Source organism: Mustela lutreola, chromosome 7 (genome assembly GCF_030435805.1).
Source record: "Mustela lutreola isolate mMusLut2 chromosome 7, mMusLut2.pri, whole genome shotgun sequence".
NCBI classification, from domain to species: Eukaryota; Metazoa; Chordata; class Mammalia; order Carnivora; family Mustelidae; genus Mustela; species Mustela lutreola.
In genome coordinates, this window is record NC_081296.1 from 23253103 (window position 1) to 23829818 (window position 576716).

At 45.5% G+C, this 576716-nt stretch overlaps 3 protein-coding genes and 2 long non-coding RNA genes across 9 annotated transcripts; 2 read left to right on the forward strand and 3 right to left on the reverse strand.

Annotated features, from left to right (window-relative positions):
- Nucleotides 1-1004: 1004 nt before the first annotated feature.
- LOC131835674 (protein FAM169B-like) lies at nt 1005-88364 on the reverse strand. 5 transcript variants are annotated; one of them, XM_059180116.1, is made up of 10 exons: nt 88289-88364; nt 68827-68957; nt 65009-65108; nt 40654-40739; nt 34401-34578; nt 13591-13773; nt 9735-9866; nt 5161-5249; nt 4396-4490; nt 3731-3871 (listed from the first exon to the last, which is right to left on the reverse strand). In XM_059180116.1, exons 1-9 carry the CDS (start codon nt 88362-88364, stop codon nt 4428-4430), a joined length of 1038 nt encoding a protein of 345 aa, XP_059036099.1. In that variant the 3' UTR covers nt 3731-3871; nt 4396-4427. The 5 variants fall into 5 exon arrangements, with proteins under 5 accessions (XP_059036096.1, XP_059036097.1, XP_059036100.1 ...); XM_059180113.1 differs by lacking the exon at nt 4396-4490 and having other exon boundaries at nt 1005-3871; XM_059180114.1 differs by lacking the exons at nt 4396-4490; nt 88289-88364 and adding an exon at nt 70652-71741 and having other exon boundaries at nt 1005-3871.
- A 10179-nt stretch (nt 88365-98543) lies between these two features.
- On the forward strand, nt 98544-133126 carry PGPEP1L (pyroglutamyl-peptidase I like). The gene is made up of 5 exons (XM_059179582.1): nt 98544-98833; nt 103948-104000; nt 130231-130353; nt 131359-131585; nt 132356-133126. The coding sequence occupies exons 1-5, from the start codon at nt 98800-98802 to the stop codon at nt 132603-132605; spliced, it is 687 nt and encodes a 228-aa protein (XP_059035565.1). The 5' UTR covers nt 98544-98799; the 3' UTR covers nt 132606-133126.
- Nucleotides 133127-136538: 3412 nt separating this feature from the next.
- Nucleotides 136539-435648, reverse strand: IGF1R (insulin like growth factor 1 receptor). Its single transcript, XM_059180118.1, has 21 exons — nt 435509-435648; nt 381974-382519; nt 206132-206444; nt 202202-202350; nt 199509-199653; nt 189654-189868; nt 187289-187415; nt 185546-185784; nt 182742-182909; nt 182300-182504; nt 176761-177044; nt 175330-175466; nt 174672-174831; nt 170816-170918; nt 170192-170262; nt 166132-166361; nt 165762-165872; nt 161661-161820; nt 157592-157721; nt 151890-152024; nt 136539-144335 (listed from the first exon to the last, which is right to left on the reverse strand). The coding sequence occupies exons 1-21, from the start codon at nt 435600-435602 to the stop codon at nt 143954-143956; spliced, it is 4104 nt and encodes a 1367-aa protein (XP_059036101.1). The 5' UTR covers nt 435603-435648; the 3' UTR covers nt 136539-143953.
- On the forward strand, nt 166356-174018 carry LOC131835677 (uncharacterized). The gene is made up of 2 exons (XR_009355323.1): nt 166356-166621; nt 169083-174018. It is a non-coding gene; the product is annotated as an uncharacterized LOC131835677 (long non-coding RNA).
- Nucleotides 435649-566615: 130967 nt separating the features above from the next.
- Nucleotides 566616-568358, reverse strand: LOC131835204 (uncharacterized). Its single transcript, XR_009355106.1, has 3 exons — nt 568069-568358; nt 567682-567898; nt 566616-566895 (listed from the first exon to the last, which is right to left on the reverse strand). It is a non-coding gene; the product is annotated as an uncharacterized LOC131835204 (long non-coding RNA).
- Nucleotides 568359-576716: the final 8358 nt, after the last annotated feature.

Genomic DNA, 576716 nt, shown 5'->3' on the forward strand with positions numbered 1-576716 from the left:
AAGCCCCATGTCAAGCTCCATGCTCAGCAGAGAACTGACCTGTCCCTCTGCTCCTCCCCAACTTTCTACTTCTCATGAATAAAAAATGTGTTTTTTTAAAGATTTTACTTATTTATTTGACATAGAGAGAGCTTACAAGTAGGCAGAGGCAGGCAGAGAGAGGAGGAAGCAGGCTCACCGCTAAGCAGAGAGCCCGATGCGGGGCTCGATCCCAGGACCCTGAGATCATGACCTGAGCTGAAGGCAGAGGAGGCTTAACCCACTGAGCCACCCAGGTGCCCCAATAAAAAATGTTTTTTAAAAGGGGCACCTGGGTGGCTCAGATGGTTAAAGCCTGCCTTTGGCTCAGGTCATGTTATCCAGGTCTTGGGATCAAGCCCCGTGGTTGGCTCCCAGCTCAGCAGAGAGTCTGCTTCTCCCTCTCCTTCTGCCTCTCCTCCTGCTTGTGCTCTATCTCTGTATCTCTCTCTCAAATGAATGAATGAATTAAATAAGTAAATAAATACACACATCCTTAAAAAACATTATGCCAAGTGAAAGAACCCAGATGGAAATGACCACACATAGTATAATTCTACTTGTAGGACATGTCCAGGACAAATCTATACAGGGGGAAAGTAGGTTTGTGGTTGCCTTGGGCTGAGGGTGGGTGTAAAGGGAGAGACTACTGATAGGTACAGGGTTTCTTTTGGGGGTACGAATTGTGGTGTTGATTGTACAACTCTGTTTATATACTAAAAACCATGGAATTGTATACTTCAAATGAAATTAACTTTATGGTTTGTAAATTACTGATTTAACAAAAACAACACAACACACATGCACACACACGCTTTACGGGCATTCCCCACACAAGCACATGGAAAAGAATGCTGCACATGGCCCCAGACCCAACCCAACTGTGTCACTGGCTGGAGAGGGGGTTACTCGGAGCTTCAGTGTTTCCTTCTAACTCTGCAGGGTTTGTCTTTGCATATTTAAATGAACTACACTAACGCCATTAGTTCTTCTCCCTCGGGAGGATGCTTTTATTGAACAGTTGACTTCATCAAACCCCTGAGACATTTTCATCAGTTCATTTCCATATAAACACAAAGCACCAGCCATTCACCCAGAGCAGTGCCAAGTTCACAGAAGACACTGAGTCACACACTGAAGATCGTGTCTGCCGTAGAGCACCCCTTGGGTGCAGAGTCCACTTTTATGGTCTGTGCCTCCTTCACAAGGGGCCCACATGCACTGGGGGACTTCATGAGGTCTACCTATGGAGCTCTAAACTCTGCTTCTTTCCATTGGACTCTTCCCTCTTTCTAACGGGTGAAAGACAGACAACAACTCCAGGAGAACACTCTAGAAGAGAACCTTTCAGAGAGAAGAGTTTGAGTCCAGTAAACACCTTTAACGTATGTATGTAACCCCCGTGCCCAGCACAGAGATCAATCCTGAGCAAGCATGCTGAATATTTATTGAACATCAGGATGGATGGATGGAGAGAGGGATGGAAGAAGAAATAAACGGGCCGATGTGGGCAGATGGATGGACAGACATGTAGGTAGGTGGATGTGATGGATGGACGGACGGACGGATGGACGGACGGACGGACAGATGGATGGATAGATGTCAGGACGGATGGAAAGACAGGTGGGTAGTTGGACAAATGAATGGAAGAATGAACAGATGGTCAGAGGGGTGGACGGACAGATGTGGAGAGACGGACAGTTGAGTCCATCAGATGAATGGATGGGCAGGTGAATGGACAAATGTGGACTGATGGACGGAGAGACAAGCGGGCAGATGATGGAGGGACGGCCTGACAGCTGGGTAGATGGGTGGAAGGACAGAGAGACGGAGGAGTGAGTAAGTAACAGGTCCCATCCAGTGTGCCCTCTGACCACTCAGGGAAACATCAGTACCTTGTCAGCATGGGGTGCTGGTGGCCTCCTCTCCAACCCCAGGCTCCAGGAGGGGCTTTACTATACCCCCAAAGAGCTGAAACTGGTCTCCATCCATCTCCAGGGTCGAACCACAGAGGAACAGAAGGAAGGTGTCACCCCTGACCCCCGGGGTGATCTGTTACCATTCATTCCCCACAGTTACTGAGGACCGGCTCTACACGGGCACTGAGGACACACGGGGCAACGGAGGCGGCCCAGGGATGACCCTGTGGGTGGCTCATGGAAATCAGAGCTGAGTGCCCAGTTCTTTGAGGTCACATGGGAAGGGGAGGAGAAGGTGGTCAGGAACAGACACCTAAGCTGAGACTAGATGTCAGCCTGACTGACGAGCTGCGTGTGTGTGTGTGTGTGTGTGTGTGTGTGTGTGCGCGCGCGTGCGCACAAAGGTGGGGTTGGGGAAGGAGGGAGAGACAGAGGAGGAGGAGGACGAGAAGAAAGACGGGAGGACAGGAGGAGGGACGGAGGGAAAGGCGCACGCCCAGGGCAGAGCAAGTGTGTGAGAGCTGACCCGAAGCAAGAGCACAGGTGCGTCTGAGACAGAAAGCCCAGGCAGCCGGGATACAGAAGGCAAGGCAGGCCGGCCGCGAGATGGGAGCAGTCGGCAGCGCCCCAGGTGCTCCACACAGTGCTCAGCCTCAGAGGGGTGTGCCCAGTGAGGACATCAGACCTCCATTCACCCGCAAGTAGGGGCTGGGACTGGGCTGACCCAGGCTGGTTAGGTTAAGAATCCTACTGAGCATCAGTGAGACTCGGCCAACTGCAGAGAACAGCAACTTCTGGGGAGCAGGCCGCAGGCCCCAGGCCTCAGGAAGCAGCCCACACTGCCCCTGACCCTGTGGAAGGCCTGCCTGGCCTGTCCTCACCAGGGCCTTATGGGCACGGTCCTTGGCTCAGCTTCGAATCCCCGAGTGCAGGGGGTGCAGGCAGCAGAGGCCAATGTCACAGCGGCAGCGGACACTAAGCTGCACAGTCACCTTGACCTCATGGCACCAAACGCTGTCTAAAGGCCAGCAGTACTATATCTGCTCCAGTGGCTTCCCCTATGAATGAGGTGACGGCTAAGATCCTGATGTCCGCCTGGAGGCCACCTTGAGCACCTCCTGTATACTAAGCCAGACGTGGGCAAGGCGCTAAGAAACGGTGTGCACCAGGCAGTCTCCGCCACCATCCTCGGGGAGCTTCCGCTCCAGCTGAAGCTTCCCTGGAAAAAAAACGAGTCTCCCTAGAAACCCGTCTGGTGTCTGTGGTCTCACAGTGACGTCTGGGGTAGAGCAGGTTGTGGGGGAAGGGGTAAACCTGAGACAGATTTCTGCAGCGCAGACCAGGACAGGCGCAGCCCTTCTCGAGCTTCACTGCGCTTAAGAAAGAGGCATATCCGCGTGGTTCTAGCACAGTCTCTACCAATTCACCCCAGGTAACAGAAACTGTATTAGGTTTAACAAACACACTTCTGAGATCTGAGCCCAGGAAAACGGCTGCATGTACCTGCTTATTAGATCTCTGTGCTTGAGGAATAAAACACTTTTACAGGCTTTCTATCACCTGAGCCCACAAAACAAGCCTGAGGTGGGCAGGGTCTGTGCCGTCCCTTTCTCCTCAAAGGACAACGCAGCAAGGGCAGAGGCCAGCTGCTGGGTGTGCGAGCACGGAGTGACGGAGGCAGCGATCACGCCCGTGCCCCCCAGAGCCCAGACGGGCCCCTCGAAGAGGCTCGGGTTTGCCCCCAGGAGTCAGGAGCTGGGCCGCAGGTGCTTCTGCTGGGATTCCCAGGCCAGCCCCGCCTCCACCGCTGTCCTCTTGGCCTCCTTCCCCGCCGGCTGGGCCCCACAGGCTCCTCCAAGCCACCCCGCTGCTGTTTCTTCCACTCCGCAGTCTTGATCGCTCTTTCTCTCTTCCCGTTCTCCAGGGGTCCTCTCCTGAATCAGAAAACAATCAACACAGCTTTCTGATGCTGCCATAAGGGGCCTTCCGGTGTCCTGGCTGGGCCCTCGCACATGCTGTGTGCTCAGATTCAGGCCAGATGAGCCGGGTTCCAGAGCCCCAGCCAGCCCCAGGGACCCCGTATTTTGTTCATCAGATGCTCTGAGGACCTTTTTACTGGTGGGAATATATTTCCTGGCAGGAACTGAAGAGCCCATCCATGGAGATCAGAGAAAGAGCAAAGCAAGGAAGAACTACTTTAAAAGGTAGCACTCTATGCCTGAGTCTGTGGACTTCCCCGGACTCCTGGCCGTGGCCATGACATCACACCGAACACCTCCTGCTTCCTCTAATGGCCTTCCAGGCTTACGAGCGAAGTTGGGGACCAACAAAGAGGCAAAGCACAATACTCTCGCTTCAGTGGCCCGGAAAGGCTGTCAATGAGCCCCTTTCTCCATTGCAAACCAAGGAAAAGGAGAGCCCTCCTCTGCCAGCTTTTCTAAAGCAATCCAGCACTTACTGGGATAGCGTATGCCTCTGATGTTGAGTCTTCTATCCCTGCACCATCTCCTTTCCAAAATAAGCAGCATTGCTCACAAGATGCAACTGGAAGTTCTGGAGTTTAAAATTATTAACAACTTTTTCAGACTTCAAGACAAAGACCCTTCCGTAGCAGAAAATGGATGTTACCAGAATTGCCTTGTATGGGCGAGGGTCTGTCTTGGCTTCAGGAAAACCTTAATGGAATCACAGCACTTCAAAATCTTATAAAACACTGAACAACAGATAATGGGCCACGAACTAATACTGAGTCTCTGTCCTTACTCCCAGTTCTCTTCTCCCACCACTCTGAGTTCTACAACAATCTAATGCCATATTCCATTTTCAAGCATCGGGGCTCGAGGGACAGAGGCAGAAAGAAAGACATTTGTCCACACATTTGCTCTGCTTAAAAGATGCCGGTCCATGGCAGAATGTGAAATTCAGATTTTTCAATATTTCCTTACCACTGCAAGGTTACAGCTGATTCCCCTGTGCTCTGTTCAGTTCTGGCTTCATGAGAGCTTGTCAAGCTTAGAGAAGAGGACTGTGAAAAGTCTAATTACAAAGGCCTCTCCACCTACCGCAGGACAGAGACCTGAGTATGAATCAACGACCCACTGCCATGGAGAAGCCCAAAGCCAAGGTGATTAGGAAGATGTCTTGCAGGTTTAGAGCTCCCCTAAACAAGCACGACATGATTGCTGGGAAAACCGTTCCTAGAATGACACATTCACGACCATACCTTCTTGCCTTCTTCGGAGTGTCCGGGCCCCTCATCTGGAGTAGTCTGCCCTTGACTGCTCATATCGTCCTTGGCATCTCCTGGGTGAGCTGCCCTCCCCAAGCAAGAGAGCAGGATGAGCAAACGGGGGTAGTTCCAAGGGAGTGGACAATCAGAAGATTAATAATACACCAGGGACCCCGCTGAAAGCACTGATTACCATGACCCAATCTCATCCTCTTGACTTACAATATGATACCTGCTACAGTGCCCTCCAGAGGACAGGGAAACCTGCCAGGTTTGGGGAGACGGGAATGGATGGTTCTACTCAATCACTTCCGAGCTGGAATACGATCTTTTCTTCCATTATTCAGACATTAAATGGAGTCCGTCTCCAGTGCTACTCGTGGTCCTTCTCCGTGCTCACTGGAATTTTTACTCACAAGAGAGCCCATAATCACACTTTTTAATTCAGCTCCCCTAACCCTCTTACCAAATCAGTCCCAACTTAGAAAGGGATGACTTTCTTATCCTACTGTGTTCTTTCCTATACCCCATAATCTCTATGTGGAGGTATGTGTGTGTTAAGACGGCATTCAGATCCTTTGGAAAAAGAAAAATAATAGGTTCCCCATTTGAGCTGAAAATGCAAATGAAACACATTTTGCAGGGCACCTGAGGGGATCAGTCAGTTAGGCATCTGACTCTTGATCTCAGTTCAGGACTTGATCTCAGGGTCCTGAGTTCAAGCCTCACACTGGGCTCCATGATGGGCATGGAACTGACTTTAAAAAGAAAAAAAAAAAAAAAAGACGGGGCACCTGGGTGGCTGAGTCATTAAACATCTGCCTTCAGTTCAGGTCATGATCCCAGGGTCCTGGGATCCAGCCCCACATCCTGCTTGGCAGGAAACCTTCTTCTCCCTCTCTCCCTGTCTCTCTCACTCTGTCAATTAAATAAATAAATAAAATCTTTAAATTAAAAAAAAAAAAACACTTTTCAAATAAGAATATATTATTTAGTTGTTACCTATATACATAAATTATAAAATTTATTTACAGACTTTATGAATTAGCCAACTTTGGTTTGGCAAAACTGAGTGAGAAGTACTTAAAAATACCCGCATGCTTTAGTGCTGTCTTGGAGTTTCTATATAATGCAGTAATGGATGCCCACGTACTTCTCTTTGCAAAAATGTAAGCTCCTAAATGAGTTCAGAGACAGCCAGCCTTATTCACCACTGTATCCTTATTACTTCTACCAGAGGCCTGTCATGGATAGATCCTCCATCACAGTAACCCACTGAATGAATGAGAAAATACATGAATGAATGAATGAGGCAATGAAGTAGACAATCCATTATTTTCTACACTTTCTGGTGTGTGAAACTACATTTTTATGTGGTAGGGACTAAAGCATGCTAGAAACTACCAAATGTTAACTTGTATTTTATCCCTAACCAATAAAGGTCCGATAATCTTTAAAAATGAATGCTCCAATTTAGAAGCGTCAGGATGAGAATCTGAGAAGCAACCACACAGGTAGGTCAAGGTAAGGGACCATCCATGAGTGACCATACAGGACGCAATAGATGAAAATGGCCACTAGAGGGAGCCACATGACCTTTCAAAGAGCAGCATTAGGAAAAACCCATCCAGTATGGTGGTTCTGCTCTCAGCACTTCCCACCATAGTTCACCGCCATAAAATTGCACTATATAATGCCCAACTCACCAGAACAAGCTGAGATAAAGTTAGAGTTGCAGTCTGCTAGGATTCAGACTTTCAGAAAAAGACCCCACCTCCCAGCTCAAATACTTCACATCCTTTTGTGTACACTCTAGCATTAAAAATTAAATATAAATAGAGGAAAACTATTTCCCCTGTGGATGACAATTGGATCTATTAAAAAACGCACCTGGAAAGAAGGCAAAACTATAACCTAAAGAATGAAAAAATTTATTTTTAAAGCTGTGTGCAATTACTTCCTGTCTCCAGCCACATTTTTGTAAAGGAACTTTCAACTGCTGGAGCATTCAATTTCATCTCCTCCAGTAAAGAAACTTAAGGCATGTGCAAGCTGAGAAGTCATACCAGATAGAATTATGATCCTATTGGTCAAGTTTCAAAGGCTTCATATGTAACTGAGTGTAGGAAGAAAAACATTTCCCACAAACGCCTTCTCTCAAAAGTTCTGAAAACCCTGTAAATATTTTCGGGGCCATTAAAATCCACAGATGTTATCAACAGGCAAGATCCATGCAAACTTTAAAAGACCTAGTTCATAAAGGTCGTTGCTTCAAAAATATATTTTGAAACATTTGAAAGAAGTACAGGTTAACTTCCCTTTGGAACCATGTAAAATGTCCATGCCTTACTTAGAACGTAAAAAGCAATTGGCTCCACTGGGCTTTTTGCTTACAGTTCTATCTCTACACCACACGAAATTGTAGGAAACCTCCAAAATAACAGCCAGAAATAAAGGAAGATAGAACTTGAAAAACAGGACAATTTAAGAAAGCAACTCTGAGAATCACTGATTAAAAACTAAAATTAAATTAAATGGCTCTGTGAGATTTACAGGGCCAGAGAAGATTCCAGAACCTGCATTGTCTGGTGACCTGTGGGAAAACCTAATGGGCTAACACTCACAGAGTTCCATGAAGGCAGACAGACTAGAAACTGAGAAACTGCAGAGCATCTGGGCTAGTCTGTGATTGCATATGCAGCCCCACTCACCAACCCGGAAAAAAACCCGAAATGTCAGCGCTGACAAAATTGTTACAAGACGAAGCTGGCTGGCTGAAAACCTTCCTGAGTGAATTAAAATCCTGACTGCTGGCCCTGGGGGAGACAGAAGTTGTGGGTGAAACTGGGAACTAGCCATGATTTATACAGCCAATGAAAAGATCGTAATTTTGAATTTTATAAAAATTATAGTTTTAAGTAATCTAATTATATCCTAATTATAATGATGACCCTTCTTCCTTCAAAGGACCCAAAGCATGCTTCTGGAACATTCTCTGTGAAAGTTCCCTCATTTGCTGTTTTAAAGAGAGAGTTGGCAAATCTCACAGTGAGTTAAAGTGACAAGTCTGGCATCTGACTTCCAGCTCAGTTTCCTGTGACCAGACCACACCAACTCTCAGCTCTGGAAATAACCCCCAGAGGAATTCTCTTCGGAGGAAAGCAATCTCCCCAATTATGAGAAAACGTCCTCCCCCTGCCTAGCCCCCTCTGGCCTGTGCAATTTCCACATCATTTCCACATTCTGATATGCAAACTTTTTTTTTCATTCCCAGCCAAGGAACTGCAACGTCTAAGACACAAAGGCCTTGTCCACGTGGGAGCTGCAGGCTCATTTGTGAAGCTCCTCGATAAACCCGCTCAGCTGTTCAGCTTAGTGCATGGGGATCCGGGCCAGCTCCCCCTTCATATCTAGCTGTGGATGCCACAGGGCAAGTCACTTAACCGCCTCATTAGGATCACAGTCACAGTCCTGCCATGGCCTCCTTCCCAGGTGCCTGGTCACCCCATTAATATCTGTAAAGATCCATTAAGCCTTCTAGCTGAAAGGCACCATAAAAGCAAAACCTATCACTGTTATCATCAATAAACTCTAAGGCGCTCTTCCCTGTCACCACCTAGGGTAAATCAGTTACCCACTGCCCCCTAATGAGCTACCTCCAGCCTGGTATATGGCATTTGATGCTGACAAGAGCTTTCTTTCCCAGGAGGGAGGAAAAGCCAGTGCTTTCCCTTTGGCCAGTGAACTTAAACTGTGAGAACCTCCAGCAACTCCCACCCATACATTGTACCTGCAACCTAACGCGCTCTGCGTGGATCCAGGCCTGCCCCCAGGGCCCCTCACCTTGAGCACTGAGCTAAGAACCACCAGCAGTGTGCAATCCATGCTCCACGTGGGAGAGGTGTTAGATGTACTGTTAAAAAGCACCTCGGAGATCCCGACACACCCGTATGTCTGGTCTTCCACCCACTGCCTCCCTTTACCTATTCTCATTGCTCGGAAACACCCTCCATCAAAACCCCGCTGGCAACACACCGTGGAGCTCTAACACACCAAACGGAGGGCAGTGTCTGTCTGTAACGGGGCTGCCCAAATAAACAATATCGCCACCCAGCACCCTACTATGCTGCCAGTAAGAAGGACAGAGAGGACAAGGTACTCCTTTGCAGAATGCTGTCTATGCAACACCACCACTTACACACGCGTGTCATCTCCCACGAGCGGAAAGGGGAGGGGGCGTGGAAGGCTGGCTCGTCACAGCAAACCCTCGTGCGGCTTTCCAGCTGGTTGAACCGGGTGCGCACACTCATCTTCTAGGTTTCTGAGATCCCTTCTAGTTATACACGGGGATCCCCTCCGTCCCAGGGAGCTTCTGATTTAGCTACATTGGGGGAGATCTCGCACAAGGTTTAGGAGCTGTCATTCATTCGGGAAAGGAAGGTGGGCCAAGGGCAAGAAGCCACCACTCTGGTCTCCCTCCCTCCTCTGTTCTTGCAACCTGGACGGGCCTGACTTCATGGGTAGCATTAACCTGTGCTTCCAAGCGCACAGCGCTCACTGCGACTCACAGTCTGGAGGTCGTGACTGCTGCAGGCGAACCTTCAGCCAGATGCTGCCCCGCTGGCCCCAGGCTCCCGGGGGTTCCACCTCCCACAGGCGTCCGCGCTCCTCTGGATGAGCCAACAGGAACTTCCTGCAGACTGAGGATGCGCACGTGTGAGCCAAGAAGGCCCGCCCCCTCTCTGTCCTCAGGGGAAGACACTTCCGGTTCCTGTTGAGGCCCCGCCCACCCTGCCCTGGCTCTGTGCTCTGATCCTGCTCTGCGCAAGCCACCCCTTAACCGTCTCACCTCGTGCTCCCACGTTCACCCCCACCCCATCTGAGCTTGAGGTCGCCATAACAAAGGGTCACACACTGAGTGGGGGGCTTCAACAACAGACTGGCTGTCTCCTAGTCCGGGAGGGAAGTCCCACATCCAGAGGTGGGAAGACGCACCTCTGCAGTGGACCTTCGTGTCTCTATGCCTTCACGAGGTCTTCCCTCTGTACCTGTGGCCCAGGCCCCTCTCATAAATAAGGACCTCTTCCTACCACTCTACTGAATCAGGGCCTCATGCACATGACCTCACTTAATCACCTCTTTAATGGCCCCTCCTCCTAATACAGTCACATGGGGAGCTAAAGCTTCAACATAAGACTTGGGGGTACCCAGTTGAGCCTGTAACATCACCGTGCCACACTGTCCTCTCCTTAGGCACTGTCCTTTCTCAGCCAGAACCTTCCCAGCTCTCCTCTCCCACAGAACCTTCCAGTACATCCTCCACGGATGCCTTGATTCCAGAGTCACCTCAAGGTTTTTATGTCCACGTTTACAGGGTGAGCACTTTCCACGGGGCAATGCCCCAAATCCTGCCAAATGGGAAGCTGCTCCTCGTCCTTCAGGTGCCCATGGGGACACCATTGGACCCTCTCCTAATATTTCCCGGCCCAGGGCAACAGCACAGATGGAAACCTCCAGAACCTGACACTAAGTATTCAGAAAGCGTAAGCCGAGCTAGCAGAGTGCTAGATAGAATGTTCTGCTCTCCTATCTTGACAAATATAACTTCATAACAACAGGGAAAGCCAGTTTCAAATTTAGAATTTCTTGGACTCCTTGGAGTTCTGCACCAGAATGTGGCAACACCAAGAGAGATGGCCCCCAGCAGGCAGCCCACTTGCTTCTCCTCCTACCCCTGCCCCACACACATACACCACAGGGGGCCTGTGCATACAAATGTGGACACCATGCCCACATTCCATCCACATCCCACCAATGGCTGCCCCTGGGATCTAAAGATACGCAAACTGGTGTCATGGTCCACCCTGAGATGCACAGATCCAGGGGTGGAGTCTACTTGGGCCCCGAGCACCACTGGCAGGAATCCTAGGGTCCTAGTACCTTGAGCTGGCTTAGAAGAAGTGATCTGGACCCAGGTAGGAATATTCTCTTGGGCCCACAGATTCCTCACACCATAGAGAGAGACAGAGCTGCCCAGGGGTGCTAAAGCATAGGACTGTGGACAGGAGTCCCTCTTGTCCATTCAAAGGGCAGGACTGTACTCAATAAAGGCCAATCAGAGAAGGATGTGGTCAGTGCACCTGTACCCAGCCTTGAGCATCCAGCAGCTTCTTTCTCCACATTCTACCTGGTTTACCAACATGCCCAGACACAGCCAGGCGTGCTGTAAAAGACTGAGGCCCCAGCATCCTTGGCTAGGCAGCTGAAACTCCTAAGACAAGCAGCATGCTTCAGAATAAGAGCCTTCGTATATTCTTTCTCTGCAAGGCAGAGACAGAGAAGGGAGAACAGAGATCCACAGAACCCTTCAAGGGTCTTAGCAGACTGTCCCTGCGGCAGCCTCCCCCCGGAAGCTGCTATTACCCTGGGAAACCTGGGGTGGCTGCCCTGGGAGGCCAGTGCACTCAAACAAAACTCTCAGAGGCATAGCAAAATTAGGGCTGGGGGAGGGGCCCCTGGGTGGTTCTATCAGTTAAGCAGACACCTTCAGCTCAGGTCATGATCTCGGGGTCCTGAGATCAAGTCCCATGTCTGACTCCCTGCTCAGCAGAGTCCACTTCTCCCTCTCCCTCTGCCTGCCACTCCTCCTACTTGTGCTCTCTCTCTCAAATAAATAAAATCTTAATAAATACATAAATAAGGAGAGGGACAAAAAGGACAGGTATGTGGACAGAGAACCAGTTGCCTAGGTTCTGAAACTTTCCAGCACCTCAAAGTGAGGAACACGGTGCAGAAAGCCTGGAATGCTCTTTGCAGAAATTTAAGGATCTTCAGAGTTTAATTATAGACAAAGACTTTGGAAATACAAAGAAATGACTAAACCTACTTGAAATACGTTTCACCTGCTTTTCTTAGGACTTCAGAGCAACGGAAATGTCCTTATCTTTCCTGCCTTTTCTCTCTTATTTGTTGTCCCTATATGATAGTGGCACTGGAAACTCAATACTGAGGGCTCAAAATCACCTGTGGTTTTGACAATAAGTGAAACAGAACCCAATGTGGGGTGGGTGGGGTGCAAGGGACCCTGGGGAAATACCCATCAGAATCTGCTGCCCTTACTGACTTGGAATGTGATGTGTAGCATCAGAGCTTTTTTCATTTCCTCTGACAAATATATATAAAGCTTTCTCTTCCAGAATGTGGAAAGGAACTGAGACAGTTCATTTTAAGTCTCAACTTGACTGAGCCAAGGGTGCCCAGATATTTAGTCTACATGATTCTGGGTGTGTCTGTGAAGGTGTTTTGGATGAGATCGGCATTGGAATCAGTAGACTGTGTAAAGCAGATTGTTGTCCCTCATGTGGGTGGGCCTCACCCAATCAGTTGAAGGCCTGCGTATGGAACAAAAAGGCTGACATCCCACAAGTAAGAGGGAACTCCTCCTGTCTGTTGAGCTGAGACATCAATTTTTTTAAATGTAGATTTTATTTATTTATTTATTTATTTATTTGAGGAAGAGAGAACATGAGAGGGGAAAAGTTCAGAGGGAGAAGCAGACTCCCTGTGGAGCTGGGAGCCCAATGTGGGACTCGGTCCTGGGACTCTGGGACCATGACCCGAGCCAAAAGCAGTGGCTTAACCAACTGAGCCACCCAGGCACCCCAAGGACATCGATCTTTTATTGCCTTTGGATTTGAACCAAAATATTGTTGTTCACTTTTCTTGGGTCTGGCTCCTGTGGGCATTTGGACCCTTAGGACACCATTGGCTCTCTTGAGTCTCCAGTTTGCTAACAGCCACAGATCTTGGGAGTCTCAGTCTCTACACCATGAGAGTAAATTCCTCATAATAAATCTCTTCTCTCTATATATCTACATCCTACCGGTTCTGTTTCTTTGGAGATCCCTGACCAATAGAGGGACTCAGTAGGTCAGGAATGGAAGAGGGGACTATCTTCTGCAATAGGAGCTACAGAGGCCCTTGGGAGCTCATGCTGTCAGAGCTCGCTTTTTGCACTCCAGCTGCCCTCCCAGCTGAAGCTCCTGGGGATCCTTTGCAGCTTCTAGGGGAAAGGACAAAGTCATGGGCTCTAAGCTTCAAGTGAAGGAGCAAAGGCTCTCTGAGCGCCAGCAGCAGTTAGCAGCACAGGTGAACTTCTCTGAATTCTGCCTCTCTCTGAGGTCATGTAACTTATTTTTTATTATCTCTAAATCCAATTATTTCTCAGGCTGGGAAGGGCTCACCCCCTGTAATGCAGCCTAAAGCCTCATCTGTGCAGAAGCAATGGGAGAGTTCTAAGGAAGAAGAGAAAACCCAGACACCGAGAGTGCCAAGGAACCTCCCTCTCCCACAATCACCTAGAACGCACATGCATTATCCATCACCATTACTTCAGCACTTCCTCCTGATACAAGGTGGGTTTACCTTGGTACATAGCAGGAGAAATCGGCCAACTGACACCCAGGGCTTCATCCTCTCGGAACGTCTCACAGAAGTCCTGCAGCATGGCCATGCCCAGGCCTTGGCGACGGTACATCCTCCTGACAAACACGGTGTCGAAGACAGGCAGCAGGTAGCACGCACCCGTGCCATCACCACACAAGCTGCCTGTAGGGAAAGGAATTGATATGCACTGGCCGCAGACTTGCACCAAGCCACCAGGACCCTAAGGAATGCTTGCACAGCCAGGTCCTTGGTACCACCTGGAAGAAGGGCCCACATCACTAACTAAACAACCTATGACAAAACAGCAGTTCCTCCCAAACCACCAGGGCTCCAGCTGGCCGATCAGCCCACATGTGATTGATCACTGGGAGTACAGCCACCAGACTATTGTACTGAAATGAAAAACAAACCCAGATGAATGCACCATTCATGCGCCCAAGACCCTCAGATGCTGCCCTCTCCGCACGCAGGTCACCGAGACACTCGAAGCCAATGATGAGCATCTGGATGACATCAAAGTTCTCCATGAACCCAGGGAATTGGGGCTGGGAGACCCACCCAACACATCTCTAGGGCATGGACTTGTTTTGGTAACTCTAGCAAGCAGTCTTCGCGTCTTATTAAGGTGAAGTACCTTTACCCTGAATAGACTAAGCTGTATTTCTCCTACAAGATCAATGGCCTTGCTATAGCAAAGCAGGAGAAGCAACAGCTGACACCCTTCCCACTTTTGCACCCTGAACTGAACTTCACTTCACTGCAACCAGCCCCAGTTACCAGCACGGTTGCTGTGTCTGCAGTGGGAACTTAGAGTCACAACCAGTCACCTCTGTCATCACCCTAACCAGAAAATCAGTGCTACATGGAGCCTACTACAGTATCTCTCTCACTTCCAAACTGCACAGGTGCCTGTGCCCTAAACGCACTGGAGTCCAGGAAAAGAAGTATGTAGCATATTCAGTTCCTATCAGAAGAAGAGGCATTCATCCCCGCCAAGATTCAGAAGGTGGGTAATTTCCCAAACAAAAAAATTGATTCCAATTCTAATTGGCCAGACTGTGTTGCAGAGACATATGCTGCTGTAGTTAACTGCCAAAATGGCCACAGTTATCTCCCTTCCTGTATCCACATCCCTTCACATGTGGTTCTGAAGCACGTGCCATCAAGAGATGGGGTCTGGCCTCATAGGGTCCAATGCGTATCTGTTCCCTCTCATATCTCTGCCATTTGCCCCAAGAACAAACCTGGACTAGCCTGTCACCATGAGAGAAACATGACCTGGGCACCCCTGTGGTCTAAGCAGACATCAAGCCACCCCCAAATAGCAGAGCCACCTACTGAATAGGTTAAACCCCCATGGAAACTGTCAATCAAAAGAATGGGGAACTAAATGGTTGGTTTTGTGGAAAAATGAATGAATAAATAAATAATCTGTGGCCAGCAATCAATACCACCTAATTCACGATCAATACCACCTAATTCACTTAAGATGGTAACAACAGAGTATTTGAATTTCACCTTCAGTGTTCTTGAAATGATAGTACAAACCTGGGCTGGAATTCTGTAACTACCAACTTTTACAGATGATGACAACAACATTCCCCAAATGATAAAGTCTTCCAAAGCTAAAAAGGTTTAAAATTAAATAAAATACAATACACACAATACAATACAATACAAATACAATACATATAAATACAATAAATAAATATACAATGTATAAAAATACAATTCCACTCACATGAATTCCATTCATTCTCTTTAAAAAGAGTCAGTACTTAGGAATACAGTTAACAAAAGAAACACAAGCTGTGAATACTGAAAAACTACAAAACAATGTTGAGGGAAATTAAAGAAAATCTAAATAAATGGAGACATTCCATGTTCATGGATTGGATGGCTCAATACTGTTGAGAAGGCAATTCTTCTCAAACTGGTCTGTAATTTCAATGCCAGCCCTACCAAATCCTAGCAGGCATTTTCTTTTTTTAAAAGAGAGTGAGAGAGAGGACAGAATGGGGGCAGGTGGAGGTCAGGGGGAGAGAAACTTAAGCAGGCTCCATGCCTAGCACAGAGCCCAACATGGGGCTTGATCTCAACACCCTGAGATCATGACCTGAGCTGAAATCAAGAGTCAGACACTTAACCAACTGAGCCACCCAGGCACCCCACCAGCAGGCATTTTTGTGGACAATGAGAAGCGGATACTAAAATTGATATGAAATGCAAAGCCTTTATATAATAAGCAACCCAGTTCTGAAAAAGAAGAGTACAACTGGAAGTTTTACACTACCCAGGTTCAAGGTTTCTTATAAAATCAAGGCAGGCAAGTCAGTGGGATACTGGTGCAAGGATAGGCATGCATAGCAGTGAAACGGAAATGAGTCCAGAAATAAACTTGCACTTTGAACTTCAAAACAGTGCCCTTTTCAAATGAGGAAAAGACAGTCTTTTCAAGAAATGGTGGTAGGATGACTAGATATTGAAAATTTTTTTTAAAAAAATTTAAGGGAAGAAGAAGCTGGAACAGAACAGAAAGCCCAGAATTAGACCTGCACCCATAGACTCAAATGATCTTTGACAAAGGAGCAAAGTCAAGTCAGTAGAGAAAGGACCGTCCCCATAAGTAATACTGGACATATCCACATGAAAAATAATAATAATAATCATCTAGACCTTAAACCCTTCAAAAACTTTACCTTAAAATGAGTTGCAGGCATAATGTAAAATGAAAAACTACAAAACTCCTAGAAAATAGCATGAAAGAATATCTAGATGACCTTGGGGTTAGCGATAAATTTTTTACATACAATACCAAAGGCATGACCCATGGAGGGAAAAAAATGACAAGCTGAATTTCATTAACATTAAAATTTGCTGCTCTGTGAAAGACCATGTCAAAAGAATGAAAAGGCAAGGCATGAACTGGGAAAAAAAAAAAAAAACAGTTGAAAAAGACACATTTGTCTGATAAAGGACTGTTATCTGAAATATGCAAAGAACTTTTAAAACTCAATGGTAAGAAAACAAACAACTTGATTAAAAAGTGGACCAAAGGGGGTATCTGGGTGGCTCAGTGGGTTAAGTAAGCCTCTGCCTTCGGCTTGGGTCATGATCCCAGGGCCCTAGAATCGAGCCTTCTTCCCCCTCTCTCTCTGCCTGCTTCTCTGCCTACTTGTGATCTCTCTCCCTCTGTCAAATAAATAAAAATCCTTAAAAAAAAAAAAGTGGACCAACGATTTTAATAGAAACCTCATCCAAGAAGCTATACATACAACAGATGAGCATATCAAAAGATGCTCCACATAATATGTCATCAGGAAAATGCCAATTTAACCAAGAAGATATCACTGCCCACCTAAAACAGTGGCCAAATTCCAGAACACTGTCAACACCAAATGCTGGTGAGGATGTGGAGCAACATTCCTTGTTGGGGGGAAATGCAAAATGGTATAGCAACTCTCATTCCTCTCATTTCTTGTTGGGGGAATGCAAAATGGTACAGCAACTCTAGATGACAGCTTGGTGGTTTTTACAAAAGTAAACATACTCATACCAGATGATTCATCAATTGTGCTCCTTGATAGTTATCAAAAGGAGTTGAGAACTTATGTCCACACAAATGTTCATGGCACCTGTAGTCATAATTGTTACAACCTAGAAGCAACCAAGATACCCTTCCATACCTGAAAGGATGAATAAACTACAGTACACCCAGATAACAGAATATTTAGTTCCAAAAAGAAATAAGCTATCAAGCCACAAAGACATAGAGAAATGTTAAGGCATATTACTTAGTGAAAAAAGTCAATCTGAAAAGTCTACAATTACACCAATGATAGAACATTCTGGAAAAGGCAAAACTAGGAAGGCAGTGAAAAGATCAGTGGTTGTCAAGAGGTCATGGGGAGGGAGGGATGACTGGGTGGGCCCAGGAATTTTTAGGGCAGTGAAGCTATTCCATATGATGCTACAAGGATAGCTACCTGTCATTATACATTTGTTAAAACCCATAGAATATACAACACAAATAATAAACCCTGATGTAAGCTATGGGCTTTAGTTAATAATAATGTATCCTTCTGGAATGAATTGTGTCTCCCCAAAGTCTTACATTGAAACTGCCAGTACCTTAGAATGTGACTATATTTGGAAACAGGCACTTTAAGTGGTGATAGAGTTAAAGAGAAGTCTTTTGAATAAGCTCTCATCCAATCTGATGGGTGTCTTTATGAGAAAAGGAAATTTGGACACACAGAGAGATGTGCACACACAGAAGAAAGACCGTATCAGGACACAGTGAGAAGCGGCCATCTACAAGTTAAGGAGAGAGACCTCGGAAGAAACCAAACCTGGCAACACCTTGATCTTGAACTTCCAGCCTCAGGAACTCTGAGAAAATTACTTTCTGTTGTTTGAGCCACCCAGTCTGTGGTATTTTGTTTTGGCAGTACTGACTGATTAATAGGTGTATCAGTTTTGGTTTACAAATAGTAACAAATGTGTCACACTACTGTAATGCATTAATAATAGAGGAAAGTGTATATGCATGGAGGAGGTGGGGGATATTGGGGAACTCTCTGTACTTTGTCCTCAATTTTTCTATAACCTAAAACTGCTCTAAAAAACAAAGCCTATAATTTTTTAATGTACGAGGTATTTTTAAAAATTAAGTTGAACACTCACCTCACATCATATATAAAAACTTAATTCAAAGATGGATCTAGGCATAAATACAAGCTAAAACTACAGAGCTTTTGGGAGAAAACATAGAGGAAAATCTTCACAACCTTGGGTTAGTCAGAGAGTTCTTAAATTCAATACCAGAAGCATCATCAATTGACAAATCTGACTTCATTAAAGTTAACTTCTGTACTTCGAAGTTAGACTATAAGAAAATGTTTATGAATCACATTTCTGATAAAGGACATATCCAGACTATATGAAGAACTCTTGTAATATAATTAAAAGGAAACAAACAACCAATTAAAAATGGACAGATGATCTAAATAGAAACTTCTTCAAAGAAAACATAAGGGGCGCCTGGATGGCTCAGTGGGTTAAAGCCTCTGCCTTCAGCTTGGGTCATGATCTCAGGGTCCTGGGATTGAGCCCCACATCGGGCTCTCTGCTCAGCGGGGAGCCTGCTTCCTCCTCTCTCTCTGCCTATCTCTCTGCCTACCTGTGATCTCTGTCTGTCAAATAAATAAGTAAAATCTTTAAAAAAAAAAAAAAAAGAAGACATACAAATGGTTAATCAATGAAACGATACTCAACATCATTAGAAAAACGAAAATCAAAACCATATAGTGCAAAGCTATTTTTGACCTACTAAAAGATGGCTATAGTCAAGGCAACCAGCAGTCATAAGTGTTGACAAGATATGGAGAAATTGAAACCGTCACATAGTGCTGATGGGAATTTGTAATGGTAAAGCTACTTTGTCAAATAATTTGACAGTTTCTTAAAGTTAAACACGTGTTTATCCAATGACCCACCAATTCTATTCCTAGGAAGCTAATATTTGCTACAATTTGGATGAACCTCAAAAAACATCAAGAAAAACAATTCAAGCACAAAAGGCCACATATTGTATCATTCCACTTAGATGAGCTGTCCCAGAAAGGCAAATTGATAGGGACAGAGAGCAACAGGGTTGCCTAGAGCTGGGGTGGAAACAGATTGATAGCCAACAGGCAACTTTTTCGGGTGATGGAAATATCCAAAATCTAGGTAATGGTGATGGTTACACAACTCTAAATTTTTCAGAAATCACTTACCCTTGGCAAATTTTATGCAGTGTAAAATTATACCTCAACAAAATCAATTTTTAAAAGATTCAGTGGGGGCACCTGGGTGGCTCAGTGGGTTAAGCCTCTGCCTTCAGCTCTAGTCATGAACTCAGGGTCCTGGGATTGAGCCCCGAATCGGGCTCTCTGCTCAGCAAGGAGCCTGCTTCTCTCTCCTCTCTCTGCCTGACTCTCTGCCTACTTCTGATCTCTGTCTGTTAAATAAATAAATAAATAAAATCTCTAAAAGATTCAATGAATTGTATTAAAATTATTGTATTGGGGTGCCTGGGTGACTCACTGGGTTAGGCATCCAACTTTTGGTTTCAGCTCAGGTCATATGAGATCTTTCAGTCATGAGATTGAGCCCCATGTCCAGCCCCCCACTCATGATCTGCTTCATGTTCTTTCTCCTTCTCTCTCCCTTTTTGCCCCTGTCTATTTACATGTTCTCTCTCTCTCTCTCTCTCTCTCAAATAAATAAATAACATCTTTGAATAAATAATAAAAATAAATTATTTTATTGAAATTATATGAAAAAATACAATCAAGAGTCAAAGAGGGAAAACAGTAACTTTAGGGTGGAGAAACCTGCCAGACACCCCCATGAGTGATCAGGGTGAGCATGGCTAATAGTAATGCTGGGGTCACATACTTTCACGTGTGATGGAAGCATGTGAGGACCAGGACACTTACTTCCCTTTCTCCCAAACCCATATCCCAATCTAATCATAAGAATATATCAGACAGACCTAAATCAAGGGACAGTCCGCAAATCTCCTGACCAGTACTCTTCAAAAGTGTCCAGGTCATGAAAAACAAGGAGAATGAAGAAATGGTCACAGATCAGGCAAGGGAACTAAAAAGATCTGAACTATGTGCAAGGTGGTATCCTGGATCAAACCCTATAAGAGAAAAATGACACTGCTGAAAAATTAACCAATGTTAATTTCTTAGGTTTGATCCTCATACCGTGATCCTGTCCTATGTTACCAGTGGAGGGAGAGAGGTGAAGGGTATAACAGGAACTCTGAACTATTTTGCAGCTGTTCTGTAAATCTAAAATTATTTCAGAATAAAAATCTGAGGAAGGGGAAGAGGCAGAAGAAACAAAAGCACTCTACCAGCCCTTTCTAATGGCTAATCATACCATCAGGTTGGTCAAATAAAATCTGTCCTCTAAAATCAATTCCCAGGGCACTTGGGTGGCTCAATGGATTAAGCATCTGCCTTCCGCTCAGGTCATGATCCCAGGGTCCTGCAACTGATCCACTGATCAATGGGGCATCCATTGATCCCCTGCTCAGCGGGGAGTCTGCTTCTCCCTCTCCCTCTACCCCAACCCCAGCTCCTGCTTCATCTCTCTCTCTCAAAAACAAACAAACAAACACCCTTTAAAATCAATTCCCAAAACCAAAGAATTGCCTTTTTAAGAAGGATACTAATTAACTGTAATAAGAATATTATGTGATTATGAACAGGGGCAGAGATAATGAGCTGGCTGCATGCCAATGGACTCTCCATTCATAATCAGAACCTCAAGTCCAAGGAATTCATATCACATGGCACGGAATGGTTGGGAAGAACCACAGCCATGATCTCAATCATTCTACCCATTATACAGACATGGCAGTTGACAGTGTCAAGAAAGGGTCAAGAACAAACAAAACAAAACACACAGAGAATAAAAGGCTTGGCTCTCTTCTGTCAGCAACATCTGCCCAACTGGGTCTCACCAGCTCACAGAGAGTCTGGTGAACCCAGACCAAACTCAGACCAGCCATGCCACCAAGGTAACTGGGGGCAGAACTAAGCCAAAACCAACACCGCCTGGTGCCCTTTCTTGTTCTTTCTGGCTGCTTCATGTCCAAAATTACCTTCAGTGATTACATAGGTCGTCTTTACCTAACAACACTTAGAAGATTAAAGCATATTCCAGATGGGCACTGTTCAAAATCACAACAAAGATGCTGTCTCTCAGGAAAATTTAAATATCCAGAAAGGTCTTTTACCTGAGGACAATGGATCATGGAAAGAAAGTTCATGGGAACAGATCCATAGAGATCACAATTCATAGTAAATGGTGGGGATAAAACAAACAAAAGTCTGGTAAAGCACAAACCAGTCAGAACTGGCTAAATGAGCAGCAGGATGAGATCATTTTTACCATAAATGCTGGTGGGAAATAAACAAGTAAAACTGAAAATTAACAAACCAAGCATCAGAATTTAAAAGACTGAAAAAGAACAGAAAAGAGACCCAAAGAAAATAAAGGGAAGGAGACAAGGACTATAGAAATTAATAAAATAGGGGCGCCTGGGTGGCTCAGTGGGTTAAAGCCTCTGCCTTGGGCTCAGGTCATGGTCTCAGGGTCCTGGAATCAAGCTCTGCATTGGGCTCTCTGCTTGGCAGGGAGCCTGCTTCCTCCTCTCTCTCTGTCTGCCTCTCTGCCTACTTGTGATCTCTGTCAAATAAATAAATAAAATCTTTTTTTTAAAAAAAGAACTTAATAAAATAGAAAACAAAAATACAACATAAAGGATTTTTTTTTTAATTTCAAGAGTTATTAAAGGAAGATTGAATACACCATACATAAAGCACATTGGGAATTAAAGATATCACTATAGACATGGCAGAAATTTCAAAGGTAAAAGAATATAATAAATATCTCTATACCAATAAACTGGAAAAACAGATAAAAAGGACAAATTCCTAAGACAATACAAACCACCAAAACTGACTTATAAAAAAAGAGTGACCAACCTGTCCTATGAGCATCAAAACATGAACTCAGTAGTTTAAACCTCTCCCACACTGAACACATCAGGTCAGGTGGGTATAAGTTCTACCAACCTTCCAAGTAAAGCCTTCCAGAGAACAGAAAAAGGGAGAATATTCTCCAACTTAGTCTCTGAATCTCACCTTTTAAGGAAAAAGAAAAAGAAATAGCCAAGGAGGGGTGCCTGGGTGGCTCAGTGGGTTAAGGCTTCTGCCTTCAGCTCAGGTCATGATCCCAGGGTCCTGGGATTGAGCCCCGAGTCTGGCTCTCTGCTCAGTGGGGAGCCTGCTTCCCTCTCTCTCTGCCTGCCTCTGCCTACTTGTGATCTGTCTGTCAAATAAATAAAACCTTTAAAAAACAAGAAGAAGAAAAGAAATAGCCAAGGATCAGAAAGATAGGTAAATAACAATAATTCATAAGCATAAAACAAAAAACTTACACCCATATTAACAAACTGCATTCAACAGGGTGTACAAAGTTAACTTCAATCACGGTAAGGGGCTGGTTCTCTGCCCACCACTCTGGCTGTTCTGGGGGAGATGCAGAATCAGTAAGGGGCATGAGCTAAGACTACACATAATGAAGGCTTTGCCTTCAACAGCCTGGGAAGACCTGAAGAAGGAACTTCTGAAAGAAGGAAACAAAACTTACCAAAGAGTAGGCAGACAACATGGTACCAAGAGGCTGTCCATTAAAAATAGGCACCCCAACAAAACACAGAAAAAGACAAGGAGGGTTACTTCACGAAGACATTGAGTGAATTCTTGGAATACCTAAGACAGCATTCACAGATGGTGCACCATGGGGGAAATGATAGCAACAGGCAGCCAGAAAGTAAGGGAAGAAATGGAATCTGCTTCAAAGAGAGAGATTTGCTGGGAGGAAGATAAAACAGGCAGGGGCGAGACGATGGTCACAGTGTGTTCCCCCCACTGGCTGCCTTTGAGAACTAAGACCTGGGCACCAGGGAAGTTTTTGGTGGGAGGCCCCAAGGCACAAAACAGCCAAGCGCCTGGCCAAATGCAGCCCGGCTCTCCGTGCGTTTCCTTTTGCAAAGTAGCATTTGTGTGGGCTGGGAACCCCTGTCCAGGTTTGTCCAGCTGATCCCAAAGACAGTTTGCTGTCCGTGGCTGCTGTAGAAACTTGGCCCTGCGAAGCACTTTAAGCATAACTGCTCTAAAAATCCAAATTCAGGCCACAGTTGCTAGTCCAAGAGATTCAGTTCAGCATGGGATACTCTTAACCCATGGACATAGAAATATCTAAAAGCGTTAACTTTTGCTAGCCATTAGCACTATCCTTTTGTTACAATCATATTAGATGTGGGTGGTGAACCCACTGTACAAGGTCAGAGCCAAACATCCCTCAGAACCGGGGTCAGAGCCAGACTTCCTGGGTACCCACTGCACAAGGTCAGAGCCAGACTGCCTTGGAACCTGGGGCAGTTGAGGATGTACTGATGATTCTACTAATGACCTGAATGTTTCTGAATTCTTCCCACCAAGGAGCGTTGCTAGCACCTATCCGCATAAAATCTTTTTTTTTTTTAAGTATGAGATATTTAAGTTGTATTTGCTGGACTAGGCACTGGCAAACTTTTCCTGTAAAATCCAAACAGAAAATACTTTTAGGCTTTAGGGAAAACCGTTCATCTCTGCAGTTGTGCAAAATCAGCTGTGGACATTATGAACGGGCATGGCTATGTTCCAATCGATTTCTATTTACAAAAAGAGGCGATGAGCGGAACTGGGCCAACAGGCCATAGTAAGAGCAGGCAGTTAATACCTGCTCCAGAAAAAACATCACTTTTACAGGTAGGACTAAGTGTTTATAACACCTATTTGTAATAATCATCTTTTCTCAAGAACAACTGAAAACAATGCATTAATGTCAACCTCTCCTAAACAAGATACATTTATTTTTAATATTTTCCTAAGATTTTATTTATTTATTTGACAGAGAGAGAGACAGTGAGAGCAGGAACACAAGCAGGGGGAGTGGGAGAGGGAGAAGCAGGGTTCCCGACGAACAGGGAGCCCGATGTGGGGCTCGATCCCAGGAGCCCAGGATCACGACCCGAGCTGAAGGCAGACACTTAATAATTGAGCTACCCAGGCGCCCCCAAACAAGATACATTTAGAGATAAGAATTAACTATATCATTTTTTTCTTCTAACATTTCTTTGTATGTATTTTACTATTATAAGAGGAATTTATTTATTTACTAAGATGCCATGAAATTCTCTCTTAAATATTGGGGGAAGAAAGTTTATGTGCTTAAAGAAATAACTTTGGCCAAGTTGGCTTTATCTCGGATTGTTAAATGAAAATCTGTATCAGTAAGTCACCTTCTTTTCAGATTACAAGAGAAAGAACTGTCCCAGTTCAACTCTGTGCTAGAGAACTCTGTGCTAGAGGACCCTGCATGAAATCCAGTCCATGTGGCATAGAACAAAGGAAGATTATAAAAGCCAAAAAAAAAACTACTAGTTCCTCCTTATTTTTTTTTAAGATTTTATTTATTTGTTTGAGAGAGAGAGAGAGAAAACAAGAGCACAGGGAAGGGCAGAGGGAGAATCAGGCTCCTTGCTGAACAGAGAGCCCAGTGCGGGACTCGATCCCAGGACCCTGGGATCATGACTTGAGCAGAAGGCAGACACTTCACAGACTGAGCCAGCAGGGACCCCTAGCAGTTCCTCTTCTAAGTATACAGTCAAGTGGTGTTGCCCAAATGTTTTCTCATTATCACCAACCTAAGGAGCCATTTTTTTCCTAATCTTGCACGCCCGCTGACTAGATACTAAGGAATGAATAAGACTTTGTTGGATAGGGCTGAGGTTTGGAGGCCAGAGACCATTGTTTTATCCATGATTCCTTTGCTCCCCAAAGGTTTGACTGTCAGGGGCAACGCCACCCCACTGAGAATGCATGCCTTGGGTGAGTGGGTCTCCAACTTCAGAGTTCTTGGGAGTCACCTGGAGGGCTTGTTAAGACAGATCACAGGGGCCCAATCCACTGCCAGGGTTTCGGAGGCAGCGGGTCTTGGATGGAGCCTGAGAACTCCTGTAGCCCATAATATGTGAGCAGCACAAACTGCCTGCTGAGCACTCCATCCATTACACACCAGCCACTGTGCAAGCAAGGAAGGGCTGCCTGGTGGTGGTGACCACAAGTATTCCAGGCCAGACTTAGACTACTTTATGAATAGGATTCTTCCGTGGATTATTATGGGCTGTCTATCCAGCCCACAGTCCTTTAAAATTGGCCCTACCACAGCCAAGAACGAAGGCTAGGTGGCCATACCTGGACCACAAAAGCCAGCCCCCGCCAATCCACAGTCAGTGGAGATCAAAGTGAACCCATGATGCACAAGAAAACCAATCCACGAGCCAGCTGGACCAATCTGATTCTTTCAAGAGAATTTAAATGATGTGAAAAAGGGATCACAAATGACCTTGGCTCTTTAAGGCAAGTACAAGGAGAGGCCAGGGGGCATGATGGCAAATGAAAGCCAAGGTTACAAGGAGGCAGGAGATACAAGTGGGTAACGTTAGCAGCTTTGCAAGGCTGAGATCGCAGCAGCTGCTGGTACACATCCCAACAGAAGAAGCCTGGCTGCATCCCGTGCATTTCCCCCTGTACCTTCCAATGCCGTATCTCCACAGGAACCTCCATTCCTCGTCAATAGCAACCCCTTTCTCAACAGACAGCACAGTAGGTACCTGAACCAACACTGCACTCCCCATTCACACCACCTTTGCTACTGATGTTTCTGCTGAAGTCCAGAAGATGGCCTGAGGGGGGCCTTCTTGATGAGACAACTCAGCAGGAGGGACCTGAGGCATTGGACTTCTGGGGGAGGGAGAGCAGAAAACCCTCCCCACCCCCCCACTTCAAAAAGCAGGGCAGCCAAGGCCACTTCAAAACATCACTGCTGTCCCGAAGGTCACGTGCTTGTCTGGATGGCAAGTCACCTAATTTAATACATTTCAGTGCCACTCCTGTTTTTATGATTTGCATTAGTGTTGGAGTTTTCAGCCAGCTGAAACAGAAAGCTGTTCTTTTTAGATTTTTATACAAAAGCAACACACATCTTAGCTCTGCCTCAAATTGGCCAAACTTGCCATTTACCAGTCCAGTATTTTCTTCCCTTGAAAGCTAACAGTCAGTGGACTAGTGCTCTGAGAACAAAAGGTCAAGTAAAACCTCATTAGTTTTGATTATTTAGGGAGAATTTCAACATAAAATAGTGAACTGGCTGAAGTGTCAATATTACTGAGCAGTCAAATGAAGGCAGAAATTCAAACCAGCCCATTAAGAATATGTCCCCAAAGAGAGCGCTTACCTGAAAAGATCTCATTCAGTCCATACAAAAGCACCCACTTGTAAACTGAATGTGCGCGTCAGCAATAAAGAGGCACAAACTACTGATCTACACATTGACTTGGATGAATAAAGGCATTATACTGAGTGAAAAGAGTCAGTCTATTGGGGGCGCCTGGGTGGTTCAGTTGTTTGAGAGGCTGAGTCTCAATTTCAGCGCACGTCATGATCTTGGAGTCCTGGGATCGAGCCCCGAGTCAGGCTCCACACTCAGCCTGGAATCGCTTGAGAGTCTTTCCCTGTCCCTCTGCCCCTACCCTCTGCTCATGCTCTCTCAATATATATAACATAAATATATAAAATCTTAAAAAAAAAAAAAAAAGAAAGAAAGAAAGAAAGAAAAGAGTCCGTCTCAAAGGGTTACAAACTATATGATTCCAACACACGACACTTTAGAAAAGACAAAACGATAGTGATAGAGAACAAATCAGTGGTTTCCAGAGCTTTCAGGTGGCAGTTAGGGGGCAAGGAATGACAAGGGATAAGATGAAGGAGGTTTTGGGGGTGGTGGATTTTATTCCTTATTTTAATTATGGTTGTAGTTACATGATCTATACATAGGGCAAAATCCACAGAACTGTAAAGAAAAAAAAGTCAATTTTACTGTCTAATAAATTTTTAAAATACTTAAAAGTATGTGCCAAGGAAGTGTTTAGAACCAATGTATACTCTTAAATAGGTGACCCCTGACCCCTGTGATCTAATTTATGCAATTAATCTGCACATTTTCTTTTCCTCTCAGAATGAAATTATACACTGCAGCCCAGCTTAAGCTAAATTAAGATATTCTAAATCCAAAGGACCTAATCTCATGAAGAAAAATCGTAATACTGCAAAGTTGAGAAGCATGCCATGTGCTACACCAGTATCCTCAGCATCAACACAAAAACACTACATAATGTCATGACAAACACTGAGGACAGAGCGGAGACTATAGAAACATTAACTGTTCTGAACTTGTGAACTACAAACTCCTCTTGTAGGCCATTAAATTATATGTATCCACCAGTGATTTTTTTTGTAAATTGTGTGTGCAAATAATAAAACATAATAAAATATATTTATCCACTAACTAAATTATGTTTTGTTTACTCTACTTATATGCTGCTCTATCAACCATTTCCTTTTTTTATTTTTAGATTTCATTTATTTATTTGACACAGAGAGAGAGCATAAGCAGGGGAAGCTGCAGGCAGATGGAGAGGGAGAAACAAGCCTCCCACTGAACGGGGAGCCCCATGTGGGACTCAACCCCAAGATCCTGGGATCATGACCCAAGCTGAAGACAGACATCTAACAACTGAGCCACCTATGTGCCCTGCTATATCAACCATTTCCTACTTCATCAAGATAAATATCTTTCTCTGATTATAGAAAAAGATGAGAAGGAAAGGAATAAAATTCTCTGATCCACACTTAACAGGATCCCTATCAGAAAATGGTGGTGGAAGGAAATGTTTGGTTTTGGTTCCTGCTGTTTAAGGGTTCTGTACTTTCATTATGCAAACCATACTGTGCAAACCTCACGTATAATAACTACTTAATAAATGAATAAAGGTGAGAAATCATTTAAAGTTACCACTGGATAGAGGAAAATTTAATTTCAGAAATTTGCAACTGGAAATGGTGCCTCAGTGGCCTCAGTGGTTAAGCATCCAACTCTTGATGTCAGCCCAGGTCTTGATCTCATCATGAGTTGAAGCCTGGCAGTGGTCTCCACACTGGGCATGGAGCCTACAAGGAAGGAGGGGAGGAAGGGAGGGAGGGGGGAAGGGAGGGAGAAAGGAGGAGGAAGGGAGGAAAGAAAGAAAGAGAGAGAGAGAGAAAGAAAATAAAGTTGCAACTGGACTAGGTAAAACCTATGAGTTTGCAGCTTACTGGCTGTAGGTATAATTCAACCCCCAAAGCTACAGAAAACACCTCATGGGAAAAACTGAAACATGACCCATTAAATGTGTCACAGATCAGATTTACAATTAGGAAAGCAGCTGGAAATGTAAAGCAGCATGAGATCTACAGAATGAACCAAACTCAAATTCACAGCAACTGCCACAGCTAGCCAATACATGAGTGAAGGAGACCCCATGGAACCCAACAAGAAAAAAGTCAAAGACCAGAGAGACCGTTTGAAAAATGGCACCACACAGGATCAGATGTGACAGTTTGATGCTTTTCTCAAAAATAGACCTTCCTCAACTGAGACAGTTCAAGTGGCAGAGAGCTGAAGCCAAATGGGCTTAAACAGTGAAAGTACAGAACCCCAAAACAGCAGGAACCAAAACCAAATAACAACAAAACAAAACAAGCCAACAACAACAACAACAAATGAAAAGCAAAACAAAAACACAAAGCCACACACACAAAAAATCCCTCAGGAAAAGTAAATCAAATCCATATGAAAATCTTTGGCCACCAAATCTGCAGGCACACTGAAGACCTCTTCAGGGCCAGGCTAAAGAAACAGCCATGGGAAGTCACACAAACAGATGTCAGCCGCTATAGATCACAAAGGAGACAAAGTCTACCCTTTGAAGCTAGGCAGGTTGAACAGCTACTAGATCAAAAATCTAAAAATCCTCAGAAAACACACAGCAAAAAAAAAAAAAAAATTGAACTGTTACACTACATCTGCAATATCTAATTTTTGATGAAAAATTATTCAAACACACACACACACACAAAGCCAGGAATGTGTGACCCATACTCGGCGGGGGGTGGGGGAAGTTGTCAATATAACTGATTCTAAACAGACCCAGATGTTGGACTTTGCAAAGGCCTCAAAACAACTTTACAAATATATTTGAAATATTAAAATAAAATAATTCAAAAAATTAAAGGGAAATATAAGGAAAATCTCAACAGAGAAATAGCAACTACAAGAAATAATATAAATCCTAGAGCTAAAAAGTACAATAACTAAAAATTTTCAATGAGCTCAACAATAGATTGGAGATGGCAGATGAACTTGAATAGGTGCCAGTAGAAATTACCCAACAAAGAGAGAAAAACGTTTGAAGAAAAATGAATAAAACCTCTGAGACAAAACTTAAAGACATTATGAAGCACCTCAGCACACACACAACTGGAATCCCAGATAAAGAACAATGAAGGCATCATTTTTTTTTTAATATTTTATTTATTTATTTGAGAGAGAGAGAGAGAGAGAGAATATGAGAGGGAAGAAGGTCAGAAGGAAAAGCAGACTCCCCACAGAGCTCGGAACCCAATGCAAGACTCAATCCCAGGACTCCGGGATCACAACCTGAGCCGAAACAGTGGCTTAACCAACTGAGCCACTCAGGTGCCCTGAAAGCAGCATTTTTAAAAAACTGAAGAAATAATGGCCCAAAACTTCCAAAATATGGCAGAAAACATAAAGATTCAAGAAGCTCACCAAAGCCCAAGAAAGATAAACAGAACTAAAATCATTTCTAGACACACTATAGTCAAACACAAAAAAAGTTGAAGTTAAAGGGAAAACTTTGAAAGCAATCAGAGAAACCTATGTGTTATGTATGAGGGAATAACAATAAATAACTGGTTAACTTCTCACCAGAAACTATGAAAGACAGAAGCCTGGAAGAACACATTCAAAGCACTGAAGGGAGTGGGAGAATTATCAGTAACAATCCTATAGCCAGCTAAACTATCCTTCAAATATGACTATAAAATAAAATATATTTCAGTAAATGAAACCTGAGATATTTGTCGCCAGCAGAGCCACACTACAGCAAATTTTAAAGGAAGTATTTTAGCCTAAAGGAAAAATGACACTGGATGGCAAGTGGGACCTATATTAAAATTTTTTTAAAGGTGAGTATGTAGAAAGATTTTAGCTATGCTTATTTTATTTATTTTAAAAGATATGACTACTAAATTAAAAATTATAAATCAATAAAGATAGGTGTATAACAGAACAGATCTAATATATAACAATAGCACTATGTAAATAAGGGATAAACAAAAATACACTATTAAAAGATTTCTATATTTCACCTGAAGTAATTCAATATTAACTGTAAGTAAATCTGGAAAAGTTTAAGATGCATACGTGATCCCCAGAGTAAAAACTAAAAATGCAAAATATAGAACTAGAAAGCCAATAGAGAAATTAAAATGAAATACTAAAAAATATCTGATTAAAATAAAGGAAGTTATAAAGGAGGGACCGAGGAACCAAAGAAAAACAGAAGACACAAACCAAATTGCAAATGAGAAGACCTCAGTGTACTCATATCAATAACTAAATGTAAGTGGACTAACACTCAATTCAAAAGACAGACATTTTTAAGATTAGGTTTAAAATCCAAGACCCAGGGATGCTTGTGTGGTTCAGTCAGTTAAATGTCTGTCTTCTGCTCAGGTCCCAGTTTCCTGGGATTGAGTCCTGCATCGGTCTCCTTGTTCAGTGGGGAGCCTGATTCTATCACTCCCTGCCACTCCCCCTGCTTGTGTGCACACTCTTTCTCTCTCTCTCTCTCTCTGACAAATAAATAAATAAAATCTAAAAGTAAATAAATAAATAGGATCCCATACCAGCTATATGCTGTCAACACAATATATGATTCAAATAATAGACATGAACAGACTAAAAGTAAAAGGCAACAAGCTACAGTACAAAAATATATTCCATACAAATCATAAGCATAAGAAAAATGATGGGTCTATATATATTAATATCAAACAAAACAGACCTCATAATAAGAAATATTACTGAAGACAACTGGGAACTTCATAATGATAAAATGACCAATATATCAGGTAGGTATAACAATCATAAATATAGATGTGACTGATAACAAAGCTTTAAAACACATAAAGTAAAAACTAACAAAACTAAAATTGTTAGAACTAGGCAAAAATAATCAGTAAGAATGTAGAAAATCTAAACAACATTATTAATTACCTTATGCCAAATGATATTTCCAGAACACTAAACCCAATACCTGCAGAATATACACATTCCTTCAAGTCTACAGGGAATGTCTACCAATACAGACCATATAATGGGCCATCAACAATTCTCAATAATTCTTAAAATATAAAAAAAATTCAAAATATTTTTAAATTGTTAAATTTATATTTATATTAATTATATTTATATAAATATAAATTTATATTCTAAATTATAATATCTATTTATATATGAAATAATTTTTATATTATAAATGCATATAAATTAACCTTATATTAATAAAAGTAATGTTTAGAATATTTAAAAATTTAAATATTAATATTTAAAATAGTAAAATAGACTACATTCTTTTACTGCAAAGGAATTAAGTTAGAAATCAAAAATAAGGGGCACCTGGGTGGCTCACTGGGTTGAGCCTCTGCCTTCAGCTCAGGTCATGATTCTGGGGTCCTGGGATCAAGGCCCACATCAGGCTCTCTGCTCAGCAGGGAGCCTGCTTCCCCCTCTCTCTGCCTGCCTCTCTGCCTACTTGTAATCTCTTTCTGTCAAATAAATAAATACAATCTTTAAAAAAAAAAAAAAAGAAATGAAAGGTAAATCAATAAGTAAAACATTTGGAATACCTGGAAATTTAAAACTCACTTTAAAACACTCATAAAAATCATAAAGTAAATTTAGAAAACATTCTGAACAAAATAATAATGAAAATTGGTTAAACTGATCAAATAGATTCCATCAAAATTTCAAACGTTTGCTCTCTGAGAAATACTGTCGTGCCAAAATGAAAATGTTTTCCAAATTTATATCTGATAAAGAACTGACACCTAGGGGCACCTGGGTGGCTCAGTGGGTTAAAGCCACTGCCTTTGGCTCAGGTCATGATCCCAGGGTCTTGGGATGAAGCCCTGCATCGCATAGAGCTCTCTGCTCAGCAGGGAGGCTGCTTTTTCCCCCTCTCTCTGCCTCTGCCTGCCTCTCTGCCTACTTGTGATCTCTGTCAAATAAATAAATAAAATCTTTAAAAAAAAAAAAAAAGAAAGAACTGACACCTATAACAATATGAAGAAACTGCAATAAGCAAAAACCCAATAAAATATGGGTCAAAATATTTAACGGACACTTAAGTATTAACTTAACACTTAAGTGTTAAGAAGATAAGTGACCATCAACAAAACACGTGAAAACATAATCAATATCATTTGCAATTAGGGAAATGCAAATTAAAACCAAAATTAAATCCTACTTCCCCCCTTGTAGAAGAGGTAAAATTAAAAAGACTCACAATATCAAGTACTGGCAAGGATGTAGAGTGGCTACAACTCTCATACTTTCCTGGTAGCAATATGTATGCAATTATTCTAACAGAAATATTTTTATTCTGTCTCTCCAAAAATAAGCTAATCCAGCAAAAGGCAGTAAAAAAAAAAAAAAAATGTTTTCATTGGCAACATATACCTGAAGCATATATTTTCATTAATTTTATACTGGTTTGGTACTTTTTAAATGAAATAAACTGTTGAGTAACTAAAAGTCAATTGCCACTTAAAAACAACAAAAAAAATCAGTTCATGGATGAAATGACGTGACCCAATAAGCAGCTTCAGAGAACTTTCCACCACGTTCGTGGAATTCATCAAAAATGAAGAAGAAACAGAAATCAAGCACCTAGTCTGGTCTACCTTAGCTTGACAATCTTTTAAGGTCTTCCTTCCACTTTGAGTTCTGGGTCAGCCTAGGGAAAAAGGAGGAGGCCACAACCAACCTCTCTACTTGAGTGTCTGGACTGACCTTGACAAGTAGTTAACTAATGGAACTACTTGCATGGGAAACTGGTCATCTCACGCGGCAGGGGCCGGGGGGTTTGACCAGGAGTGGGGAGGGAGAGAAGTGGATTTGTTCCATCCTGGACAGGTGGAACAAACACATAGTATGAACAACGTTCAACAGCACAGTCAGTCTTCTGAGCCCCGAGAAAAACACGTAACCCAGGAGAACAGCATGTCCATGGTGGTTCTCAGGGAGACTATTCTTGCTAAAATTTAGGACTTCGTAAGAACTGAAGGACAGGGCTGGGTCCGCTTGGAGTAGAGATGTTGACAGCCTTTAAAAAATTCAATAAAGTATTAAAGAAAACGACTTTAAAGAAACAGACCAGGGACGCCTGGGTGGCTCAGTTGGTTAAGCACACAGGTCATGAACCCAGCGTCCTGGGATCGAGTCCCACATCGGGCTCCTTGCTCAGCGGGGAGCCTGCTTCTCCCTCTGCCTCTGCCTGCCATTCTGTCTGCCTGTGCTTGCTCTCTCCCACTCTCTCTCTGATAAATAAATAAAATCTTTAAAAAAAAAAATCCTTAAAAAAAATAAAATTAAAAAAAAAAATAAAGAAACAGACCAATCCCCGAGGCAAAATGGTCCTAGGATCACACTCACTTCTCATCAGAGCCCCTAAAAATAAGTCCCAGTGTTTCACCCCGACCTGGTTATCATGGCCAACCTCCCCCTCCTCTGAGGTAATGTCTATAAATCTTGGCATCCCGTGTGCTTTTGCGCCACATGTCAGCTATTAGCAATGGTATTTTTCCTGACAGCTAATGGGTAGCCTTAAAGAAAAGAAATGAAGAGTGTCGTGCTTTGCAGAGTCATTTTACACTATTAGCAGCAATAAGCATTTATGAGGGACATGGCACTGCCTGGGAATCAAAAGGACACGTTTTTCACCCTATTTGCCAGTACAATGAGAAATGAGAAAATGAAATCCATACCTTGGGTTTATTTACAGGACGGCTGAATTAGTGACACTTTCTGAGCCAGAAGACTCTCTCCAAGGAACACATGTGCTGAGGGAGTCCTCCGACGCAGGCAGACATCTAGGGGGCCTCCCCACCCCATCCTCTGCCCCCTCCCCAGGGCCGAGTGTCCCTTACCTTTCCTTTTGGTCGTGTAAAATCCAACAGCGGACCCATCCCGCCACAGAATCTTTGCTTGCTCCTTCACAGAGTGAGGTAAAAAAAACATGTCTCGGTCATCCAAATTTCTCTCCAGTCTTCCAAAAATAACGACATTTAGAATGAAAAGCACAATCCTTTCCCCAAATGACTGAACCTTTGAAGGGGAAAAGAAGAAGAAGAAGAAGAAACAAAGGAAGAACAAGCAAGTGAGAGAGGAAAATCACACACGATAAATTTTGCACTTGGAATCAACCCACACATCGGGGCCAGGTGTGTGCGCCACCATCACATGATTCCCCCCGTGCTCAAGAGCCAAAATGTGACTCACAGTTTCTCACCAAGGTTTTCACAACCCTGACCTTTCACACCCATCAGCCTCCAGGAGTGAGGGGCAGGCCCAGAGGGGCCTCCCTGTTCCCCAAGGCTACCTATGTGTAATGGACATAAGTAGACAAAAAAAAGTCCACTGCAGGTCAACAAAACAGGAAGTAACCTCCAGGGGGGTCAGGCAAGACATTTCAGCAGATCCCTGGATGTGTCTAGAAATAAACCCATCCACCTTTTTTTTTAAGATTTTATTTATTTATTTGAGAGACAGAGATCACAAGTAGGCAGAGAGGCAGGCAGAGAGAAGGGGAAACAGGCTCCCTGCTGACCAGAAACCCCCATGAGGGGCTCCATCCCAGGACCCTGGGATCTTGACCTGAGCCGAAGGCAGAGGCTTAACCCACTGAACCACCCAGGCGCCCCCACCATTTTTAATAACAGCCCCAGAATTCTGGCCTTCAGAAGGTGGGCAAGGAATTGGGGGGAATTAAAAAAAAACAGAAGAAGAAGAACTAAGGGGATCAATGGCTACATCAGAAACGTGATTTTTCGATGGCTTATCACATGTTAGATTTGGAGCACATGCTACAGTCCCAATCCCAGAGAACTACCAAGAATCAAGGCCATCAAATGAAACCACTTCTTGCCCACCACAATGTCATGGCAGATGAAGAAAGTATGTGGTCAAGGCCAGGCCCACAGAGTTTTAGCATTAACAAGTCTAAATGAGGAGCGCCTGGGTGGCTCAGTGGGTTAAAGCTTCTGCCTTTGGCTCCAGTCATGATCCCAGGGTCCTGGGATTGAGCCCCACATTGGGCTCTCTGCTCAGCAGGGAGTCTGCTTCCTCTTCAGTCTCTCTCTGCCTGCCTCTCTGCCTGCTTGTGATCTTTATCTGTCAAATAAATAAATAAATAATCTTAAAAAAAAAAGTCAAAATGACTTCATGGTCCTGTCTGTTAAGATTTTCTGCATTTGGGGGCACCTGGATGGCTCAGTAGGTTAAAGCCTCTGCCTTCAGCTCAGGTCATGGTCCCAGGGTCCTGGGATCAAACCCCTGCATTGGGCTCTCTGCTCAGCAGGGAGCCTGCTTCCCTTCCTCTCTCTCTGCCTGCCTCTCTGCCTACTTGTGATCTCTACTTGTGTTTATGTTGTCAAACAAATAAATAAAATCTTTAAAAAAAATTTTTTTCTGCATTTGGAGAGCACCCGGGTGGCAAATACATAGCAAAAACAGAGATCTCAGCTTCTGCACCCACAGCAGACATAACTAATCAATCCCACTATATGTGGCTCAGCTTGGATAAGGTCACAGAGTCCTACATGCACTCCTCTGGACAACCACAAGCCAGCACTAAATGTGATTCTTGACATGAACCCAATCAGCTATTGATCAAGGGACAGCATCGTTTTATTAGATTTTCCTCTGGCAAGACATGTGTGACCGGACAATATTTTACTCTGACAAGACTATGTGACAGCCTACGTGTGGGGGTATTTGTCCCCCATCCTATGCAGCACCATGGGATCAGCAATGCCATTGAATGGGCCGTGACCCCCACCCAGAAGCTAGCATTCAAGTCTCCCACCCGCTGGGGAGGTCCTGATTTATAGGTAAGGAAACAAAAATCCAAGGAGGGTAAGTGATCACATTTATTGATTTCCCTGTCTCATTCCAAAGAGGACTTAGGACCCCTAGACAAGGGCTCTGTCCGAGGCATCAGGCTCAAAACAACAGACCAGGGCCTTCCAGGTCCCAGGCTGGTCCCAACCCCTGGTTGCCACCAGCATCTTCATCCATTACAACTAAGGCTTTGGAAAAGGGAACATTAATATAAATATCTACACTTTGTTTTATATTGAATACTTATTCCTCACATTTTTATCATTATCATCATCATTTGTGACCATGACTTCTCAGCCTAGCTTTGCTGGGAGATCTTTAGCAATGCCCAACTTTCTGAGCCTCCATTTCTCCCACTGATCAAGGGAAAAGATTGTCTGAGGCATCCTTAAAACACTTGTTTTGGGGAAGGATGGGTTAAAAAAAAAAAAATTTGTTTTCAAATGCTCCAATAACAAAAAATAAGGCAGCTTGCTGTCCCCCCTTACAAATAGCACGAAGGGTTCAATGCCAATAAATCTATTAATTGGTCCAGAATGTAAAATAGTTCACCTTCCTCTGGAGCCAAATCTTAAATGAGGAAAAGCTTTGTGAAAACCACACCAGCTTAGCTCTAAGAAGCTGCCGCAATTTTGTATCTCAGACAAGAGCAGCCAAACCCAGTTCAGACTTTGAAGAATCACTAGCTGGTCACAAAACCTGAGTGGGGTGATGTGTGAGGTTATATTCTTCAACTTATAAAACCAAAAAGTTCAGAGAAAAGCCAGAAGAGAAAAGCAGATTGCATCTGGCAGAAGGGAAATATCCAATCAAAAACTGGCAGGAGAAAAAGGAGAAAAGAAAATGCATTGAATTTATCCAATTTCATTATGGGGGGCGGGGGGAGAAATGTGTGTGAATCTGACTTAGAAACATTTCTGGAAACACAAAGCCGAGATCCAGTTCTAATCCCTCAATTAGGACCACTAATTATGTTAACAGAAAGAACATTAAGCATTTTTTTTTTGTAATTTATGAAGAATAGTTGGCTAAGAAACAAAATATAATTGAAAGGGAAAAAAAAAGTCAAGACCCCAAAATCTTGGGGGATGGTTGGGGTATGTCGATCTTTACAACACGGTTCATTAAGAGCAGGTAACATCCAAGTTTCTTCTGTTCACAACATAGGCCACATTTTTTCAGAAAATGTGGGGTTTCCCTCATCTAAACACAGAGGAATTGAAACATGGAACAAGTGAATACTCTTGTTCTGAAAAAAAATAAAATAAATAAAATAAAATATTAAAGAATTATTTAAAGAGCACGTTAGACTTCTCCTGGCATTCAAAACACCCAACCAATAAATATCTCTGGCAGAAGGGTCCGGAACAGCAAGACAAATAGGCCAGGCCTCCCCACTGGGTACCTCACATTCACTGGCTGAACCTCAAGCCATAGTTAAATCTGCTGGCGTCGGGGTGGGGAGGGGGAAACTTTTCAAAACAGTATCTACCGAGTCAATTAAAACCAGACCTGAAAATATCCTGCTGTTTGCAACAATACGGATGTAACTAGAGGGCATTATACAAAGTGAAGTAAGTCAGACAAAGACAAATCCTGCGTGATCTCACGTGCACATGAAATCTTAACAAAGCCCAACTCATCCCAACAGAGAATAGAATGGTGGTTACCACGGGCTGTGGGTAGGAGAAAAGAGATGTCGGTCAAAAGGTACAAACTTCCAATTATAAGATGAATAAGTTCTGGGAATCTAATATACAGCAGGGTAATTATAGCTAATAATACTGTATTATATTAAAGTTGCTAAGACAGTAGATCTTAAATGTTCTCATCACACACACAAAAAAATGGTAATTATGTAATACAAAGCTGGTATCAGCCAACACCACGGTGTCCATCATTTGGCAATATGTAAGTACACCAGATCAACACCTCCTGTGCCTCAAATTCACACAATGTTTATGTCAGATATATCTCGGTAAAGCTGGGGAGGGGGAACAGGCATGCAAAAGACAACCCACAGACGGGAAAACAATATTTGCCAATCAAAAAAGGCAATGTGTGAAATAAGGACTCGCATCCAGAATATATGAAAAATGTTTGTAACTCAATGGTCAGACGTCAAGTAACCCAATTAAAAAGTGGGCCAAGGATTTCAATAGATATTTTCCCAAAGGGGATGTATGAATGGCCAATAAGTACATGAAAAAATGCGTCACAGCTTTGGCCATCAGAGCAATGTGGCTTAAGACCACAGTGAGATACCACTTCCCACCCAGTCGGATGGAGAGCATACAAAAACAGACAATAAACAAGTGCCAGGATGGACATGGAGAGATGGAAGCCATCAGAGGTTACCAATGGGACTATTCGTGGTACACCTGCTGTGGAAAATAGTTAGTGGCTCCTCAACAAGTTATATAGAGAATTACCACGTGACCAGCAACTCCGCTCCTGGGTATATACCCAAGAGAATTGAAAATACATGTGCTCCCAAAAACTTGTACACAAATGTTCATGGTGCCATTATTCGTAATGGCCAAAAGGTAGAAACAACACGTGTCCATCAACATATATACAGATAAGCACACATGCTCGAGTCATGCAGTGGGAAATGATCCAGCCATAGAAAGGAATGCGGCTCTAACACACACTACAGTGTGGGTGAATGTCGAAGACATTATGATCAGTGAGAGAAGCTAGACACAAAAGGCTACATATTATATGATTCTAGGGCTGGAAATGTCCAGGAAAAACAAATTCACACAGGCAGACTCCTTGCCAGGGGCTGGGCAAAGAGAGAAATGAGGGGTGACTGCTGATGGGTAAGGGGTTTCTTTTGGGGATGATGAAAACATTCTAGAATTCAAGAGTGGTGACTGGGGCACAACTCTGTGCAAATACTGAAAATCACTGAAAGGGTGAAATTTATAGGACATGAATTGTATCTCAATAAAGTTGTTGTTTGAGGGAAAATAAAACTGAATTTGGTTGTTGTTTTTTTTTATTCATTCAAGCGAGGAGGAAAAAACTGTATTATCAAATCCTTCTCTAAACCAGACCCAGAAGAATACTGGTCATTCATTCAGTATTTGTAGGTCCCAATAAGGGAGGTCAAGTGGAATTCCATACCACTACAGACAGATCCACCATTTTAAGACTGCCAAGAAGCACCTATGGAATTAAGATAAATATGTCAATCAAATGAAAATGGGCAGACATGAGGCAAATAGTCTAAATTCTACACTAGCTACTACCTTTATCATCAAATCTGCAGTGGAGCAGACGTCACAGGGACTCTGAGGAGCTGCTGTGGCACCTGCCCTCACCCCTACCATCCTAGGTCTTGGCTTTACAACTGCTCCATAAAGCCACAGCCCATCCAAGACCTTCAGGCCTGACATCACAGAGACTGGAGTTTGTGTCCAACCCAATCACTCACTAGCTGTGTGGTTCAGCCTCAATTTCTTCATCTGCAAAACAGTACCTTGAGGATTCTAAAATTAGATAATCCCTGTAAAGAGTCTGAGGACATAGGCGAGTACCTAACACAATGTCTGACTCAGAGTGAGTACCAAAAAAATAATACTTGGACACAATAAGCAAAAATTTTCCTACACACTAGAGAGATGAAGGGGATTTAGTTTTAAAATGAAGACACAAGAGGCCACTCAGGAAGGTAAGAGAGATCTGCCAATAGCCAGATGTCTGCAGCATACAGCCTTTTATTACTATTTTCCTTACTGGCAGGGCATTCTAGATTGACTTGCATCCCCTGGAAAGATGTTCCAAGACCTAATATCCAGTACTTGGGGATGTGACTTATTTAGAAATAGTCTCTACAGATGATGAAGTGATGATGAGGTCATGGGGGGGTCCTAATCCAAAATGACTGTTTATATAGAAAGGGGGGATCTGGACAGAGGGAGACCCACACTGAGGGAAGATGATGTGAAGACACGGGGAGAAGGCCATCTCCAGGCCAAGGAACTCCTGAGGCCACCAGCAGCCAGGACATAGGCCTGGAACAGAGTCTCCCTCATGGCCCTCAGAAGGAACCCTGATTTCAGGCATAGTCTCAGAGGCTGGGAGACAACACCTTTCTGTTGTTTCAGCGCTGCCCCCCCACACCGCGCCCCACCCCATCTGTGAAACTTTGTTTCTTGCAGCCCTGGAAGATGAGTCCACAGAGGCCAAGTGCTTTCGATCATTAACATGATAATCAACACACTGACTTTAAAACCTGTTTCGCAATATCTGTTCCAGTCTACACCACCTCACCTTCAAGAGACCTTCTCTGGCAGGATCAGAGGTCCGTAGGACGTCTTCGGTGGGCCACCAGGACTCCTTTATGTACACAGCCACCACTAGGGAGAAAACCAAAAGAAAATGAAGAGGAGCGCAGAGCCAGCCAGCCAAGGCCACCGCGGGGCAGGTTCAACGGAGTGCAGCCGCTGTCAAGGTGCAAAGTACGTGTGGGCAAAGAAGGTGATGTTTCTAGAGCTTAGTTCTCTGAGAGCACTGACCAGGACCAAGTGGCCACTCTCACCCAAAGAGGACTTCACTGAGGTCTTCACAGATGGCCTGCTGCCGCCTCCAAAACTAAGTGCATCTCCGGATGAGACTGGGCAAAAAGTGCTACACACCAACACGGAAAAATTCAACGGAAAAGAGGGATGCCTGGGGGGCTCAGTCGTTAAGCGTGAGTCTGTCTTTGGCTTGGGTCATGGTCCCAGGGTCCTGGGATTAAGCCCCCCCATCAGGCTCCTTGCTCAGTGGGAATCTTGCTTCTCCCTCTCCCCCTACCCCCACTTGTGTTCCTGCCCTCGCTTGTCTATCAAATAAACAAAATCTTTTTTAAAAATTGATGGAAAAGAATCACATTTTCTTTTCAAAGTCCAGTTACATGCCACAACTCAGAACTCCCCATGCAGTCAAATCCAACATTATCAAAGGGCATTGAGCACAGAATCTTCTAATTTTTTTTTAAGATTTTATTTATTTGATTGAGAGAAAGCATGAGCAGGGGGAGGGGCAGAGGGAGAGCGAGAAGCAGACTCCCCTGCTGAGCAGGGAGCCTGACACAGGGCTCGATCCCACGACCCTGAAATCATGAGAGGAGCTGAAGGCAGACTCTTAAGCAACTGAGCCACCCAGGTGCCCCATGAGCACAAAATCTTACCGCTCTCTGCACTAGGCCTGGCACTGTCTTCTTTTCCATGATTTTTTTCCCTTTTCACAGTGAAACTGCCGCCTGTGTTTTTCTGAGGAGGACACTGGCACGCTGAGCAGCAAAAGTAGCTTGAAGGCAGCCAGCAAGGGGGGCCTGAGGTGGGTCCACCCCCAAGCCATGGACTGCAAGTGCAGTGCTCTCTCGCAGAGGCCAGAAATGAGTGAGGGGTTAGGAAATGGTGTGAACCATGCAGGGGTTGGGGGTGACTTTGAATAAGGAGGCTCTCCTGCAGAAGGAAGAGAGATACCTTCTCCCCCCACTTCTGCCCCATCCCAGTCTAGACAGCCCCTGAAGCTTCTGGATTCTGCCCATTCCATGTTTGGGCATCAGTCCTGCTATGGTAGAGATGACCTTGGAAAAACCGCAACCACACAAAGCCCCAGGCTCCTCATCAGTGTTGCCCAAACTGATCACCCGAGATGGCTGACAAGTTCCGATGAAGATGGGGTGTGAAACACCCGCCACAGAGCCCGGTGTGCCAAACGCGCTCGGTGACAGCTGATAAATGTCAGCTGTCCCCTCTTTCCCCCAGCCCCACCCACACCGCTGCCACCAAATCAACCAGCTCCACCTGCTGCCTCGCGATGAGCTCTGTCCCCTCCTCCCCAGCCCCAGATGCCAGCAGGGTCCTGTCACCAACCACAGAAGACTGGGATAGTACCTCACCTGGTCCCCTGACTCAGTCTCCCCCTCTGATCCATCCTTGCCGAGTGGCCACTCCAAAGGCAAATCCAGTCATAGCCTCTGCGTCTTGCCTCTCAGCTGGGCAGCCTTCCTGTCCTTGCTTAGGGATTCCATTAATGGAAAAGAATCACATTTTCTTTTCAAAGTCCAGTTACATGCTTTAATAAACAGCAAAGTTACTTTGGTTGTTTTCTTGCATGTTTGTTTTTATTTAATTAAGATCATTTTTTACAGCAGTTTTAGGTTCACTGAAAGGAAGGTACAGAGACTTCCCACATGCCCGTACATATCACGTCCCACAGTGTCAGCATCTGCCCCAGAGTGGGGACATTTGTTAAAAGATGAACCTACACGGACACATCAGAGTCAAAGCCCATAATCTGCATTACAGTCCATTCTTGTTCTACATTCTATGGGTTTGAGCAAATATGCAATGACATGCATCTATCATTATGGAAGATTATCATATGCATAGTAATTTTCACTGCCCTAAAAGTCCTCTGGTCTCCATCTATTAAACCCCTGCTCTCACCGCCCACTCCACCCCTGGGAACCACTGACTTTTTTTTTTTGGTCTCTATACTTTTGCCTTTTCCAAAATGTCATTTAATTGGAATCTTACGGTCTTTTCAGATTGTCTTCTTTCACTTAGTAATATACCGTTAAGTTTCCTCCCTGTCTTTGCCTGGCTAGAGATCTCAAAAATCTTTTTAGCACTGAAAAATATTCCATTGTCTGGATGTACCACAATTTCTCTTCTGGTATCTTTTTTCCACCCGCTCTTATAAAAATTGTCATTTTTACACCAACTTCTCAAGCCACACATCTGAGCCTGAGCCATATGATGAAAAGATGCACCTTCCCAGTCCAATCATTTTAGCTGAAGATGTGTAGGAAAATAACATGGAACAGAAAACAAGAGTTACTTGAATACTTATATAAGGCTCAAGACTTTTCAACTAATTTTGTGGGCCAATGAGGTAAAGTTTGCTACCACTTTCTTCCCTATTTCTGTCTGCTCCTTGAGGAACTTTCGTAGAAAATTCTGTGAAGACCAGGTTACAACGACATCAGTCAGTGATTAAGTGTGAACTCTGCCCAGCCAGCCTCTCTTCCCCAAAGACATGTCAGTTTCATCTCACTGGTAAATTACATCATCAACAATAGTTCCAAAGCTGATTGAGCTGGCTGAGAGAGAAGGGCCAATTAAATGCCTGACACCTGCCTTCATTTATTCAATTAAATTCATGTTCGAAATGGCACCTACTAGAACTTACAGGAGGTTTATAAAGCCATAAGGATTATTTTCCTGCTTAACAAGGTGAATCAATAAAAGATGTTCCATTTACTAATACAGTCTATTACTATAATACAGATGTTCAATTTGCTAAGACAGTTTCAAATAGGACACATGTTACGATTTGGCATTTGTGTGGTGCCTTGCAAGTTTCATGGTGTTCTGCAGAGCATTAATTAGTCACACAAGTTGTCACAAAGTAGATTGAACTGGTTTTTGGTTTTTTTTTGTTTTTGTTTTTGTTTTTGTTTTTTCAAAATGTATCTGAAGCTGGTAAGGATATATAACAGCGAAGGGGAAGTTAAATCAAATTTAACAGGCCTAAAATAAATTGTCCTCCAAAACAAGTCTTAAAAGAAAAAAAAAAAAGAAAGGAAACCAGAATCAGCCTTCTGGAAACCAGCAGCTTTTGATTGGAGAAGCATAATACCCAGTCAAGAGGAAACGGTAGGAGAGAACGGTAGCAGAGTCCTGGGAGAGAGGCTGTATCCAGCTCAGCGAGGACAAAGGACAGATTCTGGGGACTCTGACAAGCACTGTAGGGCCAGCCTCAGGGCACCACAGAGACCCTGAAGCCAACTAGTTCCAAGAGTTAGAAAGTAGAAGCCACGCATCTGTGGTTTTAAAAAAAAAAAAAAATGCTCAGTCTCCTTTAGGCTCTCTCCCATCTAGAGCCAGAGCAGAGACTGGATGCTCACAGAAGGCTGTGACAGTGGTGACAACAGTCAACAGGGCACTAAGAGTTAAAAGCCAGCCTCGCTGCGTGAATTTAATTTCCCTACCCCCTGAGTGACAGGCGATGTGGATGACAGAGAAATGTCAGTGATGGAGTCTCCTCTGTGACACTCCAAAGTTTCCCAAACAAGTTAAGACAGTGAGGTTGCCTAAGGCTAAGTCCCAGTGGTCCGGCTTCTCTGAAGCTCAGCATGATCAACTCTATCCAGCTACCCGTGGCCGAGTCCCTGAACCTGTGAACAGTGCTGTCTATCCCAGGACCCCAGCAGCGGATGAGTCAGTCCCCATCCTTGCCCCTGGGGGGTGGCGAGCTGCAGAGGAAGAGAACAAACAACAATCAAGTTGCTCCAGTACAGGCTGGGGACATGAAAGGTGCTAAACTCGAGATGGGAACCAATGTGTCACCAGGACCCAGAGGACAGGCAATTCTGTGGAAGGGTACTGGAAAAGCATCCCCAGGGATTTCAGACAGCTTGGGTTCTGGATCAATGGGTGAGGTTTCAACAGGCAGAGATGACAGACAAGGGCAATACCAGCAGGGTAACCTGTGAGCAGAGGTACAGAGCCCTACAAGTCCAAGGTCACACTCAGGGCATCACAACAACAGGGATAGCTAGAATGAGGTCTACACAATGGAAAGATGCGGTTGCAAACTTTGATTACAAGGAGGTTTCAGAATACAAAGCTAATATACAAAAGCCAACTGCTTTCCTATATACCAGTCATGAACAAGCAGAATTTGAAATTAAAAAACACAACACTATTCACATTAGCACCCCCAAAAATGAAATACTTTGGTATAAATCTAACAAAATGTGTACAAGATCTACAAGAAAAATCACAAAACACTGAAAAACAAAGTCAAAGAACAAATAAAGAGATAGTCTATGTTCATGGATATGATGACTCAATATTGTCAAGATGTCAGTTCTTTCCAGTTGGTTCTATAGATTCAATGCCATCCCAATCAAAATCCCAACAAGTTATTTTGTGGATATCAACACACTGATCCTAAAGTTTATACAGAGAGGCAAAAGACACAGGATAGCCAACATGAGATTGAAAGAGAACAAATTTGGAGGAATGACACTACCCAACTTCAAGACTTACTATAAAGCTACAATAATCAAGACAGTGTGGTTTGGTGAAAGAAGAGACAAAAAGATCAATGGAACAGAATGAAGAGCCCACAAGAATGAACTATTGGGACTTCATCGAGATCAAAAGCTTTTGCACAGCAGAGGAAACAGTTAATAAAACCGAAAGACAACAGACAGAATGGGAGAAGGTATTTGCAAAGGACATATCAGATAAAGGGCTAGTATCCAAAATCTATAAAGAATTTATCAAACTCATCACCCAAAGAATAAATAATCCAATCAAGAAATGGGCAGAGGACACAAACAGACATTTCTGCAAAGAAGACATCCAGATGACCAACAGACACATGAAAAAGTACTCCACATCACTCGGCATCAGGGAAATACAAATCAAAACCACAATGAGATACCACCTCACACCCAGTCAAGAATGGCTAAAATTAACATGTCAGGGAATGACAGATGCCAGCGAGGATACAGAGAAAGGGGAACCCTCCTACACTGTTGGTAGGAATGCAAGCTGGTGCAACCACTCTGGAAAACAGCATGGAGGTTCCTCAAAAAGTTGAAAATATGACCCAGCAATCACACTACTGAGCATTTACCCTAAAGATGCAAATGTAGTGATCTGAAGGGGCACGTGCACCCAAATGTTTATAGCAGTAATGTTCACAATAGCAAACTATGGAAAGAACCTAGATGTCCATCAACAGATGAATGGATAAAGAAGATGTGGTATATATACAATGGAATACTATGCAGCCATCAAAAGAAATGAATCTTGCCATTTGCAACATTGTGGGTGGAACTAGAGGGTATTATGCTGAGTGAAATAAGTCAATCAGGGAAAGACAATTATCATATGATCTCCCTGATATGAGGAAGTTGAGAGGCAACGTCAAGGGTTTGGGGGGTAGGAAAGGAATAAACAAAACACGATGGGATCAGGAGGGAAACAAACCATAAGAGACTCGTAATCATAAAACAAACTGAGGGTTACCACAGGGAGGTGGGTAGGGAGAGGGTGATTGGGTTATGGACACTAGGGAAGGTATGTGCTATGGTGAGTGCTGTGAAGTATAAACCTGGCAATTCACAGACCTATACTCATGGGGCTAATAATACATTATATATTAATTAAAAAAATAGTAAACTGACTTTTATATAGTCAGTTTTATATAGTAAATATTGTCAACTGACTTTTGACAAAGGAGCAAAGGCAATACAATGGAACAAAGAAAGTCTTTCCAACGTACAGTGCTGGAACAACTGGACACCCACACACATAAAAATGAAGCTAAACACAGACCTCTTACCCTTCACAAACACCACCTCAAAAAATGTAACCATCTAACGGACTTCACTGCCAGCAAATAAGATGACACAAAGCATTTAGATGTGGCCCCATCCGTCTGTGTAGGGAAAAGATTACAGACTTCAGAACCACATTGGGCTCAAATTCCGGCTTCTTCCACTACTGATTATGTGACCTTGACCCCCTCCCCAAGCCTAAATTCCCCTACCTGTCAAGTGGAGACCAGAATATCCTCTCACCTGGTCATTATACAGGTTAGGTGAAAGAGCTCACTTCCTCAAACTGCTTTTCCTAACGTGTCTGAAGCTTGTCAGTGGTTTCCAGAAACTTCCTCCACTTGCTTCAAGTGGTGCACTGGGGTTTGGAAGAAGGATGAAAAGCCCTTTGTTATTTGTTGGCTTTTGTCAGCGAGACAATGGAAACTTGCTTCATAACATTCCCATCTCTTCCTGGGAACTCCCATTCCAAACTTTCTGTTCTGGTTTGCACAAAAATGTCTGTCTTTCTCCCCTCCAACTTGACTACTGCGGTCCTGCCTCCTCCTTCAAGAGGATATAGGTTTCTACCCACCACATCGTCTCATGCCAGCTCCTTTTTCTGTTAAGGAGTCTGAAGCTGACCACAGCATCCTTCTCCTTCCAAGGCATCCTTGGATGGATCCTTTTCTCCATCCTTTTCTCCTTCCATTATGCTTAAGACATACACTTGAACCCACGGGGTACCTCCCAAAACTTTTAAACCTTTCATCTTGCCTACTAAGAATTCTTAAAAGAGCTATCAGAAGAGACCCCGAATTGCTAAGGAAATGTTGGAAAAGAAAAACAAAACGGCCTGATTTCAAGCTTTACTACAAAGCTGTGCTCACCAAGACAGCATGGTACTGGCATGAAAACAGACACATAGAACAGAGTAGAGAACCCAGATATGGATCCTCAACTCTATGGTCAAATAATCTTCAACAAAGCAGGAAAAAATATACAGTGGGAAAAAGACAGTCTCTTCCATAAATGGTGCTGGGAAAATTGGACAGCTATATGTAGAGGAATGAAACTTGACCATTCTCTTACACGATACACAAAGATAAATTCAAAATGGATGAAAGACCTCAACGTGAGACAGGAATCCATCAGAATCCTAGAGAATAGAGGCAGTAATCTCTTCGATATCAGCCACAGCCACTTCTTTCAAGACATGTCTCCAAAGGCAAAGGAAACAAAAGCAAAAATGAACTTTTGGGACTTCATCAAGATTAAAAGCTTCGGGGTGCCTGGGTGGCTCAGTGGTTTAAGCCTCTGCCTTCGGCTCAGGAAATGATCCCAGGGTCCTGGGATCGAGCCCCGCATCAGGCTTTCTGCTCAGCGGGTAGCCTGCTTCCTCCTCTCTCTCTGCCTACTTCTCTGCCTACTTGTGATCTCTGTCTGTCAAATAAATAAATAAAATCTTTAAAAAAAAAAAAAAAGATCAAAAGCTTCTGCACAGCAAAGGAAACAGTCAACAAAACAAAGAGGCAACCCACAGAATGGGTGAAGATATTTGCAAATGACAGTACAGACACAAGGCTAATATCCAGGATCTATGAAGAACTTCTCAAACTCAACACACACAAAACAGATAATCATATCAAAAAATGGGCAGAAGATATGAACAGACACTTCTCCAATGAAGACATACAAATGGTTATCACACACATGAAAAAATGTTCATCATCACCAGCGATCAGGGAGATTCAAATTAAAACCACATTGAGATACCACCTTACACCAGTTAGAATGGCCAAAATTAGTAGGACAGTAAACAACAAGTGTTGGAGGGGGATGTGGAGAAAAGGGAACCCTCTTACACTGTTGGTGGGAATGCAAGTTAGTGCAGTCACTTTGGAGTACAGTGTGGAGATTCCTTAAGAAACTAAAAATAGAGCTTCCCTATGACCCTGCAATTGCACTAGTGGGTATTTACCCCAAAGATACAGATGTAGTGAAAAGAAGGGCCATCTGTACCCCAATGTTCATAGCAGCCATGGCCACAGTTACCAAACTGTGGAAAGAACCAAGACGCCCTTCAGTGGATGAATGGATAAGGAAGATGTGGTCTATATACACTATGGAGTATTATGCCTCCATCAGAAAGGATGAATACCCAGCTTTTGTATCAACATGGACGGGACTGGAGGAGATTATGCTGAGTGAAATAAGTCAAGCAGAGAGAGTCAATTATCATATGGTTTCACTTATTTGTGGAGCATAAGGAATAACATGGAGGACATGGGGAGATGGAGAGGAGAAGGGAGTTGAGGGAAATTGGAAGGGGAGGTGAACCGTGAGATACTATAGACTCTGAAAAACAATCTGAGGGTTTTGAAGGGGTCGGGGGAGGGAGGTTGGGTGAGCCTGGTGGTGGGTATTATGGAGGGCACGCATTGCATGAAGCACTGGGTGTGGTGCATAAACAATGAATTCTGTTACACTGAAAAGAAATTAAATAAATTTAAAAAGAGCCAACTCCTTTTTTTTATCTAAACATGCTCTTCATAATGAATCAATAAACAAAGAAATCATTGCTGGGAGGCTGATATGATGTTTCCATAACATGGGGTAAGGAGAGCTGGTTGTCACCTGTCTCCTCAAAGGATGGGCCATGTCAGAGGGGAGCTTTCCTGAGGAAGATTCTGAGGCCACATTCCAAGTCAGCAAGGAGGAAGGAGCACTGGGACGGATTAGCAATGTCCGGACGGACAACTGAGGCACCCTGTGATTATGGGTGTCATCCCTCCTCATCCGCACCAACACAGGGGACAGCAGTAGGCGGCACCCCCGTTGTACACAGACCCTGCGAAGGTCACAACTCTGAAGCATCTGTTCCCCCACTGAACCCACATGCTGAGTCACTAGGATGTGCAAAGGACATAATAAACCCACTCGAGGAATTAAACTTAGACTCAGGCTTAAGACACTGACAGCTCAGAGGAGGAGGCAGTGCCCAGGACATGAAGCAGAAAGAAACCAAAATCAGCTCAGGACCTGAGAGAGGAAGAAGCAGGCATCCCCACTGAGGGGCCAGGAGTCCTTGGTGGAAGGTGCCTGCAGCAGACCTCAAGAAGGAGGCAGGAAAGGGGACTCCGGCTGGGGTAGGGGAGAGAGCCTCAGACATGTGAGGCACACAACATGCCAGGCAAGGACTGGAAGGCTCAGGGAGCAGGGAGGAAGCCGGTCAGGGAAGAATCCAGGACCCTACTCTGGAGACCACCGCCGCCAGCGGAGGAAATAAAGGGACATGAAGGGACAGCTGCAGGTTTAAAACAGTAATGCTTCCCACAAACACAGGTGCAGGTCCTCACCACATGTCTGGCACGATGCCAAGGGCGGGAATCTCAGCTCCTGCTTGCCACAGCTGATTCTTGTGTTCCAGGTGAGGCTCAGAGGGGCTAGGAAACTGGCTCAAGGTCATGTGCCTACAAACAGCAGCACTAGGACCGGGTGCAAATGGGGTCTGCTGGTTCCAGAGCCCCCGTGCTCCAGGTGAAGGAATCGACAGACAGCCAAGAGGACAGAGCTGGGGACCAGACCCCCATGAAAGCTCACGGAGTCAGAAAGAGAGAAATGAAGGCTGAGGAAGAGACAAGCCAAGACACTGTGACAAGAAAGGAGAGATCAGCACGGAAAGACCTTACCGTGATGGATGCCTGAGCATTTCATTTTGCACTTCAGGAGGGGGCAGGGTCTGCCATTTACTTAGCACTAACAAGTGTCAGGCACTGTACTTGGCACCAGCAGGGGTAAGAAAGGTGACCAGGCCATGACCACACACACACCATGACCTCCGAGACATGAGCGGCAGCCACACCCCCTCCCAAGGGCTGTATGTTCATCCATTTCGGCTGCCACGACAAAATACCATAGACATTTATAGGTTTATCAACAGCAGAAACATAGTTCTCACATTTCTGGAAGTCTGAGATCGGGACGCCAGCATGAGCCGCGTCTGGCTGGAACCCTCCCTCCTCCAGGTTCCAGGCTGCTAACCTCAGGCAGGGTTCTCGCATGGTGGAAGGAGAAGGGGAGGCCTCTGGGGTCTCCTGGGTAAGGACACGATTCCCATTCATGAGGGTGGGGCGCCTCCCCCAAACCCCTCATCCTAACGCCATCACCAGGGTTTGGATTTCAACATATGAATTTATGGGGAGACGCAAACCTTCGGACCACAGCAGTCTTTCTGGAGGGCGGGGGGAGAGAGCCAGTATGGGCCAGAGCCAGAAGGGGCTTGACAGCTGGGGGCTGTGGGGACCAGGCTGCGGGAGGACCTTCACAGGAAGCCTCTGGAAGGGTCTGACCAATGAGAGACATAATCAGAGTGATGTTTTAGAAAAAGAAGACTTGGATTATGACCTGGTCGGAGGAATTAGCCCTTTGGGGTTTTTTTTGGTTTGTTTGTTTGTTTGTTTGTTTTTAAGATTTTATTTATCCATTTGTCAGTGAGAGAAAGACAGAGAGCACAGGCAGGCAGAGGGAGAAGAAGGCTCCCTGCTGAACAATGAGCCCGATGCGGGACTCGATTCTACGACGCTGGGGTCATGACTTGAGCAGAAGACAAACGCTTAATGACTGAGCCACCCAAGCGTCCCAGAAGTAGTTATTTTGAAGTTTAAATAAAAGGCGGGGGGGGGGGGGTGGCGCCTGGGTGGCTCAGTGGGTTAAGGTCTCTGCCAGGATTGCCAGGGAGAGAGTACACATTCCCTGGGAATCGGACTGGTCTAAGGCAGAAAAGAGGAAGGCCGGGGAGTCAGGGGAGGCTGGGGTGGCAGGTGGCTCTGGAGCCTGAGTGAGAGACACAGGTGCCTTGACCAGGCAAAAGGCAAGACAAAAAAGATGGAGACATGAAGGTTTCAGGTTTGAAATGCCTGTTAGAGAGAGGTCAGGGCAGCCAGGAGGCAGCTGGATACACAGCCCGGGGCTGAGCAGGGCCACAGAGAAGGTCCCTGTCCCCGTAGCATCCTGGGAACCAAAGGGTTGACACAAAATATATCTCACCTCCTCACACTAACTTCAAGTTCACGTACTGGTCCCTCATCCATACATGTTCGATCACAACCGAAAGGCCTTTAAGTCCCCTGCTGACCACCCCTCACCCCACCTTGAGGGCTCCCCTGGAGTCTTAACTGCCGTTGATTGCCTCGTTACAAATCGAAGAAATATGTAGTTGGACCAAAAAAAAAAAAAAAAAAAAAGAACACAGTTAAACCAAAGTGACAGGCCATTTTCTCAAAAGCAAAATACACGTAGGGGGGGAAAAAAAAGGCTGAAAAGTTCTGGCAGAGGACAGCACATAAACACATTCCAAGGCATTGCATGACTTTTATGCAACATTGAGTGAGCAGGTCAATAATTTAAGGGGAGGGGAAAAATACGCAAGTTGACATAGCAACTGTCACATCGCATTACTCGGGTGACCGTTTCCATACAGATGTCTTCCTTAAAGGAAAACACTTCCCCAGATGCCCCGTGAACTCGGGCGCCTCTCTGCCATGGAGGAAGAAACATCTGGTTTGCGGTATGTTTGCAACAGGCTTCCCTGTGGTTCTCGGGCCTTTCTTGCCTTAAGCAATTTTTGTTTTCATGAGTCTAGATTTTAACTCAGGGAAGAGGGACAAGAAGGGGTGCCTGGACCCTGAACGTCAGCTGGGCTGCAAGGTGTTGGAGCAGAGAGAAGCCCGCGCCAAAGCTAGCGCATCGAGGAAAGGAATCTTAAAATCACCAAGCTGGACCGAGGCAAGGGAGGCAGAGAGAGAGTGCAGACAGCCCAAAGTGCACTGGTAAAACCGTCAGATGCCTCCCAGACGCACCCCGGCCCCAGACAATGGCTCCATCCCTGGCACTAGAAATATTTTCCTTGGACCTTCCCTGTTTTGCAAATACCATTAGTCCCTTGGTAAGAATGACATGTCTTTGTTTGCGGGATGCTGTTTTCCCCTACGGTGAAATCCAACTCACAGTAAGTGCCATAAATTAACAGGGAATCAAGAAGAAAATCCCAAACAATAGCCAACATGTGTTCCCAAAACACGATGCTGTCACTGCGAATAGTTTTTCAATCTGCATCCGTCGCTGCCCAAGGAAAACAGAACCCTCCGTTTCAGGCGAGGAGCTCCTCTGGCTTAAGTGAACTCAGGTCCTCCCGAACCTGGGGGGTCGCCTTCGCAGCAAGAAAGAGCAGGTTTCTAAACTGAAGCTGCCTCCCTGGCCAGAACTCTTTTCCCCCTAACTGTCAAACCTACTTAAGTGGGTCTCTACCAGAGTGGAAGGGGGGACAAGGGGCCTGTCCTGGGCTGATGTTGATCTTTGCTTTACCCAAAAGGCAGGCACAGACTCCAAACACCCCGATCCTGGATGGCTCAGTTGGTTAAGCCTCTGCCTTTGTTTGGCTCAGGTCATGATCCCAAGGTCCTGGGATGGAGCCCCATGTCGGGTTCCCTGCTCAGAGGGGAGTCTTCTTCTCCCTCTCCCGCTGCTGCTCCCCCTATTTGTACTCTGTGTGTGTGTGTGTGTGTGTGTCAAATAAATAAATAAAACCTTTAGAGAAAAAAAAAAACACCAAGCTCCAATGTCCACACGATCATGGGAAGCTACCCCAGTGGAGTGTCAAATAACCAGATGGTTCCTGGACACTAGGATTCGTGAATGTGTGGGGTCCTCATGCTTCAAAGCAGAAAAAGTGCAATTACTTCTCGTGCTGAAAATCAGATTTCGCCAGGCCTGCAAGCCTTGCCTCCATCCAACCCCCATAGTAGCTTGCTTCTTACCGCACATCCAGAAGCCCCCATTTCATTGGGTCAGATTGACAGGCCCGTCCTGCTAAGCAGAGCTGTGTTTAAGCCCCATCCATGCCCCCTGCCAGGAAGCCAGGCCTCTCACTTTAAGACACACTCAGGACAAGGAGCTGCCCTAGTGGTTCCCCTTCTGGGTGTCAGAAGTTCCAGGAACCCTTCTACCACCACCTTCGGACCTTCCAACCTTGCCCCGCCTCCCAAAGTCTGGATAGCACGCTCAAAAGTGAGGAGCGTCCCCGGCAGGGTTCCCCAATTCTGAAGACCCCTGGGCAGCTCAGGGGGACAACTGCCATCCCCAACCCCTCACCCCCAACCCAGCACCCACCTGACCCGAAGGCAGCCCCAAGTCGGCCTGGACTCGGGCCCAGCGTGTCGCAATCCCACCAGACCTATGACAGCCACCGGGAAGGCAGGCTCCGCACCATTTCCAGTTTCCTTTGAATGTTTGCCTTGGCTCTTGCTGTCACTGAAGGCCTAGCATGGGCATGCTTTTCCAGGAAAAAATCATCATTTTTTGATTCCCTGCTTGTTTTTCTCAGGGTGCACATGACATGCAATCACCAAAAACCGTAAATAAATTAGCAGCAATTTGAAGGATGAGTGTTATGCTTGGTCACAAAACGTCCTGGATCCAAGCAAGCTAGGGGGAGAGATGTTCTAATCAGAGAAGTCAACATGTGGTAAAGACAGCAAACAGTCGCTCCCCCCACCGCCTTCTCCGGAAGGATCCTGCTTTCTGTTTGTCAGCCTCGCCGCCTCCCCGGCTCACGTCTGTCTGCCCTGCACAGGGACCGATGAGAATTTAGCCAACACCCTCTGGGAAGAGCACTCTCTGCTCATAGAACTGACCGTCCACCTAAGAAGATCAGCCACAGGAAATGACCAGAGACATGAACATGACCAGAGACATGACCGAGGACCAACTCAAAAGTGATGGGTCCCCCCCTGACGGTGCACCCAGGACACAGGGCTCCACCCAGAACCCTCCTTCCAATCTGAGGTCCTACAGACCCTTCAGACTGAGCTCAACTTATCCTCACCGCAGATTTTTCCTTCCAAATCACCTAGCACTGTTGACAGCACCACCAAGCCCAGCTGCAATCCAAGCTACTTCCGGCCCTTCGTCTCCGCGCCTGCCATCCACCCCCAATCCTCTGATCCCCACTGTTTCTCCAACCCGGGCCCTGCCCGCCAGGCAAGGCCTCAGCATCCCTCCCCTGGACGCTAAGCACCTCCAGAGGATCTACTGGATTCTCCTCCCATGTGGTCATGCATGGTACATTCTGCTCAGGGCTGAAGATCCAAACAGGACCCATGTCTCAAGCCCCAGAAGCCCCCTGTCCTCCAGAGCATCACCCGGCCTCGCTTTCCCTGCCCTCAGCATGGCCTCCCTGCAGCCAAGGGCTGGGAACGTAAGGAGAAGGTTCTGTGAAAGGAAACTTCAAAATATTCAAAGAAGGAACTGATCTGAGTCATAGCCAGACCCTCCAACATGGAGAGATGCTGGGAGTTGGTTGGGGGAGGCACCTTCCAAGTCCCCTGTGCCTCTGCAGGCACTCCTTCAGGTCCAGAAGCCCCAGCCCTGGCAGAGGAAAAGCCTCTGTGATCATCATGTGACCACCAGTGAGCTCAAATGCCCGGAGAGAGAACCAGAGGTCCCAGGAAATAGATAGTGGACAATTCCTGCCCCCTATTTTGACCAGATCGCCACTTCCCTACCAAGAACTAAGGTTGGCCCCTCCCTACACCCAGCAAGACCCAAATGGCCCTTTATTCTGGAAACTTCTGTAGCACTGTGGCATTAGTTCTCCTTCATTTGGCTTAATTATAAATTATAATTTTTTTAAGACTTTATTTATTTGACAGAGAGAGATCACAAGTAGGCAGAGAGGCAGGCAGAGAGAGAGAGAGGAGGAAGCAGGCTCCCTGCTGAGCAGAGACCCTGATTCAGGACTCGATCCCAGGACCCTGAGATCATGATCTGAGCTGAAGGCAGAGGCTTTAACCCACCGAGCCACCCAGGTGCCCCTAAATTGCCATTTTTCATTAGCCTCTGGACATTCTTCGTCATCCCCTCTGATCATCTGACCACTAGGTTTCATATGAAAAACAAATAAACAAACACACACACACACAAAAAAAAAACGCTGAACAGATACTTGTCAGAAATGTGCTGGGGATAAAAAAATTTGGCAAGTTTCCTAACAAGGAAAACAGGTAGGGATCATCTAGGAAAATGATACATGTGGCCCAGAACCTTGCAGAAAGACCTTCCAACAGAAGGGGTCAGAGGTTAAAAGAGTTAAAGTATAGAAGATGGGCGGCCCCTCATAACCAAGGACAGGTCCCCAGGCCGGGCACAATCCTTTGAGATCACAGGGGAAAGGCTGGAGCACTGAGTAAGTCTAGGCAGGCTGGGAAAATAGAGTGCGCAGCCTGGGGAGGCTGGCTCGAGTCCGAGGCGAGAACGCGGAGGGAGGAATGCACCCTAGCCAGATGCATTAATGATCACAGCTTCACTGGGAAGGTGGAGGGTCTTGAAATGAGGAGCAAGGCTGTTTGGTAACTGGAAATAGTGGAAAGGCAAGAGGGCTGCATTGGCTGCTTTCAGAGAAGCTCAAGTCTCTAGACACAGTGAACTGATGTCCCAGGGGCCAAAAAAATCCTACAAATGTGATCCTAGGGCTGTAACCCTTAATCTCAGGGAGCATGGGAGGCCAGAGAACCCCAGAATGAACTAGTGCTTATCCTAGTGTGTCAGGGGAAGATGTAGATCTTGGAACCAATGCCTGGTTCCCTGATCATCTCCTCCTGAGGACAGTCTAGAGTGAATGATAAAAGATGGTTCGTAATGACCCCAGAAAAAGGAAGACAGGATTTAAAATCAGCAGGAATTCACCAGGACCAAAGAAGACACACTGGCCTCACTCCCTCTTCTGACAAGCATTCCAGGCTAGCGTTAGGAAAATAATTAAACATAAGTAATCTTAATTTCATTGGCCAGATTTCCTGCCATTCTTAATTTCAGACATGCATTTCATAAAAGCTCCTTAAATCTCCTTGTGGATGAATGAGAGATGTATGTTAAATAATGGCTTATGTGTGTAATAACTGCATGAATTTAAAAAAAAAAAAAAAAGCATTTCGGGAGTGCCTGGATGGCTCAGTCGTTAAGCCGCTGACTCTTGATCTCAACTCCTGTCTTGATCTCAAGATTTTGAGTTCAAGCCCTACAAGGGGTTCTACACTGGGTGTGAAGCCTACTTAAAAAAATGAAATAAAATAAAAACCAGCATTTAAAAACAATTTCTTGGATTTAGAAATAAAGAATGCACACCTTCAGGGGCACCTGGCCGGCTCAGGCAGTGGAGCACAAGATTCTTGATCTCAGGATCATGATTTCAAGCCCCATGTGGGGTGCAGAGATTACTCAAAAATAAAATAAATAAATAAACCTAAAATTCCAAAAAAAAGAACGCACACCTTCGGAAGGTTAAATGACATTAACTAAATGGCCAGAAGGAGGAGTTCATCTAACTGGATAGAGGGACTTACTCTTCTAACAAGCAAAGTTTTCTTAGATATAACACCAAAAGTACAAGCCACCAAACACAGATAAACTGAGCTTAATAAAAATTTTAAACTTTTGTGCTTCTAAGGACACTATCAAGAAAGTAAAAAGACAACCCACAGAACAGGAGAAAATTTTTGCAAATCATATATATAGGAAGGATCTTATATCCAGAATACATAAAGAACTCCTACAACCCAAAAACAAGAACACAAATAATCCAAAGTAAAAAGAAGCAAAGAGGGGCCCCTGGGTGTCTCAGGTCATGCTCCCAAGGTCCTGGGATCGAGCCCCGCATCGAGCTCCCTGCTCAGAGGGAAGCCTGCTTCCTCACCCACTCCCCCTGCTTGTGTTCCCTCTCTCACTGTGTCTCTCTCACTGTCAAATAAATAAATAAAATCTTAAAAAAAAAAAAAAAAGCAAAAACAGGCAAGAGTCTGAATAGATAGTTCTCCAGAGAAGATATAAAAATGTTCAGTAAACACTTGAAAAGATGTTCAACATCACTAGTCATCAGGGAAATGCAAATCAAAACCACCGTGACTCTAAAAAATAAAAATAAACATAAAATAAATAAAATTTTTTAAAAACCACAATGACTCCTTGACATTGGTCTTGGCAATGACTTTTTTGGATCTGACACCAAAAGCAAAGGCAACAAAAGCAAAATAAACAAGTGAGACTACATCATACTGAAAAGCCTCTGCACAGCAAAGAAAACCATCAGCAAAATGAAAAGGCAACCCACCAAATAGGAGAAAACATTTGCAAATCATGTAGGTGATCAAGGGTTAGCATTCAAAATATATAAAGAACTCCTACAATTCCACAGCAAAAACAAACAAACAAACAAACAAACAATCTGATTACAAAATGGGCAGAGGATCCATGTGATACCGTAACTTACAATTTATATACATAGTTGATCTTCATCCCCAGTTTCTGGCAGAGCTCCTAAAACTATTGTAATTTCTTAAGGGACAAAAGTGTCTGTTGTTATGTTAACAAGACGACTTTTGAAGCTCCTAAGGATAGAGGCTGGTTGTCAGGAGAACCAAACATGTGATTTGTCCTGGGGACTTTCAGTCCCATCACCTTGACCTCTGAGAAGAGGGGGCTAGAGGTCGAATCAACTGCCAGTGGCCAATGATTTAATCTCTCATATCCACACCATGAAGGAGAGGGTTCAGAGAGCCTCCAGCTGGTGCAAATGAGGAGCCCCTCGCCCTCTCTCCATACGCTGCCCTACACAATTCTTCCATCTGGCTGTTCTGAGTTGTATCCCTTGATAAAAGCCAGTAACGTAGTACGTCAAATGTTTCTCCGAGTTCTGTGAGCTTCCTTAGCAAACAAATCAAACTAAAGAAGTGGGAAACTCTGACTTCTGAAGCACAGCTAACAACCTAGTTGTTCAATTGGGATCTGAAGTTCAAAGAGAAGGTTGTGGGAACCTCGCATTTGTAGCCAGTTGGTCAGAAGTCAAAGGAGCAATCTGGGCTTGCAACTGGTGTCTGAAGGGGGTGGGAAAGTCTTGTAGGACTAAACCCTTACCCCATGGGATCTGATGCAAGGAAGAGTTCATCTAACTGGACAGAAAGACTTACTCTTCCAACAAGCAAAGTTTTCTTAGATAGGACACCAAAAGCATAGGCAACCAAACATAGATGAACTGAGCATAATAAAAATTTTAAACTTTTATGCTTCTAAGGGCACATCTACCTCTACCCTGTCCCATCTACCTGTGGGAAGATAGCATCAGAATTGAATTGAATGGTGTAACCCCATTCACCATTACAACTGAATTACACCATTCAACTCAGTTCTGAATGGGTGGATAGTGTCAGAAGTGAGTTGAATGGTGGAACACCCAGCTGGTATGAGGAGAAGTAGTTGGTGTTTTGTGGGAAAACACCTCCTGCACCCATTGGAAACGGAGTCTCAGAACACACATAACATGAATAGACATTTTTCCAAAGAAGACACACACACACGGCCAACAGGTACATGACAAGTGTTCACCAACCATCAGGGCACTGCAGACCAAAATAATGAGACATCACCTCCTCATCTGTTAGAATGGCTAGTAGCAAAAAGACAAGAAATATCAGCTACTGGTGAGGATGTGGAGAAAAGGAACACTTGCGCCCAACTGGTGGGAACATACATTGGGGCAGCCACTGTGGAAAACAGGTCTGGGGGGGTCCTCACGAAATTTAAAATAAAACTGTCATGTCATCCAGCAGCTGCACTTTCTGAAGGAAATAAAAACACCGACTAGAAAAGAGAGAGGCACATCTACCCACCCAAAACCTTGCACATGAATTTCCACAGTAGTCTCATTCATAAGAGCCAAAAGGCAGAAATGACCCAAAGGCCCATCAACTGATGAATAGAGAGCCAAAGGCAGTATATCTATACAATGGAATAGTTCGGAGCCGTAAAAATAAATCAAGTACTCAAACATCTGTAACAGGAAGACCCTTGAAAACATCATGCTAAGTGAAGGAAATCAGACATAACAAATGCAGGATTCCATTCATACACAATCTCCAGAATAGGCAAATTCACAGAAACAGAATGGATTGCCTGAGGAGGAAGAGAGGTGGGCAGAAGGAAGTGGTACACAGGGGAGGCAGGTGGGTTTCCTTTAGGGGTAGTGAGAAGGACACGTGGTGACAAATGTGCGGTTCTGTGAATATACTAACCACCGTCGAACCGTATGCTTTCAATGGGTAATTGTACAGTATGGGAATTATGTCGTAATAAATCTGTTTATATATATAATGGGAATAAAAGTAGTCTTTACTTAAAGTTTAAAACATCAACTCCACAAATTTGGGAGGATGGGGCCAGGTCTTAATAATGAGTTTGTGTTTAAAAAGCCCAGAAGCTAAATAAAATCTTAAAAAAAAAAAAAAAAAAAAAGGTGGGGTTGGGGTGTTGCCTGGGGGGCTCAGTCACTAAACATCTGCCTTCGGCTCAGGTCGTGATCCCAGGGTCTGGGATCGAGCCCCATATCAGGCTGCCTCCTTCTCCCTCTCCCTGCCCCCAACACCCCACTGCCCCCTTGTGTTCCCTCTCTCGATACGTCTCTCTCTGTCAAATAAATAAATAAAATCTTTTAAAAAAATAAAAAATAGAAAAAATAAAAAGCCCAGAAACCAGACATGCACAGTAATGAGCTAATAGTAAGCTGGACACGAGTCAACCTTGGGTTGATTCTACCGAAATACCAAGGCACACTAAGGCTAAGTTGGCAGAAGAACGTCCGAGGAGAATGGGAAAAGCTCTCCGCCACCATGCGTGTCTTGCTGCTCCTGAGCAAGCATTTCTTAGGTGGTAATAATGTGTACCAGTTACTTGGGGATCTTGTTAAAGTATAGATTCTAACTCAGCAGGTCTGAGTGGGACCCAGACTCTTGCATTTCTTTTTTTTTTTTTTTTTAAGATTTAATTTATTTATTTGACAGACAGATCACAAGTAGGCAGAGAGGCAGGCAGAGAGAGAGGAGGAAGCAGGCTCCCCGCTGAGCAGAGAGCCCGATGCGGGGCTCCATCCCAGGACCCTGGGATCAAGATCTGAGCTGAAGGCAGAGGCTTTAACCCACTGAGCCACCAGGTGCCCCCAGCTCCTGCATTTCTAACAGGCTTCCTGGTGATGCCTTGCTGCTGGGCCAGACCACCGAGTAAAAAGACAGGAAACTGATGCTCAGAGATGCTCAGTAACTGAACCCAGGGCCAACTCTCTCACCAGGCACAGAGGACTTGAAGTCCAGTCTAACTGACTCCAAAAACTCAGGTTCTTTCCACAGCAGCACCCATGATGTGGATCCTGGACGCCATGTTCTGGGAGAAGCCCCGATCTGAGTGAAGGAAGAATCTAGGATTAAATGAGCTCTGGAGCCCACATGATGGGAGGAACAGTGGAAGAATGAGAAATGTGTGACAGCCTCAGCAGTTGGCCCAAGCCTGGGGAGGAGTCATACCTAAAGGCTGGGATAGCCCCAGGGGGGGCATCATGGCAGGGAGGAGACATACGGGCATATCAGTTTAGACTCCTTAAGAATGTTCTACTAGAGCTGTCCTAGAATAAAACAAGCCATCCCAGACTAGAAGCCAGCGGTCCCCAGACAGCACCTTCCTCATTCCGACAGAATCATACACCAACCTAAGCCCTACCACAAAGGAGGCATTATTGGCTATAACAAAAATAAATCTTAGACAACTCTTTCAATTCTACCTATGGGCTCTCAGCTGGGAGACCTATTTTCTTTTTTGCCTTTGTTTTTAAGATGAACAAGGGTTAGAGAAGCATCAAAGGCACGTTCATGGGAAAGGAAAACTTTTTCCTTGATACATTTAGGATTGAACTGAAACTCCAAAGATCACCCATCCTTTTTCTCCTTCTGGAATTCAGTTGCACCACGGAAAATCATCTTGGAAAATACTGAATCTAATGATCGAAACAGCCCTTTGATGGTAAGCCTCCGGAACCCCGCATCCCTCCTCCAAAGCCAAACAGCCCTGGGTTTCGCAAACCTTGTTCAAATGGTCTTCAAGCCCTCTCATCACCCGGGTCTTCTCCACGGAGAAGAGCCAGTTGGCTTCCTGGGGGGCCTGACCGGCACCAAAGAGAACGGAGCTCTAATTGCACTGGGGGTTCATCCTTCCATCAATGCAATCCCAGGTCACGTCTGATTTCCAGCAGCCCCCCTTCTGTGCCGGGGCTCACTGTGCTTTCTGAGGATGAGAACTACCATCAGTGCCTTTCTCTGTGTAGAGACACAGCCTCCTTGATCATTGGTTGTTTGTGGATGGACTGCATGACCTTGCATGCCTCATCCAATGAGGCAGTCTGGGATCAGTAGAAGGAACAACTCTTTTACAGTTAGGGTTGTTCAAAAACAGACTAACCCGGCCTATCGTGGTACTGCCTTCCTATCCATAAGGTATGCAAGCAGAATTCACCAGGGAGGGAATTCAGCGGCCAACGTTTGGCCCGCAGTGGACAAGAAGGCCTCACACACTAAAATCCCAGACTTCTATCACACAACACCGGAAGATGAAGGAAAAGCAAGCAGAGGCACGCCACGATGGAAGAATTCTGCTAGGGTCATGCCTGCTCTCTGCCCGGGGCCATGGCGGGGCGAGGTCCAGATTATCACACAGGACTTCATTCCCCCAAGCACCCTACAAGCAGGATGTCCCATTTTGCAAATGACAAAATTGGCTCGGACCAAATCACACCTCTGAGTCCCCTGTCAGGTGGCAGAGCCAGGACACCAAGTTCGTCGTCTCTGACACCGCCACCCAGGTTCATCCGATTCTATTCTGCAAATTGCAGGAAACGAGAAAGGCAAAAGGCCATCAGCTGATGGGACTCTGGCATGCGAGGGTCAGCAGTTTTGATTTAATGCAGGAAATAGGAAAAAGACCACAGCTTTTTTTGATAAGGAGTCATTTTTTTTCTCTCTGTAAACAGCTGACATCAGTTAATAATTTAAAAATAGGAGGAATAACAAAACAAGGGGAAAGAAATGAAAGAAAAGGCCCTTGAGAGATACAGAGGTAGCTAAACAATGTGGGGGGTCCTCAGCAGCCTTGGTGACAGACCAGCCTCTGACCGAGAAACAGTCCAGACTGAACCCCATGGGGACGAAGGAATGTGCTTCCCAAACCACCTTTCTGGAACATGCCTTCCCAGTTTCTTCAACGGGGGAGCTAGAGACTTATTACTTACATCCTAACAAGAGCGGGTCATGAGTATTAACTGCTTGCCTCCCACCACCCCCCGCCCAGGAATTCAGAACTCCGGGGTGATTTTCCTTTGCTTGTGGGCTTGTCCCAAATGGCTGTGATGGCTTCAACCAACTTCTCCATAGTTAATGCATGCACGGACAGGGCTTATCAAACAGCGTGAGATCCGTCTAACCACACCCACACGCATACATACCCCGGGTCTTCCCAGACATAACCCTTCCAACAGAATTACAAAGGAACCAGGGACCATAGAACCAACGGTCACCATAGAGCCCAGCAGGGAAGTGGCAAACAGGTCACTGGATAGGGTCTAGGGATAGACTGAAAGAGAGTCTAGGGATACCATCAGCTGCTTCGAGTCCGTTTGCTTCAAGCTACGGGAATTGCATTTATGCAGTTGCGTTGGCTTCTCAATACTAGATTGAAGAGCGTGAGGTATGGATTATACCTGTACGGTGTTTGGAACTCGTGCAAAATTTCAGCAAGCGCCATAGAGCCCCAGCCAGTGGGAAGACATTTAAAAACATTGTTTCGAGCACTATGATAGATAAGGAAAGGTCCGAAGTGAGATTGCTCGGACCTTATGAATATTTATTACAATGCATTCTTGAAAACAACCAAAAAATTAAGTACAGTATAAATAGAAAACAGATTTAGGAGTCAGTCATAGGTTTACATTATGCAAATGATCATTAAAGACCTACAACCAGGATGTTGTTAAATGCCAGAAAAAAGGGGGGGGCTGCTGCTGCTATTTGGACATTTTCTTAGAATCGACAAATGATATTTTGAGTTTTTTGACAATCTGTTCGCCGAGGAGTGCCTGTGGGCACATCTTGTCACTTTCACTAACCTGGTGGGGGAGTCCCAAATTCAAAGCAAAGGCGCAGGCCTGGGGTTTTCACAGCCTCCCTTGTTCATGGCAGGCTGGCTTTGGAGGACAGAAAGGGGTCCCAAACCTCAACCCAGAAGCTCTCACACACAGCTCAGCCGACCCTCAGCCTTGGAGCAATGAAGAGGCTTTGCCAACGTTCAAAAACTCCCAGACAGCTAGCTGAGCGCACTTGCGTCTCCAGATTAACAAGAAAAGAAGCATGAACAACAGTCTTTTGTGCTGAATAACGTTATCCCATCGAGGATGTCACCTCGGGCTTTGCGACACCACTCAGGCAGGCCGTCCTCTGAGCACAAAGCCCAGACAGGCACGCAAGGGTTAAAGGCAAAGGTCTGTCTCTTGGGGAGCAGGAAAGCCAGGAGAAGCTCCCTTTGCAAACTCTAGCAAAAGACCTCTAACCCCTCCTCCCCACCTCCGGCTGCCCAACAGCCCACAGCCCCAGCTCCCTGCCTCCCCCAGCTCCCTGCCTCATACCCACTCAGCACTCACTCCAAGGAGCTGAAACCAGTCACCAATGGCCTCTTCATGATGCGGAGGAAGAATAAATGAGTTACAGATTCCATAAACTTCCCCACCAGAAATACAACCTCACCTGACCATCACCTGGCAAAAATTCCCTCCCAGGCCCCGGCTGCGTGGCCCCGGGCAACTCACTAGACCATCAGACGCCTCCCGAGGCCCAGGGCGGTGAGACAGTCGCACAAACGGGCGCCACCCTGTGCATGCACCCCTGCATGTTATTAAGGAGACCAGCAAGGGCTTCCCTCCAAAGCAGCTCGGAATACAGTCATCGTGGCTGAGAGGGAGTCCAGCGTCAATACAAAAATCCACGTGAGCGTCGGTAAACACGAATAACGCGCCAGCTGTCAGCGGTCGAAACGCCGAGAACACAGCCCTCGGGCTTTGATACTCCTCTAGGTCCAGCCTCAGAGTTCAGCCCCCATTTCCGACATAGTTCCTCCCACCAGTTGTAAACGATAAAATCAGAATCCCCGTGTTTGGTTTTGTTTTTGTAAGATTTTATTTATTTATCTGATAGGCAGAGATCACAAGTAGGCAGAGAGGCAGGCGAGAGAGAGGAGGAAGCAGGCTCCCCGCTGAGCAGAGAGCCCGATGCGGGGCTCGATCCCAGGACCCTGAGACCATGATCTGAGCCAAATTTAACCCACTGAGCCCCCCGGGCGCCCCAGAATCCCCGTGTTTTAAATCCATTAGTAACTACCAACCTGTCTTCGTGTCCTGGGGATTAACCAAGACTAATATTTTATGTTGAGGTTCGTCACGGTGCACAGTGCAAAAGCAAACAGACGAGGCTTCAAGTTTAACCTAAAAAAAAAAAATAATAATGAAATCGCCATTTTGTTCTGTCATCAAAGTAAGGGCACGGGAAATTACTTACCAATTAATTAGCACCGTATTCACTGAAAGAACACTGTTGCACAGAGGTTAATTTGACAGGATGGAAGCAAGGTAAAAATGGAAACCTTACCCCACTCTGAGCTAAACACAAGTGGGATGTGACAAAGGCCCTTCCTCCGGCTCCCACCAGCCCGCCCTCCCCGTCCCTCCTGTTCATCCAACCCAGTACTGATTAAACACCCACTCACTGGATACCCTCCCGCCTCTCCCTTCCAAATGCTTCGGGCCCCAATGCCTTCCCCACCCTGGTCCCCTTCAGGCCTCGGCCCACAAAAGCTGGTGACCACACCCCCACCTCAGGCTTCTACCTGCCATGCCAGCCTCAACGTTCCTCCTGGGGCCACTCCACAGAAAAAGCCCGAACAAGCCTGTGTCCACCCCCGCCGCCTCTCAAGCTGCCAGCTGCACAGCCTCGGATCTCGGCAAGGAGTCTCAGCAAACCCTTATCCCTTCTGGGCCCTGCAGGCTCGGCTCTGACTTTGAGGCAGCCCAAGGGCAGAGAACCTCTGCTGTGAGAGACAGAACAGTGCTGGTGCCTGTTTGCTTCTGAACAAGGGCAACACCAAGCAGCGTCTCAGGGCCTCCAACACTGGGACCCTCCCAGGCTACCCAGGGCTGGTAGCCTCTCTGTGGCCATCAGACGTAATGTTCCCGGCTCCAAAGCAAAAGGTCAACACGTTCCATTGCCAAGTCTGTTTGGAAAACGGAGGAGAGCAGAAGAAAATGAAAAGAGCATGTGTCAGCTGAGCTAGGCGGGCAGGTCGCCTATATAAGTTTATAGCAGGCCTCCGTGGTTTGAGAGTAACGTTTCCTAACAAATACTGAGAGCCGCAAACAGCTGGGTGGCTCCCTGTCTTCAAATCCCCTGCCAGGAGCCTCCCCGAGCTGGCTGTCCCACGAGGGGGCTATTAGAGGCCATTAAAAATACGCACAGGAGTGCCTCGCTGGCTCAGCGGTGGGGGCAGCATGGAACACTAAATCTCGGGGTTGTGAGTTCGAGCCCCATGTTGGGTACAGAGATTCCTAAAAAATAAAATCCTTTAAAAAAAAATGTACAAAGCATTATATCGACATGGAATTTATTTCCATTATATCGACATCACATTTATTATACCTGAGAGTGTATTCTGAGAGTGACCTAAATGTTTAAAAAGTATATGCAGAAATAAAAGTCAAATGGAAACATATCAAAATGTTCACAGCATCAATTGTGATGTTTTTTTCATTTTCTCTGTCTCTGAAGATAGTTCCCAAATATTATACAATGAGCATACACCGGCTTATTACCAGAAAAATCAATAAGTATTACTGTATTGTATTTTTTTTATTGTATTTTAAATGTGATAGGGCAGTTTCAAGACTGGAAACAGTTAACTGAGACTTTCCGGAGAACCAGAGCAATGTGGCATGATGTATCCTCAAATCATTTTCTCATCTTTCTCTCCGTTTGGAAAAATTTCTCTGGACTCCAAGAGAAAAACTAAATTTGCTAAAAGCCATGAGGAAGTCTGATACCACCCCAAATGAGACTGTTTCAACTGCTAAGTGATAGGGAATGCCTACCATTTCTTAAGTAACTGTTAAAATGGTAGAAAAACAATTGAAAATCTTCTCATGAAAATTTATTTTTTTCTAAGGGGGGGAGAAGCATTTCTATCACATAAAAACAACTTAATTTTAAAAGCTGTCTTATTTTATTATGTTTTTGCTAATCACACTAAAATTATTCACTCTTTGCACAGACTCAGATAATAGGTTTATGTGATGCAATCTCGTAAGGAAGGGTGAAATGAAAGCTGAGGACTGAAACTGCTTCGTAGAGCCTTCCAGAGCTAGCTTTCAGATTTCAGATTTCACCCGCTTCTCAGGTTGCCCTCCCCACACTCCAGCCCACCCTGCAGCCCACAGCCAGTGTCTCCCCAGAGAATTAGCAATCCTAACCCCAATGGAGAGCTGGCTTCCGTTTTCGGCTTAACTGCCACTAGGGGGCGCTGAAAGCGTGTGCGGGCAGGGACGTCGGTCCGCAGCTCAGCCCTGCAGAATCACCCAGGGGATTCTTGTAGCCCTTGATCTTGAACTAGCATGATCTCCAAGATCTCAAGAAAGCCACAACTGTGTAAGCTGCACAAGCCACTGTTCTAATGAACTCTGGAACAGCTTCAGTACAGTGAACTAAAACTCTGCAGTGCTGGATACACGACAATGGTATCAGTAGGTACGAGCAAAGTCTACGTATAACCAAGAAAATCTTGTCTCTTGGAACAGATCGGACTTAAATCTGAAAGAAGTGTTACAGACTGAGGTACAGCCCAAGATTCATATTTCTTTTCTTTTTTCTTTTTCTTTCTTTTTTCTTTTTTTTTTTTTTTTTTTTTACTTACTGCATGGGAAAAAATGTTCTTCACAGTAACGCAATTTAAAATTTTTACCCACAGTCCCTCCATCCTAACGAACAAAAGGTTTTCATTTCTCTCTGTTCTCTCCCAGCCCTAACCCAAAAGTCTATCTTTTCAGTGCCTAAAATCATATGGATATAACTAAATTTTAAATAGAACTATTTTAAATAGTTTGAAATTTTAATATAACTGAATTTTAAAGCTGAGCCAAACCACAGAGACCAAATAGCAACCAAGCCCCTCATTTGACACATGGGGAAACTGAGGCCCAACCAGGCATTACATAAACAGTGTCTCATTTAGTCCTCCTTAAGGACAATTCAAGGTAAGTTCCAGCAGGGGAAAGGGTTGGTGTTTTTTGTTGTTTTTTTTTGCTTTTGTTTTTGTTTTCCAAATAGGCTCCACGCCCAATGTGGGGCTTGAACACAGGACCCTGAGATCAACAGTCTGATGCTCTACCGAGGAAGCCACCCAGGCACCCCAGTAAGCTCTGTTATTGTCCCAATTTTTTTTTTAAAGATTTTATTTATTTATTTATTTGACAGACAGAGATCACAAGTAGGCAGAGAGGCAGGCAGAGAGAGAGAGAGAGGAGGAAGCAGGCTCCCTGCTGAGCAGAGAGCCTGATGCGGGACTCGATCCCAGAACCCTGAGATCATGACCTGAGCTGAAGGCAGAGGCTTAACCCACTGAGCCACCCAGGCGCCCCCAATTTTTTTTTTTAAGATTTTATTTATTTACTTGACAGAGAGAGACACTGCAAGAGAGGGAACACAAGCAAGGGGAGTGGGAGAGGGAGAAGCCGGCTTCCCGCTGAGCAGGGAGCCTGATGCAGGGCTCGATCCCAGGACCCTGGCATCATGACCTGAGCTGAAGGCAGATGCTTAACTGACTGATCACCCAGGAGCCCCCTTTTCTTTTTAAAGATTTTTATTGTCCTAATTTTAGATATGAGAACATCAAAACCAGAAAAGTTAAGACACTTGCTCAAGCTCACATAGCTAGTAAGCGATAGGTGTGGGATTCACAGCAGGCTATTTTGTTCACTGTCTTGCATAACCGGACTTATCCTCAAGACTCCAGAATCCCATTCTAGAATTCCTCTGCTTCTCAAAGTAGAATTATTCTAGTATTCACTCCAGAAGTTGTTGTTGTTTTTAAATCTGTAATACTCTCTTTAGTACTAACATTCTACTCTCTAGTAAGTTAGATTTTACGATCACACATACCTGCTCCCCCGTGGGAAGAGAGAAAAGCTCTTCTGAGGGCTGCATCCCTTCCCTAAGCGTGGCATAGTAAGCCAGGGCTGCTTCCCGATGCCTTTCAGGGTCATCTTCCAAAATATCCACAGGGTAAATACCTGCCAGGAGAAAAAAGACAGTAAGAAATGACATTAGTTTTATTCTTTTGTTAAAGGGGAGGTCCCTTATTTCTCAAAGATTTTTTTTTTTAAGCACACAAGTAACATTTGCCATAAAAATTATGTTCCCCTATTTTTTTTAATTTTTTTAAAAGATTTTAACTATTTATTTGGGAAAAGAGAGAGAGAGTGAGTGAGAGACGAGCCCGGGGAGGGGGGTAGAGAGAGAGGGAGAAGCAGACTCCCCTGCCGAGAAGGTAGCCCCATGTGGGTCTCCCCAGTTCTCTGGGATCATAACTTGAGCCGAAGGCAGACACTTCACCCATGGAGCTACCCAGCTACCCTGTTTCCTCAATTTTTCTTTTAATGAAAAAATAGTTCCGTATCAGGTGCTAAAAGAAAATAGAAGACATTCCCAATGGCAGGGTTGGCAGGGACACGGGGGAGATAGGAAATTCCACCTGGGGGAGTCTGGGGTGGCTCAGTCCTTAGGCAGCTGCCTTCGGCTCAGGTCATGATCCCAGGGTCCTGGGATCAAGTCCCCCATCAGGCTCCCTGTTTGGTGGGAAGCCTGCTTCTCCCTCTCCCACTCCCCCTGCTTGTGTTCCCTCTCTCGCTGGGTCTCTCTCTGTCAAACAAATAAATAAATCTTTAAAAAAAAAAAAGGAAGCTGCACCTGACCCCCACCTTAGAATGCTACAGAAACTTCGTTGCATACACCCAAACCACCAAATTGTTTCCCAGGGAGGGAAGCCACAGCAGCCACAGGCACAAGCAGGGGCATGGAGAGCCCACACTAACTGGTGAGAACCTTGATAATGGACAAAATTGAGCTCAAGTTACTATTTTGCCGGCCTCTATACTCGCTGTGCAGTTGATGAGATTTGCCAGCCCATCTCCTTGCGCTCGGCCACTGTTACGTAGAGAGTTGAAATGTACAATTTGGTGGGAACTGCAAACGTGTGCATACACAAGGAGACACCTGCACACATTCCTGTGCAAGTTTCCCGCCGGCTGCTCCTCAGCATCTCTTTCTTGTCCTCACACTCGTGAGGAAAGTTATACCCTTGAAGAATCATCCAAATTGATAGCATCCAATTGAGCTCAGAAGCTGTAGTCAGTTTCCCCGGGATGCTGGCCAGCCTCCGCTGGGCATGTCCCCAAGTGGGAGGGGGCTCTGCAGTCCCCTCTCTTCTGTGAATCCTGGACTCGGCTCTGGGCATCCTATGTGGAGGGGAGGATGTCCAGAGCACCTGTGGACCAGACCCCCACCTATGCGTAAGCCCCCCTCCTGCCCCAGGCTTGATATGCTGAACGTGTCCTGGGCACACACAAGTCACTGAGCAAATACGTTCTCCCACTATTCAATTTTTTAAAAAATATTTGAGGAGAACATGGGTCCCAAGAAATTACAATTATAAATGCACGATACAAATGTTTCAAATAAAGACAAAGAATTAACAGTCCTCTTGGCGACAATGAGTAAGTCAGTGAGGAACTCTGGGATCTCACCCTCTCTAAGAAAGGCTGTACCCCCAGCCAACATATTCTGCTGTGAAAGGCACATGCTTGTGGACTCACATATACGTGCAAAAAGCCAAGGAAGCCCAGACTCCCCACCATGAGCCCCAAAGCCCCCGCAACTGCCAAGACAAAGCACCAGAGCTGAACCTGTAGGCGCCCCTACTCCTTACTGGGCCTTCCAAGCCTAGAGCCCAGGAGCCGGATGGATCCAGGCTGAAATCCCGGCTTCACCCGCATTTACAGATGAAGAAACCGAGGCCGAGAGGAAAATGCTTGGCTAGTCAGCAGCAGGTCTGACTGCGCTCAGGATCTGCACAAAACACTCAGATTACATTAGTGACCCAGCCAAGAAGGCCCTTTAGAATTCCACATACACCCCCAAGAGCATCCAACAGGTTCCTAGGCCCCTGTTCCCCACCCCTTCTAACTTGACATCCTTAAGGCCTATCTGAGACACCAGCATGCCCAGAAGCCTTCCTGGAACCCCAAAGAGCAAAAGCCCAGGGGACCCCTGAGTCCTATGTTCCAATCCCAGCTCAGCTTAGGATGGGAGTGAATCCACCTTTGTCGCCTCTCTGGTCCCTCAGGACACCACACACACACACACACACACACACACACAGGAATTCGGTGGGCAAATGAGAGTGGGCAGCCCTGCCCGACTCTCTCCCAACCCAGGAACACAGAGTGTTCCTCGGAGCACCCTGTGTGTGCCCCTCTCCTCTCCTACCCTGCACAGACAGAAGACACCCCCCCACCCCCCAAGGCCTTTCTCACACCGATCATTTGGGAAATTCGTGTAGGCAGTCAGCTGGGCTCTTCCTTCAAACCGCTGGTCATCCTTCTAGAAAATCAGGTGGCTTCCCACAGGTATGAAAAAAGACTGTGCACATTGAAACAAATCAAGAAGATCAAACAGGAGAGAGGGTTGCTTCGACCCTGAAGTAGCCAGCTCAGGCGGCATGTTAGCCCCATGAAAGCAGCTTGAACAACCGCGTTTCCCTAACTGCCCCCAGGAAGGAGTAAAGATCCGCCTCCTTCCACCTCCCTGCTGCCTGGGGCTTCTCGGGAGAGATGCTTGTCAGCCCCCAGGCCTCCAGGGAGGTCTGAGGCTCCCAGGACAGTGGCATCCCCCAGCTGCACTGAGAAGCCCAACTGGGCCCCTTGGGACAGGAGTCAGGGAGGACACTGTGGTCTTCAGGGCTTTGGGAGAGGGGCGCCTCACCATGGCCACAAAGCCCAGAAGCCTGGGTGCTCTAAGGGCCTGGGGAGCCTCACAGGCTGCCAAGGGTTACCTGGCCTCAGTTCTGGTCGCCTGTGGTCAGGAGAAATGCAATGAATGTGTTTTGCTCCTCACACACCATGAAATCACTTCCCCTGCTGGTTCTGCCGACTGACGACTGACGCTGTGAGACCCCCTCAGAGAACTCCTTGGGCAGTAACCCCAGGCCACCCTTGGCTCTCCTTGTTGGGGGGAATGTTGGGGGGGGGGAAGCTCACAAGAAGAATCAGGCCTGCTTCTGGGAAGCGGTGGCCCTGAAAGGCAGAGATTAACCCTCTGGGAAGTGGAAGGCAGCTGCAAACACCTCAACACTCACAGAACACCCGGGCACCCATGCTCTGTTCCCCCCTTTAAATCCTCCAAGCTGGACACAGACCCCAAACTCCTAAGAAGTGTCCTGAGGCAGGCCAACCAGCCTAGGGGAGGGAAGCTCCATTTTCAGCCCTTTGGGTTTTAATTAGTTCTCCTCCGTCTGGGTTTGGGGGGTGGAGATGGGCAGGGAAATCCCCCATTAGAAAAGCTCCAGCAGCTGAGCTCTGACACACAAAATGTTTGGGTTTGTTTTCTGGAAATCTGGGGGGAATGAAAAAAGGAGATGCTTACAGCAGGAGGGGAAGCATTCAGTGCTCAATGGGAAAGGGAACCCCTGCCCTTCTGGAGGAAGAAAGACCCCTCCCCACATCGGTGGGAAGACAGACTCCCTCCTCCCCAGCCCAGGAGGCACAAGCAAGCGCGCGCGCGCGCACACACACACACACACACACACACACACACACACACACGACCCCCAGAGGAAGGAAGCCTCCCACCCACCCAAACCGCAAGGGCACTCTTGGGCCTCCAGGAAGTAAACAAGTCTGGGGTGTTTCACACATGCGCTCTGGAGCCAAGCTGGGCGGCCACACTCCCCTCCCTGGTGATGGAAGGCTGACTCTGGGCAGGGGCTTCCAGATGTGAAATGCTAACAGGCTTTAATGGCTTGAACTGAACAGGAAATATTTTTCCAAAGCCAAAAGAATGTAATCTTTTCAGTACAACGTAAAATGCTTTTATGAAAAAGGCACACAGTTGAAATGATAATTCACTGCAGACCTCAAAGAAAATGAAATCCCCAAACGAGTCCCCAATTTAAGAATTCACTTTAAGCATATGTTTGCTGTAGTCACCAGAACAACAACAAAGTGGAACCTCTTAAAGCATACTTCTGGGGAAAAAGCTTGAATCATTCAGGATTTTTGTCCTAAAGCTCAAGTTCCCAGGGTAGGATGAATGGTATCCCACTGAGCCACTACCTGTCACCCACTGCCCATCAGCCACAGCCACTACTGGGTCAGCACTGCTGCTCAGGCCAGCAAAGCCTAATGCTCTAGGGCATTCCCAGTACTTTTGGGTCCTCCTGATATAAAGAGCATTGCCAATTAATGAAAAACCTGAAAGAGGCCAATGCTCTGCACTTAACCATTTATTCAGTATCACTTGCAGAATATTCTTTCCAAGTACTACCTCACCACGATGATGAGAAAAGTTCTTTCATTTTAGCAAAGTGAGATTTTTCTCATATGGGACTATTATTATGAGAAACATTAACAGATATTTTAAGTTTTACTAGCCCTGCTCTTGAGAATTTTGACCTCAGTGAAAGCCTCTATCCATCCATCATTTAATAAGGCATTATGTCACTGGAAAAGCTGACTGTAAACACTTGATTTTTTTTGTAGTCATGTGGGTTGTCATTCTTGAATTATAGTTAAGAACAACTCTTGCTCATAACATGTGAAAAAAATTTCAGGGACACAAAATTATAAGGTAGTATTCTACTTTATTTTTCAAAAATGGTTTAAGTGTGGATATTCCTAATATGGAATTTTTTTTTTGCCTTTCTTTATTTTTCTCACCAGTGTCCTGCTTTTCCCTCACAAATCAATTTTATTCTGAAAAGAACTTATAAGAAGGAATCTTTATTATAGAAGAAACTGCCACCAGGGATTAAATGACTAATTTGGGACTTAGCAGGAAATATGGAGACTAGTTTGTAACAGAGAGAGGAGGGCACCAGGAGATCCCAAAGCATGTTGCAAGAAGGGACTGTGGAGTTCTGAATGCAGGTGTTCTGCACACCCAAGGCTGTGAGGGCAGCACCGAAAGGGAGAAGGTTCCCCAATGCTACCTCAGGAGCTCAGACTTCAGGACCAGGAATTCATCAGTTTCCCCGATTCCTAGTGAAACATGTGTTATCACACAGCACAATCCCAGAGCTGTGTGTCGAACTGTATGCTTTAAATCTCCATAGTCATGGGGCACCTGGGTGGCTCAGGTGGTTGGACATCTGCCTTCAGCACAGGTCATGATTTCAGGGTCCTGGGATCGAGCCCCGAGTCGGGCTCCCTGCTTGGTGAGGAGTCTGCTTCTCCCTCTCCCTCTGCCCCTCCCACTCCCTTTTGTGTGCCCTCTCCCTCTCTTTCAAATAAATACATAAAATCTTTATTTTTAATGATTTTATGTATTTATTTGATAGAGAAAGAGATCACAATAGGCAGAGAGGCAGGCAGAGAGAGAGGGGGAAGCAGGCTCCCTGCTGAGCAGAGAGCCCCACGTGTGGCTCGATCCCACTGAACCATGAGACCATGACCTGAGCCAAAGGCAGAGGTTTAACACACTGAGCCACCCAGGCGCTCCAATAAATAAAATCTATTTTAAAAATACCATATTCACAAACTTCATCTTGGGTCTCCAAAGCTTTCACCACAGGATGCCTTCAAACTGAGAACTACTTTTAACTTAAACGATGATTACGTTTAAGCAAAAAATTTTTAAAAATAAGGGGGGGTGCTGTTGCATATATACAAGTATCCCGGCTTTCCCAAACTTCACGTGACGCTACTTTGCTTTATGAAAGAGCTCCCTTTTTTCACTAACTGAAGAAATCCAAAGAGGACTTTTGCTTTAATGATCAAAAGTGAAAAGCAAAAATAGTGTTCAGGGGCACCTGGGTGGCTCAGTGGGTTAAGCCGCTGCCTTTGGCTCAGGTCATGATCTCAGGGTCCTGGGATCGAGTCCCGCATCGGGCTCTCTGCTCGGCGGGGAGCCTGCTTCCTCCTCTCTCTCTCTGCCTGCCTCTCTGCCTACTTGTGATCTCTCTCTGTCAAATAAATAAATAAAATCTTAAAAAAAAAAAAAATAGTGTTCAGCCTCCATTCTGCAGTGAGCCCTCACAGACACACCACACAGCTGAGCCGTGACCATGGTCCTGACAAGGTCCTTCCCCAGGAACAACATCACGCATCAAGCTAAGCTCCCAGAACTCTGCACAGGGTCCGTGTGCCTCTGTCCTTTATCTCGATTTATTTTATGTGTCCCTTAGCAAGAGGCATCCTAAGGAATCAGAAGAGTCCCAGGCAGGTCAGTTGTGGGTCTAGGCATGCTCAAAACCTTTCCCATATACGTTAATGGTAACTGACTCTTCTCTTTACCTGGTTCCAGCTTGCAAGAGGTTTCATGGGAACGCTCTACTTCCAAAAGTTGCGGAAACGGGTGCTGGTAAAACCCACAGTTGTGCAAAACGTGGCCTGGCATTTACTTTCTATCAAAGAATCCCAGTCCCTCCAGCCAGCACAATGACTCTCCTCAGGCCATTCCAGCCTTTTCCCAGGCATATCCTGTGGAACACAGGCTCCCCAAGATAGGCTGCAAATGGGGTTCCCACGGCCAGCACATTTCAAAAAGGAGGTCTGCTGTGGCACTTAGGGGCGCCTGGGTGGCAATGTCGGTTAAGCACCCGACTCTCTGATTCTGCCTCAGGTCATGATCTCAGGGTTTTGGGATCGAGCCCCGCATCAGGCTCCGCAGTCAAGCAGCGAGCCTGCTTGAGCCTGTCTCCCTCTCCCTCTGCCCCACCCCGGCCCCGCACGTTCGCATTCTCTCCCTAAAATAAATAAAATCTTAAAAACAAAGGAAAGAGAAAAAAGGAGGTCTGTTGTGGCATTTAGAACTCACTGCTGGGAGTTCTACGGGCCTATCAGCAAATGGAACATTTAGAAATCCTAAAGCAAAAAAAAAAAAAAAAAAGAAGAAGAAGAAGAAAAAGAAAGAAAGTCTGAAGTAGTGTAATTTGCTTAATCCAGCATTTATTTCCCAGACTTATTGAACCAAGGACCTCTTGTCCCAAAACACTAACAGACATGTGACAAGCATACCTTGGAGAAGAGTGTTTTGTTATTGTTTTTGTGATTTTATTTATTCGACAGAGAAAGACACAGCGAGAAAGGGAACACAAGCAAGGGGAGTGGAAGAGGGAGAAGCAGGCTTCCTGCTAAGCAGGGAGCCTGATGCGGGGCTCGATCCCAGGACCCTGGGATCATGACCTGAGCCCAAGGCAGATGCTTAATGACTGAGCCTCCCGGGCACCCAAGAACAGTGCTTCAAAGTACCATCAGGGCAGAAGCAAGCATCACTCTCAGAAGGGTAGCAAAGGTGCAAATGCCTAGGGCCAATGGCCCACCCAGCAGGAGGCCACCCTGTCAGCAGAGCGCCTGTCTACAGAAAGGAGCAGAAAACAGAAGGTGAAACAAACACACACTTGGATATTTTTGTTGGTTTTGAAGAGCATCTGATTGCCAAAATAGTCTTAGCAAAGAATTGAAAAAAAAAAAAAAAAGTTGGAAGACAGAATGTAGAATCTGTTAGAATTTTTTGAGCAGATGAGCAAAATTGTCAGGGAACGGAGGCACGCTGGGGAAAGGTCTGCAGGTGGTGGCGGGAAGGTTTCGTTCCCCAGTAATTGACAGGGTGCCTGTCGCTGTGTTATCACATATTTAGTACTGGCCCACTTGCAGCTTGTCATTGCCTTGGCTGAGAATAAATCACTTGTCCCAAATCTAAGATAGTAAAATATGCAGATGACTTTATGTGCCTCCCACACAAAGGTTTATGTAATCCTAATTGCTTCTAATATGAAGGTCTTGTAATCTGAGCATTGGTGCGTCTTACAGGCAAAGGATACAAAGGATACAAAGATAAAACTATTTTCCCCCCTGCATCATTCAAAAGGATTTGAGGTGGGAATGAAACAACTCTTCCTTTTGCATACAAAGAGGGGGACAAATGTGAAGCCCTGAACAAAACAGCATCTCACATATATGCTTCCTGATGAATGGTAACAAAAGAGGGGCCCTTGCTCCCACAACTGCAGGAAGCTCAGCCTTCCCTCACCCCCGAACCAAGCCGCTCTACGCCATGTGGTCATCAGCACAGTGCCAGATTTGTTTAACCTTTACTGAGAAGGAAGAAGCTTTTTGCACACACCCAGGAAAAACACAGAAAGCCTGACTCTTTGTATCTTGCGTGTAATTGACCAAGAACTTGAAGAAAAGCAAAAAAGGTACCCAGCCCCAGTGTCAATAACACCACCATGAACACATGCTGGCTCTAGAGCTGGTGGGGTAATGATGTAGGGAGCCACCATCCAGCGTGGAACCAGAGCCCTAAACCACACAGCACGCGACGAGAGGAAGAAAAATAACTCTTCGCCAACGTAATGCTTTTACCCATTACTCACAGAATAACATTTCTCAGAACTTACCCCCAAATCGTGGCTATTAATGGATTTCACCAACCTTCATCCAGAAATCAGATCTCTATATGTTCATCTATTACACGGCAAATGATAATACCTCTGGTGGGGGGGGGGGGGGGATCACCTCTATTTGGCATACCCAGCCCCGTGCAAAGAAACACAGGGAGCTGAAAATAGACCAGTGCTTAGTCTCCATAACCCAGTCCTAGAGGAAGTTGTGTACACATAATAGTACTTACAATCATCACCCAGAATACCATGCAAGGAGAATGGATGGAAAAGAATCGGTTTACCTTAAACTCAAAAGTTACGTACTTAGGAAGAAGGCCATTAACTGGAAATGTATTGAGATAGATACTTTTTTATAAGGGCACTGGACTCTTGTGTAAAACTAAAAAGTAGATGAAGAAATACACCCCAAGTAACAATTACTTGCATCAAAGTTAATACCAGCGCAGTTTTAAATGGAAGAAATTTTAAAAAAAAAGAATATTCTGCCTTCTGTGGATAAAGTTTCTAAAGTACTGGCAAAGTGGGGCACCTGGCTGGCTCATTCGCAAGGACATGCAACTCTTGACCTTGGGATCGTGAGATCGAGCCCCACATTGGGCATAGAGATGCTTAAAGGAATAAAAAATAGATTTTTTTTTTAAAGTATTAACAGGGAGAAAAAGTATTAGGATATTGATGATAAGTTCTCACATTAGAATGAACCCTTTTACATCTCATATTGGCAGAGTGTTTTTGCAATTTACAAAGGGATCTTGCAATTTACAAAGGGCTCCCACACAAGTGCTTGCTGGTTTGAAACTTACATCAACCCCTCCAAGTCAACAAAGCGCTCACCCCCATTTTTCAGCTGTGGAGGCAGAAGTTCAAAAACAGAAAATCAGTAGGAGGGCTGGACTCAAACTCAGATCTGAAGATTTCCAGCACAGCCTTTCCCAATGCCCCTGCTTACTAATTTATATCATGTTAAGAGCCACACTTTATCTACCAGCACCAAATGACAGCTAGTCCTCAGCACAACACTGCTTAAAATACCTTTTTAAGGCTGAATAATATTACATTATATAATACGTATATGTGTGTGGGGGTATGCATGTGCGTGTGTGTAAAAATACCATTTTTTTTACCCATTCGCCTGTTGTTGGACACTTGGGCTGTTATCGTCTTTTGGCTATTGCAAAGAGTGCTGCAATGAACATGGATTTAAAATATTTCTTTCAGTCCCGGCTTTCCCGTCTTTTGGGAACTAGAATTGTTGGATCATATGGTAATTCTATGCTTAATTGTTTAAGGAACTACCATACTGTTTTCCACAATAGCTGCACCATTTTACATCCCCACCAAAAATGTGCAAGAGTTCTAATTTCCCCACATTCTCGCCAACACTTGTTATTTTCTGGGTTTTGTGGGGGTTTGGGTTGTTTTTGTTTTGTTTTGTTTTTTCCCTAAAACAGCCATTCTAATGGGTGCAAAGTGGTATTTGTTATGGTTTTAATTTGCATTTCCCTAATGATTAGTGATGTTTAGCATCTTTTTTAAGGGCTTGCTGGCGTCTGTATGTCTTCTTTGGAGAAAGGTCTATTTGAGTCTTTCAAAAATTATGGTCATACTTTCAACATGTGTTTTGAAAACCTTGTGAGAAGTAAAGGGACATGAATTCGCAAGGGGTCAAATGACAAGGCTGATGTGGCCTAAGTGGGCTACCTGCAGAGGATATGTTCACACGACCTGCATCACAGGGCAATGATGCCCACCTCTGCCCCCTGTCCAGCTCAGACACACTCCAAACAAAGATAGCAGTGGGTGAGAGGTGGCTAAAGTCAAGAGTGCACAGACTTAGTGTGCACTGTCATTTGGTAAGCATTTTAAAGCTTGGAAGGGGGAAGCACCTGGGTGGCTCAGTCAGTTAGGCATCTGCCTTTGGTTTGGATCATGATCCCAGAGTCCCAGGATCGAGCCCTGGGACTCCCTACTCAGCAGGGAGTCTGCTTCTCCCTCTCCCACTCTCCCTGCTCATGCTCGCTCACTCTCTCTCTCTCAATAAATGAAATTTAAATTAAAAAAAAAAAAACTTCCACCAGTTTAAATAATAATAATAGTAATATAGTAACGCCGTAAAGCTTCTAGGACACCTGCTCCTAAGGTCCCTACCCAAAGGTGACACCAGGTCTTCCTGATACCCCAGGGTCCTAGGGAGAGTTCTAATCAGACCCTGGAAACATTCAATACTAACCCCATAGCCAAGGTTTGCAAAATTTTCTTCTATAAGGCTATGTTAAAATGTGCAACTTAAAACATCCTGGCCATCATTTAGGGTGAAATGATTACACTGGTGAAAAAAATTACACTGGTGAAAATAAGCAGAAACAGTTTCTACACTTATAGGACTTAGAGGCTGGTCGGGGAGACACAAAAACAGTTGAACACCCCCATGGTATGGCAGGAGAAGGGAAGGGGAGACAGGAGACAGGATGACTAGGGAAGTTCAATGTGGAGGCAACCATTCAGCAGAGGACCGAAGAATAAAATGTCAGCCCTGTGCAGACCAGGGGCAAGGGCCCGCCAGACATACAGGAGGAAGAAAGGAGCGGAGGGATTCCAAGAGATACATGTCAGCCGGTGTGCCTGCAGCATGGCTGGCCAAGGAAAGAAGGGCAGGAATCATGAGAAGCAGGTGGGTAGAAGCCAAAGTTACAAGTGGCTTTGTTCCTGACTTCAGGGTTCAAGGACAATGCAAGAAGAGGTTGTTAAAAGGTCCCCGACAGGGCGTGATAGCTGGAAAGCGTGTTTACTGCTTCTTCCAGAACACAACGCAGCAGGAAACCAAAGAGACGATACAGGTTAAGGCAGCCAACGACAATGTCTTGGATCAGTGATGGCAGTGGAGATGACATGAAAGAGATGGCAGGCATGAGCCAGATGTGCGGTAGACATGGCAGAAGTGACTGCTACTTAGACATGTGGGGTGAGGGGCCGAGGTGACCTTCTACTCTAACCCCTCCCCTCCACATAAGTCAATGAAATTCTACGGGGAGCTTTCAACTTGTGACAGATTTATAAACTAACATTGGAAGCAGTCTCAGTCTGCTAAGATCCTAGTTCTTTCCGAAGGGGAAAATCGATGAACCTGCCAACAGAAAGAATAAGATGTACATTATTCTAAAATATTAAGAATTTTCCTTAAGGTATTATGAAATGATCCCATCTTGAAAGATAGATGAAGCAGCCATAAAAGGGGCTCCTCAGTACTGAGTCACACAGGTCAGAACGTTTGAGCACGAGGACTGGGGTCTTTCAGACCTGATTTCAAAAACCTCTGAACACGGGCAACACTCTCAGATCCCCTCCCTCTTTGGGAGCTTTGTGCTATCACTCAAAAAACTTTATTGTCTCTCAAAAAAAAAAAAAAAAAAATCTCTGAACATATGATGAAATAAACAGCCACAACAAGGGCAGCACAAATCGGACCCACAGAGACTATAGATGTTGAAATTATCCAGTATAGAAGATAAGGAGAGTAAATACGGCTAAAGAAATTTAAATTTAAATTTAGGATATGTAAAGAGCCAAAATTATTGTTTGAGCAGTAAGACTCTAGGGGAAAGAAAGTAGATCTAGGTATGAACGTCTTAAGTAGGTGATGAACTGGAAAATATATCTGGAGAAATTACCCAGAATGCAGCCCAAAAAGATACTGATGTCTGACATGATAGGCAGGTTAAGAAAGAGGGTTAGTAGGATAACCAGGTCTAGTAACAATCTCTTTTCTTTTTTTAAAGATTTTATTTATTTGACAGCTAGAGATCACAAGTAGGCGGAGAGGTGGGAGGGGTGGGGGAGCTGGCTTCCCGCCGAGCCGAAAGCCGAATATGGGGCTCCATCCCAGGACCCTGGGATCATGACCTGAGCCAAAGGCAGAGGCTTTAACCCACTGAGCCACCAGGCGCCTCTGGTCCAGTAACAATCTTAAATGAGGTTCTCGAAAGAGAAAATAGGATGAACAAGAGTCAGGATTTGAAGAACTGATTGAAATTTTCCCATAATTGATGAAAGATACCTATCCTCAGATATTAGAATCCCAACCAATCCCCAAAGCAGGAAAAAGAGATATCCTCACCTAGACACACTGTGGTCAAACTGCAAAACAAAAAACACAAAAATAGGATCATAAAAGCAGCCAAAAGACAAAGACAGAGCCTCCAAGGCCAAGTAGACTGACAGCAGCCTTCTCCACCACAACTATGACAGCCAGAGGATAATAGAAGAACATTTTTAAAGGACTTTCATCCTCTCCCTAGCAAAAGTAATTTCCAAGAACATGGGCTAATAAAGAAATGTTTAGAAAAGCAAACTCTGTGGGAGTTTGCTACCAGAAAATCCTCACTAAACTTATTTCTAAAGGATACACTCAGGAGAAAGGAAAATAACTTCAAGAGAAAGTTAATTAAGAAGGCATGGGAGACGGCCCCTGGCTGGCTCAGTAGGTTGAGCATCTGCTTTCGGCTCAGGTCATGATCTTACTGTTCTGAGATCAAGCCTCTGTGGGGTTCCCTGTTCATCAGGAAGTCTGCTTCTCCCTCTCCCTCTGCCCCCTCCCCCCAACCCCCACCTCATGCTTGCTCTCTTTCTCTCTCTCAAATAAATAAAATCTTAAAGGGGGGGGGGAGGAATGGGAGCAAAGAAAATAATAAGCACATGATAAAACCCAAGCCTGTGCAGACCATACGAAACAAACCATCTAACTGGAGGAAATTAAAAATCATAATAGAACAGGTTGCTATGTAACAACAGCACAAAAACTGGGAAGGGGATCTGTGGAATGAAAGTACTATAAGGCTTTTAGATGACTCCAGAGAAGGTTTAAAATTCATTAATTTCAGAATTAGAATTAACATGCATATTAAAATTTCTAAGTTAGCCCCCCAAAGAATAGAAACATAGGTATCCTATTTCAAAGTAGGAGAGAAAAAAAATAGAATTAAGGCAAGGGTTGGGGTGGGGGATCTCAATATAAAAGACATAAAAACCATATGATTTGTTGATATTCAAATTTTATTGCTATGATCAACAACAGATATTCCTCAACAAGTAACTAGACGATCCTTTAGCAGGAGAACATATTTTATTACCCCAAATATTTCTAAGTATTTTAGTATTTCTATTCAGTGTTCATGTAGTAAGGAAAAACACAAAGCCATACCTTTCTTTCTGGATAGCTTAAAATATTTTTTTTCCCAAGATGTTCTAAGAGCCTAATAGGCAATACACACACCTTACAGAAATCACTTGTTGGGGAAAAAAAAAAAAGGTCAAAATGAACACCAACTATAATTCACTGTTTGGGCATTATACAGCTCTACCTGCTACATACACTGGGTAAAAATAATTCATGAAGTTGGGGTGCCTGGGTGGTTCAGTCGGCTAAGTGTCTGCCTTCGGCTCAGGTCGTGACCCCAGGGTCCTGGCATGGAGCCCCACGTCGGGCTCCCGGTTCAAGAGGGAGTGTTCTCTTCCTCTCCTTCTCTCCAACACCCTCCTGCTTGTGTGACGTCTCTCTCCCTCTCTCTAGTATATAAATAAAATCTTTAAAAATAATAATAATAATAGTCCACAAAGTAGCAGTCTCCGAGAAGAGATCTGGACAGGGCCAGTACCACCGGAAGAAGGTTGTGCAATGGGGAAGTCTCCATAACATCGACTTCTCGAGCTCTTACCACTGAGTGAAATATTCAGGGACTCTGATTAGGGCTTATTTCAGCAAAATGCAACGAAGACATGAACACAGCTTTCTCCCTCTCTTAATGGAATTCAAGAGTAGTGGTTAGAAACTTGGTTTCCAAGAAAAACACATTTATCTTAATTTTTACAAGTCTAGGAAACTGAGCGGTCTAGAAGAGATTGGGGGCCTTGAGAGCCCCCAAAACATGCAGGGATGGGAGCTCCCCCTCGGCCCTCCCTTTGGCTCCCCAGCCCTCACCTCAGCTGGGAACCAGTGGCCCTGTAGCTGCCCTCGTTTGGAGGAGCAAGGAAGCACAGGGAAAGGTTTCTGTGCCTGGACAGACAATAGGTACTGGGTTCAGTAGGGAATGAGGCCACCGCCCGGGCATGGGGAATGCAAAGGGTCTTATGGGAGAGAGCTCCCAGGGGGCCAGAGTCAGGTGGGAACAGCAAGCCTGGATGTCAACAGACATGCCTTTGGGGTCACACACGCTATGTGTCCTACCCTCCGACCCAAGCTTGCTGACTGCAGGCCTTGGGAAAGAAAACCCACAACAGAGGGTGAACTAAAAGGCATGGAATTTCCAAGCCAAAGCTGCTACATCCTAATGAGCCTTAATCAAAGGCCCCAACCCTCCACCACTACTGACAGTCTTAACTGCCACTACCCCCCAACTCCCCCTCACCCCCTGCAACCCAGCAACCCTGACTTTAAAAGTCACAGGACACCGGGGGCATCTGACCAACAAACGTGCCTGAATTTTGTCCTGACTTATCTTTCTGTATCACACGACACAGCAAAAAACATGGTCATTTTCTACAACCCTCTGTTTGGAATTTCCCAATGCTGAGCTACAAATAAGAATGTCATCAGAGAGGCCAGGAGCCAACTGCTGTCAGGAGCCCAGGGAAGGCCAGTCAGCAGGTCAGCAGACTAGGGTTTCAAAGTTCAGAAAGACAACACCTCAATGCCCACTGTCCTCCCACAATCCAGCCTGAGTCTTGGCCCCTCGATCATTCACTCCATGCTGCCAGGACATGGCAGGAGGTCAAGAACACCAGCCATTTCTGGTCTGGCTTCATGCAATGGAGATCACCACTAAACACGGACATAATACAGCCCTTGTTTAGAATTGGAGGCGAGCGAGAACCATCTCTAGCACGGAGAGCATTCTACGGCAGGGAATCACAGCCAAGGGGTGGGGGAGGTAACATGAAATGCCCAAGCCTGTAGGAGGGCCTGCTCAGGACCGGATCTCCCAGGACAAGTAGGACCCTGGAAAGATATTCCAAGGGATTCACAGACCACAGCACTGTTCAGGGGCCCGTCTGCCCCAGGGATTGAGGTCAGCCGGTATATTACCCCATATCCTGATACCCCCAATCTGCAGAAAATTTCCCAGTAATCCTACAACCACACAACCCACAATGGCTTTCACCAGCTCCTAGGGGAAATGATTTCTCCATTCAAAGCCCAGGTAACTCCTGCTATGTGCCAGGTAAGGGCAAGGTACTCAAGAAGAAAGATCACTGGAGGCCCTACCCTCAGTCTGGTTGGGTGGGAAGTAACTGACCAACCTCACAGCCAAAAGGATTTTTAGAGACCATCCCACCCAGCCTTTCCCTTCTTCCCTGATGAAGGGACAGAGACTCACCAAAGGTCATGAATGCTCTGTGACAATGACATGAGTCCCAGTGGCCAGCCCAGCCCACTGCCCTCAATGAGACCCTGCTTCCAGAAACTCACTTGGCCACATGCGTCTATGGGAAGGCTTCTATACCTTGAACTAGAGAAGATCCAAAACACCTAATTGATACTGATTTTTTTTTTTTTTTAAGTTTTATGATCATAAGAGGTCCTCACTCAGGAGGGAGGCCCCTTCGGGACTGGCTCATGGAGTGTTTCCTTCCAGAGCCTACACTCTTTTGGGGTGGGGTGGGGGGCGGTGGTGGTTCTCCCATCAAACGTCACCATAACAACAGGCTCCTTTCTGTGGGGACTCAGACCACTACCACCCCCGCCATGTGACTCCCAACCCTGCCACTTCCTAGCAAGTGACCTTAGGTAAGTTACTTCTCCCTTGGCCTGACCCACTTCCAAGCAGACCCCACTCTGCACCCGCCTCAGCCTCTCTCGGCACCAGGCCCTGCCAGGGGCTTCTTTGCTTCCTGGTCTCTCCTCCTCTGGGTCTAGGTCTCATAATCTCAGAACTCCGCCCTCTCTGAGCCCTCGGGCTGTGCCCTCAGCTCCTCCCCTCCTCCCACATCCCAGGGCACACGTCAGCAGGCCTTCCGGGGTCCCCAACAGGGCTCGCGGCAGGCACTTTCTAGATTCTTCCCACAAACCGGCGTTAGTGTTTCTGACTAACTCTTCCGTTATCTCCCACGAGAGGCATGTTCTGGAACATTCTGAAATCACTGTGTCTAGATGGCTTCATGTTTTCCCCCTCCAAAAGTTGGTTCCTTCCCTGGCATCACCACTCTCCCTGTTCCCCTGACCCAAGCTTCGGAGTCAACCCATCTTTTACAGTCTTCCTTGCTCGCTAGCTTTCCTATAAAGCTCGGCTTGATTACTAGTGTAAACTGTCCAACACCAAACTTTTCTTAACCGGAACACTAAGCTGACTTTCTAAATGGAGATCATCAAACCGGCAAGTCTCACAAATGCTTCAATTTGGGTATAAACAAAAGGGATGAGGGCGAACCAAACGGCCCTCTCAGAAGGGACCCCAAATTTTACACTGGGCCCAGCCCTCTGCTGTGATGAGCACAGGGTCTCAAGGAACCATTCCGAGGTCAATCAAGCCCTTATCTCACCGAGGAGGGAAATTCAAGGTGAAGGATGAGGGGAGTACGGAACTAGAACACGTGTGACTTTCCTTCTCTTCTCCTGGATGCTCTAAGCTAAAATGACAGCAGCAGAAGGGCTGCTGAAACCTAAGAAGGTCTTCAGCATCAGAGAAATAAAAAACACATACAAACTCTTGAGAGAGAGAAAGAGAGAGAGAGAGTGTGTGTGTGTGTGTGTGTCTCTCTCTTTCTCTCTCCCTGTCTTGAATTACTGGGGGTAGCTCCAGAGCCCCACTAGATAGTGCCCAACTGGACACCCCAATATTGAGGAGATTCATCTAGATATAGAACATGACTCCCACAGAAATGTCACCTGCCCTTTCCCTATATGTTAGGGCTAAAGTAGTCACCGAGACACAGCCTTGGCTGAAAGCGTGTCTTAGTTTAATGCTTCTTTGTGAAAGGAAAATGGACTCCAACATAGACACAGTTTGCTCAAGCCCTTTTTGGAAACGGGCTATCAAAGCTCAGGCATTGGTTCGGCTAACATAAAAAGTCCAACCCATTAAGCTCTAACACACATGGAAATTATTAACGTGGAACCACCATGGGTCCTCTGGTCCATCAGCAACCATGAAAGCCAGAGCCAACGCTGAAAGAAATACAAAAAAACCCTTAAGCCAGTTAGGCCAATTACACTTTTCCAGAAGGTGAAGTTACCATGACTTTTCCCATGAAACACAGAAAGACTGGGTAGGATAAGCCAGTTAGGCCAATTACACTTTTCCAGAAGGTGAAGTTACCATGACTTTTCCCATGAAACACAGAAAGACTGGGTAGGATAAGCACAACACCAAGGCCATAGCTGGGAGAACTCTCTGACCCATGGGACCACTCAAAGGAGGAGGTAAGGGAGAAGGTATGGATTGAGCAACTCTGTGCCCACTAAGTGTTGAGGATAAGGGAGATAGCTCTGAACAGTAAGTCCCTAAGTGCCCAAATCCTCTCCGTCTAGCAGAGGTGTTGGAGGAGATCAGAACAGCCTGTCACTTGTGTTTCTTGACTCAGTTCTCCAGCAAACTGGCAGCACCACTCCCACTATGGCGACCAACTTTCCAAAAAGGAGGAGGGAGTTGTGGGGGTGACGGAGGGCAGGGCAGGGAGGGATTTAAAAAACGATACATTATCCTCTCCCTCTCTAAAAACAGAGAGAAACCATGTCTCTATCTCTAGACCAATGAAAATTCCCAAGGAATGGAAAATTCATACAATTGGCTAGTGGCCACTTTCTCTTAACTCACTGGAAATCTGGGGTAAACAACTCAAAGTCACAGCTTTTAAAGGCAGGCCATAAAAACCAGTTATCTGTCGCTGTTGGCTTCCAATAAAAGGCAGAGGAGCTTCCATAAGATTGATTTTTTTTTTTTTTTCCTTACACAAATGTGTGTCGGGAGAAAGCGCCCAGGCTGGGGTTGGAGTGCACTTGCGGGCAGGGCTGGTCAGCCTCTTGGCTGGCCTGACGTGCAGGGGACCAGAGGTCGAGAGGTACTAGCCCCGGGGGGCCCTTCCAGCCGCCTGTCCCCGCAGGAGGAAGAAGAGGCAGGGGCCAAGAAGGCATTTCCTCAGCACTTAGTACCCAGCATCCAGCACCAGGACGCCAGCTCCCCTGCAAACACTCCTTTTGCGGAACTGGCAGCCACCCCGCTAGGGATTTGTTCCACCTGCTTTCAAAGTCAGAAGTGGCACCGTTTTTGTCTGATTCTCCGGAGACAAAACGGGCAGGGCCCCTCCCGGGGCTAGCGAGAGGAGGGGTTTGGAGGAAAGGAAGGGGCGCGCCCTCAAATCCAGAGTCTCCAGCTGGCCTGCTGGGCTAGGGGCCGGGCGCCCTTCGCCCAAGGTGCCTGGGGGCACAACAGGCTGTCCCAGAGGCCGGGAAGGGGGTGGCGTGGGGGCAGAAGTGCCCGCTGTAACCCGAGCTGCTGTACTGATTTCTCTCCCCCACCGAGCGGTCCCCACTTCACAGACAAGGCCACCAAGGCTATGGGAAGGCGGGGAGCTCGCCAAGCCCGGGTCAGCGGTCAGGGCGCCGGGTGTCCCCGGAGACACGCTGGAGAGCCGTGGCCGTGGCCGTGACCCTTCCAGGACTGCCCGTCCTGGGGGTGAGTGCCGCAGCCCCCCGCAGCCGACGTCCGGGGTCTCCGCGTCCTCCTCGTTCCCCGGCGGCGACAGGTGCGCGGCCTGTGGCGCCCTGGCGCCGACTCCGGGGAAAGTTTCCTGGCCGCCGCGCGCTGTTTACGGTCTTGTTTTGCAGCGCTGGGGCCCCGAGCTCTCGGGCCAGCCCAGCCATTGAAACCCGACACGCGGGGAGGGGCCATCGCGGCGGCCAACGGTGGAGGCGAGCGGGCTCGGGGCCCGGCCGGCCGCGGCTACCCTTACCTGCGGCTCTGCGAGCGGCCTCTGCCTCCATGCTCGACTCCGGCGGCGCTGCGCCCCTCCCCAGGGGCTGCCCCATTTCCCCTCTCCGCCTCCGCCCCTCCCCGCTCCAGGGCTGCCCCCCCACGCCTGGGGCTGCCGTGGCTCTTGGCTCTTGGCTCTCTGCTCTTGGCTCTCGGCTCCAGGTTCCCTAACCCGGAGCTGGCCCTGCCCCCGGTGCCCACCCCCTGCCTGGGGCCTTCACAGCCAGCCAGCGAGCTTGACTCCCCAGTTTGCAAAGCCAGTCCTACACCTCCGAGGAGTTTCTTAATTCTTTGGATGAGAAAACTATTAGCACCGCACCCCACAGCCAGTGGCCCTCTTCGGAGCTCCCTCTCAGTTCCTTCTGCTATTTCTGTTTCCAGGGACAAGAATCATTTGCATGATCCCTTTTAGAAAATGTACACAGTTTGAAAATAACAGAAAGACTATGAGTGGCACACTTAGGACAGAAGAGCCAATAACCTGTTCTGCCCCTTTCCAAATTTTTTCTGATGACTGTAATGTGCCTGTTTTTGTTGAAAACTAAGACTTTCATCGATTAAATGTTCAGGCTTGTGAGCAGCTTGAGCTAGCTCATTGGGATTCAATGACAGCCAGCTGTTTCTCCAGTATTTCAAAGTGTTTTTTACAGGAAAGGTGTGGAGCAGGACTGCTTTTGAAAATGCTGATGGCCTTGGAACCCAAGGTCTGTGGTCAGTCAACTAATGCTTGTTCTCCTGTTGGCAGCTCTAAAATTGGCCTTTGTGGACAGCCACCCAAGCTGCATCCTGGGTCCTTATGGACTCAAGGGTCTAGCATTCGTCTGCCTGCCTATCCCTCCACCCCAGCAACCAGCTGCTCAGAGAATCCCCCCAACTGCTCCCACTGTGCACCCCCAACTTCAGACCAATGAACTTGCCATAGCCCAGGGTATCTTCATGCATGGGATGAAAAATGGCCCCAGTTCCGCTTCCACTGCTCGTTGTAGCAGTGTGCAGGTTAATAGAGACCAGAGCTGGGGACCCTCCTTAGATCCAGCCTGAGTCACTTCCTGAAGTCTGAGATTTCAATAAAATGCAGAGCTCCTGGGCAATAGCTTTAACTTCTCCAATCACCTCTTCTCATTAAACACAGGTTTATTAGGCTCCTACTATGTGCTCTATCCTGTTCCAGATTCTAGTGATTCAGCTGTGGACAAAATTAATAAAACCTTGCCTTTGGAGGCTAATTTCTAGTGGGTAAAAGTGAGCAGGAGATAGAACATAATAGTATGGTAAATAGGGCTAGGGGAAAAAATAATATAACAGAGAAAGGGAAGCAAAAACATGAAGGGAGGGAAGTAAGTATGTGGGAAGAGGAAATGGCGAAGGTGGCAACAAGTGCAAAGGCCCTGAGGTTAGGAGAACAAGTCTTTTTGGGAGCCACGCACCTTTGTTGAACCCCTCATATTACTTAATATGTTTACTTAAGCTATTGACACACACAGCTAAAGGCTTATTAATCTCTTCTCTAAAGTATACTTCTTCAAGTCCTTGTTACTTTTTTTTTTTTTTTTAAGTTTTTGCATTGTTTTTTCAATTACTCAGAGTTTCAGGGCTGGAGAGTGAGGTTCTTGTCTCATGGAGTCCAAGAATGAATCTTGAGGACAAAGGAGAGTGAGTAAAGCCACAGAGTTTTATTGAAAAAAGATCCAGGAAAAGCTCTCAAGAGTGAGAGGGCTCCCAATAGGGTGGCCAGTGGGGACCTCCATGGACAGTCTCTTATTTACAAGTAACCAGGGAGCCTGTGGCCTTATCATTCTTGTGATGTCTTGGTTTGAGTAAGGCCTGGTGATAACATCTTTAACGCCTTACTTCTTCTTTGGGGTCTGGTTATTGTTTGTTGGACACCATATGACTGCCATTTAAAAAAAAAAAAAAAAAAAAAAAAACCACCACCACCACCAAAAACAAACCCACCCCCTACCCTCCTACTCCTCCTACCCTCCCATCCCCCACCCCGCTCTGCTCCCCAGGGCAGGGTGGTCTTGTTTGTTCCCTTGTCTCTGATGTCCTTATACCTCAGCATTTCCGGGATTTCCTTGAGTCTGGTCCATAGCCCACTACCTATCCCTGCCTAACTAGGTCGGCCTGTCCCTTACTCAGTTCCCTGAATACATGTTCCTACAGAAAAAAATAAATTTTTTAGATGGAAAAGTTCCCTGTTTCTCATTAAACACCTGGTCCCCGAAGTTGGTATTTAGTCAAATACTCCCTCTTTTCCGTAATAGTTTCCGGGTTTTCTGTTTCACTTGGGTAGACCAAAACTACCCCAGAATTAGAAAACAAATTTTTCTACATTTGCTTCCAATATTTTTATTGTTTTGGTCTTTAGATCTGATCCCCCACCATCAAATGGGCCATTCTTTGCCCCATTACTATAAATTACTTCCTAAATCATATATTAAATTCCTATATACATCATGGCTCTTCTTTTTTTTTTTTTTAAGATTTTATTTATTTATTTGACAGAGATCACAAGTAGGCAGAGAGGCAGGCAGAGAGAGGAGAAAGCAGGCTCCCTGCTGAGCAGAGAACCTGATGTGGGGCTCGATCCCAGGACCCTAAGACCATAACCCAAGCCAAAGGCAGAGGCTTAACCCACTGAGCCACCCAAGCACCCTCATTATGACTCTTTTTTTATTGACCATTTTTCCTATTTCTACTCCAATACCACACCATCTTAATGACCACAGCTTTATCATGTGTTTGGACATCCAGGAGGACAAGCCCTTCTTAAACAAATATTCAAAAAGGTAGTTCAGGATACTGAGAGTTGGCATAAATTACTTCTTACCTTGAATATTAATCTGCATAGCATTCATATCTTTAAAGTTTTGAGTGTTCCAATCAAAGAACAGAAGCACACCCAGGTTTATTTGGGTGTTTTGGGGGGGCAGGGGATGGCTGAAGCGCCTTTCTTACAGACAGACCTCAGACATTTCGTTGTTTTTTTTTTTTTAAGATTTTATTTATTTATGTGACAGAGAGAGAGAGAGAGAGATCACAAGCAGGCAGAGAGGCAGGCAGAGAGAGAGGGGGAAGCAGGCTTCCCGCTGAGTAGAGAGCTCAATCCAGGGACCCTGAGATCATGACGTGAGCTGAAGGCAGAGGCTTAACCCACTGAGCCACCTCAGCGCCCCCGGATCTCAGACATTCCTTATTCTGGGTTTATGCCTATACATTTCTGATACTTGTTGGCCATTATGAATGGGCTTTTTCTTTTTTCCGGTTATACTTGCTAATTGGGTATTGAGGGTACATAAGAAAACTATTGGCTTGAATATATGCCTGTTGTATCCTGCCACTCTTTTGAGGTCTAATAGTTTTTAAAGTCAATTATCATAGATTTTCTAAGTAGCCCCTCAGATTGTCTATAAATTAAGTTGTTGGGTGTCTAAACCTTCCTCAAACCTCAGTGACTCTGCACTCACTACTGACACTAAAATTGCCCTTAATCCTAACCAAGAACAGAGAAAAATATTATTTATATACATACACCAGAAAATAGGGGCCCCATAAAGTCCTAGAGCATGTTCTCAGTATGGATCTCTCTAATATCCAGGAGGATATTAGATATTTTCCACCCTCATTTATCTATGTGGGAATTTCTTCACTGTTAAGAACACAACTATTCTGGGGTGGCTCAGTCAGTTAAGCCTCTGCCTTTGGCTCTGGTCATGATTCCAGGGTCCTGGGATCAAGCCCCCCAGTGGGCTCCCTGCTCAGCAGGGTGTCTGCCTGTCCCTCTTCCTCTGCCTCTTCCCCTTCTCTATCTCTCCAATAAATAAAAATCTTTACATTAAAAAAAAAAAACCCACACACAACTGTTTTAGCCATTCCCAAGGTATTTTGTGAAATTTGAAAGAAAAATCCAGTATTTAAACAAAAGGGCTAGCAAGCTACTAGATTTTATTTAATAAGTAAACAAATTCCTCTTGTAGCTGTTGTTACTTTTTGGTCAGGGAGCCATAGTCCTGAAAAAAAGGAGAACGAAAAAGCCAGATCAAGACTTAGCAAAAATGGGAGGAAAGATATATAAGACAGAAGAAAAATATAGACAAACCTTTCTCCTAGAAAATGCAGGAGAAATAGTACTCTGTGATGTATCAGAGCAAATTGCTAGAAATTTTAAAACACGAATCTTCTATTAATTCACAATTCTTCAGTGACATTATACAGACTAGTATCTTTCTATGCCAGCTTCCCATGGAATATGGAACATAATCCCAACATTGCCGTATGGTTTCTAACATATCAATTCTTTGATTGTTTTAAAACAGTTTCAAATGGTTGTTTCTGAATACTATAAGTCTAAAGCTTTCCTTTTTTAAACACTTTTTAAAAATATTTTATTTATTTATTTACTTAACAGGCAGAGATCCCAAGTAGGCAGAGAGGCAGGCAGAGAGAGAAGGAAGCAGGTTTCCCCCCATAGCAGAGAGTTTGACATGGGGCTCGATCCCAGGACCCTGGGATCATGACCCGAGTCAAAGGCAAAGGCTTTAACCCACTGAGCCACCCAGGCATCCCTAAAGTTTTCCTTTTTTAAGAAAAGATTTTTTTTATTTATTTGAGAGAGAACACAAGCAGGGAGAGTGGCAGAAAGAGGGAGAAACAGACTCTCTGCTGAGCAGGGAGCCCAATGCAGGGCTCCATCCCAGTACCCTGGAATCATGACCTGAACCAAAGGCACTTAAACAACTGAGCCACCCAGGCACCCCTAAAATTTTCTACTTTTAAATCAGTAAATGCCGTGAGCATTTGAAAGCTATTCTTTTTTAAAAAGATTTTATTTATTTACTTGACAAGGAGAGAGAGCACACAAGTAGGCAGAGCAGCAGGCAGAGAGAGGAGGAAGACAGGTTCCCCAGTGAGCAGGGAGCCAGATGCAGGACTCGATCCCAGGACGCTGGGATCATGACCTGAGCCGAAGGCAGTCACTTAACCAACTGAGCCACCCAGGCGCCCTTGAAAGCTCGTCTTTAGTGGGAAATTTAAAAGCATGAACACGTGGTGTCAGAAACCTGCAAAAAGGTGAAGTAAAGCTTTAGGTCCTTCCTCACATGGGTGTTGGAGCCAAATCTCGCCTAGGAAACCAGCAACAGCACGAGGAAAAAATATCTGTTGCTAATTGCTTCAGTGAGCAATTCCACAGTAGTAAAAACCATAAATACTATAATTTTGAACACAAAACTGTTTGCAACATTCATTCAGAATGTTCTTCCAAGTTAACATGGTTAGGAATTAGTTGGACAGTTAGGTAGTGAGGGAGTCAGGACCACGGTCCCCAATAAGAAAATATGGAGCCAGGACAGCTAAGATACAATGGCCCTGCCATCCTATTTTGCAGCTCAGATGGGACTGCACTGACATTCTGCTTTGCAGCCTTTGCAGAAATGACTTCTGCAAAATGTCCCAAACTGACATTCTGCTTTTCAGCCTTTACAGAAATGACTTCTGCAAAATGTCCCAAAATAAAACAATGAACCACAAAGCGTTTGTCAGTATTGGGGGTAAGGGGCAGTGAAGACCTAAGCCTCCAGATGTCAGCCAAAAAAGAAAAAAAGATCATCAGCACATGGACATTAACCTAATAGGTAGACAGATACATGACCAAAGCCCTGATTAGCACACACAACACATCCTGATTGCTTAAGAAAGCTCTGCAAAAGGGCTCATAAAAACCCCCAACTTAGAAAGGGGGGACAACCCATTTGGGTAACCCCTCCCTCTCCAGGAGGGGGTACTCAATAAACTTTGCTCAATAAACTTTGCTTTGCTGTCCACCACTCTTCGTCTGGTCTACCTCTTCTTTCTTCAAAGCAGCGTCACTAAGAACCATGGGTGCTAAGGGAACACCAAATCCGGGAACACCAGCCCAATCTAACACAAAAGGGAAAGCCAAAAAAAAAAAAAAAAAAATAGGCGTGGGCGGGTGTGTGGAATATGGAATATTCTGAATCGCTCATACCTCATTTTTATTTTAACTAAATCTAGTTACTCCTTTAACTACAAATTTGTTTGTGAATCCCATAAGGTCACTTTATCATCAACCGTATCCCCTTCCCTACAGAAGAAACATTGTATTCTAGCGCGCAGGGTCTGGCAAATGACCGTCCACAGCCCCAGCCCAGCCCAGCCCTCCGTCTATTTTTTGTACAGCTTGTAAGCTAAAAGTAGTTTTTACATTTGTAAATAGTTAAAAAAAAAAAAAAATCAAAAGAGGAATAATGGTTTGTGACATGTGGGCATTGTATGTACTCAAAATTCATAGTGGTTGGAACACAGCCACGCCCCCTCATTTGCAAAGTACCTGCACTGCTTCGAAAGCTACAAGGATGGAGTAGAACAGTCGCAACAGAGACCCGGTGACCCAGGGTCTTTACAGAGACTGTGTTTTAGCCCCTTTTGAGCTATTATGCTGGAAAAGCAGAGGAATGGGGTGAGGGAGTCCCAAAGGCTATCTTGGAAGAGTGACATTTTTCAAGATTCAGTCAAGGCTTTGACAAGAGGCAGTTTGGGTGTCAGTCTATATATATATATATATATATATATATATATATATATATATATATATAATTTTTTTTGAGTTTTGTATTTTATTGTAGACATTAGTAGCTGAGCTGGAAGCAGAGATGTGTGAAGTAGGAGAGACCTATTAGTATTATTATTATTGAATTGCAAGTGCATCTTGATGATTGATTTCTTCTCCCCACCTCCCAAGAGGAATTTGACCAGGTTGATTAAATTTCATTTATGTCAAGTGTACAAAATGTGTTGTAAGACTGTTCATGGTCAGAGACAAATAAACCCTTTTAATCCTTTTTCTTGCTTAAGCAGGAAGTCACAACCTGCCAATGAGAAATTTAAAACAAATCCCACAAAATTGTATGTTTGGTTCAAAACTCGAAATATTTAGGTCTTGGGATATCACAGTCTTGGCAACCAGCATCTGTCGTCCCTGGTGAGAACACGTGTGTCCTGTTGCTTGCTTTTCAGTTCACTGGGAGAGGGTCGCACCTTGCCCTCTTAATCCCAGAGTCAAACACAATTACAAATATTTTCCTCTCAGGAAACTAACTCATAAGGAAGATCACTGTGCTTGTTTGTTAAATGAAACATCTCTCTTTAGTTGCATTATTCGTTCTCAGGCTTACTGTGTTTCATGGGCCTAAAGATTGTGTTTGACATCAACAATTGTTAGAGCCCTTTTGTTTTTACAATGGAAAAAGAAATGAAAGTGCAGATGTCAGACTTCAAAATCCATACTTCTCTGAATTGTTTTCATTTTAGAGAATGAGAATGTGTGTGTGTGTGTGTGTGTGTGTGTGTGTGTATTTTTTTTTTTCTGGGGGAGGATGGATGCAATCAGAGACATGTCACTGTTGCTAAGTAAAAATGTTTTACATCTCTCCCTTTCTTTTTTTATTAATTGCAAAGTGAAGGGAAAGTTTAGAACATAAGAAAAAATAAGTGAATTATGGGAACGTGAAAATTCCAGGACACATTCCAGTTTAAGTTAAAATAAGAAAGGTTTACATCAAACCCTGAAAAAAATAAAAATAAATATTGCGATGTCGTTATCAGAAAAGTAGCATCGGTAACAACTGGCAGTCTTAACAACTTGAGTCTGTTTTGAGCTATGATAGGTTAACAACAGTAAACACTATAAGCTAACCCAGATCTCATTAGTGTTAATATCAGAGTTTGACCTTGGCAGCAGCCAACTTTACATTTCCAGTGGCCTAATTTGCCACTGGAAATGGCAAATTACATGACAAATTACATCACATTACATTACATTACATTACATGTGATGGCAAATCACATGACTGTGATGGGCAAGCAAAACCCTCCGGATAGAAGAAGTAGGTAAGTGACAAGAACTTGAACCAGGGGAGCCATTCACCAAGGTAGGGAGTTGACATTACATCCACAATGCCCGAGGGAGTATGAGAAACTGGGTAATTGCTTTCAAACTTGGATTTCTGTATTGCCTACCCTAATCTCAAAAGAAGGGGTAATGCAACGCCTTCTGTGTCCCTGAAAAAACAAGGTGGCCCCAGCTTCCCCGAGCTGGTAGGGGAAGGTCACTGGGGGGAAAATACCACTTCCCACCTGCTCTCTGCTGTAAATAAGCCTGCAGTCCACACCAGGGGCCAATTAAAAGGAATGACCTTTGGTTCAGCATCCCAGGAAGGCATCAGGTGAAATCGAGTCGTTGGCAGTGATCCCAGTTAAAGGGGGTGGTATAGTTTTTTTCTATCAGGGGCCCAATTAAGAAGATGGAACCACATGGTCACACCCTCTAATACAGGGCACTCTGAACTTGGGAAAGCACTGTGACCCTGGAGGAGCTCTGCCTGTCTCCCTGGGACAGAGCTTCACATGGCCATGCCTAGATGGGGAAAGGGAATGTTTTTTTGTTTCTCCTATTAGACAGCTTTCTTTCTTTTATTGTTTTTTAAGATTTTATTTATTTATTTGAGAGAGAGAGCAGCAGGAGATGTAGAGAGGGAAAGAGAGAATCTCAAGCAGACTCCCCACTGAGTGGGGAACCCCACATGGGGGCTCGATTCCAGGACCGTGAGATCATGACCTGAGCCAAAATTAAGAGTCAGATGCTTAGGGATGCCTAGGTGAACTCAGTCTGCCTTCAGCTCAGATCAGGATCCTGGGATCCTGGGATCCTGAGATCGAGCCCCGTACCGTGTTCCCTGCTCAGCAGGCCATCAGCTTCCCCCTCTACCCCTCCCCACTGCTTGTGTGCACTCTCTCCCTCTCTCTCAAATAAATTAATTAATTAAAAAATGAAAAAGGAGTCGAATGCTTAACCAATGGCGCCACCCAGGCTCCCCACCTCCTATTAGACGGCTTTCTAAAAAAAAGTATTTTTAGCTAAAAAACTATATACATATACAAATATATATAAAAAACTTTTATATAGTCCTAGATATATAAAAGTTATAAAAGTTACATAAAATATAGAAGTTTTATATATATAAAAGTTTAAATAAATATAAAAATGACATAAAACTTTATATACAAAACTATATAAACATATATATATAAAACTGTATAGCTATAATATATATAATATATTCTGAAAGGTCAAGATGTTGCATAACATGGCTTCTTCCATAGAAAAACTAGCCCCAAATGTGAGCTTCAGTGACTCTGACACAATTAAGAAGGCAGAGGCACGTGTACAGAGCCAGGTGGAAGGTCACCACGGGGCGGCCGCTGACATTCCGTGGAGTTAGTCCAGCACCGCGTTACGGGCGGGTGGCAGGCAGGATGCGGTGTGGGGAGGGCACAGTCCGAGAAGCCAGCGAAGACGTTGCTGGCGGGGTGAGCCTCTGCCCCTGCCAGGGCTGGGCTTCAGGGACTGAGGACAACGCCCCAGGGGTCCCCCATTTAGGAAGAGAGTGTTGTGATCCTCTCCATTTCCCACAAAGGGGAGACAGGGCACAGAAAGGTGAGCTTGTCTGAGGACCCACAGCTTTATAAGTGACCGGTGCTTTCAACTAATACTTTTTTTTTTTTTGAGATTTTATTTATTTATTTGATAGACAGAGATCAAAAGTAGGCAGAGAAGCAGGCAGAGAGAGGGGGAGGCAGGCCCCGCGCCGAGCAGAGAGCCCAACGATGGAGGGCTCAATCTCAGGACCCTGGGACCACGACCCGAGCCGAACGCAGAGGCTTTAACCCACTGAGCCACCGAGGCGCCCTCAACCAACACTTTTACCATAAGCTTCATCTCTGGGTTTGGTTTTCTTTTTCCTTTTTTTTTTTTTTTTTAAACATATTTTGCATAATCAGTTTCGAGAGCAACCAAATTTCACAAAGCCATCATGGCCAAACACAACTCGGGACTGCAGGGGAGGGAAGGGGGGAACATTACTGAAGAGAGGAAACAAGATCTAAACAAAGATCCACCAACCTGATTTGCCTGAGACTCTACGGGTTACAGCACATTTGAGTACCTCCCCCCCGCCAGCCCCTACCAACCTCCCCAGTCCCAGAAACCCCTCAGTCCCGGGCAAATAGGGACAGTTGGTCACCAAACTCGTGGCTCACCTTTGACTCATACCCAGCAATGAAAGGAAACAAACTGACCCAGACCCCAAGGGTCCAGAAGGTCCCTGACGGTGCTCTGACCCTCTATGTGTCTGTTGTCCAAAGCCTCTGAGCCCCGAACTGGCTGCTTCTGCTTTCAAGGGGTGTCATCTTACCACCCTACCCCCACCCCAGAGTCCTCAGCCTTTCAGGGGGGTGCCTACTGGCCAGACAAGGCTGGGCACACCCCCCCCACCCCCCCGCCAGGAGCCTGAGGCTGCCAGCAGCCCTGGGCGGGAAGGGTGCCTGGTGTTCCGAGTGCCCGGTGCCCTGTGCGGAGCCTTGGCCGCCTGACCCCCAGAGACACAGAGGCACGCTCCCCACTTGGGTTTCATGGATTCCCAGCCCAGCTGCGTGGTGGTGACTGGTAAGACTGTTTTTCTGCTTTCCCATTTGCTGCTGCTTTTAGCCTGATCGTGGAATGTGCACTTGCCTGATCTGCTCATAAACAGCTCCCTCTCGGGGAAAAAAGAGTGGCAACCGGTGGTGCCAATAATTCCAGATGGAAGCTCGCGTCTTGCCATGCCTTAATTGAAAAACAGTCCAGGGGACAGAGTGGCTTTCGGCTCTGGTCCTATCCTTCACTTCAAAGGTGCCTACAGGGGGCTCGGGCTCAGACCTTGTCCATTCACCCACCAGGGAGGAATAGAGGTTGGCACCTGCTGTCCCTGAACCGTATGGCACCCACTGGGGAGTCAGCTCCATAGCAAGGCAGTGGGAGTTGGGGATCCAGAAAGAATGGGGCCTTATAAGGCTGGGACAGCGGTCTTTCTACAAGAACCTCCCCCAAAGGAGCACATAGCCCCCAACACCCAGACTGAAGAGCTTTCAGCCACTCAGAAAACCCTGAGCACCACCTCAGAACCTCCAAGGGGAGACTCTGAACCCCAAAAGATCAACTTGGAGGGAACAGCAGCCACGTACTCCTACCTTCCGCCAGCTCATCCCAAATCCACCCCAGCCGCCCTCAGTCATTGTCAAAACCGGTCCCAGAAGGGCTCGATTTCTTCACAAAGTTCCTTCTTTCCAGTTAGACACTTTGACATATTTAAAGTTTTTCGACTTGGGTGTGATGAAGGAAACAGGACACAAGGATTCCTATGGACATGGAACACCGAAACTTAATTCTCTTAATATTTTCAGACTATAATCAAACTCCTGTTACCCTTCTGAGGAAAAGAAAATTCTTTGGAAAATATTTCATCTCCCCTGTTCTCATTTGTGTTATTTGGGAGTAGAGAGACTGAGTGGTTCAAAATATTCTGGAATCGCTAAAGAAACTGTATCCCTGATAAACGCAATGCTTGTCACAAATGAATTATGAATATTGGAGCCCAGTTGGCATGTCTTTGACTCACACTGACCCCTGCCTCTGGCCTGTCAGCTTGTGGCTTGCTGGCAAACACTAGGTTTTTCGATGAAATACCTGATTATCTGCCACGCTGTGGGAATGCCCACTCACTTCTAAGAGTGTGGCCTGCCTTTATTAAAAGTGCTTTGGGGGCACCTGGGTGGCTCAGTTGGTTAAGCGACTGCCTTCGCCTCCGGTCATGATCCTGGAGTCCCGGGATCGAGTCCCCCATCGGGCTCCCCGCTCACCAGGGAGTCTGCTTCTCCCATTGACCTCTCTCCTCTCATGCTCTCTCTTTCTAAAAAATAAATAAGAAAAAAAATTTTTTTTTTTTTAAAGTGCTTTGGACTGCCAAGGGTAGTCTCTTCTTGTAATTGGATTTGCGTGGAAATCTGGCCAAGACAGTTGGCACAGAGACTGATGCAGGTGGGAGAGGACAGGGCTCTGACAAACGGGCCTCAGGTTCAAGGCCTGGCACCAGGAAGAGCAGTGGGAGGCTGAGAAGACCTGCATCCCTCCCTCCAGAGGGCCTCCCATGATTTCAAGAGAAGATTCCCCAGCCTTATGTAAATTTCACCCCCCCACCCAGAGCCTGCCAAGTTTAAAGTTTACGGTTTGACCCTATAGAACCAGAACTTCAAACCTGTACTTGCTGAGTCGTTTTTCCTAATTAAAAACAGAGAAGAGATGATCTGACCGTGCTGATCTGAATATGATTCTAAAACTGAATGTGATTTTTTTTTTTTTTTTTTTTTGTGGCTCTGCATTTTTATAATGTCTGCAATCATCCCAGGAGGTACCTGGTTTCTCAGTGATTTTTTTCTGAATCTCAATATTTTCTAAAACTTTTGTTTGTTTGTTTGCTTTTCCAGGCTGCCTCCAGTGGCAGCCACAGTCTTATTTACTGTCTAGGAGACAGTCGTGTCTAGAAGATGCACCATGGTCTTCCTGGGGTCAGGACATCCTGTCCAGAATTTCCGCATTGCCTGAGAAAGAGGGATAGATCCCTTGTGAGCCACGCTTGTTAGCGGTTCTAGACTCAGGGGCTCAGGAACTTGAAAGGCACCATCCTCTCTGGGACTGGCTCTTATTCTTATTCTGAAAACCATTGGCCACCCCTGCAGGGGCAGAGGTGGGGGTGACCCAGGAGCTCTGAGCAAGGGCCACTCTGAAGGAGAGAAAATAAGCGGTCTCCTGGGTATAGTCACTCCTGCATCATCCCTGTGATGGTTAATTTTAGGTCTCCACTTGACTTGGCCGCAGGATATCTAGATACTTGGGCTGAAAACAAGCCGCTTCCCCACCTCTAACTCCTTACTGCCATTAAGCTATTCTGCATCTGTACAATTATGTTATTTTACAAATATTGTATAAATGGCATCGTGAAGTATGTATCCTTTTGAGATTGGCTTTTTTTCACTCAGCATATTTCCTTTGAGGTTCATCCAAGCTGTTGTCTGTATCAGTGGTTCCTTTTTTTTTTTTTTTAAATGGCTTTATGGAGATGAAATTCACATGCTATAATTCACTTAAAATGGACAGTTGTCATGTGTGGTTCAGTCAGTGGAGTGTGTGACTCTTGATCTCGGGTTTGTGAGCTTGAGTTGCATGTTGGGTACAGAGATTATTTAAAAATAAAATCTTTAGGGGCGCCTGGGTGGCTCAGTGGGTTAAAGCCTCTGCTTCCGGCTCAGGTCATGATCTCAGGGTCCTGGGATTGAGCCCCACATCAGACTCTCTGCTCAGTGAGGAGCCTGTTTCCTCCTCTCTCTCTCTCTCTCTCTGCCTGCCTCTCTGCCTACTTGTGATCTCTGTCAAATAAATAAATAAAATATTTAAGAAACAATAATAAAAAATATAATAAAAAATAAAATCTTTAAAAAAATAAAAATAAATAAAATGGACAGTTTGATGGTTTTTAGTATATTTGTAGTTATGTATTCATCACACAACCAATTTTAGAACATTTGAATTACCCCGAAGACAAATCCCAAGCCCCTTGGCTATCACTCCCTAATCCACCCTGATGCTGGAAAGATGTTAGTGTTCAGAGCTGAAGGCCAAGAAAGAATTCTTGAGACATCTTTGGTGCAAAAAGGCAGTTGGTTTTGTTAAAGCCTGGGATCTGTGGGCAGGAAGAGCTGGAATGGGGCATGAGGAGTGGCCCATCATATATTTTCAAGTTGAGAGAGGCTTAGGGATAACATAATTCTCTAAGGAATTTTGGTAGCAAGGTTTCCAGGACCTTGAGGGAGCTAGATAGTTGGGAAAAGGTTGTTTTATTACTGTCCAAGAAAATCTTAATCCTGAAACCCTTCCAATGTATATCGGTGGGCCCTATGCTTGGGGGATGACTGCCATCATGTATCTCGGGGAACAGAGATAAATGAAATTTCTAAAGGCATTTTTATACGTTAAAGATTTACAGGTTAAGATTGTCTTTCACCCTTAGAAAAGTGTTCACACTGAGGCAGCTGAGCTCCTAGAGGAATATCACTCTGCCTGTTTTAAGGACTGGTCAGTGGGCTGTAAGTAAGGAGAAATTTTAATTTTTCTTTTGTCTTTTTTTCCCGCACCACCCCCCAGCCCATCCCACACTCCAAATCTACGAACCACTAACCTATTTTCTGTCTCTCTAGATTGTCAAATCTGGATGTATCATATAAATGCGGCCATACGCTGTGTGGTCCTTTGTGGCTGGCTTCTTTACTTGGCATACTATTTTCAAGGCTAAGCCATGCCGTACTAGTACTTCATTTCCTTTTCTATGAATCCCACATTTTGTTTACCCATTTGTCAGTGGATGCACACATTTGTGTGGTTTTGACTTTTTTCTTTTCACAGCTGAGTCATATTCCACGATCCGGAATTCTTGCTTTACTGTTCACCTCTTGAGGGACATTTGAGTAGTTTCCAGCTTTGGGTTATTACAAATAAAGCTGCTGTGAACATGTGTGTACAAGTTTCTGTGTGAAAACAAGTCTTTGCGTCTCTGGGATAAACTTCCGGGAATGCATAAGCTGGCAAGTCCACTTTCAGTTTTTAAAGAATCTGGCAAACTATTTCCCAAAGTGGCAGTACCATGTTGCATTTCCACTAAGCAAGGTGTATGAGCCAGTTTCTCCTCATCTCTGTCAGCTTTTGGTGTTATCAGCATTTCTATTTTAGCCGCTCTTCTAGAAATGTGATAACATCTCATTGTGGTTTTAGTTCGTGTCTCCCTGCTGGCAAGCGCGTCAGACAGTCCCCACTCTGCTTGTTTGCTGTCTGTACATAGATCTTCTTCAGAGAAATATCCCTTTGTGTATTTTGCCAACTTTTTAATTGGGTTGTTTCTTTAGCATTATGTTTTGAGAGTTCTTTATATAGTCTACCTACAAGGCCTTCCTCAGATGTGTGACCTGCAGCTGTTCTTTTCTTTTTTTTTTTTTTAACCTGTCCATGCCTTTCTTTTCATTCTCTCAAAAGGCATTGCATACAGCAGAAGTTTTCATTTGGTTGGGGTTCAATCATTAACGTTTACTTTCATAGATCATGGTGTGCTCTTGGCGTCAAGAATTTGCCTCAGCCTAGGTTTCAAGATACTCTCCCTTTTTCCTCCATAAAACTTTTATAGTTTTCCCTTTTTTGTTGAAGGCCATGATCCACTTTGAGTTAATTTTTGCGCAAGGTGCCAGACTGAGGTTGGGGATTCGTGTTTTTGCCTCCGGGTATCCTGTTGTTCCAGCCCTGTTTGTTGGAAAGGCCATCCTCCCCCGCTTCCCCGAACTGACTCCACACCTCTCCTAGCAAACAACGGGGCATATTCCCACGGGTGTACTTCTAGGCTCTTAACAAAGCATGCATTTTAACTGGACATTTGTGCACTTTCTCAAGCCCTGCTAGCTTGGGAGTGGGTGGGCAGCACATTCCTTTTTGGCTCCCCGACAATGCCTGACACAGAGAACTCTGAAAATGCTCCCAGACTGGCAAGGTAGCAGGCCTCCTGAAGAGGGGGTGGTGTATGGAGTACCCCAGGCCCACCATGGCCCTGGGAGCAGCAGGAAGCTCCCCTGGGAATTTGGGGAGCAGCCCAGGTGTAGAGGCCCAATAGGCCCGACCTGAGCTAACCAGGGTCTCTTTGGCTTCAGGTTTTGGGCCCTTCCGGCAGCACCTGGTGAATTCCAGCTGGGAAGCAGTGAAGGTAAACAAACGCCCACCAGGACCGGACCTCACAGCTCAGGGCCCCACTGATTCCTTTTGTAGCTGAGAAACCCCGGGTACAAGGCCCCTTGGTAGCCAGATCCACATCAGAGGGGAGAAGACAAATCCTCAGGACCCTGACAGAAGGACTAACCTTTGGTCCTTGGATTGAGATTCACCTGCCCCCCTGTCTATGTGGTAAAGAAGAGATGGTGGGGACACTCCTGGGAAGGACAGGGAGTGCCCAAAAGCAGGCTCTGCTGCCCCGAGAGCTAGGTTCTCATGACCACTGCCCCCTTTTGGCCCTGGGGCCGTGGGAAAATCACTTCCCCCAGGCTTAGTTTCCTTATGCATGAAATGAGTGGGTAATATTGCAGATCTTACAGAGGAGGAGGAAAAGGGACAAGCACGTAAAGCAAGTAAGCATGAAAGTCTGTAAAAACAGCTTTTTATAGTGCCTGGCACAAGGTAAGTAAGTGCTTGACAGTTGTCCTTATTATAAAGGACACACATTTTTTTATTATTTAAATTCTATTTAATTAACATATCGTGTATTATTAGCTTCAGAGTTGGAATCCAGTGATTCATCAGTTGCATGTAACATCCAGTGCTCATTCCATCAAGGACCCTCCTTAATGCCCGTCCCCGTTACCCCATCCATCCCCCCGCTCACCTCCCCTTCCTCGAACCCTCCCTTTGTTCCCTAGAGTTAAGAGTCTCTTATGGTTTGTCTCCCTCTCTGTTCTCATCTTATTTTATTTTTCCTTCCCTTCCCCTATGTTCATTTGTTTTGTTTCTTAAAGTCTACACATGAGTAATAAAGGTGTGTCCTAATAGCGTATGATTTCACTCATAGGAGGACACACCTTTATTTTGAAGGAGGTAGCCAACCAGTAGAAAGCACGTCCTAGGACGGGGGATGGGGGGGGTCAGTGTCTCATCACTAGAGGGGACCACCTCTCCTCCTTGAGGCAAATGCCTCCTATCAGTCCCACGTGCTGTCACTTAGCGACTTGGAACACAGCTGGCTGTTGATTCATACTTGACCATTAATTTCATGCCTCTGTTGGATCAAGTCAAAGGTATGGGCTTGAGTCTATTCTCAGGGCTTCCCAGTGGAGCTGAAAATGTCACAAAGCTACTTGCATCACGAGTTTTCAGCCACTATACCATTGCTTTTCTAGACTATCCACACAGATGCAGTCACGGAGCTCTTGAGTGAGAATTTATGTTGTTTTATTGTTGCTGCGTTGTTTGTTGTTGTTGTTGTTTTTCTCAGCCAGAAAAAAAAGCCCAGAGAACCCCAGACCCACTGCCAAACATCACTGCTATTCACATCGTACCAGAAAGGCTAAGTCACGGCTTTCGTGAGCAACGGGGCTGTCTATAGCCTTTTCCTCAAAAAACAGGGCTTTTTCTGCTGAACGCTGGATGGCCCTGAGCCCTGGTATTTCTTTTTGCCATCATGAAAAAAGAAAAGAGCCAGGGTGCCTGCGTTTGCCCCCCAGCTCCAACAACTGCAATCTCTGGGACCCAAAACAAGTTCCCCAGCTTTTCTCTGCTTCAGTTTCCTTATCTGCAAAGTGGGATGGTTGTCATGACTATGGGAGTTAACACATGTAAAACCCTTGGAACAGGGGTAGCTGGGTGACTCAGTCGGTTAAGCATCTGCCTTCATCTCAGGTCCTGATCTCAGGGTCCTGGGGTCGAGCCCCACATCGGGCTCCCCACTCAGTGGGGAGTCTGCTACTCTCTCTTTCTCCCTCTATGCCTCTCCCCCACTCATGCTCTGTTTCTCAAATAAATAAAACTTAAAAAAAAAAAAAACTATACCCAAAACAAAAACCAAACCCTTGGAATGGGGCAGGGAGCATTGCTGGTGTTCACAGATATTATCCTTATTACCAGGAAGCTATTCTGTCGGTCGGTCTTCTCAGCTGCGGGTCAACAGATTCTGAGTTTGGAGAGTCACACAGGAAATGGAAGGATGGAGAGGATTCTTTGAGAGACTCAAGATTGACTGATAAAGCCAGAGAAGCAGGGCAGAAACAGAAGCAGCCTAGGGGTTTCCTGGCAGCGGAATAGAATGGCAAATTAGGTGCTATGAGGGGCCCTTCCACTGTAGATAAACTAGAGAGGACAGAACTTCTGTGTATTGTTGGACATGATGTATGATGCTTTCCAGGAAAGCTTGTGTACATGACATCATGTGCCTATACCCATCACACATAGGAAGGGCTGTCACCTGAAGGAGAGACATAAGAGGCACGTGTGGGCAAACACCATTATCAGTAGTCAGCAGCAAAGTAGCTCGAGATGAAACCAAGACCTGAACTATAAACTAGACCCTTGGAAGGAGGTCCTGTGGTTACTAGGACCCCAGCTCCCAGCAGAAGCCTATGCAAATTCTCTGGAATATTTAAAACCCCAGATTCGCCACAAACCAAGACCAACTAAACAGTAGTTTCCATTCAGGCATCACCAAATACCTAAAGAAACAAACAGCTTTGAGGAAAAATCAGCAGACTTAGAATCTCAAGAATGTGAGATACTTAATCATTCTCCTAGACATCATCATAAAATAGCGTAAGTGTGAAATATTTAGAGAAGTAAAGATGGGATGACAGAAATGAGACTATCAGAGGGGGAAAGGACTATTAAAAGATCAGGTAAGTTGAAAAGGGGAGTAAAAGAACTTACAGAAATTTTAAAAAATTGTTGAGGTGAAGAATTCAACAGATGGCTTATAAGGCAGTTTAAAGTTATGCTAAGTGAAAGATACCAGTCACAAAAGATGACAGGGTAGGATTCCGTTTAGATGAATGTCCAGATGAGGCAAATCTGTTGAGACAAGAAGAGTAGGTTTGCAGTTGCTGAAGGTAGGGGAGGGGAAATTGGAGGAAGTAGGGAATGACTGTTGATGGGTACAGTGTTACTTTAGGGGTGATGAAAATATTCTAAGCTTGATGGTTCCACAACTCTGTGAATATACTAAAAATCACTGAATTATAGACTTCATTTTTTAAAATATAGACCTTAAATGGGTGAACTGTGAAATATACACACAAATTTACATTCATATGGCAGTTTAGAGAGTGATGAAGAGAAAATTAGTGAACTAGAAGATGGATCTGAAGATATTATTAAAAAGGCAGATTAAAAAAAGGTGAACAAAGAAGCGAAAAAAGAAATTAAAAGGTATGGATAATAAAATGAGATATTCTAACATATGACTAATAAGAGTTCCATGAGGAGAGACTAATGAGAATGGAGGAGAAGCAATATTCAAAGACAATGATTGAGATGATTCCAGAAGTGACAAAAGACATGAATTCACAGAGATGAGAGGTAAAAAATGTACCAAGCGAAGACTAACAAAATCCACACTTAGGCACACAATAAAACCACACAAAATCCAAGACAAAGAGATCTAAAAACTTGCGTGAGAGAAAAGATAGCCAGTTGCAGAAATTGGTCATACAGTGAGACCAAGAGTAAATTTCTCTAAAACAATAGTAAAAGCCAGAGAATAGTGGAGTAATATCTTCAAAGGGCGGCAGAATATCAACCTAAAACTGTTTTTCAAGAAAAAGAATGAAATGAAGACATTTTATAAAAATAAGCACCAGGAGGGATACCCAGCATCCTGTAGCATGGAGCCCTACCCAACCTGGCCACCTCATTAGCATAACAAAGACACTCCAGTCCCTCAGGAAATTCCAGGGGTTTTGTGCCTGGAACAAGGGACAAAAACCAGATCCACTCTTTCTTATACCACAGTTCCTTCCATGGGTTTCCGGTTTAGGAAGAGGAGGTGACCTTTAAGTAAAATCACTATAACTCGAAGCAGATTCTGAGAAGCTTGACGCTGTGAGGTACTCTGAAGAGGAAGAGATTCACTTCATTCTGGAGAACATATAGAGGAAAGGAACCTAAAGCAAAATGAGAGGAAACTGCTCCCCATCCCTACTCCAGAGGGCCACTGGGATGGCCATCCTGTGGATGCAGGATGAAGGACAGGCTGATTTCTGCCAAGTGGTAACAAATTCTCAAACTCACTGTGTGCTGGGTACCACACGGGACATTTCAGACAGAAGAGCTTATGGAGTTCTTCCTGCAGTCCAGAGAAATTGATATTTATTCCTATTGTGGAGATGGGGAAATGGATGCACGGGGAGGTTGAGTATCTGGCCCAAGGACATATGCCGTCTAGATTTCAGTCTTAGATGGTCCTGGTGAGCAAAGTCCAGGTTCATCCCACTGCATCTGTCTTCCCTTGTGGGAAAATAACATCAATAATAGCTTATAAACTTCCTAGAACTCAAGAAACATCCAAAACCGCACTACCCAATGACCCTCGGGTGAGCAAAGTGAGGAGACTCACCCAAATGCCTTAGCCCTATGGCCATGTCAACATGACTGACCGTCCGCTGTGATCTGATCTCCGCACCCTTCCCAGCTCTCCCACCAGCATCCGAGACACGGCAAGGCGACAGGCTGCTCAGTCTCCTAGCTCATGAGGAGCATCACCACAGTGGTGATGACCAGAACAGAAGCCACCCTAACAGCCAATGAAGAGGGACCCCGAGTCCCGCCACCCCCCATTTGCCTCCTCTCCACCGGTCCCTGCTCTGGGTCTCTGGTTTCTGCTCTGCTCTTCTTTCTGGCTTTTTTCTCCAGGGTGCAGTCACCTGTGATGAATTTAGAGGCTCTTTTCACTCTGAATCCGCAGGACCGTTCTCACTTCCGGGGCTGCCCTGGGTCATTCTGTGGCCTCCACTAACATGTCTGCAGACTCTACTCAGTGTTAGACCTCCCCCTTCAGGTCCGGGACCATGCTGGTAGCATCCACTGAAAGTTACCAGCAGACTATCAACAGAACATCCTTTGCAAGGCTAATCATCTAAGTAGCCATACTAAGGCAAAGGTCCAAACTAGTTCATGGACATACATTTGACCCATTATGCAGATATGGAGACTCAGATGGGCAAAGTAATGAAAAAAGAACCCCACAGAGGGCCTAGCCTGAAGCATGTGTTCCAATGGCTAAATGCATGAATGAATGCTTTGCTTTGCTTTCTTTTTCTTTCTTTCTTCCTTCCTTCCTTTTCTTTTTTTCCTTTTTCTTTATTCTTTTCTTCCTTCCTTCCTCCCTCTCTCCCTCCCTTCCTTCCTTTCTTTTAAAAAATATTTCATTTATATAGTTGAGAGAGAGTGAGAGAGCATAAGCCAGGGGAAGAGGCAGAGGGAGAAGGAGAAGCAGGCTTCCCACCAAGCAGGGAGTCTGATGCGGGACTTGATCCCAGGACCCTGGGATCATGACCTGAGCCAAAGGCAGACGCTTAACCAACTGAGCCACCCAGACGCCCCAGTGCCATTCTTTTCTATCCCCACGCTCTCTCCTAGCAACGTCAGCCTTGTCAATATCATGGGCAATGTTTAATGAGCACTTACTCCATGGCAGTCCTTGTAAGTGAGCATTATGGAATCAAAAGGAGAAAAAGAGTCATTGCACACTTACAGCATCTCACCTCTAAGAGAGGTGAGCTATTAACAAATAGTAACTTGAATGTGGTTCCGGTGGAGTTGCCTTTAAAAGTTTTTATTCGCGTAATCTCTACACCCCATAGGGCTTGAGCTCATGAGGTCAAGTGTCACACGCTCCTCAGACAGAGCCAGCCAGGCGCTCCTTGTCAGAGCTGTTCTTGAAGGGGAGAAGAGTGTTTTTAAAAAGAAGGAAAATACAGAAGACTAATATAAATGCTAGGAGTCCACAATGAAAAGAGGCATTTGCTACAAGCTCCCAGAAGGGTGATTTAATGCTGTTTACAACTAGCATGTGCCAAAGTATTTAACATCGCGCTGACCCTTGGTGGGCGCCCCTCCCTCCCTGCCCATAAGCTTTATCTAGTGACTTATGAATGCAACGGCTGCATCATTATCTCCTGGGCTTTGGACACTTTAATTTTGGAGCCAGGACCACTTCACATTCTTTCAAAAGGAATGATGTCCTTAGCTCTTCTACAAGTGCCTGAGCCTGGAAAGGCAGCAAATAAAACAAAAGTTTGTAAATCACACCATGGATCAGTTGGGCCAAGACATTATGTAACCGCATAGAAGATAAACCCAGCCTGGGTGGCCAGAGGGTCAAGGCTCTTGCCAGATTTCATAAACTTGATACAGAATAATTTCTCTTTACTCCAAAGATGAAGGGGCATCGTGCCTTTATTACATGTTGCTTTAAAAAATCATCATAATAAAGAGTAAAGGGCAGTGCATCAGAAGATCTCAAAAAGCACCTTGCCTAAGGGCACTTTACAGCGAAGGGTGAGTCTTGGGGACAAGCAGAGCACTGTCCGCCTTTCCGAGTAGAAGTCAATTGCTTCTTTGATTCATCTGTATCTTCTCTTGTAGGAAGACCTCGATTCACTTGTTAGACTGCTGCTTCATAGATTATTATTTTTTTTTAAGATTTTTTTTTTTATTTGAGAGAGAGAGAGAGCAAGTGTGCAAGTGAGGGGGAGGGGCAGAAGGAGAGGGAAAAGCAGGCTCCCCGATGAGCCGGGAGCCTAATGTGGGGCTCCATCACTGGAGCCTGGGATCATGACCTGAGCCAAAGGCAGCTGCTTAACCGACTGAGCCACCCAGGCGTCCCTTTTCTCATGATTTCTTACACCTCCTCTCTCCAGGCTGATGACTAGAGAGTGAGCCCATTTTATTGGTAGGGAGAGAAGTAGCTGTGTTCCTCCACGCGCTGGCCCTGGGACCTCATGGAACAGGTTGTCCCCGCCATCCCATTTTGCAGCGGCACTAGAAGTCACCAGAATAGGGGGCATATGTGAGCACATGGCAAGGAGTCTGGGTCCTGGACAGAAGACTTATGGCAGTGAGAGCCTCCACAGGAAGCTGGGCTTCAGAGAATCGGCTAAATAAAGGCGAGTAGAGAGAACCCCCACCTGTTGGTGGGTTTTCCATGTTCATGAAGAGTGTCCTCTGTGGTTTCACACATACATCCCCCCTCCATAAGCACCAGCTCTTATTAAACATCCAGGAAAATGCATTTAGTCGGCTTACTTGGGGGAGAACTTGCCGTTTGCAGGCAAGCGAGTCAAAGGTTTAGTTCTTGCTAAACCCTAAATCTCTTCCCACGTGGACGGGAAGACAAACCCGAGGAACCAGAGTAAGATCTTTCCAAATCACAGTAGCATTTTCCCAGGGCCCGTCTGAGGGGTGCCCGCCCCCTGCCCTCCAGCCAATGCAGAGTCTTCAACTGTCTCCCAGGACCAAAGCAGGGCAGATTCTCCGACTTCTCACCTGTCTGTTTAAATAAACATTTTACTTAAAAACACATTGAGATGAGGGGTACCCAGGTGGCTCCGTCAGTTAAGCGTCTGTCTTGATCTCAGCTCAAGTCTTAATCTCAGGGTCCTAAATTCAAGCTGTGGGATGAGCTCTATGCTAGGCATGGAGCTGATTTAAAAAAAAAAAAAAAAAAAAAAAGGGCTGCCTAGGTGGCTCAGTAGGTTAAGTGTTATGTGTCTGCCTTCTGATCAGGTCATGATCCCAGGCTCCTGGGATTGAGTGCCCTGTTGGGTTCCCTTCTTAGTGGGGAGCCTGTTTCTTCCTCTCCCTCTGCCTCCTGCTCGTGCTCTCTCTCTTGCTCTCTCTCCCAAATAAATAAAATCTTAAAAAATAAAATAAAAGAGAGGAAAAAAACAGTTTCCATATATTCCACACCTACTTTCCCCTCTTTTTTTTTTTTAAATTTATATATTTTACAGACGGAGATCACAAGTAGGCAGAGAGACAAACAGAGAGAGGGAGAGGAGGAAGCAGGCTCCCCGCTGAGCAGAGAGCCCAACTCGGGGCTGGATCCCAGCACCCTAGGACCATGACCCAAGCCGAAGGCAGAGGCCCTAACCCACTGAGCCACCCAGGCGCCCCCTACTTTCCCGTCTTATTAACGTCTTACATCTATATGGTACTTTTGTCACAAGGAATGAACCAACATTAATAACATACCAAGGGCCCATCAATATGACGGATCACCACTGATGACCGGGCTTGTCAGGTTTCTCACTGTAAAGTTGCTCCCCGCCCCATCACCCCCTTTCTCTATCACGCTCTGCAGAAGGACAGCACTAAGCCCCGCCCACCAGTGGAGCATAGGGAGTGACGCCCCCTTGAGGGCAGAGTATCTGCAGAAATTACTCGGAAGGCACCTGCAAACAAGATTTGGTTCTTCCATTCCCCCCACTTATGTACGTATTTACTTCATCACGTCTTCACATCAGTACGGACTCCTGAATATTTATTTTATACTTTGGATTATGGCCTGTATTCACCTCCCTGACAATCCCTGGTCACAGAGGCCCCTTTCCTCCAAAGGAAACGCATGGCTCCATATTTCGTTTCCCACCATGTGCTTGGCTGTACTGGGTTCCGCTCAGGCGGACGCTTTTGAAATAACTGCGCTCGTTTTCTGTAGAAGTCCGAGCGTGTTCCCCTGTCCCCCTTCACATGCACCCATCATCTTTTATTGATGCAAAAAGCCACTTAAAAAAGAAAAAAAAAAAAAAAAGCACTGGGGCATCCTCACATTAGATGAATCTTCCAGTCATTTGCATCTCACCCTTTGCCATAGTTGAGCAGAACTTTTTGCTTTCCTGGTGGTTCACCCAATAATGCTTGGCATTCCATCTCTGAGGCTGAGATTGGATGAAATGCATCATGTCCTTTCTGGATTACACATTCTGTCGGCATGGAAAACACTCTGGCCTGTTTATCTTGCTTCGTAGAGTCTAGACCAGAACTTTGAGGGGATTAACGCTGTATTTGTGCTGCCCTAGATACGATGAAACTGTATCCTGCTACACACACAGTCCAACACCAGGGGAAAGTGCGCAAACAAGCCTGACCTTGGAATCATGCTACTTACTCAGCTCTCCCCACCCCCTCGCCCCACCCCCGGCCTCGGATTTGAGGCGCCTTTTCATTCCGGCGAGGGACAGAATTTGGGGAAAAACTAACAAAAAGCTCTTGGACCTACTTTTTTTTCTTCTCCATCCTCAAAGCCAGTCACATTAGAAAGCACATTATAATTTTTTTTTTTTTAGATTGTATTTATTTATTTGAGAGAAAAAGAGAGGGCACGAGGGGCATAGGGAGAAACAGCTTCCTCCCTGAGCAGGGAGCCGGATGTGGGGCTCGATCCCGGGACTCTGGGATCTTGACCTGAATCAAAGGCAGAGGCTCAGCATCTGAGTCACCCAGGCGCTCCCGCACACTTCAAATCTTAAAAGTACTGTCGGCATTACCCGGGATTCCAAAACCCATCCAGACTTCGTGGGCTTGCAGGCTGAGAGGCAGTTTGAGACACCCTTAGATCCCAGCTTCCGCACTGACGTCCTAGTCATGGAGGAATATGCCCTTCCCCTTCCAGCCTCAGTAAGGCTCATACCTCTCCAGGGTGCTCCCCACTCTCCCACCCTTGGCAGCAGTGCCCACGTGCACACCGCACCTTCTCTCTGGGCAGGAAGCTGTGCTCAGGCCGTGTTTCTTCTCTTGGAGGCACTTGGCAAACCAGACAGGGACTAATGAATCCCAAAGGCTCTATGGTGGTCAAATTTCAGGCACTGGGTCCCCCAATGGTGGGGAAATGCTTGGGGAGCCAGAAGATGCATTTCGGGTATCGGTCCTCAGGCTGCTGGGATCACGTTCTTTTTGGCCACTTGTAAAATTATTCCTATCCTTTAGCTGTCTCGGAAACTGTGTTCCAAGACGTCAAATTTGGAGTCAGAGAGCCAGGGAGCAATTATGGAAGAAGCAGCCATTTAATGGAGGTCAGGTAATCCAGAAGACATAACAGCCCTAAACATTGATGTCCCTAATGACAGCACTTCCAAAATATATGAAGCAAAAATGAATGAAAGTATAAGGAAAATAGAAAACCCCACAATTTTGTCAGTGCTTTTATTTTTTTTTTATTTTATTTATTTTTTTTTTAGATTTTATTTATTTATTTGACAGAGAGAAATCACAAGTAGATGGAGAGGCAGGCAGAGAGAGAGAGGGAAGCAGGCTCCCTGCTGAGCAGAGAGCCCAACTCGGGACTCGATCCCAGGACCCTGAGATCACGACCTGAGCCGAAGGCAGCGGCTTAACCCACTGAGCCACCCAGGCACCCAATTTTAAAGGTTCTATTTATTTACTTGACAGAGAGAGAGAGCACAAACAGGGGAAACGGCAGGCAGAGGGAGAGGGAGATCCGGACACCTGCCACAGGGCTCGATCCCAGGACCCGGGTCATGACCTGAGCTATAGGCAGACGCTTCACCGACTGAGCCACCCAGGTACTCCTTAGAGATTTTATTACCCCTCTCTCAATAAGTGATAGAACACAGAAAATCATCAAATGTACATAAGACTTGAACAGACCATCAGCCAACTTGACCTAAGTGACATTTATAGAACACTCCACCAGGATCCGCAGAATACACACTCTTTCAAGTGTGTATAGAACATTTTTCATATATTTAAGATCCTGGGCCACAAAACAAGTCTGAACAAATTCAAAAGGATCCAAGTCATGCAAAGTATGTTCCCTGGGCACAGTGGATTTAAATTAGAAATCAACAACAGAGTGATGTCTGGAAAATCCCCAAATATTTAGAAACTAAATGCATATCTAAATAAGCCATGGCCCAAATAAATCAAAAGGGATGTTAGAAAGTCTTTGAAAATGAATGAGAATTAAAAGAGAGCCTATTAAAACGCGTGGTGTGCTGCGAACGCAGAACTCAGGAGGAAATGTGTAGCACTGAGCAATACTAGTAAAGAAGAAAGGTCTCAAATCAGTGACCACAGTTTCTACTGCAAGAAATTAGACGAAGAAGAGCACGTTAAACCCGAACTAAAGAGAAGAAAGGAAATAATAAGATCGGAGCAGAAATCAGTGAAACAGAGAACAGACTCCTAACAATTAAAATCAAAAAAACCAAAAACTGGTTCTTCGAGAAAAATCAATAAAATTGATAAATCTGTAGAGACTGACCATGGAAAAAGAGAGAAAAGAGAGAAGGAGGGAGGAAGAGATAGACAATGATTTCTGTATTAATTTTCAAGTTCATTTACCACTGCTGGGCTTCCTGTCCTTGCTCCACACTCAAACTGCTCCCATCAGTCACCAAGGCCTTTTTTTTTTTTTTTTTCTCTTTTGCCAGTTTGCTTGAGTTCTCTGGGATCCTAATCATCTTTGTGGTGGATACCATATGGCTATTATTCCCATTGTACAGGTCGAAGACTGAGGCCCAGGTTGACCAGGTCCTTTTGTCTCCCTGTCTTGGCTTGAAAGGCAGCTCTGAGCGTTCAACCAAATACAATAATAACCTGTAAAGTCTTAGTTCAGCTCACATACATCAAATAAACACTGAATCATGAGCTTCCCTTAGCAAGACCCTCTTCCAACTGGCTTGCCATCCTCCGACCCCCACCTCCAGATAAACCCAGGAGTCACCCTTGTCCCTGCCTCTTCCCTTGTTCCTGGGGAGACATCCAGATTTTCATGGCCCTAGGTCTGCAATACAGCCTTTATATGGGAATAATTGCCATCCATAATGACTTCTCTTTAGGATCCCTCAAATTCTGAGACACTTTCAGTAAGCGAACAGCTCAGACACTGTTCCCTTTTCAGACTCTCCTGCCCTCATCTGAGAAGATGACTTCTAGATCTTGATGCCATAAAACCCTAGAAGACTTTCAGATATGGAAAAGAGTAGGCTTTGTTAAAATCCCCACACAACAGGGGCACCTGTGTGGCTCAGTTGGCTGAGTGGCTATCTCTTGACTTAGGCTTAGGTCATGATCTTAGGGTCTTGGGATCAAGCCCCATGTTGGGCTCAATGCTCAGCTGGGAGTCTGCTTGAGGATTCTCCCTCTCTCTCTCTCTCCTTCTACCCTCACCTCACTTGCTCACACACTCTCTCTCTCAGATAAATAAATATGTTTTTAAAGCCCCACATAATTGGGCGCCTGGGTGGCTCAGTGGCTTCAGCTCAGGTCATGATCCCAGGGTCCTGGGATCGAGCCCTGCATCGGGCTCTCTGCTCAGCAGGGAGCCTGCTTCCTCCCTTCTCTCTCTCTGCCTTCCTCTCTGCCTACTTGTGATCTGCCAAATAAATAAATAAAATCTTAAAAAAAAAAAAAAAGCCCCACATAACTATTAGCCCTGTCTAAAAGACGGAGGCATCAACCTGAGCCTAGTCACTGGCAGTTCAGTCTTTCTTCAGATCGCACTTCTACCCAGGCTAAACAATGTTGGTGGCCAAGTATGATGGTGAGGTCCATAATTTTTTTTTAAACTATGACAAAATATACATAATAGTAGATTTATCATTTACTCCTTTGAAGTGTACAGGTTGATGGCATTAAATAATTCACATCATTATGCAACCATCTAGATGCAACCATCTAGAACGTTCCATCATCCTAAACAAACTCTGTCACCATTAAACCGTAACTCCCCATCTTCCCCTGGTGACCGTCATTCCATTTCCCTTCTCTATGAATTTGACTATTCTCGTTTACCTCATATAAGTAGAATCATACAGTATATCTTCATTTGTGTCTGGCTTCTTTCTCTATAAATCTTTATTTCTTCTCACATTTGCTACTAAACTTGGCCACTCCCCCCACCCCCATTACACTATTCTCAGTATTTGCCTGTCTTCTCCCTTGTCCTTCCTGGTCTCCAGTTCATCATGAGTACCTAGCACAGGCCTAGAACATAGTAGAAGCAAAATTAATATATTTGGAGGAATATCATTTTTAAAGAAATGCTACTTCCTCAAGGAAGCAAGAAACATACAGTTAACTTTTAACACGTGTTGTTCTTTTTTCCAATTCCAAATGAGTAGTTAGGTAAGACCTTCAAAGACCACAAGGAAGCAGGAAGGTAAACAGATTGTAACACACCAACACCACCTAATCTTTATTGCCATGCTCTATATTGAGTACATATAGCTGGGCTTTGATACCACCCCAGGACTTACTGGTGTCAAACAGCCAGCCCTGTGATCTCTCCCAGCACTGTGGGACCACTAGGCTCAGCTGAGCAGTTCTTCTGCTGATCTTGCTTGAGTCTCTCATTGGTTGTGTTAAGATGGAGCCTAGGGCAGGATCATGGAAGCATGACCGAGGAGCTGGGACAACAAAGCCTTTGTCCTCCCTACATGAGGTCTCTTCAGACTCTGAAGGTGTAGGTCAGGCCCTGACCCAGCTGAATTCTCAGTTAAAATGAGTCACAAGTCAGTTCAGACTCAGCGGTGGGGCAGGGGGTGGGGCACAGAATTACACCAGCGTGTGAGTATTAGAAAATGTGCTTTGTTAGAAACCGTTTTAGTTGGCTCAGGCTACTATGATGAGATACCATGGACTGAGAGCTTAAACAATACACACTTATTCATCATGGTTCTGGAGGCTGGAAGTGTGAGATCAGGGTGCCAACAAGGTTGGGTTTTTGATGGAGCCCTGCTTCCTGGTTATAACCTCACACAGACTTTCTTTCTTGCCCTCAGAGAGTTCTAGTTTCATCCTACCTCTTTAAGGGCCACTAGTCCCATCATGGGGGTCCCACCATCATGACCTTATCTAAACCTAATTGTCCCCCCAAGGCCCCACCTCTAAATATTGTCACATTGGGGATTAGGGTTTCAACATCTGCATTTTGAGGGACACAAACATTCAGTCCATAGTGGGGACCTTCCTAGAGCTACTGTGTCACATGAAACAATATTCCCCCTCAGAAGAGATGTACCAGTTCCGCCTTCCAGCAACAGGGAATGTGACTGTGGTCGTTCCATACACACCCCAACCCAGGGGGCCGGGAGGGGGGAGATTTTTAAACTTTTGCAAGTCTGATTAGTGTCCCATTGTTCATGTAAATCCTGTTAAACCAGCACTCTTAAATGAAGAGTCAAGCATCAAGGTCAATGAAAGAAGTGGAGAGGTGTCATGAACTCAATTCCTGTGAGTTTCTTGACTGGTCAGTTTGCAGACGCTGAAAATAATCCCGATAATAATAGATAGTGTCTGTATGTTTGGAAAATTGTCCCAAGGTTTTTACAGTTGTGGATCTCAAGTGGTATGGCTTGTCGCTCGTCATGACCAGTAGATGGGCACAGGCCAAAATATCTCCCACAGTGGATTTAGGAAAATAAACTGAAAACAAAATTAAATGTAAACACCCTCCTTGCTCATCGAGATGACAGAAACTTCTGGTTCCTTCTTCAGGGTGTGCCCCATAAGGGGCTGGTCATTCAAACCTTCAGATTTCCGTGATTAGAAACACTGTTTGATAAAATTCTGGAAGTGTTAAGTAGGCAGAATTATTATTGTGTTTTTTCAGATTAATCCTAGAATCCCAGTGAAGAACCCCACCATTGGGTATCTGTGGGGAAACCGTTCGGGGACAGGCCAGTCACTCCCTGCTTGATTCCAGGACATGTGGGACACCCCTGCACGCCAGGTGTTTAGAGCCTCAGCCTCCGTCCCTGCGGTGCTGGCTTTCTGCGGCAGGAAACAGACTAGAAAGAACTCAGATCTAAGCAAGACGATGTCAGTGAATGTGAAGGACCCACCAAGCATGAACCCAAGGTGGCCCGGTGGGTGGTGTCCAGTGAGCTCCTCTTGCAGACATGAGCCAGAAGAGCTCTCTGAGTAGGTGACATTTCGTCCAGGTCCTGAGTGATGAGGAGAAGCCACTCAGGGACATGTTCCAGGCAGAGGGGCACCTGCTGGATATCCAGGGGGCATCATCATGGAACCACAGTACCAGAGCCGGGAAAAGAGGCAGAGGGGAAGTCAAGGCAGCCTTCTCTTCATGGACCCAAGTTCCTTTGACTACGAGCTTCCAGCTAAGTAGAAACCAAATGTGCCAGAGGAACATTCTTCTGAGATGAGATTACTTGGGGTTAGTTGTTAAGTGAGGATGCGTTTCCATTCTCTTGCTGAGACCAAGTTCCCATTGAGCAGCCTCAGGGAGTCTGAAAGCCGACTGATACTCAGGGAGCAATTCGTCCTGTAAAATGGCTCTCTTGCCGGGACTATGGGACTGAAGAAGTGCCCCCCTCCCGGCTCTGGCCCCCACGGCGCCCCCGACAGGCATCTAGAGTGGGAATTGCTGCCCTTCCAGCCTGAACAGCTTTCCCAAACACCCTTGACTTTACTGTTATGAGGCATGTTGATGGTCTGGGTAAGACTTGCTTCCTGGTTTCTGAGAACACCTGGAGTCTCCATGTCCCCAGAGGGGGGGTACTCAGAAGCCTCAATCTGCCCAGACTCCAGGATGGGAACTGGGACCTCCCAGGAGTGAGGGGCACGGTTACAGACCAGGAGGGTGTGGCGTTATTCTTGGGACCAAACCACTGGAGATACATTCAGCCAAGTCTAATGGCCGTCTCCACTGACCTTCCCTTCTGGCCGACTCCCCACTGCCATTCTTTGGCTAGACGGAGGGGATGATTGCCTCTTGTCCTTTCTCTTCCCCATTCAGTCCTATCTGGTCATCATGGGCCAAATGTAGCTGAGACACTTGTAAATTAAAATGCAATATCCCTAATATGTAAAGAGTTTCTATGAATAGAAAAAAAAATTGGTGAATAACGCTATAGAAAAATGGGCCAGAGATGTGAAAGGATGCTTTACAGAGAAAGGAATACAAATGCCTCTCCCCGATGTGATATTATGTTCCAACTTATTCATATGAGAAAAGCAAATTAGAACTATACTAAGATCAGATTGGCAAAAATCCAAATGTGTGACAACTTCTCTGCGAGGCTGTGAGGCTGACGGGTATTGCCAAGCCTTGCCAGTGGAAATGCAACATGGTACAATCTCAATGGAAGGGAATTTAGCAATACATGACAAAGGGACATATGCTTATAGCCTAGAATCGAGCAAATTCCTAGGAAGCTCTCCCAAAGATACTCTGGCAAATACAAGAAAAGACATATGCACAATGATGGAGAAATTATATAATAAGAATGGAGGGGTACTGAATAAATGTTCCATATTTGTTTATGATAATAAAAAGACGGAAGGATAAATCATAAAACTGAAAAACGATTTCCTATGGAGGGGAAGGGGAGAGACTAGATTTCTCTGAGTCAAGCTTGTTTTGTGGATTTAGCTTTGGACCCGTGTGGGGTATTTTTGCATACTAATAAAACAAAATTATATATTTTTTAAAAAAAGCAATCCATAGAAATTAAAAGTAAATTGAGTTAATGAGCCTCAAAGTGTATCCAGTTTGTGATGTGATCACACGTGGTTTTGAAACACAGCAGTTTCCTTTAAGGATAGAAACAAAAACAAAACAGGGGCGCCTGGGTGGCTCAGTTGGTTAAGCCGCTGCCTTTGGCTCAGGTCATGATCCCGGGATCTTGGGATCCATTCCCGCATCGGGCTCCTTGCTCAGTGGGAAGCCTGCTTCTCTCCCTGCCTCTGCCTGCCACTCTGCCTGCTTGTGCTTTCTCTCTCTGACAAATAAATAAATAAAATCTTTAAAAAATAAATAAAACAAAATAAAAATATCTTCAACTTTATCAGTAATTATATTGTTGGAAGTGGAGTTAGTATTATTAGTATTATTACTCTGAGATCACTCTAGATAGAGTGTGGGATAAAGTAAAATATGCACTCGGGGATATTCAAGCTGTTGACCTCCTAGACATGGCCAGCCAGTAGGTTTCCCCAAAATACTGAAAGTACCCCACATAGGTCAAATACCCACTCGGGGACAGCATCACTATGAAGAGCCAATGCAAAGACAGAAGTCATGTCTCAGGTTTACAGGTAAGGCCTTGTGAAGCACTAGAGCCCAAGTCATTTGTCCAAGGTCAAGAGCCTGAGCTGGTGCCCTAGGGGGCACATCTGGAATTGAGCCTGACTCCACCGGGCTCCAAGCCACTTCTCTCAAATCCTACAATGTACAATGTCCTCCACTTTGTACCTACCTGGTCTCTCCGGCCCACCCTCTACTTGCTCTGAGGACATTTACCCTCCGTGCGCATTTCCCATTCATGGTAGAAACAGGGCAGCACAATGGTTAGTGGAAGGAAGGGCTCAAAAATACTGAAAAAGTGAATGAATGAATGAATGAATGAATACATAGAAAATTGTCTTCTTTCCTACTTGAACCAAAAGCTAGGAGGAAAAAAGAAAAGAGAAATATTTTTTTTGAGATTTTAAAAAATTTATTTGACAGAGCGAATGAGAGAGCACAAACAGGGGTTGTGGCAGAGGCAGAGGGAGAATCAGGCTCCGCACTGAACACAAAGCCTGATGTGGGGCTCAATCCCCGGACCCCGGGACCATGACCTGAACCGAAAGCAGAGGTCTACTTAACCGATTGAGCCCCCAGATGCCCCAGGAGAAATGATTCTAAAGGAAGAACCAGGACCCAAGAGATGCTGAGAGGCCTGTGTCAGCTGGTCCCAAGACCATCCTCAGGCTCTACAATACACCTGACTCAAGACTCTGAACATTTTCTGAAAGACTAAAATTGACTAAGGGAAAAGGGCATGAGCAAAGACCAGGAGAGACCAGGCACGAGTTTCTGAAGCTTGGGGGGGGGTCCAAGTTACTCTCCAGCAGTGACCTATGACAACAAGTGTGCAGTGGTTTCAATCCAGGAAACATCTGAGTCTTGGTTTTTATTGAGGGTTGGGCATATATGCAGGCAGTGCCTTCCAGGTTGACCTCAGCTATTCAGACTCCAGAGCAGAAACAAATCACCCTGTTAGCAGAAACTAATCAAGTTAATACGATGTGACCCATTGCCTCAAGGATACAAAACCACTCCTACTGGGAGGAACATCCTAAGGGCTCAGAGCTCTTCTCCCAGGAGCTAGCCAAGGACCAATCCTGAGGACAGGTCTTTCTTGGGAATGTGTAGGGTTTGAGCAGTCTGGACCTCCTGAGGCAACCCTTTCCTTTCCGGTCCCTAACCAGAGGTGTGTGGGCCCCCCACCCCTCACCCCAAGGTCTTTCCAATACTTCCTACATCAGCACCAACTCGAGGATCCAAACTCATTTCCATAGTGGGATTCACTGGGCTATAGGATGAAGACGTTAGGCTCTCCATTTCTATGTTTTTTAAAAAAATTGTGATGGAAAACATAAAATGTACCATCTGTACCATTTTTAAGCGTATGGTTCAATAGTTTTAAGTATATTCATATTGTTCTGCAACAGAGCTCAAGTCCTCTTGCAAGAGTGAAACTCAATACCTCGAAAGAGAGAAGGAATACAACTGAAAACAACTGCCCATTGCCCTCTGCCCCCCACCCCAGGGGACCACCATCTTCCTTTCTGTCTCTACCAGTTTGGCTACTTTGGGTCCCATATATAAGTGGAGTCACATGAGATTTGTCCTTTTTTTTTTTTTTTTTAAGAGATTTTTAAAATTTATTTGATGCAGAGAGAGAGATCATAAGCAGGCAGAGCAGTAGGCAGAGAGAGAGAGGGAAGCAGGCTCCCCGATGAGCAGAAAGCCCAATGCGGGGCTCGATCCCAGGACCCTGAGATCATGACTTGAGCCAAAGACAGAGGCCCAACCCACTGAGCCACCCAGGTGCCCCGAGATTTGTCTTTTTGTGACCGGTTTATTTCACGGAGCATCGTGCCTTCAAGCTTCATCTAGGTTTGTGGCACATGTCAGAAGTTTCTTCCTTCTTAAGGCCAATTAATATTCCATTGCTGGTATAAGCCTCACTTCTGTTCATCCGTTCACCCATTGATGGACATCTGAGTTACTTCCACCTCTCAGCCCTGGCGAAAATGCTGCATTGAACCTGGGTGTGCCAATATCTCTTTGAGATCACACTTCCCGTTCTTTTGGATGTATACCCAGAAATAGGATTGCTGGATCATAACACTGACTCTATTTTTCAAACAAGGAGGGACCGCCATACTGTTGTCCACAGCGGCCGCACCATTTTGCATGCCGACCAGCAGTGCAAAGGGTTACAGTTTCTGCACACATTCACCGACACCTGTTTTTTTTCTTCCCTTTCTTCTTTTTCCCCCCACAGTGGCCATCCTAACAGGTGTGAATTTTTATGTTTTTAGTCTATGAAAATAATCAAGAAATTAACCTTGACCGATATCTCATAGTTGGGCTGCCGCTGGCCTTGGTGGTGTGCGCAGGGATGTGAATTGTAACACTGCATGACACTGTGTAAAATGTAGAACAACACATTTTTCAGAGGGACAAAGGAATGTGTCACTCTTGGGGTGAGGGAAGCTTTTGGTGCTGGAGAAGCCCTCCTTCTCTGATTCACTTTAATTTATTACAATTATTTCAGCCAAGTTAATGGGTTTCAGGATGATATTATCCAGTTTTAATTAAACTAATCTTTAAATTATGATCAAAGAACCCTCACAAATATAATCTGCAAAAACCCACAGATAAAAGAGAACATGATTCATGCGAACCCAAGCAAACATGTGAAAGTAACGGGTACTCTTGCTTCTCCAAGGAGCTCTGTACCCCCTTCTCCAAGGAGCTCTGTGCCTGCCAAGGTGTTTACATAAAAACAATGACCAGCTGATAAGAAGTTGCCCCTTCCCTCAAAAGAGGAGGAATTAAGAAAACCATTGAAATTATAGATTTATATCTGCTTAGGAATAATGAAGCCTATTGAAAGGTATATCATCTCTTGAGATATCAAGACATCAACTAATTGGAGAGTGTAGGTGTGTGTGTGTGTGTGTGTGTGCGCGCGCACATCTGTGTACACACTAAAATCTTTTATTAATAGGGGCATATGATCAAAATGTTTGGAAACAACTGCTCCATAGAGAGGTTTGGGAATTACGGGGGTCTCTGTTTTTTATTAGTGGCTTTTTACGCCTTGACCCGCCAGTGTGGAGGAATGATTTGGAGGAGTATGCTAGGACAGTCGTCACATATGGAGAAGGGAATGTGGCATTGTTAAGGAAGAGAGAGTGACCTTTTTTTTTAATTTCTAAAGATTTTTTAAAAATTTATTTGAAAGAGAGAGTGTAGGAGCATGGGGGAGCGGCAGAGGGAGAGGGAAAATCAGGCTCCCTGCTCAGTAGGGAGTGGGACACGGGACTCCAGCCCAGGACCCTGATATCATGACCCGAGCTGAAGACATTTAACTGCTTAAGCACTGAGCCACCCCGGTGCCCAGCGAGTGACCTTTAAACAGAATCCCAAGATTTCTCAAATCACTTATGATTTCCCAAATTATTTAAAGAGTTGACCCCACTGTTGTGCTAACATCACCTTGGTGGCTTCTTCCTGAAATACCTCCCTTCTTGTAATTGGATCCTCTCTGGGCCTCAGTTTCTTCATCTGTAAAATGGGTGCATTGTTAGCATTTTATCAGAAAGGTTCTGAAGAGGTGGGCATAGTATGCTACACAGCAAGCATTCTCCAGGAGCAGCTAGTCTGATTAGTGAGCCATTTTTGTTTTCAAGATTTTAGAACCAGAAAAATAGTATATGCATACCCATTGTAAAAGTCTTAAGCGGACTATGCAAAGAGGTAAGAATTGCCCCTACAGATGTCAATTGTACTACAATAATAATAATAAAAAGAGAATCAGTCTCACTCTCCCCTCAAGGGATACTCATTTCAGTCTGTTTCCATTTCCAAGAATGGCTACAGGAAATAGCCCGAGATCTGGCTTTGTTTTGTTTTTTTGACTTGTTTCTTCTCAGGGGTTTTCAGGTGTCAATAAATTCATTGTAAAGGGAGCGAAAGAGGGAAGAAGAAAGGGAGTGAGAAAGAGAGAGAGAGGGGGGAGTGTCTGCATACGTCTCCAAGCTGCATTCCTGCTTTCCCTAGCAAAATCCTGCTCATCCTCCAAGTCCCGGTGAAAGCCGTCTCCTCCCTGCAGCCCTCTCAGACTGCAACTCTGCGTGTACAGCTTCACCTTTACAGCAACCCATAGGAAGTTGGTCCCGTTTTACTGTGGTTTACAGACGGGGAAACTGAGGCTCAGCAAGTTTCAATGACTTGCCCAAACTCACGCAACTGGTAGTGGGAAAGGCAAGGGGCGGGCTCCTTCTCTCTTACCTCCTCCCATCCCCAGGCTTCTGCAGCTCAGGGAGGGCCCAACCCAGCCATTCCTGCCAGGATCCTGTCATCACCTCCTGTTTCTAGTCTGTGTCTCCTCTAAGAATGTGACCCACCAGGACACACTCAGCCTGGAGCTGAGGACAGCCCTGGAGGCTCCCAGGAGTTTTGCTCAAATGACTGAATGAAGAGACGCATCTTTGCTCGCCGGTCCTAGCCGGGAACTCTCATCTGATAGGGGAAGCAATCACATTTTGGAAAAAAACAGCAACTGTTTTTCCAACACCAGTTGGTGTCCCAGCCTCAATGGATTTGAAAAAATTCCGAGAGCAACTGGTGTCTTTTTCCCTCTCTTCGGCTCCTTTTGTTAAGCTACCATGTGTTCCTGGTGACCAGATTTCAGGCGACGCAGAGACAGGAAGAAGTGGGAGAAGGAGGCAGAAGGCAGGCTCCCTGCTTCCCCAGGACCTCAGCACCTGGTGGGATTTGGGCTTCTTTGAGGGACTATGAGCCGTGCATGGGCACTCAGTGTCCTGCTGGGCCTTGTCATTCCTCTGGCTGGCACAGCCCTCGGGATTCCGCTGTGGTAAGCATGGTTATGCCAGGCTCAATCTCTCTCCCCTCCTTGAGCACAAAGCATTGTGCCAATCTGGGAAGCACAAACCCCTGGCTCCCTCCAGGTCTGCACAGAACCTACATTCTCTTTGCTAAAACAACCAGCCCTGCTCGGCAGAGAGAAGGCCTGCCTTCTGCTTAGGCAGAATGTTCGACTCACTGCTTCTGACAGGCCCCAGGCTCATCAAATTCTACTAAATGTCACTTTCAATAAATCCTTGCATGACTTTCCCAATTATAATGATTAATTATAAGCACTGATCCCTCATATAAATCCCTGTGTGCCAGGCACTGTGCTAGGCACTTTTTTGGGTGAATCCTTTTATTTAATATTTGTGAAAACTCTTCAGACTTTTCATTCTCCCCATTTCACAGATGAGAGAACGGAGTCCCACCCAGGCCTAGTAACGTACCCGAGTTCGCCTGCTGGAAGGTGGCAGAGACAAGTCTCAAACCAGCGTCTTCCTGACCCCAAAGCCCATGCCTTTCGCTGTGGCCCTATAGCTGGGGTCTGGCTCTGTCTGTGTCCCCCTTCCGCCCTGCGCCCTCCTTGTTCTAGACTGAGCTGGTGAGGGGCTCCAGCTTGCCCTCCTTTTTTGTAAAATGCCTTTGTCTGCCATGGGCCCTGGTAGGTGGCCCAGGACACCAAGTGTGTGTGTGTGAGTGGGAGAGAGAGAATGAGAGAATGCCAGAGCAGACTGTCCCCATGAAGTAGTGCCTGGAGATTCTCTTCATAATGTCAAGTTAGAAAAGTTTCCTCAATATCCCGAGTCAGGACTGCAGTCGCAGGCCGCGTGCAAGACGAAGGCCCCAGCAGGTTCCGTTTCTGGTGACAACCCTGTCCCTAGCTGGCAGAGGGCCACCTTCTGGCTGTGTCCTCACGTAGCAAGGAAAGAAAGGCTCTGATTGTCTCCTCCTCTTCTTATCAGACTTTAATCCCGTCCTGGGGCCCCCACCCTCCTGACCTTATCTGTCACCTCCTGAGGGCCTTGTCTGCAAATACCATCACACTGGGAGGGGTAGGGCCTCAGTCTATGAATGTTGGGGGGGACACATTTCAGTTCATAGGACCCTCTCTTATACCTCTACGGTCCCCTACCAGTTCTGGTGACCTTGGGATGGCCGCAGACTTCCCATGGTCGCCCAGGCGGCTTGGCCAGGGCCCAGGCGAGGCCTGCAGCCTGGGAAGGTACGGACACTGTCCCGGCCGTCCTCCCTCCTCTGTCAGCTTGAACTGTCATCCACACCCTCCGCCCCCACCCCCAGGTCAAAAGGCTCCTGGGGACCCAGCTCAGACCCCCGGACTTGCAGCCGTACAGTGTGGGTGGCCGCGGCCACCTCCTCCCTGGGGAGGCTCTGCAGCTTGAGAAGAGTCTGGTGACCGGGCAGACCCGCCAAGCTGCAGGCTCTTCTCTTGTCAGGACAACAGTGGAGAGAGAGAGAAGAGGGTGACGTTCTTGTTAGAAAGAGCATACACCATGAAGACACTGAAGGCAACGCCTGAATAAGTTCACGTCGACACAGGTCCACAAGCCCTTATGTGCAACTCTCATAACCAAGGGTCTCTAGACACAAAGTTTTCTTCATTGACTGGTTGGCCACACATGGCCGAGCTGATGGGACGCAGCGCGTGGCACCCATCCTTATCCGACTCGGAGTCCGTGACCGTGTGCCCCATGCTGCAGTTTCCATGGGGCTGGCCATGGGGCTGGGCCGTGGCCGCGGACTTCCGCTGGAACTCACGGGGAGGGGGGCATGCGAGCACCAGCCTGCGGTCAAGTGCATCTATCTGGGCATCAGGTTGGCCGCTTAAAAGGAAACGCGTGATGAGCAGAAGTGGGATGCTTTAATCTCCTGGGAATTATTTTCCAGATACAGAAAAAAACACAAAGTGGTCAAGTTGGATGTCGAACACCGTCCATCCCACAGCGCTTCTGTGGATTCCCAGGACGGCGACAGTTCAGCGTCCTGGCACTTCCTACTCTGGAGAGGGTGATGCCATCGCCTTCTGGTCTGAGCACGGCCAGACGGTGCCAGGGACTGAGCGTCCTTATAAAACGGGGGCACCTGGACTCGAGGCAGCTGGGCGCAGAGGGAAGACCAGGGGAAGCCCGCAGAGACACCGCGGAGGCCCAGGGTGCCCGGGACTCCCAGAAGCTGGATTGAGCAGGCAGGGTCCCTGTCCTTCAGGTTCACGGCCCTGCCGACACCTAGATTTGGATCTCCTTTCTTACAGGTTTGGGTGATAAAATTTGCGGCTGAGCCACCCACTTTGTCATTACACCATAGGAAACTCATGCAAAGAGCTCCCCAAAGCCAGCTCCCAGAACCCCCTGAGGTAGGGAAAAAAAAAAAAAGAGAGGGGCCCCTTCCGCAGCCTGTTTTGGTCTGGGCTTCTGTGTGCCAACCCAGAACAAGAGCCTCATTCCTCTGCGAAGAGGGGGTGCTGACCAGTCACCACTGGACAGCTGGGTGCTGGGCCTGACTGGGCCTGACCAGGCCTGCCTGGCTCAGGGTAGTTGCCCCCATCCCTGGGGCACCGCGTCTTTATAGGCTTTGTGAGAGTAATTACTTGACATTTCCACTGACGGCTGGGCTACAGCAGCTTCTTGGGGGGTCAGCTCTGAAGGCAGATTCCCTGGTAATTCTCTTTGGTTCTGGGGCTCCCCTGCAGGCTTTGCTCAGAGCCAGACCCCATGAGAATCCCATCGAGTAGAAGAAACTAGTTCTTCGCGGATGACTAGGGTCTGAGAAGCAGCCGGGAGCCAAACCACGGCCTCTTCACCCTCCTCACATCAAAGGCAAAGGCCTGAGCGATGCCTGTCTCCCATGGGAGCTTCTAGAGAGGTCCAGCCTCCCTGTTCCTGTCTCACTCATGCCCCACAGGACGGGTCAAAACAGGGACACAGGAGTTGGACTGTCTGGTCCTTAGAATGCCCATCTGGAAGCTCAGCCTCCAGGCCCCCGTCCCAGGTGACCTGGCCCTCCTTCGTGCCTCACCCCACCGGAGTCAGGCAAATGAAGTCGCCCCTTCAGGCCCCAAATGGGGATGTGATCTTGGCACTTAGTTTTGGAAGAGGATAAAGCTTGAGCCGGGTGGAGGAACTGGGCTTCTGAGTGGGTGTCTGGTGGGCCAAGCTGAGCCCTTCAGGACCGCCGAGCTTGTCGAGGCCAGACCTGAGACATCGAAAGTCAGCCAGAAGTGCTCTCCTTCATGAGAGCAGCAGAGGCCGATCTGCATTGGGGCCCATCATCCCTGCCTGTCTCCTCTGAAGCCCAGGGCAGGGCCCCAGAATGTCCTGTCTGTGACCTTTGGGCAGGCCTGACAAGCCCAACAGCAACCTCTCTCCAAGGAGACATGCTCCTGGATATCCTAAATTGCCAGCGAAGGGAGGCAGGAAAAAAAAGAGGTGCTAATCCGAAACTATCCTGGTGACAAGCCTAGCTCCTGGAGTAGGGAAAGGATACAGCCTGCAGGTTTCTGATTTAACGTTTCCCAACAGTGCATAACACAGTCCTGAGATCTCACTCCCTGGCTTTCTTCCTTCCAAACTCCCTGCCCGTGAAGGACGGTGCTCCCTGATGTTGGGTTATTCTCCACAGGACTTCTTTCCTATCTCTGCACCCCCGCCCACCCCATCCAGATCTCATCTAAACCCATGTCTTTGCAGCCTTGACATGCTACTGTCTTCCCAGAATCCTCTCTGTGAGCTCCAAACGCACAAAGCCAAGAAGCCAGGTCCCTCCCCTTCAAACTCAGCAGGTCCAAAGCCAACCTCATGATCCCCACCCCCACCCCCAGCCCCCTTCCACTGCCATCCTCTTAGGAAGAGGCTCTGACCCATTAGCTCCTTGCACACAATCCTTAGATGGCTCCCTTTTGCTCTAGCTAAAGCCCAAACTCTAGTGAAGTACCCAGTCTGGATTTTATAGACTTTTCTAGCTTCTGTTCCCACCCTTACCCACATGCAGTGCCTCCTGTTACACCATTGATGGTGGTGGCTTACTTGTCAGAATGCCCAGGGATGCCGCAGGCAGTTAATGCTTGGCTCAGAGTCCAGGGGTGCTAAACATCCTGTCCTTGGAGATGCAGGACACCCAGAGGAAGGCTTTCCCTGCCCCAAACCCACTGCCCTGCGCCAAGTCCCACTAGGTTTCCCAGCGGCTCTTCCTCATTCTCCCCCGTGCCTCTGAAGCCCCCTGCCTGGCCTGCTTGTCCCCAGGTTCTTCATCTGGCTCGCCCCCATTTGTTCTCGACATCTACCCTGCATCCCTTTTGAAGACCATTGTCTAACTGGAAGGCTGGGTCAGATATGCTGTGGAGGTACCCCTTTTTGGGGGGCTTTGAGGGGCAGGAACTGTGACTCTCCTGCTGGCCCCTCACCAGCACCTGAGCTCCTTGAGGGCAGGGTCCAGGCCCACAGAAGACCCTGGGAATAGAGTGAGTGACCCAAGAGTTAGCTTTTCAGGGTTGTCCCATTAGGTTGAGTCTACATGCTTCTTCCTGCAGGAGCTGTCCAAGCTGGGCCTGAACAGTGACAAGAACATAGAGCTGCGGATTCTCCAGCTGCCTGTAGATTACAGGGAGGTGAAGCAGAAGGTCACCAGAATCTGGGAAGATCTTAAACCACAAGTAAACGATGGCTGGGGAGGCAGTGAAGCTGGGGGAATGGGGTCGGGGATGATGACGTGTTGGGAGTCCCAGAGCCTGTAAACACCTGGACCCTTGTTCTAGGGTTGTCCCACCAGTAAGGTCCCAGCCAATTTTCTAAGGTTCTGGGTCTGATCATAAAAGTTTAAGCTGAAATAGAGTGGATCTTGGAAGAAGATTCTGGAGACAGGGAAGGAGGAAAAATAAATGGAATCTTTATTCTTGCCGGGACTCAGAGATAGTTTCCACCCAACCAATAAGCCCTTGGGTTAGGTCTCAGCCATGACCATGGAGGGCAGGTTGGCTGTGAGGTGAAGCGAGAGACAAGGACCTTTTGCGCCTAGAAGGGAGGTTGGCAGGTGGCTCATCTGGGGAGGTCCCATCTCCATCACACCCAGCCTTTTTTTATCTGAACAGTCATTATATAAAAACAATTGGTACAAATGTCCAAAAAATAGAAAGTCCTGATGATGAGGTTAACACAACACACACCACCAAACCATTAAGACAACTGCCCCAGGTGTTTTGATAAAACGCAACACGGCTATTTTTCAAAGAGGAAAAATAATCAGCTCAAAAAATCCCAACAATATTTTATTACACTGTTCCTTCCTTTACTAGAGTTTCATAAAAGAGAGGGGAAAGGGGAGTTTCCTGGGAAATGGTAAGCTTCCCCTGTGCTAGTCTTCCCCACCCCAGGGAAAAGAAGGGGAAACACATCACCCGTCAAGAATATTTGCCCCTATAAAAGTAGTTAAATTAAATGTCACATGGGCTTCTATCCGGTTGTTTTGCATTCCCGCACATTCATGGTGGGGGGAGGGGGGGGGAAGAGTCTGCAGGGAAGCCCGGAGGTGTGTGCCAGATCGGGGCTTTGTGATGCTTTGCACCCGGTGCTCTTGCTGGGCTTGGCCCTTCAGCCATAACCGGAGAGCAGAGCAGGCCTCAGTTTCCCTAATCTCTTGGCCGCCGCATGGATGGATGCAGTTCGTTGTGCACATCGGCATGGACACCTCCGCCAAGGCCATCATTCTGGAGCAGTGCGCCAAGAACCGGAGCTACCAGGACGCCGACATCCGGGGCTTCCGGCCGGCTCGCGGCGAGTGCCTTCCGGATGGCCCGGAAGTGATCGCGTCGGAGGTCAGCATGAAGGCAGTGCGCAAGCGCATTGCCGTGGAGGGTGTGGAGGTGATCTTTTCTCGAGATGCCGGCAGGTACCTCCTGTGGGTGTTGGGTCCCTGAAGGGGTAGAGGAGGGGAAACGACCGCAGCGCATCCTCCGACCAGGGTCTCTCCCCGGATGCCCCCCTTCCCCACGGGAAGGCCATCCTGCAGGGTCCAGCTGGGCACTTGCTCACGCGGTGCCACCCCGGGACGGGGGAGTGTGGGGGGGGGGGCTCCTGCAGACCACCGAGTTGTTGTCCCCGCCCCGGGTCTCTGGTCCAAGGCCCCCGACCCCAGCCTTTGGTGCTTGGATAGAGAAGAGATGGGAAGGCATATTTTGAGAGCCACTGACGTTTGTGGATGCTTTGTTTTTCTCTATGGCTGCCCAGGTTGTGAGTTAGCTATTGTCATTTAGCCCCACATAGAGATGAATTTACCTTGGTTCCTCCAAACTCTGACCCGCCGGTAGATAGTTTCTCCACTTCACTCCCCCACCGCTCCCCAAGAATGAATAAACAAGTGACTCAGTAGACATGAATTAAAGGGGTTGGGGTGTAAAAGTGTTTTGAACTAGTTACTTGAAACTCTAGTCCTTCCCAGGCTCTGCTGCTTGCTGATTGTGGGACCGTGAGAACAAGAATCTGTCTCTCCCCCGTTCATTCCCCGCAACTCTTCTTTCTAAGGCAGAAGAACAAAACCTAAATCTCCCTGGGTGGCAGTCTTCGTGCTTTGGGGATGCTGCATTGTCCCTTATGCTCACGCTTCCCTGGGATTAGAGGCTGGCTGAGGGAGTAGTAACACAGCATTTCATGTGGTTGCAGATACGTCTGTGATTACACCTATTACCTGTCTTTGCATCATGGAAATGGGTACGCGGCCCTCATCCACGTGCCTCGGTTATCCCTTTGGTTCCCAGCCAGGCTGCTGGGCAAAGCCTTGCAAGTCATCATCCAGGACATGCTGGAGGAGCTGAGAAAGCCTGAGCTTGAAGCCTCGTTCGCAGAAAACTCAACCGTGGCGATTCCAGCCCAGGGGAACCAATTGGGGGACTGCTCCTTTAGAGAAAATTAAATGTTTCAATCCTGTGTGCAGAGTTCAGCTGTGCTTTGAGAGACTTTTAAAAAATGGCTTGTAAAACAGTTTACACGAGGAAAAAAAAGCTCTGAATTAGCCCAACGAAATCACAAAGGGTTATTTTATTGTCAGAAGAAAGAAGAACACTCTGAAAGGCAGACATTTCACAAGGGATTAACTAGCTTCAGTTATGGTTTTCATGACAATAAAATGAAATCCTAGTAATTTTTTTTTTCTTTTAAAAAGACTGCGCAGGGGCCTGTGGAATCCTGCCCAGATTGCTAAGACCGCAGACCTGCTGGGCAGAGCTGCATGTGGTGGGTTGATCTGTGACCAGCTGGCCAGGGGGAAAAACCGGGGCGGGGAGCAGCCGCTTGGTACCCCCTCCCTGGCTTCTACCCTCATGCATCAAGTGCCGTGTGCTGCTTCTGCTCCTTGAATCTCTACAGTTTGGTTTTTCTTTTTCTACTCTTTTTAGTAGTAAAATTGTATTTAATATACAACATAAAATTTACCCTTTTAACCGTTTTTCAGTGTTTATGGACATTCACTTGCACAGACATCACCACTGTCTATCTCTAGAACTTTCTCAGCATCCCAGACTGAAACTCTGTCTCTATTAAACAACATCCCTCCCACTTCCCGTAGCCATTGGCAACCATTATTCCATCCTCCATCTCTGAATTTGGCTACTCCAAGGAGCTCGTATAAATGAATCATACTCTTTGTCCTTTTGTGACTGGTTTAGTTCACGGAGCACATCTTCGAGGTTCATCCATGTTGTAGCTTGTGTCAGAATTTCCTTTTTTAGACTGAGTAATATTTCATTTTTGTGCAGACCACATTTTGTTTATCCAGTCATCCTTTGGTGGACACTGGGTTGCTTCCACCTTTTGGTTATTATGAGTACTACTGCTGTGTACACTGTGTGCAAAAAAAATATATTAGAGTCCCTAATTTCAGTTGTTTTGTTTATATACCTAAAAGGGGAATTGCTGGATCATAAGGTGTTCCTACGTTTATGGTTTTGAGGGTCCGCCATGTTGCTTTCCATGGTGGCTGCACTATTTTATATTCCTAGCAGTCGTGTTTGGTCTTAAAGCAAAGGATAATAGCCAGGTTTGGCTTCTCTGCCAGGTTGGGTGCTATCCTTACCTTTTAGAACCAGAATCTCCCCTTTCCAGCCACCATGTTGCCTTTGGGCAACGCTTCCCTGGCTCTGAGTGCCAAACTGCTCAAAGCAAGGTTTTGCTTGTATAAAGTTTTCTGGGGGCAAATATCCATTGAGATACATTGGTTTTTGGAGGAAGGGGTTGATGATGAGGTTGATGCCACCCTTTGGAGGAAGATGGCAGTGGCTAAGCTCTGGGAAAAAAAAAAAATTTTTTTAAGATTTTATTTATTCATTTGACAGAGATCACAAGCAGGCAGAGAGGCAGGCAGAGAGAGGAAGGGAAGCAGGCTCCCCGCCAAGCAGAGAGCCCGACGTGGAGCTGGATCCCAGGACTCTGGGATCATGACCTGAGCCGAAGGCAGAGGCTTCAACCCACTGAGCCACCCAGGCGCCCCACCTCTGGGAGATTTCTTACAGTGCTGTGCTCACAGCTATCACTTTCACTTTACGTTTTTTTGTTTGTTTGTTTTGTTTTTAAAGCATTGTTTATTCTGTGTCCAGATTTTTTCACTATAAGGAAAAGCATTTCCCAGTTAACAACAAAGGAACCAGGCAGACTTTGCTTGTTTTATCATTAGCTCTCTAGCATACTTGAGCCTTTGGTACAGACTATACAGGACCCCTTTTGCAAATGAAACTGGCTTAGTTGACATGAAACAGATCAGAGTCCCTTGGAGCAGATCAGAGCCGGCCAAGTGGGCTGGGATGGCCTGGCCAGCACGTGCAAGTCCGGCTGCACAGTTATAAATGCAGAGATCCTTCCGTATTTGGAGGCCAACACCTGCCACCGAGAGCCCTGTCCCCCTCCCCCACTGTAGCTTCCCTTTCAGGCCAGGGGCAAGCAGGGGGCCTCAGGACCCTGCTTCAGAGTTATTTCAGATTGCTTGGCACCAAACCATACACATTTTATAGACTTTTAGATGTCATCTGGTGAGGAAGCCCAGAGCTCCCTCTTGATGCACGTCTCCGTGGTCTCTCCCTGTGTGACCTCCGGTGTTCATGAGGACGATTCCCAGAGGGCCCGGTCCCTCCCAGGCTCAGCAGCCGTCCACTCACCCCTGTGGCTATGTCCTGGGGCCTGTTCACCTGTGGCTGGGATGCGGTGGTTCAGAGTCCCTTTGAAAGCTTACCCAGTGTAAACAGGTTGAACCCTGGGTTGGTCACATACTAGTTGGTGGGTCTTGGGCAGGTCTGTGTGTTTGCTCATCTATTAAAAAAGACAAACAAAAAACCCTTTCTTTGCCAAGTTGTGAGCACCTGCTGAGAGAAGGGATGTGCGAGGCGGCCAGCGGAGAGCGCACGCTCTGCACGCATGCGCCATACCGAGTATGCGCTCCTAGGCGGACCGCCGACGCCAGCTTACGGAAACGGCCCCGCTGGCTCTGGGGTCTCGGAGCGGCGTGCTGGGGGGAGGCTCTGGTGTTTGTAAGGATTCAGCACCTTAAGCCTGGGAAGAAACTGTGCTGCTCCCGGCAGAGCACGGGTGCAGTGTGCACTGCGGCTGGCAGGAAGCACGGCGTGTACCCACACGGGACACTCCTTGTGCCCACCTCCCCAGCAGCCCACACGCCCGTCGGAAAGGAACCTGGAGACTGCCTGGAGCCACCTGTCATCTAGGGCCAGTCGGTTGAGGTCGAGGGCCGACCACTCTGTGACAAGCAGAAACCTCGGGGCCACCCCCGAGAACTTGAGAGAGTCCTTGCTCTTAAAAAGGCCTTTTTTTTTTTTTAAAGATTTTATTTATTTATTTATTTATTTGACAGACAGAGATCACAAGTAGGCAGAGAGGCAGGCAGAGAGGGGAGAGAGGGAGAAGCAGGCTCCCGGCTGAGCAGAGAGCCCGATGTGGGGCTTGATCCCAGGACCCTGGGATCATGACCTGAGCCGAAGGCAGAGGGTTTAACCCACTGAGCCACCCAGGCGCCCCTTAAAAAGGCCTTTTGTTTTTAGGTCCAAATATATGTGAGACTGACCAGATCTGAAATAACCATGGCCTTTGATTTACTTCTACTGCCTACACCTTGCTGTTTAGCCCTTTATACGGTGGACTGACTTTGTTTCTGGAGTAGAGTTTCTGGTGATCCAAGTTCAGTGAAATGGTCAGCTTGCATCCTCCCCCCTTCCCCATGTGTCTGTGTGTCTCTAGTCTGATTCCAGAACACTTCCAGCTTGTTTCCTTTGAACATACATTCATACTTCTTACTGTGGCCATTTCTCCCAGCAGTAAAACAATGCCTGGATTGGAGAGGCCTTGGGACAGGCCAAGATCCTCAGTTAGAAAGGAACGTTCTGAACACCTCCCGCAAGCCATAGCCTGTGCACTCTTGCTTGCTTCTGACCTGCATCCCAAGCAGGTGTGCTGGCTGCAAGGCACCAACACGGACAGGGAAATGGGAAGTGTGAGTCCTTTGTCCCAGAGTCACCTACAGCAAACCTGCCCGGGCCTGACTTCTGTCAGTGGAAGATACAGCAGAAGTCTACAGATCAGTCAAAAATGAAGTACAGATTTCTGTATCTTATGTATTCAAATTTTCTTTGAGCTGATTTAATGGAGTGAGAAAGCGAATAGCTTCCCTGTCTTCACCAGCAATTTGCATGCTGAGAAGGTTCAGCTGTCAGAAAGCAAGCAAAGCCTTTCCGCAGAACACCTCCGAGCGACATGTGTGAACACACGGGCCACACGTGGCTCGGCTTCCCTGCCTCAGAAGCCTCCGATTCTTCCTGAAAGGGAGGGGAACCAAATCAGACACCAAAAATGCATACAGAATTCTTTTATTTAACTTAAACCATGTAGTACTTTAACTACTAGTAAAAAGCAGAGTAAGAGAAACTAAAGTTGCCTTAGCTTCAGCCATTCAAAATAGACAAAGTTTTTTTTTTCATAAAGAATCCAGAGTATATCGCAGTAACAGGAATAAATTCTTACATCAGAATATACAAAAACATTTTGAAATTTTTTTCATCTACTGATTTTTTTTTTTATAAACAGAAGAATTTTTTTTTTTTTTTTTTTTTAGGAATAATTTGTACACAGAAAGTCATTTATGTAACAAATTGGCCATGTTATTACCTTTTTTCTTTTTTTTTTTTTACTTTTTTAAAAAACTTTTTTTTTAAACAAGGAAACTCAGAAAATGCATTATTTGCGATGCATCCATTCCATTGCACCTTCTGGTTTAATTCTCTTTTTTTGTCCCAGAGGTAGACATACTCTGGCAAACCTCTCACCTCAACCTCACTGGCTTAGAAAGCAGACAGGTGTTTTTGCCAAGCATCTGTTCCACCTGTGGCTGTATATATGCAACGCCAAACATCTCAATGAACAGTTGAACAAAAAAACCCCTAATTGTTCCTGGACCTTTCTCCCATGTAGTGCAAAACATCCAGATGTTTCTACTGATGGAGATTTTGTGGAGAAGTGTAGACATGGCCAATAATCCATTGGGGGCTAGAGGAAATGGAGCCCGACTGAAACACATTTGTATGTGTGTGTGTGTGTCGTTTTTACTTAAACAGACTTGGTTTGGACTGGAAAAATGTGTCTTCAGTGTTCTGCCTTAAATAAAATAAATAGGGTTTTTTTTGTTTGTTTGTTTGTTATAACAAAGCACAAATCACTATATGAGGCATGTAAGCAAATGGCCTGTGTGCACCAGAATTATCATCGTTCGCATGATAAGTCTGTATGCTGTGATCACTGTGAAACCATCAGCTGTGCCATCCAGGCTTTCCCTCCCCAGGCATTGCAGGACAATGGTGACAACCAGCCGTACCCGCCAGATATGCACTGGGCCATGGCTGCTGCTGGGCTGCAACACCTCTGCTGTGTCCCTGGCCAATGAGGTTCTTTCAGTCTGTTAAAGTAGCTACACTCCAAAGGGAAATGACCAGTAAAAGATGATCCCCTTCCCAACCAGAGGGTTCTGGAAAACCAAGATACTGAAGATACAGAACTACTTCTTAAATCATCATCTTTCCTTTGTTATAAGCTAGGGCACAAAGCATGGAGGAAAAGAGGGTGAACCATGGCCTGGGTCAGGGAGAATCTTTTTTTTTTTTTTCCTTTTTTTTTTTTTTTTGGCATATTGTAAAGCTAGCTAGGAAACAGGTGTCCTAAAAAAATGATCACAAACACACATTTGCACACACAGAGGAAAAAAGTGTCTTTAAATTATTTTCGGCAATTATAAACTACAAACATTTTATAAAATTATTCTATGTTCTTACAAAAATGCAATGAAACATTTAATTAGTTCTTGTAAACCAGATCTTCGTCAACTGACTACCCGTAATCTACTGGACTTGAGAGCCCTATTGAGAACGCTAATGAGTGACTAATTAGAACAATGTTTACCAGAAAGATGTGGACACACACAAACGTGGACATACAGATGAGTGATCATTATGTTCTTGCATAAACAAAATAAAACAAACCCTAAAGTCATGCCCCAGAACTGACAACTGACGGGTGTGGTGCAGTTCCGTTCTTGACCGATTTCACTGAACTCTGCGACAACAGTGTCCAAAGGAGGATGTTCGGTTTCTTTGCCGAAACCCAATGCCCACGGGTGACTGTTGAGCCTTGATGTGGTCTGATACCTTCAGAAACCATCAGGTTCAAAACATGGCCCATCCTTCTTCCCAGCCCCATACCCTTCTGCTCGCCAGTCTTTGCTTGGCATCACATCACATCCCCATTACAGTGGTTTCTTACTGCCCCATCATCCCACCGTCAAGGATTGTCCAGTCTGCTTTTTCTCTAAGTGATCAACGAGTCATCTAAGCTGGAGGCCCGAGATGAAACCCTCTGGCCTGTCCAAGGTCTGTATCTTCAGCATCTCTGGCAACAGAGGTTCAATCTAGACAACATCCTCTCTTGAAATTCTCATTTGTACCACCGACTAGTCAGAGGGGAGTAAAAAAGGTTGACTTTCATCACAGGTGCTTAGAGGCTGGATCTGGTCCATATCGCCCAATGCTGCTTAGCCCAGGAAATTAAAAAACAAAAAACAAAAACAAAACCAGCTGACAAACACAAAAGTAACAGTAACAAAAGAACAAACCCCAAATCTTAAATGTATTAGTGGGACCTGCGGGGATGGGCCAGGGCATACTGTGGAGCATTACTGCCAACCGGAGGGTGCCTATGTTTTGGAAGGGAGTTGCTTTTGACGCAGGCCGCCCGAGGGGGACCCAGCAGTGACAGCTGCGGGTCTTGGACCAAGCACCCTAGGCTCCTCACCCATCTGAGCTCGTGTGACCTTGCCACGACAGCAGCGTGCATCACGCCCCGCCACCTGCCCGCAGAGGTGAGCTGCTGACAAGAGGCTTTGGTGGAACAAACTGGCCTAGAGTTCGGCTTCAGACTTGGCTCGTGCATATGTTATCCCAATCGGAGCTCATCACCTCCTGCCAAGCATTTTGCTGTCGGGTAGTTCCACAATAAGCACTTTTTAATTAATTAATTAATTAATTTTTCAGATTTTACCAAGCCACGTTTCCTCCCATCGAAATGTTGTCCCAGGTCCTAAGGAACAGGCTGGAAGGAGAGGCCAGCGTTGGCCACGAACACGGTCTTCCGTCTTCCACGGAGGAAGCGCGTTCCAATTGTGTGTCAAACGTCATGACATCCCATAGAGGAGAGCTGGGTGGTCTGGGTCTCACACAGCTGAAGTTCGACAGTGTCTCCAGAATTCACCAGCTCCTGCTGCCTCGGGGAAGGGCCGTGTGTGCTAATGTTTTAATGCTCACATCAATCCAATGATGTGCCTCAGTGGTTCACGTCACTTCAAGCAGTGTGAGCTGCTGTCAGAAGGAGGTTGCATGGAAAAATGCCACAACTCAGCTTGATTAGATTATTTGGAGCATACAAAAGAGAAAAATCAAGAAGAGGTGGGAAAATCAGCATAAAATTAGGCGAGAACTGTGGATAGATGATGCCTTGGGATAGTCAAGGTGGGTGGTTTGGTCCAGTAAAATGACTGCACCATCACACAAGCAAAATTTTCTTTTATTTAAGTGTTTCTGAAGCATTTGTTTTGATGGGCACTACACTATTCGTGTTTTCTTTCTACTTAAAGAAAAACTACCTACGTAAAACAAAAACAAAAGGACACCAACAACTCGGACAGTTGAAACAAAACCCTTATAACCAGCTGAATGATCTGTAGAAATCCAGTTGTGGAAACCGGTAGGTATGTGCAAAAGAGGAGCGGCCACTATTCCAAGGGGTCACCTACAGTGTGGAAGAAGAAAACCCTGATCCAACAGTATTTCTCAGTGACCTCACGATGCCAGGGGCCTTGGGAAAAGAGGGTAGTGTTCTCGCAGGGGAAAGGGCACTCCCGAGCCCAGCCGCAGCGCTAGAACTGAAAGGAACCATCCCTGCTTCGGGAAAACCCCCACCACCTTTCCCAGGTCGAGTGCCTGTGAGAGCAGCTGCTGGAATCGGGACACGCACCCTTCACCCATGTGAGCAGCAGGAGGACGAAGGCACAGCCCTGGCGGGAGGCGTGCCACCCCAGAAGGAGGCTGGGCGCTGACCACTGGCCCTTTCCAGCCCGAAGGTTTGGTCTCTGTTTTCCCCTGGGGGAAGAGGAGATGAGGGCGAAGCTGCGGAACAGTCTGGGGTGGGGCGGGGGGGCTCCCGTCCTCTGTACATCGTGAATGGGACCGGCTGGCAGGTCAGGAACCTCTGCCTTCCCGCACAGGAGGCCCGGCAGACTGAGCTCTCGAAAGGGCTGTTGTGGCTGCACCACTGAACTTGACCCAGCGCCATGAGAGCACGTCCCCACCTCAGGCAGGCCTACCCACAGCGGCCGGAGCAGCGACCCAAATCCAAACATGGCACCTTTCTGGGTGGGACTCTAACCCAGAGACTGCGGGCCTGCCCTCCCCACCACCCCACTCCCCGGGTGCTGCCTGCCCTTCACACCTAGAAGACGAGCGCTCTCCCAGTGACAGAATCTGTCTGTTGTCGGAGCTGTGCGAAGTCCCTTTCAAAGCCTGAGAGCCAGGGGCAGCCAAGCGGCCTCCCCGTGGCTCGGTCTGCTCGCCTCCCAGCAGCGTGCGGGCGCCCTGGGCCGGGAGGAAGGAAACCCTAACACCTCACAACCTCTTAGGAAACCAAGTTGGGAGAAGAAGAACGAAGGCAACACCAAACGAGACATCGCAGGAAAAGGCAAGCGGTCTGACATCTGACACGGGAGGAGAGGCGTGTTAGTGTTGCTTCGACCCCGGGTTACGGCCTGGCCTCCCCCTGCCTCGCCTGGTGCGTGTGGCCTGTGGTGTGGATAGAGGTTACTGGTATCAACGGCATATTGTCAGGTGCTGAGAAATGTGAGATGTATTGTTTTGTATATATACACATAAAAAAATAAGAGTGAGGTAGATAAATGTTTGAAAACCAAAACCAAGGAAAAAAAAAAAAAACCAACAAAAGCAAAAAAAAAAAAAAAAAAAACAAAACAAAAAAAACCAAAGCCCAAAAACTGTCCTGTCTTACACACACACACACACACACACACACACACACAAACCCTTTCCTCAGTATTTAAATTCATAATGGGGCTTCTCTACAGTGATTGAAACTGGTATCACAAAATAAATTAAAAGAAAACTCCTACATATAATACCTTCTTAATTAACTTTCTTTTTTCTCATTTTTTTTTTTTAAGGGAAAAAACTATGGGACAAAGGCTAGAGAAAATTGTAGGACTGAAGCTACTGACAAGCAGGAAAGCACTACACACTTGCTTTCTCGTGTTTAATCTCCAGTCACAACTAGCAATCATCATATTCGAGCTTTGTGTCTACTCATAATTTAAACATTTCCATCCCAGAAGCAACTCGTGTGCTGTCATCACTCTGGTGAGAAGTGCTAAAAACTAAACAAAACAAGACCCCCGGGCCCCGAGGACTTGGATTCCTGGCCAAGGAAAAGCATGCCAGTGCCAGGGCTCCGGTCCCCTGGGAGCGAGCATGGGGCTCCCCAGCCACCACGGCGGTGCTTGCCTCGACTGGGCCCTCCAGCTGCCAGACCTGGAAGAGAGCTCGCCGCCAACCTGAGGAGGCTGCTCCTGTGGCCCCTTCCCCGCTGGTGCCAAGGAGGGGCCTAGGGATTTTCGGGTTCTAGAGACAGGTAGGTCAGTCTGGAGGGTGGCGGCGGGAGCCGCAGAGGGCCCACTGGACCACGCCCGCTGCACCCTGGTACTCAGCAGCTGTTTCTCGTGGGATGGAAGGATTAAATATCCATTAAAAAAAATAGTAACCCAAATGCCTAGTGTCTGCAGTTAAAACTGCTGTTGTACCCAAGAATTAAAAAAATAGATATATGTGTGTCACAACCAAAACAAAGGTGCGGGAAAGAGAAGGGGAGACTTTCCAACAAGGGCGACTAGAAACACTGAACAAGGATGTGTGAAGTATTTAACCTTTTTTTTTTTTTCTGACCTGAGTTTGTATCGTGTCTTGCACTGTAACAGACCCCAGTGCCGTGTGGGAGCAGGCCGAGGAGTGGGGTGCCGCCCGCTGCCCGCCTGCGTCCCTCGCCAGCCTCGTGCCCACAGAGCCTCCGGGTTAGAACATAACTAATGGGTGCGGGGAGCGGGGAGGGGAGGGTGTATTTATAAAAAGGCATCAAACAGTTCATGGCAAATTATGTTATAGAAGTATCAGTTACTGGGAAGAGAGGAAGAAAGTCACGCACGCTAGTACAAAGCATAAGAAGTTTCTTGGAGTGAGCAGAAAGGGAAGAAGGGTAGACCTGAAAGTTTTCATAGATTAAATCCACAAAGATAAAGGACAAAAAAAATAGCAGCTTTTTTTTTTTCTGTACAGACGTATAGATGAATATCTGAACCGTAAAAAAGTTATAAAAGTGACATTAAAGACGATGTGTATGCAAATGTTTCATGGTCTAACATAGAACTGTAAGACCCATGAAGAAGTCCTAGTAACAGAGAAAATATCAACAAAGCTTAGAATGCTTGAATCCATTTACTGCTTTCTTCTTACTGTTGTGGTGGTGTTTGAATTCCTTTCCTTGCAAACCTGCATGAACAGTTGGGCTGAGTCCCTGGAAACCCCTTCCCATCTGTGTCCTGGGGGGCCGGGAACCGGTGGGGTGGGGGGCGGCCGAGGTGGGGGGACAGGAGACTGGCACGTGGACGACCTTTCCTCAAAGCCTGTCTGCCAGGCTCTCGACAGGGCCTATTTTCTCCAGAATTCCTGGGGGCTAGCAGGTGGGGGGAGGGTGGGGAAAAGGGGTTTCAGCCTCTCCCAGTCTCCACTGAGAGAAAAATCCCATTCTGTCCACTTCCCCCAAATAATAACCTAGTCAAAAAGCAACTGGACCTGTGTGAACGCAGGACTGGAAAAGAACACCAGGGGCGATCAGATGGAGTGTGTCCTCAACGTGGCTCCTAAATGGTGTGACTAGCTACCGTGCTCGCCCCATGCCTCTGGAAACAAGGAAACAGGTGCTGGGATCGGGAGGGAGGAAGTCGAGGGTTTTGGCAGAATCTGGCAGCATTAAAATGGTAACAACCTCGAATGCATGATGGCCCTTTGTCAATTTCATATGTCCCTAAAAAGGTGAAAGATACAGTTAAAAAAATTCCGTCTCAACGTGTTTTTTGTTTTTGTTTTTTTTATAAAGACCTACGGTGACAGGCAGGTGTGTACGGGGGGCGGGCAATGTGGGGCCACAGGGAGGGACGGCCAGTTCCCCAATCTGATCGAAAGGGCGTCCCAGCTGGGCTTGCGGCAAAGGTTTTTCCATTATGAAGCAGAGAGAAAGAGAAAGGGGAGAGAGAGAGAGGGAGAGGGAGGGCGGGAGACAGGTCTGAGAGAAGTGAGGAGTGCCAGGGAAAGCGTGAGGAGGCTCGATTCTCGAGTGTTCTGTTGCTATTAAGTGTTGTCGTTAAGGTTCTTAAAGGCCCATGTCAGTTAAGGGTTTGGGTAGGGAAATAAAAAGCTGCTTGCATATTGAAAAAAGGAACATCCCAAACGTGTTTACTGCAGAGAAGCCGTCTCCCGTGGGCAGCACTGGCAGTTCTGAAGATCCACTGAGGTACAAGAGGCTGTGAATAGATTGTTCGAACTCTCTCCCCCCACCCGCCGCCCGGCGTGCGCACACGTTACTGTTTGCACGGGATCCGGGATCCCAGGATCAGCAGGTCGAAGACTGGGGCAGAGGCAAGGCCCTCTCGTTCTTGCGTCCCCCGTTCATGTGCGCGTAAGGCTGTCTCTCGTCGAAGCTGGCTCGGAGCACCAGCACGCCAGGGCCTGGGCCGTTCTCGGCCTTGTGTCCTGAGTGTCTGTCGGGCAGCGGCAGGGAGGACGAGGAGGCGGAGGGGTCCAGGGGGACGCTCTCCATGTTCTCGGGCTCCAGGTCCAGCTCCTCCGGCTCGGGCGGCTTGTTCTCCTCGCTGTAGTAGAAGGACACCTCCCGGAAGCCGGGCTCCATCTCGTCCTTGACGCTGCTGATGATCTCCAGGAAGGAGGGCCTCATCTTGGGGTTGTACTGCCAGCACATGCGCATCAGCTCGAACCTGAGGTGAGGACACACGGCACATGGGCCCCACCGCCAACGGGGGCCCCGGCCCAGCCGCCTCCCTGGGCCACTCGCCGTGGTCCCCCGGCCACACGCAGAGACCCTGGGGGCGCTGCCGCCTCTCTGAGCCTCTCCCTTTCTCTCTCGATGGCCCGAGGAGCCTTCAGCTTCCCCTGTCCCATGTCCTACCATGGCTTTCGCTTCACCCAGGACCCAGGACCCTTCTCTGGGCAAAACCTAAGCGCTCGTTCCCCGAGGAAGACAGATCTAGGTGTTATGGTGACAGTGCTAAGACATAAAAAGAGCAGTGCCTGGGTGGCACAGTGGGTGAAGGGTCTGAGACTCGGTTTCAGCTCAGGTCATGATCTCAGGGCCATGGGCTTGAGCCCCGAGTCGGCCTCTACTGTTCGCAGGGAGTCTGCTTCAGATTCTTTCTCCCTCTGGCCCTCCCTTACTCTCTCTCTCTAAAATAAATAAATATTTAAGAAAGAAATAAAAATTTAAAAACCTATACAGAATTCTGTTTAAAGCATCTCTTATAGCCACGGATGGAACATTATTTCCGGAATCAGGGCGCAGGAAACCTCTGGTGTCTCGGTAACAAGGGTTAGAAGCGATCGCAACTATCCCGACAGTGAGCTCTCTCTTAATCCCACCTCTGCTATTTCTAGGTTTCCTTCGGGGTCTGGGGACAGCCAGCAGGGGGCCTGCAGAACAGGCAGTGGGGCAGTGCGGCGACAAGATGGAAGGAGCTTGTGTTCCAAGTTGCCCTGGGGTCCTGTCCAGCGCCGCCCAGGCTGCCTGGTGCGCACCCCACCACGCAGAGCCTGCCCTCGGATCCAGGCTGCACTGAACTAAGTGACAGTTCCAGCAAAGACCTGCATCCAGAGCCCAACAAGGCAGGAGGTGCCGGTGGAGGAGGCAGCAGACACGGCGTGAAGCCCGTGTGGGGACTCACCAGCCGGACCATGATGGCATTTGGGTTGCAAACCTCTGCAAAACCCTCAGCGCCACGTGACCACTGGGAGTCTTCCTGGCAATGGGACGGGGCCCCCAGAGAGCCATAGCCTGTGCCCGGAAGGAGACAGGAGGAATGGGGTGGTGGAGCCAGCCGACCTAGGGGACGCCTGGGCTTTGACAGTTCAGGATGGCCGGGGGAGGGGGGGATGCTTCTGATTAACCCACAACCCAGACAGACCCAGCTGAGTAGACCTTGGGAGTGGAAAGGAAGGTGACGGAGCAAAGAACCAGGCCGGACCCAGAGATGGAGGAGGCCATGGTTCCGAGAAGGGCTTGGCCTGTGGCCCTTTCTTGCGTGAGCCGGAAGCTAAAGAACCTTCCCTTCCCACTGGTGTTCTTGCCAGAAAAGTTCTCTGTAAAACTTCTAGCTAAAGAGATGCTTTTCAATAAAGATGGCTCCATGGAACTCCCCATATTTGGGAAGCACAGAGCCTCCCAGATTGGCTTCTGGCCTTCCTTCGGGCTGACCATTTGATGGACAGAGCACTTAATTGTGTCTGGCCCCAGGGAAGAAGCCAGGGGAGAAGCCCGTGGGACCCAAAACCCAGTCTGCAAAGAGAACGCTCCTTAGCTGATGGCCCCAGCTACCTTGAAAGAACTGGGGAAAAGGTGTCAAGTCGTTTGGAGGGAAAAGGATGTGACTTTGAGGGAGGGTGGACATAGGAGAGGGGCTTTCCGCCCATGTTGCTACCTGTTTTTGTGAACCGTGTTTTATTGGACCAGCCACACCTATTTGTTTACATGTGTCTGTGGCTGCTTTCAAGGGACAACTTCTAGTTGAGTAGATGGAAGAGAGACTGGCCTAGAAGCCCAAAATATTCACCGTGTGGCCCTATACAGAAAACGTCTGCCACCCGTCCTCCAGCAGAAAAATATCTGGACAAAATGTGAAACCTGACCTGATTGCCCCCTCCCCACACTACCCCTGACCCCTTGGCCACACCACTCACCGCTTGGCAGGACTGACCCCCCCAGTTCACGCGCTCAGTGACACACACGTGGTGGCAGGCAGGGTTGGACACACGTGAGCTGCCTTCCTCCTCCCGAGCCTGGGAAGTAGGCGCCTTAGAATATGTGCCCATTTCATAGCTGAAGAAGTGGAGGCACCAAGAGATTCCATGATCTGTGCGAGCAGTGAGGGTGAACAGGGTGGGGTGCTCCCCTGGAGAGGAGGGCTGGGCTTTGAGCAACACCTACCTCAGGAAAAGGGGCATTTTCTCAGCCTCAACAAAAGCAACCCTGGTCTTCCGAGGAGACCGGGTGCCTTTCCTCTGGTCACAGGTGCTCTGGGGGATTTGCACTGATAAACAGGGAGCTCCTGCCTTGGGTCCCCTGGCAAGCACGCCCACCTTCCCTGACCAGAGGAAAAGGACCCCCCTCCCCTGGCCCCCCCAAATAAGTCAGGCCATAAATACACAGGACCCCTCTCTGTGGCTCGGCTGCAATTTCCTCTCTGGCTGACTGACTTGTCCCTGAATAGAAGCGCGGCGGGCCAGGAACACGTGATGAGCGCTGGCTCAGGGCTGCTGGGGTGGGGGCTGGGGTATGTGAGGAGGTGCCACTGGCAGGGGAGTGATTGGAGTGACATCAGCACAAACAAGCCATGTGATGCCTCTCTTAACCCATCCCGGAGTCACAGCCCTTCCAGGGCTGCCCATAAAAGGAAGTCTTTTTCACTCTGTAGGATCCCAGACCTTGTTTACAGGATCTCCACAAGAAAACTTTCCAGTAGGCTCTAGAAGGATTTATGGGCTGATAAACCTCTTCTTTAAAAAAGCACATGTTTTACAACTAGTTGGCTCTGGTGAGGCCGAGCCTTCCTCTCCCGGACGCCCTCTTCTGGGGGCCGGGGAGGGGTATGTGCGGACCCTTTACCTGGGGCAGGAGGAGATCAAACGGGGCTGCTGGCTGCCCTGCCTGGGGGGAAGGGTGAAGCCGTGTAAGGGAGCCCAGGGTGGCCCCGGGGGGTGGCGTGAGGGAACAGCGACGACTGGCTCGCTCCCTCCCATCTCGCACACTGAGGGCCCTGGGGTCCACCCTACTCTCGGCCCTGCAGTGCACACACGCGGCTTGTGAGCACAAGCCAAGCAGTGGGATGCAGCGCGGCCTCCGTCCACTCGGCCACTGTCGCAACAAAGACCAGATTCCAGAAAGGCCCGGAAGGGCTAGGTGAGCCCCTCCTCCACCTCCTCCTGGCAGCTTGGAACAGCCAGGACCACTGGACCCCCCCACCCCACCCCACTCTGTCTTCGGGCCGAGATCAAATGCAGGGCCCAGGTACCCCGAGACAGCCCATGGTCAGAAGGCTGCGCAGGCGAGGACGACCATTCCTGACTGTCCGGATTCTACTCCGGCGCCCGAGTCCCACCAAACCAGCGTGGATCACCGGCACCAAGGGAGCCTTAACCGGCAGAGCCTACTGAATTGGTTTCAGGTGGGCTCAAAAGTTCAAATTCTGGCCCACGTGCTGTAGACCGCCCCTGACAACTGTCCGGACGTGTGACACTGCGGAAGTGTTACTGAAGACCAAACGGCTTCTTGGCCCAGGGCTTACGACTCCAAGCGTCCCCTCTGCTCGAGCTCTACCCTGCGGCATGAGAACCCGGTCCCGCCGCCCCGCTTCCGAGAGCTAGGACCCAGCCTTGCCACCATCTCTGGGGTGTCAGCAGTCCGCATGTAGCCAGAGGGACGCAAGGACATTCGTGGTGTAAGTACAGAGCCGTGAGATGGGCTGTGTCATTGATTTAAAATGCGAACCACCGGCGAACCACGAACCAAAGCTGGTGCCCTTGGTTAAATTAATTCAAACGGAGTCTCAGCATTAAGACTCCCAAGCCTGGATGGGACTCTATGTGGCTTGGACCACTCCGCCTTTCCTCGAAGCCACGGTGCACCTGGCCACTGGGGGACGGGTGTACCGGCCACTGCAGAGCAGTCCACCTCACCTGCCTGCGCAGACACTGAGCTGAGGGCCCCCGGCAGCCTCTGCTCCTCCCCCCCAACCCCCGTTATCACACTGGGGCCCGTTCAGACCCCTGGAGCCACACCATCAAAGGGTCCCTCTCCCACATGGAGGCCCAGCAGGGCTTTGGGGCAATTCCCAAGAGCTCACCAGACACTCCCTATACAAGCAACTCGCCTCCTTTCATTTTGTTATTTTCTTAGAAGGGAGAACAATCCGTCAAGGGGGGGGCGGTTCTGGATGGCAAAGCTGGAAATGCCTCGTGAATTAAACATCTAATATCCACCGGTAACCTCTCCGTGTGAGTTTCCTGGTCAGTCCGTGCTGGGAACAGGAAGTGCGCTGCCTTTCCCGCGGCAGGTGGGCTGCTTCCCACGCCTATTAAATTAGTATCAAAACTCCGGTCACCGGGAGGTAGCTCAACTCTAGGAGTCCTACAAGTTTCTCGGCTGCCAACATTTATCCCAAAGAGGAAGCTCGAAAACAATACCTCTCCTCCCACCACCCCAAACCGCGTGAACGCAATGCACACGTGCTTTCTTGGACTGTCTCTGAGCTTGCTACCACGCCATGGGCTCCAGCCACCGCCTCTGTCCTGCACCAGACACCTGGATGTGAATTCAGTGCGCATCACTCCTCGTGCTCCATGACTTAGATTTCCGCTCTGAAGGAAGACCTTTCTTATAATGCACTGACAAGAATACGGCAGCCACACCGTTCGGAGAGAACAGCCCCCAGTGACCCCCCCCCCCCCTGCCGAACAGGCCCCCTGTAATCTCCAGCCACATCACGGAGGGCTGCCCCCACAATGTTAGGCGGGAAAGGCGACCATGGTTTCTGCTCTGCTCTGGAATCATTTGCTTTAGGGCAGGGGAGGCAAGCTACAGGTGCTTGTGGCCTACTGGCTGGTTTTGTAAGGCCTAGGAGCTAAGAATGGTTTTTTATACTTTCATGAGGTTTAAAAAAAAATCAAAATAAGAATATTTTGTGACGTGAGGAGTATGGGAAATTCAAACTTCAGTATCTCCAAACCAAACTGTCCGGGAGCACAGCCGTGCCCAGTCGTGTGGCACATGTGACGGCTTTGGCTCTGTGACAGAGGTGAGTGGCTGTCACTGCGACCGTGTGGGCCCCTGGAGCTGGAAAATACTTCCTCTCTATCCTTCCAGAGGAAGCGTTTGCTGAGCCTGCTCAGGGAGAAGTCAGCTGCCTGGCACCTGGCCCCATGGGGTGCCACCTTGCAAGTGGGTCCCAGCCCTGGTCAAGCCCACTGCGGACAGCGGCCTTGGGCGGGAGACTCAGGCTGCAGCTGGCCAGCTTCCGCCTTCAGACACTCTGTGGGATGACAAATGCTAATCATTGTTTTCAACTCTTAAGTTTGGGATAATGTCCTGCAGTGGAAAACTGGTACGGGTACAGGTCGGGAGAGGGAGCGTTTCCACGCTAGGCAAGAAAATGCACTAAGTGACTTTTTTTTTTAAAACTAAGTGACCTTTGAGTCTCTTCTAACTTTGGGTCCTGAAGTCTAAGAGGCTAATTGGGAAGGTTCTTGAGGGACCTGGGAAACCCCGTTGCCTCCCACTCTGTCTCCGCCACCCTTTCCCCACCCCCCACCATTCACACTGCCCACTGAGAAGAGGAGCCTCCCGTCACTGGTGGGCCTCCTCTGCGCCCCAGGTCGAGGACCATGCGAAGTTCCCATGCTGGGCCCAGGCTCGGATGACCAGTGGGTTCCCCTGTCCCACCACACACACACGAGCAATGCAAGGATGCTGCTTTCCCTATGGCAGTGGTAGGTCCTCTCTCATACTTCCATGCAAACTGTCCATGGGCTAGAATGGGCTTCAGCTGAACATTCACAAGCAGCAGCTACAGGGCACAGGGCCCAGCTAATGTGCTCCCCAGCACAGGGATGCCACACTGAGTCACCCCCAGTCCCCAGGCCCTGCAGCTGGGCAGTCAGGGCCATGGGAACAAGGCTTCCCACACCTCCATGGAGCTAAGGAGTCAGTTTTGGTAGCAACCCAGTCCTTCAGAAAAAAACACAAAAGCTTGGTTTGTTGATGGACAATGGTTTCTGCTTCCCAAGCTGTGGCAGCTGGACCCTAAGATGCTCCCCGAGATTCCTGCCCCTGTAACTCCTCACCTGAGTGCGGGTCAGACCGCGGATGACGACGGGATTTCCCTCGGCTATTTTAGTTTTCTCATCAGCTGATGAGTTAACCACAAGGAAGATTATCTGGGGTAGATGTGGCTTAATCAGGTAAAACAAAAGGTAAAAGCAGTGGAGAGAGGGTTTCCTGGGTCTGAAGAAGTAAGCTGCTCAGGTGGGAGAAGACAGTCTCCGGGAGGGTGACAGTCCCGCAGCCACAGGACTGAATCCTGCGGACAACCTGAGGGGCGTGGAGAGGGAGGCCCAGAGCCTGGGACGATGGTGGCCCCAGATTTCAGTCGGCTGAGACTGAGCAGAGGGGCCAACCCACCTGCGTCTGGATTCCTGCCCCAAGGAAACTGCTGAGAGACTCAAATGAGTGAGACTTTCAGGCTGTTGAGGCCAGTTTCCCTGGTTACCTGACAGGTATCTGCCTCATGTTTGCAAACCATCCTGCCGCTCGAAGGCAGCCTGAGACGGTGCTCACGTGAGGCAGATCTAGGGGGTCTTCCACATAGACACAGGCGCAGCCCCGCAGTCCCTCTGGGATCTTTCCTCACATGAAGCCAAACAGGTCCTGAAAAGCACTTCTGGAAAATCCCTGAATTGGTCCCCAGGTCTCCAAGGTACTAGTGGTGGTAGCCTACCTTCCACCCATTGGGATCCAGAAGAATCTCCGGGCCCCACCTTCACGTGCGTGTTAAAACCAAGTGCACCATTCTCTACCTGTCCCTGTCCTGCACCCGACGACCCCGCCCCAGGCCACCTTCACAGCCTCCTCTGACTTGTTCCTCCTCCACCAGACAGTGAGGCCCAGCCGCCTTCCGCAGCCCTGGCCTCCGGCAGCTTCTCCTAAGTGCGGAGCACTGAGGCCCAGGAGGCTCGAGGACGTTCTGCGTTAGGCTCCCCGGGGGTCACTGCCTGAAGCTCCAGGGAGCATGACCCATGGTTTACGACTTCTGTCTACGCTCAGCAGGGAGGACACCTGAGGGCAGCCCCACGGCGGAGGCAAGTGCAGGTGCCAGTTCTTGCAGGCCTGCCCACCGCTGCAGGAGGCTCTGGAACGGGGTCAAGAGCGCTCATGGTCATGCAGGTATCCCCCATGACACCCCCTTTTTAAACTTTGCAGGGAGAAGATGGGTAAGGATTGCTTTGGGCAAATACTCCACAGAGACGCGTGGCCTGAGAGGACCAGTGCTAACTGGTCTATCAGAACCCTAAGGGAGACAGAGGGAAACTGAGGCAGCCCCATGAAGGCACAGGTTCCCACCATCAAGAAGACCCTCTTCGAAACCGCCCCCCGGCCATCAGGGCGTCCCGCCGGCCTGAGAGACTGGCTCCCAGAACTGCACCCCCCACCCCAGGTCACGGGTCAGGGAACATGGAGGGGGTGTGGCGGGGGCCCAGGGAAGACATACAGCATGTCGGGACAGTTGTCCGGCTTGTCCAGAAGGCCGCCCTCCATAACGAAGCGAAGGACCTGCTCGTTGGACAAGCCCTGGTAGGGCTGCTCGGCCAGCGTGGCGATCTCCCAGAGCACGACCCCAAAGGACCTGTGGGAGAGAGGGGACAACATGAGGGCTCAGAAAGGGGACCGCTGACTGCACTGGCCCTGTCCGCCCAGCACCTGCCGGCCCTGGGGGCAGCCACCCGTGCATCCTGCTGTGGGCCCGGCACTGGCGAGCTGTGCACGTCCGTCTCCCTCAGATGCTGCTCAAGGCTCCTGCACAGGAGACACAGCCCCAGGGCACAGTGGAGGAAGAAGCCAAAGCGGAGGGGGTTTGCAGGAGCCCCCAAAGGACTAGGAAGCACCTGAGCACTCCTGTGAAGCCCGGACAACCTGAGGTCAGGGCCCCAGCTGTGCAGTGGGCAGGACAGTCTCCCAAACGCACTGTATCCTGTAATCCAAACAGATCCCCAGGCCCTGCCGGGACCGTGGTGCAGTGGGCTCAAACGCAGCCTAGGATAGCCAAGCCGGTGAACGAGCTGCCCCGATTTGGGAAGCTGTACCCAAGTAGCTCTCAAGCCTGCCTGCAGAGTAGAGTCTCCTGGAGAGTTTTTAAAACACATGGTGCCTCGGGTCCCTGGCCACAGTTCAGATCCCATCAGTCTGGAGTGCTGGAAAACTCACCGGGGATTCCCCAGGGCCAGTGGGGGGCAGTGGGGAGAGAAGCACTGGGGGGCTGTGGGAGCTGCCGGCCTGTGAGGGGCTCAGTCTCATGGCGGGGGTGGGGCCCCCAAGGGAGCGAGGAGGGCGGGACTGGCTGGTTTTGGGGTTCCCGGGCAGCTGGGCGTCCTTAGGCAGAGTTCAGCCAAGTGGCAAAGGGGCCGAGAAGTCAATTCAGCAAGGGGAGCAGTGAGCGACTCTGCCAAGCATGCCGTCTGTCTGTTGGTTTAGAAGATCCAACGACCCGAAAACAAATTAAAATACATATACACGCACAGCGAAAGGTCAGGCGGGTATGTTTAAAGAGGCAATGCTGTAATCTGCAGAGTAAAGGTGCCTTCCCGACACACACGGCCGGCTTGTACAGCTTCTCCTCCGTCTCTTTGCCTTTACATTCGGATCATTTTGGTGGAATAAAGCAGGCTCGCCAGCAGCCCATAGCCCAAGGGGCTTCCAATGGGACTCTGTGAGGCCAGGGGTGCTGGCAGAGCCGCATGGAACATTCTGGGGCCCGGCGCTTCCCGCTCCGGATCCTGAGCCAGGAGGGGCTCAGACTCTACCACAATTGTGAGCGGAAGGCTTCTGGGCAAATTGCTGTTGAGAGTAGACATGGGACATGAAGACAGAATCTTAGCAGAGGACGCACCCACCCAAGGTCCTTTTTAAGTTCCAGTGGCCAAGAAAGAGTCTTTAATGTTGCATAAAGGACCTAGAAAAGCCAGAGACCGCAGAAGCCCCGGTGGGGCGTTCAGAGGCTCAGCTGGGGCGGCCGGCCAGCTTCTCCATCAGCTTCGGCGGTGCGATCTCCTACTGCAGGGCACCTGGTCCCAGCAGCCCATGCCCCGGGGGCCACCACTGCCACGCAAGGCAGCCGGAGAAACGGCCAGCTTGCCGTGTTTGCTGACTGCAGGCCGGGGGCGCATCTGTGAGCGCGGCTCCCTCCCGAGACACCTGTGCTCCGCAGGCCACAGTACTCACTGGCTCACTCACTGCTCCTGCCTGGACCCCTCCAGCCGCTCTGGCTCAAGCTCCCAGGCACGGTCACTTGGCCGTCCGTAAACTTCACATGTCACAACCACAGTCTATCCCACAGCCCTGTTCCTCTGGCCTCACTGGGGCTGTCCACCCTGGGTCCCCTGTCCCTCCACCTCCTTGGAGCCCAGCACCGCGCCCCAGGATCCCTTTGGGGCGCCAGCACCTGACTCCACGCAGCCTCAGGCTTCAGCTGATGGGAACATCTTAAACCACAGTGCCGGGTCCCACTCCTGGGTCCTTCTGCCTTCAGCGGCTCTGCGGGTCTTTGCAGAACCTGAAGGATCAGGCCCAAGCCCCTGACACAGCGCTGGTCTCTCTCTCCCCAAACCCCCTCAGGGGAGTCCCATCGTCCTCCAGAAGCAGCAAGCACGTCCTGCCATCATGGCTTCCCCTGCATTCCCGCTACCAAAAACCCGCACCCTCACAGCTCCAGCTGGGGCAATTCATACTTTATGGTGCCGCACGACCCCATCTCTCCTGGCCAGGCTTCCATGACTCTAGTCCCTCAGGATCACTTCCTCTTCTCCATAAGACTTCGCCCCTCAAGGACAGGAGTCCTCCCCACCACCGAGCCTTTCCTGGGCCTCACCAGGCCCTCATGATCACACCCGTGAAGTAACACAGCAGGTAAGAGGCCTGGCTCTCCCCCAGAGGCCTACCCCGAGTGACTCCTCTCTGATGTCAGTGTCGCTCGTCAGGCAGGGCCACTTAATCCTGGAGTCTGGTCATCCTTCTCGGGATGTGACCAGCTGCAGGGAGTCTATGGATGGAGGCTAAACCGACTCTACCCAACACCGAGACGCCTCCCTGGCATCCCCGGTTGTCACAGGAGCCATTTAAACATCAGTCAAGCTCCTGCGGGCCTCACGGGGCGTGTAGACATTCCCAAACAGACCTCACCCACAGATGGAGCAACCAAAGCCCCATGATGTCCCAAGGGTTGACCAAGGCCACACAGCCAGTCAGGGACGCTGAGAAAGAGGCAAAACCCATGTGTTTCTCGAAGCAGGTACTTAGCAATGTGGCACTTTTTATGTGAACATAAAACCAAGTCACAAATTCCGTGGACACGGCTCTTCCTGAAACATGGAACAAATGCCTTCGTGTGCTATCTTTTTGAATTATGAGCATTGCTTTCCCCAGAGACGGTGCAGCTTGCTGTGAATCTCACAGGTCAGTTTGCTGTGAATCTCACAGGTCAGTGCTGGCGCTGCCTGGGGTCAGCATTCAGGGACTGCGCCTCTGCATACAAGACCGGATTGTGTCACTGTCCCACCTGCCAGCAGCTCAAGACCTACAGAGAGATCCATGTTCCCCTCTCTCATATTTGAGCCACTAGAGAAGCAGATAATTATAAGTGGGTGCAACCAGCCCTGGATATTTGTGGCTGTTTGGAAACCTTAGTGAGTCAAGAAATGAAGACTGTTGGAGACGGTCCGCATACCCAGGAAGGGAACACACTTGTGTCTCCTGACCCGAAGGAAATGCTGGCAGGGACACAGGGCTAGAGAGGAGCCAACACCGGGTCCAAGGGCCTGGGAATAAAATCTCAAAGGGGCACAAAAAAATGTAGAAATGTCCAAACTGCAGAAAAGAGACCCCTTCCTGTGACTCCGAGGCCCGTCTTATCAGAAACACAGCACGGTGTGCAGCTCTGCCTCAGAGAAGGGCCAACAGGTACCACCAAGAGACTGATCTGAGCCTAACATGAGCAAGACTAGCAAAGAGCAGGGACGTCTTAAGAAGTAAGTGGTCTGTTTCCGTCCCTGGAGACATGAGCAGAATCTGCTCAACTACTAGCTGTTGGACACCATGGATGGGACCTGGGGGCTGGATGTGACCACACAGATACCCCCCAGGCCTGGGATTCTGGGGTCTCCTTTATAAAGTCAAATAAAATTCTTTGTCTCTCTTTCTAGATTTTCGACTGTTTAGGAATGACTATGCTATTGACTATATTCTAAAATGACTGGGGCGCGTGGGTGGCTCAGTCAGCTAAGAATCTGCCTCTGGGTCAGGTCACAATCCCAGGGTCCTGAGATCCAGTCCCACGTCGGGCTCCCTGCTCAGCGGGGAGTCTGCTTTTCCCTCTCCTTCTGCTACTCCCCCTGCTTGTGCTCTTTCTCTCTCTGTCAAATAAATAAACAAAAACTTAAAAAAAAAAGAATAGGGGCACCTGGGCAGCTCAGTCGTGAAGCGTCTGCCTTCGGCTCAGGTCATGATCCCAGGGTCCTGAGGTCGAGCCTTGCGTCGGGCTCTCTGCTCGGTGGGAACTGCTTCTCCCTCACCCACTCCCCCTGCTTGTGTTCCCTCTCTCACTGTCTCTCTCTCTGCCAAATAAATAAATAAATAAAATCTTAAAAATAAAATAAAATAAATAAGAATAAAAACCTTAAAAAAAAGATTTCCGTTCCTTTGACAAGCTTTAAATCCTAGGTGCTCTTCACCAACATCTTGGCTGGCTTACCCTACCTACCTGTGTTACCCTTGAAGGCTGTGTTAAAAAAAAAAAAAAAAAAATCTAATGCCTGGACATTGAATGGAACGAATACCAAATACCCACTCTTGTTTATTTAAATACATGATTGGTTCATGATCAATGCCATCAAGTGTGAGAACACGGGCATCAAACGCTATGTGTCCTTCTGTTGCTGTTTGTCCCAGTTGTTGCTAACCTGAGTTTGGGCAAAATTTGCCTGGAGATATTAATAACTCCAGTTTTATTGTCCTATTCTGCCCCTTGTTTTCCCTGGCTCTCACAGTTTTCTCTATTTTATCATACTGTAAGCTGACCTTGGAGCTTTTGGAGGCGTAGGGGCTAGAATAATGAGATGCGTGAACAGACCCGGGCCTGTCCCCGCCCCATCATCTCTACATCTAAAAATGACGGTGAGCACTTTGATTTGACAGCAAAGGGATAACTACCCCGGACAGGCTGATTGCAAAACAGATCTCATATGTGAACTCGAGAAGCAACTGTGCTTTGCCGGGTCATATTCAAATGCTATTTCCAATTTGCACCTGTCTTCAAAGGAAGATCCAAGGCCCTTGAACTGTGAAAGGTACATGAGGTTAAAAAAAAAAAAAAAATGATGTCGGTCACTATTTAAATAGCTCCTGTGTGTGCTCGTCCAGACAAGTGGAGTGAACAACTACCATTTCTATAACACATCAGCATTGGGATGTCCGGAGGGGACAGCCAAGAAACGAGCTGACGTGCTAGAAGGCAGATGTGCCAGGACCTCAGCCTGCCAAGGACCCCAGTTGTATTTTAGAACCTGACCTCCTCTCTACAAGGCTGCTGATGAACCACAATAGTACAACTAAGAGTTCTCTGCACTCCGCAGCTGGTAAGCTTTCTACCCTGAGACACATTGATCTTTAAGGGAGACATTCTGCTTTCCATACCATCCCTGGGTCAACGATGATGGGGCCCACGGAAAAAGGACAGAAGCAGACAGGACCAACAAGAAAACATAGCTGGACTCATACGCTTTTCATCTAAATAAAGAAATGTCTGCAGCCTCAAGTTTGAATCAGGTAAGGCAACCACACACATGCAAAGTATCTGTTGGGAAAGATAAAATGAGAGCAGGCAGGCCGGGGAGAAGGTGAAGTTCTCTGACTGCCGGTATTCTGTCACTAGGGCTCCTGGCCGCTTAGCGAGCAGCTACGGATTGGAAGAAAGGTTGGTCCTATATATTTTTCAGATCCCACAAATGCCCTTAGCGAGGTTGCCCACAACAGGAACCTTAGACAATGCAGGAGTGTGGCCCACATAACACTTTTGGGCTGAAGCTGGAAATGGGGTAAGAGTGAACAGAAAACAGGAGAAAAATAAAGCCCTTGAGACTGAGCCAATGGGATCTGTGGAGGCTGGAGGGTGCTGGGCTTGTGTTATAGAAAAGTCTCTCATACCAGACGTCAGAGTGAGTGGTGAAGACTCCATCCTTGAGAGACTCGGGGGACATCCAGCGCACAGGCAGCAGCCCCTTTCCTCCTTTCCGGTAATAGTCTGTCTCGTAGATGTCTCTCGTCATACCAAAATCTGTAAGGTGGAGAGAAGGGCTGCAGGTGAGGGTCCCATGCCCACATCCAAGGGGGAGTGCACTTTAAGGAGGCTGGACCTCAGTGTTCACAATTGTATAAGGCAGACTCAGCAAGGGATAATTGATTAATCACATGACAAGGAAATACCAAGAAATCTCGGCTTTCAAATAGGTTTCTAATTTGAGTCTCCAAAAAAGTTAATTCCAGAAGTGCTGTGGTGGCTGAGTAGGTTAAGCGACCGACTTTTGATTTCAGCTCAGGTTGTGATCTCAGGGTCATGAGATTGAGCCCCAAATTGGGCTCCACACTCAGCAGGGAGTCTGCTTGAGATTCCCTCTCTCTCTCTCTCTCCTTTTGCCCCTCCCCCTGCTCTCTCTCCTTCTCTCTTTCAAGTAATCATTTTTAAAAAGTTAACTCCAAATAAATAAATAGTTAATTTCTTTATTTACTTAAAAATGAGAAGCATTTACAAATTATCGAGCCATAGAATTTATTAAGAAAATACATACTGTGTAGACCCAAAGGTCACTTTTATGTGGTTTTAAAACCTGGTGAAATAAACAAGGGCGTGTTGACTCTTATTGCCTTGGTAGCACTGCCTACTGCCAGAGGAAATAAGGTAGTTTTGCTGCTTAATATGGGGGAAAATACTGAAATTACAAATCCACGGGGGAAAAAAGTACCCTAAGATGCCGAGGAGAGGTTATTTACTAGGCCCCTGGAGCTATTACTCAATAATGTTTTTCAACATAATACTCCCACTCATTTTTGAAAACTTCTTCCATTTTCCAGTCTCCAGAAGATGTCACGTAATTACGCTTGAAGGCAGGCTTGCTTTATAATCCTAAATTATTGCTTCTTTGTCAGATTTTGATTTTCCACTCAATCATACAACCTTTTCTTACAGGGACTCTTCCGTTCTCCTTCCCAGGAGAAAGGGCTGCTCTCCTTTCTAAAATGTTCATTCATGTCTCTAACTATGCCACAAAGCCGTCAGGCTACAAAGCAAACAACACGGGGAATAAAGTTCCTTGGACGTTAACCAACACAATTTACTTGTACTGAGCTGAGGGCCATCAAACTGCCTCTGGTGAAATTACTTGTCATGTTTGTAATCCAAGAGACACTGGGCATAGGAAAAATAGGGGTTTTGAACCCTAGTGAAGAATAAAAATGAATGCTGAAGTCTTATCTTGGAATTAATCCAGTGACATGCAAATAAGATGACTTGCCTTTATTTGCACAGAAATGGAAAAAAAAAAAAAAAGGAAATCCCAGAAAAAGAACACAAGTTATTTTTTAACACAAAAGAGAAATTTCAAATTTTAGTGAGAAAAACCACAAGTACCAGGAAAATGTCACTATAAATGTGCCACCTCGTTAAACGGCAAATATGGTCCTTGTTGATTTGGACTTCTGAAGGCAAGAGGCACAATACTAGCTCTCCCACCGTGATGTGAAGCCAGGAAGAAAGGAGTGTGAACTGAGCTCCTGCATGTAACAGGAAGAGGGTGGGAAGCACAATGCCAATGGCTGGAGGACATAACATCTACAGAGGCCTAGGCATGTGCTTATAGCCACCTGAACCCACTTCTTCCCACCATCTCATCTGCTGTATCAGCATGCCCATCTCAGAGGGACAGAGACTGAGGCTCATAGAACTTCAGGCACTTGTCTCAAGTCTTATCTGTTATTGGCAGAACCAGGATTTAAGCTCAGGCCTTCTACATTCTCTGGTGCTGGGGAACGGGCGCTGGATGGCATCTCTGTGGGAACAATCTGAGTCCTCATGGAGAAGCAAGGGCAATGCAAAAGCAAGGGCAAGTGAGCAGGAAGCACAAAGAAAGCCCAGACAGCAGCCAGAGAGGCTCTTCCTTGGAAACCCGGGAGCATGACAGCCTCTCAGGCTTCAAGGCGCACCAAATGTGTGGAAGCTTCAAAGGTCCAAATCCAGGGACCAGTGGCTCCTGAATGAGTAATTCTGAGGACCAAGGGATGTTTATTCTATGATACCGTTCCACTCATCACCTCTGTCTCCTACAGATGGAAAATCTCATTTGGTAAGTATTCTAGAGGCGATACTCACTGTTCACAATTGAAGGGCCCAAACAGTTCATTCAGAATCATTGCTAAAGAAAAAAATTATTGCTAAGACTGCATTTCCAGAATAGACAGTTCAAGAGCTAGACAAAGAGGTGAGTTTTATTTCACTTTATTATCTTTTCCATACTTTGAATGCATCATGCCATTCCCTTTGGGCCTGCAAAGTTTCTGCCGAAAAATCAGCTTATAATTTTATGGGGTTTCCCTTGTATATAACTGTTTTCTTTTTTCTTGCTGCTTTTAAAATTCTCTTTATCACTACTTTTAGCCATTTTAATTATTATGTATCTTGGCGTGGACCTCCTTGGGTTGATTTTACCAGGGGCTCTCTCTGCTTCCTGGGTCTTCCTGGGTCCTTCCGCAGATTGGGGACTTTTTCAGCTATTATTTCTTTATTTTATAAATTTTCTTTCTCTTCTCTTTCTGGCACCCTAAAATGTGAATGCTATTATGTTTGATAGTGTCGGTGACTTCCTTTAACCTATCCTCTAACTTCCTTTAACCTATCTTTTGTTCCCGTTCCCTTTGGTTGCTTTTCATGACTCTCCCTTCCAGCTCATGGATCTGTTCTTCTGTCTCCTCTACTACTTATTCCCTCTAGTGTATTTTTAATTTCAGTTACTGAGTTCTTCATCTCTGATTGGTGCTTTGGTATATTTTCTATCGCTTTGTTGAAGGTCTCAAATGAGGTCCTCCATTCTTTTCTCAAGTCCAGTGAGTATCGTTATGACCATTACTTTGCATTCTCTATCAGGCATATTGCTTATCTCTGATTTGTTTAGCTCTGTTGTTGTGATTTTGCCCTGTGCTTTCATCTGAGACATATTCCTCTGTCCCCTCACTCTCTGTGTCTGTCTTTATGTGCTGGGACAGTCAGAAAAATCAAAGAGGTTAATTTTAAATCGATTTTGGATGTAAAGTGTCCCCTGCAGTTTCTCAGGATAAATATTTGATGTTTTTCTGAACCATCATCATCTCATAGTAGGAAGATAAGGGTCCTGCTAAGAGCAGGTATATTCCTGGGCAGTTCTGAGGTTGTATGTGGTTTTTGTTTTGTTTTGTTTTTAGATCAGGATTAAGAGATCAAGGCAAAGCCTACACCTAAAGGTTGAAATAAATTTCTAACTTACACCAGAAATGCAATCCAACCCCCCTCTCCCCCGCTTTTTTTTTTTTTTGGTATTTGAGTGGATGGTGGCAACAAGAGGTCTAACCAGCAGGTTGGTTAACTAAGTATTACAACAGACAGGTCACGAGTTTAGAAGTTGATCAACCTGCACATGAACCCCAATTAGCAGTGATATTCCCTTACCTGAGGGATTGCCACTGCCCTGTCACTGCTCCTATTCTATGTAGGGCCCTCACCATCAGGCGATCTCACCTCTTAGAAAACTCCATGGACTACTGGAAGCCAAAGCTCCTTTCAGGCTTAGAATATTAGGGGAAATACTGATAATTTGGATGGCAACTTTTATTCCCAAGTCAAAAATCACCTGAGGATGTCGCCTCAATTATTTGCGTAACTAATGCTTAGAACTGTTCTGCCAAGAAATGCCTCAAGTGCCAGGAGAGGCTACCGTAGGGACCACGGCCTCAGTCCACCCTTGCCCACTACTTGTTCCACTGTGTCCACATGTGCAGTAGGGATTTGAGCCAACCCGGCCAGATTTTCGATTGACTATCAACTGGAGACAACCACGTTATTCCCAAGAGCAAGACTCTGTACTCATGGGATGCATTGGAAAACCTCTTTGCACATCGGCTAATACCAGCTCAGTTCCTACAACATGAGTGAGTTTAGTTCTTGCTCGGCTCTAGAGAGCTAAGAACACACCTCCGATTTTGACTGTGAAATCTTCGGCCACCATGCAGTTCCGGGCGGCCAGGTCTCTGTGGACAAACTTGTTGGCGTTGAGGTATGCCATGCCGTCTGCAATCTCCCCAGCCATCTGGATCATCTTGCTTAGGCTTGGAGGTGCTAGGACTGGATTATTCTGTTGGAGATTAGGAAAAAAAAAAAAAAATTCACATGAGAATTTAGGCACTCTTCCCACCCTACATTCTTTCAGGGTGCGCAAATCCATCTTGGTTCAACCTGAGCATCACAGGTCATTCTGCTAAGAAACAGGACTTGCTCAGAAGGAACATATTATTATGGAGACCAGAGCATCTGCTTTGTGGTAAAGTCATGTGCTTGCTCACTGACCACATCACACAAAGCTGCAGCGAGAAACACCAATTAGCACAACTTGGGACCAGCATTTTCTATTTTGGGTAGCACAAAAGTTATTTAAAGTGAAACTAACAATTTCTGATATTACGAATTCTTGGTTATTCAATTAAAAAAAATTTTTTTTTTTAAAGATTTTATTTATTTATGTGACAGAGAGAGATACAGCGAGAAAGAGAACACAAGCACGGGGGGAGGGAGAAGGGAGAAGCACGCTTCCCGCTTAGCAGGGAGCCTGATGTGGGGCTCGATCCCAGGACCCTGGGATCTTGACCTGAGCCGAAGGCAGACACTTAACGACTGAGCCACTCAGGCACCCCTCGGTTACTCAATTTTTATCAGTTCCTATGTTCCTTTATTTCTATAATGAAAGTCCAGGTAAAAGGATGGAGAAGATATTACAAAGGCTATGCGGAAATAAGCAGGTATGTTACCCAAATGGACACCATATGCCTTTTTTCCCACATAAGCACTGTTATAAAATTACTTGATCTTTCTCTTTCTCTTCAACTTTCTTCTAAAGTACAAAAATAACAAGATTAATGTTTTCACCTTACAATATGGCATTCCTTGGATCATCGTTTTCCATGGGCACCAAGGCAAACGGGCACTTGCCAATTAATTTAAGTCCAGGTGAAGCTTATTTCAGAGGCGGATGAATACAAAACAGTGACAAGTAAAATGGATAAGAATTTCCTTTTTGCAGAGGAGGGGAATACTGGCTTTAGAATTAAAGAGCAAATAATAATCATAATAAATCCATTTGGAAAAAAGGTTTATATAAGACATGTGGCCAGGGCGCCTGGGTGGCTCAGAGGGTTAAAGCCTCTGCCTTCGGCTCAGGTCATGATCCCAGTGGGATCGAGCCCCACATCAGGCTCTCTGCTCAGCAGGGAGCCTGCTTCCTCCTCTCTCTCTGCCTGCCTCTCTGCCTACTTGTGATCTCTGTCTGTCAAATAAATAAATAAATAAAATCTTAAAAAAAAAAAAAAAAAAAAAAGACATGTGGCCAAATCTCTCCATTCTCAAAAACAAAATACAAAGCCAATCAGCTTGCGGCAGTTTAGATGCTAACCACCTCTTGCTCGTGCTGGTATAGTAGATTTTACCTCGGTTTCCCTGACTACAGAAAATCTGTTACAACACTGCAAAGCCACATTTCTCCGACAGGTCCCACACGCCACCTCCCCTGCTCAAACCCTGTGGAGCGTGGGCACAGCATGCCTGGGTGGGGTCACTGCTGGGAAGACAAGCTGGGACCACGCGTGGAAAGTGCCTGACAGTGCCTGGACCCTGGGCAGTAGTTGGCTTGGCGGCAGTTGGCTTTGTCCAGGGACGTGCTAGTTTCTGTTGAAAGCTGCCTTCTAGAAGCAGGGTAACAACCCTCCAAGTACTTTCCAGTGAGTTCCCTACGCTTGGCGTACCTTTACCTCCTGAAGAGACTATCAACACAGTCTCTGGTGATTTAAAATACTTATCAGTGAGTTTCCCAGGGAAGTGACATGATGTCCCCAAGGGTAACCCCGAGCCACCACTTTCTTTTACACAGGAACCTTGTTTAGACAAGCTGTTTCTCCCCCTGGGCCCACCAGTGCCTTTTTAACCTTTTCAGGCCTCTAGAAATGCACGGTATGCTAGAAAATGTGAAGTTTATGCTCACGATCCTTCAGCTGAGGAGTATTAAGTATGTGTGTTTACTAGACGTGGTCATTCATAATTAATACGAAAAACAGACTCAATGAAAGGAACCTGGTTATAAGTATCAGAAGAGAGAGCTGACACTTTGTCGGCTCACGGTGCCTCAGTGCCGTTCGTTCAGACATTTTAGAGAGCGGAAATCTTTCATTTGCTTAGAGCTACTGAAGACATGTATACACAAACACCCACATTTAGCCAAGTAAATGAGCAAATCTTCACTTGGGGAGAAGATGCCAAGGAGAATATAATGAATCTGCAGGACAAGCAGACGTATTTTTATACTTGACACGAGTTAGGAAGAACAAGTTTAAATCTGACAAATCTTAAAGTGAATTCTAGATCTGAAAAGGACTCGGGTAATCATCTTGTCCAACCCTCTTATTTTACACGTGCGGATGCCGTGGTGCAGGGGCCCGGAGCGGCTGCCTGAGGACGGCAGACAGCTAAGCAGCCGAGCCAGGACTGAGACAACGTGTTCCAAATGTTGATTCTGGGCCTGAAGCTGGGGAGGCAGGGAGTGAGGCTTCTGCACTTTTCAGAGGTGCCTCAAAATGAATCTGGTAAGAACTCTGGTGCCATGCCTCTCTAGCCGCCCGTCCCAGGAAGTGGTTCTCATGCACACTAGCTTGTGAATGAGCAAAGTGAGCCGGGAAAAGGTATTAAGATTCGGAGAGCTGGGGACCCATGCCCGCAGAGCAGGGGAGGATGGGGTGTGCTGTCCATCCCTCAGCCCGCAGGGGCCTGGGCCACACTCGGCCTCATGACTCTCCCAGAACCACAAGCATCATCTGCTGTGGATTAAGGAAGCCACACGTGAACAGGTGTTCAGAGCTCAAATTAAGGAACTACTACGACGTGGGGGATAATGAAGCTGCAGATTAAAAGAAAACAGAAGATTAAACTCAAGCAGAGAAAGGATGTAGGCATTCAAAAGGGGTAGAGAAAGGGAAGGACCCTGGCAGAGGCAAGCAGGTGCAAAGCCTACTCAACGCCAAGCAAAGTCAGGGTAAGGGTTAGGATTTTAAACCCATGGAGGCAGCCCAATGAAAGGCGGATGTTGTCGGTATTATTTGTAAGTGTTTATCTACGGGGTTATTCTCAGAATTCCTCCCTTTACAGGTCATGCTTCCACATGCTAAAAAGATGGCCTGTGGGTTCCTGCCACAGAAGAGGTGACTAATGAGAAATTGCCTAGGATTTCTGCCAGTGTAGACTGTGAAGCTCGTAATGCAAATGGAACTTTTCGCCTAGATGAAGAGACGGTCCCGCTGAGACGATTATCACTCTACCTCAGGATCCGGCCTGACCTGCAGGTACAGTGTGAGAAACAGGGCTTCCTAGCCTGGAAGGCGCAGACTGGGCTGGTGTCGGGGGCGGGGGGGGGGGGGGGCATGTGGGTGGGGAGCGGCTCGTAAATGAGCCAACCGCTTGGGCACGGAGCTGAGTGGGAAACCATCCCGGCAGGAGAATCGCGTCCACCTGACACAGAACTCTGACAAGCGTTGACTTAGACACTGCTTGCCACCACCACTGACCCTGAACCGGGCGTGGCTGGGCCCGGGGTGGACAGCCAACACCAGGGTGGAAAGGAGATCTGCTCAGAGGACCGGTGAGCAGAGAGGTCAGGGGAGGAGATGTTTCCTCCTGGCCAAGGTCGGCAGGGGTGGGGGAGGCAGGAAAGGCTTCAGGGAGGCAGCAGCTCTGACACGGGTCTGCGGGGTGGGAATCAGGGGGCGCCGGCAGTGCAGGGGTAACGAGCGGTGGAGGGAATGCAGCAGCAGATACACAGAGGGGTTAGGTAAGGCGGTATCTGAGGAAGGTCAAGTGCCTCCTGCGAAAGCTCACAGTCTCCCTCTAGTCAGGGAAATCGTTCTCACGAAGGACCAAGCGTGCAGCAAGAAAACATTTGATGCTGACAGTCAGTAGATCTAAAGACGCTATGGCTCCTGGGGGAAGGCATTCGAGAGAGGACGGGTAACGTGGAAGTCGGTTAAAACCAAAACTGACCTCTATTTCTGGCCTCAGAGACCGGAGATAGCTTTTGAGATCGCCCCGAGTCATCAGTTCCATGATGACCAGCGTCGGCTGGCCCTGGGACACCACGCCCAGCAACCGCACCTGGGAGGGAGGACAGAAGGGAAGGGCTCAGAGGGTGAGGGTGGCCCACCACAGTCCCCACCCACGCCGCCGGCACTGCAGAGCCCAGATGGGTAGGCCCCGGGGTCCGCCTCCCATGCACAGATGTCTAAGGGCCACGGGGAGGTGATGGGGGACTCTGGAAGGTGGTCGGGGAGGAGACACCAAACCCCCAGGGGCAGGGGACTCTTGGGGAGGTTTTCCCTGTGTCAGGTTCTGGCTCCTCAGGGCTGTCTCTTACCACGTGGTGGCAGTTGAACTCCTTCATCACTGAAGCCTCATTGAGAAATTCAATCCTTTCGCGCATGCTGGCGGCCTCGTTCACTGTTTTAATGGCCACCCTGGTCTCGGGCTCATCTTTAACCACGCCTTTGGCGACTCCTTCGTACACCATCCCGAAGGAGCCTTGCCCCAACTCGCGGCTCATGGTGATCTTCTCTCGAGCGACCTCCCACTCGTCAGGCACGTACACTAGAGAAGAAGAAACCAGAACCGAGCCAGGTCAGGCGAGGGGCCCCGGAGCAGAAGGTGCTTTTGGGGGAAAACCGAAGAACGCGAGATGCCACTCCCTAAAGCCCACAGAGGACATCAGGGAACCACGACACGGCTCGTCCTGAAATCTCTGTGAAGCAGCTATATGGTCAAATACAGGTATTTCAAGTCTTCAAGGAGTCCAGAAGAACCACAGAGGAGTCCAATTTGAGATGTGCCAACTGCGGGATTCATAACAGGTACAAAGACTTGGGGGTGCCCCGCAGGCTCAGCGGGGGGAGCGTGTGACTCCTGATCTCGGAGTTGTGAATGTGAGCCCCGCGTTGGGTGGAGAGATGACTTAAATAAGTAAAACTTGAAAAAACCAAAAAAGCCCACAAAGACTTAGCACAAAAAATCATGTAAATATTTCAATAGTTTTGGGGCTGATTACATATTAAAATTGATAATACTTTGCATACATTGGGTTAAAGAAAGCCTATTGTTAATACTTATTTCACCTATTTCTTTTATATTTTTTAATTAATTAATTTTTAAAAAAGATTTTATTTATTTGACAGACAGAGATCACAAGTAGGCAGAGAGGCAGGCAGGTGGCGGGGGTGTGGGGAGTGGGCTCCGTGCTGAGCAGAGAACCCCATGCGGGGCTCAATCCCAGGACCCTGAGATCATGACCTGAGCTGAAGGCAGAGGCTTCCTGAGTCACCCAGGTACCTCTACTTTTCTTTTAAATGGCCACTAGAAAAACTTGAGGTTACACCTGGGACTGGCATTATATTTCTACTGGTAGCACTGCTCTTGTCTAGACAAGTATGTCCAGCCTCACCAAAGACCCTGGGGGCTCTGTCTATGGGGGTACAGAAGTGGCTGAGCTCTGGCACCAGGGAGTCGTGAGTGGTGAGTTGAGGGGGCAGTGGTGAGTTGGGGGAGCAGTGGTGAGTTGCGGGGGCAGCTGATGAGCAGTGGGGTCTCACCAGGGCTCTGGCCTGAGCTCCGTGAACTCAGGGACCTCCCATAACCGGAGACAGGTGGTGAGGGGCTGGGAGGTGGGACATGCTAAGACTGAGCCTGACTAGGGCTTCTCCAGCCCAGGTTTTCTGTCAGTCTGGTTTAAGGAATTAAATAAGTAATTCCAGGCAGGCAGGAAGGAACGAGAAAGAAAGAGGAAAAGGGAGAAGGGAGGTAAGACAGAAAAGAAATCAAAACAGAAGCTCCATCCTGCACCTGGAAAGGGCAGGATAAAAACCAAATTAGACACCTCGGAGGAGGGTCCCACTGAGCCTATGTTAATCTAGAATTTTCTCTCATACACACTTTTGGTGAATTTCATACTATATGTGTGTTTTGGAATTTCATAAGTGGAAGTCTACCCTCTGTATGGCTTCGGTGCCACATAGCCCCCAGAAGGGGCTGATGCCTGCTTACGAGAGTAAGTCTGCCAGACGAGCAGGTAGGGAAGACTCGTCACAACATCCTTCCGAAAGTGTAAAGAGACACTTTGTCCTAAGCTCCACCAGCCCCACAGCCCACAGCTGGTTCTGTGCACAATGTTATCAGCACTTCCCTCGAGGGGGATTTTCGGTGTCCTCAGGAGAACGGTGACATGCAGATTAGCTTCTGGAGAAAGGAGTTTTGAAAGCCCTTGCAAAGGGCAATGTCCTTTTGTTGCCCCTTAAGGAAAGGAGCTATGAGGTGCTTGTGAAAAGCCAAAGAAATTAAGTTCAAATGAGGTGACGGTGTTCCTACCTGTTGGCCAGGGCGACAGGGAGTTTGGGTTTTGTTTATTTTTAAAGAAGAATCAAGACCTATTATGAAAGTAGTTGTGGGAAGATACACATTTTGAATTCCAATCACTGGTACTGTCTGGTATTGTTGTATTAATGTTCTTTCCAAACTCCCTGGATGCTTCGTAGTCAAAGCTACAAATGCCAGTCTCCTGAGATTTATTTCAAAGCAGAGCAAAGTCTCTGGAAGAGTCTTAGTTCACCTTTACAGAGAGGGAAAGTGGCTTCCCCCATCAATTCCATTAAGGGTGTGATGACTCCTTATCTTATATATATTTTTATAAAGCTATCATTCACACAAACAATGCATAAAAGTCCTTTGTTTTTTTTTAATGAATAAAAAGATCCTCCCCACAAGTAACTACTATTTTAAGTTTGGTGTGTATCCTTCCAGAATGTTCTCTATGCATTATATACATACACACATTATATACAGGAGTACAGAGGTGTGTGTATGAATATGTACACACAAATATACATATATATATACCTATTAAAAATAAAACTTTGTGAGATCTTTATAGATTCAGGAATTATTCAGCACTTGATTCCTACTCCAGGAGGCTGCTTGCTTTTTGTTTTTCATTTTTTTTTTTTTAAGATTTTATTTATTTATTTATTTGACAGACAGAGATCATAAGTGGGCAGAGAGGCAGGCAGAGAAAGAGATGGAAGCAGTCTCCCTGCTGAGCAGAGAGCCCGATGCAGGACTCAATCCCAGGACCCTGAGATCATGACCTGAGCTGAAGGCAGAGGCTTAGTCCACTGAGCCACCCAGGTGCCCCTGGGGAGGTTGCTTTTGACTGGCTTTACTGTAAGTAGAACTGAATTAGAAGTTATTAAAGAAATCACAGTGAGACTTTATATAGTGCTTTAGAGTGTCTAAGTGTTTTTCTTATGTTTTCCATTTGTTCAGGACAATCAATCAGCATAACCATGAATCTGTGTCCTATCTCCTCCATATCTACATCTGCTTTCACTTCACCTGAAGCCAAGAGGCAAATATTTTTTTGAAATCCATCTACCCGGTTTCACGCACTTACTCACTTGATAAACCCAACCCGGCTTCTCTTGCCGGTCAGCTTCCCCGCCCGCCCCGAGGACCTCACTGTCCTTTTCCACGGTGACTGCATCACACTGTTGACAAGACCCCAGGGGCTGCGTCACCCTGACTTCTCAACTGCCTCGCGATGTGACCTGGGCAAGCCTCTGCCCTGAAACTCCCTGCCTCACCTCCGCACTGGTGGGCCCAAGAACAGCCACCTAACGCAGATGTAGGGACCAAATGGGGCGGCATTCATAAAAGTCCCCGGCAAAGTGCCAGGTCATGGTGCTACTGTCACTGGACTCCTGGACCAATGCCCTCCGCTGACTGACTTTGAAAGGTCTGGGTTCAAGACCCTGAGGGAGAAGAGACAGCAAACAAGGAAGACAAATACCCATGGGGTACAACTCAGCTTCCAAGTCAAACCTTCTCACTCACTGGACTAAATGGCCCTCATGAATTATGACCCGGGGGTCTGTGAAGGGGCCGTGAGGATAGAAATCCTGCGATCCCGGACAGGAAGGGGATGAACACAAAAACTCTGAGACAGAAAAATGTAGGGAGGCTGTGAGTGATCAAAGACAGTCCCAGCAATATGAAACTCAAGCTGAAACCAGTTTAAGAGGACTGTTTGGTCAGCTGCGGCATACCCTCCGACTAGATGTCAACAATTAAAAAACGGCTTTTGTCGTTCTAGCATAAAATTTCAGGCAATTAAGTAAATGGACTACCTCACTGACCAGTCATCTCTGAAGCTTTTTTTTCTTTGGGGCATTCTGCACGGTCCCAGAATTTTGGACACACTCAGTGAACTTGCTAGAAACTTTGATTAAAAAAAAAAAATGGTGTTAACCAAGATGTATTCTGAGGCCGAAGTTACCTCAAAATAATGCGAACCTCTTTGCCCTACGTTAGCCACACTCCCGAAAGCTCCCCGATCTGGGACGTCCCCAGGCAGGGACCCTGGCTTAGCTGCTTACCGTCGGCGGCGCTGAAGTACTCTGGGTTCACAGAAGCATACAGCACTCCATTGCCCAGCCTGCTGTTATTCCTGTCAAAGGGATAAAATTCAGGTTAAAAAACCCCATCTCCGCGCGTGTCATCTTGGCGCTCTCAGTTCTCTCTGTCCTGTTTTGTGAGGGGCATCCAGAGGAAGGGGGTGTGGGTAACTCCTTCCTGCCGCTCTCACCTACGCTCTGTCATCGGGCCCCAAAGCCATCTTGCTAACACGTCCTTGGGCTTCTTCAGGGGCCTCGGGTTAAAGCTTTTAAGGAGACACTGGTTTCTTCACTTCATCAGAAACGGGAAGGCCAACTGGCCAGAAGAGGCTGGACACTGGGTTTGGAAAAATCTCTGCATATGTGAGCAGCGGGATCCGTGAGCAAAGGGGTGGACCATACCGGCCCCAAATACGTTTTCTGTTGTTGCTGAATCCTTACAAAATGTTCTCTTTTTCCTGCAAGGAACCTTTGACGGGAAAATTGGGTCACCCGTTCCGTAAAATATTCCCTCGAGATCCTTAAGACGTTTTCCTTAACCTCGGGGTCCCCTCACCAGACCGCGCAGCCACCTAAGGTGTCCGAGCTTCCCCCGGAGTCACTCACCTTTTCCTGTGGAAGACGTACAGCATTATCACAAGCCCCCCCACTATCAGCAGGACAGCGACGGGCAGAGCGATGATCAGGTGGATGAAGTTTTCGTACGTTACTGCAGAAACAAGGGAAATGACAAAAGTATCACAAGGTGCACAGGCCGGTCGTTTTTTGTTTGCTTTTTGTTTTAGCAGCAAGAATGAGAAAAAAAAATCCCCGAAAATTCCTTTACTGCCCTATCGCAGACTAGGAATTCTGAAGGTAAACAGTATCAGATAGAACAGCAAAACACTCTGAGTTATTCGGGGGGAAAGAAAAAAAAAAAGATAAAATGAGTACACACAGAGGAGCAATGAGAGTAACTCATTTTTAAAGTACAGTGTACCCTGACATAATAGTTCACGTGGTGGGCTCAGGTAAAGTCATCTTTGTGTGTAATTTAATGACTACTAGTGGACACACACACACACACACACACACACACTCATGCACATTTGCAAAAATAAAAGGAATGGATTCTTAACTATTTAGAGCCCAAGTGATACTGACCCTTGTATTTAGATCATAAATGTATTATTTAATCTGTTTGGTATGAAGCTGGTGTCCTAGTAAGCTCTGTTGACCTTTATCTGTCTTAAGAAAGTTCCAGAGATGATTTAAAAACACCTAACCGTATGGCACCCCTGGCCAAAGTTGTTCTGAATTCTCCCCAGACATTCAGGTACAGTTACAAGCCTGACCGCCACACCTGCTCATCCCTGTCATCAGCACTCAGGTGACAGGTGGGCACCTGGGACGCTGCTGCGCAGCCTCGAAGACTCTGCTGGATACGGGAAGTCACTGTGTTCTCAGGGAGCACCGACACCGAAAAGGTAGACTGCCCACATTTTGCAAGGATGCCCATGTTGCCAGGACATCGAAAGCAAGGCAGAGGAGAGAAGGGAGCCAGGGAAGCTTTCCAAGCACAGAGGAATGGTTGGAGATGACACTGGGGAGAAGCAAGGTTGGCTCCCAATGGGCCTGTTCAACCCAAGCAGTTCGAACCTCATTCTGCAGATGAAAGGGAGCCAGTGTGAGCTCTTGGGCCCCACAGTGAACGGAGCACATTTGTGTATGTTGGGACAGCAGTGCTGGAGGACAGTCTGTGCGGGGGCTGGTGGCATGGAGGAGGCACGGCCACATCTCGGAGGGTGCCAGAGGGCAGGAGAGGATCTGGCTAAGTTCTGCATTACCCAGCCCAGACCTCACAAGGAGACCAGTGCTCCGTGGCTACCAAGGAAGAAGACTCACAGAGATGGACGGTCCTCCCCAGGGTCACACAGGCAGCTGGGAAGCCATGGTCCTGGGATCGTTCCTGCCCCCACAGCTCAGACCTGCCCCCCATGGCAAGCACCCTGCAGGCTGTGAAAGGAGGCAGTGGTGGTGGCAAAAGGGGCTGGATTTCAGGGACACGGAAGAGGTAGAATCAATGGGACTGGGGTTTGAATGGCAAATGGGTGGCTGGAGAGAGAGAGAGAGAGAGAGAGAGAGGAGAGAGAGAGAGAGAGAGAAGGATGTAAGGTTCCAGGCTTGCATGGGGCATGGATCATGGCGCCACTGACTGACCTTGGGAACAAAGGACAGAGAGCTACTCGGAGGGCAGCAACCATGACTTGGGTTCTGGTACTCATGGGAGTGGGAGGCACTCATGGGACCACCCAAGTAGAGATGTCTATATGGAAATGATGGAACTCACTGGGGACCCAGGGACACCTAGTAAAAGTCACACATCAGTGATTATTTTGCCACTAAAAATCATCACCATTATGACTCTTTATGGATTATTAATGCTATTTTGATTTTTTAAATCAAGGACATTTTCATCAGATCGTTCTCAACATGGATGGATCTCCTGCACTTTCTAATTCCCGAAAACACTCTCAAATTATCACTGCTGTTGGGAAACCAGCCAAGTTTTAGTTTTTCCTCCCAAGGACAACTTCTTACATTCGTATCACTTAGCCTACTGGTCAGGTTGTACCGTGTTCTGAGTTTCACATTTCAGTGGGGACATGGAGAAACTGGAACACAGCCGGAGAGGAGCACAATGATGAAATGGCTAGAAAATTGGTCTCTGTGACTGGGCAACAAGAAAAGGCCAAGAGACTGGAGATTATTTAGTCTGAAGAAGGAAAGTCTGAAGAGTCATTTAATAGCATTCAAGCACATGAAGGGTTCCTAAAAGGACAGTGGTTGCCAGAAAGCTTGCAAAGCTTCTGTCTCCTCTGAGGATTAAACAAGAGGAAAAGAGACTGTGCGGTAGCAGGAGAGTCTTGTCCGACATAGGGACAAATAGTAAAGCAGGCATGTAGATTTCATTTTCCTGCAGTACGTGCCAACTTCTGCTGGAAGGAGTCCATCAGAGGGGCTCTCTGGGTTCCCAGTGGCATCCCAGCCCTGCCAGGGTTAAAGACGGGGTAGCAATGGCAGAGGGGAATGTGTCCTCTCCGAAGAGAAGCCAAGTCAGCTATTTCAAAGACTGCGGCCTGATGCTACGCCGCTAAGCCTAGGCTCTGTTCCTACGGGATCGATGCAGAGGAGAGAGAAAAGAGGAGAAAAGAAAGCCAGCCACAGCTCTGGAGAGGGTTCTAGGCATCACTGGGAAGGTTCTAGCACTGGACCGGGTGACAGAGGCTTGCTGGGGAGAGCAGGTTAGTGGGCCCCATGGAGAATTCAGACTCTTTGAGCTGATGGAATCATCTGCCGAAGCTGTTTACCCCTAAAACCAGAACTCAGGCACAGTGCCAGGCTCATCAAATGCTACTTCAAGGTCTGCAGTCCTATGCAGGTCGTTCTTCTTTTGATATCTGTACTATTAGGATTTTCAAACACCTGTCTTTGATTCTTAGGTACTAACCAGGTGGATAGCTGGATTGGTTGAATCCTGAATTTTTAAAAACTGAGACGCTAGATCAGGGTAGCCCAAATGTGGACCCCGGGAGGGACCACAGACGTGAGGACCACCCACTGAACCCCAAAGTAGCACCAGTCAGCACGGTGGGCTGCTCTTTCAAGTGGGACAGTGAGGAACAGCGTCTGGCCAAACTGGATCCCATAATCTGAACAGGAAATCATCTGAAAAACTGGGTTCCTAATAAGAAATGGAAACTCAACGTGGAAATAACGAGGAATATTTGTGTCACCAAATAAAATACTGTGTTTTCTTGGCCCAGCAAGCACAAGGCCCGTGGTGTACTGACACATGTTATAAAACTCAGTTTTCAAATCTGAAAGCCTTGCCTAGTACGGTCTTCTAAAAATTCCGTCTTGTCAACAGCTTGAGCATAAAATCACGCTGTGCACTTTCCATGCGTGCAGGTGCTTTAAAAGTACATCTGTATTTTTTCCGATAGGCAGTGAAGGAGATAAGGCCTTAGTCTGAGACGCTGTCACAAAGACTCTTACCCTGGAACAGGCTGGACCCAATGGCCTCCAGGTTTTGGTCACCCCTTGGGATTCTAAGCTCTGAGTCTGAGTCCTAACCAGTAGCCCAAATCAGATAAGAGTTGGACTGGTCAATTCAGGGCTTTGTAAAATGCTTCCCACGTAAAACAAGTTGAGAACAAAGGCCTCCTGTTGAGCCCCTGACCCTCAAAAGGGGCTCAGACCCTCTCCCTACCCATCAAATGAGGTGGGAACTCCAAGCAACAGCTCCCCGTGCTCGAGCTCCCAAAGGAGGAGCTGGCAGAAGTGTGACCCTTCTGAAATCCGGCCAACTCCATTCCAGTGGAAAATCAGAAAGGCAGAGAGCGCCCCGACAGCTCAGGCTTTCCCATTCCCAGCCCAACCCCCTTTCGTGTTTTCTCGTTACTGCTTCTCCAAGCCTTACTTTTGGCTGGGACATAGAAGAACACCGGGTCTGTCCAGGACCCATTCCCGGAGAGAGAGGTGGCCTGGATCCGGGCCGTGTAGTTCCCTGGGTTGAGCCGGTTAAGCTTGGCGCCCCCATACTTCCTGTACTCCTGTCTTGATACGCACTCCCGCTGGTCCTGGGGGAAACAGAACACAAGTGCCAATTCCCCGCAAACCTGTGAGAAATGGGTGCCTCTTGCTGCCCCCCCCCCCACCGCCTCATGCCTGACTCTGATCCCGATTTGCATTAATACAGGGAAGGAAGAGAGTGTTGAATGGCCATCTTCCAGTAACTGTAAATGCACCCAAGTTCTAACCAAACAGATCTCTGTTTTGATAATCAAAAAGAGCCCCACAAAGGTGAAAAGTTCTTAAGGACAATCTAGCTTCTGCAGAAAGATCATTTTCTGTAACAAAGTCGTTTCCTACGGGGAGAACCAGCACCCCTCCTCATCTACTCTGAGTACTTCCTCAGAGACTGTGGGGCTCATGGAAAGACTGAAGCCTTACTGACTCAGCTCCTCATTTTCTGGGGCTAAGTCCTCCACTAACCGGGAGGCGGTCTGTTCTGCCCGGCCAGTGCGTGCCATCGGTTGGAATGGGGACCCCGATGTGGACCACTGAGCCAGTCTTACCTCGACTTGTGATCCGTATTTTATTTCATACATGAGAATCAATCCGTTGGGATTCTCAGGTTCTGGCCACTTGAGAAAGATGGAGTTTTCAGGCCTCGACTCCCAGGTCACGGGCCCAGGAATGTCATCTGCCCCTTCTGCGTGACAATTGAAACAAGCGAGAAAGTCAGACTCGGGTCCTCCCCCGCTGGGGTGGGCTACCCTGAGCACATCCTCCCCAGTCCGTGTGAGCAGGGCTGAGGACGGGGACCGCACAGACCCCCCAACAGCCGGCTGCTCACATGTAGCATGGGGTTTGGAAGCCAAGCAGTCTATTGATGGGTCTCAGGCTTGCTCCCCCTTAGCAACCCAACCTCCCCTGCAAAAAAAGTCTGCTCTGTCAAGTACAGTTGGAAACCCCGGCAGCCTGAGTAACTTATTTCTGGCTTTTGGCTTCTACCCCTCGAGAAGGGAAACTGTGTGATGCCTCAAGCACAAGCAGCATCGAAAAGGCTCCTTGTGAGCGGAGGCGGTGGCCACAAGCCTCCAGGCGGCGACACAGAGCTTTCCAGGTCTGGATCTACATGCATCTACGTGTGGCAAACTCAACCTTGATGTGGGCGTGAAGGACAGCCTGGAGCTGGGCCTCCGTCCACCCTTCCTCCAGCCATGGCTAGCTGAGGCCGGGGGCTCACGCTCTTGCTTTAAGCAGTAAGCCGGGCAGTGACCCGGAGTTTCTGCAAGTTACAGCCAGGGAAGGCTCTTCTGTCCCTCCCAGAAGGTGGGGAAACTGAGGCCAGGGAGTTGGCAGTAGCCCTGAGACATGCCATGTGTCAGCGCCAGAATGGCATCCTGGAGGGCCCTTCTCCTAGACTCCACTTCTGGGCTCCTCTGCTAGCTGCTAACCCCGGGCAGAAAAGAGAATGGGCCGTTCCCCCATCCTTAAACATGGACGGTTGGCAATGTGAACAACAGACAGCTTTTTAACTTCCAAGGGGAAGGTGAAGACCCAAGAGGCAGGACCAATGGCTACTCCAGTAGTTGACCTTGAGGAGCAAAGGTCACCCTGAGTCAAGGCAGCTAACAGATTCCACGGAACCTGATGACTCAGGAGGGACCAGGCAAATTTATGTGTGCACAAACGGGGACTACGGCCATAGGAATGTACAATGTGAACGAAGTGGGAGCAGGGGAGTTGACCCTGAAGGGCAGTGCCTGCTCTTGTAGGACTTTGTGCAAAGACTGAGTTGGAAATGATGTCACTATGAAAGGACTCCATTCCCTGGGCTGCTGGTCTACCACGCTGCCTACAAATAACCACACATTCTCTAATAAGCAAGATGGACACTAAGGGTCATTGCCCTGGATGACAGATTCTGTGTTCATAAAACACAAGCTTCTCCACTGGGCTGTGAGTGAGTCAGGAGAGGGGTTCGCTGGATTACACCCTACCTGCAGGCATGGTTCTTGCAAAAACAAAGTTGGAGGCACTGCAGCCCAGCTTCTCAGCCTCGTGGTTACAGCTGTGGATGTCAATGCGGTACAAAGTGAAAGGCCGCAGGTTGGAGATTACAGTTCTCTCCTTGTTATCCACTCTGCTCTCAAAGAAAGGGTATTCTGTCTCGAGCTCTTCTGGGTCTGTGATATTATAGGTGTCCACCACTGTGGTGTTCCTGCCTCGGCTGGACATGGTGGTGTTGGTGACTTGTGTGACGTCTCTCCGCTTCCTTTCAGGTCTGCAAAGAAGAGAAAAAACTTGGTTTGGAAGTGCCGCTACCTCTTTTGTCCTTTCTATGACTTGGGTGAGAGTAACGGAAGAAAAGAAAAAACCCCAAGTTTGGATGAAAGGAGCTATTCAGCCCTTTTGGATAAGAACCAATAAATAATACGGGGATTTCCTTCTTCGTTATTTTGCTTTCTCTACTCTGCAAGCTTCAGAATCGGCACACAAACTGCCCCCTGGCCCCCAGAGTGGTGATTCGATGGTATCTAAAGGCAAAGAAATGCCTCAGTCACTTCTGGCTCTGCAGCCTCTTGGCCCTTTGGTCAGAATGTCTGTGCTCCCCAGTCCACCAGTCTTATGGTTGAGCATTGAACGTGACCAACCTGCTGGCCACACGAAGATTTATTAGGGGGTGAGGTGAGAGCTGAGCTGTGTGGTACAGGCCCCAGAGGATGGCTTCGCTGACCACCTTTTGTGGAAAGAAAGATACCAAGCAGCAAGCACTTACATGGACCCCCATACCCTTCCCTTTGGGGCTCCCTCTGACCCTGTCTTCCTCTGAGACCCCAGTGTCTGGATTTTTCACACTCCTGGAGGTCTTTCCAGTCTGGCTTGCCTCCCACTCAGCAGCGACCTCCTGTGGCCTCTCCCAGGCCCTGCTGTTGACAGGGGTAGAGCGGCTCAAGGCCTGGACTAAGGCTCAGAACAACAGCTACAAAAGCAATAGGACAGCAAAAGAGAAATCAAAAGAGAATGTTCGCACCCAAAGGGCAGAAGAGGTGATCCGCGCAGCTGGTGAGGGTGACTGCTCCAATGGCTGCTGCTGTGGGATGTGGAAATAAGGGCTTTGGGCTCCCCTCAGAAACCTTAAAAATAAGCCCCTCGCATTTATAGGAAGCAACAGCAACAGAACATGAGAGTAAGTACCCAGACAAGGAACAGTCACCCGCAGGCCAACTTCCAGCAACAGCGGGAAGCAGGCTGCTGTTGGTTCTACACTAGGGCTGTCCATGGGCCTCACTCCTCCCGTGCATAAGCGAAGGGTCCCAGAACAAAGCTCATCTGGGAAAGAAAACCAAGGGCCCAAGGCAAGGAGAAAGATCAGAAAGTGGGAATGCTCCTCAGTTCTCACGCAGGGGAGAGGGAGAAGCCCCATGGGGAATCAGGGGACCTGAGAAGCCACTTGGGGCTCAGCTGACACTCAGCAGGTTTCTGGTGGGTCCTGATCTGCCTTGAAGTGAAAAGCTTGGAAGGGAAAAGCAGGGAGCTTGGGGGAAAGGGCTTCTGGCTCCCTAGTCTGCCTGGCCCATGGATTTCCCTGCAGAAAATGCTATCACCGCTTTTGTGCAGTGACCAGTGGGTCCTAACCTAAAACATCAACCCAAATATGCTCATCCCACCAGATAGAGAACTGCAGGGTCAGGCCGTGCACTGATGGCCTCACTGTATTCGCTTTCACTATACCGGGGAAGGAAAGCTTAGAAGAGGAGGCTGACCATTTCCCATCCTCACACTCTACACACCAACCAATCTTCCCAAAAGGGAAGGACACAAAGAACTACATTTATTGCTGGAGAACCCTTTTCTGACATCTACCAGAGCGATCTTCAAAACCAACACTACCCATAAAACCAACACCACACATCCTCGTGTCTATGAGAGAGAAGTTGGCTTGGGTTTAATCCACTGCAAATTAATACTCTGCCCAAACCCCTCCCATAGCCCATCCCCATTTACCTGGGATTACAGCTGTTACTAGTGACACCAAGTTAGGGGCTGGAGGAGGGAGGCCACACGGGACATTATCAGGAAGACAAGGTATAAGGCAAGCAGAATGGCACACCCATGATTCTTTGTAAACAGCCACATTTCCAAATAGTGTGACCAACAGCAAGGATCACTGTCAGCTTTCTCCACTCCCACTCCATGACCCCACTTACTCTATTGGAAAACCCTGCGGTCTTCAACATCTGTCAACATTTCAGTTACTTAAACTCAACTATGTGATTTAAAAAAAAATAAAGGCCGTGGTCAAAGACATTCACCACCAGATATGGACTCCAGAAAGCAACTTAACAAACTCTAGCTTCCAATCCACTTTAAACCACATGGGACACGCTGGACAACATGTAACATACCCAACCTGACTTGACTAGCTTGTTCTTAGGATCAACGGAAAGAGGGGCACCAGGGTGGCTCAGTCAATTAAGCGTCTGCTTTCGGCTCAGGTCATGATCTCAGGGTCCTGGGACCGAGCCCTGCATCGGGCTCCCTACTTGGTGGGGAGCCTGCTTCTCCCTCTCCCTCTCCTCCCCACTCATGTTCTCTCTCTTGGAATTTCTGACACTATCTTTCTCTCTCTGAGATAAATTAAATTCTTAAAAAAAAAAAAAAAAGAATGAATTGAAAGAAAGAAAAGTCATCTTTGGATAGTTTAGTTGTAAAACAGAAAACCTTCCTTTATGATTCATTCTGCCAACTAGACATTCCTTCTATCAAAATTTTTGCAAATTGTGTGGACATGAGATTTATATCCTCGGTAGGAGGCATTAAAAAAAAAACAATTCAAAGTGTGTATACATCGCGATCTCTCACTGTGGGCAAATATAGTATTTATGGTCATCCCATGAAAAGACAAAATAGCAGGTCAGACTTGTCTTAGGACAGATAGTGTCAGGGCCAAATGGGCGAGGCGAGCATCCATCAGGGGGAGGTTGGCATAGAGGAAACTTATTTTGAATTTGGCAACAGGAACACCGGCATTACTAATACCTGCGTCGACCACAGCTCTGCCTTCGCATTGCCCGATCTTGCGTTCCCCACTGACAGGAAAGAAAGGCACTGCTTTGTGGCTGCAGACTGAAAGCTCGTGGCCCTTTGGCAAAACTTCTCCAAAGCCGGGGCTCAAAACCTGAACCTCTAGCGGGCCGGTGAAATGAGACAGCAACGGGGCCCACGGCTTCTGCTAGGGAATAAACAGACAACTCCTGCCCATCTGCTTTGCGTCCGCAGGAAGTGCCAGTAGCTGCGCTTCTGCCGGCACGGGGGTGGGGGTGGGGGATGGGGGGAGGCAGCCCACATTGAGTAGCCATGCCACCAAAGGGCAAGGGCCCTAATGTGTCAAAATGTAAAGCTAAGGGCCAGATGGATTGTTCAGTAATTAGGCTGCTGAAGAAGTCACTAAGCCTGATTCCTAGTTTGTAAACCTCTTTGAGCTCCTCCAACACTCTTTTTCTTGGAAGTACATATGACCTGCAGACAATTGGGATGGCACCTGAACACAGCCGCGGGGGGAGAGGTCTTGGGCAGAACAGGTCAGGGGGACCCACAAAGGCTCTCCTACCTTCACAGGCCAGGGGTTTCAACTCCTAGAGAGGAGAGGAGGGGCAGAAAGGCATGAAGCAATGAGAAACTTTGTTCTGAAAAGAATGCCCGCCACTCTAAGTCGTCTTTCTTAATGATTTTTCAAAGTCAAATGGGTATCTTGGAATATTACACAAACATCAGGGAAGTCACTCGACGGGGAAAAAAAAAAAATCACTTTAAAAGCCATTTGTAGTTACAATCCAAGTACACCTTTAAGGGCCAGGGCATTAAAGAATAAACTGAATTTACGGGCTTCTGGTGCCTCTCACGGTCGGGGGCACGAGGAACAGTGATCACAGAAGACGCTGGGTGGTGGGCTGGTGGCAGGGGTGCCGTGGGGACCGGGAGCGCGTAGGTGCAAGTGGATCCAGGTCCTCTGCTCACAACTCAGGCAAGGGCCGGTTTGTAAACACTGCACTGTGATCTCTCAGGAGGAAAAGAGAGACAAGGACCACCATTCTGTTTCCATCTCCTTCCCCAGACATGGCAGGTCTACCCTGCTGGACTCCTCTCCATGCTTTTGTTTTGTGTGGGTGTTTGCGTGTGTTTTAAGATTTTATTTATTTATTTGACAGAGAGAGAAAGAGAGATCTCAAGTAGGCAGAGAGGCAGACAGAGGGAGAGGGAGAAGCAGGCTCCCCGCCAAGCAGAGTCCGATGTGGGACTCGATCCCTGGATCCTGAGATCATGACCTGAGGTGAAGGCAGAGACTTAACCCACTGAGCCATCCAGGCATCCCGCATGTTTTTTGTCTTTTAAACCATTTCTTATTGTGGTAAGATAAAATTTTTGAACAAATATTACCCAAATCTTGCCATTTTAGCCATTTTTAAGCATACTGTTCAGACACTGATTGCATTCATGATTATGTACAATCATTATTACCTCTGTTTCCAGAAGTTTCCATCACCTCAAACAGAAGCTCTTAGACCCATTAACGCCCAACTCCCCATCCCCCTCTCCCCCGGAGCCCCCTGGAAACCTGAATGCACTTTCTGTCACCATGAATTTGCCTCTGGTGAGGCTTTGCAGGTAAGGAATTCTACCATATCTGTTCCTTTCACATCTGGCTTCTTTCACTTAGTGTAATGTTTCAAGGTCAATACCAGCGGTGCCCTTCATCAGAATCGCATTCCTTTTTATGGCTGGATAATATGCCATCACGAGCCTAGACTGTATTTTGCTTATCTATTCATCCGCTCCTGGGCACATGGGTTGTTACCAACTTTGGCTGCTGTGACAAGTGCAGCTTTGCACCTCTACCTCCCTCCATTTTTGTCCCCACTTGGCAGACCCAGGGACTGAAGCAGGGCAGCAGAGATTCCTGGGGACAGGGGCTGCATTGCCTTGAAAGGCTGTCCTCTCTGCTGCTTCGCAAACCTGCTTGTCGCAGATGTCTGTGGCATCTGGTTGTGTCTGGGAGTTGGGCCACTTTCAAAACTCACTCTGGTTTTCTCCCTCTTGCTTCGCTTCTCCTCTGCCGGGCTTTGAGAGGCCGCACGGAGAAGTGGGATGTGCCAGAGGGCCCTTGCGGGTCTCCATGGTCTGTTTGCTGGTCTCCATGGGTGGGGGCCTCTCTGAGTTTCACTTCCTGTCCCCGCAGCTGAGAACCCACCTGCCGTCCACGGGATGCCTTGTGGCTGAGGCAGTGGCACTGACGTGCCCGTGGCCCCCAGTGGCACAATCCCCTGGTCTCCCTTTCCTTCAGTGCTTTCTGCCTGCCCCAGGCACCCACTCACCCAAGCTGATGGACTGTTCTTGTTGTTCTATTGTTCCCCCCTCGATGGCTACAGGGTTCTGCCCCGAGGCTGCTGACCTCACAGAACCTCTGCATGGGGAGCGCGCCACAGAGCCTGCCTGAGGAGCGTCAGCCCGCAGACATTTTCAAACGACACCAGGTACCTGGGCACAAAGATGGAGTTGTGCAGGAAGTTCTCAAAGACTTTGCGGTACTCGGCCTCCTCCTTCTCAGCCTGCTTCTCGGCCTCCGTTTTGGGGCAGGCGCAGCAAGGCCCCTTCTCTCCGCCGCACACCTCAGTCTTGGGATTCTCCGTCACCTCCTCGATGTCGATGGTGCCGTCGGCGTACTTCCTGATGGGGATTTTGTCTGCTCGGGAAAGAGAAGCCCGACAAGAGCAGACATGAAGGCTAAGCTGGGTGGGCCAGTGGGCCGGTGGGCAGAAGGGGGCAGCCGTCAGCACGCTTAATGGAGAATGTGGTCGGTTTCCGAGGATGGGCTGGAACTGTCAGGGGCTACGTGGTACGTTGGAGCACGGATACTCCAGACGGCGGGAGTTTGGTTCCAGGTCCACACCCTCCCCGCCACGGGCAACCCCCACCTTACCTTTGGAGCAGTAATTGTGCCGGTAAAGGTAGCTGTCCTGTGGCTGCCGTTGCCACCTCACAATGTAGTAACTGAGGTTGCCGTTGGGCAGGGACGGCGGGTTCCACTTCACGATGAGCTGGGAAGAGGAGTTGGATGCGGAGAGAACATCCAGGGGAATGGAAGGAACTGGAAAGGGGAACACAGGCCATTTCAGAAAATGGAACGCACCCTGAATCCAGGCGGCCACTGGATCACTGAATCACTATAAGCCTACAAGAAGCCACGGATTTGACCCGGACACGGAAACGGTGGTGAATGCAGACACACAAACTATGAAGGGAACCTTTTTTTGAAATCACATTAAGTGCCTGCATTTCTCTTTGTATTAGCTACTTTCAGATCACCTCTGTGGAAACAGGACGGAGAGGCCCGTGGAGAAAGTTACGGGTTACAGGTGGGTGACTTAAAAACTTACAGCTAATTCCAACACCAGTCCAACCACCAGTCTCCAAATTGCTGGACTCCAGCAGTTCTAGCAAGTGGTGGAAAGGACTGATTTGGGTTTCATTTGAGGTTCTGGAGCTCTGATAAAAGTGGCAAGATGCCAAAATGAAAGTGAGAAAGGGGGAGAGTGTGTGTGCACACACGCGTGTGTGCAAGGGGTATGTAAGAGGCATGGAAGACGAGGATCTGCGAGTCTCTCGTTTTTTTTTTTTGTTTGTTTTTTTAATTTATTCATTTGACAGACACAGATCACAAGTAGGCAGAGAGGCAGGCAGAGAGAGAGGAAGGGAAGCAGGCTCCCTGCTGAGCAGAGAGCCCGACTCGGGCCTTGATCCCAGGACCCTAAGCCGAAGGCAGAGGCTTTAACCCACTGAGCCACCCAGGCGCCCCAGAGTCTCTCGGCTCAATAACCTCACTTCCGTAGGATAAATGAGATAGGACAAGGGAAAGCAGTCCAAAACCCAAACACACAGAGAGCCCCGACTGCAGGCAATGGCCTCTGTTACCAGCCAAAGAATATTCATTTACAGGCAAAGCATAATAATCTGGTCAAGCTTTATTTGCTACTGCCTCTCAAACCGAAACCCAGAGCTGCCTTATGTATAAAGGGCAAACACATCCCAGGACCGCTGAAATCTTATTTTCCTTGGGTTCCCAAGAAAACACTGATTTTTGGGGGTTTTCCAAAGTGCAAGAGACCTCTTCATTGTTTATCACTTAAACAAAATGGTCATCCAAGCCACTTTTTGAAATTTCAAAGGGGCGAGGAGCTTAAGGGTACTTTAAGGCCCATAATATCATAGGCAAGGTTCTGAACACCTATACGGAGTGGTGCTTTAGGGAAAAGCTGTGACTAACGCCAGCTTTTTTAGGAAAAACATAACCACTGGATGCTCGACTACTTTCAGGTTTCCAAAGTCAAGTATTTCAAGAATAAACAGCATACCCCAGATGTTTCAACTGTAAGTGTCACAAAAAAAAAAGCAGAGGCAGAGGACCACGTCTTCCTCTGTCTCTACCACTTGTAAGGACAGGGGTCAAGATGTAGGGAACCGGCCCAGTTCCTCTGGTGCTTAGTTTCCCATCTTTGGGGAAAGGAAATCGGGGTTTCTTAAGACTTTGTCATTTAATAAGGGGCGTTATGGGTGGCTTAGTCGGTTGGGTGGCTGACTCTTGATTTCAGCTCGGGTCATGGTCTTGGGGTCCTGGGACTGAACCCCACACTGGGTTCTGTGTTTGGTGGGGTGTCTGCTTGAGGATCTTCTCTCTCTTCTCTCTCTGTCTCTCCCCCTACTCACTCACTCTCTAAAGTAAGTGAATGGATTAAAAAAAAAAAAAAGAGAGAGAACTTGTCATAATAAGAAAAAATGTTGTTTTTCCTGAGCTGGGTACAATAAATTACTTCCAAACCTAGAAGAATAACTTGTTTTGTTGCCTTTGAGCCTCTGTTACAGCATCCCACACCCAGAATCAGAAATCTGTGCCAGATTTATTTCTATAAACACTTCAGGGCCCGTGACATGATTGTGACCACTTATGGGATCCTTCAGATGGGGCAGGGGAGGAGGGAGGGGGAATGAGGCACGTGTGAGCCAAGGGTTGTCCCCATCAACACTTCTTCCTCACCCTCTCTGCTATTTAAATTTATTTCGTGCTACCTTATGGGTGTTTTATAAAACAGCCACCGTCCAAGGATATTTATCATTGCATTTAGAAATGATGTCCATTTTCCTACCTCTAAGCTGGTTTTCATATACTTGGCTAATAGACACAAACGTTTGCTTTCATTAGTTCCAGATTCTGGAGTTGAGAAAAATGAGGTGGTTTAGAAAATGAAGACAGAGACAGAAGGAGGAACATTTTCACCAGCGAATTTCTGGAATGTCCACAGTATACTCTGTCTGACGCTTTCCAAATTCCGTCTACCTCCTTGGAACCCTTGCCTCTACAGAATGTAGATGGAAAACCCACGAGCCGCGTGAGGTAACTGGAACACCAAATCAGCATGTGTTCAGTTCCTGGTGGTTCAACTATGAAAATAAAACAGTGGGTTGAATCCTGGCTGGGTCCTCCAAACAAACCACCCCAGTCCGGTAGGAGGACCTGGGCTCACTGGCACAGAGCAGGCAGATGATGGAACATGGGCCAGAAAGACGTCCCGGAAGAGCTTAGGGTATTGGGACTGGGAAAAAAACAATATGATAGAGCACTAGATATTGATAAGAAACACATACAAGACACAGACTCATCCAGGATTGAGACATCTTGTAGTAAGCACGGTGAGCTCATGAAAAATACGGGATGGGTGCTGTGGCTACCTGAAGCATTGGTGCGAATGTACAAGATTTCACTCTTGGCCCCACGGATGTGGTCATTCTCCACCATGGTGAGGGTCACCGCCTTGACATACACCGCGTACTGTGTCCAGGGCTTTAGTCCTTGCAGTAAAATGCCAGGCTCGACATCCTTGTTGGGAGGGAGGTCCACATCTACCATGTTCCAGCTGTTGGAGCCACAGGCATCCTGCCCGTCATACTCCGTGACGTTTTTAAAAGGTCTAGGAAGACAGTAGATCAAACCAGAGGAAGGTTTAGGTCTCTGACATCAAAGCTCACTGAAATCTTCCCCAGGGGCCTAGCATGTCACACTTTCTATAACAGGAATTCTAAATAAAACAGGAAGTCCATTGGATTTGTTTCGAAGAATAAAATAAAATGGACCCCAGGTTCCACATTTACAAACGCACCATAGAATGGTGTACCCTGCCCCAGGAAGAGTAAATTCTGATTTTACTGGGATGGAAAACACTGCTCCTTAAGCATGCAGGAAAAGGCTCATTTTCTCTCTTCCAATCATGGCATTTTTCACCATTAAGAAAAAACAAGCATAATCATTTCATGCAAATATCAGCTACCAATGAAGAATAAAACTTTGGGGGGAAAAGGACTTTTGCTACAGAAAAAAGAGCTTCTAAAATAGAGATTCCAAAATCTCATTTGCTTACAAACAATTGTGATTGTTTAGTATCTGATAATATTCAAATATTTAGTTTCTGGATTGTCTCGGAAACTAGCACCAGCTCCTTGGTGAGGTACCAACCGACACTGACAGAGCACTGGGGGAACTATCAAAGAGAAGAGAGTACTTTGCACACATGCTTGGGTGGGGAGGGGTTCTCCAGCTATCAGATGAAAGGTCTGGACAGCCCCTGCGCCCTGGCTTCTGAAACAGAGGTTAACCTACCCCTCCCCATCCTCACGACGGAAGACCATGAATGACCCCCATCCATAAACACACTGAATACCTAGTAATCCGGAGACCTGCTTTTTTCACAGCTATGACCCCAGGGGAAAGGGGATCAGATACTGTCTTTGGCGGCTCTGGTTCCAGTGCTGAGGAAGCCAGTCACTGGGGAAGGAGACCTATGGTATCACAGTGAGAGCTGGATAAAGAGGGTGACTAACCTAAGGAGGCTGGTGGTACCACCTGGATAAGGAGGCAAAGGAAGGAAGAGGGAGACCAAAAGAGCTGCCGTCTGGAGGAACAAGTCACAGCTGCCGAGGCAGGTGAATATCACCAGAAGGCATGAAAAAAGCTCCCAGTAGATTTTGGGATAAATCATGAAATGTTCAGAACACAGAGGCCAGTCTCTCTCCATTTTCCTTCCCTAGTTCATGACCTAGAGCAGAGGACCAGGTCTTGGGAAGGGCTCATGGAATAACATGATATATCTGTCTGGGGGGTCCCCTCCAGGGGAGCTGAGCATCCCACGGGGTGCTCCTGGAGTATGGGTCAGTGGACACATCATCTATCCCACTTCATGAACGTTGGGACTTAACCTAATTCTCTAAAACACAAGCTTTTCTCTTTGCAATTCTTTTATTCAAACCCCTCTGAATTACCCACTGAAAAACAGGAGGCCTCAGGCTAACACAGTGATGGTGTGGTCGTCACCATGGTGATGGATATCCTGTGACAGCTGAGAGGGACCCTGAGGATGAAGCTCCGCTTTCCCCGCCCACAGCCACGCCCACAGTTCCCCACGGAGCGCAGAAACTCACGCTTCCTTGTAGTAGACAGTGAAGCTGATGAGGTCCCTGTAGTCAGGGGGCCGGTAACGGTGCCACGTTATGATGATGCGGTTCTTCCACGTGGTCGTAGAGGTGAAGTGCAGGACGTCGCTTTCACCTGGGGAACAAAGGTACATCTGTGAGTGACAGAGATCAACACCCTTTTCCTCCACCAGTGGAACAAGTCACCTGCCCTGCCCTGTCTCCCCCTTCTCCAAAGCTGGCTGTACAGGCCAAGCCCTTTCTTGGACTTCTCGGTGGCTCTCCTTTCTATTGAGAACCCAGACATTTTACCACACGGAGCTGCAACAAAGCTCGCGCCTTTGTTTCAGCACAACTGATCGCATTTGGACATGAATCTGTGATTCCTAACCTGACAAGGAGGAACTGCTTGATTGAGCAAGTCACCTGGTCTTTCAGTGGACCCCTAAGGCCCCTGGCTCCTGCGGGGACCAAGGAAGGTGAGGATAAACCTTGATCTTCTGTGATATGCTGGCACTCATCCAGGGGTTCTGTGATCCTCCTTGTTCTGTGCAACTGGCAAAGTCACACCAATGGTCCAGGTGTGCCATGGTGTGGGGGGGGGGAATTTTCTGTGTCTAAACTTGGCATCGACCTGGAAGGATACGGACACCCTGGAAGGCCTCCGCCTGGGGCTGACACACTGACAGGAACAATGTCATTGGCCAAGCTGCCCGTGCGTCAGGGGAAGTCGCTGGAGAGCTACAGCGAGGATCTTTCCCTGAGCCCCAACTTGTTCTTCCGTCCAGATTCAAATGACCCTCAAGAACCAGGGCAGAGTTGCTGACTGCTTCTCCTCAGGGAGACCAGAAGCTCCCTGACCGACTGTCCTTGTCCGCCTCTATTTGCCTGAATCCCGAAGCGCACTCAGCGGGTGAAGCAGAGGCTAACGGCGGTTAAAAGGAAGAAGTCAGTGGGGCAAAACATGCTGGTCTGAGGTTAGAACTAAGCTGTAGCTCCTGCTCGTGTTATTTAAGGAGAAAACATGATTTTGTTTTCAAAGGAAAGTAACGGCTACTGTATTCACAGGCCTACAGATCAGACTGGCTGACTGGGCCGAGAAAATGCGTGGGAAACGCTCACATTGGCCCTGCCCTGGTCCTACCAGGGGGACCGGTAGGGGCTGCCTCGGGCGGGTGAGGGAGAAGGTGCCAGCTGCCAACACACCAGGCAGCTTCATGGCAGGCCTCTTCCCTCTTCCTCCAGAGCAATCTGGGTGTCTACCAGGTAAATCCAGACACCAGCAAAACGAATCAGTCAAATGCTAATGGTTTCACCACACGTCCCCTTCCGCGTGTGTGTGTGTGTGTGTGTGTGTGTGTGTATGTGAGCAAATTGCCTCTGATCATGTAAATCACTCTTATTTTTTTTCCTAGTGCCCTCCCCTTATTAAAAGCTGATGGCGGAGAGAGACAGTTTACTTTTATAACCCTCTCCAGCCGAACAGAACCACAACACTTTAAAAAGCGGCTTGATAAACAGGGTTAGAGGAGAGACGTGCTGTTAGATCTCAGATACAAGAGCTGAACGTATATATAACCACAGCAAGGTTATAATTATGCGGTTCTCAATTTAAAAAGCAGCATCCATTCAGCGAGGTGGGCTCTCTCTAGCCTCTTTGTGTTGGGGTCGGAGTGGGGAGGAGGCCAAGGGAGAGACAGGGAACCCGTGGCCACCGTGCTGGGCTTGGAGCTCAGTTCCCTCTGCCCTGAGGTTTCCTCTGCACTGGGGAAGACTGAGCCGACTGTGCTCCCCAGCAATGGAGAGGACTAACTCCTCCTTGAAAAATGATCTATGCATTAAAAGACATTTAACCCTACATTCTGTAAGCACTTCTTTTTTTTTTTTTTTTTTAAGATTTTATTTATTTATTTATTTTGTCAGAGAGAGATAGAGAGCATGAGCAGGGAAGGGGCAGAGGCAGAGGGAGAAGCAGGCTCCCCATTGAGCAGGGAGCCCAATTCGGGATTTGATCCCAGGACCCTGGGATCATGACCTGAGCCAGGGGCAGCCGCTAAACCGACGGAGCCACCCAGGGGTCCATGTAAGGCACTTCCATAAAATACTCCCTTTGAGCAGGAGCCCATTTCTAAATGTTCAGCACACTCCTAGAGAAGCTAAGGGACACTGACAAATAAGAATCTATCATGAATCAGCCTCACTACTGGCTCTGAAGATACACATACAGCGGAGCAAAGTGCTGGCTCAGGAGGCCCTGTGTCCTCCCCCCGCCCCCCGCCCCAAGTGAGGCAAGCGGGGAAGCCACCCAGGGAGCCGGCCATCGCTGCAGATCAGCAGAGGGGCTGACTTTATCACCGCTGCTGGGGCCACTCACAAGAGGCTCGTTCTCCGTTGTTCCTGGTGTTTATGTCCCCTTTGCTCTGGCGTCCTTTTGTCCCCGTCACCTCCTCCATGCGGTAAATCTCGGACACGCACAATTTGGGATTGAAAGCAAAGTACATCTTCCCAGCTTTGATGGTCAGGTTGCGATGGTCCCAGTCCCACAGCTGCTGCAAGTTCTGGTTGTCGAGGACATAGAAGGAGTAGTTCCTGGAAGCACAGAAATCCCCGTGAATGTTCTGGCCCTTTCCCAGTGCCCCCTCCTGCCCGCCGGCCACCCCCCGCTGGTCCTCCTCGGCACGGGGCTCCGCAACACGCTGCCTTTGCCAAAAAGAGATTTAGTTATTAATAGTGTGTGAGAGTGGACAGTTACTGTTAACAATAGCAACAGCATGACTCAAGGACAGCATATTGAAATCGATAAGACACTAATTAATTTTAGGACCTCTATTACCAACAAATAATGCCTCTCACACCAGAGGATATTACTGGAATCATTCCGGAGAAATGCCTTTGGGTATTTCTCTCAGAGCAGAGTATGTATAACGAACTTGAAATCAGTCCATGGGAGAACAGATATGCTCAGCTACTCAACCGGAACGGCTTACATATTTGCTGGAGAGTCTGCTGTTATCCTTGGGGGTAAATCCCATCTGTGCCATCCGCGGCCTATGGTGGGCTAGGAGACAGACCGGGGCAGGGATACAGACCCGGTAGTGGACCAGCGCTGGGCCAGCTCCCTCCTCCAGATTCACCCCATCCTAAAAAGCTTCAACCACAGTCCTTAGAAAAGGTGAGGGAAGAGAGCCCCCTTTGGGCAGTGCCTTTGTGCCCCGTCACCTCCCCCAATCCAGGCAGCAGTGACTCAGTGACCAACACTCCCAGGTTAGTGTGCACAAGGCTTGTTTTTGGATGGCTGGGCCCCCTTCCCAGAGTTTCTCATTAGTAGGGCTGGCTGGGCCAGGAATCTGCATTGCCAACCTGCACTCACGTGATGCTAGCACGACTGGTACTGGGATCGCACTTGGAGGGGCACTGGGCTAACAGGTGGTGGGCACCAACAAGGGGCTGTTGGTCAGCAATAAGCTGACCAAGTGAGATACGGTCCTGCCCCTAGGCGGGGAGGACACAGAAGCAGAAGCAGAAGCTCCACCTGTCGACTGAAGGAAAAACAGAAGGATAGCCAGAATCTGCAACAGCGATCTCCGGCTGCCCAGAGAGAAATCCATCCTCCGGGGGGGGGAGCATAGACAGCTACAGCTGCAGGGTCCAGAGAAGGATCCAGGCTGTATACCTCTTTCTCTAGGTAGGCAGGACGATCCTGTCCATCCAAGTCCTCCGTGATAAAAGGTCTACTCCCCACGGACCTTGAATCCTTCCTGTCCCCCTCCTGGTCCCCAGCCTCAGGCTTTCTGGAGCTCACTCAAGCACTTCATGCAGAATGGAGTCTAGGAATGGGTGGAGCACTCTGAGCTACTGTTAACATCCACTGAACGATCCAACACACAAGCTGCAGAGAAGAGAGGATGGCCCGCTTTCCAAAGCCAGGAGAGCTGGGACAGAAGTCCAGAGCACCCTTCTGTCCCAGAGGCTGTGTCCATGGGGGCCTGATGGGTTTCCTTGCACATATCACACCAGCACCTCTACCCGCTCGGTCAACCCCAGCCTGAGTCTCATTAAGAAGAAAGCAGAAGTTATGGTTCTAATAACTTGGTTATTAGAACTTGGTTCTAGCCGACTTGTGACACCTGCCTGGGAACTCCCCAGGGAGTTCAGAGACGAGGGTCCAGGATTGCAAAGGTCATTAATGAGCCACGTAGCCACAGGCTCTTAGTGCTCTCTGTAGCCCTCCAGCTGGTTTCCTTGGAGGGACAGGGGCATGAACACACACTCACAGAACAACAAGGGTTATGAGCACCTGAGCTCCCTGTTTGTCTTACGAGTCTAAAACCCTAATGCCCGAGAGGAGTCACAGAGCTGAGGGGGACGCTGTCCCATCAGCCCGAGCCCAGGCCCTCCAGAGGCACTGGGCCCCGTGCACAGATGTGCAGGGGGTGAGAGTGGGAGCCCTGCCTGCACATGGTTCAGTGGGCAGAGGGAGTCCAAGGGCAGCACCTCTGAAACCACATGAGCCTTCTCACTGACCCACCCTGGCTGGACACATTCAAGGTCACCAAAGCAGGTGGCAAAAACTTGAATTGACAGATACTTTCCTCTCTGGAAGAGCTCACTCCCTGACACATACATCCACTGGAAAAGGAGCCTCAGACACTGTGCACATCCTTGGGATATGCAACACAAGCCCAGGTATGCAGGTGGGAAACGCTGGGACATGGCAAGGTGAGACCTGCTGTCCCTAGGGAACAGTCGCCACCCACATCTCCTTGCTCCCCCGGTGCCAGGCTGTCGCTGATGCTGGGTGACTGGGTCGTCAGACGACCGAAGGTGGGGTTTGCGGGTAGAAACCAGAGGCCTCCTAGGTAGGCCCATTCTTGTCCACGGATACGTCCAGCTCTCAAGGACACTCTGTAGTGCCAGGACCAAGGTCTGGCTGCTCCCAGCATCCTCAGCTGGCTCCCAGGAGACGAAACCTCCTTGTCAGTGCAGAAACCTCTAGGCCGGAAGGAAAGGCATTAACCTGGTCAAACCTCTGTCTCTCAACACAGAACGAGGCTTCTTTTTAGTAGACGGATCTCGCCGGCAGGGAACAGAAACCTCGCTGAAAATACCTCCTGAACAAAACATGCTTCTTCCCATGGGAGGAAGCATGAATTATAAATCAGGAGTTTGACAAATGAATGGCGGGCCCACTGAAATTCTATGTGTGTGATTAATCACTTTGAAAAGGAATATTATCTTTTTACAGTAAATACAAACATTTTTTTTACAACGCGGAGAAGGCCTGGAGCCAGGATACCAGTATCAATAAAACCCAGGCATTATGGAGCCTTTGTGAGCGACAGAAAAACAAAAATAAAACTCTCATCAGAATGATAACCAAGCCATTCATGGGCTGCCTGTCAATGCTGCTCTTGATTTTCCAACCCCAGGTTGGGGCCTAGCTCCTCCCAAATTCCCCTTCCATGATCAGGTGACAATTAAGAGATGGCAAAAGGCAGAAACCTGTCTGAACATTTTACACACACACACACACACACACACACACACACACGCGCGCACACCTTCTCATTGTCTCCTAAAGGAAATGACTATATAAGTCAGTTGCTCAGTAAATGTGATTTCCTAATTGTTCCTAAACTTCCTGCCTTTACATTCAGAAAATATTTTTAAAAAATGAACTTGTTTATTTTTTCTGTAGCTTACACAGATGCCTGGGTTTTACAGATCTTGGTATTCTGACTCGCAGCCTTCTTAGTGCGGCCAAAGATGTTTGTTTCTGTGCTTGGGGTGGGGTGGGGGGGGGCGTCTGATGGGATGTAGACCGACTGAGGTAGGTTGAAAGCGGTCAGTCATTTCCGTGAGGATATCTGTATGTTATCTGTGTCGATCTTCTGGATCGTGTTGTACACTATATGCAGAGGTGTTTTACGGATGGCTCCAGGCTTGGGGTTGTCTTACCTCTGATTTATCAACCACCACCCACCTCCCCATCTGCTCTGATGAAGGGCAGGAAGGATGTGGAAGCAGAGGAAAGCGAAAGTTCTGGACACTGGCACGTTGCACAGAAGATGACCCCGGGGCGGGGGTTTGGAGCATCGTTTTTGCAAATCCAAAGATCAGGGTCCGGGTGACATCTCCACCACTTACTAAAGCAACAACGCTAGACAACATATTTATTTGGCTTCTCCCAGCCCAGGAGCAGTGGTAGTGGAAGGCTAGGAGTCCAGAAGACGGGGTTAGGAAGGGATATCCCAACCCCCTCACCTCACTCCCCTTCAGTCCTTACTGACAAACCGGAAAAAACAACAACAACAAAAAGATCTGCAAATAACACAACTGATGACTTCCTTTCGCTTCTCAGAGGAGAAAGCATGGACTCTTTCCGGCTGTCTCTAGGGGGCATCAGAAGCCAGCACACAGGGCTCTCTCCAGCATCCTAGCAATCTGCAACAGATCCAGGATTTGGCTTTTTCGCAGATGCTCACACCACGTCCAATCTCCTTCAAATCCAATATTTACACCGGCCTTGGGGGTTCGGCGAGGCTGGGGATTTATATTCAAGTGGCACCGGGTACCAAAGAGAAACTCAGAAAATGTTTCCTCTTTGAGGGTTTTCCAAATAGCTTAACCGAAGTATAATTTACCTAGTAAAAATTGTACCCACCCTAAGGATACAGAGCCATGAGCTTTAGTAAATACATCCAGCTGTCCCATCAGCACCACTATGCAGTTTCTGAACATTTCCACGATGTCAAGGTTCCCTCGCTGCTCATGGTGGTCAGGCTCTACTCCTGCCCCCAGCCCTCGCCAATCTGCTTTCTGTCTCCGTAGTCCTGCTTTTGCTAGAAACTAATGGAATCATACTATGTGCAGCCTTTTGCATTGGCTTTTTTCCATTTAGCTTAATGTTTCTGAGGTTCACCTGTGCTGTTACATCATTGTCGCAGTACTATTCCATTGTACCACATTCTGTTGATCCATTCATCTGTTGATGGATATCTGGATTGTTTCCTGTGGGTTTTTTTGGTGGGGGGAGCAGGAGGGGGCTCGGGTGGATAATATTGTTATGAACATTCACATTCAAGTCTTGCGTGGGCATGTTTTCATTTCTCTTGGGAAGATATTGGGTAGAGCCTGGAAATGCTGAGTCACATGGTTGAGTCTTTTTAAAAGTCCCAGGGAAGTATTAACACGCAGCTCTGTTGCAACATAATCTTAGAGTTGCAGGAAGATAGAATGAAACACCAAGTGTTGCAAAGTCAAGGGCTGCGGTCATAAGTGTAGAGATGCCCAAATGTACCCAAGAATTTCAAGTCTTAGAACCCTATTACCTCTATCTGCTTTTAGGCTTTTGGGGCAATGATCCTTGGTGGTACCAAAGAATCCGAAATTTTACCTCTTTCTTTATCTAATGCCCTAAGAAGGGTTCACTTCAAGGTTGTTCACCTCAAGGAACTGTCCAGATAACAGAAATATCCGGTTTTCTATTCGAGGGCTTAAAAATGAGTCATTTTCGGGACGCCTGGGTGGCTCAGTTGGTTAAGCAGCTGCCTTCGGCTCAGGTCATGATCCCAGCGTCCTGGGATCGAGTCCCACATCGGGCTCCTTGCTCAGCGGGGAGCCTGCTTCTCCCTCTGCCTCTGCCTGCCATTCTGTCTGCCTGTGTTCGCTCTCTCCCCCTCTCTCTCTCTGATAAATAAATAAAATCTTTAAAAAAAAAAAAAATGAGTCATTTTCTAGAAATCTTATACATGTGTATTACAAAATCCACTTCCTCCCTAAACAGCAGAAAAACCTGGATTTTCTTAATGTCTAGAAACACATTACATTACACAGAATGAGTGACATCCTCTAGGGAACCCAGATGTCTTAGTTCTTTTTTTTTTTTTTTTAAGATTTTATTTATTTATTTGACAGACAGAGTTCACAAGTAGGCAGAGAGGCAGGCAGAGAGAGAGGAGGAAGCAGGTTCCCTGCTGAGCAGAGAGCCCGATGCAGGGCTCGATCCCAGGACCCTGGGATTGTGACCTGAGCCGAAGGCAGAGGCTTTAACCCACTGAGCCACCCAGGCGCCCTTGGATGTCTTAGTTCTTATGGACAAACTGATGACCGCCTGATGCCGTCTGGGGCCCATTCTCCAGCCACCGGAACGTTGGAACGTGATTCTGCCTACCTCTTTCACCACCCTGGAAATTCGATTACAAAGTCGGCTTGCTCTGGATATAGACTAGAGCTCTACTCTAGCTATAGTGCTTGAATGTCATGCTCTGGACGTGACTCAGGGGTCTGGGCTGCCCAGGGGACTTGGAGGCAGGTCCCAGTTCCCGTTTGAAAAGCCAAGGTGGTCAGATGCCAAGGAACCCAGCACTTTGAATTCCCCATCAAACAAAATGTTCTAAGACTTCCATCCTACTGAACCAAATGGAGACACTTACTTACGTTTTCATTGCCTATAGAAGATAAGAAAGACAGTATTTAAAGGCAATAGTGTGACAATTAAATATCTAGGAAAAAAGGGAAAGAGCTTTGGGGATTCACATACAAGAAGAAGAAATAATGGGACACAGCAGTGGTATTTAATCTTGGCTACACAGTGAAACTACTTTGGATTTTTAAGAAAAATCAGTGATGCCTGGATCCTGCCCCCAGACATTCTGACTGAACTGGGAGTGCATTTTGGGTTATTGGGACTTTTTTTTTTAATTTTTTTTATAACCCGGCCCCACCCAAGATGGTTCTAACTTCAGAGTCTGGGAACCACTGGGATAAAAGTTATCTTGGTTTAAACCAAAGACGCACAGAAATGAAATGTCCAGGTGGCTCTGCTAACACTCCCGCAGCTCAAAGCCTTGACTGCATTCCACTGCTTACCTAAATTATAACCTCCACACCCGGGTGCATAACACCTTACGTAATTCTAATACCACTTACCTCTCCAGCATTATTTGCCAAACAGGTCCCAGGATGCCCCAACTCGCTGCTTTTGCTCTTATTGCCCTATCCTGAACTGCCTTCTTCACCCTACGCTTTCTGAGTGCTTCTGGAAACCCTTCAAGGCCCATCTCAAATGCTATCTCTTCTTGAAAGCCTGTGGGGTTGTTTTTTTGTTTTTTTGTTTTTTTGTTTGTTTGTTTTGTTTTTTTAAGATTTTATTTATTTGACAGAGAGAGAGAGGGAGAAATCACAAGTAGGCAGAGAGGCAGGCAGAGAGAGAGAGAGAGAGAGGAGGAAACAGGCTCCCCACTGAGCAGAGAGCCCGATTCGGGGCTCAATCCCAGGACCCTGAGATCATGACCTGAGCCGAAGGCAGATGCTTAACCCACTGAGCCACCCAGGCGCCCCCTGTAGGATCTTCTTAATCAGATTCTCTGTCTCTCTTCATGCCCATGGCACATTCCTTTTCATTCCTTCGTAGCTCCCTGCAAGTTCTGCTTTGCATTGTTGTTGGCCTGAATCTATCTTATTCCTTTCTTCTCTGCTTCTCTCTGACTTCTCTGCTTCTCTCTCCTCACTCTGACAGGAGTGAGGAGAGCTGGTCAAGGGCTGGGACTTAGTGTCTTTCCTGAGTCTGAGGATGCACAACAAAGAATGGAGTTGTTGCTACTGGTCACCTCCGATCCAAAGAACTGTGGGGGTGTTCGTCACAAGTGAGAATGGCCTTTACCTCTTTTAATCCTGGGTAAGGAAGGGAGGTGAGAGAACCCAACTCCCATCCAGACAAGCAAGATTCTTCAGCACCCCAGCTAAACATAGAGCATGTGGGAGGGATAGGCTGGCAGGACAGTATCCTCAGAGCTGCAGGGCCCTGATCAGCAGCAGGGTATGAAAACCTAAGGCCCATTTGCCCTCCCTAGTCATCTAAAATGTTCATGGCAGGGCAGGGGCCTGGAGTGTACTTGAGCTTGGAGAAGTTCCAAACACCTGAGCAATGGCAAGCATCCTTAAAGTGTTCCCAATTGGGACATCCAGTTTTATTCAAGCTTTAGATGATGAGAAATGTACCTTAAATATCCGTGCAAATAAAAGTCTAGTCTTAGTTCTCAGCTCCATATAAGGGCGTAATACCTTCAGTTAACCCATGGCTAAGAGGTAATCCCATCATGTAATAATTCTTCATAAAAATTAAATTCTTGGGGTGACTGGGTGGCTCAGTCGAAGCATGGGATTCTTGGTTTCAGCTCAGGTCATGATCTCAGGGTTGCGAGATCGAGCCCTGATATGGGCTCTGGGCTCAATGCGGAGTCTGCTGGAGATTCTCTCCCTCCCGCTCTGCTCCTGCCTTCCCCTCTATTTCTCTCAAATAAATAAATAAAATCTTAAAAAATTTTTTAAATTCTCCTTCCAGTTTTCCCCTCTATGTCTATCACTTGTTCAGCCTAGAAAAAGAAAAAGAGTATCGTTAAGTAGCAGGAAAAGTTGCAGATCCTGACCTGCCCCCCTCCAAAGTATTTTCCAACAGGAGGGATTCCAGAAACAAACCTACCTAGAGAGAGGGGAAAAAAACCATGCTAATATCCTCTTTAAAATTTAATACAACAAATGAGAACCAGCATCTCAAAATGCAGAGCCTCAGCATGCCATCCATGTTAAGTGACTTGTGATACTCAGGGACTGGGCATGGTGGCAGCCTCCCCAGATTTGCAAGGAGAAAAAAATTTTCTTCCTAGAGAATCAGTGTTCCCAGTGGGGAGGACAGTGTGCTTTTCAAGGACGGAATGAAGAGCTGCCCTCGCTCTTCAGCTGTATCAGAGGATGAAATTTTAAGGATTTGAGACCGACCAACAAGAGTTAGTCTGAGAAAAGTAGGGAGACTGTAAAGAAACCCTTATGGGGTAACTTTACCCAGTCGGGGAAGATAAATCAGCAAGGACAACCTTTCCCATGACCTTCCCACCTGTTTCTTTCCTAAATTATTTCCCCAAATTCTCTTTGGAAGGAATTCGCTCATTAATGGATGTCTGCTTTTATTTGAAAGCTGAAAGCCAGGCAAGAGCTGTATTTAAAGGGAGCATGAAGAGAAAGGTATATATGCGAGGTACCCAGAGGACAACTGCTGGACAGAAACTACAGCAACAAGCACCAGCTCTTATCTATCCTGTGCTGAAAAGCCTCTGGTTAGTTTAAAACCCCTATCATGAAGTTCATCTCTCCAGAAGGCAATAATTCTACCAGTGTGCAAATCCGACAGGCTCATCAATTAAATAGTTTTCTCCATTAGGATTTCTTTTATAACAAAATGAACTATCCATACTCCTCCAAATCTCTTCCATGCCAATATGCAGTTTACCCCATAACGTGGGAGTTTGGGTGGGGACACTCTGCACAATCGCCAACTGACACAGCATTGTTGACATCCTCCAGACTTAACTACTAAGAGTCCACTGCTGACCATGAGTCTTACGTAACAGCTGACTAACGTGTATTTTGTATGTTATACCGCATTCTTACAATGAAGTCAGCTGGAGAAAATATTATTTAAAAAAAAAATAAGGAAAATACATTTACAGTCCTATACCGTATTTATCCAAACCAAACCAAACCAAACTGTGCCTAAGTAGACCCGCACAATTCAAAACATGTTGTTCAAGGGTCAACTGTATTTTCTTCTCTTTTCTTTCTTTTTAAAAGATTTTATTTATTTACTTATTTGAGAGAGAAGGGGGATGGGGAGGAGCAGAGGGAGAGGGACAAGCAGAACCCGTGTTCAGTGAGGAGCCTGATGTGGGGCTTGATCCTATGACCCTGAGATCACAACCTGAGCTGAAATTAAGAGTCAGATGCTCAACTGACTAAGTCACCCAGGCACTTCTGTATTTTAAAAGATGGAATGATTTTATATAGTATAGCATTCTGGGGATAAGAGCCATATCAATGATGATTTCACAGAGGGCTAAGCATCTGAGACCCATTCCTGTTGTTCTTGACACAGAGGGTCCCCCAAAGCACTCCTTTCTGCTCTTTCCACAGTCACATCAGATACACAGCCCTTGACTGACAGGTCACCATGCCATTTTCCAGAGCAGCAATATCCCAAGGATGGAGAATCTTGGCTGCACGGGACTCTGCCCGACAGGGCGGGCCATCACGCAGGGGCAGCGGCCTTCCCTTGGCTTCCTCCTTTCATGTTTGTAATAAGAAAGAGTCCTCACCTTAGTAACGTGGAGTTTTGAAAGCATGCGACTTAGTTTGTAATAGGAGCACGTCAGCCCATGAAATCTGGCACACTTACCCCTCAAGCTGCTCCTCTCCTAAGATCTGGCGAAGGTTTTTTAGGAAGGACAAGGAGACCAAGGCATGAGAATGGCGGATCTTCACGTAGCCTGTCACCACCTCAATGAGCCCCATGAAGTTCTCCAGTTCTGAGGCAATGTTATCTGTGAGAGGAGGGGGCCGTATTAGTGAGCGTTCACGTCATGTGAGGATGACCCACTTGGTTTCTCGCCAACACATCAGGAGAATGATTCCGTGGCGGGTCTTGGTGCCTCTGAGAGACTCAGGTTGCTGGCACAGGGCCCACCATTCTTGTCAAAAATGTACCTCCCTGGCCTTGACTTTCAACGACCTCTCCTGGTACAGGGCCCCCCCCTCTGAGGCAGGGGAAGGATACTTTCTAGAAGGCCGGGTACTGTAGCTCCCAGGCTGATTAACCGAATGTAAAATCATAAATACCAGACTGCCAATTAGCTAAGGCTGACAAATCTAGGGAACGTCTTTTAATACACTCTGTCAACAGACAGCACTGCCTCCACAGTACAAGGGCATGACTGAATAAACAACATTTTCTCAGTCTCATTAGGAACTGCCTTTGCTGCATTTCCAGTTCCTAAGATACAGGGATCTATATTTAAAGAGTCCGTCTTACTAAGACTAGGAGAAAACACACCAAAATATTAACACACCAGGTTATTTGCTGGTGATTTTTCAAAATTTGTTTCTGGGCTTCTGAGTTTTCTATAATGCACACATCTGATTCTCATAATGAGAGGACAGTTTGAGAAATAGTTGCTACTACTATGTGTGTGAAAACAATGTAATCTATACACACTGTATTTTCCATCATCCTATTTAGCCTGTCTTTTCCTCATAGTTTAAAGAAAAAGGGGGGGCATCAACTTTGGTTCAACTTATGCCAAAATTACAATAGATACTATAATCAGTTGGGTATGGTCCAACTAATGGGATTTTATTGCACATGATTTGTTGATGGCTTAATGAGAGGTTCTACTTTGCTTTGAATTGATAAAAATAAAACAATAACGATCTTGGGGGGTTATTATTATTATAGATCTTGTCTTGGAGGGCTGGGGTCTATGCTTACTATAGAGTTTAATGGTTTTCTAGGAGAAATTCAAATTACAAACACTAGAAGTTGTCTGTGGTGGATATTTCAAGAAAAAGACCCCGAACTTTAAATGCAGGGTAGGATGGATGCCTGTCTTGTGTCGAGGCTGGGGATGCCCTTTCCAGTGAGATGTCTTATTCCTCTGTATCCAGGTGATTTCTTCCATTGGACATACACCGGAAGACACATTGCATCACCATGCATGAATATGTACTTATTCTTTCTTAATTCCACCCCTTCATGGATTTAATTCTTACCTTCAGAATATGAAAATTTAAAAGAAAAAAAAGGTTTAGGTGCTTAAAGGGTATGTTCTAGGAATGAGAGCATCTTTGCAAAAATTAAGAAATCTAGTAAGAACAAAAGGAAGTAAAACCTCATTATTTATTTATTTATTTGGCCCCACAGCCTAACACTAGGCTCAAACTCATGACCTTGAGATCAAGACATGAGCTGAGATCGAGTCGCGATGTTTAACCCACTGAGCCACCCAGGTGCCCCAGGAACAAAACTTTAGAAGCACCATGAGGGTAAGAGAATTCTAGCCACGTGGAAGCAAAGTTATTTCAGGAAAATGAGGAGAACCAAATGATCCAAAAGGACTGAGCGCAAACGGGTTTCTGCCATTTCTAAGCCGTAAGAGCTCAGTTTGCTCACCGAACAAACAGTACTAAGGAGAAGTAAATCCACAGAATAAATCAATCAGCCGTTTCCCACCCCACCCGAATCAACCTGCAAAAATCTATCCACAAAAGGATTTAGGGGGGGAAAAAATCCTTTCAACCTCAAGGTCTTCTTATGATTTTTATTCTAGATTATGAAACTATCATAGATCCCTTGACTGAGTGGTCCCAGTGGTGGAGAATTTAAATCTAGGAAGCCATTGTCAGTTAAAGATCAGAAGTGAAAAGATCACGGAATAAGTCCACGAGTAATGTTTTTGCACACATGCAATCACCAGGAACGCCGTCGACTACAAATGACGGTGATCCTACAGGGGTGAGGATCGAAGCTTTAAATACGGGATGACACACCCTAGTATTTTATTTTTATTTTATTTTATTTTTGCTCTCCAAAGTAAATTTGGAGATTAACCACTCTTTGGACTTAATAAAATTTTAAAGGGGTATCATTAACTTCTTCCCTTTGCACAGTCTCCTCAACACCTCCCAGGTAACCAGACCTCTTTGGGCTTGAAGCCGTGTGGCTCTGGCTCCAGCTGGAGGCTGCTGAATAACACTTTTGATCCCCCAGCCTCTTCTGGGGCTGGTGTGTGCTGGGATGTGCATCTCCTGCATGAGATGGGCCTCATGGAAAGATGAGCCATGATCCTGGGCGTGAATAAATGCCCAGCCAAGAGCTGCAAAATAGACTGCCTTTCAATCTGGTTTTTTCTTTTTTCTTTTTTTAATCCTTGAGGGAAACTCGAAAAAAGACACAGTGAGCACGAGGCTTATGCCCCATGCTGTTTTTTCCAGGCCCAGGTTTCAGGTGTGAGTCACGGAGGGGATGGAACAGCAAGTCAACAAAAGAAAACCAAGCGGTCCGGCCACCTCTTTCGAGGGGAACGGGATACTTACTGCCTCGGCGGATATTAATGAGCAAATTTCCCTTGAAGATGGTGCATCCTTGGAGCATCTGAGCAGAGGTAACCGAATCAATGGTCTTTGTTTTCTTTTCTTCCTCGCAGACCTTGGGGCAAGGACCTTCACAAGGTATGCAGTACATGCTGGTGAAGATAAAAAATCAACCCAAACCACGGAAAACTGAGTCAGGCTTCTTGAGTTAAAGAAAAAAAAAATCACGAAGACACTCTTTTATTCTAAGTTATTTGTGCGGTACACATTACCAAAGACAAATGTTGGGAAGGGTTCAAGTGAGCACACCGTATCTCATCCCAAAGCCACCCAGCCTTCAAACTGCAACCAAAAGAAGAAAGTGCCTACAAAGGAAAAGCGTGCCTCTTGTTTCCAGACAAAATATGTGATGCATCCTTGAGGCATGTGTGTATCAGAGGCTGTCGGCTGGGGAGCCAGCTGGTTCCATGTGGGAGAAACATCCTTGAAGAAAGGACACAGTGGTGGCTCCCAAGGAAAAGCGGGGCCGCTCTCTAATGCCGCCTTGCCCGGCACACCCTGGGGGAGAAGCTGGGAGACTGGACAAGGACCGGGAAAGGGACCGTGATGTCTCTGCGTTTCACTCTTGCAGTCAAGGCATCCCAGCAAAACCTAGCAAGGAATTCCAAAATGCGTGGGGAAGAACACACAGCCCTAATTTTCTTGCTAATGTACAACTGAAGTTATTTCTTGACAGTGTTTTTGCAGAAACTCGTAAATTGATTGGAATGTTGTTTTCGCGGCATGTGCGCTGAAAGCAAGAACTTCCGTTACTCTGTAATAAACTCCCGTTTCCAGTGCGATCCCACACATGCTGCAGGACGGCCAGGAGTCAGGGATCAGGGAGCAAGATCGGCATTCTCCTGCTTATCTACCATTCATTTACGAAATTGTGGACACAACGCTACTCTGGCCGCTGGACTACAGACATAAGATCAAAGCTAGGTTGATTTCCAAACCAAAGGCTACCACCTTATTGGGTGTGTATGTGTGTGTGTGTGCATGTAAAATAAATAGGACGGCGTATTGGAGAGCCAGGTGTATTGCCATTATTGTTCTTAAATGATCTTTTAAACTTTGAGAAGATAAATAAAAAACGTTGAAGGAAACTGTGTTAGCTTACATGAACGCTTTTGTGTTGTTTTGTTTTAATGAAACCTTACTGCCTATCTAAGGCAGAGATGCAGGGATTTGTTTTGTTTATAAACTTACAGGTAAACAAAACTTCCCTGCTCTTTTCCTACTTCGAAGGGGGAGAATGCTAGGCAAGGTTTCCCAAGGAACTGGGCCAAGCACAGAAGGGGAGATTTCTCTTTTCTAGAACATCATACGCAACCTTCTTATTTCCACTATGGGTAACAGCTTCCTGTCTCCACTTTTTTTGTCGTTTTTTTTTTTTTTTTGGTCTTTTATTCTAATTTATCTACACACCATGTAATGCCTCCACCCTCCTTCTTTAAAAAAAACAAAAAAACAAAAAAAACCTTTCTATCCTGAAACACAGACTCACAAAAAGTTACAAAGCATACTTTCCCCCTGCATATCAGATGGCAACATCTTATATTACTATACATGGAAGATCAAAACCAGGAAATGAACACTGGTACAATGAATGCATAATTCCGTGTCACCTTATATCCCTTTTGTGATCTTTACCCCGTCAAGATTCAGAAATACTTCAGGAAGATCTCCCACAGAGCTACCTCCTATCCTCACATCCCAAACTCCGGCCTCCTGACTATTAATCTATCCTTCATCCCAGCAATGTTGTCATTTTGGGCCTGTGATATAAATGGAGTTCTACAGTACAGGACCTTTTGAGATCACCTTCTCCCCCACCCACCCCACACAGCATAATGTCCTTGAGATCTGTCCCCAGTCGTTGTGTATTTCAACAGTTTGCTCTTTATTTCTGGCTGATTAATAGTCCACGGCGTGGATGTACCATAGTCTGTCTAACCATTTCTCTATGGTAGAACACCTGAGTTATCTTTTGTCTTTGGCTATTACGCACAGAGCTGCCGTGAACACTTGTGGACGTGTTGTTACGTGGACATACATTTTCATTTCTCTGGGAGGAGTGTCCACGAGTGTGACTTCTGGGTCGTAATGTCAAGTGTATGTTTAGCTTTCCCCGATGTTTTATTCAAACAGCAATTTCTGAACCAAACACCTTTGCTAAAATGTTTAGGAATCATCTAGCCCTTTAAAAATGTTTTTCTAAGGAAGTGCTCTGATTACGTGTTTATAGAGCAAGCTTCCTTGAATCCATTTGGATACAGGGAGGGTACAAACGGTATTAATAAATATTTTAGGGGCGCCTGGGTGGCTCAGTGGGTTAAAGCCTCTGCCTTCCACTCAGGTCATGATCCCAGGGTCCTGGGATTGAGCCCCGCATCGGGCTCTCTGATGAGCAGGGAGCCTGCTTCCTCCTCTCTCTCTCTGCCCGCTTCTCTGCCTCCTTGTGATCTCTGTCTGTCAAATAAATAAATGAAATCTTTAAAAATAAATAAATAAATATTTTAAACTCAGTGTCAAATAGGTCTTAAAGGTTGAGAGGGGTATTTATTCTTTCTTCAGGGTGTTTTGTTTTAAAACAGAAGAGATAGATCTGTAGCTTTGAACAGACTATAAGAATGGGTAGGGAAAAAAACAGCTTAGGTCTTTGAAAATGCACCGCCATGGGAGAAACACCACTGAAATGCACAGCAGTCCCCTCTTGCTGGCCCCCACTACATCACAGGACAGTGTATCCCCAGGACAAAGACAGTACCAACCCCCATTCATGCACTAGCTGACCCATCTCTGCTCCCACCCCCAGGAGGAGCCGTGGCTGAGCCTCGTCTGGGTTCCAGTCATGGCCCAGGGTACTGGGAAAGCCCTCGTAAGTTCTAAGGCTACCAATAAACTGTGAGTAAAATGCGGCAGACTTATTCTGGGTGGTATTTGCATACTTTACAGTCCTCTGGGAGTCCTTGGACACTTCGCTTTTACAAAGCATTCGGAATAATTTTTACTATTATAACAGTAAAGACAAGACAACAGATGGAAAGTTGCTCTGTGTCTAATGTTAGGAAAGAGTGGAAGTTTCATCTTTGGTTTGAAGATGAAGGAAGCGTTTGGCCCACGACAACTATTCTTTCTTAAAAGTTCTCTGCTCTACCTAGAGGAGGGAAGAACGACCCCAAACCTCTGGTCTTTCGATTCCAGGGCTTTAGCTCCGTATTTTATAACAACGCCACTACTGCCTTCTCCAAAACATAAACCAACAACAAATTTACAGGAGCCCAGCCCACATACACCAGAGGGATGCTTTTTGCTGTAAAGAATGCCTTTGCTTCCCAAGCAAAGTCTCAATGTTCAGGAAAGAAAACGAGAGAGGCAGAGAAAACTGAGAGACGGGCACGGTTGAGGAAAAGAGAGAGAGAGGGGAACAGGTGCTAATGGAAAACAGGTTACTGTAAGCTCCTGGTTACTCTTCACGGTAGCTAGGGCGGGCACAGGATGGAGTTTGTGCTAATAGACCCTCTGGCCTGCCTCAAGGACGCTGTTTGGGGCTGGGCTTGTTTTCTCTCCACCACTCCCCAGGACTTCCCAGAGCTGGTGCTGGGTGGCACCAGGGATAGGACAACCTAAATGTACCGTCCTCTGGGGTCTACCCCACACCTCCTTAGCAGGCAGCCCAGTGAGTGCGGGGAGGGGAGACTGTGACCTCTACGTACCTAGGCCAGCACAGCAAGCCATGTACTTAACTTCAAGTGGCTTGGCAGTACACTTCTAAGACACAATATAAAACAAATGCATTTTATTTTGTGGTTGCAGGGGAAGGGGGGGGGAGTTGTTGGGAGGTGGCTGGGAGTATTGGGGGGTATGGGGGGGGGCTGCATGACTGACCTCTGACTGCCGTTCCGGATGAAGCCAGAGGGGCACTCCTGCATGCATTCGCCGTTGTGGATGACGAACCCCTCCGAGTCGCTGCTCTCGGCATTGGGGATGTTGGCGCAGAAGTCGCGGTCCACGCAGCGCCAGCCCTCGAAGCGGTAGGTGTTGGGCGGGCAGGTGGGCACGCACACGCCAGAGTAGTAGTAATGCTTGCAGGCGACGCAGGCCGTGTCGTTGTCGGGCGCGCTGCAGCTGCCCAAACACTCGGGGTGACAGCACTCGTTGTTCTCGGTGCACGCGCGCTTCCCGCACGCGCTCGGGCACACTGTGGGGGCAGAGGGGACAGCGGGTGAGACTGCGGAGACTGCGAGGTTGGGTTCGGACTGCCTCGTCCAGGCCTGGCCTGCTTTGTCCTGGGTCACCGGCCACCCTGGACCAGATCGCCCCAGGGACAGTCAACCACCCACTCGCCGCCCGCCCACCCACCCACAATATCCCCACACGGAGCTTCCCAGGGCTCTGTAGCCCGCGGCAGACTTGCAATGGCAGTCTTACAGACCCCAGTCACACTTTCATTAAGGCGGGGAGAAAATTCTCTGCGTTTTGAGTTCGGCCTCTCTTATTTACTCTCTGTGTACTCCTGAGGAGTCATTAGCTCCTCTGACCTTGACCCCTCTCTTTTCACATCTATACAATAGGGGTAGTAATATCCATATGCGAGCTTTGCCTGAGGCCAACATGATAATGCAGTAGCCCAATGGGAACAATAAGGCGTATTATTCCTTCTAAAGGCATGATGTATCGTTCCTCTGCATTATGATCATGTTCCATGAAATACCTTGAAAAGCCTTAGTGTGAAGAAATGATTATTTAAAAAATTATTTTATTACATATATTATTACAAGTATTTTTTAAATCATTCAAAAAATCGTTTATTTTAAAAATGATGAAACTGGAATATTAAAGGTGATACTATTTGGGTTTACAAAATGGCTTTAGAAAAAGTTTGTGTCCGTTTCTATGTCAAAGTTCTTGCTCCCCCAAAATGATGGTATTAACTTATTCCCAGAGCCTAACTTATTATAACACCAAGTCCCTGCGTCTGATTGTTATTCTCAAATAATAAAAAAAAAGGGTGGGGGCGGTGGAGAGTGTCTCTGAGCCCAGAAGAGTCACTCATAGCATATTGGAAACCATCTCCTTTGAGCCACTCTGCCAAAACTTTACTGGAAGCAGTGTCTCAAAAGCAGAGATCCACAATTCATGTCCCAAGTAGATGAGCTGGCATTTATTTCCATAACAACAATGTAATGATCACACTCTGTGGGGCTGTTAGCCTCACTAGCAAATAAAGTATAAATCAAATAGGAAATCTGGTTTATATTATATGTTTCCTACTTTTTCTTGAGCTGGGAAACTACACAAAATTATTTAAATATGTATATTATTGAATCTGACATATATTATTTAGTGAAGATTCTATTACTGTTTTCCTTATAAACAAAATATGTGCTAAAAAAAATCAGAGATCACAGATAAATGAAAATATATAGGACATCTAATCCATCTGCCCCAAATACCCCCTTTATCAATACCTTCATGTGGATCACCCCAGGGCCCCTCCCCTTTTTAAAAAGATTTTATTTATTTATTTGACAGACAGAGATCACAAGTGGGTAGAGAGGCAGGCAGAGAGAGAGGAGGAAGCAGGCTTCCCACCAAGCAGAGAGGCTGATGCAGGGCTCGATCCCAGACCCCTGAGATCATGACTTGAGCCCAAGGCAGAGGCTTAACCCACTGAACCGCCCAGGCACCTGGCCCCAGGTCCCTTTCTATGCATGAGCATGTACATATAAATATCTATAAAAAGGAAACAAGCCATCCTGAAACCAATTTTTTTTTTTTTTTTTTTAAATAATATACCGTGAATTCGGGACGGCTGGGTGGCTCAGTTGGTTGGGCAGCTGCCTTCGGCTCAGGTCATGATCCCAGCTCCCAAATCGGGCTCCTTGCTCGGCAGGGAGCCTGCTTCTCCCCCTGCCTCTGCCTGCCATTCTGTCTGCCTGTGCTCGCTCTCTCCCCCTCTCTCTCTCTGATAAATAAATAAAATATTTTAAAAAAAATATACCGTGAATTCCATAATCACTTAACAGCTACATTTCATCTCACAGTATAGTGTAAGTTATAACCTGTCTCCTACTATGAGACATTTCGTTTACTCCTGACATTTTATTATTACAATGAACACTGCGATCTTCATGAGAAATCTTAATTATTTCCTTAGGATCAATTTCCAGAATTGACCTCACCAGGTCAAACTATCTTCTGGAAAGTTTTTACCAATTTACACCCCACTAACTACACCCAAGAGTTCCTATTTTACTGTGGAAAGGTGGATTTAAAAACGAACATCAGAAGTTGGCCATTCAAATGAACACTGTCACCTCTGAAGAAAACAGATATATTCTCATGATACTGTCAAGCTTCTTAAAATAATTTTGCAAGTTTCTCCTTTGAAATTATCCTTTTGCAGAGACCGTAGATTGCTTTCCATTATTTATTCTTTTTATCTACTTTGATAATAGAACCTTGATTTTTAATTGGGCATTTGGCCACCCAGCTAGATATTATATCTCCTAGCCTCTCTCGTAGCTAGAAGTGATGTATGTCCTAGCCAGTGAGATATAAGAAAACTTTTTTGGTTGGTAGTTGCTGGAAGATGCCTTGAAAACAGTGCGTGTGCCCTTCCTCCTTGCCGGCTGGAATGCAGGAGCAATGCATCATGCTTTGGCAGCTATCTTGGTCATGAGGTAGCCCACTAAGAAGATGGAGTAAGATAAATGGATCTTGGTCCGCCAAAAGGCTAACCCTCTGCTTACCTCTACACCTGGCTTTCTCTAAAGAGAGAAATAAATTTTTGTCCTATATATGTACCTGCTTTTCATTACACCCAACTGAGACAGACTTTCAGAGCTACTTACAAGCAAAGAAGAAAACCATTCCTGTTAGTTTGTATCACTTCTGTTTACCAGAATTGCTCAAATACTTCTGGCTATTTCCAGAAACTAAGCTACCCAATAAATAACAAGGAATAAGTATCTCTAAGCACCCCGAAAAAGTAGGTGTTATAGATAGGAGTTGTAAAAATGTGGTGATACATATATTGTCCACTTGGGTGATCATTTTGAGGAGGGTGACACTAATTTGAATTTACAAGTCTAGCATATTTGTAGTAAAGGTACACAAACACAGACACACACAGACACACACACACTCACACACACTCACATGAGCACATTGTCTCCCATCAGATCTCATACCTGAACACATCTAATATTATCAAATAGATTCCGTGACTAATTTCAAATCTATCCCGTATGGAGGTTAACTTCAAGGCTCAAGATCTAAGGAAACAAATACACTGTGTGTTTTTTAGTTCAGGTTTTTAAAGTAGTAATGGGAACAGAAGTCCATTTACCGCCGGCTGTCGATGCATTTAGCAAGTGTTCATTCAGCAACGTCCCGCACCTGCGTGCCAGACCCTGTCCTCGAGGAATGGGCGATATGCCAGGGATGTACAGGGTCGAGTGCAGGTTCATGGCACGCCCTGGGCATCAGGGATGGTTTTGAAGAGATGCTCAGGCTGGAGATGAAAGGTGAAAGACGAGGAGGAGAAGAATAAAGAAGAACACGGAGGAAATCACACGTCAATGTGCGTAAAGGTAATCTAGTCGCTGTGGCAGGAGGACTGGGTGCCCGTGAAGATAGCAGGGGGCCAGTCGCCAACTGGTGGGTGATGGGCGTCACCAGAGATTTTTGGCAGGGGAAGAGCAACAAAGGCAGCTTTTCATATTGGAAAGGTTGTCTGGGAGCTGCACAGAGGGCAACATGACCAGAAGAGGGATCAGGTAAGAGGGAGAGGAGAGACACAGCCTTGTTATGTGGCCCCAACAAGGTTTCTGTAATATTAACAGACCCGTAGATTCGTGTGGTTAACATGAAACTGGCTGAAGAACCCTGTGTTCACAGTCTCAAATGCTGGCACAAGCACCCCCTCACTCAGAGCCATCGGCCACCACCGAGCTTTGTGATTGGAGGAAGGGAAAATTGATGAAAAATCTCAGCGATCATCAACAGAAATTAACAGGGGCCACTATCTGCTCGCCAAGCCCCCTTTCCCTCACTTATAATTTAAATAACATGCTATATAAAATCGTTAAGTGTCAGGCATTAATATTAAAGAGTACTAAAAACTCAAGAGCATTTAAAAGCATAGAAAAAAAAAAATCCCTGCGCTCTTGTTGGGAATCAGCTATGCCCACATGCAAATGTTGGGCATCTCCAGTAGGAGAAAGAAAAAGAAATCCCCCAAACCTGACAAAGTATTTTTCCATTCCGATGGCAACGGCATCTCTGGGCAGTGGTCCCCCCGAGACCCTTTCAAAGGCGTGTGTTACGTGGAAAACACGGTCCGTCAGTTCTTGCCACAAGCAGCACACAGGCTGGGGAATTAGGGTTTTTGTTTCAGCAAGGAGAGCTCCTTCAGAAGGAATTTCAGCAAAGCTTAAATTAGGTGAAATCTTGTTATTTTTAAGCAGAACAATTCCTCTGAAAGGGATCACAAATCAAGGGGTTCCTTTATGGTATGGGATCCAAATGGCATGACACATATCGACGACTGGAGGGGAGTAAGAATGGGGTGTGATGGGGAGGGGAGGAGAAAGGAGAGGTGACTTGTTTGCTGGAGGACAAACTCTGTAAATAAGAGACTGCTCCAGGGACAGAAGACCCCCTGGCCGCAGCAGAACCCGAGGATTCTGGGAGGCGGGAGAACATGCAGGAAATTCAGGGTTAGAGTCCCAGAGTCAGCCCCAGAAGCCTGCTGTAAATTTTGTCTCATCTCAATGTATATAAATATTATTAGTGTTTAGGACTATTAAGGGATTTCTCAAAAAGCCCCGGGCAGTGCATCTCGCCAGCAGATGGATGGCTGTTCCATACAAATGCCAAAACTTAAAATTTAGTACAGTTACCAAATTTCCAATTACGGAGCTATGGGAGAAAGGAAAGGAACCTCTTCCCCGGCTTCCGTGGAGAAGGAACACACCTAATGTGATTAAAGGCATTTGTACTTTTCAAAATAAAGGGAAAATGGAGGCTGCTATGAACTACAAACATAAAGGGAGAAAGCAAATTTACTGTACCCATGAGAGCTTTCTCCTCATTGGAATTCTTAGAACGATGAGCAATAAAAATCAAACCCGATCTAAGCTGTTGGAAAAGCTAACGGCATGTCCCATATCTACCGCTAAAAGGATTGATTTGGGGTCCCCATCACATAAAAATGAAGGTACTGGATGTAAAGGCTCATTCTCTTCATTTTGGGGGATAGGAAATAAGTAGCACATCAGCCTTGAACTCCCTCCCTCCCTGGTGTCCTTATATTCACTAAGTTTTTTCTGGTTTTTTTTACATTTATTTTTGTTCTTCCCAAGGAGTTCCTTAACCATCTTTACTCAAGAGCAACCATTTTTAAAAGCATACAGTTATAAAGTGTTCTCACTGGAAGAGAAGGTAGAGAACTCAACCTCTTCTCAAGAAACAAAAAATGGAAAGGGGCCACTTAAGTCACCGTTGTATCCTGAATAATTTTGAAAGAATGGAAATAAGTTCATGGATGTTCGAATGAGGTCAAGCTTCTGACTCAAACACAGGCTGGTTTAGAGACATCTTAGTTATTTCTGGGCTACCCTAAGTGACACAGCGCTGTTCCATATAAAGAAAGGGACGTCTTTCCTATTTGACACGCATCGTTATGCATGAAGGTGAGTCGCTACTAACTCCAGAAAAGTGTACTTCAGTTCCAAAGTGCATCGGGACATAAAGGGGCAGAGAAATTTTACAGTTTTCTCGTCCTGCCAAGGGAGGAGGTGACTCCATCAGATACCATGGAGAGTAGACCCCAGCTGGGTCAGCTGAACGCCCAGGTCCACTCAAGTCCATAGGCAAGGTCCTGCAGGGAGTACTTAGCCACAGGTGAGGGGATGAGAAAGGCTCCTTTTGACTGTTAAAATATCAGCCTTATAAGCCAGGCCCCCGGCTAGGTCCTATAGACAGGCAAGCATAAGACAGGCAGCACTCCTCCCCGCTGGGGGACTCCCCACCCTGAAAGAAGGCAATGGGAGTACCAAGAGAGGCAAGCAAGGGGCCAGTGAGGAGGGCTTTCCAGGAGAAGGAACAGCCAGGCCCAAGCTTGAAAAGCCAGCAGGAGCTAGCAGGTGCATGGGGTGTTGGCAGGGCTGATGGGGAGCATGGACCAAGCGAACCAGACTCAGGATGAACGGGTGACCGACTGGACTGGAAGAGGTGCGGGACACAGGAAAGATGGTGAGAGCAGAGGCAGAGAGATGTGAGAAGGGCCTTTTAACCCACGAGTGGGAGTTTGGACCACTCTTAAAGAGGAAAGGGATGCTGCTATTGAAGGATTCTAAGCAGGGCGTCCCATGAGCACATATACATTTTAGAAGGATCACTCGGGCTGCTGAGTGGAACACAGAACGGAAGGGTGACCCACGGAGTCACGGCAGCTGTTTCCGTGGGCCACGATGCTGGTCTAGATCAGGGAGAGCTAGAGATCAGAGATGCAGGAGATGAATGATCTATCTGGAGATGGCCCCTGGGAAGAGTGGCCAGCTTTTGTTTTTGGAGGGAGAGAGATTAGTTTAGTTTGAGATGTGCTGCTTGGTGGACAGCGGATGCTCTCACCCTCTAAAATTGTCTTCGGTCTCTCCTCCCTTTTATCCACATTGCCATCCTCCTCCTCATACATCCCCCCCCCACCCCCGAGCAAAGACCTCTATCAATGGGAGAAGAGTGGTGGGGAATATCAAGGTTTCTCCGGCTCAGGGAGAACAGCTATATTTTATCCTAGCGTATTTGTCTGTAGTTCCCTAAACAAGTCAGCTAGCCTGGAAAAGTTGGCTTATGTGAAATAAAACTAAAATGATCCTCGTACAACCACATGTGAGCTACATGCTTACATGTGTGTGTGTGCGCACATGTGTAGTGTATGTATATATAGCAAAGCACAATTTTCTCAAAGGGAGGACGACTGCCTTCCTTTGAGAAGAATCAACTGTCAAGTCTCCTGACATCCTGAGAACCGGCTCATGTGCGCATGAGACAGAGAGAGGCCCGGGGAACAGAACTGGCAGCGAGTGCAGAAAGGCTGGTGGGCAAAAGAGGTGAGCCACAGTTTTTTGAACATAAGGTACCCAAAAGCTCTCATTTTCTCCCAAGCGTGTACAAAGGAGTTCCTCTTTTGCAACATGAAGTGGTTTTCAAGACCCAGTTCCCAGTCTGCTTCTTTCCTAACAGGAAGGCCCCTGGACAAAGCATCCTTGAGTTGATTTGAGTTGACTAACATCTGAACGTTCTGAAACACTGAGGCTTGTAGAAGGGGGACAAGAAGTTACGTCCCTCCGCTCCTCACCACTCCCCCCTCCCACGCCTGCAGCTCCCCAGTCAACTGTCTTCTTTAACCTTCCGCTCTCTCCCAAGTGTGCCAGCAGAAGCTCTGAGGGTCATTAGATCTGTCCTCAGTTTAGAAGCAACAAGCACTTACATAGTCATGTTCATCCCTGTTATTCAAGCACAGGGTCTTAGAGTGGAAAGGTAGTTTCAAGGTCATGCATATCTCATGCCTGTCTCAGATATTTCTCTGCAAAAACCTAGGTGGGCCTTCAAGCAATATCTAGGGGGTTGGTTACCTTAGAGAAAGTGCTACTCCAACTGTCAGGCAGCACCAAGTGTGACCAAGTTGTTCCTTCTACCCAACAAGAATGCATTTTCCTCCCGGACATGCTCCCAGGCCTCATTCAGCTTGTCTGATACTCAGGGGAAGCAGAGGCTTTCTTCTTTATAGGTCAGACTTTCAAACACACAGGCTCAAAATTCTGAGACAGTTATCCTGGCCTCCCTCCGAGGGCCTTACTCAGTCATAGCTCATGTAATACCCATGAATACCATTGCTTCTTAACACCTGCCCCCAAACCTACTCTTAACACAGCAGAAAGTTGGGACAGTGTGGCATACGAGAGGACTAGGAGACCCGTGGTGGCCGTCCATGACCAAGGCAGTATGCTTGGAGTGATCTCTGCATGGTCTTTAAAAGAACTATTATCATCACACCAAGAAGGATCATTCTGAGCTTCTCATTGTCGAAGACTCCTCTCTTCTTTTTCACAATAACGGTTTGAGTCTCTCCTGTCTGGATACAACTCTGATCTGAATACAGGTCTCCCTTGTTAACATAAAGTCAGCGTTCCTGGGGACATTTTCCATGTGCCCGACAGCCTATTCAGTACCTTATATACGTTAATGCAATCTTCCTAACAATCACACGGGGTATCACCATTCTCATTTGTAAGTGACCGAACGGAGACACAGAGATTTAATCACTGACCAGGGCTATTAACAGTCTAGTTTAATCATTGTTAAGCTATAAATGTGGGCTAGATCCAGATGGGGGTGGACAGCCTCTTCACCCACTCTGTCCAGAGGTGGCACGATGTTTCAGCTGGTCTGTGAGGTCTAAAAGGAAAGGGCTAAGGTGTCCTTCGTATGCCCCTTTTCTTTTTAAGCATGCACCCATCAGGAAAAAAAAAAAATCAATCTCAAGTCCTAGTGCCCTTTTCTCCTCCCTGAGGTGTAACAGTCAGAAGGAAGGACAAACTCATGAAACATGACACGGTGGCAAGGAGGCCAGCATCCAGGTGATATTAAGGAGATAATGTGTGCCCACTAAGCCTTCTTTGTTTACTGAGTCATAGCAAGTAGAACCCTCAAGGACATTTCTTCTAGCACAAATTTGTAAGGCTGAGCCCTGTTGGGTTTATCATTAAATGTCACTGCTCAAGTTGCAACACGGAAGCTGCAGCTCCCATTGTGGAAGGCATGGCGTTAGCACACACTCTGGGGGGCCAATGCAATTCCATATACACAACTGTGCTATCGGGAGGCCAGACCAGCAAGACCCAGGGAGACTCCGTGGCTTGCAGAACCTATGTCATCTGAGTAAGTCTTACTCATGAGAGTAGATAATCAGAGTTCATATTCTTCACCAATTCATCTGTCTCAGCAAGACTGAAAATTTGGTGTAGTAATCCAAAGGGGCATGTACACCCGAATGTTTATAGCAGCAATGTCCACAATAGCTAAACTATGGAAAGATCCTAGATGTCCATCAACAGATGAATGGAAAAAGAAGATGTGGGATATTATATATAATGGAATACTATACAGCCATCAAAAGAAATGAAATCTTGACATTTGTGACGATATGACGGTATTATGCTTGTCAAAATAAGTCAATTGGAGAAAGAAAACTATCGTATAGTCTCCCTGATATGAGGAAGTGGAGATGCAATATGGGGGTTTGGGGGTAGGAAAAGAATAAATGAAACAAGATGGGATCAGGAGACATACCATAAGAGACTCTTAATCTCACAAAACAAACTAAGGGTTGCCAGGGGGAGGGGGGTAGGGAGAGGGTGGTGGGGTTATGGACATTGGGGAAGGTATGTGCTATGGTGAGTGCTGGGAAGTGTGTAAACCTGGCGATTCACAGGCCTGTGCCCCTGGGGCTAATAATACATTATATGTTTATAAAAATTTTTAAAAAATTATTTAAAAAAGATTAAAAGAAAAGACCGAAAATTTGGTCAGGGAGGAGGAAAAAAAAAACCAAAACAACCCAGTTCTGTGCCTTTCTCTCAGGCACATAAACACATAAAATCAAGGCTTACAGAAATAAGAAATAGTCGAGCTCTAAGATTAGACCTCACCTGTCTAGTACACAAGGTAAGCCAAGAGGTCTGGGAAAAACACTTCAAACCGGCAACTGAATGCATCTGTGACTATTTCATTAATAAGCAAAAGAAATAATAATCAACAGACAGTTCCCATTGAATCACTGAAGTCTCCAAGATCCAAGAAGTAGTGCTGGGCAGAGCATGGGGATAAATGGGGGGGGGGACCCCAAAAGGAGTAAAGTTACAGACAGCATTATTAAGTAAAAATTTCATGTGCTAAATAGTAAGAGTAAAGAAAGGGCAGCCATCGATTGAAAGATACAATGTGGAATCACAAGGAATAGCAAAGCTAAGTGAGAAGCGGAAGGCAGATCAGAAACCCTCCTCTGGCTGAGCTGGTTTTGGCTACGGTGGGTGGGCTATGTGACTTTTTTCTTCCTTTACGCATTTTTTATAACAGCTTTATTGAGATAGAATTTACACCCAATTCACAAATTCAGGGGTGCCTGGATGGTTCTGTCCACTAAGTGTCTGACGCGTGACTTTGGCTCAGGTCGTGATCTCAGGGTCATGAGGTCGAGGCCCAGCAGCAGGCTCTGTGCTCACTGGGGAATCCGCTGGAGATTCTCTCTGCACCGCCCCCCCCCCCCAAATAAATAAATCTTTAAAAAGATAAACTCCTATTCAAGGCCTACATACAAATTTGGGAGACACAGGTAAGTTCCAATGGGGGACAATTTGAGGAAAAAGGGGATAGACTTCAGGGGGCCAAAAGGTCTGTGGCGAGGGCAGCTGGTACCTGCTTCTTCTCGTGGGAACATCAAGCGTCTGCCTCATGCACAACCCACACCCCCGACCTCCATCTTTTTTTTTTTTTTTTTTTTTTTTTGGAGTCTTTCACTGTCAAATGGGTGATTCCTTGGAGACTCTCCCCAGTGCTGCAACCGCCAGGCGTGAGCCCATAAAGACACCCATCACTTACTACTGCCTGTCACAGATGCTTAAATGGACAGGGTGGAAAAAAATATTCTTTTCACACACTTAAAAATTACTCCAAGTTATTTTAAATTTGGAACTGTTTGTATATTCCTTATAAGTTTATAAAACTCACACTGTCCCTCCATGACTAACTAAAGTGGAATTGAGCGAGTATTCTATATTTATAACTTGTCTTGCTTGCTCGTGCTTACAGCCCTATTTCCACTCCGTGTTACTGTACACAGAGTTATGTGAGGTATTGTGGGCTCCTAAACTTTGCTGATTTCCTAACAAGGCAGGCCTGTGTCCCGTAGGGACAAATTGGGGGCTGTTTTGTCCAAGTGGAGGCCGAGCTCGGAGGGAGAGGCCTCCAGCTCTGTGGTTTTGGCTACGGCTCTTAAAACCGGTGTGAGGGCCCATTTCTAGGCAATGGTGTGCCTCACTTGTGTTGACCAAGTATCAATGCTCCTGATAGACTGTTTGTTGCACAAACCCGTGAGGAGCTCCATGTTAACAGCTATGGCTACAAATACCCCTCCTTCCTACTTATTTTCTTGGACACTGTCGGTCCACAAGGTACACTGCTCCAACCCCCCATGCAAAAGCCCCTTTCCACATACACAACCATTTACATCAACATCATTTAAATGAATTGACTGAGTTCAACCACTTGTAGGGAACAACACTGCAGAGACCAACAGGCCATGTTTTGGGTAAAACTCATCAACAAGTGAACCTTTTAATCAGGACACGGTGATAAACACACCTGTGGAGGTAGATGTCTCCAGTATGTGTGGAACTGACATGTGTGCAATGCACACCTGTGTACACACATACACATGCACATCATGGTGCAGACTCCTCACGGGTGTGGAGCAAATAAATATGAACAGCTCCTCCCAAGCTGCCCCGTTGGGGGGACACGCACCTAGTTGATGACCTCAGAATTTTGCAAAGCCCTCTCAGCATCCTCTTTTGGAAAATGCTTCTAAGAGACCCTAGCACATTCTCTGAGACAGCCTTGAAAGTGCCCCGCTTTGTAAAAGGAAAGAGAGAATGGCTCCTAAACCCATTTTCTTTCTTTCCTCATGTCAGAAGGGGTAATAGGTTTCTTGTCTCAGGTCTGGGGCTGCCAGTGAGGTTGGGGTTTTTTGTTTTTTTTTTTCCTCCCTCCTCTCCCATCCCATTTCATGGTCATTTGCACAACCTCTTAAATTAACTTTCAATGTCTTTGGTCCATTTTCTTGGGAGATTAAGTTTTTACTAATTATTTGAATTTGAGCCCATAAAGATGTATATGCTTCTCATTTTATTTTTATTTATTTATTTATTTTCTTACTTTTTTGAGAGAGTACAGGGGGCAGGGATAGGAGGAAAGGGACAGAGAGAGAGAGAGAGAGAGAGAGAGAATCCCAAGCAGGCCTGATGCCCGGCTGGATCCCACAAGCCTGAGACCATGACCTGAGCTGGAATCAAGAGTTGGATACCTAACCGACTGAGCCACCCAGGCGCCCCAACGATGTATACGCTTTTTATTTATTTATTTATTTTTAAAATTTTATTCATTTATTTGACAGAGAGTGAGAGAGGGAACACAAACAGACGGAGTGGAACAGGGAGAAGCAGGCTTCCCACCAGCAGGAAACCCCACATGGGGCTCGATCCCAGGACTCTGGAATCAAGACCTGAGCAGATGGCAAATGCCTAATGACTGAGCCACCAGAGGCATCCCTGTATATGTTTTTTTAAACACAGTATTGTGTCTTGAAAAACATTTTTAGGGGTGCCTGGGTGGCTCAGTTGGTTAAGTGTCTGCCTTTGGCTTGGGCTGTAACCCCAGGGTCCTGGAATGGAGCCCTGTTTCAGGCTCCCTGCTAGGCAGAGAGCCTGCTTCTCCCTTCCTCTCTGCCTACTGCTCTGCTCTCTATCTCTCTTTCAAATATATAAATAAAATCTTAAAAAAAAATGGGGGTGGCTTGAGAGAAAAACGTTCCCTCCTTCTGGAACCGAATCTACCTGAGGAGCATGGGTAATAACAGTAGGCTTTTAATCATTCTACCTCTCCAGCTTCTCTGCTCCTTTCTCCTTTGATCCTCTTACTTCCTGACGGCACACTTGCGGACTTATAAACATCTCTTTCAGACCATATGTTATGCTACAACCACGTCATCCTTTTCCATTATCTAATCTGATTGCTGGCCCTGCTTCCCAAAGTTAAAGTACTTTTACTACTGTGGAAAAAACACAAAAGATTCACTACACTTCCCAAGTACAGTAAGCTCTGTTATCGGGAAAGAAGGGAACAGGGTGTCCCAGACGAGCATACATTCTGGTTCACAGAATTACCACACAAACCTTCTGAGGACCAGTCCTGGAGAGCTGGCCCACAGAACACCTACATCCACAAAAATCCACCCAACTTTTATTTCATCTAGTCAACGATTCAGAAGTGCCCTGGAAAAACATACAAATGTAGAATGTTGGCATGTCCTTGCAAAGATTATTACACAAGCACAAAATCTAAAAAAAACCAAGAAACAAAAACACACACAAAACAAAAATAAAAACAAAAACACGCAAACCAAAAATACCTGTCATTCCTGCAGAATTCTGTTGGTTTATATTTGATTTTGTTTAGTTTTTAATGGTTGCTGGTGGTGGAGGTGGTGGTGGTTGGCGGAGGCAGCAGTATTGATCAAAATGTTATTGCCCTTCGGCCCCTGGGTGGCTCACTTGGTTAAGTCACTGCCTTCAGCTCAAGTCATGATCCTGAAGTCTCGGGATGGAGTCCCGCATTGGGCTCCCTGCTCAGCGGGGAGTCTGCTTTTCCCTCTGACCCTCCCCATCTCATGCTCTCTCTCTCCCATTCTCTCTCTCAAATAAATAAATAAAATCTTAAAAAACAAAAATGTTATTGGCCTTCCCGGAAAGAGTTAAAGGTGCTACAATCCCATCTTAGCAATACAAATCCAGTCTTTTTGGAAATTATCATTTTGTCAGTTTCCTGTGGGGAAAAATCTTTTTCTTTTCTTTTCCTTTTTTTTTTCAAAGATTTTATTTATTTATTTGACAGTGAGAGAGGGAACACATGCAGGGGGAGTAGGAGAGGGAGAAACAAGCTTCCCGCCCAGCAGGGAGCCTGATACAATGTGGGGCTCGATCCTAGTCATGACCTGAGCCAAAGGCAGATGGTTAACAACCAAGCCACCCAGGTGCCCTTCTTTGAAAGAAAGAAAAAAAAAAAAAGGTTTTATGTATTTATTTGAAAGAGACAGGGAGAGAGAGCAGGAGCAGGGGAGGGGGGTGGACAGAGAGAGAGGGAGAAGCAGATTCCCCACTGATCTCAAAGCCTGAATGTGGGGCTCAATCCCAGGACCCCGAGACCACGACCTGAGCCAAAGGCAGATGCTTAACCCACTGAGCCACCCAGGCCCCCCGAGTGTGCGGGAAAAGAATCTTGACTCTGTACTTTGGGAAGGTTGACTCCAAGCTTAAGATCCCCCTTCCCCCAAAGTTAAAAAAAAAAATTTTTTTTTAAACCCTCATAGTTGAATTTCTTGGTCTATGGTTTTTTAATAAGTGGTCAATAAAATTGGGTTGAACTGAACTGCCCACATAGGCATCTCATGTGTAAAAAGCTAGTTGAAAGAGTGTGTTTCAGTTGTAACTACCCCACAGAGAAGGGCTCCCAGGTACCTTCTGCTTTTTCCAATTAAATAGGAAACCTCAGAGAGCATATTTTTATTTGATCTCTGAACCATTGCATATCTAGTACCATTTCTGATTTTAGATATTCAGCTTTTTCTCAGAGTACTATCCAAATTGTAAAGTGAATTGTAGCACTGCAGGCCTAACATTACTTAGGGTTCTAAGAAAACTGGAATGTGAAGCAAAATATGGCAAAGCCTACGGTTAGCTCTGTAAAGCAGGGAGCAAAGTTCAGGGGCTTTCCCTTTCCGACACTGCCCATCGTGGGCCTTGAAGCACAGGAAATGACCTGTCCACTGTAGGCCAGGCTGAAGGGATGATGGGCGGCAAACCCAGCGAGAGCTGGGGGACAGGTGCGTCTCTCTCCCCTTCCTGTCTGAGCAACCTTCCTCCTACCCCACATCTTTTATCTCTTCACTGCCTCCCAAACACTATATGTTATATACCACACTCGGACTTTTCAGGCTTCCAAGGAATTTTCTTCGAGCGATGGAAGAACTTAACACTTAGGGCTAATATTATATAAAAACGAAACAAAACAACAACAACAAAAAAAAACAAGCAGGGCGGCTCTATCGTGTAAAACAGAAATGAGGCTCCAAACTTGGAAACCACGGCCAAGAATCATTCTTTCTTTCCATCCTTGCCCTTAAGACTGAGGCGATATGCACAAGAAGTTCATAAACATAAAGGGGTCCAATTGCTCCCCAGCCCCGGTGAGGATGACTGTGCCCACGAGGCCACATGTTCGGCATACCCCGAGAGGGTATAGGGTTTACTCGTGAAAATGAAGGGATCCAGAAGATCGGGAAGGATTTAGAACACGTGACTGTGCTGCACAAGTCAACTTTTTAACCCTTTCCCGAAACACTGAAAACCCCAAACTGGCTAAGTTGCTTTAAAAAAAAGAGAGAGAGAAAGAGAGAAAAGAAAAGGAGCTTTCTCAAGCACAAAAATCTATCCCAAGCCCTGGACTTGAACAAACTGAAGACAGGGATCTGAAAATGTTAAAGAGGTCCCAAGTCTTTGTCCTTCGAAGGAATGAGTGCTGCGGCAACTTCCATGAACCTGAGGTTCCAACAACTGCTGTCTACTGAATTCCCCGGGCATCCTTGTCCTGAGCAGACAGCCTGGGAGACCAGGGTGGGGAGGCCCCAGGGCCCTGCCGCTAACTGGATCTGGATCCCTCCTCACGGGATCCCTCAGGACCTGTTTGTGGCTTACTCACAGAGAGAACAAGTACTGGCAAGGGACAAAAAAAAAAAAAAAAAAAATGTTTTGCAAACAATCAGAGTGACCTGAAGCCCAGGGTAAAGACTGAAGTAAGCATTTGTTTGCTGCAGCTCCAGCCAGGCTCTGTGCAATGCTTGCTAAGTGGAGTGCCCTGCAGGAGGAAAAGGCTTCTTGGTTTCCCATTCCCCCCCCCCCCCCCCCCCCCGCAGGACCTCTCACCTAAGGCCACACTCCACCCCCAGGCGGAGCTGCCTGACTTTGTTTTGCTTCATTGCCTGGCTGGGAGCATCTCTAAAGGAAGGTGAATGCCCCAAGGAGAGAGTCCTCCCTGGTCTGGAGCTGAAAGCAAACCACAATGGGGCATCTAGTCCAAAGTCTTGTCTTCACTTGGCCCGGGCAGAAAAGGAAATGCAGAGAGCTGAAGCTCTGTCAGTCACAGGACACAGGACACAGGAGAGCTGGGCCTGGTACCCAGGTCTCCCAAGCCCCTAGCCCAGGGCCCCCACTACACAGTGATGTGCCGTCCCCAGGCCCCCTACTCACCTGCAAAGACAGGCATCTCTCGGACCTCTAAAAACCATATGACCCCTTTCAGGACAATCCACTTACACATCCACTTTGACACAGCTGGCAATTTTTGTTTGTTTGCTTGTTTTAGACTTTTTTATAAAAAAGTCATATCTACACCCAATGTGGGGCTTGAACTCACAACCCCGAGACCAAGAGGCAAACCCTTCACCTACTGAGCCAGCCGGATGCACCACGGTTGAAAATTTGGGGATGGATTATTTTCCCCCATTTTCCAATTCTGAATCTGCCTATTCATAAGGTATTTTCCTTCTAAGTGCACCTGTCCCCCCCTCCACAAACTTACCTCTCCTGGTCTAAGTAAAGCCTATTAAATGCACGTCTGCCTTAGTTGCACCCCTGTGCCCCCCATCTAAAGAAAGGTGCCTACATCTCCCCCGGAGTCTACCCTTTCCTGCCGCAGATGGGCAGACCTGAGCTTCCGAAATTTCCATTCCCAGCCCACCCCAAGCTCCGCAAGCGCACAGCAGAATGTTTGGGACCTGTTGCTTCCCTCCTCCTGCCCTCTCCACAGTGCTTGCCATAATTCCTCCTCCCCAACCCCCATCCTTTGAAATTTCTAAACCCCAGTAGAGGAAGTGCCTCCGGCTCTTAATAAGCTCAGTCATGCTCAAAATATCCGCTTCACCCACGAGGCACTGTAGCCGGCAATTCTGACCAGGGCACACATTTAGGGAAAAGATGATCTTTCTGCAAGACTCAAGATTTAAAATTCCTGAAAAGACCACTCTGACTTCTTTTCACTAGTGTGCCTGCGAGCTTGCAACAGGCCACAGGTTGAACAGGACACCTCCCGCAATACCCACCGTTCACCTACACATCTAACAATAGGGGATTAAGAAATCACCCTTCACGAGGCTGTGACCGCAGAGGGTACATATTGTAACTCTCCTCCCTTGGGACTTGCAAAACTTACAGGAAATCTTCCACCACCTACAGATTTCATCCACTGCCAGCAAAATGAAGTATAAACACTCTATATCAAATTAGCCAGGTGTCTAAGAAAATATAACATTATCCCAACCCAATATTTTCAGATCTTGGCTCGCTTTCAAGTCTCACAGTGCATTCGGGAGCAGAGGTGCAGCAGACACGTGTCTGTGTCCCTTTGTGAGGGGCATGTTTTGCTTTTTTGATTAATCCAAACAATCTGCAATTTGGCATCCATGTTAAACAAGCCAGGGAAAGAAGACAGGGATCCTATTTCCTTTATCTGGGATTGTCCTCCACATCTTTACGCTGGACAATGATGGTCATCATGGATAGGGATCGATTTATCTAGAGATAAGTCTTTAATTGGGTCTTAGGCTTTACTAGAGATCATTTTGAAAGAAGTATCAAGGAGAATGAAGAAACAGAATCAACAGGAAAATGTGGAAAACACTAATGAGTTTTAGTTTCCGGGCGGACACAGGAATACAGGTTTCTGAGATATGCAAAAAATCAACAAGCCCTCCAAGCCTATCATTTACCTCCATCCCTCCCACCGCCTTCTGGGTGTGCGTTCCCTGATGCGGCCCCAGGACACCCCTGGCTTACTGTCAAGGAGGAGGGATTCAATGCATTCCTCCTCACATAAATAGTCTCAAAACTACATTCACAAGCAAACAAAACGACCAGCCTAGAAGTTATGCGGGCAAAATTTAAAGCTACATTTTAGAAATAGCCTATGTCCATTTATGTGCCAACATGGCCACATTTTTAAGGACCCAAGTCATGTCTGCCTGTCTACTTCAAAAAAAAAAAAAAAAAAAAGTGGCTTTAGGGAGAATAAAGTGCTTAAAATCTTGAGATGCTTAAGTTCATCCTTTGTTTTGGGGACATGGCATGTGAGAGCAGGCAGTGTTCACATTAGAGGACACTCCGGGGTGAGACAGAAGTGAGTTGAAGTCCCAGCTCTGCTGTTTATTGACTGCTGTGCAACAAAGAGACTCCATTTCCTCCGTGTACGTGTAAAAAAGATAACACCACCTCCCGCTATCAGCGCAAGATTATATGTGATCAACCATGTAACTATACGGAATATTTTTCCTGGCATGTCACGGACCCTCTGTAAATATTAGCTATTACAGGGGTGCCTGGGTGGCTCAGTGGGTTAAGCCTCTGCCTTAGGCTCAGGTCATGATTTCAGGGTCCTGGGATCGAGCCCCGCATCAGGTTCTCTGCTCAGCGGGGAGCCTGCTTCCCCTTCTCTCCTGCCTGCCTCTCTGCCTACTTGTGATCTCTCTCTCTCTCTGTGTCAAATAAATAAAGTCTTAGAAAAGGTTTCTATTATTATTATTATTTGATCGTTAGACTGGATTTTAAGGTTCTAGGGCTCCAGTCCTGGTTCTGCCAACTGTCTGCCTGCTCAGCAGACATGTGTGTGGGATAAGAGAGATAACTAGTCTCACTCTGTGACCCAGTGGCCTCTATCTAATGCCCCTGGAGGTGCCCTGTGGGCCCTCACATGCTGGGAAAGGCAATGAGGGAGACCAAGAGCCATGTTCCTGATTGGTTTTGCAAATCGGGACACACACAAGACTTCGTTTCAGGGGGGGATTTATGTGGCTAAGAAAGAAAAAGAAAAGAAAAATAACAGGATCCTAAAATATTTCAGATTTCCTTTCTGCCTAAACAAATTAAAGATTATAAATTTCAGATTGGTTTGGCATTTTTTAAAAAAGATTTTATTTATTTGACAGAGAGACAACAAGAGAGGGAACACAAGCCAGGGAAGAGAGAGAGTGGGAGGGAGAAGCAGGTTTCCTCCTGAGCAGGGAGCTGGATGCAGGGCTCCATCTTGGGACCGTGGGATCGTGACCTGAGCTGAAAGCAGACGCTTAACGACTGAGCTACCCAGATGCGCCTTGGCTTGGCATTCTAATTCCACTTTTTTAGTGCTGTTCGTAAATACATTTGCTCCAAAATGATCCTCACTTTGTGCAAGGTGGACAGTAACTTCCCCAAGACATCATCAGCTGAAGATTGGTTGTAGTTTTGGTTACGATGGAAGGACCCTCAAGCTACAGGTCGGGGGCTGGAGAGTTTTGGGGACAGCCAGAGGGAGATTACTTTCTAAAGCCTGCCAAGAAAGGCTTCATGGCATGGAAGTTAAACCTTCAACTTCCATCAGGCAGTAAGCTCTTTCTAGATAAGAAAAAGAATTTTCTAGGTTTCAAAAGACTTCACTTGGCTCTTCAAAAAGACGTAAAAATTCCCAATACGATTTTCTCCTAAATAACTTTATTCACCTTTTACATGGGTGAGATGAAGATCCTCTGCAGCAAAGATAGACACAAGCCTCCTTCCTCGACAGCACTGAAACAACTGCCTGCAAACCGCAGTGAGGTAAAGAAGCACCTACCTTGTTCGTTACTGGGCTAAGGGGTCGGGGAGACAACATGGTGCTGCCAACATTTGGGACAGGTATTACCGGCTGTCATCAATGTTCAGATAAATGGACAGTGCTCCAACAATTCCCAAGGGCTCTGCCACTAGTGTATGCTGTCAAGTCCATAGGCTACTCAAATTTAGGAGTTTACAGGAACCACTCAGAGGCCGGCTTGAGAGCGAAGGAAGACTAATTGCCCTTATGATTTTTCAGGTCGAAGGAAGCTCTTGCAGGATCCACGGGTTAGACCTGTGAGCTGCAACCAAGAACATGCGCAATGCTGCTTGAAAAAGACATTGGCTTTGTGCACAGGCACCCAGGCTGGCTCCTCCGCGTGGAGAGGGGAAGGACAGCCAGCTGGCTAGAGCAGCCGTCAGACTCTCCAGTTCCCACGCCGCCTGCACCTCCCTATCTAGAACCCACTGCTCTTGTTTCACCGAATAATGAGCCCTGGTGCCGGGGCCCCAGGGACAGCCCCTCACCCTGGCCCCACCACTCCAGGCCCCCTGGAATGGGAGGAGGGCTGTGAAGAGGATGCTGACCACCTGGTCCTCTCAGATCTCCCTGCGCTGAGCCTGAATCAAGGAAGATGCGCTTGTTCAGCCAGCCAGGAAGGATTGTTGTGAATTCCTGCTGCAGGCACTGCCCAGAGTTCGGAGAAGCCACTGTGAGTCTGTATGCCAGGTTACTAAAAAGCTTCAGATGGACCGTGTTAGTTTAGGACATGGTGAGGACAATTTTCCTGAATCATCATGAGAATACACAAACATCCATATACACGCTAAACTGAAACTTTTCATCCTCCTGGCCCCTGAGCCAACCACACTGGCTCCTCTTTCTTTCTGGAAGAAGGTGGACCCTGCCGTGACGCTGAGCCATCGCACATGCTGTTCCTTCTGCCTGGCTTATGCTCCTTCCCACTCTCGATCTGTCTCCCTAGCTCCTAGGACTGGGTGATTGTCTTCAACCCCTAAAGACCTCTCCTCACCACTGTCTTTGGGTGGGAGCCCTACCTGCTGTCCCATCATTTTATGTCAGAGCGTCCTCTTCATCTCCCTTAAAGCACTGACCACATTCACAGTCAGACTTTTTTTTTTTTTTTTTTTGGCTGGAGGAAAGGAGGGGCTTAGGGGAGTTACTGTTTCACGGATACAAAGTTTCAGTTGTGCAACATGAAAAGAGTTCGGGAGAGGGATGGTGGTGAGGTTGCAACAATGGGAATGTACATAGTGCCACTGAAACCTATAAAAATGGTTAAGATGTTAACTTTTATGATATATGTATTTTACCACAATTTTAAAAAGTAAGACTTGGGGAGCCCGAGTGGCTCAGTCAGTTAAGTGTCTGACTCTTGATCTCAGCTCAGGTCTTGATCTCAAGATTGTGGGTTCAAGCCCTGCATTGGGCTCCCCCAAAAAAATCGTTTAATGCCTCTTTCTCTTTCGTCCACTGGTGCACAATACACCAAGGCAGGAATCCTCTGTTTTTTCCCTCACTATGTCCCCAGGGCCATGCCCAGAACCTGGTCCATTGTGGTTCCACAACTCATGGTAAACTCTTCAAGGACAGGGGTACCATTCATTATTTTAGTTTGCCTCACAGCTCCTTCCAGAATGTCTTACAAATTCCAGTGGTATCAGATGCTACTTTAACGCTGGACTATTACTTCTGCAAACTTTGCAAAGCAAAGACTTTGTATATCTACATAGGCAGATTTTACTGTCTTTCCTCTTTGCCTTGAGGAAATTCTTGCTGCCAAGAATGCCAGAGGGACCAGATTCCAAGACTAATCATCCTTCTAGCATAGTGTGGTTATCTTGCTGACTTGGCTGTTCAGGTCCCATGTCATCCAGGGTTTTTTTGTTTTGTTTTATTTTGTTCTTTTGTTTTTAATTGGACTCTGCCTCAGATTCTCTTTGGCATTAGACAAAGTATAAATTGAAAGCAAATAAGTGAGTAACAGAAGGGAGTTTCCTGTATGATAAGTACTTTCTATGTTCCGATAGTGAATTGTTATTAGATAAATAACAGTGATGACAAGAGTAATATAAAAAACTACTCTCCTTGCCCCCCCACCCTTAAAAAGGAGGGAAGGAAAAAAAAAGAGAGAGAAAAATCAGAGAAGCTACTTTTGGTGATATGGAATGAAATGAAGCATAGTCCTCTGACTTCATTGCATGGCTGGTTTTCCCCAAGAATACCCAAAGAAATCATCTGACCCTAATGTCAAGCCCCAGCTTTCTTTCAGGTCATACTTGCTTTTGGGGAGACTAAAAAAAACTTTTTTTATGTAACAAGTCTCTCTCTCTCAAGGCTTGGAAAGAAGTAAAAGCTGAAGGTACTAGATGGGAAGAAAAAAAATGAATGTGTGTTATCACTATATTAAGGCATCCACCATATATGGGGCACTCACTGCTACGTGCAGTTGGCATGCACTGATTCAATCTCGACAACTCCAAAGAGGAGAGCCTATTTTCCCATCCTCTAAACCAGAGCCTGAGGCACAGAGAGAAGGGCTTGCCCTGAGTCACAGGCTTGAAGGAGGCAGAGGTAGAAATTCCAACCAAGCAAGAGGACTCCAGGGTACATGTTTCCATCCAGTATTGTACCGTGCCTATGCATCTGCCACAGACTTTTCTACCATAATTCTTGTAACCTACCCTCCTAAGTCAGAGAAAGGAATCAGCCATGGAGGACTAAAGAGGCTGTGACTCACCAAGGAGACAGAGGATAAACAGAAGACAAGTACTGGAGGCCAGTAGCTCGATTTTAAGACCCTGAATGAGGCTCATTTCTGTGCCTTAAAGATTGGTTAGGGTCATTTGGCACCATCCCCAAGGACCATAAAGCAATGAATTTGACTATGTAGAAAAGTGGGAACTTCAGTCCTGTGCTTAACCTAACACTAAAATATTTCTCAATCACTTCTACTTTAAATGGCATAATTCACACAAATTAAGAGAGCACAAAATTCGTTCTGCTCCAAACAGAGTGTTTAATAACAATGGCTTTTTAAAAAACACAAGAGCTCCTCTTTTTTGTAAATTCTTCTGGATTAAATAGTTGTTTATTTAACACCTAGAGGCACCTGTCTGGAAGACACGCCAGGTATTGTACATACAGATAATAATTCAAGGTAAAGATTCATGCCCTAAGAGACACACAACAGGAAGACAAGAATACTGAGTGGACCGCGGAATGGGAGGACGTGTGCAAGGCAGGAGTGCCTGAAAAGGGACTCTTAGAATAGGTAAGGGAGCCCTGGTGTTTCAGGGACTAGGGGGTGAGGGATAGGTTTGCCACATATTTCAACAGAAAACTATAAATTCCCATCTTTTTTAGCACATAACCGAAATTTTTTAAAAAAATGACCTCCGTGCATTTTTGCCTTTAAGGAAGATTTTTAATTACACAAGATAAATTTGTTTAAAACATCACAGGATGAGCTCCAGAAATAGGCTTCTGTTGATGTCAAAAGTTAATGCCTATGGATCATCTATTGCTAAAGTTGCTTAGAATGGGCCAATTATTCTCCCACCCCCGCCTCCCTTCTCTGTCCTGGCACAAGGACATTTTAAGCCATCTACAATCCCTCCATTAAATTTAAAAAATAAACAAACAAACCTCCATTGTGAGAGGCGCCATTGGTGAGTGCCTCCTTGTCTTCCCATCACAAAAGGAGAGGAGTGCTAAAGAACAGACTCACTGGTCAGTTTTTCATGAATTTAAAAAAGTGTAGCAATGCTGCTTGGCCAGACACAGCGAAACACAAAAACCTCAGTCATTTGTTTAAACAAACTCACAAAAACAAAACCACTTCCTCAACATACTCCGTGAATTCTAAAAAGGATCGCAGGTTTAGTATGGTTTTTTAAAATCTTAACTTTCACAAATTAAAAGCAGGATAATAGGATCGAACAAATGGACATCACCCCTCGGTCTTGCTTATCTATTTCTGGCTTCATTCAGCTGCCAAAACCAAACAGCACTTCCTCTCATCCCAACAGGAAAATTTCATGGCTCCTGAAGGTCTGAGTCAGACCAGAAAGCTCATGAATATTCTGATTTTCTGGAGCTGATGCAAGGAAATCACTATAATTGATGACCAGACACAGAGTTACCTACCCAGTGTCTGGTTCCCAAAACTACGCTGAAATAATTTATCGAAAGTTGGATTTCCATTTTCAAAGTTATTATTCATGACGAGGGTCTGTTTCTGAGCTTTAAAATGAAGTTTTATCTTTCCAACCCTCCTCCTTTTCAATAAATTCTCTCCATACCCTGGGATCTCCAGCAATAAACTCCTTTCGCTTTACCACATTTTAATGAAGGTGAACAGAAAGTAAACCGAGGAGAACCTTAACTTCTCCCGCGAAATGGGAAGAAGTGAGAGCGCCGAAGATTTAAATTAGGATCTGCATTTATCGGGTGCCACGAAATTAAGAGGGTGCGTGTGTCTGCGGGGCGGCGGCGGGGGACGGCGGCACCTTCCCGCGGAAGGCGCGAGCATCCCGGGCGGTTTCCCTGTGGTCCGGGATCCGACAGGAGCACGTAATTGGGCGTTAGCTGGGAACAATAAGATCCAAGTTCAATTTGGGAACGCACGCCCTTCTTCCATATTAGTTTTTCTTTCTTGCAAACCGATTTCGATCTTTTCTTTTCCTGTTCCATTACGCACAGCTCCCAAGTGCAGGAGCAAAGAACGGGGAGGGACCCAAACCCAAGCAAGTTGTCTACTCCAGGGGCCTCCCGCTGCGGGAAAGCGGCAACAATGCCGCGGAAGTCGGAGGCCGGAGAACCCTCTTCCTACAACTTTAGGACAGCTGGTTTTCCATCGGAACTGAACGATCGCTAAGAAGAAACGAGGGTTTGGAGCGAAATGATTTAAAACGGTTTCCTTTCCTGCCGTGAAACGGATCATCGACATTCGGGAAAGGCCAGCCATCCGCGTCCCGAGGGAGGCAGCGTGGCTCCGGCACGGTGGGATCGACTCCCCGAGATGGAAACCACGTTCCCGTAAAGAAACTTGAGCCACCAAGGGGGAGTAGACGACAGGATCGGAAATACAGAAGAACTGCTTTTTGCATTTTTTACGTATCGAGATTAAAGAATTAGAAAGGGTTTTTTAAAAAAAAAAAAAAAAACCAAACCAGGAAGCTCATGTCTTCCAAAACCCGAACGCCACACCCGGCCGCTCCCTTTTCCATCCACGCTCGCACATGGTGTCCGGAGACCACGTGAGGCGGCGGCGGGCGTGGCCGGAGCGCGGTCACGTGGCCGGCCAGCCCTCCCCGCGCGCGCGGGCACGCGCCTGCCGAGCCCCGCCTTCCGCCAGGCTGGGCTGGAGCGGGCGCCACGAGGCTCGGCGGCAGCCGCGGCGGCGGCGGCGGCGGCGCCGCTCCGGAATCCGGTCCGCGCGAGCACGTGCTCTAACTTTAACGGATGCGCTGGAACTTTTTCCAGCGCTGGGCTTGGGGGCTAGAAATAACACTCAAAGAAATGTTACCTAGCTCGCTTGGCTCTGCCGCCAGCCTGAAAACGTTCCCCAAGGCACTGCCAACACGAAAGCAGCTCGGTACTCGGAATCCCGAGTTCTGGGCAGCCACCCCGTTTAAAACCCGTTAGTATCGCGCATCCGACCTACTCCAAGAACCACCAGTTCGAGCGCCAGAATTCCTACGTGGTCTGGTAAATGTCCGTGTCCTGGCCACCTCTGATGAGCATCGACGTAGCGTTTGGGGTGTGTGAGGTTCTTTCTCCTTTTCCTAATGGAACAGTTACATTGCAAGCTCCTAAAAGTTGATTCGTGAGGAGTTAGAAGCGGCCATGAGGCAGACAAGAGGGCCACAGGAATTCAGCGTACCGAGTGGAGTGTGATCTTGCTTGAGTGTAAGGATAAAATTACACACTGGGGTGAACTGTAGGGTATTTAAAAACGTAACCAATTCACCGTTCTTTCAAAAAGATGTATGAGCTTTGATGAAATATTATAGCTGAGGAATATAAATAGTTTTTCATCCTTTTAAGGTATAAGGATAAAGGATATATTCTTTTTAAAAAAATCACATTGGTAGGATCACAAAGAATAAAATAGCTCAATTTAAAAGAAAAAAAACGTAGCAGTAAAGCGTAAGTTTAATCTTTTGGTGATAAAGAATTCAAAATAATGATTTCTTCACACAACTCTGATTTTGGGCTGCTGAAATTTAATTAAATGGGGAAATGGGGGGGGGGGTCCTCCAAACTGTTTGCCATATCGGTAACAGTGCATATTCTAAAAGAAGGAAACTATCTTGAGCACTCCTTTCAATTACAGCTTAAAAAGCTCAGAGATAAAATTTCATACTCTTAATTAAAGTTCTTATGGTGGTGTAAGCCTTCTTAGCCTATCCAAAACATTCAGGGCTGTGCTCCCCAGAGTCTTCCAACTGTGTTCTCTCTCTCTCTCTGTCTTCAAAAGCAAGAGACATTTGCAGCCAGGACCAAAACTAATGGGACTTTTTTTTTATGGGAGGGGGGAAGGCAGTTGAGCTTTCCTTCCCTCTACTTCACCTCCTCTGAGGGGAAATATGGCACGACATCTTGAATAACATTCATATTTGAGATTTCTCAGGCTTCTACATATTTTTCTGCTTCGTGTCATTCATAATTGTCCTCCCAGAAAAAGTGGAGCTGCCACTGCTATTTTAAAAAGTTTTATGTCCCTCATTTTAAAAATACACAGAGTCCTCCGAGTAGAATTCCAATTACTAAGCGTAGAAAACAGAAATAGAAAAATCGCCATTTGGCAAACACCACAGTAATGGATGTTAAAATTAGGAGGTGAAAGAATAATGAGGAACAGTATGAACAGTATAATCTCAAGCATCTACCCCTGAAAGATGCTTTCTAATTACCAAGGTTAAGAGCTATAACAACAGAGGCATCTGCAGAGACCACCTTAGCCAAGTGATCAAAATTCAAATCATCAGAGGCGAAACACCTGGGCATCATGTGTCTCCCAACGGGATGCCCTGAGAAGGGTAGGGGGGCACTTCTGTGATAGTCTTGCTAAAACTGTAAGTCCTGCTCTAATTAATCACAAGCAAACACAAAGCGAAGGACCGTTCTACAAAATAATTGCTCCTTGCTCTTCAAAAATGTGAAGGTGGTAAAAGCTACCACGGAAGACTGAAGAAAGCGTCCTAGATTCAAGGGAGTTTGAGGAGATTAGACAACAAATGTGAGATGGGATCCCCTCCTGGACCTAGGACCAGAAAAAGGACATCAGTGGAATCTGCATCCACTCTCGAAATTCATAGTACTGCGTCAGTGTTAACGTGACCGTTTTGATAGATCTATGATGGTTAAACAATCTGTTGACATTTGGGGTGTTCAGAAACCCGTGGTATTTTCTGTAACTTTTTTTTTTTAAGTCTGAAATGATTTCAAGAGGTAAGTTAAAATCTGAAAGTCACTAGAAAGTTCATAAAGGAAAAGAAAGGAATCATAGCATAGCCATCAAGTGAACGGACTCCTAAACTGCCAGGATACATGCCAATCAATCGTTGGTAATTCCCAAATCTCACTCTGAATGAGGGACTTAATTTTGTGTGCTTCCCACTTGAACCAGTTACTATCAACCCTGTCCTCCCGGACTTTGTCCCTGACAGAATTTCATAAATAAGGTAAACCCCTAATTTGGAGGCAAGGCAAGACTCTATTTTTTATAGCTGATTCCCAGAGCAGTGTTTTTGCCAGAGGGTAAATGAGGCTGGTGGAGGACCAGGCGTGCATGCTGAGGGCCCTATCCATTCTGACACACCGCCTAATGTTTCATCTATCTTTGAAATATCCTCCAAACGGGTGGAAGTAGGAAGGAAGATGGTTGAGGAATGCAAAGAGAAACAACAAAATGGACACCAGTATATTACATACGACTCTCCTAGAGCCTTGTAACCACTCTGCCTTGTTGCTTGAAATTGGAGTGAGAAATGTCTTTTTCTGGACTGAACCTATACTCTGTCATCTGCTACAGATAATACGGGTTTCGGCTTTCTTTGTGTTATGCAGAAAAGGGATCAAATTCCTTCAAGAGCAAAAGCTTCACTCCATTGGCCACAACTTCCCACCACTGCAAGGTACAGTTTCCCGAACCGCCACTATGTGGTAGCGAAGGCAATAGAAAGAGTCTTGTCAGGATTGCACTAACATCTCATCGGAAAAGCTTGATCTACTTTTTTTCCTCCCAGATACTGGTCTCAAATGAAATGATCCTCATTGGGGAATAATAGAAAATTGAGGCCAAAAATGAATGTGCGAAAGCCACCATTTTTTGCTCAGGTATTTCCAGGGTGTGTAAGAGAAGATGAGAAATTTGCTGTCAGCCCTTTGTAACGACCTGGGCCACAGAAAAGTAATAATACGGAAAATACTGAAAGGCAGGGAAGAAGCTGTCCTGGAGTTAACACCTCCCCCTACCCCCCCCCTCCCCCGCCCTGGCTTTGCACTGAGAATCGGCAGACAGAATCCATACAAACTCCTTTCCGCAGACACGGCATTTAGACTCCGTGTTGGGTCTGACTCGGCCAAGGTCAGGGGGCCAAGGGAACACTTGGATGCCAGTGGGCTTCATTCCAAGATCCAGGTTCTATTTTATCTCGTGACCTCCCAAATAAAATTAAAGTTGGCTTTAAGTTGCAGAGCCTGTGACAATGGAGAGGTGTCCAGGGGAGTGGACGGTGGAAAGCTGGTATCCCCTAGAAGGAGGGACTGCTGGCAAGGCCCAAGAGAACTCTTAAAGGGACAACAGAGAGGTTCAGAAGCACTGGAAGTAGAAGGTACGGAGGAGTCTTCCTATCAGGGTCAGCATGAGCCAAGGAGAAAGACCACAGTGGGAGCTAACAACAGGGGACAGAAGAGCCGTACCAAGCTGACTGCGAAAGCCTCTTTGAGCGTATTTATCTCAAAACAGGGGACTCTTCTAAAGTTCCATGTCATTACACTTAGGTGCTGACGGCTGGCCTAGGACACGGAAGGGGGGATTGCATGCATTTTGAAAAAAAAAAATTTTTTTTTAATATTTTTTATTTATTTGACAGACAGAGATCACAAGTAGGCAGAGAGGCAGGCAGAGAGGGCTGGGGGAAGCAGGCTCCCCGTGAAGTAGAGAGCCTGATGCAGGGCTCGATCCCAGGACCCTGGGATCATGACCTGAGCCAAAGGCAGAAGTTTTAACCCACTGAGCCACCCAGGTGCCCCTTGAAAATGTTTTTTGACCATGACAAGAAGCTTCCATGTAGATAAATGGCTTCTACTCATTTTAATTCTTCCAGCAACTGTCCTGCTATGAGAGAGAGAAACAGAGACAGAGACATGGATGCAGAGAGAGAGAGAGAGAGGTAAAAGGAAAAAAAAATCACGAGAAGGAGAAAGACTTCTCACAGATGGACACCGCACCCTTCCAGAACTCAACTGTCCAGTGATACGTATTTCTGGGGGTACACAGCTGAGGACCGGCGAGAAGCTAGATCTCACAGCCCATTTACTCTTACATACCATCCCAACAGGCTTGGAAATCCATTTTCAAAGGACCCACAGCAAAGAGGAAGCAGCAAATGACCACCTACAGAAGGGCTGATAGAGCTTTCCTGTCTTACTGCAGTAAGTCTATTAAACAGAAATGGGGACATAAAAATGATAAAACTAAACCATCAGAACACAATAAACACAAGAAATCTTCAGTATAGGGCAAACCGCCTCCCACTACGCCTTGAGGCTGTCACCATATTATGCATAATACAACAATATATGTTCACTGATGTCCCCAAGTTGGCCAGAAATGATTAAATTATCTTCACCAGAGTAAGAAGCCAAGAAGTACATAATTTATGTTGGAAAGATTTCCAGCATGACAGTGTGCATGACTGTGGGAGTCTCAGCCATCCCTATGGCTTTTATGGTACTTCTTGTCTATTCATTCTTTCATTTGACAGATTATTGACTGAGCATGCTGGAGAGAGCGCTGTGAGTGGCAAGGTTCCTACTCTCATGGGGTTCACCATCTAGGTTGTACCTTTCATGCTCACACGCACATTTCTACCAGGAAAGCTTGCACAAGTGTTTGGACTTCTTGTGCTCAGTGCGACATACTGAGTCTCGAAGAAGTTTTCATTTATTTTTGGATTTGAGCGACTGAAATTGGCCAAAGTCTTGGATTAGGCAGCAATCGAACAGCAGTCACTACTTGAAGAAACAAGACCCATGACCAAAGCAGGCAGCTTTGCCTGCACAAAAATCTAACAATACCGAAGGCCAACAGAACTGCAGTCCTGAGTTGGTCAGCTCTTTCTCCTTGTTGAGGCAATTAATCTGGACACACATGCCTCTTATATTTAGGCTGTAATATCTTATACCTGAATCATTCTACAGTTAATGCATTTGAGAATGGGACACGCATATTTTAAGTAGAGATACTTTTTGTTTTTAAAGAAAATTCCTAGATAGCTTGATACTGTTTGAAAAATTTACAGGGTCACAAAAACCGTAACTGAATCGGATAACCTAGATACAATAAAATTACTTTTCATTTTCTTATTGTTTTAGGGACCTGTGAGTTCCTTTCCCCTTTTGAGGGCAAATCTTAAAAACTGGAAAGGCTTTGTTTGTTGTTCTGTTTAAAGATTTTTTTTTTTTTTTATTTGGGAGAGAGAGAGAGAGAGAGTGCCGGGGAGAAGGGCAGAGGGAGAGGAAGAGACAGTCCCAAGCAGATTCTGCGCTCAGTGGGGAAACCAAGAAGGGGCTGGATCTCAGGACCTTGAGATGATGACCCAAGCCAAAACCAGGAGCTGGACACCTAATGGACCAGCCCGGTGCCCTTGGAAATTTTTGTCTTAACAAGCTCTTTCTTGGAGGAAAACACGAGACTGAAAATTTTCTCTAATGTCTGGGTGCAAAGGTCATAGATGCACTAGAGAGTCGGAAAGCACATATTTTAGAATTGCGGGTATCTCGGTTCCCGTCTCTCCTACGTCCCAGGTGTGTGTCAATGCGCAGTTTATTTTCTCCGGGCTTCCACTGGCTCAACAGTAAAACGACACTGGGAGAATCGACCCCACTGGCTATGGCCAAAACGAAATGAAATGCCAGCGTGTAGTAAATTCTTAAGAGGTGAACGTGCTGAATTTTCAAACAGACTCCAATATCCCTGCGCTTTGTAACCAGAATGATCGCACAAGGGAGCTCAAACCGGATGTGTTTCTGTATCAGCCATGGGCTTTCCTTTCTCCTTGGAAGAGAGGTTCACCTTCCCCTGAGGCTGGGCTTCCTAGTCAGTTGAAGTTACTAAGGAACAGCAACAAAATAAAAGGGCAGCGCAAAGGCTGGAGTCTGCTCCGGAGACCAGGGGCCAGCTTGCCATCATTTCCTGAAGAAGGGGGTGAGCCTTCTCTGTGGCGTGTTCAAACACCTTCTGGCATAGCTGGTCCCAGATGTCAGATGGGGTTTGGAAAGAGGAAGTTTCAACATCTATGGCCTTGGCAGACACTCACGAGTTGTTCAAAATAAAGCTCTACGAGGAGGATGGGTTAAGATGGAGTGAGCGATTTCCGAGGGCTTGCTGCACTGGTTGGCCGCGTGGCGGTGTGGGGAAGCCAGGGCCCCTAGAGGGCCTTGCCCGTGTTTCTGAGCATCCTGCAAGGCAGCCTGTGCCTCGGAACCTCACCGTGCGCAGAGTCTTTATATCTCCATTAAATGGCTGTGTACTTGGGTGGATTGATGTTATTTCTAAAGTATGCAGTTCCTTTCAAGAGGGGAGCGGGAGGATTAAGTTGGAAATATTTTTCTATTGAGAAGAAAAATTAAATGTAAGTGGAAATGTTTTCATGAAAATGTTTTTATATTTCAACATTTCCCCGAAGCACTCTGATCTCAGTATAACACAGGACTGTGCTAGACTAGAAGGAATGAAGACAAAATGAATTTAAATAAAATTGAAACTGACCATCAGGTTGTGTTCTCCCAACCTGAGGAAACAATAAGCCTGGGTGGGTAGGGAGGGGGAGGGGAGAGGACCATGGAGGAACCAAAAGAAGAAATAAAAATAAACTCCACTAAAATTTTAAACTCAGAGGAGAGTTTCAGTTTTGTTTCAAAATTTCTAAAATCTAGCTTATTTTTACAAAAGCTTTTTGAATGTCCATGAATCAACAGTCACTTGATAGAATCATAAAGACCTTCTTGATTATTTTCTCTCGACCAAGAAACCCACTGGTATTCAGTCATAGAAGACGACTTGCTTGTTTTATAGTTCCTCGGTTATTGGGAGTAGTCAGTACTGGCCAGTTATCAAGGCTAACGGCTCAGATGATGTGTGTAGTTACATAGCTGGTCTGATTGTGTTGCCTCTTTTCAAATTTGCACGCCCCCTTTATTAGCTGTAAATAGGACAGGGAAAATGAAATGCACAGGTCTTAGTTACCCTTATCAAAATAAACACATCCTTCAGGAGGAAAGAGTTTTGTCGGTTAATCTTCTGTCTAGATCTGTAGTGTCTAGTAACCACAAGCCACAAGTGGCTATTCAAACGTAAACTAATTGAAAATGAAATAAAACCTGAAATTCACCTCCTTGTCCCACTAGCCACATTTCAGGTGCTCCCCTGCCACACATGGCTAAACAACTACTTTCCTGGGCAGGGAAGATACAGAACATTTCCACCATTGCATAAAGTTCTATAGGATAGCTCTGGTTTAGATGAAAGGACAGATCGGTGAGCTTTGGGTATTTACACTGAGTTTTAAAGACGTACACAACATATTTTACCTGAACTTGGAGGTCACTTTGGGACAGCGTCTTTAAAACACTTTTCCAAAGGCACACAACCATTTTCCCTAAACCACCTCAATGCAAACCAGCCAAGGAAAACCCAGTTCATAGTGCCTCTCCTCCATCATCTCCAGCTTGATTTTTCTTTTAAGTAGGCTCCATGCCCAGCGTGGGGCTTGAACTCATGACCCTGAGATCAAGAGTTGGCAAGCTCCACCAACCCTCTCTACCACCCCTCCACCAACTGAGCCAGCCAGGCACCCCCTCCAAGTAATTGAAAGCTTACTTTCGATTGTAAAAAGGCTCTCTTCCCAAATAACAGAAGCTCTCACTCAAAACATGAACAGGATTCCTACTGCCTATAGAGAAAGGAGTTATTTGCAGGCAAAAGGACAAATCATTATTTTTAGATGGAAAGACCTTCCCAAGATACATTTAAATATTAACACACATAGCAGGTGTTAAACATTAAAACACACAGCAGGCTTCCCCCTATATGGCCATCATCACACTTCTATTTATTTAACATCTACATTCCCTGTCCACGTGTCAGCCTGATATGAGCAGAAAGCAAGTGTTCTGTTTGCTGTTGTACACCCATTACAAGCACAGTGCCTGGGACAAAACAGATGCTCAGATTTTTGTGGAATGATTGAATGAAACTTAAGAAGAATGGTATTTTGCTAAAGAACAGCAAACATCCTTTTAGAGCCTGGATCCAATTCTTTTATATTTGGACAGCAATCCACCCTTTATTTTCAGATGCAAACTTAAAATAACTCAGCAGACTGATTCATGCAAGCATGCGAGCTACGGTTCAATATCTTCCATACTCAGCCATGGCTCCTTCTAAAAGGCCCAGCAAAAGGCACAAGCACTGAGCATTTCACATATGCCATCTATCTCATCGGCCCCTCACTCTGGTATCTTCTCTGCTGTGAGGAGGAGGAAATCCAGGCTTAGGGAAATTAAAGTGACCTGTCCAAGGTCACAAGAGCTATAGACATAGAGTTATAGACACAGCTTCCCTGGTAACCATTGTGGATTGCTCCCATTGTCATGCCTGGTTGTACAATCAGCTCCTGCTTGGGTCAGGAGATCTACAAGGGTCCTGGGCACTCTTTCAAAGGAAGGGGGGGGGGGCGGATTCTGTATCTTTGGACCCCCAGAGTTTAGCAGAACATCTGCAACCATGAATACTTGCTGCTAAAGCTCAGTAGTCCTAATGGTTCTGGGGATCCAGTACCAGGGAAGGTGTGTACTAGGGTCAGAGGAGGGGGACAGAAGCTCCGCCCACTCCATCCCTCTCCCAGTGGCGGTGGGGAATCACAGTGACCCTGCCCCCCACACCCCAGTGCCATGCTTTGGCCCCTTCATGCTTGCTTCTGCATGCAAACCAGCTGCATGGCCATGGGAGAAGCTGGCAGCACTTCAAATGTCACCATTTTTCTCGCTACTCAGAACTTCTGCCCCCGAACCCCGTTACTTTAAAAACACACTTGACGAACATTCGGTAAGGATCTGCTGGGCCCCAGGTGTTGGTCCCATAACTCAGGGGCTCAGACTTCCTTGCTTGGCCCCGACTCCCTCAGGTTAGAGGTTCTAGAAGTCTCACCTGCAAACGTTCATTTTCATTAAAACAAAAAAAAAGTCACTATCAATAAAGAGCAGGTTCAGAAATTTACACATAAAAAGAGAAATTTTATTTTTAATATTTACGGAGGGTCTGCTGAATGGGGCCCAAAAGGGCCCAAGTAGAATAAGAGACACCTATCCTTATGGAAGAAAGGTAAATGGATGTTAATGGGATTCCCTACTAAGGGACTGTGCATAATTCTCAGTTATCCTCTCACGGGTCCTGTGAAGTGGGTAAAATGTCAATCTATGGCTGATTAAAAAAAAACAACCGTTATAATAACTCACGCTTACTGAGCGCCTGCTCAGCACAGACTCGGGCGGACTCAGCGCCAAGCACAGTTAAGCCTCCCAGCTCCCCCAAGGGAGAGGTATTATCACCCCCTCCTACCAATGAGGAAAGACGGGCTCCGAGGGTCAGTCATATGTGTTCAAGGTGCCAGTGTGTCTGGCTCTGTCATCCGGGCTGCCATTATACAACACGGCTTCTCCCCGGGACCGGGGCACATGCAGGAAGTAAAGGGTGAGCCTAGGACCACGGAGGACACATCCCAAGAATGCATGTTTCCCACTGGGTCCGGAAGAACAGGGCTCACAAGAAAAGGAGGAGCAGTGCTAGTCGGGGGTGGGCGGGGGCAGCAGGGCGTGGGCTCAGGAGGGCCAGTCTGAAGTTGGTTCTAGAAGATAGGGCCCATCTGGCACTGGGGAGGCCAGGTTAAGTTAAGGCCATGTGAAGACCCCACGGAGTCACAGGAGCACAGAGTAGTCTGGTAGATGGCCGACTCACGGGCACATGCTGGGAGCGGGGTGGGGGTTGGAGGCAAAGGCAGGCGGAAGTCAGATGTCAAGAGCTCAAAGCTCAGTCCTATGGGGCCGAAAGTGGGGAACCCCACGCGAGGGTGGGGGGGATGAGAGCGGTGATTTCAGGAGATTCATCGGGTGATTCAAAAACGTGTCTTGAGGCACCGAGGAGCCGATCAGGCGGGGCTCTTCTGCTCCCCCCACGTAGTTGAACCAGAGAAAGCCACTTGGCTCCCGGACTGGCCTGCCCTGGCATTCTCCAGCAGGGAAACATGCTTTGGTTATTCAGACGTGACTTACTGGCACAGAGAGGCTGTTGGCATGGAAAAATGAGCCGGCTGACCTGGCCAGAAAGGAGCAGGTGACGCAGAAACCCAGCAAAAGATGAGCTCAACATGCTGTGCTGAGAAGGAGGCGGCTTCTGTGAAAGGCCACCGTAGAGCGAGCTGGGAGACAGAGGGCAAGCTGGGGCCGAGCACAGAGGCAGGCACACTTCTTAAGGTTTTCTCCTTGAGTCCTTACAATATCACATAGACACCACTGTTTCTATCTTGTGCGGGGGGCACTGAGGCTCACGGAGGTGAAACCCCCACCCCTACCCCTCCCTAACTGGGGGGTTGGGTGCAGGAGCCAGAGCAGAGGTCAGTCTAGCACACTTCCTTGTAGTGTGGTTCTGCCTGCAATCAAGTGCTTAGCTGATAACTTCACAAGCTGTTATGATGATACTGCAGGGAACCTGATGGCCCTGGGGCCCTCTCCCTCACCTGCTGTCACCTCTTTACTCAGAAGGGCCATTTCTCTAGACTCAAGAAGCGACAGTGGAACCCATTCAAATAACACCATGATTTACATTGATCTGATCATCTTGGGAAAAAATATTCCTAGCCAGGGAGGGAATATAAATGGACAACTGGAGGAGGAAAAGGAGAGATGGAAAGGGAGAGAGAAAGAGAAAGATGAAGAGACAGGGAGAGAGAAACCCAAATCACATGTGGTAGCTAACTTGAAATAGGACATGTTTCCTGGGGCTTAAGTAGGTCTAGAAGCTGCTCTTGCAAATCCTGGCCACCACGTGCCATTCCTTACATTTATGCTTGCAATGGATCTTTTCCCCCTTTTCATTCTCCAGAAGCATCTCCAAAGCCCCAGGGCTGAAAAAGTACACAGGCTGCAGGGCTGAGATGGGCCGAAACTCCCTCTCCTCCCCATAGCTGCAGCTCCCAGGAATATTCCTGCATTTCCTATAAATCAAGAAATGGTTCTCTCTCTCTCTCGCTCGCTCTCGCTCTGACTGTGATGCAGAACACGAAGGAGGTCTAACCTCCGCTCAGCAAACCCAAACCTCAAAATCATCATTTTTTGGTTGACAAGGCTTCTCACAAAATACCCCAAACAAGCCACCTTCACAGCTAACTTTTCCCTTCTTTTAAAGAGAAAAGCTAAAGAAGACTGGATGTCACATGCACTAGCAGCTCCTAGAAAAGGGCATTTTCGAACTGAATGCCACATGCCGTATTTTGCCATTTTGCCTGCGCTTCCTGCTTGGAGCCTATGCAACATAACAGAAGAGCCTCAGACACTGGAGCTGCTCCAGGCCACGCAAACTCCGCTCCGCATCTTCCAGGCAGCCCTGTCGCGAATAATTCATGTCCACTACGCCCCTATCACACTGAATACAACCACATTGTGCAGCTGGAAATGGGAAACCTGATTCAGATCACAGAAGAAGGTACAAAAACATTTAGTCCAACACAATGCTGCCTTTTTTTTTTTTAATGTGTGTGTGTGTGTGTGTGTGTGTACACATATCTCAAATCTACCAGTAGGTAAAGGATTCAAGACCCATCTTGGAAGAAAACACAGAATTAAAATAGCATATCATGTGTCCAAAAACAGCAACAACAACAAAAAACCACCCAGTGCTTCCCAAGCTGCGCCTGTTTCGGCTGCAGCGTTCCTAACCATAATCAATGGAGCCCATGCACGCAATTTAAAAAGGCACCACGATCTCCGCAGAAAATGGTGCATGTTGACAAAGCATGACTTGTCCCACATGGACGAGAATAAAAGGAAAACAAGTCTGACCACAGCCCAGCCTCCTTTACTCTGCGGACCAGAGGGTGGAAAAGAAAAAGGCCAGAATAAGGGCAGGGAGGCGCAGGCAATGGAGGACGGGTCCAGGAAGATGCTTCTGCCCTACGGGATTTTGGTAAACAGCAGCCTGTAATGGCCACTGTTAGAGAGAAGGGAAAACAGACATGGAGGGAAACGTGTTTACAACTGCAGCGGCGGCAGGAGAGAGGCGGAGGGAGGGAGGGATTCCCCGACTCCGCGCTCAGCCCGCTCCGCTCCAGTGGGGCCCCAGGGCTGGGTAGTGCTTCGAAGCCCCCCCCCCCCTCCGCCCCGCTTTATTGGGGGGGGGGGGCACCGCTTGTTTATGGGGAAGGTTACTCCTCCTCCGCTCTGGTGATCGCGTCCCTAATACTCCTGCTGCATCCTTGCGGGATGCCCGCTTGACTGACAGCTGCCCCAGCCAGTCGCCGCCCAGGCCCCGCAGAAAGGTGGACTTTCCCAACGAGCCGATTGGGCGGCGAGGAGGGCGGGCCCTCGTGATTGGCGTGCTACTCGGAGTAGAAAGTAGTAAACAACCTTGGTCCACCGCGGCGGGGAGGGCGCGGGATGCCAGCTCCCTCGCCCTCAGCCCGAACTGCGGGCAGCACCCGAGACAAAAGGAACCCGCCGTGGGGAGGCAGACGACGAGGGGCCGCCCAGAAAAGCAAACGCGAGTGGGCGTCCTTTAGAGCCCCTGGGCGAGAACTGCTGACTTGCAGCTTCGCATCATTTTTGTTCTGTGCAAAACCGTTAAGGGTCTGTTGCCGCGATTCTTATTCTCCTCCTTCTTTGGGTTGAAAACTCTCATCGGAAGAGAGCAGAGCGAGAGCCAATTTAGTTGACCCTCCTTCCTGCCAGTCTCCTCCACCCCCCTCCCCCGACATTAGATTTTTAGTTCTGGCTCTTTAGAAGTTGATCTAAATACCTGCACTAAAAATTGTTTCCTCAAGCAATACAACGCGGTTAATGGCACAGAGGTCAATCAGATGCCCTGTTAGACTGAGTCATCGCAAGTTTCTGGAGCTGGCTCACCGGAAGGTGCCTGTGTTCTGCGGCATGTATAAAAAGAAACTTGAGAGGACGGCATTAAGCTCACTTGACAAGAAATAAGCGGTTAACTTGCATTTTCCATGGAGGGTGTAGTTCACCCAGGATACTGCAATCGAAGGTAATTCCCCATCTGGTCTGACTTGAATCACAATCCACTCCTCATTCCGGCCTCCCTCCCCATCCTCGGGACCATAGCGTGAAAATCTGCGGCACCCAGCATGGAGGCACTGCTCTCAAGTGTGGCAGCTCCTGGGGCTGCCTCCAGGAGGTGCCTCGTGGCCTCTGAGGTCCACACAAACAGCCTCCCCCATAGATTCTAGAGAGGCCCCTCCCTGTGCCGATGGAGGACCGGGAGGCCAGAGAAGGGCACTGGACCAGGAGGGATCTCCAGGACTCTTCACTGATAAGCCATGCAGTCATTGCTGGCCAGATACCAGATGAGCCAAGTTTAAAACATTAAAGAAAGGTTCAAAAGAATCCTTGTAGGATGGAGCTTAGGGCAAACTGGTGGGGTGGGGGGGGGGGGGGTGGGGGTGGATCCTTTTCTTCACATCAAAACCCACCCTCTTGTCCAGGCTATGGTGTCTGTGTGCTCCAATCATGCCTCACCCCAAACAGTCCCCAGGGAAACCTCTCAGCCCTTCAAGTCACCACTCCTGTAAAAAGCCTACAGAATGGAGTTAGTCCCTTTGGATCTTCCAGCCTGGCCCCCAACCCCATGCGTGCAGCCTCCTTCCTTCCAAGCACCCCTCCTTCCAGCCAATCTGTTCCTGTCCCAGGTCCCTGCACCAGCCACACACACACACCCTTCACTCTGACTGTTCCCTCTGCTTTCTAGGCCTTACCCCTGCCTGCCCGGGAGAGGCCACTGTTCTCCATTGCTTCCCCTGTCCCTGCAGAGCTCCTCTGAACTCTGTAGCACGCCTGTCAACACCACTGAGCTTCCAGCACTCTGTTCGGACTCCGCTTGTGGCCCTGTCCACGTCAGTAGACCCTGAACTTCCTGAGGTCAAGGGCTGTCTGTGTCGTATTTTGACTCGAGTCTCTATTGGAGATACAGGCCCACCATCAACATACCCCAGACATGCCAAACATTTGCATGTGGTCTCCACCCTCTCCCTGTCTCGCCCCTCCCTCCAGCCCCCGCCCCTGGCCAGTTCCTCACACTCTCCCACTGGCTCCTTGCTAACATGCTCCCCCAAATCCCCGGATCAGACCCTGGCTCTGCCCCTGCCCACCCCTCAGAGGCTCTTTCTGCAGACACAGCTGCTCTTAGCTCAGGCTGCTTGCCTTGCCAGTTAGATCCTTTCCTGCCTTTTCTGCTCAGCAAATTCCTCGTCTGCCTAAAAATCACATCCTACCTTGGGCAGACCTTCCACAAGCTCCACCCTACTCCCTCTTCCCCCAGAGCATTTTGCAGGGTGAGGCCTCTGGGCATTCTCTCCTCCCTAACTAGGGGACTACAACTGGAAAGATCCAGGAGCAGAAAAGCAGATTCACAAATTGGTCCCCCCAGGCAGCTGCAGAGCCAGTGAAGTGCGCTCTGGTCTCCAGACAGGACACATGCCTTGTTTCAGGCTTGTCTCCGGCACAGGGCCCCTCCCTGCTCTTTCTTCCTGAAGGTTCCTCTGTGTCCGAGAGTGGCTGGCTGCTTCTCAACCTTCAGGTCTCTGCTCAGATGTCGCCCCACCGTGCCCACCTGCTGACCACTATCACACAGATCTGTTTAATTTCTTCATGAGATTTAACTATCATCCTTCTTATGTGATTATCCACTTGTTGGCTTTGTAGTCGGTCTTCTCCCGTCCCCGGCGTACAAGCTCCGGTTAGGACAGGACAGATGTGGTATGCTGTGCTCACCACATCTTTAGTACCCATACGGAAATGCCTCACCCCTACCAGAAGTTCCAGATTAACTTTCAGCACAATAAAGGTCAACTGAGAACAAATCACTCAGCACTGTAACCAGATAAAGGGAAGACAAACTTTTGGGGAAGTCTTGCTTTAGTAAATATCCTAAGGCTGACAGTCTGTAAACAGACAAGAGAAAGACAGGATGAAGCTCTGTGGCCTCACTTGACCCAAGGAGTTCCAGGTGCTCTGAGCACCCCAGGGTTCCCCACCTGGCACTCCAGGACCCTGTCTGTGCCCAGTGTAACATGTTATGTGCACCATCCCTTATATACTCCCAAATGGATGCAGATTAATGGTGGGAAAGGGTACATTGGTACTGACAAACTTAGTACTTTCAATAATAAGAATTAGCCCTGCACTAAGCCTCTTACCATCAATTAAAACTTTTTGGTATAAGTAATAGCTACATGGCTCAGAAATGAAAAAAGAAGTGTAGATACAAGACAGAGCACAGGCTCGTCCTTCTTGGGATTCTTTGCTTTCAGTATTTGCCAAATACAAGTATTTTTATTTCTCTATTTTACACAAATAATAACCTTTTGTACACACTGTTCTGCTTGCTATTTTGTTTACTTGCTATACCATGGAGATCTGTTTTAACGGCTAAATAATATTCCACCCCAATTTAGTGGTTCCCAAACTTGTCTGTATGTTGGCATCACTTGGGGAACCTAAAAAAAGAAGAAAGAAGAGGAGGAGGAGGAGGAGGAGAAGAAATCTGTGTTCCACCTTCCAATGACTGATTTAATTGGTCTGCGGTGTGACCTGAACTTTGAAATTAAAGAAAAAAAAAACAAAAACACTCGGATGATTATAGTGAGCACCCGAGCTTGGGAGCCCCTGTCCTCAGCGATCTGTTTCCTTAATGATGGAAATTTGGGTTATTTCCCATCTTTTGCCATATCAAACAGTGCTATAATGAATTATTTCATACAATTGCCATTTTGTATGTGTGCAAGGGTATGTGTTAGGTAAATGCTTTCCCTGAAGTTGCTGAGTCTGAGGATGGGTGTGTGTGTGTGTGCGCGCGTGTGCGCACACGCGTGTATCTTGAGAGATACTGTCAAATTCCCTCCAGGATGTGCTACCATTTTGTAGCCCTTTCTGCAACATGGGGTTGTTTTCCCAGGGGTCTGTTATCCGAATGTGTTATCAAACATTTCCTTGCCTGCCCCCCGCCCCGCAATATGAGAGGTAAAAAAACGTATCTCAGTGTAGTTTTAATTTCCATTTCTTTTACAAGTGAGACTAAACATTTTTCCACATGTTTAATATATATGTGTATTTCCTTCTCTGTGAATTATCTATTCAATGCTTCACCCCCAAATCTGTTGGGACTTGTGAGTCCTTTCCTTATCAATTTCTAGGAGCTATAGTGTGTGTGTGTGTGTGTGTGTGTGTGTGTGTGTGTGTTTAAAGTAGGAAGACTTGCTCTTTGTCAGTTACAGAAGTTACATATATGTTCCCAGTTTGGCATTTATCTTTGTTTATGATTTTTGGCTATGCAGGAATTTTTTGTTTTTTAAATAATGTATTCAATTCTTATGAATATTCTCTTTTCTGGTTTCTGGATTATATGCTGCAACCAAAAAGGCCTTCCTCATCCCAGGGTTATAAAGGAATTCCCTCATATGTTCTTTTAGGATTTTAATGGTTTTGTTGTTTACATTTTTACCTTGGATCCATTTGGAGTTTAACCCGGTATATGGTATGATGGATGGACCTACCTTGCTTTCTTTTCCAAATGATTACCCATGCCCCAATGCCAGTAAATGAAGCATTCCTCTTTATCCCACTGCCTTCAGAGGTTACCTTTATCAAATACTAAATTTCCAAACATACTTGTCACTGTATTTGGACTTTGTGCTCTGTTCCATTGGCCTGTCTCTTCATGTACCTACCTCACTATTTTAATTAAGACTCTATGGACTAGTTTAATATCTGATAAGGCTAGGGCTCCCCATTGTTCTTTACAGTTTTCTTGCCTACCTTGTTTTTTACATAATAACTTCAGAATTGGTCTAATTGGAAAAAAAGAAAATCCTGATGGCATTTGGATCACATTAAATTTATAAATTAACTTATGAAGAACCAACATCTTAATAATGTTGACTATTTCTGTCTAAAAATATGGTATCTCTTTCCATTTATTCAAGTCATCCTTTGTATTTTTTAATAGAAGTACGTGTTCTTATTAATTCTTAGATACCTTCTCTTTTTGTTTTCAATGGAAATAAAGTCTTTTCTTCGATAATATCTTCTAACAAGTCACTTGCATACTGTAGGACTGTATTGCGCCCAACGATTTGTTTCTAGCAGAGGACATTCTATTCTGTGCCTTTAGAAAAATACAATGGGATGGGAAACAAAAATCAAAGGTTGAATATTCTTAACAATAAACAGAGGATAAATTCTTAATCAACCATCAAAGTAGCCCATTTTGAGTTGGCATTGATGACAATGAGCAAGTCAACTGGTGTGGGGCATACTATTGGAATGGTCAATGCACTGGCAAGGAGAAGATGGTATTCCTTAGCTGTGGACCCTGCAGATTCAGAGGGGTTAGAGGAAATCCAGAAAAAAAAAAACAAATTAAGGGCTGACCTCACAATCACAAATAGCTGATTCCATGCCTTCCTGAAGGCGTGATGACACCTTGGCTAGACTGTCATATAGTAGCAGTGTGTATATTGAAACTAAAAGCCAAGAAGATTGGCACTTGGGTGGGAGCAGGAAAATTGTGGGTAAGGGGCTCTACCTCCCATAAGGTGATTGCCGCAAGGCTGTTGGTATTTTCCAAATCAAGAAATAGTTCCCTATCCCATAGCTAGATGTTTTAAAGAGATGTCCCTTTCAAAAATAACCAGAACATCTACTTTTCAAATCTAGGAGTCCCAACTGGAAACGTCGGGGCTGTGTGAGCACGGAGGTGCACGGCTTGGCTCCCTTTCAGACACGATCCACTGTCCAGCTGTGCTGGGGCCCTAGCTGACAGCCTCCAGCTGTTGACTCTTCCAGGGTCCACTTCAGCTTTTGGCCAGGGTCACACTCTTTTCAGGGCAGCCCCCGGCCAGTCACTGAGCATGACGATGGTCCTAGGGCCCAGTTATATCCATCCAACAGTGGTCTCCTCAATGGGTGTTCTTTGTTCTGAGCTCCTTGAGGGCTGGCAAAACTGTCGGATCAGAATCCTGGACAGATGCCCCCTTACCTCCGGTGCACACCCACCACGTCCTCCTCCTGTCTTCTTTCTGCAAGTGTTGCTCTTTAGTAAATCCTTTGGATTCCTAACGTCACCTCCAAGTCTGCAGGAAAATCCAATCTGCAATGGCAGTGCTTAGACTGTCGGGGCCAGGGAGGGGGAGGAGGGAATAAAAATCCCCACATGATGTAGAACCAGATAATTCTAGGCCCAGAAATAGTAAGGCCTCCAAACCCATGTCTCAAATAAATGCACCTCCAAGGTTAGTGTCATCAAATTTTAGAAACCCTCCAACCTTCTATGGCTATAGTCAGCATTTACTGCCTGCTGGGCAGTGACCGAGTTTGTCTGGCTTAATTCATCCTCGCATCCATCTAGGGCAGCAGGTACGATCACTTCCACTTTACAGACAAAGAGCACCTGATGCAAATAATTGGTAGAACTCGGGTTCAAGTGCAGACTGTTTGGTTCTAATGCTTCTCTCTTCCTGATGGTGATCTGTTGTCCAACAGTCATGGAGCTGATGAAGTCTGGGGCTAGCATGGCACCTCTGGGTGCTTCTGTGCCTTTTCTCAGATACTCCCTGCACACAAGAGGCTGTTGCATCCTTGTTTTATGGGCAGATATAATATCAGGTAGTCTAGGGGCATACTCCTGGGTCAAGGCTGCCCTGCGTTTCTGCCAAGCCAAAGCCAGAGCATTCACACATTTAGTTAAACATCTCCTGAGAACGTGTTGGTATCATTTCCTTGGATTGTACTAATGGGTTAAACTGTTAAAATTAAGCTTGGATGGGGGGAGCCAAGGTGGTTCTCCAGTGGCTTTCAGACCTCGTTTTCAGGCAGCAGGAGAGGAGCAGAGCAGTGCTGCTCTTGCTGGACTGGGTCTCTGAGTCCAGCAGTCAAGACCAGCCTCTTCTCTACACAAGGACTTCTAAAAACCCTGGCTGTGTGACCCAGAGACTAGACAGCACCTCTGGTGTTCCCCCGTGGTAGCGCTGAAGAAACCAACCAGCAGGCCAGCCCAAAGTCAGCCAACTTGTTAGAGGCGCTACTGGGAACAGATCCTAATTTTCGTGTCCTGGAGTTCCTCCTACTGCGGTTTGTTATAAGCACAAAGGTAAAGATTATGCTTAACTACATTACCCTTCAATTCTCTCCAACTTCATTTATTACTTAGCCAAGCGGCACGGTTGTGCCTCCACACTGGCCACTGCCCAGGGAAGCATGAATGCATCAGTGATGCCTTGACAACTTTATCAGCTCGCAGAACCAAGGAATCAGTGGAGGACGTTAAAGATGCTGAACAACACAAATTACAAACGGGTCGTCAGCACGTGGGCTCATGCTGCTTTGTACGCATGGCTTAGGGGACTGGTGTAATATTAAATTTTTATAAGCCACTGGAAAGAGCACACTTTGATATTAATGGCAATGAGATGGTGGTGGGGGTGGGGATATACATCACCAAAGGAAGTTTCTTTGGTTGATATCAGAGAAGCTACAGAAAAATTAGCAACACATCTTTTAGAAAAAAACAAGATTAAAAGGAAACAGCCACTGATGATAGTCCCTTGACAACAGAAGGAAAATACAGGAAGAAAGAAGGAAGGAAGTGGGGGACGGGGGAAGAAAGGGAAGGAGAGAGGAAGGAAGGAAAGAAGGAAGGAAGGAAGGAAAAAAGAGAAACAGGAAAGGCAACCCAATGACGTTGTGCAATTGTGAGCCTTAATCTAGCTCCTACCTCTAAACTTTTGTTTTGTAAAGCTGCCAACTCAATTTTATAGTACAGAAATTTCATCGGTTAGGGGACATTTAATATTCACTGTATCTAGTAGGAGAGAAAAAAAATCTTAGGAGAGCTTTTAAAAATACTACTTTGGAACACTTATGGGCAAACAAGAGTTAGAGCATTAATCACTGTAATTTCCCCACCAAGATCACTAGGTGAGGTGTTCAAAAACTGATGGAGGTAAGTGATGATTCAGCTGCAGCAGAAGCACAGTGAGCTGCCAATCAATTGCAAATAGAGTGCTTCACAGGCTTATCTCAACTGGCAGGAAAGGCTGCACATCAGAAGGATGCAGAAAGGAAAGTAGGGAGGAGAATATATAGGGATGGGGAGGTGGACCGACAGACTGACTCAATTTCCATGTTGCACAAACACACAAAGGTCCTTAAAGCTTATCATGCCAGCCCTGATTCTGAATTTGGGTGAATGAAAAGTCACATCTGAGGCACAGTTCACAGGGAAAGTCAGAATGGGCACTCTGTTCATAACACACATTGACAAAGCATTAGAAGGGCTTATATGATGCCTCTTCCTACTCTCAGAGCCCCTTCCATACGGAAGATACCAGGAGCATTTGCAAAGTGTTGGGCACAGCTCAGATATTTCCCAGGTGAACTAGGCAAAAATATTCACGGTGACTTCATCTTCCATGAGGTGATGGATATGTTAATGAGCTTGGTTGTGGATCCTTCCCCAATGTATACGCACATCCAAACATCAACTTGTACCCCTTGGGAAGGTGGTCAATTATTTTCATTTGTCAATTATACCTCAATAAAGTTGGGGGGGGAACCCCAGCCCTCCCATGAAATCCATTGATTAACGAGTGTGTGGTGTGCGGAGCGGCTGATGCCCTCAAGTTTCTCTGCTTATTTCAAAGGGCTGGCTGTAGAATTACTAATATTTTAAACAATGCAAATGTAATTATAGCTGGAGTACATTCTCTACAGAAGGAAGAAAAGATTGACATTTAGAAGCTTCATTAAACTTTTGGCCTTTTCAAGGCTAAATGAATCTTAGGGAAGAAATAAAAAGTTCCCATTGATTGATTTAAAAGAAGATTTCTTGCAATTAACAGATCTAAATCTATGAAGAGGGGAGCATTTAATAGTAATTTCAATAATCTCTCGCTTTCTCTAGATACTTGAAAAAGAGTGCATACCTCTTTCTTTGTAGAATGTGTGTGTGTGTGTGTGTGTATACATATATATACATATTGCTCAGCAAAACTTAATTTTTTATTTTCTAATATCAAGGAAACATTAGTTACATGTGTGCAGGTGTGACTAGATGAAGGCAACATATTTACAGAGTGGCATGCCTGCAGGAGGATTTGGTTTAAAAAAAAAAAAAAAAAATGTGTTCGTCTATAATGCCTTGCCTTCCCACCGCAATTACTCTTTTGGTCAGCAGAAGAGTTGTAAGAGTACCTTTGGAGAACATCAAAATGTTCAGCACTTAGAATATCCCTTTTCTTCTGCCCCTTATCCCAACACACAAATTGGGATGATTTGTTAAAAAGATGTAACTAAATTATCATATTCTCTTCATCTTCCAAATTTATTTAGACTGGCTATCCTGCTCTATCTCTGGAATTTCCTTTGCTTTTTCTTTTGTCAGTAAACTAAATTACTTCTCCTCCCACATGCATAAAAGCATTAATTTATAAAACACATAGCCATATGTCATATCTCATGTAATTCTATTCTACATTTCACCGCCACCCAGACTTATCTAACATGAACAAATAGATATTATTTACTGTAGTCAGTTTGAGAATTATCTAATGCTACTTACATAGCCATAAATTGATTTTTGATTAATGTTTAAGCAAAAAGCAAACAAGCCCATCTGCTCTGAAAACAAACAAACAAAAGGAAGCAGCCGAGAACACAGTTCACAGGAATTTCTTCGATATTAGTATGTTTCAGCTGCTGGTGAGAATATTTTTTTCCTCCCCCATTGCTATTATGAAAATGTACTGCTGACAAGAATATAATTCTATATCTAGATGTAGTTTCTCCTCTAGCAACTGTTCATTTAATAGACTATTACTTATGGTAAAATAAAAACCAATCCCACTCTGCAGAAAAGCCCAGAAGACCTGTAACCAGCAGTGAATATCTTCTGGACCACTCAGTGGGAGCAAAGGAAATCTCACACAAATACATTTCTATTCTGTAGGGGCTGCTCTCCATGGTCAAGTTGAGAATGAAGACCGGCAAGGTATCCTGTCTACACAGGGAAAGCAAGGGCCGGAGGAGGAAGACTTAAAAATATTTTAAACTGTCGACTGGGTATATGAAATTTCCCTTTCAATGCAACCCAGAATTGGCAAGCCTCTAAAACCGAGAAATAAAGAAAAACAAGAAAAAAAAAGCCTCCATCCTCTTTATTTCTGGAATCTCCGGGGCACGCTGGCACACAGCACAGCATACCAAAGAATGGGCTGATGGGCAGCTCTACTCCACTTGGAATTTACCCTACTTCCTGCCACACTGGGTGGGAGTTCCGCAAATACCGATGAAATTCCAATATTCAGACTTTGGGGGGAGGGGGAAGATGTGCAAAAAAGACTAAAAAGACTCTAGTTGTTAAATTTTGAACTCAAATGAAGAGCAGGTATGTGTCTGGAAATGTGGCTCAGCCAGTTAAAGGATGAAGGGTTGGCTAGGAGCTTTTTCAGCAACCAAAATGACACAAGAACACATAAATGTGGGGAGCGCCCTGGAAGATACACCTTCTGCAAGAAGGACAAATCCAACTCGTAACTTTCCCAACTGAATCCTAAATCTGGCAATGAGAAGAAAACTTTAAATCCTATTTGCCACGCAACATATACAACACACTGCTCTTTGTCGGTAGGACATCGACAAAAGAGCACAACCGAGTGTCTGTAGGTTTTCTACAAATGTTTACTCCCAGATGAAGAGAGATACCAGTAAGGCAAACAAATCATTTTAGGACTGTATTTCAGCTTTGGAAATCTTGGGCTCCCACTTGAATGCTTGCACAAATCCTATCACACCTCCATAAAAATGACTCTGTTACAGGGTTTTATTGTAAGAGTTCATTTCAAAATTGTTCTTTAAAGCATTACACACACACACACACACACACACAGGCCTACGGAACAAGGTTCTTTGTCTTTCTTTGCCAAAAGATAGTGTTTCTTGAGGCCTGTTTTTGCCTTCGATGGACAGTTCTGATTTTGGCTTCAGAGAAGTAAGTACAGTACTGCCCTGAACTGGAGAGAGAAAAACCTCAAACAAACAATGTTAACATACCAATTACATCAACCTTTTTAAATTACAACTCTGAGTTTCATTATTCTCCAGGCAAAACGAGTACCTTAAGTTTAGAGCGCCAGGTAAACAAAACCTTTCACTGTCCCTGCTTCCAAAGTTTGTTTTTATAAACATTCCCCCTGTCCCCCAAACCAAACTACAGCAGCACAATGGTCCCATTGTTGAGTACGGCCTTGACCTCTACAGGACAATAGATTGTTTTTTGTCTTAGCCCACTCAGAGAGAAATTAGTTTTAAGAAGGAAGCCTCTTCCTTATTGAAGTATGCAAAACAATAAAAACAAAATTTAAAAAATGAACATACATAATAGCATAGATTTCTAAGCTTAGATTGTTCAAAAGTGGTGGGTATTCGGGTTGCCAGGAAAGCATGTCACCTGTTTCTGCTTCTCTCTAGGGATAGAGATTAAGGGTCTGTTCTGGAATTTTCCAAGGAGGCCATTTTGGGTATCATAACAAGGAACTTTCTCGTCAGGGGAAAAACAAAACAAAACAAAACAAAAAAACAATAAAAGCAAAACCAAACACACAGAAAATTCTTTCTAAAGGAGTCACAGGAAGGAGTTTATCTAGAAAAAAGGTGCCCAGAGTCACCCCTTTTTAGGAAGACAGAAAGGACAAAAGTTCTTCTCAGAAAGCCAACAGTAGTATAGAAGCTAATAAGCTAGGAAGTCAGTGGAGAAGCCCCTTTAACAGAACCCTGGGAGGAGTGGGTGAACTTTTTTTTTTTTTTTTTTTTAAGATTTTATTTATTTATTTGACAGACAGAGATCACAAGTAGACAGAGAGGTGGGGTTGGGGGCGGGGGGAGTAGGCTCCCTGCTGAGCAGAGAGCATGATGAGGGGCTCAATCCCAGGACCCTGAGATTGGGACCTAAGCTGAAGGCAGGTGCTTAACCCACTGAGCCACCCAGGCACCCATGAACTTCTTTTTAAATGTACAAGCCCAGCAGAGGAGTGGTCCCATGTGTTGAGGAAAAGAAGCACCCAGCACCCCAGCCCTGCAGCAGGTGACCAGAACGAACCAGGAAGCCTGTTTCCCAAATGTACCTCTCAAAGGCTTCCACAGGTTTGTCTTTGTCTCTATTTCAAAGACTCTCGACCTGCAGAGGATTGGCTAACACAGACCATGCAACCAGTCATGACCTACCAACTCGAACACCCCCTGGATGGTGACATGGGTAAACGCCAAGACTAGAGAAATGGCTTTCTTGGTGGCCTGCAGGAATGCACGTGGTAACTTATTGTGATGGTAAGACTGATTTTACACACACACACAAAGGCACAAACTCTCTCTTAAAAAAAAAAAACAAAAACAAAACCCTACTGGTAAAGCCAGGCCCCTTCAGTATGTCTTCTCCTTCTACCTTCTTCTTCTTTTTTTTTTTTTTCTAAAGGTTATGAGTTACTCACTTTTTTCACTGGTTTAGATAATACCAGAAAAAATAGGACACTATAAAAAGCTTATTTTGCTGCCACAGAAAGCAACATTTTAAGACATTTGGGCCTCCTAACAGCACACACTGTGTCCTTCATCAACAGTGGCTCTCACAGTGTACTTTGGGCTCACTGGACACTCCCTTCTGGAACGCCCCGGCTCAGGGGGCTGCAGGGGATTCCCAGCAGCCTGTCTGCCCCAACCGCACTAGCGAAAATGTCCAGGAAGGACAGAAAAGGAGGCAACATGCAATTAAAACTCCAAGGGGAGCGATTTACACAGGGAGAGTTACTGACAAGGGCCATGTCGAAGCGGGGCGGAAAAACTGCGATTACAGGAGGGACCTGAAAAACAGACTTACCTGCAAGACAAATAATATGGTAAAAAGTCTGGGTTATGTCTTTTAAAAAATAATACAGATAAAACAACAAAAGGCCAATGATTTTCTGTCCAAAATGAAATGACCCGGGGACCCTTTGAGCCAAGACATCCACTCACTTGAGGATGTGACGAACATGGTGAGAGAGAGAGCAGCACCACCCCGCAGGGTGGAGAATGGCTCTACAGAAGTGGGATTTGTGGAGATACTTGTCTGAATTCTTCTCCTGGTTACCCAGCAGCACCACGGAGCTGGTCGAGAGATAGCTATTTATTTAGAGAATGGAGGAAGCTGGGGGTCCTCCCACCTGTCACTGATGAGGGCAAAGGAGACTCAGGGGCTGTTGCAGTCCACCTGCCCCCCCCCCCCATCCCCATCCAGGGTAGAGCTGTCAATCTAGAAAGGGGGGGGGACACAGTCTCACAACCAAAAAGGGCTGCTTGTGTCGCCGAACATTTCTCCTCCTTCCTCTACATAAAGCTAGTAGGTTATCTGAAGTCTGAGTAGCGTCTGACCCTCACATTTTCCTGTCTGAGGCATCTCAGAGCTGTGAAACCACTTCCAGCCATCTGAGCCATCTGGGGGTGGAGAACTTCTAATAAGAGGCAGTAGAGAACAGGATCTAACAGTGTAGACTCTGGAGCCAGACTGCTTGGGTTCAAATCCCCGGTCGGCTACTTAGGGGCTGTGCTTCCTTGCTCAAGTTCCTTACCTTCTCTGTGCCTCTGTTTTCTCACCTCTAAAGTGGGGAGAAATAAGTGTAGCTATGTGAAGACAGAGTGGGCATGTGTAAAGTGCTTAGAATAGTACCAGGCACACAGGGCATGCTGTGTAAGTGTGAGCTATTGTTGCCATTGAAGTGTAAGCTTGCCAGCAGCAGGGATGAGAATCTGGGAAGGCTAGCCAGCTACAGCTTGGCTGGCAGTGCTATCTGTGAAGCCCACTGGCCTTTTCACCCCTGAATCGTCCTCTAGTCCTCCTGCCCTTGGGGGCCTTGGCAGGAGTTTGAGGTTGGGTGGAGATGGAGACACCTGAAACTCGCCCAGCAAAAGCAGGAGCCCCATCTCTCCAAAAGACGCTACGGACCAGATTCTTGTATTTTTCCAAGATCAGCTGAGTGGTCAGGAGGAAAGTGGAGGGGCAGGAGAACAGAGCCTCGGGAGGAGGACAAGGGAGACTGAGCTTCTCCCCCAGGAATGCAGCCAGCCAGAGGCTTATTCAAGTTGTCCTAAGTCCCATTTTAAAGGGATACTCTGGGCACTGAGACCTACAGATGAAAAGAGCTGAGTGAGGCAAGGGTAACACCATGTTCAGATCAGCATGGTCCACTGCCCTTTGGCCTCAGAGTGCTGGAAAGGTCTTGATGGGCAAGCGCAGAAGAAGACCACAAAAGCACAGGCTTCAAACAGCCAGTCAGAAGCCCTGCCCAGCTGCACACAGGCTGCTATCTACCTTCTAAATAGCAAGTTTGGAATTCAAGAAAGCAAACTTAGACATCCTTACCATTCCCATCCCCTAAATATGCATATTCCAATAAGTCTTAGAATAGATTTAGTTCTTAACACTCCATTTTCAACTGCAAAACCCGAAGTGAGAGGCAGAGAATTTTCAGGGTCATGTATGAGTTTGCATTGCTTTACAGGCAAGATGCATGGGGCATTTTAACGTCCATCCCTATTGAGGACTCTATTTTGATCCCACGATTTTAGTAGCTGTGCATCAATAATACATAATATCATCACTTGGTAGAACTGAAGCCAACCTATCTCTCTGATCTCCTTGCAGGATATCCTGCTTTTGATAATCTGCGGTAAGCATGGCCAAACAGCATGGTTAATTGAAATCTACAGATAATCTTGGAAATTCCTTTTAGCCAATAATGTCAATTTCTTCTCTTCTTCTAGTCTTTGCCGTAGACTTCTGATACAACTCCAGAGGTATATTTCATTCCATTCACTGATCTTAAAACCTTTGGTGAAGACGCTGACATGAACAGAGATGGTCAAATGTGGACAGATGGGAAAGAAAGAGGTCTGGATGATAGCCCAAGGTGGTAGCAATAGAAAGTGAAAAGGCTGAAATCAGAAAATCTAAATTCTTGGGATGTCTGGGTGGCGCAGTCGGTTAAGTGTCTCACTCTTGGTTTCGGCTCAGATTGTGATCTCAAGTTAATGAGCTTGAGCTCCACACTGAGCCCCACGTTCAGCCCAGAGTCTGCTGGGGAGTCTCTTTCCCTCTGCCTCTCCACCCCTCTCTTTCTTTCTCTCTCTCAAATAAATAAATCTTTTTAAAAAAAAATCTAAACTCTAATGAAGGTAGACCCAAAACATGTTCTATAATATCCTATGAAATAAAGCCTGTTTGTAAAGAAATAGTTTTTAAAAATCAGTATCAGAAAGACTCTCAAGCTCGGAGAACTATTTTGTAAATGGTCTAATAGGTTGGACAATCCAGTGGATCTAAATCAGAACTGTGGTCAAGGCAGTTTGTAGAGTCTCAGTGTCAGGTGAAAAAAGTACTCTTGGCACCCATTTCATTGGTAGCTTTTCAACATTTAAAAGATAGCACCATCCATTCTTTGTAAATCACCTTCAGCCACCCAGAAAGTTATCAAGAGGAAAACTATGGTTAAAGAGTCTATTCATGGGAGAAGGGCAACTCTTTCTTATAGAAAAATTCCAATGAACAAATAGAAGGAAATAGAAAATTGCCATGAGAATATCATAGCAATAAGTATCCCAAGTAAGCAACACTAATGGATGCCAAAATTAGTGAGTGATGAGAAACAGGACATTTGCATAGTCTCCAAGTATCACCCCCCTACCCGAGGTTTTAGTTACAGAGGGGAAAGTAGCGACTACAGTGGACAAACTTGTTAAGGCAGACACCACCTTAACCAAGTGATCAAGGTTACCATCACTAGTAGGAAACACATTAACATCACCCTGATACGAAGCACTGAGGAGGACATAACATCACTCCTGTGGTATCCTTCCCCCAAACACAGACATTGAATCTAATTAGAAGAAAACATCAGAGAAGCTCAAGTTGAAGAGCATTCTATAAAATAACTGATCAAAAATCTTCAAAAGTGTCAAGGACATGAAAAACAAGGAAAGGTAGAGAAACTGTCACAAATGGAAGAGACCATGCAGATATAGTAAATAAATGAAGTAAATGAAGGATTTTGGGGCTGGAGAAGGATATTCATACCCAAACTGATGAGATCTGAATACACTCCGTAGTTAATGATATTGTGCCAATATTAATTTTTTGGTTTTGACAATCGGATTATGGTTTGTATGGTGTTAACATTAGGGATAACTGGGCGATGTTTCAGATATACTCTGTGCTGATGTGCAACTTTTGTGTAAGTCTAAAACTAATAAAAAGTTAAGGAAAAAAAAAAGGAAAGGAAAGAGGAGCTCTTGAGTTTTCCCCTGGAGAGTGGGGGCATCCTCTGGTTTTGGTTCTAGCTCTCCAGATTTTCCTCACTTGATAGATTTTATAATCTTTGGTAGCAGTAATATTACACAGCTGAAATTCAAATTGAGGAGAATGAAGGAAGAACATGAACAAAGAAGTCACACTAAAATTAAGGAAAGAGGAATAACTGAGAAATTTTAAAATTCTGAGTACTTTACAACACCCTCACAATTCACATAACCCCCAGCCCCAGCCCTCACCCTTTCCATGGGCAAATCTCCCTCAACAACCGTGTAGTAATTTGGCAAATTTCCAAAACAAACAGTCCTTATTCAGAGCTTGGTTTTGTAGGAAATACAGTTCTGACAAACTTCTGTGTATTACTGAAAGATGCAGAGGCTCCATTAAACAGAAAGAACTGGGAGCCAGTGTTCTTCCCAGACCTCACCTGCACGGAAGGCTGCTGGGAAGGCTCTCATTTTTCACTCCTTTTTGACTTCCTTTCTTGACTTCCTTACAGACTAAGTCATTATCACTTGTTACCAAGAACTTCAACTTTGCCCCACTCTTTGACCTAGTGTGCCTAAAATTTAACTAACATTAAGCTTAACTAAAACCTTTGCATGAAGAAAAACAGCTTTAAACAACTATGGAAAAACCTACCCTTGTGGAGAGAAACAATGACACCTGAAGGAAATCTCCACTTTAAAGCCATGGTTACAATCACTCCATACCACAACTGTTTCTGAAGGTGTAAAATGAAAAAGGATGATGGAAAACAAGTGCTGCCACTTTGCTGATAAGAGTTAATGGCAGGTGGTCCTACCTGTACAGTTGTATCCTCTCAGTGAAGCCTTTAAATTGTGTGTGTGTCTGTGTGTGTGTGGCAATGTTGTGTTCCTTTATCTCTTGCCCTGGCCACCTAAAAACCCTGAGTTACTTCTGACATAGGATCACATTACTTTTGCTTCAATATAAGCCCATAAGCCAGAGCTCAACATGCTCTCTCTCTCTTTCAAATATTTTACTTATTTATTTGAGAGAGAGAGAGAGCATGAGCAGAAAGAGGAGCAGGAGAGGGACAAGCAGACTCCATACTGAGTGCAGAGCCTGATGCAGGCGTCATCTCACGACCCTGAGATCACAACCCAAGCGGAAGTCAAGAGTGGATACATAATTGACTGAGCCACCCACGGGCCCCAACACTCTCTCCCTTAAGAACACAGGCAAACACTGATGTGTACCCCATTGGTTCCCCCAAAAATTCCCAGTCAAAACTGTTGATAACAGAGACAACAGTCTAAGTGCAAGTAAGAATATGTATCCTAGACACAAAGGTTTGATTTGTATTGCTAGGTTTATATCTGCTACACCCCCTTTAAAAAAAAATAAAGAAAGAAGGATTTTATTTACTTGTTTGACAGAGATCACAAGTAGGCAGAGAGGCAGGCAGAGAGAGAGAGAGAGAGAGAGAGAGAAGGAAGCAGGCTCCCTGCTAAGCAGAGAGCCCGATGTGGGGCTCAATCCCAGGACCCTGAGATCATGACCTGAGCCAAAGGCAGAGGCTTAACCCACTGAGCCACTCAGGCACCCCTGTATCAGCTATTTTTTGACAATGCCCAGAATGTCTTTCTCAATTAAAACCCTTCCAAGTCCAAGAATGTCCTTGATCTAATGCTTGAGCCAGCGGAACCATCCAGAATGGCTTTCCCTGGCTCTTCTAGTGAAACTCTGCCTTTCAGAGCTGTTACAAGGATCTACAAAAGTAAGGATGCTTAGAAATACCCACTTATCAGTACCTGCTACTTTCAGGTATGTCTGATAACCGCCAGTTCCAATTCAGTCTTTTCAGCCAACTTGTCCCAACTGGAGCCTTACTGACCCAACTATCAATTCTGGTGGAGCTAAATAGTGAATAAGAAAGAATGAGGCAGAATTAAGTTTGAAGGCAAGGGTTTCCATGGGAATCTGATCTTTAGTGACATAACTCACACAATAAAAGTACAGATTATAATGTTGAAGCTGGACTGTTTAATGCCTTCCACTTTCTTTTTTTTTTTTTTAAAGCCTTTATTTATTTATTTGACAGAGAGAGTGAGCACAGGCAGATAGAGTGGCAGGCAGAGGCACAGGGAGAAGCAGGCTCCCTGCCGAGCAAGGAGTCCGATGTGGGACTCGATCCCAGGAGGCTGGGATCACTACCCGAACCAGCTGAGCCACCCAGGCATCCCACGCCTTCCACTTTCTTAAGAATATCTCCTCTCCAAACAGATGACAATGACCCATGGCTAGAGGGGCTGATTGCTCCTGATGTTTCCACCATAAACATAGTATGTTTCTATCATAAATGTAATTCCTACTGTGCGCCAGGCACCACAGTAATGCCAGGGATACCAGCATAAGTCAGAATGAAACTTCAAAGTCTTAAAAATCCTTTAAAAAGCCTCCATCTAGTCAAAGATCAAGCTGTAAACATAGAACTACAACATAAATTGTTACATGCCACAGAGATAAAATGATCGATCTTCGGGGGGTGGTAGAGAAGGATCATAAGGGGTAAAGAAGGGTTTTAATTAGGAGGTGGCATTTAGCAAGACTTCATAAACCCAGCAGAGTAGACATCTGGCCATAATAAATCAAACCCCTGTACTCAGGGTCCACACAATTACTCAACAAGGATAATTCATGCAATTACTAGAGTTATCATGATCCAACACATAAGTTCACTTGAGGACCCCAACTATGTAAGCCCGAATAGTTTTTGGCTGCCTCTAGCTAGCACGTTTATGAAAAACAGGTTAAGTTACTGGCTCCAAATTACTTTTTAATGAAAAAAGCAAACAACAAAAAGAAAGCCGAAGCTTTTAAGATTTTCTTCTTTAAAGACTGGAAAATAACTCCCTGTCAAGAGCATGCATGATTAATGATTTGTGTGATATAAGCCTGCATATCTGTGTTCCTGTTACATGCATTTCCTAACACTGTATAATTGCCCTAAAGAGTCTCCTGGAACTGATATGCCCCCTCCCCACTCCTACCTCCTTTGGGGAAAAAAAAAAAAAATGCTTGTGTAATTTCTGGAGAATTTTAGACTAACACTACCAACGGGCCACTCAAAAATCGTAAGTATTGTCAAGTCATTCACATGAAACTCTGAAGGTATTACCTTCAAGAGAATAACTCACCTCCACAAAATGGCTGATACAAACATTGTACTTCGGCTGAACACTTGGAAGAAATGCTACAAAGCTATCTTTGAACCTATTCTGCGGCTACACCAAATCAGGTTGACCAGGTCAGAAAGTAGGACTGAATCAACCAGTCAAGTCAACATAACACTCAGAACTGTTGTTTTCATCATGGCATGGGATTCTTTGAGAGACTACAGGCAAAAGTCTAGAACAGGGAGCATCATACAATCAGATACTCTCCAAAGATGGTGTTTCTTAAATTTTCCAGATGGGAAGCAGAGGGGTTAACCGTTTAAAACTCTTTGTTTGACAGATGAAGAAAGTGATGTTGATGTAGATTAAATGAGTTAATGTAAGAGCCTGGGTCTGTTTGTTTTTCCAGGATGGTCCACCACATCCTAATATTCTACTGAGTTTCGGGAGAGGGGACTAGTGGACACTTCAACCCAAAGTGACTTCTCTTTGACAGTTCTGAATTAGAGAGAAGGTCTAGAAGTGGTTCCTGCCATCTCCTATCAAAAATGGCAGAGTTCCAGGTTTTGAGCTTGGGCCAATACATCAGTAGTAGAGTCCAGGAGGGAAGTTGGCTTTGAAAAACCAATGCATTAGGTGTTTCACAGGATGAGTTTGAAACAATTGGGGGGGGGGGGGGGCTTCCAAACACATGAGTCTGGTAGACCATAGAGACATGGGGAGAACAAAAAGAGAAGGTCCAAGAACCCACCTGTATGGCTATGACACAGCCATGAGGTGATGAGCTCCTGCCATATGCAACAAGGAGCAAGGAAGGCACGAACACTGCTCCAGAAACTTGGAAGAGGACCCAGGTGCACAGGAAAGAGTCTCTATGGAACCAAGACTGGGGCTGAGCTCAAAGAGTCCTTCAGCTTTGCTGAAGTAATGGGGAAAGGGCATTCCAGGCCAGGACACAGTGGGGAAAATGGAACAAGACTTCGAAGGACACGCTACCCTCCTCCTGTTGTCTCCACATCAGAAAACCATGTTTACCATATTTGGTTATTTGATAAGCAGTCAATTAGTTACAACTATATGGAACGGCCCCCTTACACTCAATTTTACTTTGCTTTTTCTCTCTTGGTTATTTTCATAAATAAATTATTTTCCAATAAAAAACAAGGTACACGGAGAAAAAGTTTGGATTTCACCAAAACACTGTGCTCCAAACACAGCAGTGGTCAATTCTGGTCCATCTGAGACAATCTGGTCTCTGGCATTTGTGCATTAAAAAATTTTTCAAGTCGACGAATGCTAATATTAGAGTGGCCCATTATTCAAGGTCATAATTGCTGCATATAAAAAGATGTAGAGTCACAGACTGTCCGCAAACAGCAGGAGCCCTTGTGGCCTGCCTCTCCCAGGGTCCAAGAGGTACAGTGTTCTCCTGTTCTATTTAGAGCATCATGAATGCTAAATAGAAATATTAAAAAATTATTCCACAAAACAAAGTAAAGCAGGCATCATCCCCCCATAGACCATAGCCTGAAGCGGTTCGCCACTCAATTTTGGCTTGTGAATTTATGCTTAAGAGTGGACTCCTTCTTTGCCAGCTATAGCCCCCAAACTGCCTAATTACATATTTGTGTAATATCCACATACAGGGAGGGGAAAAAAAAACCCTCAAGTTATTTTTTAAAGTAATAGCCACTATTACTGCAGGAAAATCACAGAGCAATTCTGTCAAATCAGTACTTTGGTTACTTAGCATCGCGTTATCTCAGACATGGATAATGCTAAAGGCGTGCAGGGAAAAGGGCATCAGAACTGATCACAGTAACAACAGGGAGTCTTGCAAAAATGCTCTTCTCTCACGAAGCACATCAAATGTGGCAGGGGAAAAAAAGGCTCTTTGAGCGGGACTTATTGGTAAAAATGGCTTGTTTGAATGAAGTCTGAACTGGAGATTATTTTTAAATTAATGAAGTTTCTCTACTGCTAAGGACTTATAATAACAAGAAGGACTTATAATAACAAGGAGCAGAGTCCTAAGAAGCCCTCGGGGACTTGTTTTAATGAATAAGAATAATGTGCAATTAGGCCAACAATTGTAACTAAGTGTTTCTGAGGGCTGGAAAGTAGTTGTTCTCAAGTAGTTCAAATATCATCAAGTTCATAGAAAAGATTCTCTGGCATTTAACTGAATCGGTCAACTCTGTCATGCGGTGGGATATTAACATGAAGAAATGCCGTAAGGAGTACATGTCAGGTACTCCCAGGGTTAAAAAACAAAAACAAACTGCAAAAATGTGGGGGGAGGCGGAAAAAAACAACCAAACACATGCTGAGTCAATATCTTAGGATAAATATGAATTAGAAAAATATTCAATTCAGGATTCCTTTAACTAGTAGGTCCTAGCCATGCCTGTAAGTATTTCTTCACAGATCGTTAATTACTTGGTGCAGCCGATGGGGTACAGGCCCTGCCTGGCCAGAGCACAGGAAGTGAAGCTCAATGGGGTTTTGAAAAGTTTGCATCCTCTTTTCAAAACTTACCAACTCCCCCTTCTCTCCCCATGGTTTCCAGAGGCCACCTCATCACCCCGTTTGAATCCAATTAGTCAGAAGGATAAGACATCAGATGCACAAATGAGGCATTTCGCTGTGGCCTGTCTGCCCGGGGGGCCGACTGCCAGCTTACCCAGTGCTAGTGACCCGACCAAGGTGCTGTGTCTCCCATGGCCATGCCAGAGGGCTCTGGGAGGCTCCTGTTAGCATTCTGGCCAGGGCAGAACAACCTCGGGAGTCAAAGAAAGGTTCCTAACAGCCTCTCCTGAGGCTAAAGGTCTGATGGTAAAAAGTTTAGTTGGTGTAAGTGCATGTTTCATACACCTGAATATTTTAAAACCAACCAAACCATAGCCCTCCCTCCAGGGATTTAACGTGCTAAATGTAGAAGACTGAATGATAGAACATGTACACTGTATTTTTCTTGGGATTCCACACACTGTCCATGTTGCAACTTAAATTAAAGATTTTTGGAAAGCAACATAAAAATGATTTACTTTTCTATAATTGGTTTCCTGAAAGCGAAAGGATATTTATGTGAGCTGCAATGGAAGATACAACTTCTCTAGGTTATCGTTGAGGAGCATTTTCAAAGTATATGGAATGACTACAGCTTAAGTGTATTAAATATTCTAGAGGAAGACATAGCTAGGCTATAAATCCATAGACTCCTCTGGAATCTGTCTTCTTTCTCTCCTAGGTGTAAGGAGATTTTAAGTTCTTAGACCTTAGTGGGAGGAAGATTTAAGGTTCTGGGAATACATTTGTATCTCTTTTAAATTTTCTATTGTTTATCAACGACATACATAAATGTTTTAGGGAAGTGTTCGCTGTAACAGTACCCACTTTAGCTCTGTGCACCTGTCTGGCAACCAGTGTGATAAAGACAGAAGGAAGTGCTGTATTTTGTTGCTGACAAGGATAGCTCGAAAGTGCCAGAGTACCTGGATAGGCAGTAAAATACCAAGAGTTGTCCCTGGAGCGGCTTCCTCTATGTGACATGTCTGAAGGGTTTATAATCAGAAGGGCCATACGCCTGCCTAGGCTCACACTCTCTTCCCATCACACTCAACACTCTTCTTAGAAAAAAAGAACAAAGAGATAGTTTATTTTAAAATGCATTCGCTGGGTTACTAAGATTTGAATTTAGGACTGAGAATAAACCATTATCCGTTAGAGAAATGGACTGGTAGAACATTTTTAATCTAACCTTCCCCCCCCCGCCCCCGCCCAAAATCAGAGGAAATAACGAATGAACATGACAGAGAGGGTCTTACTGTTGGCATTGTCATACCTGTGTTCAGGAGTTTCAGAGTGAAGGGCTCTTGGAAAAAATGCAGAATACAATGTAACGGCATCTGTGGCCATCTTCAGTTTCTGTGCCCCTTGGCAAGCTGTGCACATGGGATTTGAATATATATACCTCAAGACACAATCCATTAAGACCCCCTTAGTCCGGATCGCTTTGTTGCATTTAAGTGATGTTAACATTCTTAATGAACCGAAAAGGAAGCAGTTATGGAAGAAGAGCCTGGGCTAGATTTCCTTCTAATGTTTATAAGGAGAGTCTGAGGAAACCCTCCAACTTGGCGCACTGAGGCACTTGCAGACAGTGTGAATTAGTTTAAAAGGCCATTTGCCCCTTCTTTGGTATATGGGCTTTTAAGCCAACTCTAACTTAGCTGATTTAAATGTGGTCATTTCAGCTGCTAGTAACAATCAGAAGGGAATCCATTCCCATTGTGGTATTCTACAATGGGGATGGGGGTGCTGCACAGACATTTTTCTCTCCTTCTTTCCTCTTACCTGCTAAAAGCTGAATGACCAGTCAGGTATTGATTTTTCCCTATTGGTAATAAACTAGCTTCCGGCATTCAGGGGAAGGAGGGTGGGGGATGAGGGTTGGAGATGTGATCGGAGGGGGAAAAATATAAAAAACAGCTGGGAGATGCATCACCTGGAAATCCAGCACTCCACATGCTTGAGCTAATATTTACTATTTACTGAACTTCTGCAACATGCAGGCGTCCAGACTTGGGGAAGGGATCTGGGGATCTCTGTGATGTCAAGGAGTCAAGTACTACCACTGTGGCCAGCTGTTCTGCGGGCACTGAGGGCATGCCGGGCACACACAGGCCATCCTACCTCACCCCGCCACATTCCTGGAGGGAATTCATCCCATTGGAAAATTATGGAAGGTGAGGCCAAGGGCCATAAAGGTCAGGTGGCTGGTAATACTGGAGGAGCCGTCCAACTCCCAAACCCATGGAGCTGACCCAACTAGGGCACTAGACAATGCCTTCCAGGCTACGCCAAGCTTGTGAAATTAAAGAACGGAGCAGCCCAGTGTATGATCACGTCTTGGTGGAGAAACTGAAGACTATAATGACAACAAAGGGCTTAGAAACAAACAAACAAACAAACAAAAAACATACCTGAGCTAGGGAGTGATGGTTAAGGAAAGAGGGAAGGAAGAAATTCTGATCCAGTGGGAGAGAGCATGAGTGAAGGCATGGGGAGAGACACAAGGACCCAGCATCTTAGCAGAAGCTTCAAGGAAGCTAGTTCAGAGGCTCATGCCTAGGTAAGGACAGGGGAGCTAGGTCTAACAGGACTTCACATCAAAGACAATAGCAAGCCCTGGTGAATTATTCTGCACAGGGGAGTATCTTAACCAGAGCAGCAGTTCAGATAGAACAGTCTGGCCGTCTGTCACGGGAGGGACGGGAGAGGAGGAGGGGGCAAGTGAGGACTCTAACTCGGGAGCCCAGCCCAGGTTAGGGTCTCCGCATGGGGACTGAAAGAGGAAGGGGAACGGGAAGCACTTGTGTAGAAGAGGGAAGGGTGTGAAGGGTGCGGGCTGGGAGGAAGATTTCTTCCACACTCTGCCTGAAGATGACAAGCCACATGACACGCGTGGGGACGTGAGAATAGAAGCAGGTGGGCGTGCACACGGGCCCGTGCATTTGTTCTCTTCTACGGCAGAGACGCGGGGCTACCTGGGGCTAACGACCCAGCCTATCCTCTCCTGCAATGGGCTGAGTCAGCCCCGAGCATCTCCACCCCACTCTCCCGCGACCGTCGCTGGTTCGGAATGCGGCACACGCACATTTCTAATGAGAAAGACTCTTCCCACTTCAGTTCTGTTGGAACCCTATCCTTCACAAATGACTGAGTGATAAAAGATCACCACGGTCCTGGTGCTCGGTGTTAGGATGTCTCGTCTCTTCTCTCTATCTCTCTCAGAACATGCCCAAGAGTAATCGTGAACCAAGTTGTTTTTGTTTGTTTGTTTGTTTGTTTGCAGTGGCTGTTTTTTTGTTTTTAAAACTGGGGTGGTCCAGAGTGAGAAGCCTTCGCTGGGAGAGTTTCAACTATTAGATCACAAACCGAAAACATGGGGAGGCTGTGCAAAGACCTCCATGATAAGCAAACCAAACAGTTATTGCCACTAAAGCTCAGGAAACATAACATTGAGCTTCAAAACCACATGTCTGTCCCCCACGCTCCCCACCCGGAAAAGTGCCATAGGGGTCATAGCCTCACAACCCTGACTGGCATCAAACCTGACCCTACCCCAATTTCTCACACAAAAGGAATGTTTCTGGCCATCTCGGTAGGGCAAAAACAGAAAATAAGGTCTGACTCAGCTGAATGCTTTGCAAAAAGCTACTAACTTAAGATGTGTCCTCCATGAACACCTCGGGGGTGCTGGCCGTTCTCTGCCTCTGTTCTCTGGAAGTCTGCTGTGGGTGATGGGAGCAGGGGTGGCGGGGGTGGTGGAGGGGGCTTCAGCCATTAATTTTGCTCTGTGGGCATTTGAAGTCGTTGCCAGCCATGTGAGGCCAACTGTTCCCATTGGTTCTGGGTGACATCACTTTGTTATTCAACTTTGTTTGCATTTCAGCTTCCCCCCTTGTGGGGGACCTCAAGACCTCACCAAGCCAAGTCATTTCGAAGAGAGAGAAGCAGCACGGCTTCGGTAGGCATCAAGTGCCAGACGACCTTTGTTTTCCTTCACCCAGTTTATAACAGAACTGGTAAAATAAAGGTTTCAATCAACACCACAACAGTGCGAAACTTTCTCCAAAGCATGAGGAGGGAGACGGGCAGAGGAGTAAAGGTTGCTGCTGATCTCGGGGTATGTTAAATCTGATCGGCTTAAATAAAAATCCTGACAGTTTGTTTTCAAGCAGGAGAGCTATAAAATGGAAACCACACTCAATTCCACGCCAGAACCTCATTTAAATCATTCACACTTCGGAAACTCAGAGAACAAATTCCTAATTTAGTCAACTACTACCTCTCTTTCTCTAGGGGTCCTCTTAATTTATTTCACCTAACCCTGTTATTTTTACATTAACAATGTGACCACCAGGAGTTGGAGCAACTCCTTTCCGATTTTGTAAATTAAAGCAGTTTACTCTGAATTCTTCCCATCCTCCACCCAGTGAGTTACCGCAAAAGTCACCAAGCGGCAGAGAAAGTTCAAGCACCCCAGCATAATATTATTAACTTTTTGTGTCCGAGGCAAAGAAAAAACCTCCTTGTAGGATAACGTGTTTAAACAATTAATGGGCTTTACAAACCCATCCCAATACCAATGAAAAGCCCGGTGATTCACCGGTTACACCAGCTTCCAATACCAATGGGTTAAATGCATTTTATTTATTTACTGTTAACGATTTATTTATTTATTCCAGAGAGACAGAGAGAGAGGAAGAGTGTGTGCACGACTGAGCAGAGGGGAGGGGCAGTGGGAGAGGAAGTCCTAAGTGGACTCTGCTCTGAGCTCGGAGCTCTCTGGGCATGGACCCCAACATGGGGCTTGATCCCATGACCCCAGGGAGATCACAACCCAAGCCAAAATCAAGAGTTGGCTGCTCAACCAACTGTGCCACCCCTGGTTAAATGCATTTTAAATTCTAAGTAAGGCTCACTGGGATTTGCAAGACAGGAATTTCTATCACTCCAGAACTTGACTATCTCACAGGAAAGGAAGTAACAGTAACCAGGCATACAAAGCCATCTCAAAGCTAAAACATGCCTCTGACTCCAATCTTTTATTTACTTGCTCCCTGCCAGAAACATAAGAGAGACAGGTGAACACACTCTGGAGAACTCCACCTTGGCCTCTGGGCCAAGGGCAGGACCCAGAAGCAGACACAATCATTGCTCTTGGTGAAAATCTCAGGAAGGGGCTCTCTCTCTTAGGGCTGCATTTTCTGTGGAACATTTAGTAGATAACGACTAAAGGGCCTAAATGTTTTATAACAGTCCTTGCAGGGATGAGGGAATCTCTACTTTCTGAAGGCCTAACATCTTTTTTCTTGAATTTTCACCGATCTTTCCATGCCCAAACTTGCCGGTCAATTATTATTTATCATTTACAGAGTAATTCTTATTTGCAACATACTTTGTAAATATTTTTAGCACTTCATAAGCCCTTTGTAAGTACATAATGACCTGTTGAGGGGAAGGGAACTTGGTTGGCATTCAGAATCCACACGTAAACCTGTTTGTATTCATGTTGTATTCATATCATGTTGTATACATGTGTGTCTCTCTACATGCTGCTGGGCCAGTTACTAATTCCCTCCTGACCTATGATATTTGAAATCTTGGCCCCTTGGGAATGTAAATCAGTGCAATCACTGTGGAAAACAGGAAGGAGTTTCCTTTAAAAATTAAAAATAAAAATATCACACAATCCAGTCATTCCACTACTGGGTATTTTCCCAAATAAAATGAAAACACTAACTGGAAAAGATACATGCACCCCTATGTTTAATGCAGCATTATTTACAATAGCCAAGATATGGAAGGAACCCAAGCGTCCATCGACAGAGGAATGGATAAAGAAGATGTGGTATATACACAACAGGGCGTTACTTCGCCATGAAAACGGATGAGCTCTTGACATCTGTGACAATATGAATGGACCCAGAGGCTATTATGCTAAGTGAAATAAGTCAGACAGAGAAAGGCAAGTACCATAGGATTTCACAATATGTGGAATCTGAAAAAACAAAGCAAATGAACAAACAAAACCAACAGACTCTTAAATACAGAGAATAAACTGGTGGTTGCAAAGGAAAAGGTAGGTGGGGGGAGGGGATAGATAAAACAGATAGAGGGGATGAAGAGGTATAAACTTCCAGTCATAGGGCGCCTGGGTAGCTCAGAGGGTTAAGCCTCTGCCTTCGGCTCAGGTCATGATCTCAGGGTCCTGGGATCGAGTCCTACATTGGGCTCTCTGCTCAGCAGGGAGCCTGCTTCCTCCTCTCTCTCTGCCTGCCTCTCTACCTGCTTGTGATCTCTGTCTGTCAAATAAATAAATAAAATCTTTAAAAAAAAAACAACACTTTCAGTCATAAAAGAATGAAGTCACAAAGATGAAACGTCGAGTATAGGGGCTATAGTCAATGATACTGTAATGCTGGGGCATCTGGGTGGCTCAGTCAGTTAAGAGTCTGCCTTTGGCTCAGACCATGATCTCAGGGTCCTGGGACTGAGTCCCACATCAGGCTCCCTGCTCACAGGAAACCTGCTTCTCACTCTCTTCCCTTCTTGTGCCTTCTCTCTCGCTCTCTCTCATAAATAAAATCTTAAAAATTAAAAAAAAAAATAAAGGGCTCACCTTTAAAAAATAGTATTATAATGTTAACTATACCAGAATTAAAATTCAGAAATAATGTTGTAATAACATTGTATGGTGACAAATAATGGCTACACTTACTGTGACAAGCACTGTGTAGAGAATCACTGCCAATCACTGCGCTGTACATCTAAAACTACTATGATATTGTATGTTTACTATGTTTCAATTGAAAAAAAAAAATATTGGCCCCTTGGCCCCAGGCACCCTACTCCTGAAGTTCCTTGCAGAGATCAAACCAAGCAAATTTGGTTATTCCAAGTAGTTTCAGGTCTAGTTTCATGAATAAATCAGTTGTACTCCCACCCCTAACCAAGGTCAGAGAATGACATCTCATTTCTCTGCCTTGGTTTTATTATCTGTGAAAAAGAAACCATAGTGGATATAAAAATATCTGAGACATTTTAGAGTATTAGGCACATTCAACATCTCTCTTACCCATAACTCAACTGGTTAGCAAGTCCCCTGCTCCCCTTCCACTCCCTCCAAACGTGGTTACAAACCCAACATCTTGCAAGGAAGGGACTGCAGTGATTACAGATTCATGATTCTGTCTTAGTCATCTAAATTCATTCATAGTCTACTGAATATTAACTGTGTATACTTGTAGCAGGATTAAATATTTAAGTTCTAAGCCCAAAATATATCAGAAACAGCCAACTCTAGAGAGTAGGGCTAGAAACAGTGATGATAAAAGCAGTAAAAACAAAACAAAACAAAAACCATGAGGAATGCAAACAGAACAAACAAACAAACCAAAAAAAAAAAAAAACAAAAAAAACAAACAAACAAACAAACAAAAAAAACAACCAACAACAACTATAAAAAGCCAACACAGTATCTTAAAAATCAGGCACTCAAAACCCATTTCACACATTGCTGCTCATACCAAAAGCTCTTCTGCACGCTCTTGAAGGCTTGAGAGTTCTTAATAATTTTTATTTTGTTTGTTTTCATTGTATTATCTACTTTTCTTTTTATTTAAAAAATTTTTTTAAATTAAGGTATTATCTACTTTTCTACCTTCCAGTTCATCTATTTAACCTTCTTAGAATTTCACGCACCAAGTGATTTTAGCATCAGCCATTATATCAGAAAACACTGGAAACAAACTATTACTCCAGCTGTTGTACCCCAAAAAGAGGGGAAAAGGTGCACATCTAAACATGTGTTTACATACCAGGTAAAGACCAAACTAGGTGGTGGTGCTCTGTGTGAATGGAGGCTTTATAATACTTAAAGAGAAAAGCCAAGTGATGTGTCAAAAATAAGCATTCCATAACTCAAAGGTACTCATGTCTTTGAGGTCTGTAATTTATTCACATTTTGAGTGGAGATCTAGCGTCAGCAAAATATCACCCAGGTCATTAAATTGATGTTTGGGTCTGAATTATTTTTTTTAAAGATTTTATTTATTTATTTGACAGAGAGGGAGATCACAAGTAGGCAGAGAGGCAAGCAGAGAGAGAGAAAGACAGAGAGGAGGGGAAGCAGGTTCCCTGCTGAGCAGAGAGCCCAATGTGGGGCTCGATCCCAGGACCCTGAGATCATGACCTGAACCAAAGGCAGAGACTTAACCCACTGAGCCACCCAGGCACCTCTGGGTCTGAATTTTTTTTTTTATCTGCATTTAATATGTATGTTTTATTTATTTTTTAAAAAGATTCCTTTATTCACTTGAGAGAGAGAGAGCATGCAAGCAGGGGGAAAGGGAGAGAATCCTCAACACTACTCTCCCCCACCATCGGAGCCACCCTCTGAGCCCCACTCCTATTTCCAGACTCCCTGCTGAGCAGGGCTTTACCCCATGTTCCTAAGATCACGACCTGAGCCAAAACCAAGAGTCGGATGTTCAACCAGCTCACCCACCCAGGTACCCCTGTACATTTATTTAATTAAGAGTTAATAAAAATATCTAGAATTGTAAGAAGTTTATGCATAGTGCTATAGTTGTAGGTATTTAAGTATCTTTATACCTATGGCACTGAGGGGCAGTGATTATCTTTGTCCTTTAAAAGGGGTCTCAATTACCACAAAGAAAAACACTGCTCTGGGAGTGTCACTGTATTATCTCACCATAGAATAAAGCTACTTTCAGAGTGCTGACCTTGGGTATTCAGAAAAAGAGATTATGTTCCCTATATTGTCTTTAACACAAACAATGCTAAAGGTCCTTAGAAATATTTCCTCTAAAAATGATTTTAATTGTGCTTAAAAAAGCTGACTCCTAGAGCAGCCAGGTAGCTTGGTTGTCATTTACATAATTAAAGTTCTTCCTCGTATTCTTAGAATGTTCTGCTGTTTTGTCATACTTCTGTGATATGAAAGCACCTATGTATGTCTTCTACTGACCAGAGAGGAAAGTTAGAATTACACATAGATGCAAGCGGCTTTAGTTGAAGAGGGCCAGACTCTGAAATATCAGCTTGGGGTATGGAACTCGTTATCCGTGAAGAGCTTCAGAAACACTCCAAACAGCATAAAAATCAGGGGACTGACTCTCCAGCTCAATGGTTCTCATAGTGTGGTCTGTGCGGCCCGTTGGGTGGGTCTCTGAGAGCAAATTATTCTCATCCCACTATGAAGACACTATTTGCCTTTTCACTCTCATTGTCTCACAAGGGTATGTGCAGTGGGTTTTGCAAGTCCCTAAGTATCCCTAGATCTATCCACTACCAAATGTTATCACTCAGATTCTAAGGTTCTGCACAAGGGACAGTTTTGCACTCTTTCCTTTAAGGGCACATCTGGCAACTTCTGGATAAATTTTTGATTGGCATGACTGGGGGGGGGGGTAGGGCAGGTGGGCTACTGCTGTCTAGTAAGTAGAGGCTAGCTAGCCATGTTGCATGGGACAACTTCAAACCCCACCACCCCCACGCCCCAAAAATACACCCAGGGCTTATCTGAGCCCAAATGTCAATAGTCCTAACATTGAGGACCCAGCTCTGGCCCAAGCCACCGTTCTCTCTCTCCACTGGATTATCCCAATAGCATCGTTAACTGTCTCCCTGCTCTTCTATTACTATCCCTTCCCAACTCTGCTCCATTCTCCACAGAGCAGCCAGAGTAATTGCTATAAAACATAAGGGGCATAAGGGGAAGGCCCTAAGGCACTAGGATTTGTGTCCTTACAAGAAATGCCTGCTCACTCTGTCACGTGTCAACACAGTAAGAACGTGGCCGTCCACAAGTCAGAAACAGAGTCCTGATAAGAACCCAACCTTGCTGGCACCTGATCGTAGACTCTCAGCCTCCAGAACTGTAAGAAAATAAATGTACACTGTTTAAAGCCACCCAGGCTGTGGTATTTTGTTATTAAAGCCCAAGCTGATGGATACACCAGATTTCCCTAACCTGCCGAATTCCCAGCCTCCTGGGCATCAGTCTGTGCCGACCTCACTGTGTTTTGTCCTTGCTCTTCCCCCTGAACTTCCCTGAGCCGACCCCTCACCATCCATCCTTAGTTCAAAGGCCACCTCCTCAGAGAGACCTCCCTGACTGCTCAGCCTAACACAAGTCCCCAACCGTGCACACCGCTACCCAGCACTCCTGCGTCTCATTTACAACAGTGATGGGTAACCATCACTATTATTCCCTTTGTTTACTGTCTGACACCCCCCCCATCCTGCTTCCAGTAGGGAAGGCAGAAACCTTTTCTGTCTTGTTCACTGCTGTACGGAGACAGGACACACAGGAAAGGCTTCCTATTTGCCAAATCAGTAAGTGAGTGAATGAATGTGTCTTTGCTGGTCTTCAGTGTAAAGCATGGGCTTTCTAGCCACTCTCTGAGCTAGTCCGCTTTCAGGAGCCATGCGGCCAAGCGAACGGGCCTGGCCCCATGACTCATCTCCACGCCACCTCCCCACCACCTCTCCAAAGAAAGTCATCATGTATGTGCCAATCTCAGATTCCTCTGGGGACCAAGTGGGACAGGAGAGAATAATTAACTGCAATACCCATAGTGAGGAGTTATTCATACTCTCTCACTCCAGGGAGCATTGAGTCTCAATGTCATGTTGAAACATGGGCCTGGGGGAAAAAAAAATCATCCAGGCACGGAAGAAGCATGAGGGTAGACCCTGATGGTATCTGCAGCTAGAGAGAGGTTGTCACGTCAATTAGAGAACTTCTCAAGGGCCCAACTTCGAACCGCCTGAAGAGATGGAAGGCAAGTCATGGGAGAAGAGCAGGGAAGGAAGGGGGGGTCCACGGGGACAGCCCCGCCAGCTGGGACTGAAGGGGCTTCTTTCTCCCATAATCTCAGGCAGGCAGGTGCTTCTGAATTATCAGATCATTGCAAAGGGAGATTGGGACACAATGGGCAGGGTGAGGAATGATTCCGGGAAGGAAAATGTAAAAGGGAAACAGTAGATTCACAAATTCCTGAAGGCTGACTGTGTGCAAGGATTGAGCAGCTCCCAGACTCATTGATGGGAATTTCGTGCAGAGTCTTAAGGAGGGACAAGTTGCTCAGATCACAGACAGGCAGCATGATAGTCCTGATTAGGGCCACCAGGAAAGACTAGGAAGAAGAGAATGGGATGAAAGCCATTTCAAAGGAGATGCAGTGGGCATAGGCGAGGGGGCTGCAATTGTTAGAGTGTGAGCCCCCCCCCCAGGGGGGAGTGACGCTGGACTGCAGGACGAGCAGACCTGGAACTGCTCGGTGTGCAAGGGGGCCGTATCAGGCATGTGCCTGAAGTCTGAGAACACGCAATGTTAAAAGTGGACAGCCATGGGGAGAGGGGTGGCTGCGAGTTTTTTCTCATTTTCCCCTAATAATTAATTAAGAATCAACATAGCAGGTCCAGACTTCAATCACAGTGGAGGCAGGGTGCGGGAAAAAGTACAAGGAAAGCATCCAGAAGTAAGAGGGGACAGGAAGGCTCAAACCGAGGACAAGCTGCCTCATATCAGCCTTGGGCCAAGTAAGGCCATCCCTTCTCCATTCCTGGGACCAAGGCTGGGGATGTTTCAAATTTCTCTGCCCTGAACACCCAGACACCCGGCGTCACATAACATTGTCCCCTACACCCTATGGGCTCTGGAGTGGATGGGCCAAGAGGTGAGCCTCCTGCCCTCCCTCCTACATCCCCCCACACCCAACCTCTTCCAAAAACATCAAATATTTTCTTCCATAAATAATTGCAATAGGATGCCGTAGCTTTTCCCAAACAAACAATAGCCTGATTGTGCCCTGTTTGCCAGGGGCCCAGCCCAGCACAGACAAAGGCCTGCTTTCAGAAGCCGGACCCGTTCTCTGTTACAGAAGGATGGATAGGATTCTCCCCTCCCCATTTCTTCAACAACTTCACTGATTCCATTAGGAAAGGAGCAACAGGAAGAGGCTGTTACCACAAGAAAAAGGAACAACACCCATGGAAGAGAGAAGCCATTGTTCCCCACATTTTCTGTTGCCTTTGACCTTACCCAGAAAGTTCTTCTTTCACCAGAAGAGGGCTGTTTGTTCTAAAATCCAAATGCCACCGTTTGAAGGCTGGCGATTTCCTTTCCACTTTTTATGAAATGTCAACGATGATTTTACACTGTAGTAAGTTTCAACTTTAAAATGTTCCTGTTTTTGTGTTTTTTTGTATTTTACCAGTTACCAGTTTTGGAATTAAACAGAGTTTAAGCGAGTGCCTGTATTTTGGGACTCCTGAGTACTTTTCCTGTTTTTGTTTTTGTTTTTTTTAAGTGGGAAATAAAGAATAAAACATACAGATTCCTAGCTGCCACTTGAAAAATGCATCCTTTGTCTTTAAAAATCAAAGCATATGTATCCTTTCAGAGTTTAAGTTTGATTTTTGCCCCTCAGGTACAAGGAAACCTCTGAGTCATAAATGCCCATATTTGCCAGTTACAACATTTCCACGAAGGAAATGTAAAGATCTTCTTTGTATTTCCAATGATTCAGTTTGACCACACTCCCAGTGTGAGCCACAGACTTCGGACACAAAAGGATGACTTCTCTTACTCTTCCGGTTTAAATGAAACGGGACTTACAAATGGCTAAGATACTAATAAACTCTCCAAAGGCACCTGGAGAGCACACACATTTTTGTTTCTCCAACCAGGTAAACAGACACTATGAGCCCACAGAGATCAATGCCACATCAAGGCATAAAAGGGACCTTTATCTGCCCAGGAAAAATGAGCTTCTTATATGATTTTCATTCATGCCAGTTAGAGTAACTCAAACTAAAATGTGTCTTAAAGTTTAATCTTGGATTCTCAACAGGATCTAGTGAGGCAAGCAGTCCACCATCATGTATTTCTTGTGTTCTAAAGCCCCAGCAGGGGTCCCTGGCTTTCTCACCATCTCCTACACCTCAGTTACCTCAAATACCCAAGAGGTGCTTTCATATCTGCTCAGGTTTCAGCACTAGAAGTAAAAAACCTCAATTATGGTTGACCAGAATCTGTTCCGGATCTTTTTTCCAATGGACTGAGTTATGCTGTCAAAAGTCACCATGGTTTTCAGCATGTGGACCCATGATGATGGAGGGGTTTCAGGTATCTTCGACCCAATTCATCAGAGAAGGCAAATAGTGGTACTCAGGCTCCTCTGTACCTTTTCTAAAATCTCAGAGCTCAGACAAAAGGAAAAGAGTTGGGGCCACTCTGCACCCAGCAAGATTGCCCTTATCTCCCTACATTTCTCATTGTGTGACAATCTCAAAGCGTTTTATGATGTAGGGTTTATTGTTATTTAGGTAGGGGGAGGCCAACAGATAAGGGGATGATGGCCACTGGAAAGACAGTTTGTTACCATTCCCAGATGGAGTGTTTGGGCCTGGCCACACACCAGGCAAGACCCATGGAGAAGAAGCAGGGTCCATGAGGAAGCAGAAGGAATGGAGGAAAATGGAAGCAAGAGATTTGTTGTAGGTTCTGCAGGAAGAAACAGGGTAAGCAGGCTTAGGATTGGGCAGAGTTGAGTATTTTTCATGGGCTATGGGAGCTAGCTCTTATTGTTTGGTCCCTGACCCAGGGGTGATTAGGGAAGGGGAACCCCTGAGTGTGAGAGCCCCATCCCAGAGGTGGTGGGACCATATGTTTATATACAAAAGGTATACTCATTTACTAACTCTAGAAGGGGGCTATTCCTGGGAGGGTCAGTCCAGAATCAGTACAGCCCCCAAGATGTCAAAGCACCAGAATTACAAAAGTAAAAAGGCATGATTAATACACAAAGGTAGCACACATCAGGTCAAAATGTCCATGGCCCCAGGTAGTAACCCTCACTCAAGTCAAGGAGCCCGATGAGATCATCTCCATAGAAGCTCTCAATTCACCAGCATGGCTAGAAATGCCACTTAAGCCGCTGCTTTTCAGCTGAAGGTTAGAGCAGCCTAAAAGAAGCGAAGTGGGCCTAGGGACTTAAGGTAATGGAACAATGGTCACTTGTCAACAAGAGTCCATCCCATGGTAACATGGAAAGGCAGCTCATTTGGGGTCAACCTGGAGTTAAGCAGTGGGAAAGTCAAGGACAATGCTTCAAACAGGGACTTAGACAATAAACATATGAAATTCGAAGACAAGTTATTTAGAAAAAAAACAGGATATAAAAAGATGAAATTTGGAAAGAGGGTCCAAATCTTACACAACCAAGTTTTGAAACGCTTTAGTAGGAACAACAACAATGGAAGCGTGATGAGCGGTGGTGACAGGGCTAACGGCTGAAAGGGTCAGAGAGTCCAGAATGCTCCGCTGGCTCATGTCGACAACTCAGCAGCGCAGGAGGCCTCCAAGGGAGATGACACGGTCTCCAGCTACATCACAAGGGCCACGGCATCCAAAATAAGGGCCGTATGCGGTCCTAGTCTGATTTCTACTGGTTATGACCCTCAAAAGTGACTTTTTAAATTCTCACAGACATGGTTTAGAGAGTTGTGAAACTAAATTTATCCAGTGGAGACTACAAATTCTGACATTAAAAAAAAAAAAAGATAAAATAACAAGAACCGTTTAATCTAGAGGGCTTAATTCAGAGAGTACTAGAAAGATGTCCTCACATTCAAAAGCGCAATTATCTTGAAAATATATGTAACTTATTTTTTTATGGCTCATAAAATACAAACAGAACCAACATATATGAAGTTATAAGGGAGGAAGATTTTGTTTGTTTCTGTAAGGGAATTTTCCAGCCCACTTAAGTAGTCTGAAAACGGAATGAGTTCCCTTGTAAGATGATGAGTTTCTTGGGTATAGAGGTGCATGAGGAGACTCTAGGTCTTCTTTTTGCCAAATACACCGGTGTTCAGCAAACTTTTTCTGTAAAAAGATTTGCAAACCATGCTGTCTCTGTCAAACTACTCAGCTCTGCTATTATAATGTGAAAACAGCAGCCATAGACAGATAATATGTAAGCTAATGAATGTGATCATGTTTCAATAAAACTTTATTTAGAAAAACAGGAGTGGTGGGCCAGATTTAGCAGTGTGGGCCATAGTTTGCCAACCCTTGAATTACATTCCAGAAAATCATTTATGATCTTTGATTTTTCAAGGGCTGCTCACCTATAAGTAGGATATAAAGGGCCGCCTATATAGATAACTGAACATACATAGAAATGTATTGTTTTCCCCAAGATGAATTTAGCCAGAGGCTAAAATAAAAATTTTTGTGTTTTCACCTTAAAATGGCAAGGTTTGGCTTTGGGGGCGGGATGAGGATCCTCACCAAAAACATGTCAGTACTACCTTAGAAACAAGGCACAGTAATTGTAGTCAGGTTCTAACACGAGATTGATATTAATGCAAACATTAAGCAAACCACCAGCATGTTACTAATCCCAGAATGCAGACAGCAGTGCCCCAGTCAGGTTCCCCAGAGATGCAAAGAAAACAACTGCCCACCACCCACGGCGTCTAAGGTTGGGTATCGGACCCCATCTTCCAAGGCTGGGATGTGCATTAGCCTTTACTCAAACCATAAAAGTGGCTCTTGTGACCTCTCGTCACTTAGTTCATCCGAAATACCCCAAAGCAAGGATCTGTTTTGGGTCAGGATGGAGAACCCCTACGGAGCTCACGCCAAGCCCTGTGCGGCTGTCCTTCTCCTGCCTAAGGTGCCATGGCAGGGGTGGTGGGTTTTCATTACGTTAGCAAAACACACGGGGAATATGATTTTAGCAACTAGGATGGAGAGCAGGAAACCCACTGGAACCACTTCCCTCCAAAGCCGTTGTGCCCCACTGCAGGCGCTCACTGGAGCCGTGCGGACACTCCGACGTCTTGGGTAGCACTTTACATTGGAGAATGGGACCAAACAAACATTTTCTTTAAGTATTCCTCAAAACCCAAACTGGTCTCCTCTGGGGGCGAATCCAGAAACTCTAAGACTATTTGCACAGGATTTATAATCTGGTGTCTACTCAGTGGTGTTATAAAAACACGGAATGGGGGGGAAAATGTCAGTTAAAGAGTCTGCTAATTCACTGCCAGTTCACTGCGGTGGTTCACGTTTCTTGCCCGGCAGGCCAGGCATTGCTCCCAATGCCCAAAGCCTTGGCACCAGGCACACCTCTCCAGCCGGCAGGAGTGGGGAAGCAGCAGAGCTCACACTGACCTCATGGCTCTTCTCCCAGATTTACCTTAGCAGAAGCTATTCCTTCCAGCGCTTAAGACCCTGAGCTAATAAGAGTCTAATCTCAATTACCCTGGAAAAGGCGAATCCAAGCTTACAACAGGAGGTCCTCAGGCCTCCCAGCACCCTGACGTGCTGCTTGCTGGCCAGGCCACGGATCCCCGTGCCACCCTGAAGCTTGCTCCACCCCCAATACATGCCGGGGAGTCAGGGTGAGGGTGCCGTGGAATGTCAAAGGGCTTCAGCCAGAGTTCTGGAACATGTGTCCTCTTCTGAGTCTTATTTCCCACAACAGAACAGCACTGAAACCACCCGGCACTTAAAGGAACGGCAACATGCAAAGCAGGTGAACATCCAGACGGCCTCCTCCCTTAACTGCCTGAAAGGAATTGTTCAAGATTCTATTTCCCCTATCCCTGCACAGACTGTAGGTGAAATTCATGTCACAGTCGTCACCATGATCTCCAGCACCAAAAACCATCATGGCCTACAGTGTGTTCTCAATGGATGGATATTAAATTCATCTGCTTTCTAGGCACCCATGTGTTGCTGGTGACACAGGTATATACAGCAACCCCAGGGGGCTTCTTTAATCATTCTTTTTTTTTTTTTTTTAAGTTTTTATTTATTTATTTGGCAGAGAGTGTGTGCACAAGCAGGGGAGCAGCAGAGGGAGAGGGAGAAGCAGGCTCCCTGCTGAGCGAGGAGTCTGACTCGGGGCTCAATCCCAGGATCGCGGGATCATGATGTGAGCCGAAGGCAGATGCTTCATCCAAGCAACAGCCCCTTCTTTAATCATTCTTATAGTCATTGATCTTTTGATGCAAGATTGCTGTATTGGCAATATTAAAAATCAAAACGCAATGATTACTCACAATTTACTCCAGAGGTAGAAACATATTTTTGAGGGAGGTAAACCTATTGACAAGAAAAGTGGAAGTCTTTCAACTTCAGGTTTCAAAATCAGTGAAAGGCTACTTACTTGTAGCCATTTATTTTGGTAGCTACCCAATAGCCTGATATCTTATTATCACTTTAAAATCACTTTTAATATTAATAGATCTAATACCACCAAATGTGACTTTACCTTTTAAGCTCCTCAAAGGAATACTCCAACATCATTCTTTCTTTCCCATCATGCCAAGCTGCCCTGAATACTTTTAAGATTTTATTTATTTGAAAGAGAGAGAGAGCGTGCGCGCACAAGCAGAAGGAGCAGCAGGCAGAGGGAGAAGCAGGCTTCCTCCGAACAGGGAACCCAATGTGGGACTCATCCCAGGATCCTGGGATCATGACCTGAGCTGAAGGCAGACATTTAACAGACTGTGCCACCCAGGCGTCCCTGCCCTAAATACTTTTTACTGAACTACTAAACAACAGATATCTGGTATCTCTGTATCACAATTTCTTTACCACACAGACACGATACCTCAACTATCCAAAAGTGGTGTCCATGGGAGCTGTTTGCAAAGAGTTTCCAATTAGAAGGTAATGGCTATAGTGAGAGATTGTGGATCAAATACACTGACGAAATTTACAAATATCAGTTTGCAAGGAAAGTTACTGTTTCCCTACAGCTGCTACTGTTCCCTTTAGAAAAACAGTGTGTGAAACATAGGGGCTTTCTTTTGTTTGACAGGAAGTTCCACTTGCTAGGATGAAAGGGAAAAAAAAAAAAAAAGAAAAGAAAAAAGCAGGTAGAGTGCATGCATTAATTACTGATAATGTCGACAAAAGCAAAGACGGTTTACATGTACCCTTGTGGCCTTTTACGATGGTCCAGGCACCATGAAACCCCTCATGTGAATTAGTTCATTCAGACAAACCATCCCTTAAGGTGTGCCCCCAGTAATGATGCCACCTTACACAAGGGGAAACAGAAGTACAAACCTGAGCCAGTAAGTGGCTGAATCCAGGCAGGATCCCATCTGGCAGTAGGCTGATGCTTTCCGCCCCTACCTGATCTCAGAGAACGCATTCACATCTGAAACTATGCTGGGAATCTAAATTTAACTCAAACAAACTCCATAGAACCATTATGCCTCAGATATCATGAAGGAGTACATTTATTGCACGATGCTGTGCAAGGAAGTCTCCAGAAAGTCTGCCTGGGTCTCGGATGGTTCACGGAGCCAAAGGAAAGTTTTCTGAGACAAAATAAATAAATAAATAAATAAGTAAGTAAGTAAATAAATAGCTAATAAATAAACAAATCTTTCACATGATGTTGTTCATCTGTTAATACATCCTGCACTCATTGCCCTACTTTGAAGAATCTATGCTTTATGATTAGTATGTGTTCTGCTGCTAAAAATGTGACAACTAGGGCACCTGGGTGGCTCAGTTGATGAAGCAACTGCCTTGGGTTCAGGTCATGATCCTGGAGTCCTGGGATCAAGTTCTGCATTGGGCTCCCTGCTCAGCAGGGTGTCCGCTTCTCCCTCTGACCTTCTCCCCTCTCATGCTCTCTCTCACTGTCTCTCTGTCTCAAATAAGCAAATAAAACCTTTGAAAAAAAAAATGTGACAACTACCTCCAGGTTACTTAGATTTATAAAAATCCCATCAATGCTACAATGAACAGAGCATTTACTGAGCAATGGTGAGCCAGGCACAGGGCAGTGAACGGAGGAAGGCGGGGTTGGGGATGGTGGCCAATAAGACAGGTCTGACATCAGTCCTAGAGGACACAGAACATTAGACATTATACAATCTGCAACCTGTGCAATATTAATTACAATGTCAGGTCTAGGGTTGGCTGTGCTCTAAAATACTTAGGTCGTATCCTGCGGATGTCTGGGCTATGCAGGTAAATATACATGCGTGCCTATCTCTTACTAGTGCCAGAGAATGGCTTTTTCTGGGCGAAGTACCATTCCTGACTTTCATGTCCAGAACAAGGACCAGGAAAGGGATATCCCTGGGAGTCAGGCTTTCTGTTCACAGTGCTGAATCACTGTGAGAGAACGTCCCTAGGAGTTCTGGTAACACCTACCAGCAGGTGTTTATCCCCATACATGCCAATTATATAGAAAGGCTCCTCTCACTTATCCAGAACTTTAATTTTTTTGGAAGCTCCTCTCATTTTTTTGGAAGCTGAAGAGTGAGGGAGGCAAGCCGCTTGAAGTCAAAGGCACCAGCAGAGGGGGCACACGATGAGAAGGCTGGGGGCAGGGGTGGGGTGCTGGCCCCAGGCTGGTATCCCTGAGTGGGCCTAGACCTGGCACAGACCTTAGCCCACCCCAAGTAGGTTAGCAGATGGACAAGGTATTGCGGCTAAGTTCTCAGCTTCTTAGACACTTCTGTACACCACAGCTGGAAACTTCATTTTTTTCTTCTCCCTCTTCCTCCTGCCTCCCCTTCTCCTGCTGTCATCCCAAGCTAGCCTCCAACTTTCTCAATACAAGAAGGCAGAGAAAGGGGAGAGACTGTGTTCTATCCTGCAGTGCTCTGGTACTAGAAAAGCGGTGTGGCCGCCAGAAGAAAGGAGTCTCCTTGGGGAGTTCCCTGAACCACGTGCCCCACACCAGGAGAGCTGGTCAGAGTCAGAGGGAACGCATGCTTCCCTGGAACCTGGGGGTCTGGGGGCAGTGGCGTGGGAAGGGCCAATGGGGGACACAGGACTCTTTCTGCAGCTTCCTCTGACACATGAGACGCATCTAGACAGTTGGCCCCACTAAACTGCCAGGCTAACCATCCCAGCCTTCCCTACAATGTTCCCAATTAGTTTACCAGAAGCAGAGAACGTTTAAGACAAAGACTCACAGAGAAGCTAGAAACAGATAGGATGCAGAGGCTGGATGGGAACATGTGTGGGTCCACATTCATGCCAGCCCCTAACAGACACCCAGGCATGCCCTGCATCCCGCCTGGTCCTCCTGCGTGGTCTCCACATCTAACAAATTCTGTCCCACGTCTACTGGCAGAAGGGCTACAGGAAGCTCATGCTGGGTGCTCTTCTGGTTGAAAGGAACAAAATCCACTTGTCTGTCCTACTAAGCTGACATGACTCTTAGAAGTGGTTTCGGTGACAAAGTCCACCCACCAGAAAGAAAAGGGGATGGTGAGTCCTTTATGTTAATTCACTCACAAAAAATAATAATTTATAGTAACTACGTATCAGAGCTACTTTAGTATTTTAGAGTTTCTTTTAAGGACGAAGATTAAAGGTTTAATTGGTTTAAACAAATCAACCAAAATAAACACTTCCTTCTAACTCTCCTGGAATTATTATAGGTTGCTACCTAACAGGACAACTAAAACAGACAAGAAAAGCTGTAGGTTGAAGCTGCTGGAGGTGATGGGGGCAGATACAGACTGCCTTGAATCACTCACACACACACACACACACACACACATACACACACACCATATAAATACACCAGCACCTTCTGGAAAGGACAAGTATAAAAGCACATTAAAATGCAGCGTGCCATTTGGAAGTCCGGTCTTGCTGCTATGCCCAGTCGCAGGGGTGAATGAGTACACGCTTCAGGGGAAACAATCCTAGAGAAACATTAGCTCTGTGAAAAATGAGGAACATTTCATCCAAAGTGAAAACCCGCTTGCGGGGGGTGGGGGGCGAGCGAGCAAGACCTATCTGAATTTCTTTTACCTTTTCACTTTGCTTGCCAACTCTGGCAGCATTAAGTTAAAATGTGGGGATATCTTCCAATTAAAATTTAACCTGTCTGTGAGAGGCCTGTCCCTATAAAGCTCCACAAATATGTCAAGATTTAAAATTATGAATCATCTCAATTCAAACCATAAACAAAAAACCATCCAGAAAGAAAACATCCTTGAATATAATGATTATTTCAAATTCTGGTGAGGGGTGCCTGGGTGGCTCAGTGGGTTAAATCCTCTGACTTCGTCTCAGGTCATGATCCCAGGGTCCTGGATCTGGATGGAGCCCCGCATCAAGCTCTCTGCTCAGCGGGGAGCCTGCTTCCCTTCCTCTCTCTCTGTCTGCCTCTCTACCTACTTGTAATCTCTGTCAAATAAATAAATAAAATCTTAAAAAAAAAAAAAGGAAAGAAACTATCAAATTCTAGTTAATAATTATCCTATATTCCCTGTATTTACCATTTCTTGTACAAATCCTCTCCAGTTCCCTGTGTCTTCCAACAAACATTCGTAAGAATTTTTGGAGTATCTAGAATGGCCTTACTACTCTTCTTCCTAACCCGCTATCACATCTGCACACACTGCACACCACACCACCCCCTTCACCGACACACACGCACTTTGCTTTTTCAGGGTCATTCCCCTTCTACTGACCCTGGAGTGTATACTTCAGTCTCCATACTCTTCAAGTTAAATCAACAAGCAAACTACTATCCTTCCTTTAAAAAGAAGCATGTGTTTACTTCTTCCCTTTCACTAGTGTCCCTTAAATTCAGTCCTGATCAGCCCTCAGAAAACTGGCTACATGTAACATTATTCCAAAAATGGAAGATTACCTTGCAAAATGGCATGGTAATACCTCACCTAGACATTTCACGGCATTTTAGAACTACAGAGAAAAGTTTTTTTTAAGCCCTCTAAATAAATAATAATGTAATGAATATATAAAACAGACTATTCATTAGTTCTTCCGTCCCATCTAGCTATTACACAAGAGCACTGCTTGGTTAACCCACGGCTATGGAATATAAATACGATACTGAGATCAAGACACTTCTAATTAATTTCAAGTTACTGAATCCAGCTTTAACCGTAACAAAACAAAACAGCAGGAAACCACTTTTTTTCACTGTCTGAAGTCAGCTACAATTAAAAAATCATTAGTTCAGTGTCAACCCAAAATGGAAACAATTACCAATAAAATGTTACATATTACATTTACTTTTCATTGCTAGGTAGCACAGTTCTTGTCTAGGAAACATAAAAAAATCATGTGTAAGAAAAAGAAACCAAAATTCTTAGGGGGTCTGACCACAAATATGAGGGAGAAAAATATGATGATATAAACAGAAGTGGCTCAAAATTTAAAAGCATTACGGAGAAATTTTTCCCATATGGAATTCACGTCTGAGTATGTGTTTAGAGTAAAGCTATGTCTCTGACAGACAGGAATCTAGCATCTCAACCATGAAATACTTAGAACCTGATATCAACATAAAAGCAATCTCAAAAGCCCTTTGAGCTTCATGGAAAATCATTTACAAAAATTCAGAGTTATCTATTTTACTGAAAGATAGTTAACTGAAGATCAGAATTCACAGTCCCCGAATACAGGGAGAATACACAAAATGAATCAAATATAAACCTGCACAGATGTCCAAGGCCATTTAGTTTAAGGAAAATCAGAGCCCCACGTGGCAAAGGATTCTGCGGTAACAGGTTTCATAATACTGCCTGGGTTACCAAGAAAATGATCCACCATTAAAGCCAGCAAAGGGCTGTTAACCAATAACAACTCAGAGAACAATGTAAATATCTTGCACTCTGAGAAAGTAAGCTTCAGTTACTTGGGAAATCAACTTGGGCTAAAAACTTGTTTCGATGATGCTAGTTGTATAAAACGCACACATAAGTGTCTGCATGTACAGAAAGACTGCAGCTATAATGGATGCATTCTTTAAATGTGAATTTGCACATACCCGTAACTCCTCTGTTTAGGAGCCAAGGTCAAAGCCTGCATACCTTGCTCCACAGAGCTGCTGTTGGTCAAAGCACCTCGGAAACTCTCCTTGACCTTGACGGTGCTGGCTCTCTTGACCTCAGTCTTGCAGTGCCCCAGGCCCAAGCCAAACAAAGCAAAGCCAACACCTTCAGCCCTGCTCCATCTTCCCTCTTCCATCTTCTAGCCATCTTTCAGAAAGAGGCATCCAGCCCTCCTGCCGCTGCTGAAGGCTTGACCCTTGGGCTCCCAGCTCCTTCTACGGAAATGGTTTTGGACCCAATCACCCAACAACATTTCAACTGCCTAACATAAGGAAATAACTCTTTGAGAATTGATTTGAGAGCACTTCTCTCCTCTTCCTTCTCTTGTTTCTTACCGTGATCTTCTCCACTCCTTTTTCCCTCAAGTCTTGAAGACCTCCATGGGACTAGACTATGGGCTTAAGTGACTTGCCATCATGGGCAATCAGACCAGGGCCAGAATCCCATCTTGGAATCTACCAGCCCCACCCAGCTGCAGCTCAGGAGGACTTTTTTCTAACTAGGGTCCCAGCGGGACTCCAAGGCAGAGGCCATCCCTGCTCCTTGTATTGGCACAGGAATTGTGCCTTTACTTTGGACCCTGAGAATGCTGGGCACAGTGATTTCATGGTGGCTACCTGCTAAAACGAGAAACCTGACAATTAAGAACCCAAGACTAGCTCTTTATATCCAGTCCTCAACACAGTCCCTCTCAAACCTTCCTTTGGTGTAATTGCAATGAAATGACCAACAACCCACCCTGCCTTTCCCTTCACGGTGAGAACACCAACCTCCTATTGCCCATGCCTAATACAGCCCAAGGGGGCGCGCGGTTTAGGGAGAAGCTACGTGGTGCTCACGGGACACACAACACCCACATGGGAGGGAAACCAAGGGACCGGGAAGGTGATTTTGGTTTGCAGGGGTGCATACCCACCAGCATTGGGAAATGACACCAGCACCAAAAAATGGTGCTTTGGGGTCATGGCTGGTTGTGTTTCTATAACATCCACACATCGAGAGCAAAAGAAAGATGTTCAGTGCATCTGGACAGTGTGTGTTTATGGAATCAGGCCACAAGGTGTCTTAAGGTACCTGGTTGCTGCTAGCAACATAGGGAGAGGTCCTATGTAAAAGCTGGAGCAAAAAACAAAACAAAACAAAAACAGTTTAATCCTCTCGGAGTCTATTCTCAGGGTCCACCTTGGAGGAGCGTTTAACCCCATCAACAATACAGCTTTCAAACAGAATTATGCTCTCTCTATACAGCCCTGAGGCCTCTGGGGTAATTCTCTTCCCCCAAATGTGCTCAGGAACATACACCCAGCATTTCCGATTTGGGGAGTCATTCTGAGGGTGGCTTTGGGGTTTAAGTGGGGGGTGGTTTGTCTCTGGGCACAGGATGGTCACCAAGGAAGGGCCTCCCCCAGGCCTTAAAGCCCTCTTTGTGAAAAATAAGGCCCTCTGACCAGGCTCACACAGGCAGCTGTAACCATGCCGCCCCCTCTCTGGGTGTTTGTTTTGATAGAACTTTGTTTATGCCCAAGACAATGCCAACTCTCTTGGTTCTGCCCCCAGCAGGAAGCGGTGGGGGTGGGGGGAGGCAGGCAGGGCTGTCACACAGCTTCCAATTCAGGTTTTGGTACATGGACAATGGAGCCCCAAGAGCCACCAGCTGGGAGCAGGACAGGGGGGCAGGCACAGGGAGACCTGGGCAGACCCCAGGTGAAAGTAACCCCATCGATCTATCAATCGATCAATCAGTCAGCACTACACGATGATGGCTCCCAAGGCTGAAGAGAGGGACCCCACTGGCCTCCTCATAGCAGGGTACAGGCACAGAGACCTAACTAAGGCTCGCAGGGATGACAACGCCTTCTCTTTCTCTCCGTTCACCTCTACTGCCATTTCCCCCAACTAAATGAGCGAACACTCAAAAAATAAAAAAAAATAAAAAATAAAAAACCCAAACAAAATAACACACACATACACAAACATTCACACACACACATATGCTTAATGTTCTAATTTACAGAGAATTGCGCAGCCGGGGGAAATAGTCTAATTTGAATCACCCAAGGTGAACAATATCCTTTAAAATACAGTCCGGGCTAGATGGCTGGGAGTGAATGAAATCATTACCCAACTGCTGGTGTAACTCAAGCCCTCTCCTCCCCCTCTTGGACCTCATTCATAAAAAGCCTGCTTTGCCCCAGCAGCTGCAGGAATCGGGACTGGATCTGCGTCTGTGTTTTCCAAGACAGAGGCAAAACAACAGAGACAAAGAGAATCCCTCAGATAAGACCATGGAGTTTGCCTTCTCCTGGGAAGACCGCTACTGCTTCTCTCCGTCTCCAGATCTGCTACCCAGACAGGCAGAGGGCATTCTGCGCAGCTCTGTCGGTAGCCGCTCTAATGCTAACACACCCAGCATGTTATTCAAGGAATTCCCATCTGCTGAGTCATACTCCGTATTTTTTACCTCCCTATCATTTTTTAAAAAATGATAAAAAGTGAGAATCAGAAGCTCTTCCTTGTTGGTAAAATGGGGGCTGCCCGTTTATCTAAAGATCACCAAATTCCGGTGGAGGTGGCAACCAGTTTCTTACAGAGTGGGCGTTTCTCGATTGTCTGTCCTCTTTTAATTTGGTACCACCAGCCTCAAACTTTTTATAGCCACACTAGGAACCCTAGGAGGGAAGACACAACTTTGATTCTTAATATTACTTCGAAAAACAAGCCAGCGACCAAGATGCTGCATCTGTGGCTAAGAGTCCCCCCAGGAGTCCAGTCCCTTTTCTGTGCCTTCCCCCCACCCCGCACAGTGGCACGTCACACCTCCCAGGCCCACGGAGGCCAGTGCTTGCAAATGAACCAGCTTTGCTCAAGCACACCCTCCCTTAGGAAAGTCAGACCCCACGATGAAAAACGAGAGGCTAGCAATCAGTTTAGACTCAACGCCCTTCTTAAAAACAAGGTCGAACACAAGAGCAGGATCTAATTTACCAGGAATGGTTTTAATGCAAAGAACTAAATAGGAACAGAGTGCAGGAAGGGAAGACAGAGATCAGACCATTCTTGCTGCCCTAATACCAGAGCTGTCTTCTGGCGAACTGAGAGAGAAATTCACTCCAGACAAGATGATCGCCGCTATTACCTAGTCCCCTCCCGACTCTGGCAAAAACAAATAGGGCTTCGAAATCTCCTATGACCAGGGGTCCAGGGGGAGTCTGTTACATTTCCAGAAAATACGAATGCTAATATCGCCGTCCCTCCTAATTCCACCCTGCTCCTCAGGCCTGGGGACCAGGATTTCGTGTTCCTACATGCTCTCCAGCCAGGCGCCTGGAGTGTAACAGAAGCCATGGGTGCTCTCCTTAGGTAAACATTCATTTCCACCAAAGTCTCTCCCTGCAAGGCAACCCCTCCCCCAACCTTCGCCCAGGGACTGACAGCCAGAAAAAAACAAGAAAATAATTTGGAGATAGCAAATGAATCTTGGGAAATACCTGGTCTGTGATTAAATCACAATAATTCTATAACCTCTTCAAAGGCAAAAATGTCAAGATAACAAGCTGAGAGCAAAATAAACAAGTCTTAGAGAAATTATGCCAAGCTTTATAAAGAGATTACCCACACCTTCTGGAGGCTACAGCCCAGAATCCACAATAATCTTCTTCTTCTTCTTCCTTTTCTTTTTTTTTTTTTAATTGGTCTCAGACCTTCTAGCCACTATGTGAGAACTTCTAGTAGAGACCAATAGGTCTGTGGTTCTCTGCAGGTTTTCTGTGACTACAAACATGCTTTCCGTGTATCCATGATCGTTTTTTTTGGGGGGGGGGTGTCCATGGGAAGGGGGTGGGTACTTGAGTCATAGAAGAGAAACAGATTTACTGAGATTTTAATACCTAAATTGCCTCTGGCCCCAAATGCTTCTTACACCCTTAGGGTTATCCAAAGATGTGTAACTTCCCGAGAGGAACATTAAAATACATACTAGGACACCCTCATTTAGTGAAGTTTATACCTAACTAAATGTGTGATATTGGGCAAGTTATCTAATCTCAATGTACCTCTGTGTTCTCATGTATGAAATGGGTGTTTAACAACAAAACTGGCCCTTGCAGCATTGTTGCAAAGGACTAGTCCACAATAAGCACCCAGTAAATGTTAGTCATTGTTCCTAATATGGTCACTCGGCCATTCCAACACCTGTCTCATGCCTCTACTGCCTTCCCAACACACAGAGCACAATCTGAATTCTTCGCCATAGCTCCATTGCCCGTGTGATCTGGCTGGGCCCGTGCTCTGCCTTGCCTCACGACCTGTCTCTTCCTCCTTCCCTGCCACCCCACAGATCGCTGCCCGTTCTGTTGGCACTTCCAGATTCTGACTGCCTCCCCCACCACTGCCCTGGTCTAAGACGCATCTTCTCTGCCCTGGACTGTGGCCACCGTCTCCTCCTACTAGTCTACTTCTATCTGAGCCTTATGGTCTATTCTCAACTCAGCAGCTAGCATGCCATGGCTCAAGTCGCTCCTCTGCTCAGAACCCGGCCAGCTCCTGCCGGAGTCAAAGCTAAAGTCCTTACCATGCTTGGCCTCCGGCACCCAACTGACCTGCTGCACCGTGGCCTTCTGCTCAGAACCCGGCCAGCTCCTGCCGGAGTCAAAGCTAAAGTCCTTACCATGCTTGGCCTCCGGCACCCAACTGACCTGCTGCACCGTGGCCTTCTGGCCTCCTTGCTTTCCTGCGCTACTAGTTTTAGGTCTCTGTCCGAATGCCATCACCTCCGAGCACCCTATATAAAGGAGCACTCCAGCAGCCCCAGAAGAGCACGCCCCCCCCCCCATCCACCATCTCCGCTTTAACAAAAGGGCCATGAAGGAGGGACCGTGTTGTGTCCACCACTCTAGTCCCACACCAGCACTGGCATGGGCGAGTGCTCAGGAAAGATACGTGTGGAGTGAATAAATGGCTTTTGCTCCCCGAACCCTAAGATCTTTCCCACCTCGGGATCCTTCCAGCCCACACTCATCATCTATGGGCTCGCTCCTGGTTTCAGAGCACCACCCCCTCCTCAGGGATGCCTTCTCTAAGAGCCCAAACCAAAGTCCCTGCCCCCACCCCTATTCCCTCGCTGTCCGTGGTCATCACTTGTATGCTTGTTTGCTGTCTGTTTCTGCCACAAGGATGCTTCTAGCCAAGCAGGGATCTGCGGCTACCTCAGTGCCATGGTGCCCTCGATCTGTCTTTCTGAATGGATGGTGGTGTGTATACCCACACTCTTCGAAAACGAAAAGCACAGATGCAGGAAAGGGGTTGGGGGACATCCACGCTGCAGCTTCTCCTTCAGCGAAGCACCCAGGGCCCCTGAAAACAACCCCCGCGCCCCAATCCGCTTTCCGTGGTGGCTGGTGGGAGCACTCAGGACCTCAAGGCGGCTTCTGCACATGGAAAACAAATCAAAGTTACTAAACAACAGCCCGACATCTGTCACCGCAGATGCGCGACTCTGTGCACAGCTACCAGCGGCTGCGTGGCGCTACCTGTCCAAATACTGGGTGACAGGTGTACCTTCTCGCTGAGTGAGCTTTACAGTGGTCCTCACAGCTGCCTGGGAGACATCCACTCAGAAACAGGCAACAATCACAGCCCCGGGGGGCCCACGCCAAGCTCCTAAAGCCTCAGACGCGTTTCTTACGCAGTCGGGATGTCAGGTGACTTCCCTGAAGAGGAAAAATTACCCTCAAGGCCACTGAGAATGCAGGTGTGAGGCTTAATGGTGCTGCTGTCGTGACTGCGGGGAAGCCGGGAACCGCAAAACGTGACTGTGGGCACAGAGCTCTGCCCCAGCACAGGGGAGGGGACAGCGCTGTGAGGAACGCCAGGGACCAACTCAATCAGCCAGGAGAAAAGGTGGAAGCAAGTTCATCCTCCCCCAAGACACCCTGGGACTGTGGCTCTGAGAGATAGATACCCTCTCAGGGACTTGTAAAGTGAGAGTGTTCAAACAAATCCAGTGTGAACGCACATTCAGCAAACATTGACTGAAGCTTTGGTGACTCAGGCTCTGTCTAGGTGCTTAGGAGACAGGCGTAAGGAAAACAAAAAAGATAAGATACCTGCCTTTGCAAAGCTCATCAGTAGGAGGGAGGGGGAGGAGGAAGGGGGGACAGAGAGAGAAAATATACAAAAGACTTAAATTATTAAGCAAGTTGGGCACCTGGGTGGCTCAATGGGTTAAAGCCTCTGCCTTTGGCTCAGGTCATGATCTCAAGGTCCTCAGCTCAAGCCCAGCATCCAGCTCTCTGCTCAGCAGGGAGCCTGCTTCCCCCTCTCTCTCTGCCTGGCTCTCAGCCTACTTGTGATCTCTCTCTCTCTCTGTCAAATAATTTTATAAAAAAAAATTATTAAGCAAGTTAAATCATACGTTAGAACACGAGTGGAGAAATCCAGATTGAAATCTGGATTTTAGGGGGGCCTGGGTGGCTCAGTGGGTTAAAGCCTCTGCCTTCGGCTCAGGTCATGATCCCAGTGTCCTGGGATCGAGCCCCAAATCGTGCCCTCTGCTCAGCAGGGAGCCTGCTTCCCCCTCTCTCTCTGCCTACTTGTGATCTCTGTCTGTCAAATAAATAAATAAAATCTTAAAAAAAACAAATCTGGATTTTACCAGTCATGAGATCCCAGTAGCTGAGACCATGGAGTATGGGGAAACCAGAGAAGTTTCTGGTATTGGGTGGACCAAAGTGTTCCCATCAGAACACTTGTAAGTGAGAGTAGGACCACGCTATCCTTGTCGCTTTTGCTCTCTGAAGGATTCTCAGCTCAACAAGGGTGCCTGGCACAGGGCAAATGTTCAGCAGGCATTTCTCAAGAAACAAAACACTTGCCCACCAAGCTCTCACTTCTGCACCACCCCCAGCAGGTGACTCTCTCAGTGGCACTGGAATTTTTCCAAAGGTGAGAAGGTGGGCTTGAACAGCAAACCCCAGATCAACCTCTCCCCCCAGCCCACATACACGCTCCCACAGGCACCTCTGCTGGGCCCTCCTCCTGACTCCCCTGTGGCACACAGAGGTCTACACTGGGGAGTGTCCATGCTCACAAGCATAGGACCCACCACGACGACTGGCCCACAGAGGTCATGCTTCTTGTGGCTGCTCTCCTCCAACAGAGATGCCTCTTCCTCTGCTCGTGGAGCAGGGCCATGCCTGAGCACTGGGCCACCTGCTGGGATAGGCAACAGAGCACGGTCGTCAGTCCACCGGGCAGAGAAGTGTGTAAACCACACATGACAGGCACAGCATCGCCAGTATCATCGGTATTCTAAAGGGGCGTTATAAACCTCAATGCTGATCTGGTTATTTCACTTGTCAAAGGTAATTGAAATAGCTGCTTCACGTTACTGGGAAAAAAACATGGAGAACACAAAAGAGGTTGCCCCAAATATTTGGCACACTCCAGCGAAAGCAACTATTAAAGAGATGGCACAGGCAAAATGGGCTTCTTGAAGTGAGGCCATTTCTTTATATTATGTTAAATCGATTCTAACACAGTATTCTGTATATCATTAAATGTTTTAGTTATTAATATACATGGTTATGCTTTTTTAAGACATAAAATACAGGACTATTTAACCAGGCTTAGAGGGCAAAGGAAGACTATTGCAGCATAGGAGTTAAAGGGAGTTTCTATGATTCTTTTTCTCCCCCCTTTAAACGTAAACTTACCTTTTAGCTATTTCCTAAATAATTTACAACTGCTGTAATATTCAATTATTTTCCCACTTAACTTTATCTGTGGACCTGAGGGTTCAGTGTTAGTACTTTTCACATAATTCAGTGCTGAACCATCAGCAGACCCAGCTTCCTCCTTAAGGTGACCCCCGGTGAGGTTAAGGTCAAGGAAAGTCTCCTGACTTCTGGCCCAAACTGAGAACAACACTAACATATAAACAATCAGGTCATGGCTTGGAAGTGAAGGGAGAAGGTCAAGATTACATAGTACAAATGCTGACGTTCACCAAAAAAGGTTGAAGACTCCGGCCAAAGATGGTGAGGGTCAAGAAGCAGGGGAGTCTTGCTTCGAGGAGATACTGAGAACATCTCGCAGTTCGAGAGTCTGTAATCAATCACGACCGCTTGGTATTTTAAGTGACTCCCCGCCAACTCCTATAAATGAAGGGCTCTGAAATTTTCCATTTGGAAACTCGCGACCTATTTTGTCACAACTCAATGGCAGCCAACATCACTAGAGAAGTTTGCAGTCATTGTACGTAAAGCGCTGTGGAGGACATCCCTTGGGAGATGGAACCTCTCATAGACACCTCAGAGTGCCACTTGCCTGATGGAGACCGTCTGTTTACAGACTGACTTCCAAGGCCATTTGGCAAATAAAAACAGTAACAGCCCATCCGGGAGAAGCACGAGGCTCTTCACAGAGCTGTGCGGGGGAGGTATGGCCTTGGTCCTCTGTCTCTGTTCTTTTCCTTCTTACACATAATCCATCTGAACACCAGCGTGGCTAACATCACCTCTCTGATTCCGAATGTATCCTACAGACCCATCCACTTTTAGGGAAAATCATCTCAGATGACGTCCACCCGAAAAGTACCTCCCAGAGCCATCTAATAGCATCCAAAACCACGGCCATGATGCCCAAACATCAGAAGTCCAAACTATTTTCTCTAAGTATGCCAGAGAGAAGCACTCAGTATGCGACATCTGGTAACCCACAGCTGTTGAACAATGTCTCAACAGAGATGAACCCAGAGGAGACTCATTCTCACAACAGCATTTCCTTTCTGGACCAGAATGCACAGGATGCTTGTCTCGGCCATTTCGTAAACACTGAGATCGGGCAGCTAACTGACCGTTGTCCACCTTGCTCAGTTTTTGAAATTTTGAAAACCAAAATTTCACACCTGAAATCCCTTTCCTTTTTTTGCCTTTTTGCAAAAGCAAAGCTATTAAAGTCCTAGCAAAATATAAATGCATGTATGTCAGGGACACTCCACCTGAAGCGTCCCAAAGATTCAAGGGTGTTTCCTCTTAGAATAGAGCTATATCTTTGTTGAAATAAACGGTCTTAATATAGTCAGGGGCTCCTGGGTGGCTCAGTCAGTTAAGCATCTGCCTTCGGCTCAGGTCATGATCCCAGAGTCAAGGGACTGAGTCCGACATCGGGATCCCTGCTCAGTGGGGAGCCTTCTTCTCCCTCTCCCTCTGCAGCTCCCCCTGCTTGTGCTCTCTCTGTCAAATAAATAAATAAATATATATTTTTTTAATTTAAGAAAAAGGTCTTAATATAGTCTTTTGCCTACAGACCTCTGGATGTAAATTACAGATTATTATTAATACAGTGAAAGAGATTTAAGGCAAAGGATATTTCTTTCATAAGAATCTCATGCAACAGGATATACAATCTAGGCTATAAATATTTACCGAAGGACAATATGACATATTTACTAATAATTCCATCAAAATAACCACATCTAAACTGTCATTTTAACAGTCTGGCTTCTTGTGTTTCAGCACAGAGGAGCACAGGATACAGCCTCTTTTCTTTCTAAAGAGAAATGTATCGTGATGGTGCCGAAATCAGGAGTAGCTTAAGTCTGTAGAGCTAAGCCTTATGCCTACGGTGATAAGAGTAACAGAAGCATTTGATTACACATAAGCTGGCTTTCCATAAGCCCTGAAAAATGATGAAGCCTCCATTCTCATGACGAATGTTTGAAAATGCTTTTAAGGTGGATTCGTTTATTGACAATACGAGATTTTTTTTTTTTTTTAAAGTACTTGTTTTCCCCTCCTAAAAGGAAGACGTTCGGCCGTGTTAATTTTCACATCTGTCAGTGACTAACAACCAGATCTGCTGGGTAAACATTTATTCTTTTTTTGACAAAGAAACTTCACGTAACATTTAGCTGTTAAGGGAATTTTAGGATCGAGGGCAAGAGAATTTGGAGCAACTTCGCAAACAGTAGTAACTAAGAGTGTGCACACCTTAGAGGTTCTCTTGCAGTGGCCCCTGGGGAACAGGCCAGCCTTTGTATCAGCACAGAACAGAAAGGCCAGAGCTTTTCAGGAAGGAAAGGGGGAAAAAAAAATCAATACAGCGATATACAATGGTAGACAAAGTGACACGTGTTTACAGAGTTTTAGCACATAGAAACATCCGGTTCAAAAGCCTGTTGGACTTAAATCTGTAAAGAGACTCTCACAGGAAGCAACCCCAAACAAAATACCAACTCCTATTGAACAACAACAAATTCTGTTGTTTAGACACAGAATATCGGTTCAAAACATCCAGAAGCTAAAGCAAACTTTTCTTAAAGAAAAACACAGTAAATCCAAGGAAAAATATCCAATGGTTAAGAGGAACGATGACTGTTTAAAATTTGGGCCTTCGGAGTTTGGCCTCATACCTGTCTCCACCTAAGGAGGTTAAAATATATATATTTATTTTTTCATATGCATGTGTATATATACATATATATATCTATATATGTATACATATGTATATATATGTGTGTGCATGTGTACACACACACACATATGAATGAACGAATATGAAAGAGCCTAGGATTTGCACCAGCCATAATGATCTTAATACGGTAACCTGCATACTAAGCACCCACCAGAATTTAGCCTCTGATGAAAATGGCCACAGGCTGATAGCTTTTACTTTAAAAGCCTCTTTCCAAACAGAACTCAAATCAGAAGACACATTCTGAAATTAGAAAGATTTTGCCAATTTGTCTTCCATGTTTCCAAAGATTGACGCTCGCTCAGAAATCACACTTGAGGGTGCTCCTGTCTCTCAAGATACATGAAAATGTCTCATAAATGCTAAGTTCATATGACGATGGGTATCTGTGTGGGTGCCAGGCGTCTTCGCTCCTTCCTGACGTTGAACGGCTACCATTTGAAGGCTTCAATATCACCTCCAATACATTTAGACTTTCTTTCCTTTTTTTTTTTTAAGATTTTATTTATTAATTTGACAGAGAGAGATCACAAATAGGCAGAGAGGCAGGCAGAGAGAGAGGGGGAAGCAGGCTCCCTGCTGAGCAGAGGGCACGATGCGGGGCTCGATCCCAGGACCCTGGGATCATGACCTGAGCTGAAGTCAGAGACTTTAACCCACTGAGCCACCCAGGCGTCCCACAGTCAGACTTTCTGGAGTCTGCCAGTTAAACACTCATTTGAATCAGCAGATAAATGGGGGTCAGGCACTGAGCAAAGAGAACGGCCAGCCATTTGTATCTTAAACCTTAATGTTAGGCAGGCAATCTGATTCAAGTCGTCCACAGGAAGGGCATGTGGGGGGTTTTAAGGTAATAGGGAGGACAAAGAGAGGTGTTTCTCATAACTGGTTGGTTGGCCCTATAAAGGGGACAAAAAACTCTATAAACCCTGAGCTGCCCTATCTAACACCTTCCACTTCACCCTCTGCTAGACGAGGATCTATGTCTCTATCATGTACTGGAAGTAATTAGAGCAGTTTTCCCTCTGCCAACTTCCCTCTTCCCGTCTTCCGCTTCTCCTCCTCCAAACCATACCACTGAAACTCTCCATTTGTGTTTGTGTAAAGTAACAAGGACCTTCACTGTGCTACCCTCTCTTTGTGTGTTACTGCCATGCAGCACCGTAAATGTGCCTAGCATCAATTGCACCACATGTGCCTTGAATCCGAACTCATTCTAGCACTGTAACTCTATTTACTAAAATACCTCCAATCGTTACTGGTCACACAGCGCTTTCACCAACTTAGAAATTAAAATGGAATCAGATATAATACGTGGTCTTTTGTGACTTGGCTTCTTTGGCCTGGCGTACTGTTTCCAAGATGCATCCATACGTTTCACCCTTCATCAGATGGTGAAAGGATTTGCCCATCTGTGATATCAAGGCTTTGAGTTGGAAAACTGTCCTTGTTTCAGACCACAAGTGGTTACATAGTAGGTGGTCAGGGACACGGATATAAATCTGTTTGAACAGTTCACCAGTCTTCTAGGCTTTCTCCTTTTACAAGTACAATACTAACAAAAAAGGTGAAACCCCTAGTACGTATAATAGTAAGTAAAAAATAATAAATTAAATTATTAGAGAAAAAATGCAAAACAAGTTAGTTGTTGCTTCTCTAAGTCTTTCAAGATACTGAAGTAATATTTGTTGCATTTGATGAACAGCATTACAGCTTAAAACAAAAGCAACCACACCCACTAGGCCTTCCTGGCACCCTAAGAATATGATTTAGGGACGAAAAGAATGTGCTGTAACATTTATTAGTCAATAGTTCGTTGGACATCGTTAAGTAATTTCTAATCATGAATCCATCATCACTGAACCATTTGAACATGAACTCACTGCTACAAAACTTTCAGGAAAGTTTTAGGACAAGCTTCAGCCTAATGAAGGCTTAGGAATGGTTTTAGTTTGTACAAGATGAGAGTTTATCTGGCTGGGGGCATCAAGAAGATTAAAAAGAAAATGAGGGGTGCCTGGCTGGCTCAGGCGGTAGACCACGTGTGACTCTTAATCTCAGGGCCATGAGTTCAAGCTGAAGCCCCACGTCAGCACATGAAGCCTAGTTAAAAAAAAAACTTTTTTTAAAGTTGTAACAAAAAAGAAGAAGAAGAAGAACATGATCTTTGCTTCACATTTACCAATATCATTTTCTGCTTTTGTTTTAAGCATTATAAAGTAAGTGAGTTGAATACCCATACTTAGGGTAGTAAGTGAGAACGCCATCATTTGATTTAGCTTGACTACATGATTCAACAAGAAATGGGGAAAAATGGGTTTTATAAGACAGCAGAAGTTTTAAACTTGATTTTAATGCTGAGAACTATTTTTTCTTCTTATCTCTGTGAGGGGAAGAAGTTAACCCCTTCCCTGCTTCTATATATGCCCTCAGGACAGAAGACTAAAAGGTCTTAAAGTAGGAAGAGACCAGGGAGGCCAGAGGCTTTGCTGGGCCCATAGAAACAGCAAGGCCAAGGGGCTCCAGACTCTAGGAGATGCCTTCTTCCCAGGTCCCTGGGCTCTGGGGCTCCCTCCACCCGCAGCACCACAGCCCCTTTGCGAGGTGCAAAATGAATTTGAGATAAGCTTCTCAGATGTGCCTCCACAGGACGGCTCGGATGTCTTCTGTCCTGGTCGGTCACACCCCTATGGAGGGGTGTCACCTGGAAGGACAGCAAGGAGAAATGATCCCTGAGGCTCCTTCACCTGCTTCTTTTATTCAGTTATTTTTTAAGACTTTATTTATTTGAGAGATCGAGTGGGGACAGGAACAGAGGGAGAGGGACAGGCTTCAGGCTTGACAAGCTCAGGCTGAGTGTAAGCCCGATGCAGGGCTCAACCTTATGACCGATCCGATCATGGCCTGAGCTGAAATAAAGAGTCAGTCGCTTAAACGACTGAGCCACTCAGGCACCCCCTCACCTGCTTCTTTAACGAAAAAACCGATGACCTTTCTAGGCAAGGACACAGGTCACCCAAGTGCCCTCTTCGTGTTCTGTTGCACCCCTTGGTACTCAGACCCACAGCATCACGGCACCTCCAGCACCCCAAAATGCCAGATAATGCTGGGCCACCTGGAACAGCACCAAGCACCATGCCCGCAGTATTCCCACTACTCCCTGTTCCAGCCCCTTCCCCGAGTGGAACAAAGCTACTGGTTCCGTCACGGAGCATCTTTGGGTTGGGGGAGGGGGTGGGTGGGCCAAAGCCTTAGAACACAAGCCACCGAAACTCAACAGTTAATGTGACTTATCCTCTGGCTAAGTCACAGATATTAAATGTTGGCAGATGGAGCATTCCCAAAGCAAATCTGGTCTATTTTCAGGGTCTGAACTTTCTTTTTTCCCTCTGAGCCCCAGGAGCCCCTTCTCTGACCATCCATCTACCTCCGGAAACTCCACCTCATAAAGTGGACAACCCTCTTAATGCCATGAAAGAACCCCCCCAAGGTTATCCACCCTGGTCATAGGATCTAAGAACACATGCCCTGTACAGCCTGGTTTATTTTTTCCTTATTCAACTGTAAGATCATCATCTAATTTGTGAGGCCCCTCCCGCAGAGAAGAAGTTCAATGGCCTCATTTTAAAGGTCTACTTCGAAAGTCACAGGTGTATGTAATTACATTTAAGAAATAGCATGTCGCCTTCTTTGTAAGGCATGAATTTTTAGTATTCAAATGGAAGAAAACCACCTCCCCCAAGGAAAGGACCAGAAGTCAGGAGTAGGGACGTGGTGGGCAGAGGAAGGGAGCACATGAGACATCAATCACAAAATCTGGAATTGTGACATTTGAGTTTTCTGAGAAACACACTATATATGCAATGAAAATGATCATGGTATAAATTAAGACTATGGTTTTTTGCCTTTAAAAAAAAAAAAAAAAGACTAGCCAGCTGACATCAACCTTATCGCCCCCATGGTTCCAAGTGGAAGAAAGCGTCACAGACGCAATCATACAGGCCTAGAACAATGCGTTCCTGTAAACACTGAGAGGGCTTTTTTTTTCCTTTCAAAGATAAATAAAGAAGGCATAACCTAGAAATAATATAACTACTTACGCACAAAGAAAGAAGTTGGCAGTCGTGATCTGAGTTAGCCTTAAGGGTTTGCTTGTTTGTCTTTCCATTTTACAGAAAGGTAAATGAACAGGAAAGGGAGCTGGAAAAAGTAAGCCATGAGCTCACGTGTTCTCTTCTGTTATCACCGTGGTCTACCTTCAGAGACTTGGAGAGCAAGCAAGCCAGAAAGCAAGCAAGCAAGCAGGCAAGAAGCCATGGTAAAACTAGTTTCTAAGTTAAAAGTTAGAAAAAAATAACATGTAACTGATTACCGAGCACAAAAATTCTTCAACTGCTTTCATTAACTGAAATAGATGCTGGAAGTCCCCGCTGAGAAACCACAGAGAATAAGCAGGAAGCCTAGTGCCTTGCCCCAAACCATGAAGCTTTCCCTTTTCAGGCCGAAAAGGGAGAAGAAGGAAAGCGAAAATGTGTATTGTGCAAAGATTATGGGAGCTGGTCCTGCACAGCCTCCACCCAGAGCTGAATCACCCGCTGGAGTGCAGGAGAGAGGACAGTCCCCCACTCCCCTCCCTGAGCTGTTCAGAGCTCAGTGCCAACCGGGGGCATCCTCAGGGAGCCCGAGCAAGGCAGAGCGGTAAACACACAGTTGGAAGAATTACCCAAACTGCAAAGCTGCCATCACTCCATACGTGCAGGCAAGCAACAGACGCCCCTGCATGGGGAGACGGGCATGCGAGAAGCACCTGAGAAATCCTTTCATGGAAAGGATGTTCGTTATATGTAAACAGATACTGGCATCTCTCAGTGGGAGCACGGGGGGTGTGATGGGGCCCAGAAGACAGGAAGAGGCTTCATGATGTAGAAGACAACAGAACTTCCCTCCGACCTTTCACTGCCCCAGCTCCTGATGCTAGGACTGTCTCCTTCCTCCCCCGCCCCAGAGAAATGCCTGCATTTCCCAGTCAACACCTTCCACGTCCCAGACACTCCTCTCCTCGGAGCTCTGGGATCAGGGTAGCCACAGCATTTGTGCCCATGAGCGGGTAAGTGGCACAGGGCACCTGGGTGGCTCAGTGGGTTAAGCATCTGCCTTCGGCTCAGGTTATGATCCAGGGTCCTGGGATATAGCCCCATGTTGGGTTCCCTGCCAGCGGGGTTGTGCTGTCCCCTCTGCCTCTGCCCCCACGTGTACTCTTTCTTTCTCCCTCCGTCTCTCTTTCTCTCTCTGAAATAAAGAAAATCATAATAAAATAAATAACTCTGGGCGCCTGGGTGGTTTGATTGTTAAGCATCCCACTGCAGCTCGGGTCATGATCCCAGGGTCTAGGGATCAAGTCTGTTTTTCATTCCACCCTTTCCTCCTGCTCTTGCTTTCTCTCTCTCTCTCTCTCTCTCTCTCAAATAAACAAATAAAATCTTTAAAACAAATAAATCTACAAGTGGTGCCCAATCTGATGCTTTCAGATGAATGTCTGCCTGTTGGGAAGGTATATCGGACATTTGCTCTGCGTGAAGCCACTCAGGACAGCACAGGCAGGTACAAGTCACCCCAGCATTCTTCACTGACACACAGCAATCCTAAATCTAGTTACCAAAAGGAAAACACCAGAGAAGGGTGGGGGGGGGGGGAATCCCTTGGCCATGGCTAGACTGAGGACCCAGAGGCAAATCTGTCACGAAGCCCAGCGTGCAAACTGAGACCACCCCCTCCCGCCTCCCTTAGAAAGATGCAGGCCTAAGAATCATTCCCATTTCTCCTTTGCCTCCTTTAGGCCTCCTCAAGTGACACATTCTCAAGCCACAGATGGCCTTTGGGCACTTGCAAAAAAGAACATCTCCCCCCCCGACCCATTCAAAAACCAGAGATAGACCCTGACCAGAAACTACCAGCTGGGTATTCCAATTCCTTTCTTCAGAGCTGAGGCTTCTGGAAGTTTCCACGGAGTGCTTCTAATGCAGAATTATTCTAGTCAGAAGTACCTGGAGTGAGTGTGTGTGGTCATCTTTCTCAGATATACCAAGATCCTTGGTATATCCTTTCTAAGGGTTCAAGGGCTCTAGTAAAGGTATGCATGTTGGGGGGTAGGGCTACATAACTTCATTTGGATTGGGAAAGGCAAACCACTCTAGCTACATGTTGCACTGGCCTATACTCCCGTGCCTTCTCCTAGATTTAGCCAACCTGAAAGATTCACCATCTTGAGGTGAGTGGTTTGGGGAGTCACAGTGTTTGTATTTGTCTGAATGTGTTTTACTGGGGAGAGCCACGGGGCTCTTTCTACCCAAGCCCTGAAGACAGCCACCCCAAAAAGTCAGGTTAGCAAGGAGATGTGAGGATGGTGCCTTATTCTGCTCTGCAGGCCAGACAGACTCAGGAGGCAGCAGAAAACAGGGAGACCTGTGTACCCACATCATGCAGGAGTTCCACCGCTGAGCCCCCCAGGACAGGGATGCCTTCCCCAGCAACCTCCACTCCCAGGTCCCATGACCAAGTCCGAATGGGTGCTGACGGAACCCAGGCACTCCCTTGGATCTTTCAACTACACTGCAGCCTTAGGGGATGTCATCAACAGCCAGAAATAGTGTCATTTCAATCAGGAACCTGGTCTCTGAGCAATCCTCAAGTGGGTGAGAGAGGGAAGGAATGCCCAAGTCCGGATCAACTCCCCATGACTTAGGAAGATTAGGATGGCAACATAGCAAGGCAGAGTGTTCTCATTTCAAAAGTTGCTCAAACTGCCCAGCAGGCTAACCTCTGATGGTGCGGGTACTCGCTTGATGGACATGGCCTGAGAACAATTTCCTCCCCAGACCATTCTAAATAAGCCCTTTGAGGGCCAATATAACACAAAGAAAACCTGAATTTTTTTTTTTTTTTTTTGCCCCAACACAAATAAAAGAGAGGGTTTCTCACTGTATTCAAGAGTCAGCATGTAGATCACCCATGTTCACAGGTCCCACATGCTAACACCCCTGTCCTTTCCTGCACTGAGGTCGCTTGCTTTCAAGTGGGTGCTCTGTTCAGAATGGTTGACAGGTTTGTTTGTTTTTTTCCTTTATCGTTGTAAAAGGGAAAAAAAAAATTAACTCTATGGCTAACAAACCACCATCATTATCTTTGCAACAATGATAATTATCCTTGGTCTCTTCAGATGAGCTAAAGAAACCATGTGTCCCCTTCAAGATTCCTTCATGATGTTTTCCTTCTCCTGGCCTTCAACAGGTGCTACCCCCAGGTGGCTGCGATGAGCACAACCTATACTGGGGCGGGGGCGGGGGGGAGTCACTTGCTGAAAAGTCTAACACTCAGCCACAGTCCTCTGCAACTTGCTTTGGCACATACAGCCAAAGCCTACAAACGCTTGGGATTTCCAGGGCAACCACAGACCAGGCAAAGAAAGGGAAGAGCGAGAGAAGCCGGGTCTGCAGGGGAGGTGGCAGCAGCTGGAAGGCTGGGGACACTGAGAAACCACCCATAATTAGATTAGGCAGCCACTGCCAACCCACACTTTCAGTACACCCAGCCCAGCTAGTGGTCATGTAGGTACACTTTATTTTAGGGATCCTCAACATCCACATTCCAGATTCACAATAAAGATCTATTATTGGGGGGGGGGGAATCTGGGAGGCTCAGTGGGTTAAGCGTCTGCCTTCGGCTTAGGTCACGATCCCGGGGTGCTGGGATCGAGCCCCTCATGGGGCTCCCTGCTCAGCGGGGAGCCCGCTTCTCTCTCTCCCACTTCCCCTGCTTGTGCTCTCTGTCAAATAAATAAAATCTTTAAAAAAAAAAAAAAAAAGACCCATTATTGGGCATCTCACATGGTCAGACCTTCCACCTCTTTCCCCCTCGTGCCTGGGGCACAGATTGTGCCAGAAAGAGCTCCAAGGGAACTCAACATGGGTTACTGATTAACATTAATAGTATAATGTAGCAGGCTGCTTTACCTGCATTATCTAATTCATGACTCAAAATACCTCTAAAGGCACTTATTTATTTCTACTGCACTACTGATCAGGAAACCGTGTAAGTTCTATAAAACTCCTCAGAGCTACAAGGTCTCTTGGATCCCAAGGCCCATTTCCCTAACGGGCTGATCAACACCCCCTCCTATAATCAGTATTCAAATGTAAAATTCACCACCCTGCCCCTATGAGAACATGATTTTTAATTTTGGATCACCTAGCACTGAAATCAGTGAATTTAGTCTAGTGGCAATATTACCTGATGTTCCCAAATTCAGTGCACACACACACACACACACACACACACACCTTTCATGTGCTATGTATGGTGGCTTCACATCTGACAGAAAGAAGAAGAAACTCACACTTCAAAAAGAATCTCCAAGTACCTGCCTGGGTACATTCGATTCTTGCTACAAAGTAGATATACAGTGTACTGTTTCTAAAAACAGCCTGGATATAAAAAAATTAGATTCAGTTCCTTGTAACAAGATGTCATGCCGATGAGCTAGAGGTTAATTACCAGAAGACACTAACCAATCAAGGCAGATTTCAGTTGTAAAACTGGGCTTTAAAACTGTAATCATAAAATTACAAGCTAGTAGGAACTAGACACTACTTCCCACGTTTAACCACTTGCACCCTTCTAAACACGCACACGCACGTGTGTATTCATATTGTTCCAGCTGGACCCACGTCGTCAAAGAACTAGACATGTTATAAATGTGCAGTTTGAAATTATAAGTGATTAGAATTGTAAGAACTCGGGTAAGGGATGTCCATAAATTAGACACGGGACATGTCTAGTCACATGCCTTAACTGGGGCATTTGATCAAGTAGGAATTACTCTGGCCTCAACTGCTGAGCAGGATCCTCTGTATTTGAGCCGACTCTGATAGGATTCCCCTAGTCTCCTCTGTTTACTGCCCTGAGAAGAATGCCAGATCTCTGTACCACATATAAACTAATCCCCAAGGTAGAGAAAAACTTCCTACAGTTTAAAAATTGAATTTAACTGCCATATTATCTGTGACAGACCAATCAGAAACTGTATGTGCACGCAGTATATAAATAACTTCTACGTAGGAGTTTTATACAGAGAGGTTTTAAATATATATAAACTCACTTTGTGACAAAAAGTGCTTTCTGGGAAATAGCAGCAGTATGCTCCCCAAAGTTTATCAAGTGGTCCCTAATAAAAATGATAGGAGTTTACATATACTGAATATAGACTAACGCCTCTAGACTAGATTAAAATTAAATGCCGTCGCATGGTGATAAGACAGTTAGTACTATCCACTACTACCCAGTACAGGAAAAAGTTTTGAAATAGAAAAGCATTTTACTTTATCTTTAAGAAATAGAAGATTGCATTTCAGCTTTAAGTTAAAAAAAAAAAAAAAAAAAAAAAAAAAAAAAAAAAAAAAAAACCACACATGAAAATCCTTCTAACATCATGAGCAAAGCAAGCAAGTCTCCTATCACCACCCTTACTCAGCCACTGCAATAAGGCAAGAAAAGATATTAAAAGGCATACAGATGGGAAGGAAAGAAGTGAAACTGTCTTTATTTGCAGAGGGTCTGTTGTTTATGTAGAAAATCATAAGAAATTCTACTCCCCAAAAAACCCTCTTAAAACTACTAAGTGAGTTCAACAAGCTGCATCTTCATATGCCAGCAATGAACAAAAAAATTAAATACTTAGATACAACACCCGGGCTTGCATTTTGAAAACTACAAAACGAGGGACACCTGGGTGGCTTAGTCAGTTGAGCGGCTGCCTTCAGCTCAGGTCATGGTCCCAGGCTCCTTGCTGAGTGGGGAGCCTGCTTCTCTCTCTGTCTCTGCCTGCCATTCTGCCTGCTTGTACTCTCTCTCTCTCTGACAAATAAATAAAATAAAATCTTTTTTTAAAAATGAAAGCAAAAAAAAAAAAAAAAGAAAGCTACAAAATGATCATGAAAGAAATAAAAAGGAAACTAAAATAAATGGAGAGACATCATATTCAAAGAATAAAAGACTCAACGTCATAAAGATATCAGTTCTCCTCCCCCCAATTGATCCACAGATTTATTGCCATTCCTAGCAAAATGCCAGTATGATATTTTAATATGTAGACATGTTTATTCCATTATCAAAAGGAAAAGGACTCTAATAGTTAAAACAAGTTTGAAAAAGAAGAATGAAGTGGGACGAATCAGTTTACCTGTTTTCAAAATTTACCACACAGGTACATTAATCAAAACTGTGTGATATGGCATATCAATGGAGTAGACCCACACATTTATACATGACTGATTTTTGACAAAGGTGCAAAAGCAATTTAAGGGGAGAATGGTAGCTTTTACTAAAAATGATGTTGGAGTAAGTAGACATCCCTAAGGCAAAAAACAAAAACAAAAAAACTTCAACCTAAATCTCATACCTTATAAAAAAAAAATTAACTCAAAATGGATCATGGGCTTAAATGTAAAACATAACATTATAAATCTTTTAGAGAAAAAAACAAACCAGGAAAATCTTGGGATCCAGTGCTAGGCCGAGTTGTTAGACTGGACATTGGAAGTGAAACCATAAAAGGAAAATTGGTAAATTTTCTGACTTAAATAAATACAATTTAAATAAAATTCAATAAAAAATTAAAACTTCTGCTCAGCAAAAGACCTCGTTAAGAAGATGAAAAGACAAGCTACATCCTGGGAGAAGATGCTTATAAACCATGTATCCAACAAGGGACTAGTCTCTGGAATACTGAAAGAACACTGAAAACTCAACATTTAAAAAAAAAATCCATCTAGAAAAATCAGCAAAAGACATGAATACATGCTTCACCAATGAAGATATATAGATACACAGAGAGCAAATAAACACATGCAAAGGTGTTCCACATCATCAGCCACCACGTAAAGGCAAATTAAAACCACAATGAGGTATCATTTACATCTATCAAAATAGGCTAAAATAAAACACAGTGATAACACCAAATGCTGGCAAGGATGTGGAGAAGCTGGGTCATTCATACATTGCTGGGGGCTACATAAAATAGAACAGCCAATCTGAAAAGCAGTTTGGCAGTTTCTCAAAAAATGAAGCATGTATCTAGTATTTTACCTAGCAACTGCACTCCTGAACAGTTTTCCCAGAGAAATAAAAACACGGTCGCACAAAAACCTGTACATGAATATTTATAGCAACTTTATAATAGCCAAAAACTGGAAACGATCCAGACGTTCTTCATGCGGCAAATGGTTAAATAAACAGTGGTACATCCCCACCACGGGATGTTACTCGGGAATTAAAAGGAACATGGGATGAATCCGGGGGGAACTTAGATGAATCTATGGGGAATTAGTCTGAGGGGAAAAAAGCCAGTCCCCAAAGGTTACATACTAGATAATTCCATTTAAAAAGCATTCTTAAAATGACAATGTTTCAGAGATGGAGAGATTATTTGTAACTAGGATTAAGGAGGGGGCAGAGGAGAGGGGAAGTAGGTATGGCTATAAAAGGGCAATAGGAGAGTCCCTTGTGTGATGAAAATATTCCATATCTTGACTGTAACGATGTCAATATCCTACTTTTGATACTGTAACACAGTTTCACAAAATGTTACTATAGGGGGAAATGTGCACAGTGGTCTATTATTTCTTCTAACCACACGTGAATCTATAATTATCTCAAATTTTAAAAAAAGGTTTGATGGAAAAAGGGCTTTCAACAACAGATAAGTTAACTCCCCCTTCTCCAGCAGCCTAGACGGACAAGCAGCTTCTCGCAAATCCCGATGTCGGCCATCCAGATGCAGAACATATTCTGCCCGTGCCTTACTACTTCATCAAGAAGTCACAGCTCCAAAGAGGTGAATGTTTAAGTCTCTATTTAGAAATCCCATCTTTAAGTGAAACTGCATTTGTAGCAAAAGGTCTGTTTCTGTTATAATCTCACTTCTGGGACTGGGAACAACCGAGGTGCCCAATTTCGAGTGATAAAGAAATTATGCCCATCATTCTAGCATGATGCAATGGTTAAAAACAAAGGGTAAAGGGGTGCCTGGGTGGCTCAGTGGGTTAAGCTTCTGCCTTCGGCTCAGGTCATGATCTCAGGGTCCTGGGATCGAGCTCCGCATCGGGCTCTCTGCTCAGCAGGGAGCTTGCTTCCCTTTCTCTCTCTCTGCCTGCCTCTCTGCCTGCTTGTGATCTCTGTCTGTCAAATAAATAAATAAAATCTTAAAAAAAAAAAAAAAAGGAGGATGGATTTAAAAAAATAATAAAGGGTAGATCCACACCCACTGACAGTGAGTAATAATCAAGGTACATAATTAAGCTGAAAAAGGGTAAAGATTAATGCAAAGAATGACCCCATTAAAACTGTATAATGTAAAACAATAGAATATGGGTGCCTGGGCGGCTCAGTGGGTTAAGCTGCTGCCTTTGGCTCGGGTAGTGATCTCGGGGTCCTGGGATCGAGTCCCACATCAGGCTCTCTGCTCAGCGGGGAGCCTGCTTCCTCCTCCTCTCTCTCTCTCTGCCTGCCTCTCTGCCTACTTGTGATCTCTCTCTGTCAAATGAATAAATAAAATCTTTAAAAAAAAATAGAATATGTTATATGTGATATAAATGAGAGAATATTTTAAGTTATTTGTGAATAAAGACTTGAGGGGGAGAGGGATGGTGAACCGGGTGGGTGAAGGAGGAATGGCTTTACGCTACACATTTAAAAATGTATTCTCGGGGCGCCTGTGTGGCTCAGTCATTTAGCATCTGCCTTCGGGTCAGGTCATGATCCCAGGGTCCTGGGTTCGAGCCCCGCATCGGGCTCTCTGCTCAGCAGGGGGCCTCCTTCTCCTTCTCCCACTCTTGCTGCTTATGTTCCCTTTCTCGCTGTATCTCTATCAAATACATAAAATCTTTAAAAAAAAATGTATTCTCATTATAAAAAAAAATCAATCACAACACACAAATTTAGATTTCTATCAACTGTGATTAAAATGGGGTGTATTTTCCACAAAATTCAACAGGGTTAAAAAAAATAGTTACTTCCTCTAATATCATCCCCAAATTCACAGATTCCAGTTTTTATCCAAATCTGTCACTGAATTGTTCCTTCTTTAAAAGGTGAGTAGATCAGGGACTCTAAAAACTTAAGTCTTTCAAGGAATCGTGTATAGTAACAAGAAACGTATTTGCTAAATGAGGTTTGAAAAATGCTGATTAAAACAGACACAGGAAGGGAATATAGTAAAGAGCCTTTGACTTGGCCAGTGCAGGAAAAGATGCTCTGTGAATCTCAGAGTTTGAGAAATGCTGACCTTGTCTCCCATGCCTTTGCCATACCACAAAGTTGTCCGTATTATACATCAAGTCGACAAAGACGAGAAATGGACCCAATACGGTGGCACAATGATAGTGTGGAGCGCTCTCCCAAGTACAAGGCACACGTGATGTGCGTATGCAAATAGAGGAGTTAAAATCTGCAAGGTATGCAAAGTTCCTAGCGGTTTAAATATTTGCTCTACCATCTGGTTTATTCTATTAATTTACCCAGGCAGATTAAATGGGATAACTCATTATTTCTCTTCAAAAAGGAGTTGATAAACAATAAAAAATACAGCCAAGTATACTTCACAAAAGTCCAGTTAAGTAATCTAAGCTGAAAACAGAGAAACTGAGTTCTACATGTCCTAAACAGAGTCTTCACCAGTTCTACGATAGTGCTCCTTAAAAGGTGAAATCTGGGGTGCCTGGGTGGCTTGATTGGTTAAGCATCCAACTCTTGATTTTGGCTCATGTCATGATCTCAGGGTCCTGGGAATGAGCTCAGTGTCGGCTTGGGATTCTCTCTCTATCTCTCTCCCCCCTTTGGCCCCTCCCCCCTGCTCATGGGCTCTCTCTCTCTCTCAAGTAAATAAACCTTTTTTTTTTTTTTTAAGTTAAAAATCTTCTAATGGCTTTAAATGTAACCTGAAGTGCAACATCAGTAATTTCGAGGGGACATTTAATTCTAACAAAAGCCATCAGGCAAACCACCTCCATTTTTTCCTTTTTCCCCCAAATTTTAAAAATGTGCCCCACCTACTGAAGCTTCAAGATAAACTTTAGAATCACTTTATCAAGGTCCAACAAATTGCAGAGGCAAGAAAGTGGTTTTTAAATTACAAATCCAATTGGGAAAGAGTGACATTGGTAATAGTCTAGCTTCCCATCTAAAAAAAAAGACATTTCGTTTTATTTCAATCTACTTTTTCTGTGTTTCTCAGTAAGATTACGCAGATTTTCCATAAATACGTCCTGCACATTTCGTATTAGAGTTATTCCTTGTTATCTAGATTATATAATTAAAAAGAAACACACTGTTATTAATTCCAAATGTATTAAGCAATTCAATTAAGTCATCCATCTAAACCTTAAGGGGACCCTTCAGAAGCTAACCTGCTCCTGAGTGAATAGTGAGGGATGATTTGTAATTAGCATGTTAATTTCACCTGTAAATAGGAAATTATGAAACTCTTCAAGATACTTAAAAGAGTTCTATCAAGTAGGTTACATATTCACCTTATAGTCTTATTTATTGTATTAATTTACATTGTCTAGAATTATTAAATCAAGAGAATACACTGCAAACACCTAGAATAGCATCTGACACGCAGAGATAGATATTCGATGAACACGAATGCCTGTTGTTGTTACACCGAGGAAAACATCCACTGGCTCCATTCTTGGCCACTAACTTTGAACAGATGGCATTGAAGTGGATGAGGTGTGTCTTTTACATCGAGCCCTCCCGCACCTCCCGTCTAGAGGCTATCCTCTGGCACAAGCTTCCCCAGATGACAGCCCCATAAAGCTGCCTGCAGGTCCCTACAACACCAGGACCTCCCCAAGCCAGAGAGCTCGGTGAGGGTTTTAATGATCACAACAGAACAGGGAACTCCGGGTCCCCACGCAGACTTGCCCACAGAGGCCTGGCAGGAAAATTCCACTGCTCATTAACTCCTCTCCGACCTTCCTTTCTTTGCTTGGGTTCGCTCTGTCCATCTTCACCTCTGTTCTGCCCACACATGCAGGACAGGCAGCCCGCTCACGTGTTCCCTCTACTGGAGGGCAGGCTGTGGTCCCAGAGTTGCTGCAGCCCTAGCCCCAGATCCCTTGAAGGTCATCCTCGTCCATAAACAAGGCCACCTCATTTGCTGCTATGTTATCACCACGTCTGACTCCCAGAGAAAGGGCTGGTGTTTTTTAATGAGTGTTCTGCCTCAGGAAAGATTCCGAGATGTGTCACTGGAGAGGGCAGAACTTCACACTGGTTATCCCAAGCTTAAAAATCAGTCAAGACGTCTAACCAGCTATGCCCCTTGAGCAACTTACTTTAACCTCTCTGTGGCTCGGTTTCCTCACCTATAAAATGGGCACAGAAGTAATTTACCTAACAAGGTTGAGGATTAAGTAAACTAGTATTTTGGAAGCACTGGGACCTAGCATACAGCAGTCTTTTGTAACTACTTCTTGAGGGGCTGAAATAAAATAAGCAAAAGTCTACCCTAAACTTTAAGAGGTTTTTTTTTTTTTTTTTTTAAATCAGTCCAAATTCTAAAAAGTGAAATTTTAAAATCAATTTCGTTTTACAAGTCATTACTAAACGCGGGGTGCTTCCACACATTCACTTGTGCTAGATTACATAACAGACAAAAAACTTATTCTCCTGGGAATTTCCAGAACCCTGTAGCACAGCCAAAATACACTGACCTTGAATACATTGTTCTTGAACAAAGTGGATGTACTGAACACTGAATTGATGTTACTACTTCGTACCTAGCACACGGCGCTAAACGCTGTCGTGCTCAATTATCTGACAGTGATGCCAGTACGTAAGAATAATACATAATTTTTAATCTTATTTGAAATGTATTATGCACTGCCGGAGCACTTACACGACACCACTCTTCTGCTCCTCATGGTTCGCTATCTATTCATCAGCAGAAAGACAGCTGGTTTGGGGCTGCTGGTGGGTTTTTCCATTGTTTTCGAAAGACAGAGAGCTGCCCACGTGGTAGCTTAGAGAGATGCTAGTCACTGGATGATCAGTCACTGGAAATCACGCAGAAAAGGTCACCACCAGGGATCTAACACAGGGCTCTGGGAGCGCCCACTGTGGAGCCACTACAAGGCTGTTGCTCAGTCCTGGGAAGGTGGCTTCATACAAAACAAATGTGCAAGGAAGGGAACAGCCTCACTTGCTTACGCTGTCGAAAGGAGCAGATTCAGGGGTCCAGGGGAGCTGGCCAGAGTCACATGGCCAGAGACCAGTGTGTGTCCACCCAGCCTGGAGCTATCCCCACTCTCCTCCCTTGGAAGGTGTCTTTCCTGTTGTCAAGGAGTCTATGAACTAGAGAGTCTGAAAGCCTCTGTGCCCACTGGGCTTCTGCACTGTTTGGTTCAGCGTAAATCCCAGCCCCTGTCTGCTTCTCAGTCTTCTCACCTCTGAGGTGGAGGGGTGGGGCCCATGTCTGCCAATAGGAATGCCAGTCACAAGTCATGCATAATAAAATGAGGGACTGTAGATTAAGAAACCAAGTCCATAGCTGAGTGTCAAGGATTGTGAGAAAGGAGCAGAAGGTATCCAGCCACTCTCGGTCTTCCAAATAATAAAACTGAAATCAAATCAACATCACCAAGTCTTACAGCTTCTGTTTCCCACGGGAGCTAAGATAACTCAAGGTCATGCAGCATGGCTGGGGGAGCAAGGGCCACCGGCGGACGCCTCTCTTCAGGGGCCTGCAGGCAGAGCTGGTCGTGCTGGCCCCTGGTCCCCGCTTATGTTCAGTTCAGGGGTATAATCACCCGTTTCTGCTCCGTCTGCCTCCCAAAGACCAGTCCAGAACCTGATCTTCTTAAGCTCTGCTTTGTCTCTGCGGCATACTCCACCTGCCACGTAGCAGGTGCTCAATAAACGAAAGTAGCCCTCCCATCCCCAGCCCACGCACAGACCGAAATGAGGATAATAGCATCTACAGGTCTTTATACTACAAGGGTCTGTTCTCCTCTCCCCTATTTCCCAGTCCGTCCATCTAGACCCTACTGTAACAACCTCCATGTGGGACCCTAACAGCAAAATTAGGCTACTTTCCAGAAAAATAATGTGACAGTTCCAAGCGATGTCCCTCCACCTTCAGGGAGACTTCTTGCAGCTCTGTCTCCCATCTCTGGTCTTCTCTTTTCGTTAGGCTAAAATGCCATTCTCTCCATGAGCTGTCGGGATGTGCTTGCCCTTGCCTCACCGCTGGGATGGCCACGGTGTCCGCCATGACTTTGGCCAACCCCGTCAGTGGATATCACTCCTTAGCTGCTTTACCACTGACGTCAGTCTGGGAGGCTGGAGCAACCTGCGCCCTTGAGATTCCCCTTTCAACACCATTCCTTCCTCGGACAGGACACTAGCCTCCTGATATAGGCCAGAAGGCTAGGTCCTGGGCGAACACTTTATTTCTTAAGGCTGTTCCCTGTGCCCCACCTTCCTGCCACTCCCCCCAAACTCCCAGACCCTGAAATGAATTCAAGGCAAGGTCTTCCCACTTTGGGAGGTTATACCTAATAGTGCCTACACTTTAAACCTGCAAAGCACACACATCTCCTCTACCAAGTGCCAGGGTCATGTGAATGGGTCCACTGAAAACAAACCACACCAAGCAGCTCGAAGGAACGGCCACACTTGAGACAAGTGCAAAATTCAAATGCAAGCCATGATTAAGCCTTGAGTTTGCTTCCGAAACCCTTGCCGCCCTGCCCCGCCCCCTGCCCGCTGCGGTGACACACGTGGGCCGACACGGCATCTAAGCATACCCCGGGAAGCAGACCGCAGCCCTCCCTGGCGCCCGGGGATTACAGGGCAGGGCTGAACGCAGCAGCAAGAACTGAGAAACAAAGCCTTCTGTGAAACCAGAAACCACACAAGGTCACAGAAACAGCAAGAACTTGTAAATCCCAAAAGCCCTTTGGTAAGGAATTTTCCTAAGCACCTGTATCCAGTGTGGAACCGACGGCAGGCCTGACACATACCTGAGGTGACACGAGCACAAGTGCAGCCACCCCACCAGAAAGACCATTCAAGGTCACAGGCGACCGAGGTGTGCTTCCCGTCGCAGGGTTATCTATGGAGTGACCTCCAGGAACTGAACAAACCACTGCTTGGAAAACTTGCCTGTGAGGAGACAGACAGGGTCCTGGCTCATGAATGTGGCCTCAGGTGAGTGAAGGGAGGTCAGAGCGGATCAGTCCTGATAACAGGTGACTACACCACACCTGTTCAGAGCCCCAAACTCAACCCAACCCGGGGCAAGGGGCTCGGGGGTGGGCGAGGGCAGCTGAAGAGGCATTTACAGTCACGCTTGCGAAGTCAAGTAGTTAGAAGGCAGCTTTGCTAATAACTAATAAGCCTTAAAAAAGAAAGAAAGACAGACAGACAGACATACAAACTCTCCTGCCCCTCCTGTCCCTCCCGCCCTCCCTCCAGGAGTTTAAGGAAAATCACCGCAAAGAGAAAACCCAAGTCAAAGAGAAAACCCAAGTCAAAGAGAAAACCCAAGTCGGTCAAAAGTTGCTTAAAGGAAGTGCAATTACGAGTGATTGAGAAAGCCTACCTATGATTAAAGCTGGAAAGAAGGCTGTGTACTTGGCAAATGGTTGGCAATGTATTTAAGCAAATACTCCCTCAACCCTCCGGGGCATCCTTCCCTCCACAACACACCTCTCTAATTTGCAGATCTGCTCAACAGGCCAGCGATTCTCAAAGTGTGCTCCAGGACCCGTGGCGGAGGGGTCATGGGAAAACTTGTTAGAAGACCTGCTGAGTCAAAAGCTGTGAAGGTAGGGCCAGTCAGGTGAGTTTTAACAAGCCCCCCGGGAGTTCCGGTCCCACAACCACATGTAGGGCAACTGCTGATCCCTGGCCCAGCCTCCAGTCACAGCCTCAGACCCGGGGCAGAAGACCCTACCCCAAGGGCTCGTCCACACGTGGGGCCTTGGGACAGGCCATAGGTGGCGTGACCGTGATGGCAGCCGTGACAGGAGTCCCACACCTGTTGAGGTCAGCAGTCTCTGAACTTGTTTGCACGTGGTTCTCTCCGGAGAGCTTTGAAAATACGGATGCCCCCCCTGCTGGCTGACGGTCAGGGCCATGCAAATCAAAGCCACAAGGAGACATCATCACCTCACACCTGTCCAAATGGCGAGGATCCAAAGGAGAGAGGACAGTAAGTGTTGTGGGGATGTGGGGAAAAGGCAAACCGCATGCACAGTGGGTGGGAATGCAAATCGGTGCAGCCACCTGGAAAGCAGTACCCAGACTCCTCAGAAATTAACAACAGAACCACCCTCTGCTTCAGCAATCCCACTGCTGGGTATACGCCCAAAAGAAATGAAATCATTATCAGGAAGAGATAGCTGCACTCTTATGTTCGCTGCAGCATTGTCCACAATAGACGAGTGGCAGGAACAACCTAAGTGTCCACTAATGAATGAATGGATAAAGAAAATATGATAAGCTATGTGTGTATACGTACACACACACGTGTGCGCGCACACACACACACACATACACACACACACAAATAACAATGGAATATTATTCGGCCATAAAAAAAAGGAAATCCTGCCATTTATGGCAACATGGATAAATAACTTCATGTTAAGTAAACCAGACAAAGACTGCACGGTGTCACTTACATAGAGAATCTCAATAAAATGTCAAACTCAAGAAACAGTAGAATGGTCTATTTTCCTTATAAGGAATCTGGGGCTAAGACAGGTTAATATTGCACTCAGAGTCATAGAGCCCCCAAATGGAGCCAGAACTCACAAGCAGGGCTCCCTAGCTGGTGTGTGAGCTTGGCCCCAAGTTCCCTGAGCTACGAAGTAAGCAAGTGAGACCCCACTTCCTACCCCTGATCTAAGACCCTATGACCAGCTAGTACATTTCTTCCTGTTTTAAAAAAAAATTAAGTTGCATTAATTGTGATGAAATATACATAAAATTTACCATCTCAACCATTTTTAAGTGTACAGTTTACCAGCATGAAGTGCATTCACATAGTTGAACAACCATCGTCAATCATCATTCATTTATCTCCAGAACCCTTTTCATCACCTTGTAAAACCAAACCTCTGTGTCTATTAAACATGAGCTCTCCATTCCCCTCCCCCAGCCCCTGGCAATCACCACTCTCCTTTCTGTCTATGAATCTGATTACCCTAGGTGCCTCATATAAATGGAATCAAACACTATTTGTCCTTTGGTGACTCGCTTACTTCCCTTAGCATAATGTCCTCTAGGTTCACCTATGTCCTGGCAGGTGTTAGAATTCTCTTCCTGTTTTAGGCTGAAAAATAGTCTATGTTTCTTCTTAAAGAAACAATTATCAATTTAAAAACTAAAGTCTATCATCAAGCTCTCTAATTCCCATTCCTGGGACTACATGCACCAGTTCTGTGATCTGTGGTAAAGGAATCCCTCAACCCTTTGTGGGGAAATGTGCAAGATGTTCTCAATTTTCAATCACTGCATTGTATCTTGGACCAGGGGAATGCATTTTTGCAGCCTGAATCATGAGGGATTCAAGATGGTATTGTAGCCAGTCTCCTTAATATACAACATTTCTAAGCACAGAAGAACTTAATCTGATTTGAGAGGGCTGAAGAAGGGCTCAGAAAACTGGAGTGAGTGGCCCTCCACTTTTAAGATCCTCTCCTTTTTATCATAGTATTACATCTAACCCATAGCCTAGTTCCTCACCTATTTCCAAATTGTGGCAGTTGACCAGCAGTCAACTCCAAAGAATAAAAAGAATTGATTAAAACTGATAATAAAATAAAGGGGATTTGCTCAAAATTGAAACATAAAGAAACAGGGTGGGTTTCAGGCACAGTTTGCTCTGGGTTTCTACTCTGTGTTTCCATGATTCTCCCTGTCCTGTCTCCTCACTGGCTTTGTCTTCAGGCTGGCATCCTTCATGATCATAAGATGGCTTTCACACCAACTGGAGCGATGTGCAACCTTACACCCTCTTTCAGAACTTCTCTTAGGGTACTGACTTTATCCCTTATGATCAAGTAAGAGTTCATAGGTGCTTTGATCTTCCCTAACTATGTGTATTTTTATAACACTGAACTTCCAAGCCAACAGCCACCATATTTATCTTTTAACAAATGACAATCAGTCTAAGCCCTGAGTTTTGTACAGTCCCCAACATTCTCTGGATGGGAATCCATCTGGAGGAGGGCGTGGAGACATTCTGAAACAAGAACTGCTTATCTAGCATGGCAACTACAACAATAAGAAGAAGTATTTGGCCACTGTAGCCAGGGAAGAAGACGCTCAAAACTCCCCACTGGAAATGGTTTTCCAACTCTCTTATCTATACTCAGCCAGCAGTGGTCTGAGGTAAGGATCATAACCAGGATTCAACTTCAGAAAGACACATTTAAATGGTCTCTATAAACTTAAATGTTTGGGGCACCTGGGTGGTGCAATTGGTTGAATGTCTAACTCTTGGTTTTGGCTCAGGTCTTGATCTCAGGATCCTGGGATCAAACCCCACATGGGGCTCTGTGTTCAGCATGAAGTCTGCTTGAGATTCTCTTTCTCCCTCTCCATCTGCCCTTCCTACTCTTGCGCGCGCGCTCTCTCTCTCTCTCTTTCTCTAAAATAAATAAATAATTTTTTTAGAAATGTTAACCAGTGATTTGAATCAGGGAGTAGTAACGATGACCTCAGCCTGAGGAGAAGGGGAATGACTCTCCCCACTGGCCTTCCATATCCCCCCAGCTCAAAAGCAAACACAGTCCTGTGATCGAAAGGTAGTGTAGCTAAGATCTTTACTTATTTGCCCTGAAGAAGTGACTACAGATCATGGCTGCTACTCCCGTTCCACACTCCTCCTCCCATGTGGACCAAAGTTTAAAAAAAAAAAAGTATAACAAAAATATCAGTCACTTTCAAAAAGTTCCTTTTTCCAGGGACAAGAAAGTATTAATAAATCAACAAAGAAATAGTCACAAATCCACATTAGGAATTTTTAATGCAATGGGTATAATATTTATCTCCTACATTTTTTAAGTCAGAAAACTTACCATCCAACACCTGTTTCATGTTTTCAGAAAACTTCAAATTATTCCACAAATGTCATGGGGTCCTACCTTAAAGGAAAAAAATCATGCCTTCGGTTCAATGGAAATTCTGTTTATTCAGAATTTGGGGATCTCACTGGAGAAGCCCTCAGTGCGTGTGTATAAAGAACATAAGCAACGTACTCATTTTTAAAGAACTCAGCTGTGCAAAGGTCTTTCTTCACCTAAGTGGCTTTGAACGCACCACTAGAGGGGAGACATTTAAGTTATTCCCAGGCTGTTGAAATACTAAAAGCCTTCCTGCCTACTTAACCAAAAAATTGCAAGGGGACCTGGTGGGCTTAGTTGGTGGCACATGTGACTCTTGATCACAGGGTGGTGAGTTCGAGCCCCACAGTGGGGGTGGAGTTTACTTTAAAAAAAATAAATTTAAGGGCGCCTGGATGGCTCAGTCGTTGAGTGGCTGCCTTCGGCTTGGGTCATGATCCAAGGGTCCTGGGATTAGGGCCCACGTCCGGCTCCCTGCTCTGCGGGAAGCCTGCTTCTCCCTCTCCTGCTCCCCCTGCTTGTGTTCCCTCTCTGTGTGTCTCTCTCTGTCAAATAAATAAAATCTTTTAAAAAAAATTTAAGTTAAAATTGCAGGCAGGGCGGGGGGAAAAGGAGGAGGAAGGGAGAGGGGTGGGAGGGAGGGAGGGAAAGTAAGCTTGAGTCTCAGTAACCTCCTAAGTAGCTGCTGGGAAATACCTCGGGCTTCGTAGACAATTGCCAATAACCAAATAATGCCCACTTAAGCCTGCCCTTAAATTTTTGTCCTGTCCCTTATCACTGAAAATGTTCACTCTGAAACAAAAACCTTATCTCTTGCACACTGCCTGTTCACAGATGAGCTGCTGCGGGGAAACCTAAGCCCCATTGGGAGATCTGTTCTCTCCAAGATGCCTGTGGGGCTCACCGAAGATCTCTGCTCTGCGGGCAGATTCTGGCGTAATCAACGGCCTCACCTTCCACAACACTGTCTCCTGGGTATGGCTCCATATGAAACGTAGCTTACTGGTCAAAGCCGTGGCCTTGTCCCTCCTCCTTGGCGAACACACGTGCCTGTGTAAGCACATACACCTGCACAAGAGTTCACTCCCTTCACAGGAATCAGGGAACCCCCCTAGGAAACCAGATAGTAAGGAAAAGGAGGAAGAGGGAAAGATGGGCAAACAGAGGGGAGGGGGATTGGAAGCAGCATGCAGGGAAAGGAACCCAGAAATCCTAATTCACATTGTTCTCCAGAAAACTGCATATCGGCTGTCCCACCACGTGTTAGAAAGAGAAGAGGACGATCTAGATGCGAGTGAGCTTTCCGGTCTCCATCCCGGGCACATGGATTAAGGATGTATAGATGGTTGGAGTACACAGAAACAGCAAGGCGACCACCAACTCCCCCCCACTCAGAGGGTCCCACCAGGTCCACGCCCAGCCCCCACCAACAGTCCCCACTCAGAGCTTCATCCATGGGTTGAAGTCATTCTCCAACTTGAGCTGCTCAAACACACTGCCGTGCAACTAGTAAGACAGCACCAGGACCCTCTTGTTGACTAGGGATTTCTACACATTTAGGGGGCAGAAAGCTCTTTGAGAGTTTAGTGATGATTTAGAGACCCTCTTACCCAAAACAATGCATATCGGTTTTGATCCCTATTGAGGGGCTCATGGGCTCCCCATACTCTGAAGCTGTGATTCACCTCCCCAGTTCAAAGGTCCTCAGGGTAAAAATGAATGCCCAACCCATCTCTTTCCCCAACTTGTGACTCCTACCAGAGGGTCACTGGGTCAGTCTGAGGGCTCTCATTACCACCTCCAGATCTGGAAGTCACAGTGACATGGTGGTGATCCAGGATTCCACATCATAGATGAATTCCAATTTAGATGCTCACCAGGGTGCAGAACCAGGGTAGCTCTTGGAGGCAAGGGGCTTGAGAAGCATCTAATGGGCGCTTAACATCCAGAGATCTCCAGAGGACAAGGAAAGAACCCAAAGACCCCAGCAAAGCTGAGACAACACACAGGCATAACCTGCGACGGAGGGAGAAGGACAACCTCAGCTCCCACGGTACAGGAATTCTGTCTGGAAACCCCTTGGCTCATGTGCCATGACGTGTAAGTTAAAAACAAACAAACGAACAAAACAACAACAACAAAATCCCACAGTAATGGCTTCGGAGCATCAAAGTCGTGCTGCTGGCTACTTGCAGGAACGTGGGAGAGAATCATAAACTCCCAAGCAAAATAAGACCGAGAAAATAACCATGTCGACAATGTCTAATGAAAGTGCCAATAAGCCGCCTTCGTCTCCTGATCTAATTAAACCTTTTCCACAAACGCCAGCAATCAATAAAGAATTATTTCTTATTCAATTTGGACTTCAGTATTAATTCCTAGTAGCACAACACTCTGGGATCCTGAGAGCATCTGAGAAGTTCTGATCTATTTCTTCCAAGTGCAGAAGGAAGGGCTGATGCCAGGGCATCTCCTTACCCTCCCTGCTCATTTATGCAGTGCCTGTTGCTAGACGGAGGGCTTCAAAGGCCCCCAGGAGCGTGCCTGGGCATATGGCTCCCGGACTCTTCCCAGAAAAAGAACAGAAGGAAGTCAGCAGAAAAGGTGAGAATAAGAGTTCGCTTCCATTCACTTTCTGACACCTTATACTTGTCAGAGCAAAAATAGGCAGATCTGGCAACACTTTTAAAAGCTTGAAGTGATTTAAACAACACGACGCACAGCGCATCCCTTCATGGACCAGTCAGGAGATGCGCGCCGTGAGCGCAGAGATGGGCTACTTCTGGACACTGCTCGCTCCCGACGAAAATAGGAATTCTTTGTTTCACATTTTTCACAAAACTAAGCCGAATATGTATTTACACACATAAAAATGTGACTGATTCTTTTGATACACAAATCTGTGTCAAAGGAGCAAAAACAACGGGTGACATCAAATAAACTATTTTTTGCAAAAGATATCAAAGCAGATTCACATTTCCACTAAATTTATTAATAGGTAAGCTCTGAGGGGCCAGAGTTGTGGCACTCTTTCCTTTTAAATCTGAGACCTCTAAGAGTGCCTGGGGGGCTCAGTTGGTTGAGCATCCGATTCTCAATACTCAGCTCAGGTCTTGATCTCAGGGTCATAAGTTCAAGCCCCACACTGGGCTCCATGCTGGACGTGTAGCCTACTTAAAAAAAAAAAAAAAAAAAAAATCTGATACCTCTGGAACAATACCACAATGTAGAAAGGGCATCTGATGAATATTTTCTTTGGAGAGACTACCTATTGACTGAAATCAGTTAATAAAATCAATCAATTAATCAATCAATCATCTCAGTGCAGCTGAAGGTGTCAGGAGACATCGTAGGCCCCAAGGTTGGTATGTATGAGAAGAGAAGCTGTGGGTTTTCACTGGGCAACCAGGGGGACAAAGAGGCCACCATCTCCTCCAACAGTTTTGTTTCTCTAACAAAAGTTTGTCTTATCCGTGAACCTGAATTTCTACCTCATTGCTAAAAGGCACACGCCACTCGGCTACAGTCTGCAGACATAGGAACTCCGGGAATTTCTATGATTTAGCAACATTCTCAGGAAAACATCACCCCCACACAAACACACAAATATTCAAACAATGCTAAGGATCTGACTTGGGAGATAGGACGGGCACAGTGCTTGCCTCTTCCCGATCAACCGCGCCCGCTGGAGGTGGCTTCCCCAACCAGCCAGCGACGCCGGCTGCCTAGGCAAAACCAAATGGTTTTAGATGGAAAGTTCCGTTCGTGTTCACTACCCCTCTTCATCCTATTTTAAGTAAGAACCATATGTTTTAATCCATTAAATTCCATCATGTCTAAAAACATTTATCTTGGTAAAAACCTACCTCCAAGATCCTTGCACTTGCAAACTGTTGAATACCGACAACAAACACTATTTCCTGCGTTATGTGAAACATTTATAAAACTTTTCCACTACACGTTTATCTTCAAACAGCTTTTAGAGGGGAAAAATGACCTTACTTTTGGTCCCGATTTTTCTAAATTCTGTGGAGAGGTAGGAGACAACACAAACCCATTCAACCAGATGATGGTGGTTCTATCTCATGGACCAAGGCACCCTTTCCTACTGATGGCTATAGCAACCCTGGCAAGAGTGGCACTCTTAGACAGATCCGTGGCATGGAATTATAGCCTACCTGGAAGAGAAAAAATGGAGCAGAAAAATCCATGCTCAGCAAAGATTCCATCCATCGGAGCTATTCAATATAACACTATTAAGATCATTCACCCCCAGTACGCTTATCAAGAGATTACATGAAGCACCTAATGCATACATGTAAAAATGAGCTATTTCCAAAGAATGATCCAGAGAACACAAAACAAATACAGATGGGAAAATTAATGATCCCCAGTGACCACTCCAAAACACATATCTGGGTTTCTAAGAGCTCAGAGAGCACCACTGGGAGGGTAGCCAACTACGTGGGGAGGGTTCAGGGTTGAAGGCATCCCTGGAGGAAGCCCATTCCGACATCACACAGTGCCAGATGATGTGGCTGGCTGGATGTGTTAGAGTTCTTCTACAAACAGAATTATCCATTTGTTACTTGCTTAAGTAATCTCCTATTGCTATTTTCACAGAAATTTTAATAAGTTAATTAATTCAATACAGAATTATAGGTATAAGATGATCATGACAAAATAATTCAGAAAAAATCAGTAGGCTTGTTTCCTACCACCCACAGGAACTGTATCAACTTTGGCAAAGGTTGACACTGTGAAATTTTTTTAAAGTGGACTAAAAAGTGGACACGGGCATATCAAGACGGGTCCTTGAGGACCCACAGAGAATTATATGATCAAGAAATGAGTAGTAATTCAGTCACCAACTACTCAAATCCTACAGATGTATTAAGAGTATATCTTAAGATAGGGTGCCTGCCTGGCTCAGTCAGTAGAGCATCTAACCTGATCTCAGGGTTGTGAGTTCGAGTCCCACACTGAGTATAGGGATCACATAAATAAATAAAACTTAAAAAAAAAAAAAAAGAAATAATATACCTTAAGCTGTCTTAAGAATGACCCTAAAAAAACAAAAACAAACAAACAAACAAACAAACAAAAAAACAACCACCACAAAAAGAACGATCCTTGAAGTACAGAATATAATGATTTATTATCTTTCAACAGATTAAAGATCTCATATTAACCATTCAGAATACTGAAATTTTCAGAACACCCACTTTGTCCTTATTTTGCTGAAGTACATAAGCGCACTATGCAGAAAAGTGAGGAAAAGTGGGTGTGGGAATCGAAAGAAGTGTGGTTTCACAATCTGCACAGTTTGGTGGGAGGGTACAAAGATTTCCAGGGATTTGGAAAGCCTGATGGAATTCAGCTCCTCACTTGCGTGCCGGTCAGTCTAATAGTACTGAGTTTATTTAAGGCTCAGAAATAATGAACTGGAGAAATTCTGGTTCAGTGGAAAATGCTTCTGGGGTACCCATATGACCGAAGAATACAGGATGCTTGCATGACCCTGTGCCCACCTATGGTCCAGCCTCACTCCCTCCATGTGCAGCTCCCAGACCTATACCCTACCTGAGGCTCTGCTCTTCCCCCTGCCCCAGCCCGATCCCCCAGCTCTGCCAATGCCACCCCAGATAATTAGAAGCCTTCTCCATGTGCATGCCACCAGGACATCCACCACGAGCAGCTCAGCACCAGCCTGGAAGTCTGTCCCAATTCTGACAGAATTGTCCCAAAAGTCATCTCCCCCCGCCCCGCCCCCACTGGACTGTAAACTAGAAGATGGTCTCTGGGAGTGATGCCAGGTGTATGGCTGGTCCCCAATACATGTTGGCTGAGAAATGAGCTGTGAGATCCTGGGGAAATTTTTCTGCAATGCTACACTATTGTAAAGAATGTAGCCATTCTAAGTTAATGTAAGGTTAGCTTGAACTATAGAGATACAAGTTACCTCGTAACTGTTAGAGATCATCTGTTTAAAGTGCTCTCACTTCTACTGTTCAGACACATTCTAACTAACCATCTCTAAGAAGTGTTGGCATGACTGTTCAGTTTCTGAGAGGGAGAAAGAGAGAGATAATGTACTCACTGTGTGTCCAGCCCAGGATAAAGACTGAGATGTTGAGTCCTGAGTTTATGCAATAAAAAGCAACTCTTGTGGATAAACACAAATGTGGTATATCCATACAATGGAATATTATTAGACTGTAGAAAAGAACGAAGGGCTGATACATGCTTCACCATGAATGAGTCAGTTCATATGAAGTGTCTGGAATGAGTATATCCATAGAGACAGAAAGCAGACTGATGGCTGCCAGAGACTGAGAAGAATGGGCAACATGGAGGAGGGAGCAACTACTGAATGGAAACAGGGTTTCCTTTTGGAGTGATGACAATGTTTTAGAAAGAAATGTCGGCTGCACAGCACTGTGAATGCACCAAATGTTGCGGCACTGTTCACTTCATGTCCTTAATGATACGTGAATTTTATCTCAATAAAAAAAAATAATAAACTTGCTTTTTTTAAAAAAGCAAATCTTTCATCATACACATCAGAAAAAAAGTCTTCCAACATACTCTCAGTGGTTCTGAAAACACACAGGCACCTCCTTGGTGGAGATAAGGATTTGTAAACAGCATAAGAAATTATCATTCAAACAGTGTCGTTAAGAACATATACTGGAAATTGTTTCAATTAAGTTCAGTATCCTCTGTTATTCTATTATCTCTAAAAACTCTTCACAATATTTATAAAGTGCCCCCTTTCCTGTGCTGAAAGCCTCTATTTGGAATGAGATCTAATTTCCCTTATTTGGTAAAAGTCCCCAGAATTCTCCTGTATGTAATGCCTTTGCAGCAAACACCACACCAACATTCTATGTGTTACTCATAAAGGCTGATGATTTCAGCATCTGAATAATTTATTTTTTGCTTACAAAACTTCTCTTTTTTCTTCTGTGATGATAAAGGTAGTGTAACAAAATTTTTTTCAGAGAAAAAGCTCATTTGTGACTATTCCTCCATTCTGTTATAAATTATAACACTCTTGGTGGCTTTTTCTGATTAATAAGGAGAAAAGTTACATACCAGTTCAGACACAAAAGCCTCATGCGATTAAAAGCTCTACTTCGACACGAAAGGCTGATTCTGTAGTGAAGTAGACCGAAGGAAGAAAAGTTGATAAATATGCAAACTGAGCATCTATTTATTGCTAATATGGCAGCCAAAAGAGCAAATCAGATGCAATGCCAAGGGTTCCCATCAACAGTATTTTCTCCGGGGGCGCCTGGGTGGCTCAGTCAGCTGGGTGGCCAAGTTGATTTTGGCTCAGGTCACGGTCTGGGAGTCGGAGGACTGAACCCTATATGTCTTTGGGCTCGTGCTCCGTGTGGAGTCTGCTTGTCCCTCCCTCAGATCACATGCTCTCTCCCTCCCTCTCTCTCTCTCTAATAAATAAATAAATAATCCTAAAAACAAAACCAAAACAGTATTTTCCCCAGGATAATCAAAAAGCTGAAACACGCACCCTACCGGGCACACACACAAAGCCAGGCCCACTCCTGAGCACCCAGGATGGGAACAAATGCCCTAAAACAACATATACTCTCGCTGAGAACCACTGGCCTGAACAGGGTCATACTCGGCATCACAGCTGCAGGGCGCTGACAGAAGGGTACGGCCATCCCATATGCATCCCATGACTGAAAGCGTCTCCCACATTCGCTATAATGTTATTCACAACAGCCAGGATATGGACAACTGAAATGCCTGTTGGTGGATGAATGGATCAAGGCCACGCGTGTGCACGCACACACACGCACACACAAAACCCCCCAAATATTATTCAGTCATAAAAATGAAGGAAATCCTGCCATTTTTGACAACCTGGATGAACCTGGAAAACATGAGGCTAAGTGAAATAAGCCAGACAGAGAAAGATAAATACTGCATGATCTCACTTATTTTTTTTAAATTAAAGATTTTATTTATTTATTTGAGAGAGCGAGGAAGTCAGCACAGCAGGGGGAGGGGGAGGCAGAAGGAGAGGGAGAAGCAGGCTCCCCGCTGAGCAAGGAGCCCGATGCCGAGCTCGATCCCAGGACCCTGGGATCATGACCTGAGCTGAAGGCAGAGGCTCACTGACGAAGCCACCCAGGCGCCCCGTGAACTCCCTTATATGTGGAATCTAAAAAGTCAAACCTGTACAACCAGAGGGTAGAAAGGTGTTGCCAGGGGCTGGGAGTCAGGAAAAGGGGAAATTCTCAAAAGGTACAAACTTGCAATTACAAGGTGAACACACTATTAGGGTCTAATGTACAGCATGGAGACTATAGTTAATACTCTATCATATACTTGAAATTTGCTTAAAAGGTAGATGGGAAGTGTTCTCAATGTATACACGGGAACGGCGACAATGTGCGGTGATGAATGCGTTCATTAATTCAACCGTGGCCATCACGTCACCATGTATACGTGTATTAAATCATCGCATTGGGCACCCTAAAAAACTTGGTTGTGCTGACCGTTGCATGATTCTGAATATACTAACAGCCACTGAATTGTATACTTTAAATGGGTGAACTGTATGGTATGTGAATAGTATCTTAATAAAGCTGTTACCAAAAATAATAATAATAATAATGGCACTGTATGCCATTTACAGGTACACAGGCCTGACCAACCACCTGCAGAGGAAGGTCAACAGTCCTCACCTAGTCAGGTGGCCTCTAAGGGACTCTTTGGCCCAAGCATTCAAAACAAAGGCATAAAAGAGGTTACACCACTCACCCCAGTTTTAACAAGAGAATCCGTGCCAGGATTTAAGGTTACGACTTGGATGAGACTAAGATCCAGAGGTTTCTAAAGGGAACCCATACCAGTCCCAGGGTCAGGACCATTAACAAGCTTTAGAATGCTTCACACATAGGGGAAAGGTGGGTGGGGGCCAGGGGCAGGCCAACTGCTTCACACCAGGATGACAATGGACATAAGGCTTTGTTCTTTAAAAAAAAAAAAAATCCCAAACAAGAATCCCAACCATGTTAGTTACACAATGTCAACTGTGCTAAAAACAAGAAAACGAACATGGCCTAGGGATAGATTCCTTGCTTTCCAAGATTTGTTTGTGACCCCTAATTCACAGGCTAGAGCACAATACTCCAAATGAACAAAATGGCAGAGGGAAGAATCTAAATCCATTGAGGAAAAATGAAGCTAGAATGAAAAAATATCTCCCTGGCTAGACTATGTAAGCTGAACACCACAGAAGATGTCCACAGTAAATCAGAAAAGCGTCTCCACACCCCATTTTGCACATTACAATGGTTTTCATTTCCTCACAAGTGTTTACTTTTTCTTTTAAATTTAGCTTTAAATTTAAACTTTAAATTTAAAAATATCTGAATGCATGTGATCTCCCAAACAGAGAAATTAACCTTCGGATGGAAATGCATTTTTGAAAGATGCACTTTTTTTTTTTAATTTATAACTTTTTTTTTGACTAGGTATTCACACAGTTTGAGAACCAAAACGCTATCAATAGGTACATATTTAGGAAATAATCCTTTTCAGTAGTTTCTTATATGTGCTTCCATTTCTTGACGCCAGTGTCATAGTCACTGCACATGTACAAGAGTGACTGCTGTCATCAGACCAAGCCAGCTGCATCATCACTAGAGGTGGGGAAAGGCACTGTGGTCCCCGTATGGAAAGTCAGCCGTACACATCACCCATGCTCCGAAACTGGGAATAAATGTCAGGAAGGCGAGACTGGCTGATTAAACAGGTAAAGAATAAAACTGTGTGCAGTGAAGGCGTAAGTGTTGTCTGTTTCTCCCCCTAGACAATGAGCTCCCTGAAAGCAGAAACAAGGGTGAGTCATCATGGTACCCCCCCCAACCCCTACCCACACAGAGCATGAGGACTGGCGTATTACAGGTGTCCAACAAATGTTACAGGAGTGGATCTACCAATATATATTCCATCCTAAGGAGTCAGGGATTGAAGGGGACCTGAAAGAAAGGAAGGATATGGAGATACCCATAGAAGGCTTTTCTGGCAAGAACAATGGCTTGGGTCAGAGGGGTGAGGGACTATTGCGTGGGAAGGCCACTCAAGCGTCTGCCTCAAAGCCCAGCAGAAAGGACAAGTCCCCACAAAGCTGTATGCAGGACAAGGGCATGTCTGGCCTCCATACCCTTGGCTTTGGCCAATGCACCCTGGCTGGTCTCAGACAAGCTCTGGAATCAAGTCCTGAGGGCTTCACCCCTGGCTGAGTCGGTCTCTGTGAAATGTTAGAGGAAGTCATTTCCTTACCTGCTCTGGATGTTCTTCCTTCCATATCCATTCCCCTTCCTGCCTCTTTAAGACTTTGTAGCCAACCCCCCCCCACACACACACACACACATGGCTCTGGAATGTGCTCTTCTTCCCTCCTGACTCTGTCCCTGAAACTGATCTGGGACCCAGCAGAAACTGGAAAGCCACGCGGTGACAGAGCACCCTGATTCCCATGGGTGACAGTGGCATGTCTCCATGAGACCTCAAGCCATCTGAGCCAAGGACAGTCCATAACAGATGTGCAAACACCCAAGTGTTCTGCTGCGCCCTCGCAGACAAGCTCGTGGGAGAACATTCTGAAACTCAGAGCTAGGGCTGCCTTGAACACAGAGCTTCTGAATCCCCACAGCAGAGCTGGTCCCCAGCCACTGGTCAGATGGCACCTAGACCTAGACTTCACCAAGAGGATAGCTTGACTCTATGCTAAACTTGTCTCTAGTTTATTTGACATTTGGCATGAAGAGGCTATTCAGAGTATAAGTCACTTTAAAGTGTTTTAATTAATTAGAAATTAAAAAGCCAATGATACCAGCCAAGAGGAGAGTTGAGCAACAGTCTCCTCCCACTTTTCATCACTTGCGATGCTCTTTTTGGCCTGTCTCAAATGGTGGGTCATCACCGGGAAGCCAAAGAAACACAACTTCTTACATAACACCCTCCAAGCTGGGCTGAGACTGGGAGTTCCCAAAAACAGAATCTCCCATCTTGCCAAAAAAAGAAGAGATCCTAAAACCTCCTGCATGGCAGTGGAGAGCTGGAGAAGACACACTGCAGGCATCGCGAGCTGAGGACGGGCTGGCCTCCCTGCTTATCCAAGGGCGACCCAGCAGATGCCCACCGCAGACACCAGCTTGCACCCGTCCACACTGATGCATGCTTAGCTCGGCTGGAGGCGCACAAGGACCCGTGTAAATGGTCAAAGTGTTCGCGTCTCACAGTAAATAATGGCACTTGTATTACAGCTATCGTTATAAAAATCTGTAACACTTCAAGAGACCATTATGGGGCTATTAAAAAGATATTGCATTCAGTTTTCAAGATGACTTAGGCAGAATGCCATTGCTGTGGTAATTACTTTATTTATCACTATGTAAACGGACCTTACTGCTTCATTAAAAAAGAGAAAAATGATGGTGTTCCCTCGCACTAACCAGGCAAAAGTGGCAGCGAAGGCAGCAGCCCCGTCGGCAAACACTGGTGGACGGAGATAGGAAGCGAGTCTCCGAGGGGCAGTGCGACAGCTGGCTGACCCATCTGAGATGTGAAAAGCTTAGCACCTTTAAGGAACCTCACAAGTGACACTGTGGTTGAGCCTCACACGGCGAGCACAGACACCCGTGTTCACAAACTTGAATGCATAGGCCTGATACGCAAGAATATTCTAAACAGAATATGTACCCAAGGAATGCAAAAAAAGATACCTTGAAAATATTCAACTTGATCTGACATATTGCCCCGGACCCCTACCAGACATAAAGATAATAAAAAGTTAAAAAAAAAAATTCAGTATGGAAGGGGTTAAGTAATCTGAGCTACATGCATAGCAACAATTTCCAGGTTCTTGCTTGTGTTGCCAATTTTGCAAGGACGTGTAACTCTTTCTGTAGCACCTCTGCAGTAACAGGAGTTCATCCAACAGACCACAGAGGAGGCCCTTCTTCTGGGATGCAAGGGAAGGTATTTCCCACGTCATCCCACCAACGTCGGACCAAACCGTGCCGGTACTTGGGCGCTTAAATCCTAAGATACTGAAAAATGGGGGAAACACACTTAATTCCAAAGACAAGACTGGCATGAAGATGAAGAATGAGCACACATAGTTTTAACCTAATGCTGCAGTCCTTTCTGGGGCGCCCAATGCCACTTTCTATAAATAGCCCATGCATATAAGCCATAAACACCTGCACAGAGATGCCGATACTAACACTCTCAAATTTGGGCCAAGCGGGTTAGGCATTTTGCCTCAAGGTTTTCAGCTGTGAAGAGAAGCAATGCCACCTTTCGCTGCGTGTGTGTGTGTGTGTGTGTGTGTGTGTGTACACGCTTCAGCCATATAATTAATGTTATTAACAAAGATTATTCCATTGCTAGGATGTATTATTCTCTGAATCGAGTGATGCAGGGGAGAAGATGCTGGGGGTGGGGAAGAAGGGTAAGAAGTAGAGTCCTTTCGGTAACAGAACCGTACTCTGCATTGTGTTTCCTTTAAGGAATTATCCTCATTTCCACAATTAAATTAAGGGCAATCCCGCTCCACGGAAGCATCCTTGTTCTCAGAGGTGTTTCCGAGTACACATCTGTTTCCTACTTTCATCCCAAAGCACAGCAAGTAAAAATCTACTCTAACGCGTTCTTTGTGGGGAAGATGGTGGCCTGAGTGAACCCTCCTGATCCTCCCTCCCTTCCCAGTCCGCTCTTGGAAGGAGCAAGGACAACTATCCAAAAAGCCTGCAGGTGTTAGGGGCTTCGGAGGCCCTGGGATCCCTAGTATCTGCCGGAGAGACAGCAGGCATGGTTCTCCACCGTCTTTGTAGCTGAGGGCCCACAGGAAGAGAAGAAGCCTGGCGATCCTGCTCAAGCCACTGACCCAGCTAAAACCCAAGGGAGGGGGCTTCAAGGGAAGGTGGCGCTGTTCCAGGCTGGTGGCCAGGGCTGGCTGGGGACAGAGCACCGGTGCAGCGGGGGATCTCTTTTCTCACTGCTGTCATCTACCACCTGCCACTACCTTTGAGACACCAAGCTGGAAGCTGTACGGCTCCTGAGGGTAGCCATAAGCAAGCAAAGAAAAACCATGACCCACTGAGAAGGACACAGGAGCCCCAGGGAGGGTGACCAAGCCAAACTTCAAACAGCACCTACAGAAGTAAAACCAATCAGGCAGAGGAGAATGTTAAGGGAAACGTAATGAGAACATACGTGGAGATGCAAGTGAAGCATAACAGCTTTGTGATTCAAAATAAAAAAACATTTAAAAAACCTAAAAAAAAAATAACAGGAAAGCATAAAGTCTCCATTGAGCAAGGTGAATAAATTGTGAAGATCTGCTATATAACACTGTCCTTATAGTCAACCATACTGTATGATACACTTAAAAATTCGCTAAGAGGGTAGATCTCATGGAAAGTGTTAGCACAACAAAATAAAATTTTAAAAATAAAAAATAAAATTCACAGAAAGTATCTATTGCTCTAGAATATGAAATTAATGTTTTGGAGGATGAAGGAGAAGAAATGCACGGGGTGCCTGGTGGCTCAGCTGGAAGAACACGTGACTCTTTTTTTTTTTTTAAAGATTTTATTTATTTATTTGACAGAGATCACAAGTAGGCAGAGAAGCAGGCACAGAGAAGGAGGAAGCAGGCTCCCTGCTGAGCAAAAGGTCTGATTCGGGGCTCGATCCCAGGACCCTGATCATGACCTGAGCCAAAGGCAGAGGCTTTAACCCACTGAGCCACCCAGGTGCCCCAGCATGTGACTCTTGATTTCAGGGTCATGAGTTCCAGCCTCACTTTGGATATAAAGGTTACTTAACTATAAAATCTTAAGGAGAAGAAGAAGAAATGCACGTAATTCAAGAGTAAGGAATAGGAACATGGAATTCATGAGTCCGAAGATATGAAGCTTGGAGGACAGATCAAGGAGATACAGAGAGCTACACGCAGTATAGGAGCTGGGCAAATGGGTATCCTGGTGGATGAACCAGTGATTGGATACTGGTGTGCTAGGAGAGAAAGTGTTACTTGCAACACTTAGTCACTGTTGGAACTGAAAAGAACATAACTTTCAAGTTAACAAGGGAACTGTTCAATTAACACGGGGATTGAGAAACCCAAAACAAAGTAATAATATAAGGGACAACCACTGAGTAAGGTGAAAGCAATCAAGCAACATGTCTCAGTGATTACAATCAAAATGGACAAGGCAACATGTCCCCATGAAAAGACAAAACTGTAATACTGGATTTTAACAAGTCCAGCTCTGTTTAACGACAACAACAAAAAGGGACCTACCTAAAACAAAGTGACAAGGTTTACAAATGAAGAGCTGAACAAAGGTATATCAAGCAAGTATAAATAAAAAGCCAGTAAGGGTGGCAATACTGAAATCAAAGGAAAATTCAAGGCCATCAGCCAGACAGTGAGATACTATATAAGGACAAATATGCAACCTGAGGCAAATGTAAGAATTATAGATCCTTATGCATCAAACAAAATGGCAGGTGAACTCATTAAGCAAAAGCTGTAAGAAACAGTCAAGTTAAAAAATTATAAAAGATAGTTGAACCTACCATTCAAGTTGACAGTTAATGACAAACAAGGATTTGGAGGCTCTAGTTGAATAGAATATCATCAGGAAGTTTGATTCACTCAATATAAAAAAATGGAACTCTGTGCTCTACAGAGGGTATGGTTTTTCAATGTCCACGGAACAATTAAAAATTGATCATATACTTAGACACAAGTAAACTTTAATGAATCCCTTCAGATGGAGATTTCAGAGCTACATCACAGATCATAACTTTAAGACTAAAAGGAAAATGAGATAGGTATTCAACTTAATAAGAACTAAATCAAAAGAATAGTAAAAGTGAATGAAGATTAATACTGAAATTAAAGTTAAAAGATGAATATGAAATTGATACACCCAGTTCGTTTTTTTTTATACACCCAGTTCTTTCAAGAAAATAAAATATATAAGCTTTTAACAAGCTTGATTAAGGAAAAAAGGGACAAAAGCAAAAATATGCATGAGTAATGAAGAATAAGTTATTACAAGGAATACCAAAAAAAATTTATAACAATCTTATGAATAACTCTATTCACTAAACTTCAATTTGAGGTAAACTAATTCCCCCAGCAATTAGAAATTATCAAAATCCAGAGAAAAGGTAAAAGAACTGAACAGTACAATTTTAATTTATCCTGGAAAACTAAAGAATGTGCTTTAAAAGATTTCAGGGGAGAGTGGGGGAAGATACCAAACTCAGGTGGTTTTCCAGTTGATTTTTCATTAATATTTAAGAAATAGTTTTTTCTTATATTGTATTAAATGCTTCCAGACTCTAGAAAATGATGAGGTATCTCTTAAATCATTTTCAAAACATAATCATAATATCAATATAGGATAGAACTCAAATAAGGAAAAACATCCAGACCCATCTCAAAACTGTAGTCATAGAAATTAAATAAAATATTAGCGAATCAAATTTAGCAACATATCAAAAGGATACCACACTGTAACAAATTCGGGTTTCTTCCAGGAACGCAAAGATGATTCAGTATTGGGAAATCTAATCAATGTAATTTATTACACCACAAAATAAAGGCAAAAGCTTTTAATTACATCATGCCCCAAAGGCATTTAATAAAATCTGTCAGTCTCTTTCAATAAAAATTAAAATATGAACAGATACACACAACTTAAAAAAGATGAATTATATTTTCCAAAACCTAACAAGCATATTCAATACTTACAACACTGTAATATTTTTATTAAAATCGGAAGAAAGATAGCAATGTTCTTTTCCACAGAAACAAACGTACCGGCAAACAAACAAGGATGGATATCTATATATATATACAAGTGACTTTACTGTAATCCTGTTTTAGTAGCAAAACAAAGCACAGGAAAACAAACAAACCCAAAGCAACAGGACTATTCGTCGACACAAGATGACTGGCTCAATCATAACACATCCATATTGTAAACTGGTAAAATCTTAACTCTTATTGCCATATATGCAATATATGCAATAAAATGATATCCATACTTGAACAAAATGCTACATACAGAACACTCCGTACAGAATATTCCATGTTAACAGCATGATCCCATTTTTAGGAACACCCCAAATTATACTATACGTACGTACAGAGGTTTATGCTCTAAGAGAAAGAACGCAGTAGAGATTTTTCTATATGTATCTTTTATTTTTTATTTGCATCACTGTTTACTTGTTTACATTTTGTGAGAGAAACTTTTAAAGGGGTCCAGAAATATATATCCATTTTGACAGTACAAAGCACCTGCCAGGCGCACAGAATTTAGAAAAGAGATCTGCATATCGCAGCTTCTTGGAAGGTCAGAAGGGCCTTTCAGCAGGCCGCCTCAGATCAAGCTAGGTTTGAGTCCCAGCTTCACTTAGGAGCAAGTTTCTAAGTTTGAGTCTACTTCATCATCTGTAAATTGGATACAGTTTCCCCCTCCCTTCATTCGCTCATCAAGAGGATTAAACTGTAGGTACATGACCTGCAAAGCTAGTCATTACTAGTGTCCTTTTATTACTTCTATCCTCTCAAAAAGGAAGACAGAACGAAGTAACAAAATTTGCCTCCCCGTGGGTTTCCCAGGGCTGCCTGGCAGTCTCTAAGTCCATGGCTTCTGCTACTTCCAACTACAGCCAAACGTGTGTGGATTCCTTTCCAGTGTTACAAGTGCCGCCAGCGTAAGTGAGTCAAAGGTGACTGAAAATGTCGGCAGTCCTCACCTGTCACATTGGGAGTCGGTAACAACCACGACATCAGCCTTGAACGTCTCAACTGGTATTTAAAAAGCAGCAACTTCTCTCCAATATTCACAGGCAGACTGCTGGCAGAGGCCAGGGATTTCCTGGAGAAGAGTGCGTAAGACTCTTCTGGACAGTAAGAAAAGGACAAAGGAGGCAGTGGTCGAGCCTTCCCCTTGCGACTCACAGGGGCTGCTGCCGTTGGCTGGGAGAGGGGTGAGCGGAGCCTTCCAAATTCCAGGGGGACACGGAGAAGGAAAACATCAAGGAGGGTCAAAGCTACGGCTTCCAAGCTGCCTGGATTAATGAAGGGCCATGAAAGGCAGAAAAGAAAAAAAAAAAAAAAAAACAGAAAAAGGGAATTTGGAGACCTCGTCACCTCCCTGTGTTGACACAGGATCCCTTTTTTGTAAGACAGTCCTGGTTAAGTACAAAATACAGAAAAGAGGGCAACAAGGCAGGGAGTTAAATGGTGTGTTGAAAATACATTTAGATTTTCTAAAAAAGAAAGACAGGGCTTCTCTGATAAATAAGGTGGCAGGAACACTACAAAGTCAAGGAGCAGATAGGGTCCCAACACAGAACGGAGAACAGCACAGAAGCTTTTTGCAACACAGTCACAGCCAATAGCGAAAAGGAGAAACATCTCGGCTAAAACTGAAAGTATCTGTTCTCTATTACAGAGAGAAACTCACATCTTTGTATCTCAGATTCTCCGAGACACTTGTTCCATGATCCAAGTAATACGAAAAGGAAATAAAACCATCTGTAAGAAACACCGATTCAACATGGTTTTACTAACGGGGAATTCTCCACAACCTCCTCCCAGATGATAAGTTTAAAACTAAACAAAATGATTCAAAAGACACAATCTCATTAACTTTATAAATAAGCTTTGCAAAAAGGTCTCCATGTCCCTTTAAGAATTTATATCAAACTTTATCTGATTCTCGAGCCCCAAACATAGTCTTCATCTCATCTGAGTAACTGTTTTACTACTATTTTAGGTTTTTCTTCTTGAGTACTTGATACAAATTGAAATGATACATTTTCATTAAAAGTTAATTATGTATTATTTATAATAACTCAAAGTACCTTTAGTATCACATATATCACAAGGTTGAGCTATATCACTCACATGTAAAATACAGCTAGAGGATAAAACTTAGATATCATTAAATTAATAAACACTCCATTCCTTAAAAATGGGTTTACATCAAAACGACTCCACAGGTGGCAGGACCCATTAGCTACGATGGCATATGTCCTGAGTTTTCAGTTACCTATCCTGATTTTTATTTAAAATGACTTGGTTTGGGGTTCAGAAAATAGTCATAAGTAGCTCAGTGGGTTAAAGCCTCTGCCTTTGGCTCAGGTCATGATCCCAGGGTCCTGGGATCGAGCCCCGCATCGGGCTCTCTGCTCAGTAGGGAGCCTGCTTCCCCCCGCCCCCACCCCATGCCTGCCTCTCTGCCTGCTTGTGATCTCTGTCAAATAAATAAATAAAATCTTTGGGGAAAAAAAAAGTCACAAATGTCAAAAGTCCACAAGTGAGTGTTTTGTTGAGAGCATCGTCTTGTTATGGGCTAATATAAAGGGGAGGGAGATCTGGAAGGGCAAATACTCAGGCCACGTGTCTGGACAGTTGTCTCAATGGGTTTCGAGACCACCTCAATTCAGGACCCAAAGAACTAAGTCGGAACAAATTGTGTATGTTGGACTCCTGAGAAGACCTAGCCCAATGCTCTAATTCCCATGTAAACAAACACTAACATGGGCTGACAAAATAAATGTATAACATAAGTAGTAAGGAGTTTATATTATACACATTGATTATAAAGAGGATTGATTTGGGCTGGGGAGGGCATGGGGATAAGAGACGCCCACCCAAATCACAGCATATATCAAAACAGTAGCGTTATTCTCTCTCCTTGTGGTTTTCTTATTCGTGGCCAATTTCTCATAAAGTGATCATGAAGATCTCGCACACAGGACTTAGGAGCTCCAGCCCAAGTATGAATGGGAATAAGTTGTCCAGGAAGCAATTTGGCCATGTGGATCAAGAGCCTCAAATTCATACCTTTCCTCAGAAATCCTCTTTCAGGGGAATACATCCTAAGAATTAATTTGAAGTAAAGAACAAAACTTAAGGCGCAACAACATTCATTGCAGCATTACCTACAATCTTGAAAAATTATGAAGAATTGGAACCAACGCAAATGCCCAACACGGGGGAATGTGTACCACAGCGTCTCCATCCCATGTAACTTTATGTAACCTTTAAAAATAAGGCTGAGAATGGGTTTGTGGCCATTCAAAATGCCAGGAAAAAAACATAGTACTGTAAGAGGCTGGATTACACTAACATACACTTTAAAATCTAGCAGAAAAGGGGTTCTGGGGTAGCTAAGGAAGTTAAGCGTCTGCCTTCAGCTCAGGTCATGATCTCAGTGTCCTGGGATCGAGTCCTGCATCAGACTCCTTGCTCAGCAGGGAGTCTGCTTCTCCCTCTCCCCCTCCAACCCCACCTCACACCCCCCAACCCATTCATGCTAGCTCTCTCTCTCTCTCTCAAAAATAAATAAAATCTTTTAAAAAAAAAAAACCTAGCATAAAGTAAACTCATAGGAGACTTGACTTTTCTGAGTTTTAGGGTTTTTTTTCCCAAACTCTTTAGCTCAGGGACAAACTTTTGTTCCTAGAAGCTGAGTAGATTTAGGCAATTAAAAAAAACAAAAAACAAAAAACAAAACAAAAAAAAAAACAAGATAGAAAGAAAGAATACTAGAGTAAGCTCAAAAAGACTTGGATTGTAGTCCCAGCTTTACCCTTGGACAAACTGTTAAAGACCTCAGAGCATCAAGCTTTTATACCTGGAAGATGATTGGATTAGATAGTTCCAGTGTCCTTCTCAAGCAAAGTGCAACTGGTCAGGAAGGCCAGCCCCCTGCCTGCAACCCTCAAAGCCTCAGAGCACAGGGACACAGTGAGACCTGTAAAGCCGGCCTCCCGGGGGAGGCACAGGTGCTCCAGCATCCCCAGATGAGGCTCCCTCTCCCCAGCCTGCCCAGTCCCAGCCTGCACCGCAGGAAGATGGGTGCCTAGGTCAAAGGTTGAGGAATGCCAAGAGGAAAGGATGAAGACTTCTGCTGGAGTCCAAGTGGTATTACTGCAGGCGAGCAATTCATTTTCACTGCTTCGTATCTCTTAAGGGTAAGGAATGGGGAGGAGAAAGAATGGCCCCTCTTGGTTGATTACCAGCAAGTATCTTTATTCACTAAGAAACTAGAAGAATAAAATATCCAAATGAGAAGAGTTTTTCCCTCTCTTTTAAGCAGAAAATCAAAAGCTTGAAAATATCTATTTACTTTTTTAAGGATTTTATTTATTTATTTGACAGACAGAGAGCAATCACAAGTAGACATAGAGGCAGGCAGAAGGGGAGGGAGAAGAAGCCTCCCTGCCAGGCAGAGAGCCGGATGCGGGACTCAATCCCAGGACCCTGAGATCATGACCTGAGCGGAAGGCAGAGGCTTAACCCACTACTGAGCCACCCAGGTACCCCTAAAAATATCTATTTTAAAAATCTAAAATAATCAAAATGATTTTTCCCAGGTGACACGGTGAACATTACGGTGAACCAGTCTATCCAGAAAAATGAGAAGAGTTGCCACACGCTGTCACTTGCCTGGGCCAGGCTAGTCACAGCCAAATCTAATCTCATAGGCAAAATACGGTATGATAGGATTACATAATTAATTTTCCTGTTAGGCATAATTGTTACTGACTTTATGTCATTACAGTGTCAGCTCATCTGGTAGATGATTGCGATCACATTCTAATTACAAAAACACACAAACAATTTGTAACCGTTCATTATTAAATAACGAGAGAGGGCACAGTTGCTGATGGGAACTTCGAAAACTGAGAAGACCAAGCCAAACTGGGAAAGAGATGCTTAAGAAATTAATAAATTAATCCTGATGAAATTTCCCCCTTGTTTTACTGGAAAACTAGCTCTCAGATTACCTGCTAGACATATTTTCCAAGAGCTACATTGTTTAACTTGATTAAATGTCAGAGTGACCCAAATCACTTTGTGTCACCAAGAACAAACAGAAATATAAATATTGAAGATACAGTTTAAACTTCTGCCTCTGCACACACCGAAAGACAGCAGTCCCCATTGGCTAACTACAACAAAGCAAGTACAAAAACCTGGAGTTTTAAAAAATAGGTGAATTAAACGGTATTTACATAATAAAAGGATTTATTCTGTGGCTCCCACTAGTAGGTACTAGTAGAAGTTTATAAAGCTTGAAAAAGGGGAGTGGTCACGAGAAGAAAGACCCTTATGCTCAAGGGTCAGGACCTCACGTGGGTGGGTTGTAAAGCAACCTAAAAATCAAACAGAAGCATTTCTGAAATCAGCTTTTAGGTTGCTGGCTCCCAGGGTGAATCACTTGTTACTCAAAAAAATGTGAGCCTGGAGTATCTGAGCCAGTTAGACAGGTGGTGTCAGTCCCATCTCATGGGTGAAGGAGAGTTTCAGAGAAGCGGTAAATAATCTATTAAATTATACTGCCTCGACCCTAATCTTACCTAAACTCAATTTTTTAAAGCTAAGAGAGAGAGAGAGAGAAATAAGTAATGGTATCTTCAGAAACAACAAATACTGGTTGAATAATGAACCAACCGGAACTACTTAACGAATGCACATTTGGGGTCTCACTGGGAAAAAAAAAGAAAGAGATGCAGCCAAAAGGTTTTGTCCCACCCCACCTGGCAGAGGAGAGCCCTTCTAGACAACCCGACCCCCCACCACACGCAATATGTGAGTGCAGCAGCCCAGCCTAAAATGTGACACAAACAGCATCTCTCTCTGGCTCTTAATTCTAATAACTCGTGGAATAACCATTGTAGCTGCTGAAAATCAAGTCTTAGAAGTAAAGCAAGGAGGGCTTCAAGAATAAAAGCAATTAACGAAACGTCTGCAGGAAAGAGGCCAAAATACGGATTGCCAATGAACTAATCTACTTACACAGCAAAAAGTTTTAATTTAAAACACTCTGAATGCTGAAAAAAGGCAAGCAAGTCCTACAAGTGAGTATTAGGAGTCATAAACGGGATTTGCTTTAGATCCCACAGCTTTTCCAGGTTTTACAATGAAAGTGAATAGAAAAAGGCGATTTGTCCACACATTTTCCTTTTACAATAATCCTGAGGTGTGTACCTGATGGGTAAAGAAAGGACAAATTATACATCAGAAGTATAAATGTAAAAGCATACTCTGGCCATATAGGAATTATTCCCTGCAGTAAGCAAAATCAGAAATAAAAAAATAAGGGAGGGGGTATTTTTAGTTTTAGAACGATTCAACAGACAAACATTTATCTCCTCCAGAGGGATTTCAAAATTTTGACCTAACTAATCCCCTCTCCACCCCACACAGGAATACATATACAGACACACACATGCATACAGGCACACACGTGCATACACACGCACACACACACAGTGAACCATTCTGCTACTAAAGCTAGTATTAGGGGTCATATTTTTAAAAGTCCGTAATGAGCCATTTTTCCAACAAACTAGCGATACTCACTCGTGTGTGCTACAACACAGCTAACCCAAATTTGATATTACTGTCTCTCTCTTGCTTTTGAGAGAGACAACAGAACCTTTCAGACTTTCCCAAAAGTCCCAACCACAGAGTGATAATCCACCAGTCAATTCACTATCCAGAGGGTATGGTTCGGGGTAGCTTTTTCTTTTTTTTTTTAAATTTTGAAACCTCTTCTAATCATTACCAACCCCCCTCCGGGACTACACAACACAGCTCTCATGCTCACACGTCTCTTCTAATATTTCATCGTCAGAAAGAATCTGAGATGCAAAATCACCCATACTCAACTAACTAGCATAGCACCCAAAATTGCTTACTCTATTTACAACCTAATAGGAAAAGGGTGCCAATAAATGGGATTATATCCAATTATAAACAGCTATAAAGGTAGATTGCCGGAGTCACCAGCATGAATTTACTTTATTTCCTGAACATTTGGCTTTAGACAGTTAAATAGTGGATAGCTTGAGAAATTAATCAGAATGATCCAGGACCCTGGTGAATTACAAGTTCATCTATCAAGACAGCGTAGGATCAATGCACGAGTGGATAAGACAGCAGGTAAGAACACTGCTACTCCGAAGGCATGTTCAAAGGGTTTCCTCACCAGTTCTAGTTAGGGAAAAATCAAAACCATTCAAGTACCAAAAGAGGTTCAAAGAACTAACAAGACACACCCATTTAGCCCTTTGAATTCATTACTGCATGCACCTAAGGCCTCTGCTCTCAAAAACAAAACAGAACAGAAATAAGTTCTTTAAAATAAGGGAGAATATCTGATCAGCAGAACTTGTGACTTAATAATGACAAGGACAAGGAGACCAGAAGAGAAAGACAGGCATGCTGTGTGGAGATACCCCCTTCTACAGACCAAGACATTAATTACACAGGCATCTCCTCTACTGATGAGTGGGATGTTAGAAAGACAGAGACTGTGGGAGAAATCCACGCAACTGCCAGGGTGATTTCTGTGAAGCATCCCAGGGCAGCTGCCTGAATGGCCTGCATGTTACACAAAAAGATCTACGCAAGGGGGACGGACTTGCACCTGTCACTTGGTCTTCCTGCAAGAGGGAATGTCATCCTAGATCAGCCTAGAGGGAAATCCAAAGCACAACGGGAGAGAGCCCAGCAGTGCTGCTTTTTGCTTTTCAAGTTTTAATCTGTAGGGGCACCTGGGTGGTTCAGTCATTAAGCATCTGCCCCCGGTGAAGGTCATGGTCCCAGGGTCCTGGGATCAAGCTCCGTGTCTGGCTCCCCGCTCTGCGGAAAGCCTGCTTCTCCTCTCCCACTGCCCCTGCTTGGGTTCCCTCTCTCTCTAATAAATAAATAAAAATATTGAAAAGTTTTGATCTGTAAAATAAGCACAAGACTTAAGGTAAAAAAATGATGCAAAAATGTAAACCATAGGCATGGCCCTCCTATCCCCGTCCCCACCCAGTTTGTTCTCCACCTGCCCCCGTACATCATCATGCCAACCAGTTTCTTGGTTTTCCTTCTGGGGCGACTCTATACGGACATCAACGAAAGCAAAGACACCGTCTTGTTTAGTTATCTAAATTTCACAAAAAAGAAGCATTTCTTGCCTTTTTCACTTCTATCCTGGAGACCTTCACACAGAACATGGAGTACCCTCACGCTTCGGAAAGCTAAGGTACTCCATTTTGTATGTAACTCTTCCTTTACCAACCAGTCCCCCCACTGAAGGACACCAGGGTTGTTCCCGTCTATCACTATCACAAACAGTGCTGCAGTTAGTATGAGCACAAGTGTCCTCCAACGACAAATTCCCAGAAGTGACTTTGAGGACAAAGATTACTCACATTCACATGACTCTCATGGAACCCCCACACCACCACCAAGCTGCCTTCCACAAAGGCGGCGCCATTTTGCCCTCTCCTAGGCGCTGCCTGAAGAGTTCTAGTTTCTCCACAGCCTTGACAATGGAGATGGCTGGACTCACTTGTCAGTTTCAGAACAGCTTTCACCCTCAAAGCGGGAGAGGAAAGGAAAACAAAAGTTTCTCCAAAGAGGAATTTGAACAGGCGCCAGGAGTTGCAGCCCGACATCTTCCTCAGAAGCATCTGCGATTCCTCGAAGATGTTTTTCTCCCCTTCTTTTATCCTCAGGATATTGTCACAAAACCAGAGAGGAGCACGGGGCTCCTGCCCTACCGAGGGCCCCCACGCGGGCCGGTTTCCGAACTCTGCTCTCATTTCAAGTAAGATGAGAGAGAGGGGAGTGGGGGCCCAGGAGGGAGGGAAGGACAGGTCCAGCTCTGCCACTGAGGAGTTCCGCAAAGGCCCCTGCCTGGGGGTCTCTGCCTCTCCCAGCTCCCTCCCTGGGAACTGGACATGTCACTGGTCATTCCAGGGACCCCTAGGGCAGCCAACGCGGGGGGAGGGGTACAAAAGCTTAGTGCCACAAGTGGCCCTCCAAGAAAGAATAAGCAGTACCATTTTAGAACAAATGTGTGGCCATCATTTCGTGATGCCCAGAGTGTAACGAGGTGTAAATTAACCCTGTAATTTAGCAGAAAGCTCAATGCACTGAATCAATACGCAGAATCTGTTTTACTTGAAGAGTGCTTAGCTCTCCCCTCCCTACCCTAGTTAATATTTCTAGAAAAAGAGCTAATCATTAAAATAAATGCAACCATCCCCGAAAGCAGTGAGTTCATGTTAAATTCTACTGGGTAAAAAAAAAAGTCCTTACACAGCTACACCCTCTGGGTCAGAGTACAAGCCGCCGTTCCACTCCAGCTGGGCTCAGGGAAGGGGACTGCCTGGGCCATCGCCTCGTGTTAGCCGTCTCCGCTGGGGGCCTGGGGGCTGTTTCTTACCCCTCCAGGGTTTCGTGTCCTCCTCTACAAGAAGGTAATGGCAGCGTCTACACACAGGAGTTTGCAAGGATGAAATGAGGAAACATATACAAAGCCCACAGTGAATACCATAACAGGACATAAAAGGGGGAGCTGTTTACCTTACCATCCCCTTTAAGGGACCCTCTGTCCTTACTCTTAATTACAGGGCACACCTTCATCTGCGCTTGGGAGCCACCGCAAGTCTCTGGAGCAGTACTGGGCTTTCCCTCTCCGCTCCCCACTCCACCCTCCCCTCCTGGCAGAGTCCCTCCGCTGGCCCCTATTGTCTGTGACAGAAAACAGTCTGCACTGGAAGCCTCCCCCTCCCCAGCTGCCATCCTCTCCTCCCAGGCACAGCCACACTTCTCTGTGTCCTCACAAGTCCTCCCCCTCAGTCCTGCCCGCTCTCCAAAGCTGCTGCGGCTGGCCTCACCCCTGCACTGACTCAGCTCTCAGGTGCGGTCCTCAAGGGCCTCCCGGTTGCAAGACCCAGTAAACATCTTCGTTTCCCTTCCTCATTTGCTCTTAGTGTCCACTGGCTCCCCTGACCAGCCACCTTCTCCTAAAACCCAATCCCCTGGAATCTTGAACACCACACTCCCTGGCTTTCCTCCTTGCACTCGGACCACTTGGGTCTTTGGAGATCCCTGCGTTCCTAGAGACCCCTGGTTCCTCCACTGGCCCTTGAATGCTGCCATTCTAGGATCTGTCCCTGGCCTAACCTTCTTGCCCTGAACCCCCTGGGATGCTGGACTGTTTCTGCCTTCAAGGACCACCTCCACACAGACAACCTCCCAAGCCAGCTGCCTGCCCAGACCTCCCTCTGAGCACCAGTCCTCACTTCCAAAGGCCTCTATGACTCAGAGGCGCCCAGACTCATCATCTCTAAAAAAACAAATTCAGGCTCATCATCTTTGTCTCTGGTCTCCCTCCAGCATTCCCTCACCCCAGCATGAGAAGCCCAGATATGACCCTGGACATCTTGCCCACCTGCTCCTCAACACAAATCTGGGCAATGTCGCCTCCTCATCTCTCTCCAGTCTCCAACTTCTCAGTACGTCTACTAGTCCAAGTGGGCTTCATGCTTGACCTTGCTCACTTCGACAGAGGTGTAATCGGCCTCCTTTCTTATCTGTCTTCACATTGTGGACACAGTGATTTTTTTTAATGCCAACATGACATTTTCTCTCTCTCTCTCTCTCTCTCTCTCACACCCACCCACGCGCACACACACACACAGACACACATCCTATCCGTTCAATATTCTACACTGATTTTCCATTGCTCTTATTAAAACCCAACCCTCATGATGGCTTCTGGGCCCTGCCATGGCCTGGCCCCTCACTCTCACCACAGGCCCTTTACACATCATTTCCTTTCCCTCCTGGTCTCATAGCATTACACCTGGCCCTTGTGGCAGGCATCACGGATGCAAGGATCCCTTTGTTTGTAGCCAGTGTGATTCACGTGTCTCCTGAGAGTCCATCCACAGGAACAAGTGCCAGTGTATGCAAACGACTCCTTGGTGCCCAGTGAGCACTTAATATGTATTTATATAATGAATGAACCAATGAAAGAAGACATGAATGAGTCACTGGCCCGCCCTCCTCCAGATGACATGAAAATCCCACTGACCTCAAAGGTATCTTGTAAGAACTTGATGTATCTGTGTCATGGAAATACCGTTTACTGTGTTTGTGCTTCTAAATCTTATCAACAACAAATTATAAAAACAGCCAAGCATTTCCATCTTACCTCCTTTAATGTTAACATCCATCTAATTAGTACTTTATTTTCAAAAGGCAGACACAGAAGCGCTAGTCTCTTGAAAGAAGGGGCAATATAAAAAAAAAATCTGAAAATGACCCATTTACTATGAAATCATGATGAACTTAACACATGTCTCCTTAAGGGATTTGTTATGAGGGCAATTATTATACCGGTGAGCCAATTTTTACAACAAGTGAAAATAATATTATTTAGAAACAAACCCAAATGATCAGTGTCTGTAGTTTTAAAATAAGGGGAAAAAATACTTTTTTTTTTCAATTTGAACTTCAGAAAACCTAATGCTAATATCACAACGCAGGAGTTCTGGCTGGGAGTCGCTCAGATCAAGCCACGTCAGCCTGGAGTTAACTCTAGAAAATTATTTGAATCCCTTCAGAAATTGTTGCAAACACCTTCACGGTGTCAGAACTCCCCAGCCCACACAAATTCCCACGAGCTGGTCCCACGTGTTCCCTCAAGCATTTTTACAGCTCAGCCAGACCAAACTATTCACCACTCCTGCCTGCTTTCACGGTGACCAAGAGCAGCACGAGCTCGGTTGGGTTTATTTTCAAAATTTCACCGAATTCCTCATTTATCCACAAACGGATCTGTTTTTAGACCTGGCTCCCTGATGTCCATTCTCCAGGCCCGGGCTAATTTTAAACTGATATTTAACAGGATATGCATGTGGGAGGGCTGGATACACTCCTCGGAAGAAACTCTGATCTTGAAAGAGACTTTTCCCACCCAGCTGAATGGGGGGTAAACCATTTCAGGAACCAGCTAAGGAAGGAGGTGCTGTAGCCTGGCTTACCAGGAACAGAATGATTCTGAAACGGCTGAGTTCCCTCCCTCATACCAGCTCAGCTATTGTCTCCCCCGTCCCCACCACTGTCACTGGATACTCCTCAGAGCCAACCATCAACTAAGCCTCTCAATCCTTTCAAAGGTACTAGAAGTCTTCCGTGAATATGCATACATACACACACACACACACACACACATACATGTGCATATATAACATATATATTATAAACATAAACAATGGACATTAAATGAATAAGTATATACAATTATATTATTAACCACATAAAAATTCACACGTAGAAAGAGAACAAGAGAGATATGCCTTTTTTGTTTAAAGATCTTATTTATTTGAGAGAAAGAGAGCACACGAGCAGAGGGAGGGGCAGAGGGAGAGGAAGAAGCAGGCTCCCCACTGAGCCGAGAGCCCGATGCGGGCTCTACCCCAGGACCCCGAGATCATGACTGAGCTAAAGGCAGACAGCCACTCAAGTGCCCCAGAGAGATGCCTTTTAACCTACTTATTGAAAGTTTCACACCAAGACCTGGTTTTATATCTTGAAGACAAGCCTTCACAGCATCTCCTGGGAAAATCCAACAATTCTGAGGAATCCTCTCAATTAAGCAGAACGACTCTCCCGAAAGGGGAGAGAGAGAGTACCAGAAGGCAGTGAGGGGCTAGCAGCAGCCGGCAGGTATGCAAGCGCACGTCTGCTCTCCAACACGTGCAAATGCGACCCGTGAAGCCCCCTTCATTGGCCTGGAAAGGACTTGGCAATTTATTCTCATGCAGGGAGGTTTTTGCTAAGAGTCTGCTGTTTTCTGATGTGACCCTCTGGGTGCCTGGTGAAAGGCAATGCGGAGTCTCCCTCTGGTGCAGAAGGAAATGAGCAAGACCGGAGTGTGAACCTCACCCAGGAAGGAAGGATTTTACCTAACCCTAGAGGAAAGTCCCATCTCCACGTAGCATCTACAAGTTTTAGGAAATGCTATAAACTGAAAAGCCAACAGTTTGTCATAGTGCACAGATTTCTGTTGACCCCAGAATGCTCAGGAAAAAGAACATGTTTGAGCCATATCAAAAGACTTCCAGGGGAGACACCCTTGAAGAAAAGGGATACGAACATGTCAACACAGCAGTTTCTACGAACAACTTTCCTGAGAGAAAATCCAGAAATGTGAAGTTAGGCTGAAATATACAGAACATAAAACTCTTCAGAAAAAAAAATAAAATCTCAAAGCATTATTAAATACCATTCTTTGCTATTTCTACTCAGTAGAAGGATTTTTTTGGACCACAGATACATTTGACTGAGATCTGCTGACCAGAAAGACCTCTTCTTGTAGGCTACGAAGTGGGGTTTCCTGAGACCATTAAATTTCACTCCATCACTTTAAAGAGCCAACCCAGATTCACACAGGAAATGGTGGGGCAGAAGAGAGAAAGAGGCACATGGGGATGCCAAGGGATGGAGAGAGGACTCCCTAAATCAACCACTTTTTTTTTTTCTTTTAAAAGATTTTATTTATTTATTTGGCAGACAGAGATCATAAGTAGGCAGAGAGAGAGAGAGAGAGAGGAGGAAGAAGGCTCCCCGCTGAGCAGGGAGCCCAATGCAGGGCTCTATCCCAGGCCCCTAGGATCAAGACCTCAGCGGAAGGCAGAGGCTTAACCCACTGAGCCACCCAGGCGCCCCTCAACCACTTTTTAAACCGTGTGAATTTTACAGTGTTCTCACATGTGCAGCCATAATGCATAGACTAGAGCTGGGATATTTTAATGCCCTCTTTCATCCTGTGTTCAAGACCCTACCAACCAAAAATCTTTGCCCTTACAGAGATGGCAAGCCACATATTTATTGTAACTAAAATATCTCAAAATAAATTATTTCCCTTTGTTGTACTTTTCTCCTCAAAAAGAGAAATTCTGCTTCTATTGGACACATCGATTTCTTATGTCACATATGACCAACCACAAAAGCCTTTTCGAGTTTACAGTATGATTTGGCAAGCAAGGCTGCAGGGAATTCTGAAACTCGGGTTTTGATGGGTGTGCTTTAAGACTGTGTTTTGGCTTTGTGTGGCTTTCTTGTTTTTTGTTCCTTCTTCTCCTTCTTCTTCTTTTTTTTTTTTTAAAGATTTATTTATTTATGTATTTGACAGACAGAGATCACAAGTAGGCAGAGAGGCAGGCGGAGAAAGAGGAGGAAGCAGGTTCCCTGCTGAGCAGAGAGCCTGATACGAGGCTCCATCCCAGGACCCTGGGATCATGACCTGAGTGGAAGGCAGAGGCTTTAACCCCCTGAGCCACCCAGGTGCCCCTTTTGTTTCTTCTTCTTAAAAGCTTCAGATTCTTGGCCTGTTAAATGCTCTTTTAGCCTTCATTTAGTCTCGGCCCCATTTATCATCTCTGTCAACCACAGCAATGGTGTTTTCTGAGGGGGTGAAAAAAACTGGAAAGGGGAGTTCAAAAAGCCACAGGCATCCCATGGTGAATTAAAGGCATGCACCAGGTGTGGTAAATCAGGGCCAAGCATCACACGTGCAACAAACGGAGGAATGGGAAGACATTTTGGAGCATCAAGGACTAATCATCAAAACTTAACATTTAGCCCTCATGCTTTCACTTTCCAAAGCAAAGAATGGGGGCAAAATATTTTAAGTTGAAAGTGACTCTATGCGAGGGTCATCTCAGGTTCCTTCCCTAGGCTTGAGTTACTTCATAGAACCCTCAAACCTCGTCCCTTGTAAACACACATGGCAAGGGGACCAGGACACATGCTGGACCCAGTCACGAGATTCCCATCCTCTCCTTCAGAGCAAGTCTCCAGCCGTAAGGTTAATATTTTCTTTGAGCAAAGGGGCCATTTTTCACAGACTATTTTTCTACTTTCATCACAAGTTCAAAGGCAAATTTTTAAGGGAGGCTCTGATGAAGCCAAAAAAGTGCCACTTGGTATCAGAAGACAGAAGGTCACAAATCAATGTGCAATTCTGTTGATAATAAAATATCCACAGTTACACTCTGATGCGTAAAAAGCGCCAAAGTGCCACTTTGAGGAAAGGGGTGAAAAACTACCACGAGAGCTGCTGGAAAGGACGAGAGGAGCACAAAGGCAGAAGATTCTCTCTCACACTAGACCTTCAACAGGTTCCCAGACACTCGGTGCACAAGCCGTCCTTTCACAAAACCAAGAACGGCCAAGATCAGCCACCACCCTTTCCTGGCTGTTCTGCAGTTCCTGAGTCAAGCATGAATCAGGTTGATTTTGTCTAAAATGCACAAAGAGTACAGCTCCCTGATAATGCAGTGACCACATGCAAACAGTGAGCACATTGTTCCCACAAACTTAGAACTACTTTTTTTTTTTTCAAGCAATGTAAACTTTGAAGTTTTTAAGTAGGACAAAAGGTCATCCGAACCTTGTTCTTATTTTGTTTTCTGTTTCAGGATATAAGAGTATACATCCTAGGTGGGGGAGAAGGGTGTGAGGGTTCACATTTAGCCACCATTTAGCCACTTAACCATGGATTTTTTTTTTTTTTTTTTTTTTTTATCAACTTAAGAAGCTTCAGCAAAAGCACTTGATGTTCAGTTGTCCGGAATGTAAACCGGAGTTCGTTATGCTGACCTAAATGGCAGTTGGGTGGTTCAAATGAGTATGCCTGGAAAATTGTAACATGGGATGGTAGGCGTCATTAGGTATTCAAGTACAAGTCCGAATTTCCAGTAATTCTGGCCATTTATAACCTTAATAGGGAAATTCACCTGAAAATACAACTGAGGATGATCCATCCAAATCTTCAAAATCACTGGGGGTTGGGCGGGGGGGGGGGGGGGGTGGCTTGGTCTCAAAAGGACACAAGTGCCTGATAATATACAAGTCAAGACTAAAATGCTATGGCATGGCATTCTAGCTCGGATATCAATACTGGAACTTAAAGCCAAAGACCGTACACATTCATCAATACCTCCTCTTTGGTATTTATCAGGCCTGAGTCATGTACAAGGCAAGGAGGTTCAGCTTTATGGTGTCCAGGAACAAAGGTGGACCCTCACCCACATCAAGCAAGGACATCCACCCCAGACACACAGCATCTGAGACAAGGGCTCAGCTGTGAGCAGTACAAAAGCCTAATTCTGAATAGGATACCACATCCTACTGGTCATTCTAAATCTTAGTCATTTAGAAGAAAGCTCTTCCTCAGCTGGCTTCCCATTTTTTCCCATGAGGAATAAATCATGTTCTGCTCAAGTAAAGGCTATCAGCCGCCTCTCAATTTTCATCGTAGGGCTCCTGCGAACAAATGCAGATATGCGCTGGGGGACCGTCACAGGATTTTAATCCAGGCACACCACGAGCATGACCAACCAGCACGGGAAAACCCCCAAGGACAACTGCAACCAGAGGAAGCAGCCTGCCTGGAGGTATCATCCAAATCGGAGCGACAGACCTTCGTAAACAAGGCTGTAGGAGCGTAGCTCAGGATGGGGAAACACTTGTGCTCCTATGACAGCCATCCAGACCCTGAGTGGGTCTTTCCTTGGTGATGCAGCACAAACAGCACAAATCCTCAAGGGCTGACCGAGGGCCAGAGAAAAGGCTAGAGAAGTTTCCAGAACCTCCCACTCTTTCCCCACCCACACTCTCCCTCTCCTCCTCCGGCTTCATCCTGCCGCTCTTGGATCAACAGTGATCGACCTGGATCTTGACAGGCTCAGACTGCTTTAAAAGTATACGATGACAGGGGCGCCTGGGTGGCTCACTCTGTAAAGTGCTGACTCTGGATTTCAGCTCATGTCATGATCTCAGGGCTGTGGGATCAAGCCCCACGTTGCGCTCTGCACTCAGGGTGGAGTCTGCAGTTCCCTTCCCTTCCACTCTTCCTCATACTCGCTCTCTCTTGTTCTCTCTAGCTAAAGTAAATAGATTTATTAATTTTATTCATATATATGAATATATATATCTTAAGATTTTATTTATTTACCATATATCATATATAACATATCATATATATATATATATATATATATATATATATCATGGCAAAAAGTTTTTCTAAAACCTACTTTTCTTCCTCCTAGGATACTGGTGAGGACAGGAAAAGAGTAAGGAAGGAGACGAGATGAACCCTTCAAATTCTTCTTTTAAATGACTTGTTTTTGAAAAATTCCTGTTGAAAAATTTACCAGAGGATAATCTGGAATTTGCCAGATCGCAACATCAGAAGTTCTGTGCCTCAGCCCAACCTTTTGGATGAGTCCCTCCCAAAAGAGTATTTCTAGGTCCTATCCCTCACTCCCTACTCTTTCCCCAGAGAGAGAGAGAAAGAGACAGACAGGTCATGTTCTTGGCAGGACAGATCCTCTCTGGGTTCCTAATCTCTGTGCTGAAAGACACTAAGGAACCAACTGGTGGCCAAATGTCACCAGCCCAAAGCTGCCACACCGTGTCCCAGAGAGAATGCCACACGGCGGCTCCCAAGATGATGGACGGGCCGCAGCGGCTTGTGGGCTGTGCCCACTCCCACCGTTGACCACTGAGCAAGTCACAAGAAAGCTGGAGACAATTAAAGAGAAGGGATCACGGCAGGTACCACGCGTGTGGGCAAGTGGCTGGGCCCACCACGTCCCCATAGACAACATACCCCTCCCAGAACACCCCCTCTCCAAAATGCTGTCTTCAGCAGCAGCTGGTTGGTTCCAGCAAAGTGACCGACCTTCAAACTGTCTGGTGTTACAGGTCTTGGTAATTCCTAGATGCTTTTACAACAGGAGGGAAGGCTTTACTATTTAGGAAGGTGAGGTGACTTGTTTTTTTTTAGTTTTTTTACTATTTAGGAAGGTGAGGTGACTTGTTTTTCTCTTTAAAACTAGCCCCCACTGATTAGGAAAACATATGCAGCCCCCTTGCAGATTTTTTTTTTTTATTTTTTTTTAAAGATTTTATTTATTATTTATTTGACAGAGAGAGAGAAATCACAAGTAGGCAGAGAGTCAGGCAGAGAGAGAGAGAAGCAGGCTCCCGCTGAGCAAAGAGCCCGATGCGGGGCTCGATCCCAGGACACTGAGATCATGACCTGAGCCGAAGGCAGTGGCTTAATCCACTGAGCCACCCAGGCGCCCCATCCCTTGCAGATTTTTAAAAGAGGGAGCACCTTCTGTCGTGTGCTCTATGTCACCAACAGTGACCAGACTGCCCCGCGAAGAGACAGCACCCAACACTGACTGCCCTCCGCCCAGTCAGATTTAAAGAGAAGAAAGTATTAAGTGTTTCTCACCAAAAGCTGTTTATCTCGGGGGTTGTAAAAGAACCCACTGGGTTTTTTATTATCCAAGCTTTCGGGACAGTTTGAGTTCAACACACACAATGTTTCATTCATGCTGTTAAATGGATAATATTAACCTTTCTTGCTGAGATGCATTAAAAATGCTGGCTTTTCAGAGCAAATGTAATTAGTTCACATTAGTAACTTCACCAGTGGCAGTGACAGGAGCAAAGTGAACTAACAGGATATAGATTAATGCAATCAAAATATCATCTCCTATCATCTCCACTCGTTAGGCAGCTGGTTGCACTTCCTCTGTTGCTTGGATTTTTTTTTCTTTTTAATAAAAACGATAGATCAATGAAATGGATGAGTAACTACTTGCAATCCCCCCTCAGGGAAGTGCTGTACAGGAAACCCTTTTGGTGAGCGAGCCCAAAAGTTTTTCATTTGATGTCCCTGTTCGATACAATTGTGACAACAGAGCACAGGCGCAGGGCTCTTTTTCCGGGCAGAGATAAGTAACTCTCTGAGAGAAAAACCCAGAAGTGGTATGTTTGTCCTCCACGCTATTCAGACGCTGAAATGTATGTCCGCAAACATCCTACCGGCCATCCACGGTCAGCGAGTGCGGTCTCTCAACCCTCCTCCTTCTGAGCAGAATATCCGCATTTTCCTCGGGTGGACCGCCCTGTCCTCTTCCTCCTTGAGGTTCAGGGACCTGTGGTCCAGGCTGGCTCACAGAAGCATCCTTTCTTTGGAAGCCACTGGTGGGGGGCAGGCATAGTTTATAGCACACAAAGACATAAGGAAACAAAGCTGTGGCATTAGACCGGACACTGTCTCTTCCGGTCTGAATCCAAAGCTGGGGGATACAGCGTTGAAGCTGCTGATAACCCTTCCACTGCCCCAAGGACCCCAAGAATGAGGCCCATGAGCTGCCAGCTGAGTTGTGAAATCACGCACCACCCCCCCACCAGTGGGACTCTCGAAGCCTGCCCCAGTCCAAGACTTTTCCATTAAGTAAGATGAGTTGTTGTTTGGCTTACTTTGTCTTGTTTTGCATTAAACCAGTTGAAATGTTTCCCTACCCCCAATCCTACCCCCAATCCCACCCCTGGCCTTTGGAAATGTAAGTGAAGATACAGCACACAACTCATTTCCCTTAAGGCCCACGAGGCCCCTCCTGGATTTCAAGGAATGGAATATGACTGGGCCAGAGTGGTCATCTCCCTTCATGCTGGGTCACAGCACTCACTGCAGGGAACAGCCCCTCTGAGCTCCCCAAGTTGGGAACCCACAGTGCCTACAGTTATAATCGGATCAGCACTGACACTAGAACATTCCAAGTTCTCATGCATCACTAGGAAGCAGGGACGAGAAGAAAGGATATTGTTACCGATACTTTTCTTTTTTTTAAATACAGGAAATTGAAAGTAGAATTAAACAGCCCTTCCTCAGGGCCAGGTTTAGAGAATTTTAGGCTGTAGAGAATTTTTTTTTTTTCTAAGTTTAACCTGCAAATGCTTCCCTGCGTGGATGGAAAATACCAAATTCGGAACAACATCATTAAAAAGTAAACAATACAAAAATTGCATTTCAAAGAAAGTGATTCATAGCGTCCCAAAAGTCCTTTTCAAGTGCGAAGGCACCATCTTCATTTAGTTCTTCTCCAAACTCAGGGAGGCATTCAAAGGTTACACAATCAGCCTCCTGGCATCATTAAAGTACAAAGTGCAGTTAATATTTAGAAGGGTGATCACCAATTAGTCCAAAACATGCACTGATTTATCAAGCTCACACCTCCGTTTAAGTTTTAAGTTGCTTTGTTAGCGCCTGACTAAGCTGGAAGTGACACAGGTCTGGGATCAGTTACTTTACTGCAAAGTTAATGTCACTCTTACAAAGGCTCCCCGGATGCAAATTCCACAAGCCATTCTGGGGACAGTGAGAAAACTCGAAACACGCTACTTTTTTCTCCACGTGTTTCCATTTCAAGGGAGAGAAAAGCATGATGAGAAATATTGAGATTTGATTGAGGCTGACCTACTTGGAAATTAAAAAGGATGCATTTATAGCTGAGTATTTTAAAAAATTAAAAAAAAAAAAAAAGGTTGAATACAAAAATGGCATGTCCTATAACTTTAGGTTAATGCATCTGAGTGCAAGGACTAGGGGAGAACACCTGTTATTATGCCCAGTTGCCAAGCCTGCATGATCTTCACATCAAGTAAGGCCATTATGGGGAAATTTCCAAAGAAATTACAGGACAACAAAAACTTGGAAAGAGTAGTACAGTTTATAGGAATTGGACATACATGCCTTTGCACCTAAGGATTGCAACATGCACAGCCAGCATCTGAGGGTCCCATGAGGTGGGCTGATGTTCCCTGCTGCTTGGGGAAACTATTCTACCACCATTGTGCCGTGTCTGTAAAAGACTTTCGAGATATGTAATATCAGCCCCCATTATGGTCTTGCCTGTTAGCAGGTCAAGTGTACTAAATTATCTAGGCTTAAGACTTGCAAGAATGGCAAAGGAAGAGATGATTAGAGGTAAATGAGACAAATCCCTAGGCTTTGCCTCCCCCAGGTACCTCTCAGAGCATTGTTTGAGGCCCCTATCATGGTGATTTGGGAAACAGAAATAGCTTGCCAGGATTTTATTACGACGATCCGTCCGATTTTATTAAGATGAGATAACGTGGGGTGGAGGGGGTGTCCATCACTTCTCATCTTTATCAAGTGCTTATGCTGCAAATGGCTTGTACTGAGAATAAGGGTAGAGATTTTGGAGAGTTCTTCTTTCAAATGACAGCGCTGGAGGAAGGCAATGGCAGGGCAAGCCTGACTTCTCCAAGGGCCCAGTGGCCTTGGGCCAGTTTGCTTACTCGCAATCCTCTGGCCTCCTCTAGACCACGCGCCGGTGAAACAGACCTTCTCTGAGAAAGACTCTGAGCCTCTCAAGACAGTCTCCTTCCCTGGGGCCTCAGAGGTGCCCCTGGACCCAGTCTTCTGTGCAAGAGAGGTTCACACTGAAGCTTTCCTCCACGCAATACACCAGGTGCTCGATGACACACATACCCTTCCGTTGGGCAGCTACTCCTTACCTAAAGTGTTCAAAAAGACCAAGATTTATCCAAAAAACTGGGCCCCAGCAGCTCTCTTCTTCCCACCCCCCACAACCCCCCCAAAGTACTGGGAGGACTCCCAAAAGAGGTATCCAGTGCTGTTTCCAGCCAGGTCGGTGTTTCCAGAAACCTCCTAGACCAGCTCCACGTGCTCAGGCCACAAGTACCTCAAGTTCAACATATTGAATCTATAAACATTCTTCTTCCTCTCCCCACCAAATTCCTGTCCTGTTTTCTTCCCCATCGTAGGTAACGGCATCCATGATCCATCAGCCTCTCCCACAGGTCCTCAGTGATCCTTAACATCTTTGCTTCTTTTCTACCTCCTCCCTCACCTTCTTCCGTCGCCGTGCCCTACTAACCCTATCTCCGAAAGGTCTCTGGCACCTTTTTCTATACTCATTCTCCACCTACCGGCGCAGCCAACTTCTCTCTCTCCCTCCCCAAATGACTGTCGGAGAATCTTTATGGAGCACAGGTCTGCTCATAGCTAGCCCCTGCTTCACGGTCACCGCCTGCTAAGTCAGGTCCAATCTCCAGAGGCAGGCAGCCCCACCGGCAGCCCCACACAACCGGGTTTTTGCCAGACTCTCTCCCTCACTTGTTGAGGCAATCTGCTCATCCTGATTTATTCTTATACTGCCTTTATTGACCCCAGACCCCAAGCTCTGCTGCCTGGAGAGCTTCTCTGCATCAGCTGAGGTCCTGCTCCACCGTAAGCCTTTCCCTGACGCCCTCCACACCAACATGTCCCCTTCCAGACACCCATGACGCTGTAACCACAGCCCAAATACAACCCACTCCACACTCCTGTATAGGTTATTCACCTGTTCATGTCCCCCAAACCCAACCCAGGTGAGGCTCCTCCTGGACAGCTGCTGAGGCTCCCTTGTCTTCAGATCCCTCCACAGGAGCTGAGCATGGTGCCTGGCAGAGGGCGGCAACATGCAAATGTCTGCTGAGCCTGGCTGACTGGGCCCAGAACCAAGAAGGAACTCTGAGAGGAACACCATGCCTATGAGATAAACACAGCAGGTCTAACGCTATGCACTTGGCCAAGGGAAGCTGGACCTCCCCCAATGCCAGTGACCCCAGTCAACAAGTAGAACCAAACAACACAACCGTGCAGAAACACACAGTCCACTGTCGCTGCTGACCACGTTTTCCAACGGGCTGCTCCGCATCCCCGCCCAAATGGTTAATGGCTATTCGTGAGTCTCTGACCTGCATGCCTCTAAGGAGAGAAGGAACCAACACAGACTCTCACGCTGGTGCTCAGAAGATAAAGGGGAGGCGCAAAACTGAATGGTCCACAGTACCTTACGGGAAATGGGACATGATTTGTGCCGACTCACAGTCCCCACTCCCTGAAGAGGCGCCCTCCCCACCCCCGATGCCAGGGAAGGAGAGGCACAAAATTCCAGCCTCAGAACCCAAGGTCACTGGATGTAACTTGAACAAACAAATCTATGGAAACAGTTATCAGTGATGATTAATCTTTCATCATGACCCAGCTTTTGAAAAATTCACTGGGAGCAACAAACAATAGGCAAAATAACAAATCAAATGAGGGGAGAAAAAAAATCGAACCTTTTAAAATGCCATTCATTCTTAAGGGTTAATGATTACGCAGATACATGACTTGTGTAGAAAACAAAGAGGCAGCCAAGCAGCTAGCCCCTAATAAGTATTCAGGCCTCGACTAAAATATTCCTTCAGTTGGTATAAACTATAATGTGGAGGAAAGGATTCACACATCCCATGACATCTATTTTTACAACACACAGCCCAGAGTTAGCCATATCACTTTTAATGACTTGAGATTCCAGAAGAATTATCACTATGGTAACATTTCAAAATGGCTGTCAAAGTTACCAGGCACCAGTCCACAACAGTTTGGATCTAGTAGGGTGTTTAGAACAGACCGAGTTGTTTTCAAAATTCATCTAATGATTCCGCATGCCCAACAACGCCTGCCTAGAATTTGGCTAATGGGGTTATTTACGAGTGTGACTTAATAGGAAGAATGCCCCGTAGATAATAAGCACTCAAATATTATCTGCTGTCACTCCGTCCGATGCCTTTCGTACAAAATAATTCACCAGTGATTACACCGATGTGATCAAACTCTTTAAATTTTTTTGTGTGGATCAAAGTATTAGGAGGAGGAACAGGGAGGTAGAAATTTGGCATTATTTCTGTTACTTTAATCACCGGCCTTTTGTAAATTATTTTACAGAATAGGAACTGACATAAATTATACAAGATAAAATAGATTCCAAATATTCAAAAGTGCTTGTGGTTAGACAACAAAATACATCCTACGATTAGGAACATATACTTAAATTCTTAAAATCCCCCCATCCTCAAGGGGTAGCCTTAAAAGAAACAAGTAATGCCCTTTACTTCTCATTTTCGTAAGAAAACAGAAGGCTGACCTCAAAGGCCCCATTCCACCTGTACTGGCTGCAAGATTTTCCCCTCAGAGTGAACAAACTCAAAGCCAGAACCAGAAAAGACCTTAATAATGTGCTTTTAAAACTACTAGTCTCAAAATCTATTTGAATGCATCTCCTAGCATTTGAATAAAAGACAGTCTAAGGGTACTAGGAAGGAAAGTTAGGAAGGAGTAAGTGAGCATTATGTTACACAAAGTATGGGACATTAATTAAGTATAATTAAGTATAAGAACATCTATTTCAGTCATACACTTATTTTATCCTGGGGTCCTGATGTAGATCTATGTCTTACTGTGGTCTGGTCAAAGCATTCGGAAACCCCTGATGGGGTGTACCTTTATTTCCAAGAGAGATGAGTTAACCTGCCCCAGGTTAATGCCTAGGAAGCGGTGGTATGCTGACATTAGAATTGGAGTCCTCGTTTTTAAACCTTCTCTCCCTTATGTAATCTTGCCTCTTTTCATCAATAAAACATTCAACACAAGAAGCCAGTAGAATGAATTTACAAATAACTATATTTGAGAAATTAAGGGAGCCGCTGATAGAAATTCTGTTCTTAACTGGGCTGTTCAGACCAGATACCCTTTAAATGGGCCCTGTGATCCCATAAACTTCTAATTACAAAATCCTGGACCTGCAGAAACAGGGTGTTACAAGCGAGAACTGTTCTTTCCAAGGGTTACGCAGGGAAAACCTTATCCGAGTTTGCCAGAAGCACACACGACACTTCCAAGGCCATTTACCAAGGACACACACACACACACACACACACACACACACTGTGTCCCAAGGGCATTCTAAACCAAGGCCCTTGCCAGGGCCTACTGTTTGAGCTCTCATGGAGATGGAGAATCCCAGGCTTCAATCCCTAAGAAAGCCCATTTCTCACTGGGAAAGGCAAGGAGGCCCCCAGTTAATGTCTCCAGGGAGCTGGGGAGTTCACTGAGACCTCACACAGAGCCTGTTTTCATAGAAGGACAGTCAGATGTAGAAAAGTCTGTCTTATGAAAACACATTAGAGGTTTTTTTTGTTTGTTTGTTTGTTTGTTTTTAATGCAAAGCAGTGTAATAAAAAGTATAGAGAAGGGACCCTACCCTATTGTCTGAATAATACCAGTTGATCTCCGAAAAGAATAAAAGCAAAGCAAGCACGTGGTCAGAAAATCCAAACAGGGCAAAAAATGTACAAGACGAGCAGTGAGGGTCACCCAGAATCTCCAGTCACTTTCCACAGAAAAAAATATGTGTTTCTCACATTCTGGGATGCCCTTCTGGAAAACTTTTTAATGACTGTACCAGCATTTACCAGAATATATTTACCACCAGAAAAAAACAAAAACAAAATACGCGCTTTTTAAAGTCAGACCTGAAGGATTACGCTATGCACAGGGGTCTGCGTGTTTTTTCACTTAATTTCTATAAGCATGTGTAGATTTAATTTTTTTTTTCTCCAGAAGGAACTGCCCTGTGAGTCAGCGTAGACTGGGCTGGTTCAAAGACGAGGTGAGTTCAGGGTCTTCCTCCAGCGCCATCTTGGACTGGAACTCTTCTGAAGATCTGACTTTTTTCAGAACAGCTGTTCTGAAAGTGAGAATTCTACTCTTTAGAAATGTATGAATCAGGAGCCAGTTTGATGTGCGATATTCTTTGTGCCTACTTTGCCATCCTACAAGGACTATTTAACAATTATACCCTCGGGAACAAAAATATTAAACTGCCTCAGTCTCTCGCCTGAAGAGCTGTCCTGCGTCAGGCCCTGTGTTGAGCCCTTTCCTTTTCTCCTCAGGACAGCCCTGGAAGGGAGCTAGCCCCGCCTTACAGAAGTACCTTAGAAAGATAAGCTCCTGAGCAAGGTGTCAGAGGCAGGAAATGACAAAGCCAAGACTTTAAGCCAGATCTGTCTGATTCTCAGATCTCCTACTAGAAGGGACTTTCTTGACATAGGGTGAAGGTGCTGGCTTCCCCACCAGAGAAAAGGAAGCCACCTACAAAACTGTACCAAGAAAAGGCCATTACCCACTCCCTGGGGTCGCTCAACCAAGTTAGCATAGGAAGAGCTAGGAGCTACCTTTGTTCTGTTGTCCCCTAACAGGGGTCTGGAGCAAAGTTGTGGAGGAGCTACTCTGGCCTCTCCAGGAGAAGGAAGACTGCCCAGGCTGAAGCCAGCCGACCTCACCCTTTGCTCCCGACCCCAAGTCCAGCCAGCCTTTCCCAGACAGACAAAAGGACTGGTAACCAACAGAGGCAACCATAGGCAGGCTTTCTCCCCGGAAACGTCACTGTTCACTAAAATGTCTATCTTGAATAACTGTGGGTATGTCTACAGATCCGGGAATGTGCAAAAACAAAAATACTTAAGAAGTATTTAAAAAGTGAGTAGAAACAGTCATCTTCAGTGAGTGCAGTGGCTACCTCCTGTTCCTTTTTTCTATGACGGGAAAAGAAGAGGGGGCTTTATTTTGCCTCAGCAGGGCCTCCAGGAGACCTTTTCCGGCCCAGCCGGCATTCCTTTGGGGTGACAGAGTGCCCGGCTGCGGTTTCCCCATCCTCCCGCAGCCCCGCAAGCGTGGTGACTAAGCCCACAGGAATCTGGCCCGTGCCCGACCCACCCAGAGGACAGCGAGGACAGGCAGCCGGAGGAAGCCCCGTGGCTGCCCGGGGCCCTTCCCCGGAAAGAAAACCCCAGTTCTGCCCTTAAGCCCCAGGTGCAACTTGGAGGGCTTGCTGCCTTGCTGCTACTGCGGAAGGAAAAGAGGCCACCTGAGCACAGGTGACAGCCCTCTGCCCTCCACAGGCTTTGCAGAGCACCCCAGATGCACCCCAGCCTGACTTAGCTAAGGAATGGCAAAGCCAGGCGGCAGGCTACACCTTTCTCTCTGAGAAAAACTCCACGTAAATGCTGGTTGTTTGCCTGAGGGAGGCAGCATTAAACTCTGGACAGGCAACCCCCAGTTCAGTTTGCCCAATAAATAAAAGAAAACAAGAAAAAAAAAATAAATGTAAGGTTGCATGGCCAACTGATTTTTCAGGAGCCTCATTCATGGTCAAATCAGCATTCTGAGATCTGACTTCGATAAATCATTTCCTGACACTTTATATTTTACTCCCCATAGGACTGTTATTGTGTGTGTGTGTGTGTGTATGTGTGTGTGTGTATAGAATAAAAAGTTTCCTGTAAACCGCATCCCTTTCTTCCTTTACCACAATCTGCCATTCATCAGAGCTGAAGCACCGCTCACCCCTCTCCCACCATTTAAAGATATTTTTGTAAGTTTAAAGAAGGATTTAAAAAAAAAAAATCTGGTTAAAAATCAGTTTTAAAAAAAGGTGCTTGATCACTGATCAGCATCCAGGCTGGGTTCCCCACATGAAAATAATCCATCAACATAAAAATGAATCCTGCCTAAGAGACAGGGGCTCTTAAAGACGGAGACAAAGGCACTACAACTCAGAAGCAAGTTGTTTCATAATTAAGCATCTGTAATTTGACCATTATGTCACTCCACTTTCATCTTTCCTTTATCGGAGGAGTCATAAATTTTCTGATCATGTATTTGAGAGAGAAAGAGCATGAGCCTGGGGAGCAGCCGGCAGAGGCAGAGGGAGAGGGAGAAGCAGGCTCCCCGCTGAACTGAGAGCTCCATGCAGGACTCGATCCCAGGACCCTGAGCCAAAGGGAGACGCTCAATCGACTGAGCCACCCAAGTTTTCTGATCATGTAAAGAAGGGGGGTAGTCTAGGGAGGAAGAGGGGAGGAGCAGGGCCGGGGGCCACGCTACAGAACCCTAGTCACTAGGCAGACAGGCACGAAAGCCCCTGGGCTATCAAGAACTCATCACACACAGTGCCTGGCCTTGGCCAGCGTATGGCAGACCATCCAGTCATTGTTGGGGGAGTGTTCACTGGATGGTTCAGGAATAGGGGGCTTGGAGGGCGGGGGGGCGCTCTCTAGGAAATGGCAGAGGGGCAGGGGGCAACAGGGAGAGTTAGGAAGGAGCTACGGAATCAAAGAAAAGCAAGTCTGGATTCAGGTTGGCTGCTTAGCTTTGCACGACATCTTAACACATGTTACGTCGGGTTTGCTGGTGGCCTCAGTTTTCTCTACCCACAAAACAAGGAATGGCAGTATCCACCCTACGGGCGGACGCAGATTAAATGAGAATACTCATAAGATGTCTGGGACATGCTAATTGCTCATCACGAATGCCATTCATGACGGCAAACACACTGCTTCCTAAGAGACTGTTAACTGCCACAGGGATCCAGAGGGCAACCAAAGTCCATTCCTCCACATAGAGATCTCGTAGCTGACTCCTCTCCACCCAGAGCCCACATCCCGATGCCCAAAAGGGGCCTGGCATGCGCGGGTTAGCTCAGCAGCAACCTCAGAAGTCCCGCTCACTGGAAGCCGCACTGAAGCACCGTCAGGGAAACGGGCTCTCATCTGCAAAACCTCCAAATGCACAGGAATCTTCTAAAAGGTTCTGAAGAGCTTTAACACCGATTAGCAAAATCGCCCTTTTGTCAACATGGTTACTATGGCCTAGGATTGCTATTCAGAGAACACTGAGTCACGTAAAGACACCGGACAAGAAGACAAAGATTCTGGCCTAATAAGATGCTGTAACCTCGTTTCTACCGTCAGATGAATAGGTTTGTTTTGGCGTGGTTCACAGTGTCACCAGTGTGGCTTAAGGCACTCACCCCCTCTCCAAGAGCCCTGGAGGGTAGAAGAGAGAGCAGAACAAAGGGGATGGTGGCAGGGGAAGGAGAGAGTGTGCCTAGATGGAGACATGGATGGGACATGTCCCAGGTTCTGATGTGGCTGGACCCTCAGAGTCCTGGGCGTGGCCTTGGCTCAATGTTCCCATCCTTTTCCAAGTTAGCTTCCCTCTACCTCACTGTGACTTTTTGGGGTGGGAGGAAGGCGGTTAAAAGAGCGTGTGAAGTTATTTTCTAGAAAGTGCTCATGGAATGAAAAGTTCTAATTGAACTTGTATATATTCCAGGGCCTAAGCCTTTGCTTATGTTTTAAGGGCAGCGCACTCCTGAATAACCAAATCTGTAGATATGGGACAGACAGCTCCTTAGGACTCTGCTGTGCGTGACAAGGCATGAGACCAGGTCACTCAGCCTCCTGCAGCTTTCTTTATCCACTGCAGGAAAAAAACCCTCTTCTCACTTGCTAAACCGGAGCCTGTTCCACGAGGGGGCAAAGCACCCCAGGGTCATCGCAGTCCTGTCTGCTCTCCCTGCCGGCCCCCTCCCACCTAGAAGACCCACCCTTGGTCAAGGATACCTTACGATACACAAGACCATGGCAAGGCTGTGTCGATTACAGAGGTCTCGGCTTAACTGGAATACAAGTACAGGGACTATTAACTGAAATATGTGGGCCCAGGAGTAGTTCACGGTGATTCCCGTAATGTCGGTAAAAATAGCAGGTGCATGAAAGCACCTGCTGGAGATCCTGGAAGAAGGGATTCCTGAACTCAGTCAGGGAGCCAACTAAATGATTTTCCTTCCCTTTCTAAGAGCCATGGACACAGAGCGTTTCCTCGATCTGGCTTCCTCATCCCCCAAGAGCAGTCCCTGGAAGCCATATGTGGACGCCAAGCCAAGCGCATGATACCCCCCTCACCGACCCACCTGGACAGACGACCCCTCTCCTCCAGGAAACTCATGTCTGGGGCCCACACAGAAAATGGCCTTAACACAGAAATCCAGAGAGTTGAGTCTCCTTAAAAAAAAAAAAAAAAAAAAAAATCGGTCTTCTAAGCACATAGGTTTTGGCTCACAGGTGTTGCGAATGGAATCATTTGGTTGGGGAAGGGAGGAGATGACCCAGGACACAAAAAGTTAATGGTTACCCGCTGTGGTCTGCTTTGGTCTGTTAGTTCAAACGTTACCTCATTTGCAATAGCCATAAATAACTAAATAAAATCCTAGAAGAAATGGAAATGTGTTTGTTTCCATTTTCTTAAAATATTAATCACCGCTACAATTAACTGTGGATTGGCCTCAACTGCTCCAAGGCTCTTTTGACCTGCTAATTAAATTTGCCCTCGCTACCATCATAAAAAGTCTAGGAAACTTTGGGTTTCTGAGCATAATACAGAGGATGAGAGAATCACAGCCACTGAGTTCCAATTGCCCGCTCCACTTAATAAACAAAAAACGTTAACAACATACATTTTAAAAAATCTAAGTGGCTTCCGAAGATAGACATTGTGAGTCTCCCCAGAACGCACAACGGAGGCTTCAGACAAGAGTTTAATGAGCTGTTAGCCGCTATCTTCTGGGCCTGGCGAGCTTAGCTTCTCCCCCTCCTACAGAGGTTGTACAAAAAGCAGTAAGCATCACAGTCCGTGCTAAACGGAGCTACACACTTAAGCATCTTCCCCTTTATGGTCTGTAATCCAAGCCGCTCTATTAGCAGGCAGAAGAATCCTGGCTAGCGTCAAAACTCCCTCATCTTTCCATTACTCCAAATGACAACCCTTCCCCACTACTGTCTTTGCATTAAGTACCAGGAGCTGAAAGATGCAATCAATTTAATACTTCTTTCTGCCCATTTACATTGCTGATTCGTTGCAGCAGTTCCTCTTTGCCACAAATCCTTCCTTTGCCCATTCATGTCTGCATACTTAACATAGATCTAATATTTCCTTAGGCCAAAGATCACACACTGAGTTCTTCTTTGACTGGAAGACAGAAGAGATATGGAGAGAGGATGTCTGGAATCCCTTCATTCTCACAGACAGCCCCAGAGAACAATTCTCAATAAATTGTCAAAAGCTTGGATCGGAATCCCCTGTGTTTCAGATCCAAAGTGGGGGGGAAGGACAGGAGAAGCCACCACAATGTACCGAGCCCATCCTGGTTTCAGACACTGTCAGTCCCTTTCCTGATTTTAGATCATAAAATTTGCTCGGGGGCCCTGTGATGGAGCAGGGGGTCTAAACCAGACACGACCCCAAGACCACATTTCATAAAACTCACGACATGAGTAACGAACCAAAAGTCCACCACGCAGAAACCAACTCAAGTCCTTTGAGAGCAAGAATCGCATCTTCTACTTGTTACCTCCTATGGCACTTGGTAGACATGTTCCAAATTCCACTTAGAATCTTCCCACCCAGACAGGCAGGCAGAAACCCAGGAGTGCTGATTCCCAGCTCCTATCCTGTTCCCCCAAGCCTGAACACTTGGGAAATGCTAAGCCCTCAGAGAAAGAATCTTTCCCCCACCCCCTTTCAAAAAAATCAGATATAAAGTGGAAACCACCAGCTTCCCACCACCACCCCTGCCTCACCCATCAGAAACTTAAGGGACAGAGCTTCTGGATAGAGCTCCAAAGCACCAACCCCCCCAAAACCATAGCTATGGGCACTCACTGGATAGAAAGGACACCTAAAACAAACAGGCTTTGGGCAGGTTGGGGGTGCAGAAGAGGGGCTGCTGGCCGGGACCTCAACTACTGCTCTAATTTCCGTTTTTAATGAAATAATGTGCTCTCCATTCCAAATGCCTTGCAAAGTTTTGGAGTGTAACCCATTCGCAAGGTGAGGGCCCTATATACAATGCCAGGCAAATAGTACTGAGCAAGTATAGACATCCTTACAGAAAAATCTCGATTTCCCATAAGGCAAATATTCTTTCCAGCAAAGCCCCAAATATGGATCTCTCCTCCCTCTCTGCTCTTAGCACTCTTGGCCTCTCTTTTGGCCAAAATTCTGGGGTACCTCATTACACAGCATAAATTGTCTCCTTCCTGGGGAAGGTCATGTGCTTTATCTTATCTCATAACAAAATCAGAAGTTTCTTTCACACTGCCTAGCACGGAACTTGCACTAAATAGACCCATCAACAGAAACAATGGAAACTTTGGCCAAGGAACAACTGAAACCTGCACAGACACATCAAGACCTAACTCAGATGTCACTCACAGGTCAAGCCTCTTTGCCACCATCCCTTGTCACGGGAATGATACGTACGTAATATATTCTCTTTCCCTTCATTAAGGACCCCAGATTTCTATTAACGAGAATGGTGAAGGAGGAACAGGAGACCCCAGGTAATTCACAGCTCAGCAGAGGTCATGGATTCACGCAAACCATGTGCGTGTACACACACTACCCCACCCTCACTCCCTCGATTGCTCTTAAACTCTATGGATAGTTGGTTTTTTCATTCCAGACAGAACTGCTTTGGACACCCAAAAATATAATATCGATCCCTTTATAAAATTCCTGGACTAGAGTGATTCAAGCTCAGTGCCCAAAGTGCAAGACTGAACAGACACACGCTCTCATACCTGCACTGCCCCAAGCAGACTCCCCAGTTTACGCTGCCCTCACAACCCAGCCTCCCCATCTTCACGAGAGCCAAACTACTCCAGTGCCACCCAGGGTCAAGACTCTGCGGGAGATGGACTCGTACAGAGTATCTTTTCCATGGGACTCCCTCTGGCTATGAGGATAGCGAACTGAAACTTATAAACAGGGCTCAAGTCCTAACCTACAAGTTGTTTATCATCTATTTTCTGAAAGACACAAATGGCTAGTAAGCAAGGTTTTCTAAAACAATGGTTAAGAATACAGAGGGAAGCAATCACTGACCAAAAAACATGGCAATGGCCCGATACCAGCCCACGAATGAGCTTACAGGTACCCGAGCCCTCCATAAGGGGGATATGGGGAGGTCTCATGGAAGAGCGGTCTTGAGCAGAGCTTCAAGGAGCAGGAGGACAATGGTTAGGGAGAAACCACCAAGAGCATGGCAATGTTTGCTCCAGCTGAAACTCCCTGTGTAGACGTTCCAAAGCCAGAGTTCCCAGCACCAAAATGCTCAGCAAGACACACCCAACTCTCCAACTACTGAGAAAGTATTTTAATTTCACTTGGATCATTCCAGAAGAGCTCGTGAGTCCAAAGCAAGTCAGCAGTATCATGGTAGACATCAGTCACTTGCCATGATAGCAGGAAACTCTTGCTGGGCTATCAGTTTGCTCAGATTCTGGAAGAGGGAAGGCTTACTTTAGTTGAAAAGAATGATTTAGATGAATTTAAATTCATTCAACTTAATCGTGTTACATCGGTATTTCTCAAAGTACTTATGAATAATTCACTTTGGTAACAGCAAAAGCCAGACCAGAATAAGTCACTTCAAAGATACAAGACTTAACATAAATCCTACTGATTTTCCTACCCTCAACGCCTTCTCTAACCACTTTTATTTCTTTCTACCCTATTGCGGAGATGCTTCGCCAGCCTCCTATCCTACATCTGCTACCAGCTCATCAGAGCTTGTGAATCACAGCCACCTCCTGGGACCCCACAGCCTTCTACTCTCTAGTCCTGTCCCTAGGGGTGGGGCCCATTCAAAGACCAGGTCAACTGCTTTATGCCTCTGCAAGTCAAGACTGGCTGTTTCCATTTCTCTAGCAGTGGTGACTGACAACCAGGGCCAATGGACCCACTGTAGGTTCCCAGCACCCTACTCTGCAACAATGAATCTCAGAGCTGGAAGGAAACTCAGGGCACACTTGGTTCAACAGATGAGGAGACCAAGGAACGGGGTGGCTAAGTGCCTGGCTTTCAGCCTCTGGGCTAAGGTGTAGTGCTTTCTGCATGCTTCTGCAAACCCATGCTCTCTGCAATAAATGATGATGCTCATGTGTACGCAATTTTCCTGCAAACTCCGCTTGATCGTGAGGCTGGGCTGTCCTCTTCGCCTTCTCGCCACTCAATTAGCCAGTCACCTGCCTCTCCAGCCTGACTTCAGAGAGAAAGCACTGACCAGAGCTTTTCTGCATTTATTTTGATCCGGTGGTGGCATCGGAGACCAGAGTTACAGGAGTGTGAAGAGCTGATATAGGAGAGAGGGTTCATGCCTCACATCTTTGGAAAACACATAACGTACTGGGGCTTGTTTATCCACACAGACTCCGAGCTGGCTCATACGCAATGAGTCACAAAAACCGTGCACCTTTTATCACAGAGCTGGAGTGGGGTCTGAACACCACTGCGATCACCATTTCTCTCTAACAACCACTGAAATGCCTTCTCTGGCGGCTCTTCATCCGTACTCTGAGGCTTTCCATGAACGTGGTTCCTGCCAGATAAAGCTGCCTGGCAAGATCTGGAAGAACGGCAGAAACCTCCCTGTGGGACCAGACCAAGTTGAGGGTCTGAAGTCCCCCAACCCTGCAGGGCTAACCTGAAATTCAAGGCATCTTCCTGGGGCACGGGAACGGGCAGGAGGTACAGCGAGGCATGGAGAGCGATCACAGCGTGGCCGTCTGTAAATCCACCTCCACATCAATCTCACGCCACAACCTTCTCTTGAAACAGTAGTGTGTTAAGTTGGCTTTGCCTGTTGTAGCAATTGTCCAGCAATAAAATCCTCCTGACCTAAGCACCCCCAAGACATGCACCCTCCTAATCACCATCTCTGGCACCCAGTGATTTTTCCAAGGAGAGTTTTGTTTTTGTTTTTTTTTTTTCCCCACAACAAACAAGAAATATTTTTGATCTAAAGAAGCATTCTTCCAAGAAAATTATACATTCTCAGAATTCCATTCATAAACGACTATGATGTCAAGGTCCTTCAAGTCTCAACTACCTGTGAGGCTAAAAAGAGGGCCAGAGAGGAGATAGCAATTGGGGAAGAAGCGGGCAAGAAACCCAATGATCTCAGAGGACAACACCATGCCACCTGGGCCACACCACCTTGCTGCTGTGACCAGGACCATGCATGAAATTACAAAGAGGAAGTAAAGGGTATTCAATGCCGCATCCGAGCTTCTCTGTCTTTCCTTGTAGGTGGGAGAGAGGACAAGGTACATTTTCCATGACTTTGCTTAAAACCCATTCCAGGGGTGCCTGGGTGGCTCAGTGGGTTAAAGCCTCTGCCTTCAGCTCAGGTCATGATCTCAGGGAACTGGCTCTCTGCTCGGCAGTGAGCCTGCTTCCCCCTCTTCTCCCTCTCTGCCTGCTTGTGATCTCTGTCTGTCAAATAAATAAAATCTTAAAAAACAACAAGAACATTCCAAAGCTCCTTTGACACAGTTACTTAAAACCCTTTAATGGAACGACCTATGTATTATCAAAGAATCCAATCATGTCAAGTTCACTGAGGAAGAGAACAAGAAAACTTATCCCTACATCCTACTTGAGGGATAGTCTAGGAACCTACTAATATCATCTACTCAGCAAAGCCTAAGGGGCCATTCAGAGGTTAAGGAATCAGAACGGAATCATCATACACCTCCAGGAACAAAACTCATCTCTTCTGGACCTAGGGATCTGCCTAGTTTCCATCATTACCACTAATACCTTCTGTGGGGGCCATGGGGGTTCCTAACTCAAACACTATGGCTCCCAGGAAGTATTTCTAATAACATCAGCCTTCATCTTGCCCTTTATTGTATCACAGACTATTTGCTCCCCAATCTTCCTTTATTGTTTTCCCATTCCTTTTTGCAACTAAGCCCAACTCCCTGGTCTCAGCAGCTGCTAAAAACCATCCAAACACTTTGCATCCACCCGGAAATCCAGAATGGCAGCCTCAGTTCACAGATCTGCTGCCAAGGGCAGATGTACGCAAATCGCAGCTGGACCATCCTCCCCACGGGCCCCTGGGCACAGCGGGCTTGGGCCCAGGGGCTGCAGAGCTGGTCTTGCACGCAGGACGGCGGGGCCTGCCTGCACGGCTCCGGCAGCGACAACGTCACATGCCTCACCCAAGTCCCCTCTTTAGAACTTGCAAAAACAAAAGTGGAGGCAGCTACACGCTGGGTCAGTCTGCACAGCCTTTGTACGCAAGGCGATGAGTAGCAAGTGACACAGAGTCCCCAAACACGCCGCCTCTGTTCCCCTCCCACGTGGATTCTGCGAAAAATGGCACGGAGAAAGGAGAGAGGACCGGGTGGATGTTTGTGACCGAGGCAAAGAAACAAAAAGTGACTTCTGTCCAATAATGAGATGAAACAGAAGCCGGGCTTCCGGGAGAGGGCCTGACATTCCTGCACAGCATTTTCCCACCCACCTGATCCCCTCGAACGGAAGGAAGATCTAAGGGAGGACAGAGAGAGCCAGTGTTTGTTTCCTGCACCGGGGGCGAGAGCGAGAGCAGGGAAACGAAACAAAACAAAACAGCCGAAACGGGGGAGAGGCTGGGAGGCTGGGTGGGAGCATAAAGTGGTACGCACACGCAAGTACGTGTGTGTGTGTGTGTGTGTGTGTGTGTGTATACACACACACACACACACACACACACACACACACACCCCACCCCCCCCCTCAGCTAGCATTACCCACCTGAAGACAATAAACAGGCACATGCTTCAGCCTGGAGCAGACGCTTGACTACCTATACTACATGAGCCCGGAAGTTGCCCCAAATAAAAATGCACATCCTTGTTATCGTTACCAAAAACTGAGCCCACTGTATAACCAACTTACTGCTCTCCGCAAAAAAACACATTAAAAAAAAAAAAAAAAAGATAAGGGACCTCTGGGTGGCTCAGTTGGTTAAGCCATGCCTTCAGCTCAGGTCATGATTCCAGGGTCCTGGGATCGAGTCCCACATAGGGCTCCTTGCTCAGCAGGGCCTGCTTCTCTCTCTGCTTCTGCCTGCCACTCTGCCTGCTTGTGTGCATGCGCTGCCTCTCTCTCTGATAAATAAATGAAATCTTTAAAAAATAAGATAATATTTAATGGTAGTATCAAACAAGAATCTTATTGTTGACATTTCTTAAATTCTTCCCAACACCAAGCTTGCAAGCAGAATGAATTCACGGGATTTGATAACCGAATAAATAGCATTTACATGGAACCACAGAGGCCCCACAGGCATCCTGATAGAGACATAGGGACCTCACTGAATGTTCTTTAAAGATACGGCTTATCTGGACAGACACAAGAATTTGAACAATTTGGATTAAATTAGCAAGAACCACTCCTACACTATACCATGCTATTTATGATAATTGAATTTTTGCAATTTAGAAAAAGCAATAGAGAAAGACCATATAAGATAAGGCAGTAAACATACGTGGTCAATCCAGTTTAAGGCTCAGAATTCTAGATAGTCTCCGAAGGCAGCTCTGAGATACTTTAATTTTCGAAAGACTAGCAATGGCTATCATTTCCCAAAAAACTACTATGCGCTCAGCGGTCTGTCTGGGGCAGTCTGTCAAGTTCTGTATCTGCCCATCCCTATTTCACAGATGGAAGAGGAGGTCTGGCGGCCCCATTCCAGCACCTAGGAACACAGGAGGCTGATGAATGGAATCCTCTTGATTCATCGACTGTTCTTAAACCTTTGTCATATGATGACGCTTGTCTATATGTGTAGTGTGTATGCACGTGTGTGTGTGTATCTATGTATGCACACATATAAATAAGATAAGTACCCCTAGGTGGCTCAGTCAGTTAAGCATCTGCCTTCAGCTCAGGTCATGATCCTGGGGTCCTGGGATCAAGTCCCACATCAGCCTCCTTGCTCAGCAAGAAGCCTGCTTCTCCCTCTGCCTGCCACTCCCCCTGCTTGTGTTCTCCTCTCTCTCATACACACAAATAAATAAAAATCCTTACAAAAATAAAATAAAATAAATAGATCCCGTTTTGTACAAAATTAGATCTTCTTGCAAATATCAATGTTCGTATGTCCACAGGGGGACAATCACAGGGGCAAGGCCAACTAACCGTGCCCAAAGTTGAGTCAGAGGGTGGCAGGCATGTGAAGGCAGCTGCAGTCTGCACGGAATCCACACCACTGTCAAGGGTAGATACCCTGGGACTCTCAGGAGTGAGGCCCCAGCCAGCCCCGTGACATCCTAAGAACTGAGGAACCATGGCCGAGAGAATACCGCAGTAGCACACTCTTCCCTGGAAGGCCACGCTTCCTGCCCGTGACTCTTCCTACGCCACCGGCCCCAGAAGCCCTCATCACTCCCTGGCCCGAGATGACAACTGCCTCCACCAAGCTCTGGGACCTGCTGGGCTCCCGTGCCTGCTCCTTGTGTCGTTCAGGCGGTTTCAGGGCTCGGAGGGGAGCTACATTTCCAAAGACAGAGAAGACAGGCCAGACACAGAATAGAACCCAGAATGGTCTAGATTTTAGATTTTGACCAGGCGCTGGCTCCTTCTTCCAAAAGGAAGATTTCTAAATTGCTTCAACTCAGATTCCCAAGTTATGCATGGTGATAAACAGATGCCTGCTCTGCTTAATATCTTCACCGTGACCGTCGGGAAGATTACATCTCCTGCTACCTGCATTCCTAGAACACCATGGCCATCTCTCACTTGCTCCTTGTCAAGGGAGCATACTATCATGGGAGGGTGCTAGGGGACCCTGCTTCCCACAGCCTGAGTCCCAGGAGTCACACGATAGACTAAAAGGAGGTATGTTTCCAATTCATGGCTTCCCGCTCACCGGGGGCCAAACCTAACTTTTGAACCATCCCGTGCACTCGAGTTGAGCAATGCAATCTAGGACACGGTTAGCCACGGGCCCACACGATCCATGTCATTCCCACTCTAATCAAGAATACACACAAGACAGGGCGCCTGGGTGGCTCAGTCGATTAGGCATCTGCCTTCAGCTCAGGTCATGATCCCAGGGTCCTGGGATCGAGCCCCACATCGGGCTCCTTACTCAGTAGGGAGCCTGCTTCTCCTCTCCCTCTGCCTGCTGCTCCTCCTGCTCTCGCTCTCTCTCTCTCTCTGTCAAATAAATAAATATTTTTTAAAAAGAAAATACACAAGAAAAGCAATGTAGAAATAGTAATGTAACAGAAGAAGTGTTTTAGGAGTAGGAAGAAATCAGGACAATCTTAAAAGTGGGCTCAACCGGTGAGATCTGAAGGGAGTCCAGATAGTTCCCGATATATAGAATTGCAGAAATCACCCAAGGAGAGTTATTCCGAAAAGCCTTTTGCTCTTGAAGCTGAGATCTTTATTAAAAACAAAATAAAACAAAAACCAAACTTCTGAAGGGAGCCCAGGAAAGCGACACCCTAATTAGGGGACGGTTAGCCAAGAGCAAAGCCTTTCCATAAACAGGCCCAAGAGCCAGGATATGGGGATGGGCTACGAGGGGTTGCAGAGAGCCATGGACACAAACTGCTTCACCATCTTGGTAAAAAGGGCCGACAGTCAGGGAGAACAGAATGTGATCTCCATGCCTGACTATAAAAGGCAGAGAAACGAGGCCCAGGGGCATGTGACCCCCTTCTAAATAAAGATCACCCCCACACCGGAGCAGCTGACCAGAGCAGGGGCCTTCCAGGGGAAGAGACAAGCTCCTACAGACAACACAACCCAGAACCTGCTCAACGGACTGCCTTCCTGTCCACGATCTGCAGGGCTGTCTCAGCTCCAGCGGGCAATGCAGACCCCCTCCTCATTCACAGGGGGCAGTCTGAGGGCTGTAGCATGCAAGAACCCTGTGGCCGACCACACAGCATTTTACAGAAAGAAATACCCCTCACGAGAAGCTTAAAACTTGAAGGGGATTGGGGGAAGAGGAGGAGGAAAAATTAAGAAGAAATAATGCACATCGCACGCATGAGGGCTCAGGGCAGAGACACTGTACCCTTCACCTCACCCCAATCCAGCAGGTGATTTACAGACACGTAAACCAGCCCCCCACTTGGACCCGGCAGGCCAGAGGTACCCATCTATAAGAAAATGAGGAAGAAATCCAGAAGAAAATGAAGAAGGGGAACCACTCCGCTGCACACACCATACCGCCCTGTGAGATGTATCTGATAAACAGAAACACGAGAACCCGTAAAGAGGGGGAAAAATGTAGAATTGTCTTTTTTATGCTCCCTGCTTTCACTTGAAGTCCCAGATCTCATCCGTGAGATGGCCGTTGAAATGTTTTCCTTTTATCAAAAAAGGCAGCCACTTACTGCCTTCTCATGCAAGGGCTCCAATCTGCTATTTTCCTGGTTTCTCTTCTGGAAGGCAGTGGGAAATGCAGCCAGACTCCGGGACCGCTGTTGCCGGTCAATGCCCTTTTAACTGAAATAAGGCTGCACCACCAGCAAAGCCAGTCTGCACCACAGCCAGGCTTGCCACCTTCAAGCATTTTCTGCCAAAGACCAGGCCTTCCCGTAGGCAGTGACAACACAGTGATCTGAGCAGACCCTAAACTATCTGTTCTGTTGGGTTAAGAAGTACTCGGAGATGTTAAGTTTAGCAGGAAGTTTTAGACTTTTGTGTGTGTGTATGTTTGCTTTGGTGAGGGCATCTCTAGATCTGCAATCAAGTACCAGAAAGCCCCAAGGGCAAGCGAACAGCAGACACCACTGAGGCAATGCACGGGGCAGGAAGAGAACCACGTCTTCCGAGAGGATCTGCCCCCTCTTCCCTCCTTGCACAGGTCAGCTTTCAGCGTACGACTGCCGTCCAAAGTAACGAATGGTGCCGCAGACCAAGCCTTGACTTTGAAGAGGATTCCTGTATTTCTCCACCATCTTTGGCCTTGGATCCTTCTTACAAGGGCGGGCGAGAAAGGAGCTATGATGGTCCATGGCTGACCCTCCCTGCTGGTGAAGAGCTGGAGAAGAGTTCTGGTGACCTCGCTCCTGGGGAGCAAGGACCGACCGTGAAAATGACACAAGAAACATCCGCATTTCGCAATCCTTGAATCTTTTGGCTTGCCGGGGACTGTCAACACACACTATGTCTGCTCAAGGTGGGAAACAGATCTTCCTGAGCATAAATCTTTCACAAAGCAGGTGCCACGCTCGCCCCTGGGGTGACAGCCATACTCTCCACGACTGTGAGGACACGCCCAGAATTTATTTGGCGATGCAGAAAGGGCTGCTGCCAGGCTTCTCTGTGGCAAGACAGCCCACCGGAGTCTGCAGAGTCCCGAAGTCCTCCGCCAACAGGCATGGAGTCTGCCTAAAGCACACCGCCACGGGCCAGGGATACTGCCGGCAGAAGGCAGGGAGGTGGCTTGTCAGGGGCATGGCCCCGTTTCACGAGCACTCACGGGCTCCCACTACAGGATTTCAGGTGGGGGCAGGGTGGGCTATTGGTTGGTCAGAGTGTCGGTTAGGGAGCTCCCTGGGCCCAGGCACCAGCACGGGGAGGCTGGAGAGAGGCCGGGTCACGGAAGGGCAGGGGATAGCAGATTCGGGAAACATGTACAACGGAAAGGGCTTGTCCTTCAACTGGAGGAAGGAGCCTCCAGAGGACACCTACGTTTCTGACATGGGAGCGGGGAGCCCAAGAATGCTGCCCGTGCAGAAGGGGGAATCCAAGAAAGACAACGGGTAGAGGTGAGGAGACAGAGAAGCCCAGCAGACACGGAGTCACCTGCAGGTGTCTGGACAGGAATGGATCTATGGGTCCGGGGCTCACGAAGAGGTCTAGGCTACAGATGGTATTTGCAGACGAGGTGCAGATGGAAGGGGGCTGAAGCGTCAGATGGGACATCCTGGGGGAACAAGGACAGTGAAAAGGGGCCTAGGATGGAAGTCTGGAGACCACTAGTCATCAGAGCCTCAAGCAAGGGAAAGGAGCCCACCAAGAACCAGCTGTAGAGACGGAGGAGAAGCGCTGTCAGAAGGCAGGGGAGGCGGACTCACCAGTGCTGAACATCAAGGGCACAGTTCCATTTCTACTGAAAGGAAAATGCCATACACAACTTTTTTAAGGGCTGGTCGATTTTTTTTTTTTTTTTAAAGCACACAAGCAGGCAGAGAGGCAGGCAGAGGTGGAGAGAGAGGCAGAGAGAGAGGCAGGCTCCCCGCCGAGCAAGGAGCCCGATGCAGGACTCGATCCCAGAACCCCGGGACCATGACCTGAGCCGAAGGCAGCGGCTTAACCCACTGAGCTACCCAGGCGTCCCAGGGTTGGTCACTTTTTAGGAGTAACTCAAGCCTCAATAAAACCACCCCTCCAGGGGCCCCTGGGTGGCTCAGTGGGTGAACCACCTGCCTTTGGCTCACGTCATAATCCCAGAGGAAGTCCTGGGATCGAGCCCCACGTCGGGGTCCTGGCTCTGGAGGGAGTCTGCTTCTCCCTCTCTCTCTGTCCCTCCGCCCTGCTCACGCTATCTCAAAGAAATAAATAAAACCACCCCTCCAAATTGTAAGACAACAGAGAAAAACAGAAGGGTGCAGGGAACCCATAAAGTCGTCATTTCCTTAATGGGGCTGTCCATGAAGCTGCCACAGTCATGAGAGAAAAGAAGGAGTTGAAGGGAGAGCGTCAAGTAGAAACCGCGTATCGGCACTCCATAATTGAGTGTTTCTCCGTGATGTCAAAAATTTCACACACATCCTTGATTCGACGTAGCTCTCCAGATGCTCTTCCTCCCTCCGTACGCAGCCCTGTGAAGAACAGCTCAATGGGATTTGGCCACACTTCATCGTTTTCAATGGCCACCTTAACGCTCATGTTGACTTCCCGGCAGATGACACGCTGTCCAGACTCAGTGCCCTCCACCTGGCTCCTTGAACGGTTCATCAGCATCCTGCTGGAGAGGGGTAGGAATCCCACAGCACCGCAGTGCTCAGCCACAGACACGATGGGGAGGGATGGGGGTGGGGGAGGAAAACGCATGGTCATAGGGGGCAGACTCTGAAGAGAATGAAAGCCCCACCTGTCATGTCAATGCTCTAGTAACCATGTGAAAAGCTACAGAAACAGGTGAAATTAATTTAATAACATAGTTTACTTAACCTATAGGTCCAAAATATTATCATTTCGACACAGAGTCAATACATTACGAGCTACTAAGGCGATAACCTTACTTCTTCTCCCCTTATACTACGTCTTTGAAACCCAGTGTATTTTAGGCTTCAAGCGAGTTTCCATTCACACCGGAGGACATTCAAGCATGCAATCAGCCACATGTGGCTAGTGGCTGTCGCACCGCACAGCACAGGTCTCAAGGGACATCATGCAAAGGGAGAGTTCCAGTTCAATGGGAAAATCTCAGGGAAACCTGCCTATGCTGGAGTTTTCCTCAAAGCCCAAGATGGAGGGAAGACAGTTTCCTCGAATGCTGTTCAGGATTTTCAATAAATATACCCTCCTAAAATCTCAGAAACACGTCAGCCAGACTGAGACAACTGGCAGGGGAGAAGGCTGCAGGGTGTGGCCTTGGGCAAGCAGGGGTCCAGCCAACAGGCCTGTCGGCATCAGCTCTACCAGCACCAAGGCCCAGTATCTAACCTCATTGGATTTTTTGGTATTTTTCCTTTTCTTTTTTAATACCTTTTTTTTTTTTTTTTTTTTAAATAATCCCTATGAGAAAGGCAGGATCTCTCCAGATTGAAAAAACAAACAACAACAACAAAAAATGAAGGGCCAGGCCACTTAAATTACTTGCTACCAGACCTGGACCCAGAACCCACCCCTGCTCCCGGCTTCTTCAACAACCTGCTGATCAGAAACAGCGTAAGTCCACAGCAACCCCAGAGTAGATACCAAATAGGTCACTAAACAAGCGCCCACCTAATGACTTTTTTAAATAACATCTCCCTTTTGTACAGAGCTGATGAGTTTCCAAAGCAGTTTTGTGCGCATGTTTGGCTGTCACTAAGGAATAACACGAGACTGCCCTAAGAAATGTTCTGACGATGCCCAACTACAGCCCAGAAGGACTGGCTGGTCCAAGGTCCCCTGGGCCCCTTAGACAGCATCCAACCCCTTCCCACCACACAAGATGCCTCCCCTGAAGACACCATTTTCTTTTAAAACAAAATTTTAAAAGGTCAAGACTCCTTAAAAAGGTGTTTTTGCTGTTTTCTCAAAGCCAGTGGGTAACCTAAGGGTCGGGTACAGTTTTAATCAATCACAAATGGGACGTCAGCGCCCTACCTTCCTCCAACCCCAGCCAACAAGGACTCTTCAAGAAGCCTGATGGCGTCCTCGGCCATCCAACGTCCTGGTTACAGTCAACGAGACCCCTCCCTTATTTATGAGATGTTCATGGACACACAGGTGGATTGATAGCGTAAACGTGTGTGCTGGGCCAAAGAAACCTTCCCTTTCCCGGCTTCCACCCTGGCTGGACTGGGAACAAAAAGAACAGCTACCTGTGGGGTCTGGCCTTTGATTTGTTTATTTTATACACTTCATGGTTTAGGCAAGCCTACCAGTTTGGGATTCCTTGGCTCTTCATGACCAGCTAGAACACATGAGCTCCTCAGTCTTTAACTGGGCCAACCATTAAATAATAGCTATTTATAGCTACCACACTGACTTCCACACCAGGGAGAGGAACCTTCCCAGCCAACATACCTGAACATTGCTGAAAGCAACGCGGCAAAGGCCCAGACTTGCCTTCTAATAGCAAACAACCTGGGTCTCCAGGTAATTGATCACAATAACTCAAGAGTCCGGTTATACTCGAGAGAAGAATAAAGCATGTTCCTGATAAAGAAGCGGCTTCAAAATATCACCCCCGGAACCTGGAGTGCCATGAACACATTTCAAAATTCTTTCACTAGGTGATTTCAGAAGATCTGCACAACTCTTTGGGGAGGAAAAGAAAAATGGAAGCCCAGGGCATAGGAGGGCACCCACTACACAGTTCCTTGCAAGTACGACCTGAATCTGGGATTCCAGGGGACTGGTCCAGGGCTCTCCCACCTCGGTGAGGTGCTCCGCCATAAACAGGCACACCTAAGCCTCGTGACCGTCCCTGGGGACCAAGCATGGGGCGCAAGTCCCCACTTTCACAAGATGTGAAATGAATTTTGACCTTCCCTTTATTCAACCATTATTCCAAGTAGAGGAAGTCGCGCCACAACCAAATCTGTCTTTTCCCACAAAGGATGAACCCAGTTGATGCATAAGCAGTCCCTGACTACTGGGGTCTGGGGACCTCTGAAGCATACCAGGTCACCTTTCTCACTAGAATCCAAAGCTCAAGGTCAGCACGCTTCTGGCCCCGAAGGTGCTGGATTATTTCTAGGACACAACTGGGATGCTCTTGACGGCAGCCATGACGGGGTCCTGCATTGCCCAAGTTCTCGAGTTCTCGGATGCAAAAGGAAGCCAGCCAAGACCCCTGCCTGCACCCAGCAGGCGGCCTCCTCCTCAGTGTGACACAACCACGCCCTCCGCCCTCCCTGCAGAACCCCCAGAGGAAGCCGCCAGCGCTCAGAAGAGGAGGGAGGCAAGGGAGAGCAGGAGGGGGAAAGAGAAGCAGAGGGAAAGCCACAACAGCGTGCCCTTACTTTTCTGGCAGCGGTTGGTGGTCCAGCAGCGATAGTTGTACTCGTTGTTGATGGTCGTCTTCTCGCACAAGGGCTTCTCCTCCATCGTCCCCGGACACAGGTCCCCGCACTCCTTCGGGGGCTTGTTCCCCACGATGTAGTTATTGGACACGGCATCCAGGATCAGGGACCAGTCCACCGTGGAGAGGTAACAGAGATCGGCATTCTTCTCAATCCTGATGGCCCCCCGGGTGATGTTCCTCAGATTGTAAAGTCCGATATCCTTGAGATTGGTCATCTCAAAGATGACCAGGGCATAGTTGTAGAAGAGTTTCCAGCCGCGGATGACTGTGAGGTTGGGGAAGAGGTCCCCGAGGCTCTCGAGGCCGGCCACGCGGAACAGCAGCAGGTACTCGGTGATGACCGTGAGCTTGGGGAAACGGTAGCTGCGGTAGTCCTCTGCCTTGGAGATGAGCAGGATGTGGAGGTAGCCTTCGATCACCGTGCAGTTCTCCAGGCGCTTTAGCTGCTGATAGTCATTGCGGATGTCAATGCCCGGCCCGCAGACTGAGGGGAGACAAGAAGGCAAGGGCGGGACATGTCTGAGTTACAAGGTAATCGTTTTCTGAACTATTTCCCAACCCACAATGTGGCCCGTTTTTCAGGACACCTAAATTATGATGATTAAGGTGAGGAGACCCATTCTTCGCCAGGGACTAACGTTAGGTATGGGGTACCTGCGGCCATTCACGGCGCGTCTGCACTGGGCCAGATGTCGTGTAACATCCTCAGGGACCGTGGCGAGGGTCATCCCCACCCTGCTTATGTACAAACCACAGCTTAGAGCCCAGGGTCACACAGGAGCACAGACGAGAGTCAAGGTCGCACAGTCAAAGCTCTGCACCTGCCAGGCTGCACACCCCCACCCCTCTGCTTCCTGCATGGCCCCAGTGCCCAAAGTCTGAACAAACAGCTCAGCAGCCACAGAACAACAACCTACTACTGCAGCCAGCCACAAGGACCCCAAGCAATGAAGTCTGCACGGGAGAACAGTCACTGTGACCTACAAAGCAAGGACCGAAAGAAGCAAGTTCTCACATTTCTTGCTACCATCTGACACGGGTCAGGTGGCCTTGCGTTCTTCCCCAATACTGTATGAATATAGATACAAAGCCTAACCCAGCAGAGAGGCAAGAACGTGTGATTTCTATGGATAAAAGAGGTATGCCATCCCAATTTCAAAAAAATTATTTTATTAAACAAGAAAACAAGCTTCCTATAGAGAGGTTTGGTAAAAGATGGCAGAAAGACAGTAAAAATCATCCGTATCTCCACATCCAAAGATAATCACTATTACCAGTGCCTATACCAGTGATCCTTTCTCCAGAAGTATTTTAATTAAAGTAAAGGCAATCAGAAAAGATTTCCTTCCTGCACTTAATATGAACATTTCACCAAGTCAATAGATGTCCTTCTATGTTACCACTTGAAGGAGACAGTAATTCTAGGGTACAAATATGCACCATGAGTTATTTTATTTTTTTTATTTATTCATTTGAGAGGGAAAGAGAAAGAGCATGAGCAGAAGGAGAAGCAGAGGGAGAGGGGAAAGCAGATCATCTCAGGCTGATTTCACACTGAGCCCAGAGTCTGATGTGGGGCTCAATGGCAAGACCCCAAGATCATGACCCGAGCCGAGACCAAGAGTCAGATGCTCAACAACTGAGCCACCCAGACACCCCTGATTCTTTTATTTTTCTTAAACCAATCCCCTATCTTTGGATATTTAGTTTATCTCCAGTTTTTCACATCATAAACACCACTCCAATGAATATTCTCGGCAAATGTCCAAGACTATTTTCTTGGGATAAATCCCTAGGTGTAGAACTGCTGGACCAAGACATCCGCAGATCTGAAGAGCTTTTGATACAACAGCCTCGATACTGGAGACTTTATTTTTAAAATACTAGACACGTACACAGACCCACAGACACAAACCTTGGTTAATATCCTTTCTTACAATTTAATAATCCCAAGCCTTCCATTAAAGCTTCTCAGACGGAGTCAAGTTTTCTGATGGATGTAATTCATTAATTTTTGGAGCACTCAACACGTAGGACGCTATAAGAGAGTCAAAGAAGCCGTGTCTGCCCTCTGAGGAGGCTCACGGTGAAGGACACAAGCTAAGACCCATGACAAACAATTGTCATATGAGGCAGAAGGTGGTCAATGGTGTACATAGTGTAAATCCACTGTAGATGGGAATGGAACTAAGCAGGACAGATGGGGTAGCCTTGGAGCTTACTATAAAGAAGGTCCTTTCTACTGGAGTGCCCAGGAAAGCTCTGGCTCCTATAGGATTTAAAAACTGAGTATTAAGGGGCAACCTGGGTGGCTCAGTCGATTAAGTGTCTGCCTTTGGCTCAGGTCATGATCCCAGGGTCCTAGGATCGAGCCCCATATTGGGTTCCCTGGTTGGTGGGGAGTCTGCTTCTCCCTCTGACCCTCCCCCGTCTCGTGCTTGCTCTCTCTCTCAAATAAATAAATAAAAACCACTAAAAAAAAAAAAAATAAAACTGGGTATCAACATTCCAGAGGCCAGAGAAAAGGGAGAACAAGATACACTCAAGGGCCAGCGACACTGATGGCTAGGGGTGTAGAGAAGAGCAGAAAAAATGAGTTCAGTAGAATCCAAGTCATAAAAGGTCACAGGTGGGGGATGGAAACTTTCATCTCAGGAATGAGGCCCCTCTCAAGACTCCTGAGTGAAAGAGAAGTCCAAAGGAGGCCTTTTTTGGGAAGAAAATTCTGGTATAAGACAGTACAAGACAGAATCGAAGTGGAGCAGGTGAGGGAAAAGGGGAGAGAGGTTCAGCGGGGCTTAGAGCCATAGACACAAATTGGACAGAGACTGGCAGGCAGGGAATGGGGTCCAGGAGACCCAAGAGCTGAGGAGTGGGCAAGGCTTGAGAACCTAGAACCTCACACCTCACTTGGTCCAACTGCCTTCTTTCACTGATGAGAAAATGAAGCCTCTACAACAGAGAAGAGAATGGGAGAACCAGCGCTCTGAGAACGTCTGAGAACATTCCATGCCGGACAAAGGCTATGAAGAAAGCTTTGTTTCATCTTGTTTTACCTCATGGGAGCCTTTCAGTAGCATCCCACACTACATAGTATCATCGCCACTTTGAAGATGAGGAAGCAGATCTGGAGAAGTGGAACTTGACCCATGGTTTCTGGATTACCCCAGCTCTCAGCATCCTCACCAACGGGTCACCCCCAAACCACTCTGACGAAGCTTCTGCCCCAATCATGATACTGAAGCACTCTTTGCAGAGCCCCTGATGACGTTATCAAAGCCAATGACTGGTCCCTGTCCTCCTGTGACTTGACCCTTTCAGCCACTTGACATCGCCTCCTTCCCAAGGGCTCTCTGATTCCACGCACTCCTTCACCCCTCTTCTCCCACCTGACCTCCAAATGCTGCTCTCTGGCCTCAGCCTCCCCTTCTCTGTCCTCTCACGTGGACGGTGGCCTCCTGTGCCACCCACACACTGCTTGTCAACTGCATACCGTTGGGGCAGCTACAGAGTTGACACCCATCTGCCTACTCAACGTCTCCATTTAGGTGTCTAATAACTCTTTCCCTTCCCCCCAAAAAATCCGCCTCCGGCGCTCCCATAGCTCAGTGGGTGGCATTCCCATTCTCTGAATTGCACGTGTCGAAAATGAAAGGGTCATTCCTGATTCTTGTCTCCCCTTATGCTGCACATGCCCAGTCCTCTTGGGCCTTGTGCTAACTGCAGTGCCAGACAGAGAGACACACACTTTATGTTCTCACATACACGTAGAATCGAAAAAAGCCAAATGCATAGAAAAGATGAGCTAGAATGGTAGTTTGTCGGGGGCTGGGAGGTGGGGGAATAGGGAGCTGCTGGTCAAAGGGTACAGACTCTTAGCTCAAAGATAAATACGATCTAGGGCTCGCCTGGCACAGCGTGGAGACTAGAACTGACAATACGGTATTCTTGGAAGTTGTTAGAGGAGTTGATCTTAAATGTTATCTCCACATGCACACACAAATTAAATTACACTGATGTAAGAGGATGGAAGTGTTTACTAACTTTATCATGGTAATCATTTTGTAATGTATACACGTATCTAATTATCACATTGTACACCTTAAACTTACATTAATGCCAGTAATATCTCAGAGAAGCTGAAAAAAACAGCCCTCTTGGCACCAGGTCCCAAGCCTATAGGGAACTGGGGCATTGCGCCCACCATGACGCCCTACTTCTTCAGGCCACTGTTCCTTGTCCGCCCTGTTCATGTCCCTCCTAATGCATGTCTGCTCTCTTCAGGCCCTCTTCTCACCCCAGGGTCTCTCCCTCTGATCTCTCCCCCTGCAGTGGCGGCTCCAGGACGAGGGGGAATTACTGTCCATCCCCCCCCCCCCATGATGCCCCCAGGGCCTGAAGCAGTACTCGGTGCCTGGTGTTCACACCATTAATTCACATGTGGAATGAATGCATTGTTCCACATCTGCCTCTCCCCACTGTTCTAACCTTGATCTGAGCCACTGTCATCTCCAGCCTCATCTAGAGCAACACCTTCCCCAGGGTCCGGCCTCCGTCCCCCCGTCCGTCGCTGATCCAGCACCACTGCACAGGGGCTCATCCCTGTCGACTTCTACCTCAGCTGCTGGAATGGTCTTGCTTCACACACTGTGGCACCAAGCTCCTTCCTCCTCATCCCCTGCTGACTGGGGTGCTTCTCCAGTCACACGGATGCCCCCCACCCCATTCTCATCCTGTGGCTCTCTATTCTCACGTCATCTCATCAGAGCTTTGAGGGTCCCCCTCAACTGCCTCCTCCCCATTTCCCTATAGTTACCATTTTTATAGCACTTTTCATGTGTGACAAGAGTTGGGACCTGAAAGGACGTATTAGGTTGAGTGATCACTGTCTAGGACCTTCACTGAAATTAGAGGCTCTATACTGTTTGCGTTCTGCCTGTCTCCCTGTCTCCCAACATCCGGGCATACAGCAGCTTCCGGGAAGACGGGCTGCCCGACCGGGGCCACAAGGAACCTAAAGTGGAACAGAGAGAACAAAGCCTCTCGGGTATTTGCCACCAAAGTACCCTCAAAACCAGGGAATACCACCCAACGATAGCTTCAGGTCAGGGACTCATCATAGAAGTCTTTTTTTTTTTTTTTTTTTTGCTTTTATGCTATTTGTGTTTTCCTAAGCCCAACCTAAAGTTCTGTAGTCCTTCTGTGTCATCATCAAGTAAGTGTATTAGTTAGCTCTTAAATGATGAACGTACGTACGTGTAGAGGAGTGCTTGGAGGGCATCTAGCATTGCCTCCAGTGTGTGTCTGATCATACTGTACAGTGTTAGGCAACTGTTTGCTTGCTATCCTTTCCCAAGGACCAGAAAATTCAGTACCGGCGAAAGAGCATGAAGACTCCTAACCAAAGTTTGCCAACCTTTCATACTGTCATTGAAACAGACCCTAGGAAAGAATCGGCTTCCCTCTGCCTCCCGTTCCCTGCCTGTGTAGACCACTCAGTTAACAAGCCGCATGACAGAGCTGGAATGGACAGATTCTTCAAGTGAAAGAACCGTCTCCCCATGGGACACTCTCCCCCCATTGGCAGAAGAAAAGAAGAAAAAAAAAAAAAAAGGAGGAAGAAACTAACCACTTGCTCCTAAAGAGAAGACAAGCCCAAGCCACAATGTTAGAGGCAGGTCCCGGCCACCAGCTGTTTTGGATTCTGTTCGTGATACTGTCGGCCTTTGGGGTATTTTGTGATAGGAACAGAAGAAGGAAAACCCAGCTGGACCAGGAATGATAACACAGCCTTCCAAAGGCACAAGCCACAAACAGGAAAGAGAATACAACATGCTTCATTGGTGCCGTGAAATGATACAAGCACCGAAGGAGTAAATATTCCACACAGCACATGAGAGAGAGACACACCCTTGCTACTACTCACTGATGATTAAAAGGAAATTGCAAAACACTGTTTCTCCCTTTTCAAAGCAACAGATAACTCAAAACTCGACTTGAAGGAAGGCACTGGAATGGGAGCTCTCAGGCCAGCCCTCAAAAAATCATCGAAGCTTATGGAGATGAAGGCAAACAGGAAGCAGAGGGAAAGAACACACTGGAAGGTAGGGCCAGCAGGCCTGGGCAGCAGGCCCAAAGCCAGCGAACAGGAACGGCAGAACGAAACAGATGGAAGACCGCCAGTGCGGAGCAGAGGGCCCAGGAAGGGATGTGGATGGGAGGCGCAGGGTGGCCTGGTACCCAAGCCAGGCCTCCTTGGAGGCAGGTAGGCAGGTGAGGGCCTGGGAGGTAGAAATCATTTCTCCCAAAATAAGATTTTTTTTTTTAAGATTTTATTTATTTATTTGACAGACAGAGATCACAAGGAGGCAGAGAGGCAGGCAGAGAGAGAGGGGGGAAGCGGGCTCCCTGCTGAGCAGAGAGTCTGATGCGGGGCTCCATCCCAGGACCCTGAGATCATGACCCAAGCCAAAGGCAGAGGCTTTAACCCACTGAGCCACCCTGGTGCCCCTAAAATAAGATTTTTAAAATTAAGTCTTTCAGTTGAAAGGACACTGCTCCCAATAAATTTCTACATATTTTTTTTTAAAACATCAAAGGTAGAATTTCTGCTCTAGGGACTTAAGTGAATGGAAAAAACAAACTATACATATTTGGGAAATAAAATCCTAAGATTTGCTACTATGAGAAGGGTTAATAACAAGCAGTTACCTGAGAAAACCCCCAAAAGAGAAGCTGCGTATCTAAGGATATGGAAAAGCTATAGAAGGAATTCAGTAACGGCTTCCGTATATGCTCTACGCTAAACACAGTCTTGTGTCCTGAAAAGGAGAAACGGGATGGGTCCGAGTCCTCAGGGCCATTTACAGGCTCCTGCCCCCAAGAAGTGAGGTACCCTTCCAAAGCCTGAAAAATGAGCTGTTCACACAGGTACCCTAAGGAAGCTGTCCTAAAGATCAGAGGTGTGCTTTTGTGTTCCTGTGGCCAGCACTGAGCTTTAAGCAATGTTACTACATAAATTAAACATTCCTTAAAAACATTCAACCATTCCATTGCCCCGAACTAAATATTAACAACACACAACAAAGGGGGAAATGAACAAATTTGTTGATTAGCCTCCGACACCCAATTCCATGAAAGATGATCAGAGGTAGTTACCTAATAAAAAATGTTTTTAAATCTAATCAACTCTTCTTGAAAATATGGGGCAGTCTTAACTCACAGATGGAAATAACAGACATTGGGAAGCATCATTAGCATTTTACTACAGGTCTGTAGGCAGAATGAGTAAAACGTTAGTCAACCAGTGTCACCTCTGGTTCTTGGTGGTAAAGTTCAATACAACATGACCATTCCCTTCCCCCACCCCGACACTGGCCCTCTATACAAGTTCTTTACGTCCCATAAAATGAATTCTTTGGAACCAATAAGTTAGCACTCTAAAACCCTGGACTCTGTGAAAGCCACGCTCGTTTAAGAGGTTAGGAGAGGATTCATGTGTATTCATGTGAGTCCAAAATTCATGTGAATTTTGGACAAGCAGACAGAGCAACCACCTCTCTCCTCAGCCAGGGCCAAATTAAGTGAGGTAAAAGTTTTAACAGGTCAATGAAAAGGGCTGCAGGCCCACAACTCCCCATCTCTAGGGAGGTCAGGAAGCCATCTCAGAGGAGGGGATCCCTGAGGATGGTCTGAAAAAACAAGCAGGGTCTTGCCAGGAAAGGCAAGGGGGCAGGGTGTCAGGCGGAGGGAGGGGCTGTCCACCTCTGGCTGCTGGATCCGCAGCCCCTAGTCCCTGGGCACGCAGGGAAGGGGAGGCATGGCTTTGTCCCTGCCCACTCCTTCCCTGCCCGCAAGGAACCAAAAAATCAGAAATGGGGGGGGGGGGGGGGGAGAGAAGGACAATGTTGTGATAACAAACACTACGGATATTCCAGAGTTTGTTAGAGTAGAATTTTCTATGTAAGTGTAAATAGACACAATTCACGTTAAGCCTTTTTTATCTTCATGCGTCAAGGAGAATGTGTTTACATTGTACATGTAATTGATATGTTACTAGCCAGGCAAGCAGTCCCTACCACCTGACAAACCCTCCACAGCTAAGGACAGTCCTAAGAATGCAAGGGATTGCATGGTGCAGGTGACTTTCCAAACAGAAATTAAAAATTAAGTGTATTTTTCAAGGCGCAAATTGTCCTCCACTGGCCCGTGGAAGAGCCATCTCTATCACACATATAAACATCATCTAAAAACCCATTCACACATAAGATGTAGCCCTGAAGGCTCCAGAGCGCTAACAGAGCGCGCTACAATGTGGCAAAGAATTCATAAAGCGGGCTGAGATGTTTACATCCTGCCTCTCCAATGAAGAAATGGAAACTTCACTGGGAAATACTTCAAAGACTGGAGGGAACATAAGCCCCAGTGTCCCCAACACATAAAGCATCTGGAACTTCAGAGATGGGTACAGAACGAAGCCGTCTTTGCTCCGATGGAAGAACACCTATTTTCCTGGGTCTTCATGAAAACAACTTTGCTTGCTCTCATGGTGATTCCAAACTCCTTTCTGATCTTAAACTATCGAAAGTCCAATATTCTAAGTCTCTATATTTTAAATCATCTTTATTTATAAGAGCCCTGAATCCTTTTTAACTATTCCCAGTCCCAATGGTTGGTTCCTTTTTAAAAAATATTCTACTTAGGGGCGCCTGGGTGGCTCAGAGGGTTAAGCCTCTACCTTCGGCTCAGGTCATGATCTCAGGGTCCTGGAATCAAGCCCCACATTGGGCCCCCTCTGCTCACCAGGGGGCCTACTTCCCTGCCCCCCGCCCCAACCCTGCCTGCCTCTCTACCTGCTTGTAATCTCTCTGTGTCAAATAAATAAAATCTTTTTAAAAATATTTATTTATATGAGAAAGAGAGAGAGAGAGTGGAGGGTTGAAGGGGTGTAGGGAGAGGGAGAAGCAGACTACCTGCTGAGTAGGGACTCTGAGATCCCAGGACTCTGAGATCATGATCTAAGCAGAAGGCAGATGCTTAACCAACTGAGCCCCCCAGGCCCCCCAGCTGGTTGCCTTTTTGTTTTTTTAAGATTTTATTTATTTATTTGACAGACAGAAATCACAAGCACGTGGAGAGGCAGGCAGAGAGAGAAGGAAGGGAAGCAGGCTCTCCATTGAGCAGAAAGCCCGATGCGGGGCTTGATGCGGGGCTCAATCCTAGGACCCTGGGATCATGACCTGAGCTGAGGGCTGGTTGCCTTTTTGATGAAAGGGCACACAAGGACTAGACTCCCTTGGTTATACCTCCCACCCACTACCAGCCACTCAGCCCCCCATGGGCCCAGTGGGAGCTGCATCAGGCTTTGCTGCCAGGCCTCCCAGGGAAGCACCACCACCAGGCAGGCAAGTGCAGGCCAGGCTGCACCCTGAACCACCAAACAGGGAATCTGTGCAGCCAGTGGATGGTGCTATGGGTCCCGGTGGGCTAGAGGAGGGGAGCTACAGAGCCAGGAGGAGGCAAGTCCAGAAGCTGCAGCCTGACCTGGAAAATACAGGCTCCTCCTGCCGCCTTCTCCCCTCTCTCTTGACTTTGGGTTTTCTGCTCAGAACCAGGCTAACCTTCCAAATAAAAGTCAGCCCTGTGGCCCCCATCCTATCTCACCGGCTTTTATAGAACGCGTTACATCATTCCAGTTCACATCCTCATTTCAAAAATATTATAAAATGTTCCAGTTACCTCGAGTGACCCGTACTCTTGCAATTAGCCTGTTATCTACACAAACTCATTACCCGGGTACGAGTCCCCCCTCCCCTGCTCCCCCTGCACCAGGCTGCACGTCTTCACGGATCTGGTGTGAAAGGTCTGTCTCTGGAATTGTTGAGGACTTTTAGTTGATTTGGGGCCTTTGTCAGAGGGGAGGGGACGCCCTGCCACTTGGCATGAGGTCAGCCGTTTCCCTGCTCTGTGCCTCAGTTTCCCCACAATTCAGATGCAGGTTTGGGACTATATTTATTTAGTCCTCCCACAAATACTGATAAAACACCTACAGCATGCAGATATATACTTCCCCGGGGCTCAGAAGTCAGCAGGGAACAAAATCAACATATTATTCCTGCCCTCCTGGAGTGGCTTGTCCTGGCGGGGCCCTAAAACCAGCACACCCCATGTCTCTAACACAGACTCCCAGGTTCACCTGCCGCCACACGAATGGAGTCAGCACCACAGGCCTGATGCACACTCAGCTGCTCCTGCTGCATGTCCCAAGAGTCAACACATCCCTACAGCAAAGAGCCATCACAGGAAACATGACAGGACACCAGATCTCTGATGCCCAGAGACAGCTGTCCCGGGACAAGCAAGTCTCACCAAAAGGAACACACACCAGGAGCTGCTGATGGCAGCTGGGGCCACGTGGAGCTGGGGGAGGGGGCGGCAGAGACTGAAGCAGCGGAGAAGAAAGGGGAGGGAGCGGTCCGAGGAGAGCAGGAAGAGAACCAAAGCATGGCCTCTGGAGAAGGACAAAGGGAACAGCGCCTGGAACAGAAGGTGCTAAAGAAACCAACAGGGAAAACCCCAGACAGATGCATGGCCTCAGCCCTCACAAAGAGACAGAACGACCATGGAGGAGCCTGGGCATGAATACCATAAAAATAAGGACTTTAGGAGTGGTCATCTGGGCAGTGGTCAGTAACTAAACAAAAATAGAGAGGACTGCACACCCATGTCCATAGCGGCATCATTCCCAAGGGCCGAAAGGAGGAAGCAACTCAAGTGTCCACTGATGGACGGACAGACACACAAAATGTGGTCTATTCATACCAGGAATATTATTTGGTCTTAAAAAGGAAGGGACTTCAGACACCTGCTACAGCACAAAGGAACCTGGAGGACCCCCTGCTGAGTGAAATTAGCCAGGACAGAAGTACAAATATTGTATGATTCCACTAGCTACAGTGGTCCGATTCACAGAGATGGAAAGCAGAATGGCACGTGCAGGGCGTGAGAAGCAGGGAGGGGGAGTTGTTGGTTAACCAGTGCAGGGTCTCCTCTTTTCCAGATGAAGAGAGTTCTGGAGATTGGCTGTGCCACAATGCGAATGTACTTAACAGGACTGTACACTGAAAACTGGTTAAGATGGTGAATTTCATGTTATGTGTATTTGACCACACTTTTTTTTCTTTCAAGAAGAAGAAAAAGCTTTCACTGCATTTTATTCTGCCCCTTCAGTGGGTCACACAACAGTAAACGGAGAGCTAAAGACAGGCTGTGCTGCCCATCCACCAGAGAGGCCCAAGGAGAGCCCAGCAGGAACGAAAGCAGGCTCCCAGACAGGCGGGGCATTCAGAACACTGCCTCCAGGCCAGGCATGGCTGTGGGGTGGCACCTAGCCAGACCTCGGGGCACAAAGAGCAGGTCTCAGCAAGAGTCCCGCACAGACTCCCCAGGGAAAATGGCTCTGAGCACTTGCGGCAGGTGTAAGTGGTCACACAGATGGACGCCCGTGTGCCCCTCCCTATGGAGTGCAGAAGCTAAAACCCCCATGCAAGTCACCACCTCTTCAAATGAGCCTGTGGCTGACCCTCATGATCTGATACAACCCAAAGGCAGAATAGCCCTTGCTCCATTTGCTCAATCTTCTAGCTCTGGGTGTCGGCAAGTTGTATCTTATGGCCAGATACGGCTGTACCTCCACACAGCTCTTTGCCTTGTAAGATGCGGTAGAGGAAGCATGACAAGGGGGAATCACACTCCAGCCTGCCCACACCACCCATTATCACTCCCACTCTTGTGAAGGTCTTTGTACCCTCTATCATATCTGCATTTATTACTCGGCTCCAACACCTCCAGAGAGGTATTTTTTCCACTCTGTTCTTACCCAGGCATCTGGAGGCCGATACATCCCTGACTCCTTCACTGAGGTATGCTGTAATTTCTACCAAGACCATGTACCCTCTGCATTTGGGATTTCTCCATCCATGCCTCGGGGGTGTCCACCCACCAGCCTGGTCAGTGGCCCATTGAGGCCACTCTCGCTGTCCTGGCAGGAGAGGATATCCTGAATCATGCCCTCCCAGACCTCCCCCAAAAAGATCAGTTAAACACCTCTCGCTCAATCCCACCCTGCTCTAGCTAATAGTCCAAAACCCAAGCGACCCAGTAGCAACATTCCCTACTGCACTCCAGCAGTCTTATCAACCAAAGTCCGAATAAAAGAAACACACTGCTGTAGTATGAAGCCATGGGTCATAAGCCTTAAGCCATCCTAACCCACAAGGACTTGTGATTTTTTTGGATTTTTTTTTTCCTTAGGATTTTTTTTTTTAATTGGTAGATCGTGGGGACACTAGACTTGATCTACAGTGCCTTGTTAAAATCTCATCACACCCTTGATGAGCTACATTAGACAAGCTGGGTAAACGTGCAATTCACCCTCCAAGGCGCTGATGAATGAATGGCCCAAAGAAAGTGGAAGGTCACAGGGCTCTTTCTGCGTCCTGTATGTTTCAACATTTTTATCAATTACTTGAACGACAGCACAGATAAAATGTTTATCTAATTCAAGGATGCCAAGTTTCTAGGAGAGATGGCAAATACATTGGATGACAGAGTCAAGAGCTAAAAAGATCAACAGATTGGAATTGCAATCGAGAGGAAATAATGTTATTTGGACACTTGGGTGCAAAAAAAAGAAATGCACAAATGTAGGAGGTGTGAAAAAGACTCGGGAGATTTAATTGGATATAATTTCTGCATGTGATGATGGGGCGTTGTAGCTGCCAAAAAAAAAAAAAAAGAAGAAAGAAAGAAAGAAAAAGTCAGGTGGTCTTAGACTGTACTAAGGGAGGCTTAGCAGAGAGTAAGGGGCCAGAGGAGAGCTCCCCCAAACTGGGTTTCTGTCTCTATAGTTGAAAAGAGATGAGACCAAAGGGGACAATAGCCACGGGACACCAGGAAGGAGCAGGCACCAGAAATTCCTCTCCTGGCTGCAGGGTCCTATGTGACCCTGAACTCGGACCCCCACAGGGGAACAGATGTGGGCTCCACAGGAGAACACACAGTGGGATTTACTTGAAGACAGGCAGAGCTGCCTAAAGAGGTAATAAAGGTCTATGGAGATCTCATAAGCCTGACTGCATTTACTGCTAACTCTGCAGCTGTATCGTCTGCCCTGTTTACAGTGGAGGACACCAAGACTAAACAACCAAATGACCCACGAGGGTCACTCTGTTACGGGAGGAGCAGGGCAGAACTGGGGCTTAAATCTTGATTTCCTCCCACCACCCTGGAGCAGAGAATTCCTCTTCGGAGGCCCTTCGAGGTGGCAAGGATGCCACCACAGCCATGTGCACGGGTGTGAGAGAGCCCCTCTCCACACACGCACACCCCAGGACCCTCTGACCATCATCGGCACCCCTTTAACGGCTCTCAGGGTAGACACTCCTGTCAAGCCCGGAGCTCTGACCCGTCACAGGAAAAGAGCCTTACAAGTATCCCCATCAACATACCCAGTGACAAGACGGTGACTGAGGAGGTTAACTGTTCGTGGTTCCGACCTCATGTTCCACCGAAAAGCATAAACTATCGCCATAAGCTAACTCCACTGCAGAATGTCAAATTCTTTTTTTGTTGTTGTTCACAAACCACGGGGAAAAAATAGACCAAAGACACAATCTCACCCAAGTACAAGAACTCTTCCTGTCCATGTGATAGTGTCCTCAGTGGATGGAGACGGAGCTCGCAAATCTGGAACACAGGATTTCAACTCGACCAGACAACTGCTCCTCATCGCGCTCTGCGCCCCCACGAAATCACAGACCCACCTTTATCTCGACACTCAAATAGTTATCTTTCCACACCTTGCTCTTTGTAACAATTCTACTCAGAAACGGGTCAAACTTTCCTCCACAAGTCACAGAGAAGGCAGCCCCCTCGACCTAAGCACCCCCGTTCTTTATTTGATGCTGAAATTCAGATCACACAACGTTAAGAGAGCTACCAGCCCAACCGAAAAATCTCTGTTCTTCCAGAGCCACTGAGAAGTTTTTTTTTTTTTCTTTACACATTCAGGTAGGGAACAATGGAACTCTCGACTATATGGAGAACTTGGACAAGCATGAGCAACTCTTGCCTTTAAACCACGCAGTGAGCAGTGAGAGGCAACGTCTCCCTCCATCAGCATCAGCATTGGCATCCCCCCTCCTCCCGGCCTTCCATTCAAGCAGGCTCAGGGGTGCCGGGACCAGGGCCCTGCAGCCAGAGGCCCTGAGGCAAGGGGGTGAAGCCATGCAGCCGTCCCCACTCACTCCAGCAAGGTGGCAGGTGCTCGCAAAGCCACCCAGTGGTACATCCAGGGCCCTGGAGCCTGCCCAAGGCTCCTTCTCATTAGTGAAGGGGTGACACGCACGCCCACTTGACGGACTGTCATAGAGGATGAATGAGCCTGGCATAGAATGACACTCCTCTGAGTAGCCCCCTGATACCCAATTCGGTTTCCCTGCACCCTCACACCCCAGCCTGTTACTGGGCTAATTTGCTTAAAAGGTACATCCACAGAGACAAGAACAATTATGAATTTTAGCTTGCAGAATTAAACTAATGGAAGCATGGCAGTTCAGCACGACGGCGTAAATGCCAGCGCTCCTCGGTCCAGGGTAGCAGACACAATTTGGATGGGAGCCGGAGAGAACACAGGTGCGGAGGAGAAGCCCCGCCCTTAGCACCTTCCCTTAGAGAGGCCAGAGTTTCTCCCATCTTCCCTCTTCAGGGTAACACGGGGTGCAGCCTTTATGATTTCTACCACAGACAGCCGGGAAACACAGAAAACCATCCTTGCAGGAACAAACAGGCCCTGGGGAGGCAGAGCCAGCCCTACACGTGGCGCTCGGACAAGGCCGGCCTCTGTGGTCCACACGTGGGGGGAGAAGCCGGCCCCAGAGAGCCCCCCCCGACCAGGTCAGCAACATCCTTCGTGTTCTGCAGCTGGAGGCAAGGGCCACTGGACAGTAGCTGTGCTCGGGAGCCGGGCAGACCAGCCTTCCCGGGGCCCTGCCGAGTACACAATTCCAGTGGAGCTGTTTGCAAAGGAGGAAAAAAATCTGAACCAAAGCCTCAAGTCCCTGCAGAAGAGTGATAAAGCCTGTCCCCCCACATGCAGGGTGACACTACTAACAGGCAGGGATAATGCTCTCCAGCCCAGGCCCAGCACCTCTCACGCCAGCTGCCTTCCACTCCTTCTGGACCCGGCCTCATGGGGCTCCCAGTCCTAGCCCCGCTGCTGGACATCCGATGGAGGGGCACTGAGGAGCAGGTGCTTACGTGGCATCAAGCAACTCAGCTGGAGGGGAGGGAGTGGGCTTGCACATGCTCCACTGCCCCTCCCTGCTCGCTATGGAAGTCAGTGCCTTGGGCAAAGGAGACAGGAGCCAAACCCCTGGCTAAGTGTAATAACCCTGGACACAAAGGACTCCAAGGTTCTCACGTGGCTTGACCACTCCCGCATCCCACCAAGACTAGCATCTACTGAGAGCTTTCTGTATTTAAATCCTGGTGCCTATGCCCAAGGAGAATTTTTTTTTTTAAGATTTTATTTATTCAATTGAGACAGAGACATACGGAGAGGGAGAGGGAGAGAGAGAGAGGAGAGCGCGCGCTTGAGCAGGGGGAGAGGTGAAGGGAGAGGGAGAAGCAGACTCCCTGCTGAGCCAGGAGCCCACCGCAGGGCTCGATCCCAGGACCTGGAGATCATGACCTGCACCAAAGGCAGACACTTAACCAACTAACACCCAGAGCCCCTAGGAGACTATCTTAGGTGGATGCCGTGGGGAAAAGAGATTTTTAAATGAAGGCTCTGATTCCTCGGGAACAGATCACGACTTTTTTTTTCCTCTCAGAATTTTGTACTAAATAAATGCTCAGCAAATGTTACTGCGGGGTCTAGTCCTTGTGCTCAACGACATTCTGGTTTTCCAGGGCATCATCAACACGCTTCCTGTGATTAATGTGAACTAAAACATTTTTAAATTCTCAGATTAGCAAAAAGTTGCAAATCTAATAACACCAAGCTTGGGGGAGACATGAGGCAATGTGTCAATGGCACATTTACGACCATTCTGGGAAGGCAACGTCAACACAAAAATCCCATCCGAATGCCCAAAGCCTGGGACCCAGTCCCTAGCTTCTCGGGACCACCCTGCCCATAGCTGGGGCAAATGGACAGAAAGTATTCCCTGGAATCTTATTTATAAAATCAAAAACTGGGACACAACTTGTATGTCCATCTTTCACAGAAACGGCAAGTCCTCCTTACCGTGATCAATCCAGAGCAAGTGGAAAGAACAGAGAGTATCGATACGTAGCTGATTTTTAAAAAGCCCTTTCTAGGAGAGAAGCCCGGTGAATGCTACATCAGCCGGGGGAGGGGGGGCAGTGGAGGTAGGGTGTCAGAGATAATATCCCTGGGGATCAGACACACTGACAGCGTGTTCCCTGGACAGGCTGGAGCAGAAAAGCTCTTTACCTCCGGGGTCTTCCCACCACAAACCCATGAACCCCGTTTCCACAGGAAAACCATCAGACAAACCCAAATGAAGGGACAATCCCCATACACCTGCCCAGTGCTCCTCAGAGCAGTCACAGCCACCAAGGAAAGTCTGAGAAACCGTCACAGACCAGAGGAACTGAAGGAGACACAGAGACTAAACGCAATGCAAGGTCCTGCGTGGGATGCCAGGACAAGAGAAGAATTACTGGGCAAACCCTGGTGAGATCCGAGTCCAGTACCGAGTGTAGGTAATGAACAGTAACGCAGTGACGCTGACTACGCGCAACATTAGAGGGGAAGCTGTGATGGGGTGGGCAGGAACTCCGTACTGTCGCGGCAGCTCATCTGTAAATCTAAAACTATTCTAACAGAAAAGAGTATTTAAAAGGAGCAGGGCTCAGGACAATTAGGGATCATATTTATGTTTTTGTTTTTGCCTTTTTTTTTTTTTAACTATCTAGGGGCACCTGCGTGGCTGAGTTTGTTAAGCATCTCACTTGACTTCGGCTCAGGTCATGATCTCAAAGTTGTGAGATCAAGCCGCACGCACATCTGGCTCTACACTGAACATGGAGTCTGCTTGGGATTCTCTCTCTCTCCCTCTCCCTCTGCAGCTTCCCCCCTGCCCCCAAAACCAGAGCTGTATCACTCTGCAGGTGCTTCCCGTTCTCACCTACCAACCCCCTCCCCAGTTTATACCAGTGTCTACATACACACACAGGAGAAAACACCTGGAGGGCCACTCGCTGAGCGGTCAGGGGTGGTTACCTCCGGGGGCAGGGAGAGGACAGACCGGTTACAGTCGTCACCTTCCCCTCTGCAATGTGCCATTTTCATTTTGCAAGGAGCATATATTCATGGATTACTTCTACACCCAAAGCCATTTTAAAAACAAAGTATCACTCCGCTACAGGAAGACATCCAAGACACAGTGGATCGAAAAACCACAAATTGCACGTTGATGTGTTAAAAAGACCGAGGACACGACATTTTGTTGTGCGTGGTGAGTATCTGCAAAGCTCACCTGTGGGAAGTAGATGGAAGGAACAAGAGTCTGAAGAGAGAGGAGCAGGAGGGGGCTCAGGGCGCTTGCACCGTCCCTTCTGGTTAAGGGTTTTACGGAAAGCATGTCATTTTTGTTATAATCAGCATCAAAACGACAATAAACGCTCGCAGGTTACTCCTTCCTTGCTGTATCTCCTTAGCCCTAAACCACACCCAAAGAAGCAGACAAGCGTTTTGTCGTCCTGCTTCCAGGGCCATGTGCCCATAACTCCCCACCATGGCCCACAGCCCCCCCCCCCCCACACACACACACACTCACAGGTCCGCTAGACCACTGGAAACAGAATCCTTCTCTCCAACAGGGTCTGCAGGGTACTGATGCTGCTCTCCACTACAGCGCCCGGTGAGCTCCAGGAACATGGGAACAGATACCCACCATGGCAGGCAAGTATGGCAGGATCCTAACGTGTCTTCTGAACCATCTCCCCAGAAAAGAGATGATAACATCATTCCCACACCTACTGATGCCGCACAATGGGACACAGTCGGCAAAATATGGTCCTAACACACCCAGGTACCACTGTGTGTAGTGAGCAAGAGCATCGTGATGAAAACGGGCCAGGGCTGAAATCCACAAACCCAACCCCTGCACTCACGCCTGAAACATGAGTCCAGGTTTGGCTTGCCGGAGAACGCCCAGGGAAGCCTGGTGGGCAGCGACCTACTCCTTTAAATACCAAGCAAGCAGGCAGGCAGAGACCCTCGACCACTAGGCCCTGTGCCCTCCCTAACAGCCTCTGTCTCTCGCCACAAGCTGCAGAACACGTGGCCTCTGCTGCAGTCCCATGAGCAAAAACCCCCAGGTGGGTGGACCTAAGTCATCCGTCTCTACACACACTCCTGTCATGGCACAGGGGCCGGCGGTCTTGAGTTTTACTTTCAGCTGAGCGATCAGTGACTTCCACCTTCCGCTGGAGGCCATGGTTGGCAAAGCTAAAGTCTGAAGGCCAAACGAGACTGAGAGCTGTCCTTTGAACTTTTCTTGGTCTGAATTTAACCATTACGCAACGGCCACTTTGGGATGTGGTGGCATCTATTCCAAGCCCTCACTGTCACTGCCACCACTCCTTCCCTGGTTACTACACAGCACACACCTGGCTGGGGGCTCGACCCCCACGTCTAACCCTTTATAATCTACTCTCTACCCTGATTCCAAGGCAGTCTTCCTACACTACAAATCTGATGGTGCCCATTTCCTCACTTCAAGTTCTCCAAAGGCTCCCTGCACCTTCCAGGTAAAATCAAACCTCCTTAGAATGGCTTGTAAGACCCTTTGTGATCTGACCCATGCCAACACCACCAGTCTCAGTTTCTGGTATGAACCCACCTTAGTTTCCCAGTATCTGAGACACCAGGCGCACAGGCTTCTCAGTAGCTCCTTCCACCAAAACACCCATCTTCTCTATGCCAGTCAGCCTTCAGCTCAGGCTGTGATCTCAGGGTTCTGGGATTGAGGCCAGCGTCAGGCCTCCTGCTCAGTGAGGAGTTTGCTTGTCCCTCTCCCTCTGCCCCTGCCCCCCGCCCCATAACTAAATAAAACCTTTTAAAAAATCACCTTGGTACCATCTCCCTCCTCTACTCTCTGCCCTGCACCAGACGGCACTTATCTTCCCCCTTGTGTCTGGGCCCTCACTAACTAACCTACTGGACTGTGAGCCCCTGGGCAGCAAGGACTGCATTGCATCTGTTTTTGATCTTTCACAAGGCCTCCCCAGCACAGGCCTGCAGAATAGTAGGTGCCTAGTAAACACGGGGCAAATGAATGACCAGTACGAAATCAGCTACCAACAGTCGTTCATACCTTCTCGCTCCTTTCCTCCTCTAAAAACCTTCAGGCTTTCAGTCCACGTGTGCCCGTGAAAAGTCCAACACTTCACTGAAATTGGCTTAAACTCTAAAATGCCCCCATTGAAAATAAGCCCCCTTCCCCTACCCATTAGGATGGCTACTACCAATCCGCTGCACAAACAGATCAAACATGGACGAGGATGTGCTGAAGCCGGACCCCGCGCGCAGGGCTAGTGGGAACGTAAAACAGCACCGCAGTGGTAGAAAACAGTATCGTGGCTCCTCGAAAACCCTACACAGAATCACCACGCGATGCAGCAATTCCCCATTTGGGTACACACCCCAAGAACCGAGAGCAGGGACTCACGAAGATATCGGAACGCCCGCGTGCATACCAGCATTTTGCACAGTCGCCAGAAGATGGAAGCGACCACGTGCCCACGGGCAGATGAATGGATATACAAAGTGCTGTTTATCCCAATAACGGAATATGACTCAGCCTTGAAAAGAAAGGAAATTCTGACATAGGCTACCACGTGGGTAGGCCTTGCAAACATCGTGTAAGTGAATGAACCGGACACAAAAGGACAAATGGTGCTCGATGCCACTTCTCTCGGGTCCCCAGAGCAGTCAAATTCGTAGAGACGGAGGGTCAAATGGGGGTCAGCGAGGACTGGGAGCAGGACAAGGGTGCGAGATAGGAAGATGCTGTCTGTTGAACTGGGACGGTTTTAGTTTTGCGACATTAAAGGGTTCTGGAGATAGACGGCAGGGATGGATGCACAACGGGGTGAAAATACTGAATGTTGCTGAACTGTACACTTAAAAATGGTTACCGTGGTCAATTTTATGTATATTTTATGTTACGTATATATAAATTTTACATTACGTGCACCATCAAAGCTGGGGATGGGGGAGTGCATTGGCTCCCGTCTGACACTGATCCAAGCAAAGCTCAAAGTAGCTTCGGGTACTGAATGCTGATCCACCACCCGAAGAAGCTATAGCCCAAAGGCTCTCAGTGATAAGGCTGCACAGGGTACAGGAAAGGGACCCTGCTTGCCAGCCCTGAACCAGACCAGCAACACCAGGAGCACACTGGTCTCTTGCATACCCTTCTCCCACCTTCAACAGTCATTTGGGGGTACCCCTTGGGGGCTCAGCTCTCAAGAGCCATCTCACAGAGACCCCAGGCAGGCAATTGGCAAATACACACGAGGTCTGAGGCGGTCAGGGCTGCCTCTGGAGGTCCAGGAAAGAGGATGTGTCTGAGCCACTGGAACGATGCCAAAGGGCAAAGAGTTGGAAGAGGAAGACCTTCCCAGCAGGGCATGCAGGAGGAGAACACTGCAGGAAGCTGCGGACGGGAAACCCCCGCAAAGCTGATGCCTGAGCCCCCTACGCTAACCAACTCCAGCAGGAATTAGGGTCTGTGCTCTTGTAAGTTGCGGCCCCAGTGAGGACCCACAGTGGGCCGTTCCCAGGGATCTGCGCAACACAACACACCACTGTTGGGCTCTCTTATTCCCGCCGTCCACCATTTCCATTCGGTTCCCAGAAATCACAGTGATATTGATGATGAATCCAAACACAGAATCATTCTTCTTACAAGCAGAGAGCCCCAACTGCAAAGTTAAATGGAATTCTGAAATGGCTAGGAACCAATCTTCGGATTTTCAATCTAGTGAAATTCGACCGTCCGGGATCCATCGGATGGAATGGCAAAGAAACAGATAAATTAAAACAACCTAAACTGGTTTCCTTTCAACTTTGTAATATGATTTGGGACTGTGTAACTGACTTTCCTCATTACACTTGGCCTAAGATAGCATTAAAATGAATTTGCAATTTCCAGATTATGTTAACAAATGGCACCGAATTATGGGTAGAGTGGCAGGGCAAAATCAAAGCCATGAACGATGAATGCAACAATCTCTGGTTTAGAGGATAAGAAGAGGAAGAAAAAGTATAGAGCGTAGAGTAGGGGACCCAACTCTTCATGAGGTTTCCCAAACATCCTGAAGCCCAGGGAGACTCCATAATTTACCTGAAATTGATCATTAAATATTAATGGGGGGGGGGATGCAAGCCCAGATTTACCAAGCCCAAACCCTATGCAAGCCCTCCCAGAACACAGAGGGTCTCCCTATAGGCACAAGTCTATCTCTGCTCCCTAAAATGCAGCATCCCAAGGGCGGAATTTTGCTCCTTTAAAAAACAAAAAAAAGAAAGAAAGAAAGCTCCCTGCTCTCATCTGGATAAGCTTTAGTTATGTTTGTAAAACATTCAGAAAAGGCCATAAAAAGATCTTCACCAAGGGCTGTGCTAAGTATTAAGTATTATTCAATAAACCACAGCTTGGAGGCTGCCAGCTGACGTCTAGCTATAACCTGGAAAGAACACTGGCTGAATACATCTTTTTTTTTTCTTCCTGTTTAAATTTCTAGGTATCGTTTACGTTCATCTGCAACCCCCTCTCCCCCATTAAAAAGCATAAAACAAAACAGCAGACTTACAGTGGATACAACCAGAGTCGGTGGAATATTATGATAAGCAAGGATGACAATAAAGCATTTTTCCAGCTGTGATAAACATATTTAAGATCTATCATAGAGGCTGCTGGAGTTACAACTGAAAACGATCAAAATTACAAGTTGTTTATAACACAGAATTTATGTCTTCAAAGCTTTTATGTTTTAGGCAGAACTTGTCTCACTAGGAGATCATTCCCTCATTTTTTTTTTTTTCCAAATTTGAACTTTTTTCTCCCCCCCGAAATTGTGACTTTCTAAGGTTGTCAACACATCCAAAGTGATTTAATGACTAAAGACGCGGCTCGGAGTGGCCGCATTGGCCTCAGGACCGGTCCCAGGGACCCACACTGGCCTAGTGGTCACAACACTCTCATTTTATTACATCTCAGTATTTTGAACTAACAGTTCAATGAACAGCTATCTCAAGTCCCAGAGATCAGAAGTAACAGAGTAAAAGGAATCGGGAATTGTGTCCAGATTTTTAAATATCGATGCCTTCATGCCATTCTTGGCCTCTGAAACCATTTGGCGTCTACACAGAGGCGTCCTTTCCTTACTTTAAACACACACACACGTTAAACAATAAACCTTGCCATCCAACTATGACTGATGAAATGTGCTTATGAAATGGGCTTGTCAGATGCACTTCTGTATGAGGCTACCCACTAGACTGCAATTCATAACGTCCCTAACATCCTAAACACTTCAAGAGACAACGATTTTCTCCACAAATGAAACGGTTGTGTGTAAAACTAAACTGAGCTAAGATTACCTCATCCCTTGAAAACCAGCGGCAGTAAACAAGTTGTAACCCAGCTGGGCAGTGCCCACACGAGGACACATCCTTTGCAGAGCCCAGGGGACTTGCCAGTAACCTCCCTGCCTTCTGAGCAGGAACAGCCCCCAAATCTGGGACTCTGGGGGAGAGTCCACAGAAGTGGGTGACATTGGATTGTGAAAGGCGTGGTCTCCTAAATGAACACTTTACTTTCTGAATCTTAAAATAAACAGCCTCACTGCTTGAAGAACCACGGAGGTACAGACTTGAAAAGGTACTTCGTCTCCTTGGAGCACCCAAACTAGTCAGATGTCCCCTAAAACCCTTGGAATGTCAACCTAATTCCACCTGTTTTAATGAACACCTACTGTATGTCCAATACTTCCTCAGACTCTAGGGAGACAGAAAACATGACCCCATATAGGATCCCTGTAACAATGGGGGAAGAGAAAGATAAACCAGTCATCCTAGTACCAAGAGGTCAGTATAGTTTGCTGCACACTAGGTACACTGGTGGGTAAGGAGATCACGGAGATGAAACGGTGACCAGCTCTTGGGACAGAAGTGCTGCCCAGAGGCTACTCAGAGTAAAATGCACAGGAAGAAAAGTTAAGTATAACACTTACTTCATCTGAGACCCAAATAAGACATTAAATATAAATTTTAAAAGCAACCCGGAGAAAGATATTAGTTTCTGTGTCCCTAAGGAAAATGTAAAAATGTAGACAAGGTCTCCAATTAAACTTCCAACATCTCTGAATCAACTATTTAAAGGAAAAGACTTCTCTTACAATTACATTTGACACTTTTCCCCCATGAAGAGCACAGAGAGGCTTCTTCAATGTGAAGGCTGGTCTTTCTGGGCCCTGAAGGGAACACTAGCTCATCCAACAGGAAGACCCTGAGCAAACCTAAGGGAGGCATTTCTCCTGGAATGCTCCCAGTCCCTTCTGGAAAACAGTTCGGGTCACCTTTGTAGAGGAAAAAGCTCTAGCATTATTATTTGGGAGATGAAGTTTCCTCAAAAGTATGCTGTATCAGATCACCACAAACACTATCTAGAACCAAATGACAGTGGCAAGGCCTCACAGGTTTCCAGGTGCAGGCCTGGTCCCATGTCCACCCTGTGGCTCCCCCTACCCCTGGACAAAGACTCTGGGCCCAAGGACCTCCTATGGCCAGCCAACTCCTTCCTTGTCACTCTCTAACTTATGTGGAAAATCACCCAGCTCCAAGGAAAAAATACAAGGATGCCATCAGAATTCTGAATTGATTTCACATGATGCAATATAAATCGTGGCATTTCTCCTCCCTCACTCCACTCCTGCTGAATAATGACAATCTCCTCGTGGTCTCGTATACCAACCACTAATTTAGATGACATCAGATAAAGACCCTAAATTCAAGGATTGGCTTGACAGAGGTCTAAATCAAGAGACACGAACAGAATTTCAAATTGAACTGAGCCAGTCTGAGCTTTAGTGAGCCAAAGGATGTGTCACAGCATCACCAAGAAGAGCCCTAAGGTTGGAGCAAGAGACCTTGAGGAGACCCAAGCCACCCCTCCCATGGGATATCACCCCGCTGATGCTCTCCCAACTCTGCTTCCCCCTCTGCGGCCAGGAACTCCCTGAAGGCCATCCAAGCCAACTTCCGGGGTCCTCCAAATAGCCAGCCAATTACAATACTACCTCGACGTGGAGGTCGATGCAGGGGCTACCCTTTGGGATGAACCCAAGAAAGCAAGCATCATCCTCTCCGTAAAGCCCTGAAGGTCCATGCAATACCCACCGCACAGACTGCCATCAATGAAAACCTCCCTGTAACTCTATTAAGTGTGCAAAGTCACAGGTACAGAAGCAAAAAGTAAAGAACTGGGTGTGCGTCATGTGCTGGGTTCATGTGCCAGGTAGGTACATAAAAACAAGAGAGGCTCAGCACCTGCCCTTGAGGAACTCCTGAGCTATCAGCAAAGCCCACAGGTCAGGAGACAGAATCCTAATAGAAGCAAAGTGCCAGTAAAGCTTAAAGAAGGAAGTAATTAATTCTGGTTCTTTGGAGGGAAAGGGAGGTGGTAAGCACAAAACAAAGAAAATTCTGGCAGGTCTAATCAAGAATAAAAGGGGAAAGCAACTAAAAATAGAAATAAGAAAACAAATACAAGAGGAAAACATAAGAGGAAATAACACCATCAAGAAAACTCCAGATAAGTGAGCTACAGTTTTTAAATGTGATGAAAGTGATGTGTTAGAAACGTGTAACTTCCCAAAACTGACTCAAAAGACCAGAAACCAGAGAAATGCCGATACCCATGAGAGAATTTTTTTTTTTTAATTCTCACGGAACTATTCATTTTTAAAAGCGTCAGCCTCCAACTGCTTAGCAAGTGAGCTGTTTCAAACCTTCAAAGACAGTGTATTGCCACACTATATAATCTGCTACAGAGAAGAAAGTTAAGTCATTAATTCGTTTCACCAAGTTAACATAAACCTGATAGCAAAATCAGGAAAAGAGAGTATATAAAGAGAACCATAAAATTATCTCACTTAAATTTAGAGATGAAAAATTCTAAATGTAATGTTAGCAAACCAAACTTAATTAGGAATCTAAATGGTCGCCCACAACCACCAAAAAACGATCTATCCCAGGAACTGAGGAATTACCTCCAGGTAATACGATACCCGCATCACATGACTAAGTGTAACACCAACATCTGAACCTGAATGGATGCTAAAATGACATCTAATGACATGCAACACCCGTCCCTAAGACGTCCCCCATGCAAACCAGACAGATAATTCTTCAACATGATGAAACCCTCTCTTAAACCAGAAGAGATCATACATATTGGGGAGTATCAGAGGCATTACCATTATTATAAGCCAAAACACACACATACACCCCCTAGTCAGCATTTAATACTATTCTGGATGTACCAATCAAAACAGGACCCTGCAGTCAGTGCTGCCTGAATGACCCAAGCCCCATGCCAGGCCCACCAGCCACCTCCCACCTTCTACTCAGGGGGCAGCCAGCTGACTCTGTTCTGGCCATTAGGGAGAGGGGCGGTTGGCTCAGCAGGGCTTGCTGACAAGTCATTCAGGCCCTTTGCCCTTTGCCTATCACCTTCCTCTTTCTTCCTGCCTGAAACAGGATGTGATGCCTGGAGGCACTGGGGCCATCTTATGACATGAAGACAAATCCATGTGGATGGACGAAGAAACAGAAGCCAGGAGTCTGGTCTTCCACGCTCTCTTTGAGCACACTGCAATGGCCACAAATTGCTTCCCTGTAAAGTTCCCGAAGTGGAGAAAAATAAGTCCAGCCCTGACTGCTTCCATTTTTATTAGGCAGGTTTCCTGTTATTTGTATTCATTTGTATTCCTAGAGGACTCCTATCTGAAACAGAGTTACAAGGCATAAGTACTAGGAAAATGTTAACAAAATTATCCTCATTGGGTATCAACCATTCCCCGCATCGAAAAATCAGGAGAATTAACTGGAAAAAAACAACCAGTAAGCGCAATCAATGAATTGCATAGATACAAAATAAATATACAAAATAGCAAAGATTTCCTCAAACACAAGCAATAACCAGTTGAAAGGTATATTGGTGAGTAAAGATTCCTTCCACGTTAGGAACAAAAGTGTTAATTACCTAGGGATAACCCAAAAGGAAAAGCAGAAGTCTTCTATGACCTTCTATAATTTCTTAATTTTATAAATAGGTGTTGAGTAAATGCAGAGCCATGAAATGTCCTTGAATAAGAAGTCCAAATATTTGGAAATGTTATTTTCCCCAAACTGATTTATCATCACAACCAAAATCTAACGAATTTCTCCTTTTTTAGGAGGGTGGTGGAGACGATGCTTGCAAAAACAAAACAAAGCAACACACACACACACACACACACACACACACACAATGCTTCATCTGTAAGAAAGCATCTTCAAAAATTTTTAAGTTACTGAGTATTCTTCCTGGAAGATATGTGTAATGAAGCTGTCACATATAAGATGACCACAACCAGCAGACAGATTACTGGGGAAAGACAGCTTTAAAACATATCCTGTAACATAAAATATAGTCCAATGAGGAAAAAATAAAATATATTACCATGTTGGGAAAACTGAATAATCAACAAGTGGAGGTAGTTCACCTTATTTAAATACAAAATAAGTCCTCGAAGTATTAAACAATTAAATGAAAAAAAAATTAAAAGAAATTTTTTTCCTTTTTTTTGAATATAAAGAACTGGCATGATTAAATTTGACTGTTTTGACATGAATGTGAACTATCACAACAAAAGGGTTAAAGATCATAATGAAGAGGCCGCTATTCCATATTAAAATGAGACACTAGGCATCTCAACAAGCAAATAAACAAACAACAAACCAGGGGGACGATCCACCATAGAAGAGCATATGGGCAGCAGGAGGGTGGGGAGACACACATCTTTATAACAGAAGGGTCTACACAAATCTAGACAAATACATTGATAATTAACCCAAGTGGAAAAAAAATGGGGAAAAAAGGAAAATGAAGAGCCCATCAATAATTTTTTAAAAAAGGAAATTAAAACAGTGAGACAAAAATTTTTAAATGCTAAATCTGCAAGACTCAATTTAGCATCCAACATTGATGAAGAGTATGGGCGGCAGACATTCCTGCCAGGAGCTTAAACTGGAGTTTTCTGGAAAGTGATTTGGCAATATTTACTTAGGATCGAACATATGCACACTTTAAAAATTCCTAGTATTCCATACTTTCAACTTTTAAGAAATTAACCTAAAGAAATGGAATAGCAACAGTACACCATGATTTCATCACATCACTTTTAATGGCAAAAAAATTGTAAAAATGCTTAAATTTAGCTGTTATATATTAATCATTTTATTAAAGACCATATTCCAGATGATAAAAATATAAAGTGGGGAAAATGAAGATAAAAAACTGTGTATATAGTATAGTATAATATAATATAATATCCATTTTATTTTTAAAAATATATAGATATACACATAAGTTTAAGGTAAAAGACTTTGGGAAATTACAACAAAATATTAACGACGACTACCTCTGGATTGATCGACTAAAGATTATTTTTATTTTCCTCTTTACCTCAAGATAGTTTCAGATTTTCCCCTAATAACCATGTATTTCTATTATAATTTAAAGAAAGCAATGAGGGCAATAATTATAGGATAAGGTAGCAGGCAAATTTGTCCTCTAATTAAAGGTTCATTTTTCATCATAGTGACAGGTTATCTCTGAACAGGTCAAATATGTGAAATGGTTACATCGCCATATAGACACATGATAGTTGAATCAAATTCTCAGAACTACCTGAACCCTCTCTTAGAGGACCCATATGTGGGAAGCAGTGGGCTCTCCTGGGAGCATAATCACTAGAAGGAGGCAGGAAAGCTTTGCTTGGATTACAATCTTGACCAAGACCTTAAAACTCTCTGGACTTTCATTTCTTTAATGTACATATATAGAAAACCCATTATGTGCCAGGTACCATGAATCCACATGAACATGGCTCTTGCATTCATGGAATTTATGGCTTCCATTTCCAAAATCTTACATTAAAGCAAGAACGACCCCTGCTTTGCCCTTTTGGCATGGGTGAGTATGATTTGATAACCAATTCCGTTCCAGTACAAGGATCAGATTCGTTTTACAGCAATTTTTTAAAAGTGTGTCCAAAATCCATTCTCCCCAAAATCTAAGAACTTAATATTATGACTTTTAAACATACAGACTTGCTAGAACCTATCAAAAGCATTAATATTCTGACCCTTCAGAGACCACCACCGACTCGTTCTGCCAATTAAACCTGTCAAAGCTCCCAAGATAGCCTTCATGAGACAAGAGAAACATGTTCTACAGTTTTCACAAATATTTTTGGAGGAACAGCAACCACAATGGAAAGCTCACTGCATGAGGAGAAAACGGAGTTCACTGACTGCCGGAGAGGAAAAGATGGTGGCTTCAAACACACAAAATTCAAAACCAATCAGCAGAGCCTGATGCAAAGGGGGTGCTTATCAGGAATGTGCACATCACCTATTTCACAGAATGAACAGGGGCCTCAAACAGCAGTTGCCCATTTGCTAATTTAGAGCCCCCAGCTCCCAAGCGCTCTGTACCATCAGCAGGAACCGGCAAGATTTCTTCAACAGCCCAACCTGAGGCAGGAGGGTCCGACTGTGATTGCAGAGCCATGAACCCCGCCTGGAAGAATCCAGTGGTCACCATCTAGTTCGTTACAAACACAGGTGTTCCCAAAGACGATATGTAAGGTTGTTCTGCTAGGAAAGAAGGAAGGAGGGGAGAGAGGAAGGAAGGAAGGAAGGACGGACGGACGGACGGACGGAAAGAGAGAGAAAGAAAGAAGGAAAGAAAAGAAGGAGGAAGGGAGGAAAGAAGGAGGAAAGGAAAGAAAAGGAAGAAAAAAGAGAAAGAAAAGAAAAAAAACCTAAAAAATTACATCCAGGAATTTGAGGGTTCCCCCCAATTTTTACTGTTAAGAGAACCCCCACAAAACTATAGCTAAGAGAGCTGTTGTTCCCCCACTGGATGGGCAGTTAAGGAAAGACAAAACAAAAAGCTGTGTTTCCTATTTATGACTCCTAGAAAGAATGTCCCTGGAAGACAGGCTGTTCCACCAGTATATCAATTAACCACACTGGGTAAAACCATGTGTCCTCCAAATGGGCCCAAAAAGAATCCAGGAGAAGGTAGGCAATAGTGCCTTAAGGCACCCCTAGCTAACAACCCAGCCCAGCATCTCCAAAGAATGATTACTGGGTTATACGGTAGAAGCTGGACATTAGGATTTCCACCCAGAAATATTTGTGTTAATCCTCATAAAGCCCCAGACCAAGTATCACTAGATATCCTGCTGCAACTTCTTGGGCACCTGGATTGGGGAGGGGGGACCCGAGGGAGGCGGAGGGAATCTGTTCACCACAGATGAAATGATTCTGAGACCAGAATTAGTCAACTCAATCAGGACCACGTAAGTGGCCAAAACATCATCCCTTCTAGCTGAAAGGTTTTTGGATTTCTGAAAATGTTTTGACTTTTATGACAAAATAGACCAGATTTTTCAAATTTTCAAATTTATTCAAAGAAGGAATAAAAGTCAGAGCCCAGGAGCATTTGGACTTGAGACACTTTTGCTGATCTACATTTTTATTTAACAGGAAGGGTTTGTTGGGGAAACGTGAAGTCTGACATTCCATCATTTTCTTGATGACTTTGGATCTTTCTCCCTTGTTGCAGGAACCCTAAATAGTCCCACTTCTTTTAGAGTCACAAGGTGTAATCTGTACCTGAGTAGGTTTTTTAAAAGAAATAAATAAACATTACCGTGAAGGAAACAATTGGTGTTGTTGAAAATGTGTATGGGTCCAGGCTAAGTCACTGTTCCATGGATTACATTCATAGACATGCCAGAAAGCTAAGAAAGAACCCCAAATTTAGCCTGCACCCTCCTGTGCTGATTAAACTGAAGTTCTTTTAACTTCTCGCCTTCATACAGATACAGCCCTATCCAAACAAAAGAGCTCAAGAATTCTTTTGAAAGAGCCCAAACAAGAGTTTAAACTTGCAAAGCTATTTTTCAGAGCTCCGTAGTACAACAACAGGAAGTAGAACTTCTGGGATGAGGATTTTGCTATTTATTTTTTCTTTCAATGGCTGCTTTTAGCTGAGAGAGAGAAAGTCTACAAGGCATTACAAATCCTGGAAGCTATGAATCAGGAAGTGGGAACTGGTTGGTGCTAAAATGGCCAGTCTGAAAATCCTGGCTCTTTTATGTAGTCAAGTCTCCAAGGCCAGGAATTTCAGAAATCTTAGGCATTTTTGCATTATTTTCTGAATCTTGAAAGAGCTGAGACTTGAGAGAGAAAGGCCAGAGAAAATTAACCAGTAAGTAAGCCCCTAGCCTCTGGCTTCATGCCCCAACCACCACGCATACCTTGCCCCCATAATTAAAGGCTCAGTGGGAACGCGCTGTCTATAAATGGGGTTTTGTTTAAGATGCAGCTAAGGGGGGGGGGGAGTGAGAGACTCATGGTTTTGCACAGACAGAGCCTGCCCCCACGCCTCAGCCTCCTCATTCCTGCCCCATAGTGAACCTTCCGAAGGCTCGGGACGGTAAATGGCTCTCATCTCAAAACAGCCGCCGGATGATTAAAAAAAAATGGTCACTTTTGTTTTCGGGGGAGAGACACCACCGGATGGATCCTGCTACATCTCAGTAAAATCCAAAGGTCCGTGGAACAAAACTACATGAGTGTGTTCAGCCCTGAATTTGGAGGGGATGCTGCTCTCGTTTTAGATCACCTGTTTCTAACGGGAGCTCGAGGAACAGCATGGAGCTCGCTTTCTACAAAGGCTGCATTTGCATCAACCTGAGACACTCCTCGAATGTCCGTGCAGGAGTTTTATTATGCTGATCAAGGGAGACGCAAACACCGCCGTCCTTCTTCCAAAAGTAATAACAACTCAATCAGAAACTCATTCCTGTTCCAAAGTCCTAACAATCTGAACAGCAGAAAGCTAGCAGAGCTTGTAAAATATTCCCAATTATTTTCTATAGATATCAAACAGCACCTCTACCAGCAAATTATATTAGATGACAGGTTTTTAAAAATGTTCATCTAGGTGGAAAGCAATGAGAAAAAAGAAGGAAATAAAGTCATTTCCACTTGCTTCTGTCAGATACTATCATTTGGGAGGGCTTATTTTTTTTTTTTCTCCCAGACATCCCCATAAGTAAATGCAACACAATCAAGCAAGAAAATACAAACTGGAATGTGCAGAATGAGGACCTGCACAGATACACCAGGAAGGGACCATGGAGGACCCCCGGACCCCTCATGTCCTCCACCCGTTCACCACAACCTCCCCAAAAAGACTCTGGGTTATTTCACGAAGACCGCTAGCCTCCAGTTTATAGGATTTTAATATAGAATCAATAAGAGAACCAATCTTTTTAATAAACTGTTTTTGCCCTCAGGAACAACCATATCCCTTAACCTGGCCCCTGATGACCCCCCAAATCGCTCCCAATTTACCAGCCCCATCCCCTTCCCCATTACTACCTTGATAAACCTTCCTCTTCCTCTTCTGCGTTCTTCAAGCCCTGACCTCAAGTCCTGACCTCAGCCTACCCCCACAGGCAGGAAAATCCTTCTGGTCCTCCAACCACCTCCTCCATGAAGCCCCCAGGATCCCTTCGGTGTTGGGATCTCTTCCCCACCGTCCACAGCCCTTCCCCAGCGCATTCATTCTGTTCTCATTCGTAAAAGGGTCCTCACCCCAGCAGGCATGCACTCCTTACCTTCCCAACTAAACCAGCTCTTTTTAAGGCGGGGGCTGCATTGGATGCCCGTGGCTACCTCCAGCAGGTCCCTGAACATCCAGGCTCTCCAACCTGTCTCTCTCTTCAGCTCCTACAAAACCAGATGCTCCCTACCTAGCTCAGCTCGCTCGGCCTCTCTCGGGCCCCTGACCTGCGCCTCTACCTCGTCTGCTCTGTGGCACAAGCAACACCAAATCCTCCTCCTCTCTTGCTCATGGCAGCCCAGTCCCAGTGGTATCATCAGCCCGTGCTCCCACAGGCACCCTGGGCAGACCAGTGGACATGACCCACCACCCCTGCCGGGAGCCAGAGCACCTCTCTCTGCCCTGGGCAGCTTCCTCCCCAGGTGGCCAACCTCCACGCTGTCCCCTGCAGTCTGCATGCCTCCCTGGCAAGGCTGCTGAGGGGGCTGAAGAACAGTGGCTGTGAGTGCCTTCCCGCTGCCCTCCGGAGAGTTGGGGTGGAGTTCCCAGACCCCAGAAAAAGAAGGGGGCCGCAGAGTTCCCGCTGCTGTCCCGCGCCCATCACACTCCACCCACACACCTCCCCCTCAAACTTTCTCAGCTGAGAAGAATCCACAGGACCAGCCGCGCACACGTGACCCTCAGGACAACTTGGGGACCCAGAGTAGGAAAAGGTGGCAAATCAGACACTCTATTCAGAGCCCAGGGCGGTAAAAAATAAATGTGTAAGTAAAGGATCATGACTTCCTCGCAGTTAATTGACACACATTCACTGAATATTCAGACGGTAGTGGAGGTGAAGTTCAGGGAGGAAAGAAGCGGGGAAAACGTCCTGTCCCGTGGGCTTAGGGCCCCTTTATCTGATCCCGCCCCGTTTTCAGGCAGAGGAGGCTCCCAGAAGTGCATTCAAAATGCTCCTTGCAGGTCCCAGGCCAGCAGGTAAAAGGGGCTAACGTGCCCTAAGGAAACCCGGCCTGTGGGCGGCAACCCACACACAGGGATCCTCGTGGGTAGAAGCCTTAAGACGGTCTTTATCCGTCTCTAAACTGCTTGCGGGATTAACAAGAAGACTCGATCGATACTGATTTTACTGCCATGGGAGTGACTCACCATTAAATCCTACCCAGCTTAAAACTCAGCTGTGAACAGAAACAAAACAACATAATAGCAGGGTCTGATTTAAAATAGCAAGTATGACTTGTAAACAGTTAATGCTTATAAACAATTAACAATCACCTCCCCAGCCTTCTGCATTTGCCGCCAAAGGAAGCTCCCACCATGCTCGCTGGAGTGGGCGACTGTCTTCCTCGGACCCGTCCCGCCCCCCCAACCCACAGACTCTGGGGGCGTCGAGAGGAGCGCCTCTGAGCTGGATTCCATACATCCAACAGGCGTGTTACCACTAAGGGACGGAGCTTTCCAAAACCCAAAGCTAAGCTCTCCTGCAGTATCGTTCTCCTCTGAGCGGCTACTGCGGAGTTTAAAAGCAGCAACTTCTTTGTCCAAAAGTGGGGAAAATGGGGTCATTTCCTGTGAGATTTCCCAGTAATTGTATTCCTCTCCAGCGGTATTCACTTGAAGAAAAGCACCAGGCTACACAGAAGACAAACCACACATTTCAAGCACTTGACTGGAGCCTCGGAAGGCCAGTGTGCTTAGTGCCATTCCGAAAACACCCGCTCTCAGGTACCAGACTCCGCAGAATTGTTCAAAATTGATCTGTAACCAATGCTCAAAATTGCCCGAGAATTTATAGGTAAACAGAGTCCTGGTCTTGAGAAGTCTCAGCCACAGCTCATTCCTCCGCCATTAAACCACAGCCCCAACCCCCAACAGGATGGGAGTAGAAGGTGGGGTCTTGGTGAGGTGATTAGGATTAGATGAGGTCCTGAGGATGGGCCCCTATGATGAGGCGAGTGTCCTCAGAAGAAGAGAAAGACACCAGGACTCTCCATCTCCCTACCCCCACCACCTCGACCTCCCTCCCTGTCTACCACATGACCCTACAACGAAACGGCCATCTGTACAACAGGAAGGGGGCCCTCATCAGACACAGCATCTGCCAACACCTTGGTCTTGGACTTCCAGCCTCCAGACCTGGAAGAAATAAATGTCTGCTCTTTAAGCCATCTAGTCTGTGGTAATTTATTATGGCAGCCCAAGCGGACACAGACCTCCCCACAGCTCTGGAAGGGGATGTGCCACCAACCTGGGGTAAAGGCACCCCCCCTCTTGTCATGTGACAGCACTGCCCCTTGAGGGAAAGAGCGCTCACATGGGCTTCTCAGGCTTGTTTCCGAGATGCAGGGAAAATGCCAGTCCAATGTCTGAACCCGGATGAGCCATGGCGGCCAGCATCCTCCCTCCCACAGGGCACAAGAGGCTGCTCCACTGAGTGGAGGGAGAGAACTCCTCTTGTAGCCAGACAAGCTCAGAGACCTCCCAGTCTTGCTGGAATGGAGCAGGTCCAGGCCTGAGCCCTGACTCCTGGTTAAAGCAGAGGCTGATAACTCAGTACAAAGAACCAGCCCCAAAAGCATCTGCTGGAATGGCGGGCGGCCAGACAGACCTCACCTTCGACACGCACCACACACCCTGTGCCGTTCAGCAACATGCCCCTTGGAGCCTCAGTTTCTCCCTCCGCAAGGCCAAGGCTCTGGCTTTTCTCTTCTTTTGAGATGCTCCCATTTTTGCCCAAGGAGGTCAATCCCTGTTCTTGGGGGCTTCCTATGTAATGGGAGAGTCAGTGCCCAATTAAAAAATGGAGCTGTCAAAACAAATGAAAAACTTCCAGCGTAATCAGTGAGGGAACCAAATATCTAAACAGATCTCTCTTCTGGAAAAAATAAGGAAATGAAAAGCAATTATGCGTCACATGGCTGATTAGCAATAAATTTCACTTGTGACTTGACGGCACCAAAGTCTGACTCCTGACTTACTTTCCCTGAAAGGAAAACATTATCTGCGATACTCTCTCATTATGAAAAACAAACCCATCCCTGGTGACTCAGCCCAAGTAGACCTTTTTTTTTTTTTTTGATGAAGCCTTCCCTGACCTCACACGTTCTCTACTGTGCTCCCATAACACCTGCAACAGCCCCGGCTTGCCCCCTCCCCCAGGGCCATCCCAGGCAGGAGCTAGTATTCTCAAATCCGTCCCCTCTGCCCCAAACACACTGTCCCACATGGTGTATGCCCACAACGGAATCAATCAAGAAATAAGGTATTTTTTCTATTGTAGTAAAATAAATGCAACATAAAATTTACCATTTTGACCATTTTTAAATGCACGAGTCAGTGCCTAAAAGTACATTCACACCATTGCATGGCAACTACCACCACCCCCATCCACCATGGAACTCTTCATCAAAATTAAAACTCTTGGGGTGCCTGGGTGGCTCAGTGGGTTCAAGCCTCTGCCTTCAGCTCAGGTCATGGTCTCAGGGTCCCAGGATCAGGCCCCACATCAGGCTCTCTGCTCAGCAGGGAGCCTGCTTCCTCCTCTCTCTCTGCTTACCTTTCTGCCTACTTGTGATCTCTATTAAATAAATAAATAATCTTTAAAAAAACAAAAAACTAAAACTCTAAACCCATCAGAAACTAAGTTCCCATTTGCTGCTCCCCTCGGTCCCTGGCAACAGCCATTCTACTGTCTCTATAAATCCCACGACCCCAGGCACCTCATATGAGTGGAATGATATGGTACTCGACTTTTCACGACTAGCTCATTTCACTTAGCAGGATGTCCTCAAACTTCATCCAAGCTATAGCCTGTGTCTGAAGCTCCTTCCTTTTTAAGGCTGCATAATATTCCATTGCGTGTACACACCACATTCTGTTTAACCATTCAAGCATTGACAGACACTTGGGTCCCTTCCACCTTTTGGCCACTGCAAATTGTTATCTGCTGCTGTGAACATGGATATGCAACCATGTGTTCAGCTCTATGCTTTCAATTCTTCCGGGTATATACTAAAGTAAGGTTGCTGGATAAGACTACAATTCCACATTTAATTTTCTGAGGAACCGCCATAAGGTTTTCCGGTGATTACAGCCTTTCCATGCCCAGCAGCAAAGCACAAGGGTTCCCATTTCTTCACATCCCTGCCAACACTTGCTATTTTCAATTTTTTGGGAATCGTTGACCTAATGTGTGAAGTGGTCTTTCACTGCGGCTTTGATTTGCATTTCCCTAATGACAAAGTAATGTTGAGCATCTTTTCATCCGCTTATAAGCAGTAAGTTTTAAACCAAAGGAATTAACTGCTCTTCCCCAGAGAGCTCTTCTCACAAAAGCAAAACACCATCACTTACCTTGAGTTCATAAGGTTGATTAAGTGGTTTGGATTCACAATACATTTCCCTTGGAAATATCACCTAGGTGATGCCCCCCTACCAAGACCACCCAAGAACTCTTGAAAGAGGACTATGCCTGAATCCCAATCCTGGGAAGTGGAGACCCTGTAAGACGCAAGGATGTGGAGCAAGAGGGCAGTTCCTTCTCACTGTCCCAGAGGAAGGTTCTCCAGCAAAACATTTACCAGCCAGGGGCCATTTCTTCTCTTTATTCTTTTCCTATTTTTTTTTTTTTTAAAGAGAGAGAGAGCACATGAGCAAGTGAGCGGGAGGAGGGGCAGAGGGAGAGAGAGAATCTTAAGCAGACTCCATGCTCAACATGGAGCCCGACACAGGGCTCGATCTGAGACCTGATATGACCTGAGCTGAAATCAAGAGCTGGATGCTTAACCAACTGAGCCACCCAGGCACCCCACCAGGTGCCATTTCTGCAGTTGGCTTCCCAACCCCTGATTAAAGCTTCCTCTGGAAGTCCCCGGCCCCAGACTCTGGGGACTCCCATCTCTGCAAGCAGCCTTCAACCAATAAGGAGCACAGATTCTCAATTTTCTCCAATTTCAATCTAAAATATTTTAATTCATTTTTCTGGATAGGTACAATCGTGCTTTTCAGACCCCATGCCCTAAATTTTGCCCGGGATGGCACTTCTGGCCCCAACTACTCATGCCCTTGACCAAGCAGATCTGGTTCTTTCCTAAAAGGCCACTGGCTTCCTAGTTACCTGGCTGTCCCTGAGGCAGGAAGAGTGCTGGGAAGTACCAGTCACACTACCATGTGAATGACTCGTTTCTGTCATTAGGCCCAACACATGGGCTTTTGGGGGATCCAAATTATCCCTCTCCTGGAGGAGAATGTTTCATGCCCTTCCACAGAAGCAGAGGGGTACCAGGAAGGGCGAGAAACTCAAGGGAGGGAGGCACATTTCCCAGAGACAGAGAGGTTAGACAGCATACTTCTGAAACGCCTCTAGATGTAACAAAACTAATGTGAAGGTCAGAAAAGGCAAACACAGTTAAGAGCAAAACACAGAAATCAGACACACCCAGGAGGGCATCGATTTTGAATAAACAACATCCAATGTGTAAATCCTCCATCCTTAATGACAGTAACTCCTAGTGGTCATGGTAGACGTGCCGTTCTAAGGGACTGATATGTATTCATTTATGAACACTTGTAACCATCCTCTGAGATGGGCGTCCTTATCATCTCCCATTTTACAGATGAGAAAGCTGAGGCAGAGATGGCAAACCGGGTGTCCCAGGAATAACACAGCTGCAGACTCCTTTGGAGAGGTTCCGGGCTCTAATTCAAAACTCCAAATGGAACCTGGACTATCCACCACGACTAGGGCAGACAGCATCTGTAAATGGCAGAAGGCCCGCTTTCTAGATGAAGAAAACACAGACCAGTTGAGATACTTGGCTCTACTTGCTCAAACAGGCAGAAGATGATTTAAAATTCAGAATTCACTATCCTGATAGCAGAAAAGTAACGCACAATCCCCCGGGCCACATGATGTCACCCTCCCAGGAAGCCTCTTGCTTTACTGCATTTTGCCATGTTATTTGTCCAGTGAAAACAGTTTTGGCCACAGAACAAGCAGCACGAATCTCCACGCACCAAGTGTGGGCTAAGGGCCGGCGACTGCTTCTCATCGAGAACTACAATGTGCCCAGTCGAGTTAAAAACATAAATCAACAGGAGTTAAAAAGCACCAGTAGCAAAGCCCAGACCTGGACACAAAGTTGGCATCCTCCTTCAAACAAATCAACAAATCATTCCTCATTTCTCTCAGCCTGGGCGGTGGGGGTTGGAAACAGAACAGGCAAGATCTGCCAGCACTGCGGGGGGTCGGGGTGAGGGCAGGTGGGCGAGGACGGGGGGTGGGGGTAGAGGCACCTCCCCATCTCAGGTCCACCAGACCGAGCACAGATGGGGACGAGGGCCCTCTCTCACCTGGCTTCCCTTAGAAAGTCAGAAAGCAGGGTCCTTGGTAGTGAACATGAGAGGGCTAACCTGGAAAGGTTTCCCTTTGAGAGGAGTCTGGTAGGATTCTCACAGTTGCAGCACTGGTCCTTGACCTTACCAGGTACCCCTGAGGCCCCTGATGAAGGTAAGGCCTCCTCCACGGGAGCTTTTCTGAAGTCCAGGGACTCAGTCTCCAAAGGGCTCAGCTGTGTCAACTGCCTCACTGGAGGCTGCTCCTCCGGGGGTCTCCCTCACTAGAGGTTGCTTCTCCGGGGGTCTCCCTCACTGGAGGCTGCTCCTCCCAGGGTCTCCCTCACTGGAGGCTACTCCTCCGGGGATCTCTCCTCACTGGAGGTTGCTCCTCTGGGGGTCTCCCTTACTGGAGGCTGCTCCTCCCGGGGTCTCCCTAACTGAAGGCTGCTTCTCTGGGGGTCTCTCCTCACTGGAGGCTGCTCCTCTGGGGGTCTCCCTTACTGGAGGCTGCCCCTCCCAGGGTCTCCCTCACTGGAGGCTGCTCCTCTGGGGGTCTCCCTTATTGGAGGCTGCCCCTCCCAGGGTCTCCCTCACTGGAGGCTGCTTCTCCAGGGGTCTCCCTCACTGGAGGCTGCTCCTCCCAGGGTCTCCCTCACTGGAGGCTGCTTCTCTGGGGGTCACTGGAGGCTGCCCCTCCCGGGGTCTCCCTCACTGGAGGCTGCTTCTCCAGGGGTCTCTCCTCACTGGAGGCTGCTCCTCAGGGGGTCTCTCCTCACTGGAGGTTACTCCTCCGGGGGTCTCCCTTACTGGAGGCTGCTCCTCCTGGGGTCTCCCTCACTGGAGGTTGCTTCTCCGGGGGTCTCCCTCACTGAAGCTGCTCCTCCCAGGGTCTCCCTCACTGGAGGCTACTCCTCCGGGGGTCTCCCTCACTGGAGGCTGCTTCTCTGGGAGTCTCTCCTCACTGGAGGCTGCTCCTCAGGGGGTCTCTCCTCACTGGAGGTTGCTCCTCCGGGGGTCTCCCTTACTGGAGGCTGCCCCTCCCGGGGTCTCCCTCACTGGAGGCTGCTCCTCCAGGGGTCTCCCTCACTGGAGGCTGCCCCTCCCGGGGTCTCCCTCACTGGAGGCTGCTTCTCCGGGGGTCTCTCCTCACTGGAGGCTGCTCCTCTGGGGGTCTCTCCTCACTGGAGGCTGCTCCTCTGGGGGTCTCCCTTACTGGAGGCTGCCCCTCCCGGGGTCTCCCTCACTGGAGGCTGCTCCTCCAGGGGTCTCCCTTACTGGAGGCTACTCCTCCGGGGGTCTCCCTCAATGTACACCCTCACTGGTCCCCACCAACCCTGACCCATTGAGAGGCCAGAGCAGCCTCCCCAGCACCCTTTCACCAGTCTGCTCCACTGCTCAAAAGGTTTCAAAATCCCCCACTCTCTACCCATCACTGAGTCTCTTCTCAGGTGCCCATGGTTCTAAGGACCGGGTCCACCCCCTCAGCGTGCACCGCCACCACAGCCCCCACAGGCCCTGCCCTCCAAGGGTGCTATCTCCTGGAATCCTGAGTCAGACTCCCTGAAGCCCTCTCAGGTTCCTCAGCAGGTCAACGACCCCATCCCAATAGCTCACACACTTCTCCACGGCCTTCATCAGCTGCCATAATTAAGCAGTGAACACATGTGCCTGGGACCGTTCACCAGAATCTGATGGTCCCTAACTGGAGAGTAAGCCCTTGAGGAGAGAGAAAGTAGTACACGTTTTCCATATGCTCTCAGAGGAGCTGAGGTCACTGGAGGCCTTGATGTCGAAAAAACAGGGCTTTGTAACCTCCCCACGGCTCACCTTGTACCTCTCCCCTTTTTCTTTTTTTAAAGATTTATTTGAGAGCACGTGCAAGCGGGTGCAGGGGGAGGAACAGAGGGAGAGGGACAGAGTCCGCACTGAGAGCGGAGCCCAGTGCGGGGCTCAGTCCCTCGACCCTGAGATTCATGACCTGAGCGGAAGCCAAGAACCACGTGCTTAACCCACTGAGCCATATCGGCGCCCCCGCCCCCGCCACCCTCCTCTTTAGATGGAACATAACCTTGAATGTAAGGATCCATGGGAGCCAGTTGGGTTAACTTAAAGACAACTTCTCTTGTGGCTCAGAGATGCAGCCTGTTAGTGGTTCCAGAGGCTGAACTGAGGCTAAAGTGAATGAATTAAAAACTGCACAGGGGGGCGTCTGGGTAGCTCAGTGGGTTAAACCTCTGCCTTCAGCTCAGGTCATGATCTCAGGGTCCTGGGATCGAGCCCCGCATTAGGCTCTCTGCTCAGCAGGGAACCTGCTTCCTCCTCTCTCTCTGCCTACTTGTGATCTCTGTTTCTCTCTGTCAAATAAATAAAATCTTTAAAAACAAACAAACAAACAAACAAACGAAAACTGATGGGACAGAAGGGAAAGGAGGTCCAGCCTTGAGTAATGGTGCTTGGGGCACTCGGGAGACCAGAGAAAGGCCAGCGGGGGCCGCCATGGCATATGGAAATGACAGATAAAAACATGCCTTTGTTGGATGTTTTCGAGCTGCTGGTTCTGCTGGGCATCTCAGCTACGTTAGTGCTGATCCTCATAGCATCCCGAACCTCCCAAGCTACAGAGGCGAACACAGACGCCCGTAGCTCCCTTCCCCAGATGCCTCCCTGCATCAGAGAGAGCGAAGCAGAGAGGTGTGTCTGGAGACGGGGCTTCAAAGGCAGTGCTCCGGACACACAAACCCCACTGACACGGGCAGATGAAAGGCAGGCGCTGCACCAGCTTGTCCAGCTGAGCTCACATTCACCCTGTTGAACATTCATATGGCAATTTTACAAGACACTTTTTTTTTTTTACAAGGTATGCTTGAAATTAACATGCCAGGTTCAAATGATTATGTTTACATTTTCCGTAAGAAATATCCCGCCTCACCGGTCTCCTCGGGAGCATGAAGTTGTTAAGGATAATTTCTTAGGTGTTAATTAGTTTCAGGAGTCCTCTTCACGCCATCCTAGACAAGGAAACTTCCGGGGCCGGGGGTCAGGGAGCGGACTGCACCTTCACCGGTCCCACAATGGGGTCAATCAAAGGCCTTGGCCAAAAGCCCAAAAGGAGAAGGCGCCCTTGAGGGATGAGGGCCCTTTATGATCAGCTGCCATCCCTATCAGGATCCAAAGCAAAAGCTTATTGGCCTCACCAAGAAATCAATGCAAGAAATAGAAGCAAATATCTGTTCGCAGTATTTCTGCTGGTTCCAACCAGACCTTCCAAAGAACTCCAGCTCTTTCTCCCTTGTGTCATGGGATCTGAAGGCTAGAAAGGTCATGAGAATTGCCCCCGGCCTGCCCGGTGATTCAGGATAGTGAGAACAAGCAGCTGCAGAGGCGGCCCAAGACTCCACCCAGGTCCTCCACATCAGGCCAGGTCTGGACCACAATACTGCCGAGCCCAGCTGGACTGCCTGCCTTCAGTCCAGGCACCCAGCACCACCAGGGTGGCCGCAACCAGCAACTGGTGGCGATGAATGATTCACTAAATCCTATGTGCAGGGAACTCAGGGAACAAGGCCTCCCTCCACAGGGATGGGGCAGCCTTGCCACAGGGCTGGACTTGCAAATAGCCTTTCCAGGAATTTTAAGATTTTTGTTCACCTCCGTATGCAAAAAGCCTGATGAAAGAAAGATTCTATTTTATTTTTTTAAGATTTAGTTATTTTTATTTGAGAGAGAAAGTGAGCGAGCAGGAGGGAAGGGGAGAGCCAATCTCAAGCAGACTCTGTGCTGAGCGCAGAGCCTGATGTGGGGCTTGATCTCACCCCCCTGAGATCATGAAACCAAGAGTTGGATGCTCAACTGACTGAGCCATCCAGGTGCCCTGAAAGAATAAGTTTAAAGATAATTTCATTGCTTTCAAGTTCTACATAGTAAGGACTAGCATGATAAAATGTCTCTGTTGGCAGAGCTATAATGAAAAGATGACGATGAATTTGTTGTAAAAGAGTACTACCAAGTGAATGAGAAGGGGAGGTGGGCGAGGGTTTATCCTCCCAAGAAGTTTCTGTTTGAGGTCTTCCTATGTGCCAGGCACTGGGCCATTTCCAGGAATTCAAAGATGACCAAGGTACCATCTTTCCCATTCCCGGCCACTGGGAGAAGCAGTATGGGGGCCATGTGCTAACAGAGCTACAGTCTCACGGGACCCCCTGGCATGTACAATCCAGGCCATCAGAGAGGGTGAAATTGTAGCTAGTGCTTCACAAAGTTTTCCAGAGGGCAAATTGGTAACATAGTTGTTTTAAGCAAAGGGGATTCCACCTGCCAAGGCAAAGAGACCTCAGTGTGTACAGCCTGTTTGAAAAAGAGCTGAAGGAGTGGTTGGAAACATGAAACATCTGAAACAACGGCACATGGCAATCCTCTCTGAGAGCCCAAGAAATGATTTCCAAATTAAAAATAATAAAAAGCAATCATGGGGAAACACATCTAAAATGTTCAGGGGTAAAGGGGGAATAACCACGTATACACTAAGTGTCATCTCAACTAAGTAAGTGAGAAAGTGGATTCTGAAAATACCCCCAAAAGCATGAAACCAAATACAGAAAAATACCTAACAAACTATATATGATGTAAGACCTAATACCGGTGACCAAGTGTCTGTTCCCCATTAGGAATTCTGACTGGTGAACATCCTAACAGACATAAAATTGCCCAAGGCAACACCTGTAAGAATGATAATTAAAGTGTTACCACATATTTCAATAGCGCACTGGGAAGTAAATCTTGCTTTATTTATTCTTGCATTAGTAGGGTGTTTTTTTTAACCCTCTAATTGTGAAAGAAATATTTTAGAACTTTTTATTTATTAAAGTCCTGTAGAAACATCTTCAACCCTGAATTGTGAAATGTCCGCTAGATACAACACTTCTGCCAAAACTGTTTACATCACTTAGGAAGACCCTAATTGTAGCTCATTCTTAAAAGAGTCAGCTGACACCATTCAGCAATCTTAGTCCAAAACCAGATCCCAGTGATTTCTAGAGAAGCCTGCAGTCCCCACATTTCCCTGCAATCGGTCCCCAGGAACCAAGCCAGAAGGCGAAATCTAAGGGATGGGGGATCATGGGGGTGGTGTCTGGAGGGAGGAGGCCATTGCTATCTCCACCCTTGGGGCCACAGCTCACTTAAATCAGTCACCAAACAGGCTGAATTTCCTTTCTGACCACTAGGTGTCGCCTACGCATTAGTGAGGTGGGCAAAACACACACGGGACACTTCAAAGGCACTGGTAGAAATGGACAACTGGCAGAATTACGGGAGGGGGGTGGGGAGCATAATGAAAAGATCCTTGAAGTCAAAGGTGAACTACAGCGGTTTAGCACCATTGGCTGAAAAAAGGTAAAATCGTACCACTGAGCTTTAATGAGCCAAATGCATCTGGTCAAGCACTTTAACAAAATTAAGTTTTATTGTAGAACATTTATTAAGCCTCTACTCTAGGTCAGGCTTTATATCCATCACATATAAATGACAAGGGCAGTCCAGTATCTAGTATGTCCTATATTTCCGGCACTATCCAAACAACACCTGTGTTTAAGAATGTCCCATCCAAAAGAGCAGTAACAAGGTGAAGTTTGAGGGGCTGAGTACATGTCAGCCTCTGTTCTAAGTCCTTGACGCAGGTCACTTAATTTTTATAAAAAATGAATTAAGTAGGTTCTACTAAAATGACCGTTTCACAGACAAGAAAACTGAGACACAGGAAAATTAAGGAATTGGCCTGGGATCTTAGCTACTGAGGAGCTGAGATTTCATGCAGGCTCACTGGCTCCCCTGCTCCCTACAGCCTCATACAATGACCACAGCTCAGGTATAAGACAAAACAAATCGCCACTGTTAACCAGCACAGTAGTGGTTACGAACTCAAAAGGAGTAAGGGGAGAGTTAGGTCTACAGAAGTGACTGTAATCTGGAAAGCTTCAAGAAAGAAGCAGACTCTGAGTTAGAAATGAAAAGACGTCATCTCAGATCTATCAAAACCACAGAACGGTATTAGGGGAAATTAACTCCACCTTTAGATAGCTAACACCCATGGGACGCCTGGGTGGCTCAGTTGGTTAAGTGTCTGCCTTCGGCTCAAATCATGATCCCGGGGTCCTGGGATCAAGTCCCATGTTGGGCTCCCTGCTCCGTAGGAAGTCTGCTTCTCCCTCTCCCTACACCCACCCCCTCACATGCTCGCAATCTCTTTAGATAGCTACCATCCTGTCCCTATTTTAGAGATCTGAAACCTAGAGGTTTCTAAAAATAAAAAACTCCATCCCCCCAATTTTTCTGACTTTAGGTTTCCATATATACTAGAAAATGTTTTTATGTTGTTGTTTAATGAGAAAAGGAGAAAACCTCCCCAGTTATTTTAAGTGTCTACATTTCTGTTGAGACTCAGAAAAAAAACTTAAATAACTTGTTCAGAGCCAAATACCTAACTGGCAGCAAAGGAGAAACAAGGACCAGGTGACTCCGCTGTGCTCTAGAGTTGCCCCTCCCACTCTTCAGTATGGGGAGGAGGGGGGATAGCAGAGCAACAAAAAAGGAAAAACATTCCAGACCATGAACACAGCAGGAACAAAACCACAGAGATGGGAATGGCACTGTTCATTAACCACAGAGCTGAAGCGTGGGTGCTGGGGAGTGCTGGGAATTAACATAGGATCCCTATAGCAGAGTCTGACTAAGGATGTATCACAGCCCAGTATGAGGAGCCCTGCACTTGATTCTTGAACTACAATGCAGCACCACAAAAGGCACATGCAGAAGATTTGAGGTTGGCCAATCCAGCAAACCAGGGAGAGAGCCCAGGAGTCAAAGTGGCCAAAGCAGCTCAGAGGGCCCCTGAGCATCTCCTCAGAGAGATGACGCAGGCCTGGCCTGGACCAGAGTGGAGCCAGAATCAGGAGCAAATCTGAATGATTTCAAGGGACTCAGTGAGGCAGAAAGGAAACAGTCAATTAACCAGTCTCCCCAGAAAAGAATGGGTTGTCGAACTAAAATTTAACTAGACATTCCATCCCGATCCGACATCCGTTGCTGGAAATCTTACTGAGGTGCATGTTAGAAAGCAAATCCCAAATCTATCTCCCAACCATGTAAAGCGATGATACCAAATGAATTTTCTATAACCAAACGATACCATGTTGCGACCTAACGTATTTCGTGAACTCATTATCCACAGAAATCAGACAACAGAGCAAAGGAACGCTGAACAGAGGCTCTTCCTCTGTCACTGGTCTCTTTGTTCATTTGTTTTCATGGCACTCTGTGCTTCTCCTTCAAATCCTGCGTATGTGAGCTTGTATATTATCCCACAATTACAAGACCCAGGCAAAAAAGAGGCAGAGAATAAATTCAAAAGAACACAGATAAATCTGAGCCCATCTGATGATTTTACAATCTAAATAAAGCTAATGATTTAGAGACCTGTTTGCCAGGTGGCTTATGGACCTCACACCTTGGCTTTCTCTAGGCTTCCTACTTTTTTCCAGGAAGTTATTAAAAGTCACTCAGATACTTCAAATTTGGGGGAAACGGTTGTACAGAAACTCATCTCTCCCTAATTACCATCAGACTTCTGTTCCTTAACTATTCACTAGAGCTATTAACTAAAATTTGCCTAACCCAAATTGGTGCTGTCTCATTTACTTAGTCAAGTATGTATTTCCAATGATCAGTTTGAGAGAGACAAACCACCCACTGATTGTATTTTTACCAGAGAGGACAAGCTGAAAGTATGCATCCAAAATATCTCAGGAAAATTTAAAAGTTCTGCTCTATAAAACATTTATGCTTTAAGACTGTCAAAATATATTTGTGTTTCCATGTCAAGAGTAATTTAAACAGCAGTACGCATACACCTGAACTGCCAAACTGACAAATAATCCCAAAGCCGGTTTAAAGAAAGTTAGTGCCAGGTTAAAATGATAGTAGGCATACAGAGTATACAAGACAGAAACAATAACATATTTAAAGCTGTCAGAATTTGAATGGATGGATGGAAACACACGCACACACACAATTTTGAACAGCATTTTTATTATATAATTATTACTGAAGTAGATGCCTGTCTTGTTAAGGGGGCTAAAGAGTAAGGAGTGAGAGAAAAGAATCAAGTTTGGAGGCGCCTGGGTGGCTCAGTGGGTTAAGCCTCTGCCTTCAGCTCAGGTCATGATCTCAGGGTCCTGGGATGGAGCCCTCACTGGGCTCTCTGCTCAGCAGGGGGCCTGTTTCTCCCTCCCTGCCTGCCTGCCTCTCTGCCTACTTGTGCTCTCTCTGTCAAATAAATAAATAAAATCTTAAAAAAAAAAAAAAAAGAATAAAGTCTCAACCATCCCCGCCCACCCCTGCCCACCACCAAGAACCTTCTGGACCAGGAATAGAATAGTTCTGAAGTCTTTAAATATATTTTTTTTAAAAATCCAGACTATTATAATGTAAGCAATTTAAGCAATTTAATGGCTCTCAGAGCAGTATTTGGCGGCACCAGCCACATGCATCCCCAAGAGGCTAAGCCACCAAACTATTTCAAATAAGAAAGTATGAGCAGCAAGACCATCAGCCACCCTACATGGGCAAAGTCACTCAGCTCCACAGACGTATCCACAGCAACTTACACCGTAAGCCAGCACCAGCACTACCCAAAGAGAGGATAAAGAGAATAAAGTCAGTCCCCACGTCCCTACTTACTTTTCCCAGGCATAAATAACAGCAACAGTACACTTTAAAAGTTACTATAATCATAGGTATCCATCCCTCGTCATAAAAGAAACTACTTTGTTATGTTCCAGTAAGATCCGAATATCAACCTGTAAGTTAAAAAAAAATTCTTCTAGTCAGAGCAAAAAAAAGAAAAAGAAAATGAAAGCCTTGCTTACTAGTTTCTTTAGGGTTCTAAATAAACACAGTGAGTGATTTCTATGGTTTGACTCTACCTTGAAAAGCGTATGTAAAATATTTTATGGTATCAGAATGAATTTCTAAACTTAAAGACCTGAGTCCCATAAGTGTTGTGTATTTTTACTGAAAAAGCTGAGGGAGGGGAATAAAAACTATTTCTCAATTCAAGAAATATCAATATTTCCTTAAGATTTTGAAATGAATCAATTTCATAAGCCATAAGTGAAATTGGCATAACTGGGAAAAAAAAAAAAGGTAAGGAAATCTTCAAAACTGATAGCTGGGATTTCACAACACAAGTAAAACGGACGCTTTCAAAGTTGAAAACAATCTAGTCTTCGGAAGTTCAAAAGTCTCAGAATCAAAGATATTGTTACTATTTTGAGTCCAGAAAAGGCCATCGCAATTTAACAAAAGAAACAAACTTCATCTTGCCAAGGGAATATGCATCTATCGCCATAACAACTTAACTTGTTTTTCAAGATCCTTTGTTTACTAATCATTTTATACCAAACATATGCCCTTTTCTCAGAACAAATCAGTTTTTTACCGGTTCTTGGAGGTGGGAGGGGGAGGGTAATACATATCTCAGTTTTAATCTTTCCAAATACTGAAAATTAGTTATGCTCCCCAAATGTCAACAAGTCTCAATGTGCACAAACATCAGGACTGTTGCACGTACCACACCCCGCCCACCCCAAGTTTAAGCCAGATCATCTCTTTACAAGTAACAGGAAAACCTCCTCTTGATAATCTGAGGCCAAACACCATATTTTCAAGGGTTGGCCGGGGGAGGGGGGAGTCAAAGGGCTTCATTCACTATTCACTTTGTTGTCTTTAGGGTGTTCAAAATTTTCCTGCCGAACATCTCAGAGAAATCTAGAAACCATATCCCAAGCGTGTGTGCAACCATTATTTATTTAGCACAATCGAGAGGAGGGAATCTCTTGGACTCAGATAGCACCGGTCACAGGTTGGCTAAGAAAAGCTATTCAAAGCAAGGTGGCTGGCAGGCACAGATGCCCCTTCGTGGATATTTTTTTAATAAGTTTTGAAAACAAATCGCAATAAATCACAACACAGAGAGAAACATGGCTTCTACTTTTTAGGATTAAAAAAATTTTTTTTTCAAGATTTAATTGCCTCCTCAATCTTCTCACCTCTTCACACCCTTAAAAACAGCAAGTTCTTTTAAATCATAAAGCCTTACAATTTAGAAAGTGTCCTGATAATTTCCAGAAAGCTAAGCAATGTGTAAATCCAGAATGGTTTTGAAGTAAGTTTCATCTTTCTTACAATTCAAAACATGCTGTGCAACATTCATGTACACACCTGTAACTCCTAAAGTGTTGGCAAAAGGTAAAGGCAACACTCCATACTTTTAATCACAATTGTCATAACCAATGTTCTCGAAAAGCAGAGAGGCTGAGCAAAGATGGGTAAATGTGTCCTCTGTGTCATGGCCCGCTGTGCCACTGCAGTAGGGGTAGTATGTTAAGGTGGCAAAAATGGTACAATACAGGCCTTGAGAAGATTCAGCAACACTGGTTAACTTCATATTTGAAGCCTATAGAAATGTTTTTAAAGAGCCTTTAAAATGCTGTTTGCTGTCCAATTGATTTGAAAACAGCCTATCCTGTGTCGTGTCTAAAAAAGATCTGAATATCCAAGCAACTTTGTTTCATGCAGGAGCTTATAAAATGCCCCAAGGACAAAAGCAAAGTCCTATCTGCCTACACACTGCCTAGCACAGGGTCCAACTTTCAGACAGAAGGTGCCCAATAAGTGCTGGCTGGATTCGGCTGCTTCTCGCAGCACATTCTCACGAAACAAATGAAGCCAGACTTGAAAGGAAGCTACTGTCCCTTGGGGTCTCCCCTTGGCAAAACTCTAAGGCAACAAGTGAAAATGATACAGCTGATTTTCATTAGGGCCCTGATCTTGCAACAATAAGGACAGGAAACATTTTTATTAGTAAACTAAGTCTTAGACAAAGACCAAAAACAAATGTAAACAACAATTATTTTCTATGCCTTTTCCTGTTAAAAGGCCAAGGTAAACCTGGAAAAAGGCATAACAGTTAAAAAACAAAAATGCCTCTGCTATATTTGTAAACCTTTTGTTCCATGAGAAATCTGAAATGTAAAACAATTGCTGTATGCCTGCAACCACCGCTATCTCTTACAAAGATGGTGTCTCCTGCTCAGGTTCTAGAGCTCTTTAAAAAAAATAAAATGAGCATCAAAGAAAAAAACCACCACATTCATCCTCAGTCTTTACTACCAGAGTAGTTAATCTATGAAAGTGGAAAGTCTTTCCTACCTTAAAACATACATTATTATTTCTTTGTTAGAAAACACATGTGAGAAAACTGGAAATAACAAAAAAAACCATCCAGACTCGGCTCCTAAACTTTAATCTTGGAAAAACCAACTTCACTTCAGATGCAGTGAAGGATTTTACTGTCACAAATCTGACTTTCCCTGGCATTGGTCTTTTTGGGGTTTTTGTTTGTTTGCTTGTTTTAATCCAACCCCCTAATCCCTCACTTCAGCTATGTGGAACCAAGATTTTTTTTCCCCCTTGTCCATTTCTCCTGTGACGTTTAATCCCTGCTGCTCAACACAGAACCTCCACCTTGAATTTGTTGTACTGCTTGCTTCTAGGCATGGATCTGAAGAACTCCACAAATGAAGGAGAGACAGACACCAACCTGCCGGACAAATTTACTAATTTTAATCTAATCTCTATGTTCAAAGGAACAGAATGCATTCTTGCCAACCTTCACATAGCTCTTACCAAAAAACACAACAGGTTTACTGGGATGTAATTCGCATGCCATAGAAGTCACTAATTTAAAGCATACAATTCAATGGTTTTTAGTACCTTTGGAGTTGGACAGCCATCACCACAATCTAATTTTAGAACATTTTCATCACCCCCCCCAAAAGAAACCCCATACCCATTAACAGTCACTCCCTGTTCCCTCCTCCCCACCCCCCTTCACAACCACTAATCTGCTTTCAGTCTCTACAGATTTGCTTATTCTGGACTTCGTATAAATGGAATCATACAATATGTGGTCTTTTGTGACTGACTCCTTTCACTCAGAACTTTGTTTTTAAGGTTCTTCCAGTCAACCTTAGCATACTTAAGGCTGGATTTTTCTAATCCTTCTGACAAATCAAACATATAACCTTTTAAACTTCAAATCCTGACCCACACCCCATCCCTCCTCAAAAGTACCATTTACTTGCTAGTTCCCTCTAGAGAGTCTAAACTATAATTTGCTATTTAGGTTCTTTCCCAACTTCTTATTCTGGGCTCTTCCTCTGGTAATAAAACGCCAACTTCTTTAAACACCAACCTTTCACATACCTATATTTCTCTGACAATAGGACATGGCTCTGCCTGGGGCAGAAAGATGACTGAGTCCTTTTAATGAGATGGCCACAGTATGTTTGAAGTGCATATGGGTTTTGAAAAAGAAGAGGAAGGAGAAGGGAGAAGCCCTCAGATGATCTATCACTCATAACTTCCATGAACCCCTTATTTAGATGCTCTGTTCACATACTGATACAAGCACATATGAAGTTCATCTGCCTCAACAGCTCCTAAATAGTCTAAAATTTAAAAGAAAATCACCCTACTGCTGTAGGTTTCAGTGTTCAAAGAGTAAACACTAATCCTTAAATATGCCAACACAATAGGAACCAACCCCATCCAATTTTTATGGCTATACTAGAGAGCCAAAAGAACTACCCATCTCTGATTGGATTCAGTAGTTTTCATCAGAATTAAGTCTTCTAGCACTTTTCTAACAAAGAAAAAGAACACATACATGTTAACACTGAGTTTATCGTTTTCTCCTGAAAACTTCAGAGCAGTGGGAAGGAGCAGACAGGGAGTGAGGACTTCCACAAACCAAATCAGGAGTCAGGGTGCCTTCTGGCGATCCGTCAGTTTTTCAGGAACAAACAATTTTGGAGGGATCCCTGAGAAAAACTTTGGTCTCTCGGTATCATGAAAAATGTCCCTTCTCCTCCTGTTTTCTCAAGAAAGAGCTGCCTTTCAGAAAGTATTTTTCATGAAGATCGCTCCAAACAACAAGCCATCCTATTTTAAAATGCCGGACTCCTTCCTCAAGAAGCAAGGCCATCACCGCCGTGGTGAATTTCAGAACTTACTAACGTTAAATAATAAAACTAGAGGCATAACACACTTCAGTAGTATGCCATAAAAAATGGATTGGCTCTCCTGTGTCTTCTAAACTGCATTTTAACTTTTAGAGGCTAGGAAACCCTCTTTTGTCGTCGTGGTCCCCCCCGACCCCCCCCCCCCCCGCCCGCCCCATACCATCTGTAATCCTTAGAAGGGAGCCGAAAACCTTTCGTCCAATCCAGTGAGCTGGAAGTTTAGAAAACAAAGAGCAGGAGAGCTCAGATTTGTGGAAGGTCCGGCCTCAATCTGCGACTTACTCCGTGTAGTAAACACTAATTCTTTAAAAATCTGCTCTTACTCCATCATGAACTCATTTCTTACAAGACACTTAAGAAGGGTTTGTTTACACAAACAGTCTTTCCGAATCGCCCCTGTGATGGGGCCAGATCGCCCCCCACCCCGCGCCGCCTCCCGATTCTCCCCCCCCCCAACTCCTCAAGGCTCAGTCGTGATACTTTTTTTTTTCAAAGTTAATTGGCACCACCTGCATACCCTCGGCAAACATTACTCACCAACACGCCCTCACTGTTCCCAGCCCCAGTTCTCCGACTGCATTTAAACTTTAATCGTGTTCAAATTACCCTACCATCGTGAATGTGCCAGTAAAGTATGCTTCGGTTTTTTGAGGATGTGAACCCCCCTCCCTCTCCTCCCTCCATACACCGTGGGGCCCTAAATCCTCCCGCCCTCCCTCCTCGCGCTTCCCTACCCCTACCCGACGCTACCAAAACAAAAGCTATCAGATTGCAAGCGATAGCGAGCGCGGAGCGATACTGCTTATTAACTTTGTGCAAAGGGAGTGCGGGATGTGGGGGAGGTAGAGTCACCCAACTCTGGCCACAAACCCAAGGCGAGGGCTCTGCGCTCGCAAAACAAAACACCCTCCCGCCCACCGCCCCCGCTGCCGCAGACCCTGGCGCTCCTCAAACCGCGGCGCACGACACCTCTCGCCAGGGCCAGGCGCCTAGGTGTCCCCAAGCGGCCGTGTGGCGACAGCTAGAGCCCGCGTTGCGAGCACGTGTGTGGACATGCACGTCGACTCGGACCACACACCTACTCCTGCACAGTCGGACGCTGCCCGACCACCCCCTAACCCCGCCAGGAGGAGAGGCATTTACAGGCGGATTGCAACTGGGTTGAAGAAAGTCCCAGAACCCTCTAAACTAGTGGCCCAGACGCGTTCCCGGGAAAAGCCTGACTGCTGTAGAGCCCCCGGCCTTGCAGCTTTCCAGGGGCGGGGGCTGCTAAGCCGGAACGCTCCCCTAACCCCAGAGCACAGCAGCCGCGGGAAGCCCAAGCTGGGGGGTGGAGGGGGAAGATCGGGCGAAAGTGACGGGAAAGGCCAGGATCCCCAAACGCCAGAGGGGCCAAGCGCGTTGGCGACACGAGGCCGCGCCGGGAGGTTTGGAAACGTGTCCTCGGGCTACGGGGCCTCTCCTCGGGCGCCTCGCCCTGGAACGCCACGGCCGGTGGGCTCCCCGATCCCCGCCCCCGGGCACCGTATCTGCCCTAGCAGCCAGAGACCCGCGCGGCCGCGGGAGCTGTCACCGCCGTCTGCGCGCCGCGCGGGGGCCAGCTTTCCGTGCGGAGTGGCCCGCGCGCCGGGAGGGGGGTGAGGTGTGGGTGGCGGGGCCCGGCCCGGCGCGAACTTCCCCGACGGATCCCAGCGCGGGCACGGCCGCGGGGGAACGAGCGCTGCCCGACACAACCGGTCCGCGGGGCAGGACTCTCGGGACAGCGAAAGAGAAAGCCCCCGGGGCCCTTCCCGCACGAGGGTGCGCCGAGCCGGGGCCCCGGGGCCGCTCCAACCTTCCGGCCGAGCCCCTCCGCATCCCGCCCCGCCGCTCCCGAGCCCCGGGGCCCGACAGCTGCGGCGATGGCAACTCGGGTTTCGCAAAAAGGGCGCAGCCCCTCGGAGGAAAAGTTCCCGCAGTGGCCGCGGGCGGCGGGCACATACTCACTTTCTCCACTCGTCGGCCAGAGCGAGAGCGCGGCGGAGAAAAACAGGAGTCCCCACAGCGAGGTCGGGGACCCTCCTCCGGAGCCAGACTTCATTCCTTTTATTTGGGACGAAATTCCCTTCTCTCAAAAAAAAAAAAAAAAAAAGAAAAAGAAAAAAGAAAGAAAAGAAAAAGGAAACAAGAAAGAAAAGAAAACGGGAAAAAGTCTCAAACTCAGTCTTCGCCGCCTCCGAAAACAGGGCGACGGAAACAATACTCCAAAGGCGGCGCCGGCCGGGGACCCTCCGGGTGCGCGGGGCAGGCGGGCGGCGGCGCGGGGCGGCCCCTCAGCGCCGGCAGCCTCGGCCCAGGGCTCGGCGGAGTCGGGAACCCGAGGCGCGCCGGGGCGGGCTGTCGGCGTCGTCGGCCTCCATTTTCAAACCCAGAGAGGCAGGAGGGGGGGAAAACTGCACAGAAAGGGGGCAAAGCCCAAATTCGTCTCGGCGAAGAAAAACAAACGCGACCCCAGGCAGAGGGGGAGGCTGTCCGACACCCGAGCCTCCGCGGCTGGAGGGCGCGACGCAGTTCGCAAGATTGCCCCGAAGTCCGGGTCGCGGGCGAGGCCGGCCAGGGGCAGAAATGCGGAGTAAAAATGAATGAGCGGCTCCCCCTCCTCCTCCTCCGGGCTCCGCTCGCCGCCGCCTCCTCCCTCAGCGCCGCCGCCGCCGCCGCCGCCGCGAGCTCCTTCCCAAATCCAGAACACACACAAAGCGGCGGGCCGGCCGCGCCGCGCTCAGCACTCCCGCCGCGCCTCCCGGGCTCCGCGCCGGCCCCCGCCCGGCCCCCGCCCGCCGCCGCCGGCTCCGCGCGCGGGGGCTCCGGCTCGCTGAAGGTCAAAGCCGAGGCGCGCAACGCGCCGTGGAGCTCCCCTCGCGCGGGAGGGGCGTGGAGGGCCCGGGGAGCGGGGCCGAGGGTCTGCAAGCGCCGGGCACGGGCGCTCCGGGGGCAGGCTCGCTGGCGGCGTCCCTCTCGCTCGCTCGCCTCTCTTGAGTTCGCCTGGTGCGCTCGCTCCTCCTCGGGTTTTTTCCCTTTTTTTTTTTTTTTTTTTTTTTTTTCCGCTCAGCAGAGTTAAAGCTGGTAAACAAGAGCCTCAGCCTCACCGCGCCGCTGCCGCCGCCGCTGCCACACACTGGGGGCTCGCGCGCGCGCGAGCTCTCGGAGCCGCGCACACGCGCCCGCGCGCACACTGGAGCGGCCACAGCCGCAGCCGCGGCGCGCCGAGGGCCCGGCCCAGGCCGGCGCGCGCCAAGAGACGGAGCCCGGGATTCCAGGGACGTGCGGAGCGGAGCCCGGGCGTGGGGTGCGAGGCTGCGAGGCACCGCCCCCGCCCCCCGCCCGCGCCGGCACACGCGCGCGCGCGCCCACACGCTCTCGCCCCCACCCGCACTGCGCCGGCCACCCTGCACGCGCCCTCCCCTCCCGCAAGACTCCAAAAACAATGCCCCCGGCGCCGGCCCGGGGCTCGGCGGAGGAGCAGGCTGGGGAGGAGAGGGGAGGAGAGGGGAAGAGAGGGGAAGAGCGGGGAGGAGGGGGTGAGGGCGGAGGGGGCGGGGTGAGCGGGCTGTGCGGGGCCGGAGAGGTTCATTGAAAAACAACAGCACGGCTGGAAAGCTCGTTTCCTCGGTTCTTGAAAAGCTTCATTGTTTCTTGCAGCTGTTGCAAAATAAATAAATAAGTGCGAAGTGCGTGCATGCGGCATTTTTTTCTCAGCGTGCTGGAAAACCCGAATGTGGCGGGAGGGGCACACCTGGGAGAAAGGAGACCCCCAAGCTACTAAGGCGGGCACTTTCACGCAAGGCTGGGACGGCCGCGGCCTCGCGACCAGGGAGCCCGGAGTTCTGGGGCTTGCGAGGAGCTGAAAGGGAAGGGCGCGGCCCGCGTGGCTTGGCTCAGGGGCGCGAGGGGGAGACCGCCCGCCGCCCGCCGCGGGCCGCGAGCCGGGGAAGGGGGGCCCAGACAGGCTGCCCCGCGTGCCCAGGGCGCGTCCCCGCGGCGGCCGCCAGGGGGCGCGGCTGGCGCCGGGGAAGGCCGGCGGACGGAGTGTCGCCTCCCTCCGGGAGAGGAAATGTGGGGGCCCGGGCAGGGGGCTTGCCAGGCTGGGTCGCTCTGACCGGGCCTCCACGACCCGCGGCCCGCCCTGGGCGCTCCTCGCGGCCTCACGAGGCTCGGGGCCCCACCACGTGGGCGGCTGCGGGGAGCGGCCGAAGCGCGTGCACAGTGCTGGGCTGCTGGGCGAGGGAGGCTGAGGCTGGGGGGGTGAAGGGGGGGCGTGTCCGAAGGGCTCCTGAGGATTGGGTAGGGGGCCGGGGCCGGGTCTTGTACGGGTCTGCAGGCTGGTGTCTGCATCCCGGAACGTGCCGCACACACCCGCGACCAGTGGTCACTGCGGAAACCCATCCGTACCTGCCCGGTGTCCTCCCGAGCACGTCTCTCAGTTTCGTTTGCTACGTAAGTGACTAGAAACCAGCACCAATTCCAGGTCTCCTTGGTGGTTTTCTTGAATGTGACCGAGGAGCGGTTTCCCCAAAGCGAGACTGCCCTAGGACTGCCATCTAATGAGTAAATGCTGCGGAGACCAGGTTCTCAAAGGAGAAACAGCCCAGCAATGGCTGGAGAAAGGAGTTTTAAATACGTGGACTTTTAAAAATAGTGATTGGACCACGTGTCGTCTGTAATGTGGTCCGGTTTCATGACTCAGGCTAATTGGTGTCAATAATAAATAAAAAAGAAGATGGCTAATAAAAGAGTTCTGAATGTCTAGATCGAGTGCAAGTGTTTGTCTCATAAACAATCAGGCTGTCTGGTAAGAGGGGAACTGTTCTAAAGGAAAGGTAGGTTTCTTTTTTTACTCTAATTGTAAAAGATTTCCGCGTTACATTATGCATCCCATCGTTCGTAAATAATTTTTTTAATTAAGAACTGAAAACAAGTCAGAAGCTATCACGGTGGAAACCCAGCCCTTTCCCTCCCTATATTTATTTCCTAGATCATTTTTCCCCTTGGAAATTTTTAGCTCAATTCAGTGAGTCAGTGTATAGAAGGGAAATAAATCTTTTTTTTTTTTCTTTTTTAGTTAAGAGAGTCATTCATATGGGATTTGTTTGTGTTTAACTGGAATTCAGCTTAATTTTCAAATACAATGTTCCAGTTGTAGATGTTTCTGGACATTAGCAAAGGAAGAAACATATTAGAATCTTTGAAAAGAAACTCAATTTAGCATGTATCATTTAAAAATAAGGTACTATATGTGAATAATTAAAATTTAGGTTACTAATTTTTAAAATATTTTTTCAGCGAGTTCCCTGCATGAGCTTGATCTTGATGCCTACAGATCCCTTCTGCAGCTAAATGTAAAGGAATAGCAAAATTACATTCTCATCATATTTAGTGTTCAGAATTTTTAATACATACTTGTAAATTAAGACAAAAGTTTAGAGCCGATTTTTAAAAGGTGAATGCTAATATAAGCAGCTTTACTACAGAATATATTCCAAGGTTAGTAATAAAAATGCCCATCGAGTTGTCCCTGAGAACATAAGGAGGTTTATGGAATAAAGAGAAATGTAAGATTATTTATATTGTAGATCTTTTTTAACCAAAATGATTTTTCATTTGTGAATTTTTTAAATGTTTGTGTTTTCCTAAAGTAATATGAAATAAATAAGATTAAGTTAGACAGTGAAGTTAGATGCTTACTATTATAGAGCTTAATATTGAAAAGAGAATGAAAATTTAGATTGCTTTTCAGCTCTAACTTGCTCACCTAGACAAACAAGGTGATTTGTGTTTTCTTCAAGGATTACATCCTGCATATCAAAGTCAAACTTATTTTTTCAACCTTGGAAATAAAATCATGTAGTAAAACATTAATTGGAGTCTGCTTTATAATAGCACCAACAATGCATTGCACATTTTGTTTTATGCAATTTTCCCCAGGTGTCTTATAAATTTCCCTTCATTTGGAAATGAAACTGGTTGCTCACTTTCACTTTTTAAAAACTGTTTACTTGAAAAGTTTATTTCAAAATATTCTGCTCAATGTACCAGATGCCCCCAAAATGCAATATGTACCAAGTGAAAATGTGAGAAACAGCACAGATGACAATTGATAAGTATTCTAAGTATACAATACAGTGTGGTATATTTCCAGAAAGGAAAGTCATTCAAAGCAAAAGTGAATAAACTACAGCCACACACACATGGGCAAAACTTTGAAACACAATTTTTAATTAAAAAAAGAATGCAAGTTTTGAAAAATAGCACATGACAACATTTTGATAAAGCTCTTAAAAGGACAACAAAAAACATGCGGCAATTTTTTAAGTAGAATAATTACACAGTAAAGTATTTTTGTTTTGTTTTACTTTTATTTTGGCAAGAGGATTAATAAAGAACACAAAACATAGGATCCTGGTTACCTGTAGGACGGAGTGGGGGAAACCTCATAGGCACATGCAATGTTCTCAGAACTATGTTCATTCTCAGATTGGGTGGTAAATTTGCAAATTTCCACTTTATAATTATGCTTTATAACTAACACATATATTACACATATTTTTGTATGTATAAAATACGAAAGAAGATGATAAAAATACGGGAATCACAAAAGAGATCATCCCAGTTTTCCAATATGACTCTTTCAAATTCCAAGTTGTTTGTAAAAACAACTCAGAAGAATTAAAGAACCATTAAAATGATCTAGTTAATCAAGGTCTTATCCTTAAGTATATTTTTCAAAAGAATGTTTACCTATAACCTATCAGTGCAATTCAGGACAAAAACAAGTCTTGAAATAAAAAATGTAGAAGAGCTCACGGGTAACTAGGTAAAAGACCTCTATGGGAATGTTGGTGGCTACTTTATTCGTAATAGCAACAAACTGGAAACAACCCAAAAGTACATCAAAGGAGAATGGATAAACATATCATGATACATCCATTCAATCCAATATTGCTTAACAATCAAAAGGAACAAATTCTTAATACATACAAAAACACAGATGAGCTTCAAAAGCATAATTCATAAGCCAGGCACAGAAGACTACCTACCGCATTAGTTCAGATAAGTTCAACAGCAGGCAAAACTGATCTATGAGATAAAAAATCAGAATCATAGTTGCCTTCAGTGGGAGGCAGCAGGGTTGTAGATGATAAGGAAGATGCATAAAGAACTTTGGAAGGTTCTGGCAATGCTCTGTGTCTTGACTGGGGTATTGGCCATGATAGAGCATGCGTTCATCAAAAAGAGACCAGACAGGGACACCTGGGTAGCTCAGTGGGTTAAGCCGCTGCCTTCGGCTCAGGTCATGGTCTCAGGGTCCTGGGATCGAGTCCTGAGTCGGGCTCTCTGCTCAGCAGGGAGCCTGCTTCCCCCTCTCTCTCTCTCTGCCTGCCTCTCCGCCTACTTGTGGTCCCTCTCTGTCAAATAAATAAATAAAATCTTTAAAAAAAAAAAAAAAAGACACCAGACTATAACCTTAAGATGGTTGCATTTCATTGTGTGCAATTATATCAGAATTTTAAAAGTTTTAAGGAATATATTGTACAATTTAGAAATTTTGTAGCTGTTCTAAAAAAATTTTGCACAATAATTTCCATTTTTGCTATTATGTGAGTTAGCAGAGATGCTCATCTCCAGCCTTCATGCCCACAGCTGTCTCTACAGAAATATACTTTTCAGAGGTCCATCTGCGTAAGGTCCCTATGTAGGCAAAATAAAGGGTCTCCACAAAGCAATTCAGGGGCAGGAAAGATACTAGTGATCTCTACTTGCTTCTACTTGCCCTGCACGGCCAAGGCAATGTGAGTCCCAGTCCCTTTGAAATCTGTCTACACTCAACTTGAGGTTTTCTATTTTAGATTTGCACAGATAGTCAGCTCACAGGGCCATAAATGCTACACTCCTCCATGATACTTTAAAAGCAATGTGGAGGTTTCAGAAAGAATTTGGACAGAGACAGCTGGGACATCTTTTTCTGACAATGTCCAGAAACACATTTTGGTAGAATATCAATAAGGGAAGTTCCTATGCCAGGCGTGATAGGCATCCTTGGAATCACCATAGATTCAAGGTAGAAGCTGGAAGGTTTCTGTCCCTGCACCAGCACCCCAAGCATACCCTTCTACAGACTGGCACTGAGCTATCCCCAAGCTGATGGTAGACATGTTCAATTCCCCAGGTGGTAGTCTCGGAAATATTTTCCAGCAGCACCAGGAGCACTGTAATGGCCCCATCTTTTTCACCTGTCATTTGCTGGGGTTGGTCTCTGAAATGGATGCACCATCTTTACTCTTCCAGTTAATTAACACATACCTGTAGGAAGACTCCCTGCCTGGCAGAGAACATAAAAGATGCTCCTTTGGTTTTGAAATGCATCATGGAAGTACCTGAAAAGTAGGACTAAATCAAAATTTCTGTTCCTTCTGATTAATGCCACGAGCTCTGAGATGTTTTATCAGTAGCATGCCAGGAGGAGAAAAGCTTCTCTGTCTGCCCGGCCCTACTCTCTAGTGCTCTGTGATTGTACCTATGGCTTAGCCTCTGTGTTTTCTCCTTTGTGAAAGGATCATGTGGGAATAGATCTTTTGCTTCTGCAGTGCCATGATATCTCCCTTTGGCTTTTAATTGAAAGTGTGTCTTGGTATCACTCTACTTTAACTGTGTGGTATCTTACACTTTAACTTTGTGTCGCTTACCCTTGCTTTCTCTGCAAAGTAATGAATAGTTGATAAATCAATGCATAGGCAAGAAAAGCCAGACTCAGGGAAGAATTGTTTTCTAATTTGCTTTATTAAGGCATATTTTTCACACATTAGAGTTTCTTTCTTTTGGGGGGGGGGGTAAAGATTTTATTCATTTGTTTATAAGAGGAGGGGGGAGCAGAAGGAGAGAGAATCTCAAGCAGACTCCACACACTGAGCACAGAGCCTGGTGCCAAGGATGCCAGGACCCTGAGATTATGACCTGAGCTGAAATCGAGAGTCCTCTGTTCTGAGCCATCCAGGTGCCCCCACACACGTTAGAGTTTCTTAGAATAGAACACATTTTTTTAGCACTTCAAAATTCTCATAAATATTCTTCTAAGAATAAGGTATGGAGAGACAAACAGATACATCACCATGGCAGGTACAAGTGCCCAGAGGTGATTCACAAAAGGAATATTTCCCAGATGATAACAGGAAATGTTGCTGCAGAATGTCCTTTTTGGGATATTAGGTTCCAGTGAAAACCTCATTTTATAAGATATATTTGTACATTTCTTCAGGTTTTTGCTTTGTTTTGTTTTTGTTCATTTGTTTCGGGGTTTTGTTGTTGTTGTTGTTGTTGTTGTTGTGTTTTTTTTGTGTGTGTTTTGGGGTTTTTTTTTGTTTTTTTGTTTGTTTTTGTAAACAACATCAAGGTTATCTGGCTCCTTACTTAGCAGCAAATTCTGCTTCTGGCCTCAAGGACACACTGCAAATAAGTAAGATCTTAAAGTTATGCAGATGACTGTGCTCAGCAGTGTGGGGACCATCTCAGGAGAAATCAAGTTGTTTACATTTGTCTTTGGAGGACCACTGATCAACAATAGACCTGAAGACTGACACAGGGGCAGGAGTAAGAAAGGGCTAGTTGCTCTATCCCATGAGAGATGATTAAGACATATAGACATTAAAATAAGTCTTATATGACTTCTGGTTTTATATAACAGGAAAATGATTATTAGACTTGACCCAGGTAAATCCAATGTGCAGACCTAGACTACCGGGAAGGAAAACAGATTTCAGTTCTTTTGGAGAATGATTCTTCCTTTTCAATAGAGACAAACAACCAGCATTTTCTTGCAACTTCCCTCTGCTTGGAGCACTGCCTTGGATGGGAAAGAACTCTGTATTATCAGGATGTTCATATAGAGACTGGATCCATGCCTGCTGGGGAAATTGTCCTAGACGAGAATGACAGGTGACCTCTGAGGTCTCTGGATATTTAAATTATGTTTCTATGTTTGGATCATTGTGTCTGATGACCACTGAAGGAGCCTAGCTTTGCTTTAAATGAATAGGGTTGAGCTTCAAATTTGAAGGTGTAATAATTTAATATGACACTGAATGTATCTTATATTACAGAAATCCTGTTGCAATAGCTCCCGAAAGAGGTCCAAGGCCCAGGTTCAACACACTGAAAAGTCAAGTTAGGAGGTTGGGGATTGCTTTCAAACCAGCCAGACTGTGGGAGATTTCCATTTTTGCTATTATGTGAGTTAGCAGAGATGCTCATCTCCAGCCTTCATGCCCACAGCTGTCTCTACAGAAATATACTTTTCAGAGGTCCATCTGCGTAAGGTCCAAGCCAGGTATGGCCTAGAAGAAGGTTAAGATAGTGGTGTGTTAGCATGCTATTGTCAGATGTTTGACATAAGGTTGGGGGAGGGGGGGCCTGTTTTGTAGAGCTAGTCAATTTCCTCTGTGCAATTCTTCCCCCTTGGCTGATTTAAGGTACGGATATGAGGTCACTGAGTGCAGAGCTGGGAGGACGTGTGCACCTAGATTCTGTGAGACTCTATGATCCTGTTCCAGTAATCACTGGGTTAAGATACCTGAGAACCTGTTGCTATCTTTGTAACAAGTTAACTATGTGTTCAGTAAGAAACTTATAAGCAACACAATACAAAAATGGCAATAGCTATAAACAGGAAATTCACAGAATAAACCAGAATAGCCAATAAGCATGAAAAATATATTCTGTAACCTGGTTGGCTGAATTAAGAATTGAACAATACCAACTGTTCACAGGGATGAATGGGGGAATTGGATTTTTGTTCACTGTTCCTTGGAAAATAAATTAGTGAATCCATTTTGGAGAGCAATGTGGCAATATCCATAAGCTTAAAGATGTATCTATCCCACAACCCAGCAATTCTATTGATAAGAAGTAGACCCTAAAATCTCTTGACATTTACACCAGAAGACACATATGAGAATGTTAATTGGAACATTGCTTTCAATCATAAAAAACTAGAAACAATCTAATTGTCCCTCAGTGGAAGGATGAATAATGGTGTATTATTCATACAATAAGATACTATACAGAGGTTAAGATCAATGATCTAAATCTAAGTGAATCAACAGAGATAAATTTAACAGCTAATATTGTGTAAAAGAGCAATTTACAAAAGTTACATAACTCCATGTTACTGTTTATGTAATCATTAATACAAAACAATAGTATACACTGTTAATAGAAATATAAATATGTATTGTAAATATAAAACACGCATGGAATTAATAAACAACAACTTTAGACAGTATCTCTGAGAATGAAAGGAGAAGAAAGGAATAGAATTATTTTAACTGTATTGGTAGTACTTTGCTTCTTGAAAAGATGAAAGAAATTTGAAACAGCAAAATATTAGTGTCTTTTCAACTTGGAAAATGGGTACATGTGTGTCTGTTCAATTCTTTTCTGTACTTTTCTGTATGTTTGAGCTATTTTATAATTTTTGTCCTTTTTAAAAAGATTTTATTTATTTATTTGACAGACAGAGATCACAAGTAGGCGGAGAGGCAGGCAGAGAGAGAGGAGGAAGCAGGCTCCCTGCTGAGCAGAGAGCCCGATGTGGGGCTCCATCCCAGGACCCTGAGATCATGACCTGAGCCAAAGGCAGAGGCTTAATCCAGTGAGCAACCAAGTTGCCCCAATTTTTTGTCTTTTTTTAAATAATTATTTTTATTTTAGAACAGTTTTAGATATAAGATTAATGCAGAGATAGCACAGAGATTTCCTGTATACCCCAAGCCCAGTTTCCTCTATTATTAACATCTTATGTTAATAAGATACATTTGTCACAATTAATGAGCCAATATTGACATATTATTATGATTCACTGAAGTCCATACTTTATTTAGATTTTCTCAGTTTTCCCCTAATGTCTATTTCCTGTTCGGCATTCCATCAAGGGTCCCACATCACATTTAGTTATCATAGGTCCTTGGACTTCTCTTGGTCTTGATAGCTTCTTAGACTTCCCTTGTTTCTGATGACCTTGATAGCTTTGAGAAGTACGGCTCAGATATTCTATAGAATGTCTCTCAACTGGAATTTGGTGGTTTTTTTCTCATTATTAGATTGGACTCGTGTTTTGGAGGCAAAAACCATGTAGGGAAAGAGCTATTCTCCTCAAATCTTATCAAGGATACATACTGACTTATCCCTGGTGATGTCGCCCGTGACCACCCGGCTGAGGTCATGTTTATCAGATTGTTCCACTGACTCTCTACTGATACAGATTTTCTACTTTCCCCCTCTCTCTCCATAATATCCTCTTTTTTTTTTTTTTTTGCTTTTTCTAACATTTTATTATGAAAATGTTCAAATATAGAAAAAGTTGAAAGAAATTGTAGTGATCTCACATGCAACAATATACAACCTAGATTCTACAATTAATACTTTTATTGTACTTGTTTCATCAGGTTATTCATGTATCCATCCTTTATATTATCAAACCATCATTTTTTAAAAGATTTTTATTTATTTATTTGACAGAGATCACAAGTAGGCAGAGAAGCAGGCAGAGAGAGAGAGGAGGAAGCAGGCTCCCCACTGAGCAGAGAGCCCAACGTGGGGCTCAATCCCAGGACCCCGGCATCATGACCTGAGCCGAAGGCAGAGGCCCTAACCCACTGAGTCACCCAGGCGCCCCCATCATATTTTTTTTAAATAACATATAATGTATTATTAGCCCCAGGAGTACAGGTCTGTGAATCATGAGGCTTACACACTTCACAGCACTCACCATAGCACATACCCTCCCAAATGTCCATCACCCCACCACCCTATCTCTTTCCACCCTAGCAGCCCTCAGTTAGTTTCATGAGATTAAGAGTCTCTTACGGATTGTCTCCCCTCCCCGATCCCATCTTGTTTCATTTTTTCCGTCCCTACCCTCCACAACTCCCCACCCTGCCTCTCAAATTCCTCATATCAGAGAGATCATAAAATAATTGTCTTTCTCTGATTGACTTATTTTGCTCAGCATAATACCCTCTAGTTCCATCCAAGTCGTTGCAAATGGCAAGATTTCAGTTTTTGATGGCTGCATAGTATTCCATGGTAGATATATACCACATCTTCTTTATCCATTCATCTGTCAGTGGACATCTTGACTCTTTCCATAGTTTGGCTATTGTGGGCATTGCTGCTATAAACATTCGGGTGCACGTGCCCCTTTGGATCACTACATTTGCATCTTTAGGTAAATACCCAGTAGTGTGATTGCTGGGTCATAAGGTAACTCTATTTTCAACTTTTTGAGGAACCTCCATACTGTTTTCCAGAGTGACTGCACCAGCTTGCATGCCCACCAACAGTGTAGGAGGGCCCCCCTTTCTCCACACCCTCGCCAACATCTGTCATTTCCATTCTTACTGGTGTGAGGTGATATCTCATTGTGGTTTTGATTCGTGTTTCCCTGATGCCCAGTGATGTGGAGCACTTTTTCATGGGTCTGTGGGCCATCTGGATGTCTTCTTTGCAGAAATGTCTGTTCATGTCTTCTGTCCATTTCTTGATTGGATTCTTTGTTCCTTGGGTGTTGAGTTTGATAAGTTCTTTATAGATTTTGGATACTAGTTCCATACTATCCTCTTTGAAAGAAAATCACTATGCTTATGGAGGAAGGAGTTATCCTCCCACTTTAGGGTGACGTATCTGCATAAGTTGTTGGGAGTTCTACTGCATGGGGGGATTTGTCTGTTCTCCCCATTTATTTATTTCCTGAATCATTATTTCTTTTTTTTTTAAGATTTTATTTATTTATTTGACAGACAGAGATCACAAGCAGGCAGAGAGGCAGGCAGAGAGAGAGGAAGGGAAGCAGGCTCCCTGCTCAGCAGAGAGCCCGATGTGGGGTTCGATCCCAGGACCCTGGGATCATGACCTGAGCTGAAGGCAAAGACTTAACCCACTGAGCCACCCAGGCGCCCCCCTGAATCATTATTTCTTTCAGTATAGACTCATATATGTTTTTCATATTTGGGGTTATAATCCAATACCACTTGGTTTTGTTCAACTTGTTCCAGCTTTGGCTGTTGGGAACTCCTTTGATATATCCCCTCGGTCCCTTTGCCATATCCCCCATCATTCAGGTTTTTTTGTTCTCAGGGGTCTTTCTCCCCAGTCTTCCTTATTTTCTGGCATTGTAAGATATTCCAGGTTTATCTTATGAATCTCCTGCCCCAATCCTAGAATCAGTCATTTTCCCAAGAGCTCTCATTCCTTCTAATGGAGAATTCTATTAGAAACCAACATCTGGGTGCTAGACATGCTTGTTACCTCTAAGACTTCTTAGCTGGCAGAACAAGGAAACGTGTGTATACTAATGTGTATTTACACATATCTGTATGTACATTAAAGTAAATATAAACTCAGGCCAGAGGCTCATACGCAGCCCCCAGCTCTAACCCATTAGCACATGGCTCATTCTAACTTTCTCCCCTTGTTCCCACTCCAACAGTGAGAAACCCTACTCTCACCATCTGCCATCCATTGACTTATTGAGCCATTGATAATTTTTTTAAAGAAAAAGGGGAACTATAGGGAAATGCTCCAACTTAATACATGGTGCAGACCAAAGGTACAGACTATTCACAGAGCAGCTGTTTGCCAGGAGAGGGTATTTCATGTCGTGATTCATTTATAGCCCAGACCTCCCTCTGGTGCCTTGTACCCTTCCAGGGGGCTCTCATGGAAACACAGGCAAAATGCCCTTTCAAAATAAGTCCTGAAGCCCGTATGGGAAAAATGAATAACACCAAACCACACCTGAAAGGGCTTTTGGAGAAATTAGCCAAAAGGGAGAGTCAGGTGATACAAGCTAAGGAGAAAATCAAGATCGGAAGCATTCCGTTTCAGCAGCAGTTCCTAATCTCCTTTGTGTAATGGACCCTTTCAAGACTCAGAAGAGGGCCTTGGACCCTCAACCCAGGAAAGTGTTCACATAGATCAAGCAGCATGAAAAGAAGCATCCCATGGTGGGGGAAACCTCACCTCTAAGCCCGTTCTTGGACCTCAGGTTAGGAGAACCTCGTGTATATAGTATGAAGGTCAAGATTGCCTGTTTGCTTGTCTGTCAGTGGGGAACGCTGGAGGGAGCAAGCAGGCTCAGGGTAAAGGCTGCGTTGTTAAAGGGCGGCTGTTTTCAGGATGGCCAAAGCTCCTGCCTTCCAGGTGTGGCCAGAGGATCTGTCATTGACAGCTGCCAGTTCACTTTTATAATTACCTCCCATTTACAGTGAGTAGCAAACGATGCTGGTTTTCTACTTATGGAAATAACAAATATTTGTTTCTTCTAAAGCCAATATAAGTGTTTTCTTTCTTTAAATCAGGTTAAAAAAATATATGAAGTGATGTTCTGGGACAGTAGGGAGCTGAGGTCCTGAAAATAGGTGCAAAGAGGGCTGACTTGAGTATAATGAAAAGTTCATGTGCTTTGGAGCCCATAGGGTCTGGATTCAACAAACCAACTGCCAGCTCCATGATCTTGGGCAAGTGAAATTTTTCCCATCTGTAGAATGGCAATGACAGGAGCTCCTGGGTGGTGCAGTCTGAGTGTCTGACTCTTGCTTTCAGCCTGGGCCATGATCTCCAGGTTCAAGCCCCATATCGAGCCCCATATCGTGCTCCACGCTGACTGGGGAGTCTGCTTGGGATTCTCTCTCTCCCTCTTCCTCTGTCCCTCCCCACCCTTGCTCTTTCTTTCTCTCAATGAACAAATAAATAAATAATCTTTAAAAAAAAAAAAGAAAAAGAAAAAGAAAAAGAAAGAATGGTAATAATAGATTTGGCATGCCGAGCGGTTTCTTGTACTACTCATATCACAATCAGGGGAGGTGCTTGTAAAACAGAACTTTCCAGGCTGCCACCTTCAACGTTTTTATCATATGCAATCCTAAAGGGGTGAAAGCCTAGAAATCTGCATTTTAACAAGGGCTTTCCCCCGATGCTTTTTATGATGTTTTGGGGCTTTGAAGAGAGTAAAATGAACTAAAATAGGTTTTATAGCTGTTGGTTCTCCAGAGCAGGAAGGACACTTTTGCTTTGGAGAGCCCAGCATCTGAACATCATCACTTTTAGAAAGGAATTCCACAGGTCCTGCCTAGGAATGTCATGGATGGCAGTGCAGGTTGTACACTGCACACAAGTCTAGTGATCAGCACCTCAGAATCGTGTGGAGCAAAAACTGCAGGGTCATACATGCCCTCCTTCTTCGAAGGAGCTCAGCTGATCTAGATGCCCTTGGTTCTTTCTCCATTTTTGAGCCTGTTTTCCTAGTCGTCCTTATAATCCTCAGCTACACAGCAGCCTTCCAGTGAATTCCTTCACTGATCAGTGAGCCTGGAATTGGATTTTGTTTTTTGCAATCAAGACACTTGACAGAGTGAGTGACCAATGACTGATTAGTTTCCTTCCATCAGGGAGGGTTCCTCAGTAGCATTCCTAGGATTTGGGAAGAGTGTCCTAGTGCCCCTCCCTGGTACAGAAGTTAAGTAGGTAAAGATATAACTAGTTCCCCCATCCAAGCTCTGTTCTGCTTCAAGCTGTTTTGCAGATTGGAATTTTGGCTCAATAGTTCATTTGAAAAGAGTAATTCTACTACTTAAAAAAAAAAAAAAAAAGTTTGAAAACCACTGCCTGATAGCAGACGGTATGGTGCAGACAGCAAAGAGATGGAGAGTGAGGGAGTCCTGGGGTCTGTAGGTCTCCCTAAAGGAAGAGCAGCCAAGGCCCCCATTTCAGAAGTAAAGAAAAATCGCTGGTAGGTGCTAAGTCCCACAACCTGAGTAGGAGAAATTTTAGAGGTCTCTCAAAATTGTCCTCCTCCACACATGGGAAGATGAACAGTGTCCACTAATGAGAAGAAAAAGGGGGTGCCCGTGTGACAGGATCACCACATCACCACATGACCTCAGGTGGAAGGACTAGGAGGAACACCTGAAGAATCTCCAAAGACCACAGCCAAGAAAAAGGCACCAAGGTCAAAGGCACCAAAGGGAAAAGAGTGCATGGTACTTTCCTTTGCCGAGGTCACTGGAGGATGGGTGTGAGGGTGAAAAAGGATAAAGGGGTTTGGACATTTCCCAAAGGAACCGGAGCTCTTCCCCCAAATCTGCAGCACTTGGAACATTAAAAATAGAGATGTTTCCTTGCTCTCCTAAAATTTGACATTTGCAACAGAGGTATTAAATTTTCATTGCACATTTCCTCTGGTTCACAACTAAGACAGTAGCAAAATTTTCTCCAACAAAAGATGATATGTTGAATATTCTTACAAATATCATCCCATTCACCTGCTTATCATGGATCAGCTGCCACTGGGCTGCTGCTGGCTTTTTGCTTTTTAACAGGGCATAGACACAGAGGGCTGTGTTTGACTCACTTTTATGGCTGTATGTCAGGCTCTTCTCTTATTTTACTAATTTGTTCTCTTTTATCCCCATTCTCCACTCCCGACCCCCTCCTTAACCTCATTATTATCATAAAGGTAGGCAGGTAGTTTTAAAATTTTGTATGTAATGTAAAAGCCAGATTACAGAGAAAGGACACACAACAATATAAGAGTACAGCCCCCTTTGGGGGGGGTCATCTGTTGAAAGTTGTGGCCCCTCTCCCTGGAAAAATCTGCCTCTATTCAAACATATAGCTTTTGCAACTTCTAGGGATCAGGGACCCCTAAGGCCCTTCATGGATATTCTTTGAACCCCAAGTTTATTACCCTTGTGTTATAAGAACATCGTGAGAAAGAACAAAGTGCCTGGAATTCAGACCCTTTACAATAGACTGTACCTTTTATTATTTTCAAAATTATAAAAATAAGTTGTAGTGGGATAAACATATTGCAATAAAATAGAAACGCTATGTTAACAAATGGACAATGTTTATTTCTTTTTATGTTCCAAGCAACATAACTATTGCTTGGATATAGATTCTTCTGGAAGAGGAAGAAAAGAACTTACCTTTGTTGGGTGCTTACTTTTGGTTGGGTGTCATGTCTGAAGTACGAATTCCTTCCCCTAACCCACATAGGCGGTCATTATTTTCATGGTCGTTTTCACAGATGGAGAAACTTGAAGTGTAAGGAGAGGACAAAGGAGGGAACAATGTGGTACGACTTGTAATGTTAAGTGTTAAAAATTCTGCCTCAAATACAGACACGGAGAACATTTTTTAAAATACAAAAATGTATTTTTTGTATTTTTGATGACTCAGTCAGTTGGGCGACCAACTCTTTTATTTATTTATTTATTTATTTATTTTTGTAAGATTTTATTTAATTATTTGACACAGAGAGACACAGCGAGAGAGGGAACACCAGCAGGGGGACTGGGAGAGGGAGAAGCAGGCTTCCCCCTGAGCAAGGATCCCAATGCGGGGTTCAAACCCAGGACCCTGGGATCATGACCTGAACCGTAGGCAGACACTTAATGACTGAGCCACTGAGGCACCCCCAGGTGACCAACTCTTGATTTCAGCTCAGGACATGGGACCAAGCCCCACCTGGGGCTCTGCACTGAATGTAGATAGAGCCTGCTTAAGATTTTCTCTCTTCCTCTCCCTCCCCCCGCCCCTTCTCTCACCCTGCTCCCTGCCTTTCTCTCTTTCTCTCTCTAAAAAAGTCAGTTAAGTGTCTGACTCTTGGTTTTGGCTCAGGTCATGATTTTGGGGTCGTGAGATGGAGCCCCACAATGGGCTCTGCCCTTATCTCGGAATCTGCTTGAAATTCTCTCTTCCTCTGCCCCTCCCCATCCGCCCTCAAATGAATAAACAAATAAATCTTTTTTTTAAGTCAAATACAGTATTTTAAAAAATGAATTTATTGAGCAAAATGGAATTCGTGTTTTTTCCACAGAGGAACTCAAATTCTGTCTTACTAAACTAACATTTAAAATCAGTGAAGTGAATGTTTCCTGTGCCACCTATGATTATACCATTGGGTTCCTTTGTCTCATTTTCTTGGGTTTTCATTTGGAAAGGTGCTTTTTAAAAAGTCCGAGTGTATCTACAATATGTCATACCTTAAAGGAACATGGCCCCCCTGCCCCCCACGCCTTGAACACTACTCACTCATTCACTCCACAAAACCTGCATCTCTCAGGAAGGAGCCGCCCTGGTTCCCAGACGTGGAATCAGCTTTTCCTTCTCCATGCCCTCCTACCCTTTCTTTGCCATCTGCGCCATTGCAAATGGTTTGTAGGCAGTTAGTGTCACTTTTTTTTTTTTTTTAAACCAGTGATACTTAGGGTATGTATGCACACAGGAAACATGCAGTACATGTCTGCTAAACTGAGTTAAACTCCTACCTTTTTAATTGGGAACCTTTCAATTTTTATTTAAATATTTTATTTATTTATTTATTTGAGAGTAAGAGAGTGAAAGAGACAGAGCATGAGCAAGAGGAGGGGTAGAGGGAGAAGCAGCTCCTCACTGAACAGGGAGCCCGATGCAGGACTTGATCTCAGGACCCTGAGAACATGACCTGAGCTGGAGGCCAACACTTAATCGACTAAGCCACCCAGGCATCCCTAATTGGGAACATTTTAAATCTAGAGATGTAAGAAGAAAAGTTTTGAAGAGACACATTATCCCTGTGCCAGAATTTGCAGCAAATAATAACATTTTCTCATTTTTGCTTTAGATCTTTGTTCGCTTTATTTTTATTTTTTTTTAAGATTTTATTTATTTATTTGACAGAGAGAAATCACAAGTAGATGGAGAGGCAGGCAGAGAGAGAGAGAGAGGGAAGCAGGCTCCCCGCTGAGCAGAGAGCCCGGTGTGGGGCTCGATCTCAGGACCCCGAGATCATGACCTGAGCCGAAGGCAGCAGCTTAACCCACTGAGCCACCCAGGCGCCCCCGATCTTTGTTCGCTTTAAAGAAATAAAATTTACAGATGGTTTTACTCTGGTTTCATTTGCCTCGGGCCCACTGCAGAGAAAACTATGATCATTATTTTGGCATGTATCCACATCCTGATCTATATTTTTATACTTTTACTGCACATACTTCTTAGTATTAGTTTACATGACTTAAGAACTTTACATATTCTGAACCTCACTGGTTAAACTTAATATGTGTTCTCGAGATCTATTCATGTGGACACTATAGATCTTGTGTATTGTCTTCCTTATGTAATATTCCATAATTTGAATATACCATGTTTTACTTGGGCATTCCCAAGAGAGAAGTTTTCAGAGGCTTCCTGTCCAACTCTTCGCTATGACAGACAATGCTATAATGAGTATCTTTTTTGCAACCTGGGTAACTTTTTGTACGAATGACCTAATACCCCATTGGTAGATGGGGGAAACAATGTTGGAAGAACAATGGAAGTCATTTTGGCTCATGTGTGATTTTTCCCAATATGTTACTGTTTTGAAGCAATTAGAAGAGAAAGTCTTAGCAATGAATACAAACCTGAGCTGAAAATCTACAAATGTATCTTTCTTCAGAGCAAACAGCAACTGGTTTAAATGGTTTAAAAGACCATTATGCTTTCCACGGATACACATAGCCAGGTAATGCTTGAGAGTGCTGATGAAAAAAAGGAAGAACTTTGATCCCTTCCCCCAGTATTAAAATATTGGAAAAAGGAGACAACTATCCTGAGGGACATAGTTTTAATTTTATGAAAATTTATAAGAAAGTCCACATCTATCTGTCCAGGAAGGAGCCCCCCAAAATAGGCATTTAGGGCTTTCAGGTGGAATGTCAACAGTGGATTCACGGTTACTGGGGTTTTGTCATGATTTTAAAAACATTTTTGTTATTGTTACTTCTTGGGTGACAAAAATTCCACAGGTTTTGAGCGATCTTCCCCAGCTCTATTTTCCCCATAAGACTGGCTCTTCTTAGTTGGAGGGATTTGCATTTATTTCCTTCAGTGCATGTTTAAGAGTTTCTCTAGAGTAATAACCTAGCAGCGGAATTGCTGGGTCACCGTACATTTTCAAACTATTCTAGATTTTTCCAAATTACTTTTCAAAGTGGCTTCACCAATTTACACTCCCATCAGGAGAGTCCTTATTTTCTTTGCCTCCATGCTATTATTACCTAATGTTGTTAGACTTTATTTTTACCGATATCATGCGTGTCAAGTGCCTTTTCACGGTTGTTTCCATCCGCATCCCCCTAGCTGCTAGTGGAACTGAGCATACTTTTATTTGCTTATTGGCCATCCCGGTTTCCTCTTCTGGGCATTACCAGTTCAACACTTTGCCACTTTGGAAGCTGAATTGTTTGTCTTTTTCTTATTGATTTACAGGAATTCTTTATGCATTCTTGACATAAATCCTTTGCCTATTAAGTTTCTACTTTTATGTTCCGCTCCTGATGTCCCCATTCTCTGTATAAGTCTTTTTTATATGTCTGATCCACTATAAAAACCTGTGGTTTTGGATTGTACAATCAGGTTGTAAAACCGGAAATGTTGGAAACTCAAATGTTTATAAAGATGTTTGTTTTCCGGGGCGCCTGGGTGGCTCAGTGGGTTAAGCCGCTGCCTTCGGCTCGGGTCATGATCTCAGGCTCCTGGGATCGAGTCCCGCATTGGGCTTTTTGCTGGGCAGGGAGCCTGCTTCCTTCTCTCTCTCTTTCCGCCTGCCTCTCCGTCTACTTGTGATTTCTCTCTGTCAAATAAATAAATAAAATCTTTAAAAAAAAAAAAAAAGATGTTTGTTTTCCTGTCCATACTTTATCCCTTCTCCTATCCCTTTTCATTGCATGAATGAGTTTTCAAAGCAGACCAGAAGAGAGATCCCCTGTCCTGGAAACTGTTGGTGAGATTTCTTTCTTTTGCCAGGTTAATATGAAAAGATTTTTGTGGAAAAAACTCAGGAAGGTTAAACTTCATATTTGAATTAGATCTTTTGTAGATGTCTTAAGCCCATGAGAAAACAATATGCTTTATTAAGTCCCATGATTCTATTTTTCAAAATATTCAAGTCATACACAATGATGCTTTTCTGACAAGTTACCTAAGAAAAATTTTCCTTAAACTAAACAGAACTGAAATTCAGACTAAATTTTTGAAAGTGACATTCTGATTAAAAAAAGAAAGATACCTAACTCCTAAAAAAAAAAAAAAAAAAAAAATACAGGGAGTTTGCCTGGAATTGAAAATTCAGTGTGTGGAAATGTGAGGAAAAGATCTAAGTGTTGGCAAAAGATTGCAATAAAGTAAATGATGTGGTTTTCTCAGGGGTGATTTTGCAACTTGAAACATTCCAAAAAGAATTACTGATCACAAAGTTTCTTTTAGCTTCTGGCCTCGAAATACTTGGCATACATGGAGCTCTTACGGATATTTGGATAAATTAAATTTATATTGACATTTTCTAAGAGTTGGCCTAGGTTTCTAGCTGGTGTGGGCACATGTCAAACATGGAACAGTTGGAGGTGTTCAATTTTATAGCAGGTCCCTATCAATATCACAGTGTCCCTTCTTGCTCTATATTCCTTAAAGCTGAATCACACCAAGGTTGAAAACATGTCATTATTTTCTAACAACAACAACAACAAGAAAAATAAGCAGATTCCTCAAAATTTAATCAGAGGGTTATCAAATGACCTAGCAACTTCATTCCTGGGTATATACATCCAAAGAATTGAGAACAGGGACTTAAACAGATATTTGTACCCCAGTACTCATAGAAACACTATTCTCAACAGCCAAAAGGTGAAAACAATCCAAGAGCCCATCAACAGATGAATGGATAAGCAAAATGTTCATACAATGAATTATTATTTAACCTTTAAAGGCAAAGAAAGTCTGACATAGGCTACAATATGGATGACCCTTGGAAACGCTGAGTTAAATGAAATAAATCAGATACAAAAGGAAACATATTGTATAGTTTTACTTATACAAAATATCTAGAATAGACAAATTCGTAGAGACAGAAAATAAATCAGAGGTAACCAGAGGGTGGGAGGAGACGGGGTGGGAAGTTACTGCCTTATGGATGCTGAGTTTCTGTTTGGGGAAGATGAAGAAGTTTTGAGAATAGTGGTCATGGTTACACAACCTTGTGGATGTAATTCACATCCCTGAATTATACTCTTAAAGTGATTAAAATGGTAAAATTTATGTTGTTTGTATTTTAAACATAATTTTAAAAAAACTTTAAAAAGGAAGTTTCTTCAAGCCCTTTCCTCACTAAAGCAACCAATGCTTAATAATGAAGTCTCGGGAAACCTATAAGGTAAAATATAACTAAAGCCACCCTTTTTCTCACCGTGCAGTGATGATACGTAACTAACGAGCTGTGCTTTTTCTTTCTTTCTGGTCATGGGTCCATAAATATGCAGATACACACCCAGGATCATCTTATAGGGTAGCCCACTCTTGTCACCGAATGTTCTAACAATCGGTAGAATCCAGCATCATCTGTGAACCCTAACCTAGCTAAACCAATCAACAATGGTTGGATACCTAAACTGTTTTCAATATTTTCACAATTTTCAATAAATTTGTCATGGGCCTCCTCCTATCTACTACCTTTTCCAGACATTTCATTATTTCTTAGGATACATTCCTCAAAGCACAACGACTGGGTCTGAGGATACGAACTTTTAAAAAACCGTCCTTATGGCACTTGTATTCTTTTTTTTTTTTATTTACTTTCTTTTCAATGTAACAGAATTTATTGTTTATGCACCACACCCAGTGCTCCATGCAATCTGTGCCCTCCATAATACCCACCACCAGGCTCATCCAACCTCCGACCCTCCACCCCTTCAAAACCCTCAGATTGTTTTTCAGAGTCCATAGTCTCTCATGCTACATCTCCCCCTCCAATTTCCCTCCAATTTCTCCCCATGTCATGGGGAGATGGAGAGGAGATGGCACTTATATTCTTGAGTTACCTTGCAGGAGGTTTGGGGAATTTATATCTGCCGCAGCCCAAGTAGGAGATTTTGTCACATGGTCGCCAACACTGAGTGTTACATTTTAACGAAAGTCTCTTCAAAATGAATGAGAATAACTTCCATGGAAATGTAATGATACGGCCCTAATGGTGGGATTGGTGTAGAATTTCTACAGATTAAACAGGGATGGAAGCAACTGCTAGAGAACTGCACATTAGAATGATTGGCCATTCTCTGCCACTTGGAGGTGGCTGGAAACATCCTTAGGGTTCTCCTTGCCTGGGGACTTGGATCTTCCTGCCTGCCCCTTTTTCAGGCCCCTCCAATCATGCCTAGGAGCTCAAGGTCTAGCTAGCTACTTGTCTTTGCTGCTGCCATTACCTTTATCAGGAAAGACTTCTCTCACCCATTTCCTCGAGAGCAGACCCACTCATTCTTTGAGACCCATCTCTAACAAACCTCCGAGGGCCAGAGGTGGAACGGTCTCTGGACTGAGGAATGGGGAAGGGCAAAAACCATAGGAGCAAACGCAACCCACAGAAAGACGGGAAGTGGTGAGGTGGCTTTGAGGGGCAGGCCACTGAACGCCAGCAGAAACAAATGGTGGGGAGCAAGGGGGCAGGATTCTGGGCTCTGGGTGGGAGGCAAGCAGGGAGCAAAGGGGGAGAGGGCTGCTGCAAGTTGGCATTTTGTGCCTACTGTCTTGGGAGTGGGGGCACGGGAGGCAGGGCAGGATGGGCAGACAACCCTGCTGCCTGGAACATGGACAGACAACCCTGCTGCCTGAGAGTTCAATTCTATTTTTTTTTTTTCTTTTTTAAAGATTTTATTTATTTATTTATTTGACAGACAGAGATCACAAGCAGGCAGAGAGGGAAGCAGGGGGGGTAGGGGGAGGGAAGCAGGCTCCCCGCCGTGCAGAGAGCCCGATGTGGGGCTCGATCCCGGGACCCTGGGATCATGACCTGAGCAGAAGGCAGAAGCTTTAACCCACTGAGCCACCCAGGCACCCCGAGAGTTCAATTCTTGAACAGCACTCAGATTCTAAAATATAAGAAAAATTGCCTTCGGGTATGGGAAAGTAATAACTTGAATTTGTGTCACACAGTAACCTTTACGTATGTTACCTAATTTTAAAAATTGGGTTGAGTCTCAGAACTAACGTGTAGCATTGGTAGTGCATTCACTGTCATCGTTCGTAACTGGTTATTTATGTGCTGACTCTGAGGTTCAGGAAAGCTGGACAAAGCAGCAACTTACACCCAAGACTTCTGGCCCCACATCCTGAGCACTCTCCAAGACACCCTAAGCTGCTCTTTCAAAAATCTGGCCATCTTCCGTCATTCTGCAACTTTTCTAATGTAAAAATGTGATGTCAGTCTGCAAAGTTTCCAAAGTCCTGACTACAAGAGGGCGTACATTCAAATGACCCTTTCAAAAGGGATGTAAGAAAGGACTTTGTTTTCCCTTTCTGAAAGTAAGGGGTTAAAAAGCACAGAGATGCTTGATGAAAAGTGTGAATGGCGTCTTAATAATAAATGGCTTAAGAGATATTTGAATAGCAAAGGTTTAGGATAAAATTTCCTAAAGAGTACATATACTTCATTTATACGCATTCCTTTATTTTTTATCTTCCCTGGTTTTTATCTTACCTTATTAATTAATAAGCAATTAATTCCATTGCTTTCTAGTTATCTTGGTATTTTTGTTTGGTTTGATTATTTTCATCAATAGAGGTTTATACAGGAACAACACATCATAGAGAAATGAAACTCACATGGTCTTTTTCCTCAAAAACTCCTTTGAGCAAGCAAGACTTACAGACCAAAGACCCCTACCCATTCCCACATGTTCCTGAAATGAAAAGCACGCTCTCGCGTGCACACACACACACACACACACACACACAATCAGTAAAAGGAGGAATGGTGCTGGTTTTGATTGAAATACTTCTATTTGTTTTACTTCTTAAACAAAGTATCATAAGGATATTTAACTAAAAATTATATTAATTGATATCACAAGCAACAATAGAATCACAGGCACATTGTAAACACCAATAAGTTGAAAGAGACTTGGTTTCAGATTGCTCAAATAACCCACAATTCTTTGAGCATTTTTGCTCAGGGAAAAAGATCCTCGGGAAATGAATGAGAAAAGTGGCAGAGATCCCAGATCTGAAATAATTTTCTTTTGCTCTGTCCCCCCACCAAATGGGGTGAATGTACTTTTGAGTTCAGTAGGTGGTCTTGCTAAGGTATGATTTGAGAAATGCATACCCAAAGCACATGATTCCTACACTAGTTAGAGTTTAAGGAGACATCCTTACCTTTTCTAATTTCCACCTAGATTTTACTTTTATTTATTAATGAAACAACTTAAAAACAATATTCACATTCTTTGGTTAAATCATTTCACTATTTATATTATGTTAAGCTTTTCTCTGATTTGTATCTGTATGTTAACGGATTTCACATCACCTTTATTCAGAGTTTTATACATTTTCATATACTTTTATATTCCACTTTTTTCACTTTTTTAAAAAAAGATTTTATTTATTTATTGGACAGAGATCACAAGTAGGCAGATAGGCAGAGACAGAGGGGGAAGTAGGCTCCCCACCGAGCAGAGCGCCTCATGCGGGGCTCGAGCCCAGGACCCTGTTATCACGACCCAAGCTGAAGGCAGAGGCTTTAACCCACTGAGCCACCCAGGAGCCCCTCATTTTTTTCACTTTTAATTGTCTTGTGCACATTTCTCAATGTATCAGCCATCACCATTACACTTCTTTTTTTTTTTTTTCCTGGAAAGGAATAGCCTTCAAATATTCTTTAGTGAAATAATTCTCCTATCAAAGAAAATCCTTTATGGTTTGGTGGGATACCCTCCTAACCTAGGTCTAACCGCTTGCATAGGAAAGGGGATTGTAAATGTTGAAATGAACAATCCCCTCTCCTATGCAATTAAATTGTCTCCAGTGTTTGAAAATTTAAACAACGCTATGGTAAGTATCTTCATATATAACATCTTTAAAAATTCATTGTATTAGGAAAACTTCTAGGAGGTACATTTTTCTGAGTGAAACATTCTTTTGTTTGTGATGTGCCTTCTCCGATTACTTTCCAGAAGAAACTAACCAGTTTTTATTGCCATTGACAAACAAATGTCCTCTGTCTCCCCAAAGTGCAGCTAGCAATGGATATTGTCATTTGCTTTACTTTCACTTAATTTACTGGGTGTGAAATGATAACACATTGATTCAACTTGAATTTCTTTAAATTTTAGAATAGGTGGTTCGTTCATCACATGTTTTATTTTGTTTAGACCATTTCTTTTTCTTTTAACATTTGTCTCTTGAGCACTGGCATTTGGTTCTATTCTAAGGAGTTTATATAAATCCTACATCTATTTTAGATAATAAGCGTTTGCCTATCATTCGGTTCAAATATTTTTCGTCATCTCATATGACTTTTAGAAATTGAAGTTTAGGAATCTACTTTTTTGGTTGCTTAAATAATCAAAGTTATTTTCATACGTAGTTCTATTCTGCTTTCTCCTTCTTTTCCTGTAATAATAATAATTATTATTAATTTACCATTGAATGCACTCACTATTTATTATGGTAGTAGATTTGAGGTCTGGGTCTAAGTTAATTTTTTCTTCATTTTGATTTCTAATTATACCCAAAGTGTTCATTAAATAATTACTACCTCTTCATTTGTTTTGTTAATATTTTTCACTTACCAGGTTCATACATATGATGGGCTACTCCTGCATTTGCTCTTGTGTTTAAATTTGTTTCTGTTTTTTAACCACAATTGTAATGATCTTTATTTTCTTATTTACACTATTCTGTGTGTTCTGAAATTTTTAATAAGCATGTATTTTATTTGCATTAGGTATTTTTTGATGATGAAACAGCTGTAACAATTATATTTACCATTCATACATATTTATTTTTGAGTCACAGCATTGGAACAATTTTTCTCAGATTTTTATAAGTATTTTTAGAATTTTAATTGAAAATAAATCAGATACAACTATTAAAATGCATTCTTTTTTTATATTCAATCACCTGATGTAGTACAGTTATCTTTTTACATCTCCTTTTAAAATTAAGCATTTTCTAGTTTTCTTTGCACATCCTGAATTAATTTTGGAATATTATATATTTTTGTTAGTATTATGAATGGAACTCTCTCAAACTACTCACTATTGGCTGATTTTTATTAGAAGTGCTCTGGCATTGTGTGGATTTAGCCTTAGCTGGATACTTTCATGAATTTTATTTTTATTTCTAAACTTTAGGTTGGAATCTTTAATTTCTTCAGGTTCAATTTAAAATAATATTTTTTAGAATTTTATAATATTGATTCTCTAGTACATTTTTGAAGCATTGTTAGGAGGACAAGAATCTCCAAAGATTTGCTAAATAATTTTAACAAAAATCATCTTTGTTCTTTGTTTTTAAATAGAATGCTTTAAAAGTTTCTCTGTTACAGACTAGTAGGTTTTATCATGTTAAAGAAGTATCTTCTATTTTGGTTTTTAAGTTTTTACCAGAAAAGAGCATTGAATTTTATTGAATATTTTAATCTTGTATTAAGGCCATATATGTTTTACTCCTGAAGTTTTTCAAATTGTGTATTTTATTCATAACTTTACTGTATTAAACTGGACATATTTCTATAATACAGCCTATCTGTTCCTAGTAAAACTACTCTAGAAATAGGGTCATGTTCTATTTACAGATATTCTCACATTTATAAGAGCTTCGTTTAGAAATAGATTTCCTTTGTAATGTTACCAGGTTGAAGAACAGAATCGGTTTTTTGTTTTTGTTTTGTTTCTGTCTGCTAAAAGAAACTAAGAAATATTTAACCAAAAAAGTGTATGTGTTGCAATTAGTTTTTAATTTGAAATTTTTGAAATTTTTTTCAGTTAACTCATTGTGTCTTTGTAGCAAGAAAAGCAGTTTCTTGGCTAACCTTAATTTCTTCCTTAATTATTGATCTGTTCACATTCTCAGCCTTTTAATATAACATTTAAAATTCTGTAACTCTGGTGAAATCATTCATTTTAGTTGAATGTCCAAATGCATCATTATTATGAATGGGCAACATATTCCCTAATGAATATTACCCTCTTTTTAGTGTTTAAAATTTTTTCTGATTTCTAAAAATTGTTTTCACTGAATTTACTAGTGAATTTATTGTTTTTCTGTCTTTTCAGAGTAAGAGATCCCGGCTTTAGCATTTCAGAGAATAGTTCTTGTCTTATTTGTTTAATTTTGCATGTATTTTATTTTTCTGGGAGGTTTTTCTCAGTTGTTTTTCTAGAAATATATTTCTAGTTTTTGAAAATTTGCTTTTCTTATTAATAAAGACATATGAAACAGTAAGTTTTCTTGAAACATATCTTTGCTTTAAGCTCAAGAATGTGATGGACATTTCATTTGTTTTCCATATTTTAGAATGATTTGTTATTACATTTCAAATTTCTTCCCCGATGAGGTGATAGACTCTTTGTTTCATTGGTATTTGGTTGTTTTTCTTTTATTGAAATTTTGTTAATTTTTGTTAATTTTTTTCCATGAAAGCTTTCTATAGTCGATGTTTTCCCTTTAAAGTCACACCATAAAATTGCTCATTCAACTTTATTAATTGTGATTTTATAAGTTTTTATTTATTTTCCCCTACTTCATTTCATTGTTGTAGTGGAATAAGAATTTGTTTCTCCCGATTTCTTCTTATAATCCTAAATTTCTTTCATGTACTTTGTTGCAATGCATTTTAGTCCATATATATCTAACACTTTTGGATTCACTGATCATTTTGCCTTTGATTCTCACATTATAAACCCACCTTTATTGTTTCACGCTTTTTGTTTTCTGCTTTAATATCATAATATGTTTGATTGATATTTTCTGACCCAATCAATTATTTTTACTCTTTCTTCATCTTCTCTTTTAAGGAGAATCTTCTTGATTTTTTTTTTAAACTACAACCTGAAACTTTTTTTTCTGCATAGGGAAATATAAATCCATTGGTATATACTCTTACAATTGTCATATTTAGACCATCGTGACCATATTTTATTTTTATTACTCTACAGTTTGTGTTATAGTTCCTTATCGTTTGTTTGTGTCTTCACTTGGGAGTCATATTTAAACTGCTTTGACCTCACTTGATCCTAAAAAGAAACAGAAAACAAATATTTATATTTTTATAAAGATACAGTAGTAACTGTTGAGAACGATGTGATACTTAGAATTTTGCGCCCTTGATTTTGTATGGTATTTTTCCATCACCCATGCGCTTGTTTATTGCCATACCTCCAGAAGTGCTGTTTGGAAGCAAAGTGTTCACTGAAGGAGTTTAGGTAGGGTTTTCTGCTATTGAATCGGGTGGATAATCTCTGAGGCTCTCCTTTTTCCAACTTCCTTCTTTTAAAGAAGACTTTAGACAGTTTTCCACTGCCTTTGGGAAGCTTCCAGTCTCAACTGCTTCATTTGATCCTCATCTAAAGCACTTTTTAAAAGAAGAAAAAGCACCACTCTTCATTACATCTTAAATGAGAACATGAATAGAACAGACAAAGTCACGTCCGCGTCTTGGATCCACCTCACACTGGACATTGAGACAACGTGGTTGCATTCTCTGTTCTCGACTGGGGAATGTTCGAGTCACTAGCTGGCTGCCTTGCTGGGCTTGTCAGACTCCGTGGGCCCTTGCTGGGAGGAGCGTGGAGTTTAGAATTCAAAATTTAGCTCTGTTCCCGAGTTGCAACATCTTCTAAAAATTGAGATGCTCTGAAGATTCCTGAGATAGTCAAAGGGCCCAGTCTCTGGCTCTCTGGCGATCGCTCCATTGTCCCAGAGCCCCGTTCATTTATTTATATATCGATTGAACTAATTCTTTCTTTATTTATAGCTTCTCTGTTATGTAACTGCCCCATACAGCTGAGATTCTTTTTTGGAGTGAGATGTGGAATAGTTTAAATACCTATGAAATCAAGTGTATACTCAGCACTGTTTCCGTTTCCAGCCTGAGCTCTTCAATCAGTTCTGGAAATTCTATTTGCTCAGAGTTTAGATGAGCGTCTGGGGGCCCTCACTAATTTTTTGTTCCCGAGGAGGAATACTATCAGCAATGGTAATGTTTACCGACCTTTTGCCACACGCTGCCTCACTGTCCGTTTTAGAAAAACCCTCATTTCAGCTGGGAGTCCCGGGAGGACTGAATCTTTTTTCTTTTTTTAATTTTACACTTGACTTTCCAGTTTATCTTTTGTCTTAAGGACTCAAGATTCTGGAGTGTTCTCTCTCCCGTCCCCCCTCACCTGCTTCTAGTTTTTTCTAGATTGTTCTGTGTAAAGAAGTCACCAGATGTCTGTTTTTAAAGCTGCAACAGATTAGGTGGTTGTTCTCTCCCATCCTTCTTTATTTGAGAGAGAAATATTATCTATATTCCAATTGTGATTCTTGTACTTGTTCTTTTTAGGAGAAGGAGCAGGAGTTTTAATGGTTTTCTTGCTAAGAATGGTGTATAGTGAATAGGGTTTTTACTTTTAAAAATGTTTATTCTTCTTGCCTTTTACCTAGCTTCTTTTTTTTTTCTTTTAAAAGATTTTCTTTCTTTCTCTCTTACTTTGTTTCTTTGTTTCTTTCTTTGACAGAGAGAGAGCAGGAGTGGAGAGACGGGCAGAGGGAGAGGGAAAAGCAGGCTCCCCACTATGTGGGGTACAGGGCTCCATCCCAGGACTCCGGGATCATGATGTGACCTGAAGGTGACACTTCACCGACTGAGCGACCGAGGTGCCCCTCGTTTATGTAGTTTCTAAGAAGGCTCATTTCTTTCTCTCTCAAGCTTTTACCTGTTCGCTAAAAAGGTTCTAGATTTCTGATGTTTTCATGGGTATCTCAATAGTCTTAACAGAGAGGAGTTGCTTTGCAGAAACCCTCTCTCCATCATTTATTCAGAACATCGTTCTTACCCCGTGACTTGACTTTACCAAACAACCTGGGGGGAATGCAAGTTATCTTGTGAAACAAACATACATACTGTCCACTACCATAATTGGCTTTAATAACAAAACAGAACTAACTATTCTTAACTATTGGAAAAGTAGACAAACATGGGAACTTATCTCATTCTTTGACTCCTGTGATCTCACAGTTAAAAAGCTTCCTTGTCTTAGACATCTTTTGATTCCTGCAGTTTGACCTTTTATTGCTAATCACTTAAATACAAGCCTGCTTCTCAATGACCTCCTGCCATTTGGGTATATAATTCCCTTTCTCACAGAGCTTCTTGGAATTTGGCAATACAGGTATGTTTTCTATGGGGTCAGAGGAGATCATTCTTTAAAAAGAAAAAATTATTTATTCATTTAACAGAGAGAGATCATGAGTAAAGTTTGCCGCAGGCAGAGGGAGAAGCAGACTCCCTGCTGAGCAGGAAGCCAGAGGCAGGACTCTATCACCAGGACCCTGGGATCATGACCTGAGCTAAAGGTAGATACTTCACCGACTGAGCCACACAGGTAGCCTTGGAAAAATTGTTCTTAAATAGAGACTGGAACGGCTTCAACACCACCACCACCACCACGAACACCAGCCTCTTGCCCAGACCTTTCACCTGTTTGACCTTCCGCTGCTTAAACTTCCCAGGAGCACATCTTGAAGTCAACTCTTAACACGCACACAGCGTGCAACAGATGCCCGTGCTTTGTGTTACTGTTTGCTCTTACAGAACTGCACCCATCATCACCCCAACCCCCAGAGTGCCCACAAATCTGAATAATTTATCTTTGTGCATTTTTCTTTTAAAAGCCTAAGATGAAACTGCTGGGGCAGGCATGGAGAGGAAGGGCTTCTCTCATTCTTGCACTCAGAAAGGAAGCTGGTCCCCTTCAGGAGAACTGTAATTGATAATTTGCAGTTGACACACAAAACACCACGTTAGCTCGCGCTGGAAACGGGAAGCTGGATGCCACGGCTAAATATTGCTAGCATTACTATTTGTATCCCGGCAATAAATAGTGTTATTACTGTAAAGCTGAGCAAGCATGACATTTCTGACTGCCTCTCCTTTTAAATGGAGAATCTATAAATAGTGCCTGTGTAGCATTTAAACATTTCAAAGCATCACGTTTTTGTTAATACAAATGTGTGATCAGAGCCATTCCCTCCCATAAATATTTTTCCACACAATCTGAGCATCAACAGCCACACACTTTTCCCATCACCCACTGAATGTAAGACACTTTGTAAAATGCTGGGTATTCTGGGTGGAAACACAGTTACTAGTTAAGAAGACGGGAAGGCACAATGTACCATTTAAACATCTCCCTCCATATCTTCCCAAAGATTCAGCAAAAAACAAATCGGTGTGGCCCCAAGCGGATGGCCTTTGTACCAAAAGATGTTTCATTAAAAAAGCATTTTTTTTTTTTTCAGTAAGTAAGTTCATTGAGTGTGACCAAGGCACAGCATGAGTTGGAGGCTGGGCGTTCAAAAGGGAACAAATCAGAGAGAGTCCCAACCCTTAAGGAAACTTGTAGTTTTTCGTCTTAATTGAACACACAGTGTGAGTTTCCTAGGGCTGTTGTCACAAATCACTGCAGACTTGGTGACTTCAAACAACAAAAATGTATTCTCTTACAGTTCCAGAAGCACCAAGTCTGAAGCCAGGATCTCTGGGTCATGACCAAGGTGTCTGTAGGGCCATGCTCTCTGGAGACTCTTTGGAGGCAACTGTTCCTTGCCTCTCCCAGCTTCTGGGGACCACCACCGTCCTGAACCTGTGGCCGCACCCCCAGTCTCTGCCTCCAGCGCGTCGCATTGTTTCCTCCTCTTTCATCTGTGTCACATCTCCCTCAGCCTGCTGGGTCTAAGGACTCTTGTGATTGCTTTTAGGACCCACCCAGATAGTCTCCCATTTCAAACATCCTCGGTTTAGTTCCATCTACAAAGACCTTTTTACTATACAGGTTACCAGCCGTTAGGACCGGATAGCTTATTCAGCCTACTGCAGGTACAGGCAGCTCTGAGATATCCTATGGTGTAATAACAGATTTTCTGCCTTGACCATGATACCCTTTGAGAGACACCTGCCACACCCCAAAGAACCCTGCTCATCAGAACCCACTGAGGAGAAATGCTGGTCGAGGGGCTGTCTGTTTGCAAAGGAAAGGGATTGCTGTCCTGGTGGGTTCTTTCTGAATTTTCCCTCCCCAGTGATGTTCTGGAAACTCTCCCCAGCTGACCTTGACTAGGTATCAAGTGTGTTGTCAAGGAAAAAGAGAGCATTTTCTGAACATGGAAAGGCCATGGTTCCGCATGCAGGGTTTCCATTCTCCTTTGTCTCTGGGTTGTGACAGCTTCCAGAATGTTCCCCACTTCCCTTCGAAAAGCAGGGCAAGATGGAGGCATTTCACAAAGAACTTTCTTAGAAATTAAGAGAAAACAAAGGCGGTGTAGACAAGAGACACAACAAAAGCTGGTTCACAAAGCACTGGCCCCTAGTTAGTTGACTCTCATGTGGCTCTGTCCCCTGATGCTTGCTGTCACTGGTGATTTCCAGCAGGTAGCCTCCTGGCTTTTTCTGTCCCATGCCCAACCTCACCTTCATTTTTCCTATGTTAAGTTTCTGACACTCTCTAGAGTCTTCCTACAAAAGAACCTCCATTCCAGGTCTGGAAAGAAGAAATCTCATTTTCTGTGCTTTTAGTCATCCTGCTAAAATGTGACTGGCATGGACTGTGTGTCAGGCAGGCAAAGTGACTACCCAGTTTCACACCTGGTGCCTCGAACCTGGCTTCCAGACCTTCCAATAGAAAGAAGGAAACCCTGAGTTAACACTTTCTTCATGAGCCTGAACTAAAGGAATGCTTTCTGGAACTCCCAGCCCTCACAAGTTTCACCAGCCGAGAATTCATCTGACAACATAACTGGGATCAAGAGCTGTAGAATTTCTAAAAATAAGGCTTTGGACATTCCACGTGGAATCAAAAATTTCTGTGGAGTTCATCAAAGACCTATTAAGAAAGAAGGAAAGCCTCCTTGGGGTGCTATGGAGGCTTCAAGAAGATTTCTGTGAGAACATATGTAAGGGTGGCATTCTAGCTTGAAGCCTGAAGTCCGAATGTTCCAGTGACAGGTCTCAAAGGGGTGCGACCCTTTCAGCATAGCTGATGTAAATTCCCCTGATGTCTGCAAGCTTCTCCTTAATGAGGGGCTTATAATTTGTCATACTGACATATTCTTAAGGCATTGGTACTATTATATCATTGAAATTATTTTACATAATCTATAACCAATGATATGTCAATTATACAGCTCAGTGATGATATTGATGCAATACTGATAATTTATAATATTGGTAAAAGGGCCCAGGCACCATCCAGAGCTATAGCAGCAGACAGTGAATTCCTGTCTTTGTGAAGCTGACATGTGAAAATGAGAGACCAACAGCAACCATATAAATAAACAATTTGGCACCTTCTTCCTCCTCCTCCAAGCCCAATAAATCCTCACTCTACATCCCCCTGAGCCAGGAGGAGTACCATGAACGTGGCAACTAGGGAGAAGAGAACCTGGGATGGTAGCTTCTGCATTTCGCTTTGTCCCAGCTCATGGAACCCTCCCACTGACCCTGAGAGAAAACTACACCCCGATGTGTTATTCGCATTTCACAGGTAAAGACTCAAGGCCCAAGCTTGCTCCACATTGCACAGAACTTGCACCTGAACTTGGGTCCTCTTTTAATTTGGTGCTGTCGCCACTGCATTTGGCTAGAAAGAAAGAGATGGCACGATCCTGGCGGGACTGAGACTCAGCCACAGGAACTGAATGCCTACATCAAAAGAAAATGCTTCTGCACGTAATTCATTTTCCTGAGGTGCTTTTTGCTGGGGTGGGAGCTGGGGATCTCATCCTATAGGCTCTGCGCTCTGCCCTCCGTGTACGACCTTTAGAGTAGGTTCTCAGTAAAAATGGGTGCTCAGCCCCCCTGATCTGATTGTGACTCTGCAGGAGTCAAGGCAGAGCCACAGCCATTCTCAGAACGGACAGCGGAGATTTTTCCATTCATGTCTCAAGATGCCTTGGGCAGTCACACTGGTGGGCAGGGAGCGTGTTAACCTCTATTGACTTAGCTAGGTATAATTCTCCTTGAAATGGGGACCTGGTCATTGTTAACAGGGCAACAGTCAAGGGGTACTTAAAACAATTTTTTTTTTTGAGTCTATAGGAAATATTGACAGATAAAAAGCTCCCACACTCTCTTTCTCCTTCATCAATCAATCAATAACAAAAGAATCGATGATAGTGGTCAATACAGTGATTTCAGGCCACTTTCTCTATAACTCAAGGATCATTGCTAAATTTTTCATGCTATCAGATTAAATGGGTGTTTTTGGCCCTTGCTCCTTCCCCCACACCTCCTGGTCTAGCAGGGGAAATTTTTGAGGAGGCATAAAGTATGAAAGGGTAAGTGAATTTTGGATTTCTGAGTCCAGCCACGTGAAGTTCAAGCACATGTTCAGTAGGAACCCCTGTCTAACAAAGAGGAGCATGTCCCCTGACATCCCCCGCCCCTCTTATGCCCTGGAGAGAAGCCTAGACAGAGGCCCATGTGAGCATGCTTATGTTTCCACCTAGCCTGGACCAAGGATCTGGTCTCACCCAGGTTCAAAAAAGGTCCAGGTAAGCAGACTGAGCAGGCTGGGAGCTAAGATTAGGGTCCCAGGACTTGGAAGGGACACTGAAGACCAAGATTACCAGGAATTGGGCAGGACTCCTTGCTAGGGAACTGAGTTGCCATAAGAAACAATCAAATAATTTCTGTTTGCTCTATAATCAATATGACACACCCGCAGAACTATCCTGATCAATGACAAAATGTCTCTCCCCGCTTCCTCCCTCTTGCTGTGCCCTTTCTTCTCCACTGATTTGCTTTTAAAAACTTATTATTTTTGTAAAATGATACTGGCTCACAGTAAAATATTCAAACAACCCATTAAAGTGCAAAGGGGAAAAAAACCCTTGAAGTGTTCAAAATGTAACCACCTGAGAGGTTGTAACTGTTAACCTTTTTGTAGCAATGTGTGTGAGAGAGATTTCTAAGGCTTTCATCGGAGTATGGAGCATTGCACTTGGAGTAAAGCGCACAGATCCTCGGAGTACAGCACGCTGAACACCCCTGGGTAACTAGCACCGCGCTCTTCCCCCTTCCAGCCATACTCACCCCCACGCAGGAGGGCTGCCTGATTTCCCACCTCTGAGAACACTGTGACTGATATCCTTGCAGCCTTTTATTAAAGAGCACTGATCCTAAACACAAACCTTAGGACTACCATATCCCCCTAAATCTGAATTGCAAAAACAGTCCTGCATACCACGACTTAATTGACATTCCCCATCTGTGCTGATGCATTCTGCAAACTCACCCAGGCCCACGGGCTCAAGAGTGCCGGCCCGCAGTCTGGCGGCCTCTTGGCAGCTGGGCAGCTTTATTAGAGGGGACACCTGGACTCCTGCTCCGGTGAGGTTGATTTAATTGGTCCAGGTGGCGCCTGGGCATTGGGAAATATACATATATTTATTTTATCTCCCCGGGTGGTCCTAACGTGCCACCAAAGGGAGGACCTCTGTTTAGGACCCCCTTTCACCATACCATGCACAGCAAGTAGGGTTCTGTGGGACTATCCCAACCCACCTGACCCCACTGGCCTTTGTGAGACCAGTCATAGAGCGTCATGCCTCCATCGCCAATAAGAAGATGGGGGGCACCTGGGTGGCTCAGTCGGTTGGGCATCTGTCTTCAGCTTGGGTTGTGATCTCAGTCTCCAGGGATCAAGCCCCACATCAGGCTCCCTGCTCAGCGGGGAGTCTGCTTCTCCCTCTGCTCCTTCCATCCATGCTCATGCCCTCTCTCTCTCTCTCTCTCTCAAATAAATAAAAAAAGAAGGAGTAGACTGGGGTTCAGAGAGGTTCTGTGCCCAGATTGCATGACAGGGACAGAAGGTGCTCAGGCTGGATAGAGCCCAGGTCACGGGCATGAGCTAAGTTCTCATGGAGCAGGGACAGTCCCAGGCCTGAGGAAGTGTCCCCTTGCCCCCTTACCCCAAGTCATCTGGAATGGAGAGGGGCTGAGCTGATGGGTCAGGTCAGGTCCCCGCTTCTTCAGATTCACAGATAGGGATCCAAGAAGGCTTGGCCATCCACAGATACACTCTGGAAGAACTGGCCCGAGGCTGGAAGGGAAATCCATTTTCATCAGGAGGGCAGACGCAGGTGGAGAGGGCACCGTGACCATATTTCCTAATTAAAAAAAAAAAAAAGTTATCTTTAAAATTTTCAAATAAACAGAAAAAGAGAGTGGAATATATTGCTTATTTTAATAATTAAGATTTTAAACTGATGACAGTTTTTCAAAGGTGCCAGAAGGGTGTTTCTAAACCATTAGTGACTGAAATTAAGGGGGATGTTTCCGTTTTCCCCCTGAATTTTATCTTCCATATCTAGAGACTTCTAGAATGAACGCTCGGCGAAGGCAGGGATTTCTGTCTGTGTAGCTCTCTGCTGCTTCCCGGGGGCCTGGAACGGTGTTTGGCACACAGTGGACACAGCCGAGGCTGCCCTGAGTAGACGTATGAGCTGAACATGCGTGCTTTTGGGTTGGGGGTGGGGGGAACTGTTATAATTGGTTATATAAAAATAGATTCATGGAGAACAGTGTCCTCCTTTTGTTCTGCCAGTGGGATGCTGAGCGAGGGATGAAATGGCAACCAGTATTCTCTGTGGTCATGTCTAATTTTTTCCATGATGTGAAATTAAAGAGCAAATGAGTCAAAAAAACGAAACTGTAAGAACACTTGAAGGATAGGTGATAAACCCAGAAAAGGCACCATACATCTCCACCACTGCAGGTCTTCATTTACAAATGATGCGTACTTGGAAATAACATGCAGCTGATTCATGACGGAGAATAGAAAATCTAACACCAAGGGGCAAGGGCTGGGTTCTGCGAGTTTATATATTCTACAAACAGGGGGAAGGGTGGGGGTAGAAAGCCCTCCTGGGGCTGTGGCCTCAAGATCTCTTCTGTTTGCTCAACTGTTTGTCACCCATGGTGGCAACAGAGGGGTGATCTTTCCAGCAGAGTAGAAAATGTGGGTCAACCAGGTCTGAATGGGAGACACGAATGACCTGAGCCCCAGACATTTGACCTAGCCTGAGCTTGTCCTGGAGAGAAGAGCTGGACTAGATCGCAGATTCACCCCAAGGGCTCGACATTTCTGGAAAGAGTCATTTGTGCAGGCTTCTGAGGCACTCTAAACTTACTTGACTTTCTTGCAGGCAATACTGACTTGTAGAATTCATTCCTGGAACACTTCTACAAGTAGTTGAGAACCTAGGAAAATGATGTCCTATCCTCTCTGAGGATATAAACACCCCCAAGTGACATCCTTGTGGGCAGACGTGGAGGCATGGATGCATCCTCCTCTCCTGGGCGAGGCAGAGTCTGAACCCAGGCCGAGAGGGTTTTGCTCTGGATTACACAGGGTGGCCCCCATATTTCAGAATCCTTGCTTTGGGCTCTTATGCAACCAGATCAACCAACATCTGACAAATTCCAAGTGCAAGTGACACCAGACACACTCCTAGGAGGTCTTTACAAATCAAATATCCTAGACACCCTCAGCTTTCCCATCCATATAATTTTTCAGCATTTATAAAAGTCGCTGCCAAACCATAAGATATATCCTCCCTTCTCAGAGAGCCTTGGGCTTATTACAAATAAGAACACCAATTACTAACATTTATAAAATGTGTACATATTTCAAAAAGCCTTCAATAGAATGTTTCACTAGCCCTGAGATGGGGAAAAAAAAGATAATAATTTCTGTCCCTTTTTCGGATGAGTATATTGGGGCTGGCAATTTGCTTGACCAGCCTAAAGCTCTCCTGCCTCCAGAGCTGATCATTGGGCGGTTGTAGGAATCCATCCCAATCTAGCATCTTACCTACTCCAGTACATAATAGGATCTCACTAAGAGCATTGGGCAGGAATCAGGCCATGGGTTAAATCGGGGTCACTTTGGGAGAGTCCTGTTTTCTCATTCACAGAATTAGGTTAGATCAGATGATCTCTGGATCCCCTAAGTCCTAGCACATTTTTATTCTGTGCTCATCTCAAAGGCTGCACCAAGAGGTCAGGCCCATGGTCAGGGACCCGGCTCTTCTGCCGAGGTAGATCCCAGAGAAGGCAAAGAGGGGGAAGAGGCCAGGGTAGTCTCTAGAGGAGAAGAGATTTAAACAGGGCATAGGAATCGGGGTCAGAGACATGTTTTCAGTCTCAGTCTACCTCTACCTTTTCATTCAACTTTCTCTCTGTGGTGATGAGAAAACCCTTAGGCCACCACTCTGAAAATCCAGAGAGTTCCCTCAATTACAGAAGGAAGCAGTTCTTTCCTCTGGTGATGAATGAATGAGGAAGAAGAAAAATTCTCCTCTTGAAAGCTTTTGCACTTCAAAGGGGGTCTTTCCACACCCCGGCTAGCTCACCCTTCTGATCCAGGGTGGAAGGGTGGCCTTTCCTGATACTAACATTGAGGGAAGTAGAAAGGTTTCATTCCTAACTGCTGTCATTTTTTTTTCAAATGTTAACGTCAAAACACGCATATATTTTTAATAGGGATAGAAATAGCCCACAGGTGTACTAAGATGTGTTATAAACAAAATGACAAATTAAGGTGTTCAGCACACAGTTATAGAATGTGACCATGGAATTTTATATGTTAAATGTATTTTTTAAACTATAATTCACATGCTGTCAAATTCACCCATTTTAAGTGTGCAGTTCAATGGGGTCAGTATATTGACAGAGTTGAGCAAGCATACACCGTCATCTAATTTCAAACATGACCATCTCCATCAAAGACATCTTGTACCCCTTAGCAGTCCCTCCCACATCCTCTCTCCTAGCCCTAGCTATACACTAATCTACTGCCCATCTTTCTAGATTTGCCTGTTCCAGACATTTTATATAAATGGAATCATATAACAAATGTTCTTTTGTGAATGGCTCCTTTCACTTGGCAAAATGTTTTCAAGGTTTATCCATGTTGTAGCGTAGATCAGTATTCCATTCCTTTTATGGCTAAATAATATTCCATTGTACGGATATACTGCATTTAATTATCCATTCATGAGTTCGTAAAACTTTGGGTTGTTTCCACTTTTTTGGCTTTTATGAGTAATACCACCATGAACATTCGTATATAAACTTTTTGTGTGGATGTAGATTTCACTTTTCACTTCTCTTGAGTAGATGCGTAGGAGTAGAATTGCCGGGTCGTTTGGTAGATCTGTGTTTGACATTTTTGAGGAATTGCCAAACTGTTTTGCAAAATGGCTGGACCATTCTCCACTCCCACCATCAAGGTATGATTGCTCCAATTTCTCTACCCCCTCACTGTGAGTTGCTACTGTTTGTCTTTTTTATTATAACCGTCCAGGAGAATATGACGGGACACCTCCTGGTGGTTTTGATTTGCTTTTCCCTGACAGCTAATTATGTTGATCATCTTGTCATGCACTTATCAACCATTGTATCTCTTTGGTTCTTAGGAGAACTATCTCCTCAAATCCTTTGGCCATTTTAAAACTGGATTAGGGTGCCTGGGTGGCTCAGTCAGCTAAGTATCTGACTCTTGATTTTAGCTCAGGTCATGACCTTAGGGTCTTGAGATGAACCGACCTGGCAGTGGAGTCGGCTTGGGATTCTCTCTCCCTCATTGCCCCTCCCAAAATCACTCATTGACACATATGTACGCTCTCTCTAAAAATAAAATAAAATATAAATAAATAAAATTGGGCGATATGTCTTTTTGTTATTGCATTATAAGGATTCTTTATGTATTCTGGATATCAGTCCCATAGAAAACACAGGATTTGTAAATATTTTCTCCCATTCTGTTAGCTGTCTTTCAACTTTCTTAACAACACAGTATTTGAAATAAAGGGAAATGCAAGACTGAAACCATTCAAGATTATCTAGACCTGCCTGTAATGTCTGCATGGCTCACTTGCTACTTCAGGGTGATTTCTGGCTGCTGTTTTCAGTGTGCTGCTGTGATAGTTACGAAGGTGAAGGTTTTTGTAAGGAAACTAAAATATATATGAAAGGACTAATTTGTACGCTCCCCTGAGTGTTTACTGAGGTTTTCCTTGGCCCCGTGCTATTTCCCATTGCAAAATGTAGCCATGTTCCTGAGACAATTGTTTTCAAGGAAATCTTGTGGCAGTTTGAAAAGAAATTAAATAATGGATTATATATTTACGATAGACACACCGTGGAGGCTTGCCATATGCAGGATTTCAGGCTATGGGCATACCAGAGAAGGGCTTCAATGGGGAGAAAGTGAGAGTGAGAACGATTAACCGATTAACCAAATAACCGAAAGCAGGCTGGAGGCCAGGAGAGAAGACTGGAGGCCTCCTTACAGGGGAGCCCAAAGAGCACATTCTTTGGGGAGTGACCACCCACAGAAGCAAGTCAGCAGCCTTGAGGATGGAATCCTTGATGATACGGTGTGTGTGCGCGCACAAGCGCGTGCATGTGTTTGCGCGCACGCATGCGCACGGATGAGCAGAGGAAGGGGAGAGGAAAAGGGAGAGCAGGAGGAGGAGGAGGAGGAAAAGGAAGGGAAAGAGAAGAAGAGGAGGCATTATTCCCCACTGAAAAAATTTTGCAGCCTTTTAAAACCTCTTCAGTGAGCCTAGTCTTGGTAAACATACCTGTATGCCCAATTCTTTCCAGCTCAAGGAATATAGGGCCCCGCTTGTTCTCGGAATTATATTTAACTTTTTTTTTTTTTTTTTTTTTTTTAAGCAGGAGGCCTCAGCTCTGCCCTCCTACTTAAAGCTCTCTCCTGCACATGTGTGTGAATTGTATGCACCCTAGGTACTCAGTTACTTGTAAAAGGTCCTGATCCCTCTGGAAATTAAATTCCATTCCAGTTTTTTGAACTTCACATATTTAGCTCATGACTTAGGGGCCCTCAAAATGTTAAATCTAAAACTTGGTGTGGATTGTCATTAAAAACTCGGGACTTGGTCGGAAAGCCCCATTCCTGCAGAGCAGCAAGAGGAGAATGCAGTTGCAATGCCTGCGGGCTGTCCATCCCTAGCTATAAATAGGAATGGTTTATTTTACGGTGCTGTAGCTGCTAGGCATAAAAGATTTGCCAGCGTCTATGCGATCTGTATTTACACCAGTCATGTACCCCACACTCTTCTCTTGATAGCCTGCTGGTAAGTGCAATCATTTTAATTAATTATTATTATAAATGTCTTTGATCTCAATGACATGGACATAAAATCCATACTCTTCTCCCAGTGTGGATGAAGGGAGAGGCCCCAGCTTTGCCCAATGCTGCTACCAGCCCAAGAGTTTCCACACATCCCCTTTAGAAGGCAGGTGGTTTTTCAAAGAGTGAAGCTGTTTGCTTTACATGTTCTGAGCTGGGATTTGAAGCCAGTAGATCCTGATTCAGAAGCCAAGTAGCTTTTGGTTTTAAATTAAAAGTATACAATTTTAGGAAGCAGATGATTTGTCTTTGTCATCCAAAGCCAAAGTCTTCTTTCCCAGGGATGGGTTTGCAGGGATGTAGAACCAGATACACTGGGCTTGAACTCTGGTTCTACTTCCTGGTTCTGTGACCTTAGGCAACGATTTAACCTCACTGTCCCCATCTGTAAAATGGGCATGGTGATGATGAAGACACAAAGTGTGGTTGTCAGGATCCAATAAAATAAGCACGGTAAGCCCTTAATTAATATTAGCCGCTATCCCTAAGATTCGTATATTCAACCATAGCTGGGAAGTCAAGTTAAAGGAATGCTTCTCCTGGAGTAGAATAAAATAAATCAGTTTGGAAAGCAATGCCCACCCCCCACATTTTTTAATGTAATGGGTGGGTTTATCTCACAGTCAGGAATAGCAGTCAGCATCAACAAATGATTCTAGAACCCTACTGTGGTGCCAAGTTCTGAACTGGATTCTGGAGATTTAATAGTGAACAGAACAGGGACACCTGGGTTGCACAGTCAGTTAAGCATCTGTCTTTGGCTCAGGTCTTGATCCCAGGGTCCTGGGATCAAGCCTTATGTCTGGCTCCCTGGTCAGCAGGGAGTCTGCTTGTCAATCTCCCTCTGCTCCTCCCCCCCCATGCTCATTCTTCCTCAAACAAATAAATAAAATCTTAAGAAAAGAGTATAATGGTGGGTGCCCGGGTTGCTCAGTGGGTTGAGCCTCTGTCTTCGGCTAGGATCCCAGGGTCCTGGGATCGAGTCCTGAATTGGGCTTTCTGCTGAGCAGGGAGCCTGTTCCCCCCGCCCTACCTGTGACCTCTCTCTGGAAAATAAATAATTTTTTTTTTTAAAGAGTATGATGGTGAATAGAACAGGCACACTTCTCCACTCTTCATACCGTGGAACTCATATTCTGGTGGGAAACACTAATTATGGAATGCAGAACCATGTTGGGGACATGCAGGGGACTCTGGGCAATACAACAGAAGCCAATGCTTTTTCATAAAACCAATCTTGTCTAAAGTTTTTTTAAAGTCTAAAATTTACCCTGAAGTATGGTTTCTCTTTTACCTGAGAAATTCATGCTTTATGGCACGATGTTGCATATTTTAATAAATCTCTTCATCCAACCTGTGCTATTACATGTATGCTAAAAACCTGTATGTTTCCATACATTTCTACAAAAACCTTGTTGACAAATCCTGCCTAATGTTAGTTCCAGTTACAAATGGTAAATTCGATTCAGTATTTTTCACACATCAGATATTTAAGTAGTTTCAAAAAAGAAATATCTTAAAATGCCAACTGGAATCTTGTTGGAGAAAAATGTCATCTTTGTGAGAAGGTAGAATATAGCAGGGGATAGAAGATGTTAGGATTTACTTTAAATGTTTGTTTGGTTTTTAATAGGGCTCTTAGAAAGTCCAGAGGGCCCTAACTTCTCCTTTGGGATGTGATTAGATTCCCAGAAGGCATCCTGGAGCATTTCTCTGGACTCTTATGGTCTCTCTGTCCTTCATGATTTGACCCCAGAGGGCTCAGAACAGTGGGTTCTTGGACCACATGTGTCACAGGTTCTTGGCTCCAGGATGCTTTTTTGGGGATGAAAGCTGCTAAGAAAGTGAAACTGATCAAACTGGATGTGGCTAAGGGGCCCCTCAGCCAAGCATAGTGGCTCAGGACTTGGGCTGACAGCTCCCGAAAGGGAGGGTCCCTTGTCCAGAAGATGGGTGATGGTTTGGTTAGGGGAAAGACATGGGACAGGAGACCATGAGCCAGGTGACAGCAGTGCCAGAGGCATAAAACTGCAGGTCCATCCCTAATATCTTGCTAACAACAAAGACTTCAGGAACCTTCCAAGTAGCAGGAACGAAACAGCAGAAACGACAGACAAACAAACAAAGGAACAAACAGATCACCTACAGCTTAACCTTCTGGAGAGGGAAGACTCCTTCTTACCCAGGTCTGGACTTTTTTAAGACCTGGAGAAAGTTTTGGAGAGAAAGGGGTATGCAGTGCCTTGCGTCCTGGGGTCCCTCTGTGATGCATTTAGTCACACTGAACTTCAGTGTTCACTTTTACTAAGTTTAACAGCCCAAGCATCATGGCAAAAAATGCCCTAAGTGTGTGAACCAGCTCCGGACAGAATTCAGTGAAGTGAAAAGAAATACTGTATTGTTTTTATTACCTTTAAATATTTCCCTCTCACCATCAAAAGTTCCCTTTCAAATATGCCCAATGCATACTTGCGCACGTGCACACACACACACACACATACACATCCCTCTGGAAGTGGCAGGAGACAAATACTTCAAGTTCTCCGGCATTTGAGCTGGGTCTCACTAGCCCTCAGACACACAGCTCTTCACATCCCCTTTGAAGTTTAATTGCACAGCTCCCTTCTTTACCCAGATACCGTTGTGATAAACATCTTGCATTCCCCGCCACGCCTCCTCTACCCCAGCCTTATGTAATCCACTGGCACACAGGCTTTCTCAATGTGTCTGTTTGTATCATTTAGATTTTAGGTCCATCTGGTAATGACTGTATCTTTTCTGTACACAATGTATTCAGTTACTGTTAAACAATAATAGTTATTTAATAACAGCAATGTGTGTGCCTCTGGGACCCAGGACTAATTTGAGGGCAGTGGGAGCTGAAGGAAGAGGGTTGGAACACTTCTCAAAGGGCTTTGGGTTTCTTCCAGGCACCAGAGTGGAGGATATCTATGTCTTTTCCAGTGGTACTTATCCTGGAGCTCCAGAAGAAAACAAAATGACCTCAGGCTCCTTTTTGGAAAGGAGATTTGTCATTGAAGTGCCAGAAAAGACGGAGTTTCTTCAGTGCTGGGTACTGCTGGGCAAGCCCTTGGGTTGGTGATGGACGCTCCAACAGCATGGAGAAGGACTAAGGAGGGTGTCTGGAGGTGATTTTCGTTTTCATTTCTACCTCTGTCGAGCTGGTATCTCCATGGCTCAAATGATGAAAGATTTGCTTTTCTTTCCTTGATGCATGAGGGAGGGAGGCAGCCAGCTCATTCGCTCTGCCCATGAGCAAATTTTCAAGGATCCCCTGCAGTATCAGCCCCTTCAAAACCATCCCCAAATAGTCACCTTAACTGCCCCTCAAAGTGTGGTCCATGACCACCGGCATCGGCTTCTCCTGGAAGTCTATTAGAACCTTTATAAAGAATCTTCAGTGCCAGACCAGAACTGGCATTCTAACAAGATCCCAGGCATGCATGTGTACATGAGAATCAGAGAAGCGGTCCTCTGAGTCAGGTCTTGTTCCTTGGCCGCATGTCTGCGTCACCTGGGAACTTTTCAGAAGGTCCCAGGCCCCCTGCCCAGCTCTGGTGTCTCGGTGTAGTTTACAGACCATTGATTCATACAGGTAAGGGCTCTGGAGACAGAGTGCCTCCATTATACTTCTGCAAGTCTCTTCGTAGCTGTGTGAGATTCGGGACAGCTCTGTGCTGGCTTCTTGGTCTGTGAAATTGGGGTAATTATAATTGTAGCTATTTCATGAGATTATTGTGACAATTAGAAGAGGTGGTGTTCATAGACTGTGAATTACAGTGAGTCCTCGATAAACAATGCCTATTGTGATCTGAACAGGATTTCAGACAAATTCCCTGGAGCCCTCTTCCCACCCAGAGTGCTGGCCTCAACCCTTTCCGTGTGGAGGTTACAGAAGTTTTAGGTGATTCACTGGATTTGCAGATTTCCTTGAGCTTACCAGCCACTATCTCTAAGTCTTCCTTGGTAAGCTCAGTGAATTCCGATTGCCTGATGGCTGATGCCAGGGATGCACTTCTTAAAACAAATCCACTTAAAAAGGACCCAAATTTTATAGCAAATAATGGGAGGAACAAGTTCAATTGGAACTTAATATCAAGGACACGAACCAAAATGTAACCCAAATTAATCAGCTAGGTAATACTGACAATCAAGGGCAGATTTTCAGAACAAAACATGACTCAGCTATCATTTTCGGTGGTCGGGGTTTGCCAACACTGTTCCAAAATGAGAGGTTAATGCGATTTTTTTCCCCCTCACAATTCATACTTTTCACTCCGTGGCCAATTTGTTTTTGTGTGCCTTGTATTGTTAGGTATTTGCTACATTGTCATCGCTGCAGAGGGACTGACCTGAAACAAAATTGATGTGATAGGCGTGGGTCAGTGCTCTTCTTACACCTGGAAGGATGCTCAATTGAGAAAAAATATCTGTAATTGACTCATGAGTCAGTCTTCCGTGTTGTGATGACTTTTACTTCTCTGTGCAACCTTGTAACGGTTAGTCCTTGGATATAAATATTCAGATAGAAGGACCCTTAATCTCTGAATCTGAGTTTTTAAAAAATATACAAATTTGCTAAATCTTTTAAAATGACATTGCATTTCTCGGAAACGTCACCTTCACCTCCTTCCAAAGAATTCATTTATATTTTCTAAGAATGTTAGCTCTGAAAGCAACCTTGAACATCATGTGTTTCAATTTCCTTCTGTTCCAAAAAGGAAGAACTAAGACCTAGAGAGGGGGACACTTTCCCAGGACCACTGGATTGACATGACCAGAAGCCAATGTTTTGTTCCACATGGATGGATGGATTTAATTAGGTCTCCACAGCCCGAGATGACTGAATGTTTGTGTTTTCTGTGTCATCAAAATGCTTAGCCCCAATGCCCAAAATCTTATTGGAATTAACCTCTCTCTCTCTCTCTCTCTCTCTTTGTTTTGTTTTCTTGCACAATTTTGTGAATATGAAGAACTGAAAACAGGACGGGGAAATAAAACATAACTTTCAATGGTCTGGCCCCTTTCTTGTGAAGCCCAAGGGGGTTGGCAGGGAGACCTGGGGTAGGGGAGGAGGGGGAAAATCAAATCAAAGTGACTTTAAGGAGAAGCTGACAATAAGACGGCCGTGGTGGAATCCAAGGCTGGGGAAGGCAGAGCCTGGATCTGGTGTTGGATTGGAGAGTCCGCGCTGGCTGCAGCCAGTTATGGAAAACTCCTCTGCTATCTAGCTCATTGGACCTGCGCCTCTCCTCATCTGCCACACACAGGAGGGGTGGGCAAGCGAGGGAAAGGGTAAGAGGCTTTTTTAATAAAATAGGGGAACCAGTGGTGGGTCTTGTCCCACAGGGAGGTGTGCCTATTACTACTGGTTGACCCACATTGACTACCACATTTTTTTTGGTGATTTTATTTATTTATTTGAGAGAGAGAGAGAGAGAGATCAAAAGTAGGCAGAGAGGCAGGTGGCAGGGGAGGGAAACAGGATCCCTGCTGAGCAGAGAGCCTGACTCGGGCTTTGATCCCAGGGCCCTGAGATCATGACCTGAGCTGAAAGCAGAGGCTTAACCCACTGAGTCACCCAGGTGCCCCAACCGCCACATTTCTCATGGAACCTGGGAACCTACAAACGTGCCAGGAGGTACCAGAGCCTGGGGAATAGAAAACGTCTTTGGCTCTGATCTCTGGGCAGTGCTGGGTGGGAATCACCAACACAGGAGAGCGTGAACCTCCCCCCACCCCATTTTAAATAGCATCAGGAAGAGTTTCTTTTAAATAGTTCTTTTTTACCTCCCCCAAACTCTGAGTGCAGGCAAGCCGAATAAGGGAAAGCTTCAAAGTTATTTTATATAATGTGTGCCAAATTCCCCCTGGAACTATTCAGTAGCTTAAAGATCCTGATTCACCCTGGATTTCTCGGGGGGCCACTCTGCTAAGTCTCCCTATCAAGGTGTATACAGTGCCTTCTCTCAACAGATAAGGGCATTATTATTTCTTGTATCAACCCGTCCACAGGATCTTGGAGACTCTCTCACTCAATAGCTCATCCCCGACAACAAAAGGCAGTCCTGTTTCCTAGGCTTCATCTCTGACAAGGTAGAGGAGGTGGCATCTTCCCTGAAGAAACCTGTTGCATTAGTGGCTATGGAGATGCGTGGGCTAAACAGATTTGAAGGGGAAAAGATAAAGGGAAGCCGGCATGCCTTCTGTGAGATCCAAGCAGGGGAAAGTAGGAACAAACATGAGTAAATGACAGGGAAAACCAACCCAGAGCCAAGAGTAGGACAGGTTCTGGCATAAGAAGAGATGAATTAGAAAAACTATTCCGTGTTTTAATGGCCAAAGTATTTGACTTTAGAAACAGCAAGAGTTCTTTCTTTCTAGAGCAGTTGTTAACAGCTTCCCTTGTGAGAACAGCTGGCTTGGAGAATCCCAACATTGTTGTAAAGCGTAGCAAGAAGGAACTAAGGGCTTCACAGCTAAGGCTGCCCAGAGCCCTTCCAAATGATTGTTCTCTTGCACCCATTCCACAGCTTGGGACAAAGGCAAGAGGCAAGAGCTTCTTAAGTTGGGCACAGAGGTGCACAGCCATTCATGGACCATACTGGAAGGACACAGAGCTGGAACACAAATTTCCGGCACTCACAAGGATAGGAGGAGAGCGCCATGCATGCAACGGCAGGGGCGGGGTGGGGGGGTGGATTTTTCTTCTGGTCCTATCGAAACACAAAACACCTGCTGTGGAAAGAAGAAAGTCCACAGGGGAGACAAATATTTTAGATAATGTATATTTTTCAAAGTTTCATCTTTTTATACATGGTAACATACAGAATGGAGTGAGAACTCCATTCTGGAGCATCTGAAAAGGTTTCTCTGAACATCGATTGGGACCAAGGGAAGTGTAGCATCACCTGAGGCTTCTGAACATTTGGTAGGTTTTCAGAGTTTGGGTTTGTTGGACTTGTTTTGTCCCCTAAGTTAAATTAAAGGCTTATTCGAACCCATCCAGTGTGTCCTCCTGATGCATGAAAAGTGCAGGACATGTGGGAATTGTGTGTTCTCCCAGCACATATGTCCTGCAGATATTTTATTTTATTTTTTAAAAAATGATTTTACTTCCTTATCTGAGGGGGAGAAGGACAGTGAGAGAGAGTGAGAGAGCACAAGCAGGCAGAGCGGGAGAGGAAAAGCAAGCCTCCCACTGAGCAAGGAGCCTGATGCAGGGCTCGATCCCAGGACCCCAGGATCATGACCAGAGCTGAAAGCAGACGCTTACCGACTCGGCCACCCAGACGCCCCACATCTTGCAGATATTTTTATACAGGGAGGCAGCACATTGTTTTCGTTCAGGTGAGAAGGCACAATCCTAAACTGGTAAAACTTTTTAAATTAAAATTTTATTTTGAAATAATTGTAGACTTATATGCATTTGTAAGAAATAGTACGGAGAAATTTCAGGTACCCTTTGCCCTGTTCCTCCCATGGTAACATCTTGCAAACTTCTAGTGCAATTTGCAACCAAGATATTGACATTGATTGGATGCACACATCTTGTGCAGATTTCCCCCGTTTTACTTGGACTCACCTGTATGTGTGTGTTTAATTCTATACAATTTTATCATGTGCATAGGTTCAAGTATCCATTACCTCAGTCAAGATACAGAACATTTCCAGCCCTCTAAGGATCTCTCAATTGTCCTGCTATAGCTGTATTCATTTCTCTCCTGCCCTTCCCTTCTGCTCAACCCCTGGAAACTACCCATCTCTTCTCCATCTCCATAAGTTTGCCATTTCAAGAATATGACAGGAATGGAATGAGATAAAATATAAGCTTTTGAGATTGGCTTTCCCACTAAGCGCAATTTCCTCGAGCTCCAACCAAGTTATTGTATGTACCCATAGTTCCTTCCTTTTTATTTCTGAGTACATGCTATAGATATGTCCCGGTTTGAAAGTCCATTTATACATAAGCTGAGCAATTGAATGTAAAAGAAAATTTTTGCTGGGGCACCTGCGTGGTGAACTCAGTTGAACATCCAGCTCTTAGTTTCAGCTCGGGTTGTGATCTCGTGGTGGTAAGAATGAGCTCCTTGGGCTCCACGCTCAGTGAGGAATCTGCTTGGGATTCTCTCTCTTTCTCCCTCTGCACCCCCCGCCTCACCCCCTGGCTCTCCCTCTGCCCCTGTCTCTCCCCCTCTCTAAAAGTAAATAAATAGATCTTAAAAAAAAAAACAAAAAAACAACTTTGCCTTTAAGATTTATGTCTGTGTGTGCGTGTGTGTGTGTGTGTGTGTGTGTGTGTGTATGTTTTCAGATTTATGGTTTGGAGGAAGATTTTCTGAGTCATGGCTGGGTGGTACTCTTCCTGATCACAAACTAAAACTAGTATCAGGTATCATGTGAAAAAGAGATTGTCTTTGTGCCAGATGAATACTGTGCAGTATTTACACGGGTACTTAACATGAACTTTTTTTTTTTTTTTTGCCTTTGAAAAGATTTTATGTTTTATATGTACTCTTTCTTTTAAATATCTAAGTTTTTAAAAAGATTTTATTTATTTATTTGACAGACAGAGATCACAAGTAGGCAGAGAAGCAGGCAGAGAGAGAGGAGGAACCAGGCTCCCTACGGAGCAGAGAGCCCGATGTGGGGCTCGATCCCAGGACTCCGGGATCACAACCCAAGCCAAAGGCAAGGCTTTAACCCACTGAGCCACCCAGGCACCCCTTTATATGTACTCTTGATTTTGGAGGTTTCTTTCCGGTCAGGAAGTAGGATATCCTAACCCTAATTCTTTAGTTGCCCTGTGCAATGTGTCCAGCCAGCCTTCCAAAAGAGTTTTAAATGATTATGCTTAATAACTATCCTAAAAGAACATAGCTTTTTAAATCAACAGAACACCTCTTTTTCTAAGTGGTGTAGGCTTTTTCAGCTGTATGCAAATGGAATAAATGAACTAAATAATTTGTTTTAATGGGGACAACATTTTTTCCTTTCATTAAAAAGAATTCTAAATAATCAAGAGTCATTTACATAATATAATCCCACCTCAAGTTTTCCTATTTTCACTAATCTGAAATGACATAATTATCCATTTTTGGACAATTGCAACCATTTTTTTGTACTAGATCTAAAAGAGGGGCTATGGGAATAAAAAATAATTCTGATTTTAAATTCCTCTTAATATTTCTGTACAGAGGGGCGCCTGGGTGGCTCAGTGGGTTAAGCTGCTGCCTTCGGCTCAGGTCATGATCTCAGGGTCCTGGGATCGAGTCCCACATCAGGCTCTCTGCTCGGCGGGGAGTCTGCTTCCTCCTCTCTCTCTCTCTCTGCCTGCCTCTCTGCCTACTTGTGATCTCTCTCTGTCAAATAAATAAATAGAATCTTTAAAAAAAATTAAAAAAATATTTCTGTACAGAAATTAAAAATTCAGAACATTTTATATAGCCCTTTGGTAACTTCTTTTATTCTTCTTCAGAGATTAATTTTAAAAATTTTCTTTAAGTTTTCAAACTTGACTGAAATGTTTCATAATGTGAAGTGTGGTATACATTCCAGCTGTCTTAATATCTTCTGTAGTTAAAAATCGCTAGGAATTCTATCACTTTTGTTTTTTGAAGCAGAAAGTTCAGGAGTTAAGTTTTTAGAGGCTGTGTCCACTGCCTTCCAGGAGCCAATTAGAACTTCCTGTTGAGAAAAGAAGGTCAATGGTAAAACTTATCTAAAGCAGCCTTTGGAAAGCACTGTTTCTCATCACACGTCTGAATATCAGGACAGAAAATCCATCCTCCCAGATGAAAAGACAAAATCAATACAAAACATAAACACACAACAACCAGACACAAAAACAACTGAATGCTACCCCCTTCTGTTTCCGCAAGGGTTTCCGCTGAATTTGCAAATCAAAGCAGCTCAGAACCTTCGAGAGGAGTTTGATTAAGTATCTGGATGTGGGTAATTTCTTAATCTATATGTAAAATATTTCATCTGCCACACAGAACATAATTCTTCTATCTTCGGGGAACTCACCTAACCCTTAGTCTGCCCTACCTGTGTGGAGTAGTTGGCAATCACGCATACCTGGGTGTCACAGTCAATTTTTAAAAAGTATTAACTTCAAGTTTAACATATCCGGACTACATTAAACTCTGAGTTAAAACAAAAACAAAACAAAACAAAAACAAGTGTTTCGATGTTAATTTTTTCAGAAACAAATAAGTTTTTCTAGAGATATGAAAAAATATACTCCAAACTGGGTTACATCGGGGGGGAACAGAACTGGGTGGAGGGACACTTTGATTTTCTCATTTTCTACTCATTTAAGATGATTTGCATCTATATTAAAAAAACATTAGCGTGTCTGTTTTTATAACAAAATCCTTTTCTTTGTTAATTTGTTTTCCATTTCTGTACCAACCTGCTTCTGAGAAAGCTTCAAGATGAAACATCAAAGCATTAAAACCACAGGACACAGATAATCTGAAGGAAACAGAAGGTTGAGATGTTCAATGCTGATTATAGTCAAATAGGCAATGACTGGCTAGGAGCTCCAGGAGAACTCCAGGATAACAGAAAAAGGAATTCATGTCCGTGCTGTGGGACTACAGAATGGTGTTTTTCTGTTTTGTTTTGCTGTGTTTTGTTTTTTTTCAAGAAGAGAGTTTACACATTAATCCACTTCTATAAAAATTTTTTTCCTACAACTGAATTCAAGCAGGAATTGATCACTTGGGTATTGGCAAAAGGGTGAGTGGGTAGAGAATATTTTCAGTATCATTTCATGAGAGAAATTCTGTTCAAATAGATCATTCTCAGAATCTCTTTCTATGGAAATCTTTAAATGGTAATTGAATAAAGGTATTTCTTTCTCTCTCCCTCTCTCTTTTTGAGATTTATTTATTTGAGAGAGAGGATGAGCAGGGCAGAGGGAGAGAGAATCTTAAGTAGACTTGCAGACTCCCCACTGAGCACAGAGCCTGACTCGGGTCTTAATCCCAGGACCCTGAGATCATGACCTGAGCTGAAATTGAGAGTCGGATGTTTAGTGCACTTAGCTACCCAGGCACCATGAATGAGATTCTATAGTCATGATGATAATTCTATAGTCATGATGATAAGGACACAGAGAAAAAGGCATCAATCTGTATAAAACCATAAAACCATTGTAAGCCCTTGTCGTTTCATTTAGTTGGAATTTATACAATTTTAAACCCTAAGAGAGATACCGATTTGCCTTCCACCGTATTTCAGGTGTAGCTGCCCCATGCATGGTCCATGGCTCCATTTCTTTTTCTTTTTCTTTTTTTTTTTCCATGAAAGTGTGGAGAAGAGAAAGGGATGGAAATAACAAAAATCGAAAAAGAAAAAAAAAATCCCTACGGTCACTGTTCGTAAAAAGAGAGTAAAAAGAATAAAAACCCCCAATCAGTTTTCAGGGTTGGTTTTTTTTTTTTTCTCCCATCATTTTCCCGAATTTATTTTGAAGTCATTATAATCCCAGGGTACATGCAATTTTGTTTTCCTTTTTCCACTGACTTTATCAGGAGTATTTTCCTATGTTGCTAAGAGTCCTTTTACACTTTGCAGATGTCTTCTTATGTTTTCCATATATGTCATTGTTGCCCTAAAACTGGAATGATGCAACAATTTAAGGGCTCCTCATACGTACTGACAGGTTGATTTTCGAAATGGATCCTTTCCAAAGTTAAGTATACGGATTTTGTATTTTGAAATGTTTGTTCTGGAAAGTGCCCCACTCCAACTTGGTTTAAACTAAATTTCTTTGGTTATTAGAGGGATGAGCAAACATGCAATGTTTGCACAGACATTTCTATATTTTCAACTAGAAATGTATCTTTTCTTTGTCAAAGAAAATACATAAAGTAGTGCCCATTTTATCTGTTGGGGATTCATGCTGCTGTTAACAATTTGTCTATGCTCATCATACAGTGACGATATTAACTCTTGCCACACTGCTTGGTCCCATGCTCCAAATGTTTCACTCGGCTTATTTGTTTGTTTTAAAAAGTGGCCAAGTTTATGGGGCGCCTGGGTGGCTCAGTGGGTTAAAGCCTCTGCTTTCGGCTCAGGTCATGATCCCAGGCTTCTGGGATTGAGCCCCACATCGGACTCTCTGCTTGGCGGGGAGCCTGCTTCCCCCTTTCCCTCTGCCTGTCTCTCTCCCTCTGCCTCCTTCTCTGCCTACTTTTGATCTCTGTCAAAAAATAAATAAAAAAACTTAAAACTAAATAAAATAAATATAAATATAAATATATACATATATATAAAATATAAAATATATATAAAATTTTTTTAAAAAGTGGCCATGTTTGAATTTCCAGGCAGCTGCCCCTCGTCACAAAGCATTCTCTACTTCCCAGCAGGTGAATGCTCAGAAAATGCAAGCCGATTGCTATGTTAGCCTAACTAAAACATAATTAGGAAGATAAATTTGCTGCCACCTCTAACACACACACATCACATGCCACTTGTGAGTTAATGTCAACTCTGAAGGACTTGGATTTCCTTGAGAGAGACAGGATGAGAAGAGGTTCTGAAGACTGAGTGTGAGGTGGTTCAGTCTTCTTTTCTGTAAAATGGGTGGAGTTGTAGTCTCAGGAGAAAATAACTGATTGGGAAATAGTTTGAAGATGTCCCGAAATGTCACATGGAAAGCAATGACATGAGTGGTACTACCAGCTCTTCTCAGTGGGCAAGACATGCTTCTAGAAAGCCAGTGTTGAGCGTCAGTGAGCTAAAGGGCTCACAGACTTCATCTGGCCCCGTCTCATCACTCTGATTTCGTTTTGATTACAGTCAGGACAATAGATACACATGAAGAAGAATTCAATTTCCCCTACAGAATGTCTGTTTTTTTCAGATGAAAAATATTAGTTGTGGGAACGGCGTAAGATGTAGATAAGGAAAACAGGTATTATCCCTTAAATATAGCATCTACTTACTTCTCTTTCCTTTCCCTTCTTTCTTTAGAAGCTAAAATTCACAAGAAACAACAAATATTGGCAAGGAAGTGGAGAGAGTGGAACACTTTTACGCTGTTGGTGGGAATGCAAACTGGTGCGGCCATTCTGGAAAATAATATGGAAGTTCCTCAAGAACTTAAAAATAGAGCTACCCTACAACCCAGCAATTGTACTACTGGGTACAATTGCACTACCTCAAAGATACAAAGGTAGGGATCGGAAGGGGCACCTGCACCCCAATGTTTAGAACAGCAATGTCCACAGTAGCCAAACTATGGAAAGAGACCAGATGTCCCTTGACAGATAAATGGATAAAAAATATATATATATATATATATATATATATATATATATATATATTTACATACACACACACACACACACACATACCTATAATGGAATCTTACTCAAACATCAGAAAGGATGAAATCTTACCATTTATATCGACGTGGATGGAACCATGGAGGGGATTATGCTGAGCGAAATAAGTCAATCAGAGAAAGATAATTATCATATGGTTTCACTCATATGTGGAATATAAGAAACAGGCTAAAAGATCATAGGGGAAGGGAGGGAAAACGGAATAGAAAGGGAGACAAATCATGAGAGACTCTTAACTACAAGAAATAAATGAAGGGTCGCTGGAGTGGGGGATGGGCATTAAGGAGGACACCTGACGTGATGAGCGCTGGGTATCACGTAAGACTGATGAATTCCTGAACTCTCCATCTGCAACTAATGATATACTATATGTGGTCTAATTGAACTTAAATTTAAAAAAGAAGTGTATATCGAAATTTATGCTCTAAACACATGGGGTGGGAAATCTGTGAAGTTAGGTTTTGCAGAGAGAAACGTGACAAACCCGTACAACTTTATGTGTTTGGTGAAGAATTTTTCTCACTTGTAAGAGCTTCCCATCGGTGTCTAACTTTACAAGGCATGATTTGCTTGTCACGTATTATCGAAAAGTTGGTCTGTCCTTGGCTAGCATTTAAAGACTCTGAAACACAACGCAAAATGAGATAAATAAAACAAAACCCCGGAGAGTAAAGGCCAGAAGGAATCCTCCGAGAAGGAAAAAAGAAGCTGCCACACACCAAAGTCAGTTTTCTCTCTGCAAACACGTTGCCTTAATGCTTGTGCATGCATGTGGGGGCTGGGAGAATGGTGAACCTCTGACCGGCTCTGGGCCAAGCATTGTCAAGGAGGCAGGATCTTCTTTCCCAGGCACCTGCATGCTTTATCCATTCACATAGGTTCATTTCTGGTTTCTTGGGCAAGTTCTAATCTATGTAATTCCTTCACAGGTTTTGTCCACAGACATTTATTATTAGCCATCTGGCTCTCTGGGTAGAAACGGGGCTGCCCAGGGATCAGGTTTGCAGCCTGACTTTTGGGAAGCTGCACTTGCGCCCGAAAGCCACACAAGCAAACTGTGGGGTTTGCCCCACAAATCCGTGGGGGTGAACACCAGAATGTGGCGACCCTCTCTCCCCTTCTCCGTGAGACTCTCCCCACTTTCCGGCAGTCACTTTTGAAAAAAAAAAATCATCTGAGAAAAATATATATCATGAAAATTATAGACAGGGACATAATAAAGAAAAAATTAGTATCCTTAGAGGCATTGATTTATAATGCACTGCCTATGGTGCTGATGTTGGAGTTTTCCTACATCATGGATGTTTGAGGATCTCATTTTAGACCCCTATCAAAGTTAAATATATAATTCAATCCTTGATTTGAATTAAAAATAGCAGCTCACATATTTCTGAGCACTGACTATGGTTAAATACGCCACATGTACTATCTCATTTAATTATTTTATCGTTAAAAATGGCTGACTTCTGTTTTAGTTTTTCCAAAATAATAATGGCTTTTTAAAGTTTAATACTGACTAACGGTGTCGCCTGTGTACACAGCGTGTAAGTAGCTGAGCTTGAAACGGAACAGTTTCTATGATACAACAGCTTCTTCCCAGCGGGGACTTGGACAGAAGAAATCTTTACAGAATAATAATAATAAAAAAAAAAGACACATTTTCATTTCATCAAAACCAAATGAAAGAAGAAGAAAAAAAAAATCAAATGGGAGAGGTCTTGTTTTGTCACGTGGGAAACTGCAGCATTTTTTCCCTCGTAATTATTTTGGACTTCGAGATTTCTCTTAATGGCACAATAATTCCAGAGTTGGGAAAAAAAATCACTTTCCTCTTTTTGTACAATGTCACTAATTTGTCACTCTAGTAGCGTTTAGTTGAAGTCAGGAGGGAAAGTGTACTGTGTCAGAATAATCACAGTTAGCTCTGGTAGTCCGTAGTCCTTAATGACACACTAGGCATCACACAGTAATAAATGTTTTCTTTTTTTTAAAAAAAAAAACGGAGCCAAGTATATGGAAACTAGCTATTAATCTGCTATGGCATGGTTTAGCTAATGTAACTTGTTATTCCATTAATATTGTGTCATTAGCTGCCAGGGAAAGGTACAAGAATTATGATGTGCTGCCTTGTAAATTACTTTTGAAGAAGAGAGAGGGAAAGCACGAGAGAGAGAGAGAGAGACTATGCTATCTAATCTTGTATCATTCATTAAAGCCCTTGAGAATAGATATATAATATATATATATATATATACATACAATGAACAAAAAGGGAACTTTATTTATAATTTGAAGAGAATGAGGAAATGTAACAATAAACAATTCTGTTTTTAAAATATGGCTAAAAATATTCCTTCCAATGAAGGTTAAGAATTTTTTTTAACGCACCTCTCCCCGACTATAGGCTATTTTAACTCTTTTCAAACGCCTAAATTTAGAAAAATTCCATATAGGCTTGATTTGTCTCTGTGACACAGACTTCGTTGCTATGACAGCAACATGATACAATTATTTATTGCCATGACAATCTGCCGTAGGTTTTAAAAATACGTTATCTATTTTTATTAGTGTTGTCAATTGTGCGGGGAAGGGATACCACCACTCCACATAATCGAGAGAGGCAGTAATGCAGGGAACAAGTGGAAATCATTTTGCTGGAGAGGCAGAGCGCAGAACAAGCCAAATTCCTTGGAATCCTCAGTGACACGCATATCCTCCACTAACAACAGCATCTTGGCCAGCTGTCTGGCTGCAGGGAGCATTCTGGCAGGGGATGTGGGTTCCATGTATGCTTTCCATGTGGCTTCCGCTCTGCCACGTTGGGTCAACATCAGACAGGAGCAGAAGCACAGAAAGCCCTGCGGATAAGGAATTCGCATTCTTCATACCTTTTCAGGAGGAGAGAGCTGTGTGCGCTTAGTGACCAAGCTTATGGGATTTTCCCACTCTGCAAAGGGGACTGGGACTGTTCATGGGTTACTGAGTGGGGTGAACGGTGCTGGGTCTGGCTCCTAGTCCCACTTTCCCCCTTCCTGTCCTCTCTCTTCTTATCCCTCACCTGGCAGTCTTGCAAATAATAATAATAATAATAATAATAATAATAATAGGAAGAGTACTCCTTTTGGTGCCCAGTGAGTGTGTTATCCAGGAAAGGAGTATGGTCCTATTTGCCTCTTAATCCATAACTCAATTGTCAGGAACCTACCAGCTAATTAAGTCATCCTGGAAAGTTAGTTTTGGTTGCTACATATACAGGTTTTCTTACCACTTGGTAAGAAGAAGTCCATCACCTCTGTGTGGTCGGAATGTTGATTCAATATTTAATGTATGTTGCATGTAACATGAAGTCCTTTAGGGCTCTCAGGGCACCGATCATGGGCTCTGTCTGGGACGAGGTCTGGGCTGGCCTCCACTTCTTGGATCCCACTTCATAATGAAATGTCTGGGGGGAGTTATAATGTCTTAGCTATAGTTGGCATGTCAAAGATTTTGGGGGTGTGTGTGTGTGTGTGCGTGCGCATGCATGCGTGCTCAGTGAGTATTTTATCAAAAAGACCAGTATGGCATTCATAAAGTAAAACAAACCATCTATCACCAACCAGCTAGTTCTGTTGTCCTGGAAATTTGTCTTTTGCTGCCATTTGTAAAAACAAAGCTGATTCATATAAATCAATAAAAAAAGGACAACTTTGGGGATGCCTGGGTGGCTCAGTTGGTTAAGCCACTGCCTTCTGCTCAGGTCATGATCTCGGGGTCCTGGAATAAAATCCCGCATCGGGCTCCTTGTCCAGCAGGGAGCTTGCTTCTCTCTCTGCCTCTGCCTGTGACTCTGCCTGCTTGTACTCTCTCTCTGACAATAAATAAATAAATAAAATCTTAAAAAAAAAAAAAAAAAAGAAAAGAAAAAGACAACTTTGGCTGCAGTAATCATGAAGTGCTCCTCTTTTTCCCAAACACCACATACACACATGCATACACACACACACACACACATTTTCAGTGAAGATATATTTTAAAAATTCAAACACACTAGCAATCAAATAGACAAGTTAAAGTAACAGTAATTTTTTTTTCTTCAAGTGTGTTGCTTTAATAATATCAAATGCTGGTGAAGACTTTGGGGTTTTAGATTATTGAAAACCTTCTAGAAAGTATTTGTAAATTATTTACTAAAAGCTTTTAAAAACATGGGGCACCTGGGTGGCTCAGTCAGTTTAGCATCTGCCTTCAGCCCAGGTCATGATCCCGGTGTCCTGGGATCAAGCCCCGCATTGGGATCCCTGCTCACTGGGCAAGGAGCCAGCTTCCCCCTCTCCCTTTGCCTGCTGTTCCCCCTGCTTGTGCGTGCTCTCTCCCCCTCTCTCATTGTCCAATAAATAAATAAATTTTTAAATTTTAAAAAGCTTTAAAAACACATCTTTTGTTCTAGAAATCCCTCTTTCAGGACGTATCCTGAGGATTTGGAAAGATTTGCTCAAAGTTGTTTACACAAATTTAACCAAATACTGAATTAAGTAAGCTATGACACAGTCGTTGGATTGTCTATCATGTAGATATTAATACTATGGTTAAAATATATATTTTTTAAAAATATGTTTATTTATTTATTTGAGAGGGAGCATGAATGGGAGGGGCAGAGGGAGAGAGAATTTCAAGGTGACTCCATGCTGAGCCCAGACCCTGATGTAGGGCTTCATCTCATGTCCCTGAGATCATAACTTGAGCCAAACCAAGAGTCGATGCTTAACAGACTGCCACCCGGACACCCCTAGAGTATATCTAATGATATGAAATACCACCCATAATGCCCATGAGAAGAGCAGGTTACAAATCCTATCGATGACAACCATGAAAATGAAAATCATCTTATATGCTTAGAAAACAGACTGAAAAGCCCTATGTGCACATGTTCACAATAGACTATCCTGGGAGGTGGGGTTATGGTCATTTTTATTTTATACTTTGTAACTTTCTGGTTTTTTTCCTAAATATTCTTCAATTACATAATTTACCTTTGTGGATATTGAGTTGATTGTGATCAACCTGCAGGCCATATTACAGAGATCGAGGGTAAACAGAGAGAAGCACCAGGTCATCCTCTGCTTGTCCTTATTTCAGACAAAAATACAGTAACTGTGAAATATTTGTATTTCTGTAATAGTTCCCAGTAAGGGAGGTGGGAAACTTGGAAGCGGTTGGATGCCTGTCAATGACCTCAATCCTGGCTGGATTTTATGAATAATGATGGGTAAGCAAACTGAGCTGGACAGAAATATTTTGGGTCAAATTTGTGTTTTGAGGGGCGCCTGGGTGGCTCAGTAGGTTAAGCTTCTGCCTTCAACTCAGGTCATGATCCCAGGGTCCTGGGATCGAGCCCCACATCGGGCTCTCTGCTCAGCGGGGACCTGCTTCCCTCTCTCTCTCTGTGCCTGCCTCTCTGCCTACTTGTGATCTCTGTCTGTCAAATAAATAAATAAATAAATAATCTTTTTTAAAAATTTGTGGTTTTGTATTTATTTTTAATATGAAAAAGGAACATTTTCAAAACCTTTTCTGGTTCACATTGTGTGAGGAGGTTAATAGGAACACCTTTGCTTTCATGCATTCATGCATACATTGTGCCCTATGATTATTTATAGTGGGACAAGCCTGAAATTTAAATTCCATTGTTAGCATTTTCCTTTTTTAATTTTTTTAAAGATTTTTGTTTATTTATTTGACAGAGAGAGAGAGAGAGGGAGAAAGCACACAAGCAGGGGGAGCTGCAGGCAAAGGGAGAGAGAGAAGCAGGCTCCCGGCTGAGCAGGGAGCCCGATGTGGGACTGGAGACCTATGTGGGACTGGAGCCTGATTTGGGACTCGATCCCAGGACCCTGGGATAATGACATGAGCCGAAGGCAGATGCTCAATGGACTGAGCCACCCAGGTGCTCCCATTTTTAGCATTTTCAACAAAAAGAGACTTAAAAAAAAAAGATTTTATTTATTTATTTGAGAAAGTGAGTGAGCAAAAAAGAGCACAATCAGGGAGAGAGACAGAGAGGGAGAAGCAGACTCCCTGCTGAGCAGAGAGCCTGAGGTGAGCTTCCATCCGAGGTCTGGAATCGTGACCTGAGCTGAAATCAGACATTTAACCAACTCAGCCACCAAGGCACCTCCAAAAGAGGCTTTTTTTATACAGAAAATAATTCCATATTCTAGCTCATAAGTTGGCAATAGATATTGAAAGATGGAATGGTATTGGAAGAAACCAAACCTCCTTTTCATGTAAAATTACTAAAGAATAAACCAACAGTGGATTCAATGAATTGAAAAAAAAAAAAAAAAGAGGATTATTGCTTCTGGAAAATTATTCCTAAGAACTCTTGATTTTAAATTTTGAAAAATTGAGCTGCTCAAGGCCAAAATTACCACATCTTTGTTCTAGAGAAGAAAAAAAATTACATTTAAGCAAAAATGTGATTTTTATTAAAATGTTATAATAAAAGTAATAAATATATAGAGGTTTGTTTTCCCAAGGTTTTTCCTCTCCCTACCTTGAGTTGATGTAAGTTATATATTTAATAACATCAAAGCCTCAGTAAAACGCTGTGATAGTCATGGTCATAATGATGATGGTGATGACAAAGGGAATGGTGAATGCCCAATATTTACAACAAATGTCGTAGTTTTGAAAGCACCCTTGGACACAGCATCCCTTCCCTTTCTGCACCGATCCTAATAATGACCCTTTGAAGTATTTCTTTCCCCATTTGACCTTTTTGAAAAATTTTTAAAAGATTTTTTAAATTATTTGCCAGAGAGAGCACATAAATGGGTAGAGAGAGAGGGAGAAACAGACTCACTGCTGAGCAGGGAGCCTGACACAGGGCTCGATCCCAGGACCCTGAATGACCTGAGCCAGAGGCAGACATTGAACCGACTGAACCACCCAGCTGCTCCTCTCTCCCCATCTTAGTGAGCAGTCCCATTGTTTACACATTGCTGGAACTACTCTGGGTCCTAAAAGATTCAGGTTATTTTAAAACATTCCTTTGATGTAGCTAATTTTCACACATGAATATATAGTATTTCAGGAACACTTACAGTAAAATTTATGAAAACCAAGAGCTTAGTACATGAAAGAGAAAATATATTTTTTAATAAAGTCCCAAAGAAGTATTATTTCTTTTAAAGCAACGAAGTAGAAAAAACTTCTTTGCAGTGTAACACATTATGGATATGACATGAAGTTTTCTGATAAACCATCTTTTGAAAAAGAGATATGTAGAAACAACTAATATCTAGAAAACATGTCAAGACAGGACCTCACCAGCTTCACAATGTAGGTCACCTGTTGAACTTGAGAAACTGGCATAAATAATCAGAGACTCCAAGTAATAAAGCAGCAGATTAATTAATGTTGATAAGGAGAGCAGGCATGTTTACATATTAATTTATGAATTCATTCTACAGATTTATACTCAGGATTTATTATGTGCCAGGCACTGTGCACAGCACAGGAAAATAGGGGCTATAACTGGGAGCGATACCAGAAGTGGTCCCTATCCTCATGGAACTTAAGGTCTGGAGGGAGGTAGGTGTCAGTCAAATTTTTACCATGATGAATGTATAACTACAGACCATAGTCAGAGCTGTCAAGAAAAATTCTGCGGTGCTTTGACAACATTACTAGGATAACCCCATCTAGTTTTGGGGTTCAAGAAAGACATCATGGGAGAGATTCCGATTCTGAAGCTGTATAAGGAAGGGTTTCTTCACGGAAAAAAAGCACACAATTATAAATATGAAATTAGGTTTAAAGGAGAATATTTACTTAGAAAGAAAAATAAATGATGACAAATTATAAAATTTTTAAGGTGCGAATACTATAATACAAAACCTCCTCTTCCCCTGAACCCATAATATTTTCATTAATTAACTTTCTGACATACCTAGGTGACATTTTTCGTCTGCATACTCTTTAATTGCCCCTTCGTATGGTAACAGATTGTGATATGTTTCCTATGTAGACTATAGAAAGATAATGCAGTCATTACTCCAACCGTAGTTGATGAAAATTTACTTTTTATTATCGCTAGTTGTGCAATGTTTCCTTCAGCTTTACAACTCATTTTCATTGAAGTCATGTGCAGCGTGAGGATTGTGGTTGATCTGGGAGAAGCTCCATTAAGTTTTATGTATGATCTGTAAGATTTGGGAGAATTTTCCACAGACTAGCTTCCTGTGCACTTCAGAATTTCTGTGCATTTCAGACCTTGCTTCTCTTGGACTACCTACAGACATCAGGTGCTATAGGAGACCTTTATATCATGTATGACCTTTGTTCCTTTGTTCCTTCCAGCTTCTGTCTGGAGGGTCAGTCAGCAGAATGGGAAGTCAAAGTATTTCTGGAAGCCTTTGCTGTCCTTACCGGTGGCTCCTCTATGCATGGAAATAACTGAAAACTGGATATACACATAGGTCCCACTAAACCCAGACCAAAGGGCTACCCTCCTCTGCTTTGCCCTTCCCATTCGAATGCTAACATCAGGAAAAGTGGGAGGGAGGCAGAGTCCGAGTGGAGAGAGGCGGGGGTCTTAACCAGTGGTGGCTTAACTCTTGTTTTGTAAACTTTACAGAAATAATGTGACCATGTGACCACAAGGTAGGGCCTTGGAAGGGGTTCCTGCAATTGACAGCTCTTGAAACTAAAGCTTCAAGGCCCATGTTTTGGATTTTCTGAGGAAACGATTTGGGGACTGAGGTGTAATGGGTAGGGTTTGGCAATGGAATGACTCTTGTTGCCTGGTTCAGGCGGCACGGAAGTAGGCAGGACCTCATGTGCTTAAGATAGGTCCTGGTATTCTTGAAGACCATTTAGACATGCTCTTCCCAAAGACCCTTCGACGTTTCAAACTATGTCTTGAGTAGCTCAAGGAGATCAGCTGGGTATATTCCATCTCTGCAGAAGAATGTGTTTGAAGAAAGTGTGACAAACCTCCCCCATTCTCCCTCCCTTTCTCCCTCCCTCCATCCTTACCATGAGTCAGTATTCAAATGTCCTGAGTTTTTTTTCCCCAGTGACCCGGTCTGAATCAAGACCCAAGTAATAGCCACACATTGCATGAGGTGCTGAGTCTCTTTTAATCTAGAAGTTCCTCTTCTCTCTGTTGTTTTTAATGGCTACTTATCTGTGGCAATTATACTTCCTGTGTACTTCCTGTCCCATCTCTTATGTCTTGTTACCCCTTTTTGATACTAAGATTGATCAGTGGGGCCAGGCACTGCCATCTCAATCGATCATTACAAATTTCCTCATCAGCATTTCTCTTTGTAGATTTAGAAGCCATTGATCCATTACCTAGATCCACAATTTCACTAGGGGATTCAAAATGGCGATAGTTCCATCAGTCTTTCTACATATTAGCTAGAATATATCTGCAAATAAGGCACCATCACAAACTATGTAGTAGCTTTGAAATAAATTTTATAAAAGAAAGGTAGTATAAAATGCATTATTCCTTGCCTTAATCATGTTTCAGAGTCATAAGCTGGGTTCCAGCAAAATCCAGTGGTGATCCGTGATTTTTAAAAATATTACCACTTATTTGGTGTTTTCCCATTCATTGCAGCTTTATTCTTACGATTGTTCAAATTTTCCCAACATGGGCCAGTGGGAGATTCTTCAAGATGATTCCTGAACTCTTTTAACGTGATCCTAATAGACTTTGATGGATTCTCTACTCTCTAGAACAAATTCCAGGTTCTTCTGATGACTTTCCTGCCCTAGACCTGGAACAGACCAATTCTCCAATGATTTGTTTCCTTTTAGCAGGCAGTGGTATTTAGAGACCAAAATATGGTGCTGGGTGACACTGATTTTTTTCAAGCATTCAGATTTCCCCTTTTCCTCTTCCTCCTCCCTCTCCCTCTCCTCTTCTCTCCTCCTCATTCTCTTCCTTCTTCTTCTTTTCTTCTTCTCCTTCTCCTTTTCTTCCTCTCCCTCTCCTACTCCTCCTCCTTCTTCTTCTCCTAATAGAATATCTCAGATTCTTGATTTGTCTGATTGCTTCCTCATGCTGTCACTGGACTTGAAATTGTTTCTCTATTTACCATATTTTCTGTCATCTGGGAGTTAAGTCTACAGGTTTGATCATATTTAGGTTAGGGATTTTTAATTTTTTAAAAATTTTTTGGTAAAAAACTCTTAAGCATTTGCTTTTTTCAAATTGCATCATACCGGAGAGCAGGCATGTCATGTCAGGTTATTCCATTGTTATTGATATCAAGCTTGATTATTCATTAAGATGCTCACCTCCAGAACTCTCATTATGAAGATATCTTTTTTCCTTTGGGGTTAACAAGTATCCCATAGAGTAATGTTTTAATATCATGCAAATATTCCATCCCCTGCAACATTTCCCCTATGGTTTTACCAGCCATTGAAGACCCTTGCCTGAATCAGTTGCTATATTGGGGTTTGTACAATGGTGATTTTCTAATTTTGCACCTCTATATTAGCTGACATTTTTATTGAGAGAAGAGCTTCAACTTTTTTTTTTCCATGTTCATTGACTTCTTTTCTAATGATTATGTAGTCATTCAACATGTTATATTTAACCACAGTCATTATTATTTTGATGTAAAAAGTGTCCTAAATTTGGCCAGCAGGAATTTATTCAGGTTTCTCTTGTGTCCTTTTCACATGACTGCATCAATCTTTGAGTATTGCAGTAAACCTAAAATCAGCCATTTCTTTTAGGAGCACATGTTCCTTTTAGTGAGGAATGGTTTTAGAGAACACAGTCTGGGCACTAGGGGTGCTCTTGCTATGGGCTTATCATTGCTTCCAGGACTTTTCCAATTGCAAACACATTTTTTTTTTTCCTTCTAAATAGTAGGAATGTTGATGGCTTATTTTTTCCTGTTTTAGTTTCTTGTATTTTCTACAATTCTAGAAAGAAACATGTCCTTTTTTTAATGCAGGTAAAGTATACATAATGCATAACTTACCATTTTAACATTGTATTTTTAAATGTACAGATATCAGTGGCATTTAGTACATTCACATTGGTGTGCAACCAGCTACACAGTCAATATGATGTGTTTCACAGTCTCTTGAAGTAATTTTTTTTTAAGATTTTCTTTTATTGATTTGACAGAAAGAGAGAGATTGCACAGGCAGGGGGTGTGGCAGGTAGAGGAAGAGGGAGAAGTAGGCTCCCCATTGAGCAGGGAGCCTGATGTAGGACATGATCCCAGGACTGGGATCATGACCTGAGCTGAAGGCAGGTGCTTAACCAACTGAGCCAACCGGGTGCCCCAATTTTTGTCTTTGGATGGTTATGCCACCAACACAAAGTTATACAAGTCATTTCCACTTGTTTTCAATTTTGTGGGGCTGATTTTCACCATCTTGATTTAAATTTGTTTTTGAATCATGTAAAATAAAAACAGGACTCTGAAGTTATAATTCTGTCAGGGTACATTTATATTTACACTTTGACCATCTTTATTCCCTTTTTTTCTACAGGAAACTATTTTAATTTTTACTTTAGCTTTCTATTGTTTCTTCTTGAAAATTATGCAATTACACATACATTTTTATCCCCTTACCTTTTTATTACACAAACGGTAACATTGTAAGGTAACATTCCTTAACCACTGTTCTCCCTTTGCTTAACAATATATCCTAAAGGGAACCTTATATGTTTATACAGAGATATCCCTCATTCCTCTTTACTACTGCCTAGTATTTGGAAATCATTGTGTATCATAGTTTATTTGACTAGTTCCCATTGGTGGACATTTTGTTGTTTATGGAGCCATTTTAAATGTTGCTCTAAATCAAACAGGACAACCTGTGAGAATAGCACCATCCCTACAGACAGAGAGAGAGGGAGAAAATGGAGGTGGTTGACAGCCAAGTGGGAAGTGGTTACCAAAGAATATGCATTGCTTATTTATTGGGATCTTCAGTGGAGGTTCCCAGTGTAGGGAATCTTCAAAAGCCCATGAAAATGCCCATTAGAAAGTTAGCTTCAAGTATCTTCTAGACCCAGAGAGCTCAAACCACCCAAAAAAGGAAAGACTCTTTACCCCTTCATTTCTCTTCCCTCCATCTTGTTTAGCCAATATGAGAGGGACGATGGGAAGACACGCAGAGGTGAAACGGGTCTCCTTCTTTTGTCTTCCAAGTCTTCCTTAGCATGACCTTCTGATTGACTATCGAAACTGCAATACTTAATTGGTATTATTAATAAAAAATAGTTCTATTAAAAACTATTTCAAATACAATCATTACTTTAAAATTAGATATCTATATTTATACATTTAAAAAAAACATAAGACTCTTTTATGTTGTCTATCTGAACATTAAAAATAGGCAGAATAGGGGCACCTGGGTGGCTCAGTGGGTTAAAGCCTCTGCCTTCAGCTCAGGTCATGATCCCAGGGTCCTGGGATCAAGCCCCGCATCTGTCTCTCTGTGCCACGGAGAGCCTGCTTCCTCCTCTCTCTCTGCCTGCCTCTCTGTCTACTTGTGCTCTCTGTCTGTCAGATGAATAAATAAAATCTTTTAAAAAAATAGTCAGAATAATTCATCTTGGTGCATATTCACATATTTTATCAGTTTTATCAGCCTTGTTCTAATAGCATGTATTTTTTAATATAGTTTTTTTCATAAAACTGACTGGAGCCATCCTCAAACATGCACTGTAGTATCCATTTATTGTAAATAATAAGTTTGAAATTGGTGTCATCTTTAATTGGGCTTTCTCTAATAGACCATAATAATTTTAATGATAAAACACTCTCTCCACAGGTAACTGGTAACCTCAGAGCAAATTCTGTGAAGCATTCTATTTTTTCAGGATTCAAAATGTGTGAATACTTTAGCCAAAATATTTTCACAGCTATTGTCATTTTGCATTCATCCAGAGAAACTTTCTTTGACAAATATTTGCACAAGACAAAAATAATCAAATAAATTATTTTTACTTACATTTGTTTTTAATGCTTCATCAACTTTAAGTGCTGCAAATTTTAGGTCTTTTCGATTTTACTCCATTTGGTTACCGAACATAATACCGAACTTCTGCTAGAAAATAGGAGCCCTCCCCAAATCATGCACAACATCTATATGTTGAATGTGTTTGGTTCCTCTTTGCTTTTTAAAAACTGGGGGAAAGGGGGCACCTGGATGGCTCGGGTCATGATTTCAGGGTCCTGGGGTCAAGCCCCGCATCTGGCTCTCTGCTCTGCAGGGAGCATGCTTCCCTTTCTCTCTCTGCCGGCCTTTCTGTCTACTTGTGAGCTCTCTCTCTCTGTCAGATAAATAAAATCTTAAAGAAAAAAAAAAAGATTTTAAAAATTTGGGGAAAAATTCACCGTTTAAAAATACACAATTCAAGGGCACCTGGGTGTCACAGTGAGTGGGTTAAAGCTGCTGCCTTCAGCTCAGGTCATGATCTCAGGGTCCTAGGATCGAGCCCCACAGAGGGCTCTCTCCTTAGCAGGGAGCCTGCTTTCCTTCCTCTCTCTCTGCCTGCCTCTCTGCCTACTTGTGATCTCTGTCTGTCAAATAAATAAATAAAATCTTTAAATTTTTTTTTAAAAATACACAATTCAATGACATTTACTCCTTTTACAGTGTTGTGCATCCATCACCTCTATCTAGTCCTAAAACATTTTTAATTACCTCAAAAAGTCACACTTACTCTCTTTAAGCAGGCATTGCCCCCTTCCCCGAGCCCCTGGCAGCCATTGATCTACTTCTGGCCTCTACAGATTTACCGGTTCTGGAATACGAAGTATTGGAATGGAATCATACTATATGTGAGCTTTGTTTCTGGTTTCTTTCACTGAGCATAATGTCTTCAGTGTTCATCCTTCTAGCATGTAGGCACTTCTCTCTTTCCTTATGGCTGAATACTATTCCACTGTATGGATATACAACGTTTTGTGTGTCCATTCATTTGTTGATGGGCACTTGGGTTGTTTCTACCTTTTGGCTATTCTGAATAGTGCTGATATGAATATTTCTGTACAACTGTTTGTTTGAATACTTGTTTTCAGTTCTTTTGCATATTTACTTAGGAAGTGGAATTTCTGAGTCAACTGATAATTCTGTATTTAATTGTTTGAGGAACTACTAAACTCTTTTCCACAGTGACTCTACTGTTTTAGTCACCAACAATGTACAAAGGTTCCGATTTCTCCACATCTTCCCTGACACTTGCTATTTTCCATTTATTTATTTGTTACAATTATAGCCATCTTAGTGGGTGTGATGTTACATCTCATTTTGACTCCCTTATTTTGTGGAGAAAAAAAGTAATATTTTCCTGCTTCAAGCATTGTTTTTGATCATCATAGCTGACTAAAACGCTTTCAAAAGCTGATTTTTTTTTTTTCTCCATTCCTGGAATACTTGTTTGAATATTTCCAACTGATTTGTTGGCATCGTTGGTTTGGAACAAAATGCAACCGAAATGCAACCAACATTTGGATGATTCATCTTTGGGAAAGTTTAATTTCATTATAGGTTTGGTTGATTATAAAATATTACTTCAAAGGCTCTAACATGTCTAAAATTTTACCCATGACTATTGCAAGAACGAAACAAACAAACCCTAAACACATGCTCATACTGAATTGCCTTTGTACTTGGCATTAACTCAGTTGCAAAAATTTTGTAGTTCAATTTGTAAGAGAGAGAGAGCTAGCTAGCTAGCTAGCTAGATATCCAACACTTCTGTTTTGAAAATAAAATGTCTCAGCCTGTTTAGATGAGTTATAAATTATCTGGCACCACAATCATTTTCAATACATTTTATCTCCATCAAGTTCAAACTCATGTTTTCACCTCAGTTCTATGCTCTACAAAATTTGTAACTCTATTATCACTGTAAAGACAAATAGTTTTATCTTCAATGTCAAACTTCTTATTAAGATTTATAGAAGTATCCATGTAATGTCAGATCTTTCACTGTTGACAGGATATGCCGTCAAAGACCGAACTTTAATTCCATAAGTTAGAGACAAAAAAATTAAATTTTATTAGAGTTAACTGGCATTCTGTTTGAAGGATCTGATGTCATTGGTATAAATTAGGGATCACTTGACTGTTTGCAAGACTTCTGCTGCTACTAAACACACATTAACAGCTGTGGTTTCACTTTTTACACATGCACAAGAAAATGGAGAATTGAAAATATGCAAAATTAATTTATAAGAAAAATGATTGATCTAAATGAAAATTCATGCTTTATAGAATGATACGTAAAATTGTGCCTGCAGTTGCATGCATTGAATGTAATAGATATTAGTGCTTTTTCAGCAGATTGGTGTCTTTGGGTTTTCCTGTGGTCAATAATATTGTTGCAGCTCCCCCATGGATGACAAATATCAACAACTATTTTGTGCAAGTTACATATTCATCATCTAATTTCTGAAGGAATGAAAATTCAATATTTACACTCCATTAAACATTCACTTACATTGTTTTTGAGGTCACTGTTGTTGAAAAGGTTTATCACACATAAAAAGCATTATCAGTTAATAGTAGTTATAGATGTATACGGTATAATAAGGAACAATGCCACCATAGCACAAACTTCCAGATTATTCTCTGAATGCAGGATCACAGTCTCTATTTCCGGCACATATTTCTTCTCTCACACCCAGCCTATTATTTTCCGCATTATGCTGACTCTGCCCAGGGAAGACTGGAAACTTTGTGACTAAGCATCCACCATGGTATAGCTTGCTGGTATACCAAGTGGCTGGTTGACCCAACAGCACTGACTGTTTTCCCATCACAGTTTGAGAATGAAAGGAGCCTCCTGTCCCCAGAGGCTTATGTGTGTGCACATTATTCCATCAGCCACCACCTTGCATGCTGTCCCTAAAAAAAAAAAAAAAAAAAATGGTGTTAGTTAATGCTGAGTCTGGGAAGGGCTGGGAAAGAGTTTCACTCAACTTTCAGTTTTCACAGGGTGTTGAAGTGAGAATTCTGTTCACTGTGCATGAGTTATACATGCTTCTAGTAGGACCACGGAAGAATGGAAAAGTCCCCAATGGAGATCTATCAAAGCAATACCAGCTTTTTAAAATGCAACTATTTTTAACACTTTGTTAAAAATGAGAAATCCAGGACAGATACTAAAAAAGACAGGATGCCAGGATGTAGGCATGAACCAGGACTGTTCTAGATAACCCCTGAAGTGTGGTCACTCCCTTAGCTGCCTGAAGGGGAGAAGTCTCAGCTTTGAATGAGCATTAAAATAGTGACTAACATCCTGGCCTGGATGCTTCCGATTGTAACTTAAAGTGACTCTAGGTTTATCTATTTTTAAAGAAAATTATGGGACCAGCCACTGGAAAATCTGGAAGGGTTATTGAGAGAAAACCGAGCAGGGCACCAACACTTACCCACCTGTAATGGAATTCCAGTGAATGACCAAGGAATCAAAAGGAACTTCCTTCCCTAGGGGTTTCTGAAACTGACCAGCACCCATATGAAACAGGGGAGAGCATGGGATCAGAATGATTATATTTATTTTAAATAAAATTGCTCACACATAAGGTCCCCTCCCCCACTTTTTTCATTTTGCTAGGCAGGAGCACCAGGCAGGCAGATGTTTATTTCTACTTTTCAATTGTTTTTACCCCTATTGTGTTCAACTTAAAGAAATCCCTGTCTCCTCTTGGTATGGAATTGGAATGATATAGGACTTACTATTTTTAAATTCTGGTATAATTATCATATAGTTTTATGTTAGTTTCAGGTACACTATGTAGTGATTCAGTAATTCTATACATTACTCAGTGCTTATCATGGTAAGTGCATTCTTAATTGCTATCACCTACTTCTACCCCCACGCTCCCACCATTCTCGTAACCACCAGTTTATTCTCTATAGTTAAGAGTCTGTTCTTTGGCTTGTCTTTATTTTTGATTTGTTCATTTGTTTTGTTATTCTTCTATTATCAATCAAACAATCAATTAATATTAACTGATAATTAATTAAATTGGAATTTAAGTAAATGTAAATTAATTAATCAAAAATATTAATGTCATTAATTAATATTATTATTCTCTAGAATTTTGTTAAATTCTACATATGAGTAAAATCATGATACTCATCTCTGACTGACTGATTTCACCTAATATTATACTCTCTAGCTCCATCCATGTCATTGTTATTTTTTTTTTATCACTGAGCAATATTTCACTCTGTGTGTGTGTGTGTGAATATTATACATATATATGTATATCATGTCTTCTTTATGCATTCATTTATCGATGGATACTGGGGTTGCTTCCATAACTTGGCTACTGCAATTAATGTTGCCATAAGCACTGAAATGCATATAACCTTTTGAATTAGTGTTTTTGTATTCTTTGAGTAAATATCCACTAGTGGAATTACTGGATCATATGGTAATTCTATTTTTAATTTTTTGAGGAATGTCCACATTGGTTTTCACAGTGACTGCACCAGTTTACGTTCCCACCAACAAGGCAAGAGGGTTCCTTTTTCTCCACATCCTCACCAACACTTACTCTTTCTTGTGTTTTTGATTTTAACCATTCTGACAGGTATGAGGTGGTATTTCATTGTGGTTTTGATTTGCATTTCCCTGATGATGAGGGCTGTTGAGCTTCTTTCCATGCATCTGTTGGCCATCTGTGTGTCTTCCTTAGAGAAATGTCTGTTCATGTCTTCTGCCCATTTTTTAATTGGATGATTTGTATGTGGGGTGTTGAGTTGCAGAAATTCTTTATATAGTTTAGATACTAACCCTTCATCAGATATGTCATTTGCAAATATCATCTCCCATTCCATAGTTTGTCTTAGTTTTTTTGGGTGTTTCCCTTTCTGTGCAGAAGATTTTTATTTTGATAGTCCCAAAAGTTTATTTTTGCTTTTGTTTCCCTTGCCTCAGGAGACATAACTAATAAAATATTGCTACAGCCAATGTCAGAGAAATTACTGCCTGTGTTCTATTCTAGGATATTTATGGTTTCCAGTCTCACATTTATGTCCTTAATCCATTTTGAATTTACTTTTGTAAATGGTGTAAGAGAGTGTTCCACACTGATTTTTTTGCATGGAGCTGTCCAAGTTTCCCAACACCATTTGTTGAGGAGACTCTCTTTTTCCCATTGCATACTCTTCCCTTCTCTGTTGGGGAATAATTGACCATAAAATTTTGTGCTAATTTCTGGGCTCTCTATTCTGTTCTATTGAACTCTTTGTTTCTGTGCCAGTACCATACTGTTTTGATTAATACAGCTTTGTAGAATATTGTGAAATCTGGGATTATGATATCTCCAGTTTTGTTCTTCTTTTTTTCAAAATTGTTTTGACTATTTGGGGTCATTTGTGGTTCCATTCAAATTTTAGGATTGTTTGTTCCAGTTCTGTGAAAAATGCTGTTGGTATTTGGATAAGAATCGCATTTAATCTGTAGATTGCTTCAGGTGTATGGACATTTTTACTATATAGGTTCTTCCAATCCATGAGCATGGAGTATCTTTCTATTTGTTAATATCATCTTCAGTTTCTTTCATCAGGGCTTTCTAATTTTCAGAGTACAAGTCTTTCATCTCCTTGGTTAAGTTTATTCCTTGGTATTTTATTCTTTTTGGTACATTGTAAAATGGTATTGTTTTCTTAATTTCTCTTTCTGCTACCTCATTATTAGTATATAGAAATGCAACAGATTTCTGTATATTGATTTTGTAGACTGTGAACTTACTGAATTCACTTATCAGTTCTAGCAGGTTATTTTTTCAAGGTGTCTTTAGGGGTTTCTATATATAGTATCATGTCATCTGCAAAAAGTGAAAGTTTTACTTCTTCTTTAGCAATTCGAGTGTCTTTTATTTCTTTTTGTTGTCTGATTGCTGTGGCTGGGACTTCCAGTACTATGTTGAATAAAAGTGGTGATAGTGGACATCCTTGTCTTGTTCTTGAGCTTAGGGGAAGAGCTCTTGTTTTTTCACCATTGAATATGCAGCTAGCTGTGAGTTTCTCATATATGGCTGAGTTATGTTGAAGTATGTTCCCTCCAGACCTACTTTCCTGAGGGTTTTTTAAATCATGCATGGATGTTGTACTTTGTCAAATGCTTATTCTGCATCCATTGTAAAGATCATATGGTTTTAATCCTCTCTTATTGATGTGATACACCACATTGATTGATTTGTAAATATTTGAACCACTCTTGCAATCCAAGAATAAATCCCATTTGATCACAGCGAATGACTTTTTTTAACATATTGTTGGATTCAGTCTGATAATACTTTGTTGAGGATTCTTACATTTATGTTCATCAGAGGTATTAGCCTACAGTTCTCTTTTTGGTATGTCTTTATCTGGTTTTAGTATCGGGGTAGTGTTGGCCTCAAAATGAATTTGGAAGTTTTCCTTCCTCTTTCATTTTTTGGAATAGTTTGAGAAGAATAGGTATTAATTCTTTATGGTAGAATTCTCCTGTGAAATTATCTGGTCCTGGACTTTTGTCAGTTGGGAGTTTTTTGATTACTGATTCAGTTTCATTGCTGGTAATCAGTCTGTTCAAATTTTCTGTTTCTTCCTGATCCAATTTTTGGAGGTTATATGTTTCTAAGATTTATCCATTACTTCTAGGTTGTCCAATTTGTTGGCATATAATTTTTATAATATTCTCTTATAATCCTTTGTATTTCTGTAATGTCAATTACTTCTCCTTTTTCATTTCTGATTTTGTTTATTTGAGTCCTCTTTCTTTTTTGTTTGATGAGTCTGGTTTATCAATTTTGTTGATCTTTTTTTTAAAAAAAGATTTTATTTATTTATTTGACAGGGGGAGCGATCACAAGTAGACAGAGAGGCAGAAAGAGAGAGGGGGAAGCAGGCTACCCGCTGTTCAGAGAGTCGGATGTGGGGCTCTATCCCAGAACCCTGAGATCATGACCTGAGCTGAGGCTTAACCCATTGAGCCACGCAGGCACCCCAATTTTGTTGATCTTTTCAAAGAACCAGCTCTTGGGTTCATTGACCTGTTCTACTGGGGCTTTTTGTTTTGTTTCCTATTTTATTTATTTCTGCTCTCATCTTTACTATTTCCTTCCTTCTGCTGGTTTGGGGTTTTGGTGTTATTGTTCATTTTCTAGCTCCATTAAGTATAGGGTTAGGTCGCTTATTTGAGATTCTTCTTGTTTCTTGTGGTAGACTTGTTATTGCTATAAACTTCCCTCTTAGAAGAGCTGCACCTAAAAGATTTTGGACCATTGTGTTTTCATTTTCATTGGTTTCCATGGATTTTTTTTTTAAATCTCCTCTTTGATTTCTTGGTTGACCCATTCGTTATTTAGTAGCATGTTATTTAACCTCTATGTATTTGTGTTCTTTTCAGATATTTTCTTGTGGTTGATGTATAGTTTCATAGTGTGGCAGTTGGAAAAGATGTATGGCATGACTTTGATCTTTCTGAATTTGTTGAGACTCATTTTGTGGCTTAATATGTGATCTATTCTGAAGGATGTTCCATGTGCACTTGACAAGAATGTGTATTCTGCTTTTTTAGGATGTAATGTTCTGAATATATCTGTTAGATCCATCTGGTCCAATGTGTCATTCAAAGCCACTCTTTCCTTGTTGAGTTTTTTGTTTGGATGATGTATCTATTGATGTAAGTGGGGTGTCAAAGTCCCCTACTATTATTGTATTACTGTGGACTACATCCTTTCTGTTTGTTATTAGCTGTTTTATTTATCTGAGTACTCCCATGTTCGGTGCAAAAATATTTACAGTTGCTTTATCTTCTGTTTGGATTGTTCCCTTTATAATTGTATATGTCCTTCTTTGTTTCTTGTTAGTCTTTGTTTTAAAGTCTATTTTGTCCTATATAAGTATCGCTACCCCAGCTTTCTTTTCACTTCCATTTGCATGATAGTTTTTCCATTCCTTTACTTTCAAACTGCATGTGTCTTTAGGTCTGAAATGAGTCTTTTGTAGGCAGCATATAGATGAGTTATAGCATTCAGTCACCCTATGTTTTTTGATTGGAGCATTTCGTCCATTTACAGTCAAGGTGATTATTTTATTTTATTTATTTTTAAAGATTTATTTATTTGTTTATTTATTTGCGAGAGAGTGAGGTAGGGAGGGGCAGAGGGAGAGGGAAAGAGAAACTTAAGCAGGCTCTGTGCTCAATCTCACAACCCTGAGAGTATGACCTGAGCCAAAACCAAGAGTCTGATGTTTGATCGACTGTACCACCCAGGCATCCCACCTTCAAAGTGATTACTGATAGGTATGTACTTATTGCCAGTTTGTTACTTGTTTTATGGTGCTTTTGTAGTTCTTTTCTTTTCCTTTCTTCTCTCATTCTCTTCTCTCCTGGTTTGTTGGCTTTCTTTCATGATATGCTTGGATTCCTTTCTCTTAATTTTTTGACTATCTATCACTGGTTTTTTATTTATGGCTACCAGCAGGTTTGGTATATAACATCTTCTGCATGCAGCAGTCTATATTAAGTTGATGGTTGCTTAAGTCTGGACCCATTTTTTTTACTCCTCTTTTGCCTATGTTTCTGGCTTACGGTATCATAATTCACATCCTTTTGTGAATCCATTGACTGCTTTTATAGATGCACTTATTTTTATTGCTTTTGGGCTTCCTATTTTTCTTACTCTTTATTTATGGTCTTTCCCTTTCACTCAGAGTCCTCTTTAACATTTCTTGGAAGCCTGGTTTAGTGGTCATGAATTCCCTTCACTTTTGTTTTTCTGGGAGACTGTTTCACTTTTTGTCTATTCTGAATGATAACCTTGCTGGATAGAGTATTCTTGGCTAAAATTTTTTGCTTTTTTTTGTTTGTTTTTGGGGGTTTGTTTGTTTTGTTTTTCCCTTTCGGTACTTCGAATATTTCATGCTACTCTCTTCTGGCCTGCAAAGTTTCTACTGAAAAATCAGCTGATAGCCTTCTTGGGTTTCCTTTGTATGAAACTGTTTTCTTTTCTATTTTGTTTTTATTATTTTTTAATAGATTTTTTTGTTGTTTTTAAGTAATCTTTACACCCAACATGCAGCTCAAACTCACAACCCTGAGATCAAGAGTTGCATGCTCCACTAAGCCAGCCAGGCACACCTATTGCTGCTTTTAAAATTCTCTCTTTATCACTACTTTTTGCCATTTTAGTTATTACATGTCGTGGTGTGAACCTCCTTGGCTTGATTTTACTCCTGGATCTGGGCTTAGGTCTCCTTTCCCAATTTGGGAAGTTTTCGGCTATTATTTCTTCAAACAAATTTTCTGCCTCCTCCCCGCCCACTCTCTTCTTCTTGGAACCCTATGATGCAAATGTTATTATGCTTGGTGGATTTACCGAGTTCCCTAAATCTTTATTTTTTTATTATTATTTTTTTCTCTCTCCTGCTCAGCTTAATTGCTTTCCATTACTCTGTTCTCTAGGTGCTGATCCATTCTTCTGCTTCCTCTAGTCTACTATTCACCAACGCCCCCCCCCACCCCGTGTATTTTTTATTTCAGTTACTGAGTTTTTCATCTCTCGCTCTCTCTCTTTTTAAGTTTCTTCTTTTTTAAGAGTCTCACTGAGGTCCTCCACCCTTTTCTCAAGTCCAATGAGTGTCTTTATGATCATTACTTTGCATTCTCTATCAGGCATATTACTGATTTCTGTTCATTTGATGATTTTGCTCTATTCTTTCATTTGGGATATATTCCTCTGTCTCCTCAATTTCTCCACTCTCTGTCTTTTTCTATGTGTTAGGAAAGTCAGCTACATCAGCTTTAAAAGTGGTGGTTATATGGAGAGAAGTTCCTTTAGGGCTCTGGAGTGCAGTGTCCCCAGTTCACTGGAACCTAGCACTGCAGGGGTGTCTCCTATGTGTGTTGCATTTGCCCTGTGATTGTGGCTGAGCTGTGCTTGCTTTCAGTCCCGTCATCTAGTGGCTCTCTTTGTCTGTTGTGGGCAGAGTTTGGTCTATGTGTTTATTAATGGGTCAGTGTGGGTCTGTCTGGGGCTTGAGCTGAGTCAGACAACACATTTTCCAGAGATGCAGTAGCACTGAACTGCAGGGCATTTTCCTTATTTTGTCTCCTGAGAAGCTTTTGTTGGTAGTCAACCAGATGTCTTTCTCCAGCTGGGGTCAAAGTCTGATGGTATGTGTGGTTATCTTCCCCTCTCCCCAGATCAGGAGCTAGTTTGTAGTGGTCCTGGCTCCCTCTTGGGTGCTGCTTGCACACTTCCAGACTTGTTGCACTGCTTTGGATGGGCTCCAACCATGGGCATATTGGAGGCTGTAGGTCTGTAGGAGAACATGAGGGCAGAGTGCCTGGTGTTAGCAGTAACTGTGCAGATCTCCTAAGGGAGGGGACCTGCCCCAGAGGCCTGGCTGGAGGGGTTCCTCCAGTGTATCTGCAGGGGATCATGAGGTGGGCTGTGCTGTTAGCAAGTTAGGTAGAGAATGCTGGTGCCACACTGGTTCCTGCAGTTGTCTGTGTCTCTAGGCTGGACGGTGGAGGAGGGACATGACATCTGCCAGTTCCTTTGTTCTTGGAGAAGTCTCCCAAAGATCCCTGCCCCTCCAGTTTTGGGGTCATTTTCTGGGTTATTTAAACTGATGTAGGTGTGATCCTGCTGTATCCGCGAGATGAGGTGAGCTTCGGAACTTCCTGCTCTGCCATCTTCCCAAGGAGTCTGGGAATTATTTTTTAATGAGGCTCATTTTTTCACATTATGCAAGAAGCTTGTCACTGAGCCACTACTGTTCTTGAAAATAGGGCCTTTAATACCTTCGAAGGCTACACATGTACTCCAGCTATGATGATAAAAATACAAATAATAATGGCTGACATGTTAACAACTTAGAAGGTGCCAACCTGTGTGCTGGGCGCCTTGTCTGGGTTATTTCATTTAAACCTCACAACAAAAGTCTAAGGCAGGTGTTAGTATGACTTTATGGGTAAGGAAATTGAGACCCAGGAAGGACGTTAAAACCAAAATTTTCAAACACGTAGATAGTTAGGATGTGTTAAATTCTTCTTGGTGTCTAACGCACTCAGCGGAGTTTCAGACCATAGTCTGTTTGGTTGTACAACCCAAGCGGAACACAGTGCCCTACCCTACCTCCCAGCCAGGCTCAGGGAGAACACAGAGATACGAAACAGTCACAAACATAAGACAGACTGAAATAAAGTCAAACACAAAGAGGTCAAAACATCTGGCCTAGGTATAGAAACATTAGAAATCAGCACATGGCTCCTTGGAAATGTGTGCGGTGGCTGCCCATCCCCTTCGTGGAATATTCTGGCAAGAACCTGGGTTTGTGTTTCGTCTCAGAGGTGGCTGCCTGTCTGCGGTTACACCACGGCTCATTGACCTGGGCTCTGAGAAGTTCTTTTTGATTCCAGGATGAAAGGAGCCATTTGAATGGAACTTTCATTCACTCCTGGGTCTGCCTGCCCGTCAAGTCTGAGGGCATGTCTGCAAAGGGCCCCTCTGTGCCAAGGGGAGCCATGGCCAGCACCAACGCCCTATGTGTAAACCCCCTTCCTTCTCCACTGATTCCTCTCTTCCTCCTTTCGCAAGTCTATGTTTAGACTGTCATTTCCTACCCTCTCAACTAACATTGTTTAGAAATCCCATTAGTTTTACCAATTTATCATAGTTTTCATCCTTGAAAAGAAATGGTTAACAGGCATGTCCAAATATTTCATTTTTTTTTAAGCTTTATGGCTACTAAAAAGCCAATCGGTTTTCTTTAAAAAGTATGAACGTAATCATTCGTTTCCAGAGGGACAATATTTCTCTGAGGGACAGAATAAAACACGCCGTGCCAAAACATCTTACCAAAATGTTGGTTAGATGTTGGTTAGCACATTGAAAACCATGCAATGGGGGTGCCTGGGTGGCTCCATGGTTAAAGTCTCTGCCTTCAGCTCAGGTCATGATCCCAGGGTCCTGGGATCGAGCCCCGCATCAGACTCCTTGCACAGCAGGGAGCCTGCTTCTCCCTCTGCCTGCTGCTCCCCCTGCTTGTGCTCTCTCTGTTAATCTCTCTGACAAATAAATAAATAAAATCTAAAAAAAAAAAATCATGCAACGTTTACAGTAGCAAATAAATATCAAATCAAAAGACAGTTATCAAAGGTAAAATGTGATTGTTTATAAGCCCATTACATAAAAATTAATTATATTGATTTATTTCTACACTGTAAGTTCATTGAACCCTTCAACATAGATACCTTTTTTGAGAACAGGAAAGTTTCAAGGAAATGTATTCCCTAACCTAGTAAAGGAGAGAGTGTTGTGTGATACTGTCCACGAGGGAAACCCTCTGAGCAAGGCGTCAGGATATTTTGTGTGAGTTAAAATAGGTAATTAGCAGGTAGGAAATGTTGAAACGAGCCATCCGAGCAATCACTTGTCCCTGAAAAGGCGGAGGCCCCGGGTACAGGCACCCCCATGCATGTATGCGTGCCACTGCCTGCCAGGGTTGGGGACTGTGCCAGGGGCAGAACTTCTGATGCCCCATCTCAGGTGGAGCTCCCTTTGCCACTCCTGGTGCTGGGGAGAAGCTTGCCCTTGGCAAAGACGGTGGTAATCTGGCAAAGACAGTGATAATCTGTCGGGAAGAAGCCATACTGAGAGCTGACAGCTGATGGGTCCTGAGTTCTTACCCTACATGTCCATCTTCCAGGGCGGTTCCATCCTGGGCTCACACATTCCTGCAAGGAAGGTGTGACCATCCTCCTATCTCAGGCAGGAAAACCTCCCGGAGAGACACTCAGTGATTTGCCAGAGTTACACAGATGGGAAAGGGCTGAACGGGACCGTCATCTTTCTGCACGATTCTGGGCTAGGCTTCGTGCTTCCAGGCCCTGGGGTTCAGTGAGTAACAGTAACAGCTCACCAAGCCTGCAGCCCAGCCCTGTCGGGTAGATAGTCTTATCGGTCCCACTGAACAGAGAAGGTTGTTGAGGACCAGGAAACAGGGAACAGGGCCAGCCCTGCACAGCTGGTAAATCTGGGACTGGGCCACCCTTTTTCTGTCCTCCGCAATCCATGCTCTTCTTTAACCACTGCACCATACTACATCCTGGTGCCTAGCTTCCCTTCTTTGGCACCCTTCTGGGCTGGGTTTGGGAGCACTGGGGCACAGCACATAGGCACAGACTTCTCTTCTCATACTGCGCCCTCCTCTGTCGGCATCAGGCGGGCTCTGCCAAGCTGGTCCTCGGCTGCATATGCTGGCCAAAAGAGCTGGGGGTGTGGCCGGGACAGCACTGGTCCATGGTCTAGGACACCAGAGAAAGGGTGAGTAGCACCTGGGCTAGGAAAGCACATGCCAAAGGGAGGACAGAGCCGTTGTGACTGAGGAAACCAAATGAGGAAAACAATATTCGAAGTGCTTTTTTGGAGATCCAAAATATCTTTGTTTTATAAACTGTACTTGCTCAATGTGTTAGGAACTTGGAGTTGTAAGTGATGGAGATCCACCTCAAAAGAGGTTAAACACCGACAGAGAATTTCCCTCAACTAAAACGTTCAGGACTGTTACTGACTCCAAGCTCAGCTTCATCCCAGGGCACAAATGGTGATTTTGGATCCTTCTGCCTCCCTGTCTCCATTCTTCCTTCTGGTGCCATAGCTCCCTTGTCTCCTCCTCCACACGGGCTCCCTACTATGGCCGGGTAAGATGATCTGGTCCTCATGGCCCACATGGCCCAGCTTAACAGTTCTGGTAGAAACCCAACCTCTTTTCAAATTAATGTGTAGCCAGTCTCCGGAGGAATTCTCTTTGCCCTTGTTTGAGTCACGTTTTCACCCAAATCACTGTATCTGGACTAAGTGGTCCTCGGCTTGGCCAAGACTGGGCCATATGTCTACTTCTGACCAATCTGCGGGTCTGCCCTGAGTCATGCCCATTTCTCTGAAGGGAAATGAGAGTCTGACGACTGACAGGCCAGCAGGACCACAAGCACGAGGGGAGGAGGGCTCTTCCCCTGAGCAAGGGATGCCGGGTAGACACAAACAATGTGACCCCAACACTTAGAGCTCCCAATCTCAGGAGGTTATGAGAGAAATCATCTCTGAGGCAGCTACCCATGCCTCGGGTCAAGTCAAGTCAATGCATATAAGTAACAAAAACTTCAGCACGAGTTCTTAAATACACTCAAGGAGCACATATCAGAATCTATCCATCTAAGCCTTGGACTCTAAGGTAAAGACCTTTCAAGAGTGTTCAGAATTTTAAAATAAATCCTAAAAGGGAAAGAATAAAAACTAGACAGAGACGTCAGAAGTCTCGTTCCCTGGCTCTGGGGAGGCATGATTCGTGCAGTTGGGTCTCTGGGGGCTGTCCACCCTCCAGGCTCCCCCACTTCTTCTTCTCCCCACCCCTGCCTCAGCTCCACAGTAGGGCACGGGGTCAGAGCCAGGCCCACCTGTGCCTCTGGGGCCGAGTTAAGGACTTCTGCTTCCAGGCCTTTCGTCTGCTTCTCCCAAGCACTAAATTCACATCTTTTTATTCCCCCTTTTCCAAATAAGGCAGCAGACTCTCCTCCCCCACAAAGCAAATAGAAACCAGCACATTCTAGAAAGGCCCTCCCTGTCCGATGTTTGTGCCCATGCCCTTACTAAATATTCCCGCTTCCAACGGCTGCCCGCCTCTCCTTAATGACTGCTCTATTTCAGCCACCGGCCCTCCGTAAATCCTTCCGGGCGTTCTACTCCAAACAGGCCCCTTCTCACGCGGGGGCCGGCCTCCTTACCCTCCTTACCAGCCGGGTAAACACCCTCCAGCTCCCCGAGGAGGCTCTGACGTGCCCGGCCTGGCCTGGGCATTTATGATCACTGCAGCCAGCCACTGGGGCTGGGGTGGGGGAGGCTGTCTCCTGCCCAGGGCTGCGAGAGGAGCGGGGCAGCACCATCCAAATGGGAAGAGTGCCCCAGGCAGGCTTGTAATGAGGTGTTTATGGTGCAGAGATACCCCGCCCCCCCCCGCCCCCCGCCCCACAAACCCGGGCAGAAGGTGTGGCCCGAAACATTTCTGAGGTATTAATGTATGTTTCCTTCGCTGTGTTTTTCTCCCTCCACCCCATTTCCAAGCGAGTAATCAGGGCCTCTGGAAGTCTCACCTCAGGGATTTTTGCTCCATTAAAAGCGCAAGGCATGTGTGTCTGGGGAAAGGGAACCTGTCTTGAGACACATTTGGCTCGCTGGACAGATTTTGCTGGAGGTCCCAAAGCAGAAGGGCAGAGAAGAGAGTGTCTGTGAAGTCAAGGAAAGGTTCTTGGGAGCCTCAGGACAGCTGGGTCTCCTTGGCTGAGTTCCTAGACTGGCCAAGGCTACCAAACTGAAAGGTACCCCCCAGGGAAGATGCCTCTTGAGCAATGCCAGCACAATGTTAGCTCAAGGGGCAAGAGGAGAGTTGCCCTCCCACCATGCCCGTGGGGCCCTGTGGGTCTCACTGGTCCCTGTAAGGTGACAGGAGGGAGCTCCAATTCTGAGTTGGCTGAAATGTCCCTGCAGTTGCACCAGTGGGGGCTTCAAATTTGTCTGTACATTTATTTAAAGATGCGGTAGGCAGCCCGGGGGCCGCTCCAAAGATGTCCTGATCCCAATCCTCAGAACTGGGGGATAGGCTACCTTCCCTGGTGAAAGAGAAGGAAGGAGGCAGATAGAAATAAGATTGTCCATCAGCTGACCTTGAGATAGGGAGATGGTCCTGGAATCTGCCGGTGGTGAGCTCAGTGTACTCCTAAGTGCCCTTCAAAATGGGAGATGCAGTCAGAAGAAAAGAACCATCAGGAGATCTGAAGGTGTTATGGCTCCATGGAACGAAGATGGCCACAAGCCAAGGCATGTGAGTAGCCTCTAGAAGACTCTAGAAGCTGGAGAAGGCAAACGGAGGACTCCAGTCCTACGGTCTCCAGAGGAAACACAGCTCCACCAACCCCTCAATCGTTGCCCATTGAGACCTAGCTTGCATTTCTAATCTATAAAATTGTAAGATAATGAGTCTGTTGTTTTAAGCCACTAGGTTTGTAGTGACTTGTTATCACAACTGTAGAAAACACACACAGAAGACCATAAACGGAGCTGGTACTTCTTATGCACTGGTGTCTTGACTCACACACACACATCCCCCACTTTGCAGCTTCTCCCCTCCTTTGCTGTGACTCCTGAGGTTGCTCCTGTCTCTCTCAGGGGCCCCACCAAAATTCAGTCCCATGTACCTCAATTCTGCTATCGTCCTCTGTGCATTGTGTGCAGAAAGCTATGACCATGCACTGGGAATGGAAGCAAGGACATGACCACTGCCCTCAGGAATGGGGAGCCAGAGGAGAGCTAGACACATGTGACTGATCCAGGCAGGAGGCAGGCTGTGGCATGCGTAGTTCCAGAAGTATGAACCAAGTGCTCCACGTGTACTGGAAAGAATGAGATAAGTATCAGCTGGGAAAATCTGAATTACTCATCTCCTTTGAAGAAAAAGCCAAAGGCAGGATTGGAGTCAAGGAGGGATGAGAACTACCTGGGCATCCGAACATTTGTTATATATACCTTGCCCGTGACAGACATCACTAATCGATTACTAATCCCCCCTCCCCCCCCCCACCCCCGCGCGCCCCGCTTTTTCTTCCCCCTGCAGAGCTTATAATTTTCTCGAAGTTTTTTGTTCCTGGCAGGAAGCAGCCACTGAATGGATTTGGCACTTGTAAAACCTATTTGCCACGTTGGTAATTAAGGCATTTATTACTCTAAGATGGTATCAGGCAAGTGATGTAGAATCGTTTGAACTTCAATTGCTCCTTCCCTCTTTATTGCTGCCTGAAGTTGCCCTGTTTGAGCTATCAGTACTCTTTTGTCATCCTTAGTCATCCAGGATTTTCTGGTTATCTATAGGGTTTTCACCCCTAAAACACCTCTGACCTGTAATGTAATCCCTCAGGGCCAAGACCATAGAGACCATTCCTCCCAGGGCAATCGCGAAAGGATCCGATGACCTCTGTCTGGACCTCATGCTCCAAGCTGAGGGCAGCAAAGACTGGTGTGAAGTATAAGGAAGAAGGCTCGGGAACTAAATTTTCAAAAGATGAGTTTCCAAAATGAAACTGTCTTGTCTACACATGTGTGCCCAAGGGCGATGGCAAAGTGGGCTTGGGCTGCCAACAGAGGAAATATGACCCAGCATCCTAAAAATCCACAAAGGTAGAATGGGCAGTGAGCAGAGTGGACGGCAGAGGCTGGCACTCTTTCTTCAACATTTTCATTGTTAAGTTTATGCAATCCCACTTCTTAAAAATCCAATACTCCTAGAAAAAGTCTATCCATAGAATGAATGTTTGTCATTAAGGGTCTTTTCCCACTGTAAATACAAATGGAGTCATGACCATGCTGAACACACCGTGCGTAATGTCCTCGTCTTCGCTTGCTTATCTGTCCGTGATGGCACATTTGGGAGCAGGAGCCAGACATCCTGGGATGAAATCCCTGCTGGGTATTACCTCTTGAGTGACCCTGGGAAGCTCCTTAACTTCCCTATGCCCCCCCTATAAATGGAGAGATACTTCCAGAAATACTACCGAAAAGACTACATATTCCTTTATAGAATTCTTCTTTGGGGTCAAAATATAGGATCGCATCTTTGTTTGTATGATGTTTTTTTAAAAAAATCTGTGCTATCCAATACATGTTACTGTCTCAGTTTGGCCCAGGTTCAGAAGAGATGCCAGTCACTGTGGTTCTATGGCCCCTCTTGAGGATCCCATACTTTCCCAGTCCTCCCTCCTGGGGCTGGATTACTGACTCCCACAGCTACCATCTCCAGTGCCCAAGGAAAATCCCCTCACTGGTAAACTCAGCAGCTTCTGTAATTTCCCAAGACCCCAGCTCTCCTAAGCATCACTAACCACCCTCCCCACCCCACCCCCAAAGACAGCTGGTCAGACCCTCAATCAGCCATGACCAGTCCACCAATAACTTCTATTCTGTCACCCATCATCCACATCACGACCTGTTCTTATAGGTCCACCTTCTCTGCTACACTCTGCTACATCTAAAAAGCAGGGACTCTGGCTTATCTTTATCATGCAAGGGAAAATGCTTGGTCTTGGGAACAGAAGAAACATTCGAGGAAGCATTGAGTGAGTGAGTGAGTAAAGGAGTGAAGGAGTGGGTGTGAATAGGTGTCTCAGACTTCACATGTCCAAAACAGAACTCTCAATTCCCCACACTCTCCACACCTGCTCTATCTCCCTACCCCAGTCCCCTCTCCATCCAGCTGTCCAAGTCAAGAACGCTGGCATCATGTTTGCTCCGCCCCCTCTTTGCCCACCCCCACCTTCATTGCATCCCAGAGCTTGAACTCCAAAACATGTCCCCAATTCCCCCCATTGCAGCCACCTGCCCTCATGTCCATCCAGTCCAGAGTCATGGTCATCTCTCACTTGTATCAGGCAACACCTTCCCAACCTCTCTCCCTACCTCGGCCCTTGCCCAGCCCCAGTCTGGACTTGACTCAGCAGCCGATGGGATTTTCCTGCAGAGCAAAGGGTGTCATGCTACTCGATGGCTTCAGAGCCCTCCCGTAACTTTCCATGGTTCTCTCAATAGAGTCCAGATGCCTTGCCACGGGCTACCAGTGTGTTCATCTGCCTCCTGCCTGGTCACCACCATGATCCACACCACTCTTTGCCTGGATCAGGCTTCTGCACACCTCTAGCCAACCTGGCTGTGCTTTGAGCATTGCCAATCCATGTCCACTCTCGGGTGCTTTCTCTGGAACCATCCTCCTCCTGATCGAAGCTTCCCCTGTCTCTTCATCTGGGGCTCAGCGTAAATTTCACCTCCTCCATAAGTCCTCCCTGATGACCCTTCTAAGAAGACCCTCTCCAAGTCCTCTCCAGCAAGTCATCCCATTTAATTTACTTCACTTACTACTTTGAAGTTATCCTGTCTCTGGTCTTTTTCTTGCCCCACCAGAATGTCAGCCCTCGAAAGCAGAGCCCTCTCTTGTCTTGTCCATTGCCGAATCCCTTGTGTCCAGCCTGGCAGGGCATGGCACACAGTAGGTGCTCAAACAATGTTTGTGGGAGGAAGGAATGCATGGTAGCGCCTTTCGACCATTTTTCCCAGAGAGGTTGCGTCTCGATTTCAATGATCTGCTCTATCAGCGCTCTTTGCTGGAAGAAAAGTTGAATTTGAAGAATATTTGATACAATGGGTTTTTAAAGCTTGTGGTTTCTATCTATGCAAGTGACAGAAAGATTGGGGGAGGTTTGAACAGTGGAAAAGCCTTTTTGAGAGATGGAAATGTGTTAGAGCCACAGTCCAATCCAAAACCCACTTTGAATCCTTAATGCTTTGAGACAATCAAGGGAGCAAAAAGTGCCTACATAATTCTCATTTTTAAAACAGCAGTCTTAGGATTCCTAGCTTTGATGGTATTCGCAACTAATTAAGAAATCTTGACATTACTCAAGATAGATATAATGGAAATGGAGTCTCAGAGACTTTAGATATCTATAATAAGCTTCAAATCAAGTACTAGGAAAAGATTTTCCTGATCGAACAGTCGTCCTGAGGAAAACCAAGACATTCAAAACAAAGTGTCCTGAAACCATCCGATGGGGTTTTATTGCCTCTAAAAAGAATCATCTGTCTGCTTTTACGTTTGGAATTACTCACAGCCCTGCCCCCAAAATATGGTTATTGTATCAAGGGAGGCTGGGGCCCCCCTTGGGTTTGTAAATGGCTCATCTGCACTTGAAAAATTCCACCCAAGGAGTGGCAATTGGGGTTAGTACATCAATACCGTTGAGACACTCTCAGTGGGAAAAACCAGGGGGTGGTCTTAAAAAGTGATATGTTACATAATAGAAAGTGTGCATTCGAGTACCATCTCCTCCAGTATTTGGAACATAGTGGCTCAGAACGGGGGAGGGTTGGACATGCAAAGGGAGCACAGTCCTTGAGGGGGTGTGAGACTGGTGAGCAGTTGAAAAAAAAAAAAAAAAAACCCTGGATAATTTTTGTATACCCACCTGGGGAATCATGACTCCCGCCCCCAATGCAGCCCCTTGAAATCGCTACACTTGTTGTTTTATTGAACTTACACTTGAAAAAGTGGATCTGACCGAAAGCAAATCAGTCATTCCCTAGTGCTAGGGGTGGGAGGGAATGGACTATAAATGGGTGCTGGGGAACTTTCTGGTACAGTGGAAGTCTTCCAAAACTGAATAATAGTTGCACAATTATATAAATTTACTAAAACTTATCAAGCTGTACACTTAAAATGGGTGAGTTTTAAGGTATATAAATTAACCCTCCACAAAGCTGCTCGAAAATGTACCAACCCAAATGGAATGTATAGATGTAATATTTGGGACGGAGTGCCCAAACCAAGCTCCCCTTCTCCATCCCACTTCTCCAGCATTCTCCATGTTGCGTCCGCCAGGTGGCTGGGTGTCCGCCATCTTGGGCCACTTCTCTTACCACCTACAATGGACCTGTTCTACCTCCCTCGTATCTTTTAAATCTGCTTGTGTCTCCCCGTCCGTGATGCCACTGCCTAGTTCAGGCTGTCATAGTTTCTCCTGAAAGGCTATCATCTCTTCATGATGCCGCTGACCTCACCTCCCAGTGCATCTAACCCTCTACCTGAAGGATGAATTCCTTCAATAGCTCCCCACGGTCCTCAGGATAATGCTCCAGCCTCTCAGTAGGGCACAGCTTAGAAGACCTCCCACGACCTAGTATCTGTTTATTTCTCCAGCCTTATCTCTTGGCAAACCAAACTCTAAGCCAAATTGACCTACTTATCTTTATCTATTCCCTGAAACAAGATAAGCTTTCTTTCCCTCCTTTGCTCACAAAGCCTTCTCTCCACCCACAATTACCACTCTGGCAGAGGCAGCTGGTTGCTTCCCAATATCTCCCCTTCTTCCTTTCTAACAACTCTAACTTCACTTGGGCATCCTGCCATAGAATTAAAGGCCTTATTCTCTAGCATCTCTTGCAGCTATGTGGAACACTGTGATAAACTTTGATTCTCCTCAAGGAGAAGGTCTTCCTTCCTTTCCTTCCACTTTTTTGCTGTTGCCTGAAATGAAGATGTCATGGCTGGAGCTTCTGCAGCCATTCTGGACCAAGAGACCATAATAATAAGCAGCAATAAGATAGAAGGACCTTGGGTTGAGAACTCCATACCACCTCTGGCTTTTGTTTATGGGTGAGAGATAAACTTCTGCCCATTCTAACTGTGATTTTCTTTAAATCTTTGTTATTTGTAGACAAACAAGGTCTTAACATATACAGCAGACGCTTTCAAGCACCATCTTGACTGACTGACCCATTTTTCTGTCCGTCAACCTCTTCTTTTTCTAGTAACACTCAGACAAGGTGCCACCTCCTCTGGGAAGCCATCCCAGCCTCCGAAATGCAGGTCAGATGCCTTTCCTCAGGCTTCCAGAGCCCCTGGCATTGCTTCCCACCGTGGCACTGTTATGGATCAAATCTGTTTACATTTTGCCACCATTGCCAGATTCCCTGAAGGAGCACAGGGCCTGACACACGGGTTCTCAGTAAGCTTGTTGCATTAAAAAAAAAAAAAAAAAAAATTAACACCTAAGTAACCCAAGAGAAACAACAATGCTACATCTTTGAAAGGGAGCCAAGTGGGTGATTACTGTAGTTTCATATCAACTCCACCCTCTTGGATGCATTCGTAAATGACAGGTCTGAAAAGACTACACGTATTAATAATTGTCACAAAAACAATCCAAACTTCACTTGCAAATATTAAGAAATATGAATTGTGCTCTTGAATTTGTAAAAGGTTAGATAAATCAAAATCTTTATTTCAAAGAGCCTAAGGACAGGCTGCAAAATTTATAGACTGAAGAGGAAAATATCAGGATGAAAAGAGAAAAGAAGTGACCGCTTTAGGACAATAACTTGAGAAAACTCAGAATGGATATTCAGACAAGCTTATGGATTTAAAATAGATCCCTAGGGGCGCCTGGGTGGCTCAGTGGGTTAAAGCCTCTGCCTTCAGTTCAGGTCATGATCCCAGGGTCCTGGGATCGAGCCCCGAGGCTCTCTGCTCAGCAGGGAGCCTGCTTCCCTTCCCCTCTCTCTGCCTGCCTCTCTGCCTGCTTGTGATCTCTGTCTGTCAGATGAATAAATAAAATCTTTAAAAAAAATTAAAAATAAAAAAATAAAATAAAATAGATCCCTATCTAGTTACAGACACCACCTACCCGAAGACACACACTAGGCACACAAATCGGTGTGCCCGGCGGGATTTTTAGAACAGCTTGTTGATTTCATAACCCAACCAACTATGGGAACCGAAGTGGGAACTCACCATCTTAAAGGCCAAGGAAACCCAAGTTGGGGTGAGGGAGCGAGAAGAATTAAAAATAAGAGCAATGATGACATCGTACTGAAGGCCAAATTAGAGTCAGTCTGGAGAGTGGAGGAAAGGAAACAATGTGGAAAAAGCACCAATTCTAAGAATTAAAATTGCCAGCTCAGAACTTGCTCTGTGTGTCACTATAAAAGCTTTGGAAGTCTCAGCTGTCCCAGCAGTGCTCACGGGTAACAGTGATCTCAGTTAGAAGTGCCTGTTGATACCAACTTGCAGTCGGATTATGTGGGAAAGAGGTTTTTCTTCCTTACAGAATGTCAGCCTCAATGTCAAGGACATGAGTGGATGCCTCACATGTACGCATATGCTGTGATATTTTAATGCGCCTAAACTCCTACAAAATCTAGAAGGCTTTGCAGCAGGGAACCGAACCCCAGGGAGGCTATTAGCAATTTAACATCTCATTTCTTGAGGGAATGTGAACGCCACGTATGTCTGTACCCACGATGGCACTCTGGGCCACATTGGGCTCTGTGTATCCAATTAGTCACCCGGATTGACTGCTTTTCCTCCCTCCCCCAACCCTTTCCGATCTGTGACTGTGAGCGGCAGGGGGTCTCTCCCAGTGTTTGGTAAAAGCAGGTGCAAAGGTGTGACTGGAAAGCCTGTCTCCTAATAATACAGAGAAAGGGATTGAGGCACTAATCTCACATGTTCAGGAATTCAGAGTGGGCAATATTAAGCTCCAGCCTTAAGTTTCAAAGATTCTTTAGTCCTAGGAATATTTCCCTAAGGTGGGACAATGGTAAGAGTCACTTAGCTAACACTTGCTGCCGGTCCCCAACAATTGAAGACATCAGTTTTAAAAAGCAGGGAGAGATGGAGGAAGCCACATCAGGGTATGTATTTCACAAAAGCTCTAGAGGGATGTCTGGAATCCTCCCGATTCTTGGGCTGTGACTGTTACTACTGCCAGGCTCATGTACAACCAGAAAGTCCAACACACTTGAACCACTTGCACTAATTAGGAAAAAATGCTTCAGCATCAGAGAAATGATTGAGGTTAAGTACCATATGCACATTTTTTTTTTTTTTTTTAAAGAAACATTCCCTACAGGAGCATCTGGGTGGCTCAGTCGGTTAAGCATCTGCCTTGGGCTCATGTCATGACTTCAGGGTCCTGGGGTTGAGCCCCCCCCCCCCCCTCTAACTTTGCTCAGTGGGGAGTCTTCTTCTCCCTCTGCCTCTCCCTCCATCCCCCTGCTGTGCTCTCTCACTCTGTCCCTCTGTCAAATAAATAAAACCTTTAAAAAGAAAGAAACATTCCCTACACAGTGAAAAAGTTAGTTTGGATTAGAAATCAGGGGTCTTGAGTTTTGAGTCCTAGCTCACCTGCTAATTAGCTAATTAGCACAGTGGCCTTGATCACAAAAAAATAGCATAATAGAACACAGGTGCAAGCCCGATCCGAATTATGCAAGTTTTAAACATTATATAGAATTTTCACAATGCTGCAGCCATTGTGAAATTGGCCTTTTTGTTCCAGATTAGGAAAGAGAACCGTGCAATTGCACAGCTAACCAGTGGTGGAGTTGGGGGATTGAATATACCAGGATAGTTACACCTGCACGGGGAATGCAGGCCTTTCCAGTGCTCTACACCAGCCCACCAACTTTGCTGACCTTGGGTTCTCACCTGTTAGGTGAGGTTTTGACTTGGCCAGTCTCTGAGGTCACCTCCCGCTGTAAAACACTTGATTTCCAAATTCTTGGAATGAAGCAACTTCCCATTGCTAATTTGTGGGGCTCCTGAAAAGTTGTTTCAGATGTTATGATTTACAACGAACATAACTGTTGTTTGTAAATACACGCTTCTGAGATGCCAGAGTCCTTGAGAGGAGGCTGGTCTTCCTAACATCTTGTTCACACTATTAATCTGGTTGGTGAACCTTTTTCAATGGAGGGGGGAAAAAAAAACACCATAAATTGTAGCCCCGCCTTGGCTGTAAGAGTGGTTCAACAAGCAGGGGCATCTCTTTGTAATTTGTAGAAATGCAAATTTCTCCAGACCTAATGAGCAGGACTCTGGGAGTGGGGCTCAGATGCAGAGGTTTTTTTTTTTTTTTTTTTTCTCCTTTTTAAAAGATTTTATTTATTTATTTATTTGACAGAGAACACAAGTAGGCAGGGAGGCAGGCAGAGAGAGAGAGAGAGAAGCAGGCTCTGCACTGAGCAGAGAGCCCGATGCGGGGTTCGATCCCAGGACCCTGGGATCACGACCTGGGCTGAAGGCAGAGGCCTTAACCCGCTGAGCCACTCGGGCGCCCCCAGATGCTGAGTTTTGACAACCCCTCCCCACCGCATTCTTCCGATGCAGAAAAGTCGGAGGCCTGGTGGCTGGTCTAGGATGGCTCATTTTCCACTTGAGTTCATGAGATGCTCCTGCGTGTTGATTTGCAGGCTGGGCATACGTTGGTTTAAAAATTACATACCAGTTTTCAAATAATAGTGCCTTTCTGGATGCCATCCCTTAGGGGAGGACGGGAAAGGAAGGGGAATTCTGGGAGACTTGGGGAGGCAGAAGGGTGGGGCTTGAGCAGTGAGGGACGCGGGAGGAGGGGGACTGGAAGCTGCCCGGCCTCACACTCCATCTGGTTGGAAACATCGCGCAGTGCCCCGAGCCGCAGGAGCCAGAGCCAATTACAAGTTTATATAATAGAATAAGTCTCCCCGGCCTCCGCCCCGCCCCTGCCGGCCTGGGGATGGGGGAGGGATCCAGGATGGAGGAGGTCTCTTCTGGGTTTACCACTGGGGGGGCCCGGGGCCCTGCGTGAGAATCTTCCCCGGGACCCGCTTTTGTGTTCTGGAAACGTCGGCGGCCTCGCGGACCTTCCTGGGAATCGGAGGAGGGCAGGGCGGGGAGGCGGGGCCCGCCCCCATCGGGCGCCCCCGAGCTAAAAGAGGACGTGTCTGGGTCGCGGCCTCCGCGCGGCCTCTCCGCGGCACGGTGCGAACCCGCTGGCGCTTACGTAACCGCTGCCCTGCACCGGGGACCGGGTGCCGCACTGAGTCACGGACAGCCCGGCGAGGGGAGAGGGGAGAGGGCCCGCCGCGCCCCGCCCACGTGACCCATCAGATGACGCGTTCTAAGTTTGCACGGGCTCATTTACCGGCAGGCTCAAGGCTTCTAATCTGCATCCACGATTAGTCATCCCCGAGTGACATCTGATATATGCGCAGCGGCTCGCTCTGGGGACAGGGCAGCGTGGTGGCGGATGATGGAGGGGAGGAAAGACCGCTCCAGCCGCCTCCGATTCTTGCTGGAACCCGAGTTCGTGCTGAGTCAAGGAAACCTACCCGAAAAGTGCCAGGAAAGACAAGTCCCTTTGTCTAGGCAAATCTTAGATTCTTGGGGCTGGGAGCAGGGAAGCCAGGAAGGGGGAGGGGAGAGTGTTCGACGGGGGACTGGTAGGCCACAGGCCCTTTGAACCACGCTTCGGATTTGGGGTATTGCTTTTAGAGGTGAAGTGTGCTCCTTATCACGGGGAATTACCCTTCACAGTTTCTCCCGTTTGGAGGGGGGCCAGCCCTGCCTCTCTCCCACCCAGGCTTTCAGAATCCCAGTGATGCCCATGAATGTTGGAGAACACAGGTGTCTTGGCTGCGGACTGATGCATCCCACGGTCAACACTAGGTGGGCTCCTACTACACCAGGTTTGGCGGAATGCAGAGTCATGGTCTTTGACCTTTGGAAAATCCGGCGTCAAGATTTGCCCAAAGCCTAAATTCTAGAGTCATCCCAGTAGAAATCAACTGGGGGCTCAATCAGACTCCTGACCATACCTTGAGCAAGTCCTTGCTTTGCAAGCATGCTCACTCCAGCAAAGGCACAACTTAATTGCGAGGAAGGAAGAGGGGGAAAAAAAAAAGAAAAGAAAAGAAAGGAGACAAGGTGTTTCTTAACAGTTACAAAGTCAGGGAAAGGCCAACTTGTTGCTTTCACTGGCAACAGTTAACTCCAAAAGCAATTTCCTCACTTAAAAGAAAAACAAACCAAGCCGGGTGGTAGGTAGGCTTTTGAAAGGAGGAGCAGAGAGTTCGGTTTGGGGAAAACTGGCTTTGTTTACCTGTAGGGCCTTGTTAAGACACATTTGCCTTGAGATAAAAGGTTTTCTTTTGGGACAATCCCAAACTGACTTTGCCTGATTCAATTAAGCAAGGCCTAATGAAAGAGAATCCCAGCTTGGAGAGCCACATCATCTCACCAGGTGAGTTGTAAATACATTCTGACCAGGTTTAAGAGGCGAGCTCTTGAAAATTTAATCTATTTTAAAAATGCATATCCTTGCCACAAATTTTACAAATTGCTTTGAAGAAGATCGCTGTGCTGATTACGTGCTGAGATAATTATTCTGTATCACCACTTAGGGAACAAGATTTTTTGATAAAGACTACACAGTGTCAGTCTTTGTTAATGACTTGGGAGGGGAAGGAGAGAATCCTCTACAGCTGAGTCTGGCTTCATTCTCTTGCCTGGGTTCTAAGAACGCCTTTCTTTCAGACTTGGGGCAGTGGGAAGCTGGTAGAGGCTTGGTTCATGAGTTTTGAACCCTGTGGAGGAAGCTTTGCTCACCAGTCAAGTCCCTAGTCCCTGCTTGAAGGTGAGAATTGTGATCCAAACCTTTACCCGCTAGACTCCGAGATCAGGCTTGTCAACTGTGAGCAGTACCCTACTTGTGCTGCACCCCGCTTTCCCTCCTCAAGGCGGGAAATCAGGGAGAGAGAGCTGAGGGATCCCAGCAGTTAGGCAGCCTATGCCAGTGTGCTGGTTGATGGGTACTGATGTGGGGAGCCCTAGCTTGTCCCTCTGTTTTGGATAACATGCAGTCCAGGACCCACATATTTAGGTATCTGCCCCTCCCCACATCCTGTGCACAGCAGCTGTGGCTAATTTCTCACAGTCCTCTGTCCCACTGAGCCTGGATGTGACCTCAGAATCCTTCTTAGCACAGCATTGCTGATCTTTTCCCTTGGCCGTTCTTTCGATAACTTAATAAATACTTATTAGCAACCTATTATGCCAGCCACTGATTTGATTTAAAAATTAAGATAGATGTAGATAGATAAATAACTAGAGGGATGGAGAGTAAAAGCAATGCTATATGCTATAAAATAAATGGGACAGTGGTTAGTGACTGATTAGTGATTGGGAGGGGGAACTTCAGATATGATAGTCAGGGAGAGCTTTTTTGAGGAGATAACATGAGAATTAGTTATTTCAAGAGCAAGAGGGAAAGCTAGACAAAAGAATAGTGGGTGCAAAGGCCCTGAGGCAGGAATGATCTAGTATGGTCCAGGAGCTAGCCAAGGAGAGGAACCCAATGAATTGCCCTGGAAGTGGGCCCATGGCATTTGAAGAATTGTCTGTGATCCCTAGTCCTTGGTGATTGAGTTGAAGTGTGAGTTTGACCCACAGCTGTGTAGACTTGGCTATTCCTTACTGGTGAAGTTACAGTTGGATGGCATTTCGTGGGCGACTTGAGTTTCAGTAGTATGGGTGTGTGGAAGCAATACGGGATCATGGTTACAAGAGTAGGCTCTCCTGTTATAAGATTCTGGTTCAGATTCCAGCTCCTCCTGGAGATGCTCTGACCACAGAAAAATTATTTCACATTTTCTAAATCTCACTTTTGGCTAAGACACCAAAGAGTTAATCCACCCAATTTAGCAATTTACCAATACCTTGGATTGAAGAGTATTTTTTTCTGAATATTTTAAATGAATATGAAGAATATTATTCAAAAATACATACCCTTATTCTACATCCAAAATATTTAGGAATATATTCAAGGACATATGTAGCTCATCAATATATCCTTCATAAATATTACTGTTTAATAACCAAATAGAGAAAGGCATATTAGAAAATAATCCCCTCCCCTACAAGACTATTTTCAGCAATAATCATATAATGAAACAAATAACAAAAATGGCCAGAAAGGAAATGCGGATACTTTCCTCATATTGAAAATTTCTTTAGGGCACCTGGCTGGCTCAGTCGGAAGAGTGCACAACTCTTAATCTCAGGGTCATGAGTCTGAGCCCCACATTGGGTGTAGAGATTACTTAAATAAATAAATAAAAAGTCTCCTCACGCTGAAGATTTGTTTGCACAATCTTGCAAGAAGAAGAAAAAGAAAACATATTATTGTGCTATTACTCATTTTATATCTATTTATAAAGATTAAACTTTGATCCTTAGGTCACTGTCTCCTATAATATTATGTTGTGTAAATAATTATTCAGTAACTAATAAGTGAATTTTAATAAAACCAAACTGTAAAAGGTCCGATCTGGGCAAGTACCTTATGGGACCACTGTCGTCATAATTTATTTTATGGATTTGTTCTTGAGTTTGAAGCAAACAACCATTGGAAAAGTACACGTTTCAATACTGAATTCAGTAAAATAGTTCATGTACGAACTATTGCACTCACCAATGAAAATTTCCCTTCTTGTTTTCGCGGTTTTAAATTTTAAAACAAACACTTGAGTAGTTACACAGACTGGCAGAAGTAAGGACCTCCAGTTCCGTGTCCATCTTTATAATCCGTGTGCTATCAGTATTTACTTTGAATCTACTGTTGAAAGACAGGTGTTTGTAGTAGCAAAGGGCTGGAAACACCAGCTGAGCCACGTCTCACTGTTACATTACAATGACAAATTTATCTCAAAAGAAACCCTGTAGCTGAGTTCATCTGTGGGGGACGGGCTGTAATTGGGAATTCTCTGAATTAACTTCCATGTAGAATACAATGTTTATTAAATGAATAAGAATGTGTTCATTTGAAGCTTGCACCCATTATCTCTAAACTCAACAGTAATCTCCACGATTCTTTTAGAATGTAGACCCAAAAGCCTTTTGTGGAGGGGGAATGTATTTTATCACAGACATCATTTAGAACTGCCAGGACATGGCATTGTAAAGAGAAGATCAGCTTTTAGTTGGTTTTATTATTGCCTTTAAATTCTCTACAATGTACCCTTCCCACCACCTTGCCCTCAGCACACCACTGTGTTTAATAACCAGTGATATAATTACTCCTTATAATTATGATCCCTGTCACAACAGGTATCACAAGTCCTCAGAAGTAGTGGGTATCTGATCCAAAAAGATTTCACTGAAGAAGGGATCTTTAAAATATACATATATTGTGTATAATCCACAAACCACAAAATTCACCCTTGAAAGTGTACGATTTGGTGGTTTTAGTATTTGCACAGAGTTTCAGAACTATCATCTCTAATTTGGGAACATTTTCATCAACCCTAAAAGAAACCCCATGGTCATGAGTAGTCCCTTTGGGTTCCCCACTCTCCCAGCTCCTGGCAACCACGGACTTGCTTTGTGTGACCAGCTCTTGAGCGGAGCCCTGGTGGATGAGTAGACGTCGGTTTGTCCAGCAGCGAGGAGAGAGGAGCGGAGCATTTCTGGAATGCAACAATTAGGGAGGGGACCATAGGTCTGACACAGTCATTTCCGCCTGGTGCACGTTCAGAAGACGCCGGTGAAGGAATGAGCAAATTCATCTTCTCTTACCTTTTAAAGCATCATAAAGGATTGTCTTCCTTTAAATATTTATAGCATGAAGTCAGACACGTGAGAGACATATAGGTATGCTCCCACAGTTATGGTGCAATCTTCCTGTTTGTTTTGTAGAAATCTGTTTGGACTTTCATACGAAGCAAACAGCTGAACTAAACTTGGAAATCAGCTGTAATTTATTTTCTTGGGAAACACTAACCCCAGACTTGTTAGAATTTCTTGTTGAGGTTTGACAGCATGGAGGATGGAAGTCAGACTAAGGATTTGGGGTTGGTGGAGATTGAGAACAAATTCTTTGTCACTTGAATTTCTGTTGACTTAAAAAAAACATTTCCTCGACTGAAATGTACTAGGGATGCCTGGGTGGCTCAGTCGGTTAAGCAGCTGCCTTTGGCTTGGGTCATGATCCCGGGGTCCTGGGATGGGGTCCTACATCAAGTTTCTTGCTCAACAAGGAGCCTGCTTCTCTCCCTCTGCTGCCACTCTGCCTGCTTGTGCTCTCTCTGACATAAATAAATAAATAAATAAATAAATAAATAAAATCTAAAAAAAAAAAAAAAAGAAATGTAGTAAATCCACTTGGTTCTCCTGGAAGGGTTGGGATAGACCTCATTTAGGAGGTCAGACCCCGACCAAAGGTCTCAGTCCTCCTGTTTCTAACTATTCCATCCCGTGTCCCCTACGATCACCTTTATTAATTTCCCGTGTAGACTGCCAGTCTTGCTTATGCAAATATATGCAATCTTGTTTTTCCCCTTTCTTTTAAGCAAGGTAGCATATTGTTCCAGAAGTTGTTTCCCCCACTTACCATACTATGGAGAATTGAATATAAAAAGCCCTTCCTTTTTTTTTAAAGAGTCTATTTTTAAGCCATCTCTGCACCCAACGTGGGACTCGAACCTACAACCCCAAGGTCAAGAGAGTCACGCGCTTCACTGACAGCTTGCCAGGTGCCCCTGGTTTTTTTTTGTTTTGTTTTTGCTTGTTTGTTTGTTTTTTTTAAATAGCTCTATGATAATCCATGGTTTAACCCCTTTGCTATTGATGGACCCCTGAAATATTTGTCCTTTTTTTTTTCCTTGCAAACGCTGTTATAGTGATGAACCTTGTTCTCCCATACTTACAAGATGTGCAACTGTGGGGAGGTTCCCAGAGCTAGGATTGCTGGGCAGTGGCAGAGCATTAATCATTTTGATAGGCTTTTGGGTACCAGATCCCCCCCCTTATGAGTTGACCCATTTTGCATTTTACCCACAGCCTCGCCAGCAGGGTAGGTTCTCAAACTCGCAGGATTTTCCCACACTGATGGGTGAAACTTCCTACATCTGTATAGTTTTCATTAGCATCCTTTTCATTAAACATCTTTCATAAATGCTTTAAGGGTCATTTTTTGTCTGTGTGTGTGCATGTTCATGATGATCTCTCTTTAAATCTTTTGCTTATTTTCTATTATATTTTTGTTTTTTCATATTCTCAATCTCTAGGACCCCTGTACCTAAGAGGGAGGTATGAGTTGCAGATATTTTTCCCCCATTTGTTGTTTATCTCTTTGCTGTGCTATTTTTTCCTCCCCAGGTGCTTTTTATACTTATATAATAATTTTGTAACAGCTCTGGTTCTTTAAATCATAGGCAGACCTTTTCTACACCAAGGTTTCAAAGGAAAAAAAATTTTTTAATTTTCTTCTTAGACTATTATGATTTCATTTTTCACATTTAAATTTTGATCCACTTGGAGCTTATCCTATGCAATAGGAAGTAGGGACCCTGCTACACTTTTTTTTGGAGGCTTATCCATTTATCTTAATACCATTTATTAAAATCTTAACATTACCTCCACAGTCATGAGACGCCACTGTTATCAGAAATCAAATTCCTGTATGTCTCTGGGTCTGTTTCTGGATTTTCTATGCTTCCATTAGTATGTCTGGCTATCCGGCCATTCCCACACTATTTTAATTATTGAGGCTTTGCAGTATGTTTGATCTGGAGAGTTTCTGTTCTCATCACACAAACCGTTTTCACAGTTTTTCTGCACAAGCTAACTTATTTGCTTTTCCCATCTAAATGTTAGAATCAGCTTGTCTAACGGCAGGATAAAGGAGTAGTTATCTTTTTCAGGCTTATATTAAATTTCTACTGGTTTTTTATTGATTCACCCCCCCCCCAACTGCAGCTGTCTACACACTGAGGCTCTTTGTTTGCTCTGTTGATCCTTTTTTCCAGACCAAATCCATTCCTTGAGCCAGATCTATATGAGCACCGTCCCCCACCCTCCATATTCTGTTCCAATATATCTGCCCAGCCTGTGGACATAGCCACTGTTCCTGCCGTGTTCCCGGCATCCCCTTCATCGCTGGCCACCTTTGGGCCTTTCCAGTGTTGGGGAGTCAGACTCAGGGAAAGAAAATGAGAAAGGGGAGCTTCCTAATTGGCTTAGACTAGAAGGTTCTACTTCACGGATTTTTCTGCCTGCTAAACCCACCTTCCACCTGAATCAGGAAACAGAGCAAAGAGGCTCCTGGGAAGTTGGGAAGGCCAGTGTCTCCTCCACATCACCAGTAAGACTGGGGAAAAGATGTCTCCCCCCTTTCTTAATAGAGCAATGATGATATATGATTTCAGGATGATTAGAAGAACTTAAACAGGGAATATGTGAAACCAGAATTATTATAAGGCCCGTGTGACAACAGGAATCTCAGATAGCTGTGGGTTTTTTTTGTTTTGTTTTGTTTTGTTTTGTTTTTGATGTTACTCTTCTTTTTCCCTTTTTAGATACCTGCTTAGGCTCTGGACAAGATGACTCCCCAGGGATGGTGGCAGCTGGAAATCCAGGTAAGGAGCCCTTGATTGCAGACTTTGTTTGGGTTTTCTTTGATTTGTCATGCATAGTCACTGCCCCAACAAGCAATTCTCATAAGCCTTTGCAGGCAGGAGCTGGTTACCTTCCCCTCTCCATCCCCCAAACTAGCAGAGCGCTCAGGGCTCAACCAGTCCCTCCTTTGATTGATCTGTAGACGTCAATGCATTTTAGGCAGGCATTTGCTTGAATTAGAAAGAATCCCATCAGTAATCCTGTTTATGAGAGTCCCTGTGGTCTGTTACTTGCTGACTTAGTTCAGAAACTTCTGCTAAAAACATGTCCTGCGCCTGCAGCTATCAATTAGCTCATGTTCTGGCAGATTCTCCGATGTCTGTGACATCACCTCCACCTGACGGCAATGCCTTCTCTTTAGAGAGATTGCCACATCCCTCCACCTCCCCTCAAATCCTGTTTTTGGAATTGTGTGATGCTTGAGTCCTTCCTGGGAGTGGTCGGCTCCGAGAATTTGGGCCAGCTGCCAAAGCCTTTCTGCCTGATGGGGCAGGGATCCATGGGCCCCAGGAACGTGGGACAGGTGTTTTGCTCTCACCTAGGGAGACCGGATGTTCTGTGGCAGAGAAGACATCATAATCACCGCTTGTAATTTCAGTGTTCTGAAATTCACATGGCTTCAAAGTCCCACCAGCCTGGTGCTCGGGGCACCTCTTCCCCTCCAGGAAATGGGGGGATGCTCGAGGGTGAGCAGGACAAGGTAAACAGGTAAAGAGGCCAGCCACATGGCTCTCTTTTGCCTTTTGCAGGCAAGAGGATGAAACAGCTGACATCTGTTTAGGGCGTGGGAATCCCACTATACTGGAAGCCTCTGATAAAGTAAACCAAAACATTTCATTAAAATTCATTTCCTTTTCTCACATCTTACTGAAAACAGAAAAATATTTCAACCTTGGCATAGCCACTGAATTATTCATCTGAAAATTAAAAACAAAAAAACAAATCAAAACGTTGACGCAACACAGACTGGATCCCCTTGCCCTTTGCTCCTTGCCATCCCCTTCCTCTGAAACGAGGCTGGGGTCCCGGTGTCGCACTGTGACCAGTGCCAAGGAGGGGGGCATAGTCTCTCTTGTCCTCTCATGGGAGCGATGCCTGAACATGGATTCCAGTCACCAAGGATGACTCCCATGTGGCCGTGAACCATGGACCTGTGGAACTTGCAGGGTGGGGCATGGGGAGCCCAGACAGGGCCACACCAGGGAGGTGCAGGCACTAGCTCAGAGAATGCCTCTCGTCGCTCTCTGAAGGAGGCCCGGAGGAAAGCTTGGGGCTTGGCCATAATTCCCCTGCCAGCTGACAGCTCCCAGACAGGACTTCTCTGCTGCCTTATCCTCCGTTCTCCCTGGAGGCTAAGGCTGAGAGAGAAACCTCTGTACCTGGGCTGCTCACTCCTATAGCACAGGGAGTGGGGCAGTTAGGGACCGACGATGGTCCTCCGCAGGCCCTCTCTTGGGTTATCCATTTGGGACTTCTCTTCCATGTCAAGGTTGTCTTTGCTGTTCATTTTAGTGAGATAGCATTTACCAGCCAGTCTGAGGGAGGAGACTTTTGACTGCGTTTCCCCCCAAGTGGCATCACTGTCCTCTGCCTTCCTCGGATCTCTGTCAGCACCCCTAAATACCCCACCTTCCACTGCCCTCCCCTGGAAGCAGGGAGCTTCCTTCATGAGCCCTGGGTCTATGGTGACCATGTCTTCTGAACCCCAACTAACACACATGGGTATGAGAACTCTTGGGGTTCTCAGGGAAGTGAATGTTTGAAAATGGGGCTGTCCCAGGAGGCTGGTGGCTCTGTGCCCCATGCTTGGGTGGCCTGGGAGCCTTCCAGCAATGGACTTCCTTTCTGGATATGGGTCAGACTAATTATATGGCTTGTCATCCTGTTTAGTTTTATACTAAGTTTCTGTCTCATGAGATTCTCTTATTTCAGTTAGCAGAAAATATTTTGGAAATAAGGGTCAAGACTTCTTCCACTGATGGTCCAGACACACCAGAAGTTCTGAGTTAACCAGATGGTTGTGATGCAGAAAGCCATAAGCACACAGCCTCAAGAGGAGGGGTGCTGTTTCTGGCAAATATACCACCCCTCCCTGCAAAGAGAAATGGTCCAATTATGCAGTGGGACTGTCAACATTAATCAGATGATCCAGAAAGTACTCAACTCAGTTTCATTTTATGGCACAAATAAAGCCAAAGGGGAGGCGAGAGTTTCTAGCTTCCCCTAAAATGCTCACTCACTGGCTGTAAACAATCTTATGGGTAGAGGATTCTTCAAGCGAATGTGTGATCCACGCCAGGGGTGTTGGCAGCAGTGACCAGGGTTTCAGAGGGAGAGAGCTGGGGCCGCAGGGGGAAGCAGATGGGCAGATGGGGGCAGGGGAGCAGGGGTGAGCCTGGAACCAGGAAAGCAGAGGTGGGGGTGGAGCTGAGGGCAGGGCTCAGCTGAGGAGGCTGGGTCTGGAGGCTTGGAGCAAAGCTTGACTTTGAGACTTGACAGTAAGCTGGAGGCACAGAGTGGGTATGTTCGCTTGCTCAGGCCACCATGACACAGTGCCGTAGCTCAGGGCCTGGGGGTCGGGGCTTGACCAACAGACAATTATTGTTACATGGTTCTGGAGTCTAGAAGTCCAAGATCGAGGTGTTGGGTGGTTTGGTGCTTCCTAAGGGCCTTGAAGGGCATCTGTTCCAGGCTCGGCCCCTCCTCCAACTTCTGGTGGTTTTCCTGCCATCTTTGGTGTTCCTTGGCTTGTAGACACATGCCCCTCATCTCTGCCTTCACGTTCACGTGGCACTCTCCCTATGTCTCAATTTCCCTTTTTTCTAAGGACACAAGTCATACTGGTACGGTCCAAGGTGGGACCCTGCTCTAGTAGGACCTTCTCTTAACTAATTACATCTGCAAAGACTCTATTTCCCATTAAGGTCACATTCATAGGTACTGGGGTTAAGACTTCACCATGTGAGGGGACACAGTTCAACCTGTAGCACTAGGTGTAGAGGGGGGAAACAAGCATGAATGGGGCCTTGGGTAGGGTCTCAGGCAGGAATAAGGAACATGGAGGTCCTTTGGGGGCTGGAGGATCAAGGAAACAAAAGAGTGATTGAGTTATGGATGAAGGCAGAGCCTATCCTCAGTCCCGGAGGTGGCTTGAAGGTTCAGGCATACTCCAGGACAGATGTTGCTCATTTGCATGGAGAGAACTCCAGCCAGGGAGGAGTAGCCCCGGCCCAGGAGGAGTAGCCCCAGCCAGGGAGGAGTAGCCCCAGTCAGGGAGGAGTAGCCCTCAGGGCTGCTCCCCACTGGAGACCCAGCCATGCCTCACTCCACAGTCCTGGCTACAGACTTTGTCTCGGGTCCCTACTGTTGTGGAAACCCCGGGGTTCTCTTTGCTCCCTGGAAACTTAGTGGCTGTGCAAAATGAATCTTTATCCAGGCTCTTGGTCAGCCTTGTTTCCCAATGTCCATTCTCCTGTTGCTCCATAACAGTAAAGTCCCTGATTTTTACCCAGGCGTCTGAGCCTCTGGAATAAAAACTACATTTTCCAGCCTCCCTTGTAGCTTTGTCCCCATGTGACTAATTTCTGACCAATGGGAAACCAGCAGAGATCCCAGGGCAATTTTATGCTTTGGTAAAACTTTTGCTTCAGGAATCCCTCCTTTCTTCTCTTTCTTTTCTTTCCCCTCTTCTCCCTCTCCCTCTCCCCTTCCCATAGCTCTCAATTATTAAGCCCTGAGTTTGAGCCTTTAAGCATTTTTCAGGAATCAAGTCCTTTGTTTCTCACCATCTTATGAAGTCAGTGTTCTCGTCTCTGTTTTACAGATGAGGAAATTAAGGTGCATATCTGACTCATGCCCTTATTTCTCTGTTTTACTTTGTTCCTTTCTTTGGCTGATAGATTAAAAAAAAAAAATCCAAACTGCCCCAAGAGATTAGTTACTTAGGGAGTGATGACTTCTACTAAGGGTTTAGCTCCCTGGCTCTTCAGATAGGAATCTAGATTGCAGCAGAGCTGGTCACTTTTTGATCAAGGGCCAGACCCTAAAGGCGATGTACCCAGGTGGAAGGAACCACAAGGATCCTGGGTGCCTGTAGCAAGGACTGCTTACCAGAGTGACTTGTTCTTCTTGAGCACACAGCTAGACTAGATTCCTCAACCTCCCTTGTAGCTTAGAATAGCTTCCAGCCAGGAGCACCTGGGTGGCTCAGTTGGTTAAGCATCCAACTCTTGATTTTGGCTCAGGTCATGATCTCAGTGTCGTGGGATTGAGCCCCATGTTGCTCTCCATGCTCAAAGGGAAGTCTGCCTGAGATTCTCTCTCTCCCTTTCCCCCTTACCCCTCAAAAATAATTTTTTTAAAAAGAGTAATTTCCAGCCAATGGAATTTGAATGGAATTCTGGATATGGCCCATTAGAGTCCATGCTCCCCACTCTGTGCTCTTTCCCCATCATCTGGCCATCTGTAGAGAAACGGTAGAACCACAAGATGGAAGGAACCCATATCGACGATCCTCTGAATACATTCCTTGAATAGATTTGTTTGTTTGTTTGTTTGCTTGTTTATTTGAGCCAACAAGAGTCTAGACCCACATGGAGGAAGGATTCCTGGTGACCAGGAACACTTTTGTTGGATTGTTAAATCACCAGGGAAATAGTTTTCATTGTGTTAAGATATTCACATCTAGGTCTTGCTTGTCACTGCAGCCAGTAGTGACTCTAAGATAGTCCTTAAGACCGTTGTGGAACAAATTGGCCATATCAACCCACATGGGAAGGTCTATAGGAAAAAGATACAAAACACATTCTTGCACTTGATGTGATTTCTATAATTTCTGTAATCCTGGTGTGCTAATTGAGATGGTCTGACAACGTAGGTTAATCTAACCTTGTAAGGGAGTGTGATCATTACCTTGGTCCCTCTAGATGTTCTCTGTGTTTGCTTTGTGCCCCCTGCTTTGTTCCAGTGTGTGTCTGACTGTGACCCTTGAGGTTTCCAACAATTTTATTTTTGTCAACTTTGAAATTCAGAGCCTCCAAAATACCACTTACCCCAAGGATGACCTTTGGCGCCTCCAGCCAAGGTTGCTTCAGGTAACCAGCCCTCTTCCTAGAAGGGCTGGGCACCTAGACATGAAAAAATCCACACTAACCTGACAGGTGACTCAATTAGCAAATGGGTGATGACTTACATTCAGTATCTATGATAGCAACCTTTCAGCTTGTGATCTTCCCAGTAGATTTCGTAAGAACTTAATCTCTGCAACTTTTTAGAATCACTTGGCACATTTAGATTAAAAACAAACAAACAAAAACACAAAAACTGATCTGCTTTACCAAGTCTTCAACATTCCAGATGGCTCAAAGGTGGTCTTGGCAATTGTAGCATGACTAGGACACTTGGCATGAGCCAAGGTATTGATTACATCCAGGCCTTAAAAATCCCAGCTTCCAAGAGTATAGAAAGGACTTTGGTGGTAGTAGCTTGGACTGAGCATTCCAGTGGTGTTACAACCCTGCAGTTAACACTTCATGCCATGGAGACAACTGTTAACCATCTCCCGTCTTCTGGACTGCCGCCACATTTAGACCTTACCCCTTGAGAAGTCTTTCCTCACGCATAAGTGGGCATAAATGCTTATGACTCTAGAAACCTCCCAGAAACCAGACATCATGGAACCCTGGAAGGGCTCTGAGTGTCCTTTTGTTCTCCAGGCCAGCCACTAGGGGGTTCATGAAGAGGTTTCGGACTGACCCAAGTTTGAATCTCAACTTTGTGAAGCTACTAGATATGGGAGTTTTTCCAAGTTGTTTCATTTCCCTGACACTTGGTTTCCTCATCTGCGAAACGGGGCATGTTCCTATCTTAAGAGGACTAGACATCTCAAATGTAAACCCTCTGTAAATGTAGTTATTTTGGGGAATGATGGAAGTCTTCTTGACCCAGAGTTCCGACTGTCTTGATGCTGGTCGGTCTTTATTCTCCTTCCCCCCTCTGGAAACATGGGTCCCCCAGGGTCCCAGTCCTGCTACTTAATGAGTCATGTGGCTTGGCTGATTAATTGAATTTCTTTGAACTGTTTGCTCATCCTTACCATGGGTATAGTAATAGTACCAGCCCCAAAGCAGTGTTGTAAGAATTAAGGGAGTTAAAATATGTGAGGCGCATAGAGCAGAGCTGGGCACATGGGAGTATCCATTAAGTTATTGTTATAGGAAGGGATTACTTATTGGTCATGTTGTCTCACCTTTGGGAATGAAAGCTCTTTGGGGCTTGAATCCTTGTCTCTCTACCAACCACCCACAGCTATTTGCTGTTAAATCTAGTCCTTTGGATGCTTAGTCCCTTCCTGTGGACTCACTGGTTGGCTGTTATTGCTGGGAAAGGGCAGGCTCTGACCAATCTCTGGAGTGGTGAACCTTTGGCCACCCACTCAGCCTCTGAGCCATACATCCCATCTCTGAAGCAGATGGAGCCCTATAGCTGTGTCTGTAATCCTGGTCCATTTTGTTACCAGAAAGAAATGTTATTTCAAGTATAGAGAATGGTCTGTTCTTAAATGTTTGTCATCAACTGTTTGCATTGTAGGCTTCAGTGTGAGTATGTAGTACAAGTTTCTGGCTCTTCTGTCCCAAGCCAACATCCCAGGAAAAGGAGGGAGGAAACCATCCTGCTTGGGGTTCAGATAATACCATTGTCAGAGTCTCAGGTGATCTTAGTGACATCAGATGACCTGTGGTGCTCATCTCTACGCCTACAGCATAGTCGATGCTCCGTGATGGTAGGTCTCCTTGCCCTGGTCCCCTACCCCTGCCTGGAGCCCACCCTCACCCCGCTGACTTCCAGGAAAGACCACTCTGGCATCCAGCTCCGAGCTGTCACAGACAGCCTCCTCTTGGTCCAGCCGAGTGGTAGGATTCCATCCACTGGCCAGGGAGCATGTGAGCAGGACCCGGCTTGGCCTTCCCAGCAGAAGGGCCCAGCATTGGACCAGGAGGCTCCAGGATAGGTGTCTAGGCTCCTTCCCTGTTGCGGCTTCCTCTGGGCATGGGCAAGGTCATCATGGCGGGCGATCTGTAGTCACATTCATATCCACCATCCTGTAGGTAACAAGCATCTACAGCATCAGGAGCAGGGCCTGCCTTCTGCTTTTCCTTGTGTGAGGGCTCACAACCCCCAGTTCCACATTCAGATGGTGTTTCCCCTTTATGGGCATTCCGCTTTCAGAGAAGGAAACAGGGCTGGAGCCCCACGTTGTGTTCTCAGTATGATGATGAAACATGTTCGTGCTCACGGTTTCCGATGAGCGCCTGGAGTCCCACGTTCTCGGGATTTGCCCTCTTCAGGAACTACTTGATTGCTGCTTATAAGTCAGAAATCCAGTTTGGTGGGTAGGTTCCCCCATCCTCGTTCTAGGCACTGGGAGTGCAAAGGACCCCGGGGGTTAGGAAACCACACAAGGAACAGCCACAACACGTATCATTAAATTAAAAAAATGTGACCAGCCTCAATTACAAGGGCTGCCACCTATCCCTTGTCAACAGGCACCCAACCCCACTCGCAGGAACCCCGGGGTAGTGAATAGCAGCTTGTCTAGCTGAGGTGCTAGGGATTTTGTCAAAGCCCGCCTTAATAAGAAAGGCAGGCCCACCTACTATGAACTTTCTTCTATGGCTTCATTCTTCAGCAGTGCTCAAGTGTAAATAAACTTGTTTACCAAGATCTGAACGGTGATGTTAATGGAGTCTTATTTGTGCCATCACAATGACAAGTCATTTGTGCCCAATTGAACCCAGACGAGTGGAAGAAATAACCAGAGAAATTGTCTTTCTGTTTCAAGTTTCCAGACAGATGTCTTGGGCCAGAGTTAGCACCGTTAATATTCTCCTTTGCTTTTGATTGTGTGTCTGTAGTAGAGAAAAACCTTGTTACGGGGCCTAATGTGGTAAACAAAATTATACTGTAGGTAATGAGAAGAAAAGTGAAATAAGCAGCATTGAGGAATGCACCAATGGGTGTAACCTTGGTGGCCAGTCTGTGGTTTTTATGAAATGAATGCATGAACGCGTGGGCCCTAATTATTGCTTTCCATCGACAAAGTATGGTGAATATAGAGAAGGTGACAAGCCGACGCTGGCTGTGTCTCAAAGCAGCCTTAGAGAGAAATACGGAAATTCTTGTGCGCATGACATTATTTTAAGAAATTATTTGCAAAAAGCCAGGCAGTTTTTAACACTGTCTTGGGTAGATTGGGTGGATGACTAATTTTGGTTTTGATGTTTGGTAATGGGGATCTACAGCCTCTAGCCCGTGAGCCAAATCTGGCCCATTGCCTGCTTTTGTAAATAAAGCTTTATTGGGAAAAGGTTACGTCTGTGTTCGAGTACTGCCTATCACTGCTTTCGAGCTGTCCCTGGGGGGCTGATGTGGGAAACAATCATTTCAGACAAGATCCACAGGCCGTAGGTGTGGTGATGACCAGATGGCGTGGGGAAAGAAAGAAAAATTGATGTATTCCCAGATAAGGGGGAGGAAGAAACAGTATATGCAGGGGAAATTGGGGACTTCAATAAGGAGGTGGGTTCCAACGAGAAGAGGGGAAGAGAGGGCTCTGTGGGTTGTGAGTCCGTTCTTTGATGAGAAGTCTTTTCAGAGTATAAATTTAAATGGAACTGCTTGGGTACAAAGAGAAATTACCATGTAGGTTTTTATGGAGGTATTAAACATTTTATCAACTCATGGGATCTCTGACTCACAAATAAATGGCCTTAGAATCAGAACTTCAGTAGAAGGAAACATCGCCTTGGAGACTCAAACATGGAAGGGAAGAATTCCCACTCCTCCCTTGCGAACGGGTGGGGGGTGGTGTTTAAAGCACTTGGCTTCTCTCACTTGGAAGGCTTTGGGTGAAGCATCCCCTAGGCTTGTACTGTTGCTGTAAATGGAGAGAAAAGGAACATGGAACATTTTTCTCAGGCTGGAGGCAATGATTGCCCAATAGGATTCATTAGAGGAGGGCCAGTACCTACTTGTTTAACAATTCTGTGTTTGGATTCAGTAGCCCAGTGGTCATAAAGCAGGTGAGGGCCACAGATTTTATAGGTGATGGGAATCTTTGAATCCCAAAGGTGGGGGTGTGGGATCGCTCTGGGTAGACACTTCATAATGTGACAAATAATACGGTAAGAACGCGCTAGCCCGGATAACCCAATGTCTGGGCTGTCTCAGACAAAAAGGTGACTTCTAGTTCAAACAGTCCTAGTAAAACTTTTACTGCCACTTTCCTTTCCTGCTGTCTCACCGAAAAGGGTGCCTGTGCCCGCAGTCTGGTGATCACAGAACCACGTGCTCAGCCACAACACAACAGGGGTAGTGGCTAACCCTTGTCAGGCCCTGCCTGGAGACCTTCCACAGACCATCCCCTTCCTTGAGCGCTCACAACCCCCTGAGGAGGCTCTAGGGTCATCCCCGTTTTATAGATGGAATATATAGGAAACTGAGGCACAGAGAGGCTAGGTAATTTGCCCATGGTCACACAGCTAGAACGTAGGGGAGCCAGGCAGCCAGTTCCAAGTCCAGGCTCTAAAAAAATATTTTAAAACAGGTACACAGAATCAGGTTCATTATGATGTTGGTATGACACACTCTCTCATGCACATGTTCTCTTTTCCTTATGTAGTTAATAAAATTATAAATCGTTTAAAATGCACACACACACACGTAGTCTTAGTTTGGGATCCCACAGAAGAAGCCCCTGAGACTGGGAAGTCCTCCTCCTTCCCCTCCTCCCTCTACCCCTCCCCCACCTCCCCAGGTTTGTATTTAATTGACTTTCAGGGAGTTAACATACAGCATAACATTGGCTTCAGGTGTGCAGTACCGTGACGGAACACTTCCAGACCACGCCCATTGCTCATCACACATGCCCTCCTGAATCCCCAGCCCCGCACCCACCTCCCCTCTGCTAACCATCCGTTCGCTCTCTGGAGTTGAGTCTGTGTCTTGGTTTGCCTCTCTCTCTCCCCCTCTTTTTTCTTTTTTTTTTCCCCATTTTCTCATTTGTTTTGTTTCTTAAATTCCACATATGAGGGAAATCATATGGTATTTTTCTTTCTCTGACGGACTTATTTCACTTTGCTTAATACTTTCGAGCTCCATCCATGTTATTGCAAATGGCAAGATTTCATTTTTTTTTTTTTGGCTGAGTAATATTTCATTGTTTATATATAAAAAGATATAGATAGATATCTATAATATCTATTAGATATCTAAATATCTAGTATTTATATCTATCTACCTATAGATATTTATCTATATATAGATCTATATATATAGATATGCATATCTATATATATATATAGATCTATATATCGATATCACATCTTCTTTATCCAGTCACTAATCGATGGACACTTGGGCTCTTTTCGTAATTTGGTTATCGTAGATAATGCTGCTATAAACACTGGGGGGCATGTATCCCTTAAAATTAATACCTTTGTCTTCTTTGAGTAAATACCTAGTAGCGTGATTGTTGAACTGTAAGGTAGTTCTTTTGTTCATGTTTTTTTAAAAAGATTTTATTTATTTATTTGACAGAGATCACAAGTAGATGGAGAGGCAGGCAGAGAGAGAGAGAGAGGGAGAAGCAGGCTCCCTGCTGAGCAGAGAGCCCAATGCGGGACTCGATCCCAGGACCCTGAGATCATGACCTGAGCTGAAGGCAGCGGTTTAACCCACTGAGCCACCCAGGCGCCCTTTTGTTCACGTTTTGAGGAATCTCCGTACTGTTTTCCAGAGTGGCTGCAGCAGTTTGCATTTCCACCAGCAGTCAAGAAGGTTCTAAGGGGTATGTTCTTAAGCAGTAGCAACTAGAGCTCGTTCCTGTGGGAAAACTGAAAAACACATGTGCCCTGGGATGACGGAGTAGGGACGTGGACACACCAGCTGTGGTCAGCCCCAGTGGTTCGCAGATCCTGGCAAAAGGTAGAAAAGCCTTCAGGGCTAGAGATGCACATCTTGGTGGTTGGAAGTCATCTGGGGCACATGAAAAATTCGGATACAAGGTAGTGATTCTGAGTCTTTGTTTTTATTTTTTTTTTAAGATTATTTATTTATTTAATTGAAACACAGAGAGATCACAAGTAGGCAGAGAGGCAGGCAGAGAGAGAGGGGGAAGCAGGCTCCCTGCTGAGCAGAGAGCCCGATGCAGGGCTCGATCCCAGGACCCTGAGACCATGACCTGAGCCAAAGGCATAGGCTTATCCCACTGAACCACCCGGGTGCCCTGATTCTGAGTCATTAAAAAAAAAAATCATTGCCACCCCTGAGGAGACTTTTAAAGCAAATTTTCCTGAGTGCTCGCACCTCCATGAATTTTTAATACCACAAGTGTATCGCAAATATGTTAATGTACTGTGGCCCTTTGTGGGAGGGGTAGCAAACCATTAAAATATGCAATAATTTTTGCCCCCTATATTACTCAGTGTTCTTCAGAACCAATAGGACATATGTGTGTGTGTAACTTGATTCTTATACATATCTACCTATACTCATATAAATAAGTGTACGAATATATTTCAGTGTTTTCATATTTTCAAAACATATGTAAAATAAGGAAGGGGGCCATGTGATCATGGAGAGGTACAGTTGGCAGGTTGCAGGCTCAAGAGAGCCCACGGTGTAACCTCCAATCCAAAGGCCAGCCAGGTTCAAGACTCAGTGAGAGCTATGTTTTAGTTGGAGTCTGAAGCAAGGAAAGCACCACTGTCCCAGCTCCCCGCGGTGGGGCAGGAGGAAGTCCCTCTCGCTCCTGGAGTGTCTGACTTTTTGTTCTCTTCAGGCCTTCAACGGACTGGGTGGGACTCACCCCCTTTAGGGAGGCTCTCTGCTTTATGGCCTTACCCATTCAAATGTTCATCTTATCCAGAAACACCCTGGAAGACCCAGAATAATGCTTGACCAAATGTCTGGGCACCCCATGACCTGATCAAGTTGAAACATAAAATTAAGCATCACATTCCCCATCACTTTACCACCGGTAGCACATTTCGGGGAGGATATGGCCCCTGTCGGAGGATGCGCAGTCCCAGTGACTAGGGCACAGAGCAGACTGCAGACCGCATCTGGCCTTTTTTTTTTTTTTTTTTTTTAATTTTTTATTTGACAGACAGAGATCACAAGTAGGCAGAGAGGCAGGCAGAGAGAGAGAGGAGGAAGCAGGCTCCCTGCCAAGCAGAGATCCCGATGCGGGGCTCGATCCCAGGACCCTGAGATCATGACCTGAGCCAAAGGCAGAGGCTTTAACCCACTGAGCCATCTAGGCACCCCAGCATCTGGCCTTTTTGTACACCAGGTCCACACCACCCAGCTCTAGGGGCTCTGTCCCTGCTCCCTGAAGCATCCCCGACCATTGGTGCTGAGGTGCTGAATCCACGGGAACAGACGAGAAGACCACCTCATTTCATTCTTCTCGGCTAAGGGGTCCTGGAGCAAGAGAGAAAGTGATGGGAGAGGGTAGGACAGACTTGGAGGAAACGATGAACTTTGAGAATCCACCACGGAGGAAATGAAGGGTCTGGTTTTCATTATTTTCCAGGATTTCTATGCAGTTTCGCTTTCCCCAAAAGGAGCCCCGGCACAAAACAATTAGGCCCCGCCGTGGTATTTCACTGCTGTTGAAATCAGCTCCTAGAGAGGATGTGAACATCTCTCTCTGTGCGTGAGCCCCACCGCAGTCTCAATGAGAGGCTAAGTTCTCATGTTCCTGAGTTGAAAAGCAGTCGAACAGATGGTGGCTGACACCTTTCTCAGGAATCCTGGAAACCCACCAGTCTATCCACTGAGGTATGAAAAAGAGAAAAAGGGACCAAAAAAAAAAAAAATGTGGTGTAGAGAAATAAATGACTAGAGTGGGTGAGCCCAAGAGGAGACCCTGCTGCCTGGTGTGTTGGAGGGGCGCGCTCTGCCGTAAGCCAGGAGTTTGAGAGTTTGGGAGCTGGGGTCGGGGGGAGCAGAGGGGAGGGCCTGCTCTCTCTCTTTCCAAAATGGGACCCTACTGCTCCAGTCAGGGGGCTGAGATCCAATAGCATCCCGACCAAGCCTCTTCCCAGGGGATACTCCTTCCCCCAAAGATTCTGAAGTCGAGCTGAGTGAACCATTCCAAATGTGTACACTTGTCTTAAAAGAACAGAATTTCATCCAGGTTCTACATGGAAGCTTAGCTTGTGAAAACTGGATCAGAGAAAATGTGAAGAGAAGGAAAGAGAAAGCCATGCAAGATGGCGCACCTACTTTTCCCGTGAGAGAGGACAACTTACTACGAACCTATTATCTGGACTTGAGCACTGAAGAGCTAGCTAGCAAGGAGGCTTTTTTGGCTGTTTCCTTGATAGTATAAGAGAAGGAAATCTAAGCAAAGAATGTCTTTTGGGGGAGGGCTGGGGGTTGAGGGAAAATGATGGCTTTAAGCCATACCTTGGTAAGGTGTATATACTTGCTTTTCTGCCTAATGATTTCAGATTTTTTTTTTAAATAAATGGGAGCAATATTTGTGGGATATAATCCAAGACACTATGCCACATTCTCTCCCCTTTTATTGAACTTGAGATGTAATGTCTATATTACCTTTGTCCTGACAGAGACTCGTTGTTCAGCCTCAGTGACAATTTCGTTGCCAACCAGGTAACACTTAGTACCAATTAAACCACTCTAGCAGAATTGCTCTGCTTTTCCAGGTCTAACAAATTTAAGTCATTATAGAAATCATTGCAGGAAATCAAATATAGGAGAGAATCCTAGAATATGGAGCACATCATATCATTGTTTTAGGGCTAGAATCTAAAAGAGTATTAAGCCAAATTAATCCCTTCACTTTACAGATGTAGAAACTGCATCCAAAGAGGATGGAGGTTAGCAGCTGGCTGGGGACAGACTGGTGGTCAGTAGAACGCACACTTCCTACCTCAGGGAAGACCTGCTTACCCCCCTGTAACACAGAAGAAGGAAACTACCCACAGGTTCACTGAAAAAGCCCACTCATGGGACCCAAGACCATAGGTTGGCATTTTAGAAAATTTAAGATGGGAAATTTGTTCACACCGTGAGAAGGGAAAAGGGACTAAAAATGGTGGCATATGGGGTTAGCCTTCATCTGCCTCATTACAAAAAATGTCCAGTGGGGTCATGAGAAAGATTTTCAGATATCTCCATGCCAAAGCCCCCCAAAGAACACATTCAAATCCCATGAAGATCAGGAGTAAAGGTTTTGCTTCGTGTCACAACAACAACAAAAAAAGGGCTTTCTATGCACAGGGAAGTGACACGGTTGTCCCCCGTAAAGTCCAGCTGCAGAAGTGCAGAAATGGAGGAAAGCAAGGGGACGTGCGCCGGCCAAGATCTCCTGTAGCAAAGGGAAGACTGGAGTTGGCAGGACTGAAGATTCTGACTATAGATCTGTTTACGGGAGTGGGTTTTGAAAGAATCATAGGACCCCTGGGTAGGCAGAAACCAAATTCAAAAAGGGATGCATCATACAGTCTTTTGGGATATAGAAAAAAATTTTGATGCTTTGCTTTTATTTTTATGTTAAAAATAAGGAATAGGGGCACCTGGGTGACTCTTGATTTCTGCTTGGGTCGTGTTCTTGAGGTCATGGGATCGTTGGGCTCTGCGCACGGAACATGGTGCCTACTTGGGATTCTCTCTCTCCCTCTCCCTTTGCCCCTCCTGCCCACAGATAAATAAATAAATCTTTTCTTTAAAGTAAGGGATAAATTAACTTTTATGAGTATCTAATAAGTGGACAGCACTGCTGTTCTCTCTTGGCCAAACATTCTGAGTGTGTAGGGTACTGATGAGAGGGAAGCCCCATCCTAATAGACTGCCCTCCAACTACCAGATTAAGTGGTATGACACATGACAGTACCTAGTTGTTGGTAAACTAATTCTGTCAAAAAGGACAAGGGGGTCTTCTGGATGTGTTAGTGATAAGCTATTTGGACTAATGCTCCTTACTGTCATTTTCACACCTAAAAATGCTAGATAAAAATAGATTTTAAAACAACCTCCTTAAAATATCAAGGAATTGGCAGCAAAATTAGGAATTATAAGGTAATTGAAAATTGATGGATAAGTCAGAAGCCTGAAAATCTTTGTTCCTAGGGTGTTTGCTCATCTAGGCACATAAGAAGTATTAAATTTTAGTCCTTTGGGCCATGAAGACCAGAAATCAAGCCATTGTAGACCCTTCCTCAAGTAAACTGGGACCCCAAAGTGTTGTTCTCTCAAGTTATGCATGATCCGGAGAGAACCCCCCTTGCGTGGATTTGCAGCCCAAAGTAACATCATGTAGGAGGACTGGAATCCTGATAGCTGTGAATTTCATTTGAAAGAACCTCACATGACAGTGCTTTGAGGTACTCAGTGGAAACAAATGCAAATTCTCTTCTAAGGAATGCCCCTTTTGTCCAGATTTCAAATTATTCCTACAGATAATTTTTTTAAAGATTTTATTTATTTATTTGACAGACAGAGATCACAAGTAGGCAGAGAGGCAGGCGGAGAGAGAGGGAGAAGCAGGCTCCCTGCTGAGCAGAGAGCCCGATGCGGGGCTCGATCCCAGGACCCTGAGATCATGACCAGAGGCGAAGGCAGAGGCTTAACCCACTGAGCCACCCAGGCGCCCCATCTACAAATAATTTTTAATGACTGTCCAAAAGCACCATGCAACTAAAAATAATCTAGCACGTAGGAAAATAGTCACTGTGAAGGAGAACAATCAGAAACAACATATAATGGAAACATCCAAAGACTTCTTACACTGGCATTGTCAAACACAGATCATAAAGCAAGTATCCCTCCTGTATTTAAAGATTATAGACATATATTTTCTATATATTTATATATACATACAAATATACACACACATATAGGTATACACACATACACACATATACATATATACATATATGGAACAGGAAACTATAAAAAGTGACAGAGAAAATGTGAAAAAGAACCAGATAAAGTTTTTACAAATGAAAAGTACAAGATTTGTAATGAAGAACTCAATGGATACATATAAAAACAGAGTATACACAGCCAAAGAAAGAATTTAATTCAGTGGAAGATATGTTTGAGGACATTTTCCAGAATATAGCCCAAGGGACAAAAAGATGGAAAATACAGAATAGAGGTTACAAAATATGGAAGATAAACTAAAAAGGTCTATTATCCCTTTAAGCTGAGTCCCTGAAGGAGAGACTAGAGACAGGTATTTGATCACAGAATGGCTGAAATTTCAATAATGAATCATTCCATAATGAGGTCAATGATGAATTTCAAGCATAAAAGAAACGCAAGCCTGAATACATCCTAGTGAAACCGCAACACAGGAAAAACAAATAAAAAGTTATACAAGAAGCCATGGTAAAAAGATAGCCTGGGGTCACAGACTCAGAGCTGGCTTATCAACTGTGACAGGAGAAGTCATGATAGTTGAGTGACACTAGGAGCACCTGGGTGGCTCAGTCCTTTCAGTGTCCGACTCTTGGTTTCGGCTCAGGTCATGATCTCAGGGTTGTGAGATGGAGCCCCATGTCGGGCTCTATGCTCGCATGGAGTCTCAAGATTCTCTCCCTCTCTCTCAGGCCTTCCCCCCACTCTCTCCACCTCTCTCTTATAAATAAATAAATTTTGGAAAACATTTTTTTTAAAAGGTGAATGACAGGGGCGCCTGGGTGGCTCAGTTGGTTGAGCAACTGCCTTCGGCTCAGGTCATGATCCTGGATTTCCAGGATCGAGTCCCACATCGGGCTCCCAGCTCCTTGGGGAGTCTGCTTCTCCCTCTGACCTCCTCCTTTCTCATGCTCTCTCTCACTCATTCTCCCTCAAATAAATAAATAAAATCTTAAAAAAAAAAAAAAAAGGTGAATGACACCTCCAACTGGAGAAACAAAATGGCTGCCAACCTAGGGTTCTGCCCAGAAAGCCAACTGAGGGCAGCAGTTGAAGTAGGAGGAGCCATTATTGGGTGAGTACAAGAGTCCTGAACTCTTAAAACTGTATCTAGGGCTTTCTTCTAGGACATCACTCCAGACCTAGGGGAAAGTACTCAGAGGGGAATTTAAGTTGAGCCAGGTAAGGACCACATAGATGAGGAAAAGAGAAGGTCCAGACTGGAAATAAGAGAAGGGACCTGGGCCAGGAAATCTTAGAATGCAAGCCATCTGATGTTTGACATCACATAAAAACAACAGAAGAGGGGGCTTTTTGATGTTGAAAATTTTTCCCAAACCCTGAGTCTTAGCTATAACAAAATTCCATCAACCGGGTGGCTTATAACCAACAGGAATTTACTTCTCACTGCTCTACAGAGCAGGATGTCAGTAGACTTCTGGCTTCCTCCTATGTCCTCAAACAGCAGAAGCAGTGAGGGAGATCTCTGGGGTGTCTCTTCTAAGACCACTGATCTCATTTGTGGGGGCAGAACCCTCAAGACCCAATCTACCAAAGACCCCACCACATTGGAGGTTAGGATTTCAACCCACAAAATTTGGGGGAGGTGACACAGACATTCTAAGGCACCCTGATTCATTTTAAACTCAGGAAAGTGAATTTCATCCAAAGTGTAGCAATAGAAAAGCCACTGAAGTAAAAATCTCTACAAAGCTGGGGTTTAAAAATAAAAAGGAATAAAAACATTACAAACACACAAAAAGGCATGCCCACAAGATAAAAGCATAATTTCCTATTTCAAAACAAGCTAAAGATTTTCAGAAAACAATAATAAAAGATATGGAAATACATCCAGAAGTATAAAAACTTTAGAAATAAGGTGACATACATAATTAAGAAATAATTCGAAATAAAAGAAAAACATTTCAGAAGTGAAGAGTAAAGTGGAAAGAATATGGGACTAGTAGTGCAGAGTAGTTGGCAATAAAAAGTAGTTGGAAAAAAAAAAGTTTTCAAATGAAGAAAAGAAGGGATTAAAAAGTATTTGGGAGAAAGTTACAAAAGTTAAAGATAACAATGAAGACAAATATATGGGTAATAGAAGATCTTTAGAAGCAAACCAAGCAAGGAAGAAAATGAATACTAGGGAGTATAATCCAAGAAAACTTGCCTAAAATCAGAGGGGGGAAAAGGATTTGAAATTATACATCAAAAGAGGAAGGACATCGTTAAGTTGTCCTTCGTTAACTTTTAAGTTGAAAGTTACTAACTGAAAGTTACTAACATCTAGAGATATCCTACTATAGTTACTGGACTTCCAAGAAAAAAAGATAAATTATTTGAGCATCCAAAAGAAGAAGAATGGAACTTGCAAGAAAAGAATCCTACAGCTTTTTGACAGAGTAAGTATGCCGGTGGAGGGGGGGGGGGAGTAGTTATGGGCTGAAGAAATTGTGCTCCAGGATTGGAACTTCAAATATTAAAACAAACTGTTAATATGCAAGATCTCAGGGAATATTGTTCCCAGGAGACCTTTGTGAGAAACATACTAGAGAGGAAGCATCAGACAACTGAATGACCCTCCTTGATATGAGGGCAGATGGCGAGGATTAAGTTTATAGTAACCTGTACAACTAAAACTGAATGATGGCTTAAAGTGGGTGAGCAGAAGCCTGGAACGGCCATATGCTTTGACAATTTATAGTACACCTACTAGAAGATGGAGAGAAGATGTGGAGAGCATATGCAAAAGAGTTATTTTAATGTTTTAAATAATCGTATTGGTAGTACATTGGAATTTTGGGGTTTTGTCAGTATTCTTACTCCAAGTCTTTTGTGTCTGTGATGTGGGATAAGACAAATTACTAATTATGGGCAGTCCTGATTATACGATCCCTTGTGTTCTTGAGAACCAGCATACATGGTGTAGAAGTAAGGAATTACAGGTGTAGCACAGAAGAACTTAAATGAAATCTGGGTAGTGTATAATTTCGATTAGAAGAGCCAGTATTGACCTGTGAGATACCTGATTCTTAAATATATGTCTGTATAAGTGAGTTACAAGACATGAAAGTCATGAAATGAATGATACACACCACAATTACAAAAACTCAATTATGTGTGTGTGTGTATGCGCACGCGCGTGTGCACCTGCATTCATTCAGCTCCACTGAAAAGAAAACAAGGACGAACCTGCCAACACAGAGCGATGAGTATTCTTCTAAGTGTTGAGACAGGTGGCCCTGAAATATTTATTTCCCCTACAAGGAACCAGGACTTCTTGAAAAAATGACTGAATCCAGGTCTGGTGCAGGATATGTATGAGGACCCAGGAACCAACCTGAATGTGGACTCCCGCAGGGATGATCTGAGCTGTAGTAAAAATGTTTAAATGCACGAGTTTATAATAACACTGAAAAAAATAATTGGTTACCTTCAGAGGATGATCAGGAAGCACAGAAACTTATCTTGAAAACTACTGAATAAAGGAAAAAACTCGAACATTTATTCTTTCTATAAAACCTGTACTGCTGGGTGACCAGATGGTAGACAGAGAAGCGTCTTTTTATAACAACTATTGAATAACAACAACAGGGATAGGATATCACCACTTTGCAGCCCCCAGTGAATTCACAGATTTAGGCATTAAGGATCAATGACCATTAACATTCAAAAAAAAAAAAAAATTGACACCTGGATATTATGGACCTCCTATGGTCTTGCCAAAGGGATTGAATCTAAATCCAATCCGGCTTCTGGATCCAGCTGCCCAATTTTCTGGAAATTGAGAGGGTTGCTACCACGAGGATGTGATTTTAAAAGTCTAGGCTGTGGGAAATGAAACCACTCATCATACTCTCCAGTTCCTTCGAGGCATAAACTGTAAGGAGGGAAAAAAAAAGACTGGAAAGAGAACTTATAGATGAAAAGATCAAAAAGAAATATCAAAAAAGAGTTTTCGTGGGCAGGGCAACACTATAGTGTCTGGGGAATGCACATTTGGTTGACAAAACTAGTTTTCCAAGAAATTCAAGGAGTTGACAAGTATAGAAACCAAAGTAGTGGTTACTTAAGGGGTGTGGAGGGAGAAGGAGGTAAAGGTGCTTCTGGGGGTGTCCGGCAAAAGTTTATTCCTGACCCGCACGGTGGTGATGTTAAAATATTTCATGAGGCCATGCATTTGATTCATGGGACTTTCGGCTTTCTGGGTTTAATTTTGCAATAAATAGTGTCTTAAAAGAGAGTGAGTACATAATAATGTGTAAGTTTCAGAGAGGGGCAAGTGGAGTTTCAGGTCTTTATATCATCTGGGAAGAGGGTAAAGGTCCTGCTGGACTTTGGACTTTAATATTCGTGTTGTAGTTTCTAGAATAATGATGATAAGAATAGATGTAGATTATAGAACAAATCAACGTAGTAGAAGAAAAAAAAAAATGGAGTCATAAAAATAACCCCAAAGGAACCAGGAAAGGAAGTGAGGGACAGGTGTGTTATGGGTCACTGATACGTTGAAGTCCTAAAAGCCAGTACCCACGAATGAGATAAGGTCCTTGTAGACGTCGTTAGGTTAAGATGGGGTCATGCTGAAGTAAGATGGGCTCTAGGCCAACATGGCTGTGTCCTTATTAAAGCAGAAGAAACCCAGACCCAGAGGGAGCAGCTCACATGATGGCAAAGGCAGAGATCAGAGCCATGCAGCTGCAAGTCCAAAGATTCCAAGGTGCCACCAGAAGTTAGGAAGAGGCAAGGAAGTTTCCACCCAGTCTCAGAGGGACCATGGCCCTGCCGGCTTCTGGCTTCTGGGGCTATGAGAGAATAGGTTTCTGTTGTTTTAAGCCACCCAGTTTGTGGTACGTTTTGGTTGGCAGCGTGATGGTTAATTTTATGTATCCATGTGACAGGGGCAGGCAGCGCCCAGATAGTTGATCAGACCTTCCTCTGAGTGTTTGCATCAGGGTGTTTCTGTGTGAGATGAATATTTGAACTGGTGCATCGTTGGAGCAGACGCCCCAGTAGGGGTGGGCCTCACCCAATCTGTTGAAGAGGAGAATGGAAGAAAACACTGGGCAAGAAAGAATTCTTTCTCTCTGCCTGTCTTTGAGCTGGGACATCAGTTCTCCATGGCCTTAACATTTGGAATCAGACTAGAACTTACACCATCAACGCTCCTGGCTTGTCAATCTGCTGACTGCATATCTTGGTCTTGTCAGTCTCCATAATTGCACGAGCCCATTCCTTGTAGTAAATACAAATATAAGCAAATCCTTTTGGTGATAAAAAAAAAAAAAAAAAAAAAAAAGAAGAACCCAGAAAATACAGGCAGCCCTAGGGAACTAACGTAAAGTAGGGCTATTGAAAAGCACAAAATAAGATGCCAAATTTAGCACAAATATATCATAAAATATAAATGGTTAAAAGTTTCTGTGAACCAACAAAGATATAGTCAGACTTTTTTTCTTTTAATTTCAACTGTATGCTGCTTTCAAGAAAAATATCTAAAACAGAGGACCACCAAAAAATTGAAATTAAAATAACCAGAGGAAGCTGATGTGGCTATATTAATGGCAGAAAACATATTCTATCCTACTGTCTTCTTGAAGATAAGATGATCACTTTATAGTAATTCAAAAATTCAAAAAACTGAATTCACCAGAAAGATACAATTTTTTAAATTTTTTTAAAGATACTAATTTTTTTTAAAGATACAATTTTTTTAAACACTTAATCTCATGTTCCCAAATATAAAAGTAAAAATGCAGAAATTTTACAGAGAAAGAGACAAACATTCCATCAAAGTGGGAAATTTTTAACAAGAGGGATAAGCAGCTTAAAATGCTTCTGGAATATATTAAAAGGTGACAGTATATATTATAATATTATGTAAACACAAGTAAATTAAAGAAATTTGTAGAACCGATTTCCCCCTCCCTTAGTATGAGTTCTTAGCCAAATTGCAAGATAAATACAGTGATGTGATAATGAGATCAGAAAATACATTGTGTTATAGTTTCCAAGAATAACCTTTTATTTACTTTTTTAAAGATTTTACTTATTTGACAGAAAGAGAGATCACGAGTAGGCAGGAAGCAGGCAGAGAGAGAGGGGCAAGCAGGCTCCCTGCTAAGCAGAGAGCCCAGTGCAGGGCTCGATTGATCCCAGGACCCTGAGATCATGACCTGAGCCAAAGGCAGAGGCTTAACCCACTGAACCACCCAGGTGCCCGAAGAATAACCTTTTAAATAATGAACTTCACCTTAAGTGTGCACTACACCCGGAGACCCTTGCTAATGCTAATATGAAGCCATTATGATTTGTTTGACACCTGAAACTTACACCCGCTTTTCAGGAAATGGTGCTGGAACAACTGGATATTCACATTAGGTGAAGGGGGAAAACTCTGTGCCCTACCTCAAAAAATTAAAGCCAGAGAGATCCTAGACCTAAATATAAATGCTAAACCCAGAAAGTGTAAAACTATAAAACATAGAAAAATATCCTCCTGACCTAGAAATGGACAGATTTCTTAAATAGGACACAATAGGCTATGCATGAAATAAATTAATTGGTAAATTGGATTTCATCAAAATTTAAAATTTCCCATCAAAAGACACCATGAAGAAAGAAAAGAGGCAGAGTGGGAGAAAATATTTGTACTATATCCTAAAAAGAAATCAGATCCATAATACATAAAGTACTCTTCCAAATCAATAAGAAAAAGATAACCAAGTTTCTAAGTTTTAAGAAAGGGGCACAATATGTGCATAAGCACTTCACAAAAGATCTCCAAATGATCAATAAATATGCATGCCATTATCATTCATCAAGGAAATGCAAGTTAAAACCGCAATGTGGTATCAATAGACAGCAGTAAGAGTGGTTAAAATTTAGAAGACCAAGGTCAAGTGTTAGCAGGGATTAAAACAACTGAACTCTCATCTATTTTTGGTGAAATTGTAAACAGGAAAGCGGTTTGGTGATTTCTAAAAAAAATTAAACATACAGCTACTCTATGAAACTTGCATAAGAATGCTTACAGCAACTTTATTTATAATTTCTCCAAACTGGAAACGATCCAAAGGTCCGCCAGTAGGAGAATGGATAAATAAACTGCGGTTTATTCATATATTTGTACATCAGAATAATACTACACAGCAGAGACAAAGAATGAAGTATGGATATCTGCAACTTAGATTCATCTAAAAGACACCAGGCAAAAGAAGGTAGATACAGAAGATGTATGATTCAATTTATATAAGGTTTCAAGAACAGGCTAAACTAATCCGTGGTGGTAAAGATCAGATTAGGGTTTACCACTTTCCACCAGTTCAAGTTTCCCCAACAAGGGGAACACAGTGGAGCTTTCTGAGGCTCAGGATATGTGCTATATCTTGATCTGGGTCACAGTTACACGAGGAAATACGTAAATAAAAATTCATTGTGCTGTATACCGAAGACTCATGCGTTTTAGTGAATGAAAACAAACAAATATCTAGAATGGGAAGATAAGCTTTTACAATGTTCTCAGCAATCTTTAATGAGACCGTCTAAACTTAAATATTTCATTAGTTGTAATGATAAAGTTTAGATGCCTCTTCTAAGATTTTTGGTGCAAAAAACTAAAACTCACACATTGTTTCTGAATTTTTATCCTTCTGTCACATAAAAAAGAGCAGAAATAATACAGAGAAAAAGTAAAGACAAACTAAAATGCATTCATTTGTCAGCAAATACTGCTGAAAGACAGAACGTAGTGCTGAAGATTTGAAATTATGAGTATTTGTAAAATATGTAGTATGGGACATTTGTGATACAGTTCAATGAAAGTATGGTGGTATTTTACACATATCAATTTATGATATTTGCTAAATTTCATTTCAGTGATGAAAACATAAAGAATTTTGTTGTTTAGAAGCTATTAAAGGAAAGATACAGCAGACAGATTCTCAATAGTATATACATTTATTAAAGATGACATTTTGTGGGAAAAGGGTAGACGGAACCACAGCAGGGATGGATGGCTGCACTGACTGCAATTTTTAATAGAAGTTGCAGGGTCAGGTTTCAGACCGAGCGCTGTAAATGAAGACCATTCACTGCATCACTCCCAGGCAAAGCAATGCCTGAGAAAAACTCAAAGGCAAAAGTATACAAAATGATACAAGGTGTCATCAGTGCAGTTAATTTCATGAAAACCAGAAGTTCAAAGCCTAGTCCAATTTATACACCCTTCTAATTCCAGGTGGTGACCTTAAGAAACAGATGTCTTTTTTGACAAAAAGAAAAATACTCCAAGTTTTTTTTTTTTTGACCTTTTCTTAGATGACAAGTGGCTTTCAATAATACAGTATAGAGGAGGTAAAATTGGAGAAAGAAACAGATTACATCCTCACCTTCCAGTCAAGGTGCTGCTTGGAACAATGAATTACAATATACTTTGAAAGAAACATGCTACAGAGAGATCCTTTTGAAACAGATGTTTTTAAATATTTCCAACATGACACAGTTTTAATTTGGTTATAAAAACAGATACATTGTGGTCACAATAAACTCCTCTAGGTACATATTTTAAGATTTGAAACAAAATATTTCTTTTCCAAGTGAAATGTTTAGTTGGGTTTTGTGCCCAATTATTAAAAATATAAAACTGCATTGTTAAATGGTTGTAGAGCTTCAGTTCTGCAAAATGAGAAAGGTTCTGGAGGTTGGTTGCAGAACAAGGTAAATGTACTTAAAATTACTGAATTGGGCACTTAAAAGTGGCTAAGATGGTGAATTTTATGCTGTGTGTAGTTTATCACAATTCAAACTATAAAACTGGGACACTTTCCAATTCAGTTTTAAGAATAACTGATTAACATCAAAGCAGATATAGAAGTACTAACCACATTTCATAAAATTTTTTTGATCGGTTGATAAGTGGGAATGGAAAATAAGAGTCATGATTCACTATGACCAATGATGCCTGTCTGCTGTTGGAACCAGACATCTTTTAGAATTATCTGACACCCTCAACAGTTATTAAAACCAAGTCTTCAAGTAAATTCAAAACCAGGCTTTGACATTACAATATTACAAAATGGTAAACCAATACAACAAATAACAGAAAATTTTAAATGTGTATGACTTTCAAATATGGGTAATTTCTTCAAACATGTTTATCTATTGCTCACCCTTTGAGAAGTCCATTTTGTGATTTTTTATTATAGGCACAGTCATTATGATTACAGTAGAACATGATGCACATCTGAATAAACAAATGCACGGGTACAGAGAGGCTGCACGCTCACAGTATTTTTCTGATGGGGGTGCTCAGGCGAAACACTCCGAGCCCCTCACTGGTCAGTCACTTACTGACCTCCTCCTTAGCTTTCTTCCTCCATATCCCTCCAGGCGCTTGGCTAGCTGATGCTTAAATGAGCCAAGGGCCAAGGAATGGCTATATTCCAGTAGCCCAGGGGATCTTAGAAAGCCCTGGAAGTTTCTCTTTTGTACCAAACCAAAACCTGCCTCCTGGAACTTCTGCTAATCAGTTCTTGTCTCTGACCCTAGAGCCCAGGACAGGCTGGCTCTTACTTGGTTGGAGTGCCCTCCAATGGGCCTGCAGACCATGTCTTTACCCTCAGACTGGTCTTCTTAGAGTGGATTCTCATTTTCGGTTGTCCAACATCCCACTTCATTCCTAACAGTGCCAAGCCTCTTCCAGTGCATTCCCTGAGTGGCCTCTTTTTAGGAGGGGATGACCACCCAGAGGCGGGGTCTCTCTGTGCAGGCTTGGCACAGCTAGGGAGCATGCGTGTGATGTCCCAGCACTTTGGATCTTGAGCAAGGGACACAAAGATATGGGACAGTAGGAGCACGTGTCTTTCCCCAGGGATCCTTCTGATGGGCTTGTGTGTCTTTGCATGACACCAACCCCTATAGACATATCTCCAAGTCCCTGTTCCCATCTCAGTAAATAGCATCATGTATGGAAAAAACCTAGGAGTCGTTCTTGAGTTTTTCCCTTTACACTCATTCATTCATACTGTCAGCTCCACCAGCAAAGAATGTCTTTGGTCTGGCTCGTCTTTCTTCCTACTGTCCCATCATTGCTGGGACCTACTGTCCCATCATTGCTGGGACCTCCCAACCCATCATTGCTGGGACCTCCCCAACAGCCTCGCATCTGGGCTTCCTCCTGAGGCCTCTACAATCTATCCTCCACGCAGAAGTGAGAGTGATCCTTTCAACATAGAAAGCAGATCACCTCAATCCATTTGCATCCTTCCAGGAGCTCACCATCTCACTCAAAAGCCCCAGTCCTCCCCACAGCCTACCAATAGTGGCCACACCGGCCTCTGCCCGCCACTGGGGGCGCTCTTCCCCGACATTCGCATGGCCCCTCCCTCTCTTCATTTAGACACCTCCTCTGGTGGCTGCTTTGGAAGGATAGGCCTATCCCCCCAACTAAAATAGAACCCTCTCACTCTCCATATCCTGGGCCTCCCTTCTCTCTTCTTCGTGAGCTCTCCCACGACTTGTTATGGCTACTGCTTATCTTCCCGTCGAGGATGTCAGGCCCATGAAAGGAGGCATAGGGCCTTGCTCACTGTTCCATCCACAGCCCTGGAATGATTCTTGGCACACAGCAGGCATACAGTAAATGTTCGGGAATGAAAGAGTGGACGATTCCTGCCTGTTGGGCCATCTGGGCCATCTGGGTTCCTGCCCATTTCTCAAGCCTGGGCTTTCAGCCTAGGATGGGTTTCTGAGCTCAGAGAACCTTCCAGTAAATATCCTTCCTATCTGAGCTTGTTAGAGCTCCCTTTTGTCACTCACTCTCATGAGCCCTAATTGATAGACCTTTTAAAAGCAAACACCCTCATTTCTCCCAGGTGCTCATCATAACTGTCTCATCGTCATACTGTCTCATCTGGTCAACAGGAGTGGGGCCAGCGAGGGTCTGCCATGGCCTTGGCAGAAGTGTGGGAAGATACAGGGAGGGGGAGGCGGACAGCGGGAGTCCATGGACTTGAATTCTGTCCCCTCCAACACAGCCACTACCTCCCTGGGCTCAGCTAGCATCCCACCTCTCACCCAGACCCCCACGAGAACCTCCTACCCAATCTTGTCTTGCCACTCTGGCCCCCTCTGAATCATTCTCCACACTGCAGCCAGAAGGACCTTCCTAAAACATGAGCCCAACATGTCATCCACCTCCTGAGGGCCTTTCCAGCTTCACAGAGCTCTCTCTGCGCAATAGAAGTTCTGTCTGGCCCATGTGGCTAGGTCACAACTAGGTCAGCTATCTGAACTCCTCCTAATTCTGTGCTCCCTCCAGCCTCTGCACCTTTGAACATTCTATTCCCTCTGGCCCACCTTCTTTATCCTTAACTCCAATATCAGGTAGTGGAGCAGACATGGTCAGTGCCCACCAAGTCCTGGGGCTTTGGTGGAGGGGTCCCTCCCTCAAGCAGCAGCTTCTCTGTCTGTGTGTCCTCTCTGGCTGCAGCCCAACATTCTGCAAGGTCGGAAGTGCCTGGGCAGGTGGGGGGTTGGGGGACACTCACCTTTCACCCAAAGAGGGATAGAAGTTGGTGATGAAGACCCAGCTTCCACCACTACTCAGTGGTGGGACATTTGTCATCTACAGGGTCTCTCAAGAGTCTCCTCAGCGAGACTGAGCTCCATCTGTCCACAGTGGTCAGAGTTCCACCAGTCTGTCCTTTATTGTCATTCTTCCCCTTGTCACTCCCTTTCTGCATCCACACTTCAGAAGAATTACTCGCCTCCAAACCTGGTCACAGGGGCAGTTTGTGGGGGAACCCAGGCAAAAACAGATCGCTCCCCTATCATACACATTACAGCCCTAGGTACCTCTCCTCCATGACCCCCTGTGTCATTTGAACTAATAAGCTTTATGATTGCTCAGTTCAATGTACACCTTTCCAAAGGACCAAAGGTTCTGAGGGCCACATCCTGTCTGTCTTGCTCCGCACAGAAGGCTCAGTCCCCAGCACTTGGCCTGGCACCTGATAAATAAATACTCAGGAACTACAGGATAACTGAAAACATGAGTTACCTGGGCATGGGACAAAATCTGGTCTTACCCTCATCCCCTCTGCATGACTTGGGGCAGTTGACAGGGGGCCCTCTGTTAGCTCCAGTTCCTGCTGGCGAAAACAAAGCTACAATGTTGGCCTCTCCAGCTCCTAGAGAATGAAGAGAAATCAGGCATGAAAGAACTCAGTCTATAGTGATGCTCAGTAGTTGGCCACCAACGTCAGTGTCCTAAAGTCTATGACAGACCTGCACAGGAGGGACCCTGGAGGAGCAAAGTGACTGCTCGGGCCCAGAGAGCCAACAGAGACCAACAGAAGGGAGGGCACATTCTGGAGCTACGAAGACCTGTTCAGGTTGGTTTTACCTGCTCCCTACTCACGGGATGGGGCTTGACATTGGAGTGTTTTTGGAGAGATGGACACCCTTGATTGACATCAAGGACAATTTCATGTTGAGTGCCCTCCTCTAAGTGGGATCCTATTTCCACCCTACTGATGGAGACAAGGCAGGATGGAGCATGGGCATGAGGCCCCCGTGGGGGTGTATGGGTGCTGACAGCCACACCCCCCGAGAGGAGAGGGGGAGCTTGCCCACTTCCCATCCCCACTCTTGGGTGCCCGGCAGCACCTCCTGAATACAGGACATGGTTCCCTCGCAAATGTAACAACGGGAAAGCAGCTCTTTGGAATCTGTCCAGGGGATGTTCTCAAGCCTTGGCTGTTCGAGAAGCGACTGAAGGTCCATGACATCTAATAATTTGCCAGTTTTCCAACTGGATTTGAGTCGCCTCAGATTGGTGCGAGGAACCAAGCATCACACAGCTTGTGACCAGACCGAGTCAACAGCCTGGCATCAACCCAGTGTGGATTTGTAACATTTTATTTATAGTTGTGTGGGAGGTAACTCTCCTTAATGGTCCATAGAGATCATGAGTTCAGGAAGTTTAGTAGGACTTTACTCCTTTTGTACGTTAATTTATATATCAATATAATAGTACATGTATACATATACTATTATGTATATTTGTATGTATTGTATTGTCATGGCATTTTGTTATATATTAATTATGTTTAATTATCATACATTGGTTATTGTGAAAGCATTTTGCTATAGAAGGACACTGAAGATTTCTAAAGATCTTCAGACACAATCCTAATGACATCAAGGTTTTAACCCTATCATTTACAAATCAGCTAGCCTGCCTTGAAACAGGGGAATCCTAGGTCCCATGTGAACTGGCAACATTTCTAGTTGCCTGCTTGACTAGTGAAGATCCTTTGCTGCAAAAACGTTCACCATTCAGGTTTTTTTCTCCACCATCTTTCTGATGGATGGTGCTACATAGTCAGGTAAGAGAGAACATCTGTTATTCTTGCCTACCCGGCATCCCTAGCCTCTTTTAATAAAAGAAACCATGGTTTTTCTTTTAGGGATCCAAGTTTTTCTAGGTCTGATCAATGAGGGCCAAAATGGGTCAGTGAGAGAGCCAATCTGAGAATAAAGCCAATGTGTAGGAAGTTCAAGCTGAGATATAAAGAAGGCCAAATCCAGATAATATCATGAGCCCTGGATCAAGCCAGGCCTGAAGCCTTCCTCTTTGTATTATCAGTTTCATGAGCCAACTATATCTCTTTTTGCTTAACTCAGTTTGGATTGGATTTCTGTCTTTTGCAAAAACAGAAAGGGTCCTAACCAGTACTTAGAGCCATCTCTGCCCTGCCCTGAAAAGGGTTCCAAGAGGCTTTGGGAATTTGGGCAGATGACTATCAGGAGACCTAAAGGTGAATGGTTCTTATATCTACAGGTCTAATCAGCCCTGCATGACTGTCTTCCACAGCCACCCCAAAGACATAGGGATAGTAGCAATTATTCATATCAAGGAGCCAGCTGGAACTTCTGTTCCTATAACAACCCTTCAGTTCAGCATATAGGACTGTTTATGATCTCTTCTTCCCTTCCAGGCTGCCCATAATCAAAAGGATACTGAATGAGACAGATTCTGGCCCTCCCCCATACTAGCTATATGACTTCAGGTCATTTGCTTTACCTGATTCGGAGTTCCCTGTACGTCCAAGAACTTTATCTACATCCTAGTTTTTTCATAAGGATTCAAGTGTGTACCTAAAGAGCCTGAAGTACTCTGGCCCCTCTAGCTGGCACTCAAAAAGAAGTAGCTAATGATGATACTCACCAGACACTCATTGATCCCTTTCTGGGTGCCAGGCTCTGGCCTAAGGGTTTTACAACCATTATTTCATTTAATCCCACCCCCAAAGCACCCTGGGAGGTGTGCCCTAATGTGCTACCCATGGGCCACTGTTTTAAATCATCCAATCCTCCCAACAGCTGGAGCGTGGACATTAAGGAGTGTGGCCAAGGCTGGGGAACTCTTGCCCAGGCTGCGCTGCAGGAAGATGAGGGGTGGGGGGCGAGGGGGGTGGGGCTGGGGCGGCTGTACACCACTCCCCCTGAGATGATGAGACATTAAGGACTCAGTTTTAACTTTCCCTCCCAGAAAGACCCTTCCCCTCCCAGAAAGACTGTGGTGTGGATTCCAGGGGACCTCGATGCAGTCAGAGAACAGAATCCAAGCAACTGCATGGAACCAAATCAAGACTTGGTGAGTTTTACTGTGGGAAGCACTGCAGGAGGAAACGCAGAGTGAGGGTTAGAGGACCCAGTGGCTGGTTTGCCAGCCTATCTGGGCAGGGACAAGGCAGCAGTCATGGCTGTCACATTTCTGATTCTTCTAAGGACCCTCTCTTGCTCCTGTAATGAGGACTTGAACTCTGGATGTCAAGGCAAACCCAGACAGTGCTCATTCTCCTTGAACCTGGGGACCAATAAAACAATGACTGGAAAGGAATACTCTACAAGAGAGCCTTGCTGTAATTTTTCTACAGAAATATACCGTGTAGCAAGCTACTAAGTAAATTCTTGGAAACCTGGAAGCCCCCCAAAATTGGAAGAAGCAACTTTCTCTTTTCTCTCTCTCTCTCTCTCTCTCTCTCTCTTTTTTTTTTTTTTAACAATTTCATGAAAAGGGAGATAAAGAAAAAACACATCTCTTGGATTTAACTTGATTCACACAAACTTTCTTTAAAAAAAAAAAGGGGGAGGGGAGAAAAAAGAAAACCTGGCGCCAGTTCATCTAAGCATAAAACTGTCACTCCAGTAACTCTTTAAAAAGTTGCCTATCATTGCGTGCCTTGGGAAATTAATTTCTCTCCAGATGAGGAAACCCGAAACCGGCTCTTCAGGGTGAAAATTACTGCCCGCTTCTCCCCAGGAAGCAGAAGGCATGAACAATGGGAAGGGGCAGAGTTGCAGGTGGGATGCTCAGCCAAACCAAAGGGCCCCTATGACTTGCTTAAAATAGAAAATATTAGTTAGCAACAGCCACCCCCACTCCCCACCCCACCCTGGCCCCAGGCGCCCCTCTTTGGAGCCCTCAGTGGACCAACAAGTACTCTGCAGCATCCTGCCCCATCCTCCAGCCCCTCTGGAGACATGCAAGAGCCCCTAAGGCAGTTAAAAGCAGAAGGTAATGCCTCCCTGGTTCTCCTGATCTCGGGTGTCCTCCCTACATCTGGGGAGCAAATCCAACCACCACACTCACCCCACGGGTGGTAGCTTTTGCTCGGTTCTGCTGAAGACATTCGAATGGGGTTCTCTTTAAAGGTCTTTGGAGAACGGTACCTATCCCAGGAGCTTTACTCGGAGGAACCACGGGCGAGGTCACTAGGCTCCTCGTTAGGGGCTAGGCCTTGGCTTTGAGGTGTGGAGGACCGCGATTCGAATCCCAGCTCTGTCCGCGTGACCTTAACCTCGGGGAGCTACGTGTAAAATGGCGAGAGTGATTTCTGTCTTGCTGATCTGCTGCGAGGAATAGCACTAAGGGGGATCAAGGGCCGGCCTGCACGTGTTTGGTGCTCAGGACCCTCCCCCCCGCTGCCCCTGCTGCGGCCGAGGGAGGCAGGTGGCTCGTCCCACCTCACCGGCTCACCTGGGAAGCGGGCGGAGGGCGGGGAGCGGAGGAGGGGGTGGGGCGAGGAAAGAAAGGAGCCTCCGGGCTGGCACTGAACTTCACCTAGTCCCTGGTCGCTGTTCCTCGGGGGACGTGCCTGCCGGCTGCCGAGGGGACCCCGAAACCGACGCCCGCGTCCGCCCGCGCGCGAGCAAACGGGTCACATGAAGCCCGCGCGGCAAAGTCACACCCTCCGCCGCAGAAGCCGATTTTCCCATTTCCAAGGCTTGACTGTCGCCTTAAAAAAAAAAAGGCGTCGTTGTCCTCGCCTCGCGCTCGTCCCCCTCCGCCGCCGCCCCCGCCGCCGCCGCAGCCCGGCCTCCGGGCACCACCCCACCCCCGCGCCCCTCCCGGCGCGCACACAAAAGAAGACCCCGAGACGGAGGTGCCGGAGCCTGCCGGGCTTGTTTACCACTTCGGGCGCCTCCACCAGGCGCTGCCCGACGCCGCCACCTACCGGCGGGAGACGGCGCCGCAGCCGGGTGCGGGCCAGCAACTGCGGGCCGATGACCCAACGCCGCAGGCATCTGAGGATAACCTTTCCCCTTTCTTTCCAAGACCAAATAAGGGGGCTCTTCCCTCTGCGTGCCGGGCCTGTGGCGGTTAGGCCAAGGGGCGTGGAAAGGAGGATCCGGGAACGAGGCTGACAGTCGGCAAAACAACCGACCACATTGTTCCCGCGGCGGCCGGCCTCCTCCCTCCCCCGGCGGGCACGGCCGGCGCCCAGGCGGGGCGCTCCCTGCGGCCGCGGATGCGGGGAGCCGGGCAGGCGAACGGACAGGGCCGCTGTCCCGGGTCCCTCCCCCGCTCCCCGAGCCCCATCGGCAGCACCGCCAAGCCCCCCCCACGCCGCCAGAAGTGGAGCGCAGGGTGGCCGCGGGCGCCTGCTCCCCCTTTGCAGCGCGCCCTGCAGTCCCTCCGTGGCCCACTGGGCTACAGAGCGGGGCGGGGGTCGCAGCCCGAGGGGAGCCGGGCCCGGCCGCCAGGCCTCGGAACCCTGGCATCAGCCCCGGCGGAGGGAGTCACTGGTGGCTGACAGTGTTTGGTAACCACAGAAACTGAGATTTGACCTATATTTTCAAATATGGCCCCAACTCTAGGTTTCCTTCTAGAAATCAAAGTGAGAGAGTCTGACCCGACTTGCTATTAATTTTCATCCGGCTTTGTGTTCCAAGATGCCACCCAGAAGTTTGGGCAAGTCCAGCGATCTCGCTGGCGCAGGAGGTGGGGGTGGGGTGGGGTGCAGACGCCTTGTGAGGGTCTCCGGTGTCCTGTGGGCCAGGAAGCAGGGGCTGTCCTCTCTCAGGGCCTCCTACCAACCGCAGGTCCTCCTGCCCACCCATGGTGGACCATAGTTATCAAGATTTTAGATATGTTTACCGTTTGGCTGTTTCATTATACTTCTAAGTTTTATCCGAAATCGGTAATGGGGAGTCTGTATTCAGATGATGGTCACAGCCCTGCTTGTGACTCCAACAACACTTGGCCTGAATTGAGCATTTAATGTGTACTGGAAACTGTTATAAATGCTTTGCAGACATCTACTCACAACATCCCTATGCCGTGGCTATTATTAATAACCTCATTTTATAGAGGAAGAACTTGCCCTCAGTGGTAGGGTTTTTCCACTGACGCTCACCCAGCCAGGGAGTCAAAGCGCCAGGATTTATGCTTGGACGGTGGGGCTCCAGAGTCCGTGCCCTTGACCGCAACACTAAATGTTTATCAATGGGGATTTTATTCATTTAGAGTGCATCCATATAATGGAATACTCTCCAGCCACTTAAATGGTGATGTAGATTGGGAATAATTGGCATGGAAAAATGTCCATGACATATTGTTGAGTGAAAACAGCTGGTTACACGAGAGCGTGCATAACAGGATCCTGCAGCTGGGCAGAAGGGCCCTCCACCATCCTAACTGTGGTCACCTGTAGATGGTAGGATTTCAGGTGGCAAAATTCACAGGTACTTTTTCTGCATTGCCAAATGCTTTCTGGAAATGAATGGATAGATTTTCTAATTTAAAAAAAAGGTATTTTTTTAAACTTCAAAAAAATGGCATTTCTCTGACACATGTGAAACCACTGTCAAAGCTGTCCTGAAATCCCACCTTCTTTAGAAAGCCTTCCCTGATCCCTAAAGTTGGAAGTTCCGGGTCCCATGCTCCTGATGAAAGAGAGCTTGTGTCCAGATGTTTAGCTAGATGAGCACATCCTATGTCACCAGCTAAACCCTAAATTCTGGAAGGGAGCCACAAATTATTTATTTATTTATTTATTTATTTATTTATTTATTTATTTATTTCAGTATGTCCCTTAGAACCTCACACAGCACTTTACCCACTGCACAGTTCAAATAGTTATCTCTATTACGATGCTGGAACAAAGCATACAGGAATTAATGGCATAGTTGATATCAGCTGCTTTGTACACAGTAGGCCCTCCCATTTGTTAAGTGAATGAGCTAGGACTGCTCTGCCCCAAGTGGCCCTTCCCTCTGAGAAAATCAAAGTGAGCATCTTCTCCTTCCTTGGGGACTTCTCGTCTACCAGGCTATTCATTATCTCTATTGGGCAACCCCTCAGGAGGAGTGGCTCTGGTTAGCTTATCAGGGAAGGGTAGCTCTTGGAATTGCTGGGAAGACTGGAGAAGAAGGCATGGAGGTTGGGCGGGAACAAAAGAAGCAAGGCAGAAGCAAGACGGAGCCAAGATCATGACAGACAGACCTCCCCTGGGCACTGCCACTATTCCCAGCGGACAACCCCTGCTATCGTCAGCTGCCCCTGCAGGAAACAGATTCTGTCCTGTCCCTTTGTCTTGGATTCTCTGCCCAAGAGTCAAAGCCTCAGATAGGATCGGCTGGCTCACCCCAAGTGACGTGCCTAGTGGTGTGCTGGTAAGTGTTAGCAACCTGCTCTCCAGTGGGAAAATCTGTGATCTGTAGCAGTTTGCTGATTTCTATGGTGTAAACATTCCCCCCCAAACCGATTTTTATCTGCCAACCATTTAACACCCACGTCAAAAGATGCCCGAGAATTTAAGAATTGTTTTTGGTAGGTGGGCCAGTCTTACTCTAGAACACGCCTGTGTGTTGAGGTTCCGATGGTGGGGAAACCGCCTGGACAGGCCCATGGATGCGAGGCAGACCAAAAGAAAACAGTGCATATGACATCCCAGAGCGATGCAGGGCACTACCTCCATGGCAGGACCCAATGCATAGATTAGTGGCCATCCCTTCTATGGCTAACAGAAGCTTCTATGGTTAACACCCAAAGGAAAGTAAATGATGGGATTTAAGAAGGTAGAGATGTTCTAAGACAGAGATGGGGGGTAGGGGAGATGTTCAAATCGGCTTCCTTCAGATCTCCAACAGCGCCTCTGCTGGTCCTTGTATGGTCGCCCATGGTCCTCCATTCACAAAGACCCAGCCCTGAATTAGCCAATAAGGAGTCAAGAGACGGGCAAGCCTTCATCAAGAGAGGTTTACCCTTTTCACCAGGTCTCAAGTCCAGGGGCAAGAACAATCACAAACATGGCTACTGGGGTGGACAGAGAGCTCCTTAAGTGTGCCAGGCACTGTGCTAACCTTAGTCCTTGGTCTAGGTGGTTTTTGTAAGGAGAGATCACTAATAAACAATTCCACTGGAATTTGATCTCTTATCTTCAAGATTTTCTGAGCAGCTGTCAGACACCTGCCCACTTGGGTCCCCTTTATAGCATGGGACACATGCCAGGCACTCCATGTGGTCCCTTTGAAGCCCCTCTCTCTCATGAGTGGGGGTGTCAGTACTCTTGGCTCAGTCCTGCCCAAAGAGATGCTCTTTATAAGTGGTCTCTCATATCCAACAACTCAGTTTTTGTATACCCTCAGGTTGATCCTGGTTTCAAGAGTCCTACAACTGGTTTTAGGCTCATTGCTTTGGAATGCAGCCTCTCTGGGCCTTGGTACCTCAGTTGGAAGTTCCAATTTAGCATCTTGCAAGGATTTGCCAATCGAGTGGTAATTACAGGGATCTTGGCCTGATGATAATTTACTAAATTGTACACTTAGGACTTTGGTATCTTTCTTTACATGAGTCTATAAAAATACAGACCAAAAGCATTAAAAAATGTATACATTTACTACCACATGAGAGGTGGAAAGCACTGGTAGAAAGGGAAATGGGTTGGTTCTTGGACAAATAGTGCAAGAAATGTCAATGCTAGTTTTAATCATCATCTGATATTGTAAGGGATTAGCCAAGTACTTGTATTATGCAGGGGGTGGGAGGAGGTGGGTGCTGTTGTGAGTCTGAGGGCACACCCCAAGGACAGGGAGCCTATGACACTGGCTGGTAGGGAGGGAAGATAAAATGAAGTCATACTTCGAATGCTCCTGTTCTCCTTTTTCACCAAAGTGGGAAGAACTATTGAAAAGTCCCCTTAGGACACCTGGGTGGCTCAGTGGGTTAAGCCTCTGCCTTCGGCTCAGGTCATGGTCTCAGGGTCTTGGGATTGAGCCCCACGCCGGGTTCTCCCGAGAAGCAGGGAGCCTGCTTCCTCCTCTCTCCCTGCCTGCTTCTCTGCCTACTTGTGACCTCTCTCTCTGTGTCAAATAAATAAATAAAATCTTTAAAAAAAAAAAAAAAAAGGAAAAAGAGAAGTCCCCCTTATAGAGGCTGTGTTTCACCTGGCCCTCCACCTCTTCTTCTGTCTCCTGGCATCTTAGAGGGGAAGGTCAGTCATCAACCATTAGCCATGGTCTGTGCACTTCTGCCGAGAGCCTGTCTCTTCTCTGAATCTCGTCTGCATCAGTCAGTTTGGGACAGATCCCGTGGCAGTAACAAACAACCCCCAAGTCTCAATGGCTTCAAATAGCAAGAATTTATTGCTGGATCATGCCAAGTGCCCATTGTAGGGGGACTGGAGACTCTGCCCTGAGTCATCCTCACTCCAGGTCATAGGTTGACAGAGGAACCATGAACCAGAACATAGCCAGCTGCCGAGCAGAGGGCAAGAGAACTTGGCAAACGGTGCTCTGACTCACAGCTGCTGCCTGGAAGTGACACACGTTGCTTTCTCTCATATTTTGAGGGCCAAAGCAAGTCACACAGCTAACTGTGTCACGTGGTAAGTCACATGACTGACTCCAATCCTATCATTTCTCTGAGGGGAAAAAGAGTGGGTAATAGTTGATGAATACCACTAAGGACTAATCCAAGAGTCCTTCTTCAAGTCCTTACTTTAAAAAAAAAAAAAGATAAATTTTCTGAATACTCAAAAGCAGAGAGATTAGTACAGTGAATTCCCATGTCTACATTCTGGAAGACATTTTCTTCAACTGCACTGTTATGATAACAGGATCACTGTGCTAAACCCCACAGAAACCAGGTCTCGTCCAATGTGCATGGTAAGCTTTACTATTTGTTCCATTTTACAGATGAAGAAATGGCAACTCAGGAGTTAAGTGACTTGGCCAAGGACACACAGCCAGGGAAGACAGAGCGGATGCCACACTCACCCCTAGTAGGGCTGCTGGAGGGCACTGTAGCGCAGTGGGGAAGAGAACTTAAATGGAAGCCATGTCAGGAGAGGGGGGCATATCTATCTTAACGAAGGCCTAGCTGCTGTGCAAACTTAGCTTTCTTGCCAGCCTGCTTTGCTCTGAACAGGGGGCTTAACCATCGGAGGCTAAAGGAGGAGGCAAAAGACAAGAAATCAGAAGGGTCCTGTTTCCCAGGAAGGCATAGCCATGAAATGGGATGGTGTGGGCCCATGGACATCCATTTAACTATTGACTCTTCTGTGCATTCATCCAGTAGATATTTACTGAGTACCTGCTCTGGACCAGACATGGGAAGACAAAGACAAAAGAGCCAGCCTAGACCTGTACCCTCCAGAGGAGAATCCTGCCTCCTCCAGCTGGTTGACTGGATTTTCTCAAATCCTCCTTGGAGCCTCAGTTTCCTAATCTGTGCAAATGGGCATAATGACAGCTTTGATGTAACAAGACCATGTGAAGATTATACACAGAGATAAATGGGACCCATACACAGAGATAAATGGGACCCATTAGCATCTCCCATGACAGTGGCGGGGGGGTGGATAACACTCAAAATATCAAGTAACCCAGAAGGTATAGGTACCGTCTAATCAGAAAAGACCTCTTACTGAACAGAACTGGATTGGCCCGTGTGCTGAATATTGGCTTTGGTGTTGCTGTGTCTTCATAAACAGATGCTTAGAGAGCGCCAGTTGCAGGTGCACCATGATCTAATGAAGGAAATTTGCCCAGAGTCAGCTGACCTCTTGACCCCTGCTGGCTGAGGCCCATCTGTGTGTCCTGGTCACCAGGGGCTAGCAAGCATGTGTGGGGAGACCTCACCTCTAATGTCCATCACCCTCATCACACCACCCTTCTAAATGCGGGGCCAAGAGTATTTGGAGAGTAACAAAAGAATATAGAAATAACCAGATACTCACTTGGGGGGGGGGCAAGCCCCTCCTCAAGGGTTCTTCAAGTTCAAAGTTCCCACAGAAGAAAGAATCAGTCCTCCTGTACCTGCGAGAAGGATCGGGGTGTAAGCCAGAGCTGCTACTAGGAACCCACCTGAAATAAATTAATTTGTTCTGCACTAGTTACAGGCATGTTACAAAGCTTCATCTTTTAAAGTGGCAGCAAATGTCTTCTAATATTAATGACGGTGATTCTGAAAAAAAAAAAAAAAAAAAAAAAAAAAAAGTCTCTAGAAAGGTTTTTTGTTCTTCCAGAACATTAGGCTTGCTGCATTTCATTACCCAGAGAGGGCTCTCTCTGTCCTCCCTCTTCCACAGGATCAAAACCCGATTTGTTCCCATGTTGGTGTGTGGCTATGTGTTTAGTCCGCATGCAAGAAATTAGGGAAAGTTTGGAATTGGAATTGGGGTCGGATTGGGGAGAAAAAAAATCTGCCAGCTCCGTTTGGAGAAACCCACGTGGAAAGGTAAATTGGAGTGAGCAGCTCTGCCAGTCAGAGTCGTGTGAAGTGTTAATGTGAAGTATTTTAAACCACATTTCTCGAAATTATTTTCCCCATTCGATTACTACCTGAAAATGGAGATATTCATGTATGAGAGCATATGGGGCTGTGCAGCTGGGGTATACCATCTCTCCCACTGAGAAGCTCACCCGGGTTTGGAAATGCTAATGAATTACGTGACACATGACTCTCGGAAGATGCTATTATTACACCTACGCTACAGATAAGAGACTGAATCATCAAAAAAAAAAAAAAAATCAGAAGTCAAGTTAGAAGTCACTGGTAACTGTTTTGAAGGATCCCGCTGCTTTCCTCTGGCTGAGACAAAATCACTGTTTCCCCAGGTCAAGGTTAATAGACAAGAGTGGGGGCAGGATCACTTCTTCAACTGTCTGACCTTCCCCGCGGTGTGGGAGAGAAGGTAGGGTGTGGGTCCAAGCCTCCCCGGAGACTGCACCCCATTGGCTGACCACTGATGGGAGAGGCAGGACGGATTCCAAAGGGACAAATGAACGGCAGGTGGCCAGGGCCACGCCTTCAGAGCTGTCCCCCAAGCCTCCTCCTTTCAAAAGGTGGCCCTAAGAGGGATGGGGAGCTGCTGGAGACACAGGGCAGGGTTTGCCCAGCCCCTATCCAGACCGCGTCCATATTGAGACCAGGAGCCTGGGGCAAGCTTGCTTTTCCCAAAAACTGCTGGGGAGACTCGTCTCACCCCGGTTTGAGTTCCTCCTGACCACGGTCCAATGGGCTGAGCAACTCCGAGAGGACGGTAGATGCTGAAAACATCGTCATTTCAAAACCAAGAAGGGTTTTATGTTCGCAGGAGGTGGAGGCTTAAGGGCATCTTTGGGCTGGTGTTATCTGGATTCTGGAAAAGCCCTTCCGAGAAGAACCCAAACGTTTAGCAACGCAAATGTTTGAACATCTGCCCCTGTAGGAAGACGGGAGTCTTGAAAACAGAAGCTGCCAACTGCAGACCGAATCCAACTTTCTAATACGATTTGTGTGGCCAAAACCATGTTTTTAAAAGAAACAAGTTCCCATTGTAAAATCGGACTCTGCTCCTGCCTTGGAAAAATCACTGCACCTGACTTTGGGGATGGCTCCTGGCTGCCCTAATGGGACTCTCCAGGGCGCCTCTCACCACATTAGCATCAACATCACCCACAGCCTCCGAGCCTAGGAGCTGAACATCAGCTGTCATTTATCCCTTCATCGGCAACCTTGATTTGTTTATAGAGGATTCAGATTTTTCTTTGTAGCTGAGCCTCTTTCCAATGTGGGAAAGAAGGAAAAAGATGATAGATAGATAGATAGACAGATAGACAGACAGGAAGAGGGAAGGAGGGAGGGAGGGAGGAAGAGAGAAAGGAAAAAAAGAAGGAAAGAAAGAGGGAGGAAGAAAGGGAGAGAAAAAGAGGAAGAGAAAGAAGGAAAGAGAGAAAGAAAGGGAGGAAGAGGAAGGGAGGAAGGAAGGGAGGAAGGAAGGGAAAGAAGTTAATGTCACTTACTGATTCCTTGGGGACATTTGAGTTTGCCTCTCCTGACACAGAAGCTTGCCTCTCTCTTGGAGGCCAGATGTCAGTGAGGTGTCCTTTGGATGATATTTTTTCTGAATGAGGGAACTG

Coding starts and splice junctions, on each gene's coding strand:
- LOC131835674 (XM_059180113.1), bottom strand. CDS start 88,364: ATGGGGCAGCCCCTGGGGAGGGGCGCAGCGCCGCCGGAGTCGAGCATG. Junction 65,109..68,826: donor CTCTTCCCACGGGGGAGCAG/GTATGTGTGATC, acceptor TTTTTTTTTTAG/GTTAAACTTGAAGCCTCGTC. Junction 3,872..5,160: donor ACTCCGAAGAAGGCAAGAAG/GTATGGTCGTGA, acceptor TTTCTGATTCAG/GAGAGGACCCCTGGAGAACG.
- IGF1R (XM_059180118.1), bottom strand. CDS start 435,602: ATGAAGTCTGGCTCCGGAGGAGGGTCCCCGACCTCGCTGTGGGGACTC. Junction 187,416..189,653: donor CAACGGAGAACGAGCCTCTT/GTGAGTGGCCCC, acceptor TTTGTTCCCCAG/GTGAAAGCGACGTCCTGCAC. Junction 175,467..176,760: donor TGCAAGAACCATGCCTGCAG/GTAGGGTGTAAT, acceptor ATTGTCACGCAG/AAGGGGCAGATGACATTCCT.
- PGPEP1L (XM_059179582.1), top strand. CDS start 98,800: ATGGATTCCCAGCCCAGCTGCGTGGTGGTGACTG. Junction 98,834..103,947: donor CAGCTGCGTGGTGGTGACTG/GTAAGACTGTTT, acceptor CTTTGGCTTCAG/GTTTTGGGCCCTTCCGGCAG. Junction 104,001..130,230: donor CCAGCTGGGAAGCAGTGAAG/GTAAACAAACGC, acceptor TTCTTCCTGCAG/GAGCTGTCCAAGCTGGGCCT.